The sequence below is a fragment of the Nyctereutes procyonoides genome, unplaced genomic scaffold (genome assembly GCF_905146905.1).
Source record: "Nyctereutes procyonoides isolate TBG_1078 unplaced genomic scaffold, NYPRO_anot_genome, whole genome shotgun sequence".
Taxonomy (NCBI): Eukaryota; Metazoa; Chordata; class Mammalia; order Carnivora; family Canidae; genus Nyctereutes; species Nyctereutes procyonoides.
The window spans coordinates 41755646-42332361 of record NW_026575140.1 but is presented as its reverse complement, the minus strand read 5'-3'; the positions used below and the strand labels follow the sequence as shown (position 1 = coordinate 42332361).

The 576716-nt window shown below is 39.1% G+C and overlaps 7 protein-coding genes, 1 non-coding gene and 2 pseudogenes across 25 annotated transcripts; 3 read left to right on the top strand and 7 right to left on the bottom strand.

The window, feature by feature from the left end:
• Positions 1–12917: 12917 nt before the first annotated feature.
• Positions 12918–97901, bottom strand: ATG4C (autophagy related 4C cysteine peptidase). Of its 8 annotated transcripts, XR_008661955.1 has the most exons (14): positions 97579–97707; positions 72241–72384; positions 65948–66031; positions 62119–62292; positions 57252–57485; positions 54678–55008; positions 52010–52080; positions 48363–48499; positions 41644–41722; positions 40909–40985; positions 35118–35237; positions 15097–16846; positions 14003–14086; positions 12918–12952 (listed from the first exon to the last, which is right to left on the bottom strand). XR_008661955.1 is itself a non-coding variant. In XM_055306471.1 (12 exons), exons 2-12 carry the CDS (start codon positions 72314–72316, stop codon positions 16682–16684), a joined length of 1548 nt encoding a protein of 515 aa, XP_055162446.1. In that variant the 5' UTR covers positions 72317–72384; positions 97858–97901; the 3' UTR covers positions 14677–16681. The 8 variants fall into 8 exon arrangements, 6 of the variants coding, with proteins under 6 accessions (XP_055162446.1, XP_055162445.1, XP_055162448.1 ...); XR_008661954.1 differs by lacking the exon at positions 12918–12952 and having other exon boundaries at positions 13929–14130; XM_055306471.1 differs by lacking the exons at positions 12918–12952; positions 14003–14086; positions 97579–97707 and adding an exon at positions 97858–97901 and having other exon boundaries at positions 14677–16846.
• A 62456-nt stretch (positions 97902–160357) lies between these two features.
• On the bottom strand, positions 160358–163713 carry LOC129496566 (alpha-taxilin-like). The gene has a single exon (XM_055304644.1). The coding sequence runs from the start codon at positions 163651–163653 to the stop codon at positions 161968–161970; it is 1686 nt and encodes a 561-aa protein (XP_055160619.1). The 5' UTR covers positions 163654–163713; the 3' UTR covers positions 160358–161967.
• A 2128-nt stretch (positions 163714–165841) lies between these two features.
• On the top strand, positions 165842–389641 carry DOCK7 (dedicator of cytokinesis 7). 3 transcript variants are annotated; one of them, XM_055304934.1, is made up of 49 exons: positions 165842–166016; positions 193120–193225; positions 200974–201149; positions 201372–201440; positions 206430–206559; positions 206655–206867; positions 207208–207293; positions 218726–218792; positions 220220–220369; positions 226801–226881; positions 228558–228723; positions 236932–237074; positions 241909–242002; positions 242684–242846; positions 278819–278936; positions 282061–282131; positions 285966–286104; positions 287381–287482; positions 294796–294882; positions 299251–299482; positions 302768–302932; positions 304635–304804; positions 312518–312610; positions 313798–313887; positions 314826–314921; positions 316778–316918; positions 317035–317148; positions 318716–318886; positions 321445–321584; positions 326314–326483; positions 327643–327797; positions 339109–339291; positions 339402–339537; positions 344257–344353; positions 346573–346669; positions 346984–347118; positions 348006–348158; positions 353328–353486; positions 354186–354286; positions 356147–356339; positions 358120–358263; positions 360832–360963; positions 369967–370101; positions 371640–371729; positions 371846–372082; positions 372440–372583; positions 374406–374512; positions 385912–386079; positions 389050–389641. In XM_055304934.1, exons 1-49 carry the CDS (start codon positions 165979–165981, stop codon positions 389090–389092), a joined length of 6390 nt encoding a protein of 2129 aa, XP_055160909.1. In that variant the 5' UTR covers positions 165842–165978; the 3' UTR covers positions 389093–389641. The 3 variants fall into 3 exon arrangements, with proteins under 3 accessions (XP_055160909.1, XP_055160907.1, XP_055160908.1); XM_055304932.1 differs by lacking the exon at positions 312518–312610 and having other exon boundaries at positions 339402–339564; XM_055304933.1 differs by lacking the exon at positions 312518–312610 and having other exon boundaries at positions 165870–166016; positions 389050–389640.
• LOC129497805 (nicotinamide riboside kinase 1-like) lies at positions 166662–187101 on the bottom strand (annotated as a pseudogene).
• LOC129497961 (U2 spliceosomal RNA) lies at positions 214668–214857 on the top strand. Its single transcript, XR_008662014.1, has one exon. It is a non-coding gene; the product is annotated as a U2 spliceosomal RNA (small nuclear RNA).
• LOC129497804 (60S ribosomal protein L6-like) lies at positions 253860–258658 on the bottom strand (annotated as a pseudogene).
• ANGPTL3 (angiopoietin like 3) lies at positions 260060–268386 on the bottom strand. The gene is made up of 7 exons (XM_055304935.1): positions 267854–268386; positions 266981–267091; positions 264457–264568; positions 263338–263451; positions 262619–262714; positions 261822–262088; positions 260060–261455 (listed from the first exon to the last, which is right to left on the bottom strand). Exons 1-7 carry the CDS (start codon positions 268346–268348, stop codon positions 261271–261273), a joined length of 1380 nt encoding a protein of 459 aa, XP_055160910.1. The 5' UTR covers positions 268349–268386; the 3' UTR covers positions 260060–261270.
• A 2232-nt stretch (positions 389642–391873) lies between the features above and the next one.
• Positions 391874–404566, bottom strand: USP1 (ubiquitin specific peptidase 1). 3 transcript variants are annotated; one of them, XM_055304930.1, is made up of 9 exons: positions 403932–404566; positions 399952–400187; positions 399363–399483; positions 398691–398795; positions 398007–398167; positions 396068–396759; positions 395295–395465; positions 394434–394635; positions 391874–393367 (listed from the first exon to the last, which is right to left on the bottom strand). In XM_055304930.1, exons 2-9 carry the CDS (start codon positions 400119–400121, stop codon positions 392632–392634), a joined length of 2358 nt encoding a protein of 785 aa, XP_055160905.1. In that variant the 5' UTR covers positions 400122–400187; positions 403932–404566; the 3' UTR covers positions 391874–392631. The 3 variants fall into 3 exon arrangements, with proteins under 3 accessions (XP_055160905.1, XP_055160906.1, XP_055160904.1); XM_055304931.1 differs by lacking the exon at positions 403932–404566 and adding an exon at positions 403249–403441; XM_055304929.1 differs by lacking the exon at positions 403932–404566 and adding an exon at positions 402337–402419.
• A 40845-nt stretch (positions 404567–445411) lies between these two features.
• On the bottom strand, positions 445412–446034 carry LOC129497525 (ribosomal protein 63, mitochondrial-like). Its single transcript, XM_055306449.1, has one exon. It carries the CDS (start codon positions 445988–445990, stop codon positions 445682–445684), a length of 309 nt encoding a protein of 102 aa, XP_055162424.1. The 5' UTR covers positions 445991–446034; the 3' UTR covers positions 445412–445681.
• Positions 446035–508257: 62223 nt separating this feature from the next.
• On the top strand, positions 508258–576502 carry KANK4 (KN motif and ankyrin repeat domains 4). Of its 7 annotated transcripts, none has more exons than XM_055305929.1 (12): positions 508258–508502; positions 537204–537290; positions 537870–538110; positions 544768–544855; positions 550905–552842; positions 554154–554265; positions 556583–556801; positions 558491–558578; positions 560989–561208; positions 564736–564878; positions 569572–569772; positions 574611–576502. In XM_055305929.1, exons 4-12 carry the CDS (start codon positions 544840–544842, stop codon positions 574713–574715), a joined length of 3042 nt encoding a protein of 1013 aa, XP_055161904.1. In that variant the 5' UTR covers positions 508258–508502; positions 537204–537290; positions 537870–538110; positions 544768–544839; the 3' UTR covers positions 574716–576502. The 7 variants fall into 7 exon arrangements, with proteins under 7 accessions (XP_055161904.1, XP_055161910.1, XP_055161907.1 ...); XM_055305935.1 differs by having other exon boundaries at positions 537870–538114; XM_055305932.1 differs by lacking the exon at positions 537204–537290 and adding an exon at positions 519697–519835.
• Positions 576503–576716: the final 214 nt, after the last annotated feature.

Sequence of the window (576716 nt, the reverse complement as noted above, 5' to 3'; positions counted from 1 at the left end):
ACACACACAGAGGGAGAGAGGCAGAGGGAGAAAGAGACCCCATGCAGGGAGCCCGACGTGGGACTCGATCCCAGGTCTCCAGGATCAGGCCCTGGGCTGAAGGCAGTGCTAAACCGCTGAGCCACCCAGGCTGCCCTTGACAACAGTTTTAAAGGCTATTCCTTGCTGAGTATTCACTATGGGCCAGGCATTTTTTTCTTAGTGTTTTTACATGTTTCCTCACTTAATTCTCCCAATAGCCCAATGTAATAGTTACTATTATCCATATTACATAGGTGAGATTAAGTAGCATGCTCAAGGCTAGTAAGTGCTAAAGTCACAATTTGGGCAGAGCCAGTCTGACTCTACAGTTTAACCAGTTTACTAATGCCATCTCCACTGTATAACACTGAAGCTTGACAGGGAAATTAAATATGCTTTTTTCTAAATACAAGGATTTATCATTTTTTCCAAACTAATAGTTTTAAGTGAATATGGGTAGTCTTTTGAAGCATTTGTTGTGGCTGCAGATGGATATAACATTATCTACTATAATTATAAAAGACCTGCGTTTTACATGTGTTTTTTTAAGGTTTTGTTTTTTGTTTTTTTGTTTTTTGTTTTTGTTTTTCTTTGTTGTTGTTTGTTTTTGAGAGAGAGACAGACAGAGAGAGCATGAGGAGAAGGGGCAGAGGGAGAGAGGGACAAGCAGACTCCCCACTAAGCGCAGAGCCTGATTTCAGAGCTCAATCCCAGGACCTTGAGACCATGACCTAAGCTGAAGTGAGATACTTAACCAACTGAACCACCCAGGTACCCCGTGTGTGTTTTACATGATTTATTCCTTCCCAAACATGTATTTTTGGTGTTTGAGCCAATTTTATACTATGTTAAAATTTAATAACACTTTACGTTGTAAAAACAAACTGAGAAAAATGAACAAAAATTTTAGAAATTAACAAGCTGATCCTAAAATTTGGATGAAAATATAGGAATTCAGAATTTCCAAGATTATCTTGAAAAGAAGAAAGCTGGAAGACTTACACGTCCCAATTTCAAATTTTACTTCAAAGCTATAGTAATCAAGACAGTGTAGTACTGGCATAAGAATAGATATATAGATAAATGGAATAGAACTTGGGAGTCCAGAAATAAATACTTATATTTTTATGGTCACTTGATTTCAGCAAGAATGCCAAGACCATTCAATGGGGAAGGATTAGTCTTTGCAACAAATAGTGCTGGAACAACTGGATATCCACATGCCAAAGAAGGAATATGGACACTTATCTCACACCTTATACAAAAATCAACTCAAAATGAGTAAAAACAAAACAAATGTAAGACCTAAAACTGTAAAACTCTTAGAGGGAAGTGTAAGTATAAATCTTTGTAGCCTTGGGTTAAGTAATGGTTTCTTAATATAATACAAACAACCAAAGAAAATAGAAAATAGATAAATTGGGCTGTATCAAAATTAAAACCATTTGTGTCAGGCAGCCTGGGTGGCTCAGCAGTTTAGTGCTGCCTTCAACCCAGGGCGTGATCCTGGAGTCCCGGGATCGAGTCCCATGTTGGGCTTCCTGCGTGAAGCCTCCTTCTCCCTCTGCCTCTGTCTCTCTGTGTGTGTCTCTCATGAGTAAATAAATTTTTTAAAACATCTTTAAAAAAATTTGTGTCTCAAATTAAGAAAGTGAACAGAATGGGAGGAAATGTTTGTAAGTCATATAACTGATAAAGGACTTCTGTGCAGAATATGCAAAGAACTCTTACAACTCAATAATATAAAGACAAATAGCCCAATTTAAAACGAGCGAAGAATTTCAATATACACTTCACCGAAGAAAATATACAAATGGCCAATAAGCACATGAAAAGATACTCAACATAATTAGTCACTGGGAAAATGCAAATCAAAACCACAGTAAAATACCACTTTATACACAGTAGATGGCTAAAATGAAAAAGCCAGACAATTACAGAGGTGTTGTTGAGGAAGTAGAAAAAGTGGAACCTTCATACAATGCTGGTAGGATTGTAAAATGGTATAGCACATAGGAAAACAGTTTGGCAGTTCCTTAAATAGCTAAACAGAGCTACCACTTGACCAGGAATCACACTCCTCAGCATATACACAGTACAAATGAAATGAAAACAAGTATCCACACAAATTTGTGTACACAGATGTTCATAGCATTATACACAATAGCTCAAAAGCAGGAACAACCAATGTCCATCAACTGATAAATAAACAAAATATGCTATATCCATCAAATGGAATATTATTAGCCACAAAAAAGAATGAAGTGCCACTAGTTTTGAAAGTGGTATGCTTAAGTGAAAGGAGTCAGACACAAAGGCCACATCTTTATGAGTCCATTAATATGAAATTAATAGGCAAATCCATACAAACAGTGGATTAATTAGTGGGTACAGGGTTTCTTTTTAGAATAATGAAAATATTCTGGACTTTGATAGTAGTAATCATTCACAACTCTGAATATATTAATCTTTTTTTTTTTATTTTTTTTTATTTATTTATTTATGATAGTCACACAGTGAGAGAGAGAGAGGCAGAGATATAGGCAGAGGGAGAAGCAGGCTCCATGCACCGGGAGCCTGACGTGGGATTCGATCCCGGGTCTCCAGGATCGCGCCCTGGGCCAAAGGCAAGCGCCAAACCGCTGCGCCACCCAGGGATCCCACAACTCTGAATATATTAAAAACCACTGAACTGTATACTTTATATGGATGAATTATATCTTAATAGAGGGGTTACTTTAAAAAAAAATCCATGAGATACCACTTCACATCCACTAGGATAATAGTCAGACATTAGATTTTCTTATGTAATCTGATTCCCCTAAATCACCTTAAATATTATAAAATTTGAACTTTTAAACATGAACCGACAAAGAAGCACGTTCAGCTCTGAGCTGATGGCCCAATCTTTGTGTAGCAGTTTATACAATATTGGATTTTATATTTCATTTACCCTCATTTAGTAAGCATGACAGGAAAACAGGAAAATGAAAGTGCTAAAAGTCATGGTAAGAAATGTAGGTCTTGCCCTTTGATATAATTAATATGAAGATAGATATAATTATTAGCTTCAGGGTACTTAGGTGGCTCAGTTAGGCAACTGACTCTGGATTTCAGCTCAGGTCATGATTTCAGTGTCCTGGAATGAGCCACATGTCAAGCTTGGTGCTCAATGGGGAGTCTGCTTGAGGACTCTCTCTCTCTCTCCCTTTCCCCCCTACTCACATGCTCTCTTTCTCTAAAATTAATAAATCTTTGAAAAAATTACTAGCCTTGGGGTGCCCAGGTGGCTCAGTGGTTGAGTGTCTGCTTTCAGTTCAGGTCATGATCCCAGAGTCCTGAGATCAAGCCCCACATCCAGCTCCCTATTCAGTGGGGAATCTGCTTCTCCCTCCCCATCTACTTCTTCCCCACCTCCCGGCTTGTGCGCTCTCTCTCTCTCTCTCTCTCTCTCTCAAATAAATAAGTGAAGTTTTTTTTAATTAAAAATAAAAAATTTTAAAAATTATTAGCCTCAATGAAATGTTCACTTGACTTTGTCAGTCAACTATATGATTATAAGAGAATAAAAATAAAGTGCATCTATGAAATGCTGAGACTATATCATCCAAGATCACGTCAAGCCTATATGATTAGAAATCATTTTGCAATGTTTTTAATGTTTTCATGTTTTATATTCTCTTAGAACCTTCCTTAAAACATTGTTTGGAAACATCTATTTTTCAATTCCTTGAGATTCAACATAAGAGTCTCTCTAAATACAGGCATGAAACTGGCAAAGCACAATGGATCAATTTTAAGAACCAGTCACAAGACAAAAAAAAAGATTACCATGCAAATCAGAGGCTTCAATGTCAATATACAAACCAAAATATAAAAACACTGAATAAGTGATGGCACTCTTCATCAAACACAAATTTTTTAAAGATGTATTTATTTATTTTGAGAGAGAGAGAGCACACTTTGTGGGGAGGGGCCAAGAGAAAGGGAATGAGAATCTTAAGCAGACTCCATGCTGAACGCATAGTCGAGTGCAGGGCTCTAATTCATGACCCTGAGATTATGACCTGAGCTGAAACCAAGAGTTGGATGGTTAACCAGCTGTGCCACCCAGATGCCCCAGACACAATTAAATTTTGAAAACAAGACTCAAAATTCAACATATTGTACATGCTTATTAATGTAAACATGAACACAAAATAGAAGGGAATGTAGACAATTGAAGGTAATATATGTATTTTTTAAGACTTTATTTTTCTCTATTCCCATGTGGGGCTCAAACCCACAAGATCAAGAGTGACATGCTCCCTTGACTGAACCTGCCAGGTGCCCTGAAAGTATATTAAGAGAACAGAAGTGTGAGGTGGATTCTTTTACCTTAATTCCAGATCTAATTCCCCACCTTAGATTCATTAAAATACAAGCAAATTGATCACAACTGTGCTAAGTAAACAGCAAGTAGTATGTAAATATTAGCTACACAGATGCCATATTGCATAACTCTAGGTAGTGCCATTCACATAACATACACCAAAGATAATGTCCCTTGAAGTGGTGCAGCATGGCAGCCCATATCCACTTCCTGGTATTGGTCGGTATTTACTTTCTTCCCATGCCTACACCAAATTTTAAATCATCCCAGCCCACAAGCCTTTTTAACTGGCTTTTTTAATTCATGTTTTTAAAATCTGTGTCAGTTTACTATGCTGTTTTTGCCCATGAGATTTCTAATTTTACCTTTTCTACTTATAAAATAACTTTTAAACCCATGAATTCCTAATTCCTTCTAATTTATATTAGTATGAAATACATAAAACATTTATAATTAATTTCCAATAATTTAATTGGAAGAGAATTCTCTGCAGGATTTTATGTTTTACTCTTGAATGAAGTCAATATCTGGACTGTTGACTTAAAATAAGGAAGAGCTAGTAGGAAGAACTTAAGATGGTAGAATAGGAGGATCCTGAGCTCATCTCCTCCCACAGATACACCAAGGCTATATATACATATAGAGCAGCTCTCTCTGAGAATAGCCTGAAGACTGGAAAAACAGCTTTTCCATGGCTAAAGACATGAAGAAAAAGACCATATCAAGAAGGGTAGTAGGGGCAGAGACGCAGTCTGGTCGAGATCCACAACCCCAATATGGCAACCCACAAATGGAAGGATATCACAAGTGCAGAGGTCCTCAAGGAGTGAGGGGTTCAAGCCCTACATTAGGCACTACCCACCCTGGGGACCTGTACCAGAGAGACAAGCCTTCATGCATCTGGCTTTGAAAATCAGTGGGGCTTAACTTCAGGAGAGCCAGAAGGCTATAGGAAATCAAGACTGCTCTTAAAGGTTCCATGCACAAACTCATTCTAAGACCCAGAGGCAGCAGTTTGAAAAGTGCCTGGGTTATACATGAAGATTTACTGACTCATTTTAGGGCAAGTGCTAGAGGGGAAAGGATCTGTAGGAAATTTCTCTGGGAATGGAAGCATTGGTAAGTGCCATTTTTCTTGGAGGCTAGGAGGCCTAGGAGGCTACCTAGGCCAACATTGGTGGCTACCAGTTCTGACACTCAACATCTATCTTGCTAGCACCATTCACCCTGCCCTGGCATTCCTTTGCAGACCCACCCTGCCAACCTGCCTGCCCTGACTGGCATCCCTCCAAAGCAGCTCCTGTCCCACAAGGGAAGGATAGTCCTGCTCACCTGCAAGCCCATAAGAGTAGTGGCCAGGCCTTGCAGGAAGCCACATTGGGTCAAGCCCTGCCCGCAAGTGCACCCAAGGCAGTCTCAGCCAGCCACAAGAGTGTGCATGCAGTCTACACAGAAGACACCTTCAAAGTGCCTGGTTCGGGTCACCAGGAGTGATTTCATGTCTAGGCCCCACAGAACACCTATATAAGGCCACTCCTTCAAGACCAGGAAATGTAGCTGATCTACCTAATAGAAAGTCAGGATTAATGAGGAGAGAGGAATATGTTCCAAATGAAAGAATAAGACAAAACCTCAGAAAAAGAACTAAAAGTGGAGCTAAGCAAATTACCTGAAAAAAAGTTCAAAGTAATGGTCTGAAAGTTACTCACCAAATTCAGAAGAATGGATGGACACAGTGAGAACTTCAACAGAAATAGAAGATATGTATTTTTTAAATCAGCACTGAATATAATAACTGAATGAAAAATACACTAGAGAGAATCAACAGCAGATTAGAAGATGCATAAGAATGAGTGATCTGGAAGATAGGGTAGTTGAAATTATCCAACCTAAAAAGCAAAAAAAATGTTAATGAGGATAGTTTAAGGGACCTCAAGAACAACACTAACTATACTAACATTCATGTTACAGGGGTCCCAGAAGGAGAGCAGAGAGTGAAAGGGGCAGAAAACTTATTTGAAGAATTATTAGCTGAGAAGCTCCCTAACTTGGGAAAGGAAACAGACATCCAGGTTCAAGAAGTACAGAGAGCCCCAAACAATATGAACCCAAAGAGATCCACACCAAGACACATCATAATGAAAATGTTAAAAATTAAAGACTCTTAAAAGGAGCAAGAGAAAAGCAACTAATTATGCAAGGGAACAACCATAAAACTATTGGCTGATTTTTCAGCAGAAACTTTGTAGGCCGGAAGAGAATGGCATGATATATTCAAAGTATGGAAAGGAAAAGGGGATCCCTGGGTGGCTCAGTGGTTTGGCGCCTGCCTTTGGCCCAGGGCGAAATCCTGGAGTTCTGGGATCAAGTCCCACATCAGGCTCCTGGCATGGAGCCTGCTTCTCCCTCTGCCTGTGTCTCTGCCTCTCTCTCTCTATGTCTATCATGAATAAAAAATAAAATAAATCTTAAAAAAAAAAGGAAAGGAAAAAAACTTACAACCAAGAATACTGGGGAAAATTATTATTCAGAACTGAAGGAGAAGTAAAGAGTTTCCCAAGCAAACAAAAGTTAAAGTTCATCACTCTAAACCAGATTTATAAGAAATGTGGGAAAGGCCATAACTAGAAGTTAGGAAAAAAATTTTCTTTAAAGATTTATTTATTTATTATTTATGATAGACACACAGAGAGAGAGAGAGGCAGAGACACAGGAGGAGGGAGAAGTAGGCTCCATGCCGGGAACCCGACACGGGACTCGATCCCGGGACTCCAGGATCACGCCCTCGGCCAAAGGCAGGCACCAAACCACTGAGCCACTCAGGGATCCCCAATAACTAGAAGTAAGAAACTTATAAAAGAAGAAAAATTTCACTGGTAAAAGCAAACATATGGATCAACCACTTGTAAAGTTAGTATGAAGGTTAGAAAACAAGAGTAGCACCTTTCTACTTGCTAGATGGAATGCTGCCCAATTCATGGATCATTGAATAAAGGCAATTAGATCTTTAAAAAAAAATGACAAAAGTAGTCAAATTGATTATATTTACAATAATTAGATAACGGATACACACAATAAAAAGATAAAAATATGACATACAGAAAACAGAGAAGGGGGAATGAAAATGTAGTGTTTTTAGAATGTGACAGTATGCAGTTTCCTCAAAAAGTTAAAAACAGAACTACCCTACAATCCAGCAACTGCACTACTAGGTATTTATCCAAGGGATACAAAAATACTCATTCTGCCTGCCCACCCTCCTCCACTCATGTACACACACACACTATTCCTCTCTGCAATAAATAAACCTTTTTTCTTTTAAATGTATCACCAAAAAAAATATTCAAAGGGGGGGTGCCTGGGTGACTCAGTTGGTTAAGCATCTGCCTTCAGCTCGGGTCATGATCTCAGAGTCATTGGGCTCCCTGCTTGACATGGAGTCTACTTCTCCTTCTCTCTCTGCTACTTCCCCCAGCTCATATTCTCTCTCTGTCTCTCTCAAATAAATGAATAAAATTTTAAATAAACAAAAATAAGTATTCTGAGATTTTTATACAAAAAATATGAAAATGTGTTCGAACTTATATGACCATCAACTTAAAATAGACTGGTGTATACAACGGATGTTGTATATGATTCTTATGGTAACCACAAACCAAGACCTAATAGATACACAAATAAAGAGAAAGGAATCCAAGCATAACACTAAAGAAAATCATCATATTATAAGGGAAGAGATCAAGAAATGCTCCAATTAAAAGACACAGGATGAGTAAATGGATTTAAAAAAAAAAAAAAAAGAGAGACCTATCTATACGTTACCTACAAGAGAATCACTTCAGACCAAAAGACCCATACAGACTGAAAGTAAAAAGATGACAAAAGATAGTCTATACAAATGCAATTGAAAACATTTAAAAAGCTGTAGTAGCACTACTTCTTTTAGGCAAAACAGACCTTAAAACAAAGACTGTACCGCCGGCCTTGCGGGCCGCTTGTGAAAACAAAGACTGTAACAAGGGACAAAGAAGGAAGGGTTTATTACATAATGAAAAGGGATCAATCCAACAAGAGACTATAAAGTTGGAAATACCTATGCACCCAACTTAAGACCACATAAATATATAAAGAAAGCATTAATAGGCAAAAAGGGAGAAAATGAAAGTAATACAGTAATAGTAGGTGACTTTAAGACCCCATTTGCATCATGGATACTGACAGAAAAATCCATAAGGACACAGTGACTCTGACACATGAGACAAGATGGACTTACCAGATAAATACAGAACATTCCATCCAAAAATAGCAAAATACACATTATTTTCAAGTGCCCATGGAACATGCTCCAGGACAGATCATGTTAGGCCACAAAACAAGTCTCAATAAATTTAAGATTGAAATCATATCAACCATCTTTTCCAACCACAGTGCTTTTAAACTAGAAATCAATTACAGGGAAAAAACTGGAAAAAATACAAACATGTAGAGGCTAACCAACATACTACGAAGCAACCAATAAGTCAATGAAGAAAGCAAAGAGGAAATAAAAAGTGTCTGGAAACATAAATGAGCATGCAAGTATGATGTTTCAAAATCTATGGGTCTCAGCAAAGCAGTTCTATGACGGAAGTTTATAGTAATACAGGCCTACCTCAAAAAAATAAGAAAAATCTGAAATAATCTAACCTTACAACTAAAGGAACAAAAAAAGAAGTAAAAATAAAGCCCAAAGTTAGCAGAGGGAAGGAAATATTAAATATCAGAAAGTGAAAATAAATAGAGATGGAAGAAGGAAGGAAGGTAGAAGAAAGGAAGGAAAGAAGGAAAAGAAAAAGTCAACAAAACTATGGAGGACTCAAAATCAAAAATCAAAGAAAAGTTACAACTGACACCACAGAAATACAAAGGATTACAAGGAACTACTATAAATAAGTATATGGCAAAAATTGGACAACCTACAAGAAATGGATAAATTCCTAGAAACATACAGTCTTCCAACATTAAATTAAGAAGAAATAGAAAAACTGACCAGACCAGTTACTGGTAATGAAATTGAATCAATAAGGGATCCCTGGGTGGCGCAGCGGTTTGGCGTCTGCCTTTGGCCCAGGGCGCGATCCTGGAGACCCGGGATCGAATCCCACGTCAGGCTCCCGGTGCATGGAGCCTGCTTCTCCCTCTGCCTGTGTCTCTGCCTCTCTCTCTTTCTCTCTCTGTGACTATCATAAATAAATAAAAATTAAAAAAAAATTAAAAAAAAAAAAAAAGAAATTGAATCAATAATCAGCAAACTGCCAGCAAACAAGTCCAGGACCAGATGGCCTCACAGGTGAATTCTACCAAACATTTTTTTAAGATATATATATAATCATATTATATATGATATATGATTATATATATCTATATGAATATGATTGATGGGGGGGTTGATTGACTGGGGGGGGCAGAGAGGGAAGGAGAGAATCTCATGCAGACTCCACACCAAGTGTGGAGCCCAATGCAGGGTTCAATCCCATGACCCTGAGATCATGACCTGAGCTCAAATCAAGTCAGATGCTTAACTGACTGAGCCACTCAGTGCCCCTCTACCAAACATTTAAAGAGTTAATACCTATCCTTCTCAAACTATTCCAAAAAAATAGAAAAGGAACACTTCCCAATTCATTCTACAAGACCAGCATTACCCTGATACCAATGCCAAAGAGAGTCTCTCTCTCTCTCTCCAAGCCAACATCCCACATGAATATAGATGCAAAAATCCTCAACAAAATATTAGTAAACCAAATTTAACAATAAATCCAAAGGATCATACACCATGATTGAGATCATTCCAGTAATGCAAGGATGGTTTAATATCCACAAATCAATGTGATGTACCACATTAGCAAAATGAAAGATAAAAATCATATGGTCATCTCAGATGCAGAAAAAGCATTTGACAAAATCCAATATCCATTTATGATAAACACTCTCAACAAAGTGGGTATAGAGGGAACATACCTCAACATAAATAAAGGCTATGTGACAAACCCCCAGCTAACATCATAGCTGAAATGGTGAAAAGCTGAAAGCTTTTCCTCTAGGATCAGGAACTAGACAAGACTGCCCACTCTTGTCACTTTTATTCAACATAGTACTGGGAGTCTCAGACACAGCAGTCAGGAAAAAGAAATAAAAGGCATCCACGTGGTAAGGAAAAAATAAAACTGTTACTATTTGCAGATGATATGATACTGTATGTTGAAAACCCTAAGGACTTCACCAAAAAAACTACTGGAACTAATAAATGAATTCAGCAAAGTTGCAGGATACAAAACTAATATCCAGAAATTTGTTGTGTTTCTATGTGCTAACAACAAACTATCATAAAGAGAAAATGAGAAAACAATCCTATTTACAATTACATCAAAAAGTATAAAATACCTAGGAATAAATCTAACCAAGAAGGTAAAAGACCTGTGCTCTGAAAACTATAAGACTTTGATAAAAGAAACAGAAGATTACACAAATAAATGGGAATACATACCATAATCATGAATTGGGAGAATTAACATTGTCCATACTACCCAAAGCAATCTGCAGATTGAACACAATCCTTATCAGTAGTATTTTTCATAGAACTAGAACAAATAATCCTAAAATCTATATGAAACCACAGCCCCAATAGCCCAAGCACCTACCCCCAATAGCCAAAGCAATCAAGAAAAAACAAAGCAGGAAGTATCATACTCTGAGGTTTCAAACTATACTACAAAGCTGTGGTAATCAAAACTATATATGGTACTGGAACAAAACCAGAAACCCAGAACAATGGAACAGAATAGAGAGTCCAGAAATAAATCCACACTTATATGGCCAAGTAATCTATGATAAAGGCAAGAAAATGCAATGGGGAAAAGACAGTCTCTTCAATAAATGGTGCTGGAAAAACTGAATAGCTACATGCAAAAGAATGAAACTGGGCCAGTTTCTTATATACAAAAATAAACTGAAAATGGATTAAAGACCTAAATGTAAGAACTAAAGTCATAAACTCCTAAAAGAAAACATAGGCAGTAAATCTTGGTCATTGGTATTAGCAAAAAAAAAAAAAAAAAAAAAAAAAAAAAAAAATTGGCTTTGTCTCATCAGGCAACAAGAACAAATGCAAAAATAAATAATCAGGACTATATCAAATTAAAAAGCTTTTGCACAGTGAAGGGAAACTATCAACAAAACAAATAGGGAACCTACTGAATAGAAGAAAATATTTGCAAGTAATATATCTTGATAAGGGGTTAATATCCAAAATATATATACTCAACACCAAAACTACAAACAATCCAGTTAAAAGTGGGCAAAGGACCTGAATAAACATTTTTCCAAGACATATAGGTAGCCAACAGGCATATGAAAAGGTGCTCAACATCGTTAATTATCAGGGTAATGCAAATAAAAGACACAATGAGATTATCACCTCATACCTGTCAGAATGACTAATATCAAAAATATAAAAAATAACAACCATTGGAGAAGACATGGAGAAAAGGGAACCTTCCCATAATATACATTGGTGCAGCCCCTATAGAAATTCCTCAAAAAATTAAAAATAGAAGTATCATACAGCTTAGCAATTCCACTCCTGGGTATTTACCCAAAGAAAACAAAAAAGATATATGCACCCCTGTGTTCACTACAGCATTATTTACAATAGCCAAATATGGAAGTGTCCATCAATAGATGAATGGATAAAAATGTGATATATATGTGTGCATATATATCAGAGAACAACAACACATGATTTCACTTAGATGTAGAATCTAAAAAACAAAATAAATGAACAAACATATTCACAAATACAGAAAACAAACAGGTGGTTGCTGGAGCAAAGGGGTTGGGGCAAGTGGCAAAATAAGTGAAGAGCATTAAGAGGTACAAATTTCCAGTTATAAAACAAGTCACAGAAATGTATAGAACAACATAGGGTATATAGTCAACAATATACTAACTTTGTATGATGGTAGATGGTAACTACATTTTTATCATAATGATTATTTCATAATATATAAATGTTGAATCACTATGTTTTGTACCTGAATATACTTGTATACTTATATATATATATATATAAGTATAGTTGACATACAGTATTATTTAGTAATAATAATTATGTAACCATTATATATATATATGAAGATTGAGTTTCTAAATTTCTGGAGGAACTGGTTACAGAGTAGTACAGTAATCTTCCTACCTAATAACATACATGTATTCTCCACTTTTGTTTTAAAGATTTTATTTATTTATTCATGAGAGACCCAGAGAGAGAGAGAGAGAGGCAGAGACACAGGCAGAGGGAGAAGTAGGCTCCATGCAGGAAGCCTGATGTGGGACTTGATCCTAGGACTCCAGGATCACACCCTGGGCCGAAGGCAGGTGCTAAACCGCTGAGCCACCCAGGGATCCCCATATTCTCCACTTTTAATATATTTTTCTTATTGTGAGAGAATAAGTGAAATTTTATAACTGTAGTTGTGAATGTTTTGGGCCATTGCTTGCCACCAATAATGCTGAGGAGGACTATAAAAAAGAAAGAGAAGAAAATGCTAATTCAAAAATGTGTCTGCAATACTGACTCTAAATATAATATTTTTAAAAGTTTATAGGCAAGGAGAAAGTCTTTATATAACCATGAAAACCACACAAAAATGCTTAAGATTTCTAAACTGAGTTTTAAGATACAAACTATAAAATGATATAAAATTTGTATTTTAGAATAGGATGAGATGTTTCCATTTTTTTCTGGTCTGACGTTTCACCTTTCTTATTTAGTATCTCAAGATATTTGGTTTAAATGCTCAACTGAATATAGTACTACTAAATTGTGGTGATTGGCGGTATTGAGGCTATAACAAATAATACATAGTATTTATTCTCCTAAAATTTTTTTGAAATAAATTTACTCTTTTATAGAAAATAGCAATCCCTTAATCTTTTCAAGAAATTGCCTCTATCAATATATTCTGAATATCTTACTTCTATTTTACAAAAAATTCTAGTTTCTTCTCTGTGTCTATTTTGATGGAAATTCATATAGTTATTTAATATTTTCAAAGTGTTTTCTCATTATCTGTTCTTCCTCTTGTTTCCTGTTCCTGGAAAATTCTTAGAGTATGCTTTTTTGGTTATATATGAATGTATAGTCTAAAAGACTTAGGTATACAATACAAGCTATTGAAGGTGACCTGTGATAAAGCATGAAAATAAAACTTTCCTAGTTTCAAAATAATTAGAGAAAAGGGGGAGGAAGGGAACTAGATTAGTAGGATTTGACCAGAAATACAGTGCTTTCCACGTGCAATGATAGAAAGTAACTAGAGATCTCTAAAAAATTTAAGATTTCTGACCTAACACTCAATATATTATACAAGTAAGTCATTTTTGCTGTTTTATTTAATTCTTCTAGAAACAAGATGGAATTAACATATATACTTTTAGATATGCTTGCTCTTGGATGATGCTAAGGTTAACAACACAAAAGTGACCTAAATTTTTAATCCTATAAAGTTGTCTTCTCACTACTACAGATTTAATGGGGTTAGTTTAATATAAAAACAGAAAAATGGATACCTTGGGGAAATCCTTTTGGATACACTTGTACTGTAAAGGATCTCTTCATTCACTCATTCAACAAATGACTCTCAACATTGCCTGCTGGTGGTTAATACATTGACAAAAGGGGATTCAAAGTGTCAAATCTTATGAGGAAGAGAGAAAAGAAACCTTCACCATCAAAAAGTCACATTAAGAATTTTAAAAATTCATTTCTGAAATGTTAATGGTAAAGCTAGTATCTTAATATTGATGTCCAAATGCAAGGTCCTCCTATAATAATTCTAACAGAATACCCATCTTAGTATCTTTTTTTTTTTTTTTTTTTTTTTTTACTTTCCTTTATTCCAACCTGAAGAGATCATCCATAAACTTTACTGACCAAGTTTTCTGGCTGTTAGAACTTGAAATGAAATCTGTGTTCAAAACAAAGTTTGAAACCAGAATATACGGTACCTCTATTCTAAATCTAATGATGTGGTTCTATTGCTACATTTTCAATAAAACATTAGCACAACTTTTGGCTGTTCCTCAGCTGAAGTTGAATTAACAAGCAAGATAAATCAATCAGCCTATCTCAATTTTCATGAATCCATGCATTCATTTATACACAGTTTTTTTTTAAAGTTTATTTATTTATTTATTTATTTATTTATTTATTTATTTATTTATTCATGAGAGACAGAGTGAGAGAGAGAGGCAGAGACACAGGCAGAGGGAGAAGCAGGCTCCATGCAGGGGCCTGGTGTGGGACTCGATCCTGGAACTCCAGGATCACGCCCTGGGCCGAAGGCAGGCGCTAAACCGCCAAGCCACCCAGGGATCCCCTATACACAGTATTAAGTACTTTTTATGTGCATACTATTGCTGATCATTTTGTACACATTTACTCTCAGTCATAGGGAAGACTATTGTAAGATTGGTTTGTTTTGTCTGCACAGCATTCTGAGTATTTTCAGTATAATTCAATGTAAAGGAAGTTTCTGCCTCCTCTCAACTTTGGCCACATCTAATATTAACCACTTAAATGATCCGTAAATATGCTGAGAAAATAACAGAATGCAATAGTAGAAGTCTAAACTTTTATATAGTTCTTGTAAGAGAATACTTACAACAATCAGTCCTGATTCATTTGAAGGTTTGGGTACTCTCATTTGATGTCTTTGTTGTAAAATCCTGTGAATACTGCAGGTGTATATAAAGAACAAACTGCAATAATTTAGACAAGACAACTGCAGTACATAAAATCAGGCATACTACTGGCTTCTTATTTTATTGTACTGCTTTGACATTCTAGGAAAATTAGTACTGGACTTAATTTGTCCAGATTTTATCTGGAGTAAAGGAAAATTTTAGATTTCAGGCCATTTATATCAATTCAATAAACTGTCCTCATAGAAATGCCAAACCTGATTTTTCTCATCAGGCATACTAAAGCAATCTGCCCTCTCTGTTTTAGTTTTGCATGCAACTCTAAACCTGAATAAATAGGCTTTCTAATGAAGAGATCAATGACTTTAAATGATACACAATTTATGTCTTTGTAAGTCACCTTTCCACACTGAAACATGAAAGCTCCATAAAATAAGTTAATATTTTGCTTACAGAGAAACAATATTACTTGACTTCATTATAAATAAATATACTTCATATGAGACAATGATTTTTTTCAAATTAAAGATTAAAATACTCCTATTAAAACCAAAACAAAGATATTTTATGTTCTCACATCTTTATTAAAGTACATAATCCTGGCTGAATAATAACTCATATTTCTATATCACAAATTTGCCTTTCAGTAACACATAATACACTTAAGGTAGATTTACCTTATAGATAGCCTCAGCTTCTAAACACCACTACACTGATTCATACAAATAGCAAAAATCACATAGAGGAGCATCTATCGTTATCTTTCTTAGTACTTATCTTTAGATTTAAAAGCTCCTTAATAAGCAGAATTCCCATAAAAATCCATTTCTTGAGATAGGAAACAAATACTACTCCTATCCTAAAATTGCCTTTATCTGATTTGATTGGAAGTTATTATTAATAACATAACCTTTAAATTTCTGGGGAAAACCAATACTTTATATTCACTCCTCAGGGAAGGCTTGATAGCAAGCAAAATGAGGAGCCATTATAAAATCATATTGCTAAGTATTACATTAACTCACAATTCTACATATATAATTATATGCATATCACATCTAACAATTGCTATTTAGTATATCAAGATACATCCATAAGTATCCTTTGGTTGGATTAATATCAGGAGGCTCTGCAGCACTGAAAAATTCATTCTCTGGTCTTCTGGTTGTTAGTATAAATAGAAGCTTTTGAACCTATTTGGTGATCCCAATATTGGGGCCTATATCACAAAATCATAGAGACTAGTGGCCTCAGGTGGAAGAATTTGAAAACTGGAAGGCTTACAATTAAGTTAGAGTTATTGTTAGCAGATCTTTGGGAAATAGAAATGCAGCCAGAATCACTTGATATTAGAAATAAAGATTCATTAAATCTCTTTCAGAAAAATAGCTTTAAAACTTGTGTATCTCCAAATGTTCTTTTTTTTTTAAAGAACATATAAAATTAAGATATGTGTGAAAATAAGCCAGTTTCAAGTAAACTTTTTTCTTTTCATTTTTCCCCCTTCAGAGGAATTCTTCTCAACAAGCACAAATATGCTAATCTTTAGAGCAAGACAAATTCTTCTGTGCTAAATCTTTTTAATCTTTTCTTTTCATCCTCTGAGAAAAGGTCTTCTTCATTGGTTGTAGATGTAAAATCATAGTCTCTGGAATGACCATTTACAAAAGTAAACAAGGGATATTTCTCCTTAGAAGAAATTTTCAGCATCTGTAACAAAAAGTACAGAAAAATCCCTTATTGGATGCAAGAGTGCACAGTAGGACAACATGAGGAAATCTAATGTTTTAATCCTGAATCTCTCTTGTTAGTTTTTCTCATTTATAATTATTCATACCACTGTTTCACTGTTCTGGCTAAAAGACAACAAGTTCAATAGCATTATAGAGATTACTTATAGCTAAATATCTGCTTCTCCATTAAGAGCAGACCATCAAAAATAAAGCACATTCATTCCCACCCTACCCCTCTCAAAGTAAGTCTTCTAATCACCTTCCAATTTAAAGGTTTACTGAAGAATCAAGAGTTATCTTCTTTTGGTAGTAATAGACAATAAAACAAAATGGTATCACTGACTATAGGAAAATATTGTGAAAGACTAGTACCATTACACAGTAGAAAAATCATTAAACTAGGCATCCCTGGGTGGCGCAGCGGTTTGGCGCCTGCATTTGGCCCAGGGCGCGATCCTGGAGACCCGGGATCGAATCCCATGTCAGGCTCCCGGTGCATGGAGCCTGCTTCTCCCTCTGCCTGTGTCTCTGCCTCTCTCTCTCTCTCTCTCTCTCTCTCTCTCTCTGTGACTATCATAAGTAAATAAAAAAAAAATTTAAAAAAAAATCATTAAACTAAGTCAGAAGATCCATTCTAATCTCAATTCTACAACTTACCTTGATGAAACCTTGGACAAAATTACCTGACTGTCCTTTACAAAATGGGGCAACTTACCTCATAATTGTTAAACTGACCAAAAGCAATATAAAAAGTTATTTTAAAAATTGTTTAGTCTTTTCAGAGTCACATATTTGAAAAAATATTTCTGCAATAATTTAGTAAACATGAAAAATAGTATTCTTATGCATAGTAATAATCCACACCTTATGTATTACCTTCTAAAGCCACATAATTCAGAAGTAAAAAAAAAAAAAAAATACCTGGAATTTTGCGGGGAGACCAACCACCTTTATAACCCTCTGTCAATTTGGGATTCATTAACAATCCAACAACCCAGTCTAAACCACTTTAAATCTTTCTGTTAAACAAATTCTATTTAAAAATTAAAACAATTTTCATTAAAAATGAATAAAAATTTTTTGAATGACATTTTGATAGAAACAAAGTTTCCTATAGATTACCAGGACCTATAAGGATTCTGAAAAGTTAATGTGAATTACGGAGAATGTTGAAAAATATCAACAGCATTTACACATCATTAATCATGATCAATTAATTATAACTTGTTTCTAAAGGATAATTTCAGGGGTAAAAACTAAATTCTCCCAAATGTCAATATTCAACTGAAGGATCATCAAATTCATATATATTGCATTTATAGATTCTCTTGAAACATGGCTAAAATAAATATGTAGCTCTAGCATACAGATACAATGTTAAAATATTTCCATGAGACAGTTAACATGAAATACATTTTTTAATTGAATGGGAATGAACCATGTAAAACCAATTAAGTACTTAGAAAAACTAGATATAATGAAAATCTTAACCTATAATTTCATATGGCTCTCCTAAAGTATATATTGGTCAAATTTATTTTATTTACATTTTATTTTTTAAAAAGGAAGAAAGAAGAAAAAGTGCAGAAAATAAAAATAAGACAGAGGAAGCTGGCTTGTGATCAGGCCTCTTTCATCTCCAGCCAATGGCTGGAATACAGTCCAAAATTGTTGTCATTTTATATCATTTAATGTCACTTGTAAAAGTCCATTATCTAATGGGCATTGTATCATTTTCAAGTCAGCACAACAAAGCTAATATTATCATCTCTTCATCTTTTCTTTCAAGATCAATAAAGAAGTCATTTAGGTTTATTAGTGGCTCAGCAACTAAGATTCAAATCTGTCACCCAGGGCAAAATGTCAGAAAGGGGTCCTCTATCCTTTAATTATAAAATATACCTACTTTTTCCATATGGACTTGTAGTGTAAGGCCCCCTTATGCATATTTATTGATTTAGGCTTTGAGAATTATGGTTTTTCTATTTTTTTTGTGATTTACTTAAAATATTCTTAAAGATTATCAATGAAAAAACATATTAAAAGTTACTCAAATCGAAAGTCATGTCCACACAAAAGCTTGCACATGGATATTTATAGCAGCTTTATTCACAATTGCCAAAAATTGGAAGTAACAAAGATGTCCTTCAGTAGCTGAATGGATAAATTGTGGTACATCCAGACAATGGAATATTACTCAGCACTAAAAAGAAATGAGCTATTAAGCCATAAAAAACATGGAGGAACCTTAAGAGCATATCACTAAATGAAAGAAGACAATCTTACATATTACATATTGCTGTAAGAGTCCAACAATATGATGTTCTGGAAAAGGCAAAATGATGGAGGTAGTAAGAGACTAGTGGTTGCCAGAGATTAATAGAAAGGGAGAGATAAGCAGGTGGAGTACAAATAATTTTTAAGGCAGGAAAACTATTCTATATGATACAATAATGATAGCTACACATCATTATACATCTTTCCAAACCCATAGAGTATATAACGTCAAGAGTGAACCCTAATGTAGACTATAGACTTTGAATGATAATGATGATGTGTCCAATGTAGGTTCATCAATTAGAATTATGTCTAAAAAAAAAAAAGAATATATGTCTAGTGGGAGATGTTGATGGGGGAAGGGAGTATATAGAAACTTTCCGTATTTTTCCCTCAATTTTGCTATGAAACTAAAACTGCTCTAAAAAAATAAAACCTATTTTTAAAATGTATATTAAAAGACAAGTGAGTTCAGCAGTAAGGTAAATGATAACCTATCAGTACCTAAACATGATATGGCAGGGAAGAAATAATTTTAGGACATATAAATATGGAATGCCAAAGGAAATTTTAGAAATTATTGAGCTTACTCTCATTTTATAAATGGGAAAATTGAGCCTCAAAGGACTTAAATTACTTTCCCAAGATGATTTAACAGCAACAGCAGCAACAATAAAAAGAGATAAATAAGGAATTATTGGAATATTAGGGTGTCACTTGCAACATGCCTTTTAAACACTTTTCCTAGCTCCTAAGCACCCTATTAAGAATATTTTTTCAGACTTGTTTTCTTTTTAAAAAGAATAACCATTGCTTTGAAAATCTGATTCTAAAAACTTCTCTCAAAAGTGAAAACTTTAGTTTTTTTTTTCTCATATTAGAAGTCAAAACTAAGCTTAAAGTCCCTCCATGATGGATAACATAAAATCTACATGAAAAAAAAATTCTAAACTAGGTTACCTATACTACATAGGCTATTACCAATTGATATACTACACAAAATAAAAGATAACAAAAGTTATCTAATAACTTTGAGAAATATTTTTCTTTTTTTGTTGTGGAGATATTTTTAATTTTTTAAAAAATTTTAATTTAATTTCAATTAATTAACATAATGTATTATTAGTTTCAGAGGTAAACTTGGGAAAATATTTATTATATAATGTTAAAAGAAAAAACGATATAAAGCCACATGTAAAACTTAATCTCAGGATAAAATCATTTTAAATACATATTTTCAAAAGATTAGAAGGATATACAACAAAATATTAAGTTATCTGTGAATGAAAGACTTAGTGGTATTTTTTTTATATTTCTAATTTCCAAACTTTCTAACATATATTTCTTGGATAGTTAGGAGAAAACAATTTTTTTTTAATTTAAGATAACTGAGTAAACTCAGTAACTATCTCATAGTTGCTTTTCAAAAGGGGATTCAGTGATTTGCTCAACAATAATTTTAAAATAGGCAAGTCCTCTGTTCTATTTTAATAACATAGTCAAAGACTGAAGTGCCTTTATTATCTAAAAGGCAGATCACTTTTCAAGAGGTCAAATAATATTTATTACATTTTTCCTATGTGCTACATTGATGGGTTTCAAAATCTACAAAGGAAAAAGCTGGAGGACAGAAGTTAAGCAATTTCTTCATAATGCTAGTAGGTGTAGGGAGAACAGAAATAGAACCAGGAGATGAGGGCATCCCGGGTGGCTTAGGGGTTTAGTGCTGCCTTAAGCCCAGAGCATGATCCTGGAGACTCGGGATCGAGTCCTGCATCGGGCTCCCTGCATGAAGCCTGCTTCTCCCTCAGCCTGTGTCTCTGCCTCTCTCTCTCTGTGTGTCTCTCATGAATAAATAAATAAATTAAAAAAAAAAAAAAAAGAACCAGGAGATGACCTCTTCTCCCCAGGCCAAACGTTTACCTCTAGCCTCTGCTACCACACATGTACAATTATACCCAGTACAGAACAGTCTAGACCTATATTCACAGTGGAGCTACATTTTATGTAGTGGTTAAGTTCTAAAGTCAGGGGCGCCTGCGTGGCTCAGTGGTTGAGCATCTGCCTTTGGCTCAGGTGGTGATTCTAGGTCCTGGGATCGAGTCCCACACTGGGCTCCCTGGAGGGAGCCTGCTTCCCCCTCTGCCTATGTCTCTGCCTCTCTCTGTGTCTCTCATGAATAAATAAATAAAATCTCCTCCATTGACTCGACTTATTCCTACATCTCAAAATGCAGATATTAATTACTGATCCTTTATCTTTATATATTCTATAGTATCTCTTAAAAATATTATCTATTCTCAGTTTCAACCATTTCTCTGTTAGAGAAATGTTATTATCCGTATTATCCATATTTGACAGTTGAGGGAACTAAAAAATACTGAGTGGTTAGGTGACTTGTACAAGTTCACATAGCTAGTGTCTCACAGAGCCAGGATTTAAACTTAAGCAGCCTGGTGTGTTACAACTACTATATTATACTGCCTCCTACAGTAATGGAGGCATGCTGCGATATCAACTCAAATTCATGTTCATTTCTGCCTCCCAAAATGAGCTTCCTTCTAGACTTCGCTAGGCTTCTATCATTAGTAACATCATCTTTATTAATTAGGAATGGTTTTTGTTGCCAACTGACAAAAAGTAAAATAAAATAAAATACAACAATGGCTTTATCACAACAAAAGTCTGACATTGCTAGCTTTGGTTCCTTGATGTCAAGCAGTTCCTGCAATTCTCTTGGCCTGTCCCTTGTGATCTCAAAATACTGCTGACACCCCAGGTATTGAGTTCACATTCAGGGCGGGGGGGCAGGTAGATACAAGGGGAGTGACAGAACCGCATCTAAATCTACCCATTTTATCAGAAGAGCAAAATTTTTCCCAGATACTTTCAGTACACATCCAGTTATATTTACTGGCCAAACTGTGCTTAAATACAAGGGAAACCAAGAAAAAATGAATATTTGGGCACACTGTTACCCCAAATAAAAGCAGAATTCTCTTAGCAAAAAAAAAAAAAAGAGGTGGATATTGAACAGGTTACTAATGGTACTTGCACACCATTCAGAGAGGAGAACCCTGATAAAAATAAAACAGGGCAATGTGATAAGAAAGGATAGGAAGGCTTCTGTAGGTTGTATGGTCAGAAAAGGCCAAGTTGAGACCCAAATGATGATAAGTAATCACACATTAGAATTCTAAGGAAAGAGCACTCCAGCTAGGAAAACCAGCTAGCAGGAAGGCCTAGGAGGCCAGTACACTTAGCATGTTCAAAGAACAAAAAGAAGGCTTGTGTGGCTCAAGGGTAGAGGAAAAGAGGAAGAATGATTGGTATATAAGAGCCAGATCACCCAGGCCCATGTTAGCCACATTAAACAATCAAACTCATAACATTCGACCATAAACACTCCATAATATTCTACTGTAATGTTTCTGCTCATGATGTTCCTGTCTTCTAACTGCCCTTCATACTTCCTTTCTGATCATACAAACTCAATCACTCCTCAAAGCTGCAGCCCAAGTTCACTGACAATTACCTCATGCTGAAGTGATTATTCTTTTCTCCAAAGTCCTGCAGATTTGTCTAGTGCAGCACAATGATTACAGATATGGACTATGGAACACTAATTAGTCTCTGCTCAAAACCTGGCTAATACGTACAAACTATATGACCCTGGGCAAGTTACTTAACTAAACTATCTCATTTTCCTTCAGCTATAAAATGTCAGTATTGATAGAATCTATGTCACAAAGTTGTTGTGAGGATTAAATCAGTTAATGTATGTAAAATACTCAAAAGATTACCTGGCCTAATATGATAATCTAATATGTTGGCTATTATTCCTGCCATTATTATTACAGTATTAGTTTTCTGGCATTTACTAAATATATTTTTACAGTCATTTATCTTTAATATCCATTTCATGTCTTCCCAACTAACAATTAGCCCTAAAGATTTTAAAAGAAATCAGAGGGGACACCTGGGTGGCTCAGTGGTTTGGCACCTGCCTTGCCCAGGCCGTGATTCTGGAGACCCAGGATTGAGTTCCACATCAGGCTTCCTGCATGGAGCCTGCTTCTCTCTCTGCCTGTGTCTCTGCCTCTCTCTGTGTCTCTCATGAATAAATAAATAAAATATTAAAAAAAAAAGAGAGAGAAAGAAATCAGAGTTCTAATCATTAAATCCTAGAAGTAAAAAAGACCTATGAAAGAAAAATATCCCTCAGGTTTCACTTGGAGAATACAGAACTAGGAGGAAGGAGAAATATAATCATGAACATAAACCTGACACATGGGGCGCCTGGGTGGCTCAGTGGTTGAGAATCTGCCTTCAGCTCGGGTTGTGATCCCAGGATCCCAGGATCAAGTCCTGCATCAGGCTCCTTGCAGGAAAGCCAGCTTCTCCCTCTGCCTATGTCTCTGCCTCTCTCTGTGTGTCTCTCGTGAATAAAAATCTTTTAAAAATAATAATAAATAAAAATTTAAAAATAAACCTGACACACTAAGGTGTTTACAGAAAGACATTTACCAAAATAGTAATGTGTATGAGAAATTGTGTATCATTGAAGAAAATGGGTATGTTTGTTCTAGAAAACAAAGACAACTTATTCTCTTGCTTTCTGAGATGAAGGAGTAAAAGTTACATAGAGAATGATTCCAACTCAATATAAGAAGTGCTTTATTAACAATAAAGATCTGTCCAAAAATTGAAAAGACTTCCAAGGAAAATAATTGGCTCACCATTAGCTGAAATGAAGAATAGTCAGTCAACTGTCTAGACCATGTGGATTGATGTATAAATTGGAGACTGTAAAAAATCGTGTTTATGAGCACATATTCTCAAAGTTGAACTGTCCGAGGTTTGAATTTCAGCACTACCATTTATTAGTTGTGACCTTGAAGGTTACTGAACCTTTGTAAGTAGGTTCCTCATTTGTATAAAAGGATAACAGTACCTACGTCAGACAGTTTGTGTAGATTAAATGAGATAATGTATATCAAGCACATAGCACAGTATCAAACATATGGTAAGGACTCTATAAATGTGAGCTTTGGATTAAATAACCTCTAAGATCTCTTAGATATCTAGGATTCAATGGCTATAATATAAATTTTGTTCTATAGCTAGAGGACAACTGGCTACTTGTAAATATTTTTTCCTGTGTGGACACCCATTCCATAATCAATTTCCTAATACATTTTTATTTGAGATTTTTGTTCTCAAGTATCAGTACTATTAGGTAGTAAGTTTATCATTTAAAAAGAGTATTTTAGGGATGCCTGGGTGGCTCAGGGCATGATCCTGGAGTTCCAGGATCAAGTGCCGCATTGGGCTCCCTGCATGGAGCCTGCTTCTCTCTCTGCCTATGTCTCTGCCTCTCTCTCTCTCTGTGTCTCTCATGAATAAATAAATAAATATCTATTAAAAAAATAAATAGGGGGGATCCCTGGGTGGCGCAGCGGTTTGGCGCCTGCCTTTGGCCCAGGGCGCGATCCTGGAGACCCGGGATCGAATCCCACGTCGGGCTCCCGGTGCATGGAGCCTGCTTCTCCCTCTGCCTATGTCTCTGCCTCTCTCTCTCATTCTGTGTGACTATCATAAATAAATAAAAAATTAAAAAAAAAAAATAAATAGTATTTTACTTGGGGTGCCTGGTGGCTCAGTCAGTCGAGTGTCTGTCTTTGGCTTAGGTTAGATCCCAGGGTCCTGGAATGAAGCCACACATCTTCTGTCTGCTTCTCCCTCTGCCCCTCCCCTCTGCTTATACTCATTCTCTCTCACTCTGTATCTGAAATAAGTAAATAAAATCTTTTTTAAAATAAATAAGAGTATTTTATTTTTAAATTATCTTTAAGCTGAGAACAAGTAAAAAGAGGAAGAATATGGGATGTGAGATAAAATGAAAATCTACATCAGGCCTTTTACAAGACAGCAGAGCAGAGGAGATATAGTCTAAGTTCAGAGCTTGGGAAAGAGATGTGTTGGTAGGATACTTAGGAAAAGTGAGCACGTTCACCTACACAACTTGGAGAGGAAGAATACATAAAACCACAAAAACAGAGGTGAGACACAAAACCGAAAACAGGGAAACTCACTGAAAGCCTATATACAGACTCAATTCCCAGGTCCCTCCTCAAAAACCAATACCCTTCTTTGCTCCACATTAGCCATCCAACACACAGAAAAATAAAAATTTGTCCTTTGGAAAAACTGAATAACGATACGGCCTTTGGTACACCAGGCACAGTGATGACTACAAAAGCTAAAGAATTAGGTGATACTCTAAAATACTAAGCTGTAAGGTCCCCAGTATCCTTCACTTGTTGGTCCAGAGCACCAGCAAGCAACACATTCCACAGGAAGATAGCTGAACTCCTCTCCGAAAAAAATGATACAACTCTAGAGAAAAGATTACCACTTAGGCAAACTCATCACGTCATCACCCTAGTATGTAAAATCGCCAGCTAAAAAGCCATGCTCAAACACACAGAACTGCTACTCACCTCTTTGGTGCCTCACTCTTAAGTATAAACAGACACAGAAGGTCACCAGTTATTTGAGGAAAAGCATCCAATGGAGAACTGGAAGATTAAAGCAAAAACAAAAAAGGATCCAGAAGGAAACAGAAACAGCAAAAGAAGCAGAAGAAAATTTCAAAATTACTATAATTAATTTCCTTGGAGGAAATAAGAAATAATACACCCATTAAAAAGACAATACAACAGAAGAAATAGGTGAAAATGTATTAGATTTGCTATAATTCAATTACTGAAAAAAATTCAATTACTGAGCTCCTTGCTAATTTATAAGACAAATTTATAACAAAATATCTTTAATTCATCCCTTCATTCAACAAATATTTATGGATTCCTCCCATGTGACGGCAGTTCTGGGCACTGGGGAAACAATAATATACAAAACCAACAAATACTCCTTACTAAAATTACATTCCCGTAGAGTAGAAAGGTGGTAAATAAATATGCATAATGTGTTTATATGGCAGAATATGTGTGTACTTAAGTGCTAAGGAGAAAAATAAAACAAGGAAAGAAGGAAATACTAACAAATGCACAAAGGGTGGCCAAGAAAGGACGAAGAAGGTGACAGGTGAGTAAAGACCTGAAAAAAGTGAAGGAGGGAAGCATGAGAATATCTGCAGGAAAAGACTTATAGGCACAGGAAAACAAACAGAATCCTTCAAAGAGAAGGACACCTAGCATTTTCAAGGAGGCTAAGTGTGGCTGGACTTGAGAGAGGAAGGGGATAAGGTCAGAGAGGGAATGGAGGATAGAAGGAGATTCCACTTTTAGAAGGCCTTGTAGGCCACTACTTCTATTTTGACTTAGAAAGCTCCTGAAGGGTTTTGAATAAAAAAGTAACATGATATTAGTTACATTTTAACAAAATCACTCAGGCTGCTATACTGAGAAGATATGTATAGATACAGCAAGGGAGATCAGTTAAGAAGCTACTGTAATAATCCCAAGGAAGCTATGATGGTGTACCAGGATAATAATGGTAATGGTGAGAGGTCACCAAATTCTAAATATATTCTAAAGGAGAGATGATAGAACTTGCTGATAAAGTTGGGCATGGGGTGTGAGAGTAAGGGATCCAGGATGATTCAAAGTTTTTATTTTTATTTTTTTTTAAGATTTTATTTATTTATTCATGATAGTCACACAGAGAGAGGGAGAGGCAGAGACATAGGCAGAGGGAGAAGCAGGCTCCTAGCCCGACGTGGGATTCGATCCCGGGTTTCCAGGATCGCGCCCTGGGCCAAAGGCAGGCGCTAAACCGCTGCGCCACCCAGGGATCCCTGATTCAAAGTTTTTAGACTAAGCAATCAGAAATAATACAATTGCCATTTATAGAGTAACCAAATTATTTTCATTTGGTTTATTTTACTTTATTTTTATAATTTACCTAAGTAATATTTCTTTGGATGGATTTAAGACAAAACTGTAATGCCATGTTCCTTTCTTAATAGAGTACTCATGTGGTAAAAGTCCAATGAAATAAAACTAATTTTATGTTAGGAGTTTTTAAATGGGTTTTTAAATCTACAGTTATATCTTACAACTTAAAGAACTAAAACAAGTATTTTAGAAATATAATTATTTAGAGGACCCTGATGAGATTAACCCTGCCAACAAGAACAATCATTAAGAAATGGAAAAAACAGATAAAGCAACTGTTAGGGAGCAGCCAAGAGCAGCCAAGAAAAGTATGTCTTGAGAAATGAAAATCTTAGAGAGGGGACATCAGGAAATGACAGGACAATGGAATATGTATCGTTAAGATACGAACAAAAACTACTAAAATGGAATTCTATGCAGCAAAGATATCCTTCCAATAATAAAGGCAAGCTCTTCATCTTCCCTTCCCCTCCCAAACAGTTCATTAATACAGCGACTAGATGAGGCTAGGCAAAACAGGCATCCATGCCAGGATCAAGGCAGGCCCTCTGGTCTACTGAGTGTGTGGAAGCCAGATTGGAACCTGGAAGATATCACTTTAATCAACTGATCAAAGTTAACATCACCAGTAAAGGCACAAATTGAAAACATGTACCAACCATTAGGATGCAGTAAGAACATACAGAACCACTTCCATGATATACCTGACAAAGATGCATAACCTGAAAGATTATGAAGAAACATCAGGGAAACCCAAGATGATAATCTATAAAAGTATCAAAAGTATCTTGTAAAATAAATAAATAAAAAATAAAAATGTCCCATAATCTTTGAAAATATCAAGGCCATGTGAAAAGTCGAGATAAGATGAGGAACTATTCTAGATTGAAAGAGATTCAGTGTATATAAATACAACACAATATTCTGATCTGGAGCCTTTTGCTATACAGAGCATTACTGGGCCAATTAGGAAAACAAATAGTTTCTGAGGATACATGGTAATAATATACAATGCTACTTTCCTGATGTTGATAGTTGTATTGTGGTTAGGTAAGAGAATGTCTTTAGGAATTGCACATTCAACTTTTCAATTATGGGGCATCATGTTGGCAACTTATTCTCAAATGGCTCAGGAAAAAACTTATCTGTACTATATTTACAACTTTTCTGTAAGGTTGAAATTATTTCAGTTTTTAAATGAAGACAAAATAAAATTGCAGTCAAACAAAATCAGAGAATTTATCACCAAACAGAACTAAAAGAAACCATAAAGGAAGTTCTTTAGAAGGAAGCAAAATGATCCCAAGAGAAAACAATAATACAGGAAAGAATAAAGGGCATCAAAAAGGGTAATATTGACTATTTAAAACAAAATGCTTTGTAGAATTTAAAACAGATGTAGGATTAAGATATATGACAACAAAGTACAAAAATAGACTTTAAGGAAAAAAATTACTAGCGATAAAGTCAGATGATTATAAAATAAATAGGAAGACCTAACAATACTAAATTTGTATATAACTAATAACATAGCATCAAAATATAGAAAAAAACAGAAAGCAAGAGAATTTGAAGGAGAATTGAACAAATCTACAATTACAACTGGAAAACTTTTATCACATATCTTACATACTATGCAGGAACAAAAAGGACATGAAAAATTTTAACACAATTAACAACTTAGAGGCAAGAGGGAGGGAGGGAAGGAGGAGATTGTTAATAGGTCAGAGACAGGATTAAACAGAACTATTCCATAGAGATGCTGAAGTCTAAAGAAGTAGAAGATGGAAGAGGTATGTATTGTTTTAGATACACACCCAATAAACCTGACTTCATCATATTCACCTGACTTCCAAATTTTTCACCTCTTTCAGTTCTCCCAGACCATTTGCCTCCCTATCCACAGAGATTCCATGATTGACCATTTCAGTGAAATAAAAGATACTTGTAACTCTACCTGAAATTCTGCTATCTCCATCATGTCAGACTCTATTGCTCATCTTATCTGCTCTCAACTTAAGGTTCTGAAGCATTCTTAAAGCAAGCCATGAAAGTGTATCAATCAAGTTCATTGTAATTAGGACCCTGATTATTCTCTTGCTGATTTTTACTAATTTTAATGTGGTAGGTTTAAATAGGGCAGATTTCATGGACCAGGTAAGATTTTTATCTGGACCTTAAAGAAAATGCAATGAATATATCTTATAAAATGTTTTTGTACTCCCCTTCCTATTTTTCTTGTCCATAACACTGTATTTTTATGGAATTTTAAAATTTATTTGTAGATCTGATGTTCATCTTGTCCACTTAGACTATAATGTCATGAAGCTAGGTGTCATAACTTTCTTATTCACCAATGCATACCCAGCTCCAGACAGTCATTCAACAAACATAGTGAGTACTTACTATGGGCCAGGCAGTGTTCTAGATGTGTTGGGATACATCATTGACCTGAACAGACAAAGCATTCCTGACCTTGTGAAGTTTATATTCCTCTGGGAAAGACCGGTATAACAAATACAATAGATAAGTAAATTATATAGTGTATTAGAAAGTAATAAGTGCTAAGAAAAAAATGACAAGGTAAGAGGGAATGGAAGGAAACACTGTACCTTTAAATAAGGTGATCAGATTAGGCCTCACTGAGGAGACATCTGAGCCAAGACTTAAAGGAAGCAAGGGACTTAATCCAGCAGATATCTGAGGAAATCCACTACAATTAGGTTAGACATCTACAAGGAGGCCAACTTGACTAAAGCAGAGTGAAAAAGGGTACAGTAAGAGATAAGGGGCTGAGGTAAGGGGAAGGGGCATGGGGACAGATCATCTGGGACCTTGGAGGGAGGATATGGTAAGAACTTTTTAAATTATAAATGAACTGGAAAGTCAATGCAGGTTTCTGAGGAAAGGAGTGGTATGCTTTGACTTAGGTTCTAAAAAGATCAGTGAGGCTGCTGAATCAATAACAGGTTCAGGGGAAGGGGGCTTAGAAACAAATTAGGCCATTGCAGACCATTATAGTATCAGTAGAGGTATGAAAAGTGGTCTGATTCTAGATATATACTGAACATATAATTGGTTATAGGATATGAGAGAGAGAAAGGAGGTAAGGATAACTCCAAACTTTTGGCCTTAGCAGATAAAAGGATAAATTTGCCCTTAGGTGAGATGAGGAAAATTATGAGCAGGACAGGCTTGAAAAGGAAGATCAGAATTTGATTTTGGAAATGTACATCAGACATACAAGGGATGTTGAATGGCATTTGGACATCTATAATCTATAACTGGAAGGAGAGGTCTGAGCTAAAGATATGATCTTGGTTTTGGTTGACTATAATTGGTATTTAAAGCTATAGGACTAGAGGAGATCACCAAGATAAAGAAGACATGAGAACTGAAGACTAAGCGTGGAGCACTCCAACATTAAGAGACTCGGGAGAAGAGCAGACAACGGAGAATTGAGAAAGAAAAACTAGTGAAGAATGAGAAAAACCAAGAGAGTGATCACAGAAGCCAAATGAAGAAGATGTATGAAGGTGCAGTGAGTGTTCAGCTATGGCAAATACTAACGTACTAAAATTAGGATAGGTAAGATATGATCAATGGACTTAGGAATGTGGGGGGCATTTAGTGACCCTGAAAGGAGTTTTGATGGAGTGGTGGCGGTGAAAGCACTCAAATCTTGTTGATTACATAAATCTGCATATTAATGAACTATTCATTTTTTTCTCCTAGACACTTAGATATAAAGCAGACTTGTTTGGGGGCTCTCCCTTTCACTTGCCTTCAAGTCCTAGTGACTACTTGTCTTATAGATCCTACTTTCACAAACTCTCAAAACAGTTCCTTCCTCTCCCATCCCACAACTCTCTCCTCATCCAAGTCTTTGAAGAAGGCATTACAAATCAATGAAGGTTAGGCTTTTAAATAAATAATGCTAGAACAAGCAGTTATCCATGTTTCAAAAAAAAGATACATATCAACACATATACAAGTTCTAAATGTGAAAACTTTTGGAAGAAATGCAGGAGAATGTAGGAAATCTGTTTATTTGGTTATTACAGATTCCTTTGATACAAAATCTGATACAAAGAGATACTTTGTAGTTTACGAGATTGGTTACGTCTTACAATATGAAGTGTTAATAAGGATGTGAATCATTGGAAATTTTCATATACTGCTTGGTATGATCACTTTGGAGAATATTTAACAGTATCTAGCAAGTCTAAAAATATGCCTACCCTGTAACCCAGCAATTCCACTCTAGTATATCTAGGGCATCTAATGTAATAAGCCCAGTTAAACTAGTACAAGTGAATGAAGAAATATGAACAAGAATATTCTCAAGAACATTATTTGTAACTGAAAAGTGAAACAAGCTAGATGACCATCAAAAAAAATTTAAATAAGAAGTAATACATTGCAAAATGTATTATTATTCAGCAGTTATGATAAGCTAGACCAAGACGTATAGATCTAATTCCTAAGTCACTACTAAATGAAAAAGCAAATTGCAAGATATATACATTTTCATATAAACATATCATTTATGATAAATTTAGTAACATGCAATGCAATATATGTTGTTTATCCAATACTCATATTAAAATATGAGTATTATATACTAAGTTATAATAATAGTTACTACTGAAGGAAGGAAGAGAATAAGGTTGGGGAAGGTTAACATGCTTCAATTATTTATGCTCAATGGTAGCACATGGATATTTATTATGTTATTCTCTGTATTTCTGTATGCTTGAAATTTAAAAACTAATAAAATCAACATATTGCTAAATTACAAACCTCTTCAGCGTGGCATTCAAGACTTTCCACAATATTATCCAACTTCCTTTTCTAGCCTCATCCTTTGATGTTTCCTACAGCAGTGTTTCCCAAGCCGTGGACACATATATGCCTCCTTCATTATTTTTGTTATGTATGCCATCTCTGTTATGATCAATGATTATTTTTCTTTTTATAGTTTTTAACTTAAATAGCCTTGTGCAAATCACTAATTAATTGGAAATTACATGTTTAATATGCCAGTTATATTTTTTCTAATATGAATATAAATAAATACTTATGGATTAAAATATGTGTCTCGGTGCCACCTAAAAACATCAAGTATCATACTTTGGGTTGCACAGTCTCACACCAGTAGTTCTCAGATTTGGTGTACAGGGCTACTTGGGAGGCTTGTTAGAACTGGAGACTCCCAGGGCACCTCAGTGGTTGAGCATTTGCCTTTGGCTCAGGTTGTGATCCCAGGGTCCTGAGATGGAGTTCCACATCAGGCTTCCCACAAGGAGCCTGCATCTCCCTCTGCCTATGTCTCTGCCCCTCTCTCTGTCTCTCATGAATAAATAAAAATCTTTAAAAAATTAAAAAGAAGAACTGAAAACTCCTAAGCCATCCATATAGGATCCTAATTTAGGCAGTCAGAAGACAGAAATCCTATTGTACATGTACCCTTGGCACCTAACAAATACCGTTTGCCATTCTTTAGACAAACTCTATGTTTTCCTTTTCCAATACCTTTCCTCTTACTTCCTCGGCTTGAAGTAACCTTCTCTCTCCTTAAGACAGTAAAAATTCAGCCTACATTTTAGGGCCCAAATTAAATATCACCATCACAATAAAGAACTTTGACCTGGATGTGACATTGCTCTCATTTCAACATCCAACCTTCTGCTATCGATTTACTTCTTTTTCGTATGGGTGCTTATCATATTCAATGTAACGTATGTATTGTCTTATTCCCTCTCCTAGACTATAAATGCTGCTTGAGGGCAGAAGGCTTATACTTGTTCAAAAGTAGGGGTTATGGCTTAGTCATTTTATGCTTTCAACATGGTCATTACTCAGATACTTGCTGGGCTGAGCTCTGCTAAACACTGAATCAATTTCACAATTTTTATTAACATGTTAAAAGTCATGTAGCATAAGGCATTAGAATATTCATTCATACAGCATTACAAATTAAACATAAGAATCTAGGCTACCTAGCTTTCTTTCAAAATGAGACAACTGAAATTATATCCTACATTGAAACAAATAATTTAAACTGTTTTAATTTTTTAAGAGAAAAAAATAAGTTTAACAAAAATGACAAGTTCAGTTTTTAAAATGAAAACTATTTAACTTACAATCTTCCAAGCAAAAGTAAATGATCAAGTTATTAATCAAAAAAGATAGTTTTTGATAACTGCTACAAAAAGCTATTAACTTAAGAACAACACTATTATTAAAGCAAAGTTAATTGACTGGCAAAATTCTCAGTACTTCCAAATGACATTTCAATATGGCTTCCCTTTGCTTTAATAATGCATATTACTCTGCTGCATCATAAGCAATAATTTCTAAGCATCTTTCCCATGTAAAACCCGTAATATATATACATACATACACTTATATATGTAAAATATATATTATATACATATATAAAACCCGCAAAAACTGTAAGTTTTAATCAGAAAATATCAACATGCAACTCATTTGTTTATCTTGTTTTTTCAATTTGGTAATAATAATCTGGTTGGTTTCTATTCCAGGAGTAGACTACACTACTGTTCTAAATACACTTATTTTCACCTAGAGAGAAAATAAACTAGTGGAAGCAGAAACAGGGCTTCAAATGGGAAATGTTCATCAACATCAATCTATATTACAGTATCATCTGGATTTGTATATTTTAGCACATATTTTACATGATACTTTATAAAGACAGAATTGTCAAACAAAAAATATACAAATGATTATACTAACTTCAAGTAATAAAAGGGGGGGATAGAGAAGAAATATTTTGTTACGTTCACTTGGTCCTCTGAGTTAAAAAGAATGAAAAAGACGACAACTATGAGAAATGAAGAATAAGGAAAAGTTCTCACATATCTCATTTTCTCCCCTCATTCATTTTTCTGTCATGTTCCTGTTACATTTCCTCTTTTATATGGCAGGTCAAGTAAACTAAGCTTATATGAAACTTTTTTATTTAACTTTTTCATTCTATTTTTACATTGTAAAAATCAAATTTCAACCTGCTGGGTCCATTTTCCAAAAGAAAACTAACTAACTGGAAGTTAAAGCAATAACTGGGCGTGATCCTGGAGACCTGGGATCGAGTCCCATGTCAGGCTCCCTGCATGGAGCCTGCTTCTCCCTCTGCCTGTGTCTCTGCCTCTCTCTCTCTCTCTGTGTGTGTGTCTCTCGTGAATAATTAAATAAAATGTTTTTTTTAAATAAATAAATAAATAAATAAAGCAATAATGAGGTACTATTATACCTGAGCTCAAGTTAAAAATTATAAAAAATGAGTATAGTATTGGTTTTACTTACCATAAAATGACAGCCTAACTATTGATACTAATAAAGACAGCTACCCAGTTATGGTTACTTCCTAAATAAGTAATCTTTTTTATTTTCTAAAGTACTAAATGTAAACAGACCTTAAGGTTCTATAAATGTTTTAACAGTACTCAAAGACCAATAAAATGCAGAAGTTTAAAGGTAATGAGAGAGAGTTAAATAAACCTATTTCAAAGATCCTATAAGTAGAATAGATCAGATTAGACAAGCTTATTGGAAGGTAACAACATAGCTCATTTTATAAAGCAGTTCTGAGAAATCCAAAAATACCATTTCTCTTTAAAAAAAAAATCAAGGAAGCACTTGGACTAACATGAAATAATGCACAATTTGGCTTGATCAAATACTTCATTAATTTTTTTCTACCCCCTAAGGTACTGCCCTTTTAAAATCCTCTTCAAATAAAATATAACCTAATTGCTTACACATGGCTAGTTTGCAAAGGGATTTTTATTTCAACAGTGCCACCTAGTGGAGCCACTGATACTTTCAAGTGGTCGCTAGTTGGTTGCATTAGTCTCAAAGGTTAGGAGTCCGCAAATAGTTTTATTTTCTGGTTCACAATATTCTTATTAACATTCAAGGGGAAATTTTACAAAAAAAAAATTTACAGATTTTTGTCCTCTGACAGTCTATCTCTAATAAAAATTGGGTTATTTACACATACAATATTTTAAATAAAAGTACCTTAGTGATTTCTTCAGAAGCTCGTTTGAAGTCCTGAACATTTCGACAGTAAAATCCTATTGTACAGCTAGGATCCATTTTTCGAAATGACATCTTTTTGGGAGAAGGGCAGTGGAATGTCTGCAATTTTAAAAGTTCTTTAGGATTAATTCAGTTTTATTTGATGGACTTGAGTATATACAAGATATTACTTAATTTAAAATTTTCCATCTAGCTTTTCTCACAAATATGCTTTAAAATAATGTTTTAGTCTATCCTGTGCAAATGGTTCTTTCCATTCTCCAAAGCAAAACATCACAGCCAACATTCAATTCACCAAATCTCCACTTTATGTGACATTAGTGTCATCTGTAAAAGAAAAAATGTTTGTCAAGTGGCATACATTTATAACACTTGCAGAAAGGAGGAAAAATGTGCCACTGGAAAAAACATACATAAATAAGCTAGTACAAGGTTTAGAATCAAGTTAGTTATTTCTATGAAAGTTCAGTTAAGCCTGGGGGTGGGGGGTGTTGAGATTATTTAATGTTTAAAACCTTTTAATAAGGATATCAAGACTTTGTAAACAAATACACAGATTCATGTAAATGTTCCATAATGATATGAAAAGAGGTCAATTTGAGAGTGTGACAATTCAAGTTGCTTTTTTCCCTTGTAGATAGTTCAATCATACATTAGATTCAAATCCACTATCATGGCAGTGAATATAGGCCAAAAAAATGTGTTTTCAAAACTATGATTTCTATAAAATGCTTAGCTAATACTTACTTTATATAGTGAGATCCAAACTAACTAAACTAGAGCCTCTAAAGTACGAGTCAACACAAGTATTATCTTGGTTGGATTTTTTTCAATACTCTTTCACCTGCTTTATCTGTTTTATTGAAAACAGATCTGAAAAAGCACAGAAGAAATATACAAATTTGTTAGCTAACGATATACAGGAGTATATTAGTGTATAAGGGACAGACAGCTCTAGGTCATATTTACAAAAAGTTATTCTACATAATACAAGCTATTTAAAAATAGTCACTCAACTCCTTCCAAAGCCAATAATAAGGAATGTTTATTTAGTTTTTACTACATGAAGTTAAGGAAGAAGAGCCAAAGGTTTACACAGAGTCCAATAAAGTATTTTTTAAACTCATCTACAAGGATGTCCTACATTATGCTAAATTAATGTTTTCATGTAAGAACCAATAAAACTAAACCAAATGGGCTTAAGTGTTGTTTCACTGTATTGCCTCAAATCATTGTAGATATTAACAACAAACACTACATTGTTATTCATCGTTGTTTTGATACCTCCAAAGAACTTCTTAAATTATTCACAAAAACACAGATATAAATCTCTGATAACTGAAAACTGAAATTGCTATTGGATATTACTATATGAGGACTTGGACTCATATTATAAAGAGGCATTTTATACCATTAAAACTTAAAATTATATTCTCTCATTCACCCAAGAAGATCCTGAAGTCAAGCCAACATTAATTTATAATTCAGAATCATTTCTGTTTGTTGCCAAACAAGTTAAGACTTTAAAATATTTTCCCAAGGGACATTACACAGCTATATTTGCTTTGTGATAATTCTTTGAGCCCTGTACTTATGATTTCTTTTTTAATTTTGAAACTCTGATGATTGGTAAGAGTAGCACCTTCTACTTTACAAACACATTTTAGGGAGTATTTACTAGATACACTTCTGTGACAATGAAATATGTGTCTGAAAAAAACTAGTCAAGGTGAGTCAATTCCTATTTATTTCATTTTTCAACAAATAATTTATTCAATGCCCCAACAAATAGTTATTAGGCACCTACTAAATGCCAGGTACTGTTCTAGGCTTATTTTTTGGAATAGTGGATTCTATTACCTAAACATACAAATAATATTGAAACAAATATGCTATTTTAGTGATTTAGACCCTTACAACAAAGCACCTCCTACTAACTGCAGTTCACATATGTTATTCATGAAGGGTACATCTTTCACTGATGAATTCAATTCACTCATCCATCTAAGCACATCACATCACTCTTTTTTTTTTTTTTTTACATCACATCATTCTTGCAGCTTTAATGCCACTATTCTCCAAATTTACTAGGGTAGATTAAAATAATCACCACTGCATGGACTTCCTAAAATCTGAAACTTGAAACTGGGGGCCCAGGAATCACAAAAGACTAACGTGTATTAATAAGGCTTTTCCTGCCTTATTAGAATATTAATATTTAATAATAAAATATTGCCTTAATAATACAATAGAATTTGTTATTTGTAAGAGTTAGAACCAGTAACGTTTTTTTTTTTTTAATTTATTCATGAGAGACATAGGCAGAGGGAGAAGCAGGCTTCCTGCGGGGAGCCCCATGCAGGACTCAATCCCAGGACTCCGGAATCACGACCTGAGCCAAAGGCAGATGCTCAACCACTGAGCCATCCAGGTGTCCCACTTCTAATAAAATCTTTAAAAAAATAAAAAAGAATACTTGGTCTAATATAGTTTCAAAATGTTATAAGCTAACTCTAACTATTTAGGAATTCAATACCATAAGAACAAAAGATGTAATCTGCTAAATCTCTTCTTCAATCTCAAATATTCAAATATCATACTACTTTCTTAAATTTTCATAATCTTAGTGGATTCAGGACACTCACTCAAAATTACTTACATGGAATTGAGTAAAAGATCTAAGATTTTAATTTCTCCATCTCCTGACCAAAAACAAGTATTGATAGAAAAAAGTTGCTTTCAAAAATAATTTTGGGGCTCCTGGGTGGCTCAGCGGTTGAGTGTCTGCCTTCGGCTCAGGGCGTGATCCAGGGGTCCAGGGATTGAGTCCCATATCACGCTCCCTATAGGGAGCATGCTTCTCCCTCTGCCTATGTCTCCACCTCTCTCTCGGTGTCTCTCATGAATAAATAAATAAAGTCTTTAAAATAATAATAATTGTTGTTGTTATTATTGTTGTTGTTGTTGTTATTTTGGGTGCCTAGGTGGCTCACTTGTTAAGCATCTGACTCCTGATTTTGGCTCAGTTCATGATCTTAGGGTTGTGTGATTGAGCCCTGCATCAGGTTTCATGATCATCGTGGAGTCTGCTTAGGACTTTTTCTCTCCCACAGCCTCTGCCCCTCCCTGCCTCTCAAATAATAAATAAATAGAATCTTTAAAAAAAATAATTTTAATCACTGAAGTAAAAGTAGTTTTAGAATGCTCATATAATTATGTTAATCAACTGCAAAACATCAAGAGCTTACAAATACACACAACCTACATAACAAGGCAAAGATAGTCAACTAATATACAGGGTAGTTAAAATACCTCCCACTTGAAGCATCTTAAATTTAAAATATGATAAAAAGCAAAAAAGTAAAATTTTATTTCTGTACAAAGGCAACCTGCTGTAGTTTTTATATTATACTCTCATAGAAAAATAAATGGTACTATTCACTAAATAGCCTAAGATAAATCCCTGAACTCAGAAAAATGAAAAGCTGTCCAGAGGAATTACCCAGAGAGGTTGAGATACTCTCTCAGCATCTGAAAAATATAAATCTAAACCCACTTTCTCAGTGTCCCAATGTATAAGAAATAAATGCTCTGTGCATTCCAGAAGTTATGTAACTTCACTAAACTTTACAAATCATTTTGTAAAATCATTTTAAAATCATTTCCTCTTAAAATCATTTCCTCTTTTCCATTCTTACTACCAACATCCTACTTCAAGGTTCTATTGATGAACCTATGAAATGTTGCATCTGCCTCTCAACAGTGAGCTGCAGCCTTTCTAATATTGCTAGTGAAGACATAACCAGGATAATCACTCATTTGGTTTCTTTGTGGAATCGTTCAAAATATCAGATGAATAGTCTCTCTACTGGTTGAAACAGTCAACAATAATAATCTTTTAATTTGCCTATTTTTAAAAATATATTTTATTTATTTATTCATGAGAGACACACAGAGAGAGAGGCAGAGATACAGGCAGAGGGAGAAGCAGGCTCCATGCAGGGAGCCCGACATGGGACTCGATCCCAGAACTCCAGGATCACACCCTGGGCTGAAGGCGGCGCTGAACCACTGAGCCACCAGGGCTGCCCAAGAGAAGGAAAATTTAACTATTACTTAATACTTCTGGGGTTTTATAATGTATATTTATCATATAAATATGATTGTTAGTGTTTTCTAACTTTATAATATGTTCTAAATATACATATATATGCATAATATAAACTAAACTATTAGAGGCCAGGCGTCCCTAATTTGCCTAGTTTAGATAATACTAGAACACTATGAATAATTTTCCATCTGAGTTTCAAATATCTACTTTTTTAAGCAGTTACTATGGATGGCACAGATACACTGGAAATGTAACTCAGACATAGGTGCCACAAAATCACCACGTAGTTGAAAGAGAATTGCAACATGGTTTTAGCACAATTCTGTGCCTCCCACAGTATCATCAACTAGAAATATTTATTGAGGTTTACATGAAAGATACCATGAAGGAAAAAAACAGAAAACAAACCTTACTTCTGGCCTCAATCTACTTTTACTTTTAGTTCAGGTATAGTTTACAAAGAATGCTAGGCTGTTTTATAATGTATCTTTCAAACCGGATTTTAATCTTAAAGTTTATTTTCATAATCTATCCTTTAAATACTACTAGATATCAATATTAGCTAGGAAGCAATTACTAAATAAATATTAAACCATATTTCCAATTTGTCAAGCCCTTGAGAATTATTGATCCATGCCATTCAAGTGATTACAATTATTTGAAAAGTTTGTAAAAGCAACAACTGGGAAAACAAGAATCAAAAACCATGTAATAATTACATGTCTCATTTATGCACTCTCAAAATTTTCTGAATTAAAATACTGGATCACAGGGGTGCCTGGCTGGTAGAGCACGTGACTCCTGATTTCAGGGTTGTGAGGTCAAACCCCAGAGTGGGAACAGAGTTGGCTAAATAAATAAATTTTTTAAGATAATAATGAAATTTAAAAATAAAATACTGGATCACAAACAACCAACATAAAGGAAAAAATATGTTAAGAAATCAGAGCTAAAACAGGGGCATCTGGGTAGCTCAGTTAGTTAAAGATCTCCCTTCGACTTGGGTCATGATCTCCGGGTCCTGGGATCAAGTCCCATGTCAGGTTCCCTTCTGAACGGGGAGTATGCTTTTCCCTCTCCCTCTGCTCCTCTACCCCACTTGTGCTCTCTGTCTCTCTCTCAAATAAATAAATAAAATACTAAAAAAAAAAAAAAAGAATCAGAGTTAAAACAAATATTAGAAACCCAACTAAGCTCTTAAAAAACTTAATCAGAGGTTAAGACTCAGCTATTGTACTTAAAATAATTTAGCAGATAGTCTTAAGTCACTTTGTCATTCTAACCCAACTCCATCATCTTCTTTTTCTCACCACCCTCTACTTTTTTCTTTTCTTAAACCATACCTAACATTTTAAATTCTTCAGTAACATTCAGCTGTTTATCTACAAAATTACCTGGAGGCTTGATTATTTAATTTGGTAGGTGTTGGATACCTAACAAGTTAGAGACAAAGATAAATAAAGAAAAAAGTATGTCATAAATTAAAATTCAGCAACAAATTACTTAACCTCTGACCACTGTGTGGATTATGGTTTTATAAGTCAGTAAAATATTATTAACTTGTAATACCATAAAAGTATAGCTGTCTAGCACATCTCCAAATAATTAGAGTTTGCTTCATATAGTAAGGAACCAGTACCAGCTCTTTATCTATGGTACCTCAAGAGGGAAATCCTTTATGCTGACGTCTACAAAAGATTGGCAGTAATGAGGATCCATGTAAATCAAACTGTCATCTACAAGGACAAAACAGAAGACAAGTAATTCAAAAAACACCTTATTATTACACTGCTTACAATCCAATTTCTATGTAGAATAGCTGAAAAAAACCTGGGAGTAACAGCTTGCCAGACTGATATTCATTGACTGAAACATAGGTTTGCACAGGACAGATTAACTTTTGCATAATCAAATATGCTTGTATAAGCAGAATTTTTATAAAGTGATGAGACTGTCATTTAATTTTTGGTGATAAAATTACTTTCACAAACACACAATTATATTCTACAGTTTGCATATGAAAAATGTATTGCACTACTTTAGCCTGACAGAAAGAACATATTGCTTGTCATTTTATCATCAACTAGCACCACTAAAACTGGTAAAAAGTAAATATGTAAATAGTAACTGCCAGAATGTGGCAGCAATGTCTTCTGAAGTTTATAGTGAAACCAATAAATTATGCCTGTTTATGCAATAACAGAAATTAAACATACATTTTACAGAATCCAATTATGTTGTGGACCAAATGACAAATGAGTGGCTATGGTAGGACTGATGAATTTATAAGGTACTCATTTTGCTGTTAATCATCCTGTTTCCAAATGATCCCAAATTAACTTTCCAACTTTTAAAAGAAAACAATAAAGAAATAAATTTTACTAAACCACTAACCTTGAAATCCAGCAAAGTAGTATGACTGCTTAGGTTTGCCACCAATAATACCCACACAATATTCAAGGCTTAAAATACCCTGCCAAAAGAAATTAATTCAGATTTAGACTCAAGAGGCAAATGATAATTATTGAAAACAATCAAATTCGTATTAGCAGTATTAACATGTATAGAAGTTCCGAGATTTTTTACCACCAGTTTTACTGTTATTACTACATATGCCTCCATATTTTAAAATCCTTTTATGTCCTGTACCATTTTCCATTTTCTTTAAATTACTCAACATTAACATGACTAAATCAACTATTCTGATCAGCATGACACTCAATGACATTAACTACTATATCCCAGATACAGAAATAAATAAGGTCATCTTATAAAGGCAATAAAACTCCTGCCAAAGCCAAAACACTTGGCCTTCGGTTAACTGGTTCAGCCTTATCATGATCAACGTAGTATTTTCATCAGGTTTTTTGAAATACTAGAAATAGTTCTTAGACCTTATTCCTGTTTTCACTGAACCTCAAGTCTTAGAATCGCAAACTACAAACCATTTTTCTAATCAACATTCACTTGACACATTTTTATGCTATTTCATAAATTTATTGCAATAAACATAAAGACAAATGAAAACAATTTAATCTGAGGCAAATAATAATTGCTATTGTACTTAAAGTCAATTTAATTTACTAATCATAAAATATCAAGCATACCTCAATAAATTATTTAGTGTGCCCCTCAGCATCTATTCTAAGTAGAATTCTATTTAAGCTGGGCCAAATAACTCTAAACCTTTTTTTAAAAAGATTATTTGTTTGTATTGATTAATTGATTGATTGATTGATTGACTGATTTAAGGGAAGAAGCAGAGGAGGAGGAAGAAGGAGAGAGAAAATCCCAAGCAGACTCTGAGTTCAGCACAGAGCCAGACGTGGGGCTTGATCTCACAATGCAGAGGTATGACCTGAGCTGAAACCAAGAACCCTGTACTCAACCAACTGAGCCACCCAGATGCCCCAATAATTCTATACCTTTTAAAAAAGATCCAGTTGAATTACATAAAGTCTTATCAATAGTTTAGTTTCTATTATGCATATATATGTATATTTAGAACATATTATCAAGTTAGAAAACACTAATAATCATATTTATATGATAAATATACATTATAAAACCCCAGAAATATTAAATAATAGTTAAATTTTCCTTCTCTTGGGCAGCCCTGGTGGCTCAGCGGTTTAACGCCGCCTTCGGCCCAGGGTGTGATCCTGGAGACCTGGGATCGAGTCCCGTGTTGGGCTCCCTGCATGGAGCCTGCTTCTCCCTCTGCCTCTCTCTCTCTCTCTGTGTCTCTCATAAATAAATAAATAAATAAAATCTTAAAAAAAAATTTCCTTCTCTTAAATGATAGGATGTTTTGTAATCTAGAAGATTAAAAATAAAAAGTATATAGGGCACCTGCGTGGCTCAGTTGGTTAAGCAGCCAACTCTTGGTTTCGGCTCAGCCCATAATCTTAGGGTTGTGACATGGAGCCCTACACTGGGCTCCACACTCAGCAGTGAGTCTGCTTCTGATTCTCTCTCTCTCCCTCTCCCTCTGCCCCTTCCACTGCTTGTTTTCTCTCTCTTAAAATAAATAAAGTATATGAACTAATGCTTTTTTCCCTTTAATAAGTAATCAAACCATGGAGCATTTTTTTTTTAATTAAAAAGATGTTCTTAAAAAGAATATGTGTTTGGAGGTGCCTGAGTGGCACAGTCAGTTAAACACCCAACTTTTTGTTTCCACTCAGGTTATGATCTCAAGGTTGTGAAATAGAGCCCCACATTAGACTTCATGCTCAGGACAGAGTCTGATTGAGAGTCTCTGTATCCCTCTCCCTCTTCCTCGGCCCCTCCCCGCCCAAGCATACACACACACTCTCTCTAAAATAAATGAATATATCTTTAAAAAATAATGATATGTGGTTATTACAAAAATATACATAGAATATATATTAAAAAGTAAAAATTGGGAGGACCTGCGTGGCTCAGTGCGTTAAGCATCCAACTCTTGATCTCAGCTCAGGTTTTGATCTCAGGGTCCTCAACTGAAGCCCTGAACTGGGTTCTAAACTTGGCATGGAGTCTATTTTTAAAAAGAAGTAAAATTTCCTGAGTGCCTGGGTGGCTCAGTCAGAAGAGCATGCAATCTCAGGGTCATCAATTCAAGCCCCATACTGGGTGCTGAGATTAAATAATTTTTTTTAAAAAAACTAACAACAAAAAATAAAAATAATAAAAATAAATTTAAAAACTAACAAGTTCTCAAAACCCCAACACTCAGAGCTCATCATTATTAATATTTGGGGAATACCTTCTTGAACTCAATCGATGTTAATTATATTCACATAGAGATTTAAGAATACAATTCTATGTATGTGGCATCACACTACCTATGCTGCTATAACTTTGGTCACTCATGTTGTAAACATATTTTTCTATCAATAAATATAGATCACTAGTATAATATTTAATGGCTGTAAAATATTCAATTTTATGAAAATAGCAAAATATACTCCAAAATCTCCATTATGAATAGTTGTTTCCAGGTCCTCACTGTTCCAAATAACTCTTTAGAGCAAAAAATAACTATAGATTTTCAGTCATGTGAAAATATCATAGAGGGTTTTTTTGGAAAGGAGAACTGCAACTAAAAAAGTTAAATAAAACAAAGAAGGCATATTATAAGTTAAAATTTTAGAGCTAACAGGGATGCCCAGATGGCTCAGTAGCTGAGTGTCTGCCTTTGGCTCCGGGCATAGTCCCGGAGTCCTGGGACCGAGTCCTACATCAGGCTCCCCTCGGGGAGCTTGCTTCTCCCTCTGCCTATGTCTCTGCCTCTCTCTCTCTCTCTCTCTCTCTCTCTCTCACACACACACATGAATAAATAAAATCTTTAAAAAAAATTTTTAGAGGGCAGCCCGGGTGGCTCAGCAGTTTAGCGCCTGCCTTCGGCCCAGGGTGTGATCCTGGAGACCGGGGATCGAGTCCCACATCAGGCTCCCAGCATGGAGGCTGCTTCTCCCTCTGCCTGTGTCTCTGACTCTCTCTCTCTCTCTTTCTCAAGAATAAATAAATAAAACCTTTAAAAAAATTTTAGAGCTAACAAATTAAGATGAAATTATACACAAAATAAATAAATGTTATTATTCAATTTTTATTATTATTCCATTAAGTCTATTATTCTATTCCTTTCCCTTCAAATAAAAATATTTTGTTCAAGAGTGCCTTACTTCAACCTGAGGCAATCTGACCAGCTGACACGCAAGGTTTCTGACAGAGAAAGCCATGAAGAAGTGAAAGTTCTAAGTCTCTCATAGCCAAAAAAAGAAAAAAATATATATAGCAAGAATCATCAGTGATTCTCCTCAGCAAAAAAGAAATGACTCCAAGTAATAGAATAAAGACTTTGGTTCCTGACATCTGTATTTCCTTTGCAACAGACTAGAGCAGATTTAGCAATAAACACTTAGAAGCAGATTAGGAACTAGAATGCCATTACATATAAGAGACTGTATCTTTGGAAAACTGAAACATTTTTCAGTTCCTAAAAAAGCTTCTTCACAGTTATCTAGTAGTGAGAATTTATTGAGCTGTACCCACGAAGCAATAAATAAGACTGAAGTAATCAGTCAAAAAGAAAAGTCCTAATTTGTCTTGCTGGAGAAGGAGAACATATTAGATTTTCCCCATTCCAGGTCCTTTAAAATATAAATAAATAAATAAATAAATAAATAAATAAATAAATAAACAAACAAATAAACAAATAAATAAATAAACTTTTTGAGCTAAGAGCTGATAAAGCACCAACCTCACCAAATTTCTTTCTCCTCACAGAATCTAACAGGGGATGGTACCATCTCTGAAAGATTGGAATTACCTTGATTAATAAATTTGAAAAATAGAACTGAGTGGTGAATTTTAGAGGGTACAATGCACAGTGGTTTGGCAGGAATAAAATACAACTGCTGACAATGAAGGAGGAGGAAGTGGAGGGAAAGGGCAAGATGGAGTGGGAAGGGTGGAATGTGGTGGAGGTAGAAGGGGCAGTGGAGGAGGTGAAAAAAGCGAAAGGAGAAAAAACGAGTAAGAAGCAGCAGAAGAGGAAAAAGATTATTCCTCTTTTAGGATTATTAGACACTATTTTTTCACTTCTAAGTGAATGCCTCTTTACAAGTTATCATTTTGGCATTTGACCCAACCACCCCCAAGCAAACATAACACATCGTAATTAATCCACAGACATTTCAATCATTTTTTGCTGATAATTGAAAATTTTAAATGTATAAATTAATCTGGTAAAAAGACTTTTACATTTTTAAAAGTTCATATTTTAGGAGCACCTGGGTAGCTCAGTTGGTTGAGCATCCAACTCTTGATTTCAGCTCAGGTCATGATCTCAGGGTCGTGAGCTTGAGTCAGGCTCTATGCTCAGTAGGGAGTCTGCTTGAGATTCTCTTTCTCCCTCTGCCCCTCCCCCCACTCATGCTCTCTAAATAAATAAATAAAAATTAAAAAAATAAAAGTCCAAATTTTAGGGAAAAATATCAAAATAACAAAAATATTGGTCTGTTACCAGTTTGCTGTCTGAACTTAAACTTACCACTTAACATCTGCCTTTTCTGTTTTGTAAAGATAGTTCCTAGCTGTTGTGAAAGCAAAATGAGATATATCTGTATTAAAAGTGTTATACAAATATGAGAGTTAACAAGTATTTGTTGAGCAACTCCTACATGCTGCGTACTGAGGATCACTTTAACAGCTAATCACAGTTTGTTTCACTACACTTTGGCCTCCAATGAAATATTCAAGAGCATAAGGCAATCCTACCATCTGATAAAAAATATTAATACACCAAGTAGCAAAGCCTTCAGCTAGATGCAATATACCTTGAAGCCATCTGCAGCCTGTTTCATCAGAAATGGGAGTTTGACTAAAGAAGTCAGTTCCAAGATTGTCTCAGTTTCTAATCTTTTCATGGTTATATAAAAGGCAGAGGGAATCCAGTTTGGACCTGATTACAACCTACTGAGACATGGCCACATGCCAAGTTCCAAAACCCTCAATGGACTCACTAGATGAAATGGATCATAACTTCCTACATTCTACCATTAACTTTACTAACGAGCTAGACGTTAGAAATCAAAACCTCACTTCTCGGTGCACCTAGGTAGCTTAGTCAGGTGTCTGCCTTTGGCTCAGGTCATGATCTCAGGGTCCTGGGATCAAGCCCCATGCGCTTCTCCTCTCCCTCTGCTGTTCCCCATGCATGTGCATGCTCACTCACTCTCTCTCTTTCTCTGTCAAATAAATAAAATCTAAAAAAAACAAACAAACAAACAAAAAAAAACACTTCTATGTAGGGGATTCATGTTATCAATATATTATAGTATTAGTATTATTAGTAACATGTATGCCCACAGAATTTTAATAACTATTATGAAAAGTCAAACCTGCTACCAAACATCCATATCCCATGTACGTAAAACAGCTGCTCTAGATTTTTAGAAATAATACAGTCTACAGTGAGAATATATGTTCCACCCCATATATACAAGGACTGTGAAGCTTCATGTAAGGGACAACTGTTACTGAAACATAAAAGACAAATTTCAAGATTACTATATGCCATAACACTCTATTCAGAGAGGAATTCTGTCTCTGGCCTTGAAAAGATGAGAAATTTTACTAAAACTAAGAAAGTAATATAAATCCTATAAGCTTAACCAAAACTAAGTATTTCAAAAGTTTTGTGCAAAAAGCAGAATCAGACCTATAAATACAGAGAGAAGGGAGGTGGGGAAGAGGGACAAAACGGGTTAAGGGGAAATGGAGATACAGGTTTCTAGGTATGGAATGAATAAGTCACAGTCATAAAAGGCATAGCATAGGGAATATAGTCAGTGATACTGTAAGAGCGTTGTATGGTGACAGATGGTAGCCACCCTTGTGGTGAGCACATCATGATATATAGAGAAGTTGAGTCACTATGTGGCGCACCTGAAACTAATATAACATTGTCTGTCAACTACACTCAAGTAAAAAAAAAAAAAAAAAGTTAAGTTTTGTGACAACTGAATACTTTGGTGCCCAAAACAAGGTAACATAATTAGACAAATTCATCTGGAAAAAAGAATTGTGTGTTCTCAATTAGAACAGATTTTTAACTGGTTAATATAAAGAAAACCAAGACGGAACCTTCCCCATACTATCTTCATCATTTCTATCTAAATAAATAGTCATCCCACTTATTGACTTTATAGTGGCACAGGAAACAAATTAAGAGGTAATACAGCAGTAATAGAAAACTCAGTTTATTCCAATTATTATCTCAAAATAGTTTAATATGGGTTTTATAAATAAACAAAGGTACATATTTTTAACAATCATAAATAGGGATAATGGGAACTGTAGACATAGTACAGATTATAATTATTGCTACATCTGTGTCTCCTTGGTTAGTTACAAAAAAATTAAAAGGCTGTTTACTTGGTCATAGAACACCATACTCTTCAAATCACATTTGATCTTGCAATACTGAAATTTTAATCTCTAATATCAAGCTTTATAATCTGCAACTATAAAATCATCCCTATCCATTTCATAGAAAAAAAGACTGCAAACCTATATTTTTCATTTTAGCTAGCATTGCCTTAAAAAAATTAGTTATTTCATACCTTTACAAAATCTAAGTAGTCGGTGTTGGTTCTTTCCCCACCAAGTCTAACAGGGATTAGAATAATAACAGCTTTGTCATCTGTATTATCAGAGGCCATGGAAGTGCATTGTTTATCAATTACATCAGAACTGTAAACTGAGAAAAATATAATGAGTATGTTTATTAAATTTTCTAAAAATGATTTTCAGAAACATTTTTATTTCAGTCCCTCCTTCCCACTGGCCAGTCATCTAATCTCTAATATCACTATCAAGGTCTCAATGAGTTAAAAAAAAAAAAATCTCTACCTCACTTATACATTCAGCAGATACTTACTGAATATCAACTATATAGCAATAAGGGCTTCACAAGTGAGAAAAAGAAAGGAAAAACCCTGCCTTCATAGATTATATACTCTAATATGAGGAAATAGGAAACAAATAAAATACATGTCAGATGGTGATGGGTGCTTTGAACAAAAACAAAGGGAGAAAGATGGATAGGAAAAATGGGCATGGCAGAGGATGGAGGTGAAAATAAGGTGGTAAGGAAGACCTTACGAAAAATATAACATTTAAGTCAAGACAAAGTAAGAAACCAAGAAATGCCAATACTTGGAAGAGCATTCCAGGTATAAAGATCAGTAGATATAAAGATCAGTCAATGCAAATGCCTTAAGGCAGAAGCATAGCCAGCATATTCCAGGAACAAAAGGCCTGTGTCTCTGTGGAGGCAAGTCAGCAATGAGTAAAATAATAGGAAATAAGGTTAGGAGATAAAATAAAATGTTGGGGGAGAATGAAGACAGATTGCATGAATTCCTTTTTTTTTTTTTTAAGATTTTATTTATTTATTTACTTGAGAGAGCAGAGCGAGTGAGAGAGAGCAAGAGCTGGGATGCGGGACAAGCAGACTCCCCACTAAGCAGAGAGCCCAATGTGGGGCTCAATCGCAAGATCTTGGGATCATGAAATGAGCTGAAGGCAGACACTTAACCTGCTGAGCCACCCACATACCCCAGACTGTGTGAACTCGTAAAGGCCATTGTAAAGACTACAATTTTTACTTTGAGTGAGAAAGCATGCTATTGAGGACATTTTTAGAGAAGGAATGTCCTAATTTGACTTATCCTTTACTAGTATGGTTCCTATGTTGATAACAGACTGTAGGGGCAAGGGATGAAGCACATAAAACAGTTAGAAAACAGGGCACCTGGGCAGCCTGGGTGGCTCAGCGGTTTAGCGCCGCCTTCAGCCCAGGGCCTGATCCTGGAGACCTGGGATCGAGTCCCACATCAGGCTCCCTGCATGGAGCCTGCTTCTCCCTCTGCCTGTGTCTTTGCTTCTCCCCCACCCCACCTCTGTCTCTCATGAATAAATAAATAAAATCTTTTTTAAAAAAAGAAAACAGGGTGCCTGAGTGGCTCAATCAGTTAATCACCCAACTCTTGATTTCGGCTCAGAGTTGTGAGATCAAGCCCTGCATGGGAGTTCTTTGCTCAGTAGGAAGTCTGCTTGAGGTTCTCTCTCTTCCTCCCCCTGCTCATGCTTGCATGCTCTCTCTCTCTCAAATAAATAATTCTTTAAAAAAAATAGAAAAGAAAAAGAAAGTAACCACAGTAATTTAACAAGAAATGATATTGGCTCAAACAAAGGCAGTAATTGTGAAGATAGGGAACAGTCATAGAATGGTCATGTGGAGCTGGTTAAAAGTGATCGGTAAAAAAAAAAATAAAATAAAAAAGTGGTAAGTTAAAGAACTCCTTAATAGGGGATCCCTGGGTGGCTCAGTGGTTTAGCGCCTGCCTTTGGCCCAGGGAGCGATCCTGAAGTCCCACAATCAAGTCCCACATCGGGCTCCCTGCATGGAGCCTGCTTCTACCTCTGCCTGTGTCTCTGCCTCTCTCTCTCTGTGTCTCTCATGAATAAATAAATAAAATCTTTAGGGGAGGGGGAAAAAAAGAACTCCTTAATATGTTAAATGCGAGATGGGAGAGGGGAAAAAAAGGAGTCATAGGTGATGTGAATGGTTTTGGTTTAAGTAAACAGAGTAAGAGACATACCATTTACAAAGACATCCTATAGACAACTATAGGAGGGGAAAGAATAGGAAAATCAGGAATTCAATTCTAGACGTGCTAAGTTTCAGATATCTATTAAACATGCAGGCAGGTAGGCTAAGTATGCAGTATGGATATAAAAGTCTGGATTTGGTTGAAAGATCCTATAAATTTAGGAGTTGACAGCATATAGATAGTCCTGTAAAGCCATGAGACCAGGTGAATTCAAATCTGTGTACAAGAGATGAGGTCTAAAAGCTGAATAGAATTTTAGAGATCAGCGAGATAAGGAAAACCAGCAAAGAAGACAGTGAAGGAGTGGAGAAGGTAGAAGGAAAACCTGAAAAGTAGCATTCTAGAAACAAAGTAAACAAAACGTTACACGGAGGAAAAAGGGGTCAACTGTGTCAAATGCTGCTGGTAGATTATGTGATGTGAGGACTGAGAAGTGACCACCAGATTTTTAGCAGGATTAAATTATTGAGAAGAGCAGTTTGAGTAGAGTGATGGATGTGACAGCCTAAGTCAAATAGTTTGAAAGAAAAGGGGAGGATTTTGTAGAACCAAATATAAACAAAACTTTGTTTTGTTCAACAACAACAAAAAAACTTTCTTCAAACTCCCTGTTGGAAGAAAACCAAACTTCTGCTCTTATACAGTTAACTGATTAATAAATTATGCTACTTGCACCCCACTTCCTCCCTTTAAATTCCAAATTTAGGATATGGCTATCAAATTTTTCTGTTCAGCAGCTTCCCTATCTCCCATAGTCAATCTAAACCAAAGGTACAAAAATGCAACAACAGTTCTTTCCATGTTTCAATTCTATAACTTTACTTTTTCCAAAATACTCTGTAACAGCTTCTAATTTATAAATCTTTAAATTCTCTAATTTTTCTGAGGCAGTGCACACATGATCATCCCTACCTCTGACTCTTCTGAACTAATTATACCTTAATCAAATGAGCTTTCCCTTTAGAGAAAAGATTGCTGGTTTCTAGGTGGGAAGGAGGGTGACGTGGGTAAAGGGGGTAAAAAGGTATAAGCTTCCAGCCACAAAATTAATAAGTCATGGGGATGTAATTTACAGCATGAGGACTACAGTTCATAATATCATGTTATTATATTTAAAAGTTGCTAAGAGGGGTACCTGGGTGGCTCAGTTGGTTGGGTGTCTGCCTTCAGCTCAGGTCTTAGGTAGTAACCGGGATTCTGGAATCAAGCCCCATGTCAGCTCCCTGCTCTTCCCAGAGTCTGCTTGTCCTTGTCCCCCTCTCCTTCTCCGTCTCCCCCCTCCCCTGTTCGTGCACTCTCTCTTTCTCTCTCAAATAAATAAATATTTTTTAAAAAGATGCTAAGAGAGTTAAATATTTTTTTTAAAATCTTTTAAGTTGCTTAAAAGATTTTATCACAAGAAAAAGAATTTTGTGCCTGTATGGTGACAGATGTTAATTAGACCTACTGTGGTGATCATTTCACAATATACACAAATATTCAGTCATTATGTTGTGCATCTGAACTAATATAATGTTCCATGTCAATTATATCTAAATAAAAAGGTATGACCAAAAAATCAGATAAAAATTAGAATTATATACATTCCTTACCTGTACAATCCTGTGCAACATAAATAGTTATTCCTTGTAAATCAGGGTGTCTTGCTTCTTCAACTGCTTTTCTAAAAAAATAACATGTATCATCCTTTAAAAGCCTAACAGTTCCAGTTAATAATTAAAGTTTTAAAGGAAAGAAAGCCATCTTTTTTTTTTTTTTACTTTCCTATTTAACCTATAATGTCTGCTTTCAAAACTATTTTCTGAATGGTATCAAAAACCACGTGAATCCCTTCTAAGTAGAGTATTATACTAAATTACTCAAAGAACATTAAAGTATAAGTTACATGGACACCTGGGGTAGCTCAATCGGTTAAGCATCTGCCTTCAGCTCAGGTCATGATCCTAAGGTTCTGGGACAGAACGCACACACATCAGGCTTCCTGCTCAGCAGGGAGCCTGCTTCTCCTGCTCCCTCTGCCCACTGCTTCCCCTGTTTGTGCACTCTCTCTCTGTCAAATAAAATCTTTAAAGGGGATCCCTGGGTGGCTCAGGGGTTTGGTGCCTGCCTTTGGCCCAGGGCATGATCCTGGGGTCCCAGGATCGAGTCCCACGTCGGGCTCCTTGCATGGAGCCTGCTTCTCCCTCTGCCTGTGTCTCTGCCTCTCTCTCTCTCTCTCTCTCTGTGTCTCTCATGAATAAATCAATAAAATATTTTTAAAATAATTTAAAAAACATAAGTTACAAAAGTTATAAAAAAAAATTCTTGAGTATAAAGCTTTAAACCCTGCCCTCCAAAAAAGGATTTCTCTCAACCACTCACCTGGCTATATTAAACATTTCTAACCAGCAGTATTACCATATGCTTCAAGTTTTACATCAAATTAGTTTACATTACTAACAGTGAATTATTGTCCTCTGCTACATTTATGAAAGTTTTTGCTTTTCTTTAAATAATAGCATGACTTTTGGGGCACCTGAGTGGCTCAGTTGGTTAAGCCTTGTACTCAATTTTAGCTCAGGTAATGATAGCAGGGTTGTGAGATGAAGCTGAGGGACATTCTCTTTACTCAGCAGGGAGTCTGCTGGAGATTCTTTCTCTCCCTCTCCTTCTGCCCCTCCTCACCATGAGTGCATGTGTGCATGTGCACTCTCTCTCAAATAAATAAATAAATCTTTAAAATAAATTAATAAATAATAGCATGACTTCTTTTTCCTTCATTCAAAAACCTGTATAACCTGAACAAATGAATTTCCTAACTTTAAGGCTTAGAATTCTATAAGTAAAACTGCAAACTGAAAAATATTTCTGAGTATAATGTTCTCAATGGTGCACATGATTTGTAAATAGTCACAATAACATCTATAAAAGGAAATTACACAAATGGAATAGAAATATTTTTATTTAACTTCGTAATTTTTTAACTTCACATGACTTGTTATTTATGTTTGTATGTGTTACTTTAGAAGAGGGATTGGCAAAGTATGGCCCATAGGCCAAATACAACATGTGGCCTGTTTTTGTACAACCTGCAAACTAAGAACGGTTTTTACAGTTTTGAAGGGTTGTAAAACAAAAAAGAAAAGAAAAGAAAAATGGGCAACAGAGCCCTTTATTTACCATAAGGCCTTTTACAGAAAAAGTGCTCTGATCCCTGGAGTACAGAACATAATATCTTCCAGAGTAGAAACTAAGCTTTTATAATTATGCTTTTATACATCATACCAAGCAGGACTTGATATTACTAACAAAACATGGGACACCTAGGTGGCTCAGTCAGTTAAGTGTCTGTCTTTGGCTGAGATCATGATCCCAGGGTCCTGGGATTGAGCTCCGTGTCTGGCTCCCTGCTCAGTGAGGAGTCTGCTTCTTCCTCTGCCACCTTTCCCTACTAATGCTCACTCTGTCTCTCTCTCTCTCAAATAAATAAATAAATCTTTAAAAAAAAAAAACAAAAAAAGCAATCCATTTAACAACATTAGGTAAATACATTTCCATTTGTAAGCATCTGGCCTATACAATATTAAAGCCTATTTATATGCAAAAAATCTTATAATAATTTCCAATTTATATGATTTTAAATGTAATAAACTTATTATAACACGCTATATTTGGATGGCATATTAATGATTCCATACACAACATGGGTCACACTACAAATAAGACAATTTTTTTTAATTAAGCAGTATCATAAAAGGCTGAGGTATAGTGAAATTTGACTTTCAACTTTTTTCTAAGTACTCTGAATGTCACAGACCCTTTACTTTTACTATGATATAATTATAATATTAATAGTCCCATACATTTACAATTCACAAGAATTTGATGTGTGCAAAGAAATGCTGAAAACATCAATTTTAGCTCTTGACATTTCATTACACTATCAGTACATTACAGCCCCCAGGTTACACTATTAAAAAAAAAAAAAACTATAATGTTATGCATGCTCCAAGGTTGAAAGAGTTGTTAGTTTTTAGAACATTCCGATAAGAGACACTGAATATCTATACCTATGAACAAAAGAGGAAAAATTTGTCATAGATAAATGTAACCAGAGTGCAATGTCTTGTTTTTTCCTTATTAGCAAATGAAAGCTTCCTTATAAATATACTCAAACAATAAGACTTGAAAAGTTCCATTTATATGTATGCACTGCAAAAAACAGTATCTCTGAGCCTAAGGACCTCTGTCATAAGATAAAAGAGTTTAATACAATTTTACCTTAAGATGTGAGCAACCACAGCTGGTCCATACCAATCTCCGGCTTTTTTCCCAGACTTCTTTCCATATTTTATTAGTTGATGTAAACCAAAGAGAGCCAAAGGGGAATCACCAAACCAAGAGATGATTTTCCTGTGATAAATTTCATTTCGCATTTCACGATCATCAGAATGTCTCCTGATTGTTTCCTTCTGAGAAACTGTAGGGGTTTTGAGTTCACTTTCCCCTGAAAGTGATGCTTCAAATGATGCAGTAAATTTTTTAACAGTGTTGGAAGTCCATGAGTCAGAGTCTGAATTTTCAACGTTCAAAGCATCAGGCCAGGTCCAAGCTATAATAGTTCCAAAGCAAGGTTTCAGATCTTTTAAATAGTTAGATTTTAACAATTCTACTAAAATAGATAGCATTTAAAGTCATATAGATTATTAAACTAAAATAGTAAACTCAGAAGCAGCAAATTTCTAGAGACAAAAGGTAGATTAATGGTTGCATATGGCAAGCAGGGTATTGGGAGTGACTACCAAAGGGTATGAGGTTTCTTTGTGGAATGATAAAAATGTCCTAGAGTTAGGTTATGGTGATGGTTCCGAACCCTGGAAAAATACCAAAAACCACTAAATTGTTCACTCTAAGTAACTAAATTATGTCATGTGAATTATAAAGCTGCCTTAAAAAAACCCCAAAAAACAATTAAAGGTATGAGCACAGAAAATATAGTAAAATATCAATAATGTTTACTTTTGAGTGGTAATATTATTCTCTGGAATTTTCTGTTGTTTCCAAATTTTCTAAAATGGGATTATAAAAAAAAATAAAAAATAATAATAAAATGGGATTATATTACATATGATCAAGAAAAAAATAACCAAAATGAAAAAGAAAAAAATGGTAAACTCAAGTACAAATAAACAATTCTGGAAAATGCTTTTCTTTTTTCTCTTTTCTTTGACAGTGCTGAAATCGAATGAGGACTTTTGTACTCCCTTACCAGTAATGCTTATCAGACATCCAGTCTTGACTACAATTTACATAATGACTAACACTAATGAGAGAATAACTTCATAATGTGGATTTTGTTTTGATTATATGTTAAAATAGAAGTCTAACCACAGAAGTTTTAATTTTCTTTGTTTTTCTCTCAAACAATCCTTTCAAAATAACTCAATTACTGTTTAGGGAGTAATATCAATTCTCTAGTAAATGAAAAGTTAATAAATAGAAGTCATTAAAGATCAAAGATCCCACCAAAACCAACTATATTCACTACTTCAGTTTTTATGATAAGATAGTTCCAAGCATCCATGTAATTTTAACAAAATGAGTCACAGATTCAGAGAACTCGTTAGGACTTCGAAAATTATCCCAATTCTTGTCCATGATTGCACAAAACTACAAATAAACCATCTTAGAGAAAGTTTAATTTTTTTTCTTTATATTATCTGTATCACTCTTGAATAAACATTCTCTCTAAATAATTTCATCAATAATACCTACAGAAAGGTTATCAGATATTTGCCATGCCATGCATGTCTAACACTTTAAAAATATGATAATGCTTAGTAATAACCATATATGATAGCCTAAAATAGTAAACTAAAATCTTCCTACAAATGTACAAATTATAAAAAATGGACTAATAGAAATGGTAAGAGTTTTTCTTTTTTAAAAAGATATATGTAAAAAGATATATGAAAGAAGAATCAATTACATTTTTGGGAATCTAGGAACATAATGACCTTATTATGAATATGCCTAGTCAATTTAACTGATTATAATCATATTTGCAAACATAAAAATATTTTAAAGCATTATTGATATGTAGAGAGAAAATAAAGAAACCAGTTTAAATTTCTTAAGACTTAAATAATGTAAAAACATCAACTAACTGCTCAAAGTCATTGTTGTTGACTGCTCAAGATTTATTGAACTGGGGCAGCCTGGGTGGCTCAGTGGTTTAGCGCTGCCTTCAGCCCAGGGCCTGATCCTGGAGACCCAGGACTGAGTCCCCCCTTGGGCTCCCTACATGGAGCCTGTTTCTCCCTCTGCCTGTGTCTCTGCCTCTCTTTCTGCCTCTCTCTCTCTCTCTCTCTCTGTGTGTGTGTCTCTCATGAATAAATAAATAAAATATTTTTTAAAAAAAGATTTATTGAACTTGAGATAATCCAGAGAAGTCAATCAAAAAGAACTAAATAATAACACCAAAAAAATCCAAAGGCTACTAAAAAATTGTACTTACATATAAGTCATACCTAGCCTACTTCAATAAAGTTAGAATATGCTAGATTAATTACAACTTTCAGAAGACATCAGGAAGTCAAGAAATTAACCATAGAAAATATCTGGAGTTAAAGCAAACAAAGAGGCACCTGCGTGGCTCAATCGGTTAAGCCTCTGACTTGATTTTGGCTCTGGTCATAATCTCAGGGTTTGAGGATCAAGCCCCACATCAGGCTCTGCACTGGGCATGGAGCCAGCTCAAGATTCTCTCTTTCTTTCTTCTTCTGCCCCTCCTCCCCAAACAAAAAACAAAAAAAAACCACAACCCCTCCACCAACAAACAGAGATTTAATTTACCTCTACCAAGAAAGTGCAGTATGAGTCCCTGAGCCAGTAGCATCTGGCCAGTTCTTAATGTGCAGCCCCAACCACAGTCTGTAGTGAAGGCCGAGCCTTCTATTTGAGGAAATTCTTCCCTGTAGGTCAACCATATTCTTGAAATAAAATCTTTACGAAATTCTTCTACATTTCCCGCAATTACATGATCTTCTATTGTACATCCTGATCTTGCAGGTAACAGTTTATTTTCATCTACAAAATAAAAATATGAACTATAGTCTAAATATATGCAAAGAAACTTCAATAATGCTATTATGTCCCCATCACTGTCCATCAGATATGGAGTCTATTACAGTTTTTCTGATACTTTTTCTCAGTTTCAACGAAGATATATATTATTCTGCCTCATCAGACTGTTAGGAAAATCAAATGAGAATGGATGCGGAAATGTTTTGTACGCTCTTAAGCTAGCTAATAAAAGGTGTCATCAGGGCAGCCCGGGGGGGGGGGGGGCTCAGCAGTTTAGTGCTGGCTTCGGCCCAAGGTGTGATCCTGGGGTCGCGGGATCGAGTCCCGCGTCTGGCTCCCTGCATGGAGCCTGCTTCTCCCTCTGCCTGTGTCTCTGCCTTTCTCTCTCTCTCTCTCTCTCTGTCTCTGATGAATAAATAAATAAAATATTTAAGAAAAAAAAAGGTATCATCAGTAATACTGTTAATAATATCCTATATTCCAAATATAATCAACTCTTTTATGAGGGGTTAATATAAAAATACCTTTTCCTTTTGCCTCATTTGGCTCAGGATATACATATTAGTGCTCTCTAAAATGAGATCTGGGGATCCCTGGGTGGCGCAGCGGTTTGGCGCCTGCCTTTGGCCCGGGGCGCGATCCTGGAGACCCGGGATCGAATCCCGCGTCGGGCTCCCGGTGCATGGAGCCTGCTTCTCCCTCTGCCTGTGTCTCTGCCTCTCTCTCTCTCTCTCTCTCTCTCTCTCTCTGTGTGACTACCATAAATAAATAAAAAATTAAAAAAAAATAAATAAATAAAATGAGATCTGCAAATAAAATATCATGATTTGTCAATATGTAAAGATGAATGTAATCATATAAACTAGTTCTAAAGATCAAATAAAATGTGCACATTGTATTTATTATCATGAATATTTATACTCAAGTTATAAAATCAAAACTAATAAGCTAAAGAGTAAAATATGAAATTCTAAAATATAGTTATCCTTTCACGTTGAAATAAAATTTTCTATTTTTTTTGAAATAAAATTTTTTAAAAACTGCTCCTATCCACGTGTCTTTTTTTTAGAATTTATTTATTTATTTATTTAAGAGAGAGAAAGCGCGCACCAGTGGTGGGAGGGGCAGAGACAGCGGGAGAAGCAGGCTCTCTCCTGAGAAGGGAGCTCCACATGGGGCTGCATACCAGAACCTGAGCCATAGGCAGATGCTTAACCACCCAGGTGCTCCCACATTTTTCATTTCAAGAAGCTTTTCCAAATTTATTATCTGTAGTACAGTTTCTATGGGAAAACTATGGTCACTATTTGCCCAATAACAAAACATGAGGGCTCAAATGAACTAACATTCCTTGATTACTCTCTCAAAATGAACTGACATTACTTGATTACTCCTAAAGGGAATATCTTAGAAACCTTTACAACCTCAGCATGCAGCACAGTGCCTAACACAAGTAGATCCTAATAAATGTTTCTTGTTTTGGGTGGCTGGACAGGTGGATAGATAAATCTGCCTATAACTCTCAATTCCAAGGAGTTCTATTTCCACTATCCTTCTGCAGGATGTTAAAGCAATTTTATCATGCTTTTATTCTTTATCCTTCCTGCAACTATCCTTCTTCAAGCTCATTCTGAAAAAATTACAATCACCTAAACTTCATAATATTCAGCTTAATGGAGCTAACTTGTGGCATACAGTTTCAATGACAATACAAAGAATGACTGCCAAGCTCCCATTATCAATGAGTCTCTCTCAATATTTAAAGTAATTACAAATAAAAATGCCTAGAAATTGAACATGGCCCTACAAATATGTACAAAATGTAAATAAATATAAGATTCTTTTTAAAAAGATTTTATTAATTTATTGGATAGAGAGAGAAAGTATGCACACAGGTGAGCACCAGCGTGGGGAGAGACAGAGGGAGAAGGAGAAGTAGACTCCCTACTGAGCAGGGAGCCCGACTTGGGGCTCCCAGGACTCTGGGAGTATGACCTGAGCCGAAGGCAGGCACTTAACCAACTGAGCCCCCCAGGTGCCCCATTAAGTGTAAGATTCTTAAATTTGATAATTTGCCTATCATTTCATTTCTACTAATATTAGGACACATTTGCAAAAATTATTTTAACTAGGCTAAATCTGGCATCTTTCAAGCTTTTAAATTTATCTTTCTACCTTTCCTGAGCTACAAACTCTTCACTTTATATAATTCTTCCTTCCCGGTGTAAGATATTATGTTGTGCATTGTTTTTCTGTTTGTTCGTTTTTAAATAGTTTATTGATTTATTCATGAAAGACACAGAGAGAGAGAGAGAGAGAGGCAGAGACACAGGCAGAGGGAGGAGCAGGCTCCATGCAGGGAGCCCGAAGTGGGACTCCATCCTGGGTCTCCAGGATCACACCCTGGGCTAAACTGCTGAGCCATCAGGGCTGCCCATGTTGTGCATTGCTATGTCAATATTTGTAGTACAGGGGCTCCTGGGTAGCTCAGGCAATTAAGCCTCTGCTTTCGACTCAGGTCATGATCTCAGCATCCTGGGATCGGCCTGCTCAGGGCTCCCCGCTCAGTGGGGAGCTTGCTTCTCCCTCTCCTTCTGCCCCTCCTCCCTGCTCATGCTCTATTTCTAATTAATAAATAAAATATACTACAAACAATATTTATATTATATAAATCCAAGTGGTCCTGCCAGGTAGTATTATCTTGACCAAATATCAAAATTTAATTTTACAGGTTATCTGTGTGAGAAGCAATTGAGGATTTTATCTCATTCTAAGTAAGCTTAATCTTTTCACAGATACCATGTCCCTATCTGCTAGGATTTTTCTAGGTTTTCTCTGAGATGATTCAAGACATGATAGGCCCAGAAACTTTTAGGGAAAAATGTAATTTGAGGCTATCTCTAACATACCAATTCTATCATAGGGGCCAAAATGATTTAACTGTAAATTGAACAAAGATAAGGATCTCTCCCTAATTTTTGAGCTGAGGAATATCTACAGACAATCAGTTTAGCCTTAAGAATGAAAATAGTAAAAAAAAAAAAGAATGAAAATAGTACATGGACAAAAGGGAAAAAGGAACTTTTTTAAAAAGTAGAGAGTAAAAAACTTTTACTAAAAGTAAAAGGCTAGAAAATAAAAGCTTTTTCTTAACTAAAACCATCTCAGAGATGGACTTTTGCCTAGGGATCTCTTTGTAGAACATTAGAAAAGGCATTAAAGTAAGATATCAAGTGATCTTATTCTGTGTGCCATTGCTTTTTGTACCCTGTCTACTGTTTTTGGGGATCAGTGTTGCTCTAGATTTTGCCAGAGTTATGCCCAAATGTTGTGGAAATAATATACCAGAATTTGGAATTTTTTGAATCACAACTTTTATTTAAAAATGGCATGCACGAAGAAATGAGGACTTACACAGAGCTCTATCACTTAATTTCCAGAAATCTGAACACTTTTTAGATCTCATTCTGTTGGGGCACCTGGGTGGCTCAGTCAGTTAAGCATCTGCCTTCTGCTTGGGTTGTGATCTTGGGGTCCTAGGATCGAGCCCCACATCGAGCAACCAGATAAGCGGGAAGTCTGCTTCTCCCTCTCCCTCTACTCCTCCCCCGATCATGCTCTCTTTCTCTCTCAGATAAATAAATACACACACACACACACACACACACACACACACACACACATATATAATCTCATTCTATTACTGATTGATATTTAAAGTATTTTGTCTGACTACAATGGAATTGAATTAAAAATCAATAAATAATGCAAGAAAACACTACAGACACTGTTGTCTATACTGTTTAGTTTTTCAAAATGTTGAAAAACTAAAAACAAACCAAATGCTCATCAATAATTGAATGATTTGTGGTAATTCATATAGTGGAATATTATGCAGCAATAAAAATAAAACTAGAACTACTGTAACAACATGGACAGTTCTTAAAAATACAACCTTGAAAGTCATAAGGAAGTAACAGAAACAAAATATAGTTTGATTCCATTCTCAAAAAGATCAGAAACAGGACATTCAAAATCACCGGTGACATTGCAATAGCAGGATTTTTTGGCATAGGAGGGCTATAATTGGGTAGAATAAGCATACAGAGATTAAAAATTACTCAAATACCATACGATTTCACTCACATGTGGAATCTAAGAAACAAAACAAATGAACAAAGAAAAAAGAGACCAAAAAAACAGACTTAGTTATAGAAAACAAACTGGTGGTTACCTTAGGGAGGTGGGTAGGTGATGGGTGAAATATGTTAAGGAGATCAAGAATACACTTACTGTGATGTGCACAGAGCAATTATCAATGGATAGAATTACTGAGTTATCATATTATACACCTTAAACTAATATAACACTGTATGTTAACTATACTTGAATTAAAAGTTAAATAAAGGGCAGCCCAGGTGGCTCAGCGGTTTAGGCACCGCCTTCAGCCCAGGGTGTGATCCCGGAGACCTGGGATCGAGTCCCACGTTGGGCTCCCTGCATGGAGCCTGCTTCTCCCTCTGCCTGTGTCTTTGCCTGTCTCTCACTCTCTCTGTGTCTCTCATTAATAAATAAATTTAAAAACCCTTAAAAATAAAAAAGTAAAAATAAATAAAAGTTAAATAAATAAGGATACCTGGTTGGCTCAGCAGTTGAGCATCTGCCTTCGGCCCAGAGTGTGATCCAGGAGACCTGGGATTGAGTCCCACATGGCTGAGTCCAGGCTCCTGCATGGAGCCTGCTTCGCTCTCTGTCTGTGTCTCTGCCTCTCTCTCTCTCTCTGTGTCTCTCATGAATAAATAAACAAAATCTTTAAAAACAAAAAAAAGTTAATAAATAAAAGTAATGTTGTATTTTTCCTGTTGAGTACAGTTTTGTTACTCTCCTTAAAAGTGTATACACAAGGTTTTTATCTTTTCTATGTATGAATAATTCATAATTTCAAAATTTTAAAGATTTAATATAAAATTATTAAAGTAATAAAAGTTCAGTATTTATAATAAAAAAATAATACAAAGAAAAAAAATTTTTTAAGATTTTATTTATTTATTCATGAGAGACACAGAGAGAGAGAGGCAGAGACACAGGCAGAGGGAGAAGCAGGCTCCATGCAGGGAGCACGACGCAGGACTCAATCCCAGGACCTCAGGATCGTGACCTGAGCCGAAGGCAGACGCTCAACCACTGAGCCACCAGGTGCCCTGAAGAAAAGGGCATTTTTCCCACTGGATTCTGTCCTATCTGTCATACACCCCAGCTTGGTGCTGAAACAGATACTTGCTACTTTAAAGAGCAGTAGGTGAAGATAAGGCCAACATGCTAAGATTAGCAGAGTAGGAAGATGAATAGAGCATGAGCCCTTGATGTCACAGAGGCACTGAATTAACCAACCTAGTGCCATCCCTACATAGGACTTCTGCTTGTGTACATTAATACATCCCCTTATTGTTTTAGCTATTTTGAAATGCATCCATTAGCAATCTTTCCAATTTGGTCTCCTTCTGTAGTTTTTTAGCAGCCTGTACTTCTGCTCCATCACAGATACCCTTATGGGAATAACTTTTGTACTTGTTTGTTGGATGTCTCTCATCTGCTGGACAGCAAGCTCCTTGAGAATAAGGACTGTGCCTGTCATAATTTCAGCATTAACTCCAGCGCCTGGCACATTATAAGGCTCTCAATAAATATTTGTGGAATAAACGAATAACCTTATTCATCAACTTCCCTACTACTGAATCCTTAAGTTGTTTCCAGCTTTTGAGTCCCCAAACACTTAATCTGATACCTTATTGTTCACCAGAAGCCTTACCTGATAACATAGTCAATTAACACATATTTACATGTTATATGTAGTATATACAGTATTTTTACAAGAAGTTAAAGAAAATATTATTAAGAAAAAAACAAGGAAGAGAAAATACTATACTTAAATACATTAAGTATACATGTATACTTACATTACCAAGAAATGTAAGTAATGAAAAAGTAATGAAAATACATTACTATACTGTGCAGAAATCCACATATAAGTGGACCTGTGCAGTTCAAACCTGTTGTTCAAGGGTCAACTGTAGTCTTCTCTATTTGTCTCATTCATATGTCTTACAATCATTTACTTTTTGTCTCTCGAGTTGAGGACCCCCAAGAGCTTACTACAAGGATCAAAGTTCAAAGTATTTCTTCCAAAAAACATATAGTGCTATCCTTAAAAAAAATTCTAATAAAGGGTGCCTGGCTGGCTTAGTCAGTAGAACAAGGGACTCTTGATCTTGGGGCCATAAGTTAGAGCTGGGTGTAGAGATTACTTTTAAAATTTTTAATTGAATTTTAAAAATTCTAATAACTTTTTCTCCAATTTCCTATATCATGACTCATACTACTACTTAGGATGCTTATATGTACCAGGCACACCACTAAACCCTTATGAAACAATTATCATTAATACTAGGAAGAATAAATAATTTGCTTTAAGTAACAACTAATTAGTAAAAAGAGCAAAAATTCAAAGCACCTGTCTGACTCCAAAGCCCATATTCTCCTCTGCCTATAAACAAATGACATAACTTTTTAGCATAGCACTCAAGCAGCTCTCCATTATTTGATCCGTTTCAGTATTCTCTCCCACCACACCAACACTGGACATCTCTGTTTCTTAAATATACTCTCTAATACCTTGTGCCATTCTATTTATCTAAAATGCATCCCTTTTTCGTCCATCACCTTCCTATTCATCCCTCAAGAATGATGTGAGAGGGATCCCTGGGTGGCGCAGCGGTTTGGCGCTTGCCTTTGGCCCAGGGCGCGATCCTGGAGACCCGGGATCGAATCCCACGTCAGGCTCCCGGTGCATGGAACCTGCTTCTCCCTCTGCCTATGTCTCTGCCATTCTCTCTCTCTCTCTCTATCTCTCTGTGACTATCATAAATAAATAAAAATTAAAAAAAAAAAAAAGAATGATGTGAGAATTCAATTAGTGAAACATGTAAATTACTTAAAATGCTGCCTGGCACATTATAAATAATAAATGTTAGCTGTTATTATTACATTTACAAGGTTTTAGAAAATTGCTGATAAATGATATGCCAAAATAGGTCAACCAAAAATAAAACCTTTGATAATATTCATTATCATACATACATATCATACATAATTATCATTAACATACTCTCACGCACATTCTCTCCCTCTCTCTTACACATACATGCACATTCACACAAAATACACACTCAAACACACAAAACCAAGCAAAGACATATAGTAGAAAAAACACCAGTAGTAAAGTGAGACATAGTCTTGGTTTAAATTTCAGCTGTGCCATTTAATGTGTGTGACTTTGGATAAATTACTGAAATTCTCTAAGCTCCTGTTTCCATACTCATTATGGTAAGGATATCTGAATCAACCTCGTAGGCTGGTGGTAAGAATTAAAGACATTTTACAAAGAGCTTAGCATGATGCTTGACACATAGAAGGCACTCATTAGGGGCACCTGGGTGCTCAATGGTTGAGCATCTATCTGCCTTTGGCTCAGGCCGTGGTTCTGGGGTCCTGGGATGGAGTCCTGAATCGGGCTCCCCACAAGGAGCCTGCTTCTCCCTCAGCCTATGTCTCTGCCTCTCTCTCTGTGTCTCTCATGAATAAATAAACAAAATCTTTAAAAATAATAATAATAATAAAGTTACCAGAGAACTTGATAAAAAATATCAATTCAAATCATATTTACTTATTAGCACTCATACTATTGTTAAGTCCAAAACTATGAGAGATATAACAAAAGAAGTCATATCCTCATCCTCAAGGAGTTTATTAGGAACCCAAATCAAAAAAAAAAAAAAAAAGGAACCCAAATCATACGGCAATATATTTTGTATTACATAAAACACAGGCTCTTAAAAGAAATATGCCAAAACACAGGAATAAAAAGTAGTATGGTGGTTGCCAGAGGCTAACAGAAAGAAGGTTGGGGAGTTACTGTTTAATGAGTAGAGTTTCAGTTTCACAAGATGAAAACTTCTGGAGACAAATGGTAGTAATGTTATTAGTACAATATTATGAATGTATTTAATACATCAAACTGTACAGTTGAAAATTATTAAGATGGTAAATTTTATCTGTATTTTACTACAATAAAAGAAGTATAAGTAAAAAACAAAAAGAAATATGCCGGGCAGCCCCAGTGGCACAGCGGGGCAGCCCCAGTGGCACAGCGGTTTAGCGCCGCCTGCAGCCTGGGGAGAGATCCTCGGGGCCTGGGATCGAGTCCCATGTCAGGCTCCCTGCATGGAGCCTGCTTCTCCCTCTGCCTGTGTCTCTGCCTCTCAGTCTCTCTCTCTCTCTGAATAAAATAAATAAATCTTAAAAAAAAAAAATGCCAAAAGTAGATTATCTAGAAATAAAACAATGAAAATAGTTACACAATGAACTTTGACAAAGATTTTTAAATAGGTTACAAATTTAGCACTTACCTTCAAATTTAAAATGGTAACATTTTCCAAGCAATAATACAGGGGAATTTCTACTAAAATATGTTTTTGTTTTCAACACCCAACCTAAACAAGAAAACAGAAAAGTAGTTTTGCAATTTAAGGATTTCAGACTAAGAGTCTAGCAGCATTTCCTTTTTTTTTTTATTTCAAATAGTTAATTCTCAACTATGGACATGCATTTTTTGCAAGAATAGCAAAATATATGGACAATGAACTGAAAATACAGGCCATTTATGTTACATTCAAATATAATTAAGTATTTTAAACACATTCTTTTTTTTTTTTTAAACACATTCTATCCACGTAAAGGACATGAGAAAGAAAAGAGTTTAATTTCTTTTCAAACAGGTCACAATGTTCTTATGGAATAAAATTTAAAAGATACAAATTCTACTCCAGTTTCTGACATCAACCTCTTTTCCCAAATACAACAAATGTTGCCAATTTTTTATATTTCCTTCCATCATTCCAATGAAGTAATTTAGGGATAAGGTAACACAGTACACTAGTGCTTGTGATAAATGTGGATCAATGTTTTCTAGGGAAATATTATAACACCATCATTTTAGCCACCTGAGGATCTCTGAAAATAGCAAATAAAGCTTTTAGAGATCCTCTTCTCAGTTTTCCACTTCCCAGTTCCTAATCCTCAGCTGTAGCTGCAAACTCCAATTGTTCCAGTTTTCTTCCTACTAAACTGTATACGTCCAGTATTCCCTTGGTTTTTTCCCCATACCCCAGAGACCATGACCTCAGCCAAAACCAAGAATCGATTGCTCAACTAACTGAGGAACCCAGACGGCCCTCCTTTTGTTTGTTTTTTTTTTTTTTTATAGTTCTCGGTTTCCTGAGAAAAACATTTGCCCATTACAGTCCTGAATATTCCCAAGTGTAGCTTATGGTAGCCTTGAAAGCTACTTCTAAAATGCAAGAAAAGGGCAGCCCCGGTGGCCCAGTAGTTTAGCCCCGCCTTCCGCCCCGGGGTGTGATCCTGGAGATTTGGGATCGAGTCCCGCATCGGGGAGTCCGCATCCGGCTCCCTGCGTGGAGTCTGCTTCTCCCTCCTGCCTGTGTCTCTGCCTCTCTCTCTAGCTGTGTCTCTATGAATAAATAAATAAAATCTTTAAAAAAATAAATAAAATAAAATAAAATGCAAAAACATATAAGCAGAAAGAATATGAAATTGGGAGTCAACAGACTTAGGTCTACTTTTTTTTTAAGATTTTATTTTATTTACTCATGAGAGATACAGAATCTACTCTTAAGTAGACTACCTGCCATTTATATTGAAGAATTGTTAGAAAATTTAAAATCAGTGATTCTTATGAAAATGCTCCCCAAAGTACTATAATACAAACACATATAAAAAACAAATACATAAAAATATGTATTCATGATAAGAATTATGCAAGTATTTGAATTTGCTGGAAAAAAGAATGGAAAATCAAACACATGAATCAGGCTTTCATTCAGCTTGGATTACTGCACTCTTCTCCAGAATGGTTTCCGTTGCCATCAGGCTTTCTTTGCTCTAGCATATGCCACGTGTCACTGCCAGATTCATCTCCCCATGGCTCAGCTTTGATTAGGTAACTCTTCCGCCTAAAAGCCATCTTCAGTGACTCATTATGTAACAGATTTATTATGAACCTCTCAGTGACACTAAGGAGTTTCCAAAATATGATACAAATTACCTGTGTAGTCATCTTTTCTGCTACTTTTCACCTACACTCAAAGTGAGGTTTGCTATTTGGCTCCTACTATCCCATGACAAAAATGTCCTCCCCAATATCAGCCTATCTAAATCCTACCTCTTCTGGCTCATGTACGCACTTCTAAGCCATTTTTTTCCTAAGGCTCTAATGCTCTTCTCTGAACACCAGTGGGAAATTAGTATGCACTGACCACCTACTGTATACCAGGAAGTAGGCTAGGCAGTTTACAAACATATTGTCTTAGAAATATTATTACTACTATACCAGAATGATTCTAATCCCCCAAATAGTAATAACCCCTTCCCCTCCAAAGGCATTTTCTAGGCAAATTTGAAAAACTTCACAAAAACACCCTCAAATAGGGGATCCCTCGGTGGCGCAGCGGTTTGGCGCCTGCCTTTGGCCCAGGGCGCGATCCTGGAGACCCGGGATCGAATCCCACGTCAGGCTCCCGGTGCATGGAGCCTGCTTCTCCCTCTGCCTGTGTCTCTGCCTCTCTCTCTCTCTCTGTGACTATCATAAATAAATAAAAATTTAAAAAAAAAAAAAACACCCTCAAATAAAAGGAAACAATCCTTAAGGAGGAACTTCTCTCTCTCTATGCTTTACTCTCCGCCTACCCCCTCTGAAGAGTCACCAGTCTTTCCTCAAGAAAAGAGAAGTTTCAAATCTGATTTCTTAGGGCCTGGGGCATGGCAAGGATCCACATTTTACGTGAGTACAGATTTATAGTGCTTTGAAGCTCAACCATCATTCATATGGTACACACTCTCACTTTTGTACTTCCTGTGCAAATCCTGGCAGGACCTAACCCTCATAATAGCCTGACTTCCTTTAATACTCCAGGATGCTAGGTACATAAAGAAGACTTAGGACTTCTCATAAGGTCCAGCCATTTTTCTCTTTCTCTTTTTTTTTTTTTTTTTTTTTTTAGGGTCTTACCTTTTTATTTATTTTTTTTATAATAAATTTATTTTTTATTGGTCTTCATTTTTCTCTTTTTCCACAGGCATATGAGAGCTGAATTAGACCAGTATGCCAAGTGACTAGTCTATATTCTTTTTTTCTTTTAATTGATTAGTTTTAACTGATCAATTTTCATTTTATCTTTTTAAATGCATTGTAAGAAATGTACCATTATCTCTGCCCTAGCTTGTTGATGCTGAACCAAGGCACTAAGGCACACAGAGATGGAAAAATGAAGGATGTAAAATCCATAGAGGCATAAGATAACAGAGCCTGGGGCATTGGAAAGAGCCATGAATAAGAAGTATGATTATAAATAAGTTATTCTAACACATATTGAAAAATATATATTCATCAGAATTCTTATACTCAAGAATATATTTTTTTATTTTATCCCTCAATCTCCCCTACTTTTTACCTCTACATCTCAATTTATAGGAGCAGAGAGGCGAGGCAGGCAAATTAAATGTCATTATGATTTCTAAATAAAAACTAATTAAATAAAACTAAATAAAGAAAAGTAACTTAATTTGGCAAACAAGCCATTAAATAAATTGACAAAGGGCTGTGACTTTCTATGAGGGGTGAGCAATGACCAGAAAGAAGAATGAAGAAACTTCCTGAGGTGAAGGAAATTTTCTATATATTGATTAGATTGTTAATTTCACAGATATAAACGTGTCACACTCTGGAAATTGTATACTTATGATCTGTTCATCTCACTTTACTTTCTCTCAATTACAAAAAAAAAAAATGAAGAGATAAACTGGAACAGTGTTTCAATTATTTGTTCCTGTTTAACAAACCAATCCACAACTTAATTTGAAACAACTTTTTTCCTTCTATCACACAGTTCTGTGGGTTGACTGGGCTCAAGTTCTGCTGGTCTTGCTTAGAGTCTCTAATGTAGTAAAAATCAGATGGAGAGACTCAGTTGAGACACTGCATTGGCTGATGCTTTCTCAGGGCCTTTCTTCTTCATGTGGCCTCTCCATGTGATTTCTCCAGCTGAGTACCTAAGTTCGTTACATAACAGTTCAGAGCTCCAAAACAAAGCAAGTAGAAGTTGCCTCTTAATGGCCAGGCATAGAATTGACACAGCCTCATTTCTATCTCATTCTATCGGTTAATATAAAGCACAGGCCAACCCAGATTCAATGAGAAAAGAGACAACACAAGATATGATTAAAGATCCTTACTAAGGACCATCTTTGGAGACTAGCTACCATAAGCAGAATATTACAAAACCTATAGTCCCTTAAGTCAGCAAATTGAAAATCACAAGTCTTTAAAAGATGTAAACAAGCCAAAGAACATAGAAATAACAGATGGTAATGATTTTTCTGGAGGATCAAAAACATGCAGAAAAAGGATGGTTAAAAAAAAAAGGATGGTTTACTTATTACTATTTTAAAAGGGAAGTCCAGTTTATATACCTCATAAAGTCATGGAAATAAAAGGGGGGAGGGGAGAAGAAAGCAAAAATGAAAGTTTTACAAGAAAGTAAGGTCCACAGCCTTTTAAATCTTAAATGTTATGCCATTTCTAGTTCCATATTCATCATTTTATAATATTAAAATTGACAAAAGCAATCCTAACTTATGTTCCACTGTATTCAGAAAACAGCAAGACTGAGGAACAAGGGAGGCTGGGTTTGAATACCAGTTTCAAGAGTTATGACCAGTTCAAGAGTTATGACCTAGATATGTGACCATGGATATGTCACTTAATCTCAGTTTTCTAATTACAAAAAATTAAAAAAAAAAAAACCTCAGAAAGATATCTATCTCAGAAAGATATGAGATTTAAATGAGAAGGTACATAAATTATCCACAAAATGCTAGTGTGCTAATCAGTGTTCAATCAATGTTAGTCCTTCCTACACCACACATACTAAACAAACTCTAAGCAAGGAAAATACATAAAACATTTTACAATGATTTTCACCAATAAAAATACATAAAACATTTTACAATGATTTTCACCAATAAAATCAAACAAAAATACTACTCCATAACTTGAAGCTATCTAGAATACTTAGTTAGCCTGAACAATCTAATCTGTTCCTTTGAGATTAGAGATTATCATAATTTTACTATGGATACTTAAAATATCTAGATATTAAAAACAACACAAATGTAAATAATAGATTAAATAACAATTCCTAGGATACTACTAAAATGTATTATCTAGTTCCTATGTGGCAATTTTCAGCTTATAAATGAAATCCTCATTACATAACCTATTCAGCTGATTAAATGGCTTAAAAATAGCATTAAATCTCTATTTGCAGGTGAACATGATCTTACATATAGAAAATCCTAACGAATCCACAAAATAACAGTTAGAGCTAATAAAATACAACACCAAGGGAATCCCTGGGTGGCTCAGCAGTTTAGCGCCTGCCTTTGGCTCAGGGCATGATCCTGGACTTCCCAGGATCGAGTCACACATCGGGCTCCCTGCATGCAGCCTGCTTCTCCCTCTGCCTGTGTCTTTGCCTGTATCTTTCTGTGTCTCTCATTAATAAATAAGTAAAATCTTAAAAAATAATAATAATATATACAAATAGCCAATAAGTATATTAAAAAAATGCTTAACATCATTATTCATCAAGGTAATGCAAATCAAACTCAGCAACATACACCCACTAGAATGGCTCTAATAAAAAAAATGGACGGGGCACATGGGTGGCGACATTGTATGATGGACAATAGAGAGAGGTGAGGAAGAATAGGGAGTAGCTATGAATGGGTATAAGGTTGCTTTGGGGGTGATGATGGTTGTACAGTCTTGTAAATATACAAAAAAACACTGAATCATAAAAGGGTATGTTCTTTAGTATGTAAATTATATCTCAATTTTTTAAAAATTGATGTTCAGAGTTTTCAAAATGCAATGTCTCATTATTACCAAGTTATAACTATCTAAAGAGCTTGCTGTCCATGCCTTCCAGTGAACCAGGAGCCACTGTCAATTATATTTTACCTGAATTTGCATTATGAAGGGGTTTTGCTAAATGTTATCTTTCCTATTGTATGGATATGAACTTCTTCCTGCTGCAGCTGATTCCAAGTATTTCTCCATTTTTGAAACTTTCTTAATCTCCAATTTGTTTCTAGTCCAAAGTGGGTTTCAAAACCACCTTATGATCCTTACTGGATTTGTTTGCAAACCAAGAATAACTAGGTTAAAAATAAAGGTCTAGGGGTACTCCTAAAAGAAATTCATAGGTATCATCAGAGTGTGAACTCTGCTTTGTGTGTTCAAAGGTCTATTTTTGCTTGCTTCCCCTAGTTTATATATGAAGTTGCCTGAAACTGAGTTTGAAAAACTGAGGTGTTAACATCACTTAAATAAATTCCATCTGCTTCTGAATGTTTAAAGAAAAAAGGGCCCACATAGTATGCCTGAGTTTCTAGACAATGCTTATGATGATATTTGGCTCTTTCTTCAGGATATATGCTTATCTACATTCTTATAGAAATTATTCATTCAAAGAGAAACTTAAGCAATTGTGACTTAATAAGGCAGATGATATACATCTTCAAATATTTCTTTGGATCTATACAGTTTTTAAATAATACTTACTATATTTCATGTTGTTCCAAGCAGATATAAATTTAGTTTTTAGCTTGTCAACTTCATCTGTTCCTGTGGCCTCCATATTCAAATTCTAAGGAAAAAGCCATTACTTGATTGCATTCTTCTGTAAAGTTAAATCTTTTGTACTGACTAAAAGAAAAAATATTAAAGAAAAATAAGTATAAGTATATATTATATGGCTATACTGCTGAAGTTTTACTTGTGATTAAGTACAATTTAAACTGCAAATGGACAAACCAATTTTTCATTTTACATAACAGAATATAATTTATTCGATAAATAATTACAAAAAAATAAATACCAAATACCACACAAAACCAAACAACAATCTCCTCCAAGTACTCACAATTAAGAACAACATATCAGCTTAGTAAACCAACTCAGCTTTGGTGCTTGTGAGACTATTCAAGAATTGTTTTATTTGTAATGAGAGAAGATGGTTTTAAATCTTGTAAGAAACGGTAACTATCTTCAGAATGGAGGATTCCACTTAAACTGATTAAGTCACTACTATCATTTTAAGGCATTTCCTACCTTTCCTTCCTACCTCAATACTGCAGCATTTATTTATTTTTTTTAAAGATTTTATTTATTTATTTGACAGAGATAGAGAGAGAAGGCAAGCACAAACAGGGAGAGGTGCAGAGGGGTAGTAGGGAGAAGTAGGCTCTGCAACGAGCAGGGAGCCAAATGTAAGGCTCGATCCCAGGACCCTGTGACCTGAGCTGAAAGCAGACGCTTAATGACTGAGCCACCTAGGCACCCCCTGCAGCATCTTTTTAAAAAACAGAATGGTTTAGGGGCACATAGGTGGCTTAGTCAGCTAGGCAAGGGATTCCTTATTTCAGCTCAGGTCATGATCTCCAAGTCCTCAGATCAAGCCCTACACTGGGCTTTGCACTCAGCAGAAAGTCTGCTGGAGATTCTCTCTCTCCCTCTCCCCCTATCCCTCTCTTTCTTTTAAATAAATAAATCTTTTTTTAAAAAAAGAATGGCTTAAATATACAACAGAAAATGTTTTCTTACTTTAAGAATAAATGTAGCTTATAAGTACTTGTTTTATAACTGATTTGAGGGAAAGTTGAGATGTGTAATGTAATCTGAAAGAGGAACAAATTACACCTTAGGATGCTTGTGCTTATTTCCAATAATTCAGTTTACTTTTCAAGAATACTGCACAGAACATTTCCCTTTTAGGTATTATAAATATCTACTCAAAAAAAATAAAATAAATAAATATCTACTCAAAAGTATTGATACATTTATTTCTCTAACAGTACACATTCAATTTTATAATATGTACTAAAAGCTACTAATTATACAATACAGTTGAAGCAGGAGAAAGCATGGTCCACTGGAAAAATTTTAAAAGCCAATGTGACTAGAACACAGAAAAAAGGGAGCTTAAGATATAGCCATAGGTTTAACATGGGCTACAGCACACACGGCCTTGTACACCATGCTAAGAATTTTGTTGCTTATCCTAAGAACAATTGGTTTCTAACAGGAATATTAGAATCTGATCTGTGGGTTTGCCTCCCATAGCAGCACAAAGAATAGATTAAAAAGGATGAGAGCACACAATTAGAGTTTATTAGTACTGTACAGGACTACTAGAGAGATGATAATAGTTTGGAATGGAGCAACAGAAAGTGAGAAAAACAGACATATAAGGAAATGTGTCAAAAATTCAATGTCTTGGTGATTAAATGAATATGGAAGGCAAGAAAGATAGATATGCCAGATACACCCATGTTCCTGGCTTGTGAAACTAAATAAAAGATACCAACCATTGAAACAGGGAGCATCAGAAGAAAGTCAGGTTAGAGAAGATCATGAATTTGACTTATATGTAGTTTGAGATGCTCTGAGAGATACATTAAAGAATCATTCATTTATTTAATTATTTAATAAAGTATTCCCAGACACTGTTCAAGGAAATGCAGATATGGCTTAGGACAAAAGTAGTGAAATACTTCCTCTCATGGAGCTTATATTCTAGAGGTATTCTAGAGAAGCCAACTAGGCAGCTGGATATATAGATCTGGAGCTTAAAGGTGAGGTGTGAGCAAGAGCTATTGGAGAACTGATGACATTCTCCAACGTATGGGAGATTCTCTCTCTCCCTCTCCCCCTATCCTTGGTTCCCTTTCTCTTTCTTTTAAATAAATAAATCTTTTTTAAAAAAAGAATGGCTTAAATCTACAACAGAAAATGTTTTCTTTAAGAATAAATGTAGCTTATAAGTCCTTGTTTGATAAATGATTTGAGGGAAAGTTGAGATGTGTAATGTAATCTGAAAGAGGAACAAATTACACCTTAGAATGCTACATGATACAGAGAATGAGAATTAGAGCTAAAAAGATGTTCCTCAAGGACTTTGCCTTATTTACACCCTTAGCCTTGAGAATATTCAAGGCCTTCAAGAAATTATATCTGCCCTCTTAGTTTCCTCTCTTGCTACTCCTTCACATGTACCATACACTGAAGCCACTTTTAATATTAATATTAAAGCTTCCTAAACTGGACATGCTTCCATGTCTTTGCATGTGCTGCTTCCTCCACCTAGAAGGCCTTCCTGCTCACCCTTACTTTTTGACTACCTTGTTATCATGAGTCCCAAAGACCCAGCTTAAGTTTCATCTCTTCTGGTCAGACTTGTAAGATTTCTAACCCCCTCCATACCTCAAACTAAAATAGATGGCCGTGCTCTTAGCTCCCATAGGATTCTTTGTCCTCCTCTATCATGGCATTCATCACACTGTATTGTAATCTTCTTACCTCTTACACTAGATGGTCAACTTTTTGAATGTCCTTAAGCTCTGCTTGGCATGTGACTGGTCTCAAAATATGTTTATTAAATGAATCAGTGAACTGATAAATTGATATATCACTTAGCGTTTTTATAAGCTGTAAAATTCTATCAACTGGAAATTTTTTTCACTGACAACTAGAATAAAAAATTTTCCTTCAGAAAATTGCATAATTTAACAAAATTTAGAAAAGCAAGGAGAAAGGTTTATTAAAATGTGCATCTACATGATTGATTGATTGATCCATTAAAAATGTCTCCTGAGGGGGATCCCTGGGTGGCGCTGCGGTTTAGCGCCGGCCTTTGGCCCAGGGTGCGATCCTGGAGACCCGGGATCGAGTCCCATGTCAGGCTCCCGGTGCATGGAGCCTGCTTCTCCCTCTGCCTGTGTCTCTGCCTCTCTCTCTCTCTCTGTGACTATCATAAATTTAAAAAGAAAAAAAAGAAAAAAAAAGAAAAAAGAAAACTTAATGTAGCCACTTTTCCAAAGTGTTTGGCAATAGCTATTCAAAGTAAACATATTCATAGCCTTTGCCTAGAAACTATGCTCCTAGGCATACAGAAACAACAGAAATGCATACATATGTTCAATAAAGCATATATATAAACCTATTAATAGTAGTATAATTCACAGCTCCAAACTACCAACTCAAACATCCATCAACTGTGAAATGGAAGTACTGTGTATTTTTTTTAAGATTTATTTATTTATTTAGAGAGCGAGTGAGAGAGCACATGAGCAGGGAGAGGGACAAGGAGAATCTCAAGCAGACTGTACATTGAGCCAACAAGGGCTCAGTCTCCCCACCCTGAGATCATGGCCTGAGCTAAAACCAAGAGTTGGTTGTTCAACCAACTAAGCCATCCAAGTGCTGCTATGGTATATTTATAAAAATGGAATATTATATACAGCAGTAAGAATGAACGACAACTACATCAACAATGTTAATAGATCTTACAAACATAATGTTGAGCTAAAGAAGCCAACACACCAAAATATATATGAGCCCCTTTCTAAAGGTTCCAAAATAGGCGAAATTGATCTATGATATTAGAAATCAAATTAGAAATTACCTTCAGGGAAGAGGAAGGAGTGACCTGGGATGCCTGGGTGGATCAGTGGTTGAGCACCTGCCTTCAACTCAGGACGTGATCCTGGGGTCCCAGGATCAAGTCCCACATCAGGCTCCCTGCATGGAGCCTGCTTCTCCCTCGCCTAAATCTCTGCCTCTCTCTCTCTGTGTCTCTCATGAATAAATAAATAAAATCTTTAAAAAAAAAAAAAAGAGGAAGGAGTAACCAAGAGGAGATACAAGGGTAGGCTATGGGTGCTAATGTTCTATTATAATCTACATGGTAAAAATATGGGTCTAATCCCTTCGTGAAAACGGAACTGTTCATTTATTATTTGTTTACTTTTCTCTTTGTATATTATACTTCAATAAAAATGTCTATTAAACAATTACTTTGCCAATGTGGAACAGATGGCCTTGGGCTATTCTTTGCCTTCAGAGGCAAGTCTTGAGAAGAGTACATCAATTATAATAGGCCAGCCTAGATGCAAATCTGAACCTAGCATGGGGAAACTACTCAAACCTCAAATGAGGAACCATCTATTTTTAAAGGGGAGTGAAAATCATATTCTTCAAAAATGTCAGTGTCATGTGAGACAAAGAAAGGCCATGGAAACATTTCACATCAAAGGAAACTAAAAAGACACAACAGCTAAATGGAATACCTGCTTCTAAGAAAAAGGAATAAAATTATAAAAGGTATTATATTGATAAATCTAGACAACAGACAGTAGTATTTTTACTAAATCTACACTGTAATATTTAGGCATAAAGAGTCACAATGAATACAACTTATTCTCAAATGGTTCAGAAAAAATATTTCATATATACATATAAAAAATATGAATCTAGGTAAGGGATTTTAGTTGTGTTTTATGTATTTTTCTTATTTAAACTTAGAGAAAATATGCAAGAATAAGAATAGAATTTTTAATTTTTTTAAAAGGGAATAACCAAAAATTTTAAACGAGGGGAGGATTTGCCTTACTGAATATTAAAACACATTGTAAAACTAGAGTAGTTAAAGTCTAGTTATACTTAAATTTATTATTTGTTAGCAAAGGATGACAAGACTAAAAACATAATAGGGAGAATAGAAATAAATTCAAACATATGTGAGACTCTAGTACCTGATATAAGGAATATTTCACATCACTGAAAAAAAAAAGGCTAATTTAATTTAAAAATAAAAAAAATAAAAGTGCTAGAGTAGGGCAGCCCTGGTGGCTCAGCAGTTTAGCACCACCTTCAGCCCAGGTTGTGATCCTGGAGACCCAGGTTCAAGTCCCACGTCAGGCTCCCCACATGCAGCCTGCTTCTCCCTTTGCCTGTGTCTCTGCCTCTTTCTCTGTGTCTCTTATGAATAAATAAGTAAAATCTTTAAAAAAAAAAAAGTGCTAGAGTAATAAGCTAGCCAGTTTAATAAAGCTACCTCGTGCATTATGAATTCTAGACAAATAAAAGAATTAAATGCAAATGCACCCACTTGGCACATGTATACATACAAGGAAATATTAATTTTAAAAATTCTAACATTCTTGTAGAAAAGGACTTTCTAAGCATGGCAATGCAAAACTAAAAATCAGAAAGGAAAATATAATTGCATAAAAGTGAAAACTTCAAAGGGCAACTGGGTGGCTCAATCAGTTGTGTCCAACTCTTGATTTCGGCTCAGGTCCTGATCTCAGGGTTATAGGATAGAGCCCAGTGTCGGGCTCTGTGCTCAGAGGGCAATCTGCTTGAGATTCCCTCTCCCTCCCTCTCTGCCGTTCTCCTAGCTTGCTCATATGCTCTCTCTCTCTCTCTCAAATAGATAAATAAAATCTTTTTTTTTTAAATGGAAACTTTCATACAGGAAGAATAAAAAGAACATTAACTGGGTTGAGTTATAATTCATCAATTAGGAAAAAATTCAACATCTATTACACAGAAAAAGGGTAAATGTCTCTAACATACAAAGAACTACAAATCAATAAGGGAAAAAACACCCAAATAGAAAAAAAATCCAGGTACTCTAAAAAAAAAGACCAATAAACATAAGAAAATATTTTCAAACTTATTAAATCTAAGTAATGCACATTAAAGGAATTTCATATTTTTTCATCATCATAAGAGATGCACCTGGGGGAGCCTGAAGAAACATTTTACATAATTATTTCTCAAATAATAAAGCCCGTGAATCAGAGAATATATCTTGTTCACTACACCTGTATCCTGACACCTAGCAAACTGGTGTGCTAATAGACACAAATATCTGCTGATGACAAAATTATGCTATACACATATTATGACATAGATCTATATTTATTACCATAAAAAGATATCCAAGAAACATCAAAATATGTGAGGTAAAACTGATAAAACTGTAAGAAGAAACAGATGATTCCCCTATTAAGGTTGGAGACCTTAACACCCCTCTAACAGAAAGAAAAAAAGGGTCAGGAGGCAGAAAATCAGTAAAGACAGTGCTGAATTAAACAGCACCACCAATCAACTGGACATAATTGACAGACTACTTCACTCAACAAAAACAGATAACATATTATTCTCAAGTTCACATGGAATATTCACAAAGATGGACCAGATTCTGGGCCATAAAACACATCTTAACAAATTTAAAAGAATAGAAATCATACAATATTTGTTGTCACCAAAATGGAGTTAAATAAGAAATCAATAGCAGAAAGTTAGCTGGAAATATTCCAAGTACTTGGATATTAGATAAAACACTTCAAATAACACCAAATAAGAAACATCAAAGAGAAATTAAGAAATGTTTTTAACTAAATGAAAAATGAGAATGCAACTTAAAATTTGTGATGCAGAAAATTCTCTTAATATTTACAAGGAAATTAATAGCATTGAGTGCAAACATTAGAAAAGAAAGATCTAAAATCAATAATCTAAAGTTCCAACTTAGGAAACTAGAAAAAGAAGAGCAAATTAAACCTCAAGTAAGCAGGAAAAAAGAATAAAAATTAAGGCATAAAGAAAGAAACCTATAGAGAAAAATGAACAAAATAAAAGCTGGTTCTTTGAAAAGATCAATGAAATCTATATACTAAGCAATATTAAGCAATGCTAAGAAAAAGAGAGAAGACACAAAAGACTAAAATCAGAAATGAAACAGGACATCACCACAGATCCCATGGACAATAAAGGAGTATTATGGACAATTCTAAGCTTGCAAATTTGATAACTTAGATGAAATGAAGCAATTCCTTTAAAGGCACAGTTTGCCAAAACTCACACAAGAAATAAACAATTTAAATAGGCCTATATCTATTGACCAGAAATTGAATCAACAATAAATAAACATCTAAAAAAGAAAGCATCAGGTTCAGATGGTTGCACTGTTGAATTCTACCAAACATTTAAGGAAGAAATTTTACCAATTCTCTACACCCTCTTCGAAAAGACAGAAACGGAGAGAATATTTCCTAACTCATTCCATGAGGTCAGCATTACCCTAATACCAAAATCAGACATACGTTATTATTGGTACTGGCAAAAGAGAAGACAAATAGATCAATGGAACAGAATAAAGAGCCTACAAATAGAGCCATATAAATATAGTCAACTGGTCTTTGACAAAGGAACAAAGGCAATACAACAGAGCAAAGACAGTCTTTTCAATAAGTGTTGCTGGAAAACTGGATGTACACCTGGGGGGGTGGGGAAAGGAGATAGGGGTATCCCTGCGTGGCTCAGCGGTTTACCGCCTGCCTTTAGCCCAGGGCATGATCCTGGAGTCCCAGGATTGAGTCCCACATCAGGCTCCCTGCATGAAGCCTGCTTCTCCCTCTGCCTGTGTCTCTGCCTCTCTCTTTCTCTGTTACTCATGGATAAATAAAATCTTAAAAAAAAAAAAAAGGAGATAAACGATCATACACCCTTCACAAAAATTAATTCAAAATGGATCATAGACGTATTGGCACACAAAACTATAAAAGTCCTAGAAGATAACATGGAAGAAAACCTAAATGACCTGTAGCATGGCAATGACTTTTTATAACTGGTGAGCTAGACTTCATTAAAATTAAAAACTTCTCTGTGAAAGACAATGTCAAGAGAAAGAAAGGACATGCCACAGACTGGGAGAAAATATTTGCAGAAGACACATCTGTTAAAGGACTATCCAAAATATACCCAGAATGTTTAAAACTTAACTATAAGAAAAATGAACAACCTAATTTTAAAATGGGCCAAAAACCTTAACAGATTCACCTCACCAAAGAAGATATAAGGATGGCAAATAAGCATATGAATATGTTACACATATGTTATCAGGAAGAGCTAATTAAAACAATGAGATACCACGACATATCTATTAAAATGGGCAAAACCCAAAACACTGATAACACCAAATGCTGACAAGGACATCAAGCAATAAGAACTCACATTCATTGCTGATAGGAATGTAAAATGTTACAGCTACTTTGGAAGACAGTTCAGCAGCTTCTTACAAACTAAACATACTCTCAGCATATTATTCAGCAATTGTGGTCCTTGGTATTTACCCAAATGAAATAAAAACAATCCACACAGAAACCTGCACACAGATGTTTATAGCGCTTCTATTCATAATTACCAAAACTTGGAAGCAACTAAGATTTCCTTCAGTAGATGACTGGATACATAAACTGTAATACATCCAGACAGTCGACTATTACTCAGATGCTTAAAAGAAATGAGCTATCAAGCCATAAAAGATATTAGGGAAAACTAAATGTGTATTACTAAGTGAAAGAAGCCAATTTAAAAGGTCACTGTTTATCAAACTGTATGATTCCAATAGTATGATATTCTGGAAAAGGCAAAACTACAAAAACAGTAAAAAGATCAGTGTTTGTGAGGGATGGAGGCAGTGTGGGTAATGAATGAATAGCCAGAGCACAGAGGACTTTTAGGCAATAAAACTATTCCCTAGAGCATTATAGTTGTAGATACATGTCATTATACATTTATCCAAACCTCCAAAATGCACACCATAAGTGAACCCTAATGTAAACTATGAACCTGGAGTGATAATGATGTGTCCGTGTAGGTCTGACAATAACAAATGTGTACCACTCTGGGAAAGAATGTTGATAGTGGGGAAAATTCTGTTTTGTGGGGCAAGAGGTATATAAGAACTCTGTCTCTCAATCATGCTACGAACCCAAAACTGCTCTAAAAAAAGTAAAGTTTACTGACTATACAGTTTGAGGAAAAGGAAGAGAGAATAGCATGAATACAATTTACCCATCTGTAGGTATATATACTATATATACACATACAGTTACACTAATATACAAAAACATTGTCTAGAAGTCCATGCTAAAGGTGGAACTAAGAAAAATAAATAAATAAAAGTGGACCTGAGAGAGGAAATGTCATCTTTTCTTTATATTTTGTACTTTATTTAAATTGTTTACATTGAACCTCTTTTAAAATAATATTCAAAAATAAATTGCTCAGGGGGATCCCTGGGTGGCTCAGCGGTTTAGCACCTGCCTTTGGCCTAGGGCGCAATCCTGGAGTCCCGGGATCCAGTCCCGCATCGGACTCCCTGCATGGAGCCTGCTTCTCCCTCTGCCTGTGTCTCTGCCTCTCTCTCTCTGTAACTATCATGAATAAATAAATAAAATCATAAATAAATAAATAAATAAATAAATAAATAAATAAATAAATAAATAAATAAATAAATAAATTTGCTCAGATAAAAAATTGAATACAGGAAATTACAAATGTGCTTGAAACTGCTTGATGAAGAAACCTACAGAGAGGACAGTCTATTACAAAATTCCTAAGCAACCTCTGAGAAATAGAAAATGCTGAGACAGTACTTTTTCCTTTTTAAGATAAACAGTTTTATTCTGGTTCTTCAAGACATCAGATTCAGCTATTTAGTCATATAGAAAACATAACTTCCTCAATGCAATTCCCTAGGGCAGCTCTGGCTGAATAAAACAACTTGGAGGATATCCCTAGTTAATTCATAATTTTTGTTTCTCCTTAAAATAGTAGTGAGATTTGGAAAGAGGAAAAGGAACAAATTAATAATGGAGTCCATTCAGTCTCTTAAAATGTCTTTTTTTATACTTGTATAAGATAAGCTAAGGAAAGGCAAGACAAACAGTACTTTGAGTTTAACTACAAATGAGCAAAAAACACAAATGAAACCACAATGAACTTTAAGAGTAGTCCCATTAAAAATTCTAAACTATCCACACCCACAACTTCCCTTTCCAAAAGCTTTCCTGATTTTTTTTTAAATGAATTAAAATTCATTCTCTCTCAGGTATAAAATGATGATTTATCCGTTATCTAGTATATTTCAATCGCTTCTTGGCCTTTTAGTTAAGATCAAGTGTATCTAGTACCTTTCAGTCTCTTTTGTTATCCTAAATACTTGGCTCCAGTGAGCAAACTAAAATCTTGTTTAGTTTATGTATGTCAGAGCCTTAGTCTGGAAAACCAACAAAATAGCATTCTTTGAAACTTCCAAACACGTTTAAGAAGGGATTTATGGTAAAAAAGAAAAGGGGGGGGGGTATTTTTTTTAAGAAGGGATTTATGGTTTTTTCCTAAACTTTAGAGAAATTAGTAACTTTTTTCAACTGACTTCATTTTTTTAAAGATTTTATTTATTTATTTATTTATTTATTTATTTATTTATTTATTTATTTGTTTATTTATTTATTTATTTATGAGAGACACAGATTGAGCGGCAGAGACATAGGCAGAGGGAGAATCTGGCCCCCCACAAGGAGCCCGATGTGGGACTTGATCCCGAATCCTGGGATCACGCCCTGAGCCGAAGGCAGACACTCAACCACTGAGCCACCCAGGTGTCCCTCAACTAGACTTTCTTTTTTTTTTTTTTTTAGACTTTCTTTACTAATGCAAACTACAATAAATCTTATCATCCACCAGTCCCATATTTCTACTCACGGCTTACATTCTGACAAATCCATTTTAATTAAAAAACAGCAGTAAAGAGGAGAAAGCTCTATTTTACTTTATCTTCGTAAACATAAAGCTACCAGATGGGGTGTATTCCTAAATTTTACTGTTAATGATGTGAAAAGCAGAGAGAACATTAAGCAGAGTTCTTTTGGAAAGCAGAACTACAATATTTGATATGAAAATCATCGATTGAGACCCAGATGTCATTTTTAGAGAGTCACTTTTCTAACCATAACTGTGCATTAAGACAGTCGATAAATTATAAACTGATAAATGTAAAGGGTACTCAAATCAATGTCCTTGAAGGGCAGATGAAGGTAATCAGCCTCTCCCATATAGCAATAGATGGAAGAATATTTTATCCACTGAGAATTTAAAGCCAAGTAAAAGCTCCTGACAGACAGAACTTTAGGGACTGATTCTACAGAATATATCTCAGTCACACAGTACAACCGACAAAAACACTGCAGACTTACAGGATTTGCGTATGCTTAGGCATCTTCTCCAAATGGTATTCTGCAGCAAGATGAAATATAGATATTGATTTAGAATTTTTATGTGCTTTTAGCTATACCATCAAATAAAATGAACTGTGAGGTCCATTTAAGTTTTCATCTACTGTAACCTTTTCTACCTGCTTGCATTTTTAGTAACAAATATTAATCCCTTGTCTGACCTTGAACGTCTCTCAATATGTTGGTCTGTCATCTCTGCTTTTATTTCTTTCCATCTCAGTTCTTTGTCTGCAGAAGCATCAATTACTATATCCATTTCTTTGCCCTCTTTTCCTATATTTGCCAATTTTCTATCTTCATACACTAAACTTGTAGTCTAAAAATGTTGTTTATAAACCCAGCATGTTTATTTCTTTTAAGAAGTCACAAATTCGAAGAAAGGGAGAACCCTGGAAATATTTATTTGGATTGTCCTCTTTCAGAGCTAAGGGTTAGGCAAAGTAAATGGCAGTAAGAGATAAAGATAAAAAGACAGAGCAAAGGAACAGCAACATAATAAGGGTAGGACTCACATATTCAGAAAATGGCTTTTAAAAGAGGGATAAAAGAGCTGATAGCAAAAAGATTAATAAGGGACTAATAAGATCGTCTTTGCTCAAGGATATATATTATAAGCATTCTTAGGACTCCTCAGGAACACACCCTCCAGTTAAAAACACTAAATCAATACACAGCTACTTTTATAGTGATAACTCAAATAAAATTTACTACTTATGCATTATTCTCTTGAATCTAAAAATTAAAAAGCTAAGTACTGAGCATTTATTTACTCTCATTTACCCTCACACATGACTTCTATCAAGGTCCTACAATCAAATACCTCCATTTGTACAGCACAGAGTATTACCCGTTCACAGACTATAAAGTCGTCATCATAACAATCTAAATGGGATATAAGGAGCTTAAATGACTTCAATTATTTACTTTAAATTATAGTAATAAGTATTAATGATATCTGGGCTGTTTTAAGCATTCCTTGATCTCCCTGATCTTCTCTCTAAGAAGCATATACTTACTGTAGTTTGATAAATAAAATTTTAATTATGTCAAGTAACCTCTGGTGGGTCCCAGATAACTATGAATTGTTGGAGCTTCCATACTTTAAAATGCAACTTTGCAAGTGGTTAAATATGCAGTCTGCTTATAAGAAGCAACAATTGAAAGATGTCAGAATCTCAGGATTAAAAGGGAATTTATAAACTATCTAGGTAACCAGTAAGTAGTAATATAAATAACATGTCTTAATCATTTTCTCAAATAATACATTCCAATCTATCTGTAATCTCTCCTAACCTGTGAACAGTGAAAGCAAGCAGTGAAAGAAAATGTGTAAATTTAAAATATTGAAAAAAATATCACTCCCATCCCCAGGAATCTATTCTGCTGTCTTGTTCAAACTCACTTACTAATCATTAATTGGGTTCAACCACCCATATAATAGCGAGCTCTCCTTTACAACATGCTAGCCAAGTACATTCACCCAGTCTCTGAGTGAACACCTCCAAACAGGAAGCTCCATAGGGAGCTAAAAATACCGCTGTAAGTTTAAAAGGCTGACACTATTTTAAACGATTTTTCTTTACTAACATAACTGTTCTAGAGTATCCATATAGCTACATTATTCCAGCTAACTTTAAACAACTTCATTTGCTTTAAAGACATACAAAACCGGGATGCCTGGATGGTTCAGCGGTTGAGCATTTCCTTTGGTTCAGGGCGTGATCCAAGGGTCCAGGATGGAGTCCCACATCAGGCTGCTTGAAGGGAGCCTGCTTCTCCCTCTTCCTGTGTCTCTACCTCTCTCTGTGTCTCTCATGAATAAATAAATAAAAGCTTAAAAAAAAAAACCACATACAGAATCAAAGGTCTGTGTCATTTCCAACTGTTGCTGGTTGCGTCTTCTGAAACTAATCTATCAGATTAGTCTTCTGAAACTATCTATCAGATATTTAAAGACCTCCAATACCTTTACCCCCTCCTGCTGCATCATCTCTTTCCACATTAAATATTCTCAATTCGGGCAGCCCAGGTGGTTCAGGTGGCTCAGGTGGCTCAGCAGTTTAGCACCACCTTAAGCCCAGAGGGTGATCCTGGAGTCCCCGGATTGAGTCCCACATCGGGCTCCCTTGCATGGAGCCTGCTTCTCCCTCTGCCTGTGTCTCTGCCTCTCTCTCTCTCATAAACAAAATCTTTTAAAAAATATATAAATACATATTCTCAATTCCTTCAATTAGAAGACTGCTATATGAGTGGTAATGAAGGCCTTAATTAGGGTATCAATAAAGGGATGAGAAATAAGATATAAGCAGCAAGCTGACATGGTAGAACTAGTAACATCATACAAATATATGAATGTCTATGTACTCACAGACAGGAAAGACTAAAGTGACGGGAGAGTTCAAGTCTGATTATTTAGGATAATTATGCCATTAACTGAATCAGGTAATCCAAGAGGAGAAGGGGAAGTTGGGAAATTCAGTTTGAGACACACTGATTTTGAGGTTTGTTTAACAAGTAAATATGGACAAGATATTTTCCAAGTCCCATTCCATTAGTTACTTCTGCTACAAAAAGATGCATCTAGGCAGCCTGAGTGCCTCAGCAGTTCAGCGCCGCCTTCAGCCCGGGCTTGATCCTAGAGACCCGGGATCGAGTCCCATGTCGGGCTCCCTGCATGGAGCCTGCTTCTCCCTCTGCCTGTGTCTCTGCCTCCCTCTCTCTGTCTCTATTAAGTAAATAAAATCTTAAATTAAAAAAAAAGCATCTATATTATTGAGACTGGTAATTATACCTCATTCAAACACAAAATATCACATTTATTCTTTCATGAAATATTTGAGTGGTTACTTTTGTAAGGTACTAGGAGATATAATGAGCCATGAAACCCAGTTCCTGTCCCCATTAAACTTACATTCTAAAATGCAAGATGTTTATAACTAACCAGAACTTAAGATGTAATGTGGTTATGTCTCACAGTAGAAATATAAAATGTTATAACTATTAAGAGAAATATTTTCCCCTTTCCAATGAGAACACTCACATAGAAAAAAAAAATATCACACACAGTGGGATTCTTCAAATACAAAGACCAAGGACACACAAATAATATAAATCTTACTATTCTGGGTATAAATAAGGATAACACTAGCCATACTTCTTAGGAATGAGTTAAAGTACCCTCAACAATTATGTCTATTGTTAAAGATTAATAAGCTTGAATTGTATCATTAGTCAAAAGAAGAGCATTGTTTAAAATGTTCACAAACACAATTGTTTTGGCTTACAAATGGAATTGTTTGATGTCATTTTTCTCATCATTTCTAAACAGTGTATCAATTTGAAAACAGAGCTACAGATTTAAAGCTTTACAAAGATTTTTTTAAATGCATATTTTCTACCTGATATAACTGTTCTAGAGTTCTCTATAACTATATATTATGACAGTTTTAAATTATTATGGCTACTTTAGTCATTTTACCAGAAAACTTATTTTACAGAAAGAGTCTATTAAAAGTAGATTAGTAGAAAATTTTATTTTAAACTGATAATCAGGGCAGCCCAGGTGGCTCAGCGGTTTAGCACCACCTTCAGCCTGGGCCATGATGTTGGAGACCCAGGATCGAGTCCCCCATCGGGCTCCCTGCATGGAGCCTGCTTCTCCCTCTGCCTGTGTCTCTGCCTCTCTCTCTCTCTCCCTCTCTCTCTCTCTCGATTAAATAAAATTTTTTAAAAAATAAACTGATAATCACAGGGAAAATATAATACAAATAACTTTGAACACATGATTTCATTATAGATCTTTAGCAGGATATAGCCTAAGGACATAAAATGGCAAAGAAATCTTTAATTGGTCGATAAATCTGTTGTTTGAGAGAGTATCAATATAGTAATACCAAAACTATCATAAGTGTTTTACAGGAGACATTAGATGAGTAAATATATTGATACAGGTTTGAATCAGAATTCTCCCTGCAGGAAAAGGAGATACAAATATGAACTGATAGAAAGTGAAGATGAACTCTGTGGTTTTGAATTTGAGTTCATATCCTTTGAGTGTGTGTGTGTGCATCTGTGTGCCCATTTAAAGACCTAAAAGCAATGATATTTCAGTAGCAATGAGTATATTCAGTGCCAAGCCGTGGTTTCTGAGTAGCATTTCCCACCAAGTTGAACGAGTATTCCACGGTAGAATAGCTCATTCCAGGCTTCAAGCAGTGAATATACATACAAGGTGAGCCTGGAACGTCTTACTGTACAAAAAAATAAGAATATGCCAACCAATGTGGACATATGCAAAGGCCACAGAAACTGGCTTGAATTTGACTAATCCAATTTGAGGTAATTTAATCACCCAAAACAGTAATAGTGGGCACCTGGCTGGCTCAGTTGGTGGAACACGGGACTCTTAATCTTAGGGTCATGAGTTTAAGCCCCACACTGGGTGTGGAGGCTACTTCTGAAGAGAAAGAAGGAAGAAAAAGAAGAAGGAAAAGAAGGAGAAGGAGGAGAAGGAGAAGGAGAAGAAGAAGGAGAAGGAGAAGGAGAAGGAGAAGGGGAAGGGGAAGGGGAAGGGGAAGGAGAAGAAAGAAGAAAGAAGAAAGAAGAAAGAAGAAAAGAAGAAAAGAAGAAAGAAGAAAGAAGAAGAATGGTAACAAACTTAATAACAGATAAATTTAAAAAAAAAAAGAATCCTTGTGTATATAGTGATACTAAAATAAAAGGACAGAGGAAAAATAGCTCTTCTTTAGAAAAGATAGCCAGCAAACATATATAGGACTGAGAGAACTGGAAAACCACTATCTGGCAACCACCAGTGCAATGACTGACTCAGGCAAGCATGATCCATGACTACTAAAACCAAGGATAAAAAAGAGAATTGTTGGAAAACAGAATATCCAGTAATCTCAAAGTATTACCTACACAGATTACTATTAAGTTGACATGGGAAAAGATAACATTAGGATGTAGAAATCTGGGGCACTTGGGTGGCTCAGCGGTTAAGTGTCTGCCTTCAGCTCGGGTCCTGATCCCAGGATCCAGGATCAAGTCCTGCATCAGGCTCCTTGTGGGAAGCCTGCTTCTCTCTCTGCCTATGTCTCTGCCCCTTTCTCTCATGAATAAATAAATAAAATCTTTAAAAAAAAAAAAAAAGAATGCAGATCTCTGGTTAACCTAAGAGATTGATCTTTGATCTTAACATTACCAATAATGGGGTAAACTGCCATTATAGTCTTCCTGAAGTGGTGAAATGGAAAGTTAACCATATCTTCTATGGAACATCTTGAAAAAAACTATTTAACCTGAAATTGTAGGGATACAATCAAGACAAATTCATTTTGTGAGGCATTCTACAAAACAAAATGGCCTGGACTCTTCAAAAATGTCAGTCTTGAAAGACCAAAAAACAAAACAAAAAAAAAAAAAGAAGGAAGAAAAAGGTGAGAATTGCTGCCGTCCCCTTGAGGGGCTGCCCCCCTATCAGGCTGGCCTTGGGGCACACAGATCCCTGTTGAACTGAGGGAAAACTGCTTCCCCACAGCCCCAAGCAGCACCATCAAGACCCAAAGGAAGTGAGGGCAGGGCCTGGTTCTGGGCTTTACTGCCTTGCATTACCCTGGGCAAACATTCCGATACCATGCCTGGCACACACACATAGTAGGTACACACAAAAAGGACCAATAGGAATGCCTGGGTGGCTTAGCAGTTGAGCATCCACCTTTAGCTCAGGGTGTGATCCCGGGGTCCTGGGATCAAGTCCCACATCAGGCTCCCTGCAGGGAGGCTGCTTCTCACTCTGCCTGTGTCTCTGCCTCTCTCTCTGTGTCTCTCATGAATAAATAAATAAAATCTTTAAAAAAAAAAAAAAAAAAAAACAGGGATCCCTGGGTGGTGCAGTGGTTTAGCGCATGCCTTTGGCCCAGGGCGCGATCCTGGAGACCCGGAATCGAATCCCATGTCGGGCTCCCGGTGCATGGAGCCTGCTTCTCCCTCTGCCTATGTCTCTGCCTCTCTCTCTCTCTCTCTCTCTGTGTGTGACTATCATAAATAAATAAGAATTTAAAAAAAAAAAACATAGGAAAAAGAAATTTCCTAAGAAAATTCATAATCTCTGATTGGAAGTACTTTTTTTAAGATTTGTTTATTTGAGAGAAAGTGCAAGCGGGGGACTGGGGGTAGGAGCAGAGGGAAGGGGATAAGCAGACCCTGCACTGAGCACAGAGCCCGATGCAGGGCTTGATCCCAGGACTGTGAGATCATGACCTGAGCAGGAATCAAGAGTCAGGGCGCCTGGGTGGCTCCATGGTTCAGCATCTGCCTTTGGCTCAGGTCGTGATCCCTGGGTCCTGGGATCAAGTCTCACATCAGGCTCCTCTCAGGGAACCTGCTTCTCCCTCTGCCTAACCTCTTTGCCTCTCTGTGTGTCTCTCATGAACAAATAGGTAAAATCTTGGGCAGCCCGGGTGGCTTAGCGATTTAGCGTCGCCTTCAGCCCAGGGCCTAATCCTGGAGACCCGGGATCGAGTCCCACGTCAGGCTCCCTGCATGGAGCTTGCTTCTACCTCTGCCTATGTCTCTGCCTCCCTCTCTCTCTCTCCCTCTCTCTCTCTCTCTCTCTCTCTCTCTCATGAATAAATAAATAAAATCTTAAAAAAAAAAATCAAGAGTCAGATGCTTCACTGACTGAACCAATCAGATGCCCCAATTAGATTTTTTTGGGTATTTTTTTATTTTTTTTATTTTTTTTTAATTTTTATTTATTTATGATAGCCACAGAGAGAGAGAGAGGCAGAGACATAGGCAGAGGGAGAAGCAGGCTCCATGCACCGGGAGCCCGATGTGGGATTCGATCCTGGGCCTCCAGGATCGCGCCCTGGGCCAAAGGCAGGCGCCAAACCGCTGCGCCACCCAGGGATCCCCTTGGGTATTTTTTTAAAGCTATAAGGGACATTACTGATAAACATTTGAGTACATTCAAAATTTTTATTATGGCCTATACTATTAGTATTATCAATCAGGGTTAAGTTATTTGGGTTTGCACATAGCATTATAGCTATATAGGATAATGTCCTACATAAAAGTTCATAGGAGATATATGATGAAGAACTTTGAAGTGTCATGATGACTCCACCTTAGTTTCCAATGGTTTAGCAAGAAAAAGAAAGCACACCATATGTTATTTAGAGAGAGAGAAAGCAAATGAGGTATAATGTTAACAAGTGAATCTAAGTAAAAGATATACAGGCATTTGTTGTACTATTCTTTCAGCTTCTTTATAGGTTTGAAACTTTCAAAATAAAAGTTGGAAGAAAAAAGTAGGGTGGAAATTAAATTGACTTTCAAGCAGCTGAGCAGACTTTAAATCTAACTACTTCTTTATCCTATCCATAAGCACTAAAAGCAAACATGAAGTTCAAAAAGTTTTGGCTAAAAATAATTACAAACCAAGCCACAATTAGTTTCCTATTATAGCTGTAGACTAAACATAATCTCTGATGAAAATGCCTTTAAAAAGGACATGTGTTAACTCATCTAGGACAATTATGAATCAGCAAAACTATCTTACATAATACTGACTCCAAATCCAAATATGACTAACCAAATTTTTCTCCAATTGAGATCTTTTAGATATAATGATATATAGTTTAGTTTAGTTATAATTAAAAATGTTGTCACATGGGACACCTGGGTGGCTCAGTGGTTGAGCGTCGCCTTTGGCTCAGGGTGTGGTCCCAGGGTCCCAGCATCGAGTCCCACATCGGGCTTCCTGCATGGAGCCTGATTCTCCCTCTGCCTATGTCTCTGCCTCTCTTTCTGTGTCTCTCATGAATAAATAAATAAAATCTTTAAAAGTAATAATAAAATAATAAAATGTTATCACAGGTATAATTTCAGATCACATATCTGTAACAATAATAAGTACAAATTCTGTACAGGAATTTTGTTAACCTATGCACATACATCATCTCATTTAATCCTTAAAGCAACTCTATAATGCAGATACTATTATTATCCTCATCTTACAGATTATGGGGAAAAATGGCTTGGAAAGACTAAACTTCTACAAGGTCATACTGCTAGTTAATAACAAAACACACCTTGAGTCTAGGCAATCTGACTCCAGAGCCCATGCTCTCTGTTCTACACATTCTACTTCTTCACTATGAAATGTAAAATTTTAAAAATAAACTGATTGTATTGATTCATATCTATTAAAAGGAGACAGTTCAAGGAAAAGACAAAAGCATGTCTTCCTCCCTAATACACATTTAAATTTACATACACACTAATTGAATGAAGTTAGAATTTAGCCAAATGCCCAATTTATTTCCAAATCTCACATGAAAATAAAGATCATATATAATTGTATTACTCAGTTACCTATTCATATATATGGTTGAATGTTACATAGAAATTCAAAACATACACCAACATATTTCCAAATGCTTTATCCCTGCTCTCTCAAGGAAAAAAACAACAACAACAACAAAAAAAAAAACCTGAAAAAATTGATTTCAGGTACACCATTCCTCAAATATACTTAATTCAAACAATGACATAAAAGAAAAAAATAAGAAATTAACCTTGAAAACTGATGCCACCATAAAAAAAATATTAACAAACAAATCATGTCCCCGCAAACCTGATCACCTTACAATGTTCTCTCAGTAACTGTACCATTATCCATCCAGTTACATAACCCAAAAAGCAGTGGTGCCATCACCTTCCTCTCCCTCATTCCTCACATCCAGTCCATCATCTGGTCCCCTCTCCTATATAGTGCTAAATCCATCCACTTCTATCTTCACCACCATCTTACCCAAGATATTATCATCTCTCATCTGGCCTCTCCCCATCCACACTGCTATCCCTCTTGTAAACAGTTTTTCCTCTGTATAACATCAAGTCCTTTCTTAAAGCACTTACAATAACTGGAACTTTAAATTTCTTTGAACATTTGACTTACGTCTGCCTTCCCAGTTATGCAATACTTTCTATGAGGGTAGAAAATGTATTTACTCACCATCTATTTTATCATTATGACCTAGGAGAATGCCCAGTTAATAAATAAATGCTAAATGACTGAATGCCCGTCAAAGATTGCAAATTTACTTATAAACAGAAAGAAATTGGTTATAAAGTCCACTAACCATCATAAGGAGTACTTTATTTCATCATTTCTACATCACATATTTACATTTTGACTCTGAAAATAAATGCATCTTATAGTTGATGATCTTTGTTTAGTTGACAGTATTTTTTTTTCATAGTGGTTCATAAAACAAAGGTTTTATCTTGGAATTTTTTTTAATCTCATGATTTGAAAAAATGAGTAAATCTACAACACGCCTGGTCCACTGAGTTCAAACTTGATAACGTAGCCTCCCTTCTCCTTTGGCCATCACACTACTCCCAATATTCAATAATTAACAGAGCCTCCTGGTTCTTTCACCAACAGCTATCAAATCCATTCCTTTCTTCCAGTCCCACTATAATAACATTAGATCTATCTAATTCCTCCTTGCTTTATATCTGAACTTTTGTCATAGCTTCATTCATTTAAACATTTGTTTCAGGGATCCCTAGGTGGCGCAGCGGTTTGGCGCCTGCCTTTGGCCCAGGGCGCGATCCTGGAGACCCGGGATCGACTCCCACGTCGGGCTCCCGGTGCATGGAGCCTGCTTCTCCCTCTGCCTGTGTCTCTGCCTCTCTCTCTCTGTGTGTGTGACTATCATAAATAAATAAATTTAAAAAAAATAAATTTAAAAAAAAATAAAAAATAAATAAACATTTGTTTCAAATTCAACCAACACCGTGCACTTGTGTGTGCAAGGAACTGAAGATACAAAGCAGTCCAGTTATCTGTCCCTCCCTCTCTTCTTTCTCCCCTATGATTCAGAATTTTCTTCTTTCTATTCCTTAAGCTAGAATCACTTTCTTCCCAGTTTCTACCTACCGAAACTATTGTCACTACTTTAGTTCTAGATTCAATCTCATCTTCTTCATTAAATCTTTTCTATTTAATCTCTCTTTTCGGGATCCCTGGGTGGCGCAGCGGTTTGGCGCCTGCCTTTGGCCCAGGGCGCGATTCTGGAGACCCGGGATCGAATCCCACGTCAGGCTCCCGGTGCATGGAGCCTGCTTCTCCCTCTGCCTATGTCTCTGCCTCTCTCTCTCACTCTCTCTCTCTGACTATCATAAGTAAAAAAAAAAAAAAAAAAAAAAAAAAAATCTCTCTTTTCAACTTTAACATTCTAAAACACATAAAATCTAATATAGCTAATTGGCTGTACTTGCTGCTTCTTGAAGGCAAAGTTTACATCCCATACATTCTGCTATAGTGTAAGCTCCCCAAGAGAAGGGACTTTTGTCTCCTTTGTCACTGTTTTATCTCCAGCAACAGATAACAGATAACAGATATCATGTACCAAATAACAATTGCTTCTAAAAATACTAATTGGATTAATGTTTCTTATATAATCCAGAGTAGAGAACACATCTTTGCAGCTGTGGTACAGTAGGATGAGTCAAAATAAACTGGACTAACTAAGTGACTTGAACTGTTTGAGCTTCAGTTTCTTGACCTGCTAAATGTAAACAATGTTCACAAGCTCACTGAGTTGTTGTATTGATTAAATGCAATAATGCTTTAACAGGGGCAGTCCCGAGGGCCCAGTGGTTTGGTGCCGCCTTCAGTCTGGGGTATGATCCTGGAGACTTGGAACTTAAATATTTATTTAAATAAATAAAATCTTCTTTTAAAAAAAATGCTTTAACAGCACCTAGTACAGAGTTGAGGACAAGAGGATGCTCTCAGTACATGTTTTGATAGTTTTCTGACAGTTAAATTGCAAGACATATTTGATAAATGCCTACAAAATGAATAAAATCTGAGGAAAAATATTAAAAGTTTGAGTAATGTCTAGCATCTTATCATTTATCCAATCAAAATTCCATGAGTATAGAAAAAAAGACCGTCTTTTCAACAAATGGTGTTGGGAAAACTGGCCACATGCAGAAGACTTGAGACTTCTTCAAGATAAAAAGTTTATGCACAGCAAAGGGAACAACAAAACCAAAAGACAACCAACAGAATGGGAGAAGATATCTGCAAATGACATATCAGATAAAGAGCTAATATCCAAAACCTATAAAGAACTTATCAAACTCAACAACCAAAGAACAAATAATCCAATCAAGAAATGGGCAGAAGACATGAACAGATATTTCTCCAAAGAAGACCTACACGTGGAAAATAGGCACATGAAAAATGCTCCACGTCACTTTTCATCAGGAAAATACACATCAAACCCAATGAGATACCACCTCATATCAGTCAGAATGGCTAAAATTAACAAGTCAGGAAATGACAAACATTGGCGAGGATGTAGAGAAAGGGAAATCCTCTTACACTGTTGATGGGAATGCAAGCTGGTGCAGCCACTCTGGAAAACAGTATGGAGGTTCCTCAAAAAGATGAAAATAGAGCTACCCAATGACCCAGCAATTGCACTACTGGGTATTTACCCCAAAGATATAAATGTAGTGATCTGAAGGAGCACCTGCACCCTACTGGTTATAGCACCAATGTCCACAATAGCCAAACTATGGAAAGAGCCCAGATGTCCATCAACAGGTGAATACATAAAAATGTATGTGTGTATATATATATATATATGGGAGATATATATATATATATATATATATATATATATATATATATATGAATACTATTCGGCCATCAAAAAGAATGAAATCTTGCCATTTGCAATGACATGAGTGAAACTAAAGGATATTATGCTAAGCAAAATAAGTCAATTAGAGAAAGACTATTATATGATCTCACTCGTGTGTAATTTAAGAAACAAAACAGAGGATCAGAGGGGAAGAGAGGAAAAAATAAAACAAGATGAAATCAGAGAGGGAGACAAACTATATGAGACTCTTTAATCATAGGAAACAAACAGGAGGGGGAGGGGTAAGGGAATGGGGTAACCAGGTAATGGACATTAAGAAGGGCACCTGATGTAATGAGCACTGGGTGTTATATAAGACCAAGGAATCACTGAATTCTACCCCTGAAACCAATAATACATTATATGTTAATTCACTGAATTTAAATTTTAAAAAATTAATTTAAAAAAAGGATTCTATGAGTGAATTACATCTGAAATATATATATTCAGCTCCAAATCATAGTCATGGCTGAAAGCATTTCTGATTAATTAGGAATAATTCCAATTTGACAGGGTATAGATAAGTAATATTTATATTTACTGACATGTATAGACTATATTTGACTGCTTAAAGAGGAATGTAGGGCAGCCCCAGTGGCGCAGCAGTTTAGCACCACCTGAAGCCTGGTGTTTTATCCTGGAGACCGGGGATCGAGTCCCACATCGGGTTCCCTGCATGGAGCCTGCTTCTCCCTCTGCCTGTGTCTCTGCCTCTCTCTCTCTATCTCTATCTCTATGAATAAATAAATAAAATCTTAAAAAAAAAAGAGGAATGTAAGTGTTACTATTAGGGTTTCCACAGTGCAATAAACAAAATAGAAGAAAAGCTACAGACTCATTTGAGTTACACAGTCACCATAAAGCCAGGAAGTACAAAAATTTCTGTCTGTGAAACATAAATGAACAGCACCTAATGCTGTTTTACCAGATTTATCAAAATATATAACAGTATACCAAAAACAATTACAAAAAAATTTTTTTTCAACATACTTGCCTTCCTTTCACAGAAAAAGAGCATTAGTTAAACGGTTTTTAAACTTTTTTTACTACATTATACAATTCCTTATTTTGGCTATTTTTTACCTTTAAACGGTTACCAAAATTTATGGAGAATGAGCTGATAACTCAATACAGCATCAGATTATTGTATCAATTAGAAACCCTTCCTTGTTCAGGAAAGAAGATTTATTAATGTGTAAATTGGAACATACATAGACTTTACCTTTCAAGGCTTTTCCAATCCCTCTGGGTACTTTCAATGACTCATAATCTCATAACAAATCACAAGCCAGCTAGAAGGAAAGAGCTTTCCCTTGTGTCCATCTGCTATTAACGGACACTAAATCACTGCAAATTCCACAGGGGGGACACGCTCCGACTAAGAATGGGGAGGGGAAGTCCCCCCCCTAAGTAATTCCAACACAAAGAGCCCTTAGGACAAAGTATTCTCCCCTAACTATAGGGTAGCAGCAAACCTCTGTGGGAAAATAACACAAAAGGAAAACGTAAGCCAAAGAAATCTTAAGAAATACAAACTCTCTAAGCAGAGGCATGCTGAGTTGACCACTGACTCTCAGATTCACCCGTCATCAGAAGAATGTATTCGAACCTCCAACCATGTGGGTGTGGGTGTGGATGTGGATGGAAGCGCTGGGGATGAGTGAGAACCAAGTCAAGTGAGCGGACCTTAACGACCGGATGGAAAGGCGTGAGTGATGACACTCGGGCGAGTGTGTTAAGGTCTGCAGCGGTAACGAAGGCCAAAAAGGAGGGAAAAAAAGGGTTGTTAGGAATGAGAAGGCAGATCTTGAGAATCTAATGTTTGTTTTTCACTTCTTTTCTTTTTTTTAATGGGGAAAAGGTTATAAACAGACGCGACAGCTTAGGGGCCAAGAGGTCGTCTCTGGATTACAAGCAAAGCCACAAGAAGGGGGGCAGCTGCCCACAGGAAGGTTTATGGTTAGGTCTGGAGCCCAGGAAGGGCGAGGGGTCAGAAAACAAATTACTCTAGAAAGTAGATGAGGGAGGCGCCACAAGCCTCAGCCTCAACGGCTGGCCACAGGACCTCCACAGAGGGGAGGGTTCCCCTCACCACCACCCCCCAAAAAAAACGATCTTTTGGCGACCAGAGACACTAAGTCCCAACCTTCTCCTGACTCCGCTCCACTCAAATCACCCCTCACCGAAACAGAATTGGAGACGTGTAAAAAAAAAAAAAATGTGCAGGAGACACCAACCCGGGAAAGGCTCCAGCTCTAGCAGCAGCCGCCCCAAAAGCAGCCCGTCCACACGCAGACGCTCCGACCTCGGCGCCGCAGCCACAGGCACCTGAGCTCCCCCGGCCGCCGTAGTTAAGAGGAAAGGCCTCCCCTTCCAACCCAGTAAGTCAGACACTTCCGGGGCACTAAATCCTTCCGATTGGCCGTAGCAATATTAGCGCCAAGAGAGCCACGCTCCACTTCAGCCTCCCCCCCCCCCGCCCCCCGCCCCGTTCGCCACGTGAAGCCCTAGGTTACCAATATGGCAGGCATAGAGCCAAGGGAACGTATCTTGTCAGTATTTAGTGTCTCTGGTAGATAATCCACACTACGCCGGCTTTGAGGTCCCGCTGGACAATTGGACTTCAACTCCCAGCGTGCCACGCAACGCCACGCCCTCTCCGGTAGCGCCTGAACTACAAGACCCAGGATCCACTGCGCCCCTCAGTCTTCGCTCTCCTCCTGACACCCGCAAGACCCGAGATGTGATTTCGGAGGAGTCACTAAATTCCTTAGGCTAGTGCAGACCGACTTTGATAAAAATACAGATATTCCTTGCTATCCTGTTGTGAAGGTTCTCTAAGCCAAGCTATAGTTGAAACTGTAGGTAAATACTTATATAAGATATTAAGGAATGTGGGATGTCTGGGTGGCTCAGTGGTTGAGCATCTGCCTTTGGCTCAGGGTGTGATCCTAGGGCCGGAGATCGAGTCCCACCTGGGGCTCCCTGCGGGGAGCCTGCTTCTCCCTCTGCCTGTGTCTCTGCCTCTCTCTGTGTCTCTCAAGAATAATTGAAAAAAATCTTAAAAAAAAAAAAAAGATGTTAAGGAATGTGTGCACTTTCCACATTACGATTATTTTCAAGGGTTGAAACACAGGATGGTGTAAAGGCTTTTAATGAAATGGAAATTTTTACCCACACTCATACGGGTTCTGATACTAAATTACTGAAAAGTGTAATTCTAGGTCGTTTTGCAGTACTGAAAGATTGTATTGGAAAAGGGACTACCAGACATGCTCCTGAATTGCATAAGAAATTATAGTAAGAGCTAGAAGTAAAAAATTAATGATCTGTACTGCAGGACTGTGCACCCACATGGGAAAAGAAACCTTTCAGAATGCTGAGTTTAAAGTTCAAAATGAAAAAAAAATTGTTAGGATTGTATTTATTCATAAGAGAGAGAGAGAGAGGCAGAGACACAGGCAGAGGGAGAAGCAGGCTCCATGCAGGGAGCCCAACATGGGACTCGATTCCTGAACTCCAGGATCACACCCTGAGCGGAAAGCAGAGCTTAACCACTGAGCCATCCAGGCGTCCCCAAAATGAAATTTTTTTTATGTTTTCCCCTTTTGCACGTGTTAACGGTTTGGATTATTTTCATGGTTATTCTTACAAAAACAGATAACTGGAGCTACTTATTTTCTATTATGTGGTAGGGCAACCAAGTAACGAATCACACAAAGGATACAGCAAGATCATAAATGTAACATTTATGATAGGGAACAAACAAAATAACTGTTTCTTCGCTTCATTAGATAGCCCGTGGTTCTGTATTTTAAAATATGGAACTTTGTTTCGATTTCTTAGGACAGATATAGCATGTATCAAACCAGCGGTCTAGATGCCTTTTTGTTACTTTCATAAAGATTTAGGTTACCGAGGATAAATAGATTTTATTTTTGATATTGTGCACTAATAGCCTATAAGAAACAATACTTGAATTCTTAAACTATATGGTAATTATACAAAATAAAATTGATGCATACCATAAACATTGGTTATCTGTGGATTTGCAGCTAAACAGATTCTAATTGGTTAGAAAAATGGAGTAGGGATCCCTGGGTGGCGCAGCGGTTTGGCGCCCAGGATCGAATCCCACGTCAGGCTCCCGGTGCATGGAGCCTGCTTCTTCCTCTGCCTGTGTCTCTGCCTCTCTCTCTCTCTCTGTGTGTGTGTGACTATCATAAATAAAATAAAAAAATTTAAAAAAAAGAAAAATGGAGTAGAATACTTTCCATTTTTACAACCTCACGTAGAAGTCACAGAGGGAAACTATTCTGTAACACCACCATGGCATCCACTACCATACAAACTGCTTTCCAACTACAGTGTGCTAAATTATGCAGCACTAGCAAGTAAATATTTAAAATCTATGATCACAGAAAACAATCTGCTGCTTTCCATACTCATGGACCAAAACAATATGAATGCAGGGAGAGAAATCTTTCCATTGGAATGATTAGAGGTAATGATAAACTATAATTAGGTTATCTGTTATTCATAACTGTTTGCAGTAAATAAATACATAATTGCATCCACTTATTAAAGATGTTATTAAGGAAGCTTTTATAATATGCTAAATAATTGACACACATATTCTAAAGTAGTTTCAATGATCAATTGTGTAAACAAACGTGGAAGAGAGTTTAAAGAGTTCATAATTCATGTAACAGACTTTAGGTTTTGAAAGGAGATTCTTGGCAGCTGCAGTGTTTAGCAATATTCTCTCCTCATTTTTTTTTAAGATTTTATTTATTTATTCATGAGAGAAACAGAGAGAGAGGCAGAGGGAGAAGCGGGCTCCATGCAGGGAGCCTAATGTGGGACTGGATCCCTGGACTCCAGGATCACACCCTGGGCCAACGGCAGATGCTCAACCGCTGAGCCACCCAGACGTCCCATCTCCTCATTTTTCAATGTGTCTTTGACTTTCCAGATTAGCCAATTGCCAAGCACATGAAGTTAAAACTGGACAAGATATTCATTTCAGTTCAACAAATACAGATTAGGGCTGCTAGGGACAAATCACTTTGTTTAGCCACTACAGTCTATTTCCGAAGCACACATAGTTTTGATAGTTGGGAAAGACTGAAAAGGGAAATGAAAACATAAGAGGGCTTAATCAGAATGGAAAATGGAAAGTAAAATATATGTAACATCATCTACTAATATTCACTTATTCATTTAGGGTTTTTCTTTAAGATTTTATTTATTTGTTTGAAAGAGAGAGAGCGAGAACAAGAGCAGAGGGGAGGGGCAAAGAGAGGGACAGACTTCCTGCTGAGCAGAGAGCTCAAAGAATAACCCAGGGATCATGACCTGAGCCCAAAGCAGACGCCCAACCAATTGAACCACCCAGGTGACCCGTATTTGGTTAACTGGAACTCTCTAAAAGCTAACATACTTTCTAAGAGGCAGGAGCCACATCTCAAATATTTTCTGTCCCTCTCAATTGTAAGACAGTACTTTGTTCAGAGTAACTTGCTCACCATTAGTGTTTGTGGGAGTTCGGAGTGATGTCCAAAGGCCTGAAACTCCTTTCGTATTCATACCTGTAGTTTTAATATAAGCCATTTTTAACATTCAAGCTTCATTTTCTTCATTAGTAATTCAGATTCTATAATAAAATCGATATTAAAACCAGAATATTTCATTAATCAGAATGCTACACTCTAAAATCATGAAAGAGCATTTATTGCTGTGTATGTAACAACATTTATCTTAAGTATCAAGACCTTTCTAAAATATCATCATATCCCAGGCACATACTGAAGCCATACAAGCCAATCTATTAGATTGTGATACAGCTCCAGATTTTTGTTAGTAAACTTTTAATCCTTAACTTCTACCAAGTGTACTTCTTTATCCATCTCCCTCCTGAACCCAAGAAGAGATGAAAGTTCTGTTTAATAAGTAAATGTGTAACATGAATCCCTGGTCAAGAATATTATCTTGAGGGGCAGCCTGAGTGGCTCAGCGGTTTAGCGCTGCCTTCAGCCCAAGGCCTGATCCTAGAGTCCTGGGATGGAGTTCCACGTCAGGCTCCCTGCATGGAGACTGCTTCTCCCTCTGCCTGTGTCTCTGCCTCTCTCTCTATGTCTCTCATGAATAAATAAATAAAATCTTAAAAAATAATAATATTATCTTGAAATAAATTGAGCTCAGCCCTTGATCAGACCAGTAATTTGTAGGTCTCTGAAAGCTAAAAAATGGGGGTGCCTGGGTGGCTCAGCCAAGTGTCTGCCTTCAGCTCAAATCATGATCCCAGGGTCCTGAGATCCAGCCCCACACTGGGCTCTCTGCTCAGCAGGAAGCCTGCTTCTCCTTCTCCCTCTCCCTGCTGCTCCACCTGCTATTCTCTCTCCCTCTCTCTCTCTCTTTCTCATAAAATGTTAAAAAAATTAAAACTAAAAAATGATAAAATGATTTTGAGGAAAACTTAAAAGAACCTGTTTTATGTAACACAAAATATATTGCCATATGGATGGTTTGGGTTCCTAGTAAACTCCTTGAGGAAGAGGATTATGACTTCTTTTGTTATATCCCTCATAGTTTTGGACTTAACTATAGTATGAGTGCTAATAAGTAAATAGTATTTGAATTGATATCTTAGTAAAAAAAATCCTTTTTGCCAAGTAATGTACATATAATAAATTCAACCTCAATTTAATCTTTTTCTTCCCCCTTGCCACAATCCATAGAAATGAGACTCACAGTGACAAATATCTAGGGGATACTTTTAGACTTCTTCTTTGAGCTCTTCAGGCTAGTCTATGTGCTTGCTCTTATTTCAGAACCCCACAGCACTTTACTCATCCTATACAATTTCACAGTTAAATCTGTGTTATCATATGTTATGGGATGCTGAATAGGACGGAATTTTTTTTTTAAGATTTATTTATTCATGAGAGGCAGAGAGAGAGAGGCAGAGACAAAGGGCTCCGCAGGGATCCCCCTGGGGGCCTCAGTCCCAGGACCCCTGGGATCATGACCTGAGCCAAAGGCAGATGCTTAACCAACTGAGCCACCCAGGCACTGAGACAGAATTTTTTTTTTAAAGAAAAGCACCTCAGTGTCTCTTCTTAGGATACAAATATGTGACAGTAATATTTGGGGAAGCGTGTTCAACATTTTGTCATGGAGAATTTCAAACACAGAAAAGTTGAAAGAATTTTTTTTTAAGATTTCTTTTAAGTAATCTCTACACCCAACGTGGAGCTTGAACTCACAACACTGGGATCAAGAGTCACATGCTCCACCAATTGAGTTAGCCAGGTGCCCTGAAAAGTTGAAAGAATTTTGCAGCATGTATCTGTATACTCACCATTCTACCATTAATATTTTTAAAATTTTTTTAAAGATTTTATTCATTCATTTATGAAAGACATAGAGAGAGAGGCAGAGACATAGGCAGAGGGAGAAGCAAGCTCCCTGGGGGATCCCTGGGTGGCTCAGAGGTTTAGCGCCTACCTTGGGCCCAGGGCATGATCCTGGAGTCCCGGGATGGAGTCCCACATCGGGCTCCCTGCATGGAGCCTGCTTCTCCTTCTGCCTGTGTCTCTGCCTCTCTCTCTCTCTCTCTCTGTCTCTCATGCATAAATAAATAAAATCTTAAAAGAAGAAGAAGAAGAGGAAGAAGAAGAAGAAGAAGAAGAAGAAGAAGAAGAAGAAGAAGAAGAAGAAGAAGGCGGCTCCCTGCAGGAAGCCTGATTCAAGACTCAATCCCAGGACCCCGGGATCATGCCCTGAGCTGAAGGCAGACACTCAACCACTGAGCTACCCAGGTGTCCCAAGATTTCCCATTTTTTAAAAGATTTTTTAAAAGACTTCATGTATTTATTCATGAGAGACACAGACAGAGAGTGAGAGGGAGAGGCAGGGACACAGGCAGAGGGAGAAGCTGGCTCCACGCAGAGAGCCTGATATAAGACTCCATCCTGGGACTCCAGGATCACGCCTGTGCCAAAGGCAGATGCTCAATGGTTGAGCCACCCAGGTAGCTCCAGATTTCCCATTTTTTAATGTGAATTATTAAAACAATATTTTAACTGTTCTTTCCAGCCCAAACCGTTCTCCACAGCCTAAAATGAAATCTAATTATGTCATTCCCCAAATGGTTGCCTATACAACCAGGTTAAAGTCTATGATTCTTAAACATAGTACACAAGATCCCTTTAGGAAATAGCCTCAGTCTGTCTTTCCAGCCTTGTGTTGTACCACACTCTCACTCTCACCTTCCAGCTATAATGAATTTTTGAGTTACTCTACATTGGTTGAACTTCCCTCTGCTGCAGGTGGCTAATTTTTTTAAAGATTTTATTTATTTATTAAAGACAGACACACACACACACAGAGAGAGAGAGGCAGAGACACAGGCAGAGGGAGAAGCAGGCTCCACGCAGGGAACCTGACGTGGGACTTGATTCCGGGTCTCCAGGATCACACCCTGGGCTAAAGGTGGCACTAAACCTCTGGGCCATCAGGGCTGCCCCTAATTATTTTTGTCATTTAAGTTATCTCAGGACTTTCTTCTCTAAGGTCCCTCAATTTGAGAGTAACTGACATTCCTTGTTCTCTTAATATCTTGTCCATACCTCTTTCATAATGTTTAACAAACTGTATTGTGGGAGCATAGTTTTCCTATCTGAATTCTCTTCATATTTCCAGGATTTAGCACAGTGCTAGGTGTTTGGTAGATATAAGTTTTAACTAGATCATGTGTGGCATTTCAAGACTAAGGTTTACTTTGCAGCATTTGCTGAATATGGCTATGAAATGAAAAGGAGGATGGAATAATATCACATTTAGGAGGTAAGCTGACTTCACTGAACTTGTTTTCAAAATTATGGGGATTCTGTAGCTAGGCTGAGATAAAGAGGGCAGTGGAGAAATAGAAAGAGGTTGAAGATTTAGGAGAGGGGATAGAAATAAGGTCACTCTCTCTGTGTCTGTCATGAATAAATAAAATCTTTTAAAAAATAAAAATTAAAAATGGGAAATCTTGGGGCACCTAGATGGCTCAGTTGGTTATGCATCTGCCTTCAGCTCAGGTCATGATCCCAGGGTCCTGGGATGGAGCCCTGAGTCATGCTCCCTGCTCAGCAATACGTCTGCTTCCCCTTCTGTCCTTCCCCTAATTCATGTTTGCGCTTTCTCTCTCTCTCTCTCTGAAACAAATAAAAGAAAATAAAACTTTAAAAATAAAAAGAAAATTAAAAAATAATAATAAAATAAAATAATTTAAAAATTTAAAACTAAATAAAAAATGGAAATCTGAAGTAAATAGTAAGAAAAGAGCAAAAGAATTGATTAGAGATACTAGGATAATAGAATCTAGAAGAGAAATGGGAGAAGAAAGAATCAAGAAAGACTCCTGGTTTCAGCTTTTCTGATTTTCCATATGTTGAGTTAGGAATGCTTGGGGCGCCTGGCTGACTCAGAAAAGCATGCAGCTCTTGATCTCAGGTTTGTGAGTTTGAGCCCCACACTGGGTGGAGAAATTACTCGAAAATAAAATCTTAAAAAAAAAAAAAAGTGGGGGAGGGATACTGGGTGGCTCAGCGGTTGAGCGTCTGCCTTCGGCTCAGGGCATGATACCAGGATCCAAGATCGAGTCCCACATCTGGCTCCTTGCCAGGAGCCTATTTCTCCCTCTGGCTGTGTCTCTGCCTCTCTCTGTGTGTCTGTCATGAATAAATAAATAAATCTTAAAAAAGAAAAGAAATGCTTGAGAGTTGCCAGATGGCTATGTCCAGGAAGCAGTTAGGAAGGTTAAGAGGAATATTTGAGCTCAATATACACCTTTAGATGACAATTTAGATGGCAACGTTAGATGACAATTGAAAAAAACATAGGCATGGATAAGATTGTGAGCTAGGTAATAGGGATATAAGGTCATAACCAAGGAATGACATAGGGTAGGGAGTGGTATATATATTAATGTTCAAAATCCTTCAAGGAACAGGATTTTTACATAAAAGCAGAGGATTACAGAATGAGGAGAAAGCTGAATTCATCTCTAGACCTGGTGTGCATGAATAAATGAGAACAAAAACGACAAAAACAAAAATGCATAAATTCAAGAAAGTTGCAGAGAGACCAAATCCAGAGAGAAGTCAGCATTCATTAAGTCCAGGGGTGAGGGGAGCCTGGGTGGCTCAGTCTGTTAAGCATCTGCTTTTGGCTGGGGTCATGATCCGGGGTTCCTGGGATCAAGCTCTGGAGCCCCCAAGCCCCCATGTTGTCCACAGGCTCCCTGCTCAGCTGCTCAGCAAGGAGTCTGCTTCTTCTCCCTTTCCCTCTGCTCCTTTCTTTCTCTCTGCTCCTCCCCTTCCACTCTCCCCTCTCCCTCAACCCAGCTCCTGCTCTCCCTAGCTCTCTCTCTCTCTCTAATAAATACATAAAATCTAAAAAAAAAAAAAAAAAGACCAAGAGGTGAATTTTGTGAGGAGAATCATGTTGCAGCAAATTAGAGCATGAGAGAAGGAATGGAAAGATTTCGAAAGAAGAAAAGTAGTAAGAGGATTGAGTCAAGGGAAAGGAAACACAGGTGAGAACACAAAAAGAAAGATGATGACCAAGGATGACAGTAATATGAATTATATTCACCAGCCTCAAGGTTTCAAACAGAAATTCTAAATAAATCTGAGGTTCACCATAACCTGTGTGTGCTTTCAAGACTCTTGGCAGCAGGAAGTGCAACTAACTTGCTTACACTCACATTCTTGTTTTATAATTGGACCCACACCCTCCTTACAGCCCAGAGCTTCTGGGCAGGAAAACCTACAAGGCATAAATTATGATTTTCCTAAAGTTTAGACACTAATCAAACATTGTGGCCCATTTCTTTTGGTTTAGGCATGAACATGTGGCACAATTCCAAGCAATGAGATGTGAGGAAAAATTTGCTAAGGAGATCTGGGAAAGGTTTTTTTCTCTCTGAAAAAAGCAGTTCATGCTGTACACTCTGGCCATAGCAGCATTATTCACTATGGCTAAAGGTGGAAGCAGCCAAGTGTTTATCAAAAGGTGAATGAATAAGCAAAATATATATAGACACAATGTAATATAATTCAGCCTTTTAAAAGTATGAAATTATGATACATGATACAACATGAATGAACTTTGAGGATATTATACTGAGAGAAATAATCCAGTCACAAAAAGGCAAATACTGTATGGTTCCACTGAAGTGAGGTACCCAGAATAGTCACATTCAGAGTTAGAAAGTAAAATGGTGGGATGCCTGGGTGGCTCAGTGGTTAAGCAATGGCCTTTGGCTCAGGGCATGATCCTGGAGTCCCAGGATCAAGTCCTGCATCGGCCTCCTTGTGGGGAGCCTGCTTCTCTCTCTGCCTGTGTCTCTACCTCTCTCTCTGTGTGTCTCTCATGAATAAATAAATAAAATCTTTAAAAACATAAATAAAAAATAAAAATAAAATAAATTATGTAGAATGTTAGAAGGTGATAAGTCTTTTGGAAATGGAGGGACGAATTAAAAACAGGATAGGAGGAAGGTTCAAGAGTCCCAAGGGATAAATTATAATTTTAAATATGGCACTGGAGGTAGACCTCATTTAGAAGGGACATGTGAATGAAAATTTAAGGGAGATAAGGGAGGAAGGCAAGCAGATAGGAGGGAAGAGCATTTTAAACAGAGGGAACAGGTAGTGTGAAAATCCTAATGTGAGAATGTGCCTTATCTGTGCACTTCTCTAGTCAGAAAAAAGTCTGTAAGTATTTGGAAGCTAACAAGCTCACTGTGACAGTTCTCCCACATTCTAATTTTCACTTAAAATCTCAAATTTTATTATCCGCAAAATATATATATATATATTGTGTAGCTTTTATTGAAATAACAGGTTTGAAATGGTATTTCAAGAAAAAATTGTCTAGTTTAGCCTGGAAACTCAAATAATCACAGAATTCTGCCTCCAGAAGTGTGAGACAATAGATTTCTGTTATGTAAGCCACTAAACTTGTGGTACTTTATTATGGCAGCCCTAGCAAGCTAATACAGCAAACAATAATTTATGAGCTAAATATACCCTTCTTTTATAATTAATTCAAATATTGCCAGCTCATCAACTGGATACACAAATAGTACAATAATAATTAAATTCAACCATCTTTGATATTTGGATGACATTCAGTTATATAAGACCATACATTTAAACAAAATTTTCAATTTATCGTTATAAAAGTATTTTTTGGCAAGGTAGAAATATAGGACATCAGTTTTAGCTCTTACATTTAGGTTTTTTTGCTTTTGTTTTGTAGTTTTACAATCAGGTCTTTGATACATTTTGAGTTTCTTTTGGTATATAATAGGAGGTAAAGCTTCATTCCTTCAATCCATATGGATTTCCAGTTGTCCTAGTACCATTTGTTGAAAAGACTATTCCTGGGATGCCTGGGTTGAGCATCTGCCTTCAGCTCAGGTGGTGATCCTGGAGTCCTGGGATTGAGTCCCCCATCGGGCTCACTGCAGGGAGTCTGTTTCTCCCTCTGCCTATGTCTTTGCCTCCCTTTGTGTGTCTCCCATGAATAAATAAATAAAATCTTTATTAAAAAAAGAAAAGACTATTCCCACACCTGAAACTGATAATATATGTTAACTAAATTGAATTTAAATAAAGAATTTTGTAAAAAGAAAAGACTATTCCTTCGCTACTAAATTGTGTTGGCATTCCTGTTGAGAATCAATTTTCCATAACTATATAGGTGTGTTTTTAGACTCATAATTCTATTCTTTTTTTTTGAAAGATCTCTCTTTCAAGTAATCTTTGCACCCAATGTGGGGCTCGACCCCACACACTCCACCAAAGGTCCTGGGATTGCATCCCCTTGCTCAGCGGGGAGCCTGCTTCTCCCTCTGCCTGTGTCTCTGCCTCGTTCTCTCTCTGTGTCTCTCATGAATAAATAAATAAAATCTTAAAAATAATTTTTAAAAAATTTTAAAGAATTTTAGGATCATCTTGTCAATTTCTGCAAAAAAAAAGTCAGTTAGAATTTTTATAGGAATTGCATTGTATCTGTAGCTAAATTTCAGGAGTCTCTCTATAAGCCATAACAATGCTGATTACATGATATGAACTCAATATATTTTTGTATCTGGTTATAGTTAAGAGTAAAGACTTTGCAGCCAAATTCCTTGAGTCCTAAACCAAGTGGTGACACTTATTAGCTGTTTGACTCATGGACAAGATATCTAACTTCTTTGTGCTCAGTTTTCTTATCTACAAAATGAAGATGATAATAGCACCTACTTACTTTATAATATTGTTGTGAAATTTACAAGAATTAGTATATGGAAAGTACATGGACCAGTGGTAGGCATATATATTCTCTACTCTTATTATATATACTCACTTTACAAAACATCATATACCCTGTTATTATCATTCTTCGTGTAATAGCCAAGTTAGCTAAATGTCAAAGAGTAACTTCTAAACATGGGCATCTGTGTTTCAAGTTATAACTATAATATTAAAGATATTCTCCTTCTTACAAAGCATAGCATGAAAGTTGGTCAGATTAAATATATCCAAGAAAGTGGATCATAGTATTACTTACAGAAGTATATTCAGCATAAAAAAGTAATGAGTTGGGATCCCTGGGTGGCGCAGCGTTTTAGCGCCTGCCTTTGGCCCAGGGCGCGATCCTGGAGACCCGGGATCGAATCCCACATCGGGCTTCAGATGCATGGAGCCTGCTTCCCCCTCTGCCTATATCTCTGCCTCTCTGTCTCTGTGTGACTATCATAAATAAAAATAAAAAGTAATGAATTAAACAGATTTCAATGAGCTGCCAGTAGATGGCTCTCTTAATTTGCTGTTTTGATTTTCAGTTCAGATTTGTGCTTTTCCCAGTCACAGCCATCAAACCCTACCCACCCACCACCCACCCCTGTGACAGAGTAGAAATGGGTCCCCAGAAATTATCTAATTCATTTTTCTATTTTCTGCGACTTAAAATCCACGGTTGTATTCATTTGCAGCAGTACCTCTTTGGAGGATAGCTGTAGGAGTTTGTTCGTTTGTTTTTAAGATTTATTTTTATTTATTTGAGACAGAGAGCAAAAGAAGGAGGCGAAGAGGGAAGGAGAGTCTCAAGCTGACTTCATACTGAGTGCAAAGCCCAATGTAGCACTCGGTATCACAACTCTGATAACGGGACCTGAGCTGAAATCAAGAGTACAATGCCCAACTGGCTGCGCTACCCAGATGCCCCAGTTTGATGTTGTTTCATGAATGAAGCTTCAGGGTACACTTTGGGTAATGTTTTAATCAGAGACAAGAATTTTGATTATTTTTACATGTCATTATAGTTGGATGAACATAATTTATTTTTTAAATTTTTCTTGGAAAATGAACTTCTAATTTTTCTAATTATCAGTGCTTGCTTCAGCAGCACATATAATCTTTCTTGTTATCTCATTTTTTATAACAAAGTCAAGTAATGACTTATAGAAATCCATCTCTTCTCTAATATATTGGTTGTTTAAGATGACATTTTACTTTTATTATACTATGATTTATTGGCATTTATTAGTTTTGCTCTTAGTTCTTCAAATGTTTGGAGAATAAAGCTTTATTTTATTCTACAAGATATTTGTTGCTATGACAAATATATCCAGATATTCACCAGTTAAACCTTATAACATATAGAATTTATAGTTCTACCCATTGTCTCTGCAAAGTTCTAGAAATTATTTCTTCAGATTATGTCTCTAAACTCCTAGATATGCCTGTGCTCTACAGTTCTATCTCATCCTAGGCTAATCCGGGGGAAACCCATCTCTTCACTGCTTTCACAAAAGACCCACTTACACGGAAGCACTTGATGAAGATCTGTAGAATCCTAAAGAGAAGTCACAGGGCAAGGCTCTTGGTCTTTAATTAGAACAGTCTTCTGATTTTACTCCATATATCCTCCTCTTACTTCTCTTCATTTCTTCCTATATAACCAGAATTTAAAAATAAATTCCACTGTCATTCATAGAATAGATCTGCCAAGTGTTAGACCTTCTCAAGTTCCTCAGACTCTTCAACTGACCCAATGGGTAGCTCCAAAGCTGAGATGGCCCTTCAGATATGTCTTGAATCAAGGCAAGAAGCCAGACCTTGAAACCCCTCATTGATCAGTCTGGAGGCATGTTGCTCCCAGGAAGGAGGCATAACCTGGAATAAGGTGCCTCCCTTTGTATAAGGACAATTCCCAGAGAGAGACTCAGCTTTAAGCCATCAGCAGCCAACACTCCCAAAACCTAGGAGAAATCAGTGCTTCCATCCTAAAGGTGACATCTGGGCAGTTCACCACAGAAATCTACCTCAGAGTCCATCTTCAGTAAAAGGAAATGAGGCCTAAACAGCAAGAAACAGAGAGTCCAGAAAGAAACAGGGAGACCCAACGATACTATTTTAGTAGCTCACCTTAGCTCTCTCTCCCTGGAATTCCCAGTTACAAGAGTCAATAGATTCCATTTTCTGCTTAGACCATTTGATATTGGGTTTCTGTCACTGGCAAGTGAAAGTCCCTGACTAGTAATATCATATGTTTAAAGAAAGCAATAATCAGTAATTTCTTACTTCAGCACAATATTATACTTTATTTGTTTATACATCAATCTTTCTAATTAGACTGTAAATTCCTTATAGGATCACATTTTATTCATCCGATCTCTAGCATCTATAGCAGTGCATAAATAAAGGAGATAGTGAATAAATATTTGTTGAATTAATGAATAAGAAAATAATGAAATGATAGACAATGCACAATATAGACATGCATAAGTCCACAGAATTAAGAAAGCATAGTTAAAAATTTATCTGAAGGGCTCATAGGTGGCTCAGCTGGAAGAATGTGCAGCTCTTGATCTTGGGGTTGTGAGTTCAAGCCCTGTGTTGGGTGTAGAGATTACTAAGAAAAATAAATAATCTTTAAAAAAAAGATTAAGAATTGGGACGCCTGGGTGGCTCAGCAGTTTGGTGCCTGTCTTCGGCTCAGGGTGTGATCCTAGAGTCCCAGGATTGAGTCCTGCATGTGCCTCCTTGTGGGGAAGCCTGTGTCTCTGCTTCTCTCTATGTGTGTCTCTCATGAATAAATAAATAAAATCTTTTAAAAAAAGAAAAGAAAAAGAAATAAACTTAGGGCATCTGGATGGCTCGGTCAGTTGAGTGTCTAACTCACAGTGTGAGTTTCAGACCTGCATTGGACTCTGTATTGACTGTGGAGCCTACTTATACCTAATTAAACAAATAAACAAACAAACTTAAAAAAAAGTATACTTGAAAGGTACAATATTTGGCCTCTGATTTTACGTTTCCTCTCTTTGCTCAGTCTAAATTGGAATTTAGGGATGCCTGAGTGGCTCAGTGGTTGAGCATCTGCCTTTGGCTCAGAGCGTGATTCTGTGGTTCCGGATTGAGTGCCACATCGAGCTCCTTGTGGGGAGCCTGCTTCTCCCTCTGCTTATGTCTCTGCCTCTCTCCGTGTGTCTCTCATGAATAAATAAATAAAATCTTAAAAAAAAAAAAATGGGGCAGCCCCAGTGGCTCAGCGGTTTAGCACCGCCTTCAGCCCAGGATGTGATCATGGAGACCTGGAATCGAGTCCCACGTCGGGCTCCCTGCATGGAGCCTGCTTCTCCCTCTGCCTGTGTCTCTGCCTCTCTCTTTCTCTCTCTCTCTCTCTGTGTGTGTGTGTGTGTGTCTCATGAATAAATACATAAAATCTTTTAAAAATAAAATAAATAAATAAAAAATAAATAAATTGGAATTTAGCACAAAATACTCAGATTCTTAACATCTGGTAGCTTTAAGGTGATGCTTAAACTAGGATTGGTGGAATGCTCATTCCTTCCTAAATACACTTTTTTACCTTCTCTCTGATTCTGACCTCCATATTCATTCTTAGCCTGTGGATTTGTTCACTGTATATTTGGTCCCAGGCCCTGTGATGGACTCTTGGAATATAGCAATGAGCATGATAGGAAGCCCTGCATCCAGGGAATATATATCCTTAAAAAGGAAGGCAGATTCTATGGGACACCTGGGCTACTCAGCGATTGAGCATCTGCCTTCAGCTCAGGGCATGATCCTGGGTTCTAGGGATCTTCCAGGGTGTGATCCTGGAAACCCGGGATCGAGTCCCACATCAGGCTTTTCACAAGGAGCCTGCATCTCCCTCTGCCTATGTCTCTGCCTCTCTCTGTGTGTATCTCATGAATAGATAAAGTCCTTAAAAAATAAGTAAGTCAGTAAGTAAATAAATAAATAGAAAAAGTATAACAATTTTAAAAGAAAGGCAGATTTTAAACAATTACAAATACAATATGTATTACAAAAGGTAGTTATGAGAGTGTATAATATCGGGAAAGATAACCGAAATTTTGAAATTAGGGAAATTATCCCTGAGAAAATGACAGAGATTCAAAGGAAGAATGGAAGTTAGCTCCCAGAAGCCCCCAACAAATATTTTACTGTGTTTCATTGGCCTAAAGTAATCAGCATAATCAGGTGAATGCACTAATTCAATAAGTGCATAAATAATTTTATTAATTCAACAGAAGTTCACAAAGTAAGCTAACAAGAATCCACTTCTGGAACTAAAGGTGAAGTTAATATCTCCAAAATTATATGGTTAAGAGTAAGAGAGGAATTTTCCCAAAAGGAGATTTTTGGCTGTAGCTGTAGAGAAAAAGTGAAAATGGATGTTGGTGAATAAGCACAAGCATTCCATCAAAGGGAGTGAAACTCAGTTCAGAAAGCCAGCTAGAAGGGGATCCCTGGGTGGCGCAGTGGTTTGGCGCCTGCCTTTGGCCCAGGGCGCGATCCTGGAGACCTGGGATCGAGTCCCACGTCGGGCTCCCGGTGCATGGAGCCTGCTTCTCCCTCTGCCTGTGTCTCTGCCTCTTCCTCTCTCTGTGTGTGACTATCATAAATAAATAAAAATTAAAAAAAAAAAAAAGAAAGCCAGCTAGAAGACCTTTGCAGTGATCCAAGCGAGAGATGATTTAAATAAGACACCAATGAGAGTTGAGACAATGGTTAGGGCATGATCATTAATTGACTGAGAGAATAAGTGGAGAGACTATTCAAACATTACTCCAAGATTAAAGTTTTAACTTACCCAGCTTTGATAGTGAGCCTAGATGTCTGATGGACCTTGAATGAGAAAAGATTTCCCCACCTTATCACAAAGTTCTTTTGAGATGTTTCCTAAACTATTTTTTAATATTTTATTTATTTATTCATGAGAGACAAAGAGAGAATGAGAGGCAGAGACACAGGCAGAGAGAGAAGCAGGCTGCATGCAGGGAGCCAGATATGGGACTCGATCCTGGGTCTCCAGGATCACACCCTGGGCTGAAGGCAGCACTAAACCACTGAGCCACGAGGGTTGCCCTTTCTAAACTATTTTAATAAATGTTCCCTTTACTGTTTAGACTTCTCTATTGTTCTTCTGGACTCTCATATGCTTCTTTGCATAGTGTACTGATTTTCTGAACCATATTCACTAATCAAATGTTAAGCCCTCTTCTATCTTACCTTCTTTATGTTCTGTACTAGGCAAGCATCTAGCCCCTTAATACTAACCATTGGCAAATGTGTTGAAGTTTGAAATTATTTTAGTCTTTTTTTTAGTATTTTTTTAATATCAAAAAATAATATATCCAGACTTGTAGACATAAATTGCGAAGGCTGCTCAACTGATGATTCCCTTGCGATTCTATTTTGTGAGAAATTCCAGATCCCTGGTCACAAATGTAAGGCACATGATCTAAACTGGGTCAGGTTAAGTTCCTTATTTCCCTAGCCACAGTGATTCATTCAAGGGATGAGCTCGTTGTTCCTTCATAGAGATTTTTTTATATTCAAGTTGAGAAAAAGAGATTCACCTTTTTTTCTAAAATAACTAAGCTTGAAAGAATACAATTTTAAACCTATTTGCCTGTGTACTCTTCATGAATTCAAATCATCTAAAGAAGGGAAAATTGGCACGAGTGTGGAAAAATAGAGACACAAGATATGGAAAGAGAGAGAAAGCAACAGAGACAGAGATTTTTTCTTTTTTTTTAAAGCTTTTATTTATTTATTCATGACAGAGAGAGAGAGAGGCAGAGACACAGGTAGAGAGAGAAGCAGACTCCATGCAGGGAGCCCAACACAGGATTTGATCCTGGGACTCTGGGATCACTCCTGAGCCAAACTCAGACACTCAACCACTGAGCCACTCAGGCATCCCAAGAGACACAGATCTTAAAATCCAGGAGCATTTATATCACTGGACTCTGCTGTCTCTGGAGCCAGTTCAAATTCTGACCTTTCTATAGTTCGGTCGTATGCTCTAAGAGGGATCCCAAGTGCAGGCACATGACAGGCACTCTAAAAATGTTGAGATAGAGCCTTTACTTGGACCAAGATGAAATGAGGGACCACATACGCCCTTCTTTCCAAAACAATTATAAGGCAGACAAAATATATGGGAAAAAAGTTTTAAGACATTGGACATTAGGGCAATACAGGACTGTATGATTTTTGTGGTACCTGGCTGGATCAATTGGCAGAGCATACAACTCTTTTTTTTATTATTATTATTATTCATGAGAGACACAGAGAGAGAAGCAGAGACATAGGGAGAGGCAGAAGCAGACTCCACACAGGTAGCCTGATGCAAAACTCGATCCCAGGATCCCATGATCATACCCTGAGCCGAAGGCAGATGCTCAACTGCTGAGCCACTCAGCATCCCTAGAGCATACAACTCTTAATCTCAGGTCATGAATTCAAACCCCACATTGAGGGTAGAGCTTCTTTAAAAAAAGGACGGGGAGATGCCTAGGGTACTCATTCAGTTAGGCATCTGACCCTTGATTTCCATGCAGGTTGTTTTTTGTTTTGGTTTGGTTTGGTTTTGTTTTTGTTTTTGTTTGTTATTTTTTTTTTCCATGCAGGTTGTGATCTCAGAATCGTGAGATTAAGCGGTGTCAGGCTCTGTGCTCATCTGGAGGGGAGGGATCTGCTTGGGATCCTCTCTCTCCTTTTCCCTCTAATCTCCCCTCCTTTCTAAAATAAATACATAAATCTTCAAAAAAAAAAGTATGATTTCTAAAGGGAGGAAATAAAGTGAGCCCTATGAATACAGTCTGGAGAGTTTCCATACTTCACTGCAAAGAGGGAGAACCTAGGTGGAACCTCATGGTCTCCCTGAATTGAGAAGATAGAGCTGGAGTCATGAGAGGATGAGGAACAGTTTTCAGGGCAGCATACCAAAGAGGAGATTTCTACACAGAGGCACTGCTCTGAAGATCTGAAGAGGGTCTACATCTATTGCTTAGCTGCATATTGATAGAGTATGGATTAAAGGAACTAAGGTGGAAACTAAAAATAAATAAACTAATTAATTAATTCTTCGTGATTTTCTTTGAGCAGATCTGTGTTCCAACTTGGGAAATAAATGTATCCTTATAGTTTCTAATGAACAAAACCTCTAATGGTTTTTAAACAATTATTGGATGAATGTGAGCCAATCAATTCTTCCTTTTTCCTTAAGCTGGTTGTGGCCAGATTGCTGTTGCTTACAACCAAAGAATCTTAACCAATGCACCTTATAATTCCACTTCCCAGAGTTTATCTTTAAGAACTAACAAATGAGGGATCCCTGGGTGGCGCAGCGGTTTGGCGCCTGGCTTTGGCTCGGGGCGCGATCCTGGAGACCCAGGATCGAATCCCATATCGGGCTCCCAGTGCATGGAGCCTGCTTCTCCCTCTGCCTGTGTCTCTGTCTCTCTCTCTCTCTCTCTGTGTGTGTGTGAATATCATAAATAAATAAATAAATTTAAAAAAAAAAAAACTAACAAATGATTCTAAACATTTGGTTATAAGAATGTCTATCATTTAGGCCTGGAAGAGCAGGGGTTCTCATTTCATCTGGTCCCCTAAATTTAGTGAGATAACCATCCTGAACACCTACAAATTCAACCTGAGATGTAAAGAAAAAATGGCTGGAACTCTACAAATAGAAAAGTGACCACTTTTTGTAATGCAGGAGTGCGGAGAAGAGAAACAAAGGGGATATATGGGAAGATAAATGATAGGGCAGGGAGGCTTCATAAGCTGGCTGCGGGAAAGTGAAACAGCCCTGGAGTGCAAAATCAGGACCTTTAGAAATCTGCTCCTGTGAGAGACTTCCCTGCCTGAAAGGTGCTCAGTGGTGAAATGGGGCAGATTTGCAGGTGGGATATCGGGGTCTCAACATTCCCAGAGACACAAACAACAGAGATGCCTGAGCCAGCAGAGTCCCAAAGCATTGGAGCAGGGAAAACAGGCTCAGGACAGTGAGCGTGGGAGAGGTCTCAGCTTCTTGTGCCATAAACCACAAGCTGCAGCCGGATCAGGTGACCACTCTCCCTGTTGAGTCCCTACAAAGGACTGAAACACAACAAACCTGGACTTCCTCTGGGAGAGGCAGAGAAGGTGCACACTAGACTGGGTAAATGCTCTCCGTGCCTGCAACAGACAGAAACTGGGCGACCCTCTGCTTCCTCTGGGAAAAGTGGGGCAGGTGCATCCACAAGCAAACAAAAGCTCTCCCTGTCAGAACCCTACAAATTGTACAAATCAGTGTCGTCCCGTCCCGTCGTCCCCCCCCCCCCCAACTCCGGGGAAGAACTGAGTGAGCTGCACCATAGGAGTCTGCAGAGTTTGGCACACACCACAATCTCTCAGCTCTGGGGCTGGAGATCAGGGCTCGGCCATTTTTTTTTCCCATTCCTCAAAAGAAGCTCCAAAAGCCTTCAGGGAACAAAAACCTCACACAGCAAACAGCTTACACTGAGCCAGCCACCTCGCAAGGGGCAGTGCAACTCCACCCAGGCAGACACCTGAAAATCCTCGCAGTGAGGCCCTCCCCCAGAACACCAGCTGGAAGAACAGGGGAACAGCAAGTTTACTGACCTAACAAGACTGGAAAACTCCAGAACTAGGAGAAAATAGTATATAGAACTCGAGGTTTTTTTCTTTTTTTTTTTTTTTCGAGGTTTTTTTCTTATGATTTATTTATCTTTCAGGTTAAAATTTCCCAATATTTTTTCTTTTTTCTCCATCTCAACTAGTTTCTTATTTCATCAACTATTTGTTTTTAAGTCTTTTCTTTTATAACTTTCATATTTTACAATTACATGTTATAGATATATTCTTTTTTTTGGATTCCTTTCGTTGTATTCAATTTTATTTTGTACATATGTAAGTTTTGCTTTTTTTTATAATTTTGGAATTTAGTATCTGCTAATACATGGCCAAAATACTCTCAGGACCAAGTGGATCACTCTGCTTTGTCCACTCTATGAGATTATATTCTCCCCCCCCACCTTTTTTGTTTCTCTTTTTTCAATTTGTTTTTCTTTTTCTTTGTCTTTTTTCTTTTATCTTCTGGTTCCTGACCTCTTCCAAACCTAAAGGAGCAGGAGAGAGAACAGCAAATAAAGCCTAAACCAAACAGAAGAGAAAGAATGAAGATTAGATCAGAACTCAATGAAATACAGACCAAAAGAACAGTAGAACAGATCAATGAAACTAGGAGCTGGTTGTTTGAAAGAATCAATAAGAGACAAACCCCTAGCCAGAATTATTAAAAAGAAAAGAGGAAAGACTCAAATTAATAACATCATGAATAAAAGAGAAGAGATCACAACTGACACCAAGGAAATATGAACGATTTTAAGAACATTCTATGAGTAATTATATGCCAACAAATTAGGCAATCTGGAAGAAATGGATGCATTCTTGGGAACTTATAAACTACCAAAACTCAAACATGAAAAAATAGAAAACTTTGGGACGCCTGGGTGGCTCAGCAGTTGATCCTTTGGCTCAGGGTGTGATCCCGGAGTTCCGGGATCCAGTACCACATCGGGCTACCTTCATGGAGCCTGCCTCTGCCTGTGTCTCTGCCTCTCTGTTTTCTGATGAATAAATAAATAAAATCAGAAAGAAAGAAAGGAAGGAAGAAAGAAAGAAAGAAAGAAAGAAAGAAAGAAAGAAAGAAAGAAAGAGAAAACCTGAACAGACTAATAACCAGCAAGAAAATTAAAACAGTCATCAAAACCTCCCAAGAAACAAGAGTCCAAGGCCAGATGGCTACCCAGGGGAATTCTGCTAAACAATTAAAGAAGAAGTAATACCTATTCTACTGAAGCTGTTTCAAAAGATAGAAATGAAAAGACAACTTCCAAACTCTATTCTTGATCCCAAAACCAGACAAAGACTCCAACGAAAAGGAGAGTTACAGATCAATATCCCTGATGAATGTGGATATCAAAACACTTACCAAGATACTAGCCAATAGGATCCATAGATACATCAAACAGATTATTCACCACCACCAAGGGGGATTTATCCCTAGGAAGCAAGGATGGTTCAACATTTATAAATACATCAATGTGATAGATCACATTAATAAAAGAAAAGACAATAACCATATGATCCTCTCAACTGATATAGAAAAAACATTTGAAAAATATAGCGTATTTTCTTCATTAAAACTCTTAAGTATAGGTATAGAGGGAACATACCTCAATATCATAAAAGCCATCTATGAAAAACCCACAGCAAATATCATTTTTTTAAATATTTTATTTATTTATTCATGAGAGACAACAGAGAGAGAGAGAGACAGGGAGGGAGAAACAGGCTCCATGAAGGGAGCCTGATGCAGGACTCAATCCCTGGACTCCAGGATCACACCCTGGGCTGAAGGCAGGCTCTAAATTGCTGAGCCACCCAGGGATCCCGCAAATATCATTCTCAATGGGGAAAAACTGGAAGCTTTTCCCCTCAGGTCAGAAACACGCCCAGGATGCCCACTCTCACCACTTTTGTTCAGCTTAGGACTAGAAGTCCTAGCCTCAGCAATCAGACAACAAAAAGCAATAAAAGGCATCCAAATTGGCAAAGAAGTCAAACTCTCTCTCTTCACAGATGACATGATAGAGTATGTATATGAAGAATTCAAAAGACTCCACCCTCAAATTGCTAGAACTCATACAGCAATTTAGTAACATGGCAGGATATGAAATCACTGCACAGAAATCAGTTGAATTTCTACACACTAACAATGAGAACGAAGAAAGAGAAATTAAGGAATTGATCCCATTTACAATTGCACCAAAACCCATAAAATACCTAGTAATAAACCAAACCAAAAAGATAAAGGATCTGTACTCAAAAAACTACAGAATACTTACTAAAGAAATTGAGGAAGACACAAAGAGATAGAAAAACATTCCATGCTCATGGATTGTAAGAGTAAATGTGAAAATGTCTATGCTACCCAGAGCAGTTTACACATTCAACGCAACCACAATCAAAATACTGTGCACTTGGGATCCCTGGGTGGCTTAGTGGTTTAGTGTCACATTTGGCCAGGGTAGAAGCCTGGACACCTGGGATCGAGTCCCACATCAGGCTCCCTCCATTCAGCCTGCTTCTCCCTCTGCCTGTATCTCTGTCTCTCTCTCTCTCTCTCACTGTGTGCCTATAATAAATAAATTTTAAAAAATTTTTTTAAATAAATAAAAATTAATTTTAGAAGTAAAGAATGTCTATCATTTAAGATAAAAGAATGTTTATCTTTTTAATGCTTATAAATCTAAAAAATGAGTGCCTATGTGGGTCAGTCAGTTAAGGATCCAACTCTTGATTTAGGCTCAAGTCATAATCTCAGCTCATGAGACCAAGCCCTATGTGGGTCTCTGTGCTTAGCAGGCAGTCTGCTCAATATTCTCTTCCCCAAGGAGGCCTGGGTGGCTCAGTGATTGAGCATCTGCCCTTGGCTCAGGGCGTGATCCTGGAGTCCTGGGATCAAGTCCCACATCAGGCTTCCTGCCTGGAGCTTGCTTCTCCCTCTGCCTGTGTCTCTGCCTCTCTCTGTGTCTCTCATGAATAAATAAATAAAATCTTTAAAAAAAAATTCTCTTCCCCTCTCCCTCCCCCTCTGTTCCTCCTGCTGCTCACTTTCTCTATCTCTCTTAAATAAATAAAATATTTTAAAAAATAAATCTCAAAAATAAAAAACAAAACAAAAATTTTCAATGCAAATTTTGGTAAAATAATCTAATAAAATATTATGTAGTAACTAACATAACATTTTAATTTCTGGGACCCCTGGGTGGCTCAGCAGTTAAGCGTCTGCCTTTGGTTCAGGGCATGATCCTGGGATCTGGGATCAAGTCCCAAATCGGGCTTCCTAGTAGGAAGCCTGCTTCTCCCTCTGCCGGTGTCTCTGCCTCTCTCTCTCTCTTATGAATTAATAAATAAAATCTTGTAAAAAAAATTTAGTTTCTTACTTGACATAGAAATATGTTTATGGGACTCCTGTGTGGTTCAGTGGTTGAACATCTGCCTTTGGCTCAGGGCATGATCCCGGGATCCAGGATCAAGTCCCACATCAGGCTCGCTGCATGGAGCCTGCTTCTCCCTCTGCCTATGTCTCTGACTCTCTCCATGTCTCTCATGAATAAATAAATAAAATCTTAAAAAGAAAAAGAAATATGTTTATGGTATATTGATGAATTTTATTTTTTATTGATGAATTTTAATATGCAACTTATAAACCACATGCACAGCTTTTTATTGTACACGTGTATTTATGCATATAAAGTATGGAAAGGTTTATCTTTTTCCTTTTTTTAATTTTTTTTTTTTAATGTGACAGAGAGAAGAAGAGAGCACAATCAGAGGGAGTGGCAGGCAGAAGGAGAGGGAGAAGCAGATTCCCTGCTCTGTAGGAAGCCCAATGCAGGGCTCTATCTCAGGACCCTGGGATCATGACCTGAGCTAAAGGCAGATGTTTAACTGACTGATCCACCCAGGCGCCCCCAGAAAGATTTATCTTAAAATATTAATAATTATAAATATAAATAAAATAATATAAATATTTATAAATATAAATAAAATATTTTTAAAAATGTAATAGTTTTTATTTCTGGCTGGTAGAGTTCGGGTAGTTTTTATTAGTTCTTTTGGAGTATCTGTGCTTAAGTGACTCAGTCAGTTAAACATCTGACGCTTGATTTCTGCTCAGGTCATGATCTCAGGATCATGGGATTGAGTCCCACATCAGGCTCCACACTCAGTGGGGAGTCTGCTCTCTCTAAAATAAATAAATAAATAAATAAATAAATAAATAAATAAATAAATAAATTCTTTTTTTTTCTTAAGATTTTATTTATTTATTCACAAGAGACACACACACAGAGAGAGGCAGAGACACAGGCAGAGGGAGGAGCAGGCTCCATGCAGGGAGCCTGATGTAGGACTTGATCCCATGTCTCCAGGATCCCACCCTGGGCTGAAGGTGGCACTAAACCACTGAGCCACCAGGGCTGCCCCTAAAATCTTTTTTTTTTTTAAAGTATCTGTATATTTTGATTATTGAAAATTTGTTTCATGTACTTGTTTTCAATGCCTGTCTTCTTATTTGACTCCGGAGTTTCTGTTTTTGATATAAAGTTTACCTCTGTGTTCCAATTCATTTGCAAAGCAGAGAAGAGTGACACACTTTTGGCCAGTTAAATAATTAAGTCCCTTCCTGCTCAGATTACAAATTCCTCCTCTTTCCCCAACTCCTTCGCCAGAGCTCTAATCATTGGATTTGTGCAACATAGCAGCTATCCGCAATGTACACATACTGCAGGCACAATAAAAATTGTTAAGTAGATGGTTATTTTCTCAGTAACATCCTAAGAGAGAGATGTTGTATAGCCAAAGTTATATGTTTAATAAAATGGGGCCAGAGAGGTTTTAAATTTCTACCAAAACATATTGAAGCAGCTCAGTTATTAAAGCTTAGAAATGTTTCCCAGTGCCTGGCTGATCTAATGCTTTGGCAAATATTGAAAGTGACCTATGTCCTCAGGGAGAAGCATACTATGTCTAATAATTTGACGTCCTAGATTTTCCAGAAAAGACCTGATTTCTTTCTTTCTTTTGTTTTTCCACAACTAAGGTCATTCTTTCATTGGATTTTAACTTTTATGTCCCTGGAAGATTTTTCCTATAAATTAATTCAGACAGTTAAATAAAAAAAATATTTTGCTAGTTCACAAATCCCAAGTATTAATTTTTTTTAAAATTACCAAAGCATCAGAGTTGGAACAATTGATCCTCATGTAGACTAATGTGGTATTTATAACCCCAGCAGGATCAGGGAGAGATAGGACTGTTGTGGATATTAAAAATCTAATTTGGCATCCACACTGGTAACCACAAGAAACCACCATGTTGAATTCTCAGACAATTTGCACCATAACTATACTTCTGCCCTTGAATTCTAATCCCAGATTTAAAGCTAACTAGCTGTATAAAAGAGGCTCAGTCAGTATTTTGTTGCTTGCACATACTTATCTCTCAAGAAGTTTAAAAAATGAATTATTAGCCTTCATGGATTGTTTTGAAGATTAAATGAAATATTTAATACACAAGCAATCTGAAAAACATTGTGTGATTTTGCCAAGAAGTCCTTTGTTAAAATCTTACTATGGAAGTTAAGAAATAAAACACAGAAAGTTTCATAAGTTTTAAAAATATTTAGTAATTTTTAAAAATATTTATTTATTAATTTTAAAGACAGAGGAGGGGCAAAGGAAGAGGGAGAGCGAGTCTTAAGCTGACTTTGTGCTGAGCGCAAAGCTCCATGTGGAGCTCAGTCTCACCACCCTAAGATCATAAACAAATGAAACCAAGAGTCAGGTACTTAACTGTACTACTCAGGCACCTCATTTCATAATTTTTCTAAAAAGTTTCTTTATTTTAGAGAAAGAGAGGGCAGCCCGGGTGGCTCAGAGTTTTAGCACCACCTTCAGCCCAGGTCCTGGTCCTGGAGACCGGGGATCCAGTTCCGTGTCAGGCTCCCTGCATGGAGCCTGCTTCTCCCTCTGCCTGTGTCTCTGCCTCTCTCTCTGCATGTCTCTCATGAAAAAATAAATTAAAAAAAAATTTTTTTAATTTAGAGAGAGAAAGAGCATACACAGGTGGGAGGAGGGACAGAAGGAGAGAGAAAGAAAGCCTCAAGCAGATTCCATGCCCAGCACCAAGTCTGATGTGGGGCTCCATCTCATGACGCTGAGATCATGAACTGACCTGAAATCAAGAGTCAGATGCTTAACCAATTGCACCACCCAGGCCACCCTCTGGTCTTTCTTTGTAACACATAAGGGTCGGATTATTTTTAACAGAGGTGGTAATTATCACTCTCCAGTACTCCATAACCATTATAGCTGAAACTTTCCTTTACACATCATTATCACTTTCCTCAGTGCATTCTATGTTCAAAAGATTATTTGAAAAAAAAAAAAAAAAAAAAAAGGGATCCCTGGGTGGCGCAGCGGTTTAGCGCCTGTCTTTGGCCCAGGGCGCGATCCTGGAGACCTGGGATCGATTCCCACGTTGGGCTCCCGGTACATGGAGCCTACTTCTCCTTCTGCCTGTGTCTCTGCCTCTCTCTCTCTCATTCTGTGTGACTATCATAAATAAATAAAAATTAAAAAAAAATATTAAAAAAAAAAAAAAAAGAAAGTTGGGTGCTTCTTCTTTATTTAAAACAATAGTTTAGGGATACCTGGGTGGCTCAGCGGTTGAGCACCTGCCTTTCAGCCCAGGGCATGATCCTGGAGTCCCAGGATCGAGTCCCACGTCAGGCTCTCTGCATGGAGCCTGCTTCTCCCTCTGCCTATGTCTCAGCCTCTCTCTGTGTGTCTCTCATGAATAAATAAATAAAATCTTAAAAAAAAAAAAACCAACTTGAACATCTACAAATGTCTTTATCTTCATACTTGAATGAAACTTTGGCTAAGTATAGAATTCTAGGCTGAAACTATTTTCCTTGGAATTCTGAAGACATTGACCCATTGTCTTCTTGTATAGGGCATTGCTGGAAGAACTAATTCCTTTCTAATTCTAGCTCTGTTTGTGGCCTCCTTTTCTGTCTTTGGAAATGTTTAGGAATTTCTTTTTGTCCCTCGTAAATAAATATTCACATGAGATGCCTTGGTGTGGATCTTTCTAAATCTATCTTTTTTTTTTCCTTTAAAGATTATTTATTTATTCATGAGAGACACACAGAGAGAGGGACAGAGATACAGGCAGAAGAAGAAGCAGGCTCCCTGCAGGGAGCCTAATGAGGGACTTGATCCCAGGACCCCAGGATCACAACCTGAGCCAAAGGCAGACACTCAACTGCTGGGCCACACAAGCGGCCCTTTCTAAATGTATCTTGCTGAGTACTTAATGAATTATCCTACTTTGGAAATTTATGTCTTTCAATTGTGGAAATTGTTCTCAAATTATTACTTTGCTAATCTCCCCTCTGTTTTCTTTATTATTTCTTTCTGAACTTTCCAGTTATTTAGAGGCTGAACTGTCCTTAATTTTCTTCTCTTTTCTATTTTCCATTTCTTTTTTGTGTTTTAGTTCTACTTTCTCAGAGATTTTCTTCAACTTTATCTTCCAATTTCTGAGCTTTTGGGATTCCACAGCCATGAATCAATTGTTGTTATTACCTGCAATAACAGGTAAGTTCAGATTTTACTTTCTTTAGACTGGAGTATTCATTCTCACTTATTCATCTGCTTCCATGCTTCAGATTTTGTTATATTTTCTCCTCTCCTATTCTCTTAACTTTTCTTGGTTTATGCCTTTATAGGGATGTCAGGAGAAACCTATGGTAAACACATATGTTCAATCTACCATGTATAATAAGGACCTTTGTTTCTTGCACACTAAAATAGCCATGCTTCTTTTTAGGGCAACATGACCAGCTCTGGGTTACAAGGAAAAGATCAAGTACGAGAAAGTATAAGAAAGAAAAAATGCTGATATGAATATTTCAAGATACTACCTTATAACATATCCAAGAGTGCTGGAGCTAGCTTATACTAGATAAAAAAACACAATAGATGGTTTTATTTTCAGAAATTTTGTGAGCGGGATCCCTGGGTGGCGCAGCGGTTTGGCGCCTGCCTTTGGCCCAGGGCGCGATCCTGGAGACCCGGGATCGAATCCCACGTCAGGCTCCCGGTGGATGGAGCCTGCTTCTCCCTCTGCCTGCGTCTCTGCCTCTCTCTCTCTCTCTCTCTCTCTCTCTCTCTCTCTCTCTGACTATCATAAATAAATAAAGAAAAAACATTTAAAAAAAAAAGAAATTTTGTGAGCCAGTGGTTAAACGACCATTATTAAAAACTTAAATTAATTCATAAGGCCTATTATAACTTACAACTTAAAAAAAAAACAACTTATAATGAAATAAATTATATTAAAAACAAAGATAATAGGGACGCCTAGGTGGCTCAGCAGTTGAGCTCAGGGCCTGATCCTGGGATCCGGGATCAAGTCCCACATCGGGCTCTGCTTCTGTCTCTGTGTCTCTCATGAATAAATAAATAAATCTTAAAAAAAAAAAAGATAATATAACTCAAAACTCATAACTTCCTATTTTAGTGAATTTCACTACCATTTATGCATTTGAAGTTATTTACATCTATCCTATCTATGTGGTGGTAAAAATACATACTCTCTTTCCTACTCCATATTTAGGAAAATAATATTAGTAGCTTAAAAGTACCATCAATACTGGCAGTATTTATATCACAGAAATAAGAAAATAAGAAATAAGAGTTAATATTGCTTCTTTCCTTATCTAAACTTAAGAAAGTGATAAAGAGGGGTGCTTGTGTGGCTCAGTCAGTTAAGAGTCCAACTCTTGTTTTCAGCCCAGGTCATGATCTTGGGTTTGTGAGACTGAGCCCATTGTCAAGCCCTCACTGGGCATGAAGACTACTTAAGATTCTCTCTCCCTCTTGCTCTTTGTCTTTCTAAAAAAAAATATATATATATATAATATATATATATATACATATAATATATGTAATACATTTATTAATAAATAAAATCTTTAAAAAAGAAAACTGTTATCTCATTCCAAAAGAAATCACATAGTCATTGACAAACAAGTGAAGTTCTGACATTGTTCTTCACTGTTTCACTTCATCTTAATATTTAACTTAAAATATCCACCAACATTCAGGTGGAACCACACTCATTTGTCAATTACAACCATAGATATGCCATAGATTTAAGAGTTCTGCACAAATCAACAAAATCATTCAATGAGAACCAATTGGCTATAATGACTTCAATATAAAGTGTATATCATTATTTTTAAAGTCTGGCTACATACTTTTTTTTTAAAGATTTTATTTATTTATTCATGAGAGACACAGAGAAGAGGCGGAGACACAGGCAGAGGGAGAAGCAGGCTACCCTCAGGGACCCCGATGCAGGACTCGATCCCGGGACCCCAGGATCACGACCCAGGTGGAAGGCGGCACCAAACCGCTGCGCCACCGGGGCTGCCCCAGTCTTTGTCTTTTTTTTTTTTAAACAATTTTTTTTTAATTTTTTTATTTATTTATGATAGTCACACACAGAGAGAGAGAGGCAGAGACACAGGCAGAGGGAGAAGCAGGCTCCATGCACCGGGAGCCCGACGTGGGACTCGATCCCGGGTCCCCAGGATCGCACCCCGGGCCAAAGGCAGGCGCCAAACCGCTGCGCCACCCAGGGATCCCCCAGTCTTTGTCTTAACAAAATTTAATACACCCACTTTTTTTTATTTTGCTAAGAACTAGTTCCCTCTCTCTCTCTTTTTTTTTTTTTAAAGATTTTATTTATTTATTCATGAGAGGCACAGAGAGAGAGGCAGAGATATAGGCAGAGGGAGAAGCAGGCTCCATGCAGGAAAACCCAATGTGGGACTCAATCCCAGGACCTGAGCCAAAGGCAGACACTCAGCCATGGAACCACCCAGTCATCCTGTAGAGAGGTAGTTCTTAAATATGTATTAATATATCACTGTCTAAAATTTCCCCTATATTATAAATTCCATCAGCTCAGTAACTCTTTTTGTTTGATTCCCCAGGCCTTACAAAGCTTCTATTACCTACTAAATACTCCACAAATATTTATTGAGGGATGCCTGGATGGTTGAGCAGTTGAGTGTCTGCCTTCTATCAGGGTCGTGATACTGGAGTCCTAAGATTGAGTCCCACATCGGGCTCCCCGCATGGAGCCTGCCTTTCTCTCTGCCTGTGTCTCTCCCTCTTTCGCTTTGTGTCTCTCATGAATAAATAAATAAAATCTTTAAAAAAAAATCATTTATAGAATGTTTGGATGAAAGCTCAAGAATTTTACCTTATTCATTTATACATTCAACAACTAGCACAGTGCCTGACAGAGATCAAATCCTGAAAAAAATGTTTGCCGACCTGAACTGAACTTGAGTCATATTGTCCTAATTCTGAAAACAATCCCATGGCAATCAAACATACCAAGAAAAAGAGTGAGATGGTTTATTTTTTCAGGCACAAGGCTTGTTTTCATAGTTGCTTTGTAAGTTAAGTCACTGGCTGCAGTAAGTCCAGGATGAAAGCCAGATCTCCTGATTCCCGAAACAGTGCCCTATTCATTAGGTTTCTGGTTTCTCAGGGGCACCAGTGATTTCTGACACTAATGTTGGGCAGGAGAGCTGGTTACTTGCTTTGTGGCTACAAGATTTTTGCTTAAGATAAATGACAATAAACAGAGTCAGGATAAAGATGTCTACCATTTAATGAGTACACACTATGCTCACTACAGAACTCTGCTTAAAATCCAGTAGCTGGTTCCTCTCAAAAACACTATAAGATAGGATTTATTCTTAATTACAGATGAAGACACTGAGTTTCAGAGAGGTTTGTGAATTTGTCTAAAGCTCACAGCTCTCAGCAGCAATACTGGGATTCAAAGCAGTTGTTTTTTTCTTTTTTAAGATTTTTTTTTTTTTAAAGAGTGGAGGAGAGGGAGAGAGAGTCTTAAACAGACTCTGCACTGAGTGCAAGGCCTGACATGGGGTTCAATTTCAGAACCCTGAGATCACCTCCTAAGCTGAAACCCAGAATCTGACATTTAATGGACTGGCCCCAACCCAGGTGCCCCCAAAACCGTTTTAAGAAAAATCCCAGGATATTTTAATTGGACAATGTTTCTTTTTTTTTTAATTTTTATTTATTTATGATAGTCACAGAGAGAGAGAGAGAGAGAGGCAGAGACATAGGCAGAGGGAGAAGCAGGCTCCATGCACCAGGAGCCCGATATGGGATTTGATCCCGGGTCTCCAGGATCACGCCCTGGGCCAAAGGCAGGCGCCAAACCGCTGCGCCACCCAGGGATCCCCGGACAATGTTTCTTAAACATCAACTGTTTGTACACCATCGTTCATGTACCACCCCTAGGATTTGCATGCCGATCATGTTATCATTTATTTCATATTTTTCTTGCATCTTTTTTGTTTTGCCTAATCTGAAATAATAATATCCATGAATTATGGGTTAATATGTTGTCATACTTTTCAAATACATATTAACATGAACACATGATTATTAAAATTAAAAATTTGCCTGCTTACTACTTACAATGATCTTGGGTATTGTCAGAGATACTTCCCTGAGGCAAACACTGCTTCTTACAATATTGAAGATTTAACTTGTACTTGGGTAGGAGCAAGGACGATAGTCATATTTTTTGATTTGCTTTCTGTTTCCATCTTGAAATAAAAAGAAATAAATCAATCTGTTTCACTGGTTGCGGGGGGGGGAACCCTGACTCATACTTCCTTGAGCAATTTCCCATTGCACAAAACAAGCTTTACAAAACCTCATTCCAGGGTCGCTGAAACCTTCCAGGCGACTGAATTGGAATTAAACTTGGCAAAGATTACTAAATGCCACCAGTGTTAGACAATTGAAGGTTTCTGCAGCAAAAACAGAATTCAAGAAAAATAAAACCAAATTGTTGGAAAGCACCTACAGTGACAGTCACACAGGATTCAAAAATCTAAGAAAAGCTTCTTGGCAATTTGCTGCCCCAGCTGGAGTTGATAGAATTGTTTCTATTCTTTCCTGTAAGTAAGTTGGAGGAGGAAGTAGTCGGATTGTCTTTCTTGGCTTTTGAGTGGGAGGAATAACACAGCATTATCAGAGATAATGGCAAAAGAAAAAAGGGGGAAAAATATTTGAACTGCTGAAAAACTAAGTTCATATCTCCGTGGAAGGACCCAGATTTGGTGACATAGATACTTTGTAATGTTGTCCAATGCATTTCAAAGAAAAAAAAAAATTAAAGGAGCATCAGGACCTAGAGCAGCCAAGACTACAGTGGTAAATAGTACAGATTTTTCTTTTTAAGCTTGTGAAATACAAATGTCTACATTTGGTTCAATTTTAATCTATCCCTTTTATGGTGCCTGTAAATCCATCCACAATGTAGTTTTTATCACATATTCAATTTTCTCCTTACCTCAAATATATTTGGGTCCTATACCTGAGCCCAGGTCCAGGGTCACTGGCATGAGGGTTTGACCTATATCTGGACTTTTAAGTAGACCAGAATTTACAAATCTTAGCACTATGTCCCTTTTAATTATTTTTTCTCCTTTTATTTCTTTTTTTTTAAACTTCTCTTTTTTTAAAGGTTTTTAAAATTCATTTTATTCATGAGAAACACACAGAGAGAGAGAGGCAGAAACAGGCAGAGGGAGAAGCAGGCTCCTCGCCAGAAGCCCGATGCAGGACTCGATCCTAGGACCCCAGGATTATGACCAGAGCCAAAGGCAGATGCTCAACCATTGAGCCACCCAGGTGCCCCTCTCCTTTTATTTCTTACAAAGAAAATCCCCTGTAGAATATAGAGCTAGAAAGAGTGCTATTTTGTTTTGTTTTGTTAAAAACAGAATCTTTCACAATAATGAGAACTTCATGATTAAGTATTTTCATCTTGCCTTCATGGCGTGGCTAACAACCCAAATGACAAATTAAATAATTTCCAGTTATTACAGAATCTTCACAAAAGAATGAGATGTTACTTTTCCTCCCTTTCTGGGGATACCCTGAGGGTACGAGAGGGGAGGGTAGCCTGGACTTTGTGTTCTATTTGGTAAGATCTAGGCTTCCTTCACCTAGTTAAGAAAACATTGTTTTTTGTTTTTTTAAAGATTTTATTTATTTTTTCATGAGAGACACAGAGAGAGACAGAAACACAGGCAGAGAGAGAAGCAGGCTCCATGCAGGGAGCCTGACGTGGGACTCGATCCCGGGATCCCAGGATCGCGCCCTGGGCTGAAGGCAGACGCTCAACGGCTGAGACACCCAGGTGTCCCAGAAAACATTGCTTTCAAACACTTGTTCGATTGGCCTAAAAGAGGAGAACTTCCAGCATTAAGAGAAAAGGGGCTGGAGCAAAGATGGATTATATTCAGAGTAAACAGTCAGGCTGTACTGGGTGCTCTAGCTGTGGGGCTCTCACATTCTGCTTCCTCACAGCAGCCAAGGTGTGGCAGGAATGTTGATGAGCATGGCTTTCTGTGTACCTGGGGACTGAGCACTAAGCTCTAATCTTCCCTGTAGTGAAAACTCCAGTTGCCAAATTTGGCAGAAGGAGTAGATGCTATCTTCAGCAAAGGCAGCCACCTCTGAATAGAGTATATGGATGAGCAATGTGTGTCTCAGCAGCAAATCAATGGATTGAGGACTCCCTATACACCTCTTCTCCACATCAGTTTTCCTAAGTTACACAAGCCTTGGGTTCTTGTATAAAGAATGAGGTAGGGCCCTCTTAAAATAACTGATTGAATTACCAACCCTGATAGATAAGAGGCCAAAGGATTTAATTTAGTTGAGACAAATGAAATGTGGTATTTCTTATATCATAGCTTTATTAGTTATTTATTTTTGTTAAGATTTTATTTATTCATGAGAAACACAGAGAGGAGAGAGAGAGAGAGAGAGAGAGAGAGAGAGAGAGAGGCAGAGACACAGGCAGGGGGAGAAGCAGGCTCCATGCAGGAAGCCTGACATGGGACTGAGTCCCGGGTCTCCAGGATCACACCCTGGGCAGAAGGCAGCGCTAAACCACTGAGCTACCTGGGCTGCCCTAGTTATTTATTGTTGTGTAACGATATGACCGCAAACTGAATGGCTTAAAATATCACTCATTTGTTAAAGCCTTAAAACATTTTTCATTTATACAAGTGCGTGGGTGGCTCAGTCAATTAACTGTCCAAGTCTTGATTTCTGCTCAGGTCATGATCTCAGGGTCATAAGATTGAGCCCTGTGTGGAGCCTGCTTGAGATTCTCTCTCTCTCTCTCTCTCTCTCTCTCTCTCTCTCTCGCTCGCTCTTCCCCTCCCCCAACCCCTCCTCAATAAATAAACAAACAAATAAATAAATAAAATCTTTTAAAAAAACATGATTCATGTATTAGGTCATAGTTTCTCTGGGGCATGAATCTGGACTCATTTATCTCAGTCCTCTGCTTCAGGGTCTCTCACAAGGCTGCAATCAAGTGTTAGCCAGGGGTGGGCTGGGCTCTCATCTGAGTTTTGACTGGGTAAGGATTTTCTTCCATGTTCACATCATTGTTAGCAGCATTCAGCACCTTGCAGTCTGTTGGACCGAGGGCCTCAGCCCCTGTGCTGCTGAGAAGAAGGTGTCCTCTGTTTCTTGCCACATGGGCCTTTCCATAGGTGACTTACTTCATTGAAGCCAGTAAGTCAGAGAGTCCACAGAGAAAATCTGCTAGCAAGATCAAAGTTCCAATCTTCTGTAGTGCAATGACAGAGGTTACCTCCCATCACCTTTGACATATTCTATTGGTTAGAAGCAAATGACAGGTCCTGCCTATACTCAAGGAGAAGGACTTACACCAGGGCATGGATACCAGGAAGTAGGGATAATTTGGGACCATCTTTGAGTCTACAACACAAATTTTAGAACAATTTTATGCCTGTTGATATGAAGATGTTCATGGGAAAGTGTTTCATTTAAACACAGTAATTTGGGATCCCTGGGTGGCTCAGTGGTTTAGTGCCTGTCTTCAGCCCAGGGTGTGATCCTGGAGTCCTGGGATCGGGTCCCATGTCGGGCTCCCTGCATGGAGCCTGCTTCTCCCTCTGCCTGTCTCTGCCTCTCTTTCATGAATAAATAGATAAAATCTTTAAAAAAAATAAAATAAACACAGTAATTTACATTTACCCCAGTGGTTGTCATATTAGTCTTCTTTTTTTTCTTAGTCTTTATTTCCTTTTTTTAATTTATAAAATATTACTTTATTAAATATACCTTTTAAAAACTTTCTTGGGAGCAGCCCCAGTGGCCCAGTGGTTTAGCGCCACCTTCAGCCCAGGATGTGATCCTGGAGACCGGGGATCGAGTCCCATATCAGGCTCCCTGCATGGAGCCTGCTTCTCCCTCTGCCTCTGTCTCTGCCTCTCTCTCTCTCTGTGTCTGTCATGAATAAATAAATGAAATCTTTAAAAAAAAAAAAAAAACTTTCTTGGGATGTCTGGGGAGCTCAGCAGTTGAGCCTCTGCTCTTGGCTGAGGGCATGATCCCAGGGTCTTGGAATCAAGTCTTGCGTTGGGCTCCTGCCTGGAGCCTGCTTCTCCTCCTTCTGCCTGTGTCTCTGCCTCTCTCTGTGTCTCTCATGAATAAAAAATAAATAAATAAATAAATAAATAAATAAATAAATAAATAAATGTAATAAATATTAAAAAAATTTTTTCAAATACTTTGTGGAAAGGGTATATGTAATTAAACATACTTAACATAATAATATAGACTAATTGCTTATGTACCCACAAAAATTCATGTGTTGAAACCTAACCCGAAATGTGAGAGTATTTGGAGGTCAGGCATTTGTGAGGTGTTAGGTCATGAGGACAGAGACTTCAGGAATGGGATTAGTACCCTTATAAAAGACACTCCAGAGACTTCCTTGCCCTTCTACACACGAGAATTCAGAGAGAAGATGGCCATCTATGAAACAGGAAGTAGCTCTCATCAGACACCGAATCTGCCAATGCCTTGACTTTGGACTTCCCAGCCTCAAGAACTTTGATAAATTAACATTTGTTGTTTGAGCCACTCCTTCTATGGTATTTTTGTTATAGCAGCCCAAATGGACTAGGACACATACTCAATATAGAAGTATCCACTTTATCCTTAAAAAAAAAAAAAAAGAAGTAACCACTTTAGGGGTACCTGGGTGTCTCAGTTGGTTAAGCACCTGCTTTCAGCTTAGGCTCTGATTCCAGAGTCCTGGGATCCAGCCCCATGTCAGGCTCCCTTTATTAAAAGGTAGATAGGTCTTAAAATATATAATATGTTGGGATCCCTGTGTGGCTCAGCAGTTTAGCACCTGCCTTCAACCCAGGGTGTGATCCTGGAGACCTGGGATCGAGTCCCACATCGGGCTCCCTGCATGGAGTCTGCTTCTCCCTCTGCCTGTGTCTCTGCCTCTTTCTCTCTCTCTCTTTCTGTGTGTCTCTCATGAATAAATAAAATCTTTAAATATATATATATAATGTAATATTTTACTAAAATGAGGGGAAAATCTGCATAAAATAGGTATGAAAAGCTTTTCAGCATCATTCATAGTAAGAGAAAGGCATATTAAAACGCACTCGCAGGGCACCTGGGTGGCTCAGTGGTTGACTGTCTCTGGCTCAGGTTGTGATCTGAGGTCCTAAGATTGAGTCCTGCATTAGGCTCCCTGCATGGACCCTGCTTCTCCCTCTTCCTATGTCTCTGACTCTCTCTCTGTGTCTCTCATAAATAAATAAATAAATAAATAAATAAATAAATAAATAAATAAATAAAATATTTTTAAAAAACTCACTGATATATAAACTTTTGTAGGTTAGACTAGCAAAAATTTGAGCACTCTGCTGGTGAGGCATTTTGGGAGAAACAGGTAAGAACAAGCAAATTATAATGTTAGATGTTGATAGATGATAGGAAGAAAATTAAAGTAGGACAAAGAATTAGGGCAACAGTGTTGCTATTTTCTGTAGATTGGTCAAGATGACCTATCTGAAAAGAAGATATTTGGGCAGAAAATGGAATGAAGTTAAGAAGTGGACCTTCCAGGATCTACAGAAAAATGCAATTGCAAAAGCTCAGAAATGGGAACAAATTTGCAAAGTCTGAAGAATTGGAAGAAAGCCAGAGTGGGTGAAGCACAGTGAGCAAGAAGAAGAATGATAGGAAATGAAATTGGAGATGCAGCCAGGGGTCAGATTGGGAAGGGCTCCGTAGACCATGATAAAAACTGTATTTCATTCTGTGAGCCAAGGCCATATGGAGGATGAGAGCAGGAAAGTGATATTATAGGACTGAAGTTTTAAAAGAATCACTGTGGTTGCTAAGGGGAATGGGTGATGGGGAGGAACCAGGCAACAGTGGAAACAGAAACCTACTAAAAGACGTGGTTCCTATTAGGCATGTGAAACAAAACTCTCAATTCCCAGGCCCATCCTCCACCCTTAACAGAACATTCCCCAATCTGTCCCATCTCAGCAACAGCACCTCTATTCTCCTAGTTGATCACTTCTTTTCCTATATCTCTTACAGCTACTTTCATCAGTAAGTTCCTCTGACCTTATCTAAAGAAGCCAATTACCTATCCTCTCTTTCCATGTCCACTGTCGCTCTTAGTCTCAGGTATTTTCATCTCACATATGGGCAGCCATATCCTCTCTGCCTTTGCTTATGACCTCTACAATCCATTCTTCACATGTAGCCAGGATGATCTTTTGAAAAAATAAATCCGCTTTTTGGACACTTGTCTGCTTCAAACCTTAAGGGTTTCATTTAGCATTTAGAATGACATTGACACTCAGAACTCCTAGATGGCTCAGTGAGTTAAGCATCTGACTCTTGTTTTCAGCTCAGGTCATGATCTCAGTTTCGTAGGATTGAGCTCCATGTTGAATTCCTTGCTCATTGGGGGATCCCTGGGTGGCTCAGCAGTTTAGCGCCTGCCTTTAGCTCAGGGCATGATCCTGGGGTCCTGGGATTGAGTCCCACGTTGGACTCCATGGAGTCTGCTTCTCCCTCTGCCTGTGTCTCTGCCTCTCTATCTCTGTGTGTCTCTCATGAATAAATAAATAAAATCTTAAAAAAAAAAAGACTCCTTGCTCAGTATGGAGTCTGCTTGAGATTCTATCTCTCCCTCTTTCCCTCCCCATCCACTTCATGCTATAAATAAATAAATAAATAAATAAATAAATAAATAAATAAAATCTTTGGGGAAAAAAGAAAAGAAAAACATCAACATTCCCTATCAGTTTTTTCATAAACTGATGTAAGGCTACATCTCTAACTTATTTCGTGCATGTGGTAGGCAGGATTTTGGCATCCCTGACCTCATCTCCTGTATTACTCCTGTGATTATGTTATGTCACATGGCAAAAGAGAGATTACCTGAACCTGTACAAGTAGACGCAGGAGCAGAAGTCAGAGAACTTCAATATAAGAGAAAGACTTGACTCACCTTTGCTGGCTTTAAAGAGGGAAGGAGAGGCTCTGAGCCAAGGAGTATAGGCAGCCCCTAGAAGCTGACTGCCACTAAGGTGATGGGGACCACAGTGCTACAACCACCAGGAACCGAACTCTTCCAATAACCTGAATGGTCTATAAGTGAATTCTCCTCCAGAGCCTCCGGTTAAGAGTCCTGTCTTTCTGGAGCACCTGGCTGGCTCAGTTGGTAGAGGCGTGCAACTCCTGATCTCGGGGTTGTGAGTTCAAGCCCTGCATTGGGCATAGAGCTTACTTAAAAAATAATAATTAAAATAAAAAAATAAAGAGTCTTGTCTAGCCAACACCTTGATTTCAGCCTTGTGAGACTCTAAGGGGAGAATGCAGCTGAGCCCATCCAGACTTCTGACTGTAGAACTGTGAGCTAATAAAAAGGCATTGTTTGTTGCAATTTGTTGCGCACCAATAGAAAACTCATAGAATTCAACTTTCTCTCTTGCTCACTGTCTTTTACCACACAGGCCACATTTCTCTTCTTCAAATATGTTAAGCTGGGACACCTAAGTGGCTCAGCAGTTGAGCATCTGCCTTTGGCTCAAGGTGTGATCCCGGGGTCAGGGATCAAGTCCCACATCTGGGTCCTGTGGAGAGCCTGCTTCTCCCTGTGCCTAGGTCTCTGCCTCTCTCTGTGTCTCATGAATAAATAAATAAAATCTTTTTTGAAAATATGCTAAGCAAAAAAAATATATATATATGCTAAGCTTCTTCTTGCTGCAGGATCTTTACATTTAGATTTCCCTCCCTGTGAAATACCCTAATCATGATAGGTTCCTGCTCATATTTTTTCTCCCTGCCCCTACTTTTTCTTTTTTTAAAATTTTATTTATTTATTCATGAGAGACACAGAAAGAGAGGCAGAGACACAGGAAGAGGGAGAAGTAGGTTCCATGCAGGGAGCCCGATGCGGGACTCGATTCCAGGTCTCCAGGATCACACCCTGGGCTGCAGGTGGTGCTAGGCTGAGCCACCCGGGGCTGCCCTCTGCTCATACTTTGGGTGACAGCATAATCACTACAATTTCAGTAAGTCCTTCACTGACTACCTTTTCTTTCTTTCTTTCTTTTTTAAGATTTTATTTATTCATGAGAGAGAGAGAGAGAGAGAGAGAGAGAGAGGCAGAGACACAGACAGAGGGAGAAGCAGACTCCATGCAGGGAGCCCGATGTGGGACTCAGTACTGGATCACGCCCTGGGCCCAAGGCAGGTGCTAAACCACTGAGCCACCCAGCAATCCCCCTTCACTGAACTATCTTAAGCAGCACCCTCCCCCTTTATTGTCATATATCACTGGGCTCTTCATAGTACTGGTAAGTGGCTCTTAGTATGCACTTCCTATGGGGCACACACAGTTCTAAGCACATCACCTGGGTTCATTTATTCATTCATTCATTCATTCATTTAATCTCCCCAATGTAGAGGCTGCTTTTAGGCAAACCGGCTTGAGTAATGGAATGCAGAAAAGGCCCACAGCAACCACCTGGCTGAATACAGACAGACCCATCTGGTGACCCATTTCAAAATATCCATAGGCCCTAACTGACAAATGGGCTACTTACAACTTTTTGGCACATTTACCAAAAAAAGGGAAGATTCCATATGTCGCCATAGCTCCTCATCTTCCCTCTTTAGAAATAGCCCCCACCCACTGCCTCGTGGCAGTGAAGCGGGAGAGCTAAGTTCTTGTCTCACAGAGTCAAAGAATGAATCTCATGGGTAAAGGAGAGTGAGTAAAGCAATAGAAGTTTATTAAGCAAGGATACAAAAAAAACTCTCAGGGGTGAGATAGGTCCTGACAGGGTCTCCAACATGGGCCTCCACCGACAGTCTTTTATTTAGAAGTGACCAGGGAGCTTGTGGTCTTATCATTCTTGTAATGTTAATGTCTTGGTTTGAGTAAACACAGGTGATAACATCTTTAATAGCTTCTTTTTTGGGTCTCGTTATTCTTTGTTGATCACAGATAACTGTCATAAAAAGGACACCCTCCCACCCAGCCCTAGGCAGGGTGACCTAGCTTGTTCCCTTATCTCTGGTTTCCTTACACCTCAGCATTTCTGGGGTTTCCCTGAGCCTGAGCCTGTAGCCGCTATCTACCTCTCCCTACCTGGCCTCACCTGTCCCTTACCATTAGACAGCATCTCCTCTGCTGTTCTGCCCACTGCTCCCTTGCAGTGTGTTTAATAAGCTTTTATCTCCTTTGTTCCACCTCAGGTGAATTATTCCACCTCCTGGCTTCTACCTGATTGGTGCCCCACATTTTGTGGGCCCCAATCTGGTCAAGAGATACCTGGTTTAGACACCACCTCCACTAACCCCATGTGGTTATCAAATAGATATTATTACCATGTCCATTTACAATGAGGAAATGGACACAGACACTGAGTAACTTGCAAGAGCCACAAAGCTAGTCAATAGCAGAGCCAATATTTGAACCCAGGCAGACTAATTCCGGAGTCCACACACTTAAAACTCTATTTCCTCTACAGTATTTATCACATTCTAAAATCATCTGAGGTTTTCTTTTTGGGTTTTTTTTTTTTTTCTTTTTTGAGAAGAATGGGCAGAGCAAGAGCGAGAGAGAGAGAGAACCTCAAGTGGCCTTCACGCCCAGCACGGGGCCCAACACAAGATTCAATCTCACTGAGATCATGATCTGAGCTGAAACCAAGAGTCAGACACTTAACCAGACTTGAGCCACCCAGACCCTTCTTGTCTCATTTTTTATTTACTTGTTTATTGTTTTTCTCTCCTTCTACACTCCCACCTAGCTTGTAAGCATCTCAAAAGTACGGGTCTTATTTGTCCAATTTACATAATAACTACTGAAGGGTGGCAGACCATGCTACCCCAGAACAAGCCACTAATTTTGAACTGAAGGCAATTCAGGAGAAACAGATATAAGAAAAACTCTTTGCCCTCCTCCCCTTATTTGCCTAAAAACAGAACCTAAATTTGTAAAGGTATTTCTTCTCCTATCTCTGCCAGGTAGGATAAAAGTTAATCATGGGAGAAAATTCTAGACTTTTATTTGTCCAAGGAATCTACATAACAAACTTTATCAACTAGCCCTTACCTTCATTATTTCCTCCATGTTTGCCTTCCCACAGTCTTCCACCCAATTGCAATTCAAAGCCCTTTTAAATTTTCTTGTCGCTTCTCTAAAAATTTACGTTTTGTCAAGATGCTATAAAAGCCCAAAATCTAGCCATCCCTTTAACCTGATCATCTCTGAGTGTTCCCAGGGGTTCGCACAATGCACATGTTGATAAGCTTCTGCTTGTTTTTCTCTTGCTAATCTGTCCTTTGTCGTTCTAATTTCTAGAACCCCAACCTATGAACCTAAAATGGGTGGAGAGAGGGACTCCTGGGTGGCTCAGTGGTTGAGTATCTGGCTTTGGCTTTGGCCACCTGTGATCCTGGGGTCCTGGATTGAGTCCTGCATGGGGCTCCCTGTGGGGAGCCTGCCTGCTTCTCCCTCTGCCTATGTCTCTGTCTCTGTCTCTCTGTCTCTCATGAATAAATAAATCTTTTAAAAAAAAAACGTAAAAAAAAAGGGTAGAGGGGAAAAAGAATTTTTTCCTCTCTCCTCACTGTTCTGCAAATATTTTAGAAAATGAAAGAGTCTGGCAGCCCCGGTGGCTCAGCGGTTTGGCGCCGCCTTCAGCCCAGGGTGTGATCCTGGAGACCCGGGATCGAGTCCCACATCAGGGCTCCCTGCATGGAGCCTGCTTCTCCCTCTGCCTGTGTCTCTGCTTCCCTCTCCTCTCTGTGTATTCTCATGAATAAATAAATAAAATCTTTAAAAATAAACTTTAAAAAAAAAAGAAAATGAAAGAGTCATTTTTCAGATGAGGAAAATGATACCAGTAAAGTAATTTATACAAAGTGACACAGTTAGTATTCAACAGAGCCAGGATTTGTACCCAGAACTGCTTAATCTCAATCCTGTGCCCTTGGCTCCTATTTTCTTCTTTATTAATAATAATAATACTAATAATAGTAATAATAATCAGTTGCCACTTTCTTAATATATAATATTATCCTGGAGTATGAATCTAGTTTTCTTCAACTAGGAAAATGGTTTATCCTAAATGGTTTCCAGGAAAATATTGTGACATTGTGAAAGCTCATCCTACTGTCATCTCACTTGGTTTTATGTTTCCCTGTTTTTTTTCTGGGGGGTCTTCTCTTGCACTTCTCTGTGAGGCACATTCTGGGTCAGAGAAGTCTTTCATTCAAGTGGCCCTCAACAGCCTCTGCCCAACCATAAGATTGGCCTTATGTCTCCCACACACCAACTTCTCTGTCTCTGAGGGGTTATTTCCCTGCCCACAAAATGTAATAACTATCTTCCTTTCCTCTTCTTCCCACGCTGGTAGAAACTGGTCTATAACAAAAAAAAAAAAAAAAAAAAAAAAAAGAAAGAAAGAAAGAAAGAAAGAAAGAAAGAAAGAAAGAAAGAAAGAAAAGAAAAGAAACTGGTCTATATAAGTGGCCCTTCCCACCCCTGAATATCCAAATTACAGTGTATTTTAGAGAAAATTCTCTTCCTCTCTGAAATCTTCCCTTCCTCAAGGCAGATCTCTGACAGCTATATTCACATTTTACTATAGATAATTATCACTGTTTGAGGTCTCACAGCTGACCTGAATGACTCAAAAACAACACATTAAAGCCAAGATTCTGACCTGCAAAACATTTCCTCAATAGCCTGACATGAAACAAAGACAATAACACTGAGGCATTTGACCCAGGCTGCACGAGTCCATGGAAGTTAATTGTTTGGTGATTTCCTGTACTTAAGGCACAAATGCTTCCTTTTCCAACAATAGACTAACTAAAGCCTCAGTCAATGCAATGAAATTAGAGACTAAAAGGGCAGCCTATATTCAGATAACCCTCCGTGGTGTTTGAGGCTATGAGATTTGTAGGATTGAAAGGTCCTTCACAAAGGAACTACAGGCCCTCCCTGCGTGAGGATGCTTGATTATGGTTCTGAGTATTTCTGGAGGGGCTGTGGCCCTCCTACGAAGGACTCCTTGATTTTATTGCATCCCCTGGAGTTCAGAGCCTCTTTCTTACAAAAGGAGAAAAAAGGTGGATGTGGGTAATAGGCAAACATAAGCTATCAAGGAGACTAAACTCCTAAGCATAACATAGAACCTTCATGAATTAGATTTTGACTACCCAAACATCTCTTTCTTCTGCCTCTACCTGACAAAGGTGCTCTTCTTGATCAAACTTTATTCAGATTTCTCTAAGCTTTCTTCTCAACTAGGCTTTGACCTTGGGATTCGGTGTCAATTTTTGTTGGCCTCACATGGCCCAGGTGTAGCAAGAATCCTGCTAAGGCAGCATAGTGGAAATCCCCCACTGTAGATATCTGATCATCCTTAATATATGGTCAAATTTGTCATTCCCTACCATCTTCCAGGTGATATCTGATCACTCTGGCCTACTTTCAGCAAGAATCCTATTATGCCACTGTAGCAAGATTATTCTACCCTTTTAGTAATTTTCCATCCACTGATTGATATCCCCCTTACCCACCCCAACCTTGGCTATAAATCCCCATTTTTCTTTATATTCTAAATTGAGCCCAAATCTATACCAAGGTCTCTTTTCTTCTATTATAATAATTCCTGAATAAAATCTGTTTTCACTATTTTAACTACTTATTATCCAGCTCTTGTTTTTGTTTGACACACTCTCCTAGTGCTACTGTGTTCCTGTCACTCTGAATTATTTGTTAATTACTTCTCAGAACATTTCTTGCTTTTCCACATCTCTGTGTCTCTCCACCTGCCTAGGAATGTCATTGTTTCATTTCTCTGCCAGGTTAACTTCTAGTCAGTCTTCAAGACCAAGTGGGTTTTTTTTTTGTTTTTTTTTTGGGTTTTTTTCTTTTTAAGATTTTATTTATTTATTCATGAGCGAGAAAGAAAGAGAAAGAGAGAGAGAGAGGCAGAGACACAGGCAGAGGGAGAAGCAGGCTCCATGCAGGGAGCCCAACGTGTGACTCGATCCCAGGTCTCCAGGACCATGTTCTGAGCTGAAGGCCGCCCAAACTGCTGGACCACCCAGGCTGCCCAAAACCAAGTTTACATCATTAATTAGTCAAGTATCCTCCCTTCCATTTCTACAGTCACTCCCACAGCTCAGGCCCTCAAAATTTCTTGACTGGCTGCCTGCCAACAATCTACATTCTCCAGGACTGCGGTGTTGAGCCCCTTTGCATCCATCTTCCATCCACCAGCCAGAGTTTATTTAAAATACAAATTTGATGAGCCTGACTCTTACTTGAATTCTTTTTTTTTTAATTGAAAAATGATTTTTATTCTATCCTTAGTGAGGAAGGTATGTGCTGAGAAATACCAACATCACAATTGGTTTAAAAAACTCAAGCCTTGGGATGCCTAGGTTGCTCAGTGGTTGAGCATCTGCCTTTGGCTCAGGTCGTGATCCTGGGCTCCCTGGATCAAGTCCCACATTGGGCTCCCTGCAGGGAGCCTGCTTCTCCGTCTGCCTGTGTCTCCCGTGAATAAATAAGAAGTAAAAATCAGAAAGAAAGAAAGAAAGAAAGAAAGAAAGAAAGAAAGAAAGCAAGCTGGAGACTTTTGTGTTCTCCAGTGTGCTTGGTCTTCCCAGTCCAGAGAATCCCTGACTCCTCAAGTGCAGACCAGGCTCTACAAATTGGTTAACCTCCTTCCTTGGGGCCACCTTTCCCCCTCCATGAGGAAGAAGGGGAAGAGAAGGATAGGAGGGAGGAGAACCAACAGCATCATACAAAGAAAGGAAAGAGGAGGGAGAAACTGTGTGGAGAGAAGAAAATTCTGGGAAGAGAGTAAATGCAAATACCCATCTGAAAAAGGAGCATCTCACTTTTTCTTTTAACTACCTCTCTCTTCTTGGCTTCCCTCTCTCTTGAAAACATCTATATAATACTGAGGATTTTCCCAGTTGAAAAGTCTTCCAGAACATATTTCTTTGCAAATATCAAGGCTTTCCTACAAACACTAACTTTGATACCTAACACCTAAATAAATGTGAGATTTGGGGAAAGTATACTCACTTATCCAACTAATATTTATTGAGACCCTTTAAGTGCCAGGTGCTAATCTTAGGTGCTGTGCTGAATAAGATAGATAAAGGCCTTTGGGAGCTGTCATTAGCATTGAGCTCATCTACACCCTCATGTTTCATAATCTGTTAAAATAAATGTCCTCTCTTGAAATCATAGCAATGATAAAATATGAGATTAAAGTATCTATCCCAAGGTTACATACAGGTAGGTGCTTAGTGTAATTGCTTTGTAATGATAAAGTGATGGTACTATTAAAACTCTAAGTATAGGCAGAGTAATTTCTTGAACTTTATAAGGCAAAGAAAAAAATAAATTTTTATCAAGAATATTAGAAAGAGCTATAAATCAAACAATTGGAACCTTCTAGATAGACAAATAGATGTATTTAACCTGTGAGTATGAGATTAGAGTTATTGAAGATCCTTCTTTCCTGCTCCTGATGTTTCTTCCATTTGACAGGAGCCCATTAGCGTATATATTAGTATAGCACTTCTGATCTTTTGCCAACTCTGCACTCATTCTACTCTGGGGGTAATGTTTAAAAAAAGAAATTGGGCATGAACGGCTCAACTTCTTCTTCTTTGAATACAGCTGAAGAGAGGAGCATGTATTATCTCCCTGCACCTCCAGGGTCAGGAGGGGTCTCTCCAGTTTTTGCACTGCTTGCAACTGGGTAGGTAGGTTCGGATAACTCTGGACTCAGTATTAGGAAGCCCACTCAGACATCTGCCTTCCAACATAAACTTGATCCCTAATAAAAGTGACTTTCTCAAAAAAAAAAAAAAAGTGACTTTCTCTGCAAACAGACTTTTTAGTGTTAAAGCAGGTTAGACTCTTCTTCTGTCTGTTAGTGCTTTCATGATTCATACCATTCTTAAACAAAAACAGCAACAACACAAAACTAGAATTAAAGAATGAAAACCAAACCAATTCTTTGTGCTGATAAGTGGAAACAATGTGTTTTTGCAAAGCACTAATGAACAGTTTGTACATTTTAAGAAATCCAGGCTTCAGCATTTTATTATGGAAAGTTCATAAAAGGAGCTAGCCTGAGCAGAGATGGGAGTTCTTTTGGACTGGAGAGCTCTCCCACAGTGGAAGCCTTGAGACTACATAAAGTGCATCAGATAAATGGTTAAAAATACTTATATCTGGGGACACCTGGATGGCTCAGCGGTTGAGCACCTGCCTTTGTTCCAGGGCATAATCCTGGAGACCTGGGATTGAGTCCCATGTCTGGCTCCCAGCCTGGAGCCTGCTTCTCCCTCTGCCTGTGTCTCTGCCTCTCTCTCTTTGTGTCTCTCATGAATAAATAAATAAAATCTTTTAAAAAATACTTATATCTGGTCAATCTAGACAACCGAGGATTCTTTAATAACTGAATTGTTTGAGTTTTGTCAGTGACATAATAAAATCAAGTGATTTCTTTTTCTACTCTTAAGCCATATTGCCTAAATAAAATGTTCTTTTGTATAGGCCTTAGGGAATCAGGTTTTTCAGACTGCTCTGTCTCTAGTGTTTTTTGCAAAACTGAATTCTCTACTTCCTCCTTAAATCACTTTTTTTGGTGTTCTTATTCAGTAAATGTTATTCACCATCATTCACTCAGGTACCCAACTCAGAAACGTGGGTATTATTTCTGGGATCGTCCTATCCCTCACCTTCCATACCCAATCTGAGCCACTTTTTAACTCCTAATTACCTCTCAAACTGGTACACTTTTTTTTTCATTGTCACTGCCACTTCCTTAGTTCAGGTCCTTTTCTTTCTTATTGAAATATTTGACATTTAACATTGTATAAATTCAAGGAGTATAACATGTTCCTTTGATACATTTATATTTTGTAAAATATTGTCATTGTAGCAATAATTAGCACCTCTATCATGGTACACAATTGCTTTTTCTTTTTAATAGCTAGAATAATGAAGTTCTAGTCTTTTGGCAAGTTTGATGATTATAAAATAATATTATTGTCTATATTCACTGTACTTTGCATTATATCTCTGGGGTTATTTTACTACTTATTGTACTCTTAAAAAACAAATGATGGGCAGCCCAGGTGGCTCAGCGGTTTAGTGCCGCCTTCAGCCTGGTGTGTGATCCTGGAGACCCGGGATCCAGTCCCACATCAGGCTCCCTGCATGGAGCCTGCTTCTCCCTCTGCCTGTGTCTCTGCCTCTCTGTCTCTCTCTGTGTCTCTTGTGAATAAATAAATAAAATCTTTAAATTTTTTTTTTTTTTATGATAGTCACACAGAGAGAGAGCTAGAGAGAGAGGCAGAGACACAGGCAGAGGGAGAAGCAGGCTCCATGCACCGGGAGCCCGACGTGGAACTCGATCCCGGGTCTCCAGGATCGCGCCCTGAGCCAAAGGCAGGCGCCAAACCGCTGCGCCACCCAGGGATCCCCTAAATAAATAAAATCTTAAAAAAAAAATGATTATGTACCCTGAAACAACCTATGTCCTGTCTGTCATTCCCCATCCTCTGGTAATCATTTTATTCTCTGTTTTTACAAGTTGGTATTTCTAAAATTCCATATATAAGTGATATCATTTGTATTTGTTTTTCTCTGATTCATTTCACTTAGCAAGATGTGCTCAAATTCTACCCATGTTGTTGCAAACACAGAATGTCCTTCTTTCCTATGGTTGAATAATACCCCATCGCAACTGTTTACTGCACTTTCTTTATTCATCTATCAGTGAACATCTAGGCTGTTTCCTTATCTTGCTACTGTAAATAATGCTAGAATAAACATGGTGGTGCAGACATCTCTTCAAGTTAGTGTTGTCATTTTCTTCAGATAAATACCCAGAAGTGAAAATGCTAGATCACATGGTACTTCTATTTTTAATTTTTTGAGGAACCTCTGTACTGTTTTTCATAGTGACTACACCAGTTTATATTCCCACCAACAGTACACAAGTGTTCCCCTTTCTCCAAATCCTTGCCAACATATGTTATCCTTTATATTTCTTATTTAGTATGATAGAAACTGCATGTCATTTCCCAGAAAATGTATTCTCCCCTTTATTTATGGTAATATACCCCTGTTGAGGTGCCAGGGTGGCTCGGTTGGTTAAGTGTCTGACTTTTAGGGATCCCTGGGTGGCACAGCGGTTTGGCGCCTGCCTTTGGCCCAGGGCGCGATTCTGGAGACCTGGGATAGAATCCCACGTCGGGCTCCCGGTGCATGGAGCCTGCTTCTCCCTCTGCCTGTGTCTCTGCCTCTCTCTCTCTCTCTCTGTGACTATCATAAAATAAATAAAAATTAAAAAAAAAAGTGTCTGACTTTTAGTTCAGATCTTGATCTGGGGTGGGAGTTCAAGTGCTATGTGGGCTCCATGCCTAGCATGGAGCCTACTTAAAAATAAATAAATAAATAAATAAATAAAATAAACTTCTGTTTTTTTAATTGGGCACCTGGACTCACAGAATAAAAACTATATTCCCTAGCTATCTTTGCCCCAGGCAATGGTCATGTGTCTAAATTCTGGCTAATTGGATATGAGCTGAAGTGATGTGAAAATCCCAGGTCATAAACTTAGAAGGAACTATATCCCTTTCTTAATTTTTCTGTATCTCAGCTGTAATGCATCTGTGGAAATGGTAAACCATCTTGAAATATACGGGTGAGGGCAACACCTGAGAATCCATGGCCTGGAACTTCTGCTCTACCAGCTATGGATTACTTATACACAGACTAAATGAGGAAAAAAACTTTTACCTCATATATACCACTTTTCTTTTTTTTTTTTTTTTTTTGGCAGGGAGGTGTTTCTGTTATAGTAACCAGCTGTATAGAGTAACGCAGCAGACTTTGATTAGTCTTCCTTTAAAAAAAAAAAGATTTTATTTATTTATTCACAAGAGACACAGGCAGAGGGAGAGGCAGGCTCCATGCAGGGAGTGAGTAAGTTGATGAACAGATAACATGGAGTCATGAAAATAACATTTGGATGGAATATAGAGATCTGAGTTTTGTACCTGGTTTGGCCACTTCTTGGATGGTTTCAGCTGAAATAATTTCATTCCACTTCAACTATGCCAGGTAAACTCTCAGGTTCCTTCCAGGTCTATGATTTACACATACATTATATAGGGAAAAGTAACAGTATGCAAACTTACAGAGCTGACAACTAAAAGGGGCTGCGTAAGCAATTTTTGTACTAAAAAATGTGCTTTGAAGAAACATGCCAAATAAAAGCAAACTTGTAGCCATCTTTAAGTTTTCTACTTATAGCTTTTAAACTGTTTTTATAGTCAATTATTTCCATGAGATCTTTCAGAAATATCTATCATAATCTCTGTCTGAGAAGTAGAGAATATTAAATTCAGTGATATTAGATAATTTGTTAGAGCCAGGGATGCCTGGGTGGTTCAGTGGTTGAGCATCTGCCTTCCACTCAGGACGTGATCCCGGAGTCCCGGGATCATGTCCCACATCCGGCTCCTGCATGGAGCCTGCTTCTCCCTCTGCCTATGTCTCTGCTTCTCTCTTTGTCTCTCATGAATAAATAAATAAAATCTTTTAAAAAAAATTGTTAGAGCCAACAGCAGAGAGAGAAGCAGAGTCAGAATCTGATTCAGAGTTATCGTCATAGAAAATCCCACCTATAGTAAAACAAACTACTGATAGTATAGAGTTAAACCAGTAAAGAAAGCAATGAGGGGCACTTGGGTGGCTCAGTGGTTGAGCATCCAACTTAGGCTCAGGTGGGATCCTGGGATCCTGGGATCAAGTCCTGCATTGGGCTCCCTCTAGGGAGCCTGCTTCTCCCTCTGCTTATGTCTCTGCCCCTCTCTCTGTGTCTCTCATGAATAAATAAATAAAATCTTTAAAAAGAGAGAGAGAGAGAAAGCAATGAACTTTAAAACAAATTGCAGATAGATGAAAAGAGCAAATACCAGAGCTAAGGTATGAGATAGCATTCTATTTTTTGAATCACATAATTATGGGGTTTGGCAGCATTCTTAAGGGGTAATCATCTACTCTTCCCCTGCCATTAAGCAAGGCTGCTCCTAGTGGTCCCCAAACAGAGCAAGTTATGCAATTCTTTAAAATGTTTAGAAAAATAATATTCTACAACTCTTTTTCATACTTGTCCCAGTGCCATGTGATACTGATAATAGAGAATTTTTATTTACCTTAACATTCATCTAGTTTCATCATTTTTATTTTATACCTGGGGAAAAAGAAGCCCCAGAAGGTTGTGAGTTGGTCAAAGTCACATAGTAAGATTATGGCAGAGTCAGAATTAAACTCCAGTCTTTCTGATTTCCAGCCCCCTGTTCCAGCTGTATCAAGAGGGACTGTAGCTTTCAGCACCTTTCCCATTTCACTTTCTGCATCTGTTGGTGAATATTTTTTAAAAAGATTTTCTTTATTTATTCATGAGAGACACGCAGAGAGAGAGGCAGAGACATAGACAGAGGGAGAAGCAGGCTCCATGCGGGGAGCCTGACATGGGACTCAATCCCAGGACTCCAACATCACACCCTGGGCAAAAGGCAGGCACTAAACCGCTGAGCCACCCAGAGATCCCTGTTGGTGAGTTTTTAATATGGGCCCTGGCTCCTCAGCCAACACCTTATCTTTTGGTTCACAGATTGAGCCAGTTTTTTAGTTGTGGTAGGCAGAAATCTTTTGGCCTCCCAAATCCCTGACGCTGCTGCATGTGTTTCGTATAAGCCCTCCCCAAGTGGTGGAGGACCCATGAATACGAGGAAGTAGTTGCTCCCTTAACAGGTTATATCATATGACAGTTGTCTTGTGATGATCACCTTTGGTTACACAGTGATAGAAAACAAATATACCAGCATTACATGGTTATGTTTAGTAAGAAAATGGAATGCTACCTGACTGTACCTGCCTCAGTCTCCCTGATTTTTACCTCTAAAATGCTGCCTGGTGGGATGCCTGGGTGGCTCAGCGGTTGAGGATCTGCCTTTGGCTCGGGTCTTGATCCTGGGATTTTAGGATGGAGTCCCACATCGAGCCCCCTGCTTGGAGCCTGCTTCTCCTTCTGCCTATATCTCTGACTCTCTCTTTCCGTGTCTCTCATGAATGAATAAATAAAATATTTCAAAAAATTAAATAAATAAAATGCTACCTGGCTTTCCATCCTCTTTCCTCTTGAAGTAGCACATGAAAAGTACCTCTTTCTCTCAACGTTATTAAAAGTGTCTCTCTGATATTACCAGATCTTCTTTCTCCTTAGCCATTCTCCACAATCTGCAAATGTGTAAAGTTTCCCACCCAGCATCACCTTTCTTTTCTTTTTTAAAAGACTTTATTTTTAAATAATCTCTGTACCCAACGTGGGGCTCGAACTTACAACCCCATGATCAAGAGTCACATGCTCCAATGACTAAGCTAGCCAGGCGTCCTGCAGCATAACCTTTCCATGACTCCAACTGTTTTTAACTTTGGTATTTCTCCTTCCTTTCTTTGTGTCAGACCTGCTTGTTCCAGATCCTCCCTACTGATCCTAAAGAGCACTGGGCTCAGCTGGGCTCAGATCCAGAATAAATAATGACCTGCAGGTTTCAGATCCTAGTTCAGTGAAGTGAAATAAAAACGACATGATAGGGCACCACAGATAGTGGTTCTGAGCTAACTCTTGAGCCAATGTTTCCTCCACTTGCTTTCTTTTCTTAACCTCGCTGCTTGGACCTTGCAGCCTAAGCTACACGATAGTCATTCTCTGAGCTTTCAACTCTTTCTTTTTTCTCTAATCAGTAGGCTGTCTTCTCTCTGATATCATGCTAATTTTTTCTTTTCTTTTTTCCAACTTAAAAAGAATGATGCAATGTCCCCATTACCCAGCTTCAACAATTATCAACAGAAGCCCATATTGGATTAGGATTTTGTGTCTGTGTGTGTGTGTTTTGTACATAACATTAAATATACCATCTTAACCATTTCTTTTTTTTCATCTTAACCATTTCTAAGTGTAAAGTTCAACAAGTGTTAAATGTATTCACATTGTTGTGCAACAGATCTCTGCAACTTTTTTACCTTTTAATACTGAAATTCTATACTCACTAAATATTAATCATGTTGAATTTTTTAAAAGATCTTTAAATTTATTTACTTATTTATTTGAGAGAGAGAGAGAGAGCACACCTGCGAGAGTGGGGGGAGGGGCTCAGGGGTAGGCAGAGGGAAAGGTAGGAAATTTTAAACAGACTCTCTGCTGAGTGCAGAGCCCAATGCAGGGCTCCAACCCATAGCCCTGAGACCACAACCTGAGTTGAAATCAAGAGTTGGATGCTTAATCTACTGAACCACTCAGGTGCCTATAATCATCTTGAATTATTTTCTTTTTTAAGATTTTATTTATTTATTCATGAGAGACGCAGAGAGAGAGAGAGAGAGGCAGAGACAGGCAGAGGGAGAAGCAGGCTCCAGGCAAGGAGCCAAACGTCCTTCGGCGCCTGCCTTTGGCCCAGGATGTGATCCTGGGGACCTGGGATCGAGTCCCATATTGAGCTCCCTGCATGGAGCCTGCTTCTCTCTCTGCCTCTGTCTCAGCCTCTCTCTCTCTCTCTCTTTGTGTCTTAAATAAATAAATAAATAAATAAATAAATAAATAAATAAGATCTTAAAAAAAACAAAATAAGAAAACTTTAGGAGAGTTTATTTTCATTTATTTTTTAAAACATTGTTTAAGAATATTTTATTTATTTATTTCATGAGAGACACACAGAGAGAGAGAGAGAGAGGCACAGACATAGGCAGAGGGAGAAGCAGGCTCCCTGCAAGGACCCCAATATAGGACTCTATCCTGGACTCCAGGATCACACCCTGAGCCAAAGGCAGACACTCAACCGCTAGGCCACCCAGGCATCCCTAGGAGGGTTTATTTAAAGATTGTCTGTATAGGGGAACCATAGATACAGTGCACTAACCTAGGGTAAGTGACTAAGTTGATACTACCTATAGGGCCATACAGATGAGGGAAAGGAGTGGTTTCCAGAATCTAGGAGGGTCAAGAAATGGACAGAAGACATGAATAGGCATTCTTTAAAGAAGACATACAAATGACCAACAGACATGAAAAAATGAGATACTACCTCATACCAGTCAGAATGGCTAAAATTAACAACTCAGGAAACAACAGAGGTTGGTGAGGATGCAGAAAAAGAGGGACCCTTCTGATACTGTTGGTGGGAGTGCAAACTGGTGCAGCCATTCTAAAAAACAGGATGGAGTTTCCTCTAAAATTTAAAAATAGAGCTACCATATGACCCAGCAATTGCACTACTTGGTATTTATCCAAACAATACGAACATAGTGATTTGAAAGGGCACATGCACCCCTATATATAGCAGCAATGTTCATAATAGCCAAACTATGGAAAGAGCCCAGATGTCCATTGACAGATGAATGGATAAAGAAGAGGTGGTATGGATATACAATGGAATATTAGTCATCAAATAGAATGAAATCTTCCCATTTGCAACAATATGGATGGAACTCATGCTAAGTAAGTCGATCAGAGAAAGACAAACACCATGTGATTTCACTCATATGTAGAATTTAAGAAACAAAACAGATGAACAAAGGAGAAAGAAAAGGAAAAGTAAAATAAGAGGAAAGCAGAGAGGGAGACAAACCATAAGAGATGCTTAACTATAGGAAACAAACTGAGGCTTGCTGAAGGGGGGGGGTTTGGGGGCTGGGGTACCTGGAAAATAGGAGAACTGGTGATTAAAGACATTAAAGAGGGCACTTGTTGGGATGAGCACTGGGTGTTGTATGCACCTGATGAATCATTGACCTCTACCTCTGAAACTAATAATACAGTATCTGTTAATTATATTGAACTTAAATAAAAAATGAAAAAAGAGTCTATACAGTTGGCTGCTCTGAGAGAAACAAATAACTTTTTCCAAGAGACACAGTAAATAAAAGGTGACTTTGCACAGAGGGAGGCAGAGGAAGAATAACCTGATATTACTCTCCTCCCTCCCTAGTGCTCTTACCACTATTTCTCACTGGCCAAGTGCATCTAATAGTTAAAGGCAGGGGAGACCTGCTGATATAGTTCATGTAGGGCATGAACTCCTGCTCTCTTCTAGAGCAGAGAGCAGGATAGAGAGTGGTTCTAAGAGGAACAAAAGGAAGATACTCAGAAAATAAATCTTAATGTCATTTAAAACCCAGTCAGTGATTGGAATTTGCTGTCTCACAATGTCTTTTATTTTATAGTTAGTTTTCTTTCTTTAATCCCCAAAACTCCAGACATTGTATTTGGGTTGGAATGCGTGATGGTTAATTTTATGTGTCAATTTCAGTGGGCCAGATGGGCCCCAGATAGTTGATCAAACACTGTTCTGGGTGTTTCTTGATGAGTTTAATATTTAAATTGATACGACTGAGTAAAGCACATTGTCTTCCAAAACATGGGTAGGCCTTGTCGTCCCATCAGTTGAAGGCCTGAATTGAATCAAAAAGCTGATCTGCCTCTGAATCAGTGGGAATTCCTTAGGGGTGCCTGGGTGGCTCAGTTGATTAAGCACCTGCCTTTCACTCAGGTCATGATCTCAGGGTCCTGGGATCCAGCCCCACATCGGGCTCCCTGCTCCTTGGGGAGTTTGCTTCTCCCTCTCCCTCTGCCATTTCCCCTGTTGGTATGCTTTCTCTCTGTCAAATAAAAAAATAAAACTTTTTTTTTTTTTTTAAAGAGAATTCCTTCTGTTCAATGGCCTGTGACTTGGGATGTAAGTTTTTTCCTACCTTCAGACAACTCAAAATGAAATATTGACTCTTTAGGATCTTGAATCTCCTGGCCTTCAGACTGGAACTATACCATCAGCTTTCCTGTTTCTGAGGCCTTCTGACTTAGACTAGAACTACTACATCATTGGGTCTTCTGGGTCTCCAGATTGTCAACTGTAGATCTTGGGACTTGTCAGTCTCTATAATTGTGTGAACCAATTGCTTATAATAATTCTCTCTTCTCCCCATCATCCAGTCCTCACTGTCTCTTCTTCTTTTTCTCCTATTCTGTTTTTCTGGAGAATTCTGACTGATACAGTATGCTTCTTAAGTCTGTTTTGTTCTATTTTTAAAAAGTTTATTTATTTATGTAAGTAAGCTCTACACTCAACATGGGGTGTGAACCCATGACCACACCCAAGATCAAGAGCCTCATGCTCTTTTGACTGAGCCAGACAGGTGCCCCTGATTCCATTTTTAAACAACAGCTTTACTGGGAATGTGATACAATAAGAAATATAGATTTGGGTTTCGTCCCTATTGCTAACACAGAGATTCCAAAATCCTTGGAATTTTCTGAGTAATTGAGGTGATAGGGGCATCTTCTGTTATTCATGTCTGAATAAAAGTTCCTTCCAAACCTGAGTTTATGCTAATGAGGGGGCTCCCAGTGGGCCCCTAGATAACTTCTGGATGAGGCTTGTTGCCAGAGGAACCAACCAGGTGATCAGAGAGTTGAAACTTTCAGCCCCACCCACATACCTTTCTGAAGGGGAGGGGCTGGAGATTGAGTTGAGTCACCAATGGCCAACGGGTTAATCAACCATGCCTACACGATGGACTATCCATATAAAGCCCGAGAGGATGGGATTTGGAGAGCCTCTAAATTCACAGAAACATTCATGTGCTAGAAGACCAGTGTACCCCAACTCATGCAGACAGAATTCCTTTGCTGATATTCTTGCAGACCTTGCCCTAACTACTTCTTCTTTCGGCTGTTTATTAATATCCTTTATAATAACTAGTGATAGTAAGTAAAGTATCTTCCTGGGCTTTGTGAGCCATTCTAGCAAATTACTGAATTTGGGGAGGATATTGTGGGAGTAATGAATTTATAGCTCTTTGGTCAGAAATGTAACTGGCACCTGAAGTGGGGACACTTTTGTGGGATTGAGCTCTTTACCTGTGGGGTCTATGCAAACTATGGGTAGAATAGAGATGACCTATAAGGCACCTAGTTGGTGTCTAGACAGTTGGAGAATTGGTTAGTGTGGGGGAAAAAAACGACATATGTATGGTGTCAGAGTGTTGTGAATAAAAACAATTAAAGATAGAGTTTACATTTCATACAATCACCCATTTAAAGTGTATATTTTATAGCTTTTAGGATACTCACAGAGCTGTGCAACCATGACAATTAATATTAGAACATTTTCATCATCCCAAAAGAAGCGCTATACCCATCAGCAGTCTTTTCACATTCTCCCTTTCTCTCTGCCCCCGGGAACCACTAATTTATTTTCTTTCTCTATGGATTTATCTATTCTAGACATTTCATATGAATGGAATTATCCAACTTGTGGCCCTTTTGTGTCTGATTCCTTTCACTTAGCATAGTATTTTCAAGGACCATCCATGTTGTAGCCTATATCAGTATTTTATTTTATTTCTTTTCTTTTCTTTTTTTTTAAAGATTTTATTTATTCGTGAGATACAGAGAGAGAGAGAGAGAGAGACGCAGAGACACAGGCAGAGGGAGAAGTAGGCTCCATGCAGGGAGCCCAACACGGGACTTGATCCCAGGACTCCGGGGTCACGTCCTGGGCCGAAGGCAGTGCTAAACTGCTGAGCCACCTGGGCTGCCCTTTATTTCTTTTTATTGCTAAATAATATGTTCCATTGTATGGATAAATTACAGTTTATCCATTCATCAGTTGACGAGCATTTGGGGTTTCCATTTTTTGGCTGTTATGAATAATACTGTTATAAATATTCACGTGCAGGTTAAGTATATACATAGCCTTCATTTCTCTCAGGTATATACCTAGGAATTGAATTGTTGGGTCACATGATAACTTTATGCTTAACATTCTGAGGATCTGCCAGACTGGTTTCCAAAAATGGCTATACCATTTTATATTCCCACCAACAGTTTATGATGGATTCCAATTTCTCTACATCCTCATCAACACTTATTAATATATGCCCTTTTGATTCTAATCATCTTAGAGGATGTGAAGTGGTATTTTATTGTGGTTTTGATTTGCATTTCTCTGATGTCCAATGATGTTGAATGTCTTTTCATATGGATATTGGTCATTTGCATAGTTTCTTTGGAGAAATGTCTATTGAAACTGTTCATTTTATTTATTTACTTACTTACTTACTTACTTACTTACTGGGGAAGGGCAGAGGGAGAGGGAAAGAGAGAATCTTAAGCAAGCTCCATGCCCAGTGGAGAGCTTGACTCAGGGCTCCATCTCACAATCCTGACCTGAGATCATGACCTGAGTGGAAATCAAGAGTTGGGTACTTAACCAACTGAGCCACCCAGGTGCCCCTAAACTGTCCATTTTAAAATTGAATTATTTCTCATTTTATTTTTATTTATTTTTTTTATTTGTTTATGATAGTTACAGAGAGAGAGGCAGAGACACAGGCAGAGGGAGAAGCAGGCTCCATGCACCGGGAGCCCGACATGGGATTCGATCCCGGGTCTCCAGGATCGCGCCCTGGGCCAAAGGCAGGCGCCAAACCGCTGCGCCACCCAGGGATCCCCTCATTTTATTTTTGACTTATAAGAGTTATTGATATATTCTAGATATAAATTTCTTGTCAGATAAATGATTTGCAAAATTTTTCTCCCATTCTTTGCCTTGCCTTTTCACTTTCTTGTTTGGATCTGTGATGTATAAAAGTTTTTTGCTTTTTTTTTAAAGATTTTATTCATTTATTCATGAGAGTCACAGAGAAAGAGGCAGAGACAGGCAGAGGGAGAAGCAGGCTGCATGCAGGGAGCCCGACGCAGGACTTGATCCAGGGTCTCCAGAATCAGGCCCTGGGCTGAAGGCGGTGCTAAACCACTGAGCCACCTGGGTGTCCCTGATGTATAAAAGTTTTTAATTTTAGTTATGTCCGATTTAATTTTTGTTGCTGTTTTTATTATATTTTTAATCTTTTTTTTAAAAAATGTCTGGGACACCTGGGTGGCTCAGCAGTTGAATGTCTGCCTTTGGCTGGGGGCGTGATCCCAGAGTCCCTGGATCAAGTCCCACACTGGACTCCCTTCAGGGGAAGAAAAGAAATTTTCTTTTCTTTTCTTTTCTTTCTTTCTTTCTTTCTTTCTTTCTTTCTTTCTTTCTTTCTTTCTTTCTTTCTTTCTTTTTGTTAGATTTACTTATTTATTCATGAAAGACACAGAGAGAGAGAGAGGCAGAGACATAGGCAGAGGGAGAACCAGGCTCTTTGCAGGAACCCGATGTGGGACTCGATCCCATTCCCAGGATCACGACCTGAGCCGAAGGCAGCCACCCAACCGCTGATCCACTCAGGCATCCTAAAGATGGAAATTCTCTATCTGTATATTGTCCAACATTGTAGCCTCTAACCATATGCAACTAGGGAATATTTGAACTATGCCTAATACAACTGAAAAATGAATTTTAAATGTTAATTTAAATTTAAATGGTCACATGTGGCAAGTGGTTACTCTCACGGACAGTAGAAGTCTAGATTCATTATTATATCAGAATCTGCAATTCTCAAATTTTTGGGGATCCCTGGGTGGTGCAGTGGTTTGGCGCCTGCCTTTGGCCCAGGGCGGGATCCTGGAGACCCGGGATCGAATCCCACATCAGGCTCCTGGTGCATGGAGCCTGCTTCTCCCTCTGCCTGTGTCTCTGCCTCTCTCTCTCTGTGTGTGACTATCATAAATAAATAAAAATTAAAAAAAAAAACAAAATAAAAAAATCAAATTTTTGTAAGAGAACTTTCCGTCACCAAATATGACTGACTACCTTGAAACACAACTAATTCAGGAAGACATGTTATGGGTTCATTTGTCAGATGGACACTGTGTCTGCATTATAGGTCATTTCATTGGAATAACCTGGTCTTCTGGCCCTTTCCAGCTCTGTAAAGCAGCAGAACCATTAGGGCCAAATACATTTTATTCTTGTAGGATTGTTAGTTTCTCCATCACTTTCAGGGGTTTGTAGTAGATGCTACGGATGCTTTGTCTTCTTCCCACAGCTCATCTCTGACCAGCTGCAGCTGTGGTATAGTTATGTACAGGATGGCTTCCCACTGGAAGCCAATAATCTCTCTCAGCTTTTTGCAGCATGGAGTGGGAATAGTTAATGTCTTCAGGGTCAACCTTCAACAAAGGGATTTAGAAGTATACATTTAGTTAGCTAAACAAATACTCAACTTCAGAGGGACAGTTCTGAAGTGGATATTCAACAGTTTTTCAGAGAGTCACAGGCGGATTGAGCCTCATTGCCCACAATAACACAACACATACTGGCTTTCCCTCCTCTGTTCCATTCTCTCTAGTCCCTCATTCCAGCCTCTTAGGATCACTTCCTTAATAGACTACCTGCTTCCAAGTCCTTGTCTGAAGCTCTGTTTTTTGGGTAAATGTAAATTAAGGCAGGATCTCAGGAATACTGTAGTCCAAAGCATTTATTCACCCAGGAACATTTATCGAGTAATTATAATAGATCATGCTGTGTACTATATGCTGAAAATACAATGGTGAATAAGAGATCAAGTCTGATGGGGGACATAGATTAATAGGCAATAACTGAATAGTGTAGTAAGCATTGTAACTGGGTAAACATGGGTGCTATTAGTTGTGAAGTGTGGCCAGGTAAAGGATCCCTGAATTGTCCCTTTAGTTAGTTCTTTTTTTTTTTTTTAAGATTTTATTTATTTATTCATGAAAGACACAGAGAGAGAGAGGCAGAGACTTAGGCAGAGGGAGAAGCAAGTTCCCGCAGGGAGCTGGAATGTGGGACTGACTCCATCCTGGGACTCCAGGATCACGCCCTGAGCCAAAGCTTAACTGCTGAGCCACCCAGGTGTCTGCTTTTGCTAGGTATTAAGAGAGAGTGAGTGACACAGGACAAAGCCAACAGAAGCATCCTTAGCTTGGACTTTGTACCCAATTCCTAGGCTTCAGTTTGGGATTGAGGTAAACCCAGTCCTCCTTTCCTCCAGGCCACACTCATTTGGCCTTCTAATAGCCTCTAAGAGGGGGTCCTATGTTAATCTCTCTGCATGAATACAGTGGTGCTTCAAAAAAATCCAAATCGTAGAAAGGGAACCACTCCCCAAAAGTCCCCAAGGAGAATATATTCTGTCTGCAAAGCCAGAACTTTATCCCTTATGACACAAAAACTTTGCCTTTTGTAGTGTGGCCTTAAAAATCTTGACCTTGCCACAACCATAATCCTTCTTAGTCCTTTATTAAAGGGGGAAACTTGAACTTGGTATCCGTTAGAATGTGAAACTAATATAATCCTCCCATTTTACTTTTTCCCTGCCATGTTCCTAAATCTTCTGATTGAAGGACTTTAGAACACTGTGTATACTTTTTTTTTTTTTTTTTTGGAACACTGTGTATACGTAATAAGATAATTGCCCTGAGGTGTTCACTACTTTTAGGCTACTCTGCCACATTAGTCCTAGCCCTTGGTAGGTAGTTTCTTTGCAAGTGTCTTCCCATTAGTGGGGAATTTCAGTTTGTTCTGGATCCCAGTAAATTGCAGGGTCATTGTCCAGTTTTTACCACCATGTAAAATGAACACTTTGGTTATAATCTAGTCTTCACCTGATGCTGAGAATTGATGCTATCTAAAATTTATATGAATTTTCCCAAATTTTTCCTGTTTTAGCACTTAAACATACTGTTTACTCACTTATCTTTTCAGTCAGACTCTGAAACAGTGTCTTATTTTTTTATTTTATCTTAAAGACTTTATATATTCATGAGAGACAGAGAGAGAGCCAGAGACACAGGCAGAAGGAGAAGCAGGCTCCATGCAGGGAGCCCGATGTGGGACTCGATCCTGGGTCTCCAGGATCAGGCCCTGGGCTGAAGGCGGCACTAAACCACTGAGCCACCTGGGCTGCCCTGAAACAAGTGTCTTATTTATCATTGTCTCTCTGGGGCCTTGTGGTATCAGTTGACTAAATGAAGGCTTGTATTAAGACTCACTTGCTAACGACAGAACACCCAACTCAGATTAGTTCATGAAAAAACAAAAACCAAGCCAAACCAAACCAAACCCCAGCACGTTATTAGTTCATGTAACTGCAAAGTCCAAGGCTCAAGTTATGTTATAAGGAGCTCTTTTTTAAAGATTAAAAAAAAAGATTTTATTTATTCATAAGAGATACAGGGAGAGAGAGAGAGAGAGGCAGAGATACCGGGCAAAGGGAGAAGCCGGCTCCATGCAGGGAGCCCAACGTGGGACTCGATTCCAGGTCTCCAGGATCACACCCTGGGCCAAAGGCAGCACTAAACCGCTGGGCCACCCGGGGCTGCCCTCTTTATCCATTTTTCCTTTTTTCTCAGCTATGTTTGGCTTTCCTCTCAGGCAGGTCTTTAGATCGAGGTCCCTGGTACAGCAAATACAATTTTTTAGTTCTGATTTGGCCCATTTGTCTTGGTTTGATTCATGTGCCTATCCTAAACCAGTCACCAAAGCCAGGGGAATATGCTGCTCTGCTTGGCCAGACTTAGGCCTATGTTCATCCTTGAAACTGGAGGTGAGGGAATGAGCTCCATGTAAGTATGGTGGATTGAGACTGGTATGGGTGTGTGTACGTTCAGGGATAATATGGTGAGCATGGATACTGGTGAGCCAAAGCAATTCCATGGTCACTCCCTTTGTTGAACTCCATGCATTTCCCTGAATTTGGACCCTTGTGGGACATGGATATATACACACACTGGACTTGTCTGTGACTGCCAGCTCTTCCCCAGAGGTGGGGGCCATCACTCTAGCTTGGAGTATTTCCCAGACTCTGTCTACCCTGCTTACAGCTTGGTCCTGCTTGTCCTCTTCCTGCTCTAAATGTTCCCAGCAAGCTGCACAGTGCATGCAATGTCCTTTCAGACACTTTGGCAACTAGTGAGTCATGTATACAAAGAACCATTCAAAAGCAGAATGTGGTCAGTTCTCTAAGAGAGTAGTGAAAAGATGTTTGGAGAGCAGAGATAAAGAAAGGCATACAACATCTGGTGGGGAGCATGAGAGCAGACAAATGCTTCAGGGACTATCAAGCACCCAAGACAAGTTTAAGTTGAATAATGATAATAACAGTGATAACAATAACAGCAGCTAGTAGTACATATAGTGTTTACCATATGCCAGGCCCTGTTCTAAGAATTTTATATGAATTAACCCAATGAATCTGCACAATAATCTTTCAAGTAGGTACAAGTATTCCCCTCATTTTATTTATTTATTTATTTATTTATTTATTTATTTATTTATTTATTTATTTATTTATGATAGTCACACACACACAGAGAGAGAGAGAGAGGCAGAGACACAGGCAGAGGGAGAAGCAGGCTCCATGCACCGGGAGCCCGACGTGGGATTCGATCCCAGGTCTCCAGGATCGCGCCCTGGGCCAAAGGCAGGCGCCAAACTGCTGCGCCACCCAGGGATGCCCTCCCCTCATTTTTTTTTTTTTTTTTTTTTAAGGCAACAGACTCTTTATTTTTAATGTGGTTTAAAATACATCAAAATCATGTCCCTGGCTGTTGTGAATACCAAAAGGAGACAAAAAAGGCTATCAGCACAGCTTTAAAACCAATCCAGGTGGCCAGGTAGGGCCATATGGGAAGCAGTGACAGGGACAGAAGGCGCACCCCTCCCCCAGGCAGGTGCCTGGCTGTCCCCGGGGTGACCACCTCTGTGCTAAGGTGGGAGGGCTGGAGCAGCAGCTGGACAATCAGCTCAGCAGGCTTTGGCCCTCCCCCACAGCCACCAGGGCAGTTCCACTGGCCTCTTGGTCAGCCCTCAGGAGGGCCGCTGTGATGGGAGTGGAGGAGTGAAAGCAAACCAACCATCTTTACGGACAACATTCTCTTACAGAAAGTGCCTGAGCTCAGCCCATGGTCCAAAAACCTCATGGAAAACAAAAAGTGCTGCCGATACCTCTCTAGAATCTGGTGTACAAGGCTCTCAGCTGGACAAGGTCTGGAATACAAATTACTCTCAGCAGGGCCAGGGCTCTCGGCTGTGAGCCTCACCGGCAATGGTCCCCTGGAGGAAAAGCTAGCAATCTAAGAATCCAACACAGCTCTTGGTCCTAAAACTGAGGTCACGTGCATGGGACCTGCCCTGGTGAGGAAGGCACTGGCCTTCAGATAGGCCACCTCTCCTGCACCTGGCCCAGGCTCCTGCCTGGTGAGGGCGGCACCCAGGTACCTGGGTTGACTTTGGAAAGCAGAACAAGCAGAGCAGCTGTAGTGATTAGTGTGATTTGGTCAACGGAAAGAAGAGGGAGAATGGGATCCTCCTATAGCCTGGCCTGGATGCCTAGACTCAGCTGGAGCTGAGAGCAAAGGTTCTAGTCACCCAGGGCCTGGATTTTGGACCTGGGAAGACTGGCTGGGGCCACCCTGCTCACTGTAGCCCCACAATCCCACAATGGCTGGACTGGGTCTCTGAGGGCAGCTGGGCTGCATAGCCACGATCCCCCACACTGGGGGGGACAGCCTTCCCCTTCAATCCCCTTGGGCTCTACGAGGTAGCTGAAGCAAATGAGGCAATCACATGGGCTACTGCAGGCCTCTTGCTCTTTACTTGGGGCAGGCAGAAGCTTCTGGCTCTTCCCTGCACTTCCAGAGCCCAGCAAACCCTGTATGGGGTTGGCAGTTCTCGTGTCTCAGCCGGATACAGGGATTGGAGGTGGGGGACAGCCGCATCAGGAAAGGAACAGACCGACCCAGGGACCATTCCAGATACAGGCATCTCAGAGGGAAAGATCTTAGGAAACACGTCTCCACGGGAGAGCAGTAGCTCAGCCAGCGATGGCAAACAGGTCTCAACACTTCTACTGGCTGCTGGGGGAATCCTTACAGATAGAAATGTATGAGGCCTTGCACATATGCCATATGTAAGTAAAACTGACCCACAAAATCCAAAACTGCCAAGTGTCAGATGTCAGCCAGGTTAAAGCACCCTGGGCCTCAGCACTGGACTGCCTAGCGGTGGGAGCCTTGCATGGGCCAGGCCTGGCTGGGCTGCTTGCTCCCTTCCCAGCACGCCCCCTGTGCCAGGTTTCCTAGGCGGTGGTGGAGGTGGGCTCCTGGGGCCCTGCTTGGCCAGGTGCTTCTGTGCTTGGTGCTCCAGGGCAGTAAGGAGCTTCTGTGACCCTTGGGGAGCCAGGTGACTGGGCCCCAGGACCCTCACAACCCTGCTCCTTGGAGGCAGCTGCAGCCTCTGGTCTTCGCTCAGGGCCACCATCAGTGATGGAGCCCTGGCCACCAGCACTCAGGTCCTGCACCCTTTTGTTCAGGTCATTGCTTTCTGTCTGCAGTGCCCGGCACAGCTTCTCTAGCCGCTGGATTTTTACCTGTAGGCCCTCTAGCTCTTTGTCCCGGAGTGTTTTCTCCTCAGCCATCTCAAGCAGGGCCTTGTTGCTGCTCTCCCAACGGGACCGGTACATGGTGGTTTCTTTCTCTAGCTTCTTGATCTTCTTAGTCATCTTTTCCATCTCCTGTTTGAATGTGGTGAACACCTCACTGCTTTTGGAAAGAGTGTTCTGGAATTCCTCAAACTTCTCTGTGTATAGGGCAAGCTGCTGCTTCAGGTGGGTCTCCTGCTGCTTCATCAGCTCACACATCCTCTGGGACTCCACTGCCTCTTTGAGGAGAAAGTCCTTTTCTCGTTGGTGCCTCTCCTCTGCCTCCTTCAGCATCTCCTGGGCCTGCTGGAGTTTGGCGTCCACCAGCTGCTGCTGCAGGTCCTTGTGTTTGAAGACCTTGTCGATATGCTCCTCCCGCAGCTCGTACTGCTCGATCAGCTTCTTGAGCCTCTCAGCCAACTCCATGTTCTCCTGGCGCAGCTTGGAGTTGCGCTCGTTGTGCTGCTCCATCTGCAGCTGAATGTCATTCAGCGTCACCTGGAAGTGGGAGGTCACCTCCTTGCGCTTCTCCTCTTCCTCCCGGGCCCGCTGCACGCCTTCTTCCTTGAGGGAGCGGTTGTGGCGTTGGAGCTCCCGGCACAGGCTTTCTAGCTTACTGCGGGCCAGGACAGCCTTGCTGTGCTCCCCACGCAGGTGGTCCTTCTCCTGCACCAGCTGGCTCTGCTTCTTCTGCAGCAGCTTCATCTGCTTCTGGGAGTTCCGATGCTCCTCCAGCAGTTCAGCATACTTCTTGCACAGAGCTGCCAGCTTCTCCTCTGGGGTGCTCAGGGTGTTCAATGTCTGCATCAGCAACGTGATCTCCTTCCCCAGACCCTTGGCTTTCTTCTTCTCCTGTGGCCTTCGGTGATCTCGGTCTCCAACCTCATCACTGGTCCGGATCTCATCTGTGCCCGGCTCCCCCTTGGAGGTCTCCTTCTCACCATTGACTACTGGGGTCTCTGGCTCAGGCTCCCCATTCCTTGAAGCATAGGTCCGGGACTTGTCTGCATCTTCGGGTTCAGCAGGCTCACCCTGTGCCCCATCCTCACCTGGGCCCCCCTGATTGTTGTCCACACAGTATGTACTCAGGATGTCTTCCAACTGGCGGCTCAGCTCCTCAGAGACATCACGGAGGGCCCCGGACTGAGCAGTTTTGGCTTGTGCTCCCTCAGTCTTCCCTGGAGCCTGGCTGGAGGAACCTTCAGCTTCTGTCGGAGGAGCCGGCTGGCTGGGGCGCCCCTGGGTTCCCTCTGGTCCTACTTCCACTTGCCCCGGGTTGTTTTTTGGGTTGGAAGTGTTGCCCGACTGCTTGGCAGCCCCGTTCTTTTTGTCTTGGTTCTTCATTGTGGTTTGCAATGCTAGGCTGGAAACAGATCCTCACTGCCGACCTCCTGACGGCTTCGCCCGCTCTCCTCCCCTCATTTTAGAGTCAAGGTGAAGTAACTTGTCCAAGGTCACATACTAAGAAAGTGATAGAATATGATGGAGTTCCTATCAAGGACAAGATACAGTGTTGGATTTGACTTGTAATTCTTTGAATAGCTGTTTCATCTTTCCCAGTGGACTCAAACTTCCTGATAGCAGGACTGAGTCTAGTTCAAAGTTCAGCTTTGTGTTCTCTAGAATATCTAGGTGGGCTATACATTTAAGTGGAAGTTACACAAAAATCCTCTTTGAATGGATTATCTTTACTGGAATGTGCATTGTCATACAAAATACAGCCTTCCATAGTGTTTAGAAAACTAGACAGGAAGTTATGGATCTGACTAATTGAGGCTTTCACCCCTGACTCAGTGCGTGACTGAGCAAATGGCTCTATGCTACAGATTTTCCAACTGTAAAAGAGAGGAAAACAAGAATCCAGCGTACCTCACAATGACACAGAGAGAACATAATAAAAAAATACACATAAATGCTTGCAATACTTGAGTAAAGGGACTACAAGAAACTGAGATGTTTTTTCTAGTTTCACCATAACATCAGTAATCATCAAATAGGCATTAGGACTCAAACATTCTAGACTCTTTGGCATTACAACAGAATGAGAAGACATGATTTTTGCTAGTCCCTGATTTATAAGATTTAACAGGCAAGATCATACAAATCCCCACCATTTGCTTCAACGTGGATGGAACTGGAGGGTATTATGCTGAGTAAAGTAAGTCAGTTGGAGAAGGACAAACATTATATGGTCTCATTCACTTGGGGAATATAAAAAACAGTCAAAGGGAATAAATGGGAAAGGAGAGAAAACGAGTGGGAAATATCAGAGAGGGAGACAGAACATGAGAGACTCCTAACTCTGAGAAATGAACAAGGGGTAGTGGAATGGGAAGTGGGGGTGGGGGTGGGGTGACTGGGTGATGAGCACTGGGTGTTATGGTATATGCTGGCAAATCGAACTCCAATTAAAAAAAAAACTGTCAAGATCATGAAGCAAAGCAAGCAAAGAGTAAAAACTGTCACTGACCAATTGAAACTAAAGACATGATTACTAAATGTTATGTGCGATCCTCAAATGGAAAATATTGAAAAACTGGTAAAATCTCAATAAGGTCTCAAATTTGGTTAGTAGTAAAGTAAAAAAAAAAAAAACAACAGGCAAGATCATTTTGAGTGGTAAAGGTATAGACTATTCAATAGACTGTCAGAATGGTAAAGCACATTGGAACTCATCTAGTCCAACACTCACAAATGGAAAATGAGGTCCCAAGGTGGGGTGGGGGGGGGTAGGGATAGTCTCAGGAAGAGTGTTGTCAACGGAGAAACTCTTCTCTTAAAGGATTGGGCTCTGGGTTTGAAGTTCAGTTGAAGAGGTTAACATCTGCGTGACCTGGGGCCGGGCGCTTAGCTTTTCTGAACCAATCTCCTAGTCTCTAAAATGAGGATAATAAGAACTCACTTCAAAGAGTTGTGGCGATTAAGATCACGCGCGTAAAACTTTAATCTGTGCCTGGCTAAGCCCCACAAGCCAACTATTATCCCTGTTGCCTCTTTAGGAGAAAGGTCTTTTTTTTTTTTTAGGTCCTTTTCTACAAGAAAACCCGTCCTTTCTGTGGTCAGACCCCATCCACAAGGTCAGAGCAGAACAGAAAGTGCTTTCAAAAAGGGCCGGGAGGTGGGCGCTGCGGGAACCAGAACCCGGCCCTCCCGCGCGGCGAGCACAACCCCGCTCGGCAAAGCCCATCTTCCATTTCCTCCCCTTCCTTTTCGGGAAAGCCAAGCTCGCCGCTCCCGCCTCCTCCCCGGTCTCCCCACGCGTTCTGCAACCTTATTTTTCTGCCTCGCCAAGTCGCCGGCCCCTCTGTGCCTGCGTGTCCCTCCCCGCGGCGGCGAGGCGGCCAGGAGCGGGGCGCCGCTCCCCTCCACGCCGGGTTCTTCCCCCGGGCTCCAGGCGGCCGCAGCTGCGCTCCGAGGCCCGGGAATCCCGCGGGGCTTGGCGCGCTGGCGCGGGGGGCGGGGAGGGCGGGGAGGGCGGGGAGGAGCGGTTTCTCGCTGCGCGCCTCTCAGGAGCATTACGGCAGGGCTCGTTCCCGGCTCCGGCCGCCAGCCCCAGCCTCCCGGGTCCGGAGCTGGGACTGGCGGAGGCCGCGAGGGAGGGAGCGCGAGCGAGGAGGCACGCGCCCGCCCGTCCGCGCCCAGACCGCCGCCGCCGCCGCCGCCGCAGCCATGGCCGAGCGCCGCGCCTTTGCCCAGAAGATCAGCAGGTAAATGTCGGGCGCCGGGGGCGTCGCCGGCGTCGTCGCCGCCGCCGCCGCCGCCGCGGGAGGAAGAGCCGGGAGCCCCCCGGAGCCGGGCCTCGGAGGCGGGTGGGTGTGGCGACGCGGGCGCGGGGATCCGGCGGCCTGGTGCGCGGCCGGGCGGAGGGGGCCGCCGAGGCCTCGCGTCGCCCTGCAGCCCCGGCCCCCGGGCTCGCCAGCGCGCCCGCCCCCGCCGCCCCCGCCGCCCCCGCCGGCTCCCGGCTCCCCGGCCCCCCGGGCCTGGAGTGCGGCCGCCGCTCCTCGCAGGCCGGCTGGGGGAGCCCGTCGGGCCGCCGCTCGGCGCTCCCCGCTCCCCGCTCCCCGAATTCTTTGTGTCCCCACCCCCGGGCCGGCCTGGGGCCGCCGCGGCGTGTCGCGCCCTCGCTCTCCCCGCCCACCCCGCTGGCCCCCTAGCGGGCGGAGGCGCGGGGGTCCGCCCTCTTTTCCTCCCCAACAAAAGGTTGGGCGCGCGCGGCGGGCTCCTGGCCGGTGGCAGGCCCCCCCCCCCCCGCGTCCTCACGCCTCCCACCCCTTCCCGGGAGATCTCCCCCGAATCCTCGGTTTGCACCGGGGAGGCTCCGCGTTGCAAAGTGGGCTCCCTGCACCCGGAATCTAATAAAACGTATGGTCGGAGCGAAAAGTTGGGAGCTTGCGGTCTGCAGCTGCCGGACCCCGCACGGGTCGTAGGGCTGAAGCCTGCTCTTGGTCTACAGCCTGGGAATCCGACTGCGCGCCAGCCGAAGGCGGATGATGCGCAGGGTTCTTCTTACAGCGGCCCTTTGGCTCCTGCGTGACGAGGCTGGAAGTAAGCCCGCGGTCGCGCTGGAGGTTTCCGAACCTTTTACCTGCCGCTGGTGGGTGGGTCGCTAGCACCCAGACCGACTACGGCAGGGGACTCTGACATTTGTCGACTCCCCTTGTAAAACACACGAAGGCGTAGGACACTAGACCGTGTTGCTTTTATTATGATGTCCCGAGAAGAGAAGCATTCGAACGCATTACTTTTTTTTTTTTTCCCTTTTGGACAATTTTATTTCAGTGGCTCTGGATCTTTGTAGTTTGCTGATCTTTCTTGTCGATTTTTGGACCGACCAGTTTTTTTCTTAACTACCTGGACTTCCATAGCGTTACTCTGTTGGGGCACGTTTTTCGTTTAACACTGACATCTTTTTGATTTAAGCTTTGTGCTTAATTATTCTTTTCTTTCGAGCTTCAAAACACATATGTCCTTTTATCCTTAAGAGGGAAAATAGTAAGGGGTTCCTGGCTGGCTTGGTCGGTGGAGCAAGGGACGATTGATCTTGGGGTTGTGGGTTTGCCTGCATTGGGTGTAGAGATTATTTAAAAAAAAAAAAAAAAATATATATATATATATATATATATATATATATATATATATATATGTAGAGAGAGAGAGAAAGAGAGAGAGTCTGGTCTCAGGCTATGCCACGGGTTCACAAGTCCTGTTATTTTTCTAACTTGGCACCTTGATCAAATTATTTAAGCTCAGGCAGCCCGGGTGGCTCAGTGGTTTAGGGCTGCCTTCAGCTCAGGGCCTGATCCTGGAGACCTGGGATCGAGTCCCCCGTCGGGCTCCCTGCATGGAGCCTGCTTCTCCCTCTGCCTGTGTCTCTGCCTCCTCTCTCTTTCTCTCTCTCTCTCTCTCTCTCTGTCTCTCTCTCTCATTAATAAATAAAATCTTAAAAACAATTGTTTAAGCTCTCTTAAGTTCCAGTTTTAGGCTTATGGAAAATGGGTATAGTAACAGTACCCTGTTCATAACATTGTAAACATTAAGTACATAATTTGTGTGAAGAGTTTAGCATGGTGCATGGCCTTGAGTAGCTATCACTGAACACTTAGCAATAATTGACATACCCTAGGGAGTTGTGATAGAGTTAATATAATAGGAAATTATCACTTTTGTTCTTTTTTTGTGTGTGAAATAACTGGGTCTTGTTTTTGAACACAATGCCATTGAAAAAATGTACTACTTGACATACATGCTTAGTATTAATTTCTCTTTGATAGAACTAGATTTTGCTGAGAACACGTGTTGATCAGGAAATTACACATTAGGGAGTTAGATATGAAATATATATGATATCTGTTCTCCATTCTTGGAGTTTTTGCTCAGGTAAGACAACAAAATACAAGAAAAAAAGAAAGTATCACAAAATAACACAAAATTCAAAATAATAAGCCTCGTGAAGTTGTCAAAGTAAGTAAAACAATGGAAATGAGACTTGCATTGATTGGAGAGATACTTAGAAGGTGATTGGTGATTGGGTGTGGGAAGTGAGGAAGATTGAGGAGTCTGGGATGACATCCAAGTTTCTGACTTGGGCAACCAGGTGGATGATGGAAGTGGTCCATCCTGTAAGGGAGTACAGGAAGAAGAAGAAGGAATTTGAGGGTGGGAGATGAGGTGGGAAGGAGATGATGATTCTGTTTTGGGCATGTTGAGTTTGAGGTGATGATTGAGCATTGAAAGAAATATTTATTAGGTTGTTGGTGATGTGTAAGATGCAGAAGAGGTACTGGGCTGGAGGTCAATAGATTTGGGGATCATCAGCAAGTAGATTGTAATTGAAGCCAGAGGAGTAGATGATATAGTATGGGAGGAATGGGCATATTAATTTGGAGGGAAGACCAAGGATAGAACTGTTATAGATGGTGAATTATTGCGATTGAAAGGTACTTTCATTCTTGTTACCAAATATGGCCTAATAATACTTCTTTCTTAAGATGTTATTTATTTATTTGAGAGAGGGAGAAAGAGTGTGTGCACTGGATTGGGGGCAGGCAGAGGGAGAAGGAGTAGACTCCCTGCTGAGCAGGTCCCCCCCGCCCCGCAATGCGGGGCTCCAGCCCAGGACCCACGGATCAGGACCTGAGCTGAAGGCTGCCGCTCAACTGACACCACCCAGGTGTCCTAGCTGTATAATAATTGTGAATAAATTCTTGTTCTGCTTCTTAGTTTCCTACAGCAGGAAGTATAGCACATACTCTGCAGATAAATTGCTTGGGGTTGACATTCTAGCACTGGCCCTCATGGAATGAACTTGGGCAAATTGCTTTACCTCACTTCTGCCTCATTTCCCTATTATAAACGGGATAATCGTAGGACCTACCTTACAGAGTTGTAAGAATTAAAAAATCAGTACCTGTAAAATGCTTAGAACAGTGCTTTCTCCAGAAGTGTCCAGGATCATTTTTTTTTTAATTTTTAATTTATTTATGATAGTCACACACACACAGAGAGAGAGGCAGAGACACAGGCAGAGGGAGAAGCAGGCTCCATGCACCGGGAGCCCGACGTGGGATTCGATCCCAGGTCTCCAGGATCGCGCCCTGGGCCAAAGGCAGGTGCTAAACCGCTGCACCACCCAGGGATCCCCATTTTTTTGTTATTACAATATTTATAATGTGGTGTAGGACGATCTCTTGGAAGTTTTGTCTTTTCATGACGTGCATATATGAAATTTGTTGCTCTGTGAAAAGCCTCTTGCTATTTGAAACCTTATTTTTCTTCTTTTAAAGCTCTATGATGGGGAAAAAAAAATAAAGCTCTATGATGGTTCCAGAATCTTTACTTCAGAAAGAATTATACTGATTTCTTTTCTGGCTCAGTTATTTCCTAACCCTTTGCATTTAGTGCTGTTATTTTTTGAGGCTCTGATTTTGTGATTTCCCAAAGCTTTTTATTTTTTAAGTTTTTAAAAAGATTTATTTATTTATTTTAGAGTTAGGGGCAGGAAAAGGGGGAGAGGAAGTCTTAAGCAGGCTCTGTGCTGAGCAGGAGTGCTATGCCAGACTGTGTCTCCTGACCCTGGTATCAGGGACCTGAGCCGAAACTGATAGTCAGATGCTTAGCCCACTGTGCCACTCAGGCGTCCAAAGCTCTTTATTTTATTTTATTTTTTTTTATCACTGATTGTGCTACTTACCTCAGGTTATCATGGAAAAGCAGCATGTATATTTTGTTCATATCAATTACTGCCTATTGTTTGTTCCCTGTACTTTTGGAGGACAAGGCCAGTGGGTTGTTAATTACTCCCAAAAGAGTCACCCCCTAGCATACAATAGGTACAATTTGTGGAATGCTTACTGTAGATTAATGATTTTGTTTGGATTATTTTGTCCTGTTACTTGCTATTCAGCGGTAATGACGAACGTTTGGATACACTTAAAGCACTTTTTACTACATTCCTCATCTTTATTACCCAGAGAGGCGGAAGAATGTAGTAAAGAAAATAGGCATGAGGTCATATTGCACAGGTTGAAATTTTGCCTATACCACATAATAGCTATATTATTCTGGGCAGTTGATCTAATCTCCCTGTCTTGGTTTTCTCTTCAGTAAAATGGGGATAAAAGCATCTGTAGATCATCATGAAGATTAAATAAGTTATTACATGAAAAAAACCTTAGAACTGTGCCTGAAAAGTAATAAGCATTCAACAAATATTAGTTGCTGCTATTATTATTCTATATTATTTACAATTTTTTAAAAGATTTTATTTATTCATGATAGAGAGAGAGAGAGAGAGAGGCAGAGACACAGGCAGAGGGAGAAGCAGGCTCCATGCAGGGAGCCTGATGTAGGACTGGATCCCGGGTCTCCAGGATCACACCCTGGACTGAAGGTGGCGCTAAACCGCTGAGCCACCCGGGTTGCCATCCTATATTATTTACAATTATTATTATTCCCATAGTCCAGATGAGGAAATGAGGCCTACATAACATGAAATTGTTTGCCTCAATTGGGACTCAGACCCTAGTCCTCTGATTTCAGATCTTACACTTTTTTTGACTCTTTTTTTCTTTCTGCAAAGTATTTTATTTTTTAAAGATTTTATTTATTTATTCATGAGAGAGAGAGAGAGAGAGAGAGAGAGAGAGAGGCAGGCAGGCATAGACACGGGCAGAGGGAGAAGCAGGCTCCATGCAAGGAGCCTGATGTGGGACTTGATCCCAGGTCTCCAGGATCAGGCCCTGTGCTGAAGGAGGTGCTAACCCACTGAGCCACCTGGGCTGCCCTGCAAAATATTTTCTGAGGTAGTTCCATATTTTCTAACAGTGCTACAGTTAGCATCTTCAAAGTTATCCTTATCATACTTAATCTTTCCTTTGTTAATTTGGTATTGTTTTGTTGCCTGAGAAGCAGAATTTAATGAAAGGCTTTCATCAGATTTTTATTTTTGAGGAAAACCTTATTACATAAGTAGTATTTCCTGGACATAGGCTTATTTATAACCTCATTTTCTTTCTTAGTTTTGAATGTGTTCATAACTCTAGCTGTATAGGCCCAATCTTTCAGTCTACTTTGTTTACTTCATTATCAAAGAAATTCTTTCCACATAATATCAACTGCTTCATTACTGCCTTTTTAAAAAATCACTTTGGACACATACACCTCCTTGGCCTTTTGTCGTACTTATCTCATGAACTCTTTTTTTTTTTTTTTTAAAGATTTTATTTATTTACCCATGGGAGACACAGAGAGAGGCAGAGACATAGGCAGACGGAGGAGTGGGCTCCCTGCAGGGAGCCCAACATGGGACTCCCAGGATCTGAGCAGAAGGCAGATGCTCAACCATTGAGCCATCCAGGTGCCCCATTTCACAAACTCTTAAGGCCGAATGTCCAACCTCTTACTTAACCCCTGAGCTGCAGATTAGTGTTGGAGGGAGAGCAGAATGCTGCAGAGTTGATCTTTTATTAATGAATATCTTCCTATTTGAAATGAGGTTTACGCTAAATAATTTCTCCTATTAACATCTTTGTTTCCCTACCCCATCTTTTACTGAAAAGTTTTGGATCATCTAACATGAATCCATTATAACCTTGGCATGCTATTGTTCCTATATGTCATTTAACCATCTTTCTCCTGAGCCTGTAAGGTATCCCATCCCTAAAAGTTTACCTATTTTTTTGGCTTTGAACCTCATTACCTTGCCACCTCCCTCAGAACCTTGATCTCATAAATTTTTCTTTCTTTTCTAGCATCCTCAATCTGTATCTTTTTATGGATGTTTCCCTTAAACTGTAAGACTTATTTTGCCTTTCTCATCATAAAACAAAGAACCATTGAATCTAGCTGCCAACCAGTCATTCCTTTTTCCTGGTCACATTTCTCACACGTATGTGGTGCAGTCACAACCACTTTCTGCTTGTCAGTCCTTGGGCCATTTGGCTGTGCTTTCCATGGTACTTTCTGTGTACTTGAATTATGGAATGTTTGAAGATTAGGAGCCTTTGACTTTTTTCTTCATCACTGATTTCATGAGCTACTTTTTTTTGGGGGGGGTTGTCTTTTTAATTTTTCTTGCCCTCACCCTCATGCCCCATATTTTCCCCTACTTTATATTTCTTTTCTAAGCTCTTTGATGACTGCTCTGTCTTTATCTCTAGTGTTGGGCACACAATCAGGTCTAAACCGGATATGTAAGACGTGTTTGAATGAATGCCACCTTGGAGCATCTTTTATTATCCCACTTCTAGATGACCTCAGTGTAGCTGGAGCTGATTTAGTCTCTTACCTCCTGTAATTCAAATGTGTTGCAAATGAAGTTTCCCTAAAATACAGCTTTTATCATGGCATCTTTTGTTCAAGAATATGTGGTGACTTTCAACAGTGTTAAACTCAAACTCATGCTTGCATTTTAAAGTCATCTTTAGGTGCGCCTGGGTGGCTTAGTCAGTTCAGCATCTGCCATCTGCTTCTGTCATGATCCCAGGGTCCTGGGATGGAGCCCTGCCTCGAGCTTAGAGGTGAGCCTGTTTCTCCCTTTGCCCCTCCCCCTGCTCATACTCTCTCTCTCTCTCTCTCTCTCTCTCTCTCTCTCAACTAAATAAATAAAATTAAAAAAAAAAAGTCATCTATAATCTGGTCCTTCTCTTACTGTTTTATTCTTGTGCTTATATATATATTATATATATATGTATATAATATATATATTTGTTGAATAGAATTATATATAATATACATAATATATATATTTGTTTTTAATATCTTTTATTATTTATTTATTTATTCATGAGAGACACACAGAGAGAGAGAGGCAGAGAGAGAAGCAGGCTCCATGCAGGGAGCCTGATGTGGGACTCGATCCTGGGTCCCCAGGGTCAGGCCCTGGGCTGAAGGCAGCGCCAAACCACTGAGCCACCTGGGTTGCCATCTAGCTTATATTTTAGACCAATCAATCTATTGTTTTCCTTGTGCCCCCACAAATGCTCCGCTCATTTCCAACTCTAAGTGTTCCATTGTTTTTTTCTTTTTGATACATCCTTTCTCTTCTTTTCTAAATCTTACCTTTTTCTGCAGACCAATCCACTGTCCTTACTTTTGTGATAACCATTTCCTTGCTTTTCTTTTTTTTAAAGATATTATTTATTTATTCATGAGAGACACAACAGAGGGGTGGGGGGCAATATGAAGTAATGGCAACTATGTACAGCAACAGTATTGTGGGAGTGTGTGTTTCTTCAGCTATCTTACAGAACAGTTTGGCATTACCTAATAAACTCTATGATAAATACAACTGCTATGAGCAGCAATAAAGAATACCTAAGGACCAGCAATTCCATACTTGAGTATACCCTAGAGAAACTCATACACATGCATACCAGAATATATGTATAGGAATATTCAAAGGAACATTGTTCAAATAGCCAAAAACTGGAAACAATCCAAATATCTACCTAGTAGAATGGAAAATCATGTTATATTTATACAATGAAATAATATAAAGCAAGGAAAAAAAATGAACTCCAATTGCTTATAACATTATGAATCTCACAGATATAATTTTGAGCAAAAGAAGCAAGACAAAAAAACATATAACATACAATATAATTCTATTCAAATGAATTAAAAAACAATATTTTCAAAAACAGGTAATATTTTATTACCCTGTAATAAAATCTTTATTATAAGATTTTCATCTATATTATCATAAACCTTCTAGTTGTCTCCTTTATATCTTATATTCCACCTGGACTTCATATGTGTATGGTGTGAAATTTTAATTTTTTTCCATGTAGATTATCCTTTCCCTGTTGACCTGCCCTGCCACCTCTGTAATAGATTGTGTATCCTTCTTTATTTGTAGGTCTTTGTCTTTTGTTCCATTGGCCTGGTTATACATATTTTCACCAATTATAAACAATTTGGTAGAATAACACCCACATCATTTAAAAGAGTATCTTGACTTCTCTTAGTCCTTTGATTTCCTTGTATATTTTAGAATTTACCAACCAACAAACAAGCAATCTCTAGTCTTATTAGAATCTGATTGGGATTACATTGAATCTATACATCAGTTTGGCAGAGAGATGATGTCCTTATATTGGGTTTTCAAGCCTTGATCATGGTGTATTTCTTCATTTATTTAGATCTTCCTTATATCATACAACAAGATTTTATAATATTCTCTGTAAGGTTGTTGCATATCTTTTGTTAGATATTCCATCTGTATACCTTGCTAAACTCATGTCAGTTGTAAAAATATATGTGAATTTTGTATTTTCTATGTAGATAGCCATATCATCTGGAAATTATGAATTTTTGTTTCTTCCTTTCCAAACCTTATAGCTGATTTACATTTTGGTCTTGCTCTGTGGACAGTTATCTTGGAATAATCTAATGTAGATTATTGCCATTTCTATTTAACATTGTATTAATACTGAGCATCCTCATTTTGCTTATTATGATCTCAGAGAGAAAGCTTTCTTTTCTATATTTCACTTCATAGTAAGCCTAATGGTTGCTGTAAGTTTTTTTGTAGATAGCCTTTTTTTTTTTTTTTTTTAAATTTTTTTTTAATTTATTTATTTATGATAGTCACACACAGAGAGAGAGAGAGGCAGAGACATAGGCAGAGGGAGAAGCAGGCTCCATGCACCGGGAGCCCGATATGGGATTCGATCCCGGGTCCCCAGGATCGCGCCCTGAGCCAAAGGCAAGCGCCAAACCGCTGCGCCACCCAGGGATCCCGCTGCGCCACCCAGGGATCCCTGTAGATAGCCTTTTAATCTGAGTTCCCTAGGGTGGCCCTGGTGGTGCAGCGGTTTAGCGCCGCCTTCAGCCCAGGGCGTGATCCTGGAGTCCTGGGATCGAGTCCCAAGTCAGGCTCCCTGCATGGAGCCTGCTTCTCCCTCTGCCTGTGTCTCTACCTCTCTCTCTGTGTGTCTATGAATAAATAAATAAAATCTTAAAAAAAAATAATCTGAGTTCCCTAGAAAACAGAGACTGAGACAAGGATTAAGAGTTGAGGGTTTGGGATCCCTGGGTGGCGCAGCGGTTTGGCGCCTGCCTTTGGCCCAGGGCGCGATCCTGGAGACCCGGGATCGAATCCCACATCGGGCTCCCGGTGCATGGAGCCTGCTTCTCCCTCTGCCTGTGTCTCTGCCTGCCTCTCTCTCTCTCTCTGTGACTATCATAAATAAATAAAAATTAAAAAAAAAAAGAGTTGAGGGTTTATCTGGGAGACATAATCCCAGGACATCAACAGAAAAGGGAAGTGAGGCAGAGATGGGAAACAATGTAAGGTGATACTTTTTCTTGTTGGGCACTGCTTCCCAAGGAGCTGGAGAGAGATTGTTTGGCAGGTATCCTGGCTTGGTCACACAGGGTATCTTTGGACAGAGGAACAGTTTCTCACATGATGAGTAGATAGGAGTCTGGAAGAAGAAGAAATTTTATCTACCTGCTTTTCTCTTGCATCCTGTTTTCCATTGATCAATTCAGTCTCCTCAGACAGTGAACTTCTCTTCACTTCTGGGTTGCATCATATAGATATATAGAGCCCTTTGGCAAGCAGTCTAGATGTGTCACTACTTTTTCAGTGGCTTTTTAGAGAGGATACTTTTTGGTTGCATTTGACAGAAACTCCAGTCAGATTAATTTGCTTATAACTGAATATATCAGGTCCAGGGTTACAGATGATATCTGTATCCTCTTATCTTTGTGTCCTTGATAGACTTTCCATGAAATGGTTGCAATGAGAGTTAAGCTCAAATCCTACCATTTAGTTCTGGCAGAAAAGATTGAGGAACTCAGTTATTGGTTTGGCTTGTGTCACATGTTCTTGCTTGAACCAGTTGCTATGTTTAGGGATATAGGGGATGCTGTCCATTCCTGGGTCACATGTCATTCTTCTTGGCTTGAGGAGAGATGTGAAGGCGTCAGCCCCACCCAATATCAAGTAATGAGTTCCTTACCAAAAAGAAAGAAGGGGTTTCTAACTAAAAGAAAGAGGGGTGGGTGGGTAAATGCTCGTCAAACAAAATGACTGGTATTCTTTAAAATTAAGCATTTTAGGGATCCCTGGGTGGCGCAGCGGTTTGGCGCCTGCCTTTGGCCCAGGGCGCGATCCTGGAGACCCGGGATCGAATCCCACGTCGGGTTCCCGGTGCATGGAGCCTGCTTCTCCCTCTGCCTGTGTCTCTGCCTCTCTCTCTCTCTGTGACTATCATAAATAAATAAAAACTTTTTAAAACTTGTTCAGCCTCACTATAATTATTTAAATATATAGTTAGTTGTACTACCTGTTAAAATTTAAGTGTAACTGGTGAATACAGAAATACAAAAAAAAAAAAAAAAAGCAGTGTAACCTGAAGCAGCTGTGGGTCCCTGTTCCTTAACTTTAAGTGTAGTTCTGACCTTAACGCCATCTCAGCCTTCACGAGGAGGTCGGCTTGGATTTTGTGTTTTGGCTTCCTTTCTGCTACACTCCTGCAGCATCATGAGGTGTTTTCATTTATCCTCTGAGACCAGAAAACTGCACTCATATCAGCCATTTAATGATTTTCATAAACTTTGCCGAAGTTAAGGGATTATAGTAAGGAGACTAAGGGTGTAAGACCAGCTCTCCTTTTTTTCCCTGTCTTTACCTTCTTTCTCTGTCTGAAAAGCAGTTTCTTCCTCTTATCTTCATAGAGCAGTTACAGCCATACCCATACTTTTTTTTAAGACACCTTTATTAGTTACACTTTACGTACCATAAATCATTTTAAGTGTACTCTTCAGTGATTTTTTTAGTAAGTTGTGCAATTATCACCCACAATCCAATTTCAGAGCATTTCCATTTCCTCCCCCAATCCCTTGTGCCCATTTACTCTCCATTCCTAACCCAAGTCCCAAGCAAGCACTAATATACTTTTTGTCTGTCTGTCTCTCTAGATTTGCCTTTTCTGAACTGTGCAGCCCTTTGTGCCTGGCTTCTTTTACTTAGCATAACGTTTCCATGATTCATCCACGTGGTAGCATTTAGCAGTATTTCACTCCTTTTTATGGCTGAGTAATATTCCATTGCAAGTCTGTAATACATTTTGTTTATTTGTTCATCAGTTGATGGAAATTTAGATTGTTCTGCCTTTGGCCATTGTAAATAGTGCTCCTATGAACATGTGCAAGCCTTTTTTTTTTTTTTTGAACACCTGTTTTCATTTCTTTTTTTTTTTTTAAATATTTTATTTATTCATGAGAGACAGAGGCAGAGACATAGGCAGAGGGAGAAGCAGGCTCCTTACAGGGAGACCGATATGGGACCCGATCCTGGAACCCTGGGATCGTGTCCTGAGCCAAAGACAGATGCTCAAGCACTGAGCCACCCAGGCGTCCCCTGTTTTCTTTCTTTTTTTTTTTTTTAAATTTATTTATTTATTTATGATAGTCACAGAGAGAGAGAGAGAGAGAGAGAGGCGCAGAGACATAAGCAGAGGGAGAAGCAGGCTCCATGCACCGGGAGCCCGATGTGGGATTCGATCTTGGGTCTCCAGGATCGCGCCCTGGGCCAAAGGCAGGCGCCAAACCGCTGCGCCACCCAGGGATCCCTGTCCTCTGTTTTCATTTATTGTGAGTATATTTCTAGGAATGGAATTGCTGGTTCATCTGGTATTTTATGTTGAATTTTTTAAGGAACTGCCAAACTGTTCCACAGCAACTACACCATTTTACATTTTCATCGTCCGTGTATGAGAGTTCAGATTTTTCCACATCCTGGCTAACACTTGTTAATTGCTTTCTTTTTGGCTGTAGGCATTCTAATGACTGTGAAGTGAAATTTCATTGTGATTTTGATTTGCATTTCCCTAATGATTTGTGATGATTTTTCTTGTACTTACTGACCATTCACATATCTTCTTCTTCTTTTTTTTTTTTCATTCACATATCTTCTTTGGTGAATTATCTAGTCCTATTTTTTTTTAAAGATTTTATTTATTTATTCATGAAAGACACAGAAAGAGAGGTGGAGACATAGGCGTGGGGTTGAGGGACTTGACCCCAGAATCCCAGGATCACACCCTGAGCCAAAGGTTAGAAGCTCAACTGCTGAGCCACCCAGGCATCCCTATCTGTTCCTATCTTTTGCTCATTTTTATTTATTTTTTATTTTATTTTATTTTATTTTTAAGATTTTATTTATTCATGACAGACACAGAGAGAGAAAGGCAGAGGCATATGCAGAGTGAGAGGGAGAAGCAGGCTCCTTCCAGGGAGCCTGATGTGGTACTTGATCCTAGGACCCTGGGATCATGTCCTGAGCCAAAGGGAGACACTCAACCACTGAGCCACCCAGGCGTCCCGTTTTTGCTCGTTTTTAAATTGGGTTATTTATCTTGTTTTTGTATTGTAGGAGGTTTTTTTTATATGTTCAGAACACAAGTCTTTTATTAGATATATGATTTACAAATGTTTTCTCCTTGTCTGCTTTGTTTCTTCTTTTTTTAAAAAAAGATTTTATTTATCTATTCATGAGAGACCCAGAGAGAGGCAGAGACATAGGCAGAGGGAGAAGCAGACTTGCCACAAAGAGCCTGATGCTAGACTCGATCCCAGGATACCGGGATCGAGACCCGAGCCAAAGGCTCAACCACTGAGCTACCCAGGCGCCCCTTGCTTTTGTTTCTTCATTTTCTTAATGGTGAATTTTGAAGCACAGAGATTTTAAATTTTGATGAAGTCCAGTAATATATCAGTTTTTTTTTTTTTTCTTATAAGGATCATGATTTTGGTGTTCTTCTCTAAGACTGGCAAGATTTCTTTCTCTGTTTCTACAAGATTTTATAGTTTAGCTCTTTAGGTTTCTGGTCCATTTGCATTAATTTTTGTGTATGATGTGAAATGAGGATCTCAGTTCATCTTTTGTGGGACACCTGGCTGGCTCAGTTGGTGGAGCGTGCAGTGCAGCTCAGGATTGTGAGTTCGAGCCCCGCATTGGGTGTAGAGATTACTTGGAAATAAAAAAACTTTACATTCATCTTTTGCATGTGACTATTCTATTGCAACACTCTGTTGCAGACTATTCTGACTATTCAGACAATTCTTGTCTCATTGAATTTTCTTAGTACCTTCAAAAACCAGGTGACCATATGTCTCTCTGTCTTTCTTTTTCTTTTTTAATTTTTTTAAATGTATTTGACAGAGAGAGAACAATGCACAAGCAGGGGGGAGCATCAGGCAGAGGGAGAAGCAAATTCCCCACTGAGCAGAGAGCCCGATATGGGCTTGAGCCCAGAATTCTGGGAGTATGACTTGAGCCAACTGAGCCACCTAGGCCACCCTAAATGTGTTTATTTCTTGACACTCAATTCTGTTTCATTAATCTGTATGTCTGTCTTTGGAACAGTACCACACTGTTCTGATTGTTACTTTAGAGTAAGGTTTGAAATCCGGAAGTATGAGTCCTCCAACTTTTATTTTTCAAAATTGTCTTGCTCATTCTGTATTTTTTGCATTCCCGTAAGCATTTTAGAATCAACATCAATATAAAGTTTGCCAATTTTATTTTAAAAGATTTTATTTATTCATTCATGAGAGACACACACAGAGAGGCAGAGACATAGGCGGAGGGAGAAGCAGGCTCCATGCAGGGAACCTGATGTGGGACTTGATCCTGGGTCTCTAGGATCATGCCCTGAGCCGAAGGCAGGCACCAAACTGCTGAGCCACCCCGGCATCCCTAAACTTTGCCAATTCTGCCAATTTCCCCCTTTTGGGATTTTGACATGGATTATGTTGGGTCTGTAGATTATTAGTGGGGCAGAACTGCCATCTGAACAAAATTGAGTCTTTATTTTTTTATTTTATTTTTTTAAAAGATTTTATTTATTTCTTCATGAGACACACACACACACACAGAGAGAGAGAAAGAGAGAGAGAGAGAGAAAGAGAGAGAGAGAGAGAGAGAGAGAGAGAGAGAGAGAGAGGCAGAGACACAGGCAGAGGGAGAAGCAGGCTCCATGCAAGGAGCCTGATGTGGGCCTCCATCCCGGGTCTCCAGAATCACACCCTGAGCTGCAGGTGGCACTAAACTGCTGCAAACTGCTGGGCTACTGGGGCTGCCCATATTGAGTCTTTAGATCCACAAAGTGTCTCTTCATTTATTTAGATATTATATGATTTGTCTCAGCAAAATTTTTAAGTTTTTAGTATGTAAGTCTTATACGTCTTTTGTTAAATCTGTTTCAAAAATTGATTTTGATGTTAATTAACATGGAATTGAGAAACTATTTTTGGTTTGTTTGTTGCTAGTAAATAGAGATACAGTTGATTTTCAAACATTGAACTTGTATTTCTTCCTTTTCAGTCTGAAGGTCCTTAATTTGTTTCCATTTCTTTCCTTCCTCTCTTCCCCTGCTGCACAGCCTAGAACCTCCAGTACAATGTTGAATATTGAGAGCAGACATCCTTGCTTTCTCCTCAATCTAAGGAGAAAAATGTTCAGACTTGCACCATTAAGTATGATGCTATTTGTAGGCAGATGCTATAGGAAAGCGAAGGAGAAGACAAAGATTTGAGAAGTATTTAAGAGTTAGAATGAACAGGATATAGCAACTAATTGTATACAGGATATGATTTGTATGTTTGTGGGAGATTCTGGCTTTATTTTTATGAAGTAGGATGGAATTAAAGATAAATTTATCTTCTTTGGGAGGATTGACTTTTTACAGACGAGATTTTCTCTCCCCCCACCTCAGTTTTCATTTTCAATTTCAGATCAGTGGTAATTTTTCCAAATGCTAAATTTTTAAATTCTTTTTTTCTGTAGTTATAAGCTAATATGTTCTATGAAGTCGGGAACAATGTTATTACCATGTTTTAGTTGAGAAAATTGAGCTATGGTAGAATGCTATAGATGAGAGTGATGGAGACATCCACGTCTCTTTCATAAGTGCTTTCTAAATCTTTGACTTAAATGTTATTCCAAAATTGCATCAGATGGGATGCATGAGTCATCGACATCTTTTTTTTTCTTTATCCTCCCCCCAAAAGGAATTATGTCTTTTTTTTTTTTTTTTAGGAATTATGTCTTAAATGTTAAGTGTATTATATAGAAGGGCTGTTTCTGTTCTTTGATTTCACAAATCAACCTCTCTGTGTGTGTTTCTTAGATCTTTAGTGGTTACTGGCCACTGTGAACCAAACTTCTTAAAGAATTTAACACAGGCTCACTGACAAGTGACAAAGCCTCAGAAGAGAGTTTTATTTAGCTATCCTTGAAAGATAAGAAACAGACCATAACAGTGCTGGTGGTTGTAATTACAGTGTTCCTGTTAAATGTTAGTGTATACACTAGACATTTTCACTGAGTGTCTTTAGCTGACCTCATAGGTTAGATTTTCAAGACTAGAGAACTGAAAATCTATGAACTGTAGCTAGATAAATTTACCTTTGGAAACTTACTTCCAAGGAAAGAGGTCTTAGGAGCTTTATGGATCTGAATTCAAACCCGTACTCTCTACCTTTCATAAGCTTGGGAAAGTTACTTAATTTAATTTAATTAATTTAATTAAATTATTTATTTAGATTTTTTTAAAAATTTATTTATTCATGAGAGACACAGAGAGCAAGAGAGAGAGACAGAGACATAGCCAGAGGAAGAAGCAGGGTCCACGCAGGGAGCCCGATGCAGGACTGGATCTCGGTCCCCAGGATCACGCCCCTGGGCTGAATGTGGCACTAAACTGCTGAGCCACCCGGGCTGCCTAGGGGTATAACAAATGTAACGTTTTATATAGTATCTGGCATATAAGTTGTAAGTGCTTGATAAATAGTGTTAGAGTATTATTAAATATATGCGTTGATAAGGTATATTAAGTACAGAATGTAAGGTATCAAGACAAAGGTTTTTTTTAATCATATAATGTAATATGTGGACATTAAAAAATACACATCTTTTTCTTGAAGGATACCTGATAAAATGTGAAGTGGTTACATTTGGGAAATAGGATTGGGGATTCCAGATGGTAGAGAGATATACCTTTTCTTTTTAACCTCTTTGTGAAGTTTGAGTTATTTTTATTTTATTTATTTTTTTATTTTTAAGATTTATTTATTTATTCATGATAGAGAGAGAGAGAGAGGCAGAGACACAGGCAGAGAGAGAAGCAGGCTCCATGCCCGGAGCCCGGCGCGGGATTAGATCCTGGGACTCCAGGATCACGCCCTGGGCCAAAGGCAGGCGCCAAGCCGCTGAGCCACCCAGGGATCCCTATTTTTATTTTTTTTTAAGATTTATTTATTTATTCATGAGAGACACAGACTGAGAGAGAGAAGCAGAGACATAGGCAGAGGGAGAAGCAGGCTCCTTGCTGGGAGCCTGATGCGGGACTCAGTCCCGGATTCCAGGATCAGGACCTGAGCCAATGACAGGCACCCAACAGTGGAGCCACCCAGGCATCCCGAAGTTTGAGTTTTTTAATGCAACTCTTAATGTCATGGTTGTGAGTTCAAGCCCGACGTTGAATGTGGAGTCTACTTAAAAAAAAAAGAAAAGTCCTTCCTTAGAGTTATTTTGTCTTTTCTCCATGTTGGAAAATCTTATTTCCTCTGCTTCTCATAATAACTATATTTGCATAATTGTAGAGTTTGAACATAGTTCTGGAACCAGCCCTTTGCAGATTGGTTAAAGTCATATAAGAGCCTACTTTCAGATAAGTAAACATATCATACATCTTGTTTAAAAAGAGTTTCAGGGCAGCCCTAGTAGTTTAGCGCCTCCTTCATCCCAGGGTGTGATCCTGGAGACCCGGGATCGAGTCCCACATTGGGCTCCCTGCATGGAGCCTGCTTCTCCCTCTGCCTGTGTCTCTGCCTCTTTCTCTCAGTGTCTCTCATGAATGAATAAATAAAATCTTAAAAAAAAAAAAAAGTTTCACGTAGGAGAGTATCATGTTTCACTAAATAAATGGGATGATAATGATGTCAGCAAGGCTTTTACAGAAATTATTATATATTTAGAAATCTGTGGATTTAGATTCTTTCCCTCCAGCAAATATTTACCTACTTGACAGTAATAGATAAAAAGGCATACTTCCTATTTCTTTCCCGGTCAATTAGAGACAACTATATTTACAAATTAGTTTACTCTGGAAGGCATTTGGGAGGTTCATAAACTGAGTAGTCTCTAAATTCATTCTTTTGCCCTATCTCCTTTTCTCTCTGTGCACTCTTAGACCTGTACCTCCATTTCTCTCTTTCTCTCTCTCTCTTTCTATGATCTCAGATACTGAGAATGTAAAGATTAATGGAATGCAGTCCCCGTACTTAAGAAGCTCACATCAGTGGTAGGACTCCTGAGTGGCTCAGCAGTTGAGCCTTTGGCTTGGGGTGTGATCCCAGACTGTGGGATCGAGTCCCACATCGGGCTCCCTACGGGGAGCCTGCTTCTCTCTGTGCTTTTGTCTCTCCCTCTCTGTGTCTCTCTCTGTGTCTCTCATGAATAGATAAATAAATCTTAAAAAAAAAAAAGAAGCTCTTATCAGTTGTTCCATTCTAGCATTTTTTAAAAGATTCTATTTACTTATTCATGAGAGACATGGAGAGAGAGGCAGAGACAGAAGCAGAGGGAGAAGCAGGCTCCCTTCTGGGAGCCTGATGTGGGACTCAGTCCCAGAACCCCGGGATCACAGCCTGAGCCGAAAGCAGATGCTCAACCACTGAGTCACCCAGGTGCCCCAAGATTTTTTTTCTTCATGAGAGACACACAGAGAGAGGCAGAGATATAGGCAGAGGGAGAAGCAGACTCCTCTCAGGGAGCATGGTGCAAGACTCTATACCCAGACCTGGGATCACGCCCTCAGTTGAAGGCAGATGCACAACTGCTGAGCCACCCAGGCACACCACACTTTTATATTTGAAGGTTGCATTAGTGTTCCAGAAAAACCTGCTTTGCAATTTATGTGCTTATATCAAAGAGAACGTTTACACATATTGGGCTTTCCTACTGCTGAAACCAAATTCTGTGTCAGCAAGGCCAGGGTCTTATTTCCATGGTGAAAAGCAGTCTGGCCAGTCTGCTGCCTGTATTAGCCCCCTGGTAACTCTGTTTTTGAATGTATATGGATAAACATGAGTACTTTTTTTTTAAAATTTATTTATTTATGATAGTCACAGAGAGAGAGGCAGAGACACAGGCAGAGGGAGAAGCAGGCTCCCTGGACCAGGAGCCTGATGTGGGATTCGATCCCGGGTCTCCAAGATCGTGCCCTGGGCCAAAGGCAGGCGCCAAACTGCTGTGCCACCCAGGGATTCCAACATGAGTACTTTTTAAAGAGTATCTAACCTGAGTGGAACTGAACAGAAATAACGAGACAGGGATTTATGGAGGACGTGATGTGCTTCTTGAAGAGTATTTGCCCCATCTATACTCCATATTTAGTTTGCTACTTTTGTATATTAAGGTGCACTAAATAATAACTGAAGAGTTTAAAGCTGAATTACCAATATCATTTGCATCTCTAAAGTGGAAGGACATTTCCTACATTCATATAATACTGTTTTCACACGTTAAAAAAAACAATAATTCTTAATTATGTAATACCTTGTCCATGTTCAAATTTCTTATTATCCCCAGAAATGTCTTTTGTAGCTGGTTTATTCAAACCAGGATCCAGTTAGGAACCATTCATTACAGTGAGTTGTATTGCTTAAGCCTTTTTTCCTTCTTTTAAATAGACTGTACTTAAAAAAATTTTTTTTATGATTTTATTTATTTATTCACGAGAGACACACACACACACACAGAGGCAGAGACACAGGCAGAGGGAGGAGAAGCAGGTTCCATGCAAGGAGCCCAATGTGGGACTCAAGCCTGGGAATCCAGGAGGCAGAGTCACTCAACTGCCAAGCCACCTAGGTGTCCCTAGACTATACTTTTTTTTGGCCTGAAGTCTTTTTTTTTTTTATGCTAAAACTTAGCCCAGTATTTTATTTTATTTTATTTTATTTATTTATTTATTTATTTATTTATTTATTTATTTATTTACTATTTTATTTATTTACCCATCATACTGATTTGTTGAAGAGACTTGCCGTACAGAATGACCTATCTTCTGTTTTTTGTCTGATGGCCTCTCTTGGCACTAAATTGTCCCAGTGTTCCCTGTATTTCCTGTAAACTAGATGTTAGAGGTACAGTCTGATTCAATTCAGGTTAAACATTTTTGGCACAAATTCTTAGGTAACACAGTGTTGCATTTCTTTAATCTATTGTTTTTGTTTTTTCTAGTAAATTATTGATTTATTCAATGTGACTGTTACTCCTAGTAAAACTTTTATTTGCAAGAGGTAGGCATTGGTATTGAATGGTGATGAATTTTTTTTTAAGATTTTATTTATTAATTCATGAGAGACATATAGGCAGAGGGAGAAGCAGGTTCCGTGCAAGGAGCCAGACGTGGGACTCGATCCCCTGTCTCCAGGAACATACCCTGGGCTGAAGGTGGCGCTAAACCACTGAGCCACCCAGGCTGCCCGGTGATGAATATTTTTTAAAAATTGCAAATCGATGGGACACCTGGGTGGCTCAGCGGTTGAGTGTCTGCCTTTGGCTCAGGTCGTGATCCCAGAGTCCAGGGATCGAGTCCCACATCAGGCTCCCTGCATGGAGCCTGCTTCTTTCTTGGACTGTGTCTCTGCCTCTCTCTCTGTGTGTCTCTCATGAATAAATAAATAAAATCTTAAAAAAAAATTAAAATAGAAAAATATCACCTGGCATTATATCTAAAGTGACTGCTTTGTGATACTTGATGTATGTGTATATACACACATACATACCTACACACACATATGTACACAGACACCTATAGAAACAATGGATTACATGTATACTAGATTGTGATGTAAGCCTTATTTTGTCCTCTGGGTCCTGTTCAGAAAAGTTTGACAGTCATTAGTCTAGAGAAACTGGCTCTTTGTGAGCTATGCTGTCTATATTTCTGCACTCATTGGAGAACAGCTCATCAAAGTAAATTCCTGTCTATTGACATGGATAACTATTTACTGTTCCACATATTGGGGAAACCATGTATGATAACACAAACAAATGAATGAACAGCTGTCATCATACCAGACTACATACTGTATCTTGGTTAAGGTTCTTAAATATACTCTTGATTTTCCTAATTCATGCCAGGAAAAATTCAGTGTGCTCCACCTTTACTTTGTTACTTTCAAACACTTTTGCCGTGCTATTCTTGTATTAGCTCTTCATACACTTGTGAAAAGAGGTCCTTTTCAGATTTTGTTCTGCCTAGGTAAACAGTTTTCCACCTGATGTCTCCATTTCTTGTCTGTGCTTTAGATACATGGGCCACACATGGCCATCAGAGTACCCTGGGGAGGGGTGGTGTCCCGAGGCTTATAGACCTTTGCACTGCTCCTCTTTTTACATTCTTTATATGGAATGGTCAGAAAATAGTTTCTATTCCATAGAGTGTTAAAGGGCTTATAATTAAAGAGAAGGAAGCCTTTGATGATTAATATGGAGATTTCTCAGCATTTCCAGAGTCTGTTGATAAAACAGTGAGTGTCTTGGGCTTTTCATCCAGCAGGAAATGGTGAATATCATTTTTTCCATATTAAGTGCTTCAAGCTCGTCATACTATAGAAATCTATCTCTGTCTTGATCTCAGACTTTGGCTTAGACCAATCACCTTGACAGATGATACTGCAGTTTGGGAGGTATTTCTGCAAATTCTTAGCCAGTATTGTCGTCCAGCCATTTGTTACACTATTAATTCCAATGACCAATGTTTTCATAATTAGCTTTGAAAATCATGTCTTCTTAAAGTTTCCAGGTGCCAGTTCGAGTCCTCCCAAGCAAAGTGGCAGAAGACCACAGCCCCTCCCTCTACATCTCTACCCTGTCAGAGGTGGCCCAGGTCTAATCTATTCTTTATTTTGCTTCTTTTTTTATTTTTATTTTATTTTATTTTATTTTATTTTATTTTATTTTATTTTATTTTATTTTTTTAAAAATTTTTATTTATTTATGATAGTCACACAGAATGAGAGAGAGAGGCAGAGACATAGGCAGAGGAAGAAGCAGGCTCCATGCACCGGGAGCCCGACGTGGGATTCGATCCTGGGTCTCCAGGATCGCGCCCTGGGCCAAAGGCAGGCGCTAAACCGCTGCGCCACCCAGGGATCCCTTGCTTCTTTTTTAAAAAAAAAATATTTTATTTATTTATTCATGAGAGACACAGAGAGAGAGGCAGAGACATAGACAGAGGGAGAAGCAGACTCCATGCTGGGAGCCCAATGTAGGACTTGATCCCGGCACTCGGGGATCACGCCCCGAGACAAAGGCAGATGCTCGTGCACTGAGCCACCCATGCGTCCTGAGATCTAATTTTCTCATTTGACATAATACATGGCAGCTACTTTTTAGACTCTATAGGAGAGGCTCAGCTAAACTCTTCTGTTTTGTGTAAACTCTCCTTACTCATATTTTAAATTAAAATTTATTTATTTATTATTTTATTTTTTAAGTAAGCTCTGTGTGGGGCTTGAACTCAGATCCCTGACGTCAAGAGTGGTAAGGTCTTCCAGGCTCCCCTCTCCTTACTTATCTTTCCTAAGGTTTTCCTTTTGGTCCCATGAAGAATGAGTAGAGATGAGAGAGGCCCAGATTTATCATTCTGGAAATCATAGGTTAGATGGAGCATCTCTGAAAGTGGGCGGAAAGATTAAATGCAACATAATTTCCCTCAGGATGTCAGTCATTTGTTGGTATTTCCAATGTCCTATGGTGAATGGCCTTATTAAGTGAGTGCTTGCTTTTGTGAAAATTGTAATGCATATTGACATAATGAAAAAGCTTGTAAAATGGAGAGAGTTGATAAGGAGCAAATAGGTAAAGTAATCAATCATGTTCTTTTCGGAGGGGAAGAAGTTATTCTTTTATGATTTAGGAGCATAAGTAACTATGGAATTTTTGACCTTTCCACTTTGCAGTTAATGTTAATAGCTTATTAGAAGTAAAAAAAGACTTCTATTTCCCTACTATGGAGCTATTACTAGGAGTAGGAAAAATTATTATCATTATTATTATTATTATTATTTAAGGGATTTTAATTATTTGAGAGAAAGAGCACAAGTGGTAAGGGAGGGGCTGTACGAAAGGGAGAAGCAGGCTACTCTGCTGAGCAGGGAGCTCCACTTGTGTGTGACCCTGGAATCTTGACCTGAGCTGAAGGAAGTCACTTAACTGATTGAGCCATCCAGGTGACTTGGAGTGGGAAAAATTATTATGGGAAAAAAATCAGTCTACAGGAGTCCCCCATTATCCACAGTTTTACTTTCTTTTCTTTCTTTCTTTTTTTTTTTTTAAGATTTTATTTATTTATTCATGAGAGACACACAGAGAGAGGCAGAGACACAGGCAGAGGCAGAGGGAGAAGCAGGCTCCATATAGGGAGCTGGATTCTAGACTCGATCCCGGGTCTCCAGGATCACGCCCTGGGCTGAAGGCAGACGTTTAACTGCTGAGCCACCCAGGTGTCCCACAGTTTTACTTTCTGAAATCAGCCTCAGTCAGGGGAGCAGATGATCCTCCTCCTGTGAGGATTTGACTTTCTCTCTTCTCAATAGTAGCCTAATGCCTTGTCACAGTGCCTACTTCCTTCCCCTGTGTCATCACATAGGCATTTATCATCTCACATCATCACAAGAAAAAGGGTAAATATAGTACAATAAGATATTTTGAGAGACCACATTCACATAACTTTTATTAAGTATGTTGTTATAATTGCTCTATTTTATTCCTGTTAATCTCTTACTTTGCCTTATTTGTAAATTAAACTTAGTTATAGGTATGTACGTACAGGAAAAAACATAGAGTTAGGTACAATCCATAGTTTCAGGCATCCTCTGGGGGCATAGAACTATTCCCCATGAGTAAGGAAGAACTGTATAGTGAAGGATTTTTTTTTTTTTAAGGATTTTATTTATTTATTCTTGAGATACATAGAGAGAGAGAGGCAGAGACACAGGCAGAGGGAGAAGGAGGCTCCATGCAGGGAGTCCGACGTGGGACTCGTTCTCCGGTCTTCAGGATCAGGCCCTGGGCTGAAGGTGGTGCTAAACTGCTGAGCCACCCAGCTGCCACCTTTTTTTAAAAAAAAAAAAAAAAAAAAAAGATTTTATTTAGCTTTTTCATATTCTTATCTAAGTCTTGACAAGAGAATCAGGAGATTTTAAGGCCTTTAAACTAAACACAGTAATGAACACATAACATATAGGCTCTATTAAAAGGCCTAAGGGGAATCCTAAACTGAAGTGAACTTTCTTGTCTTTTCACATCTGGTGGAAAGTGGTAAGTACAAAGAGTTTTCTTATACATTTCCCCAGCAAGGTTCTCTTATTTAAATTGTATTTTTTTTATTTAGAGCCCATCTTGGGGCTTGAACTGATGACCCTGAGATCAAGACCTGAGCTGAAACTAAGAGTCAGATGCTTAGCCCACTGAGCCACCCAGGTGCCCAAGTTTCCCTTATTATTAGTATCCTGCATTAGTATAGTATGCTTTTTAATTGATGAGCCAATATGGATATATTATTATTAGCTACAATCCATAGATTACACTGGATTTATGCATTGTGTTATACATTCTATTAGTTTTGACTGATGCATAAGGATATCTATTTACCATTATAAAATCATGCAGAATAGTTTTACTGCCCTAAAAATTCCCTGTGCACTACTTATTTATCCGTTCTTTTTCTTCCCCCCTCCAGCCTTGGCAACCCCTGTTTTTATTGTCTCCATAGTTTTGCCTTTTCCAGAATGTCATATAGTAGGAATCATACAGCACATAGGCTTTTCAGATTGACTTCTTTCAGTTGCAGTATTCTTTTAAGATTCTTCTGTCTTTTGTGGCTTGATAACATATTTCTTTTTTTTTTTCAAAGATTTTATTTATTTATTCATAGAGACACATAGAGAGAATGAGAGGCAGAGACACAGGCAGAGGGAGAAGCAGGCTCCATGCAGAGAGCCTGACGCGGCACTCGATTCAGGATCTCCAGGATCACGCCCTGGGCTGCAGGCGGCGCCAAACCGCTGCACCACCGGGGCTGCCCACATATTTCTTTTTATTGCTGAGTAATATTGCATTGTGTGGATGTACCAGTTTGTATATCCATTTACCTATTGAAGGATAAACTTCTAGGTTTCCACAATTTGAATAACAAATTAGCCTTTTATAAAGCACAAAAATGGCCCAAAGTGCCTCAAATCACCCACTTAAAAAAGCTAAGGTAATTCAGGATCTTGAGACTTAATAACTTTTTTACCTTTGTATCAAAAATTTCTAGCTGAGTATTAGGCTCAAAACAGTGCTTGTAAATATGTGTGGAATGGTTGAACATGAAAAAGGAAGGAGGTGTGAGAGAGAAGAAAGTGGGGGGAAGATTGTATCATAAATCTGGGTAATTTTTGGAAAATGAGATTGTCTAGAAATTCAGCTGGAAATTCAATTGGAGACCGCGATATTCAGGGCTCTGAATTCAGTCTCTGGACGCTGCAGAACAAAAGTATTATCAGGCTGTCCTGGAAACCAGGTCATTAGACCTATTTAAATTTGTTTGCAGTAGAATGATAGGAGAAAGTAGGGTTTAGTTTTTGGAAAAGATTAAAAAAAATCCAGAAGGCTAATTTTATGAAATAAGGAAGTGGCCAGTTATGATCATAGTGTAGAAGTTAGAAATTGACTGCAGAAAAATAATTGCACAAAATTTATTGATAGTGGTGTTTATATAGTGTTTTTTTTTAAGATTTAATTTATTTATTCATGAGGGACACAGAGGCAGAGACACAGGAAGAGGGAGAAGCAGGCTCCCTGCAAGGAGCCTGATGTGGGACTCGATCCCAGCACCCCAGGATCACGCCCTGAGCTGAAGGCAGATGCTCAACTGCTGAGCCACCCAGGCGTTCCTATTTTGTGTTCTTGAGTTAGAATTTTTTTATTTTTTATTTTTTATTATTATTATTTTTTATTTATTTATGATAGTCACACAGAGAGAGATGAGAGAGAGGCAGAGACACAGGCAGAGGGAGAAGCAGGCTCCATGCACCGGGAGCCCGATGTGGGATTTGATCCCGGGTCTCCAGGATCGCGCCCTGGGCCAAAGGCAGGCGCTAAACCGCTGCGCCACCCAGGGATCCTCAAGTTATAATTTTTTTAAAGTTATAATTTCTATTTAATAAAAATGTTACTAATGTGAGGAAGTTATTTCATTACTGGATTTGGGACTTACTGAATATTTTGCTTTATAGTTTTGTAAAGTATAAAGATATGGAGATTAATGATGTATAAAGTCATTGGAATATCTAAAATATTTTTGTTTTAGAAATGCTATGTAAGTAAATTTGAAATGCTAGTATGCCCCCAAGGGTTAGTAAACAGTTTGAAATGATTGGAACTTTTATTTTTTTATTTTTTATTTTTTTAAGATTTTATTTATTCATCAGAGACACACAGAAAGAGAGGCAGAGACACAGGCAGAGGGAGAAGCAGGCTCCATGCAGGGAGCCCAACATGGGACTCTATTCCCGGTCTCCAGGATCACGCCCTGGGCTGAAGGTGGTGCTAAACCGCTGAGCCACCCGGGCTCCCCAAAATGATGGAACTTTAAACTCTAATCCTAATTCAATAAAGATTTATCTGTTGTAGTATGGTAATACTTTTGTGGTTTACCTCATTTGTCAGAAAGGTCATTAATACTGTATATTTCATAGGACCAATCAGTCACTTGTTTTGACTGCTGCATGCTAAATATTTTAGGGAAAACAAGGACGAACGAAATCACTGCCTCTGTTTATACGGAGCATATATGAACTGTGGAAAAATAGGAAGGAGGAAAGTGGATTAGATTATAAATGTTCTAAGAGGTTTTTTTTTTTTTGTTCTAAGAGTTTTAATGAATGGTGGTATTATTTTTAGTTGGTGAGCTAAGAAGTTTGTATGCAGGTGTTGACATTTGAGTTTTCCCTTTAAAACTAGTTAATTGAATTTGTGGATACAGAAGAGAAACAGCTTTGTAGGAATCAGTTTATGTTTGCTGACAAGAATTTGGGAAAGGACATGCAAGACTGGAAAGGTGATTAGGGTCAGATTATGGAAAGCCATTAAGCAGAGTATTAAGGACATTTTCTAATAGTTAAGTAAAAATAAGGAATAGTTTTAGTTTTTGGGGACATGAATAAGGAGCTAGTGGTATTAGAAAGGAAAGAAGACTTTTTTTCTTCCTAATTCTTTGTTTATAAAATATTTTAGAATTTTATATGCTTAAGATGTATACATTTTAATATATATCTTATTATAGCTTCCTGCTATGTTGTAAGCCAAAGTATGTTTCCAGAAATACGAGATATAAAAGAAGCCTTCTGGGGACGCCTGGGTGGCTCAGTGGTTGAGCGTCTGCCTTTGGCTCAGGGTGTGATCCCGGAGTCCCAGGGTCGAGCTCCACATCAGGCTCTCTGCATGGAGCCTGCTTCTCCCTCTGCCTATGTCTCTGTCTCTCATGAATAAATAAATAAAATCATTAAAAAAAAAAAAGCCTTCTGTAAGTTGGCTGTCACTTTTGCATCCTACATCAGCATAAAGATGTTCTGTAATTATAGGCAGTACTTACTAAAATATCTTTGAATTTGTGGCCCTATTGTTACTCTGAGATTTTGGTGGTTTTTAAATGAATATTTAATATACTTACTTTCTTTACATTTTTAACTTGGTTGTTTTCTTTTTTAATAATGTATTTACTTACTTTGTTATAGAACTGTGGCTGCTGAAGTCAGGAAGCAGATCTCTGGACAATACAGTGGTTCTCCTCAACTACTCAAAAACCTCAACATTGTTGGCAATATATCCCATCATACCACAGTAAGTAACATATTTAAAATATGGGATGTTACTGGTGCATTACTGATGAGGCCATGAAAAAAACGTGGAAAGGCAAGAGCCAGTGGATTGGGTCCCATCACTAGTCTCATAATTTTACTTGTTCCTACTCCTTTCTTTCCTGAAATTTGAGTTGGGAAGACTGTCAGGAGGTGTAATAAAGGTATTGATTTTGTAGTTAACTCTGAAACTTTATATTCGGGATTTATCAATTCTAGAATTTTATAGTTGAGACTTCCCAGATCTAAGGTTATACATTACAGGAAAATTTAGGGGTCTATTCTAGAAATAGGTATTGAAGGAAATATTAATTATGTAGATTTGTAGTATTATCTGTCTCCTTTAATAGAAGGGAATATACAGTTATTGAATCATTGACTTAACCAGTTATTGTGTCAGAGACATAAACATATGTATTCTTATTAAGAAACTGGCATGACAGGCAGCCCAGGTGAGGTGGTTCAGTGGTTTAGCATCACCTTCAGCCCAGGGCGTGATCCTAGAGAACGGGGATCGAGTCCCTTGTCGGGCTCCCTGCATGGAGCCTGCTTCTCCCTCAGCCTGTCTCTGCCTCTCTCTCTCTCTCTCTGTGTCTCTCATGAATAAATAAAGTCTTAAAAAAAAACTGGCATGAGAATAATGAGGTTTTAGAGAGAGAGCATGAGTACGGGATTGGCGGGGAGATGCAGAGGGAGAGGAAAGAGAAAATCCCAAATACTCTCCAATACTGGCCTCCATCTCACGACCCTGAGGTCATGACCTGGGCTGGTATCAAGAGTTAGATGATTAACCCACTGAGCCACCCAGCGTTATAATAATTTAAAAAAAACCTTTTTTTTTTTTATTTAAAGATTTTATTTATTCATGAGAGACAGAGAGAGAGGGGCAGAGAGTCTACTTCTTCTCCCTCTTCCTCTGACTGCCCCCGGGCTCCCCCGCCTCTGCTCTCTTTCCCTCAAATAAATAAATAAAATCTAAAACAAAAAACAAAAAACAAACCAAAAACCTGATACTTACTAGTTATAGTAAGAATGAATTAAAAATATACCACTATTTATACTTGTACAGCTGTGTAGCTGGAGAAAAATGTAATCCCACGGACTGGTCTTACTCAGTTTATGACCACTTAGTCACAAAGGCCTTAACATTTCCAAACAAATAGTATATTTTCCTAGTTCATTCATTTCCCCACTATTTTAGTTGACTTCTTTCATGCTTCCTTACCTTTTTTTTTTTTTAAGATTATTTATTTATTAATGAGAGAGAGAGCGTGTGGCAGAGGGAGAAGCAGGCTCCATGCAGGGAGCCCGATGTGGGACTCGATCCTGGGTCTCCAGGATCAGGCCCTGGGCTGAAGGTGGCGCTAAACTGCTGAGCCACCCAGGCTGCCCATCATGCCTCCTTACTCTTAACCCCTAATCACTCTTTCCCATTTTTTTTTTTTCTTTTCCATTTTTACTCCTAAGATGACTTGGCTTCATATTGCACTTGTGAAAATTGAAGCAGTCAGAATAAAACTTCCATATACTCCTACCACCATGTGTATTCACTGATTGTCATCTGTATCCATGTAGTCTATGTTCACCTGTTACTTTGGATGAACCACTAGTGAACAAGTGGAGGCATTAATCAATTCCTCCTTCTCTCAGTTATTGAAATATAATAATCCTCTCTTCCTTTTATCACCTTTCCTCTCTGTTTACCCTGTCATTTCCATCAGTATGCAAACATGTGTTATTTCTCCCACTTAAAAAAAAGTCCTTCTCTTTTGCCCTACTTTTCTACCTGTCCCCAGCCTCTGGTATTTTTTTGCTCTTCTTTGCAATACAGTTCCTTCAAAGGATTGTCAGAGCTTGCTGACTTCAGTTTGTCTTCTTGTATTCTCTCTGATAAAGTACTTTTTTTTTTTTAAGATTTTATTTATTTATTAATGGGAGAGAGAGAGAGAGAGAGAGAGAGAGAGAGAGGGAGGCAGAGACACAGGCAGAGAGAGAAGCAGGCTCCATGTAGGGAGCCTGACATGGGATTTGATCTCGGGTCTCTGGGATCATGCCCTGAGCTGAAGGCAGGTGCTTAACCGCTGAGCCACCCAGGGATCCCTGATAAAGTACTTTTTAAATTATGGGAATCTTTAAACATATACAGAAATAGAAAGGCAAGTATAAACACTGATATTTTCTTAACCATAATGGTGTTACCACACTTAACAAAATTAATGGTAATTCCTTGGTATCATCTAATATCTAATACATGCTAAATTTCCTTGCTTATCTGATAAATATCTTTTTGTAGTTGGGTTATTCAAATGGGGATCTATATAAAATCCACAGATAGAATTTGGTCTTTGATCACTTGTGTTAAAACAAAAACAATTGAAGCAGTTTCTTCTTCCCTCAACTTTTTTTTTTTTAAAGATTTATTTATTCATGATAGATACAGGGAGAGAGAGAGGCAGAGACATAGGCAGAGGGAGAAGCAGGCTCCCTGCAGGCAGCCTGATGCAGGACTCAATCTGAGATCCCAGGATCATGCCCTGAGCTGAAGGCAGACACTCAACCGCCAGGACATCCAGGTATCCCTGGTTTAACTTTTTTTTTTTTTTTTTGGTTTAACTTTTTTTAATGACATTATTGAGTTTTAATTCACATGCCAAACAATTCACCCATTTAATTTACAAATCAGTGTATTTAATGTATTCACAGATTATGCAATTGTCCCCACAGTCAATTTAGAACATTTCTTTAAAAAAAATTTTTTTTTTTTTTAAATTATTTGAGAGAAGGAGTGAGAGAGAACACAAGCAAAGGGGAGCACAGAGGGAGAGGCAACAGAGAGCCCAACTTGGGGCTTGATCCCAGGATCTCGGGATCATGACCTGATCTGAAGGCAGGCACCCAACCAACTGAGCCACCTGGCACCCCTAGAACATTTTCGTTACCTCAAAAAAGAAACTCTTTAGCTATCACCCTTTATCCTCCTATCCCTCAGCCCAAAATACCCTCTAATCAAAATCCAGAATTTTTGATGGCATACCAAAAAGGATTGAAAGATCTTAACACTGAACATGTCAGCCAAATTCCAACACAATGATTGTTGAAGAAGGTATTTTAATATTGCCTACTGGGTATTCTGTAGTGCTTCACTATTGCTTCTCATCACTCTTTAACCCTGCTTATTGCCCAGCCACTTTCTTTTATAAAATCACGTTACAATCTCTTCCCTTGGTTAGTAAATATAGAATCTTTCCTTGGAGCCTTCAAAATAATTTATAGTTAAATTAGCTCATCATAACATTCCAAGACTGACCCAAGCAGCTGTCTCTGATGGGCATCAGAGGGAAGGGAGGTAGTTTTAGCAAAATAAATTGTTTTTGTGATCCAAGTCTAGCTAACATCACATCTAGAAAGCCAGTAATCTGTGTGAGTTTGGGAGGCGAGATTGTTTATCCTATATTTAGTGTTTCTAAGAAAGTGTCATAGCCTCCTTCCCTACCCTAAGACGTACTCATGGTATGGTTGGTCATTCTTTGAGGAAAGATTAATTTTGAATTAGACATATGCAAATACTTCCACCTTTTGTCATTATTTTCATTGAGTATTCATTTGTGACACTTCAAATCCTGAAAGGCATGCTGCCCTAGAAGTAATATCTGGGTCGAGAAATGTTGACTTAAAAAGTGTTTCAAAAATTTCACTTCAGGGACACCTGGGTGGCTCAGTGGTTGAGCATCTGCCTTGGGCTCAGGCTATGATCCCGGGGTCCTGGGATCGAGTCCCACATCAGGCTCCCTGCATGGAGCCTGCTTCTGCCTCTGCCTGTGTCTCTGCCTCTCTCTCTCTCTGTGTCTCTCATGAATAAATAAATAAATCTTTAAAGAAATTTCACTTCAGTATATCTATGTCTGTCATCTATTTTGTGGTAATATGTATATAATAAAATTTATCATTTAACCACTTCTAAGTATACAATTTAGTGGCATTAAGTGCATTCACGATATTGTGTAACCATCACCACTGCTATCCATAACCGCTATCCATTTCCAGAAAATTTTTCTTTGTCCCAGACAGAAACCTTGTACCCACTAAACAACTCCTGGTTGCCTCCTCCTCACAGTCCCTAGCAACCTTTATTCTATTTCTGTGTGTATAAATTTGTCTATTCTGTGTACCTTATAAAGTACAATCATACAATATTTGTCTTTTTGTCTGTGGCTTATTTCACTTAGCATTTCTTTAAAGATTTGTCTATATTAAGACTCAATAATATACCATACTTTTCCCATTCTGTTTTCAAATTCCTTATATATTTGAAGTGAATTTTTTGTATATTATATAGGTAGGTCATACTTTTAAATTCACTCTGCCCTTCTCTTATCTTTTAATTGGTTTATGTAGACCATTTACATTTAATGTTGTTATTGGTTTTGCTAGTGTTTTAGTCTGTTCTTTTATTTTTTGTTCTTTCTGTTTTTTTTTCTGTTTTCTTTTTTCCTGTTTTCTGTGGGTTACCTGAACATTTTTTAGAACTCCATTTTGATCTATCTGTAGTGTTGTTGAGTGCATATCTTTGTATAGCTTTTTAAGTGGTTTCTTAGGTATTTACATAACATCACAAAACTAGTGTTGACATTTTACCAGTTTGATTGAAGTTTAGAAATTTTATGTACCTTTCTGTCCCTTTACCTTTTACTGTATTATGGAGACCTCCTCAGATATTATCCCAACAGTAAGAGGAAGAAGTGCTGTGTTATTACTGCATAGATGTCCCTGTGTGGTCTCCACTGACACTGTGGAGGTGGGAGGCTCATACCTTCTAGTAGGTATGAAAATCCCAGTTCCCCACTGTGACTTCTTTGATACCATGCTTGGTGGGGAGTGTTGGATGCCTTGTTACAGCTTTGTGAGGGTGACGTCTAGCTTTTCACTTGGCCATGCTTGTGTAGATGTGGGTGGGTCCACACTTTTTTATATAGTGTTCTGCTGAAATAGTATGGTTATTGTCTAAAACTTTTCTGTTTTGCTGTGCTTCCCCTCTCTTTGTCTAACAGCTGGGGAGAAGAGGGTTTTGTTAGAGTTCCCCCACAACCCACCCCATGCCATGTTCCTTGGTGTTTCTGGTTTGTGAGCTTTTCTAGTTCCAAGTGTGGAGTTACCTACAGCAAAAAGAAATTTAGGTAACTCATTGTTGTGCCATTCCTTGGGTCCCAAGGTCCCTACTGATATGCCTTTTTTTCCTACTTTTTAGAATCTTCAGATGTTTATTTAATATTGACTGTCCGGGATTTATAGTTACAATTAGTGGGAAGAATAGGGAAAAGTAGGTCTACTTCATCCTTCCAGAAGTGGAAGTATGTCCTAATGATTTTTCATGTTGAACATTTTTTTATGTGCTAACTGGCTGTTCCTGTATCTTCCTGTGTGAGTGTTTTGTCAACCCCCTCTTGCGTTTAAGAAGGTGGTTTGTCCTGTTGTTATTGAGATGTAGGACTTCTTTATATATTCTAGGCACCAGTCTCTTGTTAAATATGTTTTGTGAATATTTCCTCTTAGTGTGGCTTGCCTATTCATTTTCTTTTCTTTTCTTTTCTTTTCTTTTTCTTTTCTTTTCTTTCTTTTTTTCTTTTTTTCTTTTTTCTTTCTTCTTTTTTTCTTTTCTTTCTTTCTTTTTTTTTTGAGATTTTATTTTTTTATTTCATGAGAGGCATAGAGAGAGAGAGAGAGAGAGAGAGAGAGAGAGGCAGAGACATAGGCAGAGGGAGAAGTAGGCTCCCTGCAAGGAGCCCAATACAGGACTCTATCCTGGACTCCAGGATCATGCCCTGAGCTGACAGCAGTCGCTCAACCGCTGGCCACCCAGACATCCCTGCCTATTCATTTTCTTAAGTGTCTTTTGATGTATCAGATTTTTCTTTTATGATTATTTCTATGTCATGTCTCAGAAATGTTTGCTTGCTCCCAAATCATAAAGACATTCTCCTAGGCTAGATGTTGAATTTTAATGGTGTTTAGTATTTATATTCGAGTCCCTAATCCATCTCAATTTAAATTTTGTGTATATTGTGATGAAGAATTGAGATTCATCCACACCCCCCCCCCCCGTATAGATAGCCAGTTTTTTCAGCAATTATGGTTGAAGAATATTGTTTCCCTACTGAATTGCTTCTTTCCCTGTTTTAGGAACAGGGATAGTATATGATGTATATGATATACATCGTGATAGTATATGATGTACTTGAGAGAATAAGTAAGGTAGGATGCTTATGAGAGAAAAATCTTGAATTGTAGAGCTTGAAGGTCCATTTTTAAATTTTGCACTACCATTTGTGGCTATTTCATTTTCAGGAGTTGTTTGTCTTCTTTGAGCACAAATGCCTTTCTTTGTAGAATTGAAATACTAATTATCTCTAACTTACAGGTTTTGGGAGAGGTTTGAATGAGAAAGCATATAAAGATAATAGCAGCTATATTTTGAGTGTTATGGTGTGCCGGTCATTTATTATTTTACTTAAACTATCTTTAAAATGTTGCTTTACCTGTCCGTGGTTGTTCAGTCCAAAGCAGCATAGATTAAAGCACCTTCTTTTATATAACACAAATAGTGTCTCTGTTTTTACCTGGTTGAACATCTTGAGAAATTACATGTTATTATTAACATTGGTCCACAAGTGCACATTTGTTATATAACTCTTCATAATTTTGCTTGAATATTTTTTTCTGGTGTTAGATATCGTATTAAAATGTATAATTTCAGCTTGGCTAAAAATTCTGTGAATATTCTATTACTGCTAATAGATACTTTTCATAGAGTCTGCGTATCAGTTTCTCATGGCTGCTGGAACAAAGTACTGCAGACTGTGCAGCTTAAAACAACAGGAATTTATCTTCTTACAGTGCTGGAGGCCAGAATGATATCGGTGGGCAGCAATCTGGGTTTTGGTGAGGTCACAGTCCCTTCAGAGGCTCCCTTCAGAATCTGTTCCATGCCTTGTCCAGATCTGGTGGCTGCTTCAGGCTGTATCTCTTCTGTCTTATTTAAGGCCCAAATCTTAACATGTCTCTTTGCTGTGTCTTCTGGCTTTCCCCTCTGTGTGGCCCAAACTCCTTGTGTCTCCATATGAGGATATTTATGATTGTGCTTAGGACCCACTCATATAATCCAGGATAATGTCCTCATTTTAAGATCCTTAATCATGTTCAAATATTCTTTTATTTGTGTGTATGTATGTATGTATGTATTTATTTTACCATGTAAGGTCCATGATTGAGATGTAGAAATCTTTGGAGGCCATTTTCAGCCTACCACGGACTGGTTATATATTTTTACTAGAATACTCAACAATAAATAACATCAAATAAAGTAAAAGCACTGCTTATAAACTTAGGAATGACAATTCCAAAGATATAAAAAAGAAAAAAAGAATCCTAATGAGCATTTTGTCACCATAAAATATTCTAAAACTGTTCATTATCTTTACTGATTTTATGTGAGGGGAACAGGCAAAGTCTAAGTGAGATGAGTATTGACTCAAAAGCATAAACAAATATAAGAAGGCCGACACCTTGTGGTTTCTTTAGTGCATCTGGCCGAATGAATCTTTGCTGACATTTTAGAAATAACTAGGTTAAAAACGTATATTTTTTAAAACAAATTTCCTTTGCTTAAAGTTTTAAAATTGTTACATCCACCTCTCCCTTTCTACCTACCTCTCACACCCACTACTCTTTATAAAGGTGCCCCTTACTGAAGCAGTGGATCCAGTGGATTTGGAGGAATACCTCAGTACTCATCCTTTAGGTGTGGATGCTGGGCCATTGAGGGATTTGATTGAGTTCCCTCCAGATGATATTGAAGTTGTTTATAGTCCTAGGGACTGCAGAACCCTTGTGTCAGCTGTACCTGAAGAAAGGTAAGGAGATTATCTACCTATTTTTGGTTTTAGTGTTACTGTGGAATGGCTACCTTCCTTGATTTTATTCAGATCCTATTTCATATGGTGATGTTGTTTCCTATTAACAAGAACAGAAGCAACCAAATTCACAAACATCATTGCTTTCCTTACTAAATTACAAATGTATGTTCTTTTTTTATTTACTTTTTATTTATCTTTTTTTGTTCTTTTTTAAAATAGTGAGATGGATCCACACGTTAGAGATTGTATAAGAAGTTATACAGAGGACTGGGCAATTGTGATCAGAAAGTAAGTTATATGTTTATTATAACATTAAAAATGCTGAGTATGATCTAGAAATGGATTAAGGTAGATTAATAATAATTATGAGACCTGAACATTCATTTAAAAAAATTGCTGAAGAAGCGAAAGAAGAACTTTTTTTTTTTTTTTTTTTTTTTTTAGAAGAACCTTTTGTATATGGATATTTTCTCCTTAGGAGTTCTGCATCTATTGCTGCCTACATTTACTTAACTTTCCTTTTTTTTAAATTTTTTTAAATTTTTTAAATTTTTTATTTTATTTATTTATGATGGGCACACAGTGAGAGAGAGAGAGAGGCAGAGACACAGGCAGAGGGAGAAGCAGGCTCCATGCACCGGGAGCCTGATGTGGGATTCGATCCCGGGTCTCCAGGATCGCACCCTGGGCCAAAGGCAGGCGCTAAACCGCTGCACCATCCAGGGATCCCTCCTTAACTTTCCTTATAAGATAATAGGCTTATCAGTAGTATTTCTATATTGTCACTGACCATTAATAACTAGTAATATATAATTATAATAATTTATAATCTAATTCTTTGGGAAAAAATGAGTAGGTATTGATGAATAATTTATATTCAAAAGAATCCAGTTTGTTGAAACTTAAATAGTTAAATGGAATAGCCAGCTTTCTAGATCAAGCTGTTTGAAAGGTTTCCACCCTTTATTAATAGGTCCTTATTTATAGGTGCTTGAATCAGGTAAATATTTTTAAAAATTAATATTTTGCTCTACCACAAAATTTATTTTTCTAATAGATGGTGTTTGAGATATCAAGTCAGGTTAAGCGCAAAAAATAAGTTTCCTTTGCTATTTTTAATTTACATACTGAAGAGTCTTCATACTGAAAATTCTTAGTTTATTTTTCTAAATGCAATATAATGATTGAAGTAGTGGAGAATTCTGTTACGACATTGTTTTCACAAATGAAGTTGTCTATGCTAAATTGTACTAGAAATGGTGATGTATCCTTTGCTTATTGTTTTGCCTTTATGGCAGCCGTCTTATTTCACTGGGTTTAATATTGTGCTAAGCATCACTTGGGGATACTGCTGACATGCTTTTTAGTTTTAGTGTGACCTAATAAAAGCATAGTCTGCTACCCTTTATAAAGAAGAGCTGTTTTTATGAACTTAAAATTTTGATAAGTAATTCAATAGCTAGATTTTTGGCATTACTGAAGAAAACTGTTCCTCTATCAGATAACTCAAAAGTCTTTACCTCTATACATGTATGTTGGAAACTTCTAATCAGAAATCTTAATATAAAGAGATTAGTTGCAAAACATTAATCTCAGAATCATGGAGTGTGCTACTTAGTTCTCATCATGGGATTGCTGACCTTGGTTTAGGCAAGATGGTAAGGTTGTTAGCATTTTTGGGTACTTACTATGTGTTGGGCATTTTATTGGGCAATTGGCACTCATCTCAGAATTCCAACAGATAACGTAGCTCAGGCTCAGAGTAGTTAAGTAATGTCTTTGAGGTCCTACAGCCAGAAAGTGGGATAGTCTGGATTAGAACCTGGAGCATCAGATTCTTCTTTTTTTTTTTTAATTTTATTTATTTATTCATGAGAGACAGAGAGAGAGAGAGAGAGACAGAGAGAGAGAGAAGAGAGGCAGAGGCACAGGCAGAGGGAGAAGCAAGCTCCATGCAGGGAGCCCGACGTGGGACTCGATCCCGGGTCTCCAGAATCAGGCCCTGGGCTGAAGGCAGTGCCAAACCGCTGAACTACCCAGGCTGCCCAGAGCATCAGATTCTAATGCTTAAATTTTTTCTTTACGTCAGCTATTATTTATCATTTACATCAGTAAATGGCAAAAGGGGTGCTTTTGGGCTACAGGTTTTAAAGTATCCCTGAAAAATAGAAGATAGGGTGTGATTGGAACATAAGAGAAAACCACAGTACAGAATAATTTGAGGAGAAGATAAATAAAAAAACCTCAATAGGGTTGTATGCTCAGAAGCAGTGAATTCACGAAATGGAAAGGGGACCTGAGGTAATTGTTGGACATTTGGGTACTCTGACCCCTGTACCATGTTTGCACTGGAGCGGCTGCAGAGCTATCTGCCTTTTTTTTTTAGAGCAGTGATTATGGGGGTTGAGCTGATAATACAGTGCTCAGGGTGGGCATGCCTTGGAAGATGGAGGAGGCCCTCATACCCGGAACAGTAGATACTAGCAGATTCTGCCCAGCAGCATGATTGCGTCTTCTCTGTAGTCACCGGATATGGGCTGAGCAAACACATATGGTGTTTGCAGGTAGATATGGGGTTACAGATTTAAAAAGGAGCATAGCACCCAGATTTGCCAACTGTTTGATGAAAACCAGCATGCTTCAAAGAGAATTACCAATCGACAAATAATAGAACTGACAATTTAAAGTTGGCAGTAGTTGAGAGAACACAGATCAAGACCCATAGTGTAATTAATATCCTTAAGGAGATGTGAAAGGATATGGCAGACATATAAACCAGTTGTCTCTGGAAATTAATATTTTATTCAGTGAAAAAATATTAAAAACTCAGCAGATGGGCTTAATGGCGAAGCGGATGTGACTGAAGAGTGGAATAATAAGCCATAAGATGAAACCACACCATTCTTCTGTAATGCAGCACATCAGCATAAAGGGACAGAAAGTACTTCACTCATTTAAATACTCAACAAATACTTTCTGAGAGTCTGGTATGTGCCAGGCACTATGCTAAGCAGTGATGAAACAGCAGTCAACAAAACCAATTCCCTGCCCTCATGGAGCTTACTTTCTACCTGGGGATGAGGGCAATGGACAATAAACAAACACAGATAAATATTAATAGGTATGGTAGAGGTAACTCTTATGGAGGAAAAAAAAGTAGTGTGAGGGGGATAATGAGAGCCAAGAAGTGGGACTAAATTTCCTACTTTGTAAATTAATCAGAAGAGACCTTAGAGACAAGGTGAATTGAGCAAAGACCTGAAGAAAGTAAGGAGTGAGGCCTTTGCATATCCGGGGGAGGAGTGTATTAGGCAGAGGGAAGAAGAGCACATGCAAAGCCTCCATACTAGAAGCATGCTAGGAATGGTCAAGGAATAGCAAAGAGGTCAGCGTGGCTGGAATAGAATAAATGAGGGACAGGATGCCAGGATATGAGGTCATAGCAATGGTGGTGTATATGGGGGGGTTGGATGGGTAATCACGTAGAGCCTTATAGCAACCAACTAGAGGTCAGAGTAGATGATTCAGAAGAGTATTGATCATGAATCATGTCATTCTTCTACGCTGTGAATTTTATACTGTCAATATTTTAGGTCATAAAGGAGGCAGAATTCAACACATTTCTGGTTTTTTAGAGTAGCTTAGACATACAACTTCACAAAATAAGGCCCTTTAAACATTTCATGAAAGATTAAAACATCGACTTTTGAATAAAACCTTTCATGTTACTATGAGTATCTTTATTTTAGTTCTTTTAGAGAAAAATGCTTTCTTTCACTTTGTGATTACCCTGTGATATGAACATCGTGTAGCTGCTGTTTTAATATCTTTAGGAACAAGACACAATATGAATGATTCATATCAAGTGTGATTCTTTACTACTTCATAAATTCACTGGTGACAAGAACCGTATCATTATCTAGTAATCATAATTATTTTTGTTCCAATTAAAATTTTCCCCAGTTGGACTGTATGAGGTGTGGAATAATAATCACTCTTTGATCTTAGTGTCTGTTTAATGTTCTTGGATATTGGATTTTTAGGAAAGAAGGTTACCTTAATTTAAGAGTTAATTCTAAGTCTGATATGTATATTATGTAGCAATATATGTTAAGTGATATATGTATACAATGGTATAGATCTTACTGTTTTTCCATTTAAAAGTCTGCAGCTTTGAGATGCCTGGGTAGCTCAGCAGTTAAGCATCTGCCTTCGGCTCAGGGCATGATTGTGGAGTCCCAGGATCAAGCCCCACATCGGGCTCCCTGCATGGAGCTTGCTTCTCCTTCTGCCTATGTCTCTGCCTCTGTCTCTCTGTGTCTCTCATGAGAAAATAAATAAAATCTTTAAAAATTTTTTTTAAAAAAGTCTGCAGTTTTAGCTTGTTTAAGATCTTTTATATATAATGACACAAGGAACGTTTTTTGGCTATTTGAAATTTTAAGATTCAGTGCTTTTAATTTTTCTACCTTTTAAAAATTTACATTGTTATGAATGCAGTATATATTTTCTACTCTCTCAATTTACTCTTTAACCTTGCTTCCTATCCTTTTTACTGAAAAGAAAAAAATTATCTGACTTGGAAGTACAACTTATGTTAAAAATACATGGTTGTGGGCAGCCTGGGTGGCTCAGCGGTTTAGTGCCGCATTCAGCTCAGGGCGTGATCCTAGAGTCCCGGGATCGAGTCCCACGTGGGGCTCTCTGCATGGAGCCTGCTTCTCCCTCTGCCTGTATCTTTGCCTCTCTCTCTCTGTGTGTGTGTGTATGTGTCTCTCATGAATAAATAAATAAATAAATCTAAAAAAAAAATAATACATGGTTGTTGTGGAAAGGAGAATATGACTTACTTTTGGAATCTTCTAATCTGCTCTCTAGTTGTAATAAAGGAACTTTGAGTGGAAGTCTTTTTCTTTCTTTTTTTAAAAGATTTTATTTATTCAAGAGAGAAAACATGAGCTCCGTCAAGCAGAACAGCAGAGGGAGAGGGAGAAGCAGACACCCTCCTGAGCAGAGAGCCTGACTCAGGGCTCAATCCCAGGACCCTATGATCATGACCTAAGCTGAAGGCATACACTTAATCGACTGAGTCACACAGGTGCCCCGAATGGAAATCTTTTTAAACCTCTGGTTAAATGTTTAACACAATTAAAACTGCTGGAATGTGTCCTTATTAATGTTCAGAAATAATACAGAGAACAGTTGGCTCGTTACATAATGGTGAAAATGAAAAATTTCTAAAAACTGATCTTTATTTAACTACTTTGTTTTGAATAGGTATCATAAATTGGGAACAGGATTTAATCCTAATACATTAGATAAACAGAAAGAAAGGCAAAAAGGTTTGCCAAAGCAGGTCTTTGAATCTGATGAAGCTCCAGATGGCAACAGCTACCAGGATGAGCAAGTAATACTTTTATTTTTAAATGACTAAAGGAGATTATTTGAAAGTAGTTTATGTTTTTATTTCTTCATTAATATATTTAATGTTTTGCATGGCAGGATGATCTTAAAAGACGTTCAATGTCAATAGATGATACTCCCAGGGGTAGCTGGGCCTGCAGTATTTTTGACTTGAAAAATTCACTTCCTGATGCTTTGCTTCCCAATTTACTTGACCGAACTCCTAATGAAGAAATAGACCGGCAGAATGATGACCAAAGGAAATCGAATCGTCATAAGGAACTCTTTGCTCTGCACCCATCACCAGATGAGGTATAGATATTTGGATATAAAGAAGCAGACGATTAAGATAGATATTTTGGAAGTATTGCATATAGTATTATTATACTGTCGGGAATAAAACTTAACTGAAACATGGGTATAATTTTAGTAAATGAAACATACTTTTTATTTGAGTGAATATATTATACTTAATATATAACCTCTGTGAATCGAGCACACTTAGGATCTAATGACTTCTGATTGAGGGTAAATCAGTCCTGTTTTGTGTCCTCAGTTGTGAAGATTCCAAGTATTTGATTAATAAGTTCTTAAAAATTTTAAAGGGTTGAAATATAAAAATGTTCATTTAATGTTGCTTGTCAATTTGTAGGAAGAGCCCATAGAACGACTTAGTGTTCCTGATGTGCCCAAAGAGCATTTTGGTCAGAGACTTCTTGTAAAATGTTTATCACTCAAGTGAGTATTTATTTTGTTTATGGTATTAACTTTTATTTTTCAAATAGTATTTTGAGTATTAGTATAATAAAATCCCAGTAGATTTTGTACTTGTTTTTGTACCCTTCTGAGAATGATCTTCTATACATAATTTTAAATGCTACTAAGCATTAGAGTTGATGTATGAAGCTGAGTTTAAGAGCATTTTTGGCTCACAGGTGGAAATGACTCTTTGTCACAGCTATATATAATTAATCTTAAAACTTGAAAAGCATTTCCTAAATATCTTGTGTCTACCAGTTGCTATACTTGGCTTGGGGAATATAAAGGCAAAGTAGCTTTTCCCTTAAAGAGTTGATTTTTTTTTTTTAAATTTTTTTAAATTTTTATTTATTTATGATAGTCACAGAGAGAGAAAGAGAGAGAGGCAGAGACATAGGCAGAGGGAGAAGCAGGCTCCATGCACCAGGAGCCCGATGTGGGATTCGATCCCGGGTCTCCAGGATCGCGCCCTGGGCCAAAGGCAGGCGCCAAACCGCTGCGCCACCCAGGGATCCCTAAAGAGTTGATTATACATTTGTCACCTGGTAGGCTTTGTGGGTTTTTTTTTTGTGTGTGTGTGTGAAGATTTTGAAGTATATATATTTTTCCTTATGTAAAATAGTTAAATGACTTTTGACCTAACATCATTAAAGTGATTTATCTTAAATTTTGTTCTTCACAAGTGCTTTCTCTTTTTTAATTTCTATTTTAATTCATCCTGTCTTCAGTCTAATTGTATAAGATAGACATTATTTTCTTCATTTTACAAATGAGGAAACCAGGATTCAAAAGCATAAGCATAGGTTAACAGGCATGCTCATTGTTTTGCACCCAGTTACTGAAAAAAATAAACTATACTCTTTTCATTATATCATGTTAATATTATAGTTTATTTTTGGTTCTGACTTAAAGGAAGTTTCAATTCATAGAACTTTCTAAAAGAAGCAGCTCATAGGGACAGACCACTTCTATCTCTGGATAACTTGGGTAGTTTTCTTCCTTTGTAAGTTAAGGCACTATTTATTTAGTTAGATTTATCTAGACCCCTGTTAGTGCTTCAGTGCATTGAGTCTTTTGAGTATCAGGACAGCTAATATCAGTTCTTATGATTTTTTTTTGTTTTTTTTCTTTTGTTTTTTTAATAGCTTTATTATGATATAATTTACATATAAAATTCACTCTTTAAAAAGTCAGTGGTTTATTTGTTCTTTTATTTAGTTTTAAGATTATAGTTTTAACATAGTTAACCAATGGCATTATATTATTTTTAGGTGTACAATGTAGTGATTCACTAATACTGTACATTACTCAGTGCTTATCATGATAAGTGTACTCTTAATCCCCTTTACCTGTTTCACCCATCTGCCAACCTACCACCCCTCTGGTAACTATCAGTTTGTTCTCTACACTTAAGAGTCTTTCTTTTGGTTTGTGTCTTTTTTTGTTCGTTTGTTTTTTAAATTGTACATGTGAGTGAAATCATTCAGTTTTTGTCTTTTACTAACTGAGTTATTTTGCTTGGCATTATATTCTTTCTCTTCCTTCTTTTGCTCACTTCTTCTTCTTTTTTTTTTTTTTGGTAAAGATTTATTTATTTATTTGCCAGAGAGGGAGAGCATGCATGAGTGAGGGGAGGGACAGAGGGGGAAAGAGAGAATCTCAAGCAAACTCCATGCTAATACAGAGCCTGACATGAGGCTTGATCTCATGACCCTGAGGTCACGACCTGAGCCAAAATCATGAGTTGGTTGCATAACTAATTGAGCCACCCCGCCTCTCTGCTTGCTCACTTCTTTCATGATTTTCTGGCTTTCTTTAGTGATATACTTGGATTCCTTTCTTTTTATATCTTACATTTCTATTACTGGTTTTGAGTTTGTGGTTACAATTAGGTTTGTGTGTAACATCTTATCCATAAGCAGTCTATAGGCTGCTTAAGTTTGAACCCATTCTTTACACGCCCCTCCCCTCCCTTTTTAGGTGTATGGTGTCATACCATACATCTTTGTCAGTCCCTTGACTCACTTTTACAGATACACTGAATTTCACTGCTTTTGTGCTTCCTACTTTTTTCCTGCTTACGGTCTTTCCTTTACACTCAAAGAATCACCTTTAACATATCTCATAGGGCTAGTTTAGTAGTTATTGGTCATGAATTCTTTTTTTTTTTTTTTTTTTTTTTAATTTTTATTTATTTATGATAGTCACAGAGAGAGAAAGAGAGAGAGGCAGAGACATAGGCAGATGGAGAAGCAGGCTCCATGCACCGGGAGCCCGATGTGGGATTCGATCCCGGGTCTCCAGGATTGCGCCCTGGGCCAAAGGCAGGCGCCAAACCGCTGCGCCACCCAGGGATCCCTGGTCATGAATTCTTTTAACTTTTGTCTCTTTACCCTCATTCTCTTCTGAAAGATAGACTTGCTGGGTAAAGTGTTCTTGGCTACAGGGTTTTTTTTTTTTGTTTCAGCACTTTGAATATATCATGCTATTCCCTTCTGGCCTCCAAAGTTTGTTTGTTTCTTTCTTTCATTTATTTATTTATAAAATATTTTATTTATTTATTCATGAGAGACAGAGAGAGAGAGAGAGAGGGGCAAAGACATAGGCAGAGGGAGAAGCAGGCTCCATGCAGGGAGCCCAATGTGGAACTCGATCCTGGGACTCCAGAATCATGCCCTGGGCTTAAAAGCAGGTGCTAATCCGCTGAGCCACCCAGGCATCCCTCTTTTTTTCTTTAAAGATTTTTTTTATTTATTCATGAGAGACACAGAGAGAAGGCAGAGACACAGGCAGAGGGAGAAGCAGGCTCCCTGTGAAGAGCCTGATGCAGGACTTGATCCCAGGACCCTGGGATCACACCCTGAGCCAAAGGCAGCCGCTCAACTGCTGAGCCACCCAGGTGTCCCTGGCCTACAAAGTTTCTGCTGAAGAATCAGTTGATAGCCTTATGGGATTTTCCTTGTATGTAATTGTTTTCTCTTGCTGCTTTTAGAATTCTCTGTCACTAGTAATTTCAATTACTATGTGTCTTGGTGTGGACTTCCTTGGGTTGATATAGCTAGGAGCTCTCTGTGCCTCCTCAGGATTTCTATTTCCTTCCCCAGATTTGGGAAGGTTTCAGCTATTATTTCTTCAAACAAGTTTTCTGCCCCCTTTCCTCTCTATTCTTCTGGGACACTTATGATATGAATGTTTCTACACTTTATGATATCACTGAATTCTATAAGTCATTTCTCATTTTTTACAATTTTTTCTCCCTCTTCTATTCAGCTTGATTGCTTTCCATTACTCTGTCTTCCAGGTCACTGATCTCTTCTGCTTCTTGTTTTCTGCCATGTATTCTGTCTGGTGTATTTTTAATTTCACTTACTGTGTTCTTCATCTCTGATTTTTTGTTTTATTTTGTTATGTTTTCTTTTTCTTTGTTGAATGTCTCCCTGAGATCATCTCCTCTTTTCTCCAGTCCCATGAGTATCTTTATGACTATTTCTTTAAATTCTCAATTGGGCATGTTATTTATATAAGTTTTGTTTAGTTCTCTTGCTGTAATTTTGTCTTTTTTTTTTTTAAGATTTTATTTATTTATTCATGAGAGACACACCCAGAGAGAGAGGCAGAGACACAGGCAGAGGGAGAAGCAGGCTCCATGCAGGGAGCCCAATGTGGGACTCGATCCCGGGTCTCCAGGATTATACCCTGGGCCGAAGGCGGCACTAAACCGTTGAGCCACCTAGGCTGCCCTGTCTTGTTTTTTAATTTGGAACATATTCCTCTGTTTCCTCATTTTATCTAACTCTCTGTGTATGTCTCTGTGTTAGGAAAATCAGCTATGCTTCCTGCTCTTGAAACTAGCAGCCTTATGAAGAAGAGGTCCTGTAGGTCCCTGTGGTCTAATGTCCACTGTTCACCAGAATCCAGTTATTCAGGGGGTCTTCTATGTGTGATACATGCATCCTGCTATCATGGCTGAGCTGCTTTTGCCTTCAGTCCAGTCATCTACAGCAGCTCTTATTGCTTGTTGTAGGCAGGGTTTGGTTCCTATGTTTTTAGTGTGCCAGTTTGGGGCTGCGCCTTAGGCTTAGGTTGAATAGGACCAGGCATTTGGCAGAGATATAGTAGCACTGAACTGCAGGGCAATTTCCCTGTGTTTCCCTTAAAGGTTTCATTGGTGGATGAGGCTTGCAGTCAGACCAGCTGTCTGGTGCCAGCTGTCTGGTGCCACAGTCAGACCAGCTGTCTGGTGCCACAGCTGTCTGGTGCCACAGCTGTCTGTTGCCACAGATGAGGCTTGCAGTCAGACCAGCTGTCTGGTGCCAGCTGTCTGGTGCCGCCAGCTGTCTGGTGCCACCAGCTGTCTGGTACCACAGGCTTGCAGTCAGACCAGCTGTCTGGTGCCATTTGACTGCTATTGTGATTATGTTTCCCTTTCTTCAGAGTAGCAGTCACTTTGGAGTGGTGCTGGTGCCTGTTGGGGTTGCGTGCACACTGCCAGACTTGTGGCACTGCTTTGGATGGGTTCTAGTCAAGGGCGTATTGTAGGGGGCAGCAGGTCTAGGAGAATGAAGAGGCACAGTGCACTTTTAGCAAGTTAGTTGCTGAGTTTGCGTTGTGCTGGTTCCAGTAGGTATGTAGACTGCGGGGTTGGAGAGGAAATTTGCACCCACCAGCTTCTTTGTTCCTGGAGAGGTCTCCTAGTCATCCCTAGAGATGGATGACCATCCCTAGCACATGGTCTGAGATGAGTAAACAAATCCCCCTCCTGTAGACACCAGAAATAGATAACCAGTAAATCATTTAAAAAAAAAAAATCTGAGGGACTGTTTGTTGTGCTGTCTCATAAGGGCAGGGACTCAGTTTCCTTTCACCTTCCTGGCTCTCTCAAAGCCTAGCCTCTTGCTTTGCAGATGGCCACCTTGTTGTACCCTCACATAGCTTTTTCTTTGTTCCTACACGAGGAGAAGAGAGGTGCTGGTATCTTTTTCTCTTTTTTATAAAGATACCAGTCTTTTTGGCTTAGAGTCTCAGCCTTATTGTCTCATTTAACCTTAATTACCTACTTGAAGGCTCTATCTCTAAATGTAGTCAAATGGAGGATTAGGGCTGCAACATATAAATTCTCAGGGGACACAATTCAGTTCATCAAAGTATCCATAGCGGTCACTCCCTGTTCTCTCAGCCCCTGACAACAATTTGTTTTAGGTTTCTTTAAGTTTACCTATTCTGTATAATTAATATAAATGGAATTATGTAATATTTGGCCCTTTATGTCTGGCTTCTTTCACATAGTGTAATGTTTTCAGGGTTTATTTTGTAGCATATGTCAATACTTCATTCTTTTATATAGCTAATAATACTATACCATGAATACAGTGCATTTTATTCATTTATTAGTTGATGAGCATGTGTTGTTTCCACTTTTTAAAAAATAACAGCTTTATTGAATTATAGTCACATATTATGCAGTTTACCCAAAGTATATCCTGCAGAGTTCACCAGGGGATTCACCCAGTTCACTCCATGTTCAATTCAGTGGGTTTTAATATAATCACAGATTTGTGCAGCAGCATCACCGTCAGTTTTAGAATATTTTCATCATCCCCCTCAAAAATCCCATATCCATTACTTTTCACTTTTCCCCCCAATTCTTTCAGTCCTCAGCAACTACTTATTCTTTTATGTCTATATAGATTTGTTTATTTTGATCATTTCCCAATAATGGAATCATACAATTTATGTTTCTTTTTGTTTGTCTTCTTTCACTTAGTATAATGTTTTAAGGGTGTCTCTTTGTTGTAGCATGTATCAGTACTTCTTTTTGTGGCTGATTGATATTTGACTTGATGGATACAAAATATTTGTTTATCCATTCATCAGTTGTGAACATTTGGGTTGTTTCCACTTTTCTAGCCGTTACATCATATTGCTAGGACATTTACATACAGGTTTTGGTGTGAGCATACGTTTTCATTTTTCTTGGGTATATGCCTACGATTAGAATTGTGGTTGATTTGGTAACTCCATGGTTAAATTTTGGAGGAACTGCCAGGCTATTTTCCAAAGCAGCTGCACAATTTTATATTCCCAGTATCAAGTATAGCATTTCTAACTTGTCTGATTTTTGCCAACATTTTTAATCTTTTTTTAATTATAGTGGAGGTGAGGTATCTCATTGTGGTTTTATACTTGTGAACTTACTGACTAATAAGGTTATAAATTTGTTATTTCTCCCTTAAATAAAATATAGAATGGTTTTTTTTTTCACATCATTTTGTGTCCTTTAGTTTTAGTTGGTCAGCTTTTATTAAAAAAAAATTTTTTTTTTTGATAAATTCTTGGGGAAGCCATTGTTTTCTTTTCTTTTTCTAAAGATTTTATTTACTTATTCATGAGACACAGAGAGAGAGAGGCAGAGACACAGGCAGAGGGAGAAGCAGCTTCCATGCAGGCAGCCCGATGTGAGACTTAATCCCGGACTCCAGGATCGCGCCCTGATCCCAAGGCAGATGCTAAACTGCTGAGCCACCCGGGCATCCCTCTTACTAAAAATTCTTAACCAAGAAGTGTGTGTGTGTGTGTATATATATATATATATATATATATATATATATATATATGATTTCTCTATCATAAGAAAAATCCAGGTTTAGAGTAAGTAAGAACTTAGTCACATTGTGAATTCAGAAAGAGTCAGAAATGATAGTTTTATTTTACATATCAATTATAGAAACTGATACATTTTTGAAAATATTTTCTTACATTTTATTCTTCAAGAATAATAACCTTCCTTTATCCTGCATGAGAAAATTGTTTTTAATATTAAGACTGTGAGTCAGCAATAAAATGGTCTAGACATTCAGGGAAACCCTTCTGGGACATGGTTAGCTGATAGAAAACTAAGAATTCTTGGGAGCCTAGAAATGCTATGAAATATTTCCATAGGAGTAAGCATTTTGTAGCAAATTTTTACACTGGGGCTATTGCCCAACCCTGTTTCAATGGACTTTATAAGAGAAAGAGCTTGGTACTCAAGCAGGATGGAAACAGACTCTTGTATAAGTAACTACCAGCAGCAGATTTTATTGGAGTAATATTCTAGGTGGTGCAGATTTTTGTGTTTTATGACTTTGGCTCGAGCAGGGAGAAACTTAGATATGAAACAGGAAAAAAAAAACCCAGACAATAACTCCTCTTGAGTTCATAACCGTAAGCTTACATAGTATCTGTATGGTTCAAAAAACTCCAAGGCAAAAATGTAATTCCAGATTATTAGTATTATTATCAGGCAAAATTGACCATAAGTCATAATAGAAGGTCAATACATGTTGATAAAATGTTCAAAACTGTATAATGAAAATTGTATGAAAGCAAATGTGTTAAAATATACTCCACTAAAATCTGTTCTTATCAGTTTAATATCTGATACATCATCTAGCCAAATATATATAAATGGATATTTGGAAGTAGGAGATGGAATAGGAGTTTGCTCCATCTACTCCATACATTGACCTGGTATTATAGTACTCCCAGGAACAGTGCACCTCCTTAGGGGAATTAAAAATAAAAAAAAAGAAAGCCTGAAAGAAATAAGCCAATATTTTGTTAGTAGTGTGTTTTGATAGGCCTCTGAGTAATTAGAAATTACCTTTTTGAGGATGTTTTAGAATTCTCAACATTTCAAATAAATCAGCACTTCTAGTGAAAAAAACCAACAACAACCCTTTTTGCAACTTAGTAGTCACTGAATATCAAGTGCTTAAATAGTATTTCTTGACAAACTGAAGCATGGTTATGTTTTGTTGCATGAGAGTAGTATGGTATGCTTTTTAAAATTTCTTTTGACTCAGATTATAAACTGAATGTATGAGAAGTATACATTGAAAAAGAGAAGACTTTTAAAAAAGCAACCATGGCCGTCCCTTTGTACAATGCAAGAGCCTTTGAAACATTTAAAAAAAAAATCAAATGATGTATCGGTTTTAAAAAATCCTTGTAATGCATTAGAAGGATCCTTCTTCTTTTTTTTTTTTTTTTAAAGATTTTATTTATTTATTCATGAGAGACACAGAGAGAGAAGCAGAGACACAGGCAGAGAGACAAGCAGGCTCCATGCAGGGAGCCTGATGTGGGATTCAATCCGGGGACCCCAGGATCACGCCCTGGGCTAAAAGCAGACACTAAACCGCTGAGCCATCCAGGGATCCCCAGGAGGAGCCTTCCTTAATGTGAAATACAGTGGTTTTTTTTCCTCAAGATTTCCAATCTTTGTTCATCATACTAACAATATGAATCTTTAAATACTGTCCATACTGTCCAACATCATAGAAAAAACTGTTATATGTGAATTTTATGTTGCTAAATTAGAAAATAGGATGCTAACTTTCTGAATAAGCAATTAACTTTTCTGTTACATTTGATCCATTTTTGCTTATTTTTGTCTGAATTTAAGATTTTTTTTTTTTTAAGATTTTATTTATTTATTCATGAGACACAGAGAGAGAGGCAGAGGGAGAAGCAGGCTCCATGCAGGGAGCCCGACGTGGGACGTGGGACTCGATCCGGGGCCTCCAGGATCAGGCCCTGGGCTGAAGGTGGCACTAAAGTGCTGAGCCACCTGGGCTGCTCTGAATTTAAGATTTATATGAAAATGAAAAGGGTCAAAGGAGGCAGGGCAGTTTTGAAGCACTATAAACTAGGTATCAAGACTTAATGTGAAGTTACATAATTAAGACAGTATAGCAATGACACATAATTAAATAAACCATCCAGTGAAATAGAACTAGAGATAGACCTATATGTTCATGGATTTTTGATTTACTATTAAAGTGGTACTACTATAGTTCCCCTCTCATTCATGGATTCATTTACCAGTGGTCAGTTGCTATCCAGAAGCAGATGATGATCCTTTTGACAATACATAGGTAGCCTATGTCCTTCTCCACTTCAACTTAAACATTGACATTTTATCATCTCATCGTAAGGAAAAGGAGGATGAGTACAGTACAATAAGATTTTGAGGGAGAGAGACCACATTCACATATCTTTTATTATGTACTTGTTCTATTTTGTTTGTTCTATTCCTTTTAATCTTTTACTGTATCTAAAGTATAAATTAAATTTTATCACAATTGTTTATGTATTGGAAAAAACATAGTATATGTAGATTCCAGGACTACCCACAAGGTTTCAGGTATCCATGGCTGGGGGGTGGGGGAAGGTCTTGGAACATAGTTTTTATAGACAGTGGGGAAAAGTAATCTTTTCAGTAAATTGGCAGGACAGGTGGATATCTGTTTCTCTGTATTTTTCTTTCTCTGTCATATAGAGGGAGAAGATATTTTCAATATATTCATTTGACAAAGTGTCCATATGTAGAATGATAAAGAGTATACATTGATGAGGAAAATGTCACACAAGAAATAGAAAAATGGTTTAAAAGACAATACATATATGGTCATAAATATATGAAGAGATGCATATTAAAAGTCCAGTATGGTACCACATACCCACTGGAGTCACAAAGTCAGAGAGAGTGACAGTAACAGGTGTTACAGAGATTGCAGAGTAGGCATTGTAGAAGTTGAGCTGTGTAGACAGTATCACCAAAATTCCTATTTGGCTTCTCCATTGAGTTCTGCTAAAAGAGGCATTAGGAAGTTAGAGGGTAGAAGAGAGTGAAATTAGGGGTATTTTTTTCCCTTTATTCGTTCCCTGCTAGGTCATATTGATTGGTTGCCTCCTTCTTCCAAGACCACCTCTGTGAAGGGTCCTTATCTATTTTTTCTAAGTTTTTTTTTTTTTAAGATTTTATTTATTTATTCATGAGAGAAATAGGCAGAGAGGAAAAGGCTCCATGTGGGGAGCCTGATGTGGGACTTGATCCCAGGACTCCAGGATCATGCTCTGGGACAAAGGCAGGCGCTAAACTGCTGAGCCACCCAGGTGTCCCTGTTCTAAGTTTTGATTTACCACTTCCAAGGTCTCTTTTAGGTCAGGGATTGATAATGACTCCCTGCTATTGCTGTCCCTGGAGAATTGTACTCTCTGTAGCTGTTCTTCTGAAATCTTGTCCAAATCTTTGTGAGTCACCGTTCATTAAACCTTTAACCCAATGTGAGTATGTCATCTCTGGCAAGGACTTTGGTAATACTCTTAGGATAAAAAAAAAAAAATGAGCAGTGTAGAACAGAGTTTTTATAACTTTAGCACTATTGACATTTTTGTCTGGATAATTCTTTGTTGTCAGGGTCTCTCCTACACAGTGCAGAATGTTTTGCCATATAGGCTTAGTCTCTACTCACTGAAATACCAATAATACACCTGCAGTAATGATAGTTTTTATTTATTTATTTTATTTTATTTTTAGTAATGGTAGTTTATTTATTATTATTATTATTATTATTATTATTATTATTATTATTTTATTTATGATAGTCACACAGAGAGAGAGAGAGAGGCAGAGACACAGGCAGAGGGAGAAGCAGGCTCCATGCACCGGGAGCTCGATGCGGGATTCGATCCCGGGTCTCTAGGATCGCGCCCTGGGCCAAAGGCAGGCGCTAAACCGCTGCGCCACCCAGGGATCCCAGTAATGATAGTTTAAAATGTTTCCAGATATTGTCAAATGTCCCGTTGGGGGCAAAATTGTCCTTTATTGAGAACCACCGCTCTAGAGTTTTAGTTAACTTATACATATCATTTCATTCAGTAGATACTTACTAAATGTTTGCTATATGTAAATCATTGTTCTTAGAAGTGAAATTAGATACCACAATTTAAGGATTATAGTTCTAAAATACATTTTGGTGGGATGCCTGGGTGGCTCAGCGGTTGAGCGTCTGCCTTTGGCCCAGGTGTGATCCTGGGGTCCCGGGATCCAGTCCCACATCATGCTCCATGCATGGAGTCTATATCTCCCTCTGCCTTTGTCTCTGCCTCTCTCATGAATAAATAAATAAAATCTTAAAAAAAAAAAGTACATTTTGGCATATTTATATAATGAAAATTACTATGCCAGCATTAGAAATCATGGTTAGATTAATATGTATGACAGGGATATATATCCATAGAATAATAAGTTGAAAAAGCAGACTACTAAATATATAGTGGCACACTTTGTTTTTAAAAAATCCATTCACCACATGCATTTATACATAGACAAAAGTCTAGAATGTGTAGGCCTCGAAACTTAATTTTGGTTCTTTCCATCTGGTGGAATTTTGTGTGCTCCCATTTTCCTCTGAAATTTTTTACGTGTTTTCTTAGTTTTTTTTACATTGAATATATGGATTACCTAGGTAATGTAATGGTTTAGACAGAAAGCTATACATGGAAAAGTGTTTCAGAAAGAAGGAGTAGCATAGATGGGATAGCACTGATGTAGAAAGGTTAAACTTTTTTCTTTCTTCTTAAAGGTTTGAAATTGAAATTGAACCCATTTTTGCAAGTTTGGCTTTATATGATGTCAAGGAAAAGAAAAAGGTAAGAGTCTATTATTTGAGCACAGTCTGGTCACAATCCTAGGTTTCAGAAATTGGTTTTTAATTTGTTTTAAAAGATAAATAAGTAACACTTTTCATGTGAATTGTGAAACATACATCTTTTCAAAGAAATAGAAATTTAATTTATTGAGATATGGTAAATATTTTCTTACTGTAAAATAGTTTAGTTGATACTTAGTTTTTGTTTAATTGAAAGAATTCCAAAAGCAAGTAGCAGAAGCAACTTTCTTTTAGTTTAAGAAAAACTAATATAAGGAAAGCATTTTAAGCAAATAATATATAAAGGCTAAGAATCATTAGGAATTTTTGTTGGTGCAGTTTTAAAATTCATTAGCTAAAAGATCATTTATGTGTGTTTGAAATATTTTGTCTTATATACTGCTTTAGTTTTACTCATATCTTTATTATTCTTAGGAGTTTTTTTTTTTTTTTTTTAATGAGAGACAGAGAAAGATAGGCAGAGACATAGGCAGAGGGAGAAGTAGTCTCCCTGCAGGGAACCCGGTTCGGTTCATGACTCGATCCCGGATCCCAGGATCAGACCTGAGCCAAAGGCAGACACTCAACCGCTAAGCCACCCAGGTGTCCCTAGCTTAGGAGTTTTTCAGAGGGCCATATAGCATTTCTTTCTTTCTTTCTTTCTTTCTTTCTTTCTTTCTTTCTTTCTTTCTTTCTTTCTTTCTTTCTTTCTTTCTTCTTTCTTTCTTTCTTTCTTTCTTTCTTTCTTTCTTTCTTTCTTTCTTTCTTTCTTTCTTTCTTTCTTTCTTGATTTTATTTATTTATTTGAGAGCATGGGAGAGGGAGAAGCACAGGCTTCACACTGAGCAGGGATCCTGATGCAGGGCTCGAACCCAGGATCCTGGGATCATGACCTGAGCTGAAGTCAGATGCTTAACTGACTGAGCCACCCAGGCGTTCCTTGTCCAGCATTTCTTTTTTTTTTTTTCCTCGTCCAGCATTTCTTAACTTATGTTCTAAGCCTAACTAATGTGTAATAGAAACCGAGTACTTGTAGTGACTTCTGCTATCAATATATTATAGATTTTTGCAGTGTAACTCTTCCCTAGCAGCTTGTATTTGCTAAACCAATCTCCTAAAATATTCATATAATTTTTTAAAGACTCCATTTGAGGTAATTCATCTTAATAATTTCTTTGTGTACTGTATTATAGGTTACATTTCTAGTCAAAAATATTAGGAATGTAGTTCTTTAGATATGTTTCTTGTATATTTCCCAAATAGTTTGTATATTTCTTTTTGGTTTGATTTAGACATGTAAAGATTGGTCATTGAAATATGTGATAAATTGTATGTTAGTATAATGTTGTAGTATCTATAATAAGACTGAATGTACTTTATTTTTATAAAATGTACAGATTTTAAATTTAATATATGATTTTTTTTTAGATTTCAGAAAACTTTTATTTTGACCTGAATTCTGAACAAATGAAAGGATTATTACGTCCCCATGTACCACCTGCTGCCATTACCACTTTGGCAAGATCAGCTATTTTTTCTATTACTTATCCTTCACAAGATGTTTTTCTTGTAATAAAGGTGAGAATAATTTTAAAAATATAAGTTTATTTGTGTAGTGTCTGTATACTTATCTCTCTGTTAATATCACAAGCTTTTCAGAGCAAAGATATCATCTATTTTTTCATCTTAATTTTTCTTTTTTATTTATGAGAGAGATTGAGTGCTCATGAATAGGGGGAGGGACAGAGAGAGAAGCAGACTCCCTGCTGAAGAGGGAACCAGATGTAGGGCTTGATCCCAGGACCCTGAGATCACGACTGGAGCTGAAGGCAGACACTTAACCAACTGAGCCACTCAGGTGCCCCCACCGTAATATTTCTTAACACAGTATTGGATGTGTGCACTATAGGTGCTACCTAAATTTTTTTTTTGAATGGTAGCTCTATTAATCAGGACTCTCCAGATCAGTAGGATGGAGCACATACATAAACACAGAGAGAGATTGATTGATTTTAAGGAATTGGCTCATGTAATTGTGAGGACTGGCAAATTAGAAATGTGTAGAGCAAGCGGGCACGCTGGAGTTCAGGTAAGAGTTGGTATTATAGTCTTGAGTCTGAATTCCAAAGGGCAGCAGACTGGAAATTCAGGCAGGGTTCGTTGTTGCAGTCTTGAGAATTATTTATTTGAGAAACCTCAGTCTTTGTTTTTAAGGCCTTCTCCTAATTGGATGAGTTCCACCAATTGGAGAAGGTAGTGGAGAAGGCAGTCTGCTTTACTAATTTATGTATTTATTTTTATAAAATTTTTATTTATTTATGTGGGAGAGTGAGAGAGAGATAGTGAGAGAGAGAGCACAAGCAGGGAGGAGGGGGAGAAGCAGGGTCCCCACTGATCAGGGAGCCCAGGACTTGATCCCAGGAACCTGATGTCATGACCCAAGCTGAAGGTAGCCATTTAACCATCTGTGCCACCAAAGTGCCCGTACTCTACTGATTTAAATGCTAATCACCTCTAAAAATACCTTCATAGCAACACATAGGTTAGTTTGGTCAAATAACTGGGCATCATAGCCTAGTTGTTATATAAAATTAACTGTCACAGGAAGCTTACTATGATCTTATTACTCAGTTCTTGTATTTTTTTTTTAATATTTTACTTATTTATTCATGAGAGGCGCAGAGAGAGGCAAAGACCTAGGCAGAGGGAGAAGCAGGCTCCATCCAGGGAGCCTGATGCGTGACTCAGTCCTGGAACTCCAGGATCACGCCCTGAGCCAAAGGCAGACACTCAACCACTGAGCCACCCAGGCATCCCTCAGTTCTTATATTACATAAATATTATATAAATATGAATATCTAAATCATTGAGGTCATGGAGCATTATGATTTGAGTGTCAGCCACTTAAGAATAAGAATTACAAACATGAAAAAAGAAAAGAGAAGCAAACCATAAAACAGACTCCTAACAATAGAGAACAAACTGAGGATTATTGAGGATGAGGTAGGCAGGAAGATGGTTTAAATGGGAGATGGATATTAAGGAGGCACTTATGATGCGCACTGGGTGTTATACATAAGTAATGAATATCTAAATTCTACTCCTGAAACTGGTATTAAAGTATATATTAACTAACTGGGTCATAAATAAGAACATGAAACAAAACATAACAAAGACAAAAACAAAGAAAAGAATAAGGATTCAAAATTTAAAATCTGAATTTTACTAAGCTGTTTAGCTTAGGATAACTTGAAGAATACTTTACCATAACTTGACCTTGATTTGATAGAAGCCTAAAATATATTCCTTAATCATTTTATCTTCATTTATATAAAATTACCCTAAAAGGTAATGAATTTTACAATAAGGCTATAAAATGGATTGTCATGAAATGAATCCTGTTTACCCACAGGAATAATGTCCTAATTTGTGGACACATTGCTATGAATTCAGGTTAAAATAGGTCTTAGCTACTGTGAGCAGTTAATCAGTCCTACAAGCAAGGATTTAGCAGCAGTGGTCTTTAGAAACTCAAAGAGTAAAGTTCTAGATACTAATACAATTGATAAATATAGTATATACAAGTTCCTTTACATGGGAAAATGGTATGTTTTCATAAAATAGAACACATTTGAAGATATGATATTATGATATGTAAAGATACAGCTGATGGTTGGAATATTTACTGTTTGAAAGTGAGATTATTTAGTGACAAGATTTGGTTGTCATCATGGGAGTGAACAGTTTAGATAGGATTAAGTGTAAGAAATTATAAATGTTCAATATAAGTAAATAGGGAGATAAATCATATTACATTCATATGATGCGATACATGGCAAATAAAACCACAATTTGGAAGAATTTTTAGTGATACAGAAACATGTGGCGTATAATATTTAGTGAAAAATCTGGTACAAAACTACTGTATGATGTCAATTTTATAAAATATAGATGTATACAAATATATGTGTATACATAGAACAAGCTTTTTTATAATTTTAAAATATTGAACAAGTTAAAATATTAAAATTTTAAAGAAAATGTTAATTTAAATCACTCGTGGTGCAGCGGGATGGTTTTGTTTCCTGAGAGGAAGAATTCTGTTGATCTGTGTGCTGGTGAGTTATGACTATACATGAAGAAAAAGAGATCCTAGTAGCATGCAGCAGGCACTTACTTAGGTCATGCATCTGAGTTGTCTGGTGGTTAATCAATACAGGTGGTTTGTGTTCCTGCAGCTGTCTCTTGGTGTGGTGGAGGGGTCAGTTGATTCAGCTGAAGCTGTACTTTTCTATATGTCTCTTTTTTAGCAGTCTAATCTGGCACATTCTCATGGTGATTGTAGAAGTGCCAAAAAGCAGACCCACCTGCATAGGCACCTTTTAAGCTTTAGGTCACATCCAGCTAACATTCCGTTGGCCAAGACAAGTCACGTGACAGAACACAAAATCAAGGAGTTGGGATATATACTTGGCTGGCCTTTTTATTCAGAGGAATTCCCACGTCATGTAGCAATGAGCAGGGTTAAGGAAGGGTGAAGAATTGGAGCTATTAGTGCAATATATCATTGTCTGAGATACTGGAATTCTGGCTGAGCCAGGATTAGTATTAGTATTATTTTTAAAGATTTTACTTATTTATTAATGAGAGACACACAGAGAGAGAGAGAGAGAGAGAGGAACAGACATAGGCAGAAGGAGAAGCAGGCTCCATGCAGGCTCCATGAGCCTGACATGGGACTTGATCCGGGGTCTCCAGGATCACGCCCTGGGCTGAAGGCGGCGCTAAACCGCTGAGCCACCTGGGCTGCCCTGAGCCAGGATCATTAATTTCTTGCTCGTTTATTGTATTGTATTGTATGTATGTATGTATTTATTTTAAAGAGTTTTATTTATTTATTTATTTTTTTAAATTTTTATTTATTATTTATGATAGTCACACAGAAAGAGTTTTATTTATTAATGAGAGACAGAGAGAGAGGCAGAGACATAGGCAGAGGGAGAAGCAGGCTCCATGCAAGGAGCCTGATGTGGGACTCCATCCCAGGACCCCGGGATCGTGACCTAAGCCAAAGGTAGACGCTCAACCCCTGAGCCACTTGGGTGCCCCTTGGGTGCCCCTTGGGTTCTGTTTAACAGCTTAGTTGCTTTCTGGTAAATATGTGAAGGAGTAATACCGTTTTGTTTGGATTATTTTTTATTGTAGTTTAGAGTACAAAAACAAAGCTCATTGAAAGAAACCTACAAATAGGGAAAGATAAACTTGCTTTTTTTAAAAATTTCATTTCATTTATCATTAAGGTAATGATAACAGAATAACCTTAAAAGTATTTTAATTAAATTTTTTGTTGAGGTATGCCTGTGCTTTTTTTAAAAAGATCATTCTAAAAGATATATATGCATGTATGTATGTATGTATGTATGTAAGATTTTTTATTTATTTGACAGACACAGGAGAGCCAGAGAGCATAAGGAGGATGGACAGCCTAGGGAGAGGCAGAAGCAGGCTCCCTGCTGAGCGGTGAGCCCAATGCAGGGCTTGGTCCCAGGACCCTGGGATCCTGACTTGAGCTGAAGGCAACTGCTTAACCAGCTAAGCTACTCAGGCACCCCAAGATTTTATTTATTTATTTCAGAGAGAGAGAGAGTATGAGTGGGATAAGGGGCAGAGGGAGAAGCTGACTCCCTGCTAAGCAGGGAGCCCAATGTGGGACTCACTTCCAGGACCCTGAGATCATGGCTTGAGCTGAAGGCAGACGCTTAACCAACTGAGCCACCCAGGGGCGCTTGTGCTTATTTTTTTTCTTTTTAAGATTTATTTATTTGAGAGAGAGACAGAGAGGAAGTTGGGGGAGGGGCAGAGGGAGAGGGAAAGTCTTAAACAAACTCCCTACTGAATGTGGAGCCCTACATGAGCCTCAATCTCAAAACACTGAGATCCTGACCTGATTCGAAATCAAGTCTGTTGCTTAACCGTGTGTGCCACCCATGCCTTTGCTTTTCTGTGTCAAATCCAAGAAAATGTCAATTCCAGTGTCATGAAGCTTCTAATTTTTCTCTTAAGAGTTTTACGTTTTAGGTCTACATTTAGGTCTTTGATTCATTTTGTGTTAATTTTTGTATTTGATAAAGGCTAAGCGTCTAAATTCCTTTTACATTTGGATATATAGTTTTTAAAATACTACTTTTGGAAAAAACTGTCCTTTCCCCATTTAATGGTCTAGGCAATCTTGTTGAAAATCATGAAGGTTTATTTCTGGGCTGTATTCTGTTCCACTCATCTCTATATATGTCTTTATGTCAGTATCAAATTTTTGTTATAACTGTAGATTTGTATTGTGAAATCTGGAAATATGAGACTTTCAGCTTTGTTCTCCTTATAAAGGTTTGTTGTGATTATTGAAGATTCTTTGAAATTTCATATGAATTTTAGGATGAATTTTTCTATTTCTGCAAACAAAAATCCTTGAGATTTGGTAGAGATTGCACTAAATCCCTAGATTGCGTTGTGTAGAATTGATATCTTAAGGATTTTAAAGTTTCTGGTCCATGAATATGGGATGTCTTTTTATATCTTCTTCAATTTCTTTTACCAGTGTTTTATGGTTTTCAGATTACAGATCATTTACCTTTTTTGGTTGTTAATTTCTCAGTACAGGTTTCCTTGCTATCTGGAAGAAGAGTGCCTTTATGAAACTTTTGTAAGCTGAAATGGCGTAAAGTGAAAAAACAGTTACCATTTATTTATATGGAAAATTTTTTGAGTGTTTTTGGACCTCCAAAAATAAGCTCTCTTAGGCTTTCCTGCTACCATTGGATATAATCTTGCCAACAAAGGCACAAAATAAATTGAGATAAAGCCCAGATGCTCATATATAGAGTTCACAGCTATGGCAGCTTGATGCTAAGATGCTGAGTATAGTGTCCAGGGAAGAGGGTTGGCAGTGCCACTCTTGTTTCTCAAGGTGCGTACTGCCTATATATCTGGCAACTGCAAAGCAAATGTTGAATGTTATTTTTGCTTTTTGCCTTTTTTTTTTTTTTTATAAAGGTGAAACCTTAGATTTCTTTCAGTTAATGAAAACTAGTATTGTAGGTCTTTTGTAAAAGCAAAGTGGCATAATGGGAGCTTTCTAAAAGTGGGGGATACCTATATTTTTTGTTTTTGATATTACTGTAAATGGAATTGTCTTCTTAATTTCCTTTTTTTTTTTTTTTTTTTTTATTTATTTATGATAGTCACACACAGAGAGAGAGAGAGGCAGAGACACAGGCAGAGGGAGAAGCAGGCTCCATACACCGGGAGCCCGACATGGGACTCGATCCCGGGTCTCCAGGATCGCGCCCCGGGCCAAAGGCAGGCGCCAAACCGCTGCGCCACCCAGGGATCCCTTAATTTCCTTTTTGAATTGTTCATTATTAATGTATAGAGATACAACTAATTTTTGCATGTTGATTTTGTATCCTGTAACTTTGTGGAATTTATTAGTTTTAACCGTGGTGTGTGTGTGTGTGTGTGTGTAATAGGCTCTTCTGTGCAAAAGATTACATCTACAGACAAAGACAATTTTACTTCTTCCTTTCAGATTTGGTCCTATATTTTCTCTTTCTCTTGCTTTATTCTCTGACTTAGACTTCCAGTACTTTGTTGAATAGAATTGGCAAAAGTGAACATCCATATCTTGTTCCCAATGTTAGAGGAAAAACTTTCAGTCTTTCACCACTGAATATGATTTTAGCTCTGGTATTTCCATATACGGCATTTATTATGTTGAGGTAGCTTTCTCGTATTCCTAGTTTGTTGAATGTTCCTAGCATTCAAAGGGTATTGAACTTTGCCTAGTTATTTTTCTGTATCACTTGAGATGATTGTGTGTGTTTTCTGTCATTCTGTTAATGTACTTTATGTTGAAAGGTTGGTTTTAATGTTGAACCATCCTTGCATTCCTGGCTGATTGCTTTTTTTTTTTCTTTCAGCTTAATTAGTCTTTACTTTTTTTTCTTTGACAGTTAGAAAAAGTTCTACAGCAAGGTGACATTGGAGAGTGTGCAGAACCATATATGATTTTCAAAGAAGCAGATGCGACGAAGGTAGATTGTCATGCCTCACATTTTTTCTCACTTTTATAGTCATTTCCCATCTCTATAGTCATATAGTTTTCTTCCCATTTCCCCTAAATCCTCAAACCCAACCCTAAACATCCTCTGATTTCTGAAGTTATTCTTTGGGAGAATACTATACAAAGCATATTAAGGAATTTCACTACTAATTCATTATTTTCTATTGACCTACCCAATTTATTACTTTCTTCTTTATATTTTTTGCCACCTAGCTTTTGTCATATGTCATTTTTTTCGGCGGGTGGTGGCTAGGGACTGGTAGAATGAGAGAACTTTTTTTTTTTTTTTTTTGGAATAAGAGAATTTTAGGCAGGCTTTATGTCCAGTGGGAGCCCAGTGCCGTGCTTAATCTCAAAATCCTGAGATCATGACTTGAGCTGAAATCCAGAGTCAGACATTTAAAAGACTGAGCCACCCAGGTGCCTCTGTGCTGTGTTATTCTTCAAAATCTCTCTCACCCCCAAACTAATTGACTCTGAATTTTTTTCTTGACGAGAAATTAATGCACTTAATTCCCAAATAACTAAAATTTTCAAAAATAGTTATAGTTTTACAAAATAGTGATATTCATAATAAAACTTCATAGTGAGATGACTATTCTTGAGCTCTGTCAAGCTGCAGATAATTGAGGAATACAGTAAAAATAGAAAATGCAATCTATCTTTTGCCATCAGATGACTAAGTTTTAGAATCTGGATCAATATATAAAGCAGAAATAATTCATATAAAGTTGGTACCAAATTTCAGATACCCTGTGTTAGCTAAAAAATAACAGAAGATCTTAGATCTTTGACCACATGATTTAATAGTTGAAACAGCCAGGATAGTATGATTGAGGAATATTGGACAAGTTACCAAAATCTAGAATATGTTTTGCTTTCTATCTTTGTGAAATTAGTACAGGAACTGAGCTTTTTCTGCTAATATAGGTAGACCTGAGGACATGATACTGTTCTCTGTATTCTGGCTTTCCCCATCGGTTAGTTCTCATAGGCCACCTTAGCGTTTGTGTCCAGGACAGCCTAAAAGTTGGGCCAGCTTCCTGGTATCTTCTAGATAGTTACATAGTGTTTGGACCATCAGTCTATTTCTAGGGTTTAGTCCATTTGTAATAATTTTTTCTTTATTTCTTTAATTACAATTTTGAGTTTATATGTTATTAGCCTATTTGTGCCCCCCACTCCCACCTTACCTTATTCCTTTTCTTGCCATAAATTAAGGATTAGTTCCAAGTGGCTCAACTACTTCCATCTTTTTTAGAATAATAAAATTTAGTAAGTCATAACCTTGAATATTTTGTATTTAGCAGTTATTGGCTAGAACATGGTTATGTTTCTTTGCATAAAATAGTACTTGTAATACATAAACATGTTTGACACTTGCTCTCCTTTCTTTCCTACCAAGATGAGATAATCACAAAGAGAAATTTGAAGGACTTACTCTGCACATACATTTATAGAATGGATTGAAATTATTCACTGGTTAAGATAAATGTAGTGTTAGTTGATCTCTGAAAGGTATAGATTATTTTTCCATCTGAGTTGAGAATTGCGAGTTCTTACCCTGTCTTTTTATGTATTATGAAGTAGTCTTTAATTCATTTCTTTTGAGCATAATTATATAATGTATAAAGTTTTGTTTTGCAGAATAAGGAAAAATTGGAGAAGCTGAAAAGTCAAGCCGATCAGTTTTGTCAAAGACTTGGGAAGTATCGCATGCCTTTTGCTTGGACTGCAATCCATTTAATGAATATTGTTAGCAGTGCAGGGAGTTTGGAAAGAGATTCTACAGAGGTGGAAATAAGCACTGGAGGTAAGAGTGTTTTATATAAAATATTTTAAATGTATACTTTTTAAATTTTTCTATATAGGCTTGTTTTATTTGTTTTTGGGTTTGTTTTTTTTTTTTTTTTTTTTTGGCTTGTTTTATTTGTACACCTTGCAATGTTCAGAGGCATTCAGCGTTTTTTTTTTTTCTTGCCTTCCCCCCGACCCACAGCTTTATTGAGGTGTAATTCATATGCTATACATTTCACCCATTTAAAGTGTCTAATTCATTGGTGGTGTTTTTTTTTTTTTTGAATCTATTCACAAGGTTCTACAACTGTCACCGCAGTCTAATTTGGAAGACTTTTCTACTCATTAGCAGTAACTCTCCCTTCTTCCCTAATTCCCAAAGACAACCCTAAACAATCTCTGATCTCTTTTTTTTTTTAAAGTGTTTTTATTTTTATTTTTTAATTTTTTTTTTTAAACGATAGTCATACAGAGAGAGAGAGAGAGAGAGAGAGAGAGAGAGAGAGGCAGAGACACAGGCAGAGGGAGAAGCAGGCTCCATGCACCGGGAACCTGACGTGGGATTCGATCCCGGGTCTCCAGGATCGCGCCCTGGGCCAAAGGCAGGCGCCAAACCACTACGCCACCCAGGGATCCCAATCTCTGATCTCTTTAGTCTGTGCAGACATAGATGTATTGTCTATGCTAGACATTTCATATCAATAGAATTATATAACATGTAGTCTTTTGTTAATACTTTCTTTCACATGGTGTAATGTTTTAAAAGTTCAATCATGTTGTAGCATGTATCAGTATTTAATTTTTTTTTATTGCCAAATAATAGTCCATCACGTGGATATAGCACATTTTATTTGTCTATTCATCAGTTGATGGACATTTAGGTTGTTTAAACTATTTGTTTAGTATAAATACTGCAGTTAATGTTCATGTACAAGCTTTTATTTGAATATATGTTTCATTTCTTTTGGTTTTAAACTGGTAATTAATTGTTAGGTCATATGATAATTCTTTCACCTTAATGAACTACCAGGCTCTTTTTCAATGTTGCTGCTCCATTAAAATTTCTACTAGCAGTGTGTGAAGGTTCCAATTTCTCTATTATCTTTGCCAACACTTGTATTATCTGGTCCTTTGATTACAGCCATCCTAGTGTGGGTAAAGAGGTTTGTCACTGTGGTTTAGATTTGCCTTTCCTTGATAGTTAATGATCTTTAGTATTATTTTACTGCACTGGCTATTCATATATTTTCTTTGGATAAATATGTAGTCAGATCCTTTGCCCTTTTTATTTTTAATATCTGTTTTGTCTTGTTTTCTAGTGTATGCTAATTTTTTACATGTTTTTTAAAATTTACTTGTCATTGAGTTATAAGAGTTCTTTGTGTATTCTGGATACAAATCTTTTATCTAATTAAGGATTTGTAAATATTTTCTCCAAGTCTGTGGGTTGTTTTTTTTATTTTTTTGGTGGTATTGTTTGCAGCACAGAGATTTAAAATTTTGATGAAGTTCCGTTTCTCCTTTCTTTTGTTGCTTGTGTTTTTGGAGTTATATCTAAGAAAACATTACCTAACCCCAGATCAGGAAGATTTACTTGTATGCTTTATAGAATTTTATAGGTATAGCTCTTATTTGGCTACATGAGAAGTAGAGGTCCAACCATTATTCTTTTTATGTAGATAATGAGTTGTCCCAGCACCCATTTGCTAAGACTGTTCTTTCTCCAGCAAAGGGTCTTGCTATTCTTGTTGAAAATCAGTTCATGATAGATATATGGGTTGAATTCTGGACTCTCAATTCTATTCCGTTGATTTATGTATCTGAGCTTCTGGTAGTACTATACTGTGTTGATTATTTTAGCTTTGCAATAAGTTTTGAAATTGGAGAGAACAGTCCTCTAACTTTATTATCTTTTTTAAAGTTTTTTTTTCCTCCCTATTTTGGGCCCTTGTAGTTTCATATGAAATTTAGGATCAGCTGTCAATTTCTTTTTTTTTTTTAATATTTTATTTATTCATGAGAGACAGACACACACACACACACACACACACACACACACACAGAGGCAGAGGGAGAAGCAGGCTCCATGCAGGGAGCCTGATGTGGGACTCCATCCTGAGTCTCCAGGATCAGGCCCTGGGCTGAAGGCCGCGCTAAACTGCTGAGCCACCCGGGCTGCCCCAAGCCCTCTTAACAATATTAAATCTTCCAATCCATGGAACGTTTCTCCATTTATTTAGATCTTAACTTTTTTTTTCAACAGTTTATCGTTTTCAGTGTACAAGCCTTGCACTTTTCCTGTTAAATGTATACCCAAATATTTTACTGTTTTTTATGCTATTTTAAATGTAATTGTTTTCTTAACTTTATTTTTAGAATATTTACTTCTTATGTATAGAATATTGACTTGAATATTTGTCTTGAACTTTGAAATCATTTTTAACATGTTTGCTAATTACAGTGTTTTTTTTTTTCTTTTTCCTGGATTCTTTAGGATTTTCTCTATACTAGGTCAAGTCATATGTAAATAACAAAAAGTTTACTGTTTCTTTTTCAGTCTGGATGTCTTTTATTTTTTTATTTTCTAATGAGCCTCCTATACAATGTTAACTATAACCTCCTATATAATATTTAATAAAAGTGGCAAGAGTGGATATCCTCTTCTTGTTCCTGACCTTGGGAGGAGTACATTCAGCCTTTTTTTATCAAGTGTGTTTCTGTAGATTTTTCATAAATGTAGCTTAGTAGATTGATGAAATTACCTTCTATTCCTAACTTTTTGAATGTTTTTATCTGGAAAGAATGATGAATTTTGTCAAATCTTTTTTCTGCCTTAGAGTTGTCTTGTATGGTTTTTGTCTTATATTCGTTTAATAGGGTGTCTTGCATTAGTTGATTGGGTTTTGGATGTTAAACAAGATTAGTTAAGAAATGTAAGATTAACATTTTGGGAGGAATCCCACTTGGTCATGGTATGTAAGTTTTTTGTAGATGTTAGAATATGTTTCCCAGTATTTTATTTAATATTTTTTTTATAAGAGATATTTGTTTTTTGAAAAATTGGAAAAATTCTCTAGTGAAGCCATCTTGGCTTGGTCTTTTTGTGGTAAGTTTTTTTCTTTACTAAATAGATCTTTTCACTTGTTTTATATCATTTTATATTTTTTGTTTTACCTTAAATCAGTTTCAGCATTATGTTTCTTTCTAGAAAGGTTCATTTTTTTTTTTTAAGATTTTATTTATTTATTCATGATAGACAGAGAGAGAGGGGGGCAGAGGGATAAGCCAGCTCCATGCCGGGAGCCTGACCCGGGACTCGATCCTGGGACTCCAGGATTGTGCCCTGGGTCAAAGGCAGGTGCTAAACCGCTGAGCCACCCAGGGATCCCCGAAAGGTTCATTTTGTGTAAATGATCTAATTCCTACAGTTATTCATAATATTGTAATATAATCCTTTTTCTAAGAACCGTAGTGATGTCTCTTCCTTCATTCCTGATTTTTAGTAACTTGAATCCTGTCTATATTTTAAATTACTCATTTAGCTAACATTTTTAAAATTTTCTTTTTGGAGATCCAGTTTTTCATTTCATGGATGTGTTTTTAGTTTCTGTTTCATTTATTGCCATTTATGTGTTGTCTTTTTTTGAGTCTTTTGTCATGTTTGCTTCAATTTTAGTTTTCTCATTTTCTAGTTTCTTAAAGCGTAAGGTTAATAAGTTACTGATTTAAAAGTTTTCTTCCTTTTTTAAAAAATATAATAGGTATTTTATTTTATTTTTTTAAAGATTTTATTTATTTATTCATGAGAGAGAGAGAGAGAGGCAGAGACACAGACAGAGGGGAGAGGCAGGCCCATGCAGGGAGCCTAATGTGGGACTTGATCTCGGGACTCCAGGATCATATCCTGGGCTGAAGGCAGGCAGTAAACCACTGAGCCACCCAGGGATCCCAATAGGCATTTTAATAGGTATTCATAGGTGTAAATTTTATTCTGAGCATTCTGAGCATTGCTCATCCCATATGTCTTGGGATATTGTGTTTTAATTTTTTTTTTAATTTTTTTTTTAATAAATTAATTTTTATTGGTGTTCAATTTACCAACATACAGAATAACACCCAGTGCTCATCCCGTCAAGTGTACCCCTCAGTGCCCATCACCCATTCACCCCCACCCCCCACCCTCCTCCCCCTCCACCACCCCTAGTTCATTTCCCAGAGTTAGAAGTCTTTATGTTCTGTCTCCCTTTCTGATATTTCTCACACATTTCTTCTCCCTTCCCTTATATTCCCTTTCGCTATTATTCATATTCCCCAAATGAATGAGAACATACACTGTTTGTCCTTCTCCGGTTACTGTGGCCAAGTTCAAAAAGGGTGTTGCCTGAGTTCTCCTCTGGGATTTTGATGGAATCTTGTCTCACATTTAGATCTTTCATCTATTTTGAGTTTATCTTTGTGTATGGTGCAAGAGTGGTCCAGTTTCATTCTTCTGCATGTGGATGTCCAATTTTCCCAGCACCATTTATTGAAGAGACTGTCTTTCTTCCAGTGGATCGTCTTTCCTCCTTTATCGTATATTAGTTGAGCATAAAGTTCAGGGTCCACTTCTGGGTTCTCTGTTCTGTTCCATTGATCTATGTGTCTGTTTTTGTGCCAGTACCACACTGTCTTGATGAACACAGCTTTGTAGTACAACCTGAAATCTGGCATTGTGATGCCCCCAGATATGGTTTTCTTTTTTTAAAATTCCCCTGGCTGTTTGGGGTCTTTTCTGATTCCACACAAATCTTAAAATAATTTGTTCTAAGTCTCTGAAGAAAGTCCATGGTATTTTGATAGGGATTGCATTATACGTGTAAATTGCCCTGGGTAACATTGACATTTTCACAATATTAATTCTGCCAATCCATGAGCATGGAATATTTTTCCATCTCTTTGTGTCTTCCTCAATTTCTTTCAGAAGTGTTCTGTAGTTTTTAGGGTATATTTTGAGAACCATTTGAATGGTAAATGGTTCTCCAACCTTTTATTTTCAGGTTGTAGGTGTCCTTCTGTCTAAAATGAGTCTCTTGTAGACAGCAAATAGATGGGTCCTGTTTTTTTATCCAGTCTGAAACTCTGCGCCTTTTGATGGGGTCATTAAGCCCATTCACGTTCAGGGTTACTTGAACTTCTTCTTAAAGGGGAGTTTTAAGAGTCCCCCTTAAAATTTCTTGCAGAGCTGGTTTGGAGGTCACATATTCTTTCAGTTCCTGCCTGTCTTGGAAGCTCTTTATCTCTCCTTCCATTTTGAATGAGAGCCTTGCTGGATAAAGTATTCTTGGTTGCATGTTCTTCTCATTTAGGACCCTGAATATATCCTGCCAGCCCTTTCTGGCCTGCCAGGTCTCTGTGGAGAGGTCTGCTGTTACCCTAATATTCCTCCCCATGAAAGTCAGGGACTTCTTGTCTCTTGCTGCTTTAAGGATCTTCTCTTTATCTTTGGAATTTGCAAGCTTCACTATTAGATGTCGAGGTGTTGAACGGTTTTTATTGATTTTAGGGGGGGATCTCTCTATTTCCTGGATCTGAATGCCTGTTTCCCTTCCCAGATTGGGAAAGTTTTCAGCTAGGATTTGTTCAAATACATATTCTGGCCCTCTGTCCCTTTCGGCGCCCTCGGGAACCCCAATTAAACGTAGGTTTTTCTTCCTCAGACTGTCATTTATTTGCCTTAATCTGTCTTCATGGTCCCTTAATTGATTGTCTCTTTTTTCCTCAGTTTCCCTCTTTGCCATTAACTTGTCTTCTATGTCACTCACTCGTTCTTCCACCTCGTTAACCCTCGTCGTTAGGACTTCTAGTTTGGATTGCATCTCATTCAATTGATTTTTAATTTCTGCCTGATTGGATCTAAATTCTGCAGTCATGAAGTCTCGTGAGGCCTTAATGCTTTTTTCTAGAGCCACCAGTAGCTGTATAATGGTGCTTCTGAATTGGCTTTCTGACATTGAAGTGTAATCCAGATTTTGTAACTCTGTGGGAGAGAGGGCTGTTTCTGATTCTTTCTTTTGAGGTGAGGTTTTCCTTCTAGTCATTTTGCTCAGTGCAGAGTGGCCAAAAACAAGTTGTATTGGAACACGGGGGAGTATCACTGGTCCGTCCAGCTGGTCTTCTGGGGGAGGGGCCTGCTGTGCTGATTTTCAGGTGTTAGCACTTGGGGGAGCTGCTCTGCCCCTGCCTGCTGCAGGGCTCAGCGGGGGTTGTTTACCCCGTGGGGCCCCAGGAGGATCAGCCGCAGTTGCTATGGCAACTCTGGAAGCCTGGATTCAGCCTCCGCAGGAACTACGGGGCTCGGGGCTCTCGGCTCTCCGTCTGCAGGGCCTGGAGGCTCCGGGGCGGGGCCGCTGATCTGCTCAGCTCGGGGCAGGAGCGTCTTCGCTGTCTCGGGCCCTCCCGGCCTCTGCCTGTCCCGGGGGAGGCCGGATCCTGGGCTGTGTCCCGGCGCCCTGTGCTCCGGGGCCTGCGCTGTTGGATTCGCGCTCCCGCCCCGCAGCCCCCTCCGCGGAGCCGCCGCCCGAGCCCCTCCGAGCTGCTCCGGGTCCCGCCGTGCGCGCTGCAGCCCTTAGGGAGCTCGGCGCACTCTCCCGGGGCGCAGGTGTCTGTTAGTGTCCCCGGGAGCCTGAGGGCATCCCCGCCCTCCTGGGTCCTGCTCCAACTCCCTGCGAGCCCCTTTCCGCCCGGGAAGGTTGGTGCAGCTCCTGCTCCTCCGGGAGGGGACGGGGCTCTCCTGTCCTGGGGACACTCGCCCCGGCCTCAGCCCGGCTCCTCGCGGGGCCCCTCCCCCTCGGAGGCCTTTTGTTCCTTTATCTCTCTTTCCCCGTCTTCCTACCTTGATAGAAGCGCGGACTCTTCTCACTGTAGCGTTCCAGCTGGTCTCTCTTTACATCTCAGGCCGAATTCGTAAATTTTCAGGATGGTTTGAAGGTTATCTAGGTAATTTGGTGGGGACAGGTGATTTGGGGACCCTGCTCTTCCGCCATCTTGCCCCTCCCTCCTTAATTTTTATACATCTTATTTCCTAATTACCCTTGTTGTTTGAGAGTTTGCTGTTTAACTTTCATATGTTTATGAATTCCCCATATTTTCTTCTGTAACTGATTTATAGTTTGATTTGATTGTTGTTGGAGAACATATTTTATACGACTTCAGCCTCTTAAATTTATTCTATTTTGTCTTATAGATGAGACCTTGGTGAATGTTCTAAGTTGTGTGTGCTTGAGAAGAACATGTATTCTACTTTTGCTTGCTGATATGTAGTATAGATAGATGTCTGTTATGTCTAGTTTGTTTATAGTTTTAAGTCTTCTGTTTCCTTGTTGATCTGCAATATAGCTGTTTATTTGGTTTTGAATAACAGGGTTATCTTGCAAGGACTTTGAATTAAAATTCTCTTTCAAATTCAAGTGCTAAGACTGGGGGACTATTATATGGTGACTAAAATTTTCATTGTGTGAATATTTCCCAATAAATGCATAATTCTTCTGTAGCTGTTCTTCATAGCTCATCTTTGGTCATCAGCATAAATTTTGTGTAGTAGAAACTTGTTTTACACTGGAGAAATTTTAAAAAGAGAACGAGAAGATTTAGGTACAGTGCTTCTTTATTGATCTCTCCAGAAATGAAATTTTTTTTTAAAGATTTATATATTTATTTGAGAAAGAGGGAGTGAACTTGAGTTCTAAGTTTCTTTATTATTGTGGACACCAATTTCTCCAAACTGGAAGAGGAAAGAAGGTGGCTTTGTAATTTCAGGGCACTGCTTTAAGGAATGAAAAAGCAAATGATATATGTTAGAGAAAATACCACTTCCACAGAAGTATTCATTTGTCAAAAGTGAAGGAGAGGGAGGAACAGTCTTTTTTAGTATATGTGCCTCCGAAGCAAGCACGTAGGAGAAACATTTTAAGTAGACTCTGTGCTGAGTGCGGAGTCTGACACCGGGCTCGTTCTCAGAACCTTGAGATCATGGACCTGAGCCCAGTCAAGGCTGATGCTTAGCTGACTGTGCAACCTAGTGTGCAACCTAGTCACCCATCTGAAAGTAAAATTCTTACTACAAACAATATGCTGAATAGATAATTTTCACTTTTAATGTTTTTTTTTCTGTATTTGCAAAGCTGCTTTAAAACAAATTTTAAATATTATGAAAATGAATTTTATACTTTTTTTTCCCCCTTGATAGAAAGAAAAGGGTCTTGGTCAGAGAGGAGGAATTCTAGTATTGTTGGCAGACGATCACTTGAAAGGACAACAAGTGGAGATGATGCTTGTAACTTGACCAGCTTTCGACCTGCTACTCTAACAGTGACGAATTTTTTTAAGCAGGTATTGTTCTGTCATGTAGGAATTCTAGAGGGTATTTGTACATAAAATTTTTTGGTCTCAGAAAAGTTGTAATTATGCATGTATATGCAGTAATTGTGATTTTGAGAAATTAAAAATCTTTTAAAGATAAAAGTATAATAAAATAATATTGTGCCTGTTGGATAATTATATTTATTTAAATGTTATAATGGATCAAAATCAGTCCTCCAGATTTATATCCTGTTTCTTAATTATAATATTTTAATTTTTTTTAATTAATTTATTTATTTACGATAGTCATACAGAGAGAGAGAGAGAGAGAGAGAGAGAAGCAAAGACACAGGCAGAGGGAGAAGCAGGCTCCATGCACCGGGAGCCTGACGTGGGATTCGATCCCGGGTCTCCAGGATCGCGCCCTGGGCCAAAGGCAGGCGCCAAACCTCTGCGCCACCCAGGGATCCCTAATATTTTAATTTTTAAACATTTATGGTTTATGAATTTTCTTAGTAAGCAATTATGTGACTGTATCTCTCTTCCCCACCCATTTTTGTTTGTTTGTTTGAATTACGACATCCATAGTATATGGAATAGGACTTTCAGGCCTTAGTAGTGCATTGTTTTTATAGGTGTATTTATAGGTCCAGGAAGTTCTTGATCAAAGATATTTAATTCTTTACAAATACATTCTCTGTACTTCAAATCATGAATCAGATCGTTAGTTTTCAAATGCTGGTCATGATCCCCAACAGTAATGGAAATGTAATAGATAATATCCACTTTAAAAACAAATTCAGTAGAATAGAAAAATAATAGTGCATTGCATTTAGGTTAAATATTGCTTCAGTGAGCTTTTTTTCCCCTTAATTTTTGTGTGAGTACATGCATGTGTGCATATCCATACTGAATTTTGATATAAAATGGATTGTTTTTTTTAATTAATTAATTTATTTATTTATGATAGTCACACACACACACACACACACACACACACACACACACACAGAGATTGGCAGAGACACAGGCAGAGGGAGAAGCAGGCTCCATGCTCCGGGAGCTCGATGTGGGATTCGATCCCGGGTTTCCAGGATCGTGCCCTGGGTCAAAGGCAGGTGCCAAACCGCTGCGCCACCCAGGGATCCCTACAAAATGGATTGTTACCATGTATATATTTTGGAACAGATGAAGGAGAAGTGCTAAGTATTGTTGGAGAATTCCTTCTTTTGAGGTCTTATTCTAAATAAAAGGAGGAAATCCTGGCCTACTGACATCTTGTAACTTAAAAGAAGGCAAGAATTTAGGAAAGTAAAGTGAAAAATATAAGTGTAGTTGAAGCCCCGTTCACAGTTTTTTTTTTTTTCTTCAGATTTTATTTATTTATTCATGAGAGACGCAGAGAGAGAGAGAGGCAGAGAGAGAAGCAGGTTCCAGGGATTTCAGGATCATGCCCTAGGCTGAAGTCAGGCGGCATCCCCATTCACAGTTTTATGTCAAGAGTATTTATATAGCTGCTCTTAGAGATTCAAATGGAGAGTGAAGCAGCTGAGAAGTGTCTGAAGTGGTTAAGGGTCTTTTTATTATGGACAATAGAATAAGAGTCTAGAAAAGGCCACAGTGTTAACTTGGTTGAAGTGATAGACCAAATAAAGCTACAGAAACAGGGCAGTAGATTTATGTGATACAGTGACACAGACTTGCAGCTATGACATTTTTCTCTCTTTCTACTTTTTCAACCGCTATATCACTTCTCCACTATTTCTCCAGTTCTGTTTTCATTTCTCAGCCTACTTTATTATTGACCTGGTATTGTAACCTTAAATCAACAAGTCATCTATCCACCCACCTACCTATTGATCCAACACATAGTTTCTAAGTGTTCAGCACGTACTGTGTATCAGTCTACCCACATACCTATATATCCAGCAAATATTTTTTTGAGCATTCACCATGTACTGGATACTGTATTGGAGACTAGTAGCTAGAAACTAGCACAAGGTGATTGTGAAAACTTAAAATGAATGATTATTGGAAACATCAGCAATGGAAAACATTTGTTTATTTTAATGGAAAGCATTTATACTTTGGGTAATCTATTTTTTTTAATAATTAGCATGTACAATTTTTATAAGTATTTTTTTTCTTAAAGATTTTATTTATACATGAGAGATGCAGAGAGAGGCAGAGACAGGCAGAGGGAGAAGCAGGCTTCTCGCAGGGAGCCTGATGCAGGACTTGATCCCGGACCTGGGATCCCTCCCTGAGCCAAAAGCAAATACTCAACCGCTGAGCTACCCAGGCGTCCCTATCAGTATTTTTAAAAGCATCAGGCAAATGCAAATTAAGTAAATAGCAGAAATAAAATTTTGTATAGTATAATTCAAGGTATACGTTTCTCATAAATGGGATACAGAAGACAGTTCTTTCTTTAAATTCATGAGAGATTACTATGACTGGGATATAATAATCAGGAATGCTTATATATAAGCATTTGAAATTGCCAAGCCAAAATTAAAAATACAGAGAGATATAAAAACAAAATTAAACCCACACATTAGTTTCAAGAGTAGTTTTATTTGTTGGCAGGTACGTTAGTTTGAGTACACAATGATGACTGTGCAGTATGGAAGTGGGGGTTATCAGCTAGTCTCATTCACCTTGGAGATTGTCTTAGACTAGACTAGAATGACTAGAAGTCTAGACTGACTTCTCTTGGGAAGACTGAAATGAGTCTGGTGTCTTCCATGTCTCTCTACTTCTATTTTCATTCTCTAGCAGGCTGGCTTGATTCTCATTTTTGTGGCTTAAGTTCAAGAGAGGGGCCAAGCTCACTTATGCAGACATTTCTGCATTTACATTTGCTTATTGGACAAGGCCAGTCATGTGACCAAGTTGAGGAGTGGGAATTATGCCTCACCCAACAAAAGGCACATGAGGAGTCAGGAGTGGAAGCCAGTGATATAGTCAATTTAACAGGTTAAGTAGACAAATAATTAAGTAGAGGTAATCTGAATGTATCATCAATAAGGACCATTTAAACATCTGACTCAAAGGAGAGAGTATACTGTTTTAGGAAACTGGTAGAACATTTGCAGTAATTAGAAAAAAAATCTTCATAAAATGAAATTCACTAATAACTTAATAAAACTCAAGACTGTTTATTAAAATATTAAGAAAAATATTGAATCACTTGGAAATTAATACTTTTCTAAATAGTGGGATAAAAAATGATCAATTCTGTACCCTGTTTTAGAATGTAATAGTGAACAAATGGGATATGGGTTAAGGTGGGCCCACAATAATAAAGTAATGTTAAACATGTTCATTAAGACAAAATAAGAAGTATATGAACTGTGCATTAAAACCAATAAGGTGTCAAGTGCAGAGGTTTGAATTAATAAAATCTAAAGCTTCACTCTTAAATAAAAGAGTAAGATTCTTACCTATATTAATTGTAGGAAAAAATATCACATTAAGTTAAAAATTTTCTATTAATAGGTGTGGTTTGGTTTTTTGTTTGTTTGCTTGTCTCTTTTCCCATTGATTAAAATTGTTTCACAATTTTCTTTCTGGTCTTAGTATCAGGAAAATTTTTCTTTATTAAATATTTTATTTATTTATTAATGAGAGACACAGAGAGAGAGAGCGGCAGAGACACAGGCAGAGAGAGAAGCAGGCTCCATGCAAGGAGCCTGACATGGGACTCGATCCCGGGTCTCCAGGATGATGCCCTGGGCTGAAGGTGGCGCTAAACCACTGAGCCACCGGGGCTGCCCAGTATCAGGAAAATTATTTTTTTCCTTAAGAGTAGTTTCTGTAAACAAATGTGTAAACGAACAAAAAGCAGAATCAGACTTGTAAGTACAGAGAACAAATTGATGGTTGCCAGAGGGGTAAAAGGTGGGGGGATGAGCAAAATGTAAAAGAGTGGGAGATACAGGCTTTTAGTTATGGAATGAAGTCATGGGAATATAAGGCATAGCATTAGGAATATGCTCAATGATACTGTAATGATGTTGTATGGTGATAGATGGTAGCTACACTTGTGAACATAGCATAAGGTACTAACTCCTTAAATTGCTATGTTGTTCACCTGAAACTAATGTAACATTGTGCGTTAACTATACTCAAATGAAAATTTTTTAAAAAAGTACTTGCAATCAGCAAAAAAAGTGTAGATTTTCTTGCTACTTATTCTTTTTCAAATTAGCTGATGCTGTATATTTTACATTTGAGAAGTTTGGTGATGTAAAATTGAAAAGACAAAAACTCTAACAAGTTTTTTAGACTGTCGTGTATATGTGTATGTATATATATATATATATACATATATATATTTTTAAAGATTTTATTTATATACTCATGAGAGACACAGAGAAAGAGAGAGGGAAAGAGGCAGAGACACAGGGAGAGGGCTCCTTGTAGGGAGCCCGATGTGGGACTTGATCCCGGGACCTTGGGATCACGCCCTGAGCTGAAGTCAGAAGCTCAACCGCTGAGCCACTCAAGTGTCCCTATATATATGTTTCTTTTATGTCTATATTCTTATTTTTCTTTTTTCTTTTCATCTACCTCTAACTTGTATTGATTGCTTATATTTTAGAGTATCCTGTAATATCTTATAGACATAAATAATGGGCTCTAACTAAATGTACAAAATTAAAGTATGGATAATAGTATCATAGCTCTTAATAAAATTTGAAAGCATAAAAAGAAGGAAATCATATTTATTTTTAATCATAATTATATTAATTTAATCTTTTCATTCTGACTAAACTCACAGAAGAGTAGGAATATTAATAGGCAATATACACTTATTTTCAATCTACTATATTTGTTTTGTTGAATACTTTTTCCTTAGGAAGGAGACCGCCTAAGTGATGAAGATCTGTACAAATTTCTTGCTGATATGAGAAGGCCATCTTCTGTTCTACGGCGACTAAGACCTATTACAGGTATTTTCAAATTTTGAGTAGACATCATTACAACCCTTATCATCACTAATATGTCATATTGTTGGTAATTATGTAATCCTTTTTTCACTTATCTGACCCAGATGTCTTCTTTGCACAATGCTTGTCTCCTTCATCTTATTATTCTACTTTCATGGTCTTAACAGTTTATATGCAAGATTCCATACTTTTGATTATTTGAGTACTGAAATGAGAATGATGCATAATATCATGGCTAAAAATTATTTTCTAGGGGAAAGAAAATGTACATAGAATGGTAAATATTTCAGAAACAGATTCATATTATAATCAGAGCAAATCATTCCAGAGTCAAACTGTTTTGTTTTTTGTTCCAGAGTGAAAAAGCTTAAATCACTTAACTTTCAAAATGTTGGCTTTTTATGCTAGGTCCCTTTATCTGGTTTGTTTTGTTGTTGTTGTTGTTGTTTGCTTTTGCTTCTTCTGATTCATTCAGTAGGCATTTATGATTTTACATGTACTTTATGTCAGTATCAGTAGTTTACATGAGACTTGGTAGGATGAAATAATTTAAAGGTCTGAGATGATAGTAATTTTGAGTTCTTTCCAGACTTCTTGCAAAAATAGGATCTAAATCCTTCCAAGAACATGTTTACATGAGGTTTTTATATTTACATTGTTTTTATAATATATTTTTATATGCAGCTCAGCTGAAGATAGATATTTCTCCTGCACCTGAAAATCCCCATTATTGCCTAACTCCAGAGCTGCTTCAAGTGAAGCTTTATCCAGACAGTAGAGTCAGACCTACCAGAGAAATTTTGGAGTTTCCTGCCAGGGATGTCTATGTTCCAAACACTACTTACAGGTAACACATTTTAATTTTGGAGGTTTCTGAAATTGGATACTATATATTCTTTTTTTTTTTTTTAAGATGTTGTTTATTTATTCATGAGAGAGACAGAGACGCAGAGACACAGGCAGAAGGAGAACCAGGCTCCCTTCAGGGAGCCCAATGCGGGACTCAATCCCAGGACCTGGCATCATGACCTTGAGCCAAAGGCAGACACTCAACCACTGAACCACCCACGTGCCCCTAGATACTATACATTCTATTATTAAAGTAGAACTAGAATGAAACTTTCTAAAAATCTTTCCTAGCTTTGTTACTTATTCCATTTCTTACTGTGTGATTTTTAGTAACAGCTATAATGTATTCAACTTGTACTACTTGCCAGGTCAAATGTTAATTACTTTACATACATTATCTTATTTATTACTCATAGCTTGAAGTAGATATTACTTTCATTTGAAAAGTGAATAAAGGGATGGAGAAGTCAAGTATCCTTCACTGTGGTGGAGCTAGCCTGGAATTGTGGGCTGTGAGATTAAAACATTTGAACTCCTATTACTGTTATTTCCTCAGATGTTCTTATTAGCAGAATCTAGCATTCCAATGGAACCAAATTTATGTGGCTGCACTTTGGTCCAACAACTAATTAACAATGTTTATTGATCCACTACTCAGAATACTTGACACCAGGTTATTAGATAGGCTTTCTAGGCTGAGCACTCCTTAACTCTAAGGGTTCATTTATTTATACTCCTTATAAATGAAGCTCCGTTACTTGTGAATGCTTAGCCCATGACTCGACATTGGGATAGACAGTAAGGCATCTCAGATTTCCCCACCCTAACATTCTAGCCCAGACTTCCCCATCCTAGCATATTTCACCACCAAGCTACTCAGTTTCTAAGGCCAAAAAATTTAGAATCTAGGTGATTTCTCTCTCTCTCTCTCTTTTTAATTTAAATTCAATTTGCCAACATATAATGTAGCATCCAGTGCTCATCTCATTGTGTGAGCTCCTTAATAATGCCCATCATCCAGTTACCCTATCCCGCCCCTTCTGCAACCCTTTGTTTGTTTCCCAGAGTTAGCAGTCTTTCATGGTTTGTCTTCCTCTCTAATTTTTCCCCACTCAGTTTTCCTCCTTTCCTTTATGGTCCCTTTCACTATTTCTTACATTCCACATATGAGTGAAACCATATGTTAATTGTCTTTCTCCAATTGACTTATCTCACTCAGCATAATACCCTCCAGTTCGATCCATGTCAATGTAAATGGTAGGTATTCATCCTTTCTGATGGCTGAGTAATATTCCATTTTATATATGGACCATATCTTATTCATCCATTTATCTGTTGAAGGACATCATGGTTCCTTCCACAATTTGGCTATGTGGACATTGCTGTTATGAACATTGGGGTGCAGGTGTCCTGTCATTTCACTACATCTGTATCTTTAAGGTAAATTCCCAGTTGTATAACTGCTGGGTTGTATGGTTGCTCTATTTTTAACTTCTTGAAGAACCTTCGTACTGTTTTCCAAAGTGGCTGCACCAGCTTGTATTCCCACCAACATTGCAAGAGAGTTCTTCCACATCCTCGCCAACATTTGTTGTTTCCTGTCTTGTTAATTTTCACCATTCTCACTGGTGTGAGGTGGTATCTCATTGTGGTTTTGATTTGTATTTCCCTGATGGCAAGTGATGTGGAACATTTTTTCATGTACTTATTTGGCCATGTGTAGGTATTTTTTGGAGAAATGTCTGTTCATGTCTTTTGCCGATTTCTTAAATTTTTTTAAAATTTATTTATTTATGATAGTCACAGAGAGAGAGAGAGAGAGAGAGGCAGAGACACAGGCAGAGGGAGAAGCAGGCTCCATGCACCGGGAGCCCCATATGGGATTCGATCCCGGGTCTCCAGGATCGCGCCCTGAGCCAAAGGCAGGCGCCAAACCGCTGCGCCACCCAGGGATCCCTCTTTTGCCCATTTCTTGACTGGATTGTTTGGTTTTTGGGTATTGAGTGTGATGAGGTCTTTATAGATCTTGGATAATAGCCCTTTTCCTGATATGTTATTTGGAGATCTCTTCTCCCATTCTGTAGTTCACCGTTTAGTTTTGTTGATTGTTTCCTTTGCTGTGTAGCTTTTTATCTTGATGAAATCCTAATATTTCATTATTGCTTTTGTTTCCCTTGCCTTTAGAGACATGTCTTGCAAGAAGTTTTGGAATCAAAATGATTTCTCTCATTTTCTTACTCCACAAAAGTTTTATAGGCTCTGCTTTTCAAATGTGTCCCAAATCCTATAATTCTTACCTTCTCCACTTTTTTTTAGGGTTTTATTTATTTATTTCAGAGAGAGAGAGTGAGCATGTGCACACCAGCAAGGAGAGGGCCAGAGGGAGAGAATAAGAAGTAGACTCCCCACTGAGTGCAGAGCTCAAAATGGGACTCCATGTGGAGTTTGATGCAGGGCTTAGCGAGGGGCTTGACTAGGGGCTCCAAGTGAGACTTAGTCCCATGACTTTGAGATCATGACCTAAGTTCCAGTCACATCTTTAACCGAGACACCCAGGCATCCCTTACCTTCTCCGCTTTTAAAACTCTAGCAAGTCAGTATCTAGATCAGCACTGTCAAATAGAAATATAATGGGAACTACATTTGGAATTTAAAATTTTATAGTTCTGACACTAAAAAAATAAAAAGAAACAAGTGAATTTAATTTTAATTATGTTATTTAACATTATATATGAAATATTATCATTTCAACATGTAATAATTATAAAAACTGTTGAGATATTTTAATGTTTTTCTTTCCTCCAAAAAATCTTCAACATGGGGTATGTATTTTTCGCTTAAATCATATCTCAATCTCAGATTAGCCACATTTCAAATGTTTAGTTGCTGCGTGGGGCTAGAGGTTGGCATATTGAACAGCTTCTGATCTCAGATTTTTCTCTACCTTTTTAAGTTGATCATCTTCCTTTAACTCTGCCTAAAGCAATACTCAGCATTATCGCCAGAGAGATTTTCAAATGTTCTCAATCAGACCATTCATTCTCCCATCTAAAACTCTTCAGTGGCTTCCATCATAAGGAGAAAAAGAATGCTTTTTAAAATAATAATCTATAAGACTCTACATGATCTGGCCCTGCCTATCTCTAACTTCATATCCTACTCTGATTGGCTTATTTTACTTTAGCGTCAGTGACCTTTTTACTCATCCTTGAACAAACAAAATTCCATTGTCCTTAAGGCTTTTCCATTTGTTCCTCTATTTGCCTGTTTTCCCCCAGATCTTTGTGTGGTTTGGTTCCTTATTTAGACATGCATCCGCTTAGATCACTGCCTAGAGAGGTTCACTCTCATTACCCTGGGTAAAAAGATCCATTGCTACTTTCCTCCACTTCTTCACCTTTCTTTATATTTATCATTATCTAGCATTACATTATGTAGTTACATGATCAGATTTTTTTTTCATTAGAATGTAATTACTGTAAAGGGCAGGGACTTGTCCGTTTCCTTTATTGCTTTATTTTCAGCATCTAGAATAGTGTGCTAGCACACAGAAAGCCCACAATAAACATTTATTCATTGATTTGAGAAATACAGAACTGTATAATGGTAGGAGAGTAGGATTTAGAGTCACAGAGATAGGGGTGTGATTTCTGACTCTACTATGCTCTGTTTGGTGACCTGGGATGAGTTACTTAGTTTATTGGATAGTTTTCTTATTAATAAAATGTGAGGTAATAAGCATACCTGCTTGCCTTGTGAGGGTATAGAGCATAAGACACTGCATATATTTTACACTTAGTGTGAGCAGAATTTCTGGAAGTAAGGCTAAAGAAAATATGCATTTAAAAGGAAAAAAGGTATTATGAAATTGTTCTTCTATAAATTATATGTTTAAGTACTTACAAGCACATGGAATAAAGAAGGGATTATATAATCCAATATTTGTATGAAACCTTTTTGTGGTTATGAACTGTAGTATTATCTAGTATAGAAATCTCATCTAGAGCATCCCTAACTTGTGTTTATCTGTCTTGCCTCTGCTTGGATTATTTCAGAGATAGAGGAAATAAAATCGGGGGATTTGAGTGGTCTTTTCATTTTCCTACTTATATTTGTTATTTACATATTTATGTTTTTAAAAAGAATTGTATGAATATAGTTAAAGTTCACATAAGTACCATCAGCTTAATATTAAAAACAGAGGTCCTTCATCTTATTCCTATCAGCCTTCCCCTACCTTGATGTCTAATTTTCAGCAGTCACTGGTAACTCTTTTTGCTCCCTCTTTTGGTATTTTATTCCTTGTTTTCTAAATAACATACTCATACTACTATTTCTTGATCCTTATTCCATTTTAAATATTTATTTACTGTTCTAGAAGATGACAGTTTAAATTTTTATTTCCTTCCTAAAAATGCATGACTTGCATAAATCCAAAAAAAAAAACCAACAACATAAGATTGTCATCTCTTCCATATATTTATATCCCAGTTTTTCATTAAATTGTGTTAATTTTTCTTTTTTTTTTTTTTTACTGTTTGTGATTCTTATGTAACTATTTTTGCAGTGGAGCCATGTAGATTACTAGGATTTTATTTCTGCATTTGATTTATATAACACTGAGTTTTCCTGAAGTAGTTATATTATTTAGTTTCCCTGCCTTTCTGTGTGTTATCCCTAAAATTCATCATGCAGTGAAATGCATCAGATAATCATTTCCTACCTTGCAACTTCCTTAGTTTCCCTTGCAACTAAATTGTAAGTGTGGCAGAGGGAGATTCCTAGGCTTACTAAGTTTACTGTAAAGGTGTTGTCTTGGAGCCTCTTTACCATAATCCTGGAAATTCTCTTTGCATTTCTTTTGCCATGGGGTCCTTATTTCCTATATATTTTTGTTGTTTTACTCGTTTTATTGACAGCTTTCAGTATCTTCCTGAAATAGGGTATATGGGAGTACATTTTCTGATACTTTCATTTCTGACAATGTTTATTTTAACCTTTACTCCAGAATTAGTAATTTTGCTGGATACAATATTCTAAGTTGTAAATTGTTTTCTGTCAAGATTTTGAAAACATGACATAACTATCTTCTTGCTTTAAGTGATGTTTTTGAGTCGTCCAATATACTTTTTTCTTTTTTTTAAGATTTTATTTACTTGCGGGAGAAAAAGAATGAGCAAGCATGAGTTGGGAGTAAGGGCAGAGAGAGAGGGAGAAGCAGACTCTCCATTGACCAACATGGGGCTTGATCCCAGGACCTTAAGATCATGACCTGAACTGACCACTTAACTGACTGAGCCACCCACATGCCCCAAGTGTTCCAGTGTATTTCTGATTGCTAATGCTTTGTTGGTATCTTTTCCTTTGAAGGCTTTTTTGATTTGTTTTCTTAATCCTTGGTGTTCTGAACTTTCATGTGATGTGCTGATATGATAACATTTATTTAGTGCTTTATAGTATTTCATTTAAATCAATTTATTCAGTGTCAGAGGAATCTTATAAATTATATAATTCTGACAGTATTGTCATTTATTTATCTTTTATTTGTTACAAATAAATAAGGGATAAACTTATCTGGATTTGACCAAGATCTTATTTTATTTTCTGTGTTCTTCATCCTTTGAGATAATAGTATATCTGGCATTTATAGTTTTTGACAATATGAATAACGTTAAAATTTCTTATTGCTAGATAATTAAAGCAGGCAGAACACCTTTATTTACTTTTTTTTTCCCTAAAGATTTTATTTATTTATTTATGAGAGAGAGAGAGAGAGAGAGAGAGAGAAGCAGAGACATAGGCAGAGGGAGAAACAGGCTCTATGTAGGAAGACCGATGTGGGACTCGATCCTGGGACTCTGGGGTCGTGCCCTGAACCAAAGGCAGACACTCAACCACTGAGCCACCCAGGTGTCCCTTTATTTACCTTTTTATTTGCCTCAAAATATACCTCATTATTTATCCTTGTTTTTTTTTCTTTTTTCTTTTTTTTAAAAACAGGGAACTTTAGTATATATAAGAGGTCCTGGGGGACAGGGAGGGCCCCGAGGGGCTTCCATAATTTAACACTCTTCAAAAGCACAAACAACAGCAGGGGCAGGGTGGGGGCCAGGGCAGGGGTGGGCCACCCCCACCCTGCCCACAGGATGAGGGGCACATTGCAGAGCTTGTGGGTGGGAAGCTTCTCCCCCAGGAGTGACCAGTCACATGCTGGGGACAGGGAGGAGGCGAACACTGATGTTTCAGAGGAAGGGGTCATTGAACTTGTCAGTGGGTGGGGACAAGGCTGAGGCCACACAGGCCACTACATCCCCCCAAGTGTCTGGGCCAGTCTGGGGGGCCCTCTGACCCCCATATTTGTGCAGGGCAAGGGACTGGAGCAGTCCATCCATCATGGTTAGTCTTGTTAATACATTGATCCGTGAGGTCAGCAGGAGGGTTATGGCTTGAGCCATAGTTGTATGTAGCCATAGTCAGCCTATAGTTGAGTTAGGTATAACAGTTGATAGAGATGGCATCCTAGGATAATATGTATATGAAAGGCCAGAATAGAAAATCTAGACTTGAATGGGAGTTGGGTAGAGAGTTTATCTCAAGTGAGAAGACATCTTACTGAATGAGGTATACTATTTTCTCTCAAGTATGTATCTAGTTTTAATGTATCAATTACTCCTCCTGTAGAAGATGGAAAAGTTAACACACCAAAAGATTTAAATGGAGTTTATAAATTATAAATTAGTACAGTTTTGCTGTATGAGTTTTATGGAAATTAAATAAACATATATTAATAGCTCTTTCAGGTAACTTGTTATTTTGTGTTTGATTCTGGTTTTTATGATTGAATGTTTTACCGTTTGAAGTGTTTAGCATTGGTAAGGATAATTGATTGTCCAAAAACTATAATTATTTCCTATTCTGGCAGTAAACTTTTCATGTGTAAGAATGAATTTGTAGCTAATGAGCTTGAGAAGGATCTGGAGAGATCGTTAATGTATCTCAGTTCCTTAAGCTTGGAGTGTATCTAAATACTCTCTTATTTTAGGAGTCGATACTCATCCCAAGTGTTATTAGTGTAAGTAGCATTGTAGGCAAAAAATGATTCAATGAATGTATAAAGAACTGTTCTTCTCTAATGAGTGAGCTGTTTATTCTCAGGGAATAGTAGAACCAGCTAAACTATCACTAAGATTAGGTTTATTCCTATTAAATGTTTATTGAAAACAAATACTACTTTAATTCTAATATTTTTTCATCAAAAAAATTGGTTTCAGGTTCGAATTTTATATAATCTTTTTTTATCTTATGTACTTCCTTTAAGATTCTTATGTAAAATGCTTTAATTCTTTAACAGACATTGATAAATTGTAACATAGGATGTCAAGTTGGCTAAGTTTCTTACAGCATAGAAATGTTAATAGTGCTCTGTTAGTAATAGGGGAAAGCTTTTGAATCAAGAAGGATACATTATTTTAAGAAAGAGATTAATAATTTTCTACTGTAAGGGTGTCTTCATAGAAGTAAAGTAGTTAGGTACAGAAGAATATAGAAGTAGAATTATGGTTTCTATACTTTGTTGGTTTTTTTTCCTGTTACTTGTTTGACAAAAAAGTTTCTTTCATTTTAAATAAGAAAGATTATAAAGGTGATTGTATGCTTTTTTTAAAAAAACCAATCTCTGGGTTATAAAAATAAAAGAATAGTTTTTGTATTACTTGAAATTGTATTACTCTATGCATATTTTATGAAAAATTGGGTATGTCACCATATTTTGCAACCATATTTTATTTTTAGGAATTATCTAAAACTGGAGATTGACTGATTTTTTCCTCTTGTTACATGGGGATAATAAAAGTTCCTATGTCTTAGAGATTTGTGAGGATGAAAAAAGATAATACATATAAAGCTTTTTGCAAAGTGCCTGATACATATTAAATGTTCAATAGAAGCTGAGTCATTATTATCATTGGCTTTATTAGGTTACATTATGCTTAAGGAGCATAATCCTTAAAGCATAAGGATTCTGGGCTTTTGGGGGTACAATTAGATAAGAGAATTTTTTAAAAGGGAAGTTATCAAAGTTAGTGGTAGGTTGCTTTGTATTATTATTTGAACCTTCAATGCCCATGCAACCTGAACAATAAATCACATAGATTTATTATTCTCCTTAATAATGTTAAAGAATTTTAATCTCATGGATAGCTAATATTTTTGGGAATTTATAGTTTGTTAAAAAAAAAGCCTTTATCATATCTAGAAAATTTAGTAAACAAATAATTTTAGAACGACAAAAGGAGATTGTATGAAGCGTCATCAGATATCAGCTAGCATGCAGATATGATAAAATATTTGCATAAGTTTCCATTTATATTTGCTGACTAAATTGTTGCTGGATCACAATATTCTTCTGACTCAGTTTTAATTCTTTTTAACCTTTTAAGGAATGTGTAGCGGTAATCTGTAATTTCAGGTAATACACATTAGTGTTGGGATCCCTGGGTGGCGCAGCGGTTTGGCGCCTGCCTTTGGCCCAGGGCGTGATCCTGGAGACCCGGGATCGAATCCCACGTCGGGCTCCCGGTGCACGGAGCCTGCCTCTCCCTCTGCCTGTGTCTCTGCCTCTCTCTCTCTGTGTGTGTGACTATCATAAATAAATAAAAATTAAAAAAAAAAATACACATTAGTGTCATTATACAAATTTATATATGTACATTTTCCCAGTGAATAATAATAAAAAATAATAAAGTGGACACTAGGACTCCTTTTAGTTTATATACCACCATTACTTCATTAACTGTGTAGCAACCTGTGTAGAACCAGTATGAGGGCAGCCCTGGGGGCTCAGCGGTTTAGTGCCGCCTGCAGCCAGGGTGTGATCCTGGAGACCTGGGATCAAGTCCCACGTTAGGCTCCCTGCATGGAGCCTGCTTCTCCCTTTGCCTGTGTCTCTGCCTCTCTCTCGTGTCTCTATGAATAAATAAATAAAATATTTAAAAAAAAAAAGAACCAGTATGATTAGCTGACATTCCAGAGAGGTCACTTTGGAACTGAAAAAAAAAAAACCCAGAAATTTAAGCATTTTTAATGTAAGTTTTAAGAAAAATTTTGCACATTGTACTTATTTTTAGTATAAAACTTGAGTGTATTTTAAAGGGTTTATAGTGTAAAAAGGATTTTAAAATATTATTGTCTGAATAGAGGGAGGATGAATGGATTGATTGAAGCAAACATTTGGTTGACATGAGAAAATAGGTTAAAAAGAACTATATTCTGAAAATGACAGATTTCCTATTACTAACACCTTTCCCTCCCAGTTTTTATGGTTATTATGAGACAGTGTAGGAAAAGCTGTCTAAAAGGCTATACATGTAAAAAAAATATATTATTTTAGCTTAATTTGTTATTTTTTATATTTAAAAAATAGGCTTTTAAAGAAGCACTTTGAGAAATCACAACAATGTGATTTCTCAAAGATATTTTTTAAAAAATCTATTATTAAGCTGTGCCTAAAATTAGAGATTTTTGTATTTAAATAACTCTCCCTGCCCCCCCCCCCCCATTGATTCTTCACTTGTAGTATGTTAATTCAGGAGGAACCTGTTTGTTTCAAATCCTGTATAGGGGTTAATGAGGTTACACAAATATATGTAGTTTCTAGCTAATGTCATGCATTTCCTATTGTGCCAAACAAATGAAGATTTACATCAAATGCTTGCTTTATCAGGAAGTACATATGCTATCAGAGTATCATAGAAAAATACTAGTGTAATTCTTTTTTTTTTTTTTTAAGATTTTATTTATTTCAGAGAGAGAGAGAGAAAAAAAAAAAAAATACTTGAGCCAGGGCCAGAGGGAGAGAATAACAGGCTCCTCGCTGAGCAGGGAGCCTGATGTGGGGCTCAGTGCCAGAACCCTGGGATCATGACCTGAGCCGAAGGCAGACACTTAAACGACTGAGGCATCAAAGCGACCCAACTAGTGCAATTGTTATATTAAGATAACCAAATAATACCAGTGGGGAAGAATTTTTGTTTTTTAATTGAGTATCTGAAACCATCTGAAAGTTAGATACTGGTTTGTGTGTAATATTACTCATGTCTCACATTTGTACTTGACTTCACTGCTGCATTTGAGTTATAAAGATAAAAGTATATCTAATTGAGTAAACGCTGTCTGTTTAGTTTCTAAGAACTATGTCACACATCATGCTATTCTTAGTGAGATTGTTATAGCTGGCCTCTTTTCCAAAGTAGGTTTAGTTGTAGCCACCTCTGAACTTTCTTTTTTAATTTTAAAGATTTTATTTATTTGAGAAAGACACTGTGAGCGAGAATGAGAGAGAGTGAGCACGGGGAGGGGCAGAGGGAGAGAGCTCTCTGCTGAACTAGGAACCCCATGCAGGGCTTGAGTCCAGGACTCTGGGATCGTGACCTGAGCCAAAGGCAGGCGGTTCATCAACTGAGCCACCCAGGTGCCCCTGAACTTTCATATCTTTGTTTTTCTTCCAATTTTTAGAAAGATATTATCTAGCAAATACTGTTACTAAGCATAAGAATGAATGCAGTGGTTTAGACCTGTAACAGTTAAGAAACAAAATGAAAAGATGCCATTTGTTTTGATCTGGACCTTGGTTAGCAGTTAGGACTATGCCTCACACATCTCTTAATAATCCTTAGTAAACTTGTAGGTTTACTAATCTAAATGTAGTCTTAAACTTTTTATAATGGGAAATTACAAACATATACAAAAGTAGATAGAACAGTACATTTATCCTCCACTGTCATTCTTTCTTTCCTTTTCAAGTTTTTTAAAAAAATTCTAGTTAGTTAACATAACTTGTTTTATTATTAAGTAATTTCTATGCCAATGTGGGACTTGAACTCATAACCGAGTTTAAGAGTTGCATGTTCCACTGACTGAGCCAGCCAGGTGCCCCTATTTTTTTTTTTTTTAGTGGATCAGTTTAATTAGATTCTTTTTTTTTTAATTTTTAATTAGATTCTTTGTAAGAAATTTAGAACACCAATTTGTGAGGGTAAACTCCATTTGTGAGAGAAAACCCAGAGCAGAGGTAGCCCTGAAGCTGAGGAACAGCTTTGAGTTTTGGCAAAATTTGCGAGCCCACAGCTTTCTGATCAACCTTGCGCTGCTCTGTAATCTCATATTTCTCCTTCTCTGTGTCAAAGATCTCCCCTTCCTGGTGTCTTCATTTATGCAGCTGCTGCTTCTTGAGATAAGCGTCAGTGAGATGTTTGGGGATTTTCACACTGCTGATATCAATTTTGGTGAAAGTGGCAATGACAAATTTCTGGTGTGTTCTACTCGGAGGAACTTGGTTGAGGGCCAGAGGGCCAGTCAAGTAGCAAGCCACTGCTCAGTTGCTTCAGGAAAACCACCCTCTTGCCTCTGTGGCACCCAGTGAGGATGATCAAAGTGGTCCCAGGAATGATGCTAGCTCGCAGCTTTCACGCATGCTGACTGAAAGGTTTTCTGCCATGGCTCAACAGCTTTTGAGGCACATTTTCAGTAGGATAATACCTAGGCATTTTGCGAAGTTTAACCACTCAGGTACCACCATTCTTGTCATCACCAACTGGTTTTATAGCAGTAGCAAGAACCTTCTTTTTCTTTTCAACCCTGGATTTAGCTGCTGAATACTTCCTCTTGTACGTGGCCTTCCTGGAATACATAGCCCATTGGGAATATCTGCCAATTCCTTTGACTAGGAAGGGTTTTGCCTGCAGTGGGACTTCCCTTTCTTTGGCGTTTTAGCCTTGAGGTTAACCTTTGCCTTGCCACCAGCATCAGCCTTCTTGGCTTTAGGTTTCTTCTTAGTATCGGCTTCTCACCTTTTTCACCCGCTATCTTGCAAGATGGAAAAGAGAACTCGGTTGCCCCTCTCTACTGTTTCATCTATTACCTGTTCCTTTTTTTTCCCTGTAGTACTTTAAAACAAAGCCAAGTAATTATATCATTTCACTTGTCAATCCTTCACTATGTTTTTCTTTTGAGTAGTTTAATAAGCTTATTATGTGCTGATTGAATTTTTCCCCTGAACTTTTGTTTCTAGAAACAAATTGGCCAGTCAAAAGTAAACGTATATTGTTTATATTATGACCCATATAATTCGTGATTCTTGAATGAGGTTATCATATTATGGTAGATCGTGCTTTGGAATTGGGGTTCTTAAAATTTTTTTGTCATGGTACCCTTATAGTCTTGTGAATCCTATGTTCTCTTTTTTGGAATAATGTTTTTACATGCATAAAATAAAATACATAGGCTAACAAAGGAAATCACTTATATTAAATTATAATTATCAAGATATTAAAGTTACATGTTTCTTTATTAATGAATTAAATAATATCTAGCCAAGGTGTAAAAGTTGCCATATTTTCTAAGCAGTAAGAAGCATGTGACAATATTCTGAGATATCTGCAATAGTTGTGATGCAAAAGTATGTATGATTTCTATTAATGACAAATTCTCCTGTATTACTAATACTGGTATGGTTAGTTTCCTACATTCAAAATATAAGGAACTGGGCAGCCCCAGTGGCGCAGCGGTTTAGCGCTGCCTGCAGCCTGGGGTGTGATCCTGGAGACCTGGGATCGAGTCCCATGTCAGGCTTCCTGTATGGAGCCTGTGTCTCTGCCCCACCCCCCTCTCTCTCTGTCTCTATGAATAAATAAACAAAATCTTTAAAAAAAAAAACAAACAGGGATCCCTGGGTGGCGCAGCGGTTTGGCGCCTGCCTTTGGCCCAGGGCGCGATCCTGGAGACCCGGGATCGAATCCCACGTCGGGCTCCCGGTGCATGGAGCCTGCTTCTCCCTCTGCCTGTGTCTCTGCCTCTCTCTCTCTCTCTCTGTGTGACTATCATAAATAAATAAAAATTTATTAAAAAAAAAAAAAAAAAAAAAAAAAAAAAAAAACAAACAAAATATAAGGAAGTGAAAATTTTAGTGAAAATTAAGGGGCATTTTCCTTCCCATTCAAGTTTATAGCCCCTGCTTTAGAGAGTATTAGTTTTTGTATTTATTTTTAGTTTTCATGAATGTCTGGAGTTATTGCTGTATACTTTGCCATTCCAGTTTTGCCCTAGATATATCATAATAGCTTTTATTCTACCTTAATTGATCCTAGTTATATTTTAACAACAAACTTTTTTTTTTTTTTAGTTTATTTATTTATTTGACAGAGAGAGAGAGAGCACAAGTAGGGGAAGTGACAGGCAGAGGGAAAGGGAGGAGCAGACTCCCTGCTGAGCACAGAGCCTGATGTGTGAGGCTCCATGTGGGTCTCCATCCCAGGACCATGGGATCATGACCTGAGGCCAAAGGCAGATGCCTAAATGACTGAGCCACCTAGGTGCCATGCCCCTAACTACAAAAGTTTTTGAGTTGAGAGCTGTGTTTGCTAACATTTTAACATAGCCACACTCCTGAGTTTTTAGGTAGGTGCTTGCATTTCAATGTGAGGAGTGTTATCTCAGACTCTGAGGGAAGAAGTCAAGTTTCAGGAACAATAGCAGAATATGAGGAGAGCAGTTTTGTTCTCTTATTCTGAGAATTAGAGTATCTTCAGTTAGGGAAAATTTGTACTGATTACTTACTTAAAGCAATGTGGAGTGATATCCAAGATCTAATTTTTGCAAATATATACACTTGCTTAGAATTTTATAGTTCAGAAAATCATTCAAATGCCCTATCTTACTTGAGGACTCTGTGATATATATTTGGCAGGATTATCACTATTCCCATATATGGGATGTGGGACTAAGGCTTAGTTGCTCAATATTTGAAGATAAATAGTTACAGCCTTACCTCTTTAAGGTTGTAGATTATTGCTCTTTCAGATAGACCTAATCATTTTGTTAGACATATGGTTGTTCCCAGGGTTAAAGAAATAAATTTAGAAAAAGTTTTTATGTTTGAGATGGCATCCTTGATTTTATAGTTTCTAAAATATCTCTGAAACCTGATTTTAAAAAGACATTCTTTGGGAAATTGTTAATCCTACTTTCATGACCTTGAACTCAACATTTCAAACCAATTGAGTAATTTTGTCCTAGTTGATTTGCCATGAGAAAACTTTGGACTTTGATAAGAGGACCAACCGTTGGTCATTTTGTTTTTAATTTTCAAAATAGTGTTGGATGATCACTTTGCAGGACATAATAAATACAGTGCTGCAGTTGTTAGTGATTAGAAAAATCACAAGGAAATTTGATTATCCTATAGTAGAAAATGAAATATATAGCAATACACATTCTAAATAGGTTTTATAAAGCAGGCAAATAGTAGGAACTCAATAAATACTAGTTAATGCCATATTTTTTATTAATGAATGAGCTAATTGATTTTTAGGAATTATACTATAGTAAGAAAAGATAGAAGCATGAGAACATGCTGATTATAAAAACAAAAGAACATGCTGATAATAGAGTAACAGAGAATAAACAGATTATACAAAAACAGGTAACACCAAAATAAGAGATGTATCTTTTTGCTCTCAGTAGAATTCACACTGGTTCAGATTGAACTACTGGTATAGAAATTTGGTAGTGATTTACTAAAATCAAGTAGATAGACTATCTTTTTGATACCCTTGTAGTTTTTATTTCTAGTAGTTTTTTTTTTTTATTTAAGGTTTTATTTATTTATTCATGTGAGACAGAGAGAGAGAGGCAGAGACATAGGTCAAGAGAGAAGCAGGCTCCATGCAGGGAGCCCGATATGGGACTCGATCCTGGGACTCCAGAATCAGGTCCTGAGACGAAGGCACATGCTTAACTGCTGAGCCATCCAGGCATCCTTAGTAGTTTTATTTCTATTAATGATTTATTATATGTGCTTTACTGTTTTTTTCTTCACCTACCAGTTTTGAGGGGTACAGGCAGTAATGCTACAAGGTTTTAGAGGGAAGAGCCCTCATTTACTAGGATATTTGTAGAGGAAGTGAGATCATCTGTATCTTGAAGTATAAATAGGACTTAGCCAAGCAGAAAGGTATATAGAGGCATTCTAGACAAATGGAATGGCATTAGGAAAGTATATAGGGGATGTTTAAAGTAGATAGTTTTGATAAGAGCTAATGGTTTGTGTTGGGCAAGAAATCATTAAAGAGGTAATCTGGGACTAGATTATAGAAATCCTTGAATATCTGGAAGAGATTTGGATTTCGTTCTGTAGGCTCATGCCCTTCAAATTGGGGTACACATTTTTGCTATATAAGATATACAGGTCCACAAGATAAATATAACATATCTTCCAGGAATAGTACTTTTGGGAGGAAATAACTGTTTTTACATGAAGATTTATAGAGTAAAAAACAATTCACATACAATTTTAAGATAAATTATGAGATTTAAGATAAAACCCTAATAAGATTCTAAAAGAAGCTTATGCTTATATAAAGCCATTTCATCTTATAACTTTAGAATTGTAAGGATATGTTTTCAGTATTCTCAAGCTGTTACACTCTTTTAATAGATAAATTTGAATGACACAGGTTAAAGTAGTGTGTAGCCATTATTAATTTGTTTTAGGAAAATTGAAGGAAGATAGACAAACTTAGGAGGGCAGGCAGGAGACTATTTAAACAGTTTAAAATTCAGGTTAAAAGCAGGCCTTGGTAGGCTCTAAACAGTAGAAATGGGAAGAAAGCATATCATATTAATAGACTTTTCAAAGGAAGATTTGTATTCAGTTTAGTGGCTGATATAGGAAAGGTGGTTTACAAAGTTAGGTAAAAAGGAAGAGATGTCTTCCAGCTTTTTTAACTTGGATGACGGGAAGCATGGTGGTGCCATTAATGGATGTACAGAGAAAAGGAGGAGTGTGATGGGGTAGAGAGGAAGGATCAGCAGAGGTGGTAAGGCTTTGATGAATTTATTGGATATGTTGAATTTGAGGAAACTATAGGATATCAAAAGGAAGAATGGCAGATAGGCAGTATAAAAAGGAGAACTGGAGAGAGATCTGGGAATAATATATGTAATTTGGGAATTTTACTAATGGAACATAGACAAGCCCATGAGAATAGATAGAATTTCTGAGGATAAGAGTGGAACAGATTTTTGAAGATTGTGCATTGGCCCAAATATGTTGTATACTAGGAGGGAATAGGGCTATAAAAATGGATTCAGGTTAGGGATAATTCTTGGAGAGTATGGTAATACTGTGGGAGCAAAATGAAAGTCAAATTTGAAAGAATATTGTTTATTAACAAGTTAGTAGAGAGATCCAAGAATATGTGGACTGAGGAAAGGCCATTAGATTAGACAATTGTGAGTTGGTGGTGTAAATAGAATACTTGGCAAAGTAGTGAGGACAGAAGGACACAATTTGTGAATCATAAAAAAATGCTTTCTATACCAGAATTATCTCTCAATCTGAGCATAATTTATACAGAAAAAACTAAGTATTCCTAAAAGGAACAAAGTGAAACATATTGTGTAAGAATTCTAAAAAATTAGAGGACAAATGGAAGAAGCAGTTAGTATTAAATAAAGCATATTTTGTATTTGAGAGCTTCCAGGTTTTTTGGGAAAAAAGTCATTTTGGCATTCTGGTTTTAAAAAGTCAATTTTGAAAATAAAAATAAAAATAAAAAGTCAATTTTGAAAAAAAAAGGTCAATTTTGACAGTTTGGCTGTGGTCTTAAAAGCTAAAACTTATTCTTTTGTACTTTATTGGAACAAAATATTTATTTAGGATACATATATATATCGTACATATTTACATGTCATATACGTAAAAAATATGACATTGAGTAATTTAAAATACATAATGCTGAATATTTTTTGAGTAGGGTGAATCACTATATAACTTGGGCGCTATATTCTTTAAAATCTAGATTTAATTCAACATTTTATTTTTACCTGGTAGTTTGTTTGTTTGTTTGTTTACTTATTTATTTAATTTTATTTATTTATTCATGAGAGACACAGGCAGAGGGAGAAGCAGGCTCCATACAGGGAACCCGATGCGGGACTGGATCCCGGGACCCCAGGATCACACCCTGGGCCAAGGCAGGCGCTAAACCGCTGAGCCACCCAGGGATCCCCCCCCTTTTACATTTTATTTATTTATTCATTAAAATTTTATTTATTCATATTTATTTTTTAAAGATTTTATTTATTTTCATGAGAGACACAGAGAGAGAGGCAGAGACACAGGCAGAGGGAGAAGCAGGCTCCCTGCAAGGAGCATGATATAGGACTCAATCCCAGGTCCCTGGAATCACTACTTGAGCTGAAGGGAAATGTTCAACCACTGAGCCACCCAGGCATCCCAAACTTATTTTCCAAAAATAAATACGGACAAATGATACTATGGTCAAAAGATTTGCATCTAGTAGTCCTTGAGGATTAGAATTTAAATTACTTAACTTAGAAATAACATAATCATAATTCTATTACATGTCACTAAAAAACTATAAGAACTTAAATTTCTGTAGTTTTAAGGACTGAAATCTTTATTGAATTTGAAAATGTACATACACATCTGTCAGGCTATTTAAACATTAAGTAACTTGTTATGAGTTTTCCATTTGATAACCTACACATAAGTATTAGACTCTACCATGTCCGGGGGAATAAATTATTAAATTTTAAGTTGATCCACAAATACATTCATTCTCATTATATTCTGACAAGATCCCTTTAAAATCGTTTTCACAGTATTTAGTGTTAAAATATATAAAATGTATACAGTATATAGATAAGTTAACAAATATGTTGATACAGTGATACTTGATATAAAGTCAATATGACCTAGTAATCATGATCTACTGCATTTAAGACAGTTAACCTATTTCAGTGCAGTGTTTTATCCTGCTTCATTTGACTTCATAAATGAAGCATACCAGATATTTATTTCAGATTATTTGGTAGCAAAATGAAGCATCAATTTTAAAATTAGTATTACAGATTTTCATATGTACTCTGAAATGACTGAATTTTAATTTTGAAATTAATAATATTACAGCATTTAAAAACTATACAATTAACAGTCTTTTATGTTTATTTAAATTCAGAATTTTAGCAAGAAAATTAATTTTTTAAACTGAGGAAGTTGTAAAATTAGCCTACATGATGACTATTAAATAAACACCCTTAGAAGTTTTTTATTAAAAAAAAAAGACTTAAAAATTCACCCATTGGGTAAAGTTTAGATCGTGACTTCATAAAATTGATTCTCACATGACAAAATATTTGAGTAAATGATATCAGAAGAATTTTGCTTGGGAAAGATAACTGGTGTTCTTTGAGGTAATTTATTAATATGCTTACTTTTTAAATTGATAGTGACTTTAAAATAATCTATTTCTAAAATCTTCTATTAGGAATTTAATACCAGATTATTAAACCACAGTAACTTCAAATGAGTTTAATTTGTTGGTTTTTAAATTTGTTTCAGCTCATTCAGAGCTTTCTGAATCTATTGGATGGATCAACATTTTCGTTGATTTGATAGAGTATAACCTTCCATTTTGAGACTTCCAGTATAATCCTCTTCTTCTCTCTTGCTTAGTTTTGGCTCTTTGCTTGTTATATTTACCATTTAGGTTGTTTTCCCCACAAACATCGTGCCACCACCAGCCTCCTAAAGAAGATAGATATGGAATTTAATGAATACAGACTCATGTAGTTACTGTCATTATATTTCCCAATGAGTACATCTTCACTTCTTACAAATATGACAGTATTGTATGCATTTGCATGTATCCCACTTTTAAATAATTTGTATAAGTCCTCTGTATATCACCCAAAATAAAATATCTGAGAAAGTTATAGGTAAAATACCTAGTTGAACTAGAATTAATAGTTATATTAAGAGATTGTTACCTACAGAGAAAATGCTTATTTGGGATTCAGTTTTTAAAGAGTTGATACTGTATAGCTTAGCTAATAGTTTGGGAAGATATTTTATAGATATGAAAATGAAGTACTGATGTTAGGAAAAGGATACCTGAATAACTTTCTGGACAGTTGACATGTCCTTTTGCCTTGTGATCCCAAGTAGAAAACACCAAATCTTTGTGTTCTGGGAGTGCATTGGGAATATTGCCAGTAATTTCAACAAGGTGTAATGTATAGTTGGTCTCATGATTTCCCAAGTGAAAGAAATATTCAATATAATGCTTGTTGTCATTCCAGTCTTCTAGTTCAATTCGCAAAATGTAATTAGATTGCTTTACTATGGAATATATCTTTTCTAGACCCAACCAAAATTCTCCTGAAAAGAAAATAAAAATCTATGGGTTGTTATTTAAATCACATTTTCTATAGTGTACACTTATAATACTTAAACAGTTAAGATTCAAACATTTATTAGTACTGTACATCTCAGTTTCTTCGTTCCTTCTACCTTCCAAAAAATTAGTATCTAAAATGTTATAAAAGAAAGAGTGGTGTTAAGGATGGTTTTCTTCATAGCTCATTCATAGCACTTACCACTTAGCAGAGCTTTTAGTCATAATTGTCTTTAATAATTATAATTATAATTAGAAGCCATTAAATTAAATTGTGATACATACGCTTAAGAATGGACATGAAATTGTGATAAGTATAATTCAAATAGATGGCTTGTAATAAGTGTAAATTACTAACAGATATGTAATTATTTGTCAGTAAGTCCTATGAAGGCCGGGACTATTATTCATTCATTGTTGCATTCCTAATGCCCAATTCGAAATAGATTCCTAGTAAATACTTTTAAGTTCACAAGTGAATGAATGAATGAATGAATGAATGAAGTCACCTTACCGTCAAGCCTCCCAAAACCATATCTGTAGTTTTCCCAAGTTTCATTGAAGTTTTGTGATCCATCTATTCGGTGTTGAATTAATGTCCATGAACTACCTGTATATCATGAACAAAATTGTGTATTTTAAGTAGATTGGTGTGACAAAATACGGTTTTCTTTTTTGTTTTTTAATTTTATTTATTTGAGAGAGAGAGAGCATGCGCGCCCAAGCAGAGGGAGAAAGAGACTCTCCACTGAGCAACGAGCCCAACATGGGGCTTAATGTGGGGCTCGATCCCAGGATTCTGGGATCATGACCTGATCCAAAGGCAGACTCTTAACTGACTGAGCCACTTAGGCGGCCCAAAATATTGTTTTCTTGTTTTGATTTTAACTGGTGGCTATTTAATATAGCTATTAATATTGTTATGGTAATACCATTTTATTATTTATTATGGTCTCAAGAAATTAATTAAAGGGCAACTAATGAATCTATCTTAATAAACTTATTAATAATAGTAATTTCAGGTTATATTCTGGAAAAAGATGGAGAATATTGAATACATGCATTGGTAAATACAAAAATAAATAGAAGTACTATAAGCCACTTATAACTACTTATGTTACTTATATTTCATTTTATATGTATTCAGAACAAAAATAATAGGATTAGTCTTACTAATAGGCAGTGAATAATCTGAGCTTATTAGAGTCCATTTTCTCTTCAGGCTGGTTTTACCTGATTTAACATCACAGTAGACATTAAAAACTTGAGAGTTGCTGGGTCTAATGGAATAGATGCCACTTGTATGTTCACCTCTGTTATAGATGGTGGTACAATTAGCAGGAATGTCTAGAATCAAGAAAGTGTTATTATATGAGATACAGTAATAAGAATGGTATCTTTAGAGCTTGAGCTTTTACTTCACATTTTATGGAATTGTGTTGAATGTAGCCTTTAGCCTTTTTCAGTAATGTATTAACCAAGAAAGTACTTTATGCTGAAGCAGATACATTAGATTGTATATTATGCAAACAGTATTAAAATGGTTATGACTAAACTGATTTCCTTTTAGGAAAAGTAACAAAATGAGAATTTTAGACATATTTTTGTGAGATATAGGAAATATAATACCGCATATGAGACATTATTATAGTGCTTGGTGCATAGCACTTCAACAGATATGTGGAAATAGTGAACATACACGAAGGAAACTTACAGAGACCTTTTGTGTGTGTGTATGAATTACATCAAAGTAAATGTGTTCTGAAAGCATCATTTTGTTAAAGTTCAGTTGGGAATGGAGATTTTGTTCATTCATTTTTGTGTTTCTTTTTTTTATGAACATTTTCAGCAGGAAAGTAGAAACATTGGAGAGAACTTCATAGTCTTTCCATCTGTATTCAGCACTTGTTAACCTTTTGCCAATTTTGCTTCATAAATATACAGGTACACAAATATATTCTGCTGTGCTATTTGAAAGTAATTTGTAAACATCATGACCCTTAATTCCTTAAATATTTCAGCTTGTATCTCATAAATATATTATTTTCATACATGAGTATAAAACCATTATTACATATAAAAAATTTTAAAATAATATCATATCTAAAATACAGTCTACATCTGTATTTTCCTGATTGTCTTAAGAATGTGTTTTATATGGCTGAAAAAATAAAAAAAAAAAAACCTGCCAGGATCCATTTAGGTTGACATGTTGTATTGGTGGATTTGTCTCTTTACTCTCAGTTTAAGAACAGGTTCTAAGAATAGTAATTTTTAATGGGAATGTCTAAGATAGTGGAAAAATTTGATGATAATATACCTTCAAGAATGAAACACAACAAATTAACTTACCATTATGTTCTACATTTTTTGTTTCATTCAAGTGAAGAAAGGGGGTAGTTCTTGGTGCTCTTGGTTTAGAAGAAAGAGAATTTTCTGTGGATTCTTGAATAACATTTCTTAGCTGATGAAAGAATATAAATTTTCTTTTAAAAATGCTGCAGTATTATAATTAGGGGAATCTGAGGGAGGATATCAAAAGTATAACTTATATGTGTCTTTAAGTTCATAATTAGGCACACTAATGAGTTTGGAAAAACTATAGAAAGAAAGAGAGCAAAGCACAAACCAGAAATTGGTCAAAAAGCCAGCCAGATCAAAGGTAAAGACTTTGCTTAGCATTTTTAAATACGTTCTGTTTAGATATATGAATAGAATATGTATTCTGTGCTGTTACAGGCAGATTTTAAGCTTAATTAAATCTCAGTTGTAGGCCTTATTGATTAATTCTCAGACCTGCCTTAAAGACCTAACATATACTTTGAACAAAGCTGCTTTCTTAATAGGTTTTTGGAATGTAAATGTTACCTGTAGAAGTATCAAATTGGCAGGCTTATTTGCTTACTTTCAATACATTCAATATTTCATTGCTAGTTTTTGCAATAATGGTTTATTTTTATGGAAAGTGTGCTGGGTTTGCAATTTATTGACTGATAGCTTTTGTATTAACGGCCTGAGAAAAACAGATTATATAACATCTTACTAGTGTTTTTTGATGTTGGCATTTGCTGTGACCTTATTCATAAGGATCTATTGCAGAGTTCATTTACTGGATATTAGCCTTTTCTCCTAAGTAACTATGTGATATGAAAAGCACTTAACTTACAGAGTTTTGGAATCTTATTTGAAATTTGAGGAAACTGGATTAGATGCTCTAAGCCTTCTTCAAACTCAGATATTCATTGTTTTGAATACTTCATACATTTTATTATTAGACAAGATGTGTATCATTTGATAGTAGTGACATTTTGCTTTTGTAAGTAGGCTCATTTAACCATAATAGAAAATGTAAGAAAAATGAATTTAGAAAAATAATGTAATGAGAGAAATAAAAATTAATTGGCAAAAAATCCTTTTGGATAATTAGCAAAAATAATAAAATAACCTACTAAACTATGATTCACAGCAAAAATAACTTGAAATTATGAGTCATAAAATTTCTTAAACATATAATGATATGTTTATTAAGTGGAAATTGTTTTATTATTCTTGGCAACTATTTTTTTAATAACTTTCTCCAAATTTGTATTGTTTTTGGAACCCTCTGGAGTGCTATTTCATAGTATTAATAATTTAATATTTCTGAAATGTTTAGGTTCTCACATACAGTTTTTTCTAAATAGGTATCTCCCTCATCTAGCCAGCTGTTTACATTGTAGATTAATTCTACTATTGGGTATTGGACATTAATTACCAGGCACACAGTTTCTAATACTACTAATAATAGCAAGCTTTTATTGACTTCTTTGTGTTGAATGTGATATTAACCTTATTAATTCAATTTATATTTATTTAATTCCTACTGTGTGCAGACAGTATTTATATTCTGGACCAATAGCAATGAAAATGAAGAAAATCCCGGTTCTAGTGAGGGGACAGACAAAATAAATAAAAAATTTTATATTATGTGAAAAAAAAAGATAAGTGTAAAGGGAAAAAGAGTAATAAAGGACATAACAGGTTTGGGGATTGTAATTTTTGATTAAGTGACTTAGTAAGGCTTCACTGAGAATTTTACACTTGACAGAGATCTAAAGGAAATGAGAGTGGGCCATGCAGATACCAGGGAGAAGAGCATTCTTACCCTGGAAGATAGAGGGAACAGGGGAAAGGTCCCGAGACAACAGCATGTTTGATGTATTTGAGTAACTTGGAAGAGTTACCCCAGTATGACTAGAGTTGTAGAGATGAAGTCAGAGAGGTAAGAGTCATCTGGGGTCTTATGGACACTGCAAGTGAGATGGGAAACCATTGTATGGTTTTGAACAGAGAGACTTGATCTAATTTTGACTTTTTAAATTTTTTTTTTAAGATTTTATTTATTTATTAGAGGTGGGGGGGAACATGAGCAGGAGTAAGGGCCATGGGAGAAACAGACTCTCCACTGAGCAAGGAGCCCAATATGGGGCTCAATCCCAAGACCCTTAGATCACAACCTGAGCTTAACTGACTGAGCCATCCAGGTGCCCCTAACTTTGACTTTTGGTAGAATCATATTGAAGATACACTTTACATGCTGTTAATTTTTTTTTCTCACAAAAATTATTTTGGTTCTGTTATTTTCTTCATAGAATAAGTGAGGAAACTGAGAGACAGAGGGATTAAGTAATTTATTTAAGGTCACAGAAAAGTTTTAGAGCCCAGATTCAAACCCAGGTATTTTTTTAGCTTCAGAGTTTGCAGTCATAACAATCATGCCAATGTGATCTGTTTACTCATTATCCAACTATAAGTTTTAAAAACAAGTTTAGGGTCTAATATTTTCATAAACCTACTAGATTTTATGTAAAAGATTAGACATTAAATATTGACTTACCTGGTTTTCTATTTCTTTTATTTGACTATGCTGTTGGTTTAATTGTCTATATTGTTCCTCCACAGTCTGGAGAAGGTCTTTGATGCTATTATCTTGCTGTTCTACAAAAGTCTGTACATAGATTGTAGGGTGGTTAGAGGTTTCTGTCTTTTGTTTTTCTTTTTTCTTTTTTTTGTTAAATTAGACTTTTTAAAATTTTTTATAACACTATTACAATCTAAGCTTTTAAAACTAATAGTGGATTGGATAACTAAATATTGGCAACCTTTTTCTCTTATGCTCCTTTCAAACCCTTTTGTCCTTATGTTTTAAAATGTACCATCTCTAAAATCTGATTTCTTGAATTTCAAAGTACTTCAGTTAAATGGAAAAAACAACAGTATTTTAATAAGAATTAATCTTTACCATTTACATATTACTTTTCCCATTTAATTTTAATTATTTTTATTTTAATTTTAAGACTTTTATCCATTTAATTTTATTTTTTAAAACTTTTATCCATTTAGTTTTAATTTTTTCTTTTTTAACATTTATCCATTTTAAACATGGGAGGGAGGGTTTCAAATTATATTCCTTTAACTTTTTACTTGCCTCCAGTGATTTGCAATACTGTAAGAATTTAGTGTTCTAAATTTTACTAATTGATTTGCAATTTTCATCTCAAATGTGAAGCTGTTTTTAAATATTATGTTAGGGAATCGTAAAAACCAATTTGAAATTAGAATGGGAAATTTTCTTTTCCAGAGGCTTTTTTTTTCCCCTGAGAAAAGTATAGTATTTCAAAGATTTAACAAAGTAGCATGTCTTAAAATATTTTTTAAAAAAGATCCACATTGAAAATGGAACCATGAACCCTCTTTGATTTCTACTTACTTTAAGTGAAGTTACTTCTGGGTGTTCCTGAATTTCGGGTTGATTTTTAATTAAACTGGTTAATTGCTTCTCCAAATATCTCACTTTTTGTTGAAGTAGAATTTTTTCTTCTAGAAGGCTTTCAAGTTTTGAGTTGAGTTCAAGTGACATATTCTTCACTTCTTCATTCTTGACTTGCAATTTGGATGTAGTTCTTCTAAGTTCCTTCTCTTCTTCTTTGATTTCATTGGTTTGCAGTGTTAAGTCATAAAAAGACTGATCAAATATGTTGAGTTTTTGAAATATGTCATTAATTTGTCCCTTAGTCTTATGGACAAAGTCTTTGAGACCATGTCCTAACTGAAGGAGACCATTGGCTAAAATTTTTACATCATCTAACATAGCAAATCTTGACTTTGGCTCTGGAGATACAGAATCATATGATGAATAGTCTCGGTCAATTTTGGAAGATATAACTAAAGGAATGATAAAAAGAAAGAGCTTAATTGTGTACATTTTTATCCTAATTACTCAACTAATTTTCTCCTGTAAGCAGAGCCAGACTTCTAAACTCTATATATACCGCTATTTGCCACATGAACAGTAAGGTTGGCAGGTGAATATAGTTAATCATTAAACTGTGTAAACTTGTACAAATGTAACCTTCTACATTGAGTTAGATCAATGCTAAATGAAATCAAAGAAATGAGCAATTAACTTACTGGGTCATATCTAATTGTTGCTGTATTTTGCAATATTATAAACTTCAGTTTTAGAGTTGTGAGAACTACTTGTTTTTAATAGCTTATTTTAATTTCTCATGATTTTAAAAAGAGGTATACAATTAAACTCTTTTGATTGGCAAATTCACATTAAGGTTAAGGAAAGTTAAAGAACTAAGTGCTTTCCCAAATTGTATTTTAGTTATTTGGAAACAGCAACCTATTCCCAGAAATGGTTTCTCTGTGAAGCCTTCCAACCACTTCTTCAAGTGGCATTAATGGCTCTCAATTCTGCATTCCCATGATACTCTATATAAGCCGACATATGATTATATATTCCTTATTATTTATTAGTATGTCTTTTTGCTTCAGATGATCTTTCCTAACCATATTTGTATATTATCACAAATCTCCTACATTAAAGACATTTCACTCCCTTTCTCTGTTATATAGAGTCTGTGTCTATGTTCTAACCTCTTTCCCATGTACCCACTGAAAGACCAATAGATTAGGTGATCTTCTAAGATCATGTCAGAATTATATACTTCCAATGGCTGAAACAATTTGCCTGTTATAAGTTTCTTTGAATTTTGTCAGTTTGGTAATACACATTTAACAAAACCCAACAAATTACTAGTATGTTCAAATATAAATGTTCTACTGTCCTTCTAACTTAGTGTTAAAAGGAAAAATACTAAATACTTCAGTTATATTATAGCTGATTATCCTTTTTTTTTTTAAAAAAAAATGTGCAATGGAATAGCAGGGGCAGAGGGAGAAGGAGAGCGAATCTTAAGCAGGCTCCACACCCAGTGCAGAGCCCCCACACAAGCCTGGATCTCACAACCCTGAGATCATGACCCAAGTGGAAAACAAGAGTCTGAGGCTTAACTGAATGAGCCACTCAGCTGTCCCTGATTATCCTCCTTGAGTGCTCATTGAGAACATTTTGAGGAAAAATCCTTTAAAAATGCCTTATCTTGATTAATTAATGTAGTAAAATTGTTAAGAGTGTGGGCTTTGGAATCAGAATCAATGTTATCTGTATAACAGCCCATACTCTGTCCAAGAGCCACATCTAGCTGTCTGGCTTTGGAGAAGTTACTTACCTTCCCATACTTTCAGTCTTCTCATCTGTAAGTTGAGGTAGTTATAGTACATACTTAATAGGATTATGGGAATTATAAGAAATGGTATGTGTAGAGCACTTAGAACAGTGTCTGGCAAATAGGAAGTACTCAAAATTAGTTATTATATCACATATAAATGACCTTTGAACCTTTGTGTGTGTGTAATCAGGCCTATCTGAAAAAAAAATTTAAATAAAGTTCATATTTTTTTTGCAAAGAGAAAAGCTTTAGCATAATGAATTTTAGTTTAAATTGTAAACTGTCAAACAAAACTTTATAAGATGAACCATTTCCAAATTTTTGCTCTTAGAAATGCCTTCTCATGGCGTAAAATAGAGACCCTTTCCTTTGATGATTTAGGGTAAGGGCTTTTGGATTTAATAGCTACAGTCGGTAGTATACCATAGTGGTTAGGAGTAGGATTCTGGAGAGAGGTAGGCTGACTTAGAATCCTGGCTGTCCCATTTTTCAGCTCTGTAACTCTTGGTCATATTAGCTTTTCCATACCTCTGTTTTCTCATCTGTCAAGTGAAGGTAATACCTACTTTATAGGATTGTATGAAGATAAGAATTAAATTTTTTAAAGCACAGAACATTGGTGTAAAGTAAATAATCATAATTTCTCAGTTACTTTTTGTTAATTAGAAATAATCAATGCATTTATGCCCATACTATAATATTTTATTGGTGAATATTATTGTATCTCATTTTAGATGATATACGTTGTGTAATTTTCATGAAATCTAGGTTTTCTGCATTTCAATGTCTTGGACCTTGGTAGGTATAAGGAATTATATCTTTTGTTTAGCCTTATTTTTAAGTGCCTATATACAGAACCATATAAATATTTCTGTTTGTAAGAGAAATAAAGAATCCAAATAAATAAAAATATATAGATACTTCCACTAATAAAGAAGAAAAACAACAAAAATTCTTATTCTTCATTTTCATCTTACCCTCAAAACTGTTAAATGTTATAGAAGTTAAAAAGTATATAGAACTAGTGAAGAAATTTGAATTTTCTCCCTTATTTTTAAAAGGAAAAGTGTTGTGATCATTGGTCATGAAGGGCATATTTCGAAACTTTTCTTAACTAAACTGTCTACTTTTCTGGCTTAAAACTATTGACCCTGATGTTTCATCCACCCTCTAGTTGAGGGGAGACTGAAATGGGCCAACTTCTCCTCTCTGTTGCAGTATAAGCTGTTTATGGGCAATATCTGTATCTATTTTTAATTTGTATCCTTTATAGTCCTTTATATAGTAAAATGCCATATATGTTTGAGAAACAATATAAATATATTGAATGAAAAAGAGAATGATAAATAGTAACATGCAAATTTTATACCTAGAAAATTTGCATCTAGTAAATGTTTAACCTGTTTTGATATAGGAGGTTCTTTTTGAGAAAGGAATTTGAAAAATGTTTTGAATTTGCCCCTTCAAGTGCCTGAAAGTAACTGAACACTAATACCAAAGACAGGCTTATTAAGTAATTTCTTTCCATTTTGGTTACTGTATTAGAATATTAACACTTTCTGTACAATTGATATGATTTCTTATGTGTGACACTAACAGATAGATTAAAGGCAATAGTGTTACATATTCTTGGTTTTTATTATATTGTCTCTAGGTAGAAATAACTGGATAACTTTTTTTCTTAGATTAGTTTGACATGTTACTGCATATACTTTAAATAAATTGCCTGATCATGAGCTGTAGAATACCAACATGGCATGTAATGAATACAGTAAGGGTGTAAGTGATTTTATATCTGCCTTTTAATGCCTCCTATTTGACTATACATCGTCAGAGGTGGAATCTAATCTTTGCTTGAACTTGTGCCTATTTAAATAGAACCCTAATCAAATATAACCAGTAATGTTATGAAAGTTAAAAATTTTTGTGCCAAAGAAAATAAGAAACTAAAAATTGGGCCCTAATCTAGGGATTAGTTCTTAGTTTCTAAGAACTAATATCCAAAACATTTTAGCTACATAGAATTTTAGGACATTTAGAAGTTGTCTTGTTTAAGTTTCAAGCAAAGCAAAGTCCTTTGCCTTTCCTCAGGTTGTGCAATCCTCCAGAGATGTAACTTTCAAATAAAACACAAGACATTGGGGCCTTTTGAATGTAGGATTCTTTTTAATTTCTTCCTTTTAAAAATGTGATCATTAGGGGGATCCCTGGGTGGCGCAGCGGTTTGGCGCCTGCCTTTGGCCCAGGGCGCGATCCTGGAGACCCGGGATCGAATCCCACGTCGGGCTCCCAGTGCATGGAGCCTGCTTCTCCCTCTGCCTGTGTCTCTGCCTCTCTCTCTCTCTGTGTGACTATCATAAATAAATAAAAATAAAAAAAAAAAATAAATGTTTAAAAAAAAAAAAAAATGTGATCATTAGGGCCACCTGGGTGGCTCATCAGTTGAGCATCTGCCTTTGGATCAGGGCCTGTTCCCGGAGTCCTGGGATCAAGTCCCACATTGGGCTCCCTGCATAGAGCCTGCTTTTCCCTCTGCCTGTGTCTCTGCTTCTCTCTCTCTCTCTCTCTCTCTCGAATAAATAAATAAAATATTTAAAGAAAATAACAATATGATCATTTGTCTTTAATATTTGGTAGAAATATTCTGAAAGTAACTACATGAGGACACATTTATAAACAGAAATATTTATATTAACTAAAGTGAAGAATAATGCCAGATTCATATATTGTCTTCCCTTTCCTCTCTTTGTCCAGAACAGAAACTGTCCAATGGAAATATAGTGTGAGTTATATATGTAACAAAAAGTAAGAATTGTAACAAATGAAGTTCATTTTATTAGTACATTTTATTTAATCCAGTATATCAAAAACTATTTCAACATGTGATCAATATAAAAACATTAATTAGATATTTTATATTTTTTTCATACTTAATCTTCCAAATAGAGTATGTTTCTATACTTCCAGCATATCTCAGAATAAGTACACATCAAGTACTTAGTAGTCTGATTAGACTATTTTATTGGATACTGCAGATCCAGAAAATGATCTTTGAAGTAATTAATTATTTCATGTATCTTACTTCCCCCCCATGTTCACTATTAATAAATCTTAATTTTTTATGCTGAAGGTACTTATTATGGAAATCCAGATATTTCTGAAACTTGTAAAAAGTAAAAATTCTAGGGGCACTTGGGTGGCTCAGTTGGGTAAGCTACCAGCTGTTGATTTCAGCTGGGATCATGATCTCAGGGATCGGGCCCCACAGGTGGCCCCATTTGGGACTCTATGCTCTCTGGGGAGTCCACCTGATATTCTCTCTCTCCTTCTGCCCCTCCCCTCTGCTCATGCTCATGCTGTCTTTATCACTTAATAAATACATTAATAAATAAAATCTTAAAAAAAACAAGAGTCATCCTGACTTTTCACTATTAACATTGTGTGGTCTATCATACTAGATTCCTTGGGGTGAGTAACTACACTGATTCCTCATGTCAGTTATCCTTCGAAAGTATTGTGCCATTAAAAATTGAAAAAAAAAATATTGTGCCAGTTTACATCCCTGCCAAGAGTAATGAGAGTTCTTCTTTTCCCATGAATTTTTACCAGTGCCTTGAATGAGAAAACCAAAAGTATTAATAAATTCTTTTTCAAAATGATTTATTTGTTGGAGAGAGAGAGAATGTGCATGCATGCATGCACACCAAGAAGGGGCAGAGGGAAGGGAGAGAATCTCAAGTAGACTCTTGCTGAGTACAGAGCCTTAGGCAGAGCTTGACCCTCTGACCCTGATATCATGACCTGAGCCAAAATCAAGAGTCCAATGCTTAACTCACTGCCCCATCCAGGTGCTCCCTAAATATCAATAAATCTAATAGGCAAATGCGTCTAATATCTTTCCTGGCCATCTATTTTGTTCTCTTCATGAATTACCTGAGTGTTATGTAAGTCCCTTCCCTCCAGATTCCTCTCCCCTTTTTTGTTTGTCTCTTTCTGACTAATTGTGGGAATTATTTACATATTCTGGATACTAACTCTTCATCTTTTAAGTAACAAATAGTATTTTTACAGTTTGTCATTTGTCTTCCATCTATGTTTAGCTATTACCTGTTCTGCAGAGACTTTAAAATCTGTCTTTTATAATTTTTGTGGCTCATGATCAGAAACGCCTTTCTCACCTATAAAATATGGTGTCTTTAAAGCTTATCTCACCTATAAAATATGGTCTTTAAAGCATATCTAGTACTTTTATGGCTTTCTTTTTATTATTTAAACCTTTGATTATTTGGAATTTATTTTGAGGAGGGAGCAAAATATGAATTCACATTTTTTCCCTGAATGGCTAGGTCAACACTTCATTAATCTACTTTCTCACTGCTGATTTGCAGTTCTTCTGAAGTATTATAAATGCATGATAAAGACTTACTAAGTTTATGTGGGAATTAATAGGGGAGTTGATAGTCAAATGAAAAAGAATATGGATTCAGTTGTATGCCTTTTACCTCAGAAACAAGTTGAGAAGCTCCTGGGTGGCTCAGTTGGTTAAGTGTCCACCTTCGTCTCAGGTCATGATCCCTGGGTCCTGAGATCAAGTTCTGCATTGGACTCCCTGTTCGTTGGGGAGTCTGCTTCTCCCTCTCCATCTGTTCCTTCTCCTTCGTCTGCCTTGTGTGGGCTCTCTCTCTTTCTCTCTCAAATAAATAAATGAAATCTTCATTAAAAAACAAGTTGAATTTAAAACTGGGTTATATTGGAAATAAGGTATAGATAACATTTATATCAGGTATAGGTATAGATATCATTTATAGATAATGTTTAGTTAATTTCATTTAACCTCGAAACCAAACTCCCATAAGTATTAGGTAACTAAATATTTATGTTTATTCTGTATTATTCATTCATTCAATATGAAGCACTGTTTTAAGTATTGGGAATATAGCAGTTAACTAGATAAAGTCCTTGCCCTCCTGGTTTTTGGGCTCTACTAAGGAGATACACATGCACATTTATAAAAGGAGATACAGGGCAGCCCAGGTGGCTCAGCAGTTTAGTGCTGCCTTCAGCCTGTGATCCTGGAGACCCGGGATCAAGTTCCATGTCAGGCTCCCTGTGTGGAGCCTGCTTCTCCCTCTGCCTGTATTTCTGCCTCTTCTCTCTCTCTCTCTCTCTCTCTCTCTCTCTCTCTCTCTCTCTCTGTGTCTCTCATGAATAAATAAATAAATAATCTTTTTTAAAAGAGGATATATAAACAAAAAATAATATATAAACAAGACAATTTAGGATTATTTTATTTTTTTATTTTTTTGATGCTTAGAGGGGCTTTTACTCCAGGGCAGAGATCAGGCCAGTTCAAGGTCTCAGTGTGGTGAAGAGGGTTTTGATTCACCCAGGAGAGGGCCTGGCTGTGGTTGGGGGTTGGGGGGAGGACTGCCGGGCATGGCTGTGGGGTTGCAAGCAATAGGGGGGCACTTGGGGGGCTCCAGGGCTCATTCAGCTCTGCAGTGTTGCTGGTAGGGTCCAGGGCTGGTGTCTGTCCTCATGGTAGGCTCTCGGCACTATAGTAGTCTGAAGCCAGGGGTACATCTGCACCGACAGTGCCTGTGGCACTGGGGTTGGGGTGGGGGTGGCGGGGGCACGGTTCTCCAAAGCCAGCATTCTTTCGACAGGAAGTTATCAAGGTCTTCTTTGCTTCAGAACAGGTGAGGGGAGAGATCTATTTCAGCAGCTGTGACCGGATTGTTTTATTTTAAGCAGATTGTTTAAGAGATGTGAATGGAATAACCAAGGGAGGCATGTAAAGGGGGGAGGTAAAGATTAGGTTTTCTGAGACTTGAAAGATGTGGAGAGTCCGATCGTGTCCATATCCACAAAACGTAGACAGTTGTAATGATGGTGGAGAGCTTCTGAGGGATGGGGGAAAGCATAGTGTGTTTTGCTTTTCTGTGTGTTCTGTACATCTATACTACTTAGAGGTTTTTTTTAAAGATTTTATTTATTTATTCATGAGAGAGAGAGAGAAGCAGAGTCACAAGCAGAGGAAGTAGGCTTCCTTGGAGGATCCCGATGGGGGACTTAACCCCAGGATGCTGGGATCACGCCCTGAGCCAAAGGCAGATGCTCAACCACTGAGCTACCCAGGCGTCCCTGTCTTAGCTGGATTCTTTTCATGAGTGTTTAATCAAACTCAAACCTACCCGATCTTACAAAACTTACAAAATCCCCATATTCTGTTTCCAACTATTGTATGATCTTTCTCTTCTTTACAGCTACACTTTTCAGAATTTCAGTGATTTCATTTTCTTAACGACCACCTGCTCTTGGGACTTTTGGGTGGCTCTGCAGTTGAGCATGTGCCCTCAGCCCAGGGCATGATCCTGGAGTCCCGGGATGGAGTCCCACATTGGGCTCCCTGCATAGAGCCTTCTTCTCCCTCTGCCTATATCTCTGCCTCTCTCTCTCTCTCTCTCTCTCTCTCTCTCTGTCTCTCAAGAATAAATAAATAAAATCTTAAAAAAAACAAAAAACCAACTACCTGGTCTTAAAAAACAAAAAACCAACTACCTGGTCTTGAACCTACTTTTATGTGTTTTCAGTCTGATCCTATCAGTGCCTTCCATATTGCTAAGTTCAGTTGAATTTTTCAATTCTTACCTCATTTGATCCTTGAGTGGTTTTTGACATTTAATTATTCAATTCTTTTTTTTTTTCTTTAAGTAGGCCCTACCTAATGTGGAATGCTGTGTGGGATGGAACTTTTTGTTAATTGTTTTCCATTTGTTTTGTAGTTTATCTCTGTTCCTTTATTTTCTCTCTCCTTTCCTTTGTGGGTTGATGATTTTCTTTAATAGTATGCTTTAGTATGCTTAATAGTATGCTTAGGTTTCTTTATCTTTTGTGTATCCACTCTAGGTTTTTGCTTTGTGGATACCTTGAGACTTGCATATAACAACTTCTTTCTAGAACAGTGCATTTTAAATCAACAACTTGGTGTGATCCAGTTTTAAAGTTCTTATTTTTATTCCCCTTTCCCATATTTTGTTTTTGATGTTAAATTTTACATCTTTTTATCTTCTGTATTCCTTAATTATTATAGTTACTTTTACTACTTTTGTCTTTTAACCTTCATACTAGCATTGTAAATGATTAATCTCCTTTTAGTATATATTTACCTTTCCAGTAAGATTTGTTCTTTCATGTTTTCTTTTTACAAATTTGTACTCTTTTCAACTTAAAGAACTCTCTTTAATAGCTCTTGTAAGGCCAGTTTAGTGATGATAAGCTGTTTTAGCTTTTGTTTGTCTTGAAGACTCTGTCTCTACTTTACTTCTGAATGATAACTTTGCTGGATAGAGTTTCCTTGGCTGGAAGTTTTTTTCTGTCAGAGCTTTAAATATATCTTGCCACTGTCTTCTGGCCTGCAGAGTTTATGCTGAACAGTCTCCTGATAGTCTTAATGGGTTCTCTTGGGTGTAACAAGTTGTTTTTTTCTTCCTGTTTTTAGGATTCTCAACTTCTTTTTAACTTTTAACCTTTTAATTATAATGTAGCTTGGTGTGAGTCTTTTGGGTTCATCTTTTTTGGAACTCTCTCAGCTTCCTAGACCTGGATGTCTGTTTCCTTCTTCCCAAGGTTAGGGAAAGTTTCATCTATTATTTCTTCCCAATTTTTCATAAGTAGCACATGCCACTATACATCCTATTGTGGAACCTGCTTTTTTTTCTTCAACATGCTGAATATCTCTTTCTACATCAACAAATATTGCTGCACATTGTTATTTTGTGGACTCCATAGTGTTTCTTCTTATCAATATATATTAATTTAATTAACTAGAACTGTGCTGATGAACATTGTATTTCTTCACAATTATTTATATTTATTCTCTACTTCAAAAATTGTTATAGTGAATTTTTTTGAACACATCCATTTGTACATGTGTGTAGTTTTCTCCTTAGACTAGATGCATATTTCTTAGGTCAAAGATTGTGTTCATGTAGAATTTCTATATTGCCTGACCACGTTCCAGAAAATTTTGACTTTGTTTTCATTGCTCCAGGAGTTGATTAGCAGGGCTTTATTATACTTGAAGTCTTGTTCTTCAGCTCTCAGCACTAGTCTTCAGTAAGTAACTTTCATTCTATTTCCTTTCCTTTCCTTTCCTTTCCTTTCCTTTCCTTTCCTTTCCTTTCCTTTCCTTTCCTTTCCTTTCCTTCTTTTCTTTTCTTTTCTTTTCTTTTCTTTTCTTTCTTTCTTTGTTTTTTTTTTTTTTTGCCTTCTCTTTTGTTGTCTTCTTGAATTATTTATCTTCTCTGTGGTGGCTCAGGGACTATTAAAATTGTGTGGGATGCAAGATCATGAACTGGATATGAAGTAAAATAAATGCAGACTAATGTTTAATTTCTTATATAGCAAGTAGAGAATACTGTTACACCTAGCATATTGTCATACATGTTTTTGAACAAATAATGTGGAATATAATACCTCTTAAATCCTTGATCGAATTTATATAGAAGTATCATCTATAAATGTCATTCTCTTTATATCTGCTTGGAGGAACTAATATAATACATTATTAACTATTTTTTGAAAAAAGATTTATTTATTTTAGAGAGGGAGCATGCATACTGTGGGGGGGAGGGAAGGGGGGGGCAGGGAGAGAAAATCTGAGACCTACTCCCTGCCGAGCAATGAGCCTGAGGCAGGCTCTATCCTATGACCCTGAAATTGTCTCCTGAGTCAAAATCATGAGTTGGCCACTTAACCAACCGAGTGACCCAGATGCCCCTGCTATTAACTTCTTAGTAATGTTTTTGTTCATACTCATTTATTTCCCAGAATCCTCCTGTAGAAGAAAGAACTTGTGTTTTGAAGTTTGACTGACCTATATTCTGATTTCAGCTTACCTAGTTGTATGTGAACCTCACTTCAGTTTTCTGGGCTTCAATTCATCTGCAAAATTGGGGTGGTATATTTGATTGCTATCTATTTGACTGCTATCTATATGACTGCTCTAAGAATCAAAGTGTTGCACGTGAAAATACCGTAGTGGCTAGCAAATATTAATAATTCAGTATTCCATCCTTTTCTTTTGTGGCATGCAGTGATACATCATGTTTTTAGATATATATTCACTATCATGTATACTATTGCCTTCACAGAAATCTTCTCTACATATACCCTCAGAGTCTCAATTTTGCTAATCGTCAAGGTTCTGCAAGAAATATAACAGTGAAAGTACAGTTCATGTATGGAGAGGATCCAAGCAATGCCATGCCGGTAAGAAATGTTCTTTACTTTTCCTGTTCTTCATATACGGTTCAAATAGACTTTTTTTTTTAAGTGGTGTTACTTGGTTGGCAGCTCTAGATTAGAAATTAATATGATCTTATAAATCAAATTTCTAACTGCATTACTTCCTGTATGGATAGTAAAATTTACTTGAAGTCCTTTTTGAAATTTTTATTTAAATTCCAGTTAGTTAATACACAGTGTAATACTAGTTTCAAGTGTGCAATATAGTGATTCAATACTTCCATATTGAAGTCTTAATTATTGAGGACTTGGTATGTGCTAGTCACTCCCCGAGATACAAAGATGAGTAAGACTTGTAACCTACAGGATATGAGATAAAAACATAAAATTCTAAAATAGTGACTTTCAAAAGAGGATCAAAACAGAATCACAGAATTAGGATACTCTGACAAAGCACTGATATATATATATTTTTCTATTCTTGTCATCTGTGATTCTAATTCTTCTTTAGAATGAAAGATCTGATAAAGGGAGGTGGAAAGTGATGGGTAGTATATGAGGTTGTGGTATAGGTTTAAAAAGTGCCCCAGGTGATTCTAATATGTATGATTTTTCCCATGTTTGTTAAGAAGCCCTGGTAATAGTGCATATTACACTTACTTAAGGGAGCTCTTAAAAATACCAGTACTCAGACTGAATCTTGGTCCAATTAAATTATAATGTCTGGGAGTAGAACTAGTCATGTATCAGTATTTTTAAATCTTCCCAAGAGATTACATTTTACAGCCAATATTGAGAACCAAGGGACTCAAAGGCTTACATGTACATTGGTAGGAGAAAATGCCTTGCCAAGGTAATAGGTATCACATATAGGGATTCAAAGGCATAGATGTACAGTGGTAAGAGAGAATGCCATGGCTTGCAACACTAATGCACACTCTGTGAAATACAGTGCAAGTTTCATGAAAGTAGATTTCAGGTTTAACTAAAGTTAGTAACATGGAACAGGAGCATAACTGTCACTTTAGATGTTCAACCTCTGAGAACCCTTGTGGAATGAAAATGAACTTAAGAACAGGTGCATTTTTTATAGTTTTATTTTAGCCTTCTACGTCAGTTATTAAATCAAATTTTTCTGATTTTCTACTTCCTAGGAAAGTGTGTATTTTCTCTTTTCATATTGTTTCCATTTCATCAGTATTTATAGATATTGACAGCAACAAGCACAAATTATTCATCTTTGTATTATTCTATGGCAGCTGTTTCAGATCTTTGTATATAGTACATGCTGAATAAATATTTGTTGGTAAATGTAGAATTTATTTTTGAGGTTTGAAATTAGCATTTCATGTTCTTTATCGGTGTTTTATTTCTGTTGAAGGAATGAATATACTACTACAGTTGATGAAAAGATGCTGGATTGTGAAAATAGGTGCTTCATTATATGTGAACTGCCATATGAATTTGAGTTTATGACAAATGTAGTCTATGTAAGATAGTCTGTTGTTATTGTTTGCCTAACAAACTCTTCCTTGTCTTAGCACATATATGCAATCCTCTACAGAATTCCAGCTGCATCCAGCCACATTAGCAGTTAGAGTGCTCCCTCTTTTGGTGCTACCATAGCATCTTCTCATTTCTTTTATGGGCCTTTTCACTTTAAGATTTTATGTTTATTTCTTCATCTTGTCTACTAGATTGTGAGCTCCTTGAGGGCAGGGACCATGTCATGTCTATATCTTGATGCTTGTCATAGTGCTTGGCACAGAAATGATGTTCAGTCTGTGTTGATGAATGGTTAAAAATACCTGTCAAATGGTCAACAAAGGAACACTTTCTACTTTATGTCATTCATGTTATGAAAATATAAATGAGTTACCTTGTGAAAAATGATAGCTTCTTAGGGGAAAGAAAGGTACTGCAATCCTTTCATTTATGTATTATTTGTCATATGAAAATATAATGCTTTTATGTTTATCCTGTGGCTAGTTGAAGTATAGAAACAGATACATTGTCTTGGTTTAACTTTTAAAAAATAAGGACTATTCAAATGGATCCTGAAATGATTTTTTGGTCATATAACATTGATATGATAAAATCGTAAACTTTAAATTCTGGCAACGGAACAACATTTTATAAAAACATGGTAACATGTTCTTAGCAAATTGATAAAATTAGACTTACAGGAGAGTCATAATTGTTACACCTTTACACACCCAAAAAATAAAAAGACCTGCTTAAATGTTACAAAAAGAAACACAAATATCTGTTAACATATTCTTTTTATTTGGATGGTACCAACTAATCCCTTTGTATAAGATACAAAATTTGAGTTATTTTATCAGTTGTGTTGATGGAAGTGCAATGACATGTCCATGTATGTATTTTTGCATATATAGAGATAGCTGACCAGCTGTAAAAGTTTAACTTACAGCTAGATAACATTGCAAGCCTGCCTCACATAGGAATCATAAGCCATTTATCTAATCAGCTGCCCTAATTAACCATAATACTGCTATTAGAACTCAAGAGGTAGATCTACAAGACTGAATTATTTTACCTCTAACCCTTCGCCAATAGTATTATACTTTTCTTTTTTAAAGTGGTGGATTTTTTTTTTTTAACACATATGAAAGAACGTAAGAATGGCGCTCCTCCTTCCTTATAGAGTAGCTTATAGGGAGTACTGGAAGCAAAGGATACATAGCTTGACCTAAAATAGGGTTTTAAAATATTATTTATAAATCATTTAATATTTGACTTACAGAATGATTACTGTTTTAGTGGAGAAGCCATCAATTTGTATAGTAGATAAATCCTACCATTCTAAGACCATATTTCTTACATAAATTCCAAATGATATGCTACATCCAGATTTTAAAATGAATTTTTCACCTTCTTTAAGAAAAAGGAAATATAATGGGTAGAAACTTTTCGAATGTTTGAATGTCAGATGGGTCTGTAGTTGAAAAGAAATTTACAACTAAGCAATTGAATTATTAATGAGCGTCAGTAGGCACATTGTTCTTCATTGGGCTGATTTTGCCCATTGTTCTCCAGTAGTTATTAAATCAGACAAATTCTTACATAGATATGAACATCCAGCATTTATTACAACAAAGTTTCAACATGCTGTTATTTGTTACAGGTAATCTTTGGTAAATCTAGCTGTTCAGAATTTTCAAAGGAAGCCTATACAGCCGTAGTATATCATAACAGGTACTGAATTCAAATATTTCTTTCAAAGTTACTCACTTCTCAGTGGCATTGTTAGCACTCACGTTAGTGTGTTTACCAAATGCTTTGCTGCACTGAATGTGCAAATTCAAGACAGCTGACATCAGAGTTAAAATTTTCAACCTGTAGATGCATATTTTCCATAGACATCAAATATAAGACTTTATACATAAAACATCTTTCCTATCAAATTCTCTCACCCTTTCATTTTTATTATACTGTTATTGATGATCATTGTGGCCTCTGGTCCTTTGGACCTTCCCTGTTACTTTCCTTTCAACACTTTGTAAACTCTTTCCTAAGCTTGTAGCCATTAGTTAAATTGGTAGTATAACAACATCTAATAATCCATTGATTTAGGATCCTTCCATTTTACTTCTTTTGGAAATTAACTTTGGATAACTTTTCATCTCTGCTTTCTTATTCTTTTCTTTCTTTCTTTCTTTCTTTCTTCTTTCTTTTTTGATTATTGAATGCTTCTGGAGGAAAAAAATCATGAAATTCTAGTAATCAAGATTATCACAAGTCATCATCATTTTATCCATATGATGGGGCTACAGAAATTCATTTTACTTTATTTCATCTTCTTTTTGGCCCCACCACTCTTTAATCTTGTCATTGCTTTTTTACCCTGTGTCATTTGGCAGGAACCATCTTAGGCCTTTCTCTTCCTTTCTCTAGCTTCTACTTATTCTCTAGTTGCCTTACTCTTAGTGCTCCTACTTTATTAAGTGGATTGAGTTGGTCCATCTTGAGAACCATCCACTTGTCTACTCTTTACCTCTTTACCTCAGATTATCTCTGCACAAATCTGCCTTTCCTTCTGGTTCAAGGGCAGTCAGGGCCCACATGTGGCTCAGTGTCTTTCCCCTCTGCTTTCTTCTGGTCTCATTCTTCCTCTTCCAGAGTGTGACTCCATCACTTAACCCTTCTCCTGTACCATCAGTCCCTGCTTCAGTGACTCCATTCTTACTATCAAAAAAAACTTGTCTCCTGTACTTAAAAAACAAAATAAAAGTCTTTCTTCAGTGTTGTTGTGTAGCATTGGTTTTTCTCCTTAAAACTTTATTCTTTCTCACTCTTTACAACCCTCTCTGGTTCCTCCCATCTCTTTGGACAGTTTTTTTTTTCCTGTGGTAATTATTCTAATTTTCCTTCCTTCCTCCCTTCCTCCCTCCCTCCCTCCGTCCTTCCCTCCCTCCCTCCCTCCCTCTCTCTCTCCTTCCTTCCCTCCTTTCCTTCTTTCTTCCCTTCCTTTCTTTCTACCTCCTCTCCCTTCCTCCTTTCCTCCCTCCCTTCCTTTTTTGAGTATAGACATTCATACAAAACACTAAGGTTTTGTCCTTAACCCTCTTTTTCTATACTATACTCTCCATAAATAATCTTACATTTATTTCTCAGAATTTCAGTCAGTGAAAATGCTACTACTTTTATCTTTATGTGGATTGTTTCCAACTCTTTACTTTTGGTCATGACCTTCTTCATGAAGTGCAGAAATACATGTTTAGTGGCCTATTGGGCATGTTCATTTGGGTGCCCTGCTGCCTTCTCAGTTTCCATGTATTTATCCCCAATTCTCTTCTGGACCCTATCTCTATTTTTATTAATGGTACCACAATTTTTCCAGTTCCTTTGATTTCAAAATTTAAAACATCCTTGCTTTCCTTCTTCTTTTCTCTAATATTCAGTCATCTTTTCCATCTTGATGATTTTCTTTTTGCTTGATTACCAAACATCCTGTGCTGTTCTGTTTCTGGGCCTTTCTTGGATCTCTTTGTCTGTTATAATACTGATTCCCTCTATTGATTGAATTCCTACTCAGTCTTTAAGGGCTATATCATATAGTCTTCCTAAAACACAATTCCCTCTACCAAAACTTGAAATAATCCATTCAGTTCTCTTTTTGAAGCACTTAATCTTATATGCTGTATACCAGGGATTGGCAAACTTTTTCTGCTAAGGGCCCAATAGGTTTGTTTTAGGGCTTGTGGGCCATATGGTCTCTGTTGCAATTACTCAGCCCTACTGTTACAGTGAAAAAACAGCCATAGACAATAAGTAAAGTTGCAAATGAATGAGCATGGCTGTCTTCCAATAAAATTTTATTTATGGATGCTGAAATTTGAATTTCATGTAATATTTCAAGTGAAATGTTATTCTTTTGAATTTTTTTTAACTGCTTAAAAATATAAAAATCATTCTTAGTTTGTAGGCTATACAAAACTAGGCAGTGGACTGGATTTGGCCTATGGGCCATAGTTTGCCAACCCCTGCTTTATAGCATTGCTATTGATATATGTGTGTCTTATTTATATTTCTACAAAATCATATATTTTTTAGGGTAATTATTTTTTCATGTTTATCTTTAAACCCACCACAAATTAACACAATACTTAGCATAAAGGTGAACAATTAAAAGTATTTTTTGATGAATAACTCTTAGATGCTTAATTTTCCATAAAAGCCTTCAGATAGTATGATTTCAGAAAAGAAATGAACTAAAACATTCAGTACCAGGAAAGATATTGATAAAGAAGGTAGTAATCTCTTAAAGAATCTCAATTTGTAGCTAGATCTTTATTTTCGTTGCTCTCAGCATTAGTAGAATTAAAATGACAATACTGCTTAACATTGCTAGTAAATTCAACTTCTTATAATTCATTGGTGATTAGTGAGATCAGTAGATGCATAGCATTTTTTATTCACCCAAATCATCAAATTTTCAAATGGCTGGCATTAATTATATTTCTTATGGGTATTAAAAGCCTCATCTACCTAATATTTCTGTGATCAGATCTATAGTTATTAGTGTTTCTGAGGCTTATTTGAAATAGAAGGATATTAGACTTATTAGCATCAGAGGGAAAAAAAAAGCACTAATTGGCGGAACAGGCTTCACTTTTAATTAGTTGGAGCCAAATGGTTTGGATGCATTTTTACTAAATGTAACTTTGAGAGATACTAACTGATTATGGAAGGTTGGGATACTAAGGTTCTATCCCTTTTAAAGCTATATCATAAAGAGCAGCAATACTTCTTTATAAAAATGCTCTAGGGATCACTCTAAATGAATATTGAGGTGAAAATGCCATTGATTTGATCAAATATGATATTTGTTGTATTCTTATAGTGGCTGGGAGCACTTCTAAACTGTGGGACAAATGTATTTTGTAGGTGTTCCCTGATTTTTTTCTATTCTTTTTCTTTTTTCTGAACAGTCAATATATAATGTTTTGTTGACATTTATTTCTTTAGCAATGGAATAATTGTTATAAAATATTCCATAGAGAGCCCAACTTGTCTAGAAATACTTATTTTTTTTATTTTATAGAAAGATAATACAAATTAATCTTTAACATGAAGCTACACTCCTATAACAGAAAAATGTTTTTTTTTTATGGTATGGTTTTGAAATATCTACTTATAAAAACTCCTGTTATTTTTTCTATGTAATGTATATCAGAGAAAGCCTTGCCCTAGTCTCCTCTTTTATATAGTTTCCTACCAAATGAAGATCTCGGCATCAAGGTGGTGATTATTGATGAATTTTCATATAGTAGGATTACTCAGCCGATTATTAAAGTTGGGTTGAGAAATTTCAGAAACAGAGACAGCTCCCTCAACTGGAAATAGGAGTTAGTTACTTAAAGTTTGGGAATAGAGAAAAACATTTTGTACTAGAAGAAAAATTAAGCATGAATCCTGAAATTAATTTAAAAATTTTTCAAATATACAAATGCAATAATTACTTATTTTGAACAAATTACTGACTATTGATCTGTTTTGTTTTGTTTTTTTTTGTGTGTGTGTGTGAAGGTCTCCTGATTTTCATGAAGAAATCAAGGTTAAACTCCCTGCTACTTTAACTGACCATCATCATTTGCTTTTTACTTTTTATCATGTTAGTTGTCAACAGAAACAAAATACTCCTCTTGAAACTCCTGTTGGATATACAGTAAGCATATTTTTGTTTAATATTTAGCTCTTTGATCTTAAAAATAATTACAGTATTTGAGATGTAGTTGATATTCACTATTATTTGAGTATTCCTTATCTGATTTCCTATATTGGTTAGGAAGAGTCATCATAATAAGAAAATGCTCATTAATGTAATGAATATAACTAATTACCTGACATATGTAAACACTTAGGTGTTGGTTCTGATTATTATGTGTTTACCCAACAATACGGGGTATAAATATAAATATATTAAATTTAAATATATAAATATAGGGATCCCTGGGTGGCGCAGCGGTTTGGCGCCTGCCTTTGGCCCAGGGCACGATCCTGGAGACCCGGGATCGAATCCCACGTCGGGCTCCCGGTGCATGGAGCCTGCTTCTCCCTCTGCCTGTGTCTCTGCCTCTCTCTCTCTCTCTCTCTCTCTCTCTCTCTCTCTCTCTCTCTGTGACTATCATAAATAAATTTTAAAAATTAAATATATAAATATATTAATTTTAAATATATATTATAAATATATAAATTTTATAAAATTTATATTTTAATATAAATTATTAATATAATTTAAATATATTAATTTTAAAGGTTCATCAGAAGGGAATGATTTCAGTGTATAATGATTAAAAGAGACTATTGGCCGTTAAAACTCTTTTTGCTTTAATTGTATGCAATTAAAACTCTTGAGTATTTTTTGAAAATCATTATGATTGAATTGCAAAGGTCAATTTGAGGTGAAGGATATGGATATCAAAATGTGCTATCACAACTTTGTCAGAAAAATCATGCTGCTGCCCAAAAGAGAAAAATCAGTGTTTGATTCATTTTTTTTTGTCTCTTGCAATTTATGAAGTGGATTTTGCTGAATGTTACAATAAATTTATGTTTATGCTTTTTAGTTTTGTTGTCAACATTCACATTTAATCAAACCTTTCCCTACATACATTGACACTATTACCCCCACTTAAAATGGGTCCACTTTGTGCCATTTTTCTTCTATTCTAGCCTTTTCTGGGATAATAAGAACCTCCTATTGATGTAAATATTGCATGGTTGGTTAGTAATAATAATGTGTTGGGATCCTCCTTAATAAAATATTGTCAAAGAAGCTTTTCTTTAGAGGAATCATGAAACCTATTATTATTACTTAATTAAATCCCCTTGTGTTTGGTGATGTTAGACAAATTTGGCTCACACCATGTTCTTAAAATAGATTTTCCAAGTAATTCCTTTTGTAACAAACATACTTAATATTGTTTCCTTTTTATTAAAAGTGGATACCAATGCTTCAGAATGGACGATTAAAGACTGGGCAGTTTTGCCTACCAGTCTCACTGGAAAAACCACCACAGGCTTATTCTGTATTGTCTCCTGAGGTCAGTATCTCTCATGTTGAAACTCTCCAGATTGAATATAAAGAAGTTTTCATTACAGAGGTGTTTTTCTCAAGACCTTGCTGTTCTGTCTAGAAGTATATAGATAATGAAGTAATAATATTATTTTCTCCTAGAATTAAAATTACTCTGTAGAATACTTTAAGCTTTCAACATAAGTATATTGATTTTAAAACTAAAATAATATGTGAAATATAAACTTAAAGAATAGGCAAATTTGGATAATTTTCATATTGTAACATAAGCTTTAAATAAGTGAGTATTTCTTTTAGTGGACAACATTTCATTGAAAGTCTAGAGGAAGGAGTACAAATTAATTTTTTAGAATATTTTTGTAGGGGCCGCCTGTGTGGCTCAGCGGTTGAGCGTCTGCCTTTGGCTCTAGGCATGATCCTGGGGTCCTGGGATCGAGTCCCCATCGGGCTCCTTGCATGGAGCCTACTTCTCCCTCTGCCTGTGTCTCTGCCTCTCTTCTTCTCTGTGTCTCTCATGAATAAATAAATAAAATCTTTAAAAAAAAAAGAATATTTTAGTAATTAATGATCTTTTAAGTGAAAATGAAGTGGTTATAAACATGTAATACAGGAGACATTAGCAGCTGCAATGATGACATATGTGACTTAAAAGAAACAAAAACATTGGAATCTCGGGACCTGGATGGCTCAGCGGTTGAGGGTCCGCCTTCGGCTCAGGGCGTGATCCCATCATCCAGGATCGAGTCCCACATCAGGCTCCCTGTGAGGAGCCTGCTTCTCCCTCTGCCTATGTCTCTGCCTCTCTGTGTCTCTCGTGAATAAATAAATAAAATCTATAAAAACAAAACACATTGGAATCTCAATCAAGAATCATGATATGAGGGGATCCCTGGGTGGCTCAGTGGTTTCGTGCCTGCCTTTGGCCCAGGGTGCGATCCTGGAGTCCCGGGATCGAGTCCCGCGTCAGGCTCCCTGCATGGAGCCTGCTTCTCCCTCTGCCTGTGTCTCTGCCTCTCTCTCTCTCTATGTCTATCATAAATAAATAAATAAAATTAAATCTAAAAAAAAATCATGATATGAACTTGACTCTATGCATTAATCTGAAATATGTCTTGGGAATGTTCTCCTGGTGGCATTTATTTTCAGGATAGAACTCAAAAAATATTCACGAATCTGTATTTTTATTTAAAAAAAAGAAAGAGGCAACAGAAAGCTCCTGCTCCCACCTCCTTTCGTATTGTTCTCTGTCACTTCCTCTATCCTAGCCACACAGCACTGCACCTTGGCTGTTCCTCAGACGTGAGGAGTGCCTTCCCATTTGGGGCCCTTCACACTTCCCTCTCCTGGCAATGCTCCATCACCAGGCCAGCTTCTTCATTTCCTCCAGAGCCACTCAGATCTTGCCTCTTCAGAGAGGGTGTCTCTGAGTGCTTTTGTTCAAGTGCAGCCTCCACCATTTTTTATTGCTTTGCTGCTTTGTCCTCACATAACTTTATACTTCATATATCTTTGTTTATCTATTTTTTATCTACAGAGTATAAATTCCAGGAAGGTAAGGACTTCATCTTTCTTGTGCATTGCTCTATCTGCAAGTACTTAGAATAGTGCTTGGCTCACAGTGGGCAGTCAGTAAGTATTTACTAAACCAATGCATGAATAAGTAAGACTCTTTGCTTCCTCCCTTCCCCCTACCCTCTGCTAGACCTTTCATTCAGTTCCAGGAACACATCTCAGTAAAGTCAGCTTATCTTCTATCACACAGATATGATTATATATTTCAAAAGGAAATATTTTAAAAGGAAATCTGATTTTATGGTAGTTATGCATTTATTCTTTTTTTTTGCATTTTTTCTTAATTGATTTGAAAATGTAAGGTCAGCTTTCTAAAGGGAGGCTGATGGTTTTCTTCTAGCTACTATGCTATGTGTGCTCATATAGAAATAATATCAAAAAAATAAATAATATAATAATTTGGATTAGACTATAGATGTATAGTATGATTTACTTAAAGCTTTTTCCTACTTCTAGACCTTTGAATTTTCTGTCCTCTTCCTGAACTCACATGGCTATATTCTTTTCCTTATCTGAATTTTATATAAAATATTACCTCCTCAGAGAGGTCTTTGCTTATTCCATACATTTCCAGCCTTTCCCTCCACCACACTGCTGATAGGCACTATCATTTTTAATCCAACTTTATGTACTTAATACTTATCACTATCAAATCATCTTATTTTTTTCTCTAAGGAATGGTGGGTAAGCTTCCTGAGAGCAGACCTGGGTTTGCTATGGAACCCTAGTACCTAGAAAACTGTCTAGAGACTTCAGTAGTTATTTGTTGCATGAATTTAAAAAGTTACAGGATTGTTGATAGTAGCAAAAACTAAAAAATGAAGATTTTGTTGAGACCATACAAAGTTTCTCAAACTGATTAACCATTTGGCAATGATGAATAATATCTGCTGTGTTCTCTTCCCCACAGAAACATTGGCCATTTCTCTACATTTCCCACATCTCACTCCCCCATTGGAGGAGGGCAGGCATTTCACTGGCCTGGGGAGAGAGAGGACTCTGGACTCTGAAATACAAACCCATTTGCCAAATCCAGCCATAGTTTCTCCCATTCCAAAGCTTGAATGCCATTTTGTGATGAAGCATCAATGATATGCATTAAGGGACATAACCTAGTAACCCTTTTTATTCTTTTTTTAAAATATTTAACTTATTTATTCATGAGAGAGAGAGAGAGGTAGAGAAGCAGGCTTCCTGTGGGGAGTCTGATGCAGGACTCGATCGCAGGACCCTGGAATCACACCCTGAGCTGAAGGCAGATGCTTAACCACTGAGCCACCCAGGCATTCCACCTAGTAACCTTTTATAAAAGTATTTTTAATATCTCATTTGCTCAAATTTACTGACTATTTCACTTCTCTAGATTAGAGTTGGGGTAAATCTGTGGCATCCTGAGTAGCTACACTTTACGTTAGTTGAATGCAGTTGATATATCTGTGTCCCATTTCTACAAAGAGCACACCAGGTTGTACCAAGCATTGTCAGGACATGACATACCAACATAGATGCATTTAACTTTTTTTTTTTTTTTGCATTTAACTATTAACATGGAAGTGTATAATATATAACTGTGTAATATTTTTATTTTATTTATTTTTAAAGATTTTATTTGTTTGAGAGAAAGTGAGAGAGATCATGAGTGAGGGGAGGAGCAGAGGGAGAGAAGATCCCTGCTGAGCAGAGATCGTGATGCAGGGCTCAATACCAGGACACTGGGATCATGACCCGAGCCGAAGGCAGATCTTAACCAACTGAGCCACCCAGGCTCCCCTTATTTTTCTTTAAAAAGTACTTTATAAATTTTATTTAAATTCAAGTTAATATACCGTATAATATTTTTAATAAATGTATTTTTGGTACACCTGGGTGGCTCAGTGGTTGAGTGTCTGCCTTTGGCTCAGGGTGTGATCCTGGAGACCTGGGATGCAGTCCCACATCGGGCTCCCTTGCATGTGGCCTGCTCCTCTCCCTGTGTGTCTCTGCCTCTCTCTGTGTGTCTCTCATGAATAAATAAATAAAGTCTTAAAAAAAAAGTATTTTGTTTCTATATGAAAAATGGAAAAATTATGGGATTATTTATATTAGCAAAACATAAAAAAATGAAAATTATATGAATCAACCAAGATCTTAATATTTAATTAAATTCTTATACATCCATACAGTGGTGCAATAGTTAAGAGGAGTAATATAGATTTCAATATCCCACTTTAGTATCCCAGTAAAACATTCATTCATTCATTCATTCATTCATTTATTGAGAGGAAGAGAGAGAATCTTAAGCAGGCTCCACCCCTGGTCAGAACCAGATGTGAGGGTCAGTCTCACAACCCTGGGATCATGACCTGAGCTGAAATCTCAAATCAGATACTCAATGTACTGAGCCCTGGCATCCCCCCCCCCCCGAATAGAACATTTATAATAAAAATATAAAAACAGGGATCCCTGGGTGGCGCAGTGGTTTGGCGCCTGCCTTTGGCCCAGGGCGCGATCCTGGAGTCCCGGGATCGAATCCCATGTCGGGCTCCCAGTGCATGGAGCCTGCTTCTCCCTCTGCCTGTGTCTCTGCCTCTCTCTCTCTCACTGTGTGCCTATCATAAATAAATAAAAATTTAAAAAATATATATATAAAAACAAATAATATAGTGACAATCAAACTCACACATCAGTAATTGGGTGGCAAATAGTTTGGAAAAATATACACCAAGTTTAGCAAGGTTTAACTTTTGAAGGGGTATGGGATTGTTAAAAGTATTTATTGTTTCAAATCTCACATGCTTTCAAAAGGCAGTATATCATTACTTTCAGGATTTCACTTCTGGCCATGCCTTTTATTAGTTGTGTGACCTCAGGTAAATTTCTTAATCTCCCTGCTGAAATATGTCTCCACACTCCCACTTCATCCCCTCCCCCCCTGCAATCCCCAAATTCATATGTTGAAGTTCTAACTCTCAATGTGCTGGTATTTGGAGATGAGCTCTGTGGGGTTAATTAGGTTTAAATGAGTTTTGGATAAGGTCATGCAGGTGGGGCCTCATGATTAGTGCCTTAAAAAGAGACACCAGTGTCCTTTTTCTCTTGGTTGTGAGGACACAGTGAGAAGATGGCCATCTGCAAGCTAGGAAGAGGTTCTCACCAGAAACTGACCATGTGGCACCTTGATTTTGCACTTCTAGTCTCCAGGCTATGAGAAAATAACTTTCTGTTGTTTAAAGCACCCAGTGGATGACATTTTGTTATGGCAGCCTGAGCCAACTAAAATATTCTCTGTGTCTGAATTTTCTCCTCTGTACATTAAGAATAATTAATGCTTATAACCCCCAGAGTTTCTGACGCAGGAGGTCCCTATTGGGGCTTTATTATTATTATTTTTAAGATTTTATTTATTTATCTGACAGAGAGATCTAGAGAGCACATGTGGGGGGAACGGCAGAGGCAGAGGGAGAAGCAGACTCCCCACTGAGCAGGTAGCCTGACTTGGGGCTTGATCCCAGGACCCTGGGATTGTGACCTGAGCCGAAGGCAGACACTTAATGGACTTAGCCACCCAGGCGCACTGGGGCATGATTATTTACACTTCAACAAATACTCAGATGTTGTTTATGCTGCTCTCCCCAGATCAGAGTTTAAGAACCACTATTTTTAAAGCCATCTGTATTCATTTTATTTGTATATCTTGTTTTTTTAAGCTGAAAGCAAGTGTTTTGGGTTGAAAGAGCTAGTACTAATTCTTGCTTTGAAGAGTTTCAATTTACTGCACCATCTGTTTTTTACAAAAGTTTCAAAACCTGTATTTACCTCAGTAGAGACATTGCATTTCTTACTTGAATTTTAGAAGAGGAAACTGGCTTTAGTTGGTTTTCTTTTCTACACATGATAAAAAATGAAGCCATGGGACAAAAACCCTAAAATACTTTTTTTCCTGAGATTTTCTATTTTGGTCATTTATTTCAAGGATATTTGTAATTGCCTGATGAAATCTGTTGTTTTTGGTTTTTTTTATGAACAACATCTGTGTCATCTTAGTGTTTTATTAATTTTTTAAAGATTTTACTTATTAGGGAGAGCACAGAAGGAGCATAAGAGGGAGAAGATGACGCCCTGCTGAGCAGAGAGCCCAACTTGAGGCTCAATCCCAGAACCCTGGGATCATGACCTAAGCCGAAGGCAGATACTTAAACGAACTGGCACTCCCCATTTTTCTTTTGAAAGATTTCATCTTAGTGTTTGTTAATTGCCTTTTCTCATTTGAGATTGTTCTGGTTCTTGGTGTGATGCAAGATTTTTTATTTTATCTTAGACATCTTAGGTATTATGTCATGACCACAGATCTTTCTTTTTTTTTTTTTTAATTTTATTTATTTACTCATGAGAGACAGAGAGAGAGAGAGAGAGAAAGAGAGAGGCAGACACAGGCAGAGGGAGAAGCAGGCTCCACGCAGGGAGCCCGATGCGGGACTCGATCTCCTGTCTCCAGGATCACCCCCTGGACTGAAGGCAGCACTCAAACACTGAGCCACCCAGGCTGCCCATGACCACAGATCTTATATAAGTCTTGGGTTTTAGTAGTAGGGGGAGGTACTCTTGCCACATTCATGCCACATTAGGCATCCACTTACACCTCCCAGTATGTGGGGAGGAAGGGGCACCTTGGTACTGCTCCTGCTTGGCTTCCACTGACCCCATAGTTGGTGGGGATGCTTGTTACCACAGGGCTAGGACCTCTTTCCGACTCTGTCTTCTCTGGTAACACCCAATGTGTTGGGGGTGGGGATCTGGGACCCTCATTACAGCCAGCTAAGGGTGGACACCTGGGCTTACCACTTAGCCTTTGGAGGTTGGGTAGGGCTGCCACTTGTTGTTACCTTGTGTTTGGTCAGAGTAGGGCAAATACTGGTTTTGATTAGAGAGAGCAGGATTTCTTGGAGCTTGTTTTTCTCTACTCCTTTTGGCGTTTCTGGGTTGCCAGCTTCTGTAGCACCTCATCCAGGATTTATGAGGCAAAAATAAAACCCAGGAAACACAACTTTGTATTTCTTCACATCTCAAGGTCCATAGTCCTTTGCATTCCTCTTTCTACCTTTCAGTGTTATTTTGTGTATCATGTTCATGGTTTTTAGCTGTGTTATTAGAAATAGAAATGATTTTAAAAAGATACTTTAAAAATAACTTTTTATGCTATGATTTTAATTAAAATTCTTACCAATTTACATCAGGAAAAAAGTTTTCTAACTCTTATAACAACAGAATGTATTCCTTTGCTGTGAATATCTTATAGCCCTATTAAAATAGGAGTTTTTACAAGAAAAAAACCAATATTATAAACCAATAAAATACTGTAGATGTGAATTTATTGGCATGAAAAGAGATTCACAATATAATATGTGACAAATAGGTTTAAAATAACGTTTAATATAACCTATGGAAGGAAACAGTCTGTATAAAAGTACGTGTGCACAGAGGAAGATTTGGAATTATGTAAAGGGATATATGTTTGGGAAAATAGAATTTTGAGTGTATATTTTCTTTTTGCTCCTTGAGCCTTTTTATTCTCCTGTAGAAAACATGAAGATTTTGTAATAAGAACAAAATATATGTTTTACATTCATGTGCAGTGTATAAATATGTTTTACATTCATATACAGTGTATATTTCCACAGTATTTTTCTTATTGAGGTATTATAATTTTTTTGTTTTAAGCATTTCCAATAAACTTAAATATCTATGATCATTATATTTACTCTCTTCTAGGTTCCTCTACCTGGCATGAAGTGGGTAGATAATCACAAAGGTGTTTTTAATGTTGAAGTTGTTGCTGTTTCATCTATCCATACACAAGTAAGTGAGTTTTTAAAATAATTTTTATAATAGATTATCACTTGAATGAATGAACATATTGTTTGGTAGCTAAATCAGTTTTGTTATCTACTATAACTTATGGAATTATATGTCAGAAATCTATAGATTTAGAAGTTTTTTTTTTTTAATTTTTATTTATTTATGATAGTCACACACACACAGAGAGAGGCAGAGACACACAGGCAGAGGGAGAAGCAGGCTCCATGCACCGGGAGCCCGACGTGGGATTTGATCCCGGGTCTCCAGGATCGCGCCCTGGGCCAAAGTCAGGCGCCAAACCGCTGCACCACCCAGGGATCCCTAGAAGTTATTTTTTAAAGGAATCCATAAAAATCTTTAAATATTTACACAAGCAAACTTGTTGCTCTTCAAAATGTCATTGACTTCATTTTGAGCAATTCAATGACTTTTTTTTTTTTTTTTGGTGAGTTTCTGCTACATTGCAGAATTAGAGTTGAAAACTATCATTCAAACCATTTTATTCCTCATAGACTCAGATATTTCAAATTGTAAGAGTTTGAAGGAATTATTTGCTCCAAATTCTTCAGTGTTTATCTGGAACATGCCAGACTTTCCTCAAAGACTGTATATTTACTCTTTCTCTAGCTGGAATACTTTCCTCCTGTTAGATACTTATTTTCAGTAAGACTTTTACTTACCTCAGATCTTTCCTGGAGACTTTTTTTTTTTTTTAATTTTATTTATTTGAGAGAATGAGAGTGTGCACACAAAGGGAGAGGGGGAAGCAGACTCCTGCTGAGCAGGGAGCCCCATGTGGGGCTCAATCCCAGGATCATTACCTGAGCCGAAGGCGAACAGTTAACCCACTGAGCCACCCAGACTCCCCTTTCCTGGAGACTCTTAAGCATAGCAGCCCTGTTAGTCTGTATGGTCTTACCCTGCCCTTGCTACTACTTCTAGCTCTTCCCCGCACTCTCTTGCACTTTTGCTTTCTCTCACTTTGTGTGTGTATGTATGTACATATGCATTTATTTATTAGTTCTTCATTAGGTTGTTAGCTCCATGTAGTCAGGGTTGTTGTTACCTGTTAAGGAAAGAAACTTTCCTTCAAAGACCTTACAGTGTAATAGGGGAAAATGTAAAAATAACTGTAGTACAATAAAATTAGTACTGTGTTAGATATATGAATGAAATCCTTTCAAGAGTATAAAGTTGTCTGTTCTGGGAACTGAGATTCCCAGATATTGATTGATAAGTAGGCATTTACCATACAGAGAGAGGGTGGGCAACTCAGATGATAAAAAGCAAGTGCAAAGGGTTAGTAGTCTAAGGACAACAGGCAAGTAATCTTGTGTGAAATGCACTAATTCATAGTGCATGGGGAAATCGTGATAGATGAGGAAAGAAGACCAGGCTGGTAACAGATTATGAAGGACCTTGAATGCCGTAGAGTTTACAGTCTAGGTAAATGGCGATTTCTAACCTAAATAGCAAACAGGAGAAAAGTAAATTTGGTTGGATGCTACGAGAGATTATGGAGATAGTGGAGATAATTCTGAAGCTATAGTGAGTTTAGTTTTGAGTCTGTTGAGTCTGAAATGCCTATGTACTTCAGATAAAAATATCCCAAGGCAATTGTAATAACATCTTTAACATTGAAGGTGGCAGAATAAATGTGAAAGCTGAAACTACACTGGTGAGTGATTATCCAGGGAGGAAATGTAGAGTGAGAAGAGGCAAGTAAAATGGAATCCAACTTGAAAAGGGAAGGGGCAGTATTCACAGGAACTTCAAAGGCCACCCTCAAGTTCAGTGATTTTTCCACCAGCACTCCTAGGACCCAACATATAGCCATGTTCACAGCAATGATTTATTTTAGTAAAAGATATAAAATCAGCTAAAGGAAAAGAGGTCAAGTCCACAGGAAAAACACAAGCTTCCAACATCCTCTCCTAGGGGAGTCACATAGGGTGAATGGAAGCAGCATGTGTGAAATGTCTGTCAGGGGATGCTCATTCATTAGAGACTTAGTTCCCAGGGTTTTTACTATAAGCTGTAACATAGGCACCCTCGCCTATCACATGCCAAAATTCTTGATCCCCAGAAGGAAAGCTTATTTTCAGCATAAACCATATTGTTAGTACAAACAATTTAGCTGTAGTGAGTCATCCCTTATCAGTTGGAACTCTAGAAATCCAAGTTCCCAGATGCCATCCAAGGACCAATTGTGTAAGCTGGCCTTCCAAATGATAGCAGTCTTAAACTTGCTGTATTAACTCTTTTCTGCAGTGAAGTAGGGAAAAATAAGAAGGCAGAGCACCTCTATGTTATATTTTAAAACAACAAAAAAAGGTAGTAGATAGGTTTTATTTAGCATTATGTAGGTAGATTCCAGTAAAAAAATGGCTCCAGTGGAATTTTTCCTTTTCTGGTCCTGGATATGTTCTATGTTTCCTATATTCTTTATTCTTTTGATAATGATGAGATGGATGTTACAGTATACTGTTGAAATGTATTCTTTCCCTTCATATTATCCTATCTTCTTAAGTATAAAAATACATTATTTTTCATGTTTTTTAATTCTTACAGTCATTATTAGTTTTCTTTTTAGAGTTGGTAGTATATTTATCTTTTACTCCTAATTTTGTTTTCAGATACATGTGCTGTCTTTATGTGACAAAGAAGGATTGGGGCAAAAATATAGATGATTTAGAATATTGAATGTAGGAGAAGATGAAGTGGAAGTATCTACTTTGTAGCACTCTGGCATTCACAGTCCTGATGAGTAATATTCAACATTTAAAAATTTTTGCCACTATGAAAACAATTTCATCATGTATTATCTTTTTAAAAGGATCAACTGAACACAGTAATGTTTTTTATGATGTTTTCTTTTTTTTTTTTAAAGATTTTATTTATTTATTCATGATAGACAGAGAGAGAGAGAGAGGCAGAGACACAGGCAGAGGGAGAAGCAGGCTCCATGCCGGGAGCCCGATGTGGGACTCGATCCCAGGACTCCAGGATTGCACCCTGGGCCAAAGGCAGGCGCTAAACCACGGAGCCACTTAGGGATCCCCTTTATGATGTTTTCTACTTTGGTTGTAGCTCTTTGAAATTTACTGGTATATAGTTAGAAGTCATCACTTTTTTATTCATTTAAAACCTGCATATCAAGTTAGAACAACATTAGAGCTATAAATGTGAATGAAACTGTTTGGCGTTATTGTCTTACAGTTTATTTTCACTATTAACTGAGCCGAAGTCTTCCAGAGTTCCAACAGACTCCTGTTCACAAATCATTGGTTGGTGCTATACACATGATCATCACTATACATATCTCATCACTAGGCATGAAGCAAACTAGGGGAATAAGCATGTACCCTGGGACTGGGCATGTGATTGCTTTAAATAAGACTGGTTCTGTTAGCGTACAAGGAGGTTAAACAATAGCAGTCAGGATTTAGCCAGGAGATGGAACATCCCAGTAATTCAGATGGAGACAATTTATATTTAAATAATTAACTGGGTTAAAGGTGATTCACTACTAAATGGGGTAAAAGAAAATTCTGTGATTATAATAGAGATAGCAGTTGCAGAAAGTGATAAGGAAGGAACTTAGAAACATAGAGGAGGTTCCTGAAGGCTAAGAATCAGACCTCCAAGGAGAGGATACCACTGCTATAGGTACACAATGCCTGCCATGCTGTAGCGTAGAGGGCACCTGCTATGGAACAAGAGGCACCATTGCTGTTGTGAACACTGCTGCCATGTCTCTCACCTCTGAACTTTAGCATTCACATCTGCTAGCTACCATCAGGAAAACAAATAGGAAGAAGGAAAGCTGTTTCCTGTACCTTCTGTGGTCAGAGCCTAACCACATACCAGCTGACAAAGGAGAAATGCAATTTGAAGAGTCAGCTCCAGTATTACAAATTGTGGCAAAGATGGTGGGTTTGAATGGAGCTAAGAGGTAATAAATTAATAATGGGCACAGGCCCTGTTCTAACAGACCTGCACAATCATTGAGTTCTAAAATAGTAATACTCACACTGAGGAAAAAAAAAATCCTTAATTTGTATCAGTAGAGTTTTGAGTAGTCAATAGTGTTCAAAATGGCCACTTTACAATAATAAATGAGAATAGAGCTGTTGTTTATTTGGAAACAACATTTGTATATACTTGTGTATTTTTTGTATTAATTCATATGAGCTATTTATATTACATAAAACATTTTAATTTTGTTATATATAATTTTAAATATATTTATATCTAATGTAATATTTATATTTTATAAAAATTACAATATTTTATATTTATATGGTCCAAAGTTTGGGGAATTCACAGTTATAATTGGTTAGTGCTTGTGTTCATTCTTTGTTTTAGGATCCGTATCTTGACAAGTTTTTTGCTCTGGTCAATGCTCTGGATGAACACATGTTCCCAGTCCGAATTGGAGACATGCGAATCATGGAAAATAACTTAGAAAATGAATTGAAGAGCAGTATTTCAGCGCTGAATTCATCTCAGTTGGAACCAGTGGTCCGATTTCTTCATCTTCTGCTTGATAAACTGATACTTTTAGTTGTTAGACCTCCTGTCATTGCTGGCCAAATAGGTAATTTTTACTTATGTTTGGAGAATTATGAAATTTGTAATTTGGCATTTCTAGCTTTTGCAGAAATAGAATCATGAAGTACTATTTGATAAGGACTGTGTTTGATTTTGGGGGAGGAGAGGATGGGGAGTTATTTAATTGTTTCTGATGCCAGAAAATAACTTTCTTTTGTTTTGGTAAATTGTGCCTTGGAGACTTCAGCTCACATTATGGAAACCAATTCATTTATCCACTCACCAAATATTGATTAAGCACTTACTGTATGCCAGACACTGATAGGCTCTGTCCAAGGCTTAGTTCTTGATTTTAAGGATCTCACAGACTAGTTTGGAAAACAGGCAAATAGGTAAATCATTTTGCTTTTTATATGATGTGTGATTTACCTAGCCTACATTTTTACTCATTGGCCATCCTCTATTTAAAATAGCTGTTCTTTTCTTCATTAACCCAAAAATCTCTATAGTCTCATTTTCTTCTGTGTTGCTCTGCAGTTAGAGGTACTCCTGTTTCCAGCTGTCTTCCCAAGATAGGTTCCTCTGCTTTTGCTAAGAGCTTCCACCTGAATCCTGCAAAGTAGTTGAGCTTATAAGAAAAACACATCATAAAATTTTTGTGTTAAATGGTTGTACAAAGAAGAGGAGTGTTGAGCTCCTTAGAATTTTATTTTAGGGGAGACTTGTCAGTAGAAGTGATCCTTGGGTAAAACATTTAAAGATGAGTAGGAGTCAGAGAGGTAAATAACTAGTCCAAGGGGATGAAATAGTATGCGCATGGTATAGAGACAGATATATGAACTGGGAAACTTGCGAGGAATTGTAAGTCACAAATTAGAGTGTTGTTGTTTAGAGATGATAATTGGTGGTGAGGGAAAGGAAATGGAATCTTCTATGACACTTTAGGGGAATTGGGACTATAATTCTATAAGGAATCCATAGCTTTTGAAGGGTCTGGTCTTAATTATGGAAGTAATGTGACCCAGTTTGGCTTTTGTAAAGATGAGTGTGCTACATGGATATGGGTTGAAAGTGGGGAAAATCTGGAGGCAGAGAAACAAATTAGTAATCTTATAGAACTTCTTACAACAAACTATGAGGTCCTGCTGAAACATGAGATGACAGTGAGTTGGAGAGGAGAGGTGGGTTAAGAAATGTTGAGGAGCTTGTACAGAGTACTGTCACAGGAGTCATAGGAGAAGGTTTTAAGGAAAACACCAGTTTTGTAGATGATGTAAATAAAATAATAATGCAATAGTAACAAACATTTGCATAGTAAATAGGTCAACAATATTGCTGTGTGTTTTATTTACATTAATGTATGAAATGCTCACAACTCTATGCATAGGTATTATTACCACTGTTTCACAAATAAGTAGAGTGATGAACACTGTGCTTGAAAATTTGCCTAAGGATTCAGACCCAAACAACTGACTCCAGAGTCCTAGTCTTCTTACCTACTAAAGAGGTGAAATTAACTGGTGAAATTAACAAGAAGAGTTTTAGTCAAACAGTGAAAGTAGAATTAAGTAGTGCATAGCACATGGTGAAAGGAACGCAAAATGTATACCCTATTCTTAAATTCAGTTAGAATAGGAAACTGGGTTGATTAATGCATAAGAATGGAGTCATTTGAGCATGTTTATGTGCTTTGAGAAACTAGTGGAGGGGGGAGAAAAATGTAAGATACAGAGATGCTAAAATGAAGCAAGCCTGTAGGACAAGAGTGATGTGATTATTGTTACATGGTAGAGGAGCACTGCTTCCTTTGGCAGGGAAATAAAAATTGTTTCAGATTTGGAGAAATTTGTAGTAAAATGTTGAGGACTTTAATACTTTATAAATTCCTACTGTGAGATAAAAAGTAGAATTTCCTGAGGAGGGAATAATGTGGACCTGAGCTTTTTTGTTTTTTTTTTTTTCTTTTTTTTTTCTTTTTTAAGATTTTGTTTATTTATTCATGAGAGACAGAGAGAGAGAGAGAGAGAGAGAGAGAAAGGCAGAGACACAGGCAGAGGGAGAAGCAGGCTCCATGCAGGGAGCCTGACGTGGGACTCAATCCTAGGTCTCCAGGATCAGGCCCTGAGCTGAAGGCAGCGCTAAACTGCTGAGCCACCCAGGCTACCCTGGACTTGAGTTTTAAGAAGGATTCTGATGGTTTGAATAGCTACTCTGAGGAAAAGGAATTAAGCAGGAACACAGATAAAATTGTTATAGCCCACTCAGGCCTCTGTATCTCTAGTTTCTTTTCTAGTTCAGTATATATAGATTAATCTTCCCACATGTCCAATTTTTTTTAAGTGTTTTATTTATTGGAGAGAGAAAGAGAGCTTGAGTAGATGTGGAGGATTGTGGTGGGAGGGACAGGCAAAGAGGGAGAAGCAGACCCCCCCCCATGAGCTGGGAGCCCCACATGGGGCTCCATTACAGGACCCCAAGATCATGACCTGAGCCGAAGGCAGATGCTTAACCAACTGAGCCACTCAAGTGTCCCTTCCTACCTGACCACTTTATTGGATTCTTCCACTTTTAGGAAAATTTAATTGATCTCATTTCTGTTCATAATTTCCTGTCTTGATTAAATAAATCATAGACTCTGAGGCTTTATCAAAGCCCACAATGGCTGTTTATTTTACCCATTTATTTAGTGTGCTACCAGAATTTCTCAACTTTTGCAAAATGCTCATTACATACTATCTTGAATGACTGGGTAGGTATTGCTTAGCCTGCCTGGCATTTAAAAATGCTGTACTGTCTTACCTCAGCTTGTTTCTCTAGCCACCTAATCCTTTTCCCAATTCACTCATGTCAGTCACGTTGCTCCTTCACGATCTTCTTTTTTTAGTTTTTTAAGTTGATATTTTTAATAATCTACTTTCATTGTTAATATTTTTTAAACGAGTAACACTTGCTCATTGTATCTTAAGTTTTCAGTCATCTTTAAAACAAGAAGTGACTTTTCAAAGGTGATATGCAAGACAGGTTTCTCTTTCTTATGTGCTTTGTATTGTTTTACAAAATAATGGGTACCTGTCAGTTGAGGTTTTGTTTTTTGATTGAACAATCCTATATACTTTTCATGTTAAATTAGTAAAATAAATGTTCTAAAATTTTGTTTAGAAAAGTAATTTTGATTCAGCTAATATATCATTAAAATCAACACCAAATATCATCTTTATATACTTTGCATAATCCCTATACTTAACACATATAGAGATGATAAAATGCTGATCTTTTTGGAATTTGCAGTTTAAAAAAATTAATGCAAAAATGTGTTCCTCCTTCTTAAAAGTTAATCTAGGTCAAGCATCATTTGAAGCCATGGCATCAATTATAAATCGGCTCCACAAAAACTTGGAAGGAAATCATGACCAGCATGGCAGGAATAGCCTTCTCTCATCATACATCTATTACGTTTTTCGCCTACCAAATACTTACCCTAATTCACCATCACCAGGTACTATATTCCTTTTATTTTGAAACTCCCTTGCATAGATTGTATGTTTGTGGCAAGATTAAAATAATCTTGTAGTTCTAGTGGGATATGTTCATTCAATAGCAAGTATTTATTGAGTGCCTGCTGAATGGCATGGACTATGCTAGGTGCTAGAGTTACAAGGATAATTAAGTTACATCTTCAGGCATCATTATTTATACAGCTTCCTTTAATTTTAATTAGAGCTTGGTTGAATTAATTCTTGGAAAGGAACCTTGAAAATCAGTTCTGTGTCTGTGGAAGCATTTTATCATTCTTTGTTTTGGTAAGATAAGTAGAATTTTTGTCATTTGGAATGCTGGACATTAAAGAAGAAATAACTGGTAACTTTGTGAAACCTAATTAATATAAAAGATTATTCTCCAGAAAAGTACTGATCTCTTCATGGCCAATAAAATAATATGCCCTTTATGAACAGCAGGGCCCAAAATGATTACTTGCTTTTTTGTATGAAACTGGTGGTGATATGGTAGTGGGCGTGAAGTAGGGGGAGATGTCTTAGTCTGAATAACTCTTTAATTGTTAGTTAATGATTCTGTTATGCGTACCTTTCAACCTGCTCACGTATTTGTATGAGTCATCATTCATTACTAATGATAATGGTAAGTGCCCTTTTCCAGCTATTGGCAACATTAACATTAATAATGGTGATAAATACATATGACATTCATTATGAAAACTAGACATAATAGTAATCCGACTTAAGTTTTAGCTCATTTTATTTCTTAATTGCAAAAAGAGCAGTAATTGACTCATATTCTGGGTTGTGATTTCCTATGTCGATTTTTAAAATTATAGTATTTGAGGCTCTGAAGGTATATTGTGGACTAGATGTGTTCAATGCTCCATTATTTTACTCTTTCATTCAATATAGTATTCCGTAGTTTTTGCAAAACATCTTGTTTAAATGCTGAGCTGAAAGATTGTGTAAATTAATTAGTTGACAGGTGTGTATCATTTGCAAATATGAAGGATTTCTTTAAGAAAAATGGAGATAAATTAAGGATATAGTTGCTGGGTATTTTTATGTTCATAGAATATGGTTGAATGATGGTTGAACATAGTTGATGCTAGACAGAGAAATTCTTGCCTTTCTAACTTGGGCTTGAGTATACATATGTATGTATATCATAAGGATGCTACTTTGTTATAGTTCAAATTGTCATTGATGATACAAACAAAACAGTCTCATTTAAGAGATGTTGACAGTAAATTGGCTGTCCTTGTAGGGACTGTGTCAAGGACAGAGTAGGAAGGGTGGGAGAAAGGAAGAGCCATCAGCTGGATTATTTTGGGTCTTCAATACACTCCTATCTAACGTGAAAATAATATGTGTGCATGGTGTGTTTGTGTTTTCTATCTTGTTTTTTAGTGTATATTTAATATATAATCAGAAACATTGAGAAGATACTGACTTTATCATTGCATGTGGTTTTGTCAACCACTGTAAAATAGACTATTTTGGTGTAGCTATCATTAAGTTTTGTGTGTTTTTTTATTCACAGTATTTTTCATTTAGAAATAAAAGCAATTTTTTAAAAATTAAAAAATAAAAGCAATTTATGATTTTGGGGGAATTTTGTAAAGTGGCAGAGATTATTTTCAGGTGCTTTCCTGACTAATTTCTTTGTCTAATTATGTGCTATTTTATATACAATTATAGGTCCTGGGGGTTTGGGAGGATCAGTGCATTATGCCACAATGGCTAGATCTGCTGTGAGACCTGCAAGCCTTAATTTAAATCGTTCTCGGAGCCTTAGTAATAGTAATCCAGATATATCTGGGACTCCCACGTCACCAGATGATGAAGTACGGTCAATCATTGGCAGTAAGGTAAACTGAAGATACTCTTTTATGTATTTGATTTTCAGTTGATGAATAAGTGAGAAGTGTCCAATTTTAATTTATTCTTAATTTAAAAATATATTTGAGTTAGTAACAAGGAAGACATTGTACTTTTCTATTCTATCAGTATACACAAAGTGTCTAATGTTTCTAGTAAATAGGCTTGCTATTACAAACTGGTTTGTGTATTTTGCTCAAGAAAATCTGCCAAATTCAGAAATTTGTCCAGGATGACCATTCCATATAACTCGTTTTTGTCTGTGTGATAATCCATTCTTTAAAAAATGACTACATTAATTTCCTATAAAATTAAAAGAGACCTATCTGACTGCTGTGTAGAAAGGACATAACATCATTGATTTAAAATATGAACCTCCATCCCTTCTCTGAAACATATCAAGACCAGTGATTAGCTTTGATTGCTAATAGAGCTGCCTTTCACTGGAAAACTCTTTATAAGATGCACCAGAACTTGAAAAATATGATTTACTTAATGATGGTTAATGATTATTCCAAGTAACAAGTGATAGGCCAGCTGGTATAAGATCCAGCTCTATTTTGCTTACAGCATCTTTATTAACTCCCCTCCAAAAAAATTTAAGGAGTGATTATTACCTTTTTATAGTAAGATATAAAAATAACTCCAATTATAAACAAACTGGGAAAAAGAACAGTTTAGACTGAGGCCAAAAAATCATGTTATGTTGTGTTTTGACCAAACCATTTTAAATGTAATTTTTGCCATTGGAAGAGAGGAAGATACCATTGTTGTTTTTTTTTTTTTTTTTTTTTCATTGTTGTTAGAATCATAGCCAACTTTTCTTTGGCACTTTTAGTCTATTAACTAGGATCTGAGGAAAAATTAATAAACATGTTTTAGCATCTGTGTTTAACCTTTAGCCTGAACTATTTATGGATTTTTTTTAAACAATCTGGGTTTGTTATGTGAAATACTTGAACATTGGTCAAAAACCTCAGAACTACTCATATCTGTTCATATAGTCACAGAAATTTTACATTCAGAAGCTTTTTTTCTTAAGATTTTATCTGTCCATGAGAGACACACAGAGAGAGAGAGAGGCAGAGGCACAGGCAGAGGAAGAAGCAGGCTCCCTATGGGTAGTCCGATGCAGAACTTGATCCCAGAACCCTGGGATCACAACCCGAGCCAAAGGCAGATGCGTAACCACTGAGCCAGGTGCCCTACATTTAGAAGCTTCTAATGAACTTAAGCATTGGTCTTTAAAGCAACTTAAGTAATTTTTTTTAAACTTAAGTAATTTTTAAAGTAATTGCTCACAGATCAAAAATATATTTTGTAGCCTTATATTTTAAATAATAAACATATATTTCAGTAACTTACAGGTCTATACAGATATTACTCTAATTAAACAACTTCCAATTTTTATAAATTTCCTGAGAGAATGATGTGCAGATATTAACTTGAGTAATATAGCAATTGCTGTATTCCCCCCCTATATATTTCCATCTTTAGAGAAAGAAGTTAGGTTTTTTATCCTTGTATTCATCCTCAGTTGTACCTCATTGTAGTAGTACTTAGCATTATTTATATACTATGAATATAGTTCTTCTGTAGAATGAGTCTGATTTTTGAAATAATAAGAAATTTTCCTATCAAAGAGCCTATGGAAATGAAAAAGACACTATTGTCCTCAAGGTTCTACTTTTAAAATGCTTCTTAAAAAAAATAATAAAATGCTTCTTAATTTCTGTAAGATTTGCATTATGTCTCTTCTAGCATAATTCTAGAGTTTTCCTTTATATGATGTATTTGACAGATTATAACATCAAGATTTAGAACAAAGGTCTACATATATTGGAGTGATTATTTTCTGTTTTTCAAGTAGTTCATAAAATGAGACATAATAATGACATTAACTTCTGATGATATATAGTGTATGTTTAATGATGTATGTAAGCTTCTTAGAAAGCCATTATAAGATGAGGATTTGTCTTATGACAACACAGCCTCTTCCTAATCAGGTTTTATTTAAATAGGTTTCATGTTTCCTCTTAGAAAATTTTTTGATAGTTACTTTATTTGGGACTGTCATTTAGTCATAATCTTATCCCATTGCTAAAATGATAAGGAATCTGAAGTTTATAGCTACTGTTCATTACCTGGAAATTCAAGAAACTTTTTTAAAGATTTGTGTGTGTGTGTGTGAGTGTGTGTGTGTGTGTGTGTGTGTGTGAGAGAGAGAGAGAGAGAGAGAGAGAGAATGAACAACTAGGGGGAGGGGGAGAGGGAGAAGCAGACTCCTCACTCAGTGGGGAGCTTGACCTGAGACTTGATCCCAGGACCCTGAGATCATGACCTGAGCCAAAATCAAGAGTCCTATGCTTAACTGAGCCACCCAGGCACCCCAAGAAACTCTTTTTTAATGATTTTTGTCTTTCTCCTGCCTAGGCCATGGTCATACCCTAGATATTGTCATTACTAAGAACTTTAACTTATATAATCTCAATTTCATGAATCTTGTTTTCTATTAGCTCCAGTGTTTCTCTCCAGTACCCCAGCTCCCATATTCTTCTGCAGTCTCCCATCATTTGATCTGATGACCTTTTACTGTGTCTCAATCCCTTAATGTTCTTTATTTGAGTTTAGCTAGCTTAAATTCCATGACCAATCAATAAAAAAATATTTAGGGGCACCTGGGTGGCTCACTGGTTGAGCATCTGCCTTCAGCTCAGGTCGTGATCCTAGGGATCATGTCTCCTGTCAAGCACCCCGCTGACATGATAACTATCATTATAGTTATCTCTATTGTAATCAAACCTCAATTGCCTTATCCTCTCATTTCATTCACTTGCTTAGCCAAATCTCAAAGCCATAGTTGAATCCGGTTGTCTGTCCGTGCCATTTTAGCACCTGTGTTGATAAACATGCCTTGAGAACCATCATGATGACTGGTCTCATTTGAAATGAAAAGCCTGAACCTAGAGAGAACCGTCAATGCTGTCAGGCAATTAAACTATATTTCTCTATTCCGTTTACTTTCCCATTCTCCCAGAAAAAGATTTCATGCCTTATTCCCTTACCTGCACACCAGTCTTCCTTCTCACTTTTTCTCCTGCTTCATTGAGAAAATGGAAGCCATCAAAAGAATAATTTTATAGACTTTTACCACCATATCTACCTACCTACTACTATCTATGACTATCCACTGCTTAATACAATACTCTGCTTACAGATGAACTATCCATTTATGTAAATCTGTTTGTAAAAAAACTCTTGTCCCGTCTCACCTACTCAGGATCCTCACTCTAGCAATTATTTTATCTCTCTACTACATCATCAGTTGCTTCCTATCTACTAAGACATCCCATTCACATTATCCCATTTTTATTTATCCCAAATTCTCTCTAGTATTTCAGTTATTGGCTTCCTTACTGTGTGTCTGCTACCTTTTGTAGTAGAACTCCTTTAGAGTTTCCTATACTAGTTATCTCCAATTCTTTTACTCCCATTCTCTTTACCATACTTCTGTCAGATACTGCTCCCATCTTCCACCTAGCCTGTCCTGGGGACTTGTTAATGTCCCCAATGCTCTCCATGTTGCTAAATCCAGTAGTTAAACTCTTAATACTCAGCTTACTTGAACTTACTGCAGACTTGGACACAGTTAAATCCTTTCCTCCTTGGTTTATTCTATTCCCTTGCCCTCCAGGGCACTGTACTCTCTTGGTTTTCCTTTTACTTGACTGGTTATACCTTTTCGGTCTCTGTGGATTCCTCTTTTCCTGATCTCTTAATCTGGAAGGGCCCAGGCCTCTTTCCTTATTTCTCTTGTCTTTTCTCTTTTCTCTCTATACTCACTTGCTTGATATTATCAAGTCCCCTGATTTTAAATGCCACTATACGCTAATGACTCTCAAATTATATTTCCGGTACAAATATCTCTCTGAAATTGTAAACTATGCTGCCTTTCCTACATCTTTTTGTTCAGATTTGGATTGATGTTAAAGAGAGAACCACTGCTCGCTACCACTTCTACTACCAGTTGGTCTGAACTACCATCATCTCTTCCTCAATCAATGAAATAAACTTAAAAGATGGTTTCACTGCTTCCAACCCACACTTTCTTCACAACATAGCAAGCAGAACACTGCTTTAAAAGCTTAAGTCACAAGAAAGCAAAAGTTAGATTATGTCATTACAGAGGCCCCTGTCGTATTTAGTCAGGAGAGTGCAACTCTTGGGATCTCTGGGTGGCGCAGCGGTTTGGTGCCTGCCTTTGGCCCAGGGCGCGATCCTGGAGACCCAGGATCGAATCCCACGTCGGGCTCCCGGTGCATGGAGCCTGCTTCTCCCTCTGCCTGTGTCTCTGCCCCCCCTCTCTCTCTCTCTCTCTGTGTGACTATCATATATAAATAAAAATTAAAAAAAAAAAAAAGGAGAGTGCAACTCTTGATTTTGGGGTTGTGAGTTCAAGCCCCATGTTGCTCATTCCTCTGAGCGAGATAATCCTACCACTAACTCCTACACCTTCTTTAAGCCTTTATTCAGAGGACCACCTTCTCAGTGAGGTCTACTCTGGCTACCTTATTTAAATGCATGTAACTGGTGTTTCTTTCTCTTCTGCCTTGTCCTGGGGACTTCTGATCCCCTTATTCTGTTTCTTTATCTCATAACATTTACTACCTTTTAATGTAACATATAAATTAGTGGCTATGTTGATTTTTTAGTGTTTGTTTACCTGTATCACAGTACGAGCTCCAAGGGGGCAGACGTAATTGTTGAGTGATGTATTCTGAGCACCCATAATGGCCAGCATATTGAAGGTGCTCCATAGATAGTGAATGAATGGTAGTAAGAATTGCAAGAATAAACTTTAAAAGTTGTGTTTTTAAAAAAATAAAATAAAAGTTGTGTTTTTGTTTGCCTTCTTGCTGTTAAGATTAATTATATATTTTTGGCCTTAAGAGATTTGGCCTTATGAAAGTTTTGGTTTTATACCTTATTCTCTAATATAAAATGCAGAACTCTTAAAATTCAAGAATACTTACGTCAATAGGATTTTATTACTCTACTGGCTGTAAAATCAGATTCGTGAGATCTTTTTCATAATTATTTTTGCCAAAACTGATCTCTTTGCCCTGGCAATAGTCTTTTAACATTAAATATGTGATTTAATGTTAAAAGTTTGAATTTTATTGTTTTTAATCAAATGCCAGTGCAGTTTTAAGTGGATATGTAGTTTCTTTGTAATGTATCATTCCCTATTTTTAAATTTATTTTTTAACACTGAGAGCTCATTATGTGCTGGGCACTATGCTGAGGACTTGTGGATACAAAGCAAAATCTTTGAATTCTAACAGGAGTGTTGATATAAAGTCAAATACAATATGAGCCTGGCTCAGGGAAGGAGCCTATCTATATTTTAGGGACAAAATAATGTTGCAGAGATTTGACAAAAACAAAAACGGTTTCATGCACATGTGTACACATTCGTTTAATCTGTTCTGTTAGGTGGAGATCAGTAAACATAGCTATGACATTAGGAAATATCAGTGATGAATTTGCTTAACTAAGTTATGATACAGTTCTTAGCTTTATAACACTTAAATTATGACAGTTATATGCTTTACAAAATAATTGCTCATAGGTTTTCTTTAAATAGTTAGCTTTGACTTGATGCAGTTGTAGCTGCTCAGTCTCAATATTGTGGGCATAATATATGATGGCATGAAGAAATTTATTGTTTATTCTTACGTTACTGATTAGCATGTGGCTTAGTTTTAAAGGAAATTAAAGAGTTGAAAAATGAATTTAAGAGTACAGAAAAATTATTGGTATTGTGGAAACTTATGTTGGGAAGAGCACAATTGTAATGCTGCAAAACTCTGATGCTTATGTTTTTTTGTAACATGAGTAGTGGTTGTAAAAACTGCAAATGGCAGAAAGAACTTTATACAGTGGAGACATAATTGGGGGGACTGGTGAAAACTTTTAACTTATCTGCTGATTTGCTTTTATTTGAAATAATGGGGTTCTGTAAAGGTAGGTATCTTATTTTAAATAAATCTGATGACATAATTTTACTAGTATTAAATATTGTCTCATTTGCTTTTCTAGGAAGTATTTAAAAGAACATGCATAGAAAGTTTTTGTTAGAACTGTTTTTTGAGTGTTTACTATATTTGAAGCATTGTATTTAGTAATTTACTTCCATTTTCAAATTTGTTTTTTGGATTTTGAGGGAGACTATCATTATTCCTATTTTATACTAAGAAACTGAAAAAAATTAGGTTACTTACCTCAGGTTTTACAATTAGTAAGCAGTATAACTTGGTCTTGAACTTCAACACTTGTCTTACACAATCAGTATTAAAAATAAATGGAAATGGATGATCATTGTATCATTTCAACCACTCTGTATTTTTGGAAAAATAGGAGGAAAAGAAAGGAAAATATTCTCCCCAAATCTAAGCTCTTAAGAGTTAGCAGTTTGTTTTTCCTCCTCTTTCCTAATCCTCATTCCCTCCCATAGTACTGATGCATGGGCTTCACTCCCAAGATTCTTACTTGTTCAGAGGTAAGGCCCTGCATATTCATTGTTGTTGACCTTCCTAGGTGATACACGTGTCTAACCAGTTGATTATTATTGTTACTACTTATGTTTTTCCTTTACCTATCTTTTGGTGCTTTCTGGAGTGGATGCATACTGACACCCTTATTTTTTTGGTCTCTTTATCTTGGGTTGTCTTACTCCAACAGTCCTCTAAAAGTCCCTTATAACTGGCTCCAGTTCTATTAGCAGACTTCCAGGCCACAGCCCAGGTTGCTGAATCAGGATTTCTGGGGATGGGGCCCAGAATCTAAGTGTTATAAAATTTCCCAAGTGATTTTAATGATCAGTCAGATCTAAGAAATTAAAGCTCCAGTTCCCTTCACCCAGGATAATATCTTTCAGAGAAGAACAAGTGTAATTCACTTCTGATCATACACATTAGTAGCATATCAAATTAACTTCAGTGACAGTGACGGTGAAGATGTAATTCCTAAAGACAGCGCCATCATAATGCTTTTCTTGATAATATTTATATAAAATAGTAGCCCATTTAATTACAACAAGCACAATAAAATTGAACACAACCCCCAAATCCACCAATATTTTTAGGTAAGAGCAAATATTAGTCATTTTCCCCCCTAAATTCTTTTAATTTTCTAAATTTCTCCTGTTGGTCCCTTAAAAGAAAGTGAAAGAGGAAGCAAGGTGAAATAGAAGTATGGAATATCAATGCACACAAGTTTCAACTGATGAAACTAAAAGTCTTTTAGACAAGAAGGAATGATTTTCTTTGATTTTTTTTTTTTCTTTTAAAACCTAGTTAGATTCAGAGGCAATTATGTTGCTAATTCATGCCATCTTCAAAGAGAATTTGGGGGGATGGTGCAGTGGGAACTTCAGTTGGTACTTCAAGGCGATCCCTTTATATAAAGATAAGTTTAAATGCTATAGTTAATGTTCTTTGTGATTTCAAAACAAATTATATTACATAATAAGGTAATTTTGGTGAACTAATATTTCTAGGTGCCTAAAAATTTTGGTTGCTTTAACAGTACTAATTAAAGACATGTTTGCTTTGGAAAGTTTAGATTTCTTTAAGAATAATTTATAGCATGCCACATGTAATATTTCTTTCCTTTCCAACTGCTTTCTATTATATGCTTAGGGTTTAGATCGCTCCAATTCCTGGGTTAACACTGGTGGTCCAAAAGCTGCCCCATGGGGATCCAACCCCAGTCCAAGTGCAGAGTCAACACAGGTGGTGTTTATATTAGAGGTTTCTTTATTGGCTGCTGATGTTTCCCTTTAGAACATTACTTTTAGTACATACTGTGATTTCAGTGGCTTGCTTTTTAATCATTAAAAAGTGTGTATTTTTGTTTACTTAGCACATTTTCCAACTACTATGCATGAATACCACCAATTGCACCAGTAATACTCTCCTTTCCTACTTCCTGTCTCCTCCTCCCCCCTTCCTATATTACCCTATCAGTATTTCAGTGCCTGCTGCTTATGCGATTGATGGCTTTGGTAACAGTTTCTACTATAGGGGTAGCACGTTTTCAATAGGAATTTTCAGAAATTTTGTTTGGACAAAACCTGACAGTTTGCCATCTGCTTTTGGTTTAAAGTGTAGCTGTTGTCTTTTTTTCATTTAGTATTTACTGTCTTGTCTTTTTTTTTTTTTTTTAATAATTACTGACTAGAAATCCTGGGACTAAGCTGAAATTAAATGTGAACAGTGTATGCTGTAAGATTTAATACCAAAAGCAAAAATCCATTTTTCTTTGTATTGTGTTGCAAAGTATGAAAATTGTTTATAACTTAGATGAACTAGGTTTTGCTTACTTAAGTCTAGTTGCTTCATAGCTAATACTGCATGATTCCTCAAAATATACTTCTCATCTGTGTATTGGCTTTAGAGGGAAATGCTCTTATTCTTGAAGAATTTAATTCTGTGTTTAATATCGTAAATGTTTTATATTTGAAGTATATGGCAAATCTGAATAGTAGTTTTTGATAGTAGTGAAACACAAAAGAAACCATTCTAACCTTTTATTTTTCTTTATTGAATATAAAATTCTTGATTTCTTTATTTGGTCTGAGACCAGTGAGAAGTATGTTTTTACTTTTTTCATTTTCTTACTAGATGTGCGCATGTGAATAGATCACACAGAGAAAAGTTTCATTCTTTGCAGCACTCTGAATTTATATAATCCTTAAAATACCCATTTTTTTACTAAAAATATATAGAAACCATTTTGATACTTCTATTGCACTGTCATTAAAGCAGCTTAAAATGGTGAAAATTAGATGAGCAATAATAAAACAGTTGTTGAAACCACAGGAAAACTATTTTAAAAATTGTGTGTAACCCTTGAGCTGCAAAGTCATCCACAGCAGACTTTAATGTTATCTCGTCATTCATTCACCTCCACTCCATAGGCTATGGATCGAAGTTGTAATCGTATGTCTTCGCACACAGAGACGTCAAGTTTCTTACAAACATTAACGGGACGCTTACCAACTAAAAAGGTAGATTCATATGAAGACAATCCATATAGGGGGAAAATTCCAACAATTAAATAGATGTAAGATTTCTTTACGTAACCAGTATGTTACAGTAATTACATTTAAATTATTTGTTTAAAAATACATTTGAGCAAGCACTGCTTGTCTGATGCCTTTTTGGGCATACCACTCCAGTGTATGCTCTTTTATATTATTAAAATGTTTATAACTTTGGGATTGACTGTTTGAAATAAAATTTGATCATCAAATTTTAGTACCAAAAATGTATCAACTCTGAATTCTGTTTCTGTAACTGCTTCTGTTTTGTGTTTTAAATCTCCAGGGAAAGGAAGATGAGTTAGAAAAATTATCACTCTTAGTAAGATATGTTGATTTGCTTCCCTTATGCACAGTTTTGTTAGTCCTTTTTCATATTGATATACACTACTTTGCAAATGCTTTGTATGCATATCCATTATAAGGCAGGAATTTTCTGCTGTGTTTATAAAAAGACTTCAGATACCTGAAAACTTGAAAATTAATGGCTTATATCAATGTTTAAATTTTTGAAGGTATTTCCTAAATTGTACCAGCAAAGTTCATGAATGTAGTTACATATGTTGAAATATGTATTTAAGGCACAAACAAGATCGTATTTGTAACTGTCAGTTTTTGATCTAGTTTCTGTTTGCAGGTACAATTTAGGAGGCTATTTCCCACCTGTCCTTTTAAAATTACATTTTACTGCAAGATAACATGTAATTTTTTCAGCTGTTCAACATGCTATCGTCTTACATGTACCAACCAGCCGTTTCGTTAATGGGTGTCCTCACTGCATCATTGAATGGTTCACATGCCTTATTTTGCTTATTCTCATATCTTCATTTGTAATTGCATTATTATTTGGTTTGTGTTATCAGCAGATATGACTTTGATAATAACTTTGGATTTATTCTGGATAGCTTTTTCATGAGGAGCTGGCTTTGCAGTGGGTTGTTTGCAGTGGCAGCGTTCGGGAATCGGCTTTGCAACAAGCCTGGTTCTTTTTTGAGTTAATGGTGAGCAAGCTAAACACATTTCTTTATACTGTTTTCCTTAGTTAACAGCTTTGTGTTAGTTCATTATTTTATCCAAAAAATCCTTTTCCGTTGCCCCCTTATGATTTTACATGTGCCTCCAAGACAAATTACATTTATTACATCTCTAAATAAACACTGTGGACACTGAGCACAACTTAGGTGGAATTATAAACTTCTTGTTAACTATTTTTTAGAGATGATTGCAGAACCAGCTATCTTTTTTTCCCCAGCTATCTTTTTAAAGGAATCGTGGTACATTATTTCTTAGTGTGCACATGGCTATTAAAATGGCAGTATTGTAGATTTCATCCCAAACATAGATAAAAAGGGCTTTCGAGACCTTTACAGCTTTTCGAAAGCTCTTAGGGAAATGCCACTTACAGCCAATTAAAAAGCAACACTTTTTGCTCAGTTTAATCAATGGTATTAAAAATAAATGAATTCATATCTTAGTATTTATATATACATAAACACATATATACACAAAGGCAGAAAAGATTGGCTAAGTGTGTACAGAGTGGTAGCACTGTCCCTGTGGACTGGGTATTATCAAGGCACAGAGATTAAGTAGCTTGTCTAAGTTGGTATAGCTTTTAAATAGCAGAACTATGATTCAAACTCAGGCGTACTGGCACTAGGGACATTTCCCTTTAACCTCTAAGAAGCTGAAGTCATTGAAACGTTTTCTTCCAAAAGAGAAATGTGTAAAAAAATAAAGGAAAACAAAACAACAAAAAGAGAAAGGAAGAGAAACAAAAGGAGCTTCCAGAGTACATCATAGGGTAATTCTCAACATTGAATGTTACCTATATTGGGGATAAGAAGAAAATTTTTCTACAGATTTACCGATCCACAAAAGAAAGTAAGCCAGGGACCCTATATAATAAGTGATGGGCAACTCATTTTTTCCACTCGAGAATAAACAAGTTTTGTAATTCTTGTGCTTTTAATATAAGATCAAACTGTAATTTTGACTTATTTTTTGATGGTCTTTATATGTGTGTTCAAATTAGTTTAGAATAGTAAAAATGCTGCAGTTTAAGAATTAGCTCTGCTATTTACTAATTGTTGAAACTTGGCTTCAATTTCCCTGAATTCTATATTACTATTACCACATTGTTGTAATAGGAATCAAAATCTGGATGCATTCTTTTGAAAGATTTTTATATTTGAGAGAGAGAGCACACATGAGTATGTGGTGGGACAGGCAGAGGGAGAGTATCTCCAGCATTCTCCACATTGGGTGTGGAGCCTGCTATAGGGCTGGATCCCACAACCCTTGAGATCATGACCTGAGCTGAAACCAAGAGTTGGACGCTCAATCAGCTAAGCCACTCAGGTGCTCCCAGAAGCATTTTGTACATGTAAATCACTTTAATTTTTACCTAATATTCTTATTGAGTCATCAGTGTTTAATGTACATTCACCGTATGTCACTCTATGTTAGATATTGAAGACACTGCAGTGGAGTCAATGTTTCTAGTCTCTCAAAGCTTAACAGTTTGGGGGATATGGAATGTCAAAATGTTGTCTTAGAAGATTTCATTTAAAACCATTTTAATGGGTAAAATATTTTTCTGTTCACATTCATAATTCTTTTCATATTGATAGCCAGAATAATTTTATGAAGGTGATGCAGTGATTGAGTTGTACTGTGTTTGATATTTCTCAGGAACATACAAAATATTGCAGGGAGATTTTAAAAATATTTGAGGAGCTAGAAGTATTCCAGCTATCTGTTAAGTCACACAGTATAATGAAGAAATAGCCCTAATGTGATTAACTGTTAATTGCCTTCAAAAGAAATTAAACTGATGGCTTGTTTATTTTTTCAGGTAAAGAGCATGGTGCATCATTTATATTTTAATGATAAACTTGATGCACCAAGGAAAAGTCGTTTTCCAGAACGTTTCATGGATGATATTGCAGCTCTTGTCAGTACAATTGCTAGTGATATAGTTTCACGATTTCAGAAGGTAATAACTTTTTAAAAAATCAAATCGCAAAAAAAAAAAAAAAAATCAAATCGCTACCAAGATCACATTAAACTATCATGCTTTTATTTGTTTTTGGTTTTTATTATGTTTTCCAGGACACAGAAATGGTTGAGAGACTCAACACAAGCCTTGCATTCTTTCTCAATGATCTGTTATCTGTTATGGATAGAGGATTTGTTTTTAGCCTTATTAAGACCTGCTATAAACAGGTAATGCATAATTAGTTATAAATAACAAATAATTTAAATACTGTTTGCTGTTTTTATTTTATTTTATTATTTATTATTTATTTATTTATTTATTTATTTATTTATTTTTTTGTTTGCTGTTTTTAGAGTTGCAGCTGAGTGATCTGCGAGAACACATTCATATATTAATGGTTTTAAAAAGCAGCATTTTTTTTTTAAAGATTTATTCAAGAGAGAGCATAGTGGGAGGTGAAGAGGGAGAGGCTCGAAGAGAGAATCTCAAGTAGACTCTGTACTGAGTCCGCTGACTCTACATGGGGCATGATCTCCCAACCCGGAGATCATATCCTGAGCTGAAATCAAAAGTCAGTCATTCTGTGGATGGCACCACCGAGGTACCCCCAAAAGCAGTGTATTTTGGAGGCACCTGGGTGGCTTAGTTGGTTGAATGTCTGACTTTTGATTTCAGCTTAGGTCATGATCTCAGGGTCTTGGGATTAAGTCCTGCATCGGGCTCCCAGCGGGGGAGTCTGCTTGTCCCTTCTCCCTCTGGCCCTCCTGATGCTCTCTCTCTCTCTCTCAAATCTTTAAAAAAATAAAATCAGAGTAATTTTATTAGTAAGGCAAAAATAAATTCCATTTGTTTAATGAGGACACAGGACTATGGCAGGCTGGTATCTGTACAACTGACATTTCCTTGGTTTTACTGGCCAAGACATGACTCTGATTCCCGTTCTCAAGCAGATCATCAAGTCACTAGTCTAAATGTTAAGTGTAACTGTGTAACAGCTCTTGGGGTCCTATCCCAGCTTTGTTGAGGAGTTGGAATCCTGTGGATGGGAGAAGGGAGCATGGGATGCAGCGCTTGTGCAACATTTCCCAGCTGGTCCACAGCCTTATTTCTGAGAATTACTAGTTCAGAATGCTGTTTGGCAGTCAAATATTTAGAATTTGAAGATCTATTCTATCAGATGCCTTTATTTTGTGTTTCATTCATTCATTCATCCATTCATCCATTCATCCATTTTAGAGAGTACACACATGAGTGGGGAGAAGGGGAGAGAGGGAATCCCAAGCAGACTCTGCACATTGAATATGAGCCCGACTCAGCATTTGTTCCCACAGCTCTGAGATCATGACCTGAACTGAAAGCAAAAGTTGGACACTCCACTGACTGAGCCACCCAGGCACCCCGTATGTTCCTTGTAATAGAAAAATTAGAACTATATGTGGGCACTGACTGACTTGAAAATATTGTCAGCAGTATGTCTGCGGTATGACTTCCTAGTGTTTGCCAAACATTGAGTTAGACCCCAGGGATGCCAAAGCTATTAAGTCAGTGTATATATGTCTCCTCAAAGTAGCATATATATGTCTCCTCAAAGTAGCTTATCTTGCAGCTGGGTGAATAGACAAATAGGTTAACACAGGGTGCTAATAATCCAAAGAGTGGATCATTTCTTTTATGAAGTTATTTTGGTGGTATCCACAAAACCCAAACTGCCCACTAAGTAATCTGTCATCCTGATGTTGGCTTGAGAAATGATATATTCAATTGGTGTTCTTTTATTTATGTGATGCTTACAAGGTATCTTCAAAGCTTTATTCATTACCAAACCCAAGTGTCTTGGTGTCCTTGAGACTGGATTTTCTGCGAATTGTCTGTAGCCATGAGCACTATGTTACGTTAAACTTGCCCTGCAGTCTGCTTACTCCACCTGCATCACCGTCACCTTCTGTTTCTTCTGCAACATCTCAGGTATGCAAAGTGTCTGAAAAAAAATTTGTTTAAGACTATGTTTATAAGAAGCCATTGTAAACACTGGAAAAAATGATAAATACTGTTGAATAATAGCTATGTGATAGGGATCCCTGGGTGGCGCAGTGGTTTGGCGCCTACCTTTGGCCCAGGGCGCGATCCTGGAGACCCGGGATCGAATCCCACGTCGGGCTCCCGGTGCATGGAGCCTGCTTCTCCCTCTGCCTATGTCTCTGCCTCCCTCTCTCTGTGACTATCATAAATAAATTAAAAAAAATTAAAAAAAAAAACTTAATTTAAAAAAAAATAGCTATGTGATAGGCTCCATACTAAGTGCTTTATAAGTATGAATTATTTGCTCCTTAAAGCAATTCTAGGAGGTAAGTTCTATTATTTTCATTTTACATAGGAAACATAGAAGAGTTATTAGCTTACCTGAGGTTACACGGTAATAAGTGGCCGAGTGAGGCTTTGAATCAAGGCACATTTTGACTTTATTCCAGAGCCCAAGTTCTTAACTACTATGTTGTCTTCCTCGTACAGATTTATGCACATCCATGTGAGGGAATTCACTTATCTAAGTTTGTTTAGATGTTTTCATAGATTGGGTTTTCTTGAAGATGCAAGGTTGTCTTGAGTTCTGGATGAAAAATGTTTACTAGGGAATCAAGACCTGTGAAAGGAAAAGAAATGAAGTAGCAGAGAAAGAAGGCAAACTGCAGTGCAGTCCTGAGAAAGCCCTGCCTCCCTCTTTCGTACCTAGAAAACCAAAAGGAGAACTAAATGGATATTCCTAAGGTTTTATTGTGTGGCAGTGGACTTCAGCAGCTAGTAGTTTCTGTCAAGACCAAAAGGGGATATCATAGCAGTTACAATGTGTCTTATCATACAGATTGAGATAAAGGGATTTTCTGGTTTTAGTGTCAGAGAAGCCCGGTTCTTCCCTCTCGTGAAACGTTCTTTCTGCTATATAATTCCTGAAGCAAATAAGATAAGATTTCGTAATTTCTTCATGTCCATAGTCAAAATTGATCTTAACTTTTTGTAATTTTTTTGAGTTATTTAATTCCTGGGTGTAATTCCCTAGCCTAGATCAGTCTTAGATGCGTGATAAAAAAAATTTTTTTTAACTTCACTTAGCTTAGAAAACATCAGAGAGCACCCACAACTTTTCATTATAGATTGGCCTGTTTTCACATACTCTTTTACCTATCTGGCATATACTTCTCCCTAAAACAGATAACGTTAGTCTTTAGCTATACAGTGAAGAAGAAATTAATCATAAGTATAGTTCCTAAAACTTTTAATGAAACACATTTATCTACACCTAACTCCCTTCTGAACATCTCATTCAGCTGAGAAATTAATAGGATTCCTTCCATTATCTTGTTCCCTACTTTCTTATCTAACTACATTAATTTAAGATTCTAATAGATAACAGAGACCTCACCCTTTCTGGGGTGAGGGGGGCAAGCATTATTTTATATATTTATTAGGAAGATGATTTCTCTGGGATGCCTGGGTGGCTGAGCACGCCTGGCTAAGCATCTGCCTTCAGCCCAGGGCGTGATCCTGTAATCCCAGGATCGAGTCCCACATCAGGCTCCCTGCACGGAACCTGCTTCTCTCTGCCTGTGTCCCTGCCTCTCTCTCTCTGTGTGTGTGTGTGTGTCTCTCATGAATAAATAAATAAAATCTTAAAAAAAAAAAGAAGAAGAAGAAGATGATGATGATTTCTCTGTAGAGAATCATTGTTCTAAAAAAAAAAAAAAAAAACCTCACATGGATGGTCCTGAATATGAATTGGGGAGGATGAGATTATAGACACTCTTGTCTTGAACTATATCATGGGGGATGCTCTTCTGCAGTATTAAAAATCTTGTAAAAACTCTGAGTGGGGGCACCTGGGTGGATCAGTCGGTTAAGCATCTGCCTTCATCTCAGGTCTTGATCCTAGAGTCCTGGGATTGAGCCCCACTTTGGACTCCCTGCTCAGCAGGGAGCCTGCTTTTCCCTTTCCCACTCTCCCTGCTTATACGCTCATGTGCTCTCTCTTTCTCTCTGTCAAATAAATTAAAATTAAAAAAACAACTCTGAATGCATCACAAAATGGTGGCATTTTGTAGATAGTATCTTCTCTGAATTACAATTTTACTGGTATTTGGATTTACTCTGGAAACCAATAGCTTTGATTATCATTATGTCTTTTGTACCCAGCAGTAAATACACATCATTTGGATTTAGTTACTTTTTTTCTCCTTTAAGGTATGATATTGAAACATTAAGTGGCTAAAAGAATAAAGGAAAAAAAAACAGATGGAAAAGTTTCAATATGAGAAAAGGGAAATTGAAAATAAAAGTATTATTTATCATAGTTTCTTATATCAAAAGTAAGAGCAGTTACTTTCTTCAATGTAAATAGTAGTAACATAAACTACCCTAGGCAAAGTGTGTCTTACTCTGAGATAATGCCCATACGGCATTTGTCATAACATTCTGTCTGGAAGATGTTTTGTTCCACAGCTATTATAGTTTTGTTCTGCCTCCCTCCCAAACAGAGTTCTGGATTTTCCACAAATGTACAAGACCAGAAGATTGCAAATATGTTTGAGTTGTCCGTGCCTTTCCGCCAACAGCATTATTTGGCAGGACTTGTATTAACAGAGCTGGCTGTCATTGTAGACCCTGATGCTGAAGGGTGAGTACATTTATTTTGCCCTGCAGAATAGCAGTTTGATTTTGGAGAATGGGACAGAAGTAATGTACTTACACTTCCTGAAAATCAGAAAAATATCCTTTACCACTCTTCTTCTACTTCTGTATTCACTAAGTTCCATACCCATGTTATTTTTTCATTTCTTTGATTTTTAAGAAAAAAAAAATCATCTCTGAGTTTGAGGTTGGTCTTTAACTCCATGGCGTGTCATGGTTTATTTGGTAGCATTTGTTTTTCCTTCTTAATAGTTACACAAAATGCTTGTGCTTGTTAGTAGGTAGACTCTTAGATTTGTTGATATACAGTAGACACATTTCAGTTGAGGAAAATGGACTAGTTTTCTATTCCTTGTAAGGAAAATTGTTTGCCATTATACTATGTAGCATTTTATTTCAAAATATGCTCTATAAGCAAAATATTCTTAGGTTTTAAGACCTTCTAAAGTTACGTACACTTGTACAGAATTTTTGAAAATTGATATAGTAAAGAAAGGGCATATTACCTGATAATTTGAATTTATAGAAATAGCTTGATTTTTGTGGTCTAGCATCCCCATAGGGTATTTCTATCTTAATAATTGTTTTAAAAAGTCTGTGTGGTCATCATTCCTTTAGGTAATAATTAGTTTTTAAAAATCCACATAATAGGATCTTTAGTAGGAGTTTTTTAAATTTTTTAACTTTAATTTAAATTCCAATTAGTTAACATACAGTGTAGTATTAGTTTCAGGTGTACAATATAGGGATTCAGCACATCCATACAATACCGGTGCTCATCACAAGTACACTCTTTAATCCCCATTGTCAATTTCACCCATAGCCCTGTCCCCCTCCCCTCTTTTGTTCTCCATAACAAAACTGGGGTTTTTTTCTTACTTCTTTTTTTTTTTGTCTGTTTTATTTCATAAATTCCACATATGAGTAAAGTCATAGCATATTTATCTTTTTCTGACTGACCTATTTTACTTAGCTTTCTGCCCTCTAGATCCATCCATGCTGTTGCAAATGGCAAGATTTCATTCTTTTTATGGCTAATATTCCATTGTAGGTATATACTACATCTCTTTTATTCATCTGTTGATGGACACTTGGATTGCTTCCACACCTTAGCTATTATAAATAATGCTGCAATAAACATAGGGGGTGCATATATCTTTTTGAATTAATGTTTTTGTATTCTTTGGGTAAAATCCCAGCTTTTAAGATTTTACTTATTAGAGAGAGAGTGCATGTGTGTGTGCAGGAGGTGGGGCAGGGGTGGAGGGGGTGGGAGAGAAAGAGGGAAAAAATCTCAAGCAGACTGTGCTTAGTGCAGAGCCCAATGTGGGGCTCGATCTCATGACCCCAAGACCATGACCTGCGCTAAAACCAAGAGTAGCATGCCTAACCAACTGAGCCACCGAGGTACGCCTAAAATCCAGACTTTAAGTAATGGCCCTCAAAGCCCTATCTGGCTCTTTTATGCTTTTGCCACTGTCTTCTCTCCCCCACATACTAAAATATAGCCATCCTGGTCTTTTTTTCTGTTTCTCTAATATGCCAAACTCATTCCCACTTTAGGGTATTTGCACTTGGATTTTTTTCTCTACCTAAAGCAATACTCATGTTACCCTAAGACTGTCATGTACCAGTTTGCTCCTCGTGATTCTTCAGGTCTCCACTCAAATAGTATCTTCTCAGTGAGGCTTTCACTAGCCATCCAATTATAATTATAGCCATTCTGCCTTGCCACATCATTCCTATACATGTAGCCCTCTTTTATTTTCTACAAAACATTTCTCTGAAATTTGCTGCTTAATTACTGTCTCCTCCCATTAGAATGTGATTTCATGAGAACACATGAAATCTTTTATCTTCTAAAATATTTATAAGATTTTCTTGTTCACTGCTATACTTCCAATGCCTTAGAATTATGTCTGGTACAAGTAGAGGACTACATATTTATAAACAGATGTTAATTTCAGTGAATGAGCAATTGACTTTGGGAGACTCACATCCCATCTCTAAATTTTATATTCTTTAGTGGTATATAGATAAAATACAGCCTACATTGTCTTAGATAGGTCCTTGAGAGGAGTGCTTTTCTTTTTACTTCGTCTGCTTGCTAATAAGAATAATTCCTTGTGTGGCAATAATGTTTTAATATTGATCAAAGATATGCTCTCCAGAAACTTTCATTATAGTTAGAAAATTAAGACTATGAAACAATATGATTAAATGCTAATTATGTAGCACATACTTCTACAGAAGATTAATACCTTTACTACTGCATTTGTGAGACTGAATTACTATTTTTATTTATTTTTTATTTTTCTCTTGCAATAGCAAACTCTTTAAGAACAGGGACAGCATCTTATCCTTAACACTGAAAATAGAACGTTGGATGTTCTGCATAAACATGAATTTAATAGCTGCCTGTGACTCAGTAATGTAGACCTATAAAAAGGCTTAGAAAGATGAGTGGGTAGAGTTGATTTGTAGATTATGGTCGGGCTGCTAGCTGCAGAGAGCTAAGGAACACACACTTGGGTTTGAGAGTTATCATTGATAATGCAGAAATTCAAAGGGGAGAACATAACAAGCAAATGGTCAGAATCTTAGACTTGGGTAAAATGAAAGATTTTTGAGAAAAAGGTGAGAACTACTGGAGAAAAAATTGAAAAAAGATAAGATGACAGTGTTGAGTAGAAAACTGGAGAATAAAATCTGAGGTATGTCAGTTAGATGTGGTTCTTGACAGTGTTTAAAAATACACTTTCTGAATAAAACTCTGGAAGGAAGAAGAAAGAATCTCCAGCTGGATTTCAGATATAGCAATGTAAAGCAGCTGATAAGATGAAGGGCTCTGTAGGAAGACCACCTGGTTTCCAATCACAACTTTGAAATTGGCTATGTGATCTCAATAAGAGCTAGTATTTACTGAGGAAGACAGTGTGCTAATAAGTATGTTACATAAATTATGCAACTTAATTCTCACAACCACCTTATGAGGCAGGTAATTACCCTCCTACTGTAGGTAGGGAAACAGATAAGTTCAGTATCTCTAAGAAATTATTTAGCTGTTAAATGATAAAGGTTATGCAGTGCCATGTGGTAAGCTTTCAGAAACAGTTTCAAAGAAAAGGAGTAGAATATTAGGAAGTAAATGGAAACAATGGACTGTACATTTAGGAAGTTTATCACTGGAGAAATTATTAGTTTATTACTGAGTGGTAGTATATAGCTAGAAGAGACTGTTTTCAAGTGAACATGTTTTCAACATTGGAAAGCCTTATTTGAAAGAAAGAAGGGAAGAATATAGTGACTGGGAACATCAAAGCTGTTGAAGAAACATGATGTTCATTGGAGAAATTATTTTTTGAGAGAAGGCCCAACTTTTTCTGAGACAGAAAAGGAATGTTGGAGATATAAAAGTAGAGTTGTGTTAAAGATCTGGCTAGAGCAAATTCAGAATGATTTTTCTTTCCTAAAAGACAGAAATTGAAGGTAAGGTCTTTCCCCAAGGTTGATGGTGAGAGGCTAACGGGAAGAGAAGGAGACGTGAAATGGCTGCCAAGTGTAGCCTTAAGGGTCTGTCAAAAGTTGGTCAAATGTTTGATTAGAATGGTTGACATAGTCAAAGCACCTTCAATCTGAGAAAAGGCCAAAAAAAAAAAAAATGTGATGATGAGTATTTTAGCCCAATAATAGCCTGAAACTCAGGCTATTATTGGGAGTCTACAGAAGGCCCAAATGAGGTAGATGAGCAAGAAAGTTTTTGTTTTGTTTAAAGATTTTATTTACTTGAGAGAGACCATGCACAAGTGGGGAGGAAAGGCAGAAGCAGAGGGAGAAGCAAACACTCTGCTGAGCAGGGAGCCCCGGTGTGGAGCCAGATCCCAGGACCTGAACCAAAGGCAGGTGCTTAACCAAAGCATTCACCGAGGCATCCCGGAAGTTGAGTTTAAATAGAGCTGTCAAAAAAAAATAAATTAAAATAAATAAATTAGCAAGCAAGCAAGCAAGCCGTCAGAGACACCCCCCCCCAACCCATGGACTGCATAATTTATTAAGTAGAGGATTTTTCTTTTAGAAAAAAGAGATAAAAGTTATTTTTGGTAAATGTGAAAAGGTCTAATTTGAAATAGAATTTGTAGCTACTTAAAATTTACTTTTTTTTCCCAACCCTGACTCCCCAAAATTTACTTTTTCTTTTTTGCTTCAAAATATAACCATAGGGCAGCCCCCGTGGTGCAGCGGTTTAGTGCCACCTGCAGCCTGGGATGTGATCCTGGAGACCCGGGATCAAGTCCCACATCGGGCTCCCTGCATGGAACCTGTTTCTCCCTCTGCCTGTGTCTCTGCCTCTCTGCCTGCCCCTCTTTCTCTCCGCCTCTGAATAAAAAATAATAATAATAATAAAAATATATAACCATAACTGGTCTTAAGTTATTTAATATGAATATACACTAATAAAGAGTTAACGTAAAAATATTCAGATTTACTAAGTGAATTTGTTTCACATTTCTTTTTCCCTCTATCATTACTTTATACAGAAAGACATTTGTTAATTTTGTAATGAGAAGTGTTTTATAGGAAAACATTGCAAATATGTGGCAGTTTAAGTTAAACAAAATTGATTAGGTACTGTGACTTACTGTTTGCTTTAAAGATATTAACTAATCTCTGTGACCTTACTGCTGCTGCTGCTTCTTCATCTTCTTTTTAAATAGACTGTTTGGATTGCACAAGAAAGTCATCAATATGGTACACAATTTACTATCCAGTCACGACTCAGACCCACGGTACTCTGACCCCCAGACAAAGGCTAGGGTGGCCATGTTGTATCTACCTCTGATTGGCATTATCATGGAAACTGTTCCTCAGCTCTATGACTTTACAGGTACTTAATATATATTTAAAATAAATCTTAAAATCTTAGTGTTTAAAAGTATTAGAAATATATTGAGGCTAAAGATCTTATTTTAGGAAGAAAACTATAAGGAAATGTACACTGACATAAGTAAACTGTCAATATTTAACCATATTACTGAGTAACTTTTGACTACGTGAGAATTCACTGCAAGCTTTCCTTAAGTAGTCCTTATGATGAATTTTAAAATAATGATTTATAGCACTTCTATACCTACCTATTAGAAAACAGGTTTTTGGTATGAGACTATACTGTTCATCTGAAAATATATATATAAGAAAACTTGGCAGATGTATGCCACCTTCAGGCTCAATTTGATTCATTCATACACACACACATTCATAAACACACACACACACACATATATGTATGTATGTATAAGAAAACTGGCAGATGTTTACCACCCTCAGGCTCACTTTGATTCATATATACACACCCATATATATACATACACATTCGTACATACACATATATATATACAACACACATACATAATTGAAATTAATATTCACCAGAATAACAAGAATGTTTATTGTGAACACTAGTTTAATAAGTTGAAATTATGTTGCTTTTTAAGAACTAGAACTCATAAAGTTTTATTGCTCTTGCTTTCTATATTTAGAATTTCTTGAATTCCTTCATTTGTCCTAAAAAAAAACACTGTTGTTCACATTTAACCTAGCAAAGTACTTCTTCCAGTTAAAGTACTTCCAGTTCAGTAAAAACGTTTAAAAACAAACTGAGTACCTATTTACTGAGTACCTATTACACATTAGGAACTTGAACAAAGCTGGTGATACCAAGATAACCAACTTTGTCCTTAAGGGACTCATAGTTGAGTAGTTCAACCATTATTTTGATTGCTAAAGTGGGCTTCCTTATCTGAAGGTGGAAATGTTTATATTATTATCTTCTTTGACTTGTGAGTTTTCTACAAAATTATAAATTGTTACTGTAGGAATAAATTTAATGTTTAAAATATTGTTTAAAATAAGTAAATCTAATGATAAATATTTCATGTTAATAGGTTTTCCTTTTAAAGAGTAATGGAGAATAGGAAATTGCATGCTCCATAACTATTAATTGACCTAAATGGAATTTTGTTTATTTGGGGATTATTTTTTTCCAGAAACTCATAATCAAAGAGGAAGACCAATTTGTATAGCCACTGATGACTATGAAAGTGAAAGCGGAAGCATGATCAGCCAGACGGTTGCCATGGCAATTGCAGGAACATCAGTTCCTCAACTAACAAGACCCGGCAGTTTCCTCCTCACATCATCGGTAAGAAAAACTGTCCTGTAGAAGTTTTTTCTAGAAAGGCAGATATTGGGATCCCTGGGTGGCGCAGCGGTTTGGCGCCTGCCTTTGGCCCAGGGCGCGATCCTGGAGACTCGGGATCGAATCCCACGTCGGGCTCCCGGTGCGTGGAGCCTGCTTCTCCCTCTGCCTATGTCTCTGCCTCTCTCTCTCTCTGTCTGTGACTATCAAAAAATAAATAAAATAAAATAAAATTTAGAAAGGCAGATATTTACAGATATTTTTTCCTAAAATAACTGAAATTGTTGTATTAGCTGATGCAAGAGTACTCAGAGTTTTATTTACTTTGTGGAAACATTAAGGTTCTGAGAATGTTGCTTATCTTGTATTAAGTTGTTTTAAAAATTATTAATACTTCAAGGTTTATGATATAAAGCCCTCTAGTCTATTGTTTGGAATTTTGAAAGTTACCTTATTGTAAACACCCTATTTTCTTTATTTTCAAAATCCATTTTTTTAAAAAAAATTTTTTCATTTTTTTTTCAAAATCCATTTTGTTCTTTATCAACCCTATGAAATATTTTCAGTTGTTTAGCAATTGAGAATATTTTTTTAATCTGTGGAGGTTTATACTGTTTCATGCTTAAAAAAATTAATATGTACTCTGCCCTGTAATATTCCCCCCTTAAAAATGAAGGATGTGGGAGCAGAGAGGAAACAAACTACCAATAGAGTAAGATCAAATTCTAAAAGACTTTCTTTCTGAAAAATGCAATAATACTTATGGTAGCTGTCCTGACAACTTAAAGTTTTATTGAGATAATTTACATATCAAAAGATTCACCCATTTTATATGGTATAGTGTCATGAGTTTTAATGTACTTACAGAGCTGTGTGGCCATACCACAGTCTAAGTTTAGAATATTTCCATCACCCCAAAAAGAACGCTTAGGCCTGTTAAGAACCACTGCCTATTTCCCCCCAGCCATAAGCAGCAACTCACCTACTTTCTGTCTGTATATCTGTATAGATCTGCCTATTCTGAACATATCAAATAAATGGAATTATACACTGTGATCTTTTGTGTCTGGCTTCTTTCACTGCACATAAAGTTTTTGAGATTCAGCATGTCGTAATATGGATGAGCACATCTTTTTCTTTTTTCTTTTTTAATTGCCAAGTAATACTCTTTTGTATTGATATGCCAGATTTTTTTTTTTTTTTTTTTTTTTTTTGAGGTTTGCAAAGCTCCGATTTATTAGGGGCGGTCGGGCGGTCGATAAAAGTGAGGTCGGTAAAGGATCACCGTACAGCAGCCCCCCGCCCCGGGAACCGGGTGGGGAAGCCGGCTACATGCACGGTGGGTAGGGCAGCTCAGGCACTTGGTTGAAGTAGCCCCCAAGGAAAATGACGCTGGACCCCACGCCGAACAGCACCAGGGCGGCCCAGAAGCAGAGGTGATCCAGGGCCTTCCCCATGATATGCCAGATTTTTATCCATTTCTAGGTGATGAACATTTGGATCCTTTCCAGTTTGGGGCTGTTAGGAATAATGCTGTTATGAACATTTGTGTACATGTCTTTGTGTGCATATCCGTTTCTGTTTCTATTAGGTATATACCTAGAATTGGACTTGCTGAGTCATATGGTGTCTCTGTTTTTAATATTTTCCAGAAACTTCTAAATTCTTTTTAAAGTGGGTGCACCAAGGTAACCTGGGTGGCTCAGCGGTTTAGCACTGCCTTCAGCCCAGGGCCTGATCCTGGAGACCCAGATTGAGTCCCACGTCGGGCTCCCTGCATGGAGCCTGCTTCTCCCTCTGCCTGTGTCTCTGCCTCCCTCTCTCTCTCTCTCTCTCTCTCTCTCTGTCTCTCTCTCTCTCTGTCTCTATGAGTAAATGAATAAAATCTTTAAAAAAAAATAAAAAATAGAGTGGGTGCACCACTTTACATTCTCACCAGCAATAAATAAAAATTCTCGTTTCTCAAATCCTCACCAACATTTGTTATTGTCCCTTTTTTACACCTCGGTGTAGAGTAGTATCTCATTGTGGTTTTGATTTGTATTTCCCTGATGTCTGTTGATGTTGAGCATCTGTTCATTTGCTTATTGACACATCTTTTTTGTATGTCTTTTTTTTTTTTTTTAAGATTTTACTTATTTATTCACAAGAGACACACAGAGAGAGAGAGAGGCAGAGACACAGGGGCAGAGGGAGAAGCAGGCTCCATGCAGGGAGCCCGATGCGGGATTCGATCCCAGGACTCCAGGATTACGCCCTGGGCCGAAGGCAGGTTCTAAACTGCTGAGCCACCCAGGGATCCCTGTATGTCTTATTTGGAGAAAAGTTCATTATCTTTGCCATTTTAGTATTGTTACTCATCTTCTTGTTATCAGATTAAAAGAATTCTTTATATATTCTAAGTACAAATCCCTTATCAGATAGGTGATTTGCAAATATTTTCTCCGATTCTGTGGAGTATCTTTTTGCTTTCTTGATGGTATTCATTTGAAGTGCATAGGTTTTTAATTTTGATGAATTCCAATTTATCAACTTTCTTTTATCACTTGTACTTTATTATTTTGTACATATAATATCAAAAGCATATGCACAATTAAAGTATAATAAAAGAAACAATAATGTATCTACCTCCCAGCTTCAGAAATAGAACATTGCAAATTCCTTGGAAGTTGCCAGTCTGCCTTCAGTCCAGTCCCTGTCTCCACCAAAAATGACCACTGCACTCAATTTTATTGACTTTTCCTTTTCATTTTTAAAAACTTTTCTTAGGTAAAACATACTATATATTAAAAAGTACATGGAACATAAATGTACAAATTTACAAAATATTGTAAAATGAACACCTTTGTAATCACCACTGAGGACAAAATATAGAACATTGGCTGCCTCTCAGAAATCTTTAGCATGCTTTTCCCCACCACAGCTATCCACCACGCCACCCTCTATCCTAATGAAATAATTGCTTAATTTTGCTTATAGTTCTACCATTCAAGTTTGCATCCCTATATACTGTAATTTAGTTTTTTGTTGTATCTTTAATTTTCTTCCATGTTATAAAATGTATAATTTACTGATTTTCATTTTTCTGTGTCATTAAATTGTCTATCCATTCTATTCTCAGATGTATGAATGTCTTCTGACCTTTGGTTATTTCAAATAGTAATCCTATAGGTTTCTTTACATGTATCCTGTGTGTGTGTACACTTTTATTTCGGTTATTTCCTAGGAATAGAATTTACTGAATCATAGGGTATGTATCTTTATACCATATATACCCAGGATTTCCAAAAGGTTTGTCTCAATTTGTTCTTTACCTGCAGTATTGAAAGTTCCCATTCCTTCACATGTTCGTCAGCATTTAGGTTTTTCAGACTTTAAAATTTTTATCAATCTGGTAATTTATAGTTGTATCTCATTTCAGCTTTCACTTTCCTGATGCCTTATGAGAGTACACACTTCTTCATATACATACATGTTGGCTATTTGAATTTTCTCTTTTGCGGTTCTAGAGTTTATTGCCCATTTGCCATTTGATTGTCTACTTTTGTTTATGATTTGTATGAGTTTATATGTTCTGGATCAAACCCATTGTCAATTATAGGTGGTTCAGATATTTGCGTGTGTGTGTGTGTGAGAGAGAGAGACTTGCTTTTATCACACACTTAATGGTAAATTGGGTGATTAGACTGTCTTATTTAAACAAATTTGTTGATCTTTTCCCTTACAGCTAGTGTTTTTTGTATCTTTAAAAATTATTTCCCTATTGCAAGATTTTGAAGAGATTTCCTATGCTATTTTTTTAATGCTTTTTTGTTCTTTCATATCTAATTCTAAAATCTACCTGAAGTTTTTTATAAACAGTAGAATCTCGGGATCCATATTCATTCATTCATTCATACCATTTATTAAAAGATTATTTTGCCTACTCTTCTGGAGTATTACTTCAGTATAGTCTATCATGTAGAAAAAGTCCTCATGCATATAAAAAAATTTGTATTTCTTCATACATCTTAGAATCAGCTTAGGATGTTCCACTAAAGTAATTAAAAACCAGTGAATTTGTGGGGATTTTGGTTGAGATTATAATGAGTCTATAGATCAATTTTGGTAAAAATTGATATTTTTACACTATTAAATCTCCTCATCCTTGAACATGATAAATACCCTTATTTTTTAGGCCTTCCATAACACCTATGAATATATAAGCTTTTATAATTTTCACCAAAGAAGCCTAGTACATCTTTTATAAATATATTTTTATTTTTTATAATATCATAAAATTATATATAATACATATCTTATAAATGTCATCTTTTTCAAAAATTCTTTTTTCCAACTGTTGATTAATTTTTTGAGGAACTAGAATTAGTTTTATACAATGATGCTTGTTTTCAGCAGAATTCCTAAATTTATTTAATAACATATGCATAGGTTTTTTTCTACATACACAATCTTATCATCTGTGAATAATGACAGTCTGTTCCTTACTTTCAAGTTCTTTCCATAACTTATTTTACTGGCTAGAATCTCCAGTATAGTTATTGCATACAAGTGATGATAGTTGGCATCCTTAAAGGAGGAAACCTGTGACATTTCATTCTTACACATAGGTGCCATAGTTTGGGGGAGATTTTTTTTTTTTCTTTTTTTCTTTTTTTTTTTTTTTTTTGCTGTTCTCGTATTATGGAACTCCTCTTTCTGTTTCTGGTTCACTAAGAGTTTTTTTTTTTTAACTATGAATAAGTGAATTTTATCATGTGTTCTTTGCATTCAATGAGATGCTTGTGTTAATTTGCTTTTAAATCTTTTACTGTGAACCATTTCAATTGATTTTCCGGTGTTAAACCTACCTTCAGTTGCCAAATTAAACTGTCTTTTTTCACAATTGTGTTTAATGGATTTTGTGTGCTATAATTTAAGATTTATGTATTTTGTATTTATGCTTATAGGTAAAATTACTTGTAATGTTTTTCTCATAATGTTCTTTACAGGTTTTGGAATCAGGGTTAAATTAGCCAATTTAAATTTAAGAGGGACTTTACCCTTTTGTTCTGTTCTCTGCAAGGACTTTTTTTAAAATTGGAGTTATTTCTTCCTAGAATATTTGGAGAACCTGTGGGTGAAGCCATCTGTACTTGGAATTTTCTTTTTTGAAAGTTTAAAAATTACGGACTTAATTTCTTTAATAACCATAAGACTGTTCAAGTTTTTTACTGTATCCTTTTACACTAGTTTTTGTAAATTTTACTCTAGTAGAAATTTATAGAAATTTATTGGCATAAAAGTTCAGATATTTTCTATGATCTTTTTAAAGTCTATACCATCTGTAGTAGATATAAATGGTTTCATTTCTGTGACTGGCTTGTTGTACCCTTTGTCTTGCATGAGTCTCAAGAGAAGTTTGTGTGTATCTTTAGTCTTTGTAAAAGACCAAGTTGGAAAAAAAAAAAAAAAGACCAAGTTGGAAGCATGTTGATCCTCACTTTTGAATGTTTATCTTCATTATTTACTGTCTTCTCTTTTCTTTGGGTTTATATTGTTCTTACCTTCTTAAAATGGATACTTAACTCACTAATTTTTATTGTTTCTTCTTTGGTACATATTATAAGCCTGTACATTTTCCTTTAACTATTGTTTTAGTTACATGTCACAGTTTGTGTGTAGCATTTTATTATTCAATTCAAAAATATATCCAAAGTGCATTATGATTTTTTTTAGACTTTTAGGCTGTACATTTTTGTTTTAAAATATCTAGTCATACCTGAACAGACATTTCTCCAAAGATGACCTACAAATGGCCAACAGACACATGAAAAAATGCTCAACGTCACCTGGCATCAGAGAAATACAAATCAAAACCACAATGAGATACCACCTCACACTAGTCAGAATGGCTAAAATTAAGTCAGGAAACAACTGATGTTGGCGAGGATGCAGAGAAAGGAGAACCCTCATGCACTGTTGATGGGAATGCAAGCTGGTGCAGCCATTCTGGAAAACAGTATTGGGATTTCTCAAAGTTAAAAATAGAGCTACACTGTAATCTAGCAATTGCACTACTAGGTATTTATCCAGAGGATACAAACATAGTGATTGAAGGGACACATGCACCCTAATGTTTATAACAGCAATGTCCACAATAGCCAAACTATGGAAAGAGCCCAGATGTCCATCAACAAATGAATGGATAAAGAAGGGATACACACACACACAATGGAATATTACTGAGCCATCAGAAAGAATGAAATCTTGCTAGTTGCAATGATGTATATGGAACTAGAGAATGTTATGCTAAACAAAATAAGTCAGAGAAAGACAAATACCCTATGATTTCACTCGTGTGGAATTTAAGAAACAAAACAGATAAAACATAGGGTAAGAGAGTGAAAAATAAGATGAAAACAGAAGCAGGTAAACCACAAGAGACTCTTAACTATAGGAAACAAAATGAGGGTTGCTGGAGGAGAGGTAGGTGGGGGCATGGGGTAACTGGGTGATGGTCATTGAGGAGAACACTTGGATATAATGAGCACTGGGTGTTGTATGCAACTGACCAATCACTAAACTTACTGTTTTTGAATTTCGTAATACAGTATATGTTTACTAAATTGAATTTAAATAAAAATTTTTAAATTTTTTTTTAATTTTTATTTATTTATGATAGTCACAGAGAGATAGAGAGAGACAGAGACGTAGGCAGAGGGAGAAGCAGGCTCCATGCACCGGGAGCCCGACGTGGGATTCGATCCCGGGTCTCCAGGATCGCGCCCTGGGCCAAAGGCAAGCGCCAAACCACTGCGCCACCCAGGGATCCCAATAAAAATTTTTTAAAATTCTAGTCATAGGGTGGGGTGCCTGGGTGACTCAGTCAGATAAGCATCCGACTTTTGATTTTGGCTCAGGTCATTGATCTGAGAGTTATGAGATCAACCCCCATATCAGGCTCCATGCTGGCAGGGTGTGAATCCTGCTTAAGATTTGTTCTCTCCCTCTTCTCCTCATCCCCAATATATATGTGTGTGTGTGTGTGTGTGTATAGCTAGGGGAAAATTTCTCATAATTCTATGCTTCTGATTTTGACCTGATTTCATAATCAGAGAACTTTGTGTGATTCAGTTTGTTATATTTTGTGGCAATTGGTTTTATGGTCTTTTGTATAGTCAGTTTTTGCAAATAGCTCGTGTATTTGAAAATGCATATTCTTCGTTCTATATTTGCCCATTACACCTATTATTTAAAATTTGTTGATCTTATTGTTTAAACCTTTTTTTTTCTTTACTGAATTCTGTTTGCTTATTCTAATACCCACCACAATCATGGTTTTTTGATAACTTGTCATTTTGTCAGATTTTGTTTCCTTTGAGGCCTTTGAAATATCTAATTTTAAAATATGTTTTGATGGATTGTACCTTTTATCAATATGAACTGTAATACTTTTTTTCCTTCAAATCTACTTTGTTTATTAGTATAGTTATGCTAGATTTCTTCTGACATTACTTTTTCCATCCTTTTTTTTTATCAAACATTTCTTATGTTTTAAATATTTGAAACTTGTTTTAGATGTCTTTTATAAACAGCATATAGTTAAATTTTGTCTTAAATTTTTAACATTTGTCTACTTTTGTCTCACTAGAGTTTTAAAAATCCATTTAATTTAGTATAACTACATTTAATGTAAATTCAGTGTACTAAACATTTTAATTTTACTTCATATTGTTCCAACCTTTCTCTGTTTCTTGTCTTCTTTTATTGTCTTCTTTTATTGTTTTTTCTTTTCATTTTTTCCTCATTGTTTTTCCTTTTTACTAGTTTGGAAGTAAGCCATACATCCTCTTTCTATTCTTTTTGTAATTGTACTACAAATCACAGTATGCTTATTTAAATTCCACTCTAATTTAATCCTGACCCTTATTTCACATTGGTTAATCGAAGGCTCTCAGAACAGGTTGCCTATTTACCTTTCTCCCTACTTAAATGCTATATTCATGCATTTTTTTATTATTATTTTTTAAAAGATTTTATTTATTTAGGGCAGTCCCCGTGGCGCAGTGGTTTAGTACCTCCTGCAGCCCGGTGCGTGATCCTGGAGACCCGGGATCGAGTCCCACATCGGGCTCCCTGCATGGGGCCTGCTTCTCCCTCTGCCTGTGTCTCTGCCTCCCTCTCGCTCGCTCTGTGTCTCTCATTAATAAATAAAAAATAAAATATTTAAAAAATAAAAATAAAATAAAAGATTTTATTTATTCACGAGAGACACACAGAGAAAGAGAGAGAGGCAGAGACACAGGGAGAGAGAGAAGCAGGCTCCATGCAGGGAGCCTGATGTGGTTCTTGATCCCGAGTCTCCAGGATCACACCCTGGGCTGAAGGCGGCACTAAACCGCTGAGCCACCCGGGCTGCCCATATTCATGCATTTTTAATTTTACGTATCATTAAACCTCAGAAAACATTGCTATTGCTTTTATGGCTATATAAATTTAATTATTATTTAGGTTTGTCTATATTGTTCACCACTTTATTTGCTCTTCTTCCAAATTTGTGACATTTCATAAGAACTGTTTTTCTTGGGATGCCTGGGTGGCTTAGTGGTTGAGTGTCTTTGGCTCAGGTCCTGATCCCGGAGTCCCAGGATCAATTCCCACATTGGACTCCTTGCCTGCTTCTCCTTCCTCTGCCTATGTCTCTGCCTCTTTCTCTCTCTGCATGTCTTTCATGAATAAATAAATAAAATCTTTAAAAATATATTTTTCTTCTTTCTAAAATATATCCCTTTAGAATTTTCTGTGCTGTGGGGATGAACTCTGTTTCCTTGGAAAATGTCTGACCTTCATTCTTAAGGTTTTTGGTTTTGTTTTTTTCTGAAATATCTTCTGAATTTCTGGTTTCAGCATGTTAAGGGCATTGTCTCTCCTGTCTTCCATTTCCATTGCTACTCACCCCCCCCCTTCTTTATGATTATTCTCCTTAAAATTGGCCTTCTGTGGTTTCACTCTGTTCCATCTAGTTTTGAATTTCTCTATACTTATTCTGCTTGGCATTTTTTCGACTTCTTAAATTAGTGGGTCAGCATCTTTCTTCAGTTCTGTGAAATTCTCAACTATTATCTGCCCAAATATGTCCTTTTCTCCATTCTCTCTCCTCTTTTTGTATTCCAACTCAACATACATTAGTCCTCTTTATCCCATCCTCTGTGTCTCTCCTCTTTGTTAACCTGTGCTTCATGCTAGGTTGTTTTTTGTGATTTGTCTTCCAGTTTACTAGTTCTCTCCATAACTGTACCTAATATTACATTAAACTAATCCATTGAGGGATGCCTGGGTGGCTCAGCAGTTGAGCACCGGCCTTCAGCCCAGGGCGTGATCCTGGAGACCCGGGATCGAGTCCCACGTCGGGCTCCCTGCATGGAGCCTGCTTCTCCCTCTGCCTGTGTCTCTGCCTCTCTCTCTCTCTCTCTGTGTCTCTCATGAATAAATAAATAAAAGCGGGCTTCCTGCATGGAGCCTGCTTCTCTCTCTGCCTACGTCTCTGCCTCTCTCGTTGTGTCTCTCATGAATAAATAAATAAAATCTTAAAAAAAAATAATCCATTGAGTTCTTAATTTGGTCATTGTGTAATATGGTTAAGTGAATTTATGTAGATGAATTCACAGCATACCCATGAGAGGCAGTGTAACCTACAAAAGTGCTTGATCTCTTTCTAAAGCCAACACCTTTTGCATTTGAATCTCAATCCTGTTATTTACTGCAAAATACCTATATAATTGCTGTCTTGGTTTTCTTGTCTGTAGGATAGGTTAAATAATAATATTTATGTCTTTGGATGGGTGCAAGGGATAAATAAGTTCATGTGCATGAAGCATTCAATACAGTGAAGAGCACAGTGTAAGCATCATGAAGAATTGGCTGCTCTCATTATCATCATCCCGACAGCAGGGAGATTAGGGTAGTCATTGAGATTATGACCCCCAACAGTTAAGTATGCTAAACTTCCCTTTGTCTTTTCCTCCCAACATCCCTTCCGCTGTTTTCTTCTTACTATTTAGTAGATTTACTTCACCAGATATCAGAATGTAGTATAATGGTGACGAGTCTAAGATTTAGTGTCTGGTTAGCCTGGACTAAAATCGCTAGCTTTTCATTTCCTTACCTGTAAACTGGAAATAACAGTAGTTAATACCATCACATAAAATCATTGTGAGCATTAAATAAGAAAAAATGACTAGCAAAGTGTCTAACACATTTCAAATTTTATTATGTTTTGTCATCTTCCTCATTGTTATTGTCATCCTGTATTCTTGTCTGTAAAACTGAGATGTAATAAAACTTATTTGATAATATTGTTGGAGGACTGAATGAAATAACATATGGAAAGAGCTTAGCATGATGACTGGAACAGTAAGTATGGAATAAGTGGTTTTGTATACAAGTTTTTATTCTTAATTTTTCACTGACATTTCACATACTATTTCACGTACTAATGCAGACTGAAGACTGGAAGCACCCCTACCTTATCTGCTCCAGCAATGGCCCTTGAGAGGAATCTGTGGTGCTCTAAACCTGAGAAACATTTTGTTGCTACTTTTATCCTTATACTGCTTTTACTGAGTGCTTTTTTCCTTTACCATATTATATCAGACATGATGAAAATATCTTAGTTTTAACAGTAGGATCTTTTAGCTTTTTGCCTTGACGTTTTCTAGTAATGTTTATTTATAGTCTACTGGAAGCGCTACCATAAATTAAAACAATCTTTCAGTTCCAGGAAGATTATTAAACTTCAGGACCTTAAGTTTAAGGTTCAAGTTAGGGCAGCCCCAGTGGTGCAGCGGTTTAACGCCGCCTGCAGCCTGGGGTGTGATCCTGGAGATCCAGGATCGAGTCTCATGTCGGGCTTCCTGCATGGAGCCTGCTTCTCCTTCTGCCTGTGTCTCTGCCTCTCTCTTCGCTCTCTCTGAATGAATAGATAAATAAATCTTTAAAAAAAAAAAAGGTTCAAGTTATTCAAGTATTGTCTAAATCAGATGATTCTTTTTTTTTTTTTTTTTAAGATTCTATTTATCTGAAAGAGAGAGCACAAGTGAGGGGAGGAGCAGAGGGAGAGCAGACTCCTCTCTAAACAGGGAGACCAAATTGATCCCAGAACCCTGAGACACTTAATCTACTGAACCACCGAGGTGCCCTTCAGATGGTTCTTTTGAAATACTTGCTTTTTTAAAGCAATTTTTGTTTTATTGCATTTAGAAGAAAACACCACACAACTTCCAAAAAGAAATGGCCATTGATCAGTCTGTCTCATTCTACTCTTTATTTTCAGAGTGGCAGGCAACATACTACCTTTTCAGCAGAATCAAGTCGGAGCCTTTTGATCTGTCTACTTTGGGTGCTTAAAAATGCAGATGAGACGGTTCTACAGAAATGGTTTACAGATCTCTCAGTCCTACAGCTAAACCGGCTACTAGATTTGCTTTATCTCTGTGTATCTTGCTTTGAATACAAAGTAAGTGATCGCTGTGCCATTGCCAAGAAGAATGGGAAAGCAAACCTCATGTGGAAAAGGAAGACGAAAATTTCCTCAATGCCTCTTCTTTTCTAATGTTTAAATTTTAGGGAAAGAAAGTGTTTGAAAGAATGAATAGTTTGACCTTTAAGAAATCAAAAGACATGAGAGCAAAGCTTGAAGAAGCTATTCTTGGGAGCATAGGTGCTAGGCAAGAAATGGTTCGCCGAAGCCGAGGACAGCTTGGTATGTACACAATATCTTCTCCTTCTGGTGAGAATTTTTTCAGTTTCCTTGAATTATATATTATAGTGATCATTGTTGCAAATCTTCCAGGATTCTACACTTTTTAAAAAGTTTTAGAGGGGAAGAAGGGGTAAGGAGCAGAGGGAGGATAGAGAAAATCTTAAGCAGGCTCCACACATGGAGCCTGACATGGGGCTTGATTTCACAAGTCTGAGATCGTGACCTGAGATGAAATCAAGTGTTGGATGCTTAACCGATTGAGTCACCTAGACACCCCTTAAATAGTGTTTTAAATGAAACAATTAACTAGAGTAACCACTTCTCTGTAGGAATTCAAGTTAGAATTCTAAGTAGAGTGAACATATTTCCTGATTTGTTCTAAATAGTCCAGTTTATTCCTTTTGCCCTTGTGTGATTATTAAGTGTTCCTTTTATTTATTTATTTATTTATTTATTTATTTATTTATTTATTTTTAAAGATTTTATTTATTCATTCATGACAGACATAGAGAGAGGTAGAGACACAGGCAGAGGGAGAAGTAGGCTCCACACAGGGACCCTGATGTGAGACTCGTCCCTGGGACTCCAGGATCACGCCCTGAGCCAAAGGCAGGCGCTAAACCACTGAGCCACCCAGGGATCACCTCTGCCTTTTTAGACTTTTTAAAAACAGTTGTAGGTTCAAAGCAAAATTGAGCTAAGAGTACAGAAATTTCTTGTATACTCCCTAGCACACTTGCATTGCCTTCCCCATTATCATCATCCCCCACCAGAGTGGTACACCTGTTCTAATTGGTACTGAACCTTCACTGGCACATCATTATCACCCAAAGTCCATAGTTGACATTAGAGTTCAATCTTAGTGTCTGCATCACTTTTTACTCTTAAAAGTTTCCTGTTTGGCACAATGAATTAATATACCCTGTATTTAAGGGAATATTGTCCATCAGGCTTTAATACAGGGAGAAAAAAAAACATACAGGGAGAGAAACAGGTTAATAGCATTTGAGGCATTGTTTCTAATTCCATATACTGCTACCCATTAGCTGTAGAACCTTGGCCAAGGCACTTAATCTCACTTTCCTTTTCTTCATCCATTTGTGATTGTTTTGAGAACTTAGAAGGTAGTTTAACTAACTGATTTTATTGTCTTTGTAGCAACTGTAAATATTTTGTAAATTCTAAAGTGATAATTAGTGTTGCTGAGAGCTCGCTGGCTTCATCATCTGTGTATATGACGCATGCTAATAGTTCAATATATGTTTGATGCACATTTATATGAATGTTTTTAATGTTTTCCAATAGGCCACAAACACAATAATCATTTATCTATGTAAACTACAGTATCTTTTATATGCTGTACAGTATGTTTGGAATTTCATAATAATACAAAATCTTTGCCTTTGTAATTAAGAGCACCATTTTTCTTCACTTTTGGTTATATACAGTCCACATTGTACTTATGGATTTTCTTTTAACTCCTTTATTGCATACAAGCACCCTCTTAAAAAGTATGAAAATTAACTTTTATTTAGGTCATTTAATTATCACTAAAATCTAATGAATAATCATCCTCACCTTTAAGTAATAGAAAATGAAACTCAAAAAAAAAAAAGATAAGAAAACTCACCAGAGGAAAATAACTTGCATAAGATTATAAACTAAGTGACAGAACCATGCTCTTTTGACTTTCAGGGTGGTTCTGTATATTATACCACAACTCCTTCTAAGATTTCATGTTGAAGAGAGTGGAACTGTTATCAGTGTGTTACGTTTTTAAGCCTGTGGCCTTAGGACAGCTATCTTTGAATATAAGAATTGAAGTTCTGGGGATCCCTGGGTGGCACAGCGGTTTGGCGCCTGCCTTTGGCCCAGGGCGTGATCCTGGAGTCTCGGGATTGAGTCCCGCGTGGGGCTCCCTCTGCATGGAGTCTGCTTCTGCCTATGTCTCTGCCTCTCTCTCTCTCTTTCTCTCTCTCTCTCTCTCTGTGTGATTATCATAAATAAATAAAAAAAAATTTAAAAAAAAGATCTCATCCCAAAGAACTTTAAAAAAAAAAAAAGAATTGAAGTTCTGTAGGTCGAATCTGAAATAAATGTTAATAAACTTATAGATGCAGAGAATAGATAGGTGCCCTAGTATGGGGGTAAGGGTGGGCAGAGTGGATGGAGGAGGTCAAGAGGTACAGACTTCCAGTTATAAAACACATAGGTATACTAGAGATATAATGTACAGCATGGTGACTACATTTCATACTGCATGGTATATTTGGAAGTTACTAAGAGAGTATGTCTTGAGTTTTCATCATAAGAAAAAATTATAATATGTGGTAATGGATGTTAACTAGATTTATAGTAGTGATCATTTCATAATGTATACATATATTGAATCATATTGTGCGCCTGAAACTAATATAATGTTATATGTCAGTTATATCTTTTTTTAATTTAGAAATTGAAGTTCTTAGAAAAATTAAGCCTTTGTGATTCTTATTTACATTTGGACATATAATGTGTATATATACATATTATATATATATGCACACACATATATATGCATATGTGTATATATGTGCATATATATGTTATATGTAGAGCTAGTATATGTATAGTTATATTCTTAACTAAGAGGTGAAAGACAATTTCTTGGGGGAAAGAAATTATTGTTAAAAATGTAAATAGAGGGCAGCCCAGGTGGCTCAGCGGTTTAGTGCCACCTCCAGCCCAGAGCTTGATCTTGGAGACCCTGGATCAAGTCCCATGTCAGGCTCCTTGCATGAAGCCTGCTTCTCCCTCTGCCTGTGTCTCTGCCTCTCTCTCTCTCTCTCTCTCTCTCTCTCTCTCTCCCTCTCTGTGTCTCTCTCATGAATAAATAAATAAAATCTTTTTTAAAAATGTAAGTAGATCTCAGATATCAGATTTGTTAATTGTGTAAATATAGGAATATCTTTTCTTTTGCAAAATTTTTTAAGATTAGAAATTTCACAATGAAAAAAGAGAAATAAGGGAAGGGAGATAAAGCAGAAGAAATATTCCAGACATGTCCTTTATGGTGTGGCAAGTTTGTTTCTCATTACTTTTTAAATTTCTATTTGAACTCTGAATTTTTACCTTTTTTTTTTTTCCATCCTCCCAACCAATTTAAAGTCTCGGGTTTTTCAAAAAGGAGCAGTCATTTTCTAGTTGAAAGTCTGAAATCATGACTGATTCCGTCATTTAAGTGTATATCTCTCCACAATTCTCAATGCCTTTTTCATTTCTGCTGGATTTGAATGAACCACTTCTGTTGCTGCTACCCTTTGCAGCAGCCCCCCACATTCAGGCTGCTTTCCATCCCAGAAACCTTGGGAGAAAGCTCCCATCTTGTCCTGCTTTCTGTGGACCAAAAGAAGTATTTGCTTTAGGATTCTTTCTTATTTTATTTATATATTCAACAAAAACTTGTTAACTTTCAGTATTGCCAGACACATTGTCAGTCCCGGAACATCAAGGGGTGGACAAAATAGGCATAATCTCCATTCTTAAGTAGCTTATATTCTTGTGATCATAAGTGCTATGGGAGAGAAATATAGCCTAAAATTAAGAGGATAGAAAGTGTTGGAGAGGGGTCCCTGGGTGGCTCACTCATCTGCCTTCAGTGCAGGTCATGATCTCAGGGTCCTGGGATTGAGCCCTGAGTCAGGCTCCCTGCTCAGTGGGGATCCTGCTTCTCCTTCTCTTTCTGTCCCTCTTCCCTACTCCTATCTTATCTCCCTCTCCTTCTCCCTCTCCCTTTCCCTCTCCCTCTTCCTACTCCTATCTCATCTCCCTCTCCCTCTCCCTCTCCCTTTTCCCTACTCCTATCTCCCTCTCCCTCTCCCTCTTTCCTACTCCTATCTCCCTCTCCCTCTTCCTCTTCCCTACTATCTCCCTCTCCCTCTACCTCTTCCCTACTCCTATCTCCCTCTCCCTCTCCCTCTTCTCTACTCCTATCTCCCTCTCCCTATCTCCCTCTCCCTCTCCCTTTCTTTCTCTCACTCAAATAAAATAAAAATAAGAATCTTTTTTTAAAAAGAAGTGGCGGGCAGCCCAGGTGGCTCAGCGGTTTAGCACCGCCTTCAGCCCAGGGCCTGATCCTGGAGACCGAGAATCGAGTCCCACATCAGGCTCCCTGCATGGAGTCTGCTTCTTCTTCTGCCTGTTCTCTGCCTCTCTTTCTCTCTCTGTCTCGTGAATAAATAAATAAAATCTTTAAAAAAAAAATAAAATGAAGTGTTGGAATGTTGAGGAAGACCTTTCTGTGGAGGTAATGAATGACTGACCAGTGAAAATTTGTGGGAGAACAATTACATAAGAGGAACAACAACCATTGCAAAGGTTCTAAATCAGGAGCATATATAGGGAGAGTGTATATGCAGAGAACACACACAAAGTAAAGTCTTATCACATAGGGCCTATTAAACTATGGTTTAGGTTTTGAGAAAATCAGTGTTAGAAAGTTTGCTTACATAAAAGGATGTTTGTTTTTTAATATTACATGTAACAAATGTTATTTCTTCTATAACTATTAAACAAAAAGTTTTAATAAACAGTTACTATTGTTTTTTCCACTTGTACTGAGGATAAAATGGGATTTGTAAAGTTAACATTGTGCAGTATTTCTTATATACTTGCAAATATTCGTATAGGTGGTCCAAATGAAATAAAATTTTAAAAATGGTTTTGAAATTTATTTGACAGAGAGAAGCCCATCTGGGAGTGCCTTTGGAAGTCAAGAAAATCTGAGATGGAGAAAGGATATGACTCACTGGCGTCAAAATACTGAGAAGCTTGACAAGTAATATAATCTTCTATTTTATGTTACTGATGGGCTTGTTAGATTTCAAATGCAGGAGGAAAATCTCTAATTTTAGTGTTATTTTATAATAGGTATTCAAATCTTAGACAAGAAAATAGTTATATTTCATTTAAAAAGTTTTTTAAAGTTTTGGGGAAAGAATTTTTCATGTAGAAATTTGTTTCCAACAATTGTTTCTAAATATCCACCTTAGAAATATATTCTGCAACAATTTTTTAAAAGTATCTTGGAGATCCCGCTGATCTAAATATTTCCAGTTTACCAACAATTAGAAATCTAATCTTTGCCCTCTTGGAGCTTAAAATATAATATAGACAAAGCACCTGAGATCATGATCTGAGCCAAAATCAAGATTCAGGTGCTCAACCAACTGAGCCACCCAGGTGCCCTGTGCCCCTGGATTACAGACTTCTTGCTGTGTGCTTGTATGATGGAAGGACAAGCAAATTCCCTGGGCCTCTTTCATAAAGGCACTAATCACATTCAAGAGGCTCTACCCTGATGACTTCATCCATCACCCTCCACAGGCCCCACCTGCAAATACCATTATTTTGGGCATTAGATTTTCAACCTAGGAATTTTGCAGGACCCAAATCTTCAGACCATAGGAGGTATTGAATACAATATAAACATTTAACACTTGTTAAGCTTTAAGTATGTCCACTTTTCTCTCCTCTTTGTCTATTTCTGTGATTATTTTTCCAGGTGTGTTTTGTTTTTTAGAAAGCACAAAACAGTGGGATACTATACTGTTAGTATATCACTTTCATTATTTTCCCCCAAGATTTCATTTATTTATTCATGAGAGACAGACAGAAAGAGAGACATAGGCAGAGGGAGAAACAGGCTCCCTGTGGGGAGCCTGATGTGGGACTCCATCCCGGGAACTCAGGATCACACGGAGCCAAAGGCAGACACTCAACCACTGAGCCACCTAGGTGTCCCAGTATATCACTTTCTTTTGCATTTGTATAATGTACTTTCTCTGCATTTCTCTGTGTTTTAAGGAAGTCTTTTTTTTTTTTTTTTGGTGTTTTTTTTTTAATTCTTTTTTGTTTATTTATTTATTTATTTTTAAATTCTTTTTTGTTTAAGCCGTCATGTTATTGTCATGTTTCTTTACAAAATTTTCCTGGTTTGATCTTTATATATGTATTTCCCAATTTGATTCTATGTTGTATTTTCTCAGATTTCGTTTAGAAGATATAAATTCATGAACTGTTCTATTAAGAGGTGGTAATAAAGATTCAGAGGCTGGAACATCCAGAAACTTTGAAAACTTAGCATTTTATATGTTCTTGTAATTCTACCTTGATTTATGTGTTTGTCTATGTCAATATAGTTTCTATGTATTGCCAGTAAACAAATATCAGTTTTACCCTTTAAAAACCACTTTATTGCATCAGCTTGCTTTATTTCTAATGAGTGATTCAGTCCAGAGTTTCAGGGAAGAGTTAAATTGTTCCTGTATCAAAAATTTTGTAGCAGGGATCCCTGGGTGGTGCAGCGGTTTAGCGCCTACCTTTGGCCCAGGGCGCGATCCTGGAGACCCGGGATCGAATCCCACGTCGGGCTCCCGGTGCATGGAGCCTGCTTCTCCCTCTGCCTGTGTCTCTGCCTCTCTCTCTCTCTCTCTCTCTCTCTCTCTCTGTGACTATCACAAATTAAAAAAAAAAATTTGTAGCAAAATTTTTTGTACTTTTGATACAAAAATATTGAGTATTAAGATAATAATTTTGAAAAAATAAGTACTTTTTTCTTAAATAATAAAATTGAAAATCCTTGAAATGGTATGATGAACACTAAACATTTTGAGTATTGCTTTACATGAAGCAGTCCTAAATACAAACCCACATAGCACCACCTAGTGTCTATGCCATTCAGAATAAAACAATGTGCTCGTGTGTTTGCTACATCTTTGAAAGTTAAACATTTATGCTTTCAGTGGTATTGTGGAACTCTGTAATGGGGTGAAAAAATCTGTACTGACATAGTTGACAAAGTGAAGGGTAAAAGAAAACACTTCTTAATGTATGAAATATTACCTTATATCCTCTTATAATTTTTCTTTCAAGCAAATATTGTAAAATGGTTTTAAGTTGTTTTTTTTTCCTATGTATCTTTAAGTCTTTTTTGAATAGTGGTTCTGTTGGCCCTTTTAAAAGGTAAATGTATTTTCTTAAAATATTTTATATTAGATCAAGAGCAGAGATTGAGCATGAAGCACTGATTGATGGAAATCTGGCTACTGAAGCAAACTTAATCATTTTGGATACATTAGAGATTGTTGTCCAGGTAAAAACACAAACAAGGAATTTAAAGTATAGATTTGGTAAATTGGGATTTGCAAAAAATATTAATTGAGCTGTACAATTAGATTTCAATATCGGTAGTTCATAAAAATTTTATCTTTCTTTTTTCTCACTTAAATCCTATTCATTCTTTTTTCCCATTCTTCCCTTATTCAAAACCTGCTCAGCTTCTTTTCCCTCAAGTCCTAGATTTTATGTTGTCCTTTTCCTATTTCTTAAAAACTATTTTCTTATATTTGTCTCACTAACCAAATTGCAGGTACTTCTCCATTTTATTCATCTATTTTTAAATTGCAGACAGTTTCTGTAACAGAATCCAAAGAAAGCATCCTTGGTGGGGTACTGAAAGTCCTACTACATAGCATGGCCTGTAACCAAAGTGCAGTTTATCTACAGCACTGTTTTGCTACCCAGAGAGCCCTGGTTTCAAAGGTAGGTCATTTTTGTGCATGCAATCTTGCCAGACTTTGCTTTTCTCTACGTTGTCTAAGATCATTCAACACACTTGTTGGTTAATAGAAAATTTTGACCCATGATTCCCCTTTGCCTCTTTCATGCTGTTTGCCCTTTGTAAATTCTTTCTTATTTGGATCACCTTTAACCAGTTTCAGGTTTAAAAAACTACTTTTGTTGTGGAGAAGGGACTGAGATCAATAACTAATTTTAAATATGGGGCTTTCCTTGTTTTCTTTCTCTTGTTCTGTCTGTTTCTTATTAGTTTGATTTGTTAGAGAATTTAAGGTATAAGTAATTCATTCCATTGGTATTAACTTACCCCATGATGAATGGAAAAGAAGATACTTTTGTTTGTTCAACTCCTTCAGATATTTATTTCTGATGTTTATTTTCCCTGGGAAATAGGGTATACTCTTAAATCTTAAAGGTATCTCTTTTATCATAGCCATCTAATAATATGGAATACAGAGCTGTTGGAGGTTTAACCAATGAGAATTACTTTTATATACCAATTTATAATAAAAACATTGTAGAATTATCACATATTAGTAACCATATTGTTTTGTGCATAGTAGCCAATCTCAGAGTCCTGCAGTCCCATGTAGATAATACTATTAGGCCCATTTTATAGCTGAGAAAACTTGTCCAGCATCACACTCCTAGCTAGTAAGTGACATAATCAGTATTCAAATCCAAACTATTTGGCTCTGTGGTCCACATTACTAAGCATTAGCAAATACTGCTTAACTTTTTTAAAACTGGGTATACTAACAAATATCTAGTTCAGGCTGTATTAACATATCTCTGGAACTTTGCATAAATCCAGTGTTGATGTTGTTTTGATGTTGTTTTGTCTTTTACAGTTCCCTGAACTTTTGTTTGAAGAAGAAACAGAGCAGTGTGCAGACTTATGCCTCAGGCTTCTCCGACACTGTAGCAGCAGTATTAGTACAATTCGGTCACATGCTAGCGCTTCCCTATACCTACTTATGAGACAGAATTTTGAGATTGGGAATGTAAGTGTTTATTTCTGGATTCATAATGAAATGTAACTTCTGCAGATATCTAGTAAATGTGGTTTGGGGAGCGTAGAATTTTCTAATGTATTTGGAGTCCAGACTTTTTTAATATTCCTTACTCTGTGGATATCTTACAAAAATAAAAATCCAAATCTCCAATTTTGCTTTCTCTACTAAAAATAAATAGTAGTACAACTTAGAATATAAATGTATCTCGAACTTTTGGAAAATTATCATCATTAAGTAAAATGAAAATACTAATAAAGAAATTAAAAGTTTAAATATCTTGGCTTGATATTTTATGATTTCATGCCAGTCTGAAGAACTCCATGTTTTCATTAAAATGTTTTATTTGATAATATATTCACGTGTTTTATTTTTTTCTAACTTTGAGTCAAGTGTGTAATTCATTTATTATTACTTAGGTAAGTATTTAAGGCTTAGGATCATCCTTTGAACACTGCTTTGGTATCTCCTTGGTTCTTATATATAGTGTTTTCAATATTCTTTTATGGATATTTTGTAGTTTCAGGGTTTTTTTTTAGTTTGGTTGGGTTTTTTTTAAGATTTTATTTTTTTTATTTATTCATGACAGACAGAGAGTGAGTCAGAGACACAGGCAGAGGGAGAAGCAGGCGCCCTGCAGGGAACCCGATGTGGGACTCAATCCTGGGTCTCCAGAATCACACCCTGGGCTAAAGGTGGCACTAAACCACTGGGCCACCGGGGCTGCCCTCAGTTTGTATTTTTAATCCAAAGAATTGATGGTCTTTTTTTTTTTTTTTTAAGTTTGGATGTTAATTTTTAGTATTATTTCAATGTGACTATACAGTGTAGACACCGTCTTTCTTTTTTGTACTGTGGATGTGTAGTATTACACAAGCACTTAAAAAGAAAAAGAAAGAGTGTTCTTTATTTCAGAGTATTGAGTTAAATATACCTTATTAATTACATTATTTTGGTCCACTTGGTGGACTGAAGGAGGTGATCTAAAACCTACACATCATTTATTTCTCCTCTAACTCTTATTTGATAAATTGATATTCATAACTATTATTTCTTTTGTTACTTCTTTTATTTGTTTATTTATTTTGCTTCAATCATTTTTTTACTGGCTAAAAATATTGTCCTGTAGTTGTTTGCTCAAGACAGTTCTTGGGAATAACATATGTCAAGTTCTTGATTGTTCAGTTTCTTCTGTACTTAAAGGATGGCAAAGATAGTTATGAAATTTTTTGCCTGAGACTTTGAATGAAAAAAAGGGGAGTGAGAAAAATCAGTAAAACATACCAGATAAAGAACACTTAATAGAAAAAAGAAAAAAAGATATTTGAATACCATTTTCTTCTGGCTTTAAATAAGGAGATATCTGAAGATAGCCAGATATTTTCTTCCCTTTTAAATAGCTTTTCACCTCCCAGTTGCTCAAGTGAGTCTCTTTAATTTAAAATTAAATACCTTTTCTAGAATATGTCTTAGTATTTCCCAATTTTTGTTAATTTTCTCAGGCACATTATTTCTACTTTCAGTTTATTTCGAAAAGTTTTCTTGAATATAAAATTGAATATTTTCTTTCAGAATTTGGGAGTTTTCTCCTAGGTACCAGTTATACATATGTTAGATCTGTTTTGCTTTACTTTTTTTGTTTTGTTTAACTTTACTTTTTGCCTGTCATTTTCTCTTTTCCTTTTTAACACTTTTCAATTTCCATTTATGTGGCTCTTTTTCTCAGAATTTCTCTGACATATATACCTTATGGGCTCTCCATGACATCCTTCGTTTCTGGTTTTCTTTTTTTTTTTTTTAAGATTTTATTTATTTATTCATGAGAGACACAGAGAGAGAGAGAGATGCAGAGACACAGGCAGAGGGAGAAGTAGGCTCCCTCTGGGGAGCCTGATGCAGGATTCAATCCTGGGACCCCAGAATCATGCCCTGAGCCGAAGGCAGATGCTCAACCACTGAGCCACCCAGGCGTCCCACATCCTTTCTTTTTTTTCCCCAATTTTCTTTTTTTCTATTTCGTTTTAAGTAGCTAACGCTCTTATGTAAACTCCTATATTATGTCTTCTCTTTCTGATTTGTTTTCTTTCCTTGAGTTTATTTCTTCCTTTTCCTTTCTAAAGTGCATACATTTTTTTTTAATTTAAGGCAGAGCATTTCATTAAAGTTTTCATCTGTTTCATGGCAACATTTTTATATTAAGTGTTTTTCATCTGGTGAGTTTCACTAATTTTCACTTTTTTATTACTCAAGAAATTAGATTGTCTTGGCCCAGGTATTTGTAGGAAGTTCCTTCAGAAATGTATTTCTCTTGGGATTTTGCTATTGTGAACACATCTTGCCTAACTTCCTGAGATTTCTGGTCAATCTATTTCTATCCAGTCTTCCCAGGTTTTTAGCTCGTTTTGTTTTTAAGACAAATAGCTTTATCACTTCAAAGTGAGTCTTCTATCTGAAAGAAGTATTTTCCCCACATTATTTCTGAAATCTGTGCCCTTAGTATCCCTCACTATTTGCTTTCTTTTCTTTGCCTTCTTTTGAAACTACATCCTATCTTAGCTTGTCTTGGCAATCTTTCTGCATATTTCTAATATATGGATTATATCAGACTCATTCGCTAAAAATAAAATTTGTGGATTTTATTCCTATTCATCTTTCATTTTTGTGTAAAATCCAGAAATAGGAAATTGCTGTTTTACACTATCCCTTTTTAACTGGAAGCCAAGTCCTCTTTTCTTAATTGAGAACTGAAAAATCCAATTATTCTATTGATCTTATTTAGTTTTTGAAATAGTCTCTAAAATTCAACTACATAGTTTTCTTTGATACAGCTTCTGTTGTTTTATGAAAGCTTTATATAATAGGATAAAAATAGGCAATTTGCCCTTTTAGTGTCAGGTATTACCTCTAATAAGCAATAGTTAATTTAAAACTGGCAGTGATTTATGCAGTTTATGCATTTGACAGATATTGGAACAAAGTATTGAATTGTGTTCTAGGTACTGTAGTAGGGATTGGACACACATAGATAAAAGGGCAGTCCTTTTAGTTTAACCTCTAGTAGGATAAGAAATAAACAGTGCTCATCTGTGAACAGCTAATGTTCATCCAATTATAGTAAGAAGTACCTTTTTGTGGTGAGGATTATATAAATTCATATTAAGTAAAACACTTATAACAGTAACTGGAACTGAGCAAATGCTGAATAATGTTTGCTGTTGCTAATGTAATGAGAGATAAGCACAAAGGAAAAAATGATTTATGCTCCCAGAGATGGGTTTTCAGAAAGAGAAGATATTTGAACTAAAAATGAAGCATTGCCCAATCAGAATGATAAATAGGTGGATAGCACTTGGTAGGTAAAGAAAATGGCACATGCATAATTAAAAAGGCATGAAGACAAGAGAAGGAAACAGAAATATACTATTTTAGCACTTCAGGATGTTATGGCTGAAAGAGAGACTAGTAAGGGATAAAGTTGTAACTGAAAAGGCCTAGACTAAGGTATCCTAGGGCAGATACTTGTTTTAGTACTGTCCTTTCAATTCCCACTATGTAGTTTGATATATTTACTGAGTCAAATACTTGAATTTTATCCTCAAGGCTGTGGTTAGCCATTGGAATGTTTTAAGGAGAGCAGTGATGTATTCAGACTTGCAAAATTTACACACATTTCCCTGATACAATGTGGAAAATAAACTTGGGTTATGAGCAGAAAGGCTGTAAGATCAATTAAGAAGTAATTACAGTAATCCAAGTAAGATTTGGTAAGGTTGTAAGCTATAGTGATGGCCTTTGGAATGGAGAAGGACCAAACTGGAACAGATTAGGGGAGAGTGTGGACTAGATCTATGGTATGGATAAGGAAAGGGGAGAGTGACGGAGGGATGAATACTAGTTTTTTTTGGGGGGGGGGGGATTGGCCTAAGTGACTACAAGAATAGTAGTGCCATTTGTTTAATCAATAGGAAAAGAAGGTATATTAGAAATGTTAAAATTGGGGTGCCCATGAAATCCAGATGGAGCCATCTAGTAAAATATGATGGCCTGGAGCTCTAGAGAGAAATATGAGCTGAATACATAGACATGTATCCATACTAACTGAAGGAAAAGAAATGAATGAGGCTGTTTAGAATGCCAAGTGAAGAGGTTTCTTGATAGAATTTTTGGGAACCATTGGTATGTAACAAGGACAACCAAAAAAAGTGGATATATTTAGGAAAATCATAAAATGGTAGCAGAGTGGGTAAAGCAGGAAATTCTCAAGGGAAAAGGCAACCAATACATTTAAATATACAGAAATGTTAAGTAGAATATTGATCAGAAAGTATCTTGAGTTTGGCATATCCTAGGTTATCCCCGGTTAACCTATTAAAAGTGTTTTCATAGTGGAAAATGGTGGGACAGAATTGAATTTATACTGAAAAAGGAAGAATGTAAACCACTTCTAAGCATCACTCCAAAGATTCCGCTTTAAGATACTTTATGCATGATGTATATTAAATTACTTTCATCATGGTAATGGACCTAATGAAATGGGCTAGAGTTTAAAGATGACATCTACCACTTAGGAATTCTGTGATGTTGGTCAACCTCTATAACCTCATGTGTAAACATGATGTTATTATTAATAATATATACCTCAAAACAGATTAATGTAAAGTCCTAGGCACAACTTCTAATTCAATTCTAATACATGGCTTTTTTTTTTGTAGCATATTTTTCTTAGCAAAATTCTGTCTTATGTCTTATAATAAGGTTTTAAAATTTGATCTTATATGCATATTTCATTACTTTTTAAAAAATATCTGCTTGGGATGGTGTTTCTCTTTTTAAACTAACCTTTTCATTTAGCAAGTAAAAAAAGGTATACTTTTGGGGCAGCCTGGGCAGCTCAGCAGTTTAGTGCTGCCTTCAGTCCAGAGCTTGATCCTGGAGACCCAGGATCAAGTACCACATCGGGCTCCCTGCATGGAGCCTGCTTCTCCCTCTGCCCGTGTCCCTGCCTCTCTCTCTCTCTCCCCCGCCCCCTCTATCTGTCATGAATAAATAAATAAAATCTTTGAAACAAAAAGACTTTTTAAAGTTTTTCTGAAAAAATAAAAAATAAAAAAATAAAGTTTTTCTGTATTAAATGCTGACCTGACAATTTCTCTGTTACAGAACTTTGCTAGAGTTAAAATGCAGGTAACCATGTCACTGTCATCCTTGGTGGGCACATCTCAAAATTTTAATGAGGAATTCTTAAGACGTTCTCTAAAGACTATATTGACATATGCTGAAGAAGATTTGGAATTGAGGGAAACAACATTTCCTGATCAGGTCAGAAATGTGACTTCCTAGATCATTAATTGAAATAGGATTATTAAATAGGCACTTTACAAATTGTTAATTCAAACTTTGGTTTTTACTGGAGGAACTTATATATTTTTTTCAGTCCATGTATCATATGCCATAGATGGGATGAATCTTTTTGTTTCAATTAGCCATGCTTCCTTCTTGGAAAGGTTAATATCTTTGGTATGTAATTCTGTGAATTTGTGACAAGTAGAACAAATAGTAGACCCAGGCAGTATAAACAAATAGGAAGCCTTATGATGAAATATTATTCCCACTTACTAATGAAACAATAATTCTCCCTAAAAAATGAAGTTTTTATAAACTACCTTTTGGGAGAATCAGAAATGGAGAACATGAGAGACAATTTCCTTTTGTATTCTCTTCTTGTGTCCTCTAAATCCTTATATTTTATTTCTATTTCTAGTTCAATATACATGTTTCCAGGCAAGAGAACTGGAAAAATAAAAGAAAACAAAAAACCAGCCTGCTGAGGAATTAGTATTAAGTTTATTACCCTTCACTTAACCATACCCAGCATACTCACATTCTTTAGAACTATATTCAGTATCATTTTGTGTTGTAATCTTCAGATGGTTATCTGAAATGTCTTCTAAACTAATTTAGTGATTGTGAATGAATGATAATTGAAGTATGTTTTTTTAATATAATTCTTTGCTTCAGGTTCAAGATTTAGTTTTCAATCTCCATATGATCCTTTCTGATACTGTTAAAATGAAGGAACACCAGGAGGATCCTGAAATGTTGATTGATCTAATGTACAGGTATCATTTGTTTGATTCATTTATACTTGTATAACAGATTTAAATTGGTAAAAGTTAAAAATAGAACTACCCTATGATCCAGCAATTGCACTACTAAGTTATTTACCGAAAGAATACAAAAATACCAATGTTGGGATGCATGCACCTTGATGTTTATATTTATAGCAGCATTATCTACAATAGCCAAAATATGGAAACGGCCCAAATGCCCACCCACTGATGAATGGATAAAGAAGATATGTTGTGTGTATGTGTGTTTATTAATAAATTATCATTCAGCCATCAAAAAGAATGAAATCTTGCCTTTTGCAACAACATGGAGGGAACCAGAGAGTAATGCTATAGAAGCTAGAGAGTATAATGCTAAGTGAAATAAGCATAAGTAAGACAGACAATACCATACGATTTCACTCATATGGGCAATTGAAGAAACAAAACACATGAACACAGGGGAAAAAGAGAGACAAACCAAGAGATAGACTCTTAACTATGAAGAAAAAAACTGATGGTTATCGGGAGGTGGGGATGGGGGTATAGGTAAAATAGGTGATGGGGATTAAGGAGTGCACTTGTGATGAGTGCTGGATGTTGTATGGCAGTGTTGAGTCGCTGAATTATACACTTGAAACTAATCTTAGACTGTATGTTGTTAGCTAATTGGAATTTAGAAACTTTAAAAAATAAATAAATTGGTAAAACATACAGAAAACAGTAGATAAAAAATAAACATACCAGAATTACTTAAGTAATTTTCTAATGGTAGATTGAAAAGTCAATGTGTGCTTTTCCATGTTCCTTTTGAAAAGCAGAGAGTTTTTTAAAGTAGTGATGACACAACACCTATGCATTCTCTGCCTCAGACTTTATGCAGAGGTCTGAGACCCATATTTTAAATGTAAAAATCAGTCCTCTAGGAAGAAAATACAGTGTATTAATATTTTACCAAAACATTAATTTTCCTGATTTTCAATATGGTTGTGCCATATAATGTAATATTTCTAAGAGCATACTTTAGAAATTTGTAATTCCTATTATATCTTGAAAGATATAAGTAAAACTTGAGACTTTTCCTTTGCTACATGATCCTCTCTTTTTATAATTTTGGAGTTCTTTAAAGATACAAATAAAACAAAGATTTCTGGGATGCCTCGGTGGCTCAACGGTTGAGCATCTGCCTTTGGCTCAGGTCTTGATCCCAGGGTCCTGGGAGTCCCGCATCGGGCTCCCCCCAGGGAGTCTGCTTCCCCCTCTGCGTATGTCTCTGCTTCTCTCTCTGTCTCTCATGAATGGATAAATAAAATCTTAAAAAAACCAACAACAATTATTTCTTTAAAATAAATATGTTGCAATGAAACTATCTTGTAAATCTTTTTTCTTGACTATAAAACTTCTTTATATGCCCATAATGAACACATAAATTCTTTTTTTTAAAAAGATTTTATTAATTTATTCATGAGAGACAGAGAGAGATTGAGAGAGAGAGAGAGGTGGAGAAGCAGGCTCCATGCAGGGAGCCCAATGTGGAACTCAATCCCGGGTCTCCAGGATCAGGCCCTGGGCTGAAGGCAGCGCTAAACTGCTGAACCACCCGGGCTGCCTGAACACATAAATTCTTACAGTTTCCCCTTACTGATGGTGTGTCTTTTTTTTTAGTACCCTTCCAAAAAAACTGCTATCAACCATTCCACGAGTCCACAGTTACTTCTTTAAGTGAGCATATTCAAAATGATTCAAAACTTGTCTTAATAGATTGTGTTTAATAACAGAAACCTCTCTAGGTAAATACTAAGTGAGCAATCTAAACTCCCTTCCAGCTTGGGAAGCAAATGCTAATTTGAAAAGAATTTCTATTCCAATTAGAATTGCCAAGGGCTACCAGACCTCTCCAGATCTGCGACTGACCTGGTTGCAGAACATGGCTGGCAAACACTCGGAACGTAGCAACCATGCCGAAGCTGCCCAGTGCCTTGTCCACTCTGCAGCACTCGTTGCTGAATATTTGAGCATGCTGGAGGACCGCAAATATCTTCCTGTTGGATGTGTAACATTTCAGGTAGGAATCTGCCAGGTTGACATTAAATCAAACTACGTCCTTTTTATTTTTACCTTTTCTCATTGGTGTTAAGATTACCTCAGCTCGTAAGGAAAGCATAAAGATTGAAGGTAATGCTTCATAAGATAAGTTAACATTTCACTATCACTGTCATGAATACATTTGTAAAGAGTACTTCTTGTTAATTTTCTTTCCTCATTTTTTTTTTACCTCTAAATGCCAGTGCTAAGTGTATTTTGTTCACCTGTACTGCTGTCCTTCATCTCTGAAATACACGCGAAATACTGAGAATCCGAATACTCTAGAAACTCTTAATTGGCTTTTACTTAAAACATCAGATAACCCAGCATTCTCCATTTTCTGATAAAATATGCAGAAACCATGGCTTTGAGATGATAGTTTGCTCCCTAGTAGGGCTCCATCCCTCCAACCCACTAGTCGAATTCTTTGCTTGCCAGGAGTCAATTATGCTTTGCTTTTCTTCAAAACCTGATAATGCCAGATTTGGGGAATTACAGCACTTAATTAAATGGTAGGTCCTCTGGTAAAATCTGAACGTAAATAGAAAGTCAGTCATTTTTTTCTCTGAACCCTAAGTTAAATGTTTTGCAAAGACTTGATAAAAGTGAGTCTCCAAAACAATTGCTGTTGAACTGATTTTGGACCAATTACAAAAAATTGGGTGGGGGGGAAGCTTCTAGAAATCTAGGATAATTTGATAACGTTTTAAGTTCAAGTTTTTACTCTAAAGAAACCAGAATTGGAAATCTTAAGTGAGGATTGTACTATGAATAGTCAAGAGAGATTAGATGAAAATCTGACCTGGAGACGTGTACACAAAGAAACAGCCTTAGATCTACTTCAAAAAAATGTCAAATGAGGGCAACCCAGGTGGCTTAGCAGTTTAGTGCTGCCTTCAGCCCAGGATGTGATCCTGGAGACCCGGGATCGAGTCCCACGTCGGGCTACCTTCATGGAGCCTGCTTCTCCCTCTCTCTATCTCGGTCTGTCTCTCATGAGTAAATAAATAAAATCTTAAAAAAAAAAAATGTCAGGGGACACCTGGGTGGCTCGGCAGTTGAGCATCTGCCTTCGGCTCAGGTCATGATCCCAGATCCCGGGATCGAGTCCCGCATCGGGCTCCCTGCATGGAGCCTGCTTCTCCCTCTGCCTGTGTCTCTGCCTCTCTGTGTGTGTGTCTCTCATGAATAAATAAATAAAATCTAAAAAAAAAAAAAAAAAGTCAGATGAATATTTATCTGGTGTAAATGTTTAGGTTAAAATGTTTAAGGTAGTGTGTATTATTTCCTTTTTAGAAATAATGGCTGATCCCAATCTCATTGGGTAAGAGGGCTTTTATTATACTTGAGGTTGTTCATTAACTCAATGTAATGTTAGGCAAGCCAAGCTATATCACACCTTAATTTTCTTTGTGGGGAGTTTTGACGAGATCATTTAAGTTAAAAATAAAGACTTTAAGTCTCCTGAGATATCCTGTTTCATATCACTGTTTTCTTTAGCACATGATTTTTCTTAATTTTCTCTCTCACAACTTATAATGGAGAAGTTACCTAACTGTAGTGTTACCACTTTATTGTTATCTTCAAAATACAGGAAGATTTTGGAGATTTGTCTTTTTTATCTTTGTGTTGACTACCCCCTGCCCCTTTTTGTAACCTAAGCAGATATTAATACTTCATCTTTGGCTGGTTCCTCATAGACATCTTTCATGCTAAGGAATTAATTCCATTTTAAAAGCTGTTTCAATTTTCTCCCCCAGAATATTTCATCTAATGTTTTAGAAGAATCTGCAGTCTCAGATGATGTGGTATCTCCAGATGAAGAAGGTATCTGCTCTGGAAAGTACTTTACTGAGTCAGGACTCGTGGGATTACTGGAACAAGCAGCTGCTTCTTTCTCTATGGTAGATGACTCTTCATTCTCTTTCCACAGATACGTACCTCTGAATTATTCATGATACATATATTCTCTCTGCCTGTGACCTTGCTTTTCCTTTATGGTAATTTTCTCCAAGTACCTTAAGAATTATCTAGGAACAGATTTTCTCTATAGATCCATTACTGCTTAACTACTTTTTGTCTTAATAATCTGTCATTTTCTCTGGTATTTTTCATTTGCTTATTTATGAACCGTCATTTAATCTATAACAGATGTTTGGTTGGTTGGTTGGTTTACTTGGGGATTTTTGGTTTTATAAAACTTTTACCACCAAACATTTTCTAAAACCTTAAAATTAGGGATCCCTGGGTGGCGCAGCGGTTTGGCGCCTGCCTTTGGCCCAGGGCGCGATCCTGGAGACCCGGGATCGAATCCCACATCGGGCTCCCAGTGCATGGAGCCTGCTTCTCCCTCTGCCTGTGTCTCTGCTTCTCTCTCTCTCATTCTATGTGACTATCATAAATAAATAAAAATTAAAAAAAAAAATAAATAAAACCTTAAAATTAAAAAAGAGAACAAAACAGAAAACGTCTGGATGATTTAAGTTCCTGTTTGAGTAATGTAGCTATAACAGTAGAGCTGGTCTATTGGATGAAAGGGAGAATCTTCTTTTGAGTGTGTTGGACATTGCACTGGTGCTCAGGAAAATTATGGCCCCTCATCTCATTGGTTGCATAGTGAGCCCTAGTAAGAGGGTGTTAGAGACCTGGAACTCACTTACCAGAGCTTTATGAACTATATCCTAGATCCCTTGCCTGACCTCCTGTACCATGTTACAACCCCAGTCTTGTTCTTCCATATCTGTATGTGAAGAATTGAAACAGTCTTGTTGATCCAAGATGGGATAATTAACAGAGAAGGGAAAGATAGCTAGCTAAATCCCTGCTTAGTTTCTTAAACTGTACTTCTCTGACATTTCTACTGGGTATTTATTGTCCCAGTGCCAAGGTTTATGAGACTGTGAAGTTCATGTTAGGGGAAGGGGGAAGCTCAACACAATATGCAATGCTGTCCTTCTTCACCATTATACTGCTATAGGGAATTGGTGGTTCTCCTGGCCTTAACCCTACCCTGCAATGTATTGGTTAAGAGCATCTATTTAGAAAGCATACAGCCAGAATTCATATCCTGGCTCTGCTGCCTTGGTAGTTAAATTACTTTAGACACAAGGTACTCAACCTATCAGTGCTTTGCTTTTCTCATCCATTAAATGCATCTAATAATAGGAATTACATAGGAATGTCATTAGAATTAAATGAGTTAATATATGTTAAGTACTTACCGTAGTACCTGACTCCAAGTAAGTATTAGTTTTCTCCATTACCATCATCTTTATCATTATTCACACTTAGAACCAGTTTATCTAAATACAATTTTTCTGAGACTCTAAGAATGTTAGGTGATCATTTAAAATTTGCTGAGTACCTCAACTATTCTGATTGCTCCCCCTGGATTCCTGTTCCTTGGGTTTCATTTTAAGTGATCTGAACTAGAAGTGGGAAATGTTTTTTGCTATTAATGGAATATTTTAATAAAAACACTCTGTGTTTGTGTAATTTTAATAATTCACAGCTCAGTGACCTATATTACTGAAATTCTTTTGTAATAGCATATATTTATGAAATTCCCTGTTTTTCAACTATCTGTTTAATCTGAATTACAGTAATTATTGGGGCATTTTCATTACTGTATATATTTCACTATTACAGTTACAAGATTGCTTAAACTCCTGTGAACTTTTACTAGAAAATTTAAGCACCATATATTTATTCTTGGGAAAATATGTTTGTTGATTTGTAAGGTAACAGGAGCTTGGTGGCTCTTGGAAAGCATCTCTTTCTTCTTTCACTACGGCCACCAATCCATTAGTTAGGACAGGAAAGTGGAATAGAAGTAAAAACACATGTTGTCCCTCACTCTTTTTATAGGCAGGGCAACACTTGGCTAGCCGTTGGCCAACTGGCCCCTAGTGGAATAAAATCTGGTACTTCAGAAGCTTCTTAAATTTTGTGAAAGATCACTGATTTTTTCCCTCACAGAATATTTCCAATAAGATTTCCTGTGCCAATTTAATATTTTAGAAATGTAAATAATTTTAGTTTGCTAGGATTCCACAGGGTTTCTGATATCTGTGATCAATGTAATAATTGAATTTCTTTTATTCCTTTGCTCAGAATTAACTTCTCCCATAGTTTATATGCATATGTAAGTACTCACACATACATACTAGTGAAGTAATTACTGGGTAGATAGCAGAATGTTCAATTTAAATTATATATAAATTTAAATATGCATATATGTATTGCATGCATGTTAAATAGACACACACATATCCATCCATCTAGAGGAGACAGTGCATTGTGCAAAATTCTTTTTTTAAGCCTTAATAAAATTAAAAATTAGTGTTTGTTTTTATGTGCTATTGGGAAAGCTTTAGTGGTATTACTTTAGTGGAAATATTTTGCATTCATAAATTGTAATTCTTTCATATTGACATAAGAGAAAACATTATCTTATAACATTATTCTTATAGGCTGGCATGTATGAAGCAGTCAATGAGGTTTACAAAGTACTTATTCCTATTCACGAAGCTAATCGGGATGCAAAGAAACTATCCACAATTCATGGTAAACTTCAAGAAGCATTCAGCAAAATTGTTCATCAGGTAATGATTGCAATTTCTAGCTTCAGTGTAAATGGAGAAAACTGTCTAAAAGCATTAGTGTTGCTTTGTACTGATGTCAAACTAGATCTGAGGAAATGACCATTTTAATCAGGTTACAAATGAACAATGTCAAAATGATGGTTCATGGCCAAAGCAAGATTCGTGAACAAAAAATGAATTTACCTAAAGTAGATCATGATCATCATAAACTTCCTACATAGTTTTTCTTCACTTTTTAAAAATTACTACTAGTTGGCAAGTTTTTAAAAATTGTGAGTTCTTTTCTGTTTTACAAGTTGGGTTAAAATTGTGAATCTGATTCTTAAGTTGATTTCTTTTGCTGCCAAAAAAGTTTTTATATTCAAGTTAGTTTTTTATTAAATGATATGAAAGAGTAATAAACTAATATTGTCAATGTTTTCAACTCAGCTTCAAATGTTTTTCCTGGATGTTCCATTCAATGATCCTTTAATATATTTCTAACATGAAAATAATATTTAGTGAAAATAATAAAACTGTTGTCTTGTGTTTATTCAATTATAATAGTATGATTTTAGTACTTGCTTATAGTTCATGGAATCCGCATATTATCACCAAAATTAGAATCAAAATAAGGCTTGGTTTAAAAATGAATTAGACTACTAACAATTGATCTCCCTGAAACTAAATTTTTGGCTCTGTTAAATACTCTGAAATATCCTGTTGAGCCTCCTCTTTCTCCACTTTTCCCTTCCCTTCCCCGGGCTACCTTTGCTGTACCATCTGTACCATCTGCTGCTACCATCATCCAAGAAGGAAGTGGAATATTGATTATCCACTTTTGTATTCATTACTAGTCCTGCTATACTGTCTGTCAGCTTGACCTCTTCTTTCTTAACGTGGACTACACTGTTTTGGATGAATTGATACAACCTGAAAAACTTTAATAGTCTATAAACAGGGCTGCTATACTGTTAAGCCAATATTTTATTGTCCTCCACTAAAACACTGAAGTTGCAAGAGATTTATTAGGATTCATGATGGTAACAGGTGGATCTTTTTATAATCCGTTGTACCTACAGTGTCAGTTACATGTCAGATCTGAAACACCTGGAGCTAGTAGTTTGCAAGAAATTTTCCTCCATTTGTATCATGGACACTTGAGCAAAATTGTGATTTTTGTTCCAGTTTACCCTGGGTAGTTCAATGATGCACAGCTCCCTTTAGTTAGAAGTCTAATTCAGACACGTTAATGGAACACATAGCTGCCTCTTTTTCACCAAAATTTATAGTTTCCCTTATTAAAGTTTTTAAAAGGTGAAATTTTAACTACTTAGGGTTTGAACAAGCAATTTATGAAATTATCACAGATCTAATGTGAAAGAATATGGTGTTACAATATCCTGCTGTCTTCTATTCATGGGGAAGAATTTATGGTATATGGTGCCTTACACTGCTGAAGTTCCTTTGGCCTTTTTTTTTGTTCTTTTAAAACAGTTTTTTTTTATGACTTGCCCTTTTTTACTTTTTATTATACAGAGTACTGGCTGGGAGGTAGGTAATGTTTTAGTTAGTTAAAGACACTAATAGATTGATTTGATCAGATTTCTTATGCCAATGCTTTGCCCACATGTGCTAGCTGTGGGCATTCTGTTGCTATCTGCTATCAACTGAATTCATTAACCAAAGAAATTTTGTTAAAATACCATAAGTTATTTTAAGCAATTTATTATTAAGAGGTTGTAGGCAGTGCATGGAAATTCATGTTACGCTAATGAGATTCTTTGGTAAATGAGCCACTTTGTCATCACTTTAGTTTGTTTTTATCCTTTGAAGCATTTTCTTTCATCAATATTTACACACAGATTTCTTTTTTTAACCATACTCTTTCACCTCATTTTACAGAGGTCGATTTATGTGTTATTGCTCAGAGGTATAAATAGCAAATACCATATTTCATCTGATCAAAGACGCCATCAATTGTTAGACATACCATTATTTTATATGTCTTTAAGAAAGAAAAGGAAACATTAAAGCACAACATCCTATCAGTTGAGAGGTGAATGCTAACTACAGAGATATTAAAATGTGGGCCAAAAAAATGTGCGTCTTAGAATTGATGAAATAATGTGTTGATTTGATGTTAAGTCACGTCACCTTGCATATGATAAGCACTACTGAGGAAAGACATTCACTTGATCATTTAAATTTTTTTGATGGGAGAAAAAAAATTTTTTTTTGATGGGAGAGATAGAGACTGGGAGAACATGAAATTTACTTTGAACTCCGATGCTGAGTCTGATAATTCCTGTTGAATGAAGACTACATATGCTTCCTTTTATGTAGGAGGTAGGCTTGTGAAAACTTACATATGAATCAAATTTTACCTGAAAAAAAGCCAGAAAGATTTGATTGCTATTGTTTTAAATCTTTCTGTAAAGGAAAGAATTTTGTACAATGTGCCCTAATTTATTTGGATGAGGTGAAGCAGGGTATTATTAATAAACCAGGTTTATTTTAAGCTAGGTATATTTTAAAGTTGTCTGCTTTGCCTCTCACTTTGAGGTCACATTATATTGGCTCAACAGCTTAACCTTTCTGTGGTTTTGCACTGTGGTCCTTACTTGGGGACCCAGATAGAAAACTTCAGGAATAAATGTTACTACTGTGTTTCTTCCATTCCTTAATTAGTCCCTGCCTTTTGCTTTTTTTCTGATGAAGTCAGTAAATGTACATCTACCTTAACTCTCTAGATTCAATGTGTATGACTATTAATATCAATATAAAATTATTCATTTTTGTGGCTCAGTTAAGAGATTACAGAAAGAGACTTGCCATGGTTAATCTATGAGTGGTAAAGGTCCTTATGGATTTCCTAACATGAAATGAAATTAGCTGAAAACTAGGCATGAAGGAAGATATATTGAAACCTCTGAGCAGTTTATTACTAGTCTGCTTGATGCTAAATCGACCCCTGAAAGGTATAACTTTCACTGGTTATGACATTAATATCATTCTGTCGTCATGTTTACTGCATGGTAAAAGTCGCACAGAGTTTTTCTGTTTATATTCTTGCCACTACCTTTCACTGGACTTTTAGCTTTGTAGCTTCTCAAATTGTTGCACGTTTGTTTTTTGCTTTTCCCTTGTAAAACTTAAATGGATGCTTGCATTTTAAAAATGTGTTTGCCACCATTTGCTGCTTATTTGTTTTGAAATTTCCCTAATTAAAATGCTTTCTGTTTTCTCTTCTCTCTTGCCCCTGGTTGCTGACCCTACTCCCTACTTTTACTATTGTCTATTGTGGTAAGTTCCTATCTTGTGAATATTTTTCTTTTTGACTCTGGGAAAACTTCAGTAATTTTGTTTTTTTCTAAAAGCTTTATTTCCTAGCTAATCCCCTAGTATTCTCAAAGAACTCTTACTGGTTTAATATCGAGTAAGGATAACTTATCCATTGTAGAAAGATTCTTTGAATTGATTACTCACTACCTAACTTACAGGAAAAGCCCTTCTGAGCTTATATATTAGCAGTGTATTTCATTTTTCTTTATGCTTTTTGATTGGGTACAAATTATTTGAGTTGGCAAAGCTTTTGAGCGGTGTATATATATGTGTGTGTATATAAGATAACTCTAAAACTTGAACACTTAGCAATTTGGTAAAGTATTTACTATACAAAATAACAAATCAGGTACCCATAACAGATTGTGGTGCCTGTTACCTGCTTTGCTAGTTTCAGTACCTTAATGGCTATTTAGTGTCCACCTTTATTTTCTCTTTTCCCGAGCCCATTTTTTTTTCTTGCAATAATAGGAAATAAAGTGTATTTTAATCATTTCTTTCTTAATGATTGCATTTTTAAAGTATTTTTAGGAAAGAGAAATACTGAATTTCTGTATGGAAATTTTTATACTGATCTCATATTTTGTGTGTTTCATTTTTAAAAGAAGCATTTATCCATGTATCCAACAGTGATCGATTTCAGAAATAGATTAATTCAAGTGTAGAATTTTCAGAATAATCAATCCCCAAATATTGTGTCCAGTCATGTGACACTGTCTCCATTTCTTTTTCTTCAAAGATTACAACATGTTTCTTCAAAGGGGATATCACTACCATATTAGGTATATCTTATAATTTCCAGAAAGGCTGGAGAAGATGGGCTTATTAGCTTTGTGAAGCTAAACTCTTCCTGCTGGACCACTAAAGAAAAATGGGGTACCCTAACTTTTCAGATTGAACTATACAAAAGGGCTATATCTTAACTCTTGTCACTGGGCTTGATAGACATGAATATGAGGCAGTATTTTGTTTTTTATATGCTCAGAAGTACTAGCCATAGTTTTGGTGCAGTGGTTTCTGTTGAATTTTTTTGTTTTAATCCATACTGAGGCTAAGTAAGATAAATTAACTCATCTAAGCAAGAAAAGATGGAACAGAATTAGAAACAGCAGTAAAATGGAGGTGAGGGGAGTCTCTGAAATAAGAGAATGGGGGAAAAAAATCTCCCAAAGAAAAGAAAGAAAGAAAAAGGAAAAAAAATTCCAAGAACATAGTCTTTACCTCAGGAATGTTAAGCCAGATATAAAGAAGGTTAAGGAAAATACAATAGTTGGGAAGAATTTTCTTATCTCCAGGAGGAGATACTTTTGGGGTAGTTGGTGACTCCCTGATAATTGGTATAGACCCATGACTGTGCAACTGATGATGCTGTACCTCTTATTGTGCTCTGCCCTTTATGCTACATTTCAGAAAAAGAAAGACATGGGTAGCAAAATGTACTATGTAGATGATATTAGATGTGATTTCTTCTTCCTGGACTATATGACATGTAATGGTTAAAACTGAACTTCTGATAAGAAATGTAGGAGGGTGTATCTTAGAAGAATATATTTCATAGATCAGCCACCAAACTGATTTTGCTTTAGAGTATAGAGGACAGTGTTGTAATAAAGAGAAAGAGAAACATAGGGCGGGAGGTACCCATTAATTCTCAAAGGACTTACTCAGGGAAATTCTCAAGGAAAACATCAGAGTGTTTGTATATCAGTATAGAGGGTATGGGAATTTTCATAGCTTAATTAAGAACTTGGACTTCCGGTGTCAAATATATTGGTGTTTAACTCTCAGCCCCACCACTGATTAACGGTATAACCTTGGACAAGTTACTTTTCTTCATCTATGAAATGAGGGTGAAAAAATGGTACCTACTTTATAGTTGTGATAAGAATTAATACATGTAAAGGAGATAACAGTGTCTAGCACATAGTAAGTAGTTTTAAAATGTTGGAGATTATTATTTTTATTGTTACTGTAACATCATCATCATCATCACTACTTGAAATCTTAACACAGTTGGGCTAATGAAATCTAAGAGTTGATGTCTACGACTAACTAAAGTGATAAAAGTGTTTGTGTTCTATAGGAGAAAGATCCAGTAGAAGAGGAGGGAGATTACCACTGTGTGAAATACTAGTATGTCTATCTAGAAATCAATTACTGTGAAGGAAGCATAGCAGAAACAATTTGGGTGAGGATAAAAGAAGTTTTAGTAGTGATGTCATTGTAGAAATAAACCAGTTCAACGAAATGTTCTTGCTAAATAAACATAATAAAATTAGAAAAGATTTGAGATCCATTCATCCTAAGACATTTTGAACGTTAGAGACATGGAGAGATGAGTAGATGGGTTTCCTTGTCTGGGACATGATCTCCTCACCCACAAGATGGCAAAATCAGTAGGTAGAACTGCTAAGGAAGAATAAATTGGAGTGTGTGAATGATAGGAAATTCAGAAAGAATTCATGACAGTAAGGAAAGTTAATGCTAGAAAAATACAGACTAGATTTTAGGAAAGTAGAAAACAAGTGTCATCTTGGGTCTAAAACTCTGATGAGGAAAGAAGATGATGTGATATTTTTCCTGAGGGAGAAGCTATAACGATTATGCGTTCATGAGCATGATAGATAGAGTTGGTGATTTTGCACTAGAGAACTTTTTGTAAATTGTAAATTAATTTTCTCAAACTCTTAGCCTGCCTTCTGCTCTCTCCCCCACTCCAATGCACACATACTCGTTCTCAATTCCAGTAACTCCTTAGAGTTACCTCTGTGATCTACACCATTTTGCCTCTTGCACACTCCCTTTCAACTACACTGGCCACCTTCCTGTTCTTCAAACATACTGGATAGGACCTCTTATCCTAGAGGCTGTGCACTGGCTTCTTTCTTCTGCCTGGAATGCTGTTCTCCAGAGATCCACGTAAATAATTCTCACACTTCCTTCACATCTTTGCTGAGATGTCCTCTTTTGGTGAGACCTACCCTGACCATGCTCTTTGTGGCTTTTGTTCACCGATTTATCATAGCTGTCTAGAACAGTTTGCTGACATATTTTAGGCACTCAATAAATACATGAATGGATAAATGGTTTCCCTCACATTCTGTTACGTGGCTTTCTAACTTCCTTTTTTTTCCTTTTTTTTCCCCCTCTCTGCTGAAATGTTTTCCTTCCTTCCCACATCCAGTTAGCCATTCTTCTGAGTTGTAGAACCCTGTGTGTCATCTCTTCTGTGACCTGGGTCCAGCAAGATTGATCTTTCCTTTTTTGATACCACTTTTTATTATAGTATATAACCTTTATATTGTAATTATTTGAGTATATATCCTTTACTTTCTTGAGGAGCCAAGTCTTTTCATTTTTATTTTATTACTGAGGATGAACAATGTCTAGCACGTTATAAGCACTCTAATTTTTTTCCCTTGAATTGAATGTTAGTATGGGAAAGTAAATAAGAGCTTAGATAAGTGCTTAGTAACTAGTTATAAGCTGCATTAATAAAATCCAAGTTCATATCGAGGGAGGCAGTGAGTCCCCTGACCCCTGCACTGCTCAGATCAGATCCGCATTATCGTGTTTGTTTCTGGGATGCCACTTTTTGAAAGGTAGCATTTAAAAACTAAAAATAAGAGATGCCTGGTGGCTCAGCAGAACACCTGGGTGCCTCAGCAGTTTAGCGCCTGCCTTCAGCCCAGGGCATGATGCTGGGATTCTGGGATCGAGTCCCACATCAGGCTCCCTGCATGGAGCCTGCTTCTCCCTCTGCCTGTGACTCTGCCTCTCTCTGAGTCTCATGAATAAATAAATAAAATATTAAAAAAAATAAAAACTAAAACTAAAAACATTAATAAAATGCAAACAAGATAGTAATTCCTATCATATAAAGATGATTGAGAACTGGAAAACTTAGCTAAGGGAAACAAATCCTAATAGCAGTCTTCAAAAATTTAAAAGGTCACAATATTAAAGATTTGGAATGGTGTTTTAAAAAACGTTGGACACCTGAGAGTTTAGCCAGATTAATAAAATTTAATATTTGTGGTTTCTAAAAGTAGAAATGTATATGTATATATGTGTATAACATTTTTGAAACATAACAAGGTTTTAATTTTTCTCAAATCCCATTTTTATTTTCCATGCAGTGCCTTCATTCCTTGATTAGTTATCAAAATTTGCTGTTACATTGTTTCATTGGCTTATGGATGGTTTTAATCAGAATTTTGATTGAATACCTTTTTTTCCAGAGAGATTTCAATTTCTAAAGGAACTCAGTTAATTTTTATACTTGTTAAATTTTTAAATAACTGAAAAAAATTTAGATTAGAAACTTGAATTTTTTTTAAGCTCCAAAGGCATCTTTTTCTTCAAAACTTTCTCTCTCCTGGATAGAAATGTAGGGATATTTTTCATCACTGTACTTTTTTTTTTTTCTGTTACAAAACTAGTAATTAAAGATCAGAGTTTCCCATTTTGCTTAATGATCTGTTTCATTTGTGACTTACTTTACATATCCTTTAGCCTTTCCAGGAAGAACCCAATATAGGAAAACTAGGTGTGAGACAGATTAGGCTTAAAGAGAATTCAGAGGTTTTTAAAGACTTATGTGTGGCTGTATATATAGGCACTACCACAGAATCCTTCTGAAATATCTTAAGTGTTGTTGTTTTTTTAAAGATTTGTTTATTTTAGAGAGAGAGCATGGAGGGGAGGGACAGAGGGAGACAGAGAATCTTAAACAAACCCAACTCAGACCTCTATATGATGACCCTGAGATCAAGATCTGAGCTGAAACCAAGAGTCAGACACTAAACGGACTGTGCCACCCAGGCGCCCCCTTCTGAAACATCTTTGTAAATAAATTGTAAAAATTACATGGAAAGCTTCCAAATATTTTATCTTTATTAAAGGGATTTGTTCTCAAATGCACTGTGTAAGAGTTCAGATGGTCTTAGTGTACTTTGTACTTGAATGTGTGGTTAATGTATGCAGGAAGTGGTTTGGGGACTTTAACCAACTTGTGTCAAATTTTTTTCTTTTTATCTTTCATTCATGCATTTTCCCCTTTCTGTTTCATTTTTTTGTCACTCTTCCACATATAAGTATTTTTATTGACAGTGGGGGACCCATTGTAAATTGATTGCTTCAGGGCTTCTGGATGGTCTTGACATTTTCTGACTGTCTCCTCTATGCCAGGCACTATATACTTGGCTCCTAACTTTTATGATGTCACTTATTAATGTATAAAGATTATATAAAGGCGAGTGCTAACTAAAAATGTTAGTGTTGTTTTTAAATTTAACTTTATTTAGTATGCTATAATTTCAGAGTAATTAAGACACAGTTCATATTATACTAAGCATCTTTTCTTGCAATAAGGAAAATAAGTTAACTTATCTCAACAGTGTAGGGAATTAAAAACATAGACCAATTCTGAAAAACATACACTATATGTGATTTAGTCACTTGATAAAAACTAACTACATAATGTTATTTGTTAGAAATAATGGAAAACAAACATTTACTTTGTTTTTACCTTCATTTGAGAAATAATAAAATATTTTAATTTTGAATGAAATCTTTTTGCAATGTGTTAAGAATTTTATGCTATAGCAATGTAAATAAACGTAATGTGAGGGAAAAAAAACCCTTTGTATTAAAGTTTTTTAATTTTCCTACACCTAGGATGGTAAGCGGATGTTTGGCACCTATTTTCGTGTTGGTTTTTATGGAACCAAGTTTGGGGATTTGGATGAACAGGAATTTGTTTACAAGGAGCCTGCAATAACCAAACTTGCAGAGATCTCTCACAGATTGGAGGTGAATGCTGTGGCAGTTTGTAAATGTCATCTTTAATTTGTATTCTCTATGATGAATAGACTTTCAGATCCAGATCAAATCATTTAATAAACCAGATCCTGCCAAATAAAAGAATTAAGGATGTTTTGATAGGTACAGTAATAGTCTTTCAAATCCTTCAAATCTTTTATGGCAACAGTAAAATAATATTAACTCTTTTTTTGAAAGCTTTGTTTTCACACATATTTTTAGAAACCCCAACATCCTTCAGAACTACTGTGATATACAGAGAAATGTATAGTAGTATCTACGTTTTGCAGAAAAAGACATAAAGAGTTAAGTAGCAACTAATGATGGAATTGGAACTAGAACCCCAATAAATTTCTGACCCAAGCTCATTACCTGTTTGGTCTGATTTCCAGTGAAATTCCTTTGGAAATTAAAAGCCTAAAATCATATCCTGAAAACACTTCTTAGGATTCCTTAACCTTTATAACTCCTTCATTTTCACCATAAATGGTTAATTTTCATGTTTATGAGGTTTACCAATCTTCTCTGCCATATGCAGTTACTCTTTCCAGCCTTTCTTTATTGTTTTTACTCAAAATGCAGTCGGACCAGAAGCACTGGCATCATCTAGGAGATTGAAATTTTGAATCTCAGATCGCACCCCAGATAGTCTGAATCAAAATCTCTGTTTTAACAAGATCCCCTAGTGAATTTGCATTCACATAAGAGTTTGAGAAGCCATGTTCTGGGCTTGTTTTAATTCTCAGCTCCTACTTATTTCTTGAATGTTATATTCTTATTGGTGCCTTCTGGGCTCACCTTCCATAAAGTGGCTTGAAGGGTGACTTTTTAATTTCAGGAGCTAAGTAAGTGTTGGGAAATATTGAGGCAGTATTTTCCAAATTTATTCAATTGTAAAAATTACCTTTGAAGGAAGAGTCGGGGTTCTCCTTTGAAGGTAGAGACTTAATGTTTCCTGTTGAATAGCTCCATTTGTTGCCCATGCTGCTAGTCAGTGTTCTATAGAAAAGTCACTATATTCGTGACAGGCTTGTGTTTTCAAAATTTAAACCAGTGTATAAAACTTTCAGCAGACCAATTATTTTATTTGAAAATTCTGGAATATTAAATCATTCATAAAAATGAATGTTGGTTCATTGACCTATGTCTACAAAAAATCAGGCCTTATCAAACTCAATAAAACTAAGATCCTATACATCAAAGGTACCAGATTTCTTTTGTCTCTGCCTTCTGTTCCTTTTTTGTTTTTCTTGAGGACTTCTTTTGGAATCTTGTACTTCTGTTAGAGAAAATTGTTCTTCAATTTTATGTTAAAATGAGTAGATGGAAATAATATCAAATAAGTAGGCTAAATGTAATTTTTGTGAACCTAAATAATTACATTGTAAATTATTCAGATGGTTGTATAAGATGTATTAAGACCTGCCACTAAGTGGCCTAATTTTGCTCAGAAATCTCCCTCAGAAGCCTTCTCTGTTCTCCATTAATGTTAACTTCATGTAAAAGTTTTTTTTTTTTTCTCTTTGTAGGGATTTTATGGAGAAAGATTTGGAGAGGATGTGGTTGAAGTAATCAAGGACTCTAATCCTGTAGACAAGTGTAAATTAGATCCTAACAAGGTATGGTTGATTAGACCGAGAGCCACCTAGGTGTATTTCTGAGCCTGTGATTTTGTGGGAGAAGGGCTAACCGATGATTTAACATTGAGAAAATGAAGGGCTTTTTTCTTTCCCAGGCATATATTCAGATTACCTATGTGGAACCATACTTTGATACATATGAGATGAAGGACAGAATCACCTATTTTGACAAAAATTACAATCTTCGCCGTTTCATGTACTGTACACCCTTCACTTTAGATGGCCGTGCCCATGGGGAACTTCATGAACAATTCAAACGGAAGACCATTCTGACTACTTCTCACGCCTTTCCTTATATTAAGACAAGGGTCAATGTCACTCACAAAGAGGAGGTAAGTCCACAAATGGGGAAATAGGATTAGTGAAATAAATAAACTTGGAATCATGTAAGAACAGTATAGGTGTAGCATTATGGACCTCCCCTTACATGACAGCATACTAGAACTTTACCCACTTTTGAGTCATTAACTTTGGCTTCTTTTCTAAATCTGTAGTTTACACTTAGCTTCTGCTTTAAAAGGCTGGTGCCCCCCCCCACCCCACCCCATTTTGGGACCCAGAGTTTGGAATTCTATTATTAGAAAACTGTTTATAGTTGGTCTCCACTTTTTAAAAAAATTGATTATATATAAAGCTCATTAAATAGTTTTCAATCAGTACACTGGCCTAATAGAAGTTATTTCACCCAGATCATCTTAACCCCAATTGAAGTTGCTATTGAAGACATGCAAAAAAAGACCCAGGAGTTGGCATTTGCAACACACCAAGATCCTGCAGACCCCAAAATGCTTCAGATGGTACTCCAGGGGTCTGTAGGTACAACAGTGAATCAGGTTAGTGCTTTTTGTTAGTGCTCCATGGTATCAGTCATAAATGGAATTGGGAATGATTTCGTGATTATGTTTCACAAAGATCATGAGTGTCAGATTAAGTGGAAAAAGGTATGTTTTAGGAGTGGTTTGCAAAAGGCATGAGGTATAGATGAAGACAGACCTGAAAAAAAATTTTGAGATTTTTTTTTTAATAATTCTTTTTTTTTTTTTTAAAGATTTTATTTATCTATTCATGAGAGAGAGAGAGGTAGAGACACAGGCAGAGGGAGCAGGCTCCATGCAGGGAGCCCGATGTGGGACTCGATCCCGGGACTCCAGGATCGCGCCCTGGGCCGAAGGCAGGCGCTAAACCGCTATGCCACCCAGGGATCCCCCAATTTTTAAGATTTTTTTTTATTTGTCAGAGTGAGAGAGTACAAGCAGGGGGCGCAGCAGAGGGAGAGGGAGAGGGAGAAGCAAACCCCACCCCACCACCCCACCCCCGAGCAGAGAGCCTGATGTGGGGCTCGATCCTAGGATCCCAGGATCATGACCTGAGCCAAAGGCAGATTCCCAACACACTGAGCCACCCAGGTATCCAAAACAAAAATCTTTTTAGTATAATCACAGTTTTTAAGGTTTTCATGCCTGCCCTCTATACTGCCTATATTTTTCTACCAATCTGTTCTTAAACATTCTATTAAGAAGGAATTGAGTCACTTAAAATGGACTTTCCTTTAAAACCTTGTACTTAAAGAACATGATCTAAAAAGGTCTTGTTTTCAGAGCTACATTTATACATGTGAATACCCACTTTCTGAGGTACTCCTTGATGTTATCTTCTCCAGATCTCCTTCACAGTGAGTCATGAAGAAATAAGTAATATGGAATCACTTTGAAAGTTTTAATAAATATATGTACATAAGATATTATTGTTGCTTTGTCATATGCAGATTTTAGAAGCCCTTGCCATTATCTCCTTGTAATCGGTTCATTCAATTCTCTTGCTGATGATTAGAGAATATTTCAGAGTGAGGGAAAATCCAGAAGGGCTTCAAGTAAGAATTCATATTATATATTTTACCTATATTTTAGGTTAAAAGAAACAAAGCCAGAAAGTGCCCTACTGAAAACTTAAATAAATATTTTAATACACCTTTACCCTTAAAAACATACATGATTTGGGGGGCTTTACTTCCAAATGATGTAACATTCACAAAGAGTCATCTTTAGCTTGCAGTATTAGAACACATTTGGAATACTGAGGGAAGCTGTTTTGGGAGAATCAAGTATCTAATAACCGGTGGTTTGACACAACTGATTGCATCCAGGATAAATTAAGGAATGTAAAAAATACAAGGCAAAATGCATTGTTCGATACAGTAGTTCTTGAACTCGTACTCTTTTTCATTGAAAAATAAACTAATTAATTTAATTACAGTACCTAAGAATATAGATTTGGCATTAGGAGAAGCTAAAAATATATTGCCAGAATCTGTGAGGTGTTTTTTTTTTTAAGATTTATTTACTTATTTTAGAGAGAGAACGCACATGCATGAGGTACGGAGGGGAAGAGGAATGGGGGGGATCTCAAGCAGACTGCCCATGAGCACACACAGCCCAAAGTGGGGCTTGATCTCATGACCCTGAGATCATCACCTAAGCTGAACACTTAACCAACTGAGCCACCCAGGTGCCCTGAGAGGTTTTAATATAGGCATAGACATGTATGGGTTAAGCTTAAATGAAGCTATCTCAGTGCTAAGAAAAAATCATTTGGGTAATTCTTCCTCTGATTTTAGAGAAGAGAAAAACACACTTGTTTTATTTTCTTATTTTACAGGGGCCTTTGGAAGTTGCCCAAGTTTTTCTGTCTGAAATACCCAGTGACCCAAAACTCTTCAGACATCATAATAAACTGCGACTGTGCTTCAAAGATTTTACTAAAAGGTACTCAAGGTTTCCTGTATAAAGACCCTGAAAGAGTTTTCAAAAATGGTATGAGGGTCTTAAGGGAATATTGAAAAGAAATATTGAAAAGAGAAAATCTAGGAAAGTGTCTCAGAATGAGGCACAACTTATGCATAACTTTTCCTTCAGGGTGTATATACATGTCCCCCCACCTCTAATACTCTATATTGCTGTATTTTTAATTTTAACTTTTTTTTTTAATTTTTATTTATTTATGATAGTCACAGAGAGAGAGAGAGGCAGAGACACAGGCAGAGGGAGAAGCAGGCTCCATGCACCGGGAGCCCGATGTGGGATTCGATCCGGGGTCTCCAGGATCGCGCCCTGGGCCAAAGGCAGGCGCCAAACCGCTGCGCCACCCAGGGATCCCCAGTATTTTTAATTTTAAAGATTAGAGAAGCCTTGAGTCAGAATTTTTTTTGACATGAGACTATTATTAGACTATTTAGCTATTTAACCTGAGAGTTACTATGTATTGTGAACCTTCAGTGTTAAAGTTTTTGATTCCCTTACATCAGGAAACACAAAAGCAGCAAACTTGAAAGCAGAAAATTTGTGTTCAAATCTTGTCTTTGTCATTGTGTGTCCTATTCCAGGTCACTTAATTTCTGTGATACTCCATTTTCTAATCTATGAAATAAGGATAATAATAATCTACTTCCACAGGGAGGTTGTGCAAGTTAGGTGAAATAATATATGGGTATATAAGGGTCCCCCCTAGGCCCTCAGTTTTAAGGATTTGCTAGGAGCACTCACAGGACTCAGCATATAGTTGTAGTCTCCACTGTGACTGATTACTATGAGAAGGGACAAAGTGAAACCCTTAAAGGGAAAAGGCACAGTGTGTGAAGTCTGGGGGAATCCAGGTGTAGGCCCCAAAATCCTCTCACAGGGGATTCACATAGGAGCTCGACTCCTCCAGCAGTGAGCTAGGATAGCATGTGCGAAATGTTGTCTACCCAGAAGCTCAGTAGAGAATCAGTGCCAGGATTGTTGTTGGGGGCTTTCACATAAGCACCTTCTCCCTGACAGGCATCAAAATTCCAGATTCCCAGAATGAAAGCAGGTGTTCACCATAAGCCATAATGTTTGTATGAATAGTGGAGGCACAGTGAGAGCCAATCTTACCTTCAGGGAATGTTTATGTCCCAAAAATCAAACTCCCAGACAGTGGTACCCAAGGGCCAGCCTTGCAAATACACCTTCAAAGGATAACAATCTCAGGCCTGCAGTTAACTCTTCTCTACACAGATAATAAATACTTGGTACATTATAGATATGTGTTCAGTAAGTATTAAATTTTGAAACAACAGGAAAAAACAGTAATTTATCAACTTGATCCTGATTCCTGTTTTACCAAAACTAAAAGCACAAGAGAAAGAATGGTTAGTTTTACATGGTGATGGCAGGGAAGATTTTATACAGGGTTCGGCATTTGATATGAACCTTGAAGGATGGATGGATATTAGCTTTTCAGGTAGAAACGAGAAGGCAGGGTATACTAAATAGAAAAGAAAAACCAGCATGAGCCAAGTTCAGAGACTCTTCTGAGAAAGGTGAATAGTCTAATGAAGCTGGAACCATAGATTCTGTAAAGACAACCAGTCAAATACTGGGTAAATCGACTGGGATTAGATTATAGGAGCCTTGTGTACCATTAAGTAAATTGTCACCTAAGAAAGCAGCATCAGAACCCAGTTTTGGACTCCCTGTTGTGATTTCTCTTATCAGATCATTCACTGAACAGCTTTATCAGGTAGAAATAATTTTACATCAGTTTTGTCATCAGAAAATTATGAGGAATGCTAACATGTTCAAGTATTTTAAATTTCCTCTGTTCTCATTGCAATTGCTATCATGAATTCATATCATTTTCTCCTGCCTGAACATGGTGACTATCTTTTAAAAGGCTTCAAAAAGCATCATTGGAAATCCAAGATTCCAGAATCTGAATATTGGTCTAGACTACCTTCCAAGTTTGGTTTTAGGAAACATAGCTTCTGCTGTATGGAGCAGATGAACTATGGTAGTAAAATAAAGAAATTACTTTATACTTGTAGTATGGACTGATTTCTAGCATTAATTTTATTATTAGGGAAGTTTCAGATAACAACCAAAAACACCCTGCCATCTTTGAGTGCCAGATGATCTTGGAACAATACATGCTTCTTTAGGTATAGACAGGTACTTCTTTTCTTGCTGTTTTGACTATATTCTTTTTTGTTTTCTTTTTAAGATTTTATTTATCTGAGAGAGAGAGGAGGAGAGAGAAAGCATGAGTATAGGGGAGGGCAGAGAAAGGAGAGGCAGACTCCCACTGAGTAGGGAACCCAATGTGGGGCTTTATTCCAGGACCCTGAGATCATGACCTGAACTGAAGGCAGATGCTTAACCATCTGAGCCACCTAGGTGCCCCATTTTGTTTGACTACATTCTAAATCACATGTCCTCTTCCTTGTGTATATTGATGATAAGGTGATGAATTTCAGTAGTCTGCTGGTCTCTAAGTATTACCAACTGTAGAAAAATTTTCTTTTTAAATGACAAAAAGGCAAAAAAAAAAAACAATACATAATATAAACCTTATCAAGAAAGTTACAGCCTTTTTTATTATTTATTACTTTGTTAAAGTCATGCTATCTTTTTTATTTTTGTGTTACCTTTCATTTTTCTACATCAGCATGCATATATATTTATAAAATTCACTTAATGTACATATAGTCTTTTTTTCAATTAAAGTTAAAACTTTCTAATGATTATTTCATCAAATATTTGAAATTAAGTTGAATTTAAGTGTAGTGTTGGTTCACCAGTGCATTGGATCTTTTTTTTTAAGTAGGTCACAATGTTACATTAGTTTCCAGTATACGACATAGTGTTTCACTTTCCCTATACCTTATGCTGTGCTCACCACAAGTGTAGCTACTGTCTGTCATACACTATTACACTACTATTGACTACATTCCCTATGCTGTGCCTTTTTTTTTTTACTGTTTTTTTTTAAGATTTTATTTATTTATTCATGAGAGACAGAGAGAGAGAGAGGCAGAGACCCAGGCAGAGGGAGAAGCAGGCTACCCGCAGAGAGCCCTATGCGGGACTCTATCCCAGGACTCCAGGATCACGCCCTGGGCCAAAGGCAGACACTCAACCACTGAGCCACCCAGGTGCTCCTGTGCTGTGCCTTTTATGCCTGTGACTTAATCACTGCATAACTGGAAGCATGTGTCTCCCAATCCTTTTTAGACCTGTTCTACCCATCTCCCTACCACACTTCTCTCTGGCAACCATTAGCTTGTTCTCTGTATTTATAGGTCTGATTCTGCACTTTGTTCATTTGTTTTTTTATATTCCACATATAGATGAAATTACATGGTATTTGTCTTTCTCAGTCTGACTTATTTCACTTAGCATAATACCCTCTATGTCCATTCATGTTGTCACAGATGGCAAGATCTCCTTTTTATGGCTTTGTAATATTCCATTGTTTATATATAGTACATCTTCTTTGTCCATTCACCTATTGATGGACACTTATGTTGTTTCCATATCTTGGCTAATATAAATAATGCTGAGTAAACATAAGGATGCATGTATCTTTTCTAATGTTTTCATTTTTTTTTCTTTAAGATTTTATTTATTTATTCATGAGAGACCTGGAGAGAGAGGCAGAGACATAGGCAGAGGGAGAAGCAGGCTCCTCACAGGGACCCTGATGCAGGATTCAATCCCTGCATCAGGATCACTCCCTGAGCTGAAGGCAGATGCTCAACCGCTGAGCCACCCAGGCATCCCATGTTTTCATTTTCTTCAGATAAATACCCAATAGTGGAATTATTGAATCATATGATATTTCATTTTTAATTTTTTAAGGAGCCTCATACTGTTTTCCACAGTAGCAGCCCCTCTTTTTATCTTTTATCAAATTAAAATTTTGATCATGAAATGACTGAGCCAAAGTACATGAACATTTTTATTGGCCCTTAATATATTGTACATTGCAAAAAGTTTCTAAGTATTAATTAATAGTGCCAAGTATGGGGATCCCTGGGTGGCGCAGCGGTTTAGCGCCTGCCTTTGGCCCAGGGCACAATCCTGGAGACCCAGGATCGAATCCCACGTCGGGCTCCTGGTGCATGGAGCCTGCTTCTCCCTCTGCCTGTGTCTCTGCCTCTCTCTCTCTCTCTCTCTCTCTCTCTCTGTGTGTGTGTGACTATCATGAATAAATTAAAAAAAATTAAATTAAATTAAAAAAAAAATAGTGCCAAGTATGCAAGTGTACTAATCTTGGTACACCTTGCTTTTAAGTAATGCCATTTAGGTAGAGTGTCTCTTGTTAATTATTTTATTTTTTTATTTTCTTTTATTTCTTTTATTTATTTTTAAAGATTTTATTTATTCATGAGAGAGGCAGAGACACAGGCAGAGGGAGAAGCAGATTCCATGCGAGGAGCCGGATACGGCTCTATCCCTGGACTCCAGGATCACGCCCCGGGTGGAAGGCAGGCGCTCAATAGCTGAGCCACCCAGATGTCCCTATTTTATTTTTTGTTTAAGATTTTATTTATTTATTCATGAGAGACACACACAGAGAGAGGTAGAGACATAGAGGGAGAAGTAGGCTCCATGCATGGAGCCTGATGTGGGACTTGATCCTGGAACTCCAGGATCACACCCTGAGCCAAAGGCAGGAACTCAACTGCTGAGCCACCCAGGCATCCCTGTTATTTAGTTTAAATGGTATACTTTAGTTTGCATTCATTTATTACTAAAAACAATGAACACTTTTGGATGTGTTTACTTTTTTGTTTATTTGGGGGGTTTGTCCTTTAAAATTTGTTTTCTTTAAATCTTGAATAGATTCAATATAGTATTTATAGCACTTGCTATTAAAGAACAGGGAAAAATAAATAAAGAACAGGGAGAAAAAAAAATCATGTACCTACCCATCCTGCTTAATAGCATTATCATTGCTTTGAGATCTCCTCCTTGTATGTCATTCTCTGATAACATCTCCTTTCCTTCAAAGATAACCACTATTATGAATTTCATATCTTTCCTTTATTGTCTTTATGGTTTTATCATAAATGAATGTATCCTTTAGTAATATACTATTTCGCTTAGCATGTTTTTATATAAATGGACAGTGAATATAATTCTTCTGTGACTTGCTGTTTTCAGTGTTTATGAGATATGCTTAGAATATTGCTTTATTTTTGCATATTATATTGTATGAATATACCATGATTTATTCATTCTTCCGTTGGTGGATATTTGATGGTTTCCTGTGTTTTTGTTTTGTTTTAGTTACAAAGATACTATTCAAATATCCCTCTATTTCTGAATTGACCAGAGATTTTTTCCAGGAGTTACATACATAAGAGTAGTGTTGGTTCATAGGTTCAACTTCAACCAGTTAATGACACCTGTTTTTCCCAAAATGTGTAAGCTATTATATATAAAGGAGTAGGAAAAGAGCAAACAAAACCCAGCAAAAAGGAAATAAATAATAAAGATTAGAGCAGAGATAAATGAACAGAAACGAAAATAAATAGAATAGACCAATAAAACCAGGAGCTAGTTCTTTGAAAAGATCAGAATTGATAAACTTTCACCCAGACTTAACCAAAAAAGGAGAGAACTCAAATAATCAAAATCATGAATGAGGACAAGTAACAACGCCACAGAAATATAAACAATTGCAAGAGAATATTATGAAAAATCGTATGGCAATAAATTTAACAACCTTAGAAGAAATGGATAAATTCCCAGAAACATAACAACCTACCAAAACTGAAGCAGGGAGAAACAGAAAATTTGAACAGATTACCAGCAATGAAATTGAATCCATAATAAAAAGATTCCCAACAAACAAAAGTCCAGGACTGGACAGCTTCACAGGTGAATTTTACAAGAGACTGGAAGAATTAATACCTATTCCTCTCAAACTATTCCAAAAAATAGAAGACGAAGGAAAACTTCCAAAATCATTCTATGAGGTCAGTTGTACCCTGATACCAAAACCAGGAAAAGATACACAACAAAAGAACTACAGGCCAGTATCCCTGATGAACATAGATGCAAAAATCCTTAACAAAATACTAGCAAAACAAAGCCAACAATACATTTTAAAAAATCATTCACTGCAGTCAAGAGGGATTTATACCTGGGATGGTAGGTTGGTTCAGTATTCTCAAATCAATCAACATGATACATTACAATCAGTAAGAGAGGATGAAAACCATAGGATCATTCCAACAGATGCAGAAGAAGTATTCGACAAAGTACAACATCCATTCATGATAAAAATCCTCAGCAAGGTATGTCGAGAGGAAATGAACATACCTCAGTCTAATAAATTGGTAAGAAAGAAGTAAAACTTTAACTATTTGCAAATGACATGATACTATATAGAAAAACCTAAGGACTCCACCAAAAAAACTATTAGAGCCAATAACTGAATTCAGTGAAGTTGCGAGATACAAAATCAATGTACAGAAATCTCTTGCATTTTTATATATTAGTAATGAAGCAGCAAATAGAGGAATTAAGAAAGCAATCCCATTTACAGTTGCACCAAAAATAAAAAAAAATACTTAGGAATAAAACTATAGGTGAAAGACCTGTACTCTGAAAACCATAGAGCATTAATGAAAGAAATTGAAGATGACATAAAGAAATGGAAAGGCAAAAGCAAGTGCGCACGCACACATGCGCGCGCGTGCGCACACACACACACACACACAAATTGCTACCCAAAGCATTTTACAGATTTAATGTAATCTCTATCAAAATACCAACAGCATTTTTAAGAAGTTTTATTTAAGTAATCTCTGCACCCAGTTTGGGGCTTGAACTCACAATCTCGAGATCAAGTCACTCACTCTTCCAACCCACCAATAGCATTTTTCACAGAACTAGAATAATCCTAAAATTTGTATGGAACCACAAAAGACCCCAAATAGCCAAAGCAACTTTGAAAAAGAAAAAAAAAACTGGAGGTTATCACAATTCCAGACTTAAGTTATATTACTAGTGCTGTGGTGATCAGAGCATTATGGGACCAGCACAAAAGTAGACACATAGATTCATGGGACAGAATAGAAGACCCAGAAATCCACAATTAAATGGTCAATTAGTCTTCAACAAAGGAGGCAAGAATATGTCATGGGAAGATGTCTCTTCAACAAATGGCATTGGAAAAACCTGACAGTTATATGCAAAAGAATGAAATGGGACCACTTTCTTTCACCGCGCACAAAAATAAACTCAAAACAGACTAAAGACCTAAATGTGAGACCCAAAACCATAAAAAAACCTAGAAGAGAGCACAGGCAGTAATTTCTTTGACATGAATCATAGCATTTTTCTAGATCTATCTCCTAAAACAAGGGGAATAAAAACAAACTACTAGGACATTAAAATTGAATGCTTCTGCACAGCAAAGTAAACAACAAAAACTAAAAGGCAACCTATGGAATGGGAGAATGTATTTGCAAATGAGCTATCCCATGAAGGGTTAGTATCTAAAATATATAAAGAAATGATACAACTCCACACCAAAAAAACAAATAATCCAACTTAAAAATGGGCAGAAAGACATGAACAGAACATATCTCCAAAGAAGACGTCCAGATGGCCAGCAGACACCTGAGAAGATGTTCATCATCACCATCAGGGAAATGCAAATCAAAACTACAAAGTGTAGTGTCCAAATGGGTAAAAAGTCAACAACACAAGAAACAACAGGCACTGGCCACAATGTGAAAAAGAGGAAGGTGCCGTTGTGCATTATAATGGGAATGCAAACTGGTGCAGCCATTGTAGAAAACAGTATGGAGATCGCTCAAAAAGTTAAAAATAGAACTACTGCAAATAGTAATTGCACTACTGGGTATTTACAAAAAGATACAAAAACACTAATTTAAAAGGATACGCATACTCCTATGTTTATTGCGGCATTATTTACAGGAGCTAAATTATGGAAGCAGCCCAAGTGTCCCTCAGTAGGTGAATGGATAAAGATGTGGTGGTTATACACAATGAAATATTACTCAACTTCAAAAAAGAATGAAATCCCCCCCCCCAAAAAAAAAAAAAAAGAATGAAATCTTGCCATTTGGAACAACATGGATGGATCTAGAGAGTATAACGCTGAGAAATCAGTCAGAACTGATTGACAAATACCATACGATTTCTTGCATATGTGGGATTTAAGAAACAAACAAGGAAGGAGGTGGGAGAGGGAGACAGGCAAACCAAGAAACAGACTGTTAATTACAGAGAAGGAAGCTGATGGTTACCAGAGGGAAGGAGAATTATAGAGTACATTTATCATGATCAGCACTGAGTAATGTATAGACTCGTCGAATCACCATATTGTACACCTGAAATGAATATAACACTACACGTTAACTACCCTAGAATTAAGTTTAAAAACTTTTAAGAACTTGAAAAATAAAAACAAAGTATTTAAGACCACATGAAATCTGACCAGTAGTGTTCCAGAGTTCCTTTGCTAAATAACTACACCATTACTTGGTATGGTCTAGCAGTTTAACTTTTACCAGTTTGTTGGGTGTCAAGTGATACAGGATTGTGGATTAAATTTGCATTTCTCTATTTCAGAGAGTCAAATATCGTGTGTGTGTGTGTGTGTGTGTGTGTGTGTGTTAGCCATTTCGCCTTCCTCTCTGTCAAGTTACATGTTCAAGTCTCTTTTTTTTTTTACATGTTCAAGTCTTTTGCCATTTTCCTATTGAATTCTTTTCCTTACTGATTTCTGAGTATTTACATAATCTGGATATATAATACTCCTAAATATCTTAATTTGGGGCTTAACCACTCTTTTAAAAAGAAACAGAAGTTCTTAAATGTAGCTAAAGGATTCAGTCTTCCTTATGACTACTGCTTTTTGTATCTTAAATTATTTTGCTAATGTCATAGTAATATTCTATATTGAGTTGTAAAACCCAATATAATGATGTCTCTAAAATTCAATATAGTTGAAACAAAAGAGGAAGAAGGCAGAAATGGCTTTTTTTTTTTTTTTAATCTACTTGCAGTTGGTTTTTGAGTATGGTTCAAGGTAGGGATTAGTTTGATTTTTGTCCATACTGATAATTGATAATTATCTCAATACCATTTATTATGTTGTGAATTGGGGTTCAGTTCTTTTCCATATGAATATCCAGTTGACATGGCACCACTTATTTCAAAGATTGCCCTTTCTCTTCTGCTTTGCAATATTATTATAAATCAGGTGCTTATGTTAAATGCATCTGTTTCTGTGATCTTGATTATCTTCCATGGTGTCTCTCTTTGAGTCAGTATCATGCTGTCTTAATTACTGCACCTTTGTAATAAACTTTGATATCTGATAAAGCAATTTCACCTTTTGTTCAAGGATTATTTTGGGCCCATTTCCTTTTTATATAGATTATAGAATCAATTTATCATTCCTGTCACCTCTCTAGGCCCCCCCCCCGCCCAAAACTAATAATCTGAATCTGTAGATAAGTTGGCAGAGTTGCAACTTCTTTATAACTTGACTCTTCCAGTTGATGCATATGACCTAGTTCTCATTTACTTGATTCTTTTGTTTTCTTAATATTTTAATTTTCTGTAGCGGTCTTATATATCTTGATTTTATTCCTTGGTATTTCATACTTCTATGCTTTCATTAATGGTATTTTTTTTTAATTTTACTTATTTATTCATGAGACACAGAGAGAGAGGTACAGGCATAGGCAGAGGGAGAAGCAGGCTCCATGCAGGGAGCCCGATGTGGGACACGATCCCGGGACTCCAGGATCACACCCTGAGCCAAAGGCAGATGCTCAACCACTGAGCCATCCAGGCGTCCCACTGGTATCTTTTAGAATTATATTTTGTTTGCTGGTATACACAGTGCAGTTGAATTTTTTGCTTTTACATAAGGATATTGCCAAACTCACTTAATTGTAGTAATTTATCTGTAGAATCTTTTTTTCTTTTTACAGTGATGTTTAGAGCCTCCAGTACTATGTTGAATGATGTATGATAGAGAGCATCACTTTCTTGTTCCTGATCTAAAAGGAAAAAATGTTCATCATTGAATATAGTATTTTCTCCAGGTTTTTTTTTTTTGTAGATACTTTTAATTAGGTTAAAGAAGTTCCCACCTATTTGTTGCTGAATTTTCATCATAACAAATGGAATTTTATCAAAGAGGTGTGTATGAGGGGCATGTGTGACACTGGTTTCCTATGGTCTTGTTTAGGAGTTTTGCAACAGTGTTTATGGGTGAGATAAACATTTTTTTCCTTTATAGTCCCATTAGGTTTTGGTATCCCAACATTAAAATAGTAGTTGGAAACTCTTCTCAGAAATAGGGTTGGGTTTTTTTCCTCTCTATACTATAGAATATAATTGTGTTACATTAGAATATAATGGATTATTACCTCTCCTTAGAAGAGGAGGATTATTACCTCTCCTTAGAATGTTTAGTAGAGGGGATCCCTGAGTGGCTCAGTAGTTTGGTGCCTGCCCTCAGCCCAGGGCGTGATCCTAGAGACCCGGGATTGAGTCCCACATCATGCTCCTGGCATGGAGCCTGCTTCTCCCTCTGCCTGTGTCTCTGCGCCTCTCTCTCTCCCCCTCTCTCTTTCTCTCTCTCTCTCTCTGTGTCTTTCATGAATAAAATATTTTAAAGAATTAAAAATAAATTTTAAAAAAATAATGTTTAGTAGAATTTGTAGGTGGTTGTGTTCTGTGTGGAAAGTTTGTGATTTTGACTTCATTCTGTTCAAGTTGCTAAACTTCACTTTTAGCTTTAAAAAATATAGAAGCATATAAGACTGACTACACATTTTCCTTTGAACATCATTTAGCTGCAGTTCGGCAAGTATACATCTGTGCAGTATTTAACATCCTACTACATTGATCTGTTAGGGTCCAGGTACTTCTTAATTATCTGAATAAATTGGACAAAGGAGTGTTATCAAGGACTGTTCATTTAAGCAGCTTATTTGAATACTGGCAAACCACTGTGCCAGATGCCATTGTTGCTAAATAAATGCATAGGGTTAAATCCCTTAAGGAGCTTTTAGTCTAATGGTGGTAATATGTGGAAAAATGGCTTAATACGTAACATTAAAAAATACATAATTTTTAAAAAAAAAACTAATTTTCAGTTAAATGAAGACTGTTAGTGAATGTTAGAGTTGTAAAGAAACTCAGGTTGGGCATCTGTTCCCTGCCTTCCCAACACGAGAGAGAGAGGATATTTAGCCTTCAACTGAAAAATTGAATGATGTCATCATGGTGAATGTGTATAATAGCATCAAGCCCTCAAACTAGACAAGAAGAAATCTTGTTAACGCACTTGTTTTTCCTAGGTGTGAGGATGCCTTAAGAAAAAATAAGAGCTTAATTGGGCCAGATCAAAAGGAATATCAAAGGGAACTGGAGAGAAACTACCATCGCCTTAAAGAGGCCTTACAGCCTCTGATAAACAGAAAAATCCCTCAGTTATACAAGGCAGTATTACCTGTCACCTGCCACAGGTATGCTCCTTTATGTTTGTTATTTTGGATATCTTCAAGAAAATGAAATATCCTTGAATTGTTTATTTTTTTTGAATTGTTTAATAATAAGGAATTAGTGTAACTTTTATTACATGGTTTCAGATATTGTCTCTTGAAACCTAACAAGCTCAACTAACCCATTATGAATAACCCTAAAATGAATCAGCCTTCAAGATAGAAGTCAGTTTTTCTTTCTATAATTTGAGAATAAAAAAGTTGTGTTAAGTATGCATACTAACCAAGACACCATGTGTTAAATCTGGCCTCCTAAAACTATTTCTTTTAAATCATGTCACACTTTGTTTATATAGGAGAATTTACTAGAATGTATCAGGAACCAGATACTCGCTTTCCTCAGCTCTAACAGTAAATTAAAACAGGCAACCCCATCCATTGAGTATCAAGAGGGCTTCAGTATTTTTCTTCACTAATTGTGACAGACAAAATGATGCTTACCTTTAAGAGGTTGTTGTGGTGATTAAATTTTAGGCATATAAAGTTCCAAGGACAGTGCTTTAACATTTTACTTTGGCACCTGAATTCTGGAAAGGGCATGATAACTGCTAAATGTTAGCTGCCCTTCTTTTTGCATTTTGAAATCCATACGTACATACAACCATTGAATTATCGTGGAGTTTGCATTTATTTGACCACCCTTTGAACTAGTAACAGTAAAGCTACTGAACTGCACTTAGTTAATAAATTAACATCCGGAAGGCTTTTGAAGTTGCGTATATGAAAACAGTGTATATGCATGGTATAACATACTGCAAAAGAAAGTCAAATGAGCTATTTGATCATCTGGAAATTAGTCCCTATTCTTCAGTGATGTAGAAAAAAATGACACATGCATTCAAAATGTGTCTACTAAGTGCCTGCTATAGGTCATGTCCCCTACATGGAGCATTGTCCTAGCTGTACAATAACAGGGGTAGACAGGGACCTTTTAAAAATCCTCTGTAAATGGAGAACAAACTGCTGAGGGTTGATGCAAGGAGGCGGGGGGGGGGGGATGTGCTAAGTAGGGGATGGGTATCAAAGAGGGCACTTGTGATGAACACCGGGTGTTTTAGGTAATGAATTACTGAATTCTAACCCAGTAATTAATACTGCACTGGATATTAACTAAAGTTCAAATAAAAAATAAAATCCTGTCTCTGGCAAAATAGATTTTGCATCCACCATCCTATACTGATATATCACCCATTAAAAATTATCAGTGGGAAGCAACACCAGTCCCATCTGCTTTGTGCTTCCCTTCTTTTTGGAACTTTTGCATCCTTGTTGCCTTTACCCACCTCCACTATTCTTAAACTCATTGGTCCAAGGTCCTGGGAAGAGGGTACTGTGTTCCTGACCTAGTCAGGACCTCTGTAAATGCTAGTCTTGCTTCCTCCAAATCTGCAGCCCATCTCAGTAGAAACATTGTAGCCTTCCTATCTAAAGGAGCTTTTCCCTTTTCCAGTATCACCATAATCCTGAGTTTTGCCTTCCTCTGTGATCTGTGTTATGGTCAATCCCTCAAGCTTTTCTTAATATTTGCAGGTAGTTTTTCTGGAATTAAAAACAAACACTCTTCTGAGGTGGGGTGGCGGATACAGGTGTGTTAACAATGCCTAGCTTTCAAGATTTTCTACAGAACCAGAAAACCAAGCTTTGAGATTCAAAGATGATCTTTTCCTACTTGCCCTCTCCTTTCTTGGAGATCTAAGCCTCCAGGTTTAACCTTAATGGCAGGAAGGATAAACAAAAGAAATCAGTTTTAGGATAGAGAAAAATACATTAAGAGGTGAAGAATACTATCCCTCCCTCACTTTTAATTTCTTGAGAATTTAGAATATAACATTTCCATAGAATTTTGAATTTATTTTACTGATTAACAAAACCTGGAATATTTTTTTGTAATAGGCTTAAAAGTTACTAAGATGGTGGTTCTCAAAGTGTGACCAGGGACATATAAAAAGGGGTCCCTGAGACCTTTAGAGGTTCCCAAGTCAAAACTAATTTCATATTAATACCATTTTACTTTTTCCACTTTTTTTTTTTTTTTTTTTTAAAGTTTTTATTTATTTATGATAGTCACACAGAGAGAGAGAGAGAGAGAGAGAGACAGAGACACAGGCAGAGGGAGAAGCAGGCTCCATGCACCGGGAGCCCGACGTGGGATTCGATCCCGGGTCTCCAGGATCGCGCCCTGGGCCAAAGGCAGGCGCCAAACCGCTGCGCCACCCAGGGATCCCAACTTTTTCCACTCTTGTTCATTCATGAGAGTACCATAGAGTCTTCCAGAGTGCAGTGTGATATTGTAAAAGATTTAATGCAGAAGCAGATAAGAGAATCTAGGCTTTCTATTAAGCTAGACATTAAGAATGCCACTCTTCTAAAATTCTTACAAGTTTTAAAAATAATGCAATTTATAGTAACATAATGGGTTATTTTATAAAATAATAATTTAAAATTTTCTTAATTTCTAATGTGGTAAATATCAATATAGAATCCACATAAAAGCTTCCTGGGGTCCTCAATTCTTAAGTGTAAAAAGGAACCTAAAACCCAGGAGTTTGAGAACCACTGAATTCTTAGGATTTAAAATTTTAGATAACACCTGGTTTTTGCCTTTTAGTAATCTCAAGTCTTTTCCTGAAATCTCTCCCATTATCCCTTAGCTCCTGTTTTATCACAGTATCTAATCACCTATTGGACAAATTAATAAATGATCAGTGCACTTGGCAAAGTGTGTTTTTAATCTATAAAAGAAATATATAAGGCAGAATGTGTAGGATGAACATGTAACTTGAAAGTTAAGAACTTTGATGGCAAAGAAATATTTTAAGTTTTTGGTGGCAAAACTTTGATACCACTCTGGCAGAAAGAAGTACGTGAAGCATATTTTAAAGGAATATGCAAAAATTATTTACTTATAACTATATCCTTTCATTTTCTCCCCAGAGATTCCTTCAGTCGGATGAGCCTGCGCAAAATGGATCTTTAATAAAATAAATGCACTTATTCAGTTGAAGAGAGCCATGTATTCAACATTGAGTGTGAAAAAGAAATTAAGATTTACTGAAAAACAAGATTTGGGACTTAATTCTGGAAATTCTAGCATTGATTTACTACTCATTGAAGAACACAGTGGCCAAAACAGTATCAAATGTAGATCATGAAGTTTGAGAATCATGGCCATGGTTTCTCATGTTCTGGTAATATGCTGTTATCTTTTTTTAAGACTCAAAGTAATGACTCACTATACATTTACTATTATTTATACCATAGCTAATGTTAAATTTATTTACTTTAAGTTTGTATTTTTTAATTTATATTACCATTTATAGATTCATTTTGGAACCATTTTAAATGTAGTAATGCTTATTTTAAAGGTACTATTAAATATGTGAATGTTTACACTAATTTTATTGAGTGAGACTTTAAAAATTTTTGTTGACAAAAGAATCTTGAGTTGATTCAAGAAATAGTCCCAAAACTAGCGAAGTAAAAATGAAAATTTACGTTGTATGGGCCCAAGAGCCCCAAATTAAATAAATGAATAAGTGGGTAAAGATACTGATAACTGGTTTGTGAAGTCTTAAAACAGGTTTCTAAGGTATTTTTCATTTAGATACCAAAGGAGGATTTAGGATACATTACAGAAATAACTTTACCTGATGAAACTTTTGCTTACAAATAACAATACTGGGATCACTGCTACCAGTCACAGTAGCTTAATCTTTGACACTCAATCTTGTTACACTGATAGACTCTCAGCAACTAAAATGCATGATTTCAGTGTTTCAAATTAAACAAGCTGGTTATTTTAGGAGTTTGGACATCTAAACTAGTAAACTAGAAATCAGCTTTAGAGCTATCTTATTACATCACCATAAAATGATACTGAAAGCTGGTATTTGATTTTAATCTACCAGTTGAATGAAAACTTATTTTTTAATGCTTGTATAGACTTTATTATAAAGTATACACAAAAAGTCAAAATAGCTGTTTTAATTAAGAACAAATTTAAAGTAACTTTATGACATGAAAAACTAAGACAAAATCTTTTTGAAATTATTTATTCCAATTACTTGGCAAGTTTATCCAAGAAACTATATATTAATGTTTTTTGGAAGTGTTTTGAACAATGTCTTTTTTCTTTGTGCAGTTATTATAGAAAGGTATCATTTTTAATCTCTCCCTTTAATCTACTGACCAGTGACATGAATCACTTAAAAACTGATCATGGCGCCTTCATTCTGTAGTTGATGTTGAAACCAGATCCCAAAAATGTCTCCTTCTCCTGAGAGCATAGGAGATGGTTGATATCTTTTCCCCAGCCTCCCTTTATAACTGGCAGTATTATCTCAAATTCATCTTACTACATCAATTCAAACATTGAATCACAGAAAGATTTTTCAGATGAGTCAACAATGTTGGACCAAAAGGGGTGAACCAAGGAGTCAAAGACATAGCCTCAAAAATAAATTTGGGGACAGAGGATCCACGTGAACAAGAAAGAAAGACAAGGAGTCAAGAATGGAAATTCATTAAGACAAAAATAAGGTGACAAATACTCTCCTCTTTAAGGTAAGGGAGGGGGAGGTATACATAGAGAATATTTAGTAATCCCCAGGTCATTTCTCATTAGACTGTATTATGTAAGAGCTTGGATTATTTCACATAAATCTCAGTGACAACATCAAGAACTCTAAAACTTATATAATTATGATTTAATTTCCATGCAATACTAATTATTTTCTGACTTGAATAAAAACAGGCTTCCTCTGAGAACACTGGTATGATACTGAACATTTCCCTCACTTATCACATACTTCAGTTATCTTAAACTTTCTCATATCAAGAATCTACACCAATAGTTTGGTGGGGTTTTTTTTTAAGATTTTATTTATTTATTCATGAGAGACACAGAGAGAGGCAGAGACATAGGCAGAGGGAGAAGCAGGCTCCATGCAGGGAGCCCAGCATGGGACTCGATCCCAGGACTCCAGGACCACGTCCTGGGCTGAAGGCAGCACTAAACCACTGAGCCACCCAGGCTGCCCTACACCAATAGTTTTTAACATTGGCAGTCTCTTGGGTACAAGGCCCAGGCTCTATCCTAGAACTATTCCATCAGAAGCTTATGAGCAGTGTTTCATTTAAAAGTTCTGTTTCATTTTAAAAGTTACATTAGTGATTCTGAATGTAGAATGAGGTGAGAACCATGACTTTTTATAATAATACACCATCTTGTGAAGAACATAAGACATGATTTAATTGTGTGACTAATTTATTAGTTGATAGGTACTCTTGTTGAAATGGGGGTATAAAAGTGTTATTTTAATAACATTTATATATTCTTTAGAATTGTTCTTAATGTCTTAACAAGTCATAAGGTAACTGATCATTTACCAATTTAATATACATTTATAAAATGAAAATTTAACCACATTTTTGCGTGTGCCCAAAGCATCACCTTAAAGGATTCCATAAAGTTATGTCTACTTAAAAGGACAACTAGAATGCAACAATTTTTACTATAACTTTTTAAGTATAACAACTTGGATGGACTAAGCAGTTTCTCCTATTTGAAAAATCTCTTCACTTCCAACTGTCAAAGTATTATTAAAGGTAATTTGCATGTTTATTCTCTTCTAGGTATGTGTGTGTATATATACATATATTATACATACACATACATTTTCTTCTTTTAAGAGAACTCAGCTATATTTATGGTAAAAAAAAATATATGCAAGTAAAAAAATTTGAGCAGTTGTATACATAGTTGTAAGCAGTTTAAATTTTATTGACCTCCCGGTTTTTTAAAAAAAAAAAAGTTAAATTTAAGGTCACACTTCTAAATTTGATATACTATATACAGATCGTGCAGAATATGACTATGAAGAGATACAAATTAGTCCATGCCCAAAAAGATTTACTAGAATACAGAATCATTTTCATAAATACATATAAAATTCTTGTGAAGATAGAAGGGAACTGGCCGTCCAGGTTTTCTGAGACACTTTTCAAAGTGACTCAAGGCACAAAATGTACACTACTGTGAATACACACATATCCCAGGACTTTGTGCCTCTAAATACAGCCCATTAAAGATCTGGCTTCATGACTTATAAAACTAAATGTACTGAAATGAGATTCTGCTTCTTAGCTGAAAAACCACAGGACCTATAAACATCAAATAGATAATTACTCCAAAATCTGGAGATACAAATACAAGCACTTTATTTTAAAAAGCAAACACAAAAGATAGGTGTAAATTCAAAAGTGTTTAAATGCTTCCATTTGGATAATTAAGAACCTATACAAGTTTGTTCCCAGAAGCTAATGCATCACTAGTCTCTACTACTGGAAATTCTAAAAATTAACATGGTTTTCAGTAATTCAAATTTCACTATTTATATAAAAACCTAGAGAGACCAATAATATCCAATAGCTTCAAAAGATAAGCTAGACTCTTTGATGTAATCAACTTTACCAGCTTTTGTCCAGGTCTGTTAATATACACATAAGGAAAATACTCTATAATTTCTTATAAAATAGCAAATAAGGAGTAGATGTAGGAGATGTAGAAGGGGAAAGAGAATTCAAAAAGTCCTTCTCTTCAGTAACTTTCACTTCAGAATCATCAAAAAGTAACCATTTCCCCTCATACTCCTTTAAGCTTTGCACTACACATGAAATTTTGTTCTCAAATCCACTAAAGTTAATGCCTGTTTGGTCACTGGATTCTTTGTTTGTATCAAATTCATGGGTCCCATTAATATTGTTAGTCTCAGAATTTCTATTTTCAGCAAATGCTGTACTGGCAACTTTATCAGGATTAGATGCTTTGTTGTATAGCTCATAATCTGCTTTGCTCTTTTGTCCTCCAAGAAGTCCAATAGCTTCTACATTTTTTTTGTTCAAAACTTTACTTGGCTGTGTATTTCCACTAACTCTAATTGACACTTCATCATCATCATAATTTTCAACCACACCCCTTGCTTCCTCCTCATTCAATGGTTCTGGCTTACCTATTTCACACATTTGGTCGATGACAAAATTTCCCTTATCTAGTTCTAAACTGTTAAGGTCGGTGACTTTAACAGAAGCAGTGTAATGCCCACTACTGATGGTAATGCCACTGTGCATCACAACCGCAAATAATCCATAGCTGTCGTTGGTTGGCTTTGTGCTCCATTCTTCTAGTGACAATTTAAGAGGTGTCAGTAAAGGAGTGTTGATCTTGGAAAGTCCACCACCATAACAATCAAACCTTTGGGAGGGAGAAAAAAAAAAGGGGGATTTCTGCAATTTCTACTTTACATTTATTGTTTTATACCCAAATGTGAAATCAAGTTGTCTGAATGACCCTTAGAGCTCATATAAACATAAAAAACCAGACTCTTAATTTTGTATACTTATTTCAGTATTTTTTCTTTGTGTAAATATCATTAAGTGCTAATATTCAGCTGTTTCTGTGAAGGATATATGGCATTCTCCCTTCCATTTTCTTTATAATGAGAAAATCAGTTGTTTTTTTTTTTTAAGATTTTATTTATTTATTCATGAGAGACACGGGAAGGGGGGGCAGAGACACAGGCAGAGGGAGAAGCAGGCTCCATGCAGGGAGCCCAACATGGGACTCGATCCCGGGACTCCAGGATCATGCCCCTGGGTCGAAGGCAGCACTAAACCGCTGAGCCACCTGGGCTGCCCGAGAAAATCAGTTTTTTAAATGCCACTTAACTCCAAAATACTTTACATTTTAAGTAATTTTAATGTGAAGACTGTCTCTAGGGGAACAAAAATAAATAGCAAAGAAAAAGTCTGCTGAAAGTGTCATCTACGGGCATAGCAAAGTGTGTAGAGAGCTACTGGGAAACCCTTATGGTAATTTCAAACAATTCACTAATATGTATACATGTCACAAAGATACTTAACAGAAGAATCTCTCTTCAAAGAACTAGTTTGATTCCTGGCTTACCTTGAAAACGAAATAATCTTGCCTTTTTCTCCCCTCAAAAATAAATTTCAATGTATATAAAATCTCTTTGCTGCTTTTAATCAGTTTAACTTGAAACTTTCTAATAATCTTTAATCTTCAATTAAAAGATGTGGGAAGAAATCCTAGAATATGTATTCATACCAAAAGGATTGAAATTGATGCATTTTTACAAGTAAACTGTTAAAAAGAGAACAAACTTTTCTAAGATAATCTTTATAAATTACTTTTCAGTAGTTTATGCTAGTACACTATTTTGTTACTATTACAGTATTTTGAACAAAACTTCTTATAGCAGCTCATTTTTTTTCATATAGCTTTTATTTATAATACTCACTCCAAGCCACTAGCAGCAAAGCACTTCAAATGAATAGTTATAACTTCAGGCATTTTGTCAAACAAAAGACTTCGTTCGGCTTCAGTATAATGATGGCAATTTTCACAGAAATATTTATCTTCTCCTACAATCCTCTCCACTGAAGCAAACTGTGAAATTGCCCATCTCAGGGTCTTCATTTCTGTTTTTGGCTCTGGAGAAACTACATAAGAGAATTCCTTTCACTCACAAATGAAAAACCTCTCAGACGTTAAAAATTAAACAAGTTCCATGTTCAAAATTAGCATGCAATTTCTATTGACTAATCCTTCCCAAATAATAGAAATTCCTTTGAGTTTCAGAAACTTAAGTTCATCCTCAGCTGTGTATACATACATATCTTTTAAATATTTATATTTGGGCAGCCAAAAAGTATTTAGGTGATAGGGACAGCAAAATGAAGATAACCTACTCTCCGTAAGACAGACTTTAGTGTAACTATTAATTTCCAGTATCTGAACAGGTAAGCCAGTCTCATAATCACTTCTCATATCCTTTCCCTACTTTTTGTCGTTTTATGCTAAAACAGTGGCTCAATTATTGTGTTAAAAGTATCCCCTATAGCTCAAAGACTGATAACCAAAAGTTATTAAAGCGTTTCATTTTCCCATTGTATACATCAAAATAAAGATGCCACAATTTTCCAAATGCTTTTAACAAGTCATTCTATATGAGCAGAAAGATTTTATTATACCAGAAACACTAAAAGCCAGCTCTTCTTTCTCAATAATTACATAAGCTACTATTAGACTGTGTTTTGTTGAAGAAAACTACTTATTCCACGGTCCACACAAGTCCATACAAGACTCCGATTCTGCTTACTTTCAGAACTCTCCTCTACTTTGGAAAGCTCATCTTCTTGTACTGGCACACTGATGTCCTGAAAATCTTCTCTTCTTTCTGTTAAACTTTCACATTCTAAGCAACGAGTCCTTAATACCAGCTGACCTTGAAATAATTTCTCTACTAGCTCAAAACCAATTTGCTCTGCACCTAAAACAAAAATAGGAAAACTTTTCAGCACAGCCCAAATAACCAATAGTTCATTTACAGTGTATCATGAGTAAAAGGTATTTATAGCTAAACTTGCTTATTAGCGTTAAGAGGTGCCTTGCTCATGACACAAATTCCCTGTAAAGATAGCTTTGAATATGAATTACTGTTGTCTCTAAGAAAGTCAGTTGTGTCACTTTAACTCCCTTCCCAAAGATATTTTCCCTGAGATCTGGATGAAATTAGGTAGAAATCTAATTCAAGTACAATATAACTACTTAGTTCTCTAAAATTGTGCTGTATTAAATGCAATTTCTTGAGTTGTTAAGTACTTTCAGAAGGGGGTAAAGTAATTCTCTCTCCATTAAAATGCATTGAACTCCCCTTGTTTATAAACCATAAATTAACATTACCTTAAGATTAATGAGACTTATACACACATCTAAGCACAGTGTTTAAAGCACCACACAGTTCATGTTCAATGTTAAAATTTCCTCTTACAACTTGAACCAGACTTATGTTGTACATGTATCTAAGAACATTACAGTACTGTAGCTGTTAATCCTCCTACCTATCAATGTCTAAGAATAAATTATACTGACCTTTGTTTATGGGCTTAACTTCATTAACATTAACGGGCTTAACATTATCCCCTGGAGATTCAAGTTCACAACCATTAGTTGTGTTATCATTTTCACACTTCCCCAAGTCCTCTTCAAGATCATATTCATTTTCTTTCAACTGTTCTTTGGATCCCTGGTTTGTTGTTATTTTCCCCAGACTACAGAGTTTAGAAAGAATGCTGGGTTGCTTAGTTGCAGGCTTTAACCAATTTATTTTAACTCTTGATTTCTTTTGTGAGGGTCTTGCACTTTCATTTTCAGAAACACACTTGGGGATTATTTTAGAAGGAATCTCTAACGTATCACCTGTAGCTTTCCTTTTTGATCTGGTTTGTCTCTGGTTCTCTTCCAATGACTGGTGTTCCTTGGATACTTTAACTTTTTTCTTCATGTTACCAAATTCAGTGTCACTTTTTCTTTTCCCATTTCCTTTTGGGAGTTTTTCTTTATAATCTTCAGAAGGCCTAAGATTGTCCATCTCTATGCTGTTAATACCACTCGTTTCCTCTTTCTGATGAGGTTTTTCTTCTATCTTAGTAGATAATTCTACCACATTTTTTACTTCTTCTTTTTTTAGGAGTTGGCATGTTTCTTGAATGTTTCCCAAAATACACTGTAATACTTCCTGTGCATCATGCTGTAGATATCCTTCATACATAGGGTTGAGTTCCCTATAAATAAAAATTTCCATTTCATCTATTCTAGTTTTTAAGATAGAATACAGAAAAACTCCTTTCTATAGAGAAATTAATTCATTTAGAGGAATATCAAATTATTTTAAAAATCTAAAAATATTTATTTCACTACTAATTTGAAACTTCTTCCCTAACTTGTGACTAAAAGTAAAAACAAAAAAAAAATAAAATAAAATAAAAAAAAAGTAAAAACAAATTTTACCTCATTATCATAAATACTTTCATCCTTTTCTAAACACTAGTAGCAGCTAGTATATATATAGTTTACCATGTACCAGGTTTTATTCAAGATGCTTTTTATATTATGTATATAACATAATTCTAACAATAATCCCATGAGGTTAAGTACTATTATCACCATGACTTACAGATAAGGTAGCTTGCCCAAGGGCAAAGAGATGCAAAGCCTTGATTCCAACCTGCTCTTGGCCACCATGCTATATACTACACTGCTCATTAACAAACATGTAACAGTGCATTTACACCTAAGTCTGGTGTTTTTGTTTTTTAAGTAATCTCTACACCCAACACGAGGCTCGAACTCACAACCCCTAAATCAAGAGTTGCATGCTCTACCAACTAAGCCAGCCAGGTGCCCTACCCTAGGTCTATTCTTAAACTTTAAAAATTTAACCCTATGACACATTAGATACCGCTACTTTATATATTGGATAAAGTTTCATTTAAGATAATACAAAGAAATCTAATCCAGTTAACTAATAGTTATTCAAGCACATACAATAAAACTAGAATATCTGGAATTTACAGTTCCTATGCATAATATATTTTGAATAAAAACCTACAATACCGGATTTGAAATTTCTTGGGACCAAATGTATTTGAGAAACTCAGTAATGATCAGATCAAAAATATGGCATTTAACAAGTATTTTTCACCAACATGACGGGGGAGGGGGACAGTATCCCGTGATTAAACATATTACTATTTCTACAGAAAAATATATGAATATTCACATAAAAATGAATAAAGACGATAAATAGCTTCAGACTGATTCAGATCTAATGAATTATTTTAGTACCAAACTTACAAAAGAAAAAAAAAAAAGTCTAATTTCCAGAACCTCTGGATACTAGTAGAGACTATAATATAGATCTGTAGTTTGTTTTCCTTGCCCTTTACTCCCCTTACTTGTTCATATATCCCTCTCCAAAGAGCACAATAAGCTGCTAGGCTAGAATACTAAAATTTATTAAAGGCTATACCTGAGTGTGTTAAGCAGTCGCCTTGGCTGAGTAGCAAGTTCATCAGTGTATTTTTCTGGATTTAAGAGAAAGCTAGCCTGAAGCTGTTCAACTGAAATGATCAAGGACTGTAAACTGCATATCAGTTCATAACTTGCCAAAGAATCTTCTTTGCAATTTCCCTGTCAAAAAAGAAACACATAAACCATTAAATAAATTCATCCCCCTTATCTTTGTCTCACTAGGTAATACTAGCTTTGCTAAATTTAATTTCATTATGACACTAATTTTATGGAGATATACAAATAAACTAAAAAATTTTAAGAACATTTTTTGATTACTTTCTATTTGGAAAAGAATGGTTTTCTGATTATGTAAGTTGGAGGTTTCTTTAGATTTACTTAAATTTTAAAAGAAATTGAAAACAACAGATGGTACGATCAACTGTGACTGTGATATATAAATGACAAGGTTTAGTGGTAAGCAGTAAATCAGAAGGCAGGAGAAGGCATTAAAAGGTGACTAGTTAGCTAACTTGTTACAAGAATGGGGGGAAAATGCCCTTCTGAAAACACAAGATACTGAGAAATTCAATTCTGTCTGTTAAGAGAGACTGTTATCCTCCTCCCAAATCCTCTGTGTATCTATTTTTCATTGCTAAGCAGGTGAATTCTATTTTTTATCTATTGTGCTTTTATTTTTTACCTTATCTTTTTGATTGGCTTCATCTTTTAGGGCTTCTTTCTTCCTTGAAATAATGTTGAATAAGTGCTTCACTCCAGATTTAAAACCAGGACAAAAGTATAATACCTATAAAAAGAGTGTTGTCTGAGTGTTTACTGAGCAAACAGTATACCTAAAATGATTAAAACACTACCTACATTTTTTTGTAAAGCACTTTCAAATGTGCATTAACTTAATACTAACATCAAAAGTTGTTTTCTATTTCATCATAAGTAGCTCACTGTCTTCCCCCACCAGCCGCAAAGCACTGAGGCTGGGTACATACTGCTAAGACTTAATGGTTATAAGGGTACATTAAACAGAGTTCAGAGGTTTAAATTCCATTCCACCAATGCACTAGGAATCAAGCAGAAAAGCTAAGGGTTTGGCATCTTCCAGTTAACCAAAGTCAATTCAATTTTGTTACCCAATTTTATCACTTTCACCCAAAAGGAAGCTGGTAAACATGCAATTTAGAATCATTACTTTAGCCCATTCTAGTTTATTTACAATCAGAGGCAAAGACAGTATGCACAATTAAAATACTCCCAGATAATCTGAAATGCTCAGAATATTAAATGTGACGACATGCTTTGCCTACTAAAGCTTTATTAAATAGCAAAAAAAAAAAAAAAAAAAAAAAACTCCATTTACCTGAAGTATACTATTAAGGTAACAAGTGTTGCCGAGATTATTCAGTCCCACAAAGGGTAGTAAGTTTTCTCTCTTCTCACAGTGTACAGGTGAGGACTGTGCTGCAGGGACAACTTGATCACTGAAGTACAGAGCAGAGGGGGATTTATGAAGTGTAGTCGCTTAAGTATTCCATTTTGTTCAGATCTTAGTCACTAAAGGATTTATTTGCATCAAAGCTTTTATGTTGAAGTTTATCTTAAATATAATCAGCAACTATACAACAGCAGGTCTGATAATTTATCCATTAGGTATGACTATAAAGTTTAAACAGCTCAAGAACTATCAAGTCTTCTTAGTCACACACACAACATCACATTATTTCTTTACCCTCTACATAGAATGTTACACTACAAATTTAAGTTGAAAAATAATTTTAACCAATAAGTATTTTTCCTAGTTAATCTAATTAGCTAATAGGTTTGTCTCACTACTGTGTTTTTCTTGCCTTCATAGACTATCAGGTCAGAATGTCTGGAGATATCAAAGTTCACGACTTCTTCACGGATATGGAATTTTTTAAATACAGAAATATACTCAAGATACATACATTTCAGATCCTCTATATTCAGAAGCCTTTTCTTCATTTTCTTGAGAATCCGTGAAATCCAAGGCTCTCTTGGTTTCCTTTTTCTGAAAAAACTTCAAGGAAAGTCTGTTTTTCTTTGACGGGCTACCTCTTGAAAGCCCATTACTTTCACTAGGTATGACACCAGGCATTTTCTCTTCAAATCCCAAGGAGTTTACAAGAATTAATTTATACAAGGATGTTGTAATCAATCATATCTGTTAATCGCAGGGGAAAGGTTTCATTACTTTTCAGTTATCAGCTGTAGCAATAAAAATCATTAATTTTGAAGATTTACCAAGGAATGGAACTAATCAGAACTTCACATTTGAAAACCCAATGCTTGGCCAGTAACAGGCATTCAATGCTTATCGCTTAAATGAAAGGGCTTGCCTTTTGTTCTTAGCTTTCTTAAACAACAAAAATATCAGATACTGAACTTTTATTAGTCTATTGGATTAAGGTTCAGATCACAAAAATATCCCCATTTTAGTACGCCTATAGTAAAGTAGCATTAAGTAAAAAATTTTTATTTTAACTTATTCAGAAAATATCGACTGAGCAACAACTATCTCTAATTCTAAAATACAAGGTCAGAAAGAGAAAGAAAGGAGTGAATGGGAAATCCAAGAGTGTTACAAGTGAAGGAGTCTTCCTTCCAGGCACAAGTCTTCCAGTTATTTTTGTGAATACATGAAGTAAAGCCTCTAAAAAGCTTCTTTAAAGTACAGCTTGCTCAAGTCACTATGCTGTACACCTGAAACTAATGTAACGTGTGTCAACTATATTCCAGTTAAAGTATAACTTGCATATGTAAGCAAAGGCATAGATCTGGTGTTCAGTTATACCTAAGAAGTTGAGTGAGAAGTTATAAAACATGTAGTCGGATAGTAGTGTAAATAATTGCTGCACTTTGTGCATCCCAAGTTGTTATGCACTAAACACCGTGATACGCCACTGATTTTTCAAACTTTTTTGAACTACAAATTTCTAATAACTGTTTTGAGTAGGAAAAACAGGATTTTGACTTCTGCAACCTTTTCTCCTCTGTTAAAACTTCTGATCGAAAAAACTCCTAGCAGTATTTGTGATAGCAATTTTATACACCCATCCTATTACTACCATTAAGACATCTGGGGGAAAGTGATCTGACCGGAGTTACTGGAGTACAAAAGCTCAGCAATGACTTTCAAATATACACAGTAGTAGGGTAAATAGATAAACTAACAAAATCCACCCAAACCCCATCTTTACTAACAACCATTTCACTCTGCCTCTGACCTAGGAATTTGAAACATTGGACTCAGTAGTGAAACCACATTTTCGAGCCTTTAGCAGTAACTGGAAAGTTGACCCCCTTCCCCATCCCCCCTCCCTCTCCAACTCAACGTAGGCTTCTAGCCACTGAATGCTACTGAGGGAAAGCGATCACCAATGACAGACCAGCCTGCGCCAAGTTGTCAGGGATCTCTCAGCATTAACGATTCTCGTAAAAGGGCTTCCTTGGGAGCCAATTCTTAACAAATGATGGAAAGTGCATTCTCAAACCGGACTTGAGTATGTATTAGAAAAAAACGACCCAGCAGCTGAAATAACGGACAAATCCTAAGCAATGAGCTCTGCGGGCTCCCTCAAATCACTGACCTTTACTATCCCTGACAGGCTCGCATTTTTACCAGCTACCCTATCTGACGCTACACCATTTCTTGCTCCTGGTTTTCCTTAGGTCTAAATCAAGTTTCGCCGAACACACAATAAATCGAATATTAAATACTCCTGAACCAATGACAGCATCAACACTCAGTCTCGTTAGCTTTTAAGTGCTTCCCTTTCCAAGACGACACGTCTCCATTCCAATTCCCCAGAGGGGGTAAAAAAATAAATAAATAAAAGAAAAAAGTAAAACCATTAAGGACAGCATCCTCGACAAAAGGTCTAAAACACGTGGCCTTCGAAATACTTCTGGAAAAATTAGGTGAGTACGCGTAAAACGTAGCAACCCCCGACCCGGGACAGGGCTCCAGAGGGGTGGGGGGAGCCTCTTCTCCCCGCGCCGCCGCAACACTCCCGCAAGCCCGAGTGGAAAGACGGGGCCGGGCGGCCGTGGGCGCCCGACAGCCCGGCCGCCGCAGCTCCCGGCTCGCTCGCCCGCGGCGCTGGCCTATTTCACGCGCAGCCCGCACCTGCCTCCCCGCAGCCCTGCGGCGGCAGAAGGGGCACCCCCCGCACACGCACACGCACACGCGCACACGCACGGCGGGGCCCGGAGGGCTCGGCGGGCGGCTCCCCCGCCGCAGCCCCCTCGGGAGCCGGCCGGACCTGCCTCGGCGCCCGGGCACCGGCCCCTCCTCCCCAGGCCCTTCTTACCTGATCATGGCCCACAGCGAGGTCCGCGGCGGTGACGCCCCGAGTGCAGCCGGGATGCGCGTGGGTGCGACAGGTGAGACCCTGCCCGCGCCCCCGCCGCGCCCCCCCACCCCCCGACCCAGGAGAAGCTGCCCGGATCGCCCTCCCCGCGGGGGAGTGACCACCCGCTCTCGGAGCGGGAACCCGGGCTGCCGCTCGGTGCTGCCCGGCGCCGGCACCAACTACATCCCCGGAGCGGCGCCCGCCGGCGCCCGCCCCCGCCCGCCCCCGCCCGCCCCGGGATGGCGAGCACCACCGGACGCAGCCCCGCTCGCCGAGCGCCGGAACCGCTAGGGTCTTTCCCACTCCACCACCGAGGGGAACTTGGCGCGTTTTCCTCACTCTCAGGACCCCCGTGTTTGAGCCTCCGCCCGCGCCAGCACTGCGATTGGAGGTGGCGTCCTTCGAAAGTGCCGGTTCTAGTCTCCGCGCTGCAGAGACACGACAGGCAGGAGCCGCCTCGCGACCGCCGCTCGCCCCCCTGGCACGCACGGGCCCCGGAACCAGCTGGAACGGTAGTTTCCCCAAGATCCTAACGGGTTCTTCTGCAGTTTCAAACAGCGCAGGCAGCGTCACGGGCAGCTCGCGCGGGTCCTCGCTGAGGGCGCGCGCGAGGTGCTGGAGGCCTGGCTGGCGGGCTCGAGCCTCACACCCTTTTTTTTTTTTTTTTTTTTTTTTTTTAACCATTCGTGCGCGCGAGTTGGGGAAAAGCGTACGGGTCGGGAGACGGGACAGGGAGAAGATGGGACGGTCTCCTTCCTCCAGAAGACGACGCTAAGGGCTCAAATCCACCAATCAGCGATGAGCAAGCGTCCCCCCACGCCAGGCTCCCCCCCCGCATCCACCCAGGAGGAGCCAATCAGAAGTACCTACACAAAAGCCCCTGGGAGGGCGGAACAAGGAAGTCCAGCCAATACCAAAGGAGAAGACAGGAGAGCTCCGCCAATCATCGCCAGATATGCAGAGTAGCCTTCAGGAGCGGTCCCCTCCTTCCGCTCTCATTGGCGTTCGAGTGCGCGCTTTCGCCGCCGACTGTTAAATCTGGCCCCGCGTTTCGTGACTCCTGGACGGTGGGCCGCCCCCGAGGGTGCGGCTTCCGGAGCGAGGCCCTCACAACGAGCCCCGCCCCCCTCCTTTTTTTTTTTTTTTTTTTTTTTTTTGCGTACACGCTCGGGCGGGGTTACTCGGGAGACTAGTTGCGGAAAATGGCTGCCGGGCTTGCTGGCGCCGGGCGCCCGGGCTCTCGGTGGGGAGTCGCCGCCCCGGCCCCCGCGCCCCACGGGCCGGCTGGCGGACCCGAGCGCTGCCGTGCGTAGCCGCGAATCCGCACCCGCGCGCCGTAGCGCCGGGGCACCTTCCGCAGCCCGTGCCCGCCTCGTCTTCTCCCGCCCACCTCGTTCCCTTCCCGGCCAGACCAGGACGAGAACCCGAGCGTGTTAAGGCCCACTTGTGGCCGCGGGCAGCTGGGAAGGGTCTCTGCGCGAGCCCCACCTAGGTTCAGCCGCGGCGCGGCGCAGCACTTACCTGCCGCTTGCTTCCTCGGTTGGCATGCTTACCTGAGTGAGGTGAGCTCCCGGAGCCAGGGATGCAGTTAAGCAGGAGAAGTCCAGTCCAGGTGCATTCTATCCAGCAGGATTCCTGCTCTGGTGCCAAGCATGCATGTATTCAAGACGCCAGGGAAATACATTCCCTGCTCCATAGGAACTTCACGTTCTAGAGAGGGGCAAACGGTAAACCGAAATGATAGGAAATACTGAGTGGTAGAGGAACGAGGTAAGGCGTGGGCCGTTCTAGGTGAGATAGTCGGGAAAGACCTCCTGGAGTTGGCACTTGAACGGAGAGCTGAATGCAAGTATAGCGAGCCTTGCAGGAATCTCAGGGAAGGATGTTGCAGGCAAAGGGGACAGCAAGTTTAAAGTCCTCGAGCAGGGGCAGCCCGGGTGGCTCAGCGGTTGAGCATCTGCCTTTGGCTCAGGCCGTGACCCCGGGGTCCTGGGATCGAGTCCCGCCTCAGGCTCCCTGCAGGGAGCCTGCTTCTCCCTCTGCCTGTGTCTCTGCCTCTGTGTGTGTGTGTGTCTAACAAATAAAATATTAAAGAAAAAAATCCTCAAGCATAACATGCTCCGGGGTCTGGAAAGAAGCAGGGAGGCTAGGGTGCTTAGAGCACATTGAGCCTAGATGTAATGATTCTGGGAAATGAAATTAGTGAGATCAGCAGGGCTCTGATTAAGCAGGGTAAGGAGGTGGAGGGCGTTGGATGGTTTTGAGCTGGGGAGTTGCATAATTTGTAAAGTGGCTGCTCGTGTTGCATAGGCTGTTGACCTTCAAACGTGCACCCAGTAAGGTTAGTTAGGAGACCATTCCAGATGCCCACGGAATAAATTATTTGACTTGGAACAAGGTGGCTGCAGTGGAAATGTTGAGACCTGCTAGATTCTGGATGTATTTTGAAGCATAAAAAATAAAAAAGAAAGAGAAATGACAGGGATTCTTTTTTCCCCAAAACAACTGGATGGTTGGTCCTTGCTGAAATGAGGAAAAATGGGTATGTTGTGATGGACCATATTCTTACTAAAACTAAGATGCCTAATTTGCATACAGAGAAGTTGAGCCAACAGATAGCAAGTTTGGAGCTGGGGCGGGGGGGGATTTAGATCAGGGCATATAAATTTAGGAGTCACCAAATGGTATTTAAAACCACAAGACTGGAAGAAGTTGCCTAGAGTGGAAATCTTTATCCTAAAAACTCTGCAGGGCATTGATGACCTCTTCCCTTGCCAAGCCAAGAATCCTAAATCCCGATTAATTTAGAGTCAATACCCTTTCCAAAAACTCATTTTAAGAGTAAGACTTTATAGCTCCTAATCACTGAATTTTCATAGAGAACAGTATGACACACATGGCGACTCTGAACTGCCTAAAGAGAAATTAATGCTATCACTTGGTGAGATAAACTCAAAGCTAGGGTTTGAGCTGCTTTCAAGGGATTAATAATTCCTATTTGAGAGCAGAAAAGAAAGCACCCTAACTCATTTTGAAGCCAGTATAATGTTGATGATCAAAGTAGACAAAGACAGAACTAGAAATATAATTATTGGTCAGTCTCTTAGTTTGCCATTGTGTATCATGCACTGGAGTGTCTCATTCTCTAGTACTAGCAGGATCAATCCTACGTTCAAACTCTACCAGGACAGATAACCAATTCTAGTTTTCCTATTATAATTTTCCTAATTCTAGTTCTCTTATCTTAGTAAAATCCTATTGTCTGCAGCCCCCATTCTTCCTCTACAATTTATGATATCTGTCAAGGTTCAGTTGGAGACAATAGAATCCATTCCCCCGATATAAGCACAAAGAGTATTGAATATGTGGGAGTGTTGATTAAATAGACTCTAAGATTAAGCTTTCAGGAATGATTCCCTCAAAGTATTCACAGAACCAGGCCACCAAGGGAACAATGACTTCTATGATCAGGAAATGAAGACTCCAGAACTATATTGCTCCTGCATATACCTAGGAACCACAGACATCAGAAAGTTACGTGTGTTGTATGGCCAACTCCAGAACCACACTATACCCACTGTGATCTGTTCTAGTACAACACATCTTCAGTCCTGAATGTTAGGGCCCGCAGTATAGTGGCTAGATATTGACACTTCTGCTTAATGTTGCTCCAGAAATACCAAACACTTCCACAACTGTGCTTGTCAATAACAACAGTGGAAGCCCATGAATGCATATCAGGGTTGGTATATCTGGCAATATATGCAAAAATGTAATAGGGCTGTCATCCTTTTATTTTCATTCAGTTCTATGTGGGAGAAATTACTGCTGTAGTTCTTGCTAAAATATGTTTTAAGCCCAAAGACTTATTTCCTGGCTTCCATGTGCTGCTCACCCAACTCACTTTTAATGATAGCTAACTTGACGCCTGAGTGGCTCAGTGGTTGAGCGTCTGCCTTCAGCTCAGGGTGTGATCCTGGGGTCCTGGGATCAAATCCCACTCCCTCTGCCTATATCCCTGTGTCTCTCATGAATACATAAATAAAATCTGAAAAAAAAAAAAGATAGCTAACTCAGGGGCATCTAAAACAATGGGATTTAATGGGTTGGCACATTTTTTAAAGGTTTATTTATTTATTTGAGATGGGGGAGGGGCAGAGGAAGAGAATCTTAAAGCAGACTCCCTACTGAGCAGGGAGCCTGATGCAGGTCTCCATTCACCACCCTGAGATCATGACCAGAGCCAAAACCAAGAGTTGGATGCTCAACTGACTGCGCCACCCCGGCTCCCCAGGTTGACAGCATACTTAATCCATTTTTTGTCAGCTTTGTATGGCTGAATGGCAGGTATATTTCCTTCCAAGGCTTTTGTTCACAGGCAGTTTCTGCGTGCTTTGATTAGAACTATAGTAGTAGGATCCCTGGGTGGCGCAGCGGTTTGGCGCCTGCCTTTGGCCCAGGGCGCGATCCTGGAGACCCGGGATCGAATCCCACGTCGGGCTCCCGGTGCATGGAGCCTGCTTCTGTCTCTGCCTCTCTCTTTCTCTGTGACTATCATAAATAAACAAATAAAAATTAAAAAAAAAAAAAAGAACTATAGTAGTAGTTGGGTTTTTCAGCCTTTTCAAATTATGGAACCCTTAATCCATTCAGATTGTAGACAGAGTTCCCCTCTTAGCAAAGCTGTATACCTTTCTATCCCTACTTACAGAATGACTAGCTCAGGCCTAAACTAATCTCTCAAAGCACTTTGCTGAAACTGACAAAAATTTAAAGCCAGCAAATACAAAGTTTATAAATGTTTCCAATAATCTCCCTTTATGCCACAAATACCATGCAACTGGACAATAAATGTCTCCAAGTTTCCATGTTGCAGTATCTGAGTCTACCACACACTGCCTAAATGCTTCCACTAAGCCACTACCACATTTATGTTAAGGCATGTTGTGTGCTGTATGAGTTTATAGGGATCAAATTCTGCATCAGACAGGAATAGGTTAATCTATGAGGAACAGTATTTTTTTAAGTGTCCTTAGCCAAGATGAACATTTATTTCTTTATCACATGAATGGAGAGGTAGGCAGTCTAGATTAGTGGTGATTCCATGACCATCAGAGACCTAATTACCTTCATTCTCAACATGTGGCTTCTATCTTATGGTCCAGATGGCTATTAAGTTCTAGCTATCATGTCTACATTCTAATAAGCAGAAAAAAAGGGGGAAAGACGATCATGTCTCCTCCCTTGAAGGGATACTTCCTGGAAGTCGTACACACCATTCCTGCTTACGACCCATGGCCAGAACTAACTTTATTCTCAGTGCCTATATGCCCAATAGGGGATCATAATATCAAGGAAGGAGAAGTATACAATGATGTTAGACAAATATTCTCTACTATGCTTCCACTTTCCTGATTAAATAAAAGATTTCCCCAGCTGGGGAATCAGAAAGTTAAAAAAAAAAAAAAAAAGATCTTTTGGTTCTTTGCAAAAGAGAATGTGCGTGGTATCTCTGTTTGCCCTAGTACTAAATATGGAGATGCTGTCCAGAACACGCTTCAAGGAAGGACTTGTTCCCAAGGTGCATGGAGTGCCTCCAGTTGTCAGCTCCATCAGGGTCTGTTTCAGCTGCAGAGAGAAGCCCTGCCCTGTATGTCCTTTCCAGGGCAACTGATATTGGGTGATTGCACAAGGCTGGAATAGAAAGGCTCTGCCATTATGGCCCACCATGGGACATGTGATTTGCAATATTCGCTCCAGAGTTTTTGTGCAGTCTGTTCAAATCTTTCTTGGTTGGAGAAAGCAGGCAATAAGACAGAATTTGGGAGATGGATATGGACCACCTACTGGTAGTAGATGAAGCACAGACAGTGCCTGGCACAAAGTGGTTGTCCAACTGGGGTGATATACCAGGTGGAAGAGAATGCTAGAAGTGTGACATATCAGGAATTTGAGACATATAGTAAAAATAACGGTGATAAGGATAACAATTGGATGACTTTTGCTAAGCTCCATTGATTACAAAAAAAGAATGAATACCTTAGGGTAGGTGTTCGTTATGCAATTGCAAGTAAGGAGAGAAAGCCAGAGGCCCTCTATTTTGCACACAAAAAAAGCTTTCGTTAGCAGAGAAAAGGTGGAGATTGAGAAGCAAAAAGATCAGACTTGGGGATCCCTGGGTGGCTCAGTGGTTTAGCGCCTGCCTTTGGCCCAGGGTGTGATCCTGGAGTCCTGGGATCGAGTCCCACATCAGGCTCCCTGCATGGAGCCTGTTTCTCCCTCTGCCTGTGTCTTTGCCTCTGTGTGTGTGTATGTGTCACGAATAAATAAATAAAATCTTTTTTTAAAAAAAGATCAGACTTTAGAGTAGTTCAAAGATAGTTAAATAACCAAAAATGGCAGGTCTGTTGTGGCAAGGTCAGGACCATGATTGAGAAAATCTAGCATTCCCACACATGAAGGAAGAGATATCTGGATGGCGCTCCTAAAGATTTTCATTCCTTAGGCTCCTCAGATGCCTGCAGTGTGGCTCTTCTTTACTAAGAGCTATCACTTTCCTATGCTAGAAGACTTTGCAGAGGCTTCTAACTGGAAAGCAGAATGTTCTCTTTTCCCCCTGCAGACACCTGCCCCCCGCCCTAGGCCCACACACAAACCTGCCACGAGCCCTATAATAGAGTTAAGTCCTAGCATAACCTAGTTAGGAGGTACTGTGTCTAATAAGGTAGGTAAAAGACTATTCCCCAAAGAAGATATAAGACCAGCCAACATGTACCACCAGGAACTTGAGGAGTATATGTGGGACTGGATTCAGAGAGGGCTTGATCAAGGAGGCCAGACCATACAGTGGGATAGGGAAAGCTCTACTTACGGTAGAGCACTCTCCCAAAATAACTTCCTGGCAAGGGCCCAAGGAGTTGGTGCAAATCACTACTATGATGACTCCTAGAAGCATGGAAAGTAATGACTTTTGTGTAAAACTGAAATGCCAGAAGTGGACGCCTGGGTGACTCAGTCGTTTAAGCACCTGCCTTGGGCTCAGGTCATGATCTCCAAGATGGAGCCCTGCATCAGGTTTCCTGCTCAGCAGGGAGTCTGCTTCTCTCTCTCTCTCTCTCTCTCTCTGCCCCTCCCCACCACTCATTCTCTCTCTCAAATAAATAAAATCTTTTAAAAAAACGAAATGCCAGAAGCACTAGGACAGGCAGATAGGGCAAGAAAGGATAAAAAGGCTCAAGGAAGTAGGTGTGTTAGAATGGATGTACTATCTACAGCCAGAAGGTTATGATTAATTCCATTCAGAAGGACAGCCCAGAGGACATACCATTTATCAAGGCCATAAGGAATGCACTGGTGCAAAGGGGAGGAATATCAAGTTCAGTGGTGGCCCTCTGCGAGTCATGGCTGAAGGTAGCAGAGGCCTCCAGAACATGGCTCTGATAGCAAAGCAGATGACAGGACCCCAAAGCAATAAAGGCCAAGGGGCAGTTCTCAACCTCAAGCCAGGGAATTATATATCTTATAATGTGGCCCTAACCCACACAGTTATGGAAATGGTTTATAGAACATGATACCCTAGGGGAAAAATAAATAGGCAGCCAACAAAGGTACTATTTAGTTTGTATCAGCAGAAAAAAAACTCAAGGATAGATGACCAGGAGGCTACGATCCCTCACTCAATAAATTCACCATTCCTTAATCCATTTTCATACCTGAGCTAGTTTATAGCCCTGGAATCACTGACTGAAGAAGTCCTTAGGAGGAAGGACCCTACTATATTTCAAATATAAATGATAATGATTTTCCTGGTTCATCCCCAAAGTATTGTTGGTCATTTACCTGGGTAATTGTGCCTTGGGGAAATGGAAATACCCAGACATTTCAGTGACCGTTAGACACAGGGTCTGAATTGACATTGATATCCAGAGACCAGAAGCATCATCATGACCCTGTTAGAGTAAGATCATAGAGAGACCAGTCAATAAATGGGGTCATGACAAGGTCTAGCTCAAAGTGGGTCTACTGGGTCTATGGCCCCACCCAGTCCCCAAATGTATAATGGGATTCACCTATTTGGCAATTGGTATAAATCCATTGGAACCTTTGCCTGTAAAGTAAAAAGCCATCCTAGTGCAGAAGGCCAGGTGGGGTTCCTTTTTTTTTAAAATTTATTTATTTATGATAGTCACAGAGAGAGAGAGAGAGAGAGAGAGGCAGAGGCACAGGCAGAGGGAGAAGCAGGCTCCCTGCACCGGGAGCCCGACGTGGGACTCGATCCCGGGTCTCCAAGATCGCGCCCTGGGCCAAAGGCAGGCGCCAAACCGCTGCGCCACCCAGGGATCCCCCAGGTGGGTTTCCTTGAAATAGCATCCCCTCCCCAGCCCAACATGGCACAGGAAGTCAAAATAATACTGTAGCTCAGGGAGGGATGGCTGAAATTAGTGTCACTCTTATAAATTTAAAGGACACAAGGTGCAGATTCCCATCATCTCTCCATTTAACTCACCTTGTGGCCCTGCAAAAAATAGATGGCCCCTTTAAGATGACAACTCAACCACTTAGTAAATCTGATGGCAGCTGCTGTGCGAGATGTAGTATATTGGCTAAAGTACATCAATACAGCCTCAGGTTTTTGGTGCACACCGCAGATTTAGTGAATGCGTTCTTTTCTATCGCATTCTCTTCTATCCCAATCATAAGAAAGGATCTGAAACAGTTGGCATTCCCTTGAAACGGACAAAACTGTACATTTACAGTGTGGCCCAGGGCTATGTTAACATTCCTATTCTATGTCATAAGATAACTTGAAGAGGTCTGGACCTCCTAGATATCCTAAAAAACATCACATCATCTATGACATCAAATGACCTCCTCTTGATCAGGCCAGATGAGCAAATTATGCTGTAACAGTACCAGGAGAATTACTATTATTATTATTATTATTATTATTATTATTATTATTATTATTTGTACCAGGAGAATTAAAAGCCTAAAAATGCACGTGTGGTGGAAGTGCAAAGGAATATACAAAAGGCGGCTAAATCCTTACCTTCCATGTTAGGAAGTCAGTAGATAACAGGCGACTGAGGGATCCCTGGGTGGCGCAGCGGTTTGGCGCCTGCCTTTGGCCCAGGCACGATCCTGGACACCCGGGATCGAATCCCACGTCGGGCTCCCGGTGCATGGAGCCTGCTTCTCCCTCTGCCTGTGTCTCTGCCTCTCTCTCTCTCTGTGACTATCATAAGTAAACTAAAAAAAAAAAAAAAAAAGAAAAGAAAAAAAAACAGGCAACTGAAAAGCAAGAAGTAGAAATATGAACATGTTATTTAGATAAGTGGAGGCAAATACCAAAGAATCAACTTCAAGTGAAAGTAGTTGCCTTGAGGGACATGAAGACTTGTTGGAACCATTTAACTCTTTATTTTTTTAAAGATTTTATTTATTCATTCATGAGAGGCAGAGACACAGGCAGAGGGAGAAGCAGGCTCCATGCAGGGAGCACGATGTGGGACTTGATCCCAGGACCCCTGGAAACACGCCCTGAGCCAAAGGCAGACACTCAACCGCTGAGCCACCCAGGCGTCCCAACATCCACTTAATTCTTTAAATCATATATATGTATAACTTTGGAAAAAAACTAAAAATTAAAAAAGATGTTTTTTTTATTTTGTTTTGTTTTGTTTAAGCACGGTTAATGAATTATTTCCTGATTTCATCCCCTGGGAAAGGTGAGAGCAAATAGGCTCAACAGGAATAGGTTATTTGAGATTAAGGTGACAATTCTTCCAACCTTCACCTCTGGGTGCAAGTTAAAAAAAGGCTTGGTATGTGAACTGTTGGCCTTGATCCAGATCTTTGGGAGCCACAAAAGGCAACCAACCTCAAAACAGCTAGTAAAACCACTAACCAGTAGTTAAATTTATTTATTTAAAAAAAATTTTTTTTAATATTTTATTTATTCATTCATGAGAGACACAGAGACAGAGGCAGAGACATAGGCAGAGGGAGAAGCAGGCTCCCTGCAGGGAGCCCGATGTGGGACTCAATCCCAGTACCTCAGGATCAGGACCTGAACCAAAGGCAGATGCTCAACCACTGAGCCACCCAGGTGCCCCTATATTTAAATAAAAGATCATTTAAAGTTAAAGTCTGTTTAAAAGGTAAAATCCACTTGGCTTCAGGATTTTAAATTGTTTCACAATCTAAAGCCCGAGGGTCAGGTGGGAGGACCTCTCATGCCTATGAAAGGAATGCCTTGCCCCACTTCCTTAATGTTTGGTAACAATTTACTAGAGGAATGTCTGGTAAGTGGGTGGGTGTTGAGGGGGTAGCAGGAAGTCTCATGAGCCTATTTATATTTCACGGAAGGAAAGGGAGTCTTGTCTTTCTCATACCATTAAGATTCTTTATCCTTTGTATGTTTAACCCACCTAAAGAGAGATCTATAGTTAAACTCCAATATTTTTCCAACTCTGAATAAAATTTACACAATAAAGTAATAAGTACTTTAAAAATACATTCTTATTCTTTTGGGTATTATTACGGACTCATGGCTTTTTACAGTTTTAACTCGTTTTAATTAAGTATAATTTCTAATTCCTTTTTGAAGCAAAAAACAGTAATATTTTAACCTGTGGGGACTCCTTTCAGACAGGCTTCCAGGTCTCTCAACATTTTGAAAGCATCCTTTGCCTTACACCAAATTTCAGGTCCATCTTCAAAAATATTTTCTTACTAACTTGTTTATACTACATAATATGCTGCTTTACCATATTGTATGGTTAAACCACAATATTATTAAAGGCTTATAAACCTTAATTTAAAATAAATCTTATTTAAATATGTCATAAGTCACTGTATATTACTTTACCATTTCATTCTGGGCTTTGAAAAGAGCCCATATATTTTTCTTTTTTTTTTTTTAGATTTATTTATTTATTTATTTTAAAAGACTTTATTTATTTAAGACAGAGAGAGAGACAGAACATGAGCAGTAGGAAGGGGTAGAGGGAGAGAAGCAAGACTCCCTGCTGAGCAAGGAGCCGATGTGGGGCTCAATCCCAGAACCTGAGATCATAACCTGAGCAGAAGGCAGATATTTAACTGAATGAGCCACCCAGGTGTCTCAAGATTTATTTATTTGAGAGAGATAGAGAGCACATGTGCACAAGCACACAAGCAGGGAGAGAGGCAGAGGGAGAGAATCTCAAATGGACTCCCTCCTGAGCTCAGAGCCAGACTTGGCATGATCCTGGGACCTGAGCCAAAAATCAAGAGTCAGACGTGGAACTGACTGAGCCACCCACGCATCCCCCCATGTAGTTTTCAATCAGCAAGAATACAGTTGGCCCTAACATGAGGATTGTGTGAGGATTATATTTCAGCCTAATTCAGATTTAGATTTTGGGTAGCTCTTGGTATGGAAGCACCCCAAAACTTGCCAGCCTAAAATAACAATTTCTTATTTCTCATGATTCTGTGGCTTGGCAATGCTCCTTTAGAGGCTTCATCTAGCTGGAGAGTCATCTCAAGACGAATCAGTGGCATTAGCTAGGCTTCCTTCTCCCTTGGTAGTTCCTTGGAGCAACAGCAGAGTTGCTGTTAGAGTTGCTGTTAGAGTTGCTTAGAACAGAGTTCTAAGAGGGCAAACCCAGGAAGCATATACCAAGCCTCTGCCTGTATTACTCTCTTTGGTCAAAGCCAATCCCATGGCCAACCCAAAGTCAGGCATCTTCATAAGCACATGGATATGGGGAAGAAGTGACTGAGTCACTGGGGTCATTAATGTAACAAACTACTCCAGACTTCCTGTGAATCTCAAAGTAGAAGCCCTATCACTCAAGGTGGTAACCTTAAAAAAACAAAACTGCCAGTTATTTTACCAGCAAAAAAAAAAAAAAAATTTTTTTTTCAGGAATAGCAGAAAATTTATAAGCAAAAAGTCCATTAGAGTAAAGCCAGTGGGCTGACTTGAGACAGTCACTTATTGGCTGGGCTGTTGCTGGGGGAGGAAGAAAAACTTTCTTCCTTCTGCTGGAATGGAGTAAAGTAGTATCCACTTACAAGGTCCCTCTCTCTTCCTATTGTGTCTGTAGTTGATAAGGAGTGCTAGTGTGTGACAGCTTCCCTTGCTGGCCTCTCGACTTCATTCTAAATATATTTCCTATTATTTATTTTCATATTTCCTCTTTTGAGCAAGATCTTTCTTTGAAAGCATCACTGGGCAGCCTGAGTGACTCAGTGGTTTAGTGCCGCCTTCAGCCCAGGGCCTGATCCTGGGGACCCAGGATCGAGTCCCCTGTCAGGCTCCCTGCATGGAGCCTGCTTCTCCCTCTGCCTGTGTCTCTGCCTCTCTCCCTCTCTCTCTCATGTGTGTATGTGTGTTTCTCTCATGATTAAATAAATAAAATCTTTAAAAAATAATTTTAAAAAAAGCATCACTGATTAAGAGGCAGGTTCTCCATATTTAGTGGTTTTGTCCTTACATGCTAGGAAGGACCTTTCCTGGTTGCCATGTCCCACATCAGAGGAAAAATGTGTAACAGTTGAAAACCATGTAAGGCCTCACTTGAGTAACAAGGAAGGTGAGTAGGGAGACCTCTCAGACACTTCCCTTCTATGGTCCATATTTTATTAAGATTATAAGTGTTGGAGCCCCTGGGTGGCTCAGTGGTTGAGTGTCTGCCTTTGGCTCAGGTTGTGATCCTGGGGTCCTGGGATGGAGTCTCAACTCAGGCTCCCTGCAGGGAACCTGCTTCTCCCTCTGCCTATTTCTCTGCCTCTCTGTGTGTCTCATGAATAAATAAATACAATCTTAAAAAAAAAAAAAAGACTGTAAATGTTGGAGATCATCTCAAAGCACTGAGCCAGCATCACCATATTGGGTATAATCATTTAAAGAATTTTTGACATGGGATCCCTGGGTGGCGCAGCGGTTTGGCGCCTGCCTTTGGCCCAGGGCGCGATCCTGGAGACCTGGGATGGAATCCCATGTCGGGCTCCCGGTGCATGGAGCCTGCTTCTCCCTCTGCCTGTGTCTCTGCCTCTCTCTCTCTGTGTGTGACTATCATAAATAAATAAAAATTTAAAAAAAATTTTTTGACAGCTGACAAAATATAAAACAAAATAATTATATAAAACAGAAGAAGTAACAGGAAAATTCCAAATTTATGATGGTTCTAAATCAGGTCTCTAGGTCTGAAAGCAGCCAACTGAAATATTGTATATACTTATAGATATATATATATAATCATAATTATAAGTATATAATTATAAGTGTATATATATATACACTTATAATTATGATTTAGGGAAGAAAGATTCTTTCATAATGGCAAATGTGTAGTCATGTATGCCTCCTGGAAGTCTCTGCTTAAAGCAACTATGAAAGCAAAATAGTGAATACTGCAAAGGTACACTAAAAGAATCAACTGAATGCATTTGGGATGATACAATACAGGTATAACCATGAAGCAATATGAGTTGCTGATGAGTTTTTTGCAAAACAGCAAAATTGCAAAAGTGTTTTGAAACAGTGATATCTCAAAAGAACTGTTTGGAACCAAATATGTTATCAATTATATAGCCTGTAAAGTTGTAAATTCAGAAGCCATGAATTTGTGTAAGAATCCAGAATCAATTAATAGTTCAGATGAGAAAAGACTTGTGAATTCTGAGCTTTCTAACCATTCAGAAAAAGCAAGTGAAAAATTAATTTGTCACGGTATCATGATGAGGCTATTTCCAAAGGTCCAGAAGAGGTTCCTCCTTTTGTATGAATTTGAAAATGCAGATAAGGGCATTATCTTGCCATGAAAGTAACAGAAGCAGCAACAATGAGAAAAAGGTCCAGGCCTAGTCTGGACATCTTGGAAAGGCTGTCCCATCAGATGTCATCTGCTTCAATTCCAGGAAATCTTTACTTTTAGGTCACCAGATGGTGTGCAGGTCCAGTTAGGGTTTGGTGCTTTCTTTAGACATGTCACATGAATCCAAGAGTCTACTTTCTGAACCGTGGTGGCATAAGGTTGGTTAGCTGTTCCTGATAAAGGCCTTTCCAGTGAGGTTGAAGACAGACTTTCAGGAGGTATCTTTTGAAATCTCTAGGTTGCAAGGTGTGATGCTTAGGGTCTTCTCCTGGGAGTGCACTGTGAAAGGATTGCTCTACCAAAGCATGGTTAGTTCTAATAAAAGTAATTAGGCCTTTACAATATTGAAGTATATCTTCTCTTATCAATTATTGGTCAAATGAGGCAGGGGCCAAGTGCACTGGAAATTTTGTGATTATCTCAAAGGGAGAAAGTCTGTAAGTTCCCAAAGGTGGGTCTGAGATTTAGGAGTGGCAATGCTTTAGGCCAAGATATTTGGAAGTATCTACAAATTTTGCCAACTAAGTCTTAATAGTGCTCTTAGCGTGCTCCATTAACCCTTAAGATTGAAGATGGTACGCACAATAAAAAAAAAAGTAAAACAGGCCAAGTACCACAGACTTGTGGAAGCACCTGACTGGTAAGAGGGAGTCTCCAATCACTATGAAGTTCATGAGGGGTTCCTCAGGCAGGGATAATCTTTTCTAACAGAGGCTTAGCAACAAAAGAAACAGTGGCATGTTTACCAGAGAAAACTTTGGTCCAGAGAGAAAACATACAAAATATGACTTAACATATTTATATCAATGAGATGGAAAAGCTGTGGGATATACATTTGTAGGAACAGCATTATTTGGATTATTCTTTAGACAGGTGGGACAAGTGAGTTAGGCACTTTATGTGGCTTTATAAATATTTTCCCACCAAAATTGATTTATAAATGCTATCATTTTGTCAGTAGACCAATGGTTTAATGCATGTAGAGCATTAAGTAGTGGCAATATTAGAATTTCTGGTAGGGCTAGATCCTTATTTGGTCCAAACCAGATTTCCCTTTTTATTAAACCAACAATGATTAGATTTCCAATATTGTTTTTCCCTCTGTGGGGCCAATTGTTGGGTATCTTTTGTTGTCAGTTTTTCCAAATTATCATTTGGGAGAACATCCCTTTGGACTATGACAGAGGTTTGGTTACTGGTTTCACTTGATCTCCAGGGAGTGGGGTCTGGAATGCCTAGGAACCTTAATGATAGCCAGAACAGTCAGCAAAATTATGACATCCAATAAATTTTGGACTTAGGAGCCATTTTTAATTTTATCCACATTGGAGATAAGGAAACTTTGTTGTTTCCATAACATTCCAAAGTCATGCCCCAAAGGCATACCAAGTATTGATATAAATGTTTGTGGGTTTACCCTTGGTTAAGGATGTATAACTCAACTTGTTAGGCTGAAATAGCCAAAGATAAAGGTGCTACCTCAATGACTTCAAAGGGAGTAGCAGTAGCATACCCAGCACAAGATTTGCCATTTCCATCCCTTAAATAAGAACCATCAGTCAATCATGAAAAATCTGCATTGGGTAGAGTAGTTTCCTGTAAATTGTCACAGAGAGTCAAAAGGCAATCTGTCAGCATTAAGCAGTTGCTAAGGGTTTCACCTGGATCCAAATGTGGTCCTTGTTACAAGATTAGATGCTCTAAGTATGGAGCCTGAGTTTAAGACAACTGCAAATTTTCTTTGGAGACCTTAATTCCCTTTAAGGCCAAGAGTTTTGGGCAGCCTGGGTGGCTCAGCGGTTTAGCGCTGTCTTCAGCTCAGGGTGTGATCCTGGAGACCCGGGATCGAGTCCCACATCAGGCTCCCTGCATGGAGCCTGCTTCTCCCTCTGCCTGTGTCTCTGCCTCTGTGTCTCTCATGAATAAATAAATAAAATCTTAAAAAAAAAAAAAAAAGGCCGAGAGTTTTAACAGGTAGACCCCTGTCTTTCAGTGAAGAGGTTTGAGAAGGGGAGCAGAGAAGCAAATCATCTGTGTATTGTAACAAAATAGAGCCTGCAGAAGACTTTCTGTCATCCAAACCAGTTTTTAGAGGTGTGTGAAAAGTAATGACTCTGCAAAATCCAGGTCTATTTCCATTCTTCCCAAGTGAAAGCAAAAAGTTATTGGCTATCTGGATCAACTAGAACACAAAAAATGCACTGTGCAGATTAATTATAGTGAAAAATCTGCTTTCGGTGCAAATGGATGTCAAGAGCATATGGGAGTTAGGAACAAAAGGGCATCAAGAATAACAGGAATAACAGGGTTGTTTATTGCTCAGAGGTCCTGGACAAACTTCCACCCTTAGACATTAGATTCTCTCACGGGTAAAAGGGTGGTATTACAGGGACTAGTGCAGGGGATAATGAGGCCCTGAGCTTTGTAATCTTTTATTATGGGCTTGATGTCTTGAAGGGCTTCTTTATTTATAGGGTATTAATTTGGGGGGGTAAGCTTTTTAGGGATGTATCTGAATCTTGATGGGAGGTGCACGGTGGATTCTGCCAATGTCAATTTGGGATTTTTCCCATAAGGAGGATGGTAGCTAATCCAATAGGAACAAGTGATCGGTATCCCCAGACATGGGTATAGCACTGTTGGAGACAGAGCAAATAAAAAATATTAAAGCGTCATTTAATTAATTCCCCTGATTTGCTATTTTGATTATTACTGTCAAGTTCTAGAAATATTTCCCCCTCTTTGGAAGAAAGGAATTCTGGCATGATACTTTTCCATGAAATCTTGGCCCAGTTAATGAGTGGAGGTAGAGAAACTAAGAGAAAAATTGTGTATCTCTCAAAAGACCTAGACAAAAGGGAGCAGCTTCAGAGACAGGAATATGTTGCAGCTTATTAGAGACTCCTGCTATTTGAACTGTTTTTGATTCTGAGGAAGGGGCTGCTTTTTTTTTTTTTAAAGATTTATTTATTTATTCAGAAAGAGAGAGAGGCAGAGACATAGGCAGAGGGAGAAGCAGACTCCATGCAGGGAGCCTGATGTGGGACTCGATCCTGGATCTACGGGATCACACCACAGGCTGCAGGTGGCGCTAAACCGCTGCGCCACCGGGGCTGCCCGGGGGCTGCTTTATAGTCATGGAGCTGAGCACCAAGTGTATAGTGCTGGTGTCAATACAGAGATTCATTCCCAACCTGGAGAGTGGATTCTCCAAACTGTTTAAGAAAGAGGATTGAGGAGTGCCTGGGTGGCTCAGTAGGTTGAGTGTCCGCCTTCAGCTTAGGTCATGATCTCAGGGTCATGGGATGAAGCCCCACATAAGGCTCCCTGCTCAGTGGGGAGTCTTCCTCTGCCTCTCCATATCCATCTGCCTCTCTCCCAGCTTATGCTCTCTCTCATGTGTGTTCTCTCTCAAATAAATAATGAATAAATCTTAAAGTTTTTAAATTTAATTTAATTTAGTTTAAAAAAAAAAGATGATTGGGGGAATCCCTGACTGGCTTAGTTGCCAGAGCATGCGACTCTTGATCTTGGAGTTGTAGGCTCGAGCCCATATCAGGTGTAGGGATTACCTAAAAATAAAATCTTAAAAAAAGAGAGAGATTGAGAGAGAGGATTGGGAAGAGTCTCCGTGGTTCCTCGGATTCCCATCATTGGGAATTAAGAGGACCCTGGAAAAGCTGGCTAGACAACTGAAGGCACCTGGAGCCCTTAAGTTGGTAGCAGTCTTTTCTTCCAATGCCCTGGCTCTTTGCAATAATACCAGAAACTAGGGGGGTTTTGGTTTGTGTAGGGGCCTTCATTGCCAGAGTTAAAAATTAAAAGTTTCAGTGGTCTTTCTTTTAGGTGACTCATTTAAATTTTTATTTATTTATGATAGTCACACATAGAGAGAGAGAGGGGCAGAGACATAGGCAGAGGGAGAAGCAGGCTCCATGCACCGGGAGCCCGACGTGGGATTTGATCCAGGGTCTCCAGGATCGCGCCCTGGGCCAAAGGCAGGCACCAAACCGCTGCGCCACCCAGGGATCCCTAGGTGACTCATTTAGGATGTGAACAAGCTAGTTTATCAAATTAACTAAATCTGGAATGGACATAGATTCCCATTCCATCCTGGTCCTTTTACCTAAAGGAGAAAGATCCTGGTTCAGCCCATATATAAATACAGCTTGCTACCCAGGCTGATTCACATCTAAAGGAAGACCATAATTCCTTAAAAAAAAAAAAAAAAAAAAACAATTTGGAGTCTTTTGTATTAGTTATGTAGAAGTTCATTAGGCTTTTGTGTGCAATCCTGAAGTTTGTTCCAATCAGCAGGCTTAGAAAAGCTTTTATTAAAAAAAAAAAAAAAAGCTATTATAATTGCTCTGTGGAGATGTCCAGCAGGTGTCCTAGCATCTTGCCAAAAGTTAGGGGTTTGTTTCTCTAATTTCCCTTCAGGATGTTCCCAATACGTTAGTTCCATCCAATGTTTGGCCAGTCCTCACCAACAAGCATGTGGACTGATTGACAGAAATCTGAGAAGCTAAGTTGGTAAGTTTAAATAACCATGTTAAATTCTTCAACAAGCTTATGGGGGCCCTAGTCCAAGGGACATAAAAAACTTAAGTTTATTTAGATTCTCAAGAGTTAACGTTAGAGAGACAGGTTTTAGTAGGTTCAGGAGAGGAGAAAGCGGAGAGAGATTCAGAGATAAAGAGAAATTCAGCAGAGAAAAAGAGGGAAATGGTGCTGGAGGCAGGGCCTGAGCACAGGATGGCTGCCATGTGTCTGTGGATGAAGATGAAGGAGGTTCAGAAAAGAATCCTCAGAAGCCATTTTGACTCCTTTCAACTGTTTGTTTGCCTCAGTTAATTCAGAAATAGTATTTTGTAAAAGGCAAACTTAAAATCTCTAAAAGGCTTGGAAGCCTCAAGTTAGCAATTAAAATAGGCATCCCATTCAGTTATCTTCTTCTTGCCTTTTCTTTCTTAGGAACCATAGCCTTCTAATTCATTTTTGAGTAAAACAGCGTTGAGATCATTCCCCATAATGGATGTTGCTGTCCCAAATTACTTTTGGTTAAGTCAGTCCATTTACTTGTACATGTGCATGAGGGGGCACCACAGTTTTCAGACACAAAACTGGCCAGGGGCACCTGGGTGGCTCAGTTGGTTAAGTGACCTGCTCTTGGTTTCAGCTCATGTCATGATCTCATGGGTCCTGAGATCAAGAGCCCAGCGTGGGGCTCTGCACTCATCAGAGAGTCTGGTTGAAAGATTCTCTCCCTCTGCCTTCCCCCTACCCCCAACCACTTGCACTAGTTCTCTCTCTCTCTCTCAAATAAAAAAATAAAATCTTAAAAACTGGTCAGAGTCCCAGTAAGGGGAAATGAGGTACCCTCAAATCATTTTGATGAGTGGGATCCCATTTCTTGGAGGTTTTTCTTTAAACCTCTAGATAAATTCCTAAACAGCACAGTTTTAACAGGAACAGCCTGGTTCCAGAAGGAACCACACTAAAGGCCAGCACAATTCCAGTAGAAACAGTGTGGTTCCAAAAAGGAGTCAGATCAAACGCCAACAGAATTCCAACTGTCACAGTTCCAACAGAAACAGTCTGATTCTGAAAAGGAGTGAGACTGAAGGTCAAATTAGTACTCAGAAAAAAACGAGGCCTTAGAACAGATCCTGAATAAAACCTGGAGGACTTGAACACAAAAAGAGTGAAGCTTGAAATCCAGGAGAAAACTCCCCCTCAGACCCTGGGGTCAGTGAGGAAGCAGTGAGTCCAACTGGCCCTCGGGTACTGGCAAGTGTTTGTTCACCAGCCTTGGTGCTGTTAGGGGTCCTCTCTGGATCGTACCTCTCATCACCAAATCATGTTAACCTGAAAAAACAGAACTGCCAGTTATTTTACCAGCAAATATAAGGTCATTTGGGAATAGCAGAGAACTGCACTCTGAGACAAAGAAATGAAGGCAAATCCATAGGCAAGCAGGGAGAACACAGAAGACTGCTCTTTGGGGAGAGAGCGAAGCTGGGAGGGCTGTTACAAAGTCCACTGAATTAATCTGGGAGTTCAGTGCAGAGTGGCTTTTCGTTGGCTGAGTTGTGACAGTTTTTCATTGCTGGGGGAGGAGGAAAAACTTTCCTCCTCTGGCTCAGATAGGGTAAAGTCACATCCAAGGGCAAGGTCTTTGGGTCTGCAGCTAACAAGGAGTGCCAGCAAGGGTGTGAGGGCTCCCTTTGCTGGCATCCAGCCTCCTTTCCTTTTCTTAATTTTCACAAGGGATATGTCAGACAGATGACCTAATATTTTTTTTTCAGATGACCTAATACTGATACAGAATTTCATATGAGATTTGGTATAAATATCCCCTAACTATAGGTTTTTAAAAAATATACAAATATGTATTTCCTAGTATCATTTTTAATCTTTTATTGCAAGCAGTTAATGTGGAACTCGAATTTTTTATGTTTATTCAAACTTTTTTTTTCTTCAAGTTTTTATTGAAATTCCAGTTAACATACAGCGTAACATTAGGTTCAGGTGTACAATTTAGTGATTCATCACCTACATACAACATCCAGTGCTCATCACAAGAGTCCTCCTTAATACCTATCACCCATTTCATACATCCTATCACCCACCACCCTTCCAGTAACTCTCAGTTTGTTCTCTATAGTTGAGAGTCTGTTTTCTGGTTTGCTTTTCTTTTTTAATCCCCATGTACTTCTGTTTGTTTCTTAAATTCCACATGAGTGAAATCATATGGTATTTGTATTTCTCTGACTTATTTTGCTTACTATTATATTTTCTAGCTCCATCTGTGTCATTTCTTTTTTTTTTTAATTTTTATTTATTTATTCATAGAGACACAGGGCGGGGGCAGAGGAACAGGCAGAGGGAGAAGCAGGCTCCATGCAGGGAGCCCGATGTGGGACTCGATCCAGGGTCCCCAGGATCACACCCCAGGCTGCAGGCAGCGCTAAACCACTGCGCCACCAGGGCTGCCCTGCCCCACCAGGGCTGCCCCATCTGTGTCATTTCAAATGGCAAGATTTCATTCTTTTTTATGGCTAATATTCCATTATATACACACACCATATCTTCTTTATTCATTTATTAGTTGATGGGTATTTGGGCTCTTTCAGTAATTTGGCTGTTGTTGATAATGCCGCTATAAACATCAGGGTGCATGTATCCCTTTGAATTAGTATTTTTGTATACTTTGGGTAAATACCTAGTAGTGCAGTTGCTGGATTATAGGGTAGTTCTATTTTTAGCTTTTTGAGGAAACTGCATACTGTTTTCCAGAGTGGCTGCACCAGTTTGCATTCCCACCAACAGTGGAAGAGAGTTCCTTTTTCTCTGCACCCTTCCCAACATCTGTTGTTTCTTGTGTTATTAATTTTAGCCATTCTGACTGGTGTGAGGTGGCATCTCACTGTAGGTTTGATTTGTATTTTCCTGATGATAAGGGATGTTGAGTGTCTTTTCAGGTGTCTGAAAGGGCCCCTTATGTGGGCCCCTTCCCCATCCCATCCCATCCTCCAGCCTTCTCCCTAGGTAACTACTACTGTTTTCATTCTCCTCTTATCTTTATGATAAACTATCCCATTGTGTTTGGTATCAAAGTTTATAGAAGTAGTAACATTCTATAGCTTGATTTTTATATTTGGTTTTATGTTTGAGAAATTCAACTATGTTATTGCATATAGCTGTGGTTGACTCATTTTTTGCTGTTGTGTAGTATTCTATTGTGACTATGCCACAATTTATTTATCCATTCTCCTGTCAATGAGCATTTGAATTATTTCCAGTTTTTTTCCCTGTAACTTATATCTATATATATCTTATAGTAGACATGTGCATGTATTTCTCTATGGTATATGTCAACTTTGCCAGATAATGCCAAACTGTTTTCCAAAGTGGTTATACCAGTTTACACCCACACAATGTACAAGAATTCCTTGTTCTTTTCATCCTTACCAACACTTGATATCATCAAATTTTTTTATTTTAATTTCCCCCTAAACTGGAAGATATAAAACAGAAACTGATAAGACACCTGGCTGGATCAGTCGGTACAGCATGTGGCTCATGATTGCAGGACTGTGAGTTTGAGCCCCACATTGGGTGTAGAGATTGCTTAAATAAACTTTTTTAAAAATCTTAAAATCAATAAAACAAAAAAATCCTAGTAACTCACTGTGGTTTATATTTGTATTTTCCCAATAATTAATAAAGCTGAAGATCTTTTTATGTGCTATTTGTATTGGAATATATATATATATATATTTGGTATTTTTTTTTATTTATGATAGTCACACACAGAGAGAGAGAGAGACAGAGACACAGGCAGAGGGAGAAGCAGGCTCCATGCACCGGGAGCCCGATATGGGATTCGATCCCGGGTCTCCAGGATCGCGCCCTGAGCCAAAGGCAGGCGCCAAACCGCTGCGCCACCCAGGGATCCCATATTTGGTATTTTTTAATGATATTTTTGTCCAAGTCTTGTGCCTAATTTTTTTTAAATTGAGCTCTTTTTTCCCTACTATTATAAGACTTATTATATTCTAGATACTAGTTTTCATCAGATATAGTTTGCAAATATTTGCCTTCTGTGGCTTCCCTTTTTATTTTCTTAACAATGTCTTCTGAAAAATATTTTAAGTTTTTATGAATTCCAATTTGTCATTATTTTCCCCTCATGGTTCATACTTTTAGTGTTGTACCTAAGAAATTGTTGCCTAACCTAAGGTCAAAAAGACTTTCTTCTGAAATTTTATAATTTCAGCATTTATATTTAGTTCTATTTTCTATTTTAAGTTAATTTTTGGATAATAATTGAGATTATCTGATTTGTATAAATAGATATTCCAGTACCATTTTTTTCCAGTACCATTTTTTGAAAAGATCATCTTTTCTCCTTTTTTTAAAAAAATATTTTATCTATTCATGAGAGACACAGAGAGAGAGAGAAAGAGAGAGAGACAGGCAGGGGGAGAAGCAGGCTCCATGCAGGAAGCCCGATGCGGGACTCGATCCCAAGTCCTCAGGATCACACCCTGAGCTCAAGGCAGATGCTCAACCGCTGAGCCACCCAGGCCTCCCAATCTTTTCTCCTTTTAATCACCCTGGTACCTTAGTTAAAAATCAATTAATTATATACATGTGGGTTTATTTCTGAACAATTTTTTCTTCTGGATTCTAATAATAAATTCTATTAATCTGTATGTCTGCAGATACTTGCAAATGATATATCTGAGAAAAGGTTACTGTCCAAAATATATAAAGAACTTATACAACTCAATACCAAAAAGCCCAAATAATCCAATTTAAAAATGAGCAAAAGACCTGAATAGACATTTTTCCAAAGAAGATATACAAATGGCCACCAGATACATGAAAAGATGCTCAGTCTTTTCACTAATCACCAGAGAAATGCAAATCTAAACCACAACATACCACCTTATACTTGTCAGAATGGCTAGTATTAAAAAGACTAGAAATAACAGGTGTTAGCCAGGATGTAGAGAAAAAAGAACACTTGTACACTGTTGGTGGGAATGTAAGCTGGTGCAGTCACTATAGTAAACAGTATGAAGGCTCCTCAAAAAGTTAAATTAGAAATACCAAATGACCCAGTGATTCCAGTGCTGGATATTTACCCAAAGAAAATGGAAACTCTTATTTTGAAAAGATATGTGGATCCCTATGTTTATTGCAGCATTATTTACAATAACCAAGATACGGAAGCAACCTAAGTATCCATCTAAAGATGAATAGATAGGGGATCCCTGGGTGGCTCAGCAGCTCAGCGGTTTAGCCCTGCCTTTGGCCCAGGGTGCGATCCTGGAGTCCCGGGATCGAGTCCCACTTCGGGCTCCCAGCATGGAGCCTGCTTCTCCCTCCTCCTGTGTCTCTGCCTCTCTCTTTCTCTGTCTATCATAAATAAATAAATAAAAATAAATCTTTAAAAAAATAAAATAAAAAATAAAGATGAATAGATAAAGAAAATGTGGTGTATATATATAGAGAGTGGGGGTGGGCAAAATGAGTGAAGGGGAGTAGGAGATACAAGCTTCCAGTTATGTAATAAGTCTTGGGGATGAAAGATACAGCATAGGGAATATAGTCAATACTATCATAACAGCATTGTATGGTGACAGATGGTAGCTCTACTTGTGATAAGCATAACATCTATAAAATTGTTGAATCACTATGTTGTACACCTGAAACTACATAACATTGTGCATCAATTATACTGCAATAAAAAAATATAATATATATATATATTTGTCCTTACACCAATATCACATAATATTGATTACTGTAGCTTTATCATGAATCTTGAAGTCATATAGAGTCAGTCCTCTGACTTTGTTATTCAAAGTTATTTTAACTATTCTAGAATTGCTTTGCATTTCCAGGTAAATTTGGGGTCAAATTGTTGATTTATAAAAACACAAAAACACTTATGAACTTACCTTTTCACTCTTTTTATGTTTTAACAGTAGATGTTCCTAATTTTAATAGTCAAATTTATTAGTCTTTCTCTTTACAGTTTGCTGTTTTGTTTAAAGATTTTATTTATTTATTCATGAGAGACACACAGAGAGAGGCAGAGACATAGGCAGAGGGAGAAGCAGAGGACTCAATATCAGGACCCTGGGATCATGCCCTGAGCCAAAGGCAGATATCTGCTCCACCACTGAGCCAACCAGGCACCCCATTTTTTTTTTAAGATTTATTTATTCACCTTAGAGAGAGAGAGAGCATGAGTAGGGGTGGGCAGAGGGAGAGGGAGAGAGAATCCCAAGCTGACTCTGTGCCAAGTGTGGAACCTGATGCAGGGCTCAATCTCACCACCAGAAGACTGTGACCATAAGATCACAACTTGAGCTGAAATCAGCTGAAAATCATTTATGTGACCATAAATCACAACCACTCAATTTATTTTTGATCAAATCCAAGACTTTTCTTACCCTGAGGTTAAAAATTTTTTTCCAATATTTTCTTCAAAAAGTATGAAAGTTTTTACATTTAACTTTTATTGATTTTTTTATGTACAATCTAAGGTATAAAACTAATTTTATTTTATTTTTTCCATATGGATAAAACATATGTCAGCCCATTTATTAAATACTCCATCCTTAGTTCAGGGATCTGTAGTAACCTGTCATTTATCTAGTTTACACATGAGTCTGCTTATGCATTTTCTGATTTATTACCTGTATGACTACTATAGTTTTGAAACAAATCTTGATATCTGGCAGGGTAAGTACTTATGTCTTGTTTTGCTTCAAGACATGTCTTGTCTATTTTTTAGCTTTTACCTTTCCATATAAATTTAAGAATCAGATTGTAAAGTTCCATTAAAAACTGGAGTGGCTTGCGTGGGTTCTGTTCTTCTCTCCTCTTGAATCTGAGCTGGCCCCGTGACCTATTTTGCTTAACAGAAAGTAGCAAAAGTGATTCATTGTAATTTCTAAGACTGGTCTTTAAGAGTTCTACAGATTCTTTCTTTGCTGTGTGGAACACTCCCTGAGGTCTGAGTCATCCTTAAAGAGAGCTCAAATAAGCCATGTGAAGAAAACTGTATGTAGTGAGGCAGTGTAGAGTTCTAGTCTACAGTGAGAATATTAGCACTATCTGACATGCAACTTCATGAACCAATGTGGAGCAAAAGAATTATCCACTCAAACTTTGGTCACATTCTTGACCCTCAGAATTGTGAACAAATAAAATAGTTATAGTTTTAAGGCATTATGTTTTGGGATGATTTTTATACAGCAGGTAAAGGCCTGCAGAGCAGTAGTGTAGCATCCTGTTATCTGTGGTATGTGAGAGATAGAAAATATACCTGATAAACTTGCCCTAACTTTACCTTTCATGTCTCTTAATTTCTTTATATTTTTCATATGAATTTGACCTTCAATGTGTAGTCTGCATAATTTCTTTAGTTTTATCTTCTATTTAACCAATTCTCTATTTAGCTGTATCTAATCTATTTACCCTGGCAATGAGCTTTTCATTTCCTTCGTGGTGTTTTTCATTTCATAAAGATATATGTAGATAGATCGATATATCTATATATCTCTATAAATGTTTTTATCTGCATATTTCTTTTTTCTTCCTTATCTACATTTTAAACTTCATCTTTGATTTATTTAAACATATATGGTTTTGTTATTTAAGAAATTTTTATCCAGTAATTCTTTTTTTTTTTTTTAATCCAGTAATTCTTATATTGAAATCTTTCCCAGTCTGGTTCTACTGTTTTTTTCCTTTTCTTCTCTGATTGACCCTTGCTCTTGGTGGCTTTTTCTTTGTGTGTGTGTGTGGGGGGTTTGTTTTTTTTTTTTGGTGTTGTTTGTTTGTTTGTTTTTGTCTTTTTAGGTTGTAAGCTTATATTTGTTGCAACTGTATCTGTAGGAATATTTTGAAGTGTGGGTTGAATAATGATCTCCCAAAGATGTTGATGTCTTATTGCCTGAAACCTATGACTACATTGTCTTTTTTTTTCTTTTTTTATGACTACGTTGTCTTACATGGAAAAAGAAACTTTGCAGATATGAGTAAGTTTAAGAACCTTGAGATGAAAAAGTTATTCTGGATTGTCCAATGGACCCAATATCATCACATGAGTCCTTAAATCTGGAGAATTTTTTCCCCAGCTGCAATGAGAGGAGATATTACTACAAAGATCAGAGAGATAAAAAGTTGCTGGCTTTGAAGATAGAAGGGAGTTAATCATAGAATGTGAAAAGGTGAGCAAGAAGCTGGAAAAGGCAAGGAATTAGATTCTTCCCTAGAACCTTCAGACAGGAATGCTGACTTTGATCTTAGCTCAGTGAGGCCCATGTTGGACTTGTGACCTATGAACTCTAAGATAATGAATCTTTGCTGTTTTAAGTCACTGTATTTTTGGTAAGTTGTTACAACAGCCATAGAAAACTAATCCAGGGATGCCTGGGTGCCTCAGCGGTTGAGCATCTGCCTTTGGCTCAGGTCGTGATCACGGGGTCCTTGGATTGAGTCCTGCATCAGGCTTCCTGCAGGGAGCCTGCTTCTCCCTCTGCCTATGTCTCTGCCTCTCTCTCTATGTCTCTCATGAAAAAACAAATAAAATGTTTTAAAAAAAAGAAAACTAATCCACTTTTTTCCCCAAGGAAGATTTCTTCAATTTCTTGTTTATGCTCATGGGCATTCCAGATCTAGGTCCCTCTTAAATATGATTTGGGAAAAGGAGAGATCTGCAGTTTTTAAGACCTTCAGAGTAAATGTAGATTCGGGCTCATATCATGTGAGAGCTAAACGATCTCTGAAATTCTCACCGGAGACTTCCTTTTTTTAAAAAAAAAAAAAAAAAAAAAAAAAAAAAAACCTTCTCTCCAAACCTAAGCCAAAACAATGTTCCTCATTCTCTACCCAGGTAGAGAAGATCCCCACCTCCACCAACTTCCTTCAATAGCCTTTCCTGTGTCCCAGATGTACCTAGAGTGGTCTCTGCTGTGTCCCTGCCCTGGGTGGGCCTGGGTGCCTCTGTGAATGACATTGCTGTCCATGACTCATATATGCCTCAGAATATCTGAAGGTTTCATCATTCACTTTCCGCACTGATCTCATCTTTCCTTTCCCAAGTCGTATGCTCCTTCTGGGGCCTTAAACTCTCATTTTATTCCTGATTTCATCAGTTCTCCCTTTCCTTCTTGCAGATCATCTAATCATGTAAAAGAGACTGAGAGAGTGTATGCATTTGTAGTTTGTTGAGTAATCTTAGATGGTATCAAGCCAAAGAATTTCAGGATCTCTAGTCTTCCATACTGCCAAAATGTTCACATATATCTTCTGAATCTGCCCCTTTCTCTCCATTTCTATGGCCTCAGTTCAGGCAGCATTCTTGAATTGGACACCTTCCTGCAAAGCTTCTCTTACTTAGTCTCCTTCCCACTTTGATCCATCCTCTTCCTGCCATTAGAGTTGTCTTTTTTAACACAGTATCTGTGAACAGTAATGTCCTAACTCCCATGTATGGTGGGCAAGGCCCCTGGCACAAAGTGAGCTTTTTCCAGTTTCTTCAGTCTCATATCCCATCAGCTCCCTATTCCCCCCCTTAATTTCAAATACCCCAAGCTACTGGCAGTTTCTTCAATGGGCTAATAAGTTCATTCACAAATCTGTCATTTCTGTATTATTTCCTTTGCTCAGATTCTCTTCTTTGACTTCTTTTCTCCAATCCCATCTCTACCTGTGGTTTTGGTTTTTTTTTTTTAAGATTTTATTTATTTATTCATGAGACAGAGAGAGAGAGAGAGAGAGAGAGAGAGAGAGAGGCAGAGACACAGGCAGAGGGAGAAGCAGGAAGCAGGCTCCATGCAGGGAGCCCGATGTGGGACTGGATCCTGAGTCTCCAGGATCACACCCTGGGCCGAAGGTGGCGCTAAACCCCCTGAGCCACCCAGGGGTCAATTTGTTCAGCCTTGACTGGCTGCTAGGTCGCAGGCCCTGTGCTGGCCCAGGAGTTTCAAAATAAATAAGACCAGGTTTCATCCTCAAGGGACTCATACTCCAGTAGAAGGACCCACCAAGTTGTGGGGTTAACCACGCCATTTTCTGCTACCATCATAAAGTGTAGTTAGTCTTACTATGGCACTTTACCACTGGAAACTGAGGGTTTTTTTTTTTTAAGATTTTATTTATTTATTCATGAGAGACACAGAGACAGAGACATAGGCAGAAGGAGAGCTAGAACAAAAAACTTCAATTCCCCTTTCATCAATCACTTTTTTTATGCCAGCCACTAGATGCAGGGGATACAGAGTCTTAAAAAATTATCTCAATGGATCCCTGGGTGGCTCAGTGGGGATCCCTGGGTGGCTCAGTGGTTTGGCACCTGCCTTTGGCCCAGGGCACAATCCTGGAGACCTGGGATTGAGGCCCGCGTCAGGCTCCTGGCATGGAGCCTGCTTCTCCCTCCTCCTGTGTCCTGCCTCTCTCTCTTTCTCTCTCTGTCTGTCTATATAAATAAAAATAAATAAATTTAAAAAATTATCTCAATAGAAGGAACAATATAAAAAATATCAGGGCAGCCCTGGTGGCGTAGTGGTTTATGCCGCCTGCAGGCCGGGGTGTGATCCTGGATACCCAGGATTGAGTCCCACGTCGGGCTCCCTGCATGGGGTCTGCTTTTCCCTCTGCTTGTGTCTCTGCCTCTCTCTCTCGCTGTGTCTCTCATGAATAAATAAAAAATAAAATCTTAAAAAAAATAAAAAATATTATCAAATGTTAAAGGTTAAAAAAAAACAACAACAAATGTTAAAGGTTAAAATGAAAGTTAAAATGAAAGGATGGGATCTCTGGGTGGCTTAGTGGTTTAGCACCTGACTTCAGACCAGGGCCTGATCCTGGAGACCCGGAATTGAGTCCCACGTTGGGCTCCCTGCATGGAGCCTGCTTCTCTCTCTCTCTGTCTCTCATGAATAAATAAATAAATAAAATCTTTATTTAAAAAGTCTGTAGGAATAGAGAGGAGGCGGCAGTTAATTTTGTGTGAGCCTCTGCAGAAGGGACGTTTGAATGACAACGTCAGACCAGGTAGGAGCTAATTAACTCTTTTGTCTATTTACTTATAAAGTCCCTACCATGTAAACAAAGGTAAGTCATACAGAATTCATTTTCTAAAAGAGCCCACAGCCTAGTGAGGAAGGAAGATATTTAAACAAGTTGTCCCCCTTTCTTTGTATAAAACTAGAATAAAATTTGGTAATTTGGAATGGAAATATAAACGTTAAGAGACCCAGGTTACCTATGCATACAAAGAACTCAGCATCCAGGGGCACCTGAGTGGCTCAGTGGTTGAGCATCTGCCTTTGGCTCTGGTCTTGATCCTGGGGTACTGGAATCGAGTCCTGCATGGGGCTCCCCGCAGGAAGCCTGCTTTTCCCTATTGTCTGCCTCTCTGGCTCTGTGTCTCTCATGAATAAATAAATCTTAAAAAAAAAAGTGCTGGTTGTTAGGGGCACTTGGGTGGCTCAGTTAGTTAAGCATCTGCCTTCAGCTTAGGTTATGATCAGGTCATGATCCTGGAGTCCCAGGATTGAGCCTGCGTGGGCTCCATGCTCAGCAGGGAATCTGCTTCTCCCTCTGCCCCACACCCCCTTTTGCTCTCTCTCTCTTTCTCTAATAAATAAATAAAATCTTAAAAAAAAAAAAAAAAGAAATGCCGATTGCTGAAATCAATCAAAGTTAAAGTAACTTAAATTTTAAGACTTAGTTAAAAGATTAAAGTTCCTTGTTAAAAGAGGGGATATTTGGCCAGTTAATGAATTATCTAGTTAAAAGTAAAAGGGAACTTTTTAAGTTTTAACTCTTTAACTAGCTAACTGAAATAAGTATCATCTAAGTTTCAGCCATCTGAAGGATCTCGGCACAAGTACCGCCTTTAAACCAAATCAAGACATGCCTTCAAGTTTCTCCACAGTAGGTGGCGCTCACTTCATAGTGTTAACTGGTCTTTAAGCCTGCTGGTTTCCCCGCCTCTGGTGGGGGGGGGGGTGCGGGGGATGGAAAATCATGGTCCCCTGCATTCATTATGTATGCTAAGGGCAAAGTATGTCATTGCTATGAGGATTAAAAAATAAGTATTGTATTGAAAAATAAGTATTGTTAATATTTCATCCAGCTTCTATTGATTAGTACTTGGGACACTTTGGCAAGTTTCTTTGCCTGAGTGACTTAATATCTGCTTAGAAGAAGGGAAGGTAAGAGTGGTACTTTAGCAGGATGTGAAGCCATTTATTTATTTATTTAGACAATCTCTACACTCAGTCTGGGGCTCAAACCCATGACCCCAAGATCAGGAGTCACATGCTCTGCAGACTGAGCCAGCCAGGTGCTCGAGGACATGAAGTCATTTTTTTTTAAAGATTTTATTTATTTATTCATGAGAGAGAGAGAGAGAGGCAGAGGGAGAAGCGGGCTCCATGCAGGGAGCCTGACGTGGGACTCGATCCCAGGTCTCCAAGATCATGCCCTGGACTGAAGGCAGACGCTCAACCGCTGAGCCACCCAGGCTGCCCACATGAAGTCATTTAATGGAGCCTTTGAAAGTTAGGAATTAGGCAAAGTTGTAGTTCTGTAAAATGGAAATATTAATATTCCTTCACTATTTTTAAAGTTAATGTTTGTTGAGTGCATACTATGTACGAGGCACTAGATATAACCCTTCATGTGGACTATATATTTAGTCATCACCACAATCCTATGCGGTAGGAGCTTGTCAGTTAAAAACTCATCCTTCCTCTAAACCCTACCTCCTCTCCAGATGCGGTGCTTGCCTATCCTTCCCAGACTCCTTGTTAATACTATCTCTGTGTCCTCTCCTTGCTCACAGTTCTGCTCCCTTCAATGTGGCTTCCACCCACTTTGCTCTATCCAGTTTTCTCTAAGATAATTAGCAACCTGAATGTTTTCTTCCTGCACTGACCCTCCTTATACACTCTCTTCCCTTGACTCTGATGGGCCCGTGATGCATGGATCTTCAGCAAGTGAGGACAGGTGGGCTAGGGATGCAGCTGTTGGGGCACCTGGATGGCTCAGTGGGTTAAACGTCTGCCTTCCCCTCCGGTCATGATCCCAGGGTCCTGGGATGGGGCCCCCATTAGGAGCCTGCAGCTCCCTCTCCTTCTACCCCTCCCCGGTCCCCCTGCTCAGGTGTGCACACTCTGGCTCTCTCTCGAAAGTAAATAAATAAAAGCTCTTTAAAAAAATGAATGCATGGGAATCCCTGGGTGGCTCAGTGGTTTAGCACCTGCCTTTGGCCCAGGTCCTGATCCTGGAGTCCCGGGATCAAGTCCCATGTTGGGCTCCATACATGGAGCCTGCTTCTTCCTCTGTCTGTGTCTCTGCCTCTCTCTCTCTCTCTGTGTGTGTGTCTCTCATGAATAAATAAATAAAATCTTAAAAAAAATGAATGCAGCTGTGTCACTGAAGGAAAGGGAAAGTCAGAGCAATCCTTAGTTCCTTTTCTTTCAGTCCTTCCTTGCTCATCAGTAAGGTGAGGGTGAAGAGTGTTGGTAGAATGTGTGCATATTGTGAAGTAAAATAAAGCCAGTTAAGCTAGTATTGTGTAGCGTTTCCACAGTTTTGGTAAGAACGAAATACAGGAACGCCTGGGTGGCTCAGCAGTTTGGCTGATCCTAGAGTCCCTGGATCGAGTCCCGCATCGGGCTCCCGCACCTCTTCTCCTCTGCCTGTGTCTCTGCCTCTCTCTCTCTCTGTCTTTCATGAATAAATAAGTAAAATCTTTAAAATTTTTTTAAAAGAACAAAATATGTATTCATATATGAGCTATGAAATAGAATCAGCTAATTTCAGTGATTCCATATAGTAGTTAAATTTCTTAAATTTGCATTTAAAACTGCCATTGCACAATATAAAGCTGTATGGTAAATTCATGCTGATAATTTAAAATTTTGATATTTCTTTACTTGGTACGACATTAAATGGCAAATTAAAAGCACCAGGACAAGATGAGCGAGGGCCCCTGGAATAAAAAGCATTACACTATTAGTACCTTGAACAGCACATTATTCTTACTTTTTCAACAAGGAGCCTTGCATTCATATTTTGTATCAGCTCCGCACATCACCTAGCAGGCGCGTTCACAGCCCTGCCTCAGGAGTGCTCAAATGTAGCCTTGATTTCTACAGCTTAGTGTGATTTCTGACTCTGAACCCCTCTTCTGCCTGGTGTAAAAACTTGATTGCTCCCATTCAGGAAAATTTAGTTTGATTCAGTAATTTCTATGTCACCTTAGGCTCAGAATTCAGTTTTGGATTCCGTCCGTCCCAGAACAGCATCCCTCATCCCCCTAGGTTGGCACAAAAGCACAGAGGGAAGGGGGTTTCTGGTTCATTGTTGTCCTGGCCAGCACCTGCTGCTGACCCCGGTCCCTAGTCTCCTCTATCTTTCTTTCTTTTTTTTTTTTAGATTTTAAAAATTTATTTATTCATGAGAGACACAGAGAGAGAGAGAGGCAGAGACACAGGCAGAAGGAGAAGCAGGCTCTGTGCAGGGAGCCCGATGTGGGACTTGATCCCAGGACCCCAGGATCAGGCCCTGGGCCGAAAGCAGGCAGTAAACTGCTGAGCCACCCAGGGATCAGTCTTTTCTTTCTTGATCGGCCTCTATATCCACTGCATTTGAGAATCACACGCATAATGACATATATGTTATAATAATAGTTCCTACCAAATAGGATTATTGTGCATAATGACATTCTATGTCCATTTTACAGGTGAGAAACCAAGGCAGAGAGAGCTTAGGCAAATTGCCCAAGGTCACACAGCGAGGATGTAGCAAACACACTGACTGCACCTATTGTCTTGAGTTACACACTGGACTCCTCTCAACCTCCTGCTCCCCAAAGGCCCTATTTGGTCATGATTAATGTATTTTGTTTTGCTTTTTCACAAATATAGTGTTAAATGTGATTTAATTTTTTTAATTTTTGAGATTTATAAGAGAGATCAGCCTATAATTTTATTTTCTAGTCTGTGAAAAAATTTATGAGCTTTTTTTTTTCTATGAAATTTTAGAAGAGCTTGTCAGTTAAGCTGTATGGGCGGGTGGCTTTTTGAGTGTGGAGAGACTTATTTAACCAGCAACCAACCAACAGCAGACATTGTGCACTAGACTTGAGGCTCATGCAGGGAGCGCTGACTGAGCTTCTGGCTCCTACTGTCAAAGGTGCAGAGTACAGGTGGCAGAGGTGATGGCAGTGAAGTTTCTGCTAGAACCATCCCATGATTTGGGTAGGCATTTTTCCTAGTTATATGGGCCCTGAACACTTCACTGCTGCCAACATGGTATACAAGCCTGGCTCTTGGCCCTCCTAGAGCATCAAAGAGCTTTGTAATATCCTATTCTTTTCTGCTCAAGTTAACTTGAGTAGATTCTTTTGTCTGCCATCTAGAATAAACTTTAGGACATAATAAATGGTCACTTTTTGTATATTTATACTCCATTTATTTAGTACTAGTTTTTACCTCACTTGAGCACTCATGTCTAATAGGAGTATATTAAAATATAACATGCAATGGGTGCCTAAGTGGCTCATTTGGTTAAGCATCTGCCTTCGGCTCAGATCATGATCCCAGGATCCTGGAAATCAAGCCCCACAGAGGCTCTTCTCTCTCTGCCTCTCACCCCACTTGTGCTCTCTCTCTTAAATAAATAAAATCTTAAAAATATATATATAACATGCACAATAATAAAGGAGAAGAAGAAATTTGGAGGATTGACACTACCCAACTACAAGACACTATAAAGCTATAGTACAGTATTGAAAACAAAACAAAAAGAAAGACAGATCAACGGAACAGAATAGAGAGCCCAGAAATAGATCTGTATAGTCAAGTAACCTTTGACAAAAGAGCAAAAGCAAAACAATGGGGCAAAGACAGACTTTTAAAAATATATATTTATTTAAGTAAAAGATTTAAGTAATTTCTATACTCAACATAGGCCTCGAACTCACAATCCCGATATCAAGTGTCACATGCTCCTCTAACTGAGCCAGCTAGGCACCCCACAAAGATAGAATTTTCAACAAATGGTAGACAACTGGACATCTATATGGAAGAAGGAGAAGGAGAAGGAGGAGGAGGAGGAAGGAGGAGAAGAAGGAGAAGAATCTAGACTCAGACTTTCCTTACATTCTTCACAAGACTTAACTCAAAATGGACCAGAGACCTAACTGTATAACATATAACTATAAAACTCCTAGAAGCTAACATAGGAGAAAATCTAGATGACCTCAAGTTTGGTGATGACTTTTTTTTTTTTTTTTTTGGTGATGACTTTTCAATGCAATGTTAAAGGCACCATCCATGAAAGAAAGAATTGATAAGCTGGACTTCATTAAAATTAAATTTTTTTTCTCTGCAAAAGAATGAAAAGATAGCCATAGGCAGGGAGAAAATCTTTGCAAAAAGCACATCTGATAAAGGACTGTTACCCAAAATGTGCAAAGAACTTTTAAAACTCAACAATAAAAGCACAAACAACTTGATTTAAAAAAATGAGTCAAAGACCTCAACAGACACCTCACCAAAAGTGATATACAAATGACAAGTGAACATAAGAACAGATGCTCCACATCATATGTCATTAAAGAAATGCAAATTAAAACAACAATGTGATATCTCTACATACTTGTTATGATGGCCCAAATCCAGAACACTGGCAACACCAAAATGTCGGTGAGGATGTGGAATAACAGGAACTCTCATTCTTTGCTGGTAGGAAACCACAGTGGTATATTCACTTTAGAAGGCAGTTTGGTTTTTTTAACAAACACACTCCTACCATACAATCTAGTGGCCATGCTCCTTAGTATTTACCCAAAGGAACTGAAGATTTATGTTCACTCCAAAACTGGCACACAATTGCCAGAACTTGGAAGCAACCAATGATGTCCTTTGGTAGGTGAATGAATAAATAGTGGGACATCCAGTCAGTGGAAAATTATTCATCCTTAGAGAGAAATGAGCTCTCATGCCATGAAAAGGCATCAAGCAAACTTAAGTGTATATTCCTAAGTGAAAGAAACCAATCTGAAAATGCTACACACTGCATGATTCTAACTATATTCTGGAAAAACCAAACTATGGAAACAGTAAAAAGATCGGTGGTTGCCAGGGATTAGGGAAGAGTGAAAGATGAACAGGTGGAGTATGAAAGATTTTTAGGGCAGTGAAACTACCCTGTATGATACCATAACAGTGGATATGTGTCATTATACATTTGTCCAAACCCACAGAATGTACAACACCAAGAATGAACCTTAATATAAACTATGGACTGTGGATGATAATGATGTGTCCATGTAAGTTTACTGGTTGGAAAAAAATGCAAAAAATACACCAGTTTGGTGGGGGCTGTTGATACAATGGGGCAGGCTGTGCATGTGTGGGGGTGCAGGGTGTATCGGAAATCTGTACACCTTCTATTCAGTTCTTCTGTGAACTTAAAACTGCCCTTAAAAATGAAGTCTATTTAAATAGATATACATATTTATATAACACACTATGTTATAAAAGTGCATTTAAGTACACGATTTTTTGGGAGAGGAGGATTGTTCCTTTTATTATTTAGGTATTACCCTTCTTTCTCACTACTTATTACTTTCAGCTCCAAATTCTATTTTATTTAATGAAATTTTGCTACACTGGCTTATTTTTTATTACTATTTATATTAGAATTAGGTTCACCGGCAAAGAACTGAGAACCAGAACAGTAGCAACCTAAGTGAGAGAGGTTCCCCTCTCCTTCGTGGAAGTCCTGAAATAGGCAGCCGGGAGCTGACACAGGGGCCCATTCCCACTGTCCTTGGGGACCTGGGTGCTCCAGCCTGGCTACTTAGCCACCACCGGGGGCTGCACCAGGAGCCTGCTCGGCATAACCTAAGCAGGGGCGCTCACTCCCGCACTGAGGTCGCTCTCGGAAGGTCAGACCTCGCTGGGTTAGTGTTTGGGGGCACTCACTTTCTTCTCCTTTCTGGGTCTCCTGGACGCTCTGTCCATATCTACACACTCTCTGTATGTCTTTATTATATTTTATTATTTTTAAAAGATTTTTATTTATTTATCCATGAGACACACACACAGAGAGAGAGAGAGAGAGAGAGAGAGAGAGACAGGCAGAGGGAGAAGCAGGCTCCATGCAGAGGGCCCTACATGGGACTCGATCCTGGGTCTCCTGGGTCTCCAGGATCACGCCCCGGGCTGCAGGCGGCGCTAAACCGCTTCGCCACTGGGGCTGCCCTACTCCAAACTTTTCGTTAAGAAATCTTAGCATCATGATGGGCTTTCAGCTGGAGGTTTCAGTCTCCCATTCTGTTCAATGTCCACCAGGAAAAATATCAGGACATTCTAACAAGTATTTCTATAGGTGGGAGATGCACCCTTTTGAAGAAAGTAAATTCCATGGTTGTAAATGGTAAATAATATGGTGGAACAAGGGTGGCCATATGACAACTAAGACCTGCAGGCCAAATATGCTGGGGCCTGTTTTTATAAATAAAGTTTTTTGGGGGCACAACTATATTCATTCATCCATGAGTTGTCTACTGCTTCTTTTGCCCTGCAAACGCTAAACTGAAGAGTTTAGCAACAGAGGCCAAGTGTCCCCCAAAGCTTAAAATACTTACTATCTGGACCCTGACGCTGAGTTTGCTGACCACTCTGGTTTGAGCACACCTTGATCTCTTTCTTTTATCAACTAATGGATTCAAGCTACCCAATGTTTTACCCCAAGGCCTCCCCCATTTTACCTTTGACAGCTGATTATGCACAATTGTTCTCAGTCAATTTTTACTATAATATTTTTAAAGTGGTGTTAGAAGTGATAATTAGGATCCTCAGGGCATACTCACAGAATACACAATTTATGATGGAAGAAATCCATTCATTAGCAGGAAGGAGTTGTTCCAGACAACTGCTAAGAATACAATGAGTCTCAGAAAAATAAAATAAGATGAAAACAGAAAGGGAGGCAAACCATAGAGAGAACCTGAACTCCAGGAAACAAACAGGTTTGCTGGAGGGGAGGTGGGTGGGAAGAAGGGATAATTGGGTGATGGGCATTAAGGAGGGCACTTGATGGAATGAGCACTGGGTGTTATATGCAACTGATGAATCACTAAAGTCTATCCCTGAAACTAATCATACAGTTTATGTTAACTAAACTGAATTTAAATAAAGAATTTTAAAAAAAAATTAAAAAAAAAAAAAGAATACAATGAGTCTTACCAGTAAATTGGTCCTGGAAGCAAGTACAGCCCATCCTTCATTTTATGGCCAGGTGAAATTCATATATAAATTTCTTCCTCTTTTTTTTATAGATCTGGATAATTACCAATAGGTAACCCTCATTTTTACTGGTTTTTACTACCACTTCCTGGACCATGACTATTGTAGGGTCCTGAAAGGAGGTTGGTTTTGTGTGGATTATTTTCCCAATCATGAACACAATACAAAATACTTTTCTGGGATGCCTGGGTGGCTCAGTGGTTGAGCGTCTGCCTGTGGCTCAGGGCGCTATCCTGGAGTCCCGGATCAAGTACCGCATTGGGCTTCCTGCATGGAGCCTGCTTCTCCCTCTGCCTGTGTCTCTGCTTCTCTCTGTGTGTGTCTCTCATAAATATATATAAATAAAATCTTAAAAAAAAAAGAAAATACTTTTCCATCTGATTCAAATTTTAATTACCAAATTAAATACATTAAAAAGTGTATTATGAGGACATCAATAACCAAAACCAACTTTCTCTAGAAGATTATTTCCTCAATCTTTTTTTAATTGTTATTGCTGCCCTTCTAAGGAATTTTTTTTTGACAAATTTTCCAAATTGCTCTTCTCTCCATAAGATTTTAATATCATAAATATACTACATCTCTTTTATGTACTGTGACTTTTGGAGAATGATGAACCATTTGAGAATACATTCTTGGGCAGCCCGGGTGGCTCAGTGGTTTAGTAACGCCTTCAGCCCAGGACGTGATCCTGGAGACCTGATATCGAGTCCCACATTGGGCTCCCTGCATGGAGCCTGCTTCTCCCTCTGCCTGTGTCTCTGTCTCTGTGTGTCTCTCATGAATTAAAAAAAAAAAAATCTTAAAAAGAATACATTCTTTATCTAGAAAAATTGACTAAGAAACTACGAAAATAGGGAAACAATTACTCAACATGATATCATTATTTTTAATCCATAGTCTCATTTTTTAATCTAGTTTCAGGAATGCAGTTGATACTGTGGCTCTCTTCTTCGGCCAAAGTGCTCACTACACTTGCCCCTTTGGGTGATTGGCCAGGGACTGGTGTGGCTGGATCCCCCTTGTATGTAATAGGGGCCAGGGCTACTGTCAGGGCACCATTAACAACTTCTTATCAGGTTTTTGTTCACTTAAATCCACCTTGAGATCTTGCCAACTATCTTTATTTGCCAAATCTACTTGACTCACTACCAGTTTAAAAATACTGGTTGATCTGGGGTTGGGGTTAAATATAGTTTGATTGAGAATGTTCCCTATACGAAATTGAAGTTATAAAGTCTTGTCAGGAAAAGAATCAGAACTGGCACATACACCAAGGCAGGTTCCTTGAGGGCACCTCTTGGTCAGTCTAAAGTAGAGCTAATCCAGCATAAGAGATCTTGTGGCAAGCCTAAAAAGGAACTAGTCCACAGGTGACTAGGAAGACAGAGAGACTCAGGAGAGATGTAGTGAAGAAAAAATAGAGCATGTAAATTGCCTAATGTGTTTGACCATCTTGAGTGGAGATTTATATTTCAGTCCCAAAGTTTAAATGTGACATTATGATGGTTATCTAGAAAACTCAAGAAACAAAATCAAAGCAATAATTAATTTGACAGAAAACAAAAAGTTGAAAAAAAAAAAAAGAAAACAAAAAGTTGTATAATAAAGGAATCATAACACCCTGCATTGTTCAACTTGGAATAATATACATGGCTCTAATAATGTTAACATTGAGCATTAATGTTAGGCCGGGATATATTTTTAGTATTTCCATTTCCTAATCTCCACCTCCAGGAGTGCTTGAATATATAATTTAGCACTTGTTGTTTTTTATGTAGAAATTATGTACACTGACCATTTATTCCTACCAGCACCCTGTGGAGTCACCATGATCACTTAACTAATCCCATCATTGGTAAGGGAGAAGCCTGGGGTTTTCTCTCCAAAAGGGGATCCTTCCTTATAGCAGAAACACATCTGCTTCAGAGCTGAGTATCAACCCATAAAGAAGGATAGCTGTGCCTATCACTGAGACATCCTATGGTGTCCCTGATAGTAACAAAAGTCCAGATGTGAATGGACAGCCCTGGCACTTCCAGATTTGCAAGTGAGATCTCCCACAGTAAAATGGTATCATTGAACAGAGATTGGGGTGCTGCTGTCTCATCAGGGTTTTTTTTTTAACTGGGGCTTTAAAAGCTTGAAAGAATCATTTCTTTTTTTTAAGATTTTATTTATTTATTCATGAGAGACAGGGAGAGAGGCAGAGACATAGGCAGAGGGAGAAGCAAGCTCCCTATGGGGAGCCTGATGTGGGACTTGATCCCAGTGTTGGACCCTGGCTCACGGGTGCCAACGTGTCCCGGTGGACGCCCCAGAGACTCAGACCCCAGACAGGCAGATGCAATTAGCAAGAGGGTTTATTGAACGTTTGCGCAAACGGGCTCTCCGCCTCCGAGGAGGAAAAGAGCCCCGATTAGCAATTACAGGGATCTTTTAAAGGCAAAAGGAAAGAAACCGCCTAAAGGCAAAAGAACCGCGGGACTCGCAGAGCATCCAGGTTGATTTCACAGAGGGTCAACTTGAACCTATTCAGGGACATTCCAATCAGGGTGTGGGGGGAAATGGTTTTCTTATTGTGAACAGAATGCTTTTAGTTGCTAAAATTTCAGGAAGGCGCCTGGATGGGCTGCCTCTGGGTTAGGGCTGGCCCTACTTACAAGGGGGGAGGTTTCTTCACTTGTTTATCTTTCCTTCTGATTTTTAGCCACTATTCTTGATAATGTAGATAATGAGAGGACAGTAGTATGGTACTCTAAATTCAGGAAGACCAAGGTTTACATTTCAGCACATGGGTTAAACTATTTAATCTCTCAGAACATTTGCAGGCTGGTCTCCATTTGCCCCTCAAGAGGCTGACCTCTATAGACTGCATCATGCAGGCATCCCTGTTCCCTGGCTTCTGGTTGGGTTTGGCCAATGGAAAGTGGTGGTAGAGAAACCACTGGGTAGGAGCAGTGGGAAAAGAGAGTGCAAGGTAGTAATTCCCCACACCCTCCACCTTTCTGCCCTGTGGTACTACAGTGTTTTGACCCTCTTTCAGCTTCAGCTCTCATGTTCCAAACAACTCTCTCCCACTCTTTCTCTTGAGACCCAGGGGTGATGGCTTCTAGCTATTGCTAATCCCTCAGGACTTCATTATCTCTTGTTACTTCCCTTACCTCTGTTCATACCTCTGTAAATAGTCCATTCCTTAAACTCTCTTCAGTTAACCCCCCTGAGTGTGCCATCTGTTTCTTGCTGGATCCCTGACAATATAGAACTTTAGTCTCCTTACAAAACGGGGGTAGTAACACCCACGTCATGTTGCTGTTGAGAATAGTCAGTGAAATTACACTAGTTATGCCAAGCATCCAACACAATACCTGGCACACAGCAGTGCTCACTAAACAAGAGATAACTTCCCTAGTTCTGTTGCTTTCTGCCTATTCTCCAAATAGTCCCATATTCAGGTATCTTTCTGCTCCCTTGCCAGTGACCCAGGCTGAGGTGGGTAGCAGGAAATAATGCTGGACTCCAGCTTCCACAAGGAATCAGGCTCCAGTCACCGGTCATAGAACAGGGCTGACCTGCAGTTCCATTACAGGACCCTGGAACAGAGAATCCTAACAAGGACTGGAGCAGCAAGGGTCAGGATGTCTGTCTGCTCAGCATTCTTCTTGGAAGAAGGCTGCCTCTGTACTGGACCCAGATGGTCTGTGCCCCTACACTGGCCAATTGTTTCCTCAAAAGGAAATCTTTCCAGTCCCAAATCAATTCCTTATACCCATTAAAGTGATCAAGTGGCCTGAAATGGGGAGGGAGGGAGTGCTATTTGGAAGGGGAAGTCACTTGAACTAGATTTCCAGTATATTTCCCAACAGACATAAATTGGGGAAATGTTAAAAGAATGTTAATAGAAATAATGGGTAATTTTTAGTGAATCTGCAGGTGGGGGAACTGTTTGTTGATAATTACTTGAAGTGTATTCACACCAAGACTTCATCAAGGAAATTCGTGTGTTAGATATGCTGAATAAGACAAACCTAATATAAGTTCATCTGGGTTCCTGTCATCCCTTTAAATGGATTCAGTGGGAGAAATTCTTGTCATATATCTTGAAAACTTGGAGTTTTTAAATCACTCTTAAAGCCAGTAGGACAGTCTAATTCAGAAATAAAGCTACCCAGTTCATTATGCAGTGCTTCTAACTTTACTCAACAGCAAGTGTTATCTCCACCTTGGGAGCCCTCCAATAAAGAAATTCTCTACCAAGACTACAATACATCTTGTGGCGGAGGTGCCAGCTACAGGGACTTTGAGCTCTCCTAACATCTTGGGGCCTTAGAAATTTGGGATATAAAATTTCCCCTAGCACCCAAATTGGTCTACCACAAGACAGCATGACTAGGAGGAATGGCTCCAATACCAGAATGAGGACACAAAAACAAAGGCCAAGCAAGGAAAGGAGAAAGGATTCTGCATGAAGGGTGAGCCAGGAAGGTTGCCAGGCCCTCTTCCTCTGTGGCTCTCTTTGCCTTCCCAAAGTAGAGCCATGGGCCCTGGGGACCCTGAGGCTATCCGGGGGATGAGGATGATCTAGCTTGGATAGCATAGGATGCCCTGATTTCAAGCAGTCCACGAGTAAGAGAATGAAGTTTTAAACTCTGGACAATCCATAGTATATGCAAACTTAAGGGGTGAAGTTTAAAAAGATGAGGGTGTAGCAAGGTAAGTGCTAAATTAAATCCCTCTGCCCTCTATGCCACTCTTCAGGACTTTCTATGATATGCTGAACAGGCTGAGGCAAAGCTCCAGAAGTTTATTTGGAGAACTGCCGATCTGCAGAGATGGTGAAATTTCTAGTCTAAGCACATCTCCTTAGGTCAAGTGAGGACACAGGTGGCTCATGAATGGTATACAATTGAAACTATATGGGAGGATAGACTATGGAGGCAACCCTGGGCCAAGGTTGACTTGAGTATTCTCTCTAGACCTGGAGTGAGAGAGTAGTAGACACAGCTGCTCCATTTGATGCCACTCTTTTCAACTCCCACCACCAGAATCTGCCTGGAGCCTCTTGTGTGGCAGAGATGTCCATGTCTTTTTTTTTTTTTTTTTTTCTGATGAATATCTTTTACTTCACGTAAATGTCTACTTTTAGTAGCAATCCCAAAAGAAAATCCTATTTTTAGGAGTATGTTTAACTGAAAAAGCTCATTTTTTCCCACTTTCGTTTAGGCAATTGTTTTTTGAAGAAAGGTAAGCCTCCACCAAGTATCTCATACTTAAGCACAGTTCGTAGTTTTTTTTGTTTTTTTGTTTTTTTGAGACTTTCATCCAAAATACACTTTGTATCTTCTGTGGCCTAGGAAATACCTGTATCTTCCTATTAGGGTAATGGAAAGGAAACACTACGCCAGAGCCTGGGCTATAGAGTTTGGAGCCCCATACACCCCACATGCAGACCACACACTCATGTCTGCTGTTCACTAAGCCTGCACCAAAAGCTATCAAGTGAGCGCTCTTCAGAGGTTCCAGAATCGGGTCAGGAGGTGGGTGGCCGCCCTGTGAATCTGTGGCTCCGGATCAGACCCACTTCTTGGTGACGTTTAGATGGTCGAGCTGGTCCGCCACGAACCTGTGCGGGGGGAACTTGGCCATTTTGGCCGCCCTGATGGCCTCGAAGGCCGCCGCCCTGCGCTCCGCCGCGTGGCCGTACTCCTGCTCCGCCGACAGGTAGGGCGTGCTCAGCCAGTACTGGTTCTCTGCCTCGATCTCCAGCCGGCGGATCATGTTCTGCTTCGCTTGGAAGGACACGGCCCGCGGCCGCCGGTGCTTCCCGATCCACTGCCTGCCGGGGATGCGATTGCGGAGGAGCAGAGCCGTCAGGAACATGGCACCGACCGCATTCCCCAACACACCCCACAGCCTCCACAAGCCAGCGGACACGACCCCCTTTTTTTTTTTTAATTTTTTTTAAATTTTTATTTATTTATGATAGTCACAGAGGGAGAGAGAGAGAGAGGCGCAGAGACATAGGCAGAGGGAGAAGCAGGCTCCATGCACCGGGAGCCCGATGTGGGATTCGATCCCGGGTCTCCAGGATCGCGCCCTGGGCCAAAGGCAGGCGCCAAACCGCTGCACCACCCAGGGATCCCGAGATGTCCATGTCTTAATCCACTAGACCTCACAGAACAAAAGGCACTTTGCAGATGTGATTAAATTAAGGATCTTGGGCAGCACGGGTGGCTCAGTGGTTTAGCGCCACCTTCAGCCTAGGGCGTGATCCTAGGGACCCGGGATCAAGTCCCACATCAGGTTCCCCACATGGAGCCTACTTCTCCCCCTCCCTGTGTCTCTGCCTGTGTGTGTGTGTGTGTGTGTGATGAATAAATAAATAAAATCTTTTAAAAAAATTAAGGATCTTGAGTAGGGGAGATTATCCTGGGATGTCCAGGTGGGTGGACTCACTATGATCACATGGGTCCTTATGAGAGGAAAGCAGAAATGTCAAGGAAAGGAAATGTGACAATGGAAGCAGGGATCAAATGGTACAATTGGTGGCTTTGAAGATGAAAGGGGGTCATAAGCCAAGAAACATGGGTAGCCTCTAGAACATGGAAAGGCAAGGATTCTCACCTACAGCCTCCAGGAGGAATGAAGCCCGGATGACACCTTGACTTTAGCCTTGTGATAGTGATTTCACACTTTTGACCTCCAGAACTGTAAGATAATCAATTTGAGTTGTTTTAAGCCACTATGTTTTTAGTAAATTGTTATACCAGCAACATGGGAAACTAATATATGTGGTAAGAAATATTGAAATGAGTCTTTTGGGGCACCTAGGTGGCTCAGTGGTTGAGCATCTGCCTTTGGCTCAGGGTGCGATCCAGGGGTCCTGGTGAAGAAACCTCCCCCCTTGTAAGTAGGGCCAGCCCTAACCCAGAGGCAGCCCATCCAGGCGCCTTCCTGAAATTTTAGCAACTAAAAGCATTCTGTTCACAATAAGAAAACCATTTCCCCCCACACCCTGATTGGAATGTCCCTGAATAGGTTCAAGTTGACCCTCTGTGAAATCAACCTGGATGCTCTGCGAGTCCGGCGGTTCTTTTGCCTTTAGGCGGTTTCTTTCCTTTTGCCTTTAAAAGATCCCTGTAATTGCTAATCGGGGCTCTTTTCCTCCTCGGAGGCGGAGAGCCCGTTTGCGCAAACGTTCAATAAACCCTCTTGCTAATTGCATCTGCCTGTCTGGGGTCTGAGTCTCTGGGGCGTCCACCGGGACACGTTGGCACCGTGAGCCAGGGTCCAACACAAGGAAAGTAAATTTCAGCTCAGAGACTAGCTATATCCAAAATATATTCCAAAGAACACTAGACTTTAGTGGCCAAAAGTTTGACAAAAACTTTATATCATACCTCCAGTTTGAACTTCAAGAAGTGTTTTAGCATATTGAAGGCTCTGAGAAGTAATTAAACCTAATTAATATTTTTTCTTTTCTCTAGCTCAATTGCTCATAAAAACTTTTTCTTTCATATGATACCAATTACATCACAGACTTGTATTCTTAAAAACACACTTGGGGAAGTACTATCTTAAGCAACATAGGGTGTTGGTGAAGGTAAAAAAAGCTGCAGTGGAGATGAAGAGGTCAATGTGGGAGAAAGGCAAACCAAATAGAAGACTATTCCAGTAATCCAAGTAAGAGATGAGAAGGACCAGAACTTGTGAAGTTGTTTTCTTTTTTTTTTTTTTTTTAAGATTCTATTTATTTGACACAGAGAGAGTGTGCACAAGCAGAGGAAGGGGCAGAGGGAGAGGGAGATGCAGGCTCTCTGTTGGGAGCCCGAAGGGGGGGGGCTCCATCCCAGGACCCCGGGATCATGAGCTGAGTGAAGGCAGACTCTTCACCGCCTGAGCCCCTGGGCACCCCAGCAGGGCCACGAACTCCTCTTACGTCAGCATTGCTGAGGGCTGGCACGAGGAAGGGGAACAGAAAGAAAGTTTGAGAGAGAGCAGCAGTGAGGAATCCAAGGCCCTGCTTGTTCACCTCTCTACAGGCTGCCTTTGCTTTCTTGAGAAGCCCTGTGTGGGTATTTCTGACCTTGGGGGCAGATCTGCGCGACAGCAAGCTGAGGGCATGAAAGCAGAGAGACACTCACTGATCTCGGTCATTGGTGGCGACCGGGGCAGGGGCACACTGGGATGGTTCTTATTGTCATTTCTAACATTTAACTTGACTTCCAAAGATGGGCCCAACCACTTGCAATAGGAGGGAGAAGAGTACCCTTCCTTTGTTCCTTCGTTCCTTTGTTCCTTCGTTCTTCGTTCTTTCCTTCCCCCTTTCCTCCTTCCCTCCTTCCTTCCTTCACTCCCTTCCTCCTTCCTTCCCTTCTTCCTTCCTTTTTTTTGATAGCCCATAAGAGATCGAAAGGAGCAGGTTTCTTCGTGGTGACTAGGGTGAATGGCAATGTTATCCATCTGTAATCAGACAGGGACTGCAGGCCAGTTTTGGACACATTGAACATAAGGTACTTTGGGATAAGCAGAGATTTTTTTTTTAAGATGTATTTATTTATTCATGATAGACTTAGAGAGAGAGAGAGAGAGAGAGAGAGGCAGAGACACAGGAAGAGGGAGAAGCAAGCTCCATGCCGGGGGCCCGACGTGGGACTCGATCCCAGGACTCCAGGATTGCGCCCTGGGCCAAAAAGGCAGGTGCCAAACCGCTGAGCCACCCAGAGATCCCCAAGCAGAGATGTTTTAATTGAAAACTGGGGATGTAAGATTAGGGTTTTGGAAAATGGCTGCTGCCAAGGTACACATTTGAAAGCCAGCATCATATGAATGACACTTTAAATGGTTGGCATCCTCCACGTTGAGAAAGTAGAGTAGAGGGTCCAACTTGGCTTCAGGGTATGAGGGAACCTCTTGAAATTACTTAAAATATTGTGTGTCTATATTCATGGGAATATAGACTTTTTTTTTCAGGGTATAGTGTTCCATAGCTTTTAGCATCTTTCCAAAGGTATCCCTGAAAAAAAGTTTAAGAACCATTGTTGTAGAATGGGAAGAGAGGAACATTAAGGGTGAAGTCTGCAAGGAAAGACATCAGAATTCTGACACCCATCAGTCCCATCTCACCCTGGGAGAAATGCAGGGTGCATGGGCCATGAGCTCCAGAGTGGAAGGAAAGATGAGTGATTAACAATGGGCAGTCGAGGGATCCCTGGGTGGCTCAGTGATTTAGTATGTGCCTTCAGCCCAGGACATGATCCTGGAGTCCCAGGATGGAGTCCAGCATCGGGCTCCCTGCATGGAACCTGCTTCTTCCTCTGCCTGTGTCTCTGCTTCTGTCTCTCTCTGTATGTGTGTGTGTGTGTGTGTGTGTGTGTCTCATGAATAAATGAATAAAATCTTTGAAAACAAAGCAAAACAAAAACAATGGGCAGTCCAGCACAGTTAGGTCTAGAGAAAATCCTTTCGATTCAACAATTAGAGATAATTGGTGGCCTTATCAAGAGCAGTATCAATAAGGGTGTTTTGTGAGTGAGAATACAGAGGGTGGAATAATGAATGAATAGTGAAATAGTGAGTGAGCCAATAGACACTTGGGAGGAAATAGAAGGCATGAGAAAAGACAAACTCCTTTAAGATGCCTATGGCCAAGATAAGACTAAGATTTAGTGTTTCTATTACTTTGAGAATGAGAGCAATAAAAGCAGTTTGGTATTCAGGGCCCATCCCTGAAGACACTGTTATAAAAGGAAAAATGGGTCTTACATACTAAAAACAATTTCTCTGGGTGAATAACAAATATAACTCATGAAACCCATCAACACACTACCCATGCAAAAGAAGCAAGTGGGAGTAAGGAGAAAAGGTCACAGTAAGGATAAATATTGAAGATCAGAGTCAAGAGAATTGGCTTTCGATCTGAGCAGCTGAGTGAATGGTGATTTTTTTTTACAGAGCTGGGGATCACTGGGAATAAGAGAACTAGGGATGGAAAGCAAGAGTTCCATTATATATACATATACACATATATATATGTAAAAATGTACAATTGACATATAATATGGTATAAGTTTAAGGTCCACAATGTGATAATCTGATATATATTGCAAAGTGATTACCATAATAAGATTAGTTAACATATCCATCACCTCATGTGGTTTCCTTTGTGTGTGTGTGCATGTGTGCGTGTGTATGTGTGTGTATTTTGAACTTTTAGGATTTACTCTCTTAGCTACTTTTAAGTATACAACACAGTTTTGTTGACTATAGTTACCATGATCTACATTAGATCCCCAGAACTTACTCAAAACTGGAAGTTTGTACCCCTTTGACCACCTGCAACCATGCAACCATTTCCCACACTCCCCTGCCGCTGGCAACCACCATTCTATTTTCTCTCTCTCTTTTTTTTTAAGACTCCACTTATAAATGAGATCTTACAGTATTTGTCTTTCCCAGACTGACTTATTTTACTTAGCATAATGCCCTCAATCCACAAAGATACCTTAATTTCCTCTCAGTTTTGGAAAGTAAAATTTATAAACATTATTTAGTGGTATATTCAAATCATTCTTCACAAACTGTAGCAACTTGCCTTTCTCCCTCTCTTTGGTTCATTGAGCATGATTTACCCTCATTCCAGTAAAATGTCACTTCATTTCCCTACTAACCCAGGCAAGAGAATTGAGAGATTCCCAAACAGATTCTTAACTCCTGGATCTTAGGCCCTAAGCTGAAGGAATTTTTTTTCTCTATTCTTATTCTCTATTCCTATTAAGGCGTTTCCCTTATAGAGGCTTAACAATAATTGTTTAACTGAATGAAAATGGTCCTATAATTAATTCTGGTGGTTGTGGACGTGAACTGCCCAGATCCTCTTCCAGGAAGGTCTTTTTGCCCCAACTCGTGGAAGTGCTATCAGTAAGACCATTCTTGATGTCTTGAGAGATTGCTTCAGTTTTGGAAACATGCCTCCCCCAAGGTTATACCCTTCCAGGGGTAGCCCACATCCATTATGGGGTGGTCTGGCCGTTTCAATCCCATGCAGGACAATTCAGAGGCCAGTTCAACCCTGGGGTTCCCAGTAGGGGTCAGGTAAGATGGTTGGGCCCACAACACAACTTGCTGTCTCCTGTTCACCCGTTTCCTTCCTTTCTCTTCCACAGGTATTGATCCTAAAAGCACTCACAATACACATCTGCACACTACCTTCTGTCTCAGAGTCTGATTCCTGAAGAACTCAAATGGCAACTGTAATGACACATTGAAATGCCTGGCTTTGCCAGCAACAGAGCTGTTTCACTAAGGCATTAATCATTCATATCTCTGATTAGTAAATCAAAACTCTGGAAATTTTTCAAGTGGCTGATACTTAAAGAAATTCACTCTTTTTTTTTTATGGCCTGTGGATAATACTGGCAAAATGGTTTGTCCTGGGCACTTAGGTTTAGCTGGATTCATGTCACAGCATCCTAACTCTGAAAAATGATCCCAGAGCAGAAAAAATGTTTCCTGCTTCTCTTCTTTGCAAGTATTTTCACCTTTAGGAGACATATCAATGTTGCCAATTGCTTCCTTCACTCATCAGCTCATGGATACAGACCCCACAACTCCATTGATGTAGCAATCCCTTTATGGATACCAGTTTGCCCTTAAGAGAAATCCTAAGCCTCTCACGTATATTTGCATATTATTCCACATTGCCAAAAATTTCACACTGAGTGAACCTGGAAGTGCAAATCATTCCAAGTCTTGTTGCAGCTGCCATGGTTTTCCTACAACTGGGTTGTGAGACATACAAGCATCTGGGTTGTTAGTAACCAAGAATGAGAAATGCAATGGCTAGTCCATTGAGTATAGTGTCTTTACTGGTTTAATTTTAGCGAAGATGAATATGTATAAGGGCTTTTGTGGCTTTGTTCATTATTTTGGTCCCTTTTCACACAAGATCTTCTATTCCTCATCCATGAATTCTATTAATAAAGAGTTTCCCTGGTCAGAGAAGAAATAATGTATAAGTCTTGATCATACTTTTCATGTACAGATGGTTTCATATTTGATCTTTACATTAGAGCCAATGATTTTGGTTTTGTTTTTTCAAATGGCACCTTCCAATATCACCTAGTTTTTGGAAGGACCCAGTGAGATGTTACAGGTAATGCTCTTGTCGCAGAGCCTGGTCCAGAGCAGTTATTCAGTAAATAGTGACTGGAAGCAGAATGCACCATGGTTAAACTACTCTGGAGGTGGAGTGCTTGAGGTTGAGCCCCAACTCTATTACTCACTCTCTTTATGAACTTGAGCAAGTAAGTTGACCTTTGTTCCTCAATTGTCTGTCTCATCTGTAAAGTAGAGAAAATGACAGTTCCACCCCACGGTTGATATATGGATCACAACATTTCCATCAATGAACATCAGAAACATGTTTGCATAAGTTAACATGCAAAACACTCCCCAAAAGTACCTAGCACTCTGTAAGCATTATTTAAATATTAGGAGCAATTCTGAGATAATAGGCTGAAATGATAAAATGGTTTTAGCACAATATGCATACCTTGTGTGGGACACTTATTTGGGAGAACACATCAGAAGAGCTAATAAGGTAAAAACAACTAGGGTTTGTTATTTCTTATGGGTCTCATTGTCTTGAATTATGAGAAGTAGGTGTCTATCCCGTACGGACTCCAGATGCCACTGTTTCATGGGGAGAACCCAAGAAAGAGTAATTTCCCAAGGTCTGATCTGGTCTAGCTATAGTAGAGTATTTATTCAAGGTATTCATAATTTGTATCATACTGCCTAATTTTTGTTGTTATATATAGTTAACACCCATGCTTACTATGTCCTAGGCCCTCTGCCAACAACTTTTTTTAAAAAAAGATTTATTTATTCATTTGAGAGAGACAGCTCGTGCAGGAGGAAGGGGCAGAGGGAGAGGGAGAAAGAAACCCAAGCAGACTCTGCACTGAGCACTCAGCGTGGAGCTTGACCTCATGACCCCGAGGTCATGACTGGAAAGGAAACCAAACAACTCGGCCACCCAGGTGCTCCTGCCAAGCACTTTCTAAGCATTGCTTTACTTAATTCTGTCAACATTCCCCAGATGAGGAAACTAAGGATCCAGAGCAAATGAGTGATTGCCCCCAAATCGTGGCTTGAACCACAGTGTCCAACTCCAGAACTCATATACCAGTCTATCATACCTCCTACAATAGTCTGAAGCTATTGCTACTAAAAACAGATGTATAATAAAATGCTAAAAATACACAATCTCTGAGAAGGGAGCCAATGATTGAGACTAGAACCTGGGATAAAATAGTAATTGCATCAAGCATTAATTTACAGCTAAGCTTTCCAGCAACCAAAGCAAAATGGCAAATATAATGTGTCATATGGTATCTGATTTAAAAAAAAACAAGCCACGCTCTCCCTTACTTCACTCTGAACCCGACACACTCCTACTCATTTTTTTCATCAATATGTGCAATATTTTGTATTCTACTTTGTACTCTGCCATTGGGCCCAACAGCAGCAAGCTAATGTGCTTTCTGCATTTCAAAGACAGGGTAGCTTAATGCACCATTTCCCAAACTTTGATCAGAAGAAAAATCTTTGTTGGCAGCACATCTGTTAATATCTCCAGAACAATGTTCCTCATGACGCACTGATCTAATGTAAGAGTATAGGTAGTGTGAATAAATTCTCGCCAATGCCCAAGGTAAGGGAAATAATCCTTGTATTTTACTTTCATATTGCCTTCTTTTTTTTTAATATTTTATTTATTTATTCATGAGAGACACAGAGAGAGAGAGAGAGAGAGGCAGAGACACAGGCAGAGGGAGAAGCAGGCTCCATGCAGGGAGCCTGACGTGGGACTCGATTCCGGGTCTACAGGATCAGGCCCTGGGCTGAAGGCGGCGCTAAACCACTGAGTCACACGGGCTACCCTCATATTGCTTTCAATTGTAAATGTTAGTTTTTTTGTAAACAGGCCTTCTGACTGATTAGGGATCTTTGTACAAGAAGGTATGTTTGCATTTCAAAGTCTTATGACTCTCAAAAAAGTCAAGTTCTGAAAACACTTTTTGCTGTATCAAAGACATTTCTGAGATCTTAAAGCTAAACAGAAGTACGATGAATTAAAAAGTTCTTTCTTACCATGGAACTAGCCACAAGAGACCCATAAATAGTTATGTATATAATCTTCCTTGTCTATGAATCCATTGGGGCAGTACATAACCAACATGTTAAAGAAGTATACATGGTTATCCACATGTGGGTGGATTCATGGGTAGTAATTGTAGGGTATGTGTCCTTCAGGAATATCAACTGCTCTCCTCCAGCTGGGTGACTTTGACAAATCACTTCCCCTGCATGCATCTCAATCTGCCCTGTGAAAAATGAAGGGTATTGAATTACAACGTTTCCAAAGCTTCCTCAAAGATAAGAATCCCTGTGGGTAGCCGTTAAATATTGAGATTACTAAACCCTCTGCTGAGAGTATGATTAAATGGATCTAAGTAGCTTATTTATTTATTTTTGCTTGCTTGTATGCTTTTTTATTCATTTGTTGGATTTTATTTTATTTTATTTTTTAATATTTTATTTATTTATTCATGAGAGACAGAGAGAGAGAGGCAGAGACAAAGGCAGAGGGAGAAGCAGGCTCCATGCAGGGAGCCCAACATGAGACTCGATCCTGGGTCTCCAGGATCACAACCTGGACTGAAGGCTGTGCTAAACCACTGAGCCACCCAGGTGTCCCACATTTGTTGGATTTTAAATGAAGGCTCTAGGTCCTTCTCCAAGAAAGCTGAAAGCCCAATTAGATGACTCAGGGACTTTTCAACCCTACCATTCTGGAATTGTACAATTCAGCGAGACAGGGGACCTGCCAGGCTCTCACCAGAATCTACTATAGTTCAGATCAGACCTTGGGAAATTACTCTTTCTTGGATTCTCCCCATGAAACAGTGGCATCTGGAGTTCGTATGGGATAGACACCTACCTACTTCTCATAATTCAAGACAATGAGACCCATGAGAAATAACAAACCCTAGTTGTTTTTACCTTATTAGCTCTTCTGATGTGTTCTCCCAAATAAGTGTCCCACACAGGGCCCCCATATCGGTTCTCCTCCCCAGACCTCTAATGGATAACTTACAACATCCAGCATTGGTTTCACAAACTCTTAACTGCACAAAGGTCTCCCAAGGTAGGAAGGGTAGGGACTGGCAGTCAAACCTCAAGATCCTGCAAACATCAAGTCTGGTCACTCATTCTCACTTCTGTGAGAGCCAGTTGGTTCTGCTGAGACTGACCTAACCATCTCTGGGAACTGGTTTTCCAACCAATCCTTTGAGATAATCAGAAGACAAAAGGCTACAAGTCCCTTTGAGCTCTGGCAGAAAAACCTAGAGGAGACCTAGAGGAGACACAATCATTTCCACTTCCATTTTTTAAAGTTTAAGTTGCACCTGCCCCTGCCCAAATCAATGAGTTCTGTGAGGAGGCAAGCAGCATCATGTTCTGTCCCCAGAAGACTTTGGTCCCTCCTTCTCTAAACATCCTTAAAACTAGTCTTGATCAGTGTGAGGGACAATAATTAACACTGGCAAAAGGAAATACAGATGTGGGAAGTAAAAACCCTGAGGTCCTGAATTTCAAAACAGAAGTATCAGTATGAACTCATATATATTTTTTAAAAAAGTATTTCCTAGCTTTGTCCATGGAAAAAAACCAGAAACAAATGATCAACCAAGTAGAATGAGCACACATAGTACTCAGAATGTGATCCCTCAGTCCTACTTTCTACCAGAAGGAACCAGGGCTCCATGGAGAAATGGCAGATTACAAATCTGGAAGAGGAAATTGTAAGGTGAGCCTGGATTGTGCTGCCATACTAGAATGCAAGGAAACCATCAAAGACCACTAACGTTGTGTTCAAAGGACTCAGGAGCTAACTTAAAGAGGATCCCACTAGTAAAAGATGGAACAAATTGAACATTAATAAGAATAATCACTGCAATGTGTTGTAACCACCAAATGTATTTTAAAATCTATGAATTTGGGATCCCTGGGTGGCGCAGCGGTTTAGCGCCTGCCTTTGGCCCAGGGCGCGATCCTGGAGACCCAGGATCAAATCCCACGTCAGGCTCCCGGTGCATGGAGCCTGCTTCTCCCTCTGCCTGTGTCTCTGCCTCTCTCTCTCTCTCTCTGTGACTATCATAAATAAATAAAAAAATTAAAAAAAAAATCTATGAATTTACTATACTACATTTAAATTTTCATTGGTAAAAAAACGCATTGGTCATACTTATAGGATACTAGGGAATCAACTTATTATTTTGGAAACTGGTAAAAAAAGAAAAGAAAAAGAACAAAGCACTTAGCATCTTTCCTATACAATCAGTATTTTAGCTAAATAGTGAATAAGGAGAAGTTTTTCCTTATACAACATTTCTGCTAAATATATTATAAAGGAACCATAATTTGACTACTGCCAACTTACACTTTCTAGTGGATCTATATAATCATCATTGATAGCTGCTAATATCACAAAAAAAAAAGATACACCCAGACACGAAGCATCTTCTGATGGAAATTCACACCACCAACAATGGTTCCTTGCCCAAAAACTCAAACTGGAATCTAAGTCTCTAGATCTAAGCACAAATTTACAGGACATACAGGAGTCAGAAAAGATGAAATCAGCCAAATTAGAACTATATGGAAAACTCTCTAAGATACTGACCCAGTTTCTCCAATGAAAAATTGCAAAGAAAAGAAAAAGGAGGCAAGAGTGACCTTTAGATCAAAAGAGATTTGGATTCTGATTCTAACTAAAAGTAATAAACAATTATGAGGCAATCAGGGAATTTGAACACAGACTGAATACATAATATTGTGTTAATTTTAAAATGTAGGAATGGGGGCAGCCTAGGTGGCTCAGCAGTTTAGCGCCGCCTTCATCCCAGGGTCTGATCCTGGAAACCCGGGATTGAGTCCCATATCGGGCTCCCTGCGTGGAGCCTGCTTCTCCTTCTGCCTGTGTCTCTGCCTCTCTCTCTTTCTCTCTCTCTCTCTGTGTCTCTCATGAATAAATAAATAAAATCTTTTTAAAATAAGTAAATAGGGGATCCCTGGGTGGTGCAGCGGTTTGGCGCCTGCCTTTGGCCCAGGGCCCGATCCTGGAGACCCGGGATCGAATCCCACATCAGGCTCCTGGTGCATGGAGCCTGCTTCTCCCTCTGCCTGTGTCTCTGCCTCTCTCTCTCTCTCTCTTTGTGTGACTATCATAAATAAGTAAAAATTAAAAAAAAATTAAAATAAGTAAATAAATAAAGTGTAGGAATGGTTCTGGTTATGTAAAAAAATAGTTCTTATATTTTAAAGATACATACATATTTATGGGAAAAAATGATCTAGTGCTGAGATTTTCTTCAAAATAACTTAGTTTGGGTGAACAGAGGGTGTAGAGAAAACCAGATGGGTCACAAATTAGTAATTGATGAGCTGAATGATGTTAAACAGTTCTTTTTTTTTTAATTTTTTTTTTAATTTATTTATGATAGTCACACAGAGAGAGAGAGAGAGAGGCAGAGACATAGGCAGAGGGAGAAGCAGGCTCCATGCACCGGGAGCCCGACGTGGGATTCGATCCCGGGTCTCCAGGATCGCGCCCTGGGCCAGAGGCAGGCGCCAAACCGCTGAGCCACCCAGGGATCCCCTGAATGATGTTATATGGGGGCTCATTATGCTATCCTCTCTACTTTTGTGTACAGTAACATTTTTCCATAATAAAAGAAAGGTTTAGTATTCCTTCTCTTGGAAAGATTGGCCTTACACAGTCTTTTTTTTTTTTTTGGCCTTATACAGTCTTGAAGATGGTCAAGGAAGTCCCCATTTGTTCCCATTCCTGTAGAATGAAGTATGCATGGGGGTGGCAGATGTAGGATGATCCTGCCCTATCCCTCACACCCTATCAAGATCTTTAAAGATAAGTGAACCGAATAAACATTTACAAGTGACTTTTTCCAACATTAAATTACTGCATAGTTGTGGGGCACCTGGCTGGCTGGGTCGGTAGACTGTGTGACTCTCCATCTTGAGGTTGTGGTTTCAAGCCCCATGTTGGATATAGAGATTACTTAAAAATAAACTCCTTAGAATTATTGCATAGTTGTCTGAGGTTGGGGTGGAGGCCACAGAGGATGATGATGTCAGACTCCAGAACACACATTTTTTCCCCCCTGTCTTCATTTAAAACTCAGCCCATCTTAACATTTCCTTCTGAGACCAGAAGTATGATCCTGGGCTCTTGGCCAGAACCTTTCCCCCTTTTAAAGACTGGCCTCTTTCCTCTCATTTCTTTAAAGAATGGAGAAGAGCAGAAAAACCTGAAAATATTATGCACCTTCAACAAAAATAAAACCCAAATATACTATGTCAATTTCTCATAGACAGTGTTGCTAGGACCTCATTTTATTTTCAGATACGTAGGAGAATCTTTTGTGAGACACCCAGCCCAGCACAGCAGGGGGAAAACAGGATATACTGTAACTAGGTTGTAAATAGATTTCAATCCCTTGGGCCACTCTGCCTTTAAGTCCTAATGCCCTGCCTCGTAATGGAATGACAGGGCCAATAGCCTAAATCTCAGAGGTTTTCAAAATTCCTTTCACACAGCCCTGGAATTCCTTATGTGCACAAACTGAATAGAAACAAAACCAAATTTGGGACAAATGGATTTTTTCATACTTGAAATAAAACAAGCATTTTTTTTAAAAAATATTTTATTTATTTATGAGAGACACAGAGAGGCAGAGACACAGGCAAAGGGAGAAGCAGGCTCCATGCAGGGAGCCGGATGTGGGACTCGATCCAGGGTCTCCAGGAACACACTCTGGGCTGAAGGCAGCGCTAAACTGCTGAGCCATCTGGGCTGCCCTAAAACAATCTTTTTTTTTTTTTTTTTTGTTCTGTACGGGAAGAGTAACAGATCCAAAGAAAGTCACCCAAATTGTTTTCCTCACTTACTGAGCTGTGTATCTTTATTCTGCACACTGGTTCCTGTTCCCTGGTGCCCTTTTCATTAATTTGCTGGTGGATTTGAGCCCAATCTGATTCCCATCCTTTCCATAAAACCTTCAGTCTCTCCTGAGAACCAACGTGTAAGCTGAGGAAATAGCAGTTAAAAGTAAAAATAAGTTAATACCAAACAAAAAGTATTGAGTAAAGCAGGTTAAACTTTCTTCATTCCTTCTTTCTTTTAATGCCTGCATATCCCTTGGAGGTGGCTGCTCTTCTTTTCTTCATTTCACAGATGAAGAAACTGAAGCTTCAAAGGGTTACTACTAGTAAGAGGCTGAGCTATGACTTGAACAAATTTCTGTTTTGCTCCAATGTTCCAGCTTCTAATTACCATGATAAACTTCTTTTATCAGGAAGCTTTGGGAGGACTTATATATTTACGTTAAAAGTAGCAGAACTTTGTAGGGAAGATGCCAAGGCAGCAAGACATGGTAAGAAAGGGCACAGGCTGCCACATATGCTTGGTATATTGTACACTCCACAACTCCAGGGGATGCCATTCATGTTTTAGTCTATGGGAATGGTGCCCTTGAAGGTGTGCTGGCATTACCTCCATGGCCACATCCCATAATTGGCAATGGGCTTTGATGTTTAAATAAGCTCTCGTGATCTTTGAGCTTGGGTCAATAAGTGACTTCCCCTCTCTAATCTTCAACTTCATCACAAACAAATTGGGGTTGCCAATAAACATAGAACAGGCAATACTGCTAAAATGACTGCTCCCCCAGTGGCTATTCCAGTGATTATGAATGCATGGTTTATGAGTACCATACACAGAAAGCAACTTCTCCCAGAGTGATCTTCCTGGGGGTAGAAGATAATTTTGAATTGGGTTTGGCTAAGTGCTAGCTCCTTCTTCTCCTTCTGAACCTCTAAATGCAGAAGTGCTAAGAGCCCAGTATTCTTGCATCCCTTTAACCTATCCTCATCCTCAAGGTTTTCTCCCATTAGCCCATAACTCAAATGCCATCCAGGTACAGCTCCAAAACTCGATCTCCATCCCTATCCTCTCCTTGAGCTCCAGATTCTGGATCTATTTAGACATCGCCACTTGGGTATCTAATAGGCACCTGAAACTCAATGCAATTTAAGATATACACACAAGCAACAATAAACAAGTTGGACTACATCAAAGAGCCTCTCACAGCACAAGAAATAACCAACAAAATATAAGGCAACCTATGAAATGGGAGAAAATATTTGTAAATCATATATTTGCAAATGGGTTAATATCTAGATATACAAAGAACTCAATAGCAAATTCCCTCCCCCAAATAATAACAATAATCATCATCCAACTAAAAATGAGCAAAGGATCTGAACAGACATTTTGCTAAGAAAGACGTGCAAATGGCCAACAGGTATATGAAAATGTACTCAACATCACTAATCATCAGGGAAATGCAAGTCAAAAGCACAAGATACCACCTTACACACATTAGAATAGCTATTATCAACAACAGCTAGCAAGGATTTGGAGAAAATAGAACCCTTGGAAACTATTGGTCGGAATGTAAATTGTAATTGATATATAGCCACTGTGGAAAACAGTATGGAGGTTTCCCCCCAAAATTAAAAATAGAACATACCATGTAATTGAGCAATCTCATCTCTGGGTATATATCCGAAGGAAATGAAATCAGTATCTCAAAGAGATATCTGCAACCCTATATTCAAGCATATTCACAACAGCCCAGACATGGAAACAACCTAAGTGTCCATCAACAAATGGACAAGGAAAAAAAAAAAAAAAAAAAAAAAAAACAAATGGACAAGGAAAACTAATACTATTCAGCCATAAAGAAGAAGGAAATCCTGCCATTTGCAATGATGTAGATGAAACTCCACTGAATTATTTTGGAGCACATCACAGATAGGATATTTCATCTGTAAACATTTCAGAATGTATGTCTAAAATATAAAGAATCAAAAACCCCACAATATCATTAGCACATCTAAAAAATGAGCAATAGCTTCTGATTTTTATAAAAAATCCATCAGTAATCACTGTGTGCTCCTCTATAGTCCTAAAAATATCTTTTGACGATTTGTTTCTGACTGCATCCCTATCCCGTCCTTTCACAGGTCCCCTCTCCCATGTTTCTGTAAGTTAGATATAGAGGCTTGATCAGAGTCAAGTTTGAATTCTTTTTTTTTCTTTGGCAAAACTGCTTTACAGGCTGTGGTGTGTACTTCCACTGCAAGCTTTGTTATATATAATGGTCTCCTTTTTTGTGATGTTAGTGGGTGTTGATGATCATTGCCTACAAAGAGTAATCCATTAGGGATTATAAAGTAGTGATCCTCTGACTCTGTCATTCTTTTTAATAGTAGCTGAAATATGTGTGTATGAGAAGAGAAACTTCTCATCGATAGTTTGTACAATTAATACATATATTTGAATATTTAAGGCAGATTTCTTTTATAATGGCAGGATACATTTTTTGATTCTTTAATTTATCAGTTTTCAAAATACTCGGTTCCCTGGTATATTTTCAGGTAATGAAAGTAGTCATTAAGTAACTATGTTTCAAAGTCACTTTGTAAATTTTCCTATGATTATGTCTTCAATTCTACCCTATTAGGTTCAAGTGTATCACTTGGGTTTTTTTTTTTTTTTTCAAATTTAGCAAAGTAGAGAAAAGTATGTAGGGAATGCTACCATTTACCCAAGAATGATATTTGTGTGTGTGTATACACACATATATAAACTATTGGAAGAATAAACCACAAAAAAGGGAAAGGACAAAATAGCATGGAAGAGAAAAGAGTAAAGGCTATGCTTTTATAGATTTGACTTTAGAATCATGCATACATATTACATAATTATAAAACAAATTAAATTACATAAAAAGCAATCCCTGACACTCCAAAGAACATTACTTCTGAAAGCTGCTTCTACTACTTCACAGCTGGGAAGCCCTCAGCCACATACCTAAGCCTAGCCTAAGCCACATACCACTAAGCCTCAATTGATTCATCTCTAAAATTGGAATAATTATAGCAATTCTCTGAGTTAATATGAAAATTAAATCATGCGCATTAAATATATTTGGCACAGTGCTTGGCACAAGACAAGTATCCAAAGTATATTAGCTATTATTTGCAACCCTAAACCTTTGAGTAGAATAATTTGGAATCAAGTAACCATTTTACATAAAGATCTTCCCTGAGATCCTTATTGATATGGAGGTCCTCCATGTTATTTAAATATTTCACTTATAAAAATGTAGTTTTTCAGATATGGGGCTATTGTCATCTTGAGAAGGCAAGTGGTAGTCTTTTCCAGTCAAGCACAGAGAATTTGCTAAGAGCTGGAACTTGGAGGTGGCACTGATTTCACCGCACTCCAGTGGCGGAGAGGCAGTGTTCACTACACACTAAGGAACTTCCTGCCTCTTTGAGCAAAGGGAAGCTTCTAGAACTCCACAAGAGTAGGGCTTGGGCAGCCCAGGTGCCTCAGCGGTTTAGCGCCACCTTCAGCCCAAGGCGTGACTCCGGGGTCCCGGGATCGAGTCCCATGTCGGGCTCCCTGCATGGAGCCTGCTTCTCCCCCTGCCTGTGTCTCTGCCTCTCTCTCCCTCCATTCTCTCTCTCTGTCTCTGTGTCTCTCATGAATGAATGAATGAATGAATGAATGAATGAATAAAATAAATCTTTCAAAACAAAACAAAAAGAGTAGGGCTTTTGGAGAAAGTGAGACCAGAGTCGGCCAAGGCCTTTGGCCAAGGCAAGCCTTCTGAACCAGTCTTCTGACATGTTTCTGCTCCGTTACTCACACACTTGTGAACATTCCATTCCCTCTTCCTGTCACAAGTTTGAAGGGGTCAGCACATAGTTGTCAGGGATGTTCCTGAGAGCCATTTCTAACCTAGTGTATGTCTTGAAATAACTATACACCAAAGTGAATTTGAGCCACATAAAATGTCCCATTAAACCCAGACTAAATGGGTTAAACCTAACTCATTCTTTCTTTATCTGGATCCTAAAATTGCTTTAAACACAGAAGAAGATAGTATGCAAGGAACAGATGGTGGGATTTGCAGTGGAAAAAGACAATAGCCTTAACTAATTTCGGTTAAAATACTGTGCTTTTGTGATTTTGTTAAAACATAAGACCATATAAACACATTGTTGAGGATCCTCCCAGGGCCTTGGGAGGGCGTCTGCAAATGAGGGACCTTGTGGCTTAAGCTTTGTCAGCTTCATAGTAAATCTGCCTCTGCTTATCAGGAAGCTCACTTTTCAGAAGGATTTCTGGGAAATCCTTTTATAGAACTGCACCTCATTTCTCAATTTATTAGTCTGTGGGATGAGGTATTTCCATGTCCAGTTTTCTAAAAATGGACTGATGCCTGCATTTAAGAGCTAAAAGCTATGTGTGGTGGCTGATGGGGGTGAGGGGTGCTAGCATTAGCTGCTTCCAGAATAATTTTGAGGGTCTAACAGCCAAGGCAGGGGCCAGGTCTGAGCAAGGAGGCGGCACTCCAGGGAGTAGATGCACCCCAGATACGGTTTGGTGGAATCACTTGGGACCACATTAGTAAACAAAGACAGTGGTGGTGGAATGGAAGTTTCCCGAACGCCCTCTGGCTCCCAACCTTCCCACCACACATCCCCATCCCCCACCCCCACCCCACTCCCTTGCCAGAAAGCTATAATTACACTGGACAGGTTTAGCTGGAGAATTTTGGATGCATTCCCATTATAGCCTTATTATATCTCCTGTTATCATGTCTTGGGTCCCTAGCCAGGAGAAGCACCTGGTCTAATTTTATTTATCACTAGATCCTTAATATCCTCTGGGAGTGTCAGGACACTTCATTCCAAAAACTGCATGAATGAAGAGTATTATTACAAATTACTCATCTCAGACCTGAGCCCAGACTTCTGTTTTGCGTTTTTATAAATGGCTAAAAGGTTAGCTTTGGTGAGATCAGTTAGAGTCATAACATTTTAAGTTTCACCTAAGGTTAAAGGTAGCAGCTTTCAAAACTCATGATTTCATAACATTTTAAGTTTCACCTAAGGTTAAAGGTAGCAGCTTTCAAAACTCATGATTTCAGGATATCAGGAAGTGACTAATGAATTAATTGGAAATTATTATTAGAATTAATGAAGCTTTCAGAATTGCCCTTATGAGCCTTGTAACAAACTCCTTTTTGTTCAAATTTTAAGAAAGTCCCCAAGAACATGGCTCAATGTTTCTTAGATGCGTATCTCTGTAATGAACAGGAGGTTTGAAAATGTGCCTTGCTTCTACAGCAGACTTTATTGCTTTTCAAGATGGAAAGATTTTTAGCTTACAGGAAAACAACCACCCTAATTTCCCTCTTTAATTCCTATCCCTCTGACAGAAACACACAGTGAAAGTACAGGTCAGCTGGGCGGACTCTTAATGGCTTCCTGTGGTTGTAGCTCTATTGTGGGACAGAAAGGACATCCAGAAAGAAAAAGTGAGATTTCATCTGTACTTTCATTTTTTTTTAAATTTTTTTTTATTTATTTATGATAGTCACAGAGAGAGAGAGAGAGAGAGAGGCAAAGACACAGGCAGAGGGAGAAGCAGGCTCCCTGCAGGGAGCCTGATGTGGGACTTGATCCCAGGACCCAGAATCACGCCCTGAGCTGAAGGCAGGTGCTCAACCACTAGATCTGTTGTTGCAGGAATGGGACACATAATAACTACATTTATGCAATTATTGGTACAATAACCGTTTTCTCTATTAGATTGAAAACTTCATGCGGGCAAGACTAAATTTCACATGGACAAGTTTACCTCTCTGTAGACTCTAGCACAAAATGGATGCCAAATATATATCTTGAACAAGCACTATCAAAGTCCCAAAGAGTGATTTTAAAAAAATTAAATAAGGTTCATATTTAAAAAGTCCAGGGGTGCCTGGATGGCTCAGGTCATGATCCCAAAGGTCCTGGAATCAAGCCCCACATCAGGCTCCCTGCTCAGTGGGGTGCCTGCTTCTTCCTCTCCTTTCTCCCACTCCCCCTGCTTGTGCTCTCTGTCACATAAATAAAATCTAAAAAAAAAAAAAAAAAAAAAAACGATCCTGGAGACCCGGGATCGAATCCCACGTCAGGCTCCTGGTGCATGGAGCCTGCTTCTCCCTCTGCCTGTGTCTCTGCCTCTCTCTCTCTCTCTCTCGCTGTATGACTATCATAAATAAAAAAAAAATTAAAAAAAAAAAAAGGGATCCCTGGGTGGCGCAGCGGTTTGGCGCCTGCCTTTGGCCCAGGGCGCGATCCTGGAGACCCGGGATCGAATCCCACGTCAGGCTCCTGGTGCATGGAGCCTGCTTCTCCCTCTGCCTGTGTCTCTGCCTCTCTCTCTCTCTCTCTGTATGACTATCGTAAAAAAAAAAAAAAAAAAAAAAAATTAAAAAAAAAAGTCCATTAATTTTTTAGGGAAGAAAATGTACTAGTTTTGCAATAATTTCAAACTTACAGAAAAGTTTTAAAAGCTATACAAATAACTCCTGGGTGCTCTTCATCTAAGTTCCCCAAATTTTAACATTTGCCACATTTGCCTTAATACATATATTGGAGAGGAAGTTGCACACATGCTGCCCTTTTATCTCTGAATACTTCAGTGTAATTTCCTACGAACAAGGACATTCTGTTATATAACTGTCACATGATTATCAAATCAAAAGATTAACAGTGAGAAAATATTGATATCTAATCTATAGACAGTATTAAACATTTGCTCATTAACATACTATATCACATATAGTAAAAGAAAAATAATTTTTCAGGATCCAATCCAGGAGTACACATTGCATTATAATATCTCCTTAGTCTCCTTCAATCTAAAACAGTTCCTCCATCTTTCTTAGTCTTTCATGACCTTGACATTTTTGAAGAGCGCAGGCCAGTTTTGTAGGAGGTCCTTCAACCCAGGTTTATCTGATGTTCCTTCATGATTAAATTCAGATTTTGTATCTTTTGCAGTATCACCAGATAAGTGATGTTGAGTCCTTTGCAGTGCATTATATCAAGAGGCACAGATGACAGTCTGTCCCAGTCCTAATGATGATAACTTTGATCACTTGTTTCACAGTCTTCTCCATTGTAAAGTTACTATTTTCTCCTTTGCAATTGCCCTTTGTAGTTAATAAGTATTTTGGGGGGAGCTACTTTGAGGCCATGTAAATATTCTGTTCCTCATCGAAGTTTCAACTGCTCGCTTTAGCATCCATTAATAATTTTTGCTTGAATTAATTATTGCTATGATACTAGCTAATCAGTGATTGTCTATCATTCACTCTACCTTTGTTGGTTGGCATTCTACTACTAGAAAACTGTCCTCTTATTCCTGTTTGTTTAATTGATGTATTTATTTATATTAACATGGGCTTTACTTATTGTTTTCGGCATTGGAGTTATAATCTGTTAATATCATTATTTATTTGCTACGTGTATTCTCTCAGGTTAAGGTCGCTCCCATGTTCTTTTAACAGGGCCCAATATTTGTGAGCATTACCCTTCTCTGTAAGATAACAGTATGTTCCAGGCTCAACCTGAATCTTTTCTGCCCAGCCCTGAAAATCAGTCATTTTCTCAGGAGCCCAGGTTCCTTTAAGTAGAGAATGGTCTCAGATTCACTTTTAAAATAAAAGCAAAACAGGGACGCCTGGGTGGCTCGGTGGTTGGAGGCTGCCTTTGGCCCTGGGCCCTGGGCGTGATCATGGAGTCGTGGGATGGAGTCCCACATCGGGCTCCCTGCATGGAGCCTGTTTCTCTCTCTGCCTGTGTCTCTGCCTCTATCTCTCTGTGTCTCTCATGAATAAATAAATAAAATCTTTTTAAAAAAATAAATAAGTAAAATAAAAGCAAAACAGAGAAAACACAACTATTCAATAAATGTAATAAATATTTTAAGTATATTCTGATCTATGCCATGGCCAGTTAAATAAAGAGACACAAGGTTAGACTCATTAAGACAGTGTAGTACATTACAATGTGCAATGATAAAGGTCATTACATTGGACTATTCAGTTAATGATGTTAATGGATTTTTAAATAATGAAAGTAATCAACTTAGTTCCTTCTCACAATTAAAAAAACAAACTCTTCATATATTAAAGTCTTATGAAAGCAAAACAGAATTATTCAAAGAACATTTAGAAAATTGCTTTAGAATAGAGCTACTGCAAGATTTCCTAAATGGCACAAAGTTCATAATTGTTATATCTCATTGGTAGACTCTTCATTATTGCTCATCAGTCCACCTGTCACTATCAAATTCTTTATCTCAAAGCCCACCTTAGCTGATGTTAATATTTGTACAACAGCTAGCTTCTGATTGGTATATTTACAGTATGTCTTCTTTTGTCCCTTTATGTTCATCTTCTATCAGTTTGTTGGGGCCTGACTCCTGTGAGCTACATGCACCTGCATCTTAACCTTGTCATAATCTACTTTATGGTAATACTGACTTAATTCTGGCAAAAAATAGCAAGCTTGCTCCAGTAAAGCTCCATTTCCTCCCGCTTCATTTGTGCTTTTGTTATCACATCTATATCTATATAAACTCAATAATACCCGGTTATAAATATTGCTTTAAACACACATACGGTTAGGTTTTAGGTACTGCCTGATGTCATTCTCTTTCGGCATGGAGGATTTCTTTTGGTATTTCTTTAGGCAGATCTTCTAGAAATGAATCATCTCAGCATTTGCTTATATGGAAATGTATTGACTTCATTTTCATTTCATTTCATTTCATTTTCATTTCATTTCAGAAGGATAGTTTTGCTGGATGTATAAGTTTTAAGAAATTGAATTCTTGGGATGCCTGGGTGGCTCAGTGGTTGAGTGCCTGCTTTCGGCTCAGGTCATGGTTCTGGGGTCCTGGGATCAAGCCCCGTGTTGGGCTCCCTGCTCAGTGGGGAGCCTGTTTCTCCCTCTCCCACTCCCACTGCTTGTGCTCTCTCTATGCGTCAAATAAATAAAATCTTAAAAAAAAAGAATTAAGAGGAAATATACTGGCACTGAGTCAATAAAGGAGTCTCAAAGGAGGAATTAAAACTATTAAAAAGAACCAAATGAATGGGATGCCTGGGTGGCTCAGCAGTTGAGCATCTGCCTTTAGCTCAGGGAGTGATCCCAGGGTCCTGGGGATCAAGTCTTGCATTGGGCTCCCTGCATGGAGCCTGCTTCTCCCTCTGCCTGTGTCTCTGCCTCTCTTAAATAAATAAAATCTTTTTAAAAAATTTAATTCTCCACTGACAATTTTTTGTTTGCATTGAATAGGTCATTTGATCGCTTTCTGGCCTCTGCTGCTCTCATGAGAAGTCAGCCATTTGTGGGACTTTTGTTTCCACTGGTACATAATGAGTTGTTTTGCTGCTGTCAAAAATCTGTCTCTTGGGGCACCTGGCTGGCTCAGTTGATGGAGCATGTAACTCTTGATCTTGAGGTCGTGGGTTCAAGCCCCATGTTGAGTGTTGGGATTACTTTAAACAAAAAAGTAGAAAAGGAGGCACCTGGGTGGCTCAGGGGTTGAGTGTCTGCTTTTGGTTCAGATCATAATCCTAGGGTCCTGGGATCAAACCCCACATTAAGCTCCCTGCAGGGAGCCCAATGCGGGACTTGATCCCCAGGACTCTGGGATCACTCCCTGAGCTGAAGGCAAATGCTCAACCACTGAGCCACCCAGGCATCCCATCCATTTGGTTCTTTTTTGTAGTTTTAATTCCTCCCTTGAGACTCCTTCTTTATTGACTCAGTGCCAGTATATTTCCTCTTAATTCTTTTTTTTTTAAAGATTTTATTTACTTGACATATAGAAAGAGAGAGCACAAGCAGGGGGAGTGGGAGAGGGAGAAACAGGCTCCCCACTGAGCAGGGAGCCCAATGCGGGGGTCCTCAATCCCAGGACCCCAGAACCATGACATGAGCTGAAGGCAGGTGCTTAGCCAGCTGAGCCACTCAGGGGCCCCTAATATTTTTCTTTTAAGATTTTATTTATTTATTCATGAGAGACACAGAGAGAGAGAGGCAGAGACACAGACAGAGGGAGAAGCAGGCTCCATACAGGGAGCCCGATGCAGGACTCCATCCTGGATCCCAGGATCACACCCTGGGCAGAAGGCAGACACAAAACCGCTGAGCCACCAGGCATCCCGCCCCTAGCATTTTTTAAAAAATAGGCTCCGTGCACAACGTGGACCCCAATGCAGAATTTGAACTCATGATCTTGAGACCAAAACCTGAGCTGAGATCAGGAGTCAGACACTTAACCGACTGAGCCACCCAGACATGATGGATTGAATATTTTAACTGTAGATATGATGAGCTCTTTAAAATCTAATAATTGATTGTTATGACTTTTCAACTAGAAATGAAAAAACTACAGAAGCACCTTACAAGGGAAATTATTGTATTTCCATTAGCTTGAAAAGTACACACAAGAGCAGAGGGACTAATAAAACCTTGTATAATTCACATTGCTGAATGACTGCTAGATGAAAGTGAAAGAAATCACAGAATTACCATCTTTCAATGATTCAGTAACTCAAAGTAAAGACTTAGCTGCAAACATAAAGACTAAGTTTGTATCTCCTCATAGAGCTGAACTTTTGCCTTAAAATAAATAAACCTACATATATGCCTGATTTGCAGTTTGGTTTATATTCAGGTTCGGCACCAACTTATCAGAGATCTTCCTTTATGTGACTACAATAAACACAAGTGGTATTAAAATTTTCAAAGTGTTAAGTAACATTTTTGAATTGCTTAGTTTATCTTGTAAAAACTGTTGATATTTGTCCTGATAGTGTAAAAGAAATGGTGGGTAAAATTGCCAGTGCGTTAGCATGAATCAAAGCGATGATGCTACCCTATACTAGTAGTCAATAGATTCTTCACCACAAAGCACTTTCAGAAAAAATTTTTTTTTTACTAAAGAACATCCTTGATGAAGCAGTAAAAATTAATAATTTTATAAACTCTCATTCCTTGAGTACACGTTTTCTTTTTTTTTTGAGTACACATATTTTTTTTAAAGATTTTATTTACTTATTCATGAGAGACAGAGAGAGAGAGGCAGACACACACACACACACACACACACACACACACAGAGGCAGAGACACAGGCAGAGGGAGAAGCAGGCTCCATGCAGGGAGCCTGATGTGGGACTTGATCCCAGGACTCCAGGACCACACCCCGGGCCGAAGGCAGGCACTAAACCGCTGAGCCATCCAGGGATCCCCGAGTACACATATTTTTAATATTCTGTATTGAATGGGAAGTACATATAAAACATGTCTGCTGCCTACCAAGAATGTAGCTGTCTTGAGGAAAAGCGGTGTTGCAATTGTTTGAAATGAAAGCTGACCGAGCTTCTTATGGAACACCACTTGAAAGAATGCCTAACAGACCAACTTTGGTTATTCAGACTTGAGTATTTAGCAGACATTTTTTTTTAAATGGACAAAGTGAGCCCATTTGACAGGAGATATTTATTTGTGAGCTATTTTGATAAAATAAAATCCAAGCTTTGCTGCAGAACTTAAAATTTTGGGAAGTTTGTATCTGCCCCCATGAGCTTCGCAGCTTCCCAATACTAAGACTTCTGATGAGATCAATGGTGATACTAACTTGTGATTTTTAAAAATCTTGTATATAGATCTTCCTTGACTTACAATGGGGTTATGTCCTAATAAAGTCATTTTAAGTTGAAAATATCATAGGTCAAAATGCACTTAATAGATCTAGCCTCCCAAATATCACAGCTTAGCCTAGCCTACCTTTTTAAAGGTGCTCAGAACACTTACAATAGCCTGCACCTGGACAAAATCATCTAACACGAAGCCTATTCTATAATAAAGTATTGAATATCTCATGTAATTTACTGACCACTGTACTAAAAGTGAAAAACAGAATGGTTGTACAGACACAGAAGGGCTGTAAGACCATTGATTGTTTACCTTCATGACTGGCTGGATGAGGGAGATGCATTCGCTGCCCCTGTGGACTTCACCAGAGAGTATGTTCTATGTTGATAGCCTGGAGAAAGATTAAAAGTCAAAATTCAAAGTATGGTTTCTACTGAATGTGTATGCTTTCACAATTGCTCAGTGGTGATTTCTAGCAAGCGTTCCCATATTTTGTCAAAAGTTAGGGGCTTGTTCCTCTCAATCCCACTCAGCATTTTCCCTTCTAGCTAGTTCCATCCAATATTTGGCCTAGTTCTCACCAACAAGCATGTGGACTAACTGACATAAATCTAAGCGTCTGACTTCTGCTCAGGTCATGATCTCAGTGTCCTGGATTGAGCTTCAAGTGGAGTCTGAGTTGCAGCCTCAACTCAGGCTCCCTGCTCAGTGAGGAGCCTCCCTCCCCTCATGCTCTTGTGAGTACTCACATGCTCTCTCATAAATAAATACATAAATACATAAATACATAAATAAATAATTCTTCAAGAACAAAAAACCCCACCTGGATCCTGAATAAAGCCTGGAGAACTCAGACACAAATATGGAGCTGGAAATCCAAGAAAAAACTCCAAGGTCAATGAGAAAGCAGTGAAGTCCAATTGGCCCTTGGGCAATGGCACCGGTTTGCTCACCAGCCTCAGAACTTTTGAGGGTCCTCTCTGGGTCGTACTTTTCACCACCAACTCATGTTAACCTGAAAAAACAAAACTGCCAGTTATTTTACCAGCAAAATAGGTTTATCTGGAATAGCAGAGAATTGCAACTTAGGACAAGCAAGCTGCAGGAGAACCATAGGCCAACCGTAGAAGAGGATGGCTCTTTTTAGAGGGCAATTGGGAATGCTGTTAGAAACAAAAGCCCAGGGGATCGCTGGGTGGCTCGACGGTTTAGCTCCTGCCTTTGGCCCAGGGCCCGATCCTGGAGTCCCGGGATGGAGTCAGGCTCCCAGCATGGAACCTGCTTCTCCCTCTGCCTGTGTCTCTGCCTCTCTCTCTGTCTATCATGAATAAATAAATAAATAAATCTTAAAAAAAGAAAGAAAGAAAGAAAGAAAGAAAGAAAGAAAGAAAGAAAGAAAGGCCCATTGGAGTAAATTGGGAGTCAAAACATAATGCTTTTCATTGGCTGAGCTGTGATAGGCTCTCATTGGCTAGTCTGTTGGTAGGGCAAGAGGAAAACCTTTCTGTCTCCTGCTGGGGTGATGACGTAGTATCCACAGACACTGTCCTTCCTTCCTGTTGGGTCTGCAACTGACATCAAGTAGCGGTGCACCTGAGCTCCACCTCCTGCCTCTGACTCTATCCTAAAGGAGGTTTCCTTTTATTAATGTTTGTAAATCCACACTGCAACTAACCTTCAAGAAATTATCACTTGTCTAGTTTTTGTGTGCTATCAAAGAAAAATATCTTCAATTATCTGAAAATGCTATTAAAATCCTCTTCCCTTTTCCAACTACTTATCTGTATCTGTGTGAGGCCAGAGTTTTTATGATATACTTCAACCAAAACTGCATATTGTAACAATCTGCATGTAGAAGCAGATATGAGAATCCAGTTGCCTTCTCTTTAATTGAACATGAAAAAGGTTTTACAAATATGTAAAATGGTGTTTCTATTCTCACTAACATTTTTTTAGGCTTGGGAAAAGTTCTTTTTCTTTAAAAAATATGTTATTTGTGTCAACATAAGGTTCATTGTTTAAATAATTCATTTAATATATAAATTAAGTAAAATTATTTAAGTAATAAATACATTGTAAATATGTTTAAAATTTTCCAATTAATGTTAATGTAACAAATGTAAGCAGATATGACCTGTATATAAACAACACCAATTCTGATTATTTAGTAGAGTGAGAAAGTAACTGACCTGGAAAATGTGGCAAGAGTGTCCACTAAAGGCCTACTCACAGTAACCAAACACAAATTTAAAGCAAGACCAGTCGGCCTGGTGGTGTACTTTTCTCCAGTTACATTCAAGTGCATAGTGCAGGCTTGGAGCAGGTGAAGACTTGGATTTACTCTAATTTGGCTTTGGCAGCCTGGCAAAAAAAAAGGAAGAGCAGGGAAAGGCAGTTTTTGTGCACAAAAGAATGATTATGGTGATGTGCTGTGGAATCTAATCTGGGCAAAAGAATGGAAGGCATGAGAAAGGTGAGACTAAAAAAATGGGAGGAATAATGAATTGTAGGCACTGATAAGGTGGCTGACTTGCTGGAAATGGAGCTTTGCATTGAGTAAGCTTGAAGGATGGGAGGGTGAGGGAGGTGGTCCAAGAGTGGGATGCTTACAATTTAGATCATAGAGAGGGTACAGTTACAATCTATGGGTCTAGGCTATGGCAATGGGAATTGGTGGCTAAGGTAGAGTGGAGGGCAAGGTCACATGGGGAGAAGAGGGCAAAGCACCATCTCCACTTAGGTCTGATATCAGCTGGTAGGATCTGTATGGCCATTCCTTTTTTCTTTTTTTAAGATTTTATTTATTTATTCATGAGAGACACAGAGAGAGAAAGGTAGAGACATAGGCAGAGGGAGAAGCAGGCTCCATGCAGGAAGCCTGATGTGGGACTCAATCCTGGAACTCCAGGATCACGCCCTGAGCCAAAGGCAGATGCTCAACTGCTAAGCTATCCAGGCGTCCCTGTATGGCCATTCTGAGTGTTAAAATGTTGACATTGTTTCATACCAGTTGGTTAATGACCTATATCTGAGTCCCCTGATACTCCTCCATTGCCTTGGCCATCCTGACCTTCTGCACCAGGACTCAGGACCTCCCCATGGCAATTGAAGTATATTACTTGGCCCAGACTGAGGCCAGCGGGACAACTTCGCTTCTGATTGGTCTCTACCTATGGTTTCCTGGAAAGTCACCACTGTTTCCATGAACATTGATATCACCAAGAATTGAGATAAGTATACTGTTGGGGAGAGTGGCAATGAGCATGAGCTAAAATCTTTAAGAAGTAAAAATCAAAGACCCAGGGGTCTAAAGACATCTGCCTGCAGTAAAAAGTGAGTGTTATTGTCTGATGCCATTAGGTTTAATGTTGGAGATTTTCATAGAGGAGAGAGGAACAAAGATCTGGAACTGGAAACAAGGGAGAAGCAGACATCTTGCTGGCTTCTGGACCCAATGGGAGGATAGGGCAGAGGAAAAAGCAACTGCCATTTGTGAGGGCTACAGAAGAAGCAGGGTGTTCAGGAGAGAGCTAGGTTTCAAGAAGATGAAGGGAACTTTCAGAGAAGAGGTTGAGGGTGTGAACAGTGGTTGTCAATCCTGTCAGGTCCAACAAATATTATGCAACGCGCCTTTTCTATTCTGAAATGGAGTTCATAGACAATATAACCTGTGTATAAACATGATTTTTAAAAGTGAATCTAATGTATGAGTGACATATAAAGGAGAAATAAAAGTAGAGTATTATTTAATTAAATAACATGTATTTCAATGTCTAAAAGCTTGGGGATGCTCTTAATCTCATATTAGGATACAGTGATATGCTTGCAATTGTATACTGAATTGCCATGGATGATAGACACCCACAGATGCAACTTGGTAGTGTGTATTGATTCATGACTCAAACATCTTGAGCTGCTTTGCCACTGGTAATGTGATTTTTTTCCAAAATGATAAATAACTCCTGGTAAAGTTTCTTTTTTTTTTAAGATTTTATTCATTTATTAATGAGAGACACAGACAGAAAGGCAGAGACATAGGCAGAGGGAGAAGCAAGCTCCCCACGGGGAGCCTGATGTGGAACTCAATCCCAGGACCCCGGGATCATGACCCGAACCTAAGGCAACCAGTGAGCCACTCAGGTGCCCCGACCTCAAAACATTTTAAACTTTTAGACAAATACTGTTTATAAAATTAGATAAATCTTCATGCATTTTAAAAGTAACATTTCCAATTAAAATACTATAATGAACATGTCAAAATTTTTTAAATGACTCAAACATCATAAATAACTATTATATATAATTTTTCATGACAGTTATAAAGCTTTTCCAAAACCTCACATGAAATTAATCCCTTGGGCTTAATTTGCTTTGTTATCTCTGTACTTGGTTATAAAATTTCCTGAATAGCAGAGTCACTTCCCCAGCTGCAGGGATCGGATGTGCATCTCAGGCCAAGTGAGGGCCTTGGCCAAAGACTCTGGTTACAGATTTCAGTTTCAAAGTCAGAGATTCTGGCCTGCAAGTTGGAGGGTACTTCTGGGTTTATGGTACTCAAGACTCAGGTTCATCTCCCCAACCTTGTCTTCCTTGTCTTCCTTGTCTTTACATCACAGAAACTGAAATCCCCAAATTTTCTTCTGAGTTGGATCATGAGTCACAAGAAGTTATTCCACTTAGTCAAATTTTAAAATCTTTACTGTAACTGCTTTCACACCTCTTTAATGCCTGGTAGGACTCCATACTCTTCACCTATTTTATTTCTTACTTGTCTCGCTGATCTAATTTTTATCATCATTTTATTGACATCCCTCTTTCGCTCCCCACCTGAATCCTGTATGATTTAGCACCGCTCTTAAATTGTTTAAATTAAGTCATCTAAAATCTGTTGAGCCTCTCATAGGATATTATTTAAAGCCCTGGAAATACAACATGAAACAAAACTGAACCCTACCCTCATGGAACTTCCTTTCTAGTGAGACCATGACCTTCTTACCATCTTGAGCTACTGCTTTGAGCAGGAACTATGTCATTGAAAACCCTGGTTGGCTCAGGGCCCAGAACATAACAATAAAACAGTAACAATAAATATTGCTGAGAGCTTATTGTGAGTCCAGAATAATTCTAAAGGCTTTGCTTGTGTCTTTTATGTAATCCTTGAAACAGCCCAGTGTTGGGAGGTGGTAATTTTATAGGTTAGGATCCAGTCATTTTCCTATGTCCCATAGTTTGTTAGTAACAGGGCCGGAGTTCAAAACCCATCCATTTTCTGGCTCATATGTAATGGCTATACCACACTGCCTCCTGGAGTAGAATGAAATAAATGTTTGGAAATAAAAATCCATAGGAAGTTCTTATGGTCCTAATCAGCTGGTTACCCTGGTGTGTGTTGACAAACCAAAAGTTTAGCTCTTCTTCCTCCCCCCACCTCATGTCTTTCTTCTGCTCTGCCTCACTGGCATGTCTGTTGATGTTTTATTTATATATTCTTAATTTAAACCAACTGTACACCAGGTGTCCAGAGCCAGATTCTATCAGGAAACTTGCCCTAAATTTGCACGCAGGAAAACGGGATTAGATTAAAACAAGAGGGGAAAACTGTGTGGTGTCTTCGTTCATCTCAACCCACCCTGCCATGACTGATCATGTGCAGACCAGAGGCAACAGATGTCCTACTGGGAAAGCCACAGAGCCCGAATGTTGGCATGTTAGCCATCATTTACAAAAGTAAACAGATTTAGCCTTTCTTGGACTGGTGGCAATTTCACGGGGAGCCTTCCGTTACCAAGGAACTTCTCCCTCTTCAGGCTGCTTTCTGAGCAGTGGGCATCAGCCAGGGTGTGACAAAATAGGCAAAATGGTATTCAGGAGTGCCATAGGATGTCCCCAGGGAAGACCCCTTTTTAGGACTTGTTGGTATCACTTAAATGGGAGTGTGAATGTTCCTGAGGTTCTTAAAAAAAAAAAAAAATCTGGGATCCCTGGGTGGCGCAGCGGTTTGGCGCCTGCCTTTGGCCCAGGGCGCGATCCTGGCAGACCCGGGATCGAATCCCACGTCAGGCTCCTGGTGCATGGAGCCTGCTTCTCCCTCTGCCTGTGTCTCTGCCCCCCTCTCTCTCTCTGTATGACTATCAGAAATAAATTTAAAAAAAATCCCGTTTTTGATCATTATTAAGCAAAAGTCACTGCAAGAGTCAATGACCTTTTTACGTTTTTGTAGTATTGCCTTAAAGCAAAACTATAAATCTGTGTTTCTCATCTAATAGTTAAGTCTCAATAACATTGAAATGATTTTGATAAGGAGATAAGGATGAATGAGATGATAGTGGCTCAAGCCATTGTGAATTGAATGTTGAAAAATACCATGAAGGCTTTTTATACTCATGTACCAACAAATGTGAACAGAGTTGTCCTTGACTGCTTGTCACCCACCACCTATATAAGGTAGGATTAGATTCAGATGTATATGACAGAAAATCCCAAAATACCAGTGGCTTACACAATGGTGACTGTTGGAACAATGGTCTTCAACAAATCACTGTCTGTAATTATATCTTGGGGTGATTTGCATAGACCAATGGGACATTAGCATATGTGACACAAATGAAGGTCTGAAAAGCACTTGCATATCAGCGTTTGCTTTCTCTTTTTTTGGACCTCGAGACTGCCATGTGAAGAAGCTTAGGCTAACCTACCATAGGATAAGACCATATGGAACACAGATGAGTCATCCCTGCTATGGCCCCCTAGATGAACCAGATATGTAAAGCCAACCTGCACCATCCAGCTCCAGCCAGTCCTCCAGCCACACAGCTGACCTTTAGAATCAGGAGCTGAATAAGACTAGGTTTTATGTAGTTTGTTATACAGCCAAAGGTAACAAATGCATATAATATAGAAACTTCATTTTTTCTCTCTCATAAATGAGAAATATGAACCCCAGGGATGGTATAGTATTCCTCTGTGTCATGGACTTCTTCCATCTTGTCATTTACCCATCTGAAGTCGATGGCTTATACTTCATGATCCAGAATGGTTGCCAGAGCTCCAGCTGGTGCAGTTCAATTTCTAGTCAGCAAGAAGTAGGGCAGGGGGAGCGAGTGATGGAAGAAAAATAGGTTCCTTCTCTTTAAAAACACTCTCCAGAAGTTTCACATACCACTTATGCTTACATCTCATTGACCAGAACTTAGTCATGTGGCTGTAGTCTTGGCATCATTTTCTAACAAGAGAGGTCAGGAAATGTAGTCTTATTTGTAGAAGACTTTGCTAGCTAAAAATTGGAATTTTTGGTTTTCATTTTGTTTCATACTAAAGAAAAAGGGAAACAGAATTTGGGGAAAATGAGCAGCCTCTGCCTAAATTCTCTCTGCTGTGAACTCCTGCAGCCCAGTGTTTTACTTACCTGGGAATTCACAGCACCCTGTGGCTATTCAATAAATGTCTGTGGAATGTTCCTCAGTGAATGGATGGCTTATTCCTCAGACCCCGGAAGGGGCACTCACCAGTTTAGGAGTTGCACCCCATCTCCAGCAGATGGTTGGCATCATCCTACTATGAGTGTCTATCATAGATCTTATTGGAGAGGCTTCAGAAGGTGAGAAGAAACTCATGAGCCCTGAAGTCAGAAATCTTGTCTCTGTCACTTATTTCCTGGGGGACACTTGGCAAAGTGCCTACCCTCATATATCCTTGTCTTTAAAGTGAGAAGAAAAATTACAACCTTAGTGGGGAGTTCACCCTTAACAGGTACAGAATATTTGTTTGGCCTGATAAAAAGTTGGGGAAATAGGTAGTGGTAATGACCGCACAACATGGCAAATGGAATTACTGCCACTGAAATTCCCCTTGAAAATGGTTTAGAGAATTCCTACCTCACAGGCTTGCCATATTTCTGTGTGTGCCTCATATGAGTTTATGGAAGAACATGACAGGGGAAAATATAGAAAGGGAAAAGGAAAAAAAAATCACAAAAGGGTGGTCTGGGATGGCGTGAGGGGATGAATGGCGGCGGTCGGAAGACAGTAATTACATTTTCCAGGAATGTCTGAGTCTTGTAACCAGAACCCCCTGTGATCTCTTGGCAACATGCAGACCGTACAGAGAAATGCCTGACATGCAGAATTAGTGATGCAGTGGTTCTCTGGCGGCCTTCTGTGCAGAACTGATAGTGCTTATGTGTGCAAACTCTCAAAAACTTTATCATTGAGCTAGGTGAGACAGAGTTCACTCCATCTGGTCAGGACTGGTCATTCATCTTCAATTCAATCAACATTTAATGAGCGCCTATGTGCAGTCATTAGGCTATTAAAAAATATTCTGGTTCTTGCCTCAAGACATAAGGTCAAATTTCATTTCCCTACTGCCTTAGCTTTGACAAATGAAAGCGCAGAAATAATGTGTGTCATGCTGGGTGAAAGCATCCTCCTTCCCTTTTCCTGCCTCAGTGAGCACAGAGGCACATGATAAGATGAAGTCCCTGTCACCTGTGTCTACGAGTAGCTACAATGAGCCATACTTGCCACCCTGCACTAACCTGCAGCATGATGGGGCAAACAGTTTTTGTGTGTTATGTCACGGAGACTTTAGCATTCTTTCTTACTGCAGCATCACTTAGCCTAACCTGACTGATGCTATGTGTCTTGCCCTGGACTAAGTGAGTATTTTAACATAGAGACTAAATTCTAGAGCTAGGGAGCCTAAGGGTCCATCTGGGTTAGCTACTTTCTCATTGTGCAAACTTGGACCAATCAGCGAACTTCTCTGTGCCTATTTCCCACATTCCGAAGAGGGGGAAAATAATGGAAACCATCTCACAGGGTTTTTATGAGGTTTAAACTAGCATAAGCAGCATAGCCCAGCACATAGTAAGTTTTCAAAAATGTTGGATGGTGATGATCTTATTGAATTTTCACAACAATTCTTTGTAAGATTTGTGGATTGTCAAGTCATTGAGGCTTCGGTACTATTACTGCAGCATAACTGGACCCTCGGCACACAAGCAATAAGACAAAGTTTTGAGATTAGAACCCAGCATGGACCCTCAATCCACCTTTCAGGCAAACTTCTGTGTGCCTGGAAGCTGTTCAGTGTGCAGCTACTTCTCATCTGTCTTCAACTGCTCTCTAGAGGGTTCATTCACTTCCTCAGCTTCCCCAGTGATCAAATTCATGCAAAAGATCCCCCTGGGGCAGACCCTCAGAGCTACAGCCACCAATCCTGGTCCCACAGTCAGAGACTGTCCTGTTCTCCTGCTTGAAAGGCTGCCCAGGAATCAGACCCTTAGATATGGAATCCATTTGGCTCCCTTCTGCACCAGACTTCCCTCTTGGCCTGGCAAAGCCAAATAATTTATTTAAATAGTTTTTAAAAAAGAAATAATTTGTGCACAAGGTAAAAATATTCCAAAGATGCAAAAGGGTACAAAGAAACATCCCTTCCACCCTGCTCCCCAAAGGCAACCAAGGTGGCTTTTGAAATCAGTTCTTTATTTCTTTCTCTGGCTATAACTATCCCAGGGAATGCATTTCTGGGGCTAATATCCTTCCTGCCTGGTAGCCACACTCACTGCTCTCTCTCCCCAGCAACAACCTCCTCCTCGCCTCCTAATCATGCACATCCTGCTATGTCTATTCAAGCCACCTTCTCTCGGAAGAAGTTTTTAGCAACTCCAGCTGCTATTCATCCCTCTTCTTCCTGACAACAGTCTCATATCCGGACATTTCATCATATCCAATTGATCAGGTGGTAGTTTCTAATGGCTTGGTATAGGCCACCCTCACTTCCCCAACCAGCCTGAAGGCTGGATTACCCACCCGTGTGGCTTCCAATGCCGCCTACACCTTGATGACTCCCAAATCCACTTTCCTGAGTTTCAGATGTATTTCCAGCTGAAACTGGCATCTTCCCATTTGTCTTATGTGAACATCCTGAACTGAATTCTTGCTTCTTGCCCTTAACTTACCCTACTCCTTGAATCTCCTCTCTCAATAAATGGTATCAACATCTGTTTAGTCATCTGAACTTGAAACTTCCCACCACTCCCACAGCCACTATACCCGATGCCCCCAAATCTCCAGCAAGGTGACCACCTGCCAGTCTCCAGACAGAAGTTTCATTTTCATGCCTTTGTTCCTTCTATTCCCTTGTCTTTCTTCTCTCCTCTGCTCAGCCCTAGCCAGACTACATGGTCTAGCACAAGTACCATCTTCTTCGTGAGACCTTTCCCTCCACCTCTAACTCTGACCTCCACTCCCGGGAAGAATACAGTACACTTTCCTCTGTGCCCTCATATTTGTGTTCTTGCTGCATATGTATCACATCAATCGTTGTTACCTGCCTGAAAGTGAGCAGACATCATTCATTCATTTAGCATTCCCAGTGCCAAACCTGGCACCTTGCTATTGAGACAGATATTCAATCTATGTCTATTAGACATATACATGGGGACACCTGGGTGGCTCAGGGGTTGAGCATCTGCCTTTGGCTCAGGGTGTGATCCCAGAGTCCTGGGATCGAGTCCCACATCAGGCTCCCCGGAGAGAGCCCGCTTCTCTCGCTGCCTATGTCTCTGCCTCTCTTTGTATGTCTCTCATGAATACATAAATAAATAAATCTTTAAAAAAGACATATATATGAATGAACGAGAGAATGCATGAATTAGATGGTTAGTAATTTTTAAATCTGTAAAGAAAGAGATTGTAATGTATAATTTTTAAAGGACCATGAAGCTATTTGGAAGTTCCTCAGTGTCTTTAACAGCCTCTTTCCTTCTCTCCTCCCTCCATCTTTCCTTTCTTCCTCCATCTTTCATTCAAATAGCTATTGACAGTTCCTAATGTGCCAGGTCCCAGACAGGACACTGGGGAGACTGAGGATAATAAGGATTCTTCTGTGCTTTCAAGAAGCTTACACTTTGTGGGATCCCTGGGTGGCGCAGCGGTGTGGCGCCTGCCTTTGGCCCAGGGTGCGATCCTGGAGACCCGGGATCGAATCCCACGTCGGGCTCCTGGTGCATGGAGCCTGCTTCTCCCTCTGCCTGTGTCTCTGCCTCTCTCTCTCTCTGTGACTATCATAAATAAATAAAAATTAAAAAAAAAAAAAGAAGAAGCTTACACTTTGGTGTCACAGTCCCAGATTTCAAGACAATCTACAAAGCTACAATCTACAAAGCTATGGTAACCAAAACAGTATATATATATATATATATATATATATATATATATATACATATATATATATTTTAAAGACTTTATTTATTTTTTCATGAGACACAGAGAGAGAGAGAGAGGGGGGGGGGGGCAGAGACACAGGCAGAGGGAGAAGCAGGCTCCATGCAGGAAGCCCGATATGGGACCTGATCCCGGGTCTCCAAGATCACACCCTGGGCTGAAGGTGGTGCGAAACCGCTGAGCCACCTGGGCTGCCCAACAGTATGGTATTAGCACAAAAATAGACATACAGATCAAGAGAACAGAATGGAGAGCCCTGAAATCCAAGCTTATATGGTTAATTAATTTATGACAAAGGAGTCAAAAGTATAAAATGAGGAAAAGATAGTCTCTTCAACAAATGGTGCTGGGGAAACTGGACAGCTATAGCCAAAAGAATGAAACTGAACCACTTTCTTACACCATACACAAAAATAAACTCAAAATAGATTAAAGACTTAAACATGAGGCTTAAAACCATAAAACTCCTAGAAGAAAACATAGGCAAGAATTTCTTTGACATTGGCTATTGTAACATTTTTCTACATATGTCTCCTCAGGCAATGGAAACAAAAGCAAAAATAAACTATCGGGACTACATCAAAACAAAAAGCTTTTCCACTGCGAAGGAAACCATCAACAAAACAAAAAGACAACTTACTGAATGGGAACAGATATTTGCAAATGATATATCTGATAAGGGATTAATATTCAAAATATATTTTAAAAATTAAACAAATTAAAAAAATAAAAAATCATACAACTCAATACCAAAAAACCAAATAATCCAATTTTTAAAATAATATACATTTTCCAAAGAAGACATACAGATGGCCAATGGACACATGAAAAGATGCTCAACACCATTCATAATTAGGGAAATGCAAATCAAACCACGAGATGTCGCTTTACATCTGTCAGAATGGCTAGAATCAAAAAGACAAGAAATAACAAGTGTTGGTGAGGATGTGAAGAAAAAGGAACACTTGTGCCCTGTTGGTGGGAAAACTGGTGGAGCCACTATGGAAACAATAAGGAGGCTCCTCAAAAACATAAAAATAGAATTAGCATATGATCCAGTAATTCCACTGCTGGGTATTTACTTAAAAAAATGAAACTCCAATCTGAAAAGATATGTGTACGCCTATGTTTACTGCAGCACTACTTACAAGAGCCAAGATATAGAAGCAACCTAAGTGTCCATTGGTAGATGAGTGGATAAAGGAGATATGGTATATACACAACGCAATATTACTTGGGCATAAAAAAGAGTGAGGTCTTGCCATTTGTAGAAACATGGATGGACCTAGAGGATAATATGCTGAGTGAAATAAATCAGGCAGAGAAAGACAAATACTATATGATTTCACTCGTGTGTAGAATCTAAAAAAAACCAAACAAATGAACAAGCAAGCAAACAACAAAAAAGCACAAGCAGACTCATAAATACATAGAACTTGGGACGCCTGGGTGGCTCAGCGGTTGAGCATCTGTCTTCAACTCAGGGCGTGATCCCGGGATCTGGGATCAAGTTCCACATCGGGCCCCCTGCGAGGAGCCTGCTTCTCCCCCTGCCTGTGTCTCTGCCTCTCTGTCACTGTGTCTCTCATGAATAAATAAATAAAATCTTTAAAATAAATAAATATATACATACATACACACATAGAACAAAATTATGGTTGCCAGAGGGAAAGGGCTTGGAGGATAGGCAAAATGGGTGAGGAAGGTGGCAAGTACAAGCTTCCAGTTGTGAAATGAATAAGTCACAGGCTGAGAAGTACAGCATAGGGAATATAGTCAATGGTATTGTAATAGCATTGTATGGTGACGGGTGGTGGCTACACTTGTGGTGAGCACAAGTGTATGCTCATATCATAACTCTAAGCATATAATGCAGAGTTGTCAAATCACTATGAGGTACACTTGAAACTAATATAATATTGTGTGTCAACTATACTTCAATAAAAATAACAATAATTTTAAAAACTTTTTTAAAGAAACTCACAACTTAATGGTGGGGGGAGAGGCAGAAATGTGTTATTCAGTTGTCAGGCACCCACTTCCCATTTCAGAGAACAACTTTCTTTAACTTCTAGGCCAACTGGGTCTGGTCCCACTGTCTCTCTTTGGTTAGTCCACTAGGGCTAGTATCATGCATATTTCCCAGGTGTTCCCACTCCTCCTGTGGGCCTCCCTCTTTATTGCTGGTCACTACTTGAAACCCCAACTTCCTCACTGGCACCAGAAGTCTCCCTTACCACCAGGTCTCTTAGGTCTTCCTGAGGCTACTACTCTTCCATGCAGGTATACATGACTTCCACCACAGGAAGGTTGGAACAACTTAAACCTGGGGACCCTTAGACTTGGACCCTTCACAGAGTGGATCTCCTAGTGAGAGCTCCCTGCTTCTAACCTGGTTGCCTTTGCCTTTGTGTTTGTATCTTCTCTCCCAAGCACTATCCATCTGAATCAACATCCCCTTTTCTAAGTAGAGCTATCTTTCCACCTTCAAAGAAAGATAGCAATCACTGAACTCATTTGTCTCCCATTTTCTCCCCAAGTAATGCCCTGAATCTGAGTTATTTACTTCTAGGTAAGGCCACAGGCTCCACCTAACAGATATCATGACTCAAGAACCATCTGGGGAATGAGAGGTTTCCAGATCCCATATGTCAGAAATGAGTAAGGGTCCTGCTAGTTAGATTTCCTTTACCACATTCTACCAGAATGAGCTTTAGTCCTCCTCAGCCATTTCATTAGTGGTCTGGCTAAATTAAGCAAATACATGTTTCCTGAGGACAGACAATATTTTTTGGACACAGTATAGTCATTATAAATCCTAATAACAGGAAAGAGTTCTGCAACTGCCAGAATGCCTTGCCCATCTCTGGAGTCAGTGAATCCCATTACTGTGCAGAGCAGGACTCACTTCCTTTTCTGCATTGGGGGGACAATCTGTTTAATAAAAGAACAATGAGGGGCACCTGGGTGGCTCAGTGGTTGAGTGGCTGCCTTCCACTCAGGTCATGATCCTGGAATCCTGGGATAATGTCCCAAATTGAGCTCCCTACAGGGAGCCTGGTCTTCCCTCTGCCTATGTCTCTGCCTCTGTGTGTGTGTGTGTCTCTCGTGAATAAATAAATAAAACCTTTAAAGAAAATAAAATATAAAAATATAAACGAACAATGATACCTCCTAGGGGCTGTTCCCGATGTTACTCCAGGCAAAACATGCCTCTGTATGCTCATTGTTGCAACTCAAGCATCATGTGCAGTAAAGAACGTGTAGTCGGTGTTCAGTTATTGACTGTTCTCAATTTCAGTCAATCTCAAATGATGTCACCAGTTATCCAGTTGCTTAGGACAAAAATCTTGGATGCTGGGATGGCTGGGTGGCTTAGTGTTTGAGCGCCTGCCTTCAGCCCAGGGCAGGATCCTGGAGTCCTAGGATCGAGTCCCACACCAAGCTCCCTGTGGGGAGCCTACTACTCTCTCTGCCTGTGTCTCTGCCTCTCTCTCTTTCTCTGTGTCTCTCATGAATGAATAAATAAAATCTTAAAAAAAAAAAGAAAACAAAAACCCACTAATTTGTAAAGATATATGCATCTTTATTTAAAAAGAAACCTTGGATGCCCCTGCCCCCTCTACACTCCATGTCCAATTCTTTTTTTTTTTTAAGATTTTATTTATTTATTCATGAGAAACACACAGAGAGAGGCAGAGACATAGGCAGAGGGAGAAGCAGGTTCCATGTAGGGAGCCTCAATGTGGGACTTAATCCTGGGACCCCAGGATCACACCCTGAGCCAAAGGCAGACACTCAACCACTGAGCCACCCAGGCATCCCTCCGTGTCCAATTCATAAGTCAATCATGTTTTTCTATCTTCAGAACACATTCCAAATTTGACCACTTCGATCTATTGCCAGCTTTACCCTGTGGTATTTTTCTTTATTTCACTTACTACCTACCGTGATTTGGTAAGTCTATAAGCAATCTTCATTATTTGTGGATTCTGTTTTTGTGAATGCATCTACTTGTTAAAATTCATTTATGATATCAAAATCAATTCTTTTGGTGACTTCATGGTCTACACTCATAGAGAGATGAGAAAATATATGTGCTAGTTAAGCTTCATTCAGGCCTGTAATTATAGTTACAATGCTGTTGGCCATAAATGCAACATTAGAAAATTAACAATATATATTAAATAAAGTGTCTTTAAACAGAAACACATATAAAGTTATATATTGATCGTTGATAAAAATGTGACCAGAGACTCAAGGAACCTAACCCTATGTTTCCCCTAGGAATAGTGGTTCATAGTGACTATATACAGTGTAACCGCTACAAATAAGGAGAATCAACTCTACTACTTTGACTTTAAGATTTTATTTATTTATTTTAGAGAGAGAGAAAAAGACAGCACAAGTCAGTGGGAATGGGGAAGGGTCAGAGGGGGAGGGAGAAGGACAAGCAGACTCCATGCTGAGCTGGGGTCAGACGGGGGGCTCCATACTAAAACCTGAGACCATGACCTGAGCCAAAATCAAGAGTCAGAAGCTCAATGGGCCACACAACTCCATATTAATTTGTTATTTGATTCATAGCAAGAATGAAAACTCAGTGAGGGTAGAAACTTTGCCTATCCTGGAATGATGCCTGGCACATAGAAAGTTTTTCATAAATACTTATTGGATCAATGAATAGTTAGGAGACATTCTGTCTGGACCTCAGGTAATGGGAAAAAAATCACTGAAATTAAACAGTTTCTGAACATAAGCGAGAAATTACAGTAGGATTAGTAGTATCTACAATGATTACAATAGAAACCACAGATACTTTAAAATCACAGTACAGTGGTAGAAAACTTAAAATATAGTTCTATACTCATCAATACTTTGAATTATAGTAGGTATTTTTGCTCACCATCATATATCATTACTTTAATGTGTTAATAAAGGAACATTTCTGTACCACATATTTTAATAATTGTATTGAGCATAATTGGTTTCCTTTGAAATCTTGCGGTTTTTATTTTCTACATTTAGGACATTAAACATTAAAACATTCTGAGAACAGATCCATAGGCCTCCCTAGACTATCAGTGAGATCCATGGCACAGTGAGTGAAGAACTTTGGACTACCTTCAGGTCAAGGTCACTCTCAGGTAACACAGCAAGGATCACGAAGCTACTTAGAACTAGGGATATACACCCAAATCTGCCTGCATGCATCACCACAGACCAGGCCCCATCTACAAAGACACTCCTCTTTGTGTCCCCCCAGACATCTGGAAGAGCACTGGCGGAAAGTTTCCAAAGGATTCCATAAAGGGTATCCATGTGCAGAGCTTCTCACAGGGGCTGGAGGGCATCACTCTTCCAAGGATGGCCCGAAAACTGTTATTGATCAAAGATAAGGAAAAGTACAGAAATTGAGAGAAAGGGTTGAGAAACTTTTTTAGAAATTTGAATCTAACAATAAAAAAACTAAGGCTTGTATTTTGTGTCTTTGTGTCTTTAAAAATGTTCCTTATTTTATAAAATCATCAGTCTGCAAGGGTTGGAAATTGACAAAGTCTAAACAAACAAACAAATCTGGTCTTTTCTCCACACAGAGTTTGAGAATCACTTTTGCCAGGGGATATAGTGGACAGAGATGGGGAGAGACATGGATACAAATGGGAAAATGCTCTGGAAAACAAAATGATGGACACAGGAGTATGTTGGACTGGAAGAACTGGGGAAGGTGGGGGAGGAGAAAGCATTTGAGTTGTGTTTTGACCAACATCTCTAGGTGGAGATGATGCCTTTCTGGATATTCCAGGCAATGGGCTCAGGAGAAGATAGGGCAAGGAATGTTGAACACAAGGTGCATCAGAGAAGCAGGACATCAGGCAAGATGGGGCAAATGTCCGTGTGTAGTGAGAAAGCAGCCCGGAAGGGTAGTGGGAGTAAATCACGATGACCTTGGAAACATGGTGGGGATTTAGGGTTTTTCAGTAGACCATAAAAAGCCATGGACTGATTTTGAGCAGGAAGCGAAATGATCATATCTGAGTTTTAAATGATAGTATTTGTTGAGTGAAACTAAATTTAAAAAATTCTCAGACACTGACTGTTTCAGAGAAGAGAATTTGCCTCTTTCATCAGAATATACAAGTACACAGAGAATGATTTCCATGCTTGGATGAACACGTGCAAGGATGTGCATGAATAAGGATTGCTCTGGAAAATCAATTTGCCTCTTTTCTCCTGTCCTCTCCTCTCCCCTCATCTCTCTTATTATTTCCTCTCTTTCCTCTCTTGTTCTTTGTGTCTCATTTTGCACTTTCCAGTAGTACTTCCTGTCATGATTGAAAAGGCCTGTATCTGTACTTGGAGCTACTAGCCACATATGGTCACTGAGCCCTTGAAATAGGGCTTCTGTGGCTGAGGAGCTGAATTGTACATTTTATTTAATTTAAATTTAAATAGCCACACAAAAAATTTTAAATAGCCACATGCGGTTATTGGCTCCCCTACTGGATAGTGCAGAGACTTTTACTCCAATGAAAACAAGGAAGGAAAAATATAGATTTCAAGAAGACTTCAGACAGGCTGTCAAAGGATAGTTGGTTAATGAGAGTAGTCACAGTAGAAGGGAGATGGAAATGAATCCTGCTTTTAACCCAAATATGTATGTTTTAGCCTATTCATGTGCATTGAGCCTCTTGGAAAGAGGCCTGGGAGCCAGGAGCTTAGGGTACCGATTTTGATGTATCACTTTGAACAGGTCACTGACGGGAAGGGTAAGAACTGACATCACTGAGCATTAACAAAACACCAGGCACAAGGCATTAAGCATGTTTACAGATTACTACACTTGAATGTCACACAAAGCCATCAAATAGCATTCTTATTTCTATGTTATAGATGAGGAAAGGAGGAGCAGAGGGGTAAGCAAGTTGTCCAAGCCATCCAGGTTGCAAGGTGTAGAGCCAGTATTTAGGTATTTAGAACCAGCTCTAAGGCTAAAACTCTTTCCACTGCACCTCTGGGCTTCCCTAAACTCTTCTGAGCATCTATACCCTCCCTTCTTGTCCTCCCCCACCCCTGCCCCTGTGAGACAGGACAGGCAGTCTTCTTGCTGTCTACCCTCCTACCTTCCAGGAGGGTGAAGAAGACCTAAAGGTTGGGAAGGCCCTGATATGTTGACAAGGCCAATGTGCTGAGTGTGCATAGGGAGGGAGGTGATATTTTCTGAGAATACAAACAGGGCACAGTGTTCTGAGATGGTTCTCCACTCTCGCGGATATTGAAAATGCTTAAAATTTTCCATTTAAGAAATGCCTGAGGCTAGGCCTGCTTCAATCATGTAAAAACCAATAACAGTTTGGAAAGGTTACCACAGTCTTGCCAATTCCAGTCAACATTAAAAATGCAAATGTTTAGTATTTAAATATAGCCTTTGGCCACCGGCATTCAGGACTTCACATAAACCACAGTGGGCAGCCATCTCCCACTGAGGGCTGGGCCAGCTCACTAGGAAGCAAGCCGAGGCTGTGCCTCAAAATCTGCTTTATACCCAGATGCCACGAAGGTCTGGGTCCTCAGAGGTTGTGTGATTGCAGCTGCTGAACTAGACATCCATTCTGGGGACAAAGACCGCGTTGATTTTCTTTGTCCTTATCTTCCCAGGGCCTATCCCAGTCCCTGCCTTGTAGGAAGAGCTCAGGGGACATTCATCAAATAGACTAATTCATTCATTCGTCATCTTTTATGGGTTATCCTATCATATCCCAGGCATTTGGGGGAAATATCAAGTAATTCACTATCTAAGAAGGGTGGTAAGATGTGCAAATAAACAATAACAGCATAAAATAGTATGAAGTTAATCTTACCGTAGGATTAATTCTGGAGGTCTCTCAACAGGTGTTTGCACATGTTCCAGATGCAGAAAGTTTGTGTGGTCAGACATCCGGATTCTGGGTGTTCTGGGACATGGAGTAACTAGGCAGTGAGATCAGCAATGGGAGCTCTGTGGAAGAGGCGCCAAGAACCACTGCTGAGGGGGGCTCATGTCCTTGGTTGTCTCCTCCACTCAGACTGTAGGTGCTCTGAGGGCTGGATTGTGCTTTATTCAGCTCTGCACTCCAGTACCTCACATGGGGCCTGACACACAGTAGGAAGCAACATATGCTGAATGAATGAATGAATAAATGAACGAACGTTAGGAATCCATAAGGGATCATGGAAACAGCAGCATTCATTGAGGGTTTAGTATGCAGCAAACATTTAATACACATCTTCTTAGTTAATTAGAAGAACCAAGGTGCAGCTGGGGAGACAAAAACCACATCAGCTACTTGAACAGAGAGAACTGAATGTAAAGGATTGTTAACTGGGTATACAGAGGTTAACTGGGTAACTGAAAGGGTAAAATGAAAACTATAAAGTATAACAGAGCCAGCAACTGCAGAAAGCAGCTATCACCCTAGGGATAAGGAACCACAGGGGGCAAGTCACAATTATTAAAAGTTAGAGGCTTGGTAGAGAAACCTTGTGAGCTGGAACTCAGACAACTGAGCAGGGGCCCAGCTGGCCCAGCGGTGGTGTTTCTGGTTGGATGTGATGAGCCTCATGGTTTGTTGAAAACTATAAACCGGCTTCAGCTACGGCAGTGGGGAGGCCTTGCTGTTACCAGGTGAAAGAGCATTGTTGGGGTGACGCTTACAGCTACCCCTCCATGCTTCAAGACCCAGTTCAGATGTCCTCTCCCCTGAGAAGCCTTCTTGATCTCTTCCTTCAGATAGAAGCCCACAGGAAGCAGACAGGAAGACAGAAGTCTTATCTTCCCCCTCCAGCCATGCAGCCCCCTCCAGCAACCCCACTGGTAGAACTTAAGAGGGAGCCAGCTGGACCAGCACATATGTGATTTGCAGAGACCCAGCCCCGTCATCACAAAACAGAGTACAGAAGGGTTTTGGAGCCAACATGCCATGGTGTCCTAACTATACAGGAATCTTCCCATCGATGTCATGATGTAGGTCCTGCCACTACCCCCATTATATAGATGAGAAAACCAAAGTGAGTAAGGTCTAAGTAAGTCAAGGTGGCTTGCATAGTAAGTTGATGGAGCAGCAGCCTGATTTGAAGCCAGGTCCATCTGCTCTTAATGGCAATACTCTACCAAGTTTTCCTCACGTTTTTATATTAAGAAAGTGTCAGGAGATAGAACAGATTTGAAGTCCCAGTGCTGTTGGGTTGGCAGCTGGGGATGAGATGGGGTAGAGTGTTCAGGTGTCACCTATTGAGAGCAGGGAAGCAGGCATGGTGAAGTTATGACAAATATCTCCCAGCATGCCAATTTGATCTCTCACTCTACTGTCCTTCAAGAAAGTTCAGATCTTTATTACTTGATCAAAAATTAGCCCCTCAACAAGCTCCTCCCCATCCTTCAAGACCCAGCTCAGATGCCACCTCCTCTGAGAAGCCTTTCCAATATCTACAGAGCCAGCCATGCACCCACACAGTGTCCTCATGGGATCTGATGCCGATACCTGGGTGGGGTTTACTTGACTATATGCTGCACTAGATGGCCGGCTACTTGAAGACGGGCCTGAGTCTATCTGGACTTTGCCCAACACATGGTGGGCACCCAATGTCTAGGGATAATTATAAAGCCTTATTTCTCCCAGAAGCACGCTTCTGTAGGAGCACAAGCACTATGAGGGCCATATTTTTTGGCTCATTCTCTGCATTCCAGGAGTTCTGGGTCTAGTGCTGAAGACACATTGAGAAAACACCAAAAAACAACCCCCCTGGTTGAGTCCTTGACTTCTCGCCTTTTCCAAACCATTTTTCTCACTCAGTCAGATGGAAATGGTTTCCATCGGAAACCCCTGCTAAAACCTTCCAAAGGCTTCCTGCTCTTAGGATAAAGACTAACTCTTCAACTTTTTTGCCTAGGACCCCTGCCACCTGTCCCCTGCTCCTCTTCAGCCTTCCATCTCATTGCCCCCATCCCCCTCCCTCCTCCTCCTCCTCCACCAGCCAGCTACTGAACCTCACCAGTTTTCCCAACTCACCAAGCTCTTTGCATCTTAGTCTTTGTTGGTGGGGTTTCCTCTACCCAGAACCCTCTCTTCTTGCTCCCTTTGCCTGAATCTCTCTGGCTTATCTTTTAGATCTCAGCTGCTGAGTCACTTCCTCCAGGAGGCTATTGGCAGGGTAACTTGATGCTCCTGGAGCAACCTGCTCCAGATCACGCCTCTTATCCTCCGAATTGTAATGGCTTAGGTTAGCTAGGAACAGTGGGCTTCCTGGCACATGCTTTGTAGAACAGGTATGAATGAATTAAAATCTGCAAACAACAAAAAATGAAGAGCGATCTCTCCAAGGGAGTTTGGATGTCACAGGCTGCCTGTAACGTGGTGAAATAACTCCCACTGTCGAGGCACCTGGTGAAAAAAGGACCTCCGGAATGGTGGGAAAGGCTGGGACTGGAGTTTGAAGGTCAGGGCTGGCGCCTCAGTGATCTGGGGGTAACCAGTCTGACACTATGCTATTTTCCTCATCTACATGATAAGCAGTGTTTTCTTCCATCCTACTAGGTGCTACAGCTCACCCAGGAAATTAAATTGACAAATGACAAATTAGTGAGAGAGAAAACAGAGTTTAGGAGTACGTACAGCATGCATACACATGGGGAAAACTCAGTGATGAGCAACTCAAAGGGGTGGTTAAAGTTTGGGATATATATAGCACCTTTTTTTAAAAAAAAAAAAGAGATTTTAAAAATTTATTCATGAGAGACACACAGAGAGAGGCAGAGACATAGGCAGAGGGAGGAGGAAGCCCGATACAGGACTTGATCCCAGGACCCCGGGATCACACCCTGAGCCAAAGGCAGACACCCAACCACTGAGCCACCCAGACGTCTCTAAATATAGCATCTTAACAAGGACAATAAATTTGCAGAGCAGTAATAAGACGAAGAAAGGGAGGTCTCAACCTTCAGGGGCTGCAAATTATGGGTAGGTAAATAGATATGGGAGGACAAATGGACGCTAAGGGCTATTTTAGCAGGTGTGCTAAATAGATCCCACTTGGTGCCATATCTGAGCTGCTAAGTGTCTAGAGTTATCTCTTGCAATTAAGAGTTTAAGAGTGGTCCCCCTGGGTCCTCCTCTTCCTCGTGCAGGAGAGGGAGATAACTTTACAAATGGAAATTTATGTTCTGCTTTTAGGCAAAGAGGGGATAAAGGCAGGGCACTCTTTTGGTGTCTGCCATTTCTCAACTGTCGTCAGGCCAAGATAATCCTTATGACAGAGTGGCATACTTTGGGGTGGCCTATTCTGATCCCTTGCAGTCTTAGAATGCTTGTTCCTCCCTCCACTTAGGATTGTGATGGGACAGTGCATGTGGGAACTCTGTACAAACTGTAAAGTGTGGTACAAATGTCAGGCATAACCATTTCCACAGTGATCATCTCCGGGAGATAATCTAGGCTGCAGCCTTGGCGGTTTTAGTCACAGCGGTCCAATCTCAGGCCTCCAGCTTTCTAGCTCCTTCTCCCCCAGGGACAGGTGGGGACTTCTTGCAAAGAAGACACATCAAAGCTCCAACGGGGGATTTTTATAGTTCAACGTTGCACAAGCTTCCTCCTTGAGAAATAGTCTGGAGCAAAGGTGAGGAAGCTAATCTAAACTTCCTGCTCCTCAGCCCTCACCCCCCACAGCTGGCTCCTGCTGGCTCCTTTAAGACCCAGCCTGCAGGGTGCTCTTGACTTTTGTTGGCAGTGCCTCCCCATCCCCCTACCCCCTTTTCTCCTTGGGACTTTCCTCCTGTTCTCTAAGGAAGCAGGAGAGACACATCTAATAAAAAGGACCCAGTGCCTCCCATGGTCCCAGACCCCCAGAGCAATAAATCAAAGGACAGAGCTCATGGAACATGATTCAGCCACAGGAATGGGACATTTCCAAGAATAAAATCCCCCTGAAATCGACTCCTTAACAAAGCAAAAGACATCCATAGAGTAAACATTAACACATGCTTGTGTAGATGGGGATGTGGATGTGAGGGAGGGGCTGTGCATGTGTTTGTATGTGGCGGGTGTAGTAGCAGGGTAGGGTACAGAGGTGTGGGAGGGTATGGGAAGGGTATGGGAAGGTGTGGGAGGGTATGGGGGTGTGCGGATGCGGGTAGGTAGATGGGGGCCATCAGAAGCTGGAGCAAGGAGATCCCCTTGCTAGTAGGTAACTAGAGTAGAGAGAAGAACTCTGCCCCTGTGGTTGTTCCTTAAATCAGGGCTTGGATGTGCTGACAGGCTCCACAGAGGCAACACTGGGGCCAGGGGACTCAGTGACAGCTGCAAAATGCAAATGCCAGAGGTGGTGGGGCCAGGGGTGTATGTGGCAGGGAAGGAGGAGGGCAGCCTAGAGGCTGTCTGGCAGCCAACTGGGTTTGCTGCTCTCTGGGTGCTCCCAGAGATGGACATTTTGGTGGAGGGTGCAGTTTTCGAGAGAATGGGGTTATGCAACAGTGAGTCCACCAGCGGGGCGACAGCATGCTTGTTGTAAGTTATCATTTCCAGCAGTTAAAGCCCTGATTTATAAAGGCTCCAAAAGGCTGTGTTCCTGCCTCGGGGCCAGCGGAGGTTTTAGAAGTACGTTACAAATGTTGGCTATCGTCCTTCATAAAGGAACAATTCAACAAATCGCCCTGGCCGAGAAAGGGGGAAGGTGCATTCCTCAGCCGGTTGCGTCCCACCCCGGGCTGTCCAGTACAGCAGGGGAAGTCATCTGAGCCAACTCAGGCCTGCCTGTGACCTATGACCTAAGGCCCAGCACAAAAAAAGGGAGCGGGGCCAATCAGATTCCCACCTCAGGAATTTGAACCAAGAAATGCTGAGACATGCAGGCAGTTAGCAGCTGGGCTGGAAGCCATAGGAATGCACTGGAAGGTTCTATCCAGTGGAGTCAGAGCCGCAGGGCCATGAGAGAAGGAGAGATCTGGAGCAAGCACAGAACGGGTTAGTAGAAGGTGTGCAGAGAAGTGAGACTCTGGGAAAGACAAGGAGAAAAGAAGCAACAGGCTGTGATCTGTGGCACACAGCCCATGACACCTGGGCACCTGGGTCCTTGCTCCAGCCCTGACTCCACTTACTGCCTTTCTCCTGAGGGATGGGAGTGGCTCTCTGGTCCGGGAAACCAGTGTCTGACAGAACAGACCATGACCTTCCTGCAGGATGGTAGGGGGGTTCTGGGTTAAAGGAACCTGATCCTCAGTCCACTGTGGCTCTGCAGGTTATAACAAGGACACGGAAGAACGGTGTGAGCGAGGTGGAGAGTCCAGGCATGATGATCAGCTGCCTCCAACCACATCGGGGACAATGCAAGAATTTGACTTTGAAGGCCTTCGCACATCTAAGTCACGCCTCAGGAAGGAAGGCAGTGCTGTGGAGTGGTTACTTAATGTACTTGACGTACTTAACTTAGCCTGGGTGCTATGCACCTCGAATCCCAGATTCTCTTTCCAATGGTGGGAACCGGGAGCAAATGAACTCTCCTAAGTCTCAGTTTCCACACCTCTAAAATGGAGCTAGAGGGGCGCCTGGGTGGCTGTCAGTGAAGCATCTGCCTTCAGCTCGGGTCATGATATGGGAATCCTGGGATCCAGTCTCGAGTTGGGCTCCCTGCTCAGCAGGAATTCTGCTTCTCCTTCTACTCCTCCCCCTCCTCCCCCTGCTTATGTTCTCTCTCTCTCTCAAATAAATGAATAAATAAAATCTTTTTTTTTTAATTTTTATTTATTTATGATAGTCACAGAGAGAGAGAGACAGAGACACAAGCAGAGGGAGAAGCAGGCTCCATGCACCAGGAGCCCAACGTGGGACTCAATCCCGGGTCTCCAGGATCGCGCCCTGGGCCAAAGGCAGACGCTAAACCACTGCGCCACCCAGGGATCCTGAATAAATAAAATCTTAAAAAAAAGAAAAGAAAAGAAAGAAAGACATAGAAAAGAGCTTCTTCCCTCAGGTTGTTGGAGGTATTACCAGCAGATGACTTGCCTTGGGTAAGCCTTCCTCTAGCTGCTGTGTTTGCTGTATGTAAACTCCTCCAGGAAAGGCTAGAGGTGGAATTAGAGGTTGAGGAATCTCCCTGTAGAATTTTCTCCCTGCAGTGACCAGTGTGGGGCTGTCCACTGACAGGTGCACACCATTTCTCTTTGTCACCCAGGGATTCTGTAGGGAAAGAGGCTTTCAGGGTCACCCTGGCTGCAGACAGGCCTTACTGAACCAGGCTTATTAATAGAAGCCTCCATTTCTGTCTTAAAATAGCCACACAAGTTATTTAAATGAGCTTCCAGGTGGGTGGTCAGATAGCTTTTTTTTTTTTTTTTTTTTTTGTCTTTTTATTGTCTTCCTCTTAGGAGAGTTCAAGAGCTCTCATATTTTTCTATTTCATTTATAGCAAAACAGTCATAACAGGAAGATACATTGCTCTGTGTAACTTCCTGAGTCGAGGATGTTCAGGCTGCCTGAGGGGGTCCCACACCAAGTGCCACTCCTACTCACCCTTCACACCCCTCTTTACAGTATCTTTGGCAGACGCTCATCTGCCAGGCAAGTTGGGAGTACTGGCTCCAACAGGATGGGCCTCGCTGGGGGAGGGGCCTCCCTAGGGGAGGAGCACTGCATTTGGAGGGGCAAGGACCTGACTCAGACTTTCCCCTCCATTTTAATCCTTTAAGCCATAGAGGGTCCCTGCCTGCAAGCAAAGAGTCTCTTTCCTAACCTCAAACCCACACACCCCTGCCACCACCATTTCTTTCCCTCCATGTGTTTCTTACTCACTCTGCTCCCAAATCCTATTCAGCCATTACATCTTCCTGAACCCTCCATCCATTCTGAAGGTTCACATCACTTTTGTCTTAAAAGTCAGTGCTTCCTCTGTGGCTTTTCAGGGGAAAGTGTCTCACCCTCTCAGACCCATTCCCATTCAGTAGAAATAGTGGCTGGATTGTCCTGCCTCTTCATTGTCACTCTGCACCACTGCTTGTCCTTGCTCATATCTTTCTTTAAGCCACATGCCATCCAACCAGTCCTCTCTTAAGCACCAAAAACTCTCAAAAGCTCACTCACTGAATCATTCATGGCCTGGCTCTCAGCCTTCCTCTCTTGCTGCAGTTCTGCATCACCCTAGGAGATTTCAGGGCCCAGGCAGACAACTGACAAGACTGCTACATCTTGAGTATTACTTTTTTTAAAGAATTATTTATTTATTTATTCATGAGAGACACAGAGAGGCAGAGACATAGGCAGAGGGAGAAGCAGGCTACCCATGGGGAGCCCAATGCGGGACTTGGTTCCAGAACCCCGGGATCATGACCTGAGCCAAAAGCAGATGCTCAACCACTGAACAGCCCAAGTGCTGCCTTCTTGGGTCTTCTTAACCCCAAGAGACTTCACCTTCTCTGTACTTCAGCCACCGCTCCTAGGCTCAACCCCAGATTGTGTCATGACCCAGGCCTGGGTCATCTAGATTCCAGTAACTTCCTTTATGGTTGCATTCTCCCATCCTTTTAACTATCTCATGACCTCATACCCATGAAACCTGCACTTTGATTTCCAAGAGACCTCAGCTCTTCGGTCCTTCTGTTTCCTTCAGTCTTTCTGTTTCCTTCAGTCCATCAGTCCTGGTCGAGTTCAGCCCCTGTAGGTGATCATGAACTGCATTGACACCAGTACCATCACTTCCTTCCTGTGGCTATCCTGCTATGTCTTCCTCTCCCAACAAATTCCAGTTATTTTCTTCTAATCTGAGTGGATACCATTCAAGTCTAGCTCTTCAACCTGTGTCCTGCCCCTCTCCGACTGACTCCTCTCTTCTTTGCTTCAACTGCCCCACTCCTCTGATAGTTTCCTTTTATTCTATAAACCTATCTAGGTTATTCCCTCTGACAAAAGCTCTCCTAAGACCCTATCACTCTCCAATTTGACTGCTCCCCACTAGAGTCTGTTCGTGTGTGGCCCCATTCCTCACCTTCTACACATTCCCTAGCCTAATCCACTCTGGCATCTGTTCTGACCATTCAGAATACTGTTTTCTCTAAAGTTATTATCCCAGGTACTATTACTGTGTGATAAATTACAAATTGCCCCAAACTTAGTGGCAAAAAACAACCATTTTATTATGCTCATGCATTCTGAGGGTAAGTCAGATGGGTCACATAATATAGCTTTTCTCTGCACCATGGTGTCTTCTGACCAGAGACCTAAGCATGGCCTCTCTGTGTGGTTTGGCTTCCTTGAAGCATGGCAGCCTCAGGGTACTCTGGTTTCTCACACAACATGCTCTTTGGCTTCTCCCCCAGGGAGGCACTACCTATGTGCCATCAGCTCCCAGATCTATGCCACCAGAGGTCTCTAAGCATCAGCCTGGAGACCCATCAGCCTGGTGGATGTGTCCAAAGATACATGAATTTCAGCATGAACAAAGTTGAACTCACCATCTTCCACTCTAAACTGGCTCTTCTCTTGGTATTCTTCTCTCTTAGGGATACGTAGTTGTCTAAACTTTGACTCTTCCTTTTTCCTCACTCCTCACTCCTTGTTTACCAAGTCATGTTCATTCTGTCTCTTAAATATTTCTACAAATTTTATCACTTTACAAATGAAAAGATTAAGACTCAGAGAGATCATTACTTTCCAAGACTAAACAGCTATCAAGTATTTATTCTTTCATGTGTCAATCAAACACTTACAAGTACAACTGAGTTCTCTGAACTGGAATGAAAAAGCTTGTAAAACATGGTTCCTGGTTTTCATGGCCAGAGATAGGCAAGTAAGCAGTAGATTGCTATGAGGTATGATAAATGCTGTAATTGTGGGAAGCACTGGGTACAACAGAGGCAGTGAGTATATCCTGGGGTCAGAGGAGTGAATGTAGGGGCTTTATTAGTTAGCTATTGCTGTGTAACAAATTACTCCAAACTTTGGTTGCTTAAAACAACAGATGTGTATTAGTTCATAGTTTTTTGGGTCAGAAATCTGGGTAGAGTTTAGTTGGCTCCTCTGGCTCAAGGCCTCACAAGGCTGCAGTCAGACTATGTAGGACTAAATCATCTCAATATTTGACTTGGTGAGGAGGGTTTCACCCTGAAGCACCCTCACTTGGCTGTTGGCAGGCCTCATACTCTCACTGGATATTAGCCAGTTTCTTGCCCTTCCAGTGGGCTACTCAGGACAAGGTATCTGACTTCTTTCAGAGCAAGGGTTCTGAGAGAAAAAGAGTAAGGGAAGAAGAGAGGGAGCCCAAGAGGCTAGTCAGTCTTTTTGCACCCTAATCTTGTAAGTGATAGCCTATCCTTTTTGCCATATTCTACTTGCTAGAGGTGAGTCACTAGGTCCAGCCCATACTCATGGGGACAAGGTTGCACAGAACATGAATATTAGGAGGAGGGGATCACTGGGGCCATCTCAGACACAGTCAGTTGTGGAGGTGAGGTGATACTCAGGAAGAGTTGGTTAGGTGAAGAGCTATGTAAGACTGTCCTAGGCAGGGAGAATGCTAAATATAACAGGACTTGAAAGTGAGAAAGACCTGAGGTTGGAAGAATTGCATGCACAGGAAGGGTAGAGTATAGGCTGCTATCCATATGGAGATTAGAAGGCAAATTGATGTTGTTGAGATCTGTTTGATAACTAATTCTGTCGTCCACCCGGTGACCTGTGTCTCCCAACTTAACAGCAAATTTCTTGCTTAATATGTTATTGTCCACAGTGTAATTTAACCACATTTTAAATAGTTAATCAATATTGACTATTTCACAAACACAACAAAGCTTCATTATATAGAAAGATAAAGAAATTGAACTTACAACCTCTTTCCTTTTTACAAAACCTCAAAAATAGTCAGAATGCTTTTCCAGGAGAGCACATTTATAAATCATTACCAATGTGAAAGGCACGACTAGTATTTCCAGTTATCAGTGGGTGGAGATGAACTGACACTTTGGAATGTATTTATTTATTTTTAAATAAAATTTTACATTAAACTATAACACAGAAAAGCACACAAATACAGCACAGTGCAATGAATTTTCACAAAGTAACATAGTCTCATAAGTATTATCAGATTTGAAAAATAGAACATCGTCACCTCCCAGATCTCCCTTGTGCATCTCCAAAGATATCCACAATCCTGATTTCTATCATCGTGGAGTAATTCTTCCTGTGTTTAAACTTTATCAAATGGAGTCATACACTCTCTACTTTTAGTACTTGTTACTATCATCATTTTTGTGAAATTCTATTTTTTTTTCTCTTTACAACTTTTTTAAAGTAGGCTCCACGCCCAACATGGGGCTCAAACTCACAACACTGAGATCAAGAGTTGCATGCTCTACCAACTGAGCCAGCCAGATGCCCCTTCCATATTGTTTTATGTAGCAGTAGTTCCATTTTCACCACTGTTTAGTATTCCATCGAAGACTTAAACACAGTTTATGCATTCTACACCGAATGTTTTCTAGTTTGGGGAAATTATGAATAGTACTGCTATTACTATTCATGATTATGTCTTATGATGTACATATGCACACATTTTTTATTAGGTCTCTGTCTAGGAGTGGAATCATATATTCAGTGTTAGTAGCTATTGACAGTTTTCCAAGGTGGTTGTACCAATTTGCACTCCAGGAACAGTGTTTTTGAGTTTCATTCGCTCTACATCTTTGCTAACACTTTGTATTATTAACATTTTTACTACAAGTTATTCTAAAGAGCGTGCAGTGATAAATTATTGAGGTTTCATCTGCATTTCTCTAATAACTGATAATGTTGAGCACTTTTTCATATCATTGGCCTTTCAAATACCTTCTTTTGTGAAGTGTTCATTTAAATATTTGCTCATTTCCCTACTGGATTTTTAAAAATTTCTTTGTAGACATTCTTAATATATTGTATTAGTTTCCTAGGAAAGCCATAACAAAGTACCACAAACTGGGTGTCTTAGACAACAGAAATATATATTCTCACTTTTCTGGAGGCTAGAAGTCTGAGATCAGGGTGTTGGTAGAGCAGGTTCCTTCTGAGGGCTACGGGAAAACCTCTGTTCTATACTTCTCTGTTCTATACTTCTGTTCTATACTTCTCTCCTAGCTTCTGCATGGTTTGCTGGCAATCTTTGTTTTTCTTTGGCTTGTAAGAGCTCTGCCTTCATCTTCACATGGTGTTCTCCCTTTGTATGTGTCTCTGTATCCAAATCTCACCTTTTATAAGGATACCAGTCATATTGGACTAGGGGTCCAGCCTACTCCAGTATGACTTCATCTCAACTAATTGTATCTGCAATGACTATTTCCAAATATGGTCACATTCTAAGGTACTAAGGGTTAGGATTTCAACATATGAATTTTAAGGAGGGATACATTCAATGTATAAAATATATGTTTGAAAACATCTTCTTTCAGTCTATGGTTTGTTGTTACACTCTCTTAATTGTGTTGTAGTAGATTAAAGATGACCATAAATTCTTTTTCACTCTGTCCATTGAGAGTTGGTGTTTATTACTCACTCCTTCTGAATCTAGGCTTGCCCTGTGACTGCTTAGCCAATAAAATATGTTGAAAGTGACATGATACCATTTCTGGGCTTAGCCTTTGAGAGATTGAGCAGCTTCTACTTCTTCTCTCTTAGAAAACTTGCTTTTGGGACACCAGTCTATGAGAAACCTGAGCCATATGGAGGGGCATGTGCAAGTACTCCTGAGTTAGCAGCCCTTCCTGAACTCCCAATCAATAACCAGCATTAACTAGCCAGCCACTGGAAAGAGACATCTTGGACATTCCAACCCAAATGAACTTTACATAACTCAACCCCAACCAGCATAACATGGAGCAGCAGATCTGCCCAGCTGAGCCCAGTCAACCCACAGAATCAGAAGAGGGAATAAAATGGTTGTTGTTTATGTCAATACATTTTTTGTTTGTTTTTAATGTCAGTAAGTTTTAATGAACAGAATAAAATACTTATTTAATGTATCTTTTGGGGGGGTCAGTGCTTCTGGTGTCTTGCTTAACAAATATTTGCTTCCTTCTAGCACATGAGATTTTACCTAAGTTATATTCTAGGAGCTAATTATCTTTCACATTTTTAAAAAAGGTTTTATTTATTTATTTGAGAGAGAGAGAGAGTTAGGGAGAGAGCATGAGTAGGGGGAGAGGCAGAGGGAGAAGCAGGGAGCCATATGTAGGACTTGATCCCAGGACTTCGGGATCATGGCCTGAGCCATAAACAGATGCCCAACCGACTGAGCCACCCAGGTGCCCCAACTTGTATGGGTTAATTTGTATTACCTAAATGATTTTTACATATGATATAACATAGTGGGGGCATATTTCTTTTGAATTTAATAATGATAACGTTTCTTAAGATTTTATTTATTTATTCATGAGAGACAGAGAGAGAGAGAGAGAGAGAGAGAGAGAGAGAGGCAGAGACACAGGCAGAGGGAGAAGCAGGCTCCATGCAGGGAGCCTGATGTGGGGCTCGATCCTGGGACTCCAGGATCATGCCCTGGGCCAAAGGTGGCACTAAACCACTGAGCCACCCAGGCTGCTCCTAATAATGATAACTTTTTTGAATTTAGAATTAAGTGTGCAGTATAAAACACCAACAGAGTAGTAATTTAATACCACAAGTAAGTAAAACTCTGTAATTATCTACTTTACCTATCTGCACTCCTATCACTCCCAATAGGTCTCAAGACAATGACGATTTAGTTATTTATTCACTCATGAAACATTTCTACAGAGCCAGGATTTACATTATATGTGCTCGATTCTGAACGAGGTGCTGAAAATCATCCAATGAGATACAGGCCTTTCTTCATGTAATTACAGTCTTGTGGGGAAAATGGGCAATAACACATAGTTTAAGTTGTAATGAATGTGTGAAAGAAAAGCAGAGATGCTATGGGAGTGGAGTCCAGGAACTCCTAAGTTAGTCCCAGGGTTGGAGGTACATCAGAGAGGTTCCTTGCAGAAGTGACATTTAAGCTGAGGTTCACAGGATAAATATTGATTATCTAAGGCAGAATTCGAGGGTAGGAAATTTTAGGCAGAAGAAAACAGCATGTGCAGAGAACTCTAGGCAGGAAAGAACCCAGTGTGTTACAGAAACTAAGAGGAGTCTCGTGGCTATAGGAGAGAGGGTAAGGGGGACACAAGTTAAGACTGGAGAGATGGAAAAAAAAAGACTGGAGAGATGGGAAGGGGCTAGACCTATGCAGAGGAGGGGCATGGCTAGACATGTGTAAGCAGAGGAGGGGCATGGCTAGACATGTGTATCTGAAGATCACTAAGGCTGCCTTATAATACAAGGTAGACCATGAGCAATGTCTAGCATAGGCTTCAAAATTCCAGGGTAGTTCCAAGCATGGAGAAATCCCATTGTTTGAATTATCAGGAAGGCCTTCATGGAGGAAGTACCATGTCATAATAGAATCATTCAGACATGGGAAGATGGTGTGTGTGTGTGTGTGTGTGTGTGTGTGTGTGTGTGTTTTGGGAGGCAGAGAAGGAAGCATCTAGGTGTAGGGAGTAGCCTGCACTCAATCACAAAGCTAGATATGTAGGGGGCATATTTGGGGAATGGTGAACTGTCCAGTCTGGCTGGAGGATAATGAGAAATAAACCTGGAAGGATAGGTTGTGGACATGAACGGCCTGGAATGTATACATGGATACATATATGTACAGCCCATTTTCATCATGTGCTGATCTGTGTTGGCCAAACTGCTTATTTGTAATATTTACTTATAACCCCCAAATAAATACCTGTGGGACTTTTGTAGTCTTTTGTAGACATGTGCAAGTGGTCAAAATTTTGAGTTACCCGGAGTGCATTTTCACTGCTGAGGTTGAGCAAGATCACCCTCTGCCTTCTTGTTTTCGCTCTCATGCTCTAAACAAGTGTCCATTTTGTGGTCTACTTAGCAGAGCTTTTTTACATTTTTTTGTGCTTTTTGTAGGTGATTTCACTAAAATAGCCCCAAGGCACAGTGCTAAGTGCTACCTACCTAGGGGTCTAAGCGCAAGAAGGCTGGGATGTGCCTTATGGCGAAAATACATGTGTTAAATAACCCTCATTCAGGTGTGAATTATAGTGCTGCTGGCCATTAGTTCAATGTTAATGAATCAACAATGTACCTGATGGGGATTAAGGAGCGCACTGTTTGTGATCAGCACCAGGTGATGGATTATTATATTGTACACCTAAAATGAATATTACTTTGTATGTTAACTAACAGGAATTTAAGTAAAAACTTTAAAAATAAGCAAGTAAATAAACAAATAAAATAAACATATAATGTATGTTTAAAAAGGTAAAAACAAAATTGAATATTGATCAGTTGATGAAAATGTGTCCAGAAGCTTGTAGGAACCTAACCCTGTATTTTCCCCTGGGAGCAATGGTTTAGTATTAGCAATTTCAGTGTTTATGGTCACTTTATAGGATCACTGGGAATAATGAGAATTGACTGTATCTGTACACATATTTCCCCCCTCGAAAGTTGGTTATTAAACATTATTGATACACCACTGACTGAGGCAGACCCTACAGGAGTTCACCACGCTGTGGACGGGTTAGTGAACTACGCTCTCAGAGCTGGGCAGTGTTTTCTTGAAGCAGGATCTTAATGACACAACTCCATGTTAGCAGCAATTTCGAAACCCTCACAGGGGGTTCAGTCTTTGGAGTCACTAAGTTTGAATTCTCACCTCTTCAATTTACTGGTTGTGTGTCCTCAGGCAAGTAACACTGTTATCCTTGATGGGAGAACAATGGCCATTTGACAGTTTTATTGTGAGTCCTGATGAGACCATGTATGTAAAACACCTGATTTTGTGCCTGGCACATATATGCATAGGTGACAAATACCTGTTAATCCAGCCAATGGGAGCTAGGAGGCCTTCCATTCTCTGCCTGCTGCTCAGGGCAGGCTTTGATTACAGAGCTTCAAGATACAGCAGTGTTGTGCTCAGTCATTCTAAATCAGCTTTTCAGACTCACTCTGTCTGAAACACCCAGGGTGGGCCTTGCACTGGAGATGCCCAAATCGGAGATTCTAGAAGACCTGCTGCCCAGAAGGGGTCCTCTCTTTCTAGGACCACACAAGGGGTCCACTTTCCAGTCTAACTTTTGTTGTTCCCCTGTTATGGAAAAATACACAGTTTTCTAGCCAGTGACTCTGGGTCTGCGGCTCCCAGTTTGGGGGGCGGGGGTGGCAAAGAGGTGGGTCTCTTCGCTTAGTCCACTTTTCATCCTGTTTCTTGATATGCTAATCTGGGATTCAGAAGCCCTGGCTGCCCCAGTTCAGACCTTGCTTTCTCTGACTCAGCTTTAACCTCAAGATACAGCTTCATTTCTGAGTCATCGGGCTGAGCTTTCGAGGACAGCAGTCTGGCACTCCTGCTCTATCTTCCCAGGAAAGGTGCTATGTCTCCACACCCCAGTGCCAGTCCTATGCCTAACTTGGCTCACAATGCCCAGAAACCAAGAAACAGATTTTTAATGAGTTTGGAGGATTCCGAGGAAAAAGGTTCCAGGACCAGGAGTCAGAACACTGGGTTCAGTTCCAGCTCTACCAATTAGCAAAATTGAGCTCATCATGGAAGCCTCCTGAACTGGAGTTTCCTCTTCCGTAAAGCATAAGTAGTAATCCATACTGGGTCCATCCCACAGGGACATCTGGAGGCCTACATGAAATCGTGTGAAGTGTCTCCAAACTCCAAGGCACATACCCCTATCCCATGGGCTAGATCAGGTCCACAAACTCATTTCATTTGGCTTGAACAACACTGACCTAGAGTTAGAGTGTTTAGCACTTGTAAAATGAGTTACCACAATTGGGAGACTTCACTTAAATATCTGATGTACAGCTTCTCTTTGAAAATGAGAAGATCGGGGGATCCCTGGGTGGCGCAGCGGTTTGGCGCCTGCCTTTGGCCCAGGGCGCGATCCTGGAGACCCGGGATCGAATCCCACGTCGGGCTCCCGGTGCATGGAGCCTGCTTCTCCCTCTGCCTGTGTCTCTGCCTCTCTCTCTCTCTCTCTCTCTCTGTGACTATCATAAAAAAAAAAAAATCTAAAAAAAAAATAAAAATAAAAATGAGAAGATCTGGGGGATCCCTGGGTGGCTCAGCGGTTTAGTGCCCGTCTTTGACGCAGGGCGTGATCTCTTGGAGACCTGGGATCGAGTCCCGCATCAGGCTCCCTGCATGGAGGCTGCTTCTCCCTCTGCCTGTGTTTCTGCCTCTCTCTGTGTGTGTGTCTCTCATGAATAAAACCTTTAAAAAAAAAAGAGGGAGAGAAGATCTGGCCATAAACTCCGTGCCCTTGTGAAGATTAATAAAGAGAAACCTCACTGAAGTGGATTCAGGGTGCTAGAAGGGGAGGCTGCTAGGGGGAGCCCTACCACTCAATGTCAATTACAGGAAAAACTCTCAATTACTGACCCCTAACAGAAGAATCTCAACAGGAAAAAAGTATCAATTACAGGCCCCAAGAGGGAAAGACGTACATTGTATCTCCTACAACAAATAGCCTACCCCAAAACCTGTTGTTATCCTCAACTCTCCCTTCTCTCCACTGCACTTTTGTTCCAAACAACCCATCCCAACCCCCTCCTTCTCCATAAAATAACGCTCTTCTCTTTTGTTTGTTGGACTTGCCTATGGTTTTGCTCTGGCTTCCTTGCCCTGGATTGAAATTCTCTGCTATTCCCAAATAAACCCATTTTTGCTGTTACAGTAACTGGCAGTTTTAGTTTTAGGGTTCATACCCTGATGGGCAACAACCCACTACAGCTGAGTAGCAGCAGCCCCTTCACTCGAGCAGGAGCCTGGAGCAGCCTTCAAGCTCACCACTACTCCCAGTTGCTTCCCAGTACCGGGGCCAAACCTCTGTTGCCATTGTTTGTCATCCTAGGGCTATTAACATGCTTCTAGTGGAGCCCTAGAAGTGGATCTTTATAATAACCATGTTTCCATCAAGATGGGAAAGTGAAAGTCCCAGAACTGTCCCTTGCCCCAAACTATCTCCCCCTTCAGGGTTTCCATGTCAAAAAAAGCAACCCCTTTGGTTAAGTTTTACCAGGTGCCAACTGACCCTTTGTTAAATTTTTTTTTTTATTTATTTATGATAGTCACAGAGAGAGAGAGAGAAAGAGAGGCAGAGACATAGGCAGAGGGAGAAGCAGGCTCCATGCACCGGGAGCCCGACGTGGGACTCGATCCCGGGTCCCCAGGATCGCGCCCTGGGCCAAAGGCAGGCGCCAAACCGCTGCGCCACCCAGGGATCCCCCAACTGACCCTTTGAAAGGCGTGTAAGGGCAGTGAGGGCCGGGATCTGGAGTCCAACAGGGCTCTACGTTCAACTCCTCCCGTGCGGGTTTGTCCTCATCTGGAAGATGGAGTAGTGTCAGTGATTTTTGTCGTAGGCTGACTGTGCACCACATAGGCATTTAGTGCACCCGTCATTCAAGGTTAGTGACTGAAACACAAATGGTTTGAACTGATGAAAAGCATTGTGGGTGGTGGCAGTGTGAAGTGAAAGGCCAGATTCCTGAGTGGGGCTAAAGCAACGTCTGGGAAGGAAAAAAGCAAAGGGAAAACACAATGACTTAGGGGGGAATCTAAGTTCGGTTACAGCCATCCCCACCGTCAAGGAGAAAACCCCGGGTCTGTACAAGACCTCACTGTTCTCAGGATTCTGTTAGGAAGCCTGGGTCCTGCGGGTGGCCTGGGCAAGCATCCCCTGGGGCCCCGTTGTCCCCACATCTGTAAGATGAGGACAGAGACGCCCCAACAGTTAGTCACTGTGGTCGTGAAGGCGGACTGAGAAATGTGCGGGAGAGCACTCTGGAAATCTGCAAAGCGCCACATACAGTTAGGAGTTCTCGAATCTCTTTACAAAAAAAAAAAAAAAGTTTTTCTTCCAAAGAGAAACTCTGTCCAAGGCCTTTTGAGCTGATCAAGGCTAAGACCCTCCCCTCGGTTTCGCAATGCTGCCCCTTCCTACACACCAAAGCCCGCGCCGCGTCAGAAGGCTTTTTTTTTTCTTTTTCTTTCTTTCTTTTTTTTTTTTTTCCCCCAGCGAAGGCGGGGACTCGGGTGGTGCTGGCAGCGGGCGACGCCGGCCGCGCCTGGCCAGTCCCGCAGCGGCCGCGGTGGGTGTGCCCCGCAGCGTGTGCGCCCCGGGCCCGGGCCCAGGCCCTGCCCGCCGCAGACAGGGCGCCCCAGGGGGTGCGCGCCCCGGGACCCCGGAGTGCGCCTGCCCGGGGGTGCGCGCCCCGCGCGGGGACCGTGCACCGGAGGCTGCGTGCGCCCCCACGCCCGGGTGCAGCCGGCCCCAGGCACCGCCCGCCGCCTCCCTCCCGACTCCTGCGGCGCGCCAAGGTAAGGCGCTCGGGGACCCCGGCCCGCGCCCGCGTAGAGGGGGGCGTGCCCGCACCCTGCGCCGCGCCGCCGCCGCCCGGCCGCCTCGCCCCCTCCCCGCGCCGCGTCCCCGGCTCCCCTTGAGACCGAGGCTGCGGCAGCCTGGGCCGACCCGGCTGGACCCCTGCGTGGGGTCCGCGACAGCGCGGGGAGGGCTGCCCAAGGGTGGGCGCCGCTCCCCTGGCGCCCCGAGCGGCTCCCCGAGCCCCAGTGCCCGGGAGGGCGGAGACGGGTGGGGAGGGGAGGCCGCGCCGTCCTTGCCGCTCCGCTGGTGCAGCCCCCGCCCGGCGCTTCCCGGCGGGGCGCTGCGGTCCGGGATGCAGATTGCGGGACTGGGCGCCCTGCACCAGCTCCCGGGACGACCTGGAACCCAGCTCCCCGTCCGTCCGCTGGCTTTTTCGCAAAAGCCGCTCCCCAGGGTGTACCCCCCGGTATCCCTCGGCTCCTGGCTGAACTTTCCAGAGCTCGCGTTGGGTCACGACCTTGGGCGGAGGCAGTGGGGCCGCCCTGGGGGGCCTGCGTGCCGCCGGGTGGGCTTCCCTCCTCCTCATCTCTCCCTTAAGGTCAAGCCTTTGACCCCCAAGTACTTTGTCCCTGCGGGGCGGCCAGTTATTACTTAGCCTGAGAGTTGGAAAGTGGAGCCCAGTGGCCCCTACACCAGGTCTAAATTAGCGCTTGCCCTGAGCATCTGCCAGGGCGGCAAGAACCAGCGGTGGCAGCTCTCGAGAGACCTAGGGTGCCGGCCTGGAGGGCCAGGAAGAGGCATTTTCCAGGAGAAGGAGGAGAGTCCCCCCTTCAGGATGACCCCCTGAAGCCTGGCAAAGTCCTATTGAACAAATAGGGTCAGAGGAGGGTCAGATGCAGCCAATGACCAGGTTGAGGGTGGGGAGAGAGCATTTTGAATTAAACACAAAAACCTGCGCAGGTAAAACCAAATGTGGGTTCTTTAGAACCTTTCAAGGCATGACATAGAAGAACACAGAGCTACACTTGCAGTAGCAGCAGAGTCCATCCTGATAGGACCTTCTCAAGTCTTGTCCTCATGCCCATATCCAAAGCTCCGCTCGCTGGAACATAGTGTGAGTTCTGGGGAATGTGAAAGGACACTGAGAAAGGGGGATGGCTCAGGGTCCATGCGGTGAACAAGTACTTGCTCCCTGCAGGCACCAGGCAAGGTAGTGGGATACAGAAATGAAGAAAACAGGCACTGTCTGGCCGCATGGAACTTGCAGTCTGCGAGCCAAGACCAACATGGATCAAATCACTCAGATTGAGAATTCCGGGCAGTGCTGACTACTTTGAAAGAAAAGGACGAGGTACTATGAGCTTCTGTGAGAAGTACAGGGGTCGCTCTGTTGGAAGGCCGGTAGGAGTCAAATCAGTTGAAGAGGACGGAAGGAGCCTTCTAATCCAGAGGAACAGTATGTGAGAGGACTCTGAGGCGACGGGCCCAAATGTCATCCCCTTGCCTGGGCCAATCAGCCATGATAATGGGCAGTTGACATGCCCCTGGCTGGAAGAGGTAGACAGAGGGACTGTCAAGCAGGTGCCGGCGTCACCGGCACACGTGCATTTAGTACCAACACTTTGGTAGACAGCCCGTACCCTCTCAGGGTGCCAAGGGGCAGCAGTTCTTTCTTCCAATTGTCCTCTATTGCCCACTGTGCTCACAACTAACCAAGGCCTCTGCCCAACAGTTAGGGAGATTCATGTGGAGGTGGAGGGTGGGGGCTCATCTTAAGACTTTTATTTTATTTTTTTTAATTTTTTTTTAATTTTTATTCATTTATGATAGTCACAGAGAGAGAGAGAGAGGCAGAGACAAAGGCAGAGGGAGAAGCAGGCTCCATGCACTGGGAGCCCGACGTGGGATTCGATCCCGGGTCTCCAGGATCGCGCCCTGGGCCAAAGGCAGGCGCCAAACCGCTGCGCCACCCAGGGATCCCCTCATCTTAAGACTTTTAAAGCTAGAATGAACTCATTGACCATAATAAAAAAATTCTTTGGGATGGCTTATATGGCATTTGCTAATCTGGGCCCTGTCTTTCCAGCCCTGTTTTGGGTTCTCCCACTCCCCTATATCTGGGCTACCCACCCCCCAGGAGCCCACTCTATGTTTTACTCCTGATTATACTTCAGGCAGTTCCTGGAGATCACATTGTCTTTGTACATGCTATCCTTTGTCTGAAATACTCTTCCGACTTGTTCACCCAGTGAACGCATACCCAGCTTCCAACTTCAGCATGACACCTAAGGTTTCTGCCGTCGCTGCTGCTGCCACCACCACCACCAGTGCCAGGGCCATCCCGGAAGGCTTTTCCTAACCAGAGTCTGTTCTCTGAGTTCCCTGGACCTGCTTTTGTCACAGGGAGCATAAACTTCACTGAGCATCACAAAAGGAGGACTCTCCTGCTATATTTTTTTTTCTCCTGTCATATTTGTGCCGCAGGTACCTAGCACAGAGAAGGATATGTTATGCTTATTGGATGAAAATGGTCTAGGATGGTATTTCTTGACTTTTTAGGGAGAGGAGGGAGTATTACACGTATCTTGGTGATTCTGATGAAAATTATGGCTACCATCCTTTCCTCCAAGTGCATGTGGAATAAAATATCTTGTATATAATATCACATGATTCACAGCCCTCCCATCACCCACTGACCCCATATCCAGAACTTTGGACTTTAAGTTTTATAGGAAGCAGCGGCCCAGTGAGATGCAGTGACTGTCTAAGCACCTCCAGCTGGTTAACAGCATGCTGTCCCCCCCCAGTACCCCCTACTGCCTCCCCAATAACCCCCACTGACACCGTCTCCCAACCCCGGCTCCTGACTCCGGGGCACCTTCCAGTTTTCTCCACTTCTCCAAGCCAAGTAGCCTCCTTTCATCCCTAGCACTTTGTGAGGGCCACTGCTCATGACTGGAAGATGGATATTTTGGTTTTGCTCCAGTTCAGTAGCAGCCTAAGGTGTGACAGGGAAAAAAAATCTTATTATGGGCAGAGTTGACAATTAGGAAGACAGATGGGCCATCTCCCTGGCCTGTTTGCTGCCCCTTGCCTGCAATATTATTACATCTGTTTTAGCTGGAGGAGGGCACGTGTGCTTCACAGTTATCTTCTGGGCCCTGGATTGAGTCATGTGGGCCAGGTTTGGCAAAACTCTGGAGGGGATCATTGAGAGTGGGGGCCCAGCTCTTGGTCTTGTCAAAGGCTTTTTGCCTATAGAACAGGCTCTGGGAATGGATGAAGAGAATGAGATTCTTGCTTCCTACCCTTGGAACTTCCCTGCTTGCTTCCTGCAACAAAACACCTCCTTCAGGTTATTCGGCATGTTCTTCTCTGTGGATCAGGATCTTCATTCATTCATTCATTCATTCATTCACTAATTCACTCACTCAATCAAAACTGCACAGAGTCTCTGCTTTGTACCAGGCACTGTGCTGATTCCAGTTTATAAGGAAGGATCACAGAGTGTGAGCCAGGGATACAAAGAGATTCTGCTCCACAAGGGGCAAGGAAGAAGCAACTCATTCTAATTCAACCCAAACCTTGGGAGGTATGTATGGTAGGGAGGATAGTTAGGGCTTCTTTTTTTTTTTTTTTAAGATTTTTATTTATTTATTCAAGAGAGAGACACACACACACAGAGGCAGAAGCACAGGCAGAGGGAGAAGCAGGCTCCATGTAGGGAGCCTGATGCGGGACTCGATCCCGGGACTCCAGGACCACACCGAGGCCAAAGGCAGGCGCCAAACTGCTGAGCCACCCAGGGATCCCCTAGTTAGGGCTTCTTAATGCTGAGAATGTGCTCACTTCCAAAACCCCGTGCTTATGCAAGTTATGTCATCTCGGAGGAAGAATGACTTTTCTTAACTGTAAAATGGGCTCGATAGCAATCTTGTCCTGCCCATCCCTGGGCAGCTGGGTAGATACAGTGATCACCTCTCAGATGACAGATCCACTCACTTCCAACGTAAGAAACGGGAGCGATACACTATAATAATAATAGTGTGCATGTGTGTAAGCCCTGGCACCTGTAATCCTCTCAGTAATCCTCACGATAGTGACAGTCATTACCCCAGGTGTACACATGAGGAAAATGGGGCTCAGAGAGGTTAAGCAACTTTCCTAGGGCATGGAATGAATCAGTGAGAAAACTGAGATCGACGGAACTGTCTCTCAGGATATCAGACGGTCAACCGCTTTGTGCTGTTCCGTAGTGGTCAGTGGGAAGAGGCGTGGGCTTCGAGGCAAGGACATACTGGGATTGGAGCCTAGATCTCCTGCCAACCAGCTGTGTGGTTCACGGCTAGACCCCTAACCTCTCTGTATCTCGGCACCCAAAGTTTAGGCTAAGGTAGGCCTTCTGTGAACAGTTCCCAGTCTACGTGGATAACGCTTCAGAGTAGGATTAGAGGAAAGAAGAGGGCCCCTCCTGCTAAAAATAGGCCTGTCTCAGTTTCCAGGATAAAATGGATGCTGCCCCAAGATTTCAAGTAGGTGGTTAATGTGATATGCAGGCAGTTATAGATTGGTGGTGTCTGAGAAGCTGGCTGAATGCTCCTTCTCCAAGGGAAAGAAACATATTTTCAAAAGTAATGTCTCACTGTCCCGTCTGGACCCTGGACCCTGGGGCCTGGGCCCTGCCCCGCACACAGCTTTCTGGGGACATGGGCATTGTGGGAGAAAACATGAGTTTCCATCTGCCCCCCCCTGTTATTTTTCCCCCCAAAGTAAATAGAACGTATTGGCTGGCTATACTTATATTTTTAACGTGGCTGTGGCTTTTCCTGCTTTGTGTGGAAGATCCTTTGTTGTCTCCTTTGGTATGTATTTCTAGTGTGTTGCTCTGACGTCAAGTGACAAGTGGGGGGCACACGATATGGCGCTGGGGAAAACTTGCCCCATGCAAAGATGAAGAGCAGCCTTCGGTGCCGATTCTCCTCCACAGGCTGGTTTTTGCCCAGAAGCCAGAGATGCTGGCTCCTCATGAAATGGATTTTGATTTTCATAGCAGGGTACCAGGCGGCCAGGCTGAGGGTTTCCAGGTGCTGTGCTTCTCGTGGGTTCCTCACCATCCCACTCCCTTCTGCCTCAGCTGGCGCTGCCATCTCCTAAGAAGATGCAGAATGGCAACTTGGGTGGTGGCTGATTGCACGTAGGTCAGGGCCTACCCTTAGGAGGCCCGATACTGAGTGTGTGGGAAGGAGGGACATTGCATCAGAAATGTTTGCGTTCCTAAGAGATTGTTTTCGTGTATCATCTGTATGATTGTAAATAAATATGCAATCAAGGCCAGCACCCCTCTGCGCCTCAGGAAGAAGGGGAGGAGGGGAAAGGAGGGGAAATGGCTTCACCTTGGGCTAGCCCTGTGAGCCTGAGCAACTGCCTGGGCTTTTACTGAACTTCAGCCCTCTCACCTGTAAAATGCTACTGTTCATGCTGACTTAAGGCTCTTCTGATAGAGGAAACAGAGACTCCCTAAAGCTGATTGTAACGAAGAGGGGGAACAGCCGTAAAATGCAGTGGTGATAGTTAAGAACAGGCCTGAAAGGGTGGAGGCAGGCCTCGAGGCAGGGTGGAGGGTTCTGAGTTCGAGGTTATGCTGTCTGTGCAGTTGATGCCGTGGGGGGGGCTCAGCTCTGCACTTGCCCCCCCCCCACCTCCCTCAACCTACTATGGCAGGAACCTCTCCTTTGTCACTCAGTACCAGTTCCAGAGAGGATCCTGTTTGAGCTCAGTTATCTGGACCCTGAGACTCTCTCTCACTCCAGGCCATGTCTTGGCTGGTCCCTGGCCAGCCTGGGCATGGGTTGCTGCTGGGGCATGCATCCTCCCTGGGCCGATCAGATGGGAGAGGAGGGCAGAGGGGGGTCATGTGTACAGAACGGGACCTTTTGTGGCAGGAAGGGCTGTGGGTGGAGATTCCTTGAGAAGGAGATGAAGGTGGGCTGGAACCCCTGCGATATGCTCAGCACAAATACTGACTGAATTGTAAGGCCTTCACAGAGATTCTTAACTTGGGGTTAACAGCCCAAGTTAACCCCAGCTTGTGTGTAGAATTCAGGTTGTGATCATGGTTGGGAGAAGAAAATAACATCTTCATTTAGCATTTTTCTTTGACTATGAATGTAGGCAATAAAACACAGTGTATTTGTAGTATCTGGGAGGTTGTCACAGTAGAAATCACAAATCTTTTCATATCACATTTTAGCTGCTGCAGATAACTCGAACTATGGTTTATACCCACTGCAGCTTCGAAATTACAGCTGGTGCTAAATCTTGGTATTTAATGCATTAAGAAAGAATGTATATTACTATATTATGCATTCATTTTGAAAAATTTTAATGATTATATTTCAATATAATTGGCTTTCTTTGTAGTCAAGCTATGCATTTTATTTTATATATTTGAAAATATTGTAAGAAAGGGTCCATTGGCTTCATCAGTCTGCTAAAGGGGTATGTGGCACAAAAAGGGTTAAGACCCTCTAACAGGAAGTCAGTAAGCTATAGCTCCTACTTTCCCACCCTCCCTCACCCTAATCTTTCATATACTCATCTATCTCTGTCTAATTAGCACAAGACATTCTTGAGCAGTAGTAAATTTCATTTAATAGTTTGGCAAATTTGCAAGAGCACATAATTTGTAGTTTGGGTAGAAGGTTTTGATGTATATCCAGAGGTTAATTTACAAATTGCAGGCACACATGGGAAAGTGGTTAGGTGATTCCTATCAGCCCGCAAACCCACCAGCCCCTACATGGATTGCTTGGTCCATCCCATGCAAACCAGTCCGTTGAAACAACCACAAAATGGACAGTTCTGTTCCTGAGAGGTTAAGGAGCTTGTATAGCTAAGACTAATTGATGAATCACTTGATCAAATGCAAGCTGGAATCCTAGGAAGAAGGAGGAGACTGGGAGAAGAGGCTTTGAAGTGGGCTCTGAAATGGAGGGAATGCAAAGGAAGCAGACAGAAGGAAGGAGGGAGTCAGTGAGGATGTGGGGGGGACTGGCCAGATGTTGATTCTGAGGAGGAAGCCTGGAGAGAGGAGAGCCCTCTGGAGCACATTAAAATAGTGGTTGGGTTTTTTTGCTCTCGTTTATTGAATGCTTAACATGTGCCAGATCTGCCAAGCCCTTTCAATATAGCAGTTATTCAGTCTTCACCAACTGCCCAATAAAGAGTGACTAGTAGTATTCCCATTGTATTGGGGGAATAAAGTGAGGCTCTAAGAGGATAAGTACTTGCTGTAGGTCACAGAGGGATTAAGTGGTGGAGCCAGGAGCTCAGACCAGATTTGGCTGATTCCAGAACCCAGTGCTCTTAAAAAACACTATCCACAAACACAGAAGCATCTGTTTGGGTTTTCCCAAATTATGGCTGCCATTTTATTTTAGTAAGAAAGTGCTTACTATCCATCCCTGGCTTCTCCATCCTTCTCTCCAGCCTTTTGCCTGTTCTTACACCTCCTCCCTTACCCCTCTCTACCTTGACTCCTCTCACAGGTGCACAGGCTACATTAGTGAGGGAAGGATAAAAATAGAGAGTGAAGGCTATAAGGCCAAGCAGAATCGGGTTCTCCCACTGGCTCTGCTGCCTGGCCAAGACCACGCCAAGACGCCGAGCCTCAGTCAGTATCTGTTAGATGGAGGTAATGATGCTTCCTTCTTTTTTTTTTTTTTTTTTTTAGATTTTATTTATTCTTGAGAGACACAGAGAGAGGCAGAGACATAGGCAGAGGGAGAAGCAGGCTCCCTGCGGGGAGCCCGATGCAGGACTCGATCCCTGGACCATGATCACGCTCTGAGCTGAAGGCAGACGCTCAACCGATGAGCCACCCAGGTGTCCTGTGATGCTTCCTTCTTAAATTTGCATGCATTCTCTTTAATGCTTCAGTGCCATGTTGGATAGTTCTTTCCAGTTGGGTGTCTCCAACCTCTGTTTATACCAGGTGATGGTGTCTATCTCCTAGGCTCCTCTAGGAGGGCTTGCCTGAACCCCTCAAACCTGGCCTGTGGGCAGCCAGCATCACTCCTTGTAGCAGTCAGCTCTGGCCTCCAGGGGAGATTTCATGAGTGCTACTTAGGAGGCTGTCCCCTTGGGCAATACGCTTCCTTTCCCCATCCCAGAGCTCAGTGGAGCACCTGGCCTGGAGTCCTTTTCAGGAGAACTTTGATCAAAGCAGTGAACTGTGTCCTTCGATTCTCTTTTCAGGACCATTCTTGGCACCTGCTGAGGTCCTTGTCTCGGCGACACCTCACTGGTTACTTAGACTACCCCTCTAGTCTTACAGATATGGACCAGCGAGGGCAGGTGTCACACCCTGGTGGCACAGGGTGTGAGCTGGGGTGAGAACCCAGGCCTCTTGCACTAGCTCACCCCCCGGTCCTGACACTAACACTGAAAGTGTCTCTCTCCCACACTGTTAAGCAGGCTGATATTTCGGGGTGAGGGGACGTTTGCAGAGCACCTGAAATTACATTCTTCTGCAGTTGCTAACTTGCCCCACTCTTGTGCCTGCCTCAGGCTGGCCTTCTCTGACCTAATCTTCTCTCTCATTCTACCCCCAAGTCCGTGGCTTTGCCAGCTGCTGAATGGAGCCCTGTGTCAGCCAGGCCTGTGGGTGGCCGCCTTCGGGTGAAGCCTGGTGGTGCCAAAGTCTCCTGCCCAGAGAATTCGGCCCACTGGGAGAATTGAGGCCTGAAATTCCTAGCATTGGAGTCATTCCTTTGGATGACTTGTCTTCTCTAGAGAGCTATTGTTAAAATGCTAACATGTTACCCCTAAGGGGAACCTGTGAGCTCCCTGCTGCAGCCCTGGGTTTTAGGCTAAGTCCTACTGCCTCCCTGTCCCTCAGGTTTTTATCTGTAAAATGGGGATAATAAGAGATTGCATCTTAGGGTTACCCCAAGGATGAAGTGAGAATGGGCACATAATAAATACATACAATAAATAAATACAAAATAAATAATAAAATTAGCTTATTTTTTTTCTTTCTAAGGCAGGAAGTTATTCGGTCAGTTCTCTCGCTCAAGTTCTGGTTCTTATTAATTTTTGTGTGTGTGTTTCCTTTAAAGTATTTTGTTTATTTAAGTAATGTGGTCTCCTTTTAAGATTTTTTTTTCATCTCTAATTATAAAATGGTTTTGAACTTTATTTTCTTGTCTCTAAAATAGGGTAAAAGATCCTGTCTTACTGGTTCATTGAGAATTTATTGAGCTGAAGTACCTGTGGAGGCTGGGCCTGCTGGAGCTGTCAGTGAGAGCCTGGTATTCTGAGTTAGTATAGAGGTGGGGACTGGAATCACCTGGGGGTTGGGAGAGGTTCTGGGTGGCGCACCAGAGATGGATGACAAAGAGGCAGGAGAAGGGGGATGCAGGAGGGACCCTGCTCCTCCATCCCAGCTATTTGAACGTGGAGTCTGGGTCAGAGGGGACCTGGGAAGACTCTCTGGGCTCTGGAGGAGGATGGATCCTGCGATCTTTCCCCAGATCTTTGGCCTTCCAGGCCTGTTCAGAGGTTCTCTCTGAACTCCCTGGAGGAACGGCATCCTTGGCCTCCTTCCATCACTTATTCACATGACTTTGGTGGAGTGGTGGTGAGCAGACCAGTTCAGCCTGGGTCTGGGAGAGGATCCAGGAGCAGGATCATCCTGGCCCAGCCTTCTGGCCTGTGAATGAAGAGGGTTAGCGTTGAGGAGCAGTGTCACAGGGGGTTTTCTAGCAGTCCCCAGAGCAGAGAGCCTCACTTCTAGGGTTCTCAGAAAAAGGATCCTCCCATTTCCCTTGTCTGCTCTGGGCAGTGAGCATCGTGGTCTGCCCTTCTCTTTGCACTAGCCTGCCATGAGCTTCACCAGTGTGCTCTCCTGCCAGCCTCTGGGGAAGGCTCATCCCCATCGTCCTCATCATAACTGATGTTGTCCTTCCAAAGCAGAGGAGTCTAACTGATGCAGAAAATCACTTTCCCTAGGGCTGGAGACCAGGAGCAAAGAGCAGAGGTGAATACTGTTTCCTAAGGTCTTGAAACCCAGCAGCAGGCTGCCACTCTGGTGGGGAGGGCGGGTGAAGGAGGTACAACTGGAGCCTTCCCATGTACCTCTGCTCTTGGCCTACAAAGAAGCCAGCATCAATTCCAGCCCAGAAGTGGGGCTAGGAACCATGTGGTTGATTATACCTCACGTTTGTTGATTGCCTGTGGGCTATTACTATCCCTTCCTCCTTCCCACCCCTCCCTCCCTCCCTCCCTCCCTCCCTCCTCCCTCCTTCCCTCCCTTCCTTCCTGCCATCTAATAAATACTGACTGTCACTTACCCTGGGCCAGGGACTGTGTGAGGCAGGGAGCTTACAGCACAACAGAGGAAATAAAGAATCAGATAGCTAATTACAGTTTGATGAATGCATCTGACAGATGTTCTTACAGGATGCTAGGGGAGCACAGGAGTGTGGGGAGGGGGACCAGCCCTGTCTAGTGTGTGGAGAGGAGAAGATGCCGGTAGGTAAAACTGTCTTGCGGTTGAGTAGGAGTTACCAGATGGAGAAGGAAGGAGGAGGATTCTGGATAGCAGGAGCAGAGGGAGGTGTAGAAGATGGTGTAGAAAATGGGCAGAGTGACAGTATATGCAGAAAGCTCAGGATGACCACTTACTCACTGAGCTTTTGGTTTTCCCTCCTATGAAATGAGGATAACAGCACCAAAGTCATAGCAGGCACACTTGTGAACACATCCTTCCTTTTTACCAATTTATGATCTACCAGAAAGACTCAAACATGTGGAAATAATGGCAATGAGAGACAGAATGTGAGGAGTCCCAAAATCAGTGGAAATGCAATGGAAGGAAAGTAGTGTTTGTTAGAAAGCCTTGGAGGCTGGGCAATATTAACTGAGATTAATATTTAGGATTAGGAAAAGTTGGTACCATTTCAGCAGATCCTCGGGATGGGATGGACTCTGGAAGAGAAGACAGGAAAGGGCATCTCAGCGGTTGGTATGGTGTGAGCCCAGGCACAGAGATGCTCAGGCACAGGGTGAGGGGGCAGAGGAGCTGGTGACCAGCCTGGAAGGGTGGTGGGCTGAGATGAGGGCAGCGCCTAACTGGTGGGCAGGCGAGCAGCGCTGGGTTTACATGTGGCTTTTATTTGACCTCCACAGTGTTTACACAAAGAAGATTTAAGTCAACATTTAAAAATCAGATTTTACATGAATCCACATTCTGGCTTCTTTTGGAAAAAGTCAGGTTTGGCAACACTGGACCCGAATTAATATCCACAAGGCAAGACCTGCCCAGAAGGTGAGTGGTGGCCATTCAGGTGATCATGGCTGTCCAGAGTTACAGGTTGATATCCCACTGGTCAACCAGTTTGCCTGGTCTTTCCACCATTCAGCTCACTCTCAAATTCATACAGTGTGTTCAGAAAGCTCCTACTGAAGCGCTAATTAATTATAAGGGTAGAGAAAGAAAATTCTAAACCATTAACTTTGTAATTCCTTAATCAGATGACGGAATGAACTTTACTACTTGAGAAAATTTTATTTTTTTTAATTTAATTTTATTTTTTTTTTGAGAAAATTTTAATTATGGAGTCGTGGTTAGGTGGGGACAACAGGATGCTTGGTGCATGATGACTTGGGAAGGAAACTCTCAGAAGAGAAGGATGGGAGCAGTCACCTGAAGAGAGGGAGATGTGGGGCCCTGAGGTGAGTCATTTTGACCACTTCACTCAGCCATGGCATCTGCTGTCTTTGCTGGAAGTACCAAAACTTGCCAAGGACAAGTAAAGTATTTGTTGTATTGTAAGATGTTACTACCTTATTTTATTAACCTTTTAAGCTTAAAAAAATTGGACTTTTGAAGGACAAGATGAAATTTGTGTTTGTTTTTTAAAAGATTTTATTTATTTATTTATTCATGAGAGATACAGAGAGAGAGACAGAGACATAGGCAGAGGGAGAAGCAGGCTCCATGCAGGGAGCCCGATGTGGGACTCGATCCCGGGACTGCAGGATCACGCCCTGGGCTGAAGGCAGGTGCTCAACCGCTGAGCCACCCAGGTGTCCTGAAATGTGTGTTCTTTTAAATTGATAAACTAATGGAAAAGAGAACTTTTTTCCATTTTTAAAATAATTTTTACAGTGTGTGTGTGGGTAGGTAGGTGGTTGGTCTTTGCAATTTGAAAGGTTCAATAAACTCTATTGGGAAATTTTTTATTTAAAATTATTTTAAAAATCATGCCAGTGAGTGGAAAACATTTGCAATAATATAGAAATATATGGAGGAGAAAACTCTGAACTGTTAAGATTTGGTGATTAAGGAGGTGCCTGGCTGGTTCACTCGGGAGGGCATCCGACTTTTTTTTTTTTTTTTTTATGATAGTCACACACACACACAGAGAGAGAGAGAGAGAGAGGCAGAGACACAGGCAGAGGGAGAAGCAGGCTCCATGCACCGGGAGCCAGACGTGGGATTCGATCCTGGGTCTCCAGGATCCGCCCTGGGCCAAAAGCAGGCGCCAAACCGCTGCGCCACCCAGGGATCCCGGCATCTGACTCTTGATCTCAGGGTTGTGAGTTCAAGCCCCATGTTGGGCTGGAACCTACTTAAAAAAATGGGGCACCTGGATGGCTCAGTCGGTTAAGCATCTGCTTTTAGCTCAAGTCATGATCCCAGGGTCCTGGGATGGAGGCCCACATTAGGCTCCATCCTAATGTGTGTATAGGCTCATATGTGTGTATATATAGCTGGATAGAATTTTTTTTTAAATGAGGTTTTACATACTATTCCACTGTTTTTCTCCTAATGCTCCGTCTTGAATATTGAAGGTCATTACATCACCTCTATGCCTATATAAAGAGAGTCTGTGATGGAAAACACTGCCAGATAGAAAGAGCTTGTTTTGAATCTCCACTGTGCCCCCCCTGAGCCTCAGTTTGCTCCTCTATAAAATGGGAACAACGATTCCTTCCTTCACAGATTAAGATGAAGGTTAAATACAATGCAAATTGTGCTCGGCACAGCTTCTTGGATGCTGGGTGACACAGAGCCCACTGCACCACCGAGAAAATGCAAACTCTGCTTACATCTTCCATTCTTAGACTGGAACTGGGGAGGGGGTGGCATCAATTACAACTTTTCACGGTGGAATTTAACATTCTTTTTTCAGTGCTGAGTTACATTAAAATCTCAAGCAGTTCACTAACAGATAAATTCAGGTTTTGTTTAGGACATTTTCTCTGGACTCACTTTTATTTATTCAGCTGCAGGAAAATTCTTGAAGCCAGGTATGTGGATTGGAAGGTATGTCTGATAGGGAAGCTGCTGTGACCTTTGTCTGTCCTTTGTGGGGGTGCCCTCTTGCCTGGGGCGGGTGGGGGGTGGGAGAGTCAGCTCTTCGCAGTACAAGGCCGGGATTCACACCTTGTCTTTGGAGACATCCCCTTCCTGCTACCTACTTCTCCTTTTTCACTTCTCTCCTTCCCCTTCCGGCTCTAGACTTACACCCTTCCCCTGTCCTCCCTTCCTCCCTATAGTCTCCCCTTCACACCTTTTGCTTGTGTAAACCCCAACCCTAGATTAAAACTTTACTGTCCCATCCTTTGGAACCTGCCTTGGGACTGATGGATTCATTTTAAATCCATGTCCTTTGACCTCTGCTGCTACTTGGCCTCCCTCATGTTGTCTCTCATCCAGTCTCCTCAGTGATGGTTGTAACTTGGCCCATCTCCTGTCTTCTGGCTCCAAATCCATTTGTAGGTACTCTCTCTTGGTACTTGGTCTGTGCCCTGCTTTACTGGGAAGGTGGAGGTCATGTGGCTTGAACTCTGACCCCCACCTCATCATTTCTCTTCCTCTTCATCTTTGCTCTCCTCTCCCTTGATGGAGCCCTGCCTTAAAAACCTTCCCCTCCCACCTGCAGAAACACTCTCCCTCAAACTGGCTGTGGACTCCCGAGCCCGAGCTTTTGGCTCCTCTCAGCTCCGCCCGCTGCTAACTTGGGTGAGTTACTTAGCCTCTCTGGGCCTACTTTCCTCATTGCACAATATAATATGACTAATAAAATCGTCTTGCTGCTCTGTTTGTGGGGAAGAAGGAATTCAACTCTGCTGCCTGTTTGAGCAATGCCTGGAGTATGTGTCGGCTCTTACGCACCTTCTCTTTCTCACATCTCTGTGCATTCCTCTTCCTGGCTTCTCCCCCTTGGCCTGCAGACACGCTCCCCTTCCTCAGAGCTCACCTTACCCCTCTTTTGAGCTGCTGCCCATTTCTCTCTGGAATTCCACCGAAGCAGCAAAGAGTCACCCCACCTGCTGCTTCTACCATCTTGTCAACCCCTGGCACCTTCCCTTGTCCTCTGAAACTGAGCCCAGGCTCACTGGTTTCCTCAAGATTTACCCACTTTGGATTTCTGGGCCACGAGACACCCTGGTTTTTCTTCCCTACCGGCTCCCCACACGTGACTTTCTTCTTATGCTCCTCCTCTGCTCACCCTTGCTGCCCGTCCCCCAGGACTCCCATGAATCTGCGCCTCCAAATCTTTGGGTCTGTCCTGTGCCTTGGGTCCACCTTTTCCACTATCTGCTGGGCCATACTCTCTGGGTGAATCCCTCTCTGTGGGTGGACCCTTAGGCAGGCACTCAGCATGCCCAAGGACAAACCTCCATCCCCCTATGCCCAAATCTCTTTTCCCTCCTGATCTTCCTAACTCCCCTTGTCCCCAGCACTCTGGTTACATAGGTTTGATATGCCAGGGCTGCCAGCACCACCCCCTCCTGCCTGATCCAGTGCCTGAACGGAGGAAGTGTTCAGCAAACAAAGGGTGGATAACCAATGAATTCCAAGTCCTGCTGTTTTCTTTCTTCTTTCTTTCTTTCTTTCTTTCTTTCTTTCTTTCTTTCTTTCTTTCTTTCTTTCTATCCCCTTTCAATTCCCACTGCAGCCACTGTGATAGACGTTTTATATACTTCATTCCAAGGAATCTGTATAACCCAGTAAAGAGGAAATTGTGTTTTTCCTGTTTTACACATGCATGGACACCATGTCTGGGGGAGGGGGCTTAGGGAACTTGCTAAACACAACTGGTAAGTGGCAGAGCTGGGATTCGTACTTGGACCCACCTTCCTACAAATCCACATTCTTCTTCTTCTTTTTAAAAAAGATTTATTTATTTATTTGAGAGAGAGAGAGAAAAGGAGAGAGAGCACAAGTGGGGTGGGGAGGGGCAGAGGGAGAAGGAGAAGCAGACTCCCTGTTGAGCAGGGTGCCCAATATGGAGTTCCATCCCAGGACCCTGAGATCATGACTTGAGTCAGAGGCAGATGGTTAACCGACTGAGCCATCTAGATGCCCCCCAAGTCCACATTCTTAATCTTTATGCTCTCTTGCCTTTAGCAGTTCTAGTATCAGCCTATGCTGTAAGTACTGAGTAAGCACTGGAAGCTGCATACTGCATATTGTTAAGCATGTTCTTCTGTGACTATACTATTCGTGTGTTGGTGTTCTAATTACCCTGCTATTACCCAGGCTCATTGCTGGTTTATTTCAGAGTCTGTTCCTTGACCCTTGGTGTTAGCACTTGAAAGGCTTGACAGAGCCCACGTCCCTGCTGTGAAATGCAAGAGCCTAGAAGTAGGGTTGTGAACATATCTTCAGATAAGGTGTATGTTTTCCTTTCTCTGGGTCTTAGTCTCCCCATCTGCATGCACAATCAGAGAGTTGGAGCAGTTAATTACAAGAGCCTATCTAGCTCTTATGGTCCGTGAATCTGTTTCCTGGTTCTGCTTACTGGTACCTACCGTGTGCTCAGTACTTTGGGGCAATGCACAGAGAGCTTGAGAGGCATTGCCCTGGCATCAAGGGGATGACAGAGTTATTCTGGGAGACAAAGCAAACATTCAGGAAACTGCCAACAACGTAAGACATTATGTAATTATGCCTGCAATCTCAGATTATATACATTTGTGATGGTTCAATAAAGGAGAAGAAAAGCTGCTGCTCTCTTAAAAGAAAAAAATACATAAAAGGAGCAGTTAGTGAAAAGCATTAAGTCTGGCCAGACTTCTTGTCAGACCCGCTATGCTTTTCTCTCTCAAAATCATTTGTTCATTCCACAAATACTTACTGTCCTCTAACGGGCCAGGCTTTGGGGACACCGCCCCCAGACACTACAGCACCCCCCTCGCTCACTGCAGCTGGAGTGGTAACCGACACCCAGCTTTCATCTGGTCCCTGCCCTGCTGAAGAACTCTCACTGCTTTCCTACTCTTTACAGGGTAAACTGAGCTGACCTCCAGCCCTGCCTCCCCCATCCCCTGCCCTCACCCTGCACCCTGGGCCTGCTGGGCTGGCCATTCCCCAAGCCCACCATCCAGATTTTCATGTCTGAGCTAGAGGGCTGCTTCCTCAGTCTACCTGGCAGGCTCTTATCCTTCAAGCCCAGCGCAAATACCAGGACCGCAGTGGCCTGTGGTCACTCATAACGCCTTCGCCCACCTCTCTGTGATGCCGCCCCTGCCTCCCGTTTTGGACTGTGAGTTCCTTGAGGGGTCTCTGCTCCCTGTCTTATTCATCCGTGGACCCACAGAACCTAGCCCTGTGCCTGAACAATGATTTCTGATGAATGGCGGACCGAATACCATCTGTAGAGGCCGATCTGTGAACAGCAAGGCTCTCCTGCCTCCCTCGAGCTGCTGGCCTCTTTCACTTCGTGCCTGGGGGCCCTGCGAAGGTGACAGGATGATTGAGAAGGCATCACTGTCTCCTGTCTCCAAACAGTAGTGGGGAGACTCAGCCAAAAGGGCCTCACTTTGGCCCTGGAGGGGGCCTTCAGAAGCGGAGGCGGTGGAAACCACACATGACAGAGGCTGTGGTGAAGGAGGCATTTGTGTTGGGCTTGGCTGCCAGGGGGTTTTGTGCTCCAGAGCACAAGTGGGGAAGTATGTTGGGCGGCCAGGCTCCGTGCTGCACACACCCGCCGAGGGGCTGGGCCCCAGACGCCTCCTGCCCTGGGAAGAAAAGGAGGCATTGTGTGCTCTGGCTGCGCTCCAAGGGAAATATTCCTGTTGTTCTTCTATTTTAAACTGCTCCCTTTTTAAAGAAGGAAAGTCCAGAAGTGAAAATCGCTCTCCCACTCCAGCACGTCCTGCCCACCGATTTCAAATCAGTTGCTGCCTTGAAAATATTAAGGAATCTACTAATCCATCAGTTCATTCATTCAATTGCTCTATCTTTAGGAAGTGCTGCTACGGGTCAGCCCTGTCCGGGGCACCAGGGAGACAGTCCTCGTCCCCCTTAGACCATATTCCTGATGACTGCGTGTCCAAACCCTCGGGGAACGTGGCCCCACTCCTTCTCCCAGGCCTGATGTCCCTCTGCAGGTCAGCATTCCCACTTCATGGGCTCCATTTCCCCCTACCTGCAACCCAGTCCTGCATTACACCTCCTTGCAGAGCCACGAGTTACGGCCCACCACCGTCCTCTTGACTCAGCCCTTGCAGACAAGTGTGGCCAGAAGCATGCTGCGGTCTGGGTGGTTAGAAACTTAGGGAGGAAGTTTTAAAGTCAGCCCTAGCTCTACCATCCACTTTCTTAGTGACTTGGATCAAGGAACTAAGGCTTTCTGGGCTTTGGCTTCCCAATCTGCAAACCAGAGCGACTAAAACCTGACCTTGCTCACAGAGTCTTTGGGAGAAGGGAAAGACAGTAGTGTACATCTTGACCCGGTGCCTACCATACCACAGGCAACTCTCAATAAATAATAACAAAACAATCTGATTACTGAGCACTTACTAGCTGCTTGCATCCCTCAGACACAACAGCAACCACAGCTTCTGTTTGGGTGTTTTCCACATGCCAGGTACTCTGCTAGGGATAGGCATGTTGCCACCTGAACAGCCTTATAAAGTGTATACTACTATCCTGTACCCTTTGGGAGCTGAAGGAAACTGGCTCAAAGAGGTAGAATGACATGGCCAAGGTCACAAAGCTTACAAGCATGGAAGCTGGTCTCTTAGGCCTCCCCACCATCCCTTCCAACCACACCGACCCCCATCACATGCCTGGCTTCTTGGTGCTGGAACCAGCAGCAGCAGCAGCATCTCCTCTCCTGAGAGGGTGTTGGAAATGCAAATTCTCATGCCTACTGAATTACCATCTGCATTTAACAAGATCTTCAGGAGATGTACAGGCACCATACAGCTTGAGATGCACTGAGCTACAGTTCACAAAATGTTTTTTAAAGTAGGTTAGAGTAGGATTTCTTGACTCTAGCATACATAAAAATCACCTGGAGGGCTTCTTAAAATACAGATTCCTGCCCCCCAACCCCAAGATTCTGATTTTGTATCTATTGTTTGTTCCATTTGTATTTATGATTTTTCACTTCGGGGGTTCTTCTGAGTAGTCATAGCAGACTTGAGTGGGTTCCAGGCAAACACCTGGCCAAGATGGCTCATGGTTTATAGCTGCTGGAGCCATTAGGGGAAATCTGAGCTGGATTGGGTCCTCACAGAGTCACTGGTAGCAGCATCTCTCTGCTTTTGGGGAAACTGGCCCATTGGCAGGGAGGTACATCTCTCTCCCAAGTTATATGAGGCAGGACCCATGGATTCCTGCATCAGCTGCTGCAGTGGGGGGTGGGGGGGTGGGGGGGTAGGCTTTCACCGTGCCCAGGTGAACAACAAGGAAACAAATTTAAGTTGTAACTGAAAACCCTTCTATCTGGCCTGAAAATATGTCTTTCCAATGTAAACTCTGACAGAGTGCTAGATCCGCAAAGAGCAGTTTCTCTAAAACTGGTATCTGTGTAACTTGACCACTGCTATCTGGTTAAATAGTAATTAAATATCTCAAGACTCTTTGGAATTTTCAAAGATTGTTTGAAAAGTAATTGTGGGGACACCTGGGTGGCTCAGTCGTTAAGCTCTGCTTTCAGCTCAGGGCCTGATCCTGGAGTTCAGGGATCGAGTCCCACATCGGGCTCCCTGAGGGGAGCCTGCTTCTCCCTCTGCCTATGTCTCTGCCTCTCTCTCTCTCTCTCTCTCTCTGTGTCTCTCGTGAACAAATAAATAAAATATTAAAAAAAAAAAAAGAGGGATGCTTGGGTGGCTTAGTGGTTAAATGCCTGCCTTCGGCTCAGGGTGTGATCCTAGAGTCCCAGGATCGAGTCCCACGTTGGGCTTCCTGCATGGAGACTGCTTCTCTCTCTGCCTGTGTCTCTGCCTCTCTCTCTCTCTCTGAGTCTCTCATGAATAAATAAATAAAATCTTAAAAAAAAAGAAAAGTAATTGTGTTTATTGATTAAATAATTTTAAGTTAATTAGGAAGTCACTGCATTTCTTAGCTTGTTCCTTTGCAAATATATTTATTTTATTTATAGACCAATTGCATGACCACACAATGTTGTTTATATTTCAATAATCATCTGATGGTTAAAGAGCATGGCTGGTGATGCAATTTAATGAAAGACTTGTTCATTTGCTAAATCCTTCTATCTGGTTCCCTCCTTTTCTATCAAGCTCTACTGGCAACTTGCTTCATAGACAGTTACGGAACTAGAATCTTCAAGGCAGAAAACACTGTGGTCAAGAGCTTGGTCTCTAGAGTCAGACAAACCTCACTTTGAATTACAGTGCTGCCACTTACCAGCTTTGTGCCCTGAACCTGTCATTTGTGAAAAGGATAGAAAAGCACCTACCTACTATGGTCAATGTGAAATTAAATAAGTTATCATTTGTACAATATCGGACAATGTCTGGCTAATAATAGTTATTATTTATAATAATAATAGACTTATTCTGGTGATGACACAGATCAGTTTTCTAATCTGTAAAATGGGTGTGTCAGGGAATTAAAAATGTAAACACATGAATATCCAAGCCTTCTCTGCCCATGGAGACTTCAAGTAATTCCCTTCTAAGAAAATTTCTAGCATTGGCTCTTGGCCCAGTTATGCAGATTGGGGTCACCCAGTGATGAAAAAGCACTGGGCAAATGGATCCAATACTGGGATTCCTGGTGATGAGGGGAGAGAGAGACTGGCAGAGGATGAGTACAAAGATGCCAGAGGTGAAGGAGGTGGACGAGTGAAGAGCCAGGTGGAAGGGTTTAAGGAAGAGATGATGGAGAACAGAGTGCACTGCTTCTGGAAGAGTTGTCTTGCTGGAAATAGATACTGAGAACAGCAGAGATAGGAGAGGAAAATTTGAAGACTTCGCCTTGTGCTAAGAATGCACTTCCCCTTTAGTGTTTTCTCTAGAGACTGCACTGAAGGTTTGGATTGCCTCCAGTTCATTTTTTCCTACTTAACTGCTATTTCTTTGAACACAACCATTGCGCTGAGGTTGGGCTGTGAAGTGGCTATCTTTACATAGTTCCAGGGGAGTCACGACAGCGCTATTCCAGGGCTGAGTGAGGATGAGTAAAGGACTCAGACAGAGTAGGTGCTTCTTGGGTGCTGGCGACTAGCCCTACTGCTATGCATCATACTTTCCCTGTAGCCAGAGGCTGCAAGCAAAGGTCACCATGCACAGTTCTCCGGCTCTCTACGCCACACTTCACCGCAATAATGCCATTATCCCACATTTAACCTGGGGACACCAGCCACATTATTTTTAAAGAGACCAATCAAATCAATTTGATATCCTCCAATACCACACTGCAGACCACGGCCATCAACATGAAGCTTAGAAAGGAAAGCACTCGATCAGAGTCTAGAAAATAGAATCTGACCTTGCCCTGCTGTACGGTGAGGATGGGTCATTGAGCCTCAGTTTCCCCCTTAGGAAATGAAGATGATGTCCCAGGTGCTGCTTTGTGTCTCTGCTTCCAGCAGTGGACAATCAACAGGAGAGACTGAGCACTTGCCACCTGCAGGGCGTAAGGCTGCTGCCCTATAGCAGATCCAGAAGCATGAAAGAGGGGCCTGGCCTAAAAAAAAGCCCCAATCATTGGGCTAGAAGAATAGATGCGAGCATCTTTATTGTAATTGTCGTTAGAGTTAATTAATACAAGTCTCCCTGTACTACACTCCAAATGCCCAACCATTTTTTGACACCTTTGAGCTGCTGTGGGGTGATACAAACATGGGGTGGGAATTTTGGAGACACCTTTTCTTAGTGACTTTACGCCCAACAAAACCAAACCCAAACCAGCATGGTATATGACCTTTCTTTGTACTGCCCTTGCTGCACTGGCAGTGACCTCCATCTTCTTCAAGGAAGAGTTGAAGTTGATAGAAGTTTCTAGAGCCCTTCCTCTCTCCCTGCCTCTCTCTGGTTCATCTCTGATGATGCCCAACCTTGATCCAGCTGCATGCTGCTCAGGCTGGTTGGTCCTCGTCCTTGTCTGATCCACATCACATAGGCCTACCCTGCCTCAGACAGTGCCTGCTGGAGGGGCTGGCGGGGCCTTGTGAAAGAATAAAAAGCCTTTCAACTTGCCTGAAAAATCTGGAAACATCACTGGTTCCACCCAGGTGTCTGGAGATTACTTATCAAACTCAGTTTGGTTTAACTGACTTGCCTGAATGTGCAGGCTGTGCCAAGATAAATTTTCCTCCCAACCCAGAAGGCAGATGCCACAGCCCACGCAAGCCTAAAGTGTCTGCACCTGCAAACCATGTTGCAAAGCCAGGAAGATGTCTGTGAAAGTTCCCACTGGATTCTGACCTGAGACAAGGATGCTGTGAGCAGGGGCCGCCCAGCGAGGGTAGGTGCACTGCAGAAGGTTTGTCTGTGCCTACCTCGGAGATGCTTTCACTCAAGTGACCCGGGAGGGAGGAGGTGAGGCCTAGTTCCTTGGTTTACTCCAAGCTGCGGTTCCCAAGCTTTTTTGACTGTGGCCCAGTATGGCTAAGCCCAAGACCTCATGGCCCCTAGAGCCCACTGTGCTCCTACTCTGTAGTGGGAAAGAATGTGTAAGAACAAAGGATGAAAGGGGAAGAGAAGAATAATTACCGTGGTCATGCAGCAAATACTCAGGATGAAACAATCAACAGAAACTCTGGAAAGTAATCTACAAGCAATATAAATTAATAGAATAGAAGCAATTAAAAATCAAGCTGACGCTGACACTGCTTTGTAGCAATCAAGGGTCATAGTGCAAACAGCAGAACCAACTCTAGCAAGCTGATGTAGAAGAGGGATTTATTAAAAGATGTCGAGTCACTCCACACCCCTCTCCAGAATCACTTGCCTCCAGCCCTTCCTTCTCCAGGGCACTTTCTTCCAATTTGAGATCTGGCCTGTGTGCCTCTACCTGCTGAGCGCAGGTCCCACGTCCAAGTCCTAATGTAAAGGAGGCTAGCACTGCAACCTTGGGGGGTGAGACTAACTAAGGAAGGAAATAACCCAAGCATAGGAAGGGTGTTCACAAAGTGCTGGCTAGCCCAGAAAAAAACCCAACAAATATCTTCTGTATTAATAACAAAGCGCCCTCCAGAGAATTGTGGGAATTCCAGCTCTTGGCCTGTGTGCATACACAGGAGTTTTGCAGTCCTGTTTAGTGAAGGATGGAGGTCACACTTCTTTGTAGATGGAGGTCACACTTCTTTGTAGAACAGAGCATTAAGGTTCTCGGGAAGCTCTTGTAATGAACTAATTTTTGTTTATGAATTCATTCACTAGGAACGTCCCTAGTTCCTTATAAAAATGAAGCCCCATGTATGGGGTGACGAAAATGTTCTAAAATTAGATTGTGGTCTTTTTAACAATTGGTGTGACGGAAACTGATTATTCATATGCAAAAGAATAAAGCCGGACCTTAACCTTAGACCATGTCCAAAAACAGCCTCAAAGAATATCAAAGTCTTCAACCTTACAGCTCAAACTATAACATTTGTAGAAGAAAACACAGAGGAAAATCTTTATGACAGTGAATTTGATGGTAATTTCATGGGTTGGATACCAAAGCATAGGCAACAAAAGAAAAATTCAGATAAATCGGACTTTATCAAAATGAATAACCTTTGTGCATCAAAGGATACTATCAAGAGCAAAAAGACATCCTACAGGATGGGAGAAAATACAAATCACATATTTGATAAGGGGTTAATATCCAGAAAAATCCCTTACAACTCAATGACAAAAACAATTTTACCAATTCAAAAATGGGCAAAGGACTTGAATAAACATTTCTCCAAAGAAGGAATGCTGATGGCCAATAAGCACATAAAAAAAAGATGTTCAACAACCATCAGTCATTAGGTCAATAAAAACCAAAACCACAAAGAGATAACACTTCACATCTACTACACTTACTAGGATGACTAGAATAACTTTGTTTAAATGGAAAAAAAAAAAACAAATGTTGGTGAGGATACGGAGAACTTGGAACCATTATGCATTGCTGGTGGGAAGGTAAAATGGTGCAGCTGCTTTGGAAAACAGTTTGGTGCTTCTTCAAAAAAGTTAAAAATAGAATTACCATATGACCCAGCAATTTCGCTCCTAAATGAAAGCAGGGACTTGAATAGATATCTGTATACCAATGTTCAGGAGCATTATTCACAATAGCTAAAAGATGGAAGCAACTCAAGTGCCCATGGATGGATGAATGGATAAACAAAATGTGCTACATGCACACAATGGAATAATATTCAATCATGAAAGGAAATGAAATTTTGATATATGGTAAACCTTGGATGGACCTTGAAAACATGCTAAATGAAATAAGCCAGACACAGAAGGACAAATACTGTATGATCCCATGTATATGAGGTACCTAGAATAGGCAAATTCATAGAGAGAGAAAGTAGAACAGATGTTACCATGATAAGAGGGAATGGGGAATAATCGTTTAATGGGTTACAGAGTTTATGCTGGAGATGAAAACGTTTGGGGCATATGTAGGGTGATGGCAACACAACATTAACAAGTGTATTTAACGCCATTGAATTTTACACTGACAAGTGATTAAAATGGTAAGCTTTATATGTATTTTACCACAATTTTAAAAATTAGGTGATGGCAATGTTTGCACAAACCTGAGAATACGACAACTACTGAATTGTCCAATTTATATGAGTAAATTGTATGGCACGTAGATTACATCAAAATAAAGCTATTTTTTAAAAAATCCTTTCCAGTTCTGACAGTTTCCATGATCCATCCACTCAATTATGTATTCATTCACTGATTCAACACATTTTTGTTGAGTTCCTATCATATTAGTTGTTCGAAATAGGGTGATAAAGAAATCAAACAAGGGGACGCCTGGGTGGCTCAACGGTTGAGTGGCTGCCTTCAGCTGAGGTCATGATCCTGGGGTCCTGGGATTGAGGCCCGCATCAGGCTCCCCGCAGGGAGCATGCTTCTCCCTCTGCCTCTCTCTCTCTGTGTCTCATGAATAAATAAAGAAAATCTTTAAAAAAAGATTATCCACCCTTCCCTCACTTAAAACACCATGGGTTTACAAAGGAATCATAGCTAACGTTTATTGATTGTTTATTATATACAGAGCACTGGCACAAATACTATACATATTTACCTCATGCGGTCCTCACCACCATGTACTTAGCTGAATAAGGAAATTTGCTCAAGGTCACAGAGCCAGGATTTGACCTTGGTCTGTCTTACCTCAAAGACTGTACCCTTAACAATTCATCTTATGTGGCAGCTGGGTTCCAGCTGCTTGGAATTGGGGTCTTCCTGGAGACCTGCCCTGAGGCCCACCTGTCAGGCTGCCTGATGTCGGAGCATTGAAGGGAGAGTTAGAGATGAAGTGGAATGACCTCCAGGAGGGAGTGAGTTTGGAAAATAAGGCCTAGGGAAACTTGCATAGCCATTTACAGTAATCATTATAAAGCAGGTATACCTATATTTTAAAAATGGTTAGGTGATGGAATTTCAAATATAAAATCAAATTCACAACTGAATTTATATTATTATATTAATAGCTAATATAGTGTTATTTGTTGAACACAGCCTACACACCAGCCTCCGTTCTACGTGGCTAAGATACATTATATTTAATCCTCCGTGACATGTAGGGTGTATTACTATTCCTATTTTACAAGTGAGGCAGCCAAAACAGAGAGGTTAAGCAATTTGCTCAAGGTTCCACAGCCAGTGGCAGGGCTGGGATTCCAGCCATGGCTTCTGGACTTGGAGCCCAGACTCTTAGCCACCACAGAACTTGCTCTTTAATTATGTTAAGATATACAAAGTCGTTGGATATGAAACTAGTTTTCTCGAGGTGGTAGGATTATGGTGATTTCCTACCTTTTCTCCCACGAATAGTTAATCTTTTATTTTCCAAGAATATATCATGCTAGTGATCTTTTTAGGCCAAGAAAAAGAAATCACATGTCCCTGTGACCTTTTCATCTTCCTACTTCACTGTTTTATTTGGTTGTATTTGATTTGGAAGATGCCTGTGCGCCTGTGGCAGGTGTCAGTGGCACAGCTCCCCTGTTGGCTGCGGCTGCCCCGACGCTGCTGCAATCTTCCGGGAGGGCGGGTCCCCTTCTCATCACAGCCTTAGCCACACTGAGGATCGCTGGAGGGGAGGTGGCTTGGGGTACAGGGAAACTGGGTGATGCGCATTAAGAAGGGCATGTTGATGTAATGAGCATCGGGTGTTACATGCAACTGATAAATCACTGACCTCTACCTCTGAAACCAATAATATATGTTAATTAATTGAATTTATTTATTTATTTATTTATTTTTAAAGATTTTATTTATGAGAGAGAGAGAGGCAGAGACACAGGCAGAGGGAGAAGCAGGCTCCTTGTGGGGAGCCTCATGCAGGACTTGATCCCAGGAACCCGGAATTATGCCCTGAGCTGAAGGCAGACGTGCAACTCCTGAGCCACCCAGGTGCCCCTAATTAATTGAATTTAAGTTAAAAAATTTTAAAAAATAATTAGAAACAATTTCCTTTTCTGATTTGTAAGTCTGTGTTGTACCATAGTTAGGAGCGGTGCCTAAATTGAACCTGAATCTTGGCGCTGATAGTGTCAATCCCCAGGCAGCTAACTACCCAGAGCCTCAGCCGATGGGAACCCCCGATCCCACCTCATGGGGCTATTGTGAGAATTACATGGGATAGTGTTTGGAATGGATTTAGGGCGCCTGGCACAGTGTAGGTTAGACAAAGCATATGGCGTTTTAATGTTATCTTGCTCCTTTTTGATTAATTCATGCGGTTAGAAGCCTTTCTTTTTTTTTTTTTTTTAATTTTTTTTTTTTTTTTTTTTTTTTTTTTTTTATGATAGGCACACAGTGAGAGAGAGAGAGGCAGAGACACAGGCAGAGGGAGAAGCAGGCTCCATGCACCGGGAGCCCGACGTGGGATGCGATCCCAGGTCTCCAGGATCGCGCCCTGGGCCAAAGGCAGGCGCTAAACCGCTGCGCCACCCAGGGATCCCGGTTAGAAGCCTTTCAAATATTGACCATCAATATGACTTCTTTCCTGAGTTGCCTGTTCGTGCCCCTTCTCATCTGTCTCTTGGAGTGTGGATTTTTTGCAGTGCAATCAGCTGGGGGACTGAGAGTGTCCGGGAAGGGCCTTTTCCCTGTGGCCTTGATGCCTTCCACGTTCTCTAGGGAATGAGTGTCACTGGTTAGTGCAGCCTCCTCTCAGCCTGAAATTGGCCCTGTTTCCTCCCTGAGACGTTTTCACCTGCTTTAAAGGATCAATCTAGAACAGCTGATTTCCCTGGACTGCTACACCCCCAGGTCTCACATGTGTGATTTCTCTCTCTGTCAAGTTGTGTCCCATCAGAGTGGCTGTCGCCGGGACCCATCTGTTTGGAGAGGCTGTTTCAGTGGCATGTGTACCTAATGAGCGGGCTCTCCTCAGCCCTGTGTAATCACACAGTCTGCCAAATAGTTGACCTTCCCCAGCGAAGTGCAAAAGCCTAAGGGACCGCTTAGATAAAAGGCACATTCTTAAGATAATTTCATCTCCTTTTCCCTCTTGCCTAAATATCCACCTTGCCTGACCTGGAGAGTCCTACTCTTTTCCCATCGTGGGGACAGACAGGACCTGGGCCATAGAAATTGGCCATTTCTAAACTGCAAAAGGAACCCGTGTCCCCATGTGATTCTTGCCAGAGAAGTTCTTGTGGATAAATGTGTGTGGTCCTGGGAATTCTCCGGGTGGCTTGGTGGTAACGTAAGACATGCTACTATCTTAAGACCTCTGTCTGAGTGAGGCATAGGGGTGGGGGCATGCCAGTTTCAACACATGGCAAGGCCCAGAGGCCATGGAGGGGATCCTCCCAAAAGAAGCATAACCTCCTAGAGAGTTGTTGGGATTTCCCATGAAGACCTTCCCTAAATGTGTGGACAAAACCAATCCTGAAGCTTCCATCCTGGTATTTGTGTGTCTCCTGCACCCACTGCAGGCCCAGTTCAGGCTATGTGGCTGTGAGGAAAGGGTACTGGATTGCAAGACACAAAATCTGAGTTTGAGTTGGGGCTTTGCCTTTTGTTAGCTCTGTAATGTGGGGAACCAGCTTTGTTTCCTTATCTGGAAAATGGAGGGTAACATTCCTGGTTCTGCTCACTTCCCTGCTTGACCGTGGAGTGAAATGAGTGTAGTGGGCAAATTAGAAAGGTATAAAAGACAGAAGACTCTCTCCTCCTCCTAGAGACCCAGCGGTCAGCACAGCGTCTGTTCCAACATCTCAGGTGGAGCCCAGAGAAATGAAAGGGCTACTTCTCTCCAGAAAGAGTTCTGAAAAGAGGAGGGGAAACTAGATTAGGAGTGTGTCTTCTTTTCCTGTGGGTCTCTGGTCCTGGCATCTGAGCCAAGCTGATCAGTGGCACTACTAGGGGACTAGTATTTCCTTCCTTCAATTTGCCATTTAAAAAAAATCTAAAGTGGGCAGCCCAGGTGGCTCAGTGGTTTAGCGCCGCCTTCGGCCCAGGGTGTAATCCTGGAGACCCGATCGAGTCCCACATCAGGCTCCCTGGATGGAGCCTGCTTCTCCCTCTGCCTGTGTCTCTGCCTCTATCTCTCTGTTTCTCTGTCTCTCTCTCTCCTGTGTATTCTCAAGAATAAATAAATAAAATCTTTAAAAAAAAAATCTAAAGTCTGCTAGAGAAGCTGAAGTGCTCAGCTGTGTTTAGAGCCATCGCTATTTATGGATAAGTTCAGTTTCACAAACTTGACATAGCATCTAGCCTGTGATGCTGGTCAGGGACACAGACACAGAGTAGCCATTAGAATTGGGTGGTACCCGCTGTAGGGGAAGGCAGACAGCAATGGAAGCAGAAAGGCTAGCCACTGCTCGGAGCGGATGCTGGGTGGAGCCTGGAGGAGGAGCAGGAACTGCCAGGGCTCCAGGAAGAATGGTGGTGGGTCTTGCAAGAAAAGCATAGGGTTGGAAATCAACTCTCCTCTCCACATTGAATGAGGAAGAATTTATCCCTGGGAGAGGGAAAAAAAAATGCTTTTATCTACAATACATAGAAGAGTGCGTGGCTGCAAAGTCATGGGATCTGGTGAAATGGAGAGCTTTTTTTCACCGAGTATCCTGGTGAAATAGCACATGCCTCTAGCCATTCTCTGGCCAGTTTGGAGGGGATGGCCAATGATTATTTTTATCTGTCAGAGAAGCAGTTTTCTCCTGGGTGTATCTTTCCATATGACCTCAGAGTTCAAGGTATATTTCTGATTTTTTAAAAAATTCTGATGGTTTGATCTGTGTATTCAGTTAATGCAGAAAAATACTTGCAGCAGTCGAGAAAAGTATATGCTGGTGTCCCCTAGCCTTGTGCCTCACATCCGCCTGGGCCCTTTGGTAAGTCTCTTAACCTCCCTCTTGCACAAGATGCTCTAGAATCTTTCAAGGAAAATAAGGAGTGTGATCTAGTGTAGTAGGAAAAGCACAGAATTCAAAGCCAACAATATTCATTTTAATCCAGCTTTACTCCAGGGTGAGCCAAGAGAGGTCACTTAGACTGTCGGTCTCATTTTCTTCACCTGTACAATGGGGATGCTCATCCCCATCTGGCTGCCTCAAGCTGGTTTGAGGATAAATGGGACGCAGAATGTGAAGTGCTTTCCAAGTGTACTGGGCTGGATGCAGACAGCATTTCAGGGTGACACTCAGCTCTGGCATCAATTTCAGTATGGGTTAGACAGGAATCTGTCCTGGCCTTTGAAGCACATCTCGACAGGCAGTGTCTGTGAAGGTCAGAGCTGCTTTGACATGTCTTACTGCCAGAGCTTCATTTCCTAGGAGAGCCTCATTTGGCTAGGGCTCACAGAAGGTAAAGGGGGCGAAGTTCCTATAACCTTTTTGCCAAGCCTGCACCCAGGAGACCAGATGCTCTCCTGGCTCTTTTTGACCACACCTACCCCACTGTATCTCCTTCAGGTCTGGTTAGTGGTGCTGGATTGGAGAGTTTACAGCCTCTCTCTGAGCCCAAGCCTCACACCTGCCTCTGCTCCAAAGAGCTGTGGCTGCAGTGGGCTGGCTGAGACTCTTCACGTTTGCCTGGGACAATCTGAGACCGTCCTGCTCTACAGCTGCCTTCTCACTGGCTCCTGCACTTGCCCTTCTGAACTCATTGGTCCGTGCTGCAGTTAGAAACACTGCCTGGATCTGGATCCTTACAGTAGGTATCTCCTTGCTTTTCTCTTTCTTGCCGGAATAGGGTGCATTTTGGTTCTGGGGTGTCACACTGGTAGAGTGGCAGGAAGCAGGAGCTGCCAGTCTAGTCCTGGGATCTTACCAATCATTATATCTTCCTGTTCTACCCCAGTGGACTTCCAGTCACTGACCAGCGCAGCCTGCAGTCTAGGGATTGCCTGGAGGGAGCTTTGCACCGTTGTGGGACCCCAGGAGGTGGGTGGAGGAGGAACTTCCTCAAGCAGAGCCTGGAAGAAAGAGATGTACCACTGGAGGGTTTCAGTTCCTAAGGATGATTCCTGTGTCCTCATTGGGAACAATTTTAAAAATGAGCCACCCAAGCCGCAGGGAGATAGAAGAAGCATAATTAATTAGGACCCCTGGGAGAAGCACCCTAGATTTGGGGCAGTCAGTGGAGGAAGGCGTGTGGCTATTACAGTGTCATTAGATGTGGCAGTAGCTCTGGGAATGAACTTTCCAACGAAGGATTTGAGCTTTCTTCCTCTTCTTGCAAGATGGGGTATCAGCTTATTGAGCATTGAATTCCTGCCTGACCCTACTGCCCTCTTCCCGGGAGAGAAAAGGAAGTCAGTATTTGCTTTTCCAGCAAGGTCACGGATCACCTGACCAAATCCTTTAACAGCTGGGAAGCCAGTGCTGCTGTGCTGAACTCCCGAACCATCAGCTCTGGCCCAGCAGCCAGCGCCTCGCTTTCCGCGGGGGGCCCACTCGGCCGGCTGCAGGCTCTGCAGCGGGAGGATGCCCGGGCGCCCAACGTGGCTTCGGCTTCCCTCCCGCCGGCTCTCTCTTCTTCTCGAAGCTCCAGATCCAGCTGCTGCATTGCAGGCAAAAATGACAGACACTTGCCGGAAAATGTGAGAACGGAGTTAATGAGGTTGTGTTAACGTGTCATTTGCTGAAAATGAGTTATCTCTTGGTTTGCCGGGGCGGCGGGGAGTGAGCCGGCTGGAGAACTCGAGGCAGAATCGTTTTCGGAGCGCGGCTCACCTCCCGGGGTGCCTGGGTGTCCCGCGGCACTGGCCAGTGCCCCCTGCTTCTGTCTCCGCACAGGGGACATTTACACTGGGAGGCATGGGGCCCTGGAATGGGGAAGCAGGAAGCTCTCATCATTTTGGCAGGATCCCTAAGAGGTATGGGTTGTTTTTCTTTTCTTTCTTTCCTTTTTTTTTTTTTTTTTTTTTTTTTTGTGACTTTTGGAAAAAGTGCTTTGTCTTTGCAAGTGATTGTGCAGGGATTGCAGGGCTGCTGTGTGGTGCACTACCTGGCTAAATATTTGACTTTGGAAGGTTGAATTCTCCAAGAATTATCGTGGCAATACGGCTGTGCTTGGAGCCAAGCTTTCTTTTCAAGGAAATCCAAGGTGCTATTTATTTTGGCATGCAGCCTGTTCGAGGATGAAATACGGCATTTTTATTATTGCAGAATAAAGAGAGGTTTGAAGAGAATAAAAGTACAGAACTAGGTTTCAGTTTCAGGACTAAGTAAAGGAAGGTTTCTTTGTACTCGGATTTGAGGTTAGGAATGAGATTGTAAATGGCATCATAAAAGGAGTAAATGTGGAGTGGGAGAGGGTGTAGTTAGACACTGCAGGAGTCAGGCTGACTGGGGGAAATCGCGACTGTTCCTAATGTGGCCCGGCAGTTACACATGTTATACATGGGCTGTCGGAGTGGCTGCCTCTTTGGTGGATTTTGGTTTTGTGTTTTTTGTTTTTGTTTTTGTTTTTTTTTGGTTTATTTTATTTATTCATGAGACACAGAGAGAGAGAGAGGCAGAGACACAGGCAGAGGGAGAAGCAGGCTCCATGCAGGGAGCCTGATGTGGGACTCGATCCTGGGACTCCAGGATCACGCCCCAGGTCGAAGGCAGGCGCTAAACCACTGAGCCACCCGGGCTGCCCTCTTTGGTGGATTTTGAATGGGCATCTCTTTACTGCCCATTGGCTTTGTTTGAGAGGCAGTGTGGAGGGGTGGAGTCCCACAACCTGTTCTACCCTAACTGGGTAACTTTGGATTGGCCACAGAGCCTCCTTGTGCTTTCAATCTCTCGTTTGTAACTCGGAGCCTATACCAAGAACTGAGTATCTGCCACATGATAGGATGTGGGGGTGTGGAGGTGGGGGTGAAGGGGACAAAATGAGTGCTGTAGGGATTCAGATCTTCACAAGCTTACAGAGCAGGAGGGGATAAAGCTATATATATCTGAAACATCTAGAATATGATAAGCTAATGAGAGAGGCTGGGACTGAAATGGCCATTATTGATCCTGGGATAGGCCATAAACAAATGAAAAGTTACATCAACAACGCTGGGTATTATAAGGTTCTGAATACTGAGGATACAGCTTAGTGGCATTGAGTAATAAACTGCTTTATGTCAAAATTTATCATTCTTCAGAAATCAAATTCCATTTGAAAGGGAAATTCTGCCCAATAAAGCTAATTTTCATATTCTGTTGTGTTGCAAAGTAGCATATATTGATGTGGCAGTTGTTCTTCAGTTCCACTCACAGAATCCCATCAAACACACACCCTTAGCTAAATTCTAAGATGTCCATCCTAAGGACCGTGGCCAAAGTGCAGAACGGGGCTGGGGTGGGTGAGGCTGGCAGTGCTGTGGTGTGGGCATGACAGTTCCCTGCCTTCCTTCCTGTGTCTAGCCCTTTTGAGCAATAGATTGCTAAGCCCTGTTCTTCAGAGAGTTGGTGTATCAGATCCATTTAATTTCTATAACCTTGGAATAATTAATTTTATTTTTATTTTATTTATTTTTTAAAAAGATTTTATTTATTTATTCATAAGAGACAGAGAGAGAGAGAGAGGCAGAGATGCAGGCCGAGGCAGAAGCAGGCTCCATGCAGGGATCTCCAGGATCATACCCTGGGCTGAAAGTGGCGCTAAACCGCTGAGCCACCTGGGCTGCTCAGAATAATTAATTTTAGTAAAGTTCAAGTCTAAGAGAACTATTAGAAGCCTCCATAGAGTGTTGTTGTTTTTTTTTAAGATGTATTATTTTGGTTGAAGGAAGGAAAAGCAGAGACTCTTTAAGCAGACTCCCCGCTAAGTGTGGAGCCAGATGCAGGGCTCAATCCCACAACCATGAGATCATGACCCAAGCTGAAATCAAGAGTCAGATGCTTAACCTACTGAGCCATCCAGGCACCCCTCTGTAGAGTTTTAGTGACATTTGACCTAATGTGTGCTGCATAATTATTTGTAGCTCTAGGATCTGATACATTAAGGGCTGAATCCTAACTCCAACCAAAGGAGTGCATGTGAATGAATCGTCCGAGGTGATGGTGAGTTTGTGTCAAAGGTCCATCTGTACCCAGATGTTCCTCTCTTGCTTAGAAGGAACCTTGTTGCTTGGTGTCCAGTCCTGGAGAAGCAGATCACACACTCCTTTGGCCAAGAGGCCTTACAAGATAGTAGTTCTCCTTATCTATGCCCAGAAGACATTCTGTGCATCCTTGTGGGAAAAGCAGAGAAGCATCAAAATCAGAAATATTTCCCCTCACAGAGAGAGCTATGGATCAGTCATAGCATCAGGGCTGGGCAAATGTCTACAAATCACTTTCATTCCCAGGACATGATGCGACTCAGCTAGACTTGAGGGCAAATCCTGCTCTCACACTTGTTTGTTATATGACTTGGACAGGCCTGTGAACTATCATCTTCAGTCTCCGTATCTGAAAAATGGGGACAATAATAATAATCTCCTAGGGGTTATGGTGAGGATTGCATGAGATAATTTGAGCATGTCAAGTGCTTTGAATTCTGCCTATTGCTCACTAATGATATGGGGGGTGGAGGAGGAAGGGAGCAGAAGGGAGAGGAGAAACCATGATGATGGAGAGATGGGCCAAGGGGCTGAGCTTAGAGTTCATGTCCTCACCCTTCTCCTTCCCAGACTTTACCTTGAAACTGCCCAGCCTCTCCTTCCCGCCAGCATCTGGGAGGCTCCCCCACCAACTGCAGACTGCTGAGCTGCAGCATTATTATCTGCAGTGTCCTCTGCCTGAAAACCCTCTCTTGCTTTTCTTTCTGTTCAAAAAAATTATCTTTATTTTTTAATTGAGATCATTGAGACATAATTGACATATAATATTGTATTGGTTTTAGGTGTACAACATAATGACTTGATATTTGTATACATTGTGAAATGGCTTCCACAAGAAGTCTAGTTAACTTATGTCACCATAGTTACGAACCGTGTAACACCATATTTACATAGTTACAATTTTTTTTAAGACTAGAACTTTAAAAAAATTCTCCTATAATTAACATATGGTGTTACATTAGTGTCAGGTGCACAATATGGTGATTCAACAATTCTATACATTATTCCATGCTCATCTTTATAAGTGTACTCTTCTTCACTTATTTTGCCCAACTTCCCTCCACCCCACCCCCGCCACTCCAAGCTCCCCTCTGGTAACCATCTGTTTGTTCTTTCTAGTTCAGAGTCTGTTTTTTGTCTCTTTTTTTCTGTTTGTTTTCTTAAATTCCACATATGAGTGAAATCATGCTGTCTTTCTCTGACTTAGTTCACTTAGCATTATACCTTCTAGATCCATCCATGTTGTTGCAAATGGCAAGATTTCATTCTCTTTTATGGCTGAGTAATATTCCACTTCGTGTGTGTGTGTGTGTGTGTGTGTGTGTGTGTGTACACGTGTACTGATATATATATCACACTTAGGATGAGAACTGTTAAGATCTACTCTCTTAACTGCTTTTAAATATGCAATACAGTATTGTTAGCTATAGGCACCATGTTGCACATGACATCCCTATGACTTATTTATAACTGGCAATTTGTACCTTTTGACCACCATCACCCATTTCCCCCGCCTCCCATACCCTGCCTCTGATAGACACCAATCTGTTCTCTGTATCTACAAAATCGGGTGTTTCTAGATTCTACAAACAAGTAAGATCATATGGTGCTTGTCTTATTTCACTTAGCATAGTGCCCTCAAGATCCATCCATGTTGCCACAAATGGCCAAGATTTCCTTCTTTGTCATGGCTGAACAATATTTCATTATATATACTTTCTTTACCCTGTTCATCTGCTGATGGACACTTAGATGGTTCTAGAACCTTTTCTTTCTAGGAAGGGCAAACCACCATTGCCCCAGGTTAGAACTTCTAGATCTCTCCACTGGCTGCCTCCTTAGTAGCCACACTTGCCCTCCTTCTCCCCAACTTCTCTCTACTCCAGCTCTATGCCACCCCCAAACTCAAGTACTTGTTGCCCCCAGATTTAAGTGAGGTACTTCGTGTTGGGATTCCCTCTGCAAGGAGTGTCTCTGCACACAAAAACTACACCTGCCCTTCTGGGCTCTGTCACACTTGCAGAGGGGAAGGCCCCTCTGGCAGCTACATGGAATGGGGTTTAGAGCACTCACAGAGACAGGATACACAAAATTTTGCCGGGCAAACTTTAGACTTCCTCTCATTTGGTGGGCCTCATATTTTCCAGCCCTCTTCCCCAGTTAACTTGTATGTTCCCCTCTTTTCTATCCTAGGTGGCTAGAAGCCACCCCTCATCCATCTCTTATTCCCAGTTTCCCCAACCCTTCCCTCATCCCTGGTATGTCTTTCTGGTCTGGAATTCATCTTCAAGCACATTGGAATTCCTGAAACAACCCCGCTTCCACTGCTGAGGTGTCAGATAATTCATTGTTATGATGTGTATGGAGTCACAATCATAAAAAGACAATTTCCTGGGTGATTTATTATAATAGGGCAGGAGCCAGGTTGTTTACCATTTGAAGAAAGAGCCGTGGGAATGGATTAAAACTTTAGGGAGAATTTATGATCAAAACCCAAGGTATCCTAGTTCAGTCTGGACAGTCTTCTGCTTGAATAGTTTCTGATGTCTTTGGAGCACCCAGCTTGAACTTCTCCTGCCCTGCCCAAGGTTAGAAATCACCTCTAAGTATCACCTCCTCCTCAGAACTTGCAATGAGCTTACTTCTATTTTGAATCGGATTGGGAAATCATAGATCATTTAGAGGTACTCTGATTCCATTTTCTCCCCAAAATGGAGTACAGTTCTTTTACCATCATGGAAGGGAAGTAGATGACAGCTTTTGATGTTATGGAAGAAGAACTGTGCTAGTTGTCAGAGCCCTGGGTCTAACCCCTTCACAAGTATGCTGAGAGGCCCCACACAGAGCAATGAACTTTTTTTTTTTTTTAATTTATTTATTCATGAGAGGCACAGAGAGAGAGGCAGAGACACAGGCAGAGGGAGAAGCAGACTCTCTGCAGGGAGCTTGATGTGGGACTCAATCCCAGGATCCTGGGATAATGATCTGAGCCAAAGGCAGATGCTCAACCACTGAACCACCCATGTGCCCCAGAGCAATTAATTTCTGAACCTTGGTTTCTTCATCTGCCAAGTGAGGGGGTTGGGCCAAATACTTCCTTTGGTGTCAACCCACTAACATCCTGGGAAGACATACCCAGGACCAGATACACTTTGGGAGGAGTGTGGAGCTCACAGGCACCCCCGGGAGAAAGGCAGGGATGGGAGTTCTTTGGGGTCATGTTGCCTCCATCCTAATGCTGACTATAATAAGACTCTCCACTTTTCTGTCTTTCTTTCTTTCAGGACTCTTCGAGGAGTTTTACAGACTTATCGGATGAAGACTGCCTGAGAGACCGACTATCTACATTCCCTACGATGGAGAAGACAGATGGTAGGCAGGCTGCTCTGTGTAACCTGGTTGGAAGGCTGTGTAGCACTTGGGTTGGAAAGGAATTGATATCATAGGTCCTAGAAACAGCCCAAGGAAGAAGTCTCTGCATATGTCACATTTGCTGTTAAACCACTGGCTGAAGCAAGTCACAAGGCCAAGCTCAGGGTCAGTGTAGGAGGGGAGGGCCTAAGAGGGGTGTATGATTGTGGCTGTTTCTGCAAACATTCTAGCACAGGTATTAGTACCTACTTCACGGCAGCCCAGGTGGCCCAGCGGTTTAGCGCCGCCTTCGGCCCAGGGCGTGATCCTGGAGGCCCAGGATCGAGTCCCACGTCGGGCTCCCTGCATGGAGCCTGCTTCTCCCTCTGCCTGTGTCTCTGCCTCTCTCTCTCTCTCTCTCTCTCTCTCTCTGTCTCTCTTGAATAAATAAATAAAATCTTAAAAAAAAAAACCTACTTCATAAGGTTGGTAAAATACTGAATGAGATGATGTATGCAAAGTTGCTGAGTAATAACTACCTAGCACAACAAATGTTTTCATGAATATTCCCTCCATCTCCTGCCCAAGAAACTTACTGAAGATCATAGACTAGACCTCGATCTCTTGACTTCTTCTCTTTTGTTTTAAAGATTTTAATTTTAAGTAATCTCTACACCCTACATGGGGCTCAAACCCATAACCTCGAGAGTCACATGCTCCACCTACTGAGCCAGCCGGGTCCCCCCAATCTCCTGACTTCTAAAGAAATGCTTTTCAGATGTCGGGAAACAGGAGTGCCTATAATCCCCCTGAATCACATGACCCTTCACCAGCACAAGACTTAGGGACAGGACAGTAGTCCCAACCTTGCCTCTTCCTTCTTTCCAAATGTAGTCACTGTGCATTTCAGGAGTCTGCCTTTCTCCTCCGAGAGCTGCCTTTTCAGGGCATCCGTAGAAGTAGTCCCACAGAACACCAGCTAATTCTCTTAATGCCCCGAGGGCTTGTCATTCCTGCCTGCCTCATTTGTCCCTGTTCAGCAACCTCGGCACTGCTGTGCTCCACGTGATTACCCACAACCAGCTCAAGAAAGGCACCGCTCCCTTCAGGCACAACCGCCTCACGAAATAAAGGCAGAAGAGGGAAAAGCTTCCATCGCTGTCTTGGCCTTCGGAAGAGGCTCATTAAATTCCCCTTCCTCTCGGCTGTGTTTTTGGCCACTTTCTCTATAGTTTCTGCTTTTCCTATTTCCTTCGGAAACTGAGTATAGGCTTTTGGACTTTACTTTCTCGCATTAAATACCTCCGATTGATTAGCTCACCTGCTCAACTTCATTGTGTCCCTCAAGATAATCACTGTGGCGTCTCCTCCTTTCCCTAGTCCCCTTTTGTGCATCTCTGTGTGAGTCTTAGGGTCGGGCATGTGTTTGTGGGTCATTTCTCAGGGTCTAGTTATCCGGCATGCTTTCCGACCAAGACTCCGTAGGAAATCCTAGGGAGCTCTGAGTCTATATATCTTAGTTTTTTCTTCTCTTGACTCATTTTCCCAGTTCCTCCAGAATTATCTTCTTGGACTCTTGAGGCTATCATTCTAACACAGAACTAAATATTCCAAAGAAGGGATCCCTGGGTGGTGCAGCGGTTTGGCGCCTGCCTTTGGTCCAGGGCGCGATCCTGGAGACCCGGGATCGAATCCCACGCCGGGCTCCCGGTGCATGGAGCCTGCTTCTCCCTCTGCCTGTGTCTCTGCCTCTCTCTCTCTCTCTGCGACTATCATAAATAAATAAAAAAAAATTAAAAAAAATATTCCAAAGAACAAGCGTACCCTCAGGGAATCGTCCTCTGCCCCACATAGAACCAGCCCATTTTGCCTTTCTTGAGTACCTGTGCTGTGTTCTCTCTATCCCATTCATGCTAACGACCACAACGACTCTGTAAGTTAGGTTATCATTATTGCCATGTTACAAAAGGAGAAACTGAGGCATAGGGAAATTAAACAATCTGCCCCAAATCACAGAAGTAGGAGATGACAGAGCCAAGATTCAAATCCAGCCAGTTTGGCTGTGTTCATTTATCTGACCAGAAACTCATTTTGAGCAGAGACGGTCCCCTTAATTAATTCTTGCGCTGGCCCAGGGCCCGGAATTCTAAGCTCCTTCATACCTGTCACCAGGTAGAATTAAGAGCAGCAGAGCCAAATGTGAGCACAGGCCTGCTAGCATATCAGATCAACATCTTCTTTCAAGGTCCAGCATTCCTTTTACACTGTGAGGAAGAGAAGGAACATGCTGGTGGGTAGCAGCTGTGTGTGTGTGTGTGTGTGTGTGTATGTGTGTGTGTGTGAGAGAGAGAGAGAGAGAGAGAGAGAGAGAGAGAGTGAGAGAGAGAGAGAGATACCCCATAGTACTAGCTTAGGAAAGCGCCTATTAAACCCATCCTCCTGGATTGCTGCTCAGTCTCAGATTCCTTTGGTTTCCTTCAATCTCCCTTGTGGAAGATTTTGCCTTTGAATCTGCTCTTTCTTATTTGATGCTATTCTTGTATTTGTGCTCTGGACCAGCTCCCAGGGGCCACTGGGTAAATCAGCCTCAATTGAATTGAGGCAATAAGCAGATAAATAATGCAGCCTCTCCTTTAGGAGACTTCTTTGCTTTCTGGGTCATAAATCTGCTCTCTACTTAACTTTAGACAAATATCTCCTCTCTGATTTGGCCTGTCCCTGCAATCCAGGAGACTGCTTAGTCGACCAGGAGGCTTCAGAGTACAGCCGAGGGTAGCCTGGAAATCTAGCAGAGCAATAGTTCTCAGTTACTGAAACTACCAGTGTGCCTCTTTGGGGGGAAAGCAGGTTGGTAACAAAAGTTGTGCAGGTGAATGGCAACGTATTTGGTGTTTGGGGGTGGGGGGCTTGAGAAGTATTCACTCCTTACTGCCTGAAGTTCAGGTCCCTGGCACAGAAATGGTGGTACCCAACAAGAACCATCCTGTGAGTCAGCACCAGTGCCTCCTCTGTTCTCTGCTGTGGTCATGACGTCACTGCCCACAGGCCCTGTGGCTCTGCTGAGCGTTGAGTCTGGTAGGCATGATTGTGTCAGTGAGCACAGCTTCAGCCTGCGCATGTCTAGTTGGCTTCGTTTAGTTCTTTGGACATCACTGCACTTCCCTAAGCACAGAGGGCCACTGACAGCACGTGGCACTGACCAAAAGGAGAGATCAGACGGGCAAGAGGGAAGAGCTCCAGCCCAGTACACCATCACCCTTAGGGGAAAAGCAACCCAAAAAAGCTACCCCAGATAGCATCGCCATTTGCCCCTGCTCTGTAATGTGTCCCTTTCCCTTCATGGTCTGTAGCTTCCCTTACCTTGACCATGTCAGTGGGCTCCCAACTGGTCTCAGGGCCTTTGTTTTGTCCTTCTTCCAGTCCTCTGCAAGGACACTCTGTGCCACCACAGTGGTTACCTGGAGAGAAGAGTCAAGGCTTATTGATGTGCATGCAAGCGGTTCCATGACCTGGGCCTTGCTGACCTTTCCAGTCATCTCCTTCCACTCTTCACCCTTCTTTACCACACTTGGAGCTCCAGCCATATCACCCCACACTTAGAGAACCCCAAATACTTTGGCATTTCATTCATACCGCCATGACTTTGCACATTCTCTGACTTGCCTTTAGAACCTGTCCTGGATATTTATTGCTGCATTACAAACACCCTAAAACTTAGTGGCTGAAAACAAGAATATTATTAACAAAGCTAAGCTGAGGGACACCTGGGTAGCTCTGCAGTTGAGCGTCTGTCTTTGGCTCAGGTGTGATCCTAGTCTGGGGATCAAGTCCTGCATTGGGCTCCCCATGGGGAGCTTGCTTCTCCCTCTGCCTGTGTCTCTGTGTCTCTCATGAATAAATAAAATATTTAACAAAACAAAACACAGCTTAGCTGAGAGGTTCTCACTTGGAGTTCTTCCTATCTTTGAAATCAGATGATGGTAGAAGCCGGAATCATTTGAAGGCTCTTTTACTCATGCCTGGCACCTGGGCTAGGATGGCTGAATAGCTCAGGCTGGCAAGACAGCTCTCTCCCTCTTTCCACATCACCTCTCTGTGGGGCTCTTTGGCTTCCTCACAGTATGGCAGTGTCAGGGAAGTTGAACTTTGTACATGGCATCTGACTTTCCACTGAGTGGAACCTATAGGCTTCTCATGATCTAGCCTTGGAATTCTCTCAGCATCATTTCTACCGTGTTATTTTGGTCAAAGAAGTCACAGGCCAGCTCAGATTCAAAGGGGTGGAGAAATAGACTCGGCCTCTCAGTGTGGGATTCCCGTTCCTGTACAGATGGTGGGAAGTGATGGTGGCCATCTTGGAGATAAACAGCTACAGTGTCTTTCACCCTCTTATTCTGGCAAATTCCTGTTTTTCATTTTATGCCCAATCTCCTGTCACTTTTGTGAAGTCATCCCTTTCCTATTAAGGCAGAATTAATGTCCCGAAGAAATTGGGAAAATAAGCAGGAAGGCTGTCTTTTGGGCATGTATTTGTTACATCGTTGGCATACCACATTGTGCCTCTTGATTTTTCTACTCAACCATACATTTTTGGAGGGCAGGGCTGTACCAGAATCTAGCTTAGCAACCAACACATAGGTATGCAGGAAATAGTTGTTGAGGGGTGCAAACTGAATTACTACTATTTTGTGAGTTTGCCCCTAGGGCCTATTACCCTTAGAGTCAAGCAATCAGTCAGTCACAGAGAATTTGTGGAACCCCTCTTGTGTGCCCAGACAAATCAGTTGCCATTACAGGGCTTCAGTTCTCTGTAGTTTGTGTTTCCACAAAGATAGTAACTACAATATTGAGTAGGCATTGAATGTTCATCGTTGTTCAAAGCACTTTATATGTATTAATTAGCCAGTTCTCACAAGAATCTCACCTTGCTATTAGTATTCCCAGTGTATAGTTGATGAGACCTAGGGAGGCTAAGTAATTTCCCCAAGAGCCGAAACAGGCCAGGCTCATGAATCTGCATTCTTGACCTCTGTGCTGTCTGCTAATGCTCTTTCCTGAACTAAGCATTCTTGGGGCACATTTCGCAGAATGTCACAGAGCTAATAAACAGTTTTATGTGAGAATAGATGGTTTAACCTGAAGAAGAGGCTACTTAGAGACAAGTCCTTATGGATTCAGTCAGAGCACTGACTTGTCCGCAGCATCCTCTGCTGGAGTCAAAAAAAAATCAATGCCTTGGTGTGATGGAGAACCTTCTCATCGCCATGTTCCCTGATAATGTGGGCCGCCCTGAAAAGTCATGAGTCCCACCTTTCTTAGAGGATGTGGGCCAGTATCCCTTTTACATGGCCCTAGTCCTTTGCCACCTTTTATCCAGTCTGTGAAGAATGTGGTATTTCCTCACTTGACATGAGTTTTTGAAAGAGTTCATGTTTGTTAAGCACTAAGCAGTGTTCAGATAGAAATGAGCACAGGCTGTGCATGGTTCCAGGTGCCACTGCTCTCTGATTGTCGTGCGCCTAAAGGCTCACACATTATGTATGAGGAAGCTTACATAATGTAGAAGGCACAGCTCTGTGATATCTCTGGCTACAGCAAGATTTCCTAGTGTCCTTTTGAATAATGTGAGGTTCTTTCTTAATGTTGAGGCAATCATGTACCTTATCCCCCAAAGCCCTCAATATTCATAATTCCCAATTAGTACCCTGATCTGGCAAATCCCTGGCCGCTTCAGTTCAGCAATTACATGAATCAAAAGCAGAAAAACAGTATGAGACTGTTTTATTTTGCTGGTCTGCCAGTAGATTCTGCAGCAATAACTGAGATGAATACTGCAAATTGGAAACTATTTCCTCTACCTATTTCCTTGCAGATATTGGCTAAGTACACATTGATTTAATAACCTGGATTCTCAGAATGGCCGGAAGACCGTGAGCATCTCAGCTTAATTTAGAGGAAGGGACATTTAGGAGAAGTCTCACGTGAGAGCGTCAAGTCTAAATCACACATATTAGGCCTCACCACCCATAATTCTTATTAAGATTGTGCTTCTTTTTTACATGTCTCCTAGCCAAAGACCAGCCCTCTCAGGGAGATGAAGAGAAAGGCCCTCCAAAGAGCCACCCCTACTCTGTGGAGACCCCATATGGCTTTCATCTGGACCTGGATTTCCTTAAGTACGTGGATGACATCGAGAAGGGAAACACCATCAGAAGGATTCCTATCCACAGAAGGGCCAAGCAGGCCAAGTTTAGCACTTTGCCTAGAAACTTCAGCCTTCCGGACAGCAGGGCTCGCCCCCATGCTGCTCTTTCCCACCAGAACTGGTCCCCAGTGGTGCCAAGAAAGGTGTTGCTTGGGACAGAGGAGCGAGCCCAGTCGCTGCCACCTGGTGAATACCCACAAGCCTCTGCCAGTGGGAGTGAGGTGAGCTACCACAGGAAGGCCCTACTGGCAGAGACAGCCAGACATTTGGAGGCTGCTGCTCCCAGAGAGGCTGAGCCGGCCTCTGGGAGTGGACGGCCCCAGCTCCTGAGAGCATCCAGCATGCCAGCCACACTGCTACAAAACAAGGCCTCAGAGGACTCAAGCCTAAACTCAGGTTCCCCCATGCCTCCAGCCCTCCCTCTGCTTCAGAGTGAAGGCAGCGTCTGTGATGGCACCTTTGGCCCTGAAGATGGATTTGCAGGTTTTCAAAACTCCACTCCACGAGCAACAACCCAACCCAAAGTCAGAGAGTTTGGGGACCTGGTGCCAGGGATTCCAGAGCTGGTCCAGGAAGGCACTGAGCTTCCAGTGGGTGAAGATGAAGAGGAGGCTCCAAAGCACCTCTCTCTCCCAAGTCCTCCCTTCTTCTCCCAGGATGCACTTGTAGTTCTAGAGGATGAAGAAGATGAGCCCAAAACCAGAGAAGCAGAGGTGGTGGTTAGCCCTGGCTCCCCGACACCAAGCCCCCCACCCCTGCCATCACCCATTCCTGAGAATGAGTTCCCCCTAGAAGAAATCGAGCTCAACATCAGCGAGATCCCACCCCCACCACCTGTGGAGATAGATGTGAGAAGCATTGGCATCCGGGTCACAGAGGAAAGCCTGGGCCTCCCCGCGGTGGATCCTGGAAGCATCTCCAGCCTGAAGCAACAGCTGTCTGCCCTCGAGGGTGAGCTATCTGGGAGAACCCAGGAGCTGGCCCAGGTCAGAGCTGCCCTCCAGCAGCAGGAAGACGAAAGCAAGGCTAGAGGGCAGAGGATTCAAGAGCTTGAGTGCACTGTAGCTCGACTGGCAGGAAAGCTTAGCCATGAGAACACCAGAGACTCTCAGGGCCAGACCGACGCCATGGTCAACACTGACCCCCTCCATGGACTCTTGACCAGGGAGTCATGTGACAAGAGCATTGAGGTCAACCTTCTGGGCAGCACAGGATCTGAAAGCTGGAGGGCCAGAGGGGAAGGGAACGGTCTCTTATGGGGGCAGGCCGGCCACAAACCCGGGGATCGGAGCCCCCCAAAACTCGTGCCACCAACACAGCTGTCACTGCCGCAAGGACCCGAGATGGTCCTCCCCACCTCTTTACATAGCTGCCTCTCCACCGAGCTGAGGATCGAAGAAGCAGGCTCTGAGCAGGAGGGAAGCCCTCAGGTAGGAGCCGAGGGTCTGGGCAGGGCAGCAGGAGGCTCTTCATGGAGCAGCAACAGAAAGACGCCCCCAGCAGGGAGAGAGGAGGCCAGTTCGGAGCCGCTGGGGAAGGAGCGCCCAGGGAGGCCACCGAGCTCACCCCCAGATGCCACCATTGGCCAATATGTTAAGAAGATCCAGGAACTCCTGCAGGAGCAGTGGAGCTGCCTGGAGCACGGCTACCCGGAGCTGGCCAGTGCCATCAAGCAGCCCGCCTCCAAGCTCAGCAGCATCCAGAGCCAGCTGCTGAGCTCCCTCAACTTGCTGCTGTCTGCTTACTCGGCCCACGCTCCACCCCAGAAGGGGCCCCCGGCCCCCTCTGCCTCCTCGCCGATGGGTAAATACTGGTGCCCAAACCAGGGAACCACTTCTCCTTTACCTGATGAGTCCCTGGGAAAAAAGATTTTACCCGCACGTATATATTTTTTAAAAGGTTTAAGCACCTCCAGGAACCCAGTGGAATAAATCTATGACCTACGTACTAGTGGATGGTCTGTAGGGGCACAGATGGTCTGTGCCCCTACTCTTATCCTTGCTCTGAGGTTGGGACTGACTGCAGAGCCACCACATATGGATAGTACAGGGCACAAGGATGCCAGGCAGGGAAGGGAAACAGGAGCTGAAATTCAGCCCACCCTCATTGCCAAGTCTGCAGCACTGTGCCCACCCAGAGGGGTGCCTATTTCTCATTTGCACTGAGCAAAGGCAATGTCTAGGGCAAGAGTGGCCCTGGCTGTGTGTGTGCTCTAAACCTCAGCCTCCCTTCATTGTTTCCTGGGCTCTTGCCTTCCTGTGGTCCTCTCTGGTTCTTGCACATTGGAGGTTTGCTCTAGTCTGGTTTGGGAGGAGCATTATATTGAAATTTGCAACACCTCATTGAATATTTTCAGTGTGTGTGTGTGTGTGTGTGTGTGTGTGTAAGAGAGATTGAATGATACATGTGAAAGTCGACCTTTTGGCTGAGCAGCGCTTCCTCTTGTAACAGATCACACACTCTTTTCTGTTGAGTAAAGTGGAACCATATTTTGCTTTGCTCAACGAGCAGCGTGCAAGGCAGCTTCCTGCTGCAGATCACAAATTGGCTGCTTTTTCATTATTTTGGTGCTATTTCCAGTCTTGCCCGTTGGAAAATGCCTCCTGTCCCTTTGAGCACAGCAAAAGATGTGCTCTTACTCACGTGTCTACTGTATGTACCTGGCATTACAGGTGTTAAGTGGCATGTAAGGCAGAGAAGACTGTGGAGGTGCCCACAGGCAAGGTGGGTGCTGTAGCAGGAGTCGTGTGAATGCAGTTCTGCTCCTGTTCTACTGTTCACTGAGCGGGTCTGAGCCTCAGACTTCCCACCCTAAGACAGGGACAGTGATGGCACACATGCCACAAGGCTCTTCTGGAAGACAGCTCCAGTGACCCACTCTGTCATCCACATGCGGAGGGGCTTGTGAGCAGGGACAGTTTGGCTGGTGTTGACCAGAAAGCTGGGCCTCCTCATAGACCTTCACAGTATTTGATTTACATGATCTAGTTCTCTGTCCCCTTTTCTCTCCCCACATGCCTTCAACCTGTATCCCCTCAAAGCAAGAGTCCCGGTTTTGCTACATTCTGGGGCATCCCCAAGATCATTCTAACCTGTGATGTTGTGTCTGCCTAGAGATCTCCCCGTCGACCAGCCTTAAATCCATAATGAAAAAGAAAGACTATGGCTTCCGTGCAGGAGGTAATGGGACCAAAAAGAACCTTCAGTTTGTTGGGGTTAACGGTGGGTAAGCATCGCTCATGAAGCCCAGACTGCCCCCTCCACACTACCTTTCTTGCTATTGTCCTTAGCACTCTCCTTTCCTAGGGGAAAGCATCTGGTTTTCATTTTTCTTCAAGGGAATTAACGGCCCCTTAAAACTCCATCTTGGGTTTGCATGTGTTTGGCTCCTTGCCAGCTGTTGTGGTCTTTGGATCCTGTGCTTTTAATGTCTTGGCTTTGGTGTCCCGGGGGCCGGGATTCCAGGTGGTTTCTGGGAGTTTGGGGAACACATGGGCCCTTTACGGAAGACATTTAATCTGAACCACAACGCTGAAGGCAGGACAAACTCTTCACTTGTTGAAGTTCAAATTTCAACCATCTAATTGTTTTTCCCCTTTTACTAACTTACAGCAAACCAAACCAGCATGTTTTAGGATGAAGAGAAACAACCCATGTCTGTTGACTCAGAACGTGAACCAAACTCTCCTTATATACTCTCGAGAGTAAATCATTGGATTTAAAATATTTTCTAAATCAGCCATTCAACAAATGTTTATTAAATGCTGACAACTGTCTCAAGTGCCAGGGATTTAAAAAAAAGTCAAATAAATCATGGTCCCTGCCTTTAGCTCATAGTTTGGCTAGAGCTGAAATAAGACAAGAAATAAAGAGAAAACGCTGATACGCTGGGATGGATTCTAGTAAAGAAGGGAGCGTGGGCCCAATGGAGGGGCACCTCACCAGCCAGTGGTAGGCCCAAGAGGTCGGAACCCCTGCTAATTCAGGGCAGACCAGAAGGGAGATACCAGATTTAAACATCTTAAGAATACCAGTGCCTGAGCCCCCTCCCTGAAAACTCAGGCTTAATTAGTCTGGGATGCAGAGCAGATACTGGGAGTTTCTACACCCTCAAGTGATTATAATGCGCAGCCAAGGTGAGAAACTTCTGCTCTAATTAATGTAGCTCCTCCTCCCATTACTCTATCCCATGCTCCTTTATTATTTTATTCATTGTTCTTACTGTTGTCTAATGATATTGTTTACGTGTTTTCTGTTTTTCCCTACTAGCCTCTAAGCTCAGTTAGGACAGGGACTTTAGTATAGCATCTAAAACACTGTGTGGCACATAGTAGGTGCTCAATAAATTTCTGTTGAATGAATGAATAGACTTCCAGGTGAAGTTTTTATGGAAGCAACTCTAAGACAAGAACTGCTTGGTAAATGTAATATGCCCCGCCCCCACCTTAATCACAAAAGCAAGAGGTTGTTCCAAGCACAAGAGGAAGAAGGATCTATCTGTGGCTTTAAAAAGACAGAAAGTAAAAAAATAAATAAATAAATAAAAAATTTAAATAAATAAATAAATAAATAAATAAAATAAAAAGACAGAAAGTGAGCATGCCAAGGAGAGGCTGGGTTTGCAAATCCAGTGGGCACGGGGACCTTACATAGGGGGCCAAGTTCAGAGAAAGGGCCTAAGGGCATTCAGTGGAAGCTCTGGCCACTGGGCTCCCCTGGTCTCTGTGACAGTGTGCAATGGCCCCAGAGCCTAAAATCTTCATCTTAACTGCAGCATCCTCCATCAGGGGGCTCCTGTTGACCATCAGCAGAGGGATCAATAAATCTGCCAGGACTTCAGTCCATGGTCCGTGGTTTGCCACCTCAGCTGCACATAATTGAACATAAGGCTCGCTGCTGGGGATGGTGAGCCATGAAGCAAGGGGCCCATGCCCTCGATCTTGCTGTTACAAGCAGTAGCTGAAACAGGCCGCAGCCAAGAAACAGATGCTGGGTTTGGGATACCTATGGAACGCAGCTGAGAGGAGACACAGGGTCCTCTCGTGTCAGGTGTAAGCTAGGCTAGAACACAGGGGCTCAAGGGAACCTTCACAATCATACAGGGACATGCTGATCTGTCGGCCAACTCAGAGAATTCAGGGTAGGAGTAGGAGATATTTGCCTAGATCTGGGCCCCTCTCTAGAAGAATCCAACACGTTAGAATTCCAGGAGCAAGTGCTTTTGTGAGAATCTTGGATTGCTTGTCTAGATCATCCAAATGCATTGGCCAACTAGAGCGTGGGTGATTGGTGTGTTCACTGCAAAGAGCTTAGTTATCTTTCCTCCCCAAATGGCTTCTGGTGTTAGAGCCACAGCTCTTACACATCCTTCTCTGACATAAGGTTCCTGGGGAGTCCCCTCACCTAGGCCTGCAGATAGAGAAAATGGAGGATGTGGTTAGCAAGCTGGGAATTATTATCTGAAGCCCACCTGGTTCTTATTTGTGTTTATCTGGGCACTGGACAGGAAACACAGAATGAGTGACCTTTGTCTCCTCCTCCAGCTATGAGACCACCTCAAGTGAGGAAACCAGTGGTGAGGACAGCTCCCCGGAAGACTTGTCTGACAGTGAGGCTGAGAAGAAATGTGATGGCCCAGAGCATAGGCGGGGCAAGGAGGCCCACAGCACCTGCAAGGCCGGGCAGGTCATCCCTGAGGGCATCAGCAGCACAGGCCAGGAGAGTGGGCCTGGGGGAGACCTCCCCCATCCCAAGGCAGAGAGGTGAGTCAGAGAGTCAGAGGAGTATGGATGGGGGGTACTTGATCCTTTCGGAAAGGGCAAGGGCACTTCTTTTATTCTATTATTTGTTCATCTGTTCATTCATCATTTTATCCATTCACCAGGATTTACCGAGTGTCTTGAACATGCCAGGAACAGACGTAACTCCTGCCTTCATGGGATATACTGTCATAGGCAAAGCTCTACATGTAAAGCTAATATCGTCCCAATCCTGGAAATGTGAAGGACTTTACATGTACTATAATCCTTTTAATCATCCTTTAAAATAGAAATTACTATAATCCCCACTTTACGGATGTGGAAAAAAGGCTTAGAGAAGTTAAACGACATGACCAGGCATGGCTTGTGACCCAGGTCACATACTTTTCTGCCTCTCCCGTTGGGCATGTTGACATAACCCCATCTTTAAAAAAGATGCAGGGTCATGTCACATAATGAAGAGAAGTACTGTCTTTGAGGCTGGACACACTTGGATTCAAATCCCATATCTGCCACAGTGTCACTTTACACAAGGCACCTAACCTGTATTTGCTTCAGATTCCTCATCTGTAATATGTGGGTAACAGCCACCTAATAGGCTTGATCTGGGGACTGGATGAGAAAAAGTATGTAAAATGCCTAGCACAGTGCCTGCCACACAGCAGACTCTCAAGAAATAGTAGAAGGGTGCCTGGGTGACTCAGTTGGTGAATCATCTGACTCTTGACCTCCGCTCAGGTCTTGACCTGAGGGTCACGAGTTCAAGTGCCACATTAGGCCCCATCCTGGGCATGGAGCCTACTTCAAAAAAGGTGGGAGAGAAGAAATAGTAGAATAGGAATAGTAAATACAATTACCAACATCACCACCCTCAGCCAGGGGAGTGATGATCAGTGAATGGGAGCTGTCAAGCAGGTCCACAGGGCTGCTCCAACATGGCAGCACTATAAAGACATGATGAGGGTAGAGCTTCCTGGTGGACACCCAATGCCAGTAAGTCCCACCCCGGGTCTGTCTGCCCTTATACTAACACACTGAGAGGACCCCAGCTTAACTGATTTTCATGTTACTAACTCTACTAGCATTGATGGTATCCTTCATGAAAGAACAACCCGAAAAAAATTGCTGGTATGGATTGGTTCTTTGGATTTTTCAAGTCACTTAGGCAGAAACTGTTTTATCCAAAGTCAGGAAGACAGCCCTCCCTTTTCCTAGTGTATCAGGAATTGCAGTTAGTCCCATGGCCCTCAGAATGCTTTGGTGATCCACCGCCACCTCCTGAAAACAGCAGGATAAAAAGGGCAGGGGATCCCTGGGTGGCTCAGTGGTTTGGCGCCTGCCTTTGGCCCAGGGCGTGATCCTGAAGTCCCGGGATTGAGTCCCACATTGGGCTCCCTGCATGGAGCCTGCTTCTCCCTCTGCCTGTCTCTCTGCCTCTGTGTGTGTGTGTGTGTGTGTCATGAATAAATGAATAAAATCTTGGGAAAAAAAGGGCAATGTGCTTGACTCACTCTTCAGAAGAGTTGAGAAGCCAAACTTCATTGTCAGGAGGCTGTATGCTTCTTGCCTGGGAAGTCACTCAGTATGGGTGTTTCAGTGGCTGAGAAGCAAAAGTCAAGCTAGGGGACTACTTTCTTTCATATTAATATAAAGACTGACACACATATATATGTATTTTTTTTTCTTCTTCAGATATAAACCCTCAGAAGAATTCATCAATGCATGCCGGGCACTGAGCCAACATCTGCCAGAAACTGGGGCCACCACCGAACAGCTCTTGGTACTGTGATTTTTCATTGTCATGGAAGGATGTCCATACTGTTTAAGCTGTTAGTTCCAACCGGGTGACTCTGGTCCCCTGCCGAAGGCAGCAGTGTGGGTGTGCCTGGAATCCCTTTCCTATGGATGCCCTCATTTGCCCAAACCCTGCTGCCTAGGTGATGTGTTATATTGGGAGAGGCATCTGATCCATCTGCACGATGCAGCCTGGTGCTCAGAGTCCTTATGGAGTGTCGTCAGGCATTGCCTCTGAGTGTCCAGCATATAAATATGTGTGGCTTAAAAACAAAACCAAACCGGGCACCTGGGTGACTCAGTCGGTTAAGTGTCTGCTTTCAGCTCCGGGTCCTGGGATCAGCCCCATGTCAGGCTCCCTGCTCGTGGAGAGCCTGCTTCTCCCTCTCCCTCTGCCCCTCTCTCCTGCTCGTGTGCTCTCTCTCTAATAAATAAATAAATAAAATATTTTAAAAGACAAGCAAACCCCCAAACCAAAACATGTGTGGCTTAGGTTCAAAATCACCTCACAATTGGAGAGAACTATGGGCAGAGTGAAGAGCATGTGGAACGGGAACCGTGGGTTCTAGTCCCAGGACCGGTCTTTGTGAGATACTGAGCTCATCATTTCACTGCTCAGAGCTTGTTTCCTCATTAAAAAAATGAAGGTGGGTGGTGGGCAGTGTGTCTTCATTACCCTCAAGTCCCGGTCTTTAATTCTGTGGTCTTTACTGTTTTTCTTGAAGCAAACTTATGGGTCAAGAGACCAAGAGCAAGAAAATACAACTCTTGCTCCGTAACACTTTCGTGGTCCGCCAAGAATTAAACATGCAGCCATGAGGTTTTACGTTTACTCAAGAGATACTGGCACAAACACACTTTCCCAAGTCATGAGAGCCAACTGGTAGGCCCCGACATGTAATAGCCTGTAAGCATTTTTAAAGCCCATTTTGTTCTCCTTCATAGAAAGGCCTTAGGGGTAAAAACAATTGATTCAGCCCAACCCATTTTGATTATTTTATCTTAGCTGATTTGGCAAACCATTGTTCCCAGATTGTTAAAAAACCAGTAGGTGATATGAATGTTGATCGAAACTCCTGTTACTTAATCTTAAATGAATTACAAAACTAAGCTGTACAGTCCTTAATCTTAGGATCTTTCTCCAGATTCTCCTGAAGATTCCACAGGAAAGGGAGATATTCTGATATATAAAAAGTGCTTCAGCCACAAAAGATCCCAGTGTTTCTGCCTAGAAAAGTGATAGAGGAGGAGTGTCTAGCTGGCCCAGTTACTGGTAGAGCATGCAACTCGATCTCAGGGTCGTGAGTTCCAGTCCCACATGGGGCGTAGAGTTTACTTAAAAATAAAGTTAAAATTAAAAAGAAAAGTGATAAAGGATGTGCAAACCTGAAACCACACCCATATTAGGAACAAAGTATCCCCTACCCCCGAACCAATTTAGAAACAAAGCAGGTTGTATAAGGACCTCACTCTGTAGAGCTGTGGAGGTTTAGGGACCCAGCCCTGTTTCATCTCTACTTTGTAGATGAGACAAGTAAGGTTCAAAAAGACTATATGACTTCCAAGGTCATACAGCTGAGCCAGGACTTAAGCCTGCCACATGGGTTTAGTGACTCCAAACCCAGTTCCTTTCCAGAATGAGTGTGGAATCACATCCCCATGGTTTCTTCTCCCGTTTAGATAAATAACTTAAACATGTTCTACTTTAAACATGTAGGTCATGTAACACACAGAACTGATGTCATTCTTTCTGGAACTCTCCTCATTCATGGTTCCAAAGGAGCTCCATACTGCAGATAGTGAGGTCCTGCCATGGGTAATGAAACCATTTTCTCTGAAGGTTCTAGCAAAGCTTAAAAGCCAAAAATAATTCAAGCACAGCTGTTTGGGTTTTATTTCTAGCATAAATTGGGCATGTTGTTTATCTTAGCTTTCAGCATGAGTTTTTCCCATTAGTAAAATGTTGTGACTTGCTAGTTATGCCTATTAAAAATGCAAAAAAGTCCTGATAGAGTCTGAGCTAAGGTCCACATGGGCCTGTTATATGTGCGCAAAAGACCGGACCTTGGTTTTATCCTGTGCAGACAGGGGTATGATCTAAACTTACAGTAGATTCACACTGTCACCTAGAAAAGTGCTTTGTCACTCGTTGTTGTTTGCTCTCCCAGGCCTCACACGGCGGGTTGGGGTGGTGGTGGTGGGTAGCTGATCACATAGGTTCAAACCTCGCCCCCCCAGCTCTGATCCCTCCAGCAGTGAATCACACGGAGTAAGAGGCAGCTGAGGGGATGGAAGTGGAAGCATCCACAGCTGACTTTTCCCAGTGGAAAGTAACAGCCCCGCCAGGACACCCCAGGCCAGCTGACCTCCTGGAATTGAAATCTGTTGCTTTTCAGAGGCAGAGTTTGAACACCATCCGTCAAGAGTGGTTCCGTGTCTCCAGCCGGAAGTCATCTAGCCCTGCCGTGGTGGCTGCCTACCTCCGTGGGGTCCAGCCCCACTCCCCACACTTCCTAAAGCTGCTGGTGAACTTGGCTGATGGCAACGGGAACACGGCCCTTCACTACAGCGTGTCCCACTCCAACTTCTCTGTCGTGAGGCTGCTGCTGGAGACAGGTCAGAAATGGTTGCAGCTGCTCAGTCTGGCTCCCTTCTCCAAGGGCAATTTTGGTACCAGCTTCCTTCCAGCATGGAGATTCTTCACTGTCCTGTGTTCCTCCTGTATTCTAGGAACGGACTAGACCACTGTGCCTTTGTTATGTCACTTATCTTTGACAACACTCTTGTGATGTAGGTGTTACTATCCTCGTGTTGCCGTGTGGGACATTACGAAGCCTAGGGGCGACGGTGCGGACTGAAGGCGTGTCCAGGCCCAACGTCATCTGAGTTTAGGAAGGTTGCATGAGGAATACCTAGGAGGGTACCTATAAGAGATACAAAACCCCAAATGATCTCCACGGATGAGGTCCTCTGCTAAACACTTGGCATATGAGATCTCATTTAATCCTCATAACTCCTGTTAATAGGGATAATCATCCCTGTTTTATAGATGATGTAAGCGATGCTCCGAAAAGTCAAGAGACTTTTGCATGATTCTGAGATCACACGATGACCCAGTGTGTTGCTGGGGTTTATTTACAGTTGATACCATTGTTTTTTTCTTCCTATTCCTGGCATCCAGAAATTGGAGCACATGCTAGATCTGTAACCCTTAGGAGGCCAGAGGAGGAGTTTAAACGGGCATCAGTAAGTCTGAATTCCAGATCCAACAGCTTTCCTCCAACTTGGATCTTTTTTTCCTTTTTTAATATTTCATTTATTTATTCATGGGAGACATAGAGAGAGGTAGAGACACAGGCTCCGTCCATGCAGGGAGCCCGATGTGGGACTCGATCCCGGTCTCCAGGATCACAACCTGGGCTGAAGGCAGCGCTAAACCGCTGAGCCACCTGGGCTGCCCCCAACTTGGATCTTATCCACCCTGGCTTAACTGCCTCCTATGGCTTTCCCTTGCTCTACAAATGAAAGGCAGCTTCCTCAGCCTGGCCTTCAAAAATCCCGGTTGGCCTCGCCCCTGCCTGCATTTGCTACCACAGCCACCACCATACATCCTCCTTCCGTCCACTCCAGTCACATGGCCTCCCACACACCAAGCTCATTCCCTCCTTGGGACTTTTCTATATGAACCCTTTTTCCTGAAACCCTTCTCATGCCTGGCACCTTCTCATCATTCCAGTTCTCCAAAATTCCCTTAAGCAGCCCTGAGGCTTTTTACCTGAATGGAAAGGCGATGTATCTAACAGCCTAAAATTCTTTCTGCTTTCCACATCATCAGAGGAAGATAAAGTCATAACTCTAACATCAAGCCAATTTCAGTTCTTCATGGATTCACAGACACCACAAAAGGGGTAGCTCAATTGAGAAAGGCACAAAATTAAATGGAACATATCTCTGTGTTCTGTTCATGAAGAATCCAAAGACTGGAAATACAGAGCCTCATCTTTAAGTAGCCCAGATGTTCAGCCTGTTAGAAGTTCTCCAAGTGGGCCAGGCCAGGCCAGAGAACAGACAACCTAAGCTTTGGTTGTTACACATTTCTGTTGACTGAGAATCAGTTCGGTTCTCATCAACCCTAAAGTGACCTGGAAGCTTTCTGTTTAAAATATTGATAGAGCTAAATAGCCAAAAGCATCAAGTATGAAGGGGAGCGGGAGAATGGACTGAAGGTACCATTCCTTTCCTTCACTGTAGAAGGGTTGTTGAGAAAGGCATATGGGTCACACTCTGAAACCTAGGCTCCCTTCCCACGCAATTGGGAAGCATCCAGAAAGCACATTACAAACCGTAAGGGGCTACACAGAAGTGACTCATCATTACTGAGTATAGAGCCAGTGGGTACACCTCCACCACCGTAGTCTTTTGTGAACCATCCTTTTTTTTGCCAGAACCCCACTGCGGAGGAGAAAGCTTGTGGAACTGGAGCATGCTCGGTCAAGAGCCTTTCCCCTCCCCTCCAGGGAAGGTTGGCTCACTCACTCCCTGGTGGCTGCTCAGAAGCATCTGCTGTGAAAGCCCTGGGTCCTCCACCCCTTCTCTGAGCCCTGGGGAGGATTCCAGTCCTTACTACTGAGTTATAAGCCACGTTTCTGAAGAGAGTAGAGAGAACTGTAACCTGAAGATTGTTTACACATCTTAAAAGCAAACATAAAATAGTCATGAGGTAAAAATAAAAGTCAGTAACAAGGAAATACAGATATCCCCCTCTTCATCAGGGCAGAGCTGTGAGGCAATGTATGGAGTTCTATTCAGCTTTCATAGCCTACCCGGTCATGACTGTGGTTAGAGTGATTTTTTTTTTTTTTTTTTTTATCCACTGGCATGCCGGCATCACAGTGGTAGACTTCTAAAAAATTGTTTGAGGTGAGTTGGAGGGAATGTCAAACCAATAATGTTTTTTTTTTTTTTTTTTACCCAAGAACAGAACTTCTGTGTAGCCCAGACATTTTTTCATAAACCAGATTTGTTACAATGAATACCTATGTCTTCATGAGCCAGTAGCAAGGATATAAAAACAAGAATACTATTCTGGACAATAATAGTGAAACAGTTAATGCTTACTGAGTGTTTACTATGTGCTAGGTACAGTTCTAAGTGCTCCCAATATATTAACTCATTAAATTTCACAGTAACCCTCTATTATTATTCCCATTTTACAGAAGAAATGCCAAGAAAGGCTAAATGACTCGATCTCCTGAAATAGTATTTTTTATTGTCCAAAAGCAATACATACATTTTTCAGTTAAGCAAGAGGACGGGAAAGATTTTGTTTTCCACGTGGTACTGCCTGTAAGAGGTGGGATTGTTTATACAGCAGATAATGGGCTGGTTTATCTCCTATGTTGCCTTTGGTGGAGAGGGATATGAATGCATATCCCCAGAGTTACAAAGCAGATATTTCTTGAGTTCTCAACTAATCCTTCATTTTAAAAATATGCTACTTTTCATTCTACTGTGCGGTGTATATTCTTAATTGCTTTAATATAAAAATGCATGAAGGCTCTTTTTCCTCCCTCTGGTTTTTAAATGAGATGGTTATTCCTGGAAGATTTCCTGTGTTTATCCTGTGGCATTTTTCCTGCCTCCTGGTACACTGCCAAACATATCTCTAGGCCTTTAGGAAAGACCTGAAAATGTAGCCATCGGCTTAAGAGTTACACACAACATAGAGTAAAACCTAAAATGCACAGCTGTAGGTGATGTGTGGTCAGGTGAATGATGGGCTCTAGAGCCAGACAGACCTGCGTCCTGGTCTCATTTCACCTGCACTTGGGTGGCTTATGAAGCTTCACTGACCTTCAGTGTCCAGGACATGGCTTTATGAAATAGTCACGATCACTGTACCCCTTGGTCATCTCTGACTCTACGACCATGAACTCTTCTTGCTGTGTAGCCTCAGAAAACTTGTAAAGAAAACTAGCCACTTTTTAAAGTCTGCTAAAAATGTCAACATAACCACCACTGGGAAAAGACTGCTCTGTACCTGGCCTTTTACCCAGCAGGCAGGGTCCTGTTGATCAGGCTAAAGTAGACTCTCACTTCTGCTCCCTTGGGAGCTGTTCCAGGGCCCACTGCTCCTCTTGCAGGTGTCTGCAATGTTGACCATCAGAACAAAGCTGGCTATACTGCCGTGATGATCACTCCCTTGGCTTCTGCAGAGACTGACGAAGACATGGCTGTCGTCTGGAAACTCTTAAGAGAAGGAAATGTGAACATCCAAGCTACTCAGGTAGGGTGTGTGAACGTGATCCCCTCTTTAATAAATATGGGTATCTCTCAGTTTTATTCTGCCAATGGGGTGAGAAATTTCACATAGATTCATGTAGAGTTTTTAGCCCAAGAAGGCTGAGCCCTCCAAAAGGCATCTGTCCAAAGCCTGTATGTTTGGTTTCCTCCAAAACTTCTGACATCCAGACAGGCTAGGACAGAGGTCAGTGAGCTTGTCATCTATGTCCTAGTCTGCAACTGGGCAAAGTCCATCTGGATCTGACTTCTTGAACAAAGTGCTCCCATAGTTAGCGCTATAGTTAGCAGGAGTTAACTCCCATAGTTAGCAGGAGATGGCATGTAAAGGCTGAAAAGCATTTGCTAGTGGTTGTGAAGGAAGTCCCTGCAGGTGACCCACCTCAATCATGAATTAGAAAACAGTTCAGAGGGTTGGCATGTCTCTGCTCAGCTTCTGGGCCCCCCTACATGACAGCACAGAGTAGGGGTATGGTGCTTAGCCAGTAGGGCTTTGAGTTAGACAAGGCTCCATATGGAACAGAGGGAACTCCTCAAAAGACCACATACCCATCTTTGACCAAAATGAGAACAAGAGAGTGCATGCAACTCTCCTTTCCCCCCTAGAGTGATGAGAGATATAGGCTGTCAAGAAATGTGAAGGGCCTGAGACTGTACTCTACCTTAATGCTAACAAATTAGAATATACTAGTGTCATTCATGGATGCTGTACAAGACATGAAGCTCCTGTCCCAGAGACAAAGGACAGTATATTATTCACAGCAAGAAGAGGAGCCACAGCGTTGATATTTACACCAGTTCCCTGAGCCCCAATTCCCAATTCCCATAGGGCAGTGTGAGGAGGGTCAGATCCCTGTGCACAAAGTGGATTATATTACTGGAGAGGAACCCAGGGCACAGGGAACCTGAATCTTTTATACTGGATATATCTGTCCTCTGTTTGGAAGAAGACACTATCTCTGTTTCTCTTCCAAGGCTGTTCACTGTACAAGCATCTTTAAAAAGACTGTCTAAAGTATCGTAGGATTTCACTCGTGTGGAATTTAAGAAACTAAACAGAGGAGCATAGGGGAAGGGAGGGAAAATAAGACAAGATGAAATCAGAGAGGGAGACAAACCAAAAGAGACTCTTCTTCATAGGAAACAAACTGAGGGTCGCTGGAGGGGGAGGGGGAGGGGATAGGGTAACTGGGTGATGGACATTAAGAAGGGCACGTGATATAATGAACACTGGGTATTATATAAGACTGATGAACACTGACCTCTACTTCTGAAACTAATAATATGCTGTATGTGAATTAATTGCATCTAAATAAATTTTTAGGGATGCCTGGGTGGCTCAGCGGTTTAGTGCCTGCCCTCGGCCCAGGGCACAATCCTGGAATCCCAGGATCAAGTCCCACATCAGGCTCCCTGCATGGAGCCTGCTTCTCCCTCTGCCTGTGTCTCTGTCTCGGTCTCTCTCTCTCTGTCTCTCATGAATAAATAAATAAAATTTTAAAAATAAATAAATAAATAAATACATATTTTTTTTTAAAAGTCCATCTAGAACAAGGCAGATAGTGCCTCACTCATTCACTCACTCACTCTGAGACCCAAAAAAGGGGCTCCCAACAATATATTTTACTCCCCTGTCCACCCCCAACAAAGTGACCACAGATAGCCTACCCAGATAGTCACTTTGCACACTTAATCTTTTTTTTTAAAGATTTTATTTATTTATGCATGAGCGACATAGAGAGAGAGAGAGAGAGGCAGAGACACAGGCAGACGGAGAAGCAGGCTCCATGCAGGGAGCCCGATGTGGGACTCGATCCCAGGATTCCAGGATCACACCCTGGGCTAAAGGTGGTGCTAAACCCCTGAGCCACCAGGGCTGCCCTGCACACTTCATCTAATGGCGATCTTATTGATGGGAGGAAACAGACATTTGTAGATCACTTCTGTTTTTCAAAGTATTTTCACCTAGAGCTCCTACACCATCGGATTTAATAAAGCTGTTTTCATTTTAAATGTTAATTTTTTTCTAAATTGGCCCTCTTGCAAGAAAGGATGCTCACCAAAATCAAAATTAGTGCCTTTCAGTTCCCCTGCCTTTTTTTTCAATATGCCCACCCCTCATGCAGCAGAAGGAGAGGGAAAGAATCTCACAACTCTGAGATCATGACCTGAGCTGAAATCAAGAGTTGGATGCTTAACGGACTAAGCCACCCAGGCACCCCATTCCTGTGACTTTTTTTTTTTTTTTTAATAAAAGACAAACTGATGTTCTAGGAAGGTAAGGTTGAGGTTGCTAAAGGAGGCAGTGGGAATTCATAGCTGCTTCTGCTCCCTCATCTCCCCCCAGGGCTTTTACATAAGAGGAGAGCAGTAGGTATCAGGTAAATAAGATTGAGTTGGGAGGCTGGGAGTCTCCCAGGCTAAGCAGTTTATTTCTTTTTGTATCTCCAGGATCAGCACAGCACCTGGCATGCAGCACTCTGTAAATAGCATTGAATTAGACTGTATTGAATTGCACCAGGAGGGAGGTGAGGAAGACAGGGGAAGTCAGGCAGAGGGGCAGATGAACATAGGTCATCTGGCTTTAATACCACTTGGAAAGTGGGGTCTCAATTGAACTCTCATGGTCTGGTTAGTCCAGTAGAGGAAGAACCATTACTTCAGGGCTGAATAAAAGCAATCCAAAAGGCAAACAGGCTTCTCTGGAAAGATCTGTCTAGGTTCCAGAGAAATAGAGAACCAGGACACCTAAGAATACATTCCCACATACCAAGTATTTGTCATACATGATCTCTCGTGCTCATAGCAATTAGGGCTAACGCATGCACAGCACTGGAGTCTCACAGCAACCCCAGAAGGCAGGTAACATTGCTAAGCATCCCCATTTTCCCAGATCAGGAAAAGTCATCGAGAGGTTAATTTGTCCAGATTCACATACATAATAAGCAGCACAGCCAGGATTTTCCTGATTGCAAACTCCCTTTCTTTTTTCTAAGCCCCAGCATTCTGGGCAGGGAAGCATAATCCATCAGTGACTGCAGATTGGCCCTTAATCAGTGAACAAACACATCAGCAACCATGTCCTCAGCACTTTTTACATGTAAGACACGGTGCTCAGAGCCACATGGGAGCTGAAAGGACAGAAAACAGAGTTGTTGCCTCATTCTCACAGCCTTAAAAAACCCTGAGCTGCCTGGAACCCAGGAGAACCAGGAGGGCAAAATCTAATCAAGCTGTGTAAGAGAGACATGTATATAAAAGGAAAATCTATGAGAAGTAATGGCCAATTTATAATCAGAAAAATGGTTACCACATACTTTTATATTTACATCCTTTATTTCACTTGATTCCCACAAGAGTCCTGTGAGGTGCACGGGCCAGATCATTATTATAATAATTTTTAAGAAAAGAGAAAAACCAAGATTCGAGGAATACAAGTGACATGACCAGAGTCACACACTAGGAGAACAGCAGAACCAGGGCCTGGACTCCCTTTCTGACCCCAAGCCATTGCCACATGTGCTAATGACTACTGGCATGGCAAAAATGGTCAATGGTGGAGCACCTGGCTGGCTCAGTCTGAAGACTATGAGACTCTTGGTCTCGGGTTTGTGAATTTGAGTCCCAAGCTCGGTGTAGACCTTACTTAAATAAAATAAAATTTTTTAAAAATGTCGGGGGCGCCTGGGTGGCTCAGTTGGTTAAGCATCTGCCTTTCGCTCATGTCATGTGTGATCCCAGAGTCCTGGGATCAAGCCCCGTGTGGGGGTCCCCGTTCAGTGAGGAGTCTGCTTCTCCCTCTCCGGTTGCCCCTCCCCTCAATCATGCATGCTCTATCTTAAATAAATAAATTTAATTAATTAATTAAATAACGTAGAAAAAAATTTCAATGACTATGGATTAGAAATGACCATAGGACCATGCAAGCAGAGATCTTGTCAAGACAAAGAGAGTTCTGGATATCACTAAACTGAAAACACCAGGAGTGTTCTGAGCAGACCAAGGCTTCCTGGAGGAAGTTAGGCTGGGCAGACAGTTGGAAGCCATGGTGCAGAAGCATTCAACCTTTTGTTTACTCTCTCTCATTCCACATTTACCAGCATGTACTCAGTGCCAGGCATTGGGGAGACAGAGATGAAATGAAAAGGACAGTCCCTGCCATCAAAACTTTCACAGTCCATAAGAAAGAGAGAGAGATTGGGCAGCCCAGGTGGCTCAGTGGTTTAGTGCTGCCTTTGGCCCAGGGCGTGATCCTGGGGATCTGGGATCAAGTCCCACATCGGGCTCCCTGCCTGGAGGCTGCTTCTTCCTCTGCCTGTGTTTCTGCCTCTCTCTCTCTCTCTCTCTCTCTCTCTTTCTCTCTCTGTGTGTGTGTGTTTCTCATGAATAAATAAATAAAATCCTTAAAGAAAGAGAGAGAGAGCTTGACAGGTTGCAATACCAAGTGGTAAGCTGTGTTACCAATCCTGTGCCTGAGGGGTTAGCAGCGGGCTTGAGAGAGGATGTGGCATTTGACTAGCATTTGGGAAGGGCAGAAGTTTGCTGGGTAGAGAAGGATGCATCCAACCCCAGCGGCAGAAGGAGATTCAGATCAACATCATTTTCTGGAAAAGTCTTTGCCCCAGTCTGCCCAGGCTGGAGAGGGGATGCTCACCACGCCCCTGTGCTCTGTGCGGCAGGGAGGCCAGACTGCGCTGATGCTGGGAGTCAGCCATGACAGGGAGGACATGGTCCAGGCGCTGCTGAGCTGCCAGGCAGATGTCAACGTGCAGGACCACGAGGGATCCTCGGCCCTCATGCTGGCCTGTCGCCATGGCAACGCCGACATGGTGCGGCTGCTCCTGGCACACCCAGCCTGCGACAGCAGCCTGACTGACAAGGTGAGACATGCAGGCCATTAACAAGTAGGTGTTTCACTTCCCTTCTTGAAAAGTGGCTGGCCAGCCAGCAGAATTCAAGCGACAGAAGTGACCTCATAAAGCTGTTGTGGGATTTAAATGACATGTTCCATGGTAAATGCCAGGAGACCTGGGGCTGGAAAACTCCAAGCCCTAACCTTTCATACCATCCTGAAGGGAATGCACCCAGGCCTGGCCTTGGCCCTGAACTGCCTCTGGTCACAGCAATAACTGCATGTGGGCTTTGGAGCAGCAGCTTGGACAAGGAAGCTCTGCTGCCCATGGGGACTCCTTCATCCATGAGGGAACCAAGTACAAACTATTTCCACATTCTGTCCATGACCCACTTTACGGGATGGCCCATTTCATCAAGCCAGCCTGCTCAAAGTTGCATTTCCAGATGTGTGCTTCTTAAGTAAGCCTCTTTGTCAGCTGATGGTGATGATGATGACGAGGATGATGGTGATGATGGCTACGGTGATGACAGTCATGATGGTGGCCGGCATGTACCCAGTGCTTGCTCAGTGCTGAGCACTGTACTGAGCATTGACTGCGGATCATGTCATTACAGCCCCACAACAACTTCATGCGGTTGTCTCTGTTGATGCCACCCATTTGATTTAAGGTAACAGTCCCTGAATAATTATGTAACACACCCTAATCACACAGCTGGTGCAAGCCAGCTCCATCAGGCTCTTTAGAGTACTCTCAGGAGCCAGGCCCTTTCCATGCATTAGCTCACTAATCCTCTCGATAATCTAGTGATGGAGACACTTCCATCCCCATTTTTACATAAGGAAACAGAAGCCTAGGGAGTTTATGCAGCTACCATAAGGTCACAAGCCGCTGGTTCTTGGAGCAAGGATTCAAGCCCAGGCCTGACTTCAGGGTCCTTAACAGTAGTTGGCACTCCAGACTTCTCTACACTTTCTTAACATCAGTAGTCTGAAGGGAAAAAAGGCCTGGAGAGAGAAAGAGTCCCTTCCCTGCCAAGGAAAGACCTTCTCACTGGGCCACATCTGAACCACCTAAGATTGTCCCATCATTGCTTCAGGCAGCACTGATGTGTGGGTCTCTCACACCACAACCAGGCAGCACGCACCCTGGACCACTGTCTTCAGTTTCCTTGAGCCCCAACTCTGCCCAAATCCATTTCTGAGATAAGAGTGCAGACCCTCTGGAAATGCATGTGGGAATAGTGGTGGGTTGCTGGAAATAAGAATCTCCTGTTCCAAACATATGGTCAGACAAAGGATCTGTGTTCCTGAACTCCCTGCAGGGTTGCCCTGGGGCAGAAAGAGGCAGCTTCTCCGCCTCCCCCTGGCCCCCCCCCCCCCCCCGCTTCTTTTCTGGAATAGGCCCAGAGTCCTCCTAGGAGTGACTGTTGCCCTGAGAAAGCCTGAAAGGGCAGGCCTGGGGGACAGGGGGTATGAACTTTAGAAATCACTGATTAGCTGGGATACCCAGGTAGTGAGTCTGAGAGCATTTCCTGGATACCTCTGTCCAGGTCTGTAGCAGGTAAGAGATAGTGCATGACTGCTTTCAGGAGCTGCAGGGCTCTGTTGTCAGCTGGACAAATGGAGCGATTGCTAGAAGCATGGACTTGAAACACTCGTGAGTTGGAAACTGGGTTTAGTAACTGTGGTTCAGACAGGTCACCTAACCACTCTTAGCCTTTGTGGAGGGGAGGCGGGGCTGCTGCTAAACATCCTGCAATAAAGAATTATAGGCAATCTGGCCCAATACATTCATAAGCTGAGGAACCCCGGCCTGGGCGAGTGCTGAAGGCCAGGCAGGATTAGACCACTGTCTCAGTCAGCGCTGGGAAGAGCTAGACCAGGGCTGAGGCCCAGGGCAGGGCTGGGATCCCAGGAGGGAGGAACAGGACAGCTACATACATGGTGGCGGAAGCCCATCATAGCAGACAGGGGATCAGGGGACACCCAGCACCACAGGGGTGCCCAGGGTGTCAGCAGCAGGCCACCCCAATTGTGGCCCACTCACCTGCTGCCTGCTTGGGTCGGAGCTGACTCAGAATTCACACCCCAATTTCCCAAAGGAACTTGGGTGGGACATGTCACAGGGACAATGAACTGCTGACAGGCCTTACCAAGCACCAAGTCCTGTTCCTCCAGCCTTAACCCTGGTCACCATATCATTCCAGTGTGCACCTTGCCTATGGAGACTCAGATGCAGGTTTGAATGACCTGATAATTTCTTTGGAAAACTCAGAGAGAATTCATGTCCTAAACTCGGTTTTTCTCAACCTACCAGTACTTAAAGGTTGATGTAAATGTGGAACCCCCAGAACCATCAGCAAGGCACTTTCTCTAGGCTTGGAAGGTAATCTGAGAAACTGGTCACCCAGCCTCTTGGGGCTGCCTGAGAGACTAGGAAGAGGAAGTGATGAAGACTGGGCTCTGGGGCTCACACTTAGAAGGCCTCCAAAGTACCCATCACATTGAAAGCTTCCTAAGGCAGAGACTATACCTTGCACATTGGTCATTGAAAGACAACCCCACTACCACACATACACACACACACACACACACACACACACACACACACACACGTGTGTGTGTGTGTGTGTGTGCTGCCTGCCTGAGCCTCCCCCACTTCTTCAGGCCTTCAGTGTTCCCCAGCCACGACTTGCCAGGTGGGTTTCCCACTGGAGTTGCACACTATCACCTTGTTCCCAGGGCTCTGGCAGAGGCATTTGAGGGATACACCTTTCCCGGGTGGTCTCTCTGGCCACACTTTCTGAATGGAATGGGGCCCTCTACTCTCCAGGTCTGCAGGTTAGAAGCCCACAGATGCAGGCTGTCATCTCCAGATGTGCCCTGCTCAAAGATGCATGTGTCCCCTGGGGCTGGTCCATGGCTCTGTCCCATAATCATAGTAATCACAACATCTTCGAGTTCACCTTGAGCCTCAGGGTTGACAAAGGGCGGCAAAGGAAACCAGAGTCCAGGGGGATAGGCCTACAAAAACCCAGCCCCCTCTCTTCAATCGAAACTATGCAGGCTGCTTCTAGAAGGCTCCTCTGCTTAAGATCTTTGCTTTATTCCACCCTGGCCCAACCTGGAGAATACTCCCTAGGAGTTCCTTTGCTCAGAATCTTCATGAACTTGAAATGAGTACCTCTTTGTTATCATCCTGCATTCCCTCTTTCAACAATGCTTGCTGGGTGCCGACCAAGGGACAGGCAGTGGGCCAGGTGCTGGGATGTTATTGCTGGGCTAGCAGCCACAGGCCAGATCTAGCGTCTGACCTCATGGAGACCGAAATTTATCAATAGCTCCACAGACACCAATTTATAAATGCTGGTGAAAGGAAGATACAATCATGAGGTGTTTTCAGGGAAAGAAGCTCTTATGTTTTGTGAAGCCCATGCATATCCTTTGGGGTCCTGCTGAAACACCACTTCCTTCCTCTGCTTTCCCAACCCCAACACACACACACACACACACACACACACACACACACACACACACACAAACACCATCCTCTCCCTTGAGCTCAGTCTGTTCCTCTTCTGGCTTCTCTGGCTCTCTGCCATGCATTATAGTGATTTATAAGCATGTGGAGCCCCGATGGCAGCTGGACTCCATCCTGATGAAGACTGAAGAGCTTTCAGCTGAGTGTGAACACCTCCCACCTGCTTCTGTGGATTTTCACATTTTAGGAAGTAATTCCACTCATACACAATAGGGCAGAGAACAATTCAATGGGGACTTGGGTGCCCCCCAGCATATTAAATCCATGAATATTTATGAAGCAGAATATAAAAATACACTAACTGGGCTACATAAAGGTCACAGATAGCCTCATATTGGGCTTTCACCTCCAAATGAGTTACCAAAAAAAAAAAAAAAAAAGTGGTTTGGAGCTGTGGGATTTCAGAATTCGAGAATGGAATTGAAAAGACCATGGCTGCCATCACAGAGCACAGTGTCTGCTGCAGCGAGTTGGCCTTCCCCCTCACTCTTTGTAGAGAATGGCCTGTGTTGTTGGCTGGGAGGTCCTCTGAACACTGCTTCTTTAGGCCATGGGCCTGGCAGCTCCCTGCAATGCTGCAGCACTGTAAAAAGCACCGTGGTATCCAGCATCAGGTGTAAAAATGTGCATGTCCTTCTATGCCCTAAACCCACTTCTAAGAGTTAGTCCTTAGGAAATAACTAGAAATGGGAAAGTGCTTTCTGTACTAAATCTATGATGATGAAGACCTGGAAACAATGTAAGACTCTAAGAGAAGAGAAAATTCAGTAAGTTATGGAATATTACACAGCCAATAAGAAAAATTCTATGTTATGACGACTGTGTAAGAACAGGGAAAAAATCTTCTAGTGTGCCATGGTATGTGAAAAATAAAAGCAGATTCAAAATTGATATATACTATCATTCCTCTTTTTAAAAACCAACAACAGATTTTCACAAGAGAAAAGACTAGAGGGAAACATACCAAAAGGCTAACTTTCGTTAAGGTCTGGGTAATGGAAAAATGGAAGAGTTATTCTTTTTCTTGTTTTCCAATTAAAAAAAAAAATTAAAAACCATGTGGGAAAAACCAATCAACCAACCATGTAACACTTCTTTATTTCCATCGGTACAGATTTCCCAGAAGTGAATGTTGTTTCCATGGAAGGCAACCCATTTTTCATGATCCTCATGCCATTCCAATTTCCACCTCTCCTAGGGTTTCTAGATGCTTGGAATAGACGTCGATGCCCCATGCCCGTCCTGTACGTCCAACTCACCCTTCTCTGTGGCTGGAAGCAGACAGGATAAAATTTGTTTCTCTTTTTCTTTCTTCCCTGTAGGCTGGCCGAACAGCTCTGTCCATCGTTCTGAAATCACCCGCCCATGTGGAAATCGCAGGGCTTCTGCGGGCCCACGCAGAGCAGGGCAGGTCCCTGGGGCCCTAGGGGCTAAGGAAAAACTGGCAGCTGGAGACAAAAGGCTCCTTCTCTGCACTCCTTAGCCCTTGGAGAGGGCATGGGTCATAGCCAGAGGGCCACCCTTCAAGAAAAGAAACTATGTCAAATATGCACATACATTCCTGTTATATAATTCTGCTCATTAGAACGCTTTGTAGTTTTTGCCTTAGGCCAAACCCCAAACTACGCAGGCTACAGAGCAGGGTATAAGGTGCAGAGTGCATCGGTGTTGTCTAAAAATGCCAAACATCTTCAGCCTTGAATTCCTTATGACTCTATCCTTTGTAGCACCATGTAGCGAGCACACAGGCAGGAGCACACTAGCAAAGCAATACTTTTTACGTGGAATTTTAAAGTGCACCATCTTTTTATTTTGTAATCAGTTACATGAATATGTCCCATTGAATATGCATGTCTAGAGAGGAATGGGCGGGGGGGTGGGGGGAGGTGGATTGAAGCAGCCACCCAGGCAATCATCCTCTAGAGGACCCTAGGAGAATCACCACACAGCTGAAACTGAACAAACCACGTCTGGGGCCTTTGTTTAGCTGGGGCTGACAGAGAAATCTTAAATTCAGGTAAAGTAGGAAGACCATATTGGCATCAATGCCAGATACACAGTCTTGGTCATTCCTGACTCATTAAGTGGCTCCAATTTGTGCCAGAGAAATTGGAATTAATCAGGAAATCCAATCCAGTAAAGCACACAAAGTGTATTTAGGCAGAGTCTCGTTATATCAGCTATTCTGAATCTATGAAAGAAATAAGTGGGAGCGAGCATCCTCTTGGGGATAGGTTGTTGTCATCCAGAAGCCACCACATTTCCTCTGTAGCCATATCTATGGCCTCATGGGAATCCTGGCTTCTTTCCCCTCAGTACCCTTGAGTGAGCTCTGAGCCCCCATGATGCTCTGAGGCTCCTGGTTGCAGAACCTGCCAACCTGGATGGCAGCAGGAGTGTGGGAGCTGGGCAGGGCAATGGCCCCCCTGGGCTGACTGCTCTCTCTGCCGGACAGTTCTTTCTTAAACTTCCATAATCCCAGGGGCCCACATGGCTTTTATTCAGTAACTCACACAAGCCTATCTATGAATTTGTTCTTAAAGTCTCTTATGCAAAAAATTCTCTTTATATAAAAAAAAAGGCATCAAAGTTTAGGGAGCCTTGCATTGGAAACTCAAAAGCTTGAGTTCTCATTTTGACTCCTTTGCCAATTTGCTTTGGTGCCTCTTAGGTGAGTCACGAAATCTCTGTGGGCCCTGGTTTCATCATCTCTAAGAAAGGAAATCATTATACAACCTACCTTCTGCAGGTGTTGTACAAGGAACAGCTGATAGAGATTTTGCAATCCAATTTGTAACCCATAAAGACTGTCTGCAGAAACGGCGCAGCAAACTTCTGTACGCTGTTGGGATTCACGAGAGTCTCAAAAGTCCCAGAGCAGGACCCTGACATGTGATGGTGTTGCTCAGACGTAGAGAGAGTGGAGCAAATAATAAGCAAAAAATACTTTAAGTGGGTTTAGTTTGGCCTCAAAGCACATTTTAAGAGCAAAAACCCACCTTAAAAAAATGTTCTAGCCCCGTGCTTCTCAAACTTTGATATGCGTACAATCACCTGTAGATCTTGTTAGAATGCAGTAGGTCGGAGGGGAAAAGACCTGAGAGTCTACATTTCTAACCAGTTCTCAGGGGATGCTGATGTTCTTGGGCCACACCGCCCTTGGAGTAGCAAGGCTCTGGCCTGGCCTGTTTATATATTAAAATGCTGCCTCTCAGTCTTTTGTCTGAAGTTGTTTCTTTGCATTTCTGTAGTCTTGTTTCTTGGAATTTGCATTGTGGGTCATATTCCCTATTGTAGTTCTGCAGACAGCAGTAGGGGGCCCGGGTCCTATGTTGCCAATTTAGAGTCTATTTTTGCATCTCATGTTAGGGTGGCAACTTCATTTGGGTCACATTATCTTTTAATGATTTCATTTGAGTCCAGCTATC

Excerpts from the sequence above, each read along its gene's own strand:
- ATG4C (XM_055306471.1), bottom strand. The coding sequence starts at position 72,316 with ATGGAGGCCACAGGAACAGATGAAGTTGACAAGCTAAAAACTAAATTT. Across the intron at positions 48,500-52,009 it reads TGTTGCACAGGATTGTACAG|TTTACAGTTCTGATGTAATT; the intron begins GTAAGGAATGTA and ends TATTTTTCTCAG. Across the intron at positions 35,238-40,908 it reads TAAAGGATTTCCCTCTTGAG|ACATTCCACTGCCCTTCTCC; the intron begins GTACCATAGATA and ends TTAAAATTGCAG.
- LOC129496566 (XM_055304644.1), bottom strand. The coding sequence starts at position 163,653 with ATGAAGAACCAAGACAAAAAGAACGGGGCTGCCAAGCAGTCGGGCAAC.
- DOCK7 (XM_055304934.1), top strand. The coding sequence starts at position 165,979 with ATGGCCGAGCGCCGCGCCTTTGCCCAGAAGATCAGCAG. Across the intron at positions 287,483-294,795 it reads ATTCTGTATTGTCTCCTGAG|GTTCCTCTACCTGGCATGAA; the intron begins GTCAGTATCTCT and ends ACTCTCTTCTAG. Across the intron at positions 313,888-314,825 it reads GACGCTTACCAACTAAAAAG|CTTTTTCATGAGGAGCTGGC; the intron begins GTAGATTCATAT and ends TATTCTGGATAG.
- ANGPTL3 (XM_055304935.1), bottom strand. The coding sequence starts at position 268,348 with ATGTACACAATTAAGCTCTTTCTTTTTATCATTCCTTTAGTTATATCT. Across the intron at positions 267,092-267,853 it reads CAGAAGTAACTTCACTTAAA|ACTTTTGTAGAACAGCAAGA; the intron begins GTAAGTAGAAAT and ends ATCTATGTACAG. Across the intron at positions 263,452-264,456 it reads AAAAAATGTAGAACATAATG|ACATTCCTGCTAATTGTACC; the intron begins GTAAGTTAATTT and ends TCTTGATTCTAG.
- USP1 (XM_055304930.1), bottom strand. The coding sequence starts at position 400,121 with ATGCCTGGTGTCATACCTAGTGAAAGTAATGGGCTTTCAAGAGGTAGC. Across the intron at positions 398,796-399,362 it reads ACCTTAATAGTATACTTCAG|GTATTATACTTTTGTCCTGG; the intron begins GTAAATGGAGTT and ends CTCTTTTTATAG. Across the intron at positions 396,760-398,006 it reads CGACTGCTTAACACACTCAG|GGAACTCAACCCTATGTATG; the intron begins GTATAGCCTTTA and ends TTTTATTTATAG.
- LOC129497525 (XM_055306449.1), bottom strand. The coding sequence starts at position 445,990 with ATGTTCCTGACGGCTCTGCTCCTCCGCAATCGCATCCCCGGCAGGCAG.
- KANK4 (XM_055305933.1), top strand. Across the intron at positions 554,266-556,582 it reads TTTGTTGGGGTTAACGGTGG|CTATGAGACCACCTCAAGTG; the intron begins GTAAGCATCGCT and ends CTCCTCCTCCAG. Across the intron at positions 556,802-558,490 it reads CCCCATCCCAAGGCAGAGAG|ATATAAACCCTCAGAAGAAT; the intron begins GTGAGTCAGAGA and ends TTTCTTCTTCAG.